The sequence below is a fragment of the Cucumis sativus genome, chromosome 5, assembly GCF_000004075.3.
Source record: "Cucumis sativus cultivar 9930 chromosome 5, Cucumber_9930_V3, whole genome shotgun sequence".
Taxonomy (NCBI): domain Eukaryota; kingdom Viridiplantae; phylum Streptophyta; class Magnoliopsida; order Cucurbitales; family Cucurbitaceae; genus Cucumis; species Cucumis sativus.
Window position 1 is genome coordinate 23,997,202 of NC_026659.2, and position 487,587 is coordinate 24,484,788.

General features: G+C 32.0%; 59 protein-coding genes, 4 long non-coding RNA genes and 3 other non-coding genes across 95 annotated transcripts; 40 read left to right on the forward strand and 26 right to left on the reverse strand.

Moving 5' to 3' along the window:
- The first annotated feature begins 2,314 nt into the window (after positions 1 to 2,314).
- Positions 2,315 to 2,956, forward strand: LOC105435546 (zinc finger protein 6-like). Its single transcript, NM_001308919.1, has one exon. It carries the CDS (start codon positions 2,315 to 2,317, stop codon positions 2,954 to 2,956), a length of 642 nt encoding a protein of 213 aa, NP_001295848.1.
- Positions 2,957 to 14,889: 11,933 nt separating this feature from the next.
- Positions 14,890 to 17,793, forward strand: LOC116403838. Its single transcript, XR_004216715.1, has 2 exons — positions 14,890 to 16,385; positions 16,463 to 17,793. It is a non-coding gene; the product is annotated as an uncharacterized LOC116403838 (long non-coding RNA).
- Positions 17,739 to 28,176, reverse strand: PPC3 (phosphoenolpyruvate carboxylase 4-like). Of its 2 annotated transcripts, NM_001280562.1 has the most exons (21): positions 27,934 to 28,089; positions 27,353 to 27,516; positions 26,914 to 27,028; positions 26,524 to 26,601; positions 26,365 to 26,433; positions 26,124 to 26,202; positions 25,940 to 26,016; positions 25,721 to 25,816; positions 24,454 to 24,595; positions 23,788 to 23,919; positions 23,372 to 23,445; positions 22,965 to 23,246; positions 22,312 to 22,359; positions 21,676 to 21,801; positions 21,497 to 21,598; positions 21,215 to 21,361; positions 20,028 to 20,126; positions 19,808 to 19,896; positions 19,353 to 19,479; positions 19,079 to 19,285; positions 17,986 to 18,810 (listed from the first exon to the last, which is right to left on the reverse strand). In NM_001280562.1, the coding sequence occupies exons 1-21, from the start codon at positions 28,087 to 28,089 to the stop codon at positions 17,986 to 17,988; spliced, it is 3,234 nt and encodes a 1,077-aa protein (NP_001267491.1). The 2 variants fall into 2 exon arrangements, with proteins under 2 accessions (XP_011654430.1, NP_001267491.1); XM_011656128.2 differs by lacking the exon at positions 22,312 to 22,359 and having other exon boundaries at positions 17,739 to 18,810; positions 27,934 to 28,176.
- A 9,739-nt stretch (positions 28,177 to 37,915) lies between these two features.
- On the forward strand, positions 37,916 to 38,809 carry LOC101216020 (nudix hydrolase 1). Its single transcript, XM_004147063.3, has 2 exons — positions 37,916 to 38,155; positions 38,268 to 38,809. The coding sequence occupies exons 1-2, from the start codon at positions 37,996 to 37,998 to the stop codon at positions 38,561 to 38,563; spliced, it is 456 nt and encodes a 151-aa protein (XP_004147111.1). The 5' UTR covers positions 37,916 to 37,995; the 3' UTR covers positions 38,564 to 38,809.
- Positions 38,810 to 41,307: 2,498 nt separating this feature from the next.
- On the forward strand, positions 41,308 to 42,528 carry LOC101223057 (protein MIZU-KUSSEI 1). Its single transcript, XM_004147091.3, has one exon. It carries the CDS (start codon positions 41,459 to 41,461, stop codon positions 42,185 to 42,187), a length of 729 nt encoding a protein of 242 aa, XP_004147139.2. The 5' UTR covers positions 41,308 to 41,458; the 3' UTR covers positions 42,188 to 42,528.
- A 12,577-nt stretch (positions 42,529 to 55,105) lies between these two features.
- On the reverse strand, positions 55,106 to 67,203 carry LOC101222820 (protein CROWDED NUCLEI 3). Its single transcript, XM_004147090.3, has 8 exons — positions 66,667 to 67,203; positions 65,250 to 65,459; positions 62,796 to 63,049; positions 59,803 to 60,073; positions 59,592 to 59,675; positions 56,937 to 58,957; positions 55,795 to 55,960; positions 55,106 to 55,708 (listed from the first exon to the last, which is right to left on the reverse strand). Exons 1-8 carry the CDS (start codon positions 66,964 to 66,966, stop codon positions 55,505 to 55,507), a joined length of 3,510 nt encoding a protein of 1,169 aa, XP_004147138.1. The 5' UTR covers positions 66,967 to 67,203; the 3' UTR covers positions 55,106 to 55,504.
- Positions 67,204 to 68,235: 1,032 nt separating this feature from the next.
- Positions 68,236 to 75,283, forward strand: LOC101215778 (protein decapping 5). 2 transcript variants are annotated; one of them, XM_011657185.1, is made up of 8 exons: positions 68,236 to 68,537; positions 69,292 to 69,392; positions 69,760 to 69,831; positions 69,953 to 70,888; positions 71,764 to 71,823; positions 74,337 to 74,537; positions 74,644 to 74,754; positions 74,828 to 75,283. In XM_011657185.1, exons 1-8 carry the CDS (start codon positions 68,390 to 68,392, stop codon positions 74,999 to 75,001), a joined length of 1,803 nt encoding a protein of 600 aa, XP_011655487.1. In that variant the 5' UTR covers positions 68,236 to 68,389; the 3' UTR covers positions 75,002 to 75,283. The 2 variants fall into 2 exon arrangements, with proteins under 2 accessions (XP_011655487.1, XP_011655488.1); XM_011657186.1 differs by having other exon boundaries at positions 74,647 to 74,754.
- A 638-nt stretch (positions 75,284 to 75,921) lies between these two features.
- Positions 75,922 to 78,064, reverse strand: LOC101215542 (clavaminate synthase-like protein At3g21360). Its single transcript, XM_004147061.3, has 3 exons — positions 77,470 to 78,064; positions 77,113 to 77,366; positions 75,922 to 76,433 (listed from the first exon to the last, which is right to left on the reverse strand). The coding sequence occupies exons 1-3, from the start codon at positions 77,836 to 77,838 to the stop codon at positions 76,088 to 76,090; spliced, it is 969 nt and encodes a 322-aa protein (XP_004147109.1). The 5' UTR covers positions 77,839 to 78,064; the 3' UTR covers positions 75,922 to 76,087.
- Positions 78,065 to 82,653: 4,589 nt separating this feature from the next.
- LOC101222579 (protein CHUP1, chloroplastic) lies at positions 82,654 to 87,890 on the forward strand. 4 transcript variants are annotated; one of them, XM_011657188.2, is made up of 10 exons: positions 82,654 to 82,832; positions 83,080 to 83,191; positions 83,305 to 83,360; positions 83,463 to 84,215; positions 84,663 to 85,622; positions 85,722 to 85,856; positions 86,038 to 86,219; positions 86,670 to 86,781; positions 86,948 to 87,091; positions 87,547 to 87,890. In XM_011657188.2, exons 2-10 carry the CDS (start codon positions 83,083 to 83,085, stop codon positions 87,631 to 87,633), a joined length of 2,538 nt encoding a protein of 845 aa, XP_011655490.1. In that variant the 5' UTR covers positions 82,654 to 82,832; positions 83,080 to 83,082; the 3' UTR covers positions 87,634 to 87,890. The 4 variants fall into 4 exon arrangements, with proteins under 4 accessions (XP_011655490.1, XP_031741050.1, XP_031741051.1 ...); XM_031885191.1 differs by lacking the exon at positions 82,654 to 82,832 and having other exon boundaries at positions 82,860 to 83,191; positions 84,663 to 84,843; positions 84,925 to 85,622; XM_031885190.1 differs by lacking the exon at positions 82,654 to 82,832 and having other exon boundaries at positions 82,859 to 83,191; positions 87,554 to 87,890.
- Positions 87,891 to 101,259: 13,369 nt separating this feature from the next.
- On the forward strand, positions 101,260 to 102,938 carry LOC105435697 (transcription factor TCP12). Its single transcript, XM_011657946.2, has one exon. It carries the CDS (start codon positions 101,501 to 101,503, stop codon positions 102,500 to 102,502), a length of 1,002 nt encoding a protein of 333 aa, XP_011656248.2. The 5' UTR covers positions 101,260 to 101,500; the 3' UTR covers positions 102,503 to 102,938.
- An 8,893-nt stretch (positions 102,939 to 111,831) lies between these two features.
- On the forward strand, positions 111,832 to 116,348 carry LOC101222340 (pentatricopeptide repeat-containing protein At3g09040, mitochondrial). Of its 3 annotated transcripts, none has more exons than XM_031885013.1 (4): positions 111,832 to 114,665; positions 114,837 to 114,901; positions 114,990 to 115,047; positions 116,000 to 116,348. In XM_031885013.1, exon 1 carries the CDS (start codon positions 112,082 to 112,084, stop codon positions 114,443 to 114,445), a length of 2,364 nt encoding a protein of 787 aa, XP_031740873.1. In that variant the 5' UTR covers positions 111,832 to 112,081; the 3' UTR covers positions 114,446 to 114,665; positions 114,837 to 114,901; positions 114,990 to 115,047; positions 116,000 to 116,348. The 3 variants fall into 3 exon arrangements, with proteins under 3 accessions (XP_031740873.1, XP_011655493.2, XP_011655492.2); XM_011657191.2 differs by lacking the exon at positions 116,000 to 116,348 and adding an exon at positions 115,257 to 115,561; XM_011657190.2 differs by lacking the exon at positions 116,000 to 116,348 and having other exon boundaries at positions 114,990 to 115,558.
- Positions 116,349 to 124,303: 7,955 nt separating this feature from the next.
- On the forward strand, positions 124,304 to 138,535 carry LOC101222101 (myosin-1). Of its 3 annotated transcripts, XM_011657193.2 has the most exons (24): positions 124,304 to 124,703; positions 125,395 to 125,779; positions 127,049 to 127,150; positions 127,233 to 127,376; positions 127,475 to 127,625; positions 127,716 to 127,743; positions 128,557 to 128,722; positions 128,826 to 128,889; positions 128,995 to 129,008; positions 129,106 to 129,190; positions 130,762 to 130,865; positions 130,989 to 131,127; positions 131,841 to 131,959; positions 132,666 to 132,818; positions 132,941 to 133,030; positions 133,455 to 133,532; positions 134,462 to 134,620; positions 134,951 to 135,157; positions 135,810 to 136,015; positions 136,120 to 136,255; positions 136,513 to 136,642; positions 136,729 to 136,875; positions 137,080 to 137,147; positions 137,471 to 138,535. In XM_011657193.2, exons 2-24 carry the CDS (start codon positions 125,399 to 125,401, stop codon positions 138,125 to 138,127), a joined length of 3,528 nt encoding a protein of 1,175 aa, XP_011655495.1. In that variant the 5' UTR covers positions 124,304 to 124,703; positions 125,395 to 125,398; the 3' UTR covers positions 138,128 to 138,535. The 3 variants fall into 3 exon arrangements, with proteins under 3 accessions (XP_011655495.1, XP_004147135.1, XP_031741489.1); XM_004147087.3 differs by lacking the exon at positions 124,304 to 124,703 and having other exon boundaries at positions 125,377 to 125,779; XM_031885629.1 differs by lacking the exon at positions 124,304 to 124,703 and having other exon boundaries at positions 125,608 to 125,745.
- A 373-nt stretch (positions 138,536 to 138,908) lies between these two features.
- LOC101215305 (FAD synthetase 2, chloroplastic) lies at positions 138,909 to 143,628 on the forward strand. Its single transcript, XM_004147060.3, has 5 exons — positions 138,909 to 139,248; positions 139,336 to 139,370; positions 140,307 to 140,442; positions 142,329 to 142,504; positions 142,606 to 143,628. The coding sequence occupies exons 1-5, from the start codon at positions 139,004 to 139,006 to the stop codon at positions 143,103 to 143,105; spliced, it is 1,092 nt and encodes a 363-aa protein (XP_004147108.1). The 5' UTR covers positions 138,909 to 139,003; the 3' UTR covers positions 143,106 to 143,628.
- A 1,431-nt stretch (positions 143,629 to 145,059) lies between these two features.
- LOC101215058 (F-box/LRR-repeat protein 2) lies at positions 145,060 to 147,188 on the forward strand. Its single transcript, XM_004147059.3, has 2 exons — positions 145,060 to 145,551; positions 145,950 to 147,188. Exons 1-2 carry the CDS (start codon positions 145,179 to 145,181, stop codon positions 146,840 to 146,842), a joined length of 1,266 nt encoding a protein of 421 aa, XP_004147107.1. The 5' UTR covers positions 145,060 to 145,178; the 3' UTR covers positions 146,843 to 147,188.
- An 850-nt stretch (positions 147,189 to 148,038) lies between these two features.
- On the reverse strand, positions 148,039 to 149,556 carry LOC101221866 (GEM-like protein 4). Its single transcript, XM_004147086.3, has 3 exons — positions 149,247 to 149,556; positions 148,657 to 148,931; positions 148,039 to 148,540 (listed from the first exon to the last, which is right to left on the reverse strand). Exons 1-3 carry the CDS (start codon positions 149,302 to 149,304, stop codon positions 148,307 to 148,309), a joined length of 567 nt encoding a protein of 188 aa, XP_004147134.1. The 5' UTR covers positions 149,305 to 149,556; the 3' UTR covers positions 148,039 to 148,306.
- Positions 149,557 to 155,882: 6,326 nt separating this feature from the next.
- On the reverse strand, positions 155,883 to 157,266 carry LOC105435549 (GEM-like protein 7). The gene is made up of 4 exons (XM_011657198.2): positions 157,018 to 157,266; positions 156,832 to 156,915; positions 156,422 to 156,696; positions 155,883 to 156,321 (listed from the first exon to the last, which is right to left on the reverse strand). The coding sequence occupies exons 1-4, from the start codon at positions 157,157 to 157,159 to the stop codon at positions 156,145 to 156,147; spliced, it is 678 nt and encodes a 225-aa protein (XP_011655500.1). The 5' UTR covers positions 157,160 to 157,266; the 3' UTR covers positions 155,883 to 156,144.
- A 5,046-nt stretch (positions 157,267 to 162,312) lies between these two features.
- On the forward strand, positions 162,313 to 163,435 carry LOC105435548 (GEM-like protein 4). Its single transcript, XM_011657197.2, has 4 exons — positions 162,313 to 162,506; positions 162,616 to 162,699; positions 162,788 to 163,062; positions 163,176 to 163,435. Exons 1-4 carry the CDS (start codon positions 162,365 to 162,367, stop codon positions 163,341 to 163,343), a joined length of 669 nt encoding a protein of 222 aa, XP_011655499.1. The 5' UTR covers positions 162,313 to 162,364; the 3' UTR covers positions 163,344 to 163,435.
- A 2,740-nt stretch (positions 163,436 to 166,175) lies between these two features.
- LOC101214820 (putative GEM-like protein 8) lies at positions 166,176 to 167,490 on the reverse strand. Its single transcript, XM_011657196.2, has 4 exons — positions 167,259 to 167,490; positions 167,085 to 167,177; positions 166,635 to 166,918; positions 166,176 to 166,521 (listed from the first exon to the last, which is right to left on the reverse strand). Exons 1-4 carry the CDS (start codon positions 167,386 to 167,388, stop codon positions 166,336 to 166,338), a joined length of 693 nt encoding a protein of 230 aa, XP_011655498.1. The 5' UTR covers positions 167,389 to 167,490; the 3' UTR covers positions 166,176 to 166,335.
- Positions 167,491 to 170,156: 2,666 nt separating this feature from the next.
- LOC105435547 (putative GEM-like protein 8) lies at positions 170,157 to 171,396 on the reverse strand. Of its 3 annotated transcripts, none has more exons than XR_004216403.1 (5): positions 171,117 to 171,382; positions 170,942 to 171,025; positions 170,722 to 170,855; positions 170,581 to 170,638; positions 170,391 to 170,467 (listed from the first exon to the last, which is right to left on the reverse strand). XR_004216403.1 is itself a non-coding variant. In XM_011657195.2 (4 exons), exons 1-4 carry the CDS (start codon positions 171,253 to 171,255, stop codon positions 170,309 to 170,311), a joined length of 657 nt encoding a protein of 218 aa, XP_011655497.2. In that variant the 5' UTR covers positions 171,256 to 171,366; the 3' UTR covers positions 170,157 to 170,308. The 3 variants fall into 3 exon arrangements, 1 of the variants encoding a protein (XP_011655497.2); XR_004216404.1 differs by having other exon boundaries at positions 170,409 to 170,467; positions 170,779 to 170,855; positions 171,117 to 171,396; XM_011657195.2 differs by having other exon boundaries at positions 170,157 to 170,467; positions 170,581 to 170,855; positions 171,117 to 171,366.
- A 2,401-nt stretch (positions 171,397 to 173,797) lies between these two features.
- On the reverse strand, positions 173,798 to 179,045 carry LOC101214574 (transcription factor SRM1). Of its 5 annotated transcripts, none has more exons than XM_011657200.2 (4): positions 178,780 to 179,045; positions 177,429 to 177,522; positions 176,887 to 177,343; positions 173,798 to 174,626 (listed from the first exon to the last, which is right to left on the reverse strand). In XM_011657200.2, exons 3-4 carry the CDS (start codon positions 177,270 to 177,272, stop codon positions 174,152 to 174,154), a joined length of 861 nt encoding a protein of 286 aa, XP_011655502.1. In that variant the 5' UTR covers positions 177,273 to 177,343; positions 177,429 to 177,522; positions 178,780 to 179,045; the 3' UTR covers positions 173,798 to 174,151. The 5 variants fall into 5 exon arrangements, with proteins under 5 accessions (XP_011655502.1, XP_031741877.1, XP_004147105.1 ...); XM_031886017.1 differs by lacking the exon at positions 178,780 to 179,045 and adding an exon at positions 178,493 to 178,680; XM_004147057.3 differs by lacking the exon at positions 178,780 to 179,045 and adding an exon at positions 177,923 to 178,680.
- On the reverse strand, positions 174,873 to 176,880 carry LOC116403973. Its single transcript, XR_004216888.1, has 2 exons — positions 175,408 to 176,880; positions 174,873 to 175,286 (listed from the first exon to the last, which is right to left on the reverse strand). It is a non-coding gene; the product is annotated as an uncharacterized LOC116403973 (long non-coding RNA).
- Positions 175,639 to 175,766, reverse strand: LOC116404209. Its single transcript, XR_004217145.1, has one exon. It is a non-coding gene; the product is annotated as a U6atac minor spliceosomal RNA (small nuclear RNA).
- Positions 179,046 to 180,073: 1,028 nt separating the features above from the next.
- On the forward strand, positions 180,074 to 185,523 carry LOC101214335 (calumenin-B). Of its 3 annotated transcripts, XR_969597.2 has the most exons (8): positions 180,075 to 180,732; positions 181,598 to 181,700; positions 181,837 to 181,902; positions 182,106 to 182,276; positions 182,363 to 182,459; positions 182,723 to 182,857; positions 182,958 to 183,056; positions 183,629 to 185,523. XR_969597.2 is itself a non-coding variant. In XM_011657202.2 (7 exons), exons 1-6 carry the CDS (start codon positions 180,219 to 180,221, stop codon positions 182,846 to 182,848), a joined length of 1,077 nt encoding a protein of 358 aa, XP_011655504.1. In that variant the 5' UTR covers positions 180,075 to 180,218; the 3' UTR covers positions 182,849 to 182,857; positions 182,958 to 183,530. The 3 variants fall into 3 exon arrangements, 2 of the variants coding, with proteins under 2 accessions (XP_031741815.1, XP_011655504.1); XM_011657202.2 differs by lacking the exon at positions 183,629 to 185,523 and having other exon boundaries at positions 182,958 to 183,530; XM_031885955.1 differs by lacking the exons at positions 182,958 to 183,056; positions 183,629 to 185,523 and having other exon boundaries at positions 180,074 to 180,732; positions 182,723 to 182,859.
- Positions 185,524 to 185,676: 153 nt separating this feature from the next.
- On the reverse strand, positions 185,677 to 188,836 carry LOC101214091 (protein ASPARTIC PROTEASE IN GUARD CELL 2). The gene is made up of 3 exons (XM_004147055.3): positions 188,179 to 188,836; positions 187,761 to 188,080; positions 185,677 to 186,617 (listed from the first exon to the last, which is right to left on the reverse strand). Exons 1-3 carry the CDS (start codon positions 188,579 to 188,581, stop codon positions 185,892 to 185,894), a joined length of 1,449 nt encoding a protein of 482 aa, XP_004147103.1. The 5' UTR covers positions 188,582 to 188,836; the 3' UTR covers positions 185,677 to 185,891.
- Positions 188,837 to 201,831: 12,995 nt separating this feature from the next.
- Positions 201,832 to 204,411, reverse strand: LOC101213849 (probable leucine-rich repeat receptor-like protein kinase At1g35710). Its single transcript, XM_004147054.3, has one exon. It carries the CDS (start codon positions 203,916 to 203,918, stop codon positions 202,122 to 202,124), a length of 1,797 nt encoding a protein of 598 aa, XP_004147102.1. The 5' UTR covers positions 203,919 to 204,411; the 3' UTR covers positions 201,832 to 202,121.
- A 7,226-nt stretch (positions 204,412 to 211,637) lies between these two features.
- On the reverse strand, positions 211,638 to 218,392 carry LOC101213609 (protease 2). The gene is made up of 11 exons (XM_004147053.3): positions 218,019 to 218,392; positions 217,549 to 217,835; positions 217,261 to 217,455; positions 216,314 to 216,660; positions 215,601 to 215,892; positions 214,847 to 215,005; positions 214,043 to 214,408; positions 213,552 to 213,617; positions 213,316 to 213,364; positions 212,785 to 212,908; positions 211,638 to 212,093 (listed from the first exon to the last, which is right to left on the reverse strand). Exons 1-11 carry the CDS (start codon positions 218,323 to 218,325, stop codon positions 212,012 to 212,014), a joined length of 2,274 nt encoding a protein of 757 aa, XP_004147101.1. The 5' UTR covers positions 218,326 to 218,392; the 3' UTR covers positions 211,638 to 212,011.
- Positions 218,393 to 223,553: 5,161 nt separating this feature from the next.
- On the reverse strand, positions 223,554 to 229,944 carry LOC101213373 (phytochrome-associated serine/threonine-protein phosphatase). Its single transcript, XM_004147052.3, has 10 exons — positions 229,640 to 229,944; positions 228,903 to 229,049; positions 228,748 to 228,815; positions 227,343 to 227,400; positions 226,366 to 226,476; positions 226,151 to 226,201; positions 225,273 to 225,416; positions 225,031 to 225,126; positions 224,873 to 224,944; positions 223,554 to 224,121 (listed from the first exon to the last, which is right to left on the reverse strand). Exons 1-10 carry the CDS (start codon positions 229,718 to 229,720, stop codon positions 224,038 to 224,040), a joined length of 912 nt encoding a protein of 303 aa, XP_004147100.1. The 5' UTR covers positions 229,721 to 229,944; the 3' UTR covers positions 223,554 to 224,037.
- A 2,248-nt stretch (positions 229,945 to 232,192) lies between these two features.
- Positions 232,193 to 235,737, forward strand: LOC101213127 (G patch domain and ankyrin repeat-containing protein 1 homolog). Its single transcript, XM_004147051.3, has 5 exons — positions 232,193 to 232,431; positions 233,192 to 233,271; positions 233,412 to 233,465; positions 234,767 to 234,889; positions 235,410 to 235,737. The coding sequence occupies exons 2-5, from the start codon at positions 233,200 to 233,202 to the stop codon at positions 235,539 to 235,541; spliced, it is 381 nt and encodes a 126-aa protein (XP_004147099.1). The 5' UTR covers positions 232,193 to 232,431; positions 233,192 to 233,199; the 3' UTR covers positions 235,542 to 235,737.
- A 1,476-nt stretch (positions 235,738 to 237,213) lies between these two features.
- LOC101212890 lies at positions 237,214 to 242,706 on the forward strand. The gene is made up of 6 exons (XM_004147050.3): positions 237,214 to 237,770; positions 238,449 to 238,547; positions 239,133 to 239,310; positions 241,258 to 241,355; positions 242,069 to 242,130; positions 242,312 to 242,706. The coding sequence occupies exons 1-6, from the start codon at positions 237,315 to 237,317 to the stop codon at positions 242,439 to 242,441; spliced, it is 1,023 nt and encodes a 340-aa protein (XP_004147098.1). The 5' UTR covers positions 237,214 to 237,314; the 3' UTR covers positions 242,442 to 242,706.
- Positions 242,707 to 243,791: 1,085 nt separating this feature from the next.
- Positions 243,792 to 247,493, forward strand: LOC101212656 (lipoyl synthase, chloroplastic). Its single transcript, XM_004147049.3, has 7 exons — positions 243,792 to 244,429; positions 244,841 to 245,004; positions 245,300 to 245,390; positions 245,507 to 245,664; positions 246,303 to 246,474; positions 246,783 to 246,893; positions 247,011 to 247,493. The coding sequence occupies exons 1-7, from the start codon at positions 244,010 to 244,012 to the stop codon at positions 247,089 to 247,091; spliced, it is 1,197 nt and encodes a 398-aa protein (XP_004147097.1). The 5' UTR covers positions 243,792 to 244,009; the 3' UTR covers positions 247,092 to 247,493.
- A 6,799-nt stretch (positions 247,494 to 254,292) lies between these two features.
- On the forward strand, positions 254,293 to 258,269 carry LOC101212411 (pyruvate kinase, cytosolic isozyme). Of its 2 annotated transcripts, none has more exons than XM_004147048.3 (4): positions 254,293 to 254,474; positions 254,706 to 254,992; positions 255,969 to 256,430; positions 257,001 to 258,269. In XM_004147048.3, exons 2-4 carry the CDS (start codon positions 254,735 to 254,737, stop codon positions 257,811 to 257,813), a joined length of 1,533 nt encoding a protein of 510 aa, XP_004147096.1. In that variant the 5' UTR covers positions 254,293 to 254,474; positions 254,706 to 254,734; the 3' UTR covers positions 257,814 to 258,269. The 2 variants fall into 2 exon arrangements, with proteins under 2 accessions (XP_004147096.1, XP_031741666.1); XM_031885806.1 differs by having other exon boundaries at positions 254,316 to 254,474; positions 254,710 to 254,992.
- Positions 258,270 to 261,539: 3,270 nt separating this feature from the next.
- Positions 261,540 to 265,238, forward strand: LOC101212167 (alpha-galactosidase-like). The gene is made up of 15 exons (NM_001280571.1): positions 261,540 to 261,832; positions 262,204 to 262,262; positions 262,339 to 262,395; positions 262,485 to 262,519; positions 262,620 to 262,723; positions 263,165 to 263,240; positions 263,359 to 263,417; positions 263,531 to 263,596; positions 263,697 to 263,780; positions 264,057 to 264,121; positions 264,209 to 264,291; positions 264,395 to 264,485; positions 264,580 to 264,629; positions 264,743 to 264,883; positions 264,973 to 265,238. The coding sequence occupies exons 1-15, from the start codon at positions 261,654 to 261,656 to the stop codon at positions 265,063 to 265,065; spliced, it is 1,242 nt and encodes a 413-aa protein (NP_001267500.1). The 5' UTR covers positions 261,540 to 261,653; the 3' UTR covers positions 265,066 to 265,238.
- Positions 265,239 to 267,132: 1,894 nt separating this feature from the next.
- LOC101211924 (alpha-galactosidase-like) lies at positions 267,133 to 271,278 on the forward strand. Its single transcript, NM_001280601.1, has 16 exons — positions 267,133 to 267,306; positions 267,380 to 267,600; positions 267,767 to 267,825; positions 267,916 to 267,972; positions 268,072 to 268,106; positions 268,194 to 268,297; positions 268,523 to 268,598; positions 268,705 to 268,763; positions 268,831 to 268,896; positions 269,002 to 269,085; positions 269,262 to 269,326; positions 269,679 to 269,761; positions 269,972 to 270,062; positions 270,296 to 270,345; positions 270,437 to 270,577; positions 271,039 to 271,278. Exons 2-16 carry the CDS (start codon positions 267,389 to 267,391, stop codon positions 271,120 to 271,122), a joined length of 1,266 nt encoding a protein of 421 aa, NP_001267530.1. The 5' UTR covers positions 267,133 to 267,306; positions 267,380 to 267,388; the 3' UTR covers positions 271,123 to 271,278.
- A 1,054-nt stretch (positions 271,279 to 272,332) lies between these two features.
- LOC105435551 lies at positions 272,333 to 274,001 on the forward strand. Of its 2 annotated transcripts, none has more exons than XM_031885045.1 (2): positions 272,333 to 272,853; positions 272,940 to 274,001. In XM_031885045.1, the coding sequence occupies exons 1-2, from the start codon at positions 272,846 to 272,848 to the stop codon at positions 273,514 to 273,516; spliced, it is 585 nt and encodes a 194-aa protein (XP_031740905.1). In that variant the 5' UTR covers positions 272,333 to 272,845; the 3' UTR covers positions 273,517 to 274,001. The 2 variants fall into 2 exon arrangements, with proteins under 2 accessions (XP_031740905.1, XP_031740906.1); XM_031885046.1 differs by having other exon boundaries at positions 272,336 to 272,853; positions 272,945 to 274,001.
- A 1,201-nt stretch (positions 274,002 to 275,202) lies between these two features.
- On the forward strand, positions 275,203 to 276,324 carry LOC101221641 (transcription termination factor MTERF9, chloroplastic-like). The gene has a single exon (XM_011657204.2). The coding sequence runs from the start codon at positions 275,203 to 275,205 to the stop codon at positions 276,322 to 276,324; it is 1,122 nt and encodes a 373-aa protein (XP_011655506.2).
- A 1,104-nt stretch (positions 276,325 to 277,428) lies between these two features.
- On the forward strand, positions 277,429 to 282,534 carry LOC101211689. The gene is made up of 8 exons (XM_004147045.3): positions 277,429 to 278,259; positions 278,373 to 278,460; positions 279,264 to 279,349; positions 280,319 to 280,397; positions 280,609 to 280,668; positions 281,823 to 281,944; positions 282,020 to 282,091; positions 282,211 to 282,534. Exons 1-8 carry the CDS (start codon positions 277,937 to 277,939, stop codon positions 282,311 to 282,313), a joined length of 933 nt encoding a protein of 310 aa, XP_004147093.1. The 5' UTR covers positions 277,429 to 277,936; the 3' UTR covers positions 282,314 to 282,534.
- A 1,495-nt stretch (positions 282,535 to 284,029) lies between these two features.
- On the reverse strand, positions 284,030 to 293,356 carry LOC101221401 (katanin p80 WD40 repeat-containing subunit B1 homolog). The gene is made up of 19 exons (XM_011657209.2): positions 293,052 to 293,356; positions 292,450 to 292,728; positions 292,040 to 292,170; positions 291,394 to 291,511; positions 291,027 to 291,253; positions 289,703 to 289,805; positions 289,429 to 289,499; positions 289,229 to 289,303; positions 288,995 to 289,138; positions 288,638 to 288,857; positions 287,790 to 288,461; positions 287,524 to 287,583; positions 287,324 to 287,442; positions 286,852 to 286,980; positions 286,343 to 286,417; positions 286,144 to 286,256; positions 285,813 to 285,929; positions 285,647 to 285,715; positions 284,030 to 284,814 (listed from the first exon to the last, which is right to left on the reverse strand). The coding sequence occupies exons 2-19, from the start codon at positions 292,475 to 292,477 to the stop codon at positions 284,751 to 284,753; spliced, it is 2,535 nt and encodes an 844-aa protein (XP_011655511.1). The 5' UTR covers positions 292,478 to 292,728; positions 293,052 to 293,356; the 3' UTR covers positions 284,030 to 284,750.
- An 8,501-nt stretch (positions 293,357 to 301,857) lies between these two features.
- On the reverse strand, positions 301,858 to 302,893 carry LOC101211444 (ferredoxin-thioredoxin reductase, variable chain). Its single transcript, XM_004147044.3, has one exon. It carries the CDS (start codon positions 302,762 to 302,764, stop codon positions 302,219 to 302,221), a length of 546 nt encoding a protein of 181 aa, XP_004147092.1. The 5' UTR covers positions 302,765 to 302,893; the 3' UTR covers positions 301,858 to 302,218.
- A 1,071-nt stretch (positions 302,894 to 303,964) lies between these two features.
- Positions 303,965 to 309,751, reverse strand: LOC101210700 (sphingoid long-chain bases kinase 1). Its single transcript, XM_011657210.2, has 8 exons — positions 308,632 to 309,751; positions 308,176 to 308,547; positions 307,784 to 307,877; positions 307,635 to 307,672; positions 307,111 to 307,257; positions 306,191 to 306,290; positions 304,681 to 305,618; positions 303,965 to 304,552 (listed from the first exon to the last, which is right to left on the reverse strand). Exons 1-8 carry the CDS (start codon positions 309,112 to 309,114, stop codon positions 304,403 to 304,405), a joined length of 2,322 nt encoding a protein of 773 aa, XP_011655512.1. The 5' UTR covers positions 309,115 to 309,751; the 3' UTR covers positions 303,965 to 304,402.
- Positions 309,752 to 314,741: 4,990 nt separating this feature from the next.
- Positions 314,742 to 318,226, forward strand: LOC101211192 (F-box/LRR-repeat protein At4g29420). Its single transcript, XM_004147043.3, has 2 exons — positions 314,742 to 315,356; positions 316,799 to 318,226. The coding sequence occupies exons 1-2, from the start codon at positions 314,897 to 314,899 to the stop codon at positions 317,686 to 317,688; spliced, it is 1,350 nt and encodes a 449-aa protein (XP_004147091.1). The 5' UTR covers positions 314,742 to 314,896; the 3' UTR covers positions 317,689 to 318,226.
- Positions 318,227 to 320,966: 2,740 nt separating this feature from the next.
- On the reverse strand, positions 320,967 to 326,745 carry LOC101210945 (protein NCA1). The gene is made up of 7 exons (XM_004147042.3): positions 326,118 to 326,745; positions 325,778 to 326,012; positions 324,410 to 324,555; positions 324,029 to 324,116; positions 323,791 to 323,937; positions 321,872 to 322,021; positions 320,967 to 321,507 (listed from the first exon to the last, which is right to left on the reverse strand). Exons 1-7 carry the CDS (start codon positions 326,495 to 326,497, stop codon positions 321,439 to 321,441), a joined length of 1,215 nt encoding a protein of 404 aa, XP_004147090.1. The 5' UTR covers positions 326,498 to 326,745; the 3' UTR covers positions 320,967 to 321,438.
- A 3,176-nt stretch (positions 326,746 to 329,921) lies between these two features.
- LOC101221164 (pentatricopeptide repeat-containing protein At2g19280) lies at positions 329,922 to 334,649 on the forward strand. Of its 2 annotated transcripts, XM_011657211.2 has the most exons (6): positions 329,922 to 330,230; positions 330,615 to 332,744; positions 332,899 to 333,140; positions 333,278 to 333,344; positions 333,897 to 333,991; positions 334,222 to 334,649. In XM_011657211.2, the coding sequence occupies exon 2, from the start codon at positions 330,628 to 330,630 to the stop codon at positions 332,662 to 332,664; it is 2,037 nt and encodes a 678-aa protein (XP_011655513.1). In that variant the 5' UTR covers positions 329,922 to 330,230; positions 330,615 to 330,627; the 3' UTR covers positions 332,665 to 332,744; positions 332,899 to 333,140; positions 333,278 to 333,344; positions 333,897 to 333,991; positions 334,222 to 334,649. The 2 variants fall into 2 exon arrangements, with proteins under 2 accessions (XP_011655513.1, XP_011655514.1); XM_011657212.2 differs by lacking the exon at positions 333,278 to 333,344.
- Positions 334,650 to 338,991: 4,342 nt separating this feature from the next.
- Positions 338,992 to 343,986, reverse strand: LOC101210458 (SAC3 family protein C). The gene is made up of 8 exons (XM_011657213.2): positions 343,451 to 343,986; positions 342,834 to 342,934; positions 341,868 to 342,089; positions 340,947 to 341,168; positions 340,760 to 340,845; positions 340,525 to 340,621; positions 339,543 to 339,635; positions 338,992 to 339,453 (listed from the first exon to the last, which is right to left on the reverse strand). The coding sequence occupies exons 1-8, from the start codon at positions 343,764 to 343,766 to the stop codon at positions 339,307 to 339,309; spliced, it is 1,284 nt and encodes a 427-aa protein (XP_011655515.1). The 5' UTR covers positions 343,767 to 343,986; the 3' UTR covers positions 338,992 to 339,306.
- On the forward strand, positions 339,080 to 339,185 carry LOC116404193. The gene has a single exon (XR_004217130.1). It is a non-coding gene; the product is annotated as a U6 spliceosomal RNA (small nuclear RNA).
- A 1,876-nt stretch (positions 343,987 to 345,862) lies between the features above and the next one.
- LOC116404069 lies at positions 345,863 to 348,129 on the reverse strand. The gene is made up of 2 exons (XR_004217011.1): positions 347,840 to 348,129; positions 345,863 to 347,729 (listed from the first exon to the last, which is right to left on the reverse strand). It is a non-coding gene; the product is annotated as an uncharacterized LOC116404069 (long non-coding RNA).
- Positions 348,130 to 349,814: 1,685 nt separating this feature from the next.
- Positions 349,815 to 367,895, forward strand: LOC101220699 (probable serine/threonine-protein kinase PIX13). Of its 3 annotated transcripts, XM_031885311.1 has the most exons (17): positions 349,815 to 349,905; positions 350,489 to 350,540; positions 350,789 to 350,840; positions 351,595 to 351,690; positions 352,893 to 352,946; positions 353,130 to 353,195; positions 353,634 to 353,712; positions 353,798 to 353,889; positions 358,695 to 358,926; positions 360,753 to 360,895; positions 361,608 to 361,705; positions 361,936 to 362,180; positions 363,148 to 363,693; positions 364,882 to 365,030; positions 365,664 to 365,876; positions 366,911 to 367,060; positions 367,469 to 367,895. In XM_031885311.1, the coding sequence occupies exons 6-17, from the start codon at positions 353,154 to 353,156 to the stop codon at positions 367,562 to 367,564; spliced, it is 2,085 nt and encodes a 694-aa protein (XP_031741171.1). In that variant the 5' UTR covers positions 349,815 to 349,905; positions 350,489 to 350,540; positions 350,789 to 350,840; positions 351,595 to 351,690; positions 352,893 to 352,946; positions 353,130 to 353,153; the 3' UTR covers positions 367,565 to 367,895. The 3 variants fall into 3 exon arrangements, with proteins under 3 accessions (XP_031741171.1, XP_031741172.1, XP_011655516.1); XM_031885312.1 differs by lacking the exons at positions 349,815 to 349,905; positions 350,489 to 350,540 and having other exon boundaries at positions 350,837 to 350,974; XM_011657214.2 differs by lacking the exons at positions 349,815 to 349,905; positions 350,489 to 350,540; positions 350,789 to 350,840; ... (1 more) ...; positions 352,893 to 352,946; positions 353,130 to 353,195 and having other exon boundaries at positions 353,646 to 353,712; positions 358,499 to 358,926.
- Positions 367,896 to 368,553: 658 nt separating this feature from the next.
- Positions 368,554 to 390,998, forward strand: LOC101219984. The gene is made up of 2 exons (XM_031885313.1): positions 368,554 to 369,858; positions 390,886 to 390,998. Exon 1 carries the CDS (start codon positions 368,681 to 368,683, stop codon positions 369,803 to 369,805), a length of 1,125 nt encoding a protein of 374 aa, XP_031741173.1. The 5' UTR covers positions 368,554 to 368,680; the 3' UTR covers positions 369,806 to 369,858; positions 390,886 to 390,998.
- LOC116403761 lies at positions 371,396 to 381,266 on the reverse strand. 3 transcript variants are annotated; one of them, XR_004216592.1, is made up of 5 exons: positions 381,059 to 381,266; positions 380,923 to 380,958; positions 372,257 to 372,344; positions 371,787 to 372,185; positions 371,396 to 371,710 (listed from the first exon to the last, which is right to left on the reverse strand). It is a non-coding gene; the product is annotated as an uncharacterized LOC116403761 (long non-coding RNA). The 3 variants fall into 3 exon arrangements; XR_004216591.1 differs by lacking the exon at positions 372,257 to 372,344 and having other exon boundaries at positions 381,059 to 381,262; XR_004216593.1 differs by lacking the exons at positions 371,396 to 371,710; positions 371,787 to 372,185; positions 372,257 to 372,344 and adding an exon at positions 373,318 to 379,141 and having other exon boundaries at positions 381,059 to 381,260.
- LOC105435552 (transcription termination factor MTERF5, chloroplastic) lies at positions 381,914 to 383,032 on the forward strand. The gene has a single exon (XM_031885893.1). The coding sequence runs from the start codon at positions 381,914 to 381,916 to the stop codon at positions 383,030 to 383,032; it is 1,119 nt and encodes a 372-aa protein (XP_031741753.1).
- LOC116403946 lies at positions 385,522 to 386,643 on the forward strand. The gene has a single exon (XM_031885894.1). It carries the CDS (start codon positions 385,522 to 385,524, stop codon positions 386,641 to 386,643), a length of 1,122 nt encoding a protein of 373 aa, XP_031741754.1.
- LOC116403947 (transcription termination factor MTERF6, chloroplastic/mitochondrial-like) lies at positions 389,702 to 390,832 on the forward strand. The gene has a single exon (XM_031885895.1). It carries the CDS (start codon positions 389,702 to 389,704, stop codon positions 390,830 to 390,832), a length of 1,131 nt encoding a protein of 376 aa, XP_031741755.1.
- A 598-nt stretch (positions 390,999 to 391,596) lies between the features above and the next one.
- Positions 391,597 to 394,352, reverse strand: LOC101219740 (pentatricopeptide repeat-containing protein At1g11290, chloroplastic). The gene has a single exon (XM_004147078.3). The coding sequence runs from the start codon at positions 394,186 to 394,188 to the stop codon at positions 391,723 to 391,725; it is 2,466 nt and encodes an 821-aa protein (XP_004147126.2). The 5' UTR covers positions 394,189 to 394,352; the 3' UTR covers positions 391,597 to 391,722.
- Positions 394,353 to 395,824: 1,472 nt separating this feature from the next.
- Positions 395,825 to 396,952, forward strand: LOC105435553 (transcription termination factor MTERF4, chloroplastic). Its single transcript, XM_031885896.1, has one exon. It carries the CDS (start codon positions 395,825 to 395,827, stop codon positions 396,950 to 396,952), a length of 1,128 nt encoding a protein of 375 aa, XP_031741756.1.
- Positions 396,953 to 398,887: 1,935 nt separating this feature from the next.
- LOC101219502 (nuclear pore complex protein NUP214) lies at positions 398,888 to 414,364 on the forward strand. Of its 2 annotated transcripts, none has more exons than XM_031885514.1 (16): positions 398,888 to 399,292; positions 399,375 to 399,583; positions 399,740 to 399,908; positions 400,795 to 400,941; positions 401,662 to 401,786; positions 405,771 to 405,883; positions 406,089 to 406,225; positions 406,919 to 407,084; positions 407,249 to 408,098; positions 408,826 to 408,978; positions 410,065 to 410,122; positions 410,530 to 410,663; positions 410,738 to 410,862; positions 411,179 to 411,524; positions 411,776 to 411,947; positions 412,302 to 414,364. In XM_031885514.1, the coding sequence occupies exons 1-16, from the start codon at positions 399,079 to 399,081 to the stop codon at positions 414,173 to 414,175; spliced, it is 4,992 nt and encodes a 1,663-aa protein (XP_031741374.1). In that variant the 5' UTR covers positions 398,888 to 399,078; the 3' UTR covers positions 414,176 to 414,364. The 2 variants fall into 2 exon arrangements, with proteins under 2 accessions (XP_031741374.1, XP_031741375.1); XM_031885515.1 differs by having other exon boundaries at positions 400,795 to 400,911.
- A 1,157-nt stretch (positions 414,365 to 415,521) lies between these two features.
- LOC116403948 (transcription termination factor MTERF5, chloroplastic-like) lies at positions 415,522 to 416,649 on the forward strand. The gene has a single exon (XM_031885898.1). It carries the CDS (start codon positions 415,522 to 415,524, stop codon positions 416,647 to 416,649), a length of 1,128 nt encoding a protein of 375 aa, XP_031741758.1.
- A 5,962-nt stretch (positions 416,650 to 422,611) lies between these two features.
- Positions 422,612 to 423,547, forward strand: LOC105435698 (zinc finger protein 3). The gene has a single exon (XM_011657947.1). It carries the CDS (start codon positions 422,612 to 422,614, stop codon positions 423,545 to 423,547), a length of 936 nt encoding a protein of 311 aa, XP_011656249.1.
- A 2,452-nt stretch (positions 423,548 to 425,999) lies between these two features.
- Positions 426,000 to 437,627, forward strand: LOC101218794 (KHG/KDPG aldolase). 3 transcript variants are annotated; one of them, XM_011657227.2, is made up of 12 exons: positions 426,000 to 426,148; positions 430,579 to 430,890; positions 431,545 to 431,599; positions 431,937 to 431,972; positions 432,073 to 432,117; positions 432,349 to 432,432; positions 432,619 to 432,684; positions 432,824 to 432,862; positions 433,383 to 433,482; positions 433,948 to 434,098; positions 434,687 to 434,977; positions 435,885 to 437,627. In XM_011657227.2, exons 2-11 carry the CDS (start codon positions 430,712 to 430,714, stop codon positions 434,715 to 434,717), a joined length of 786 nt encoding a protein of 261 aa, XP_011655529.1. In that variant the 5' UTR covers positions 426,000 to 426,148; positions 430,579 to 430,711; the 3' UTR covers positions 434,718 to 434,977; positions 435,885 to 437,627. The 3 variants fall into 3 exon arrangements, with proteins under 3 accessions (XP_011655529.1, XP_011655527.1, XP_011655528.1); XM_011657225.2 differs by having other exon boundaries at positions 434,862 to 434,977; positions 435,885 to 436,087; XM_011657226.2 differs by having other exon boundaries at positions 426,000 to 426,141; positions 434,862 to 434,977; positions 435,885 to 436,087.
- Positions 426,155 to 429,772, forward strand: LOC101219023 (pentatricopeptide repeat-containing protein At1g71420). Its single transcript, XM_004147075.3, has one exon. The coding sequence runs from the start codon at positions 426,670 to 426,672 to the stop codon at positions 428,986 to 428,988; it is 2,319 nt and encodes a 772-aa protein (XP_004147123.2). The 5' UTR covers positions 426,155 to 426,669; the 3' UTR covers positions 428,989 to 429,772.
- Positions 437,628 to 440,064: 2,437 nt separating the features above from the next.
- Positions 440,065 to 443,796, forward strand: LOC101218560 (hypothetical protein). Its single transcript, XM_004147073.3, has 2 exons — positions 440,065 to 440,250; positions 441,637 to 443,796. Exon 2 carries the CDS (start codon positions 441,654 to 441,656, stop codon positions 443,577 to 443,579), a length of 1,926 nt encoding a protein of 641 aa, XP_004147121.1. The 5' UTR covers positions 440,065 to 440,250; positions 441,637 to 441,653; the 3' UTR covers positions 443,580 to 443,796.
- Positions 443,797 to 444,808: 1,012 nt separating this feature from the next.
- LOC101209957 (protein ELC) lies at positions 444,809 to 446,613 on the forward strand. Its single transcript, XM_004147039.3, has one exon. It carries the CDS (start codon positions 445,008 to 445,010, stop codon positions 446,274 to 446,276), a length of 1,269 nt encoding a protein of 422 aa, XP_004147087.1. The 5' UTR covers positions 444,809 to 445,007; the 3' UTR covers positions 446,277 to 446,613.
- Positions 446,614 to 450,404: 3,791 nt separating this feature from the next.
- On the reverse strand, positions 450,405 to 457,601 carry LOC101209469 (type I inositol polyphosphate 5-phosphatase 12). Of its 2 annotated transcripts, XM_011657229.2 has the most exons (11): positions 456,427 to 457,601; positions 455,711 to 455,963; positions 454,176 to 454,983; positions 453,548 to 453,672; positions 453,314 to 453,398; positions 452,695 to 452,860; positions 452,552 to 452,592; positions 452,199 to 452,466; positions 451,888 to 452,011; positions 451,448 to 451,808; positions 450,405 to 451,090 (listed from the first exon to the last, which is right to left on the reverse strand). In XM_011657229.2, the coding sequence occupies exons 1-11, from the start codon at positions 457,220 to 457,222 to the stop codon at positions 450,821 to 450,823; spliced, it is 3,297 nt and encodes a 1,098-aa protein (XP_011655531.1). In that variant the 5' UTR covers positions 457,223 to 457,601; the 3' UTR covers positions 450,405 to 450,820. The 2 variants fall into 2 exon arrangements, with proteins under 2 accessions (XP_011655531.1, XP_004147085.1); XM_004147037.3 differs by having other exon boundaries at positions 452,552 to 452,860.
- Positions 457,602 to 462,292: 4,691 nt separating this feature from the next.
- LOC101209714 (dr1-associated corepressor) lies at positions 462,293 to 466,815 on the forward strand. Its single transcript, XM_004147038.3, has 6 exons — positions 462,293 to 462,528; positions 464,835 to 464,907; positions 465,006 to 465,099; positions 465,354 to 465,467; positions 465,541 to 465,595; positions 465,907 to 466,815. The coding sequence occupies exons 1-6, from the start codon at positions 462,496 to 462,498 to the stop codon at positions 466,387 to 466,389; spliced, it is 852 nt and encodes a 283-aa protein (XP_004147086.1). The 5' UTR covers positions 462,293 to 462,495; the 3' UTR covers positions 466,390 to 466,815.
- A 1,065-nt stretch (positions 466,816 to 467,880) lies between these two features.
- LOC101209225 (cysteine proteinase inhibitor 12) lies at positions 467,881 to 471,658 on the reverse strand. Its single transcript, XM_004147036.3, has 4 exons — positions 471,189 to 471,658; positions 469,828 to 470,047; positions 469,273 to 469,418; positions 467,881 to 468,322 (listed from the first exon to the last, which is right to left on the reverse strand). The coding sequence occupies exons 1-4, from the start codon at positions 471,432 to 471,434 to the stop codon at positions 468,185 to 468,187; spliced, it is 750 nt and encodes a 249-aa protein (XP_004147084.1). The 5' UTR covers positions 471,435 to 471,658; the 3' UTR covers positions 467,881 to 468,184.
- Positions 471,659 to 472,748: 1,090 nt separating this feature from the next.
- On the reverse strand, positions 472,749 to 480,732 carry LOC101208981 (cytochrome P450 714C3). 2 transcript variants are annotated; one of them, XM_011657230.2, is made up of 7 exons: positions 480,277 to 480,732; positions 478,900 to 479,099; positions 477,507 to 478,154; positions 476,128 to 476,278; positions 475,029 to 475,205; positions 474,240 to 474,403; positions 472,749 to 473,319 (listed from the first exon to the last, which is right to left on the reverse strand). In XM_011657230.2, the coding sequence occupies exons 1-7, from the start codon at positions 480,563 to 480,565 to the stop codon at positions 473,209 to 473,211; spliced, it is 1,740 nt and encodes a 579-aa protein (XP_011655532.1). In that variant the 5' UTR covers positions 480,566 to 480,732; the 3' UTR covers positions 472,749 to 473,208. The 2 variants fall into 2 exon arrangements, with proteins under 2 accessions (XP_011655532.1, XP_004147083.1); XM_004147035.3 differs by having other exon boundaries at positions 475,029 to 475,199; positions 480,277 to 480,730.
- A 116-nt stretch (positions 480,733 to 480,848) lies between these two features.
- TRNAK-UUU lies at positions 480,849 to 480,920 on the reverse strand. The gene has a single exon. It is a non-coding gene; the product is annotated as a tRNA-Lys (tRNA).
- A 1,464-nt stretch (positions 480,921 to 482,384) lies between these two features.
- Positions 482,385 to 487,197, forward strand: LOC101208737 (65-kDa microtubule-associated protein 5). Its single transcript, XM_004147034.3, has 11 exons — positions 482,385 to 482,453; positions 482,756 to 482,962; positions 483,091 to 483,336; positions 483,459 to 483,674; positions 483,775 to 483,930; positions 484,034 to 484,193; positions 484,281 to 484,432; positions 485,424 to 485,511; positions 485,863 to 485,936; positions 486,010 to 486,084; positions 486,663 to 487,197. The coding sequence occupies exons 1-11, from the start codon at positions 482,385 to 482,387 to the stop codon at positions 486,909 to 486,911; spliced, it is 1,692 nt and encodes a 563-aa protein (XP_004147082.1). The 3' UTR covers positions 486,912 to 487,197.
- The last annotated feature ends 390 nt before the right edge of the window (positions 487,198 to 487,587 follow it).

Genomic DNA, 487,587 nt, shown 5'->3' on the forward strand with positions numbered 1-487,587 from the left:
ATAAATGAAAGAGGCATATGTTGATTGACCTTATTTTAATATTTAGCAAGCTTGACATGAAGCACATGAATACACTTCACTGATTGATTAAACTTTTTATTAACAATAAAAAATCTGTTTTTTATTCATCTGAAATCTAAAATTATTAGGACAAGTAGTAGTCATGAATCCTCAAGACCCAAATCAAAAAGTCCTTCACTTGAAGTATTTAAAAGAATTGTTGATTGAATAATTAATTCGTATAACCAATAATTAGTGTCAAAATTCATTGAATGTAACATTTAAATCAACATATATTAATATTTGTATAATAATAATTTCAGCTTGTATATGCCTAGAAAAACAATTTCAGTATGTACGTGTTGGTAATATATTCTTCAAATTAAACTATATATCTAGTTGTGAATGATTTTGGATTAAAGGATATAATTGATATTTAAAAATGACAAAAATAAGAAATAACATTATATAGATTGACAATCTTTGCCAAATGTGCAACAAGGCATGTGTTTATGCATGCCTCCACCAAAAGTAGCACTTTAAGCCTAAGGAAAAGAAAAGCCCAACCAATGTCGACAAGAAATCGATCGATACGTTTTTTTGGTCTGATTGGTTATCTAATTATCTTAAGACGACTCATAAACTAGGTCAACTTTAATTTTTTTTCTATAAAATATATTATTCTAAAATCATATAAAATAACAACTTAAGTCTTACTCACAAACTCTTTTAAGCTTTCGCAATCTTTCGTTGTTTGACAGACGAAATGTCTGTGATCGATAAATTTTTTATAAAACGTCACTTATTCTTTTCTTTAAACAAATTTATTGTTTGAGTCACCACACCAACATATATGTTTACTATGTAAAAAAACTTAACACATACATGTTAAAAAAAGAAACTTAGGTGCAAGTAGCTAGATCTATGCATTTTTTTTTTTCACGTTAGAAAAAGTATATAAGAAATTGATTTTTTGAGAAAATTTTTTTTGTGAGGTGACAATTTATGATTAAATAGTGGATGGACTAGTATTTTTTTTAGAAAATTATAAACTCTTTATTCTCTAAATATGTCCCAATAATAGTAAAGCTTTAAACTTTGAATATTGTCCCTATCACATCCATCACACACATTCTTCAATCACGGTAGAAACATCTATATATATATATATAAATAAAAGATATTCAATTTATGAAAATTTGTAATTCAGAAGAATTAAAATATCTTCCACTTAATTTTCTCCCATATCTACTTCCTCTCTAACTCTCTTGCATTCTCCCTACTCTCCTCTTTTGACTTCTCCTACTATGATTGACATATCATTACAAGACTTATATTAATATATTTCGAGTTGCATCTATCTTTTAGTTTTAGTTTTGAGTTAGCAACATATCAATATAAGAAATTTATAATAGATCTAATAAAATAAGGATCGATTTCTTAATTGATATCGACAATTTAAATTTGGATCGATTATGACACATCCTAATACTAAATTACTTAACCTATTCTTTAGTTCATTTCAAACTATTGTTTAAAAAATATATTTTTGTTAAGAAAGTGAAACCCACTTTTATTATTAAAAAAAAAAAGAAGAACTAGATTTAAAAACAAGAAATAAAATCATAAAAATGAAAAAAGAAAGGATATATATGAAGAGATGGATAGTATTAAAGAAGTGCAATCCTTTGTGTCCCAAAAATGTTTGTTGAGTTGTGTTCCCATATTACTTGACTTTCTTCTCATTTTATTTGGTTTGTTGTTCCCTCCTCTATCTCTTTCCCCACATTCTTAATTGAAAAAAAACAAATTGAGTGCACTAATATGCATGTGACTTTTATAAATATTTATTTTTATTTTTCTATATTATATATTTTATAACAAAAATGATTCATTCAAACAAATGTTATAGTCTATTTATGATAGATAGCAACAAAATACAATAAACTACCATATATATCTATAAGTTTATCGCAAGTATAATGGTAATATTTTTATTATATTTAAAAATATTTTGAATGGTTTTAATAATTTTTGGGCTCTCTAGAAAATATGAGTACGTCCATTTGTATGAATTCTTGTTAGATTTTTTTTGGGTGGAAATGTAGAAAGATAGATGCTAACACAAAATATTTTTTTTATTTTTGCAAGAAAACTCCATTTATTTTATTTTATTTGTTAAGCTATATATACCTCTACTCATGCATTAACCTCCCCTTGCATTTCCTACCTTCCTTCCTTTCTCTCTCTCACTCTTAACCCTTTTATTTTATTTTATTTTTTCTCTCTCTCTCTTATCATCTTCCATTTTTCCATGGCAGCTCTAGAAAACCATTACCAAACCAAACAAAACAACAATAATCCGGCCACCACTCGCTTAAAGCTTTTTGGGTTTGACGTTCAAGAAGATCTTGATCAAGACGATTCCACCCCCACCTCCTCCGACTCAGGCGCCGCCGTTCCATCCTCCGGCGACCGCAAATACGAGTGTCAGTACTGCTATAGAGAGTTTGCCAATTCCCAAGCTCTCGGCGGCCACCAAAATGCCCACAAGAAAGAGCGTCAACAGCTCAAACGCGCCCAGTTACAAGCTTCCCGAAACGCCGCCGTTTTTAGAAACCCCATCGTTGCTGCCTTTGCTCCTCCGCCTCACCTCCTTCCCTCCGCCGCCGTTACGGCTTCCTCTTCTTGGCCGGTTTATATCCCACGGGCTCCACCTCAATTTCAAGTGTCTCATGGTTGTGTGTTTACTCCGTCCTCGTCTTACGGCGGCGGCGGCGACGCTCCACCACCACCGTCGCCGCCGGATTTCTTTACGATGGGGTCTCGGTCAAGTCATGGGATGGTGGATGCTCCGATGTCGCTGAGTCGGTTTTCTAAAGTGGACGGTGGAACCGCGTTCGACGATGGACCCGGTTTGGATTTGCATCTTAGCCTCGCTCCGGCCGCCCCATGAAAATTAAAGTCTCCAACTTTTTTTAAAACAATTTATTTTTTTTCTTAGAAATTAATGGTTAGTGTTTTGCTCTTTAAGCCACTGGTTTTTTTTTTCCCTTTTTGTATTTGAGAAATAGATGAAGGAATTTAAGTTAGAGATTGAAACCAGATGGGCTAAGAAAAACAAAGATGAAAAAAAAGAAAAAGAAAATCTTGAACATGTTCATGATGATTCTTCCATCATCATCCATCCATCAACCTTATTGTATATTTTTCAAATTTATTTATTTATTTTTAATTTTTGTCGACTATTCAAAAGGTTTCTTTGGTAATCAATAATGCTCGCAATTGATGATTGATATGGGTATTGGGTAGGTTCAAAGATTTAATTGTTTTCTCTTCTTTTGTTATTGGTTTTGAAAAATTAAGTATACAATACTATTTATTTGTCTGTTTTGTTGTTTATTTTTTTACACATGTAGTAAAAAGTTAGCTCTAGTTTTGAAAATTATAATCATGCTATAGGGAATTGAAGTGGTAAAGAAAACCAACACCCTCTTTAAAATTTAAAGAAAAATAATTAAATGCTTATCAATCACACATGTTAGTTTCTTTTCTATATTTTGAGTTTTCTAAATTTGTACTTATTTTCTCACAGTTTCTCTATATCTTCTTTTTTTGAGTAGTCAAAGTTTAATTTATAAGTAAATTCAAAGCTAGAAGTATATGTTAAAAAATCATATATTAATCATGTGAAAGCATAATAATTTTGAGTAGACATTAAAGTGGGTCAATGAATTTCAATTAGTATGACAATATGGATGAGTTGGCTTTAGGAGTAGTGCTATTGAGTATATATATAGGCACCAAATATAATCTGAAATATTTCAATCTACATCAATTCTATACTTTTTTTTCTCTCTTCTTTTCATTTTGTATTACAAAATTAACGACCTTTTAGATATCTCTACGATAATATGATATTGTTCACGTAAAAAATAATTCTCATCACTTTGTTTTTCGTTTTACCTAAACACATTTCTTTTGGAGGTAGCTATTCGTACATAGTTACCCATAATTCCTCTTATCTAACCAATGGAAAACTTTCATTACTCAATCTTGCAGTTGAGTACATAGGACTTCTTCCGAATGAGATATCCCGTTAATTTGCACATATTGATCTCTTTTGTTTCTATGTTATTAAAGAAAATTTTGCCATTGATATAGAACTTTTAAATTCTATGAGTAGGAACTGACTCCCTCATTCTAATTTGGCAACTTTTCATTGGTCATCACTAATATATAATGATGAAATCCAAAACTTTAAAAGGGGTTTCATCCACATCTCGAGAAGTTGTAATATATGGTAGCTCATACATTTGCTCTAGAAACTAGGTTTGGTTAGAAGCCCACTCATCACCTTGGATTCACAAAGATACTCTTGGGATGCCTTTTATGTTTTTTTTTTTTTTTTTTTTTTATCAATTTATTGTTGTTGAGTTTTCTTTATACTAAAGAAATGAAATTCAAAAGAGCATTATGTTTTTGTGGATGCAACTATAAAGGGGAGCCAACATTAAATTTATTAAATTAAGCATTAGGTTTATCTTCTACCTATGCCCTAAAAAGAGAAACCTCCAAAAACCTTTCTTTGATTAATTGGTTCTGTTTTGTTTATTATTAGTTGTGACCCTCTAGTGTTTTGTAAGAGAGTGGCCACTCAGATCATTGTCATTTGGAAAAGTAATCAGTTTTTAAAAATTCTCTTACTTTTGCAACTCCTCAATGAATATTTGAACCTAAAAAAATGAATCTAACTATTTAATCCCTATAATTTATAGATTGATTTGTTTTAGTATGTATAGTTTAAAGTATATATCTAAGAACCTACTTATAGTACTCTTGAATGGTACTCAACTTGGGTGTTTTGTCAAAATTTAAAATACTTATCCAAAACATATTGGTAAAATAAATATTAAAACGTGTTAGTGATAAACTTCGAATAGAGAAAACGCATTTTGAACATTAGATGTGTTTATAGTTAACTTGTAGATTATGGAAAGTGAATACCTGCGAAATGACAAGAACTACCTTCTGTGTTGTTGCCTCGTCATACACATTGTTCAAAACTGCTTTAAGTTAGAGAAGTCGAATGCAGTAATCTTAAAAGTCATAAACACTGTGAAGATCGTCGTGTAACATCTTGTAGATATACACAAAAGGTGGTTAACCATAACACTTGGTTTGAATTAATCTCTACTTTTCTTGTCGAAAAAAAGAAAAAAAAACCCTTAAATTAGTGGTGATCGATGTCAGAAATTGAAGTGTAATACGTACCTTTATAACTAAGAATACACAGTGACTAAACCAAACCGTTAAAAAAAAGTATTTAATTAAGATCTAAAACTTACAACCAACCAAACCACAAGTAAAGTAAAAAAAAAAAAAGAGAAAGTTATTTTGTATGATGGAACTGTTGAAGAAAGGTTTGAAGTTGAAAGGAAAGCAGAGAGCACAGTATCTTTAGGCTTTAATGGCAGAATTCAATTTTGATTACGACATGGCCTTGTTCGTATAACTGTTTAAATTATAATAATTATTTTCTTTCAATTTTTTGAATTTTGAGCCTTTGGATTTTTCTTCATTCAGAAACTGTTACAAATCCATACCTAAAATAGGAAGGACAGCAGATCCAGAATCCATTCTGCCATTCGGGTCATTATATTCATTTTATCACAATCAAATAACCACACATCTTTCACATCACTTTACTTTTTAGGCCGTTCACTTTGTAGTAATAAATAAAATAAAAAGTACAAATAAATGTAGGTTAACCGCACCGAAATTAAGTAGTTTGTGTTCGAGGGAGAGGGGTGTGAAAGATAAAGTTTATCGATGAGTATGTGAATAAAATAAGAGAATATGAAATTTTTTGATAAATGTAGGAATTGAGTAATTATTTGACAATGGTTGATGAAGTACTTGAGTGATATTTACACCGAACAAAATGTCTTGTGTTTAAACTTTTTGTAAGCTGTGTCAATATGAGTGGAGGTTAGTGACATAGACTCATTATGATATCGATTTTGAAGATTGGAGTTTAATTTTTGTCCCTCCACCCCCACATATAGGTTAAAAAAATGGAAAAAGTAAAAAGTTTAGTTATAGGATTTATTTTTATTTTTATTTAATGTTATTAGTTTTTACATATGTTATCAAGTTAAGATGTCGACGTGTAGATTCGGACACGAAAGCATATCTGACATTCATGTTAATAGTAATCATAAAATTATAGTTTATATAAGAATATAACTATTATGATGGAAAATTCTCCAAAACTGATATGTTGTTTGCTACACAATGCTCTGATGCTTAAATCAAAAAATGTATATTGTTTTTAAAATTTGGCTAAAAATTCATATCCTTATGGAAAAAACAAAACCATATATAAATGATTATCCAAACGAGTCCTAAAATATTAGATTCGGATCAATGAAAAAAAAAAAAGAATTTTGCTATATAGAGAACTTTGGTTGATTTGTCTAATACTCGTAAAGGTATAAACCCTAATTGCATCACACTTATTGATAAACAATACGATAACATTTTAGATTTTTTAAAAAACTTAGAATTAAAACGTACATTATGAGCTGTTAAAAGTCATATTGCAATGAATTACTAAATCCATTCATTTTAATTAATGTCTTAACAATTTTGTAAAAAGTTGCCATCAAACTAAAAGGACTAATTCAAAAGAAAGTGTGTCTCCTTGGGTATAAATGGTAGTCATTTACCTACTAGAATGAAAGTTGGACATAAAATCCATTCAAGAGAAGAAAAAAAAAAATTCAAAATCAACATTTTTCTTATAGTCAAGATATTTAAATTCTTGGAAAATCACAAAAGCCGTCTATAAAATATATAGTACTGATCGTTACAATTATACTCAAACTTTTAAATGTAAAAATTGAGCTTTCAATCTTGTACCTGCTGAAATTGGACTCTCAAGTCATAATCGTAGAAATTGAAATATTTGTGTAAGTTTTAGGGTTTAAATGTTTATCATCCTAGAGGTCAAATTATGTCCCTATTATAAATCTGAGTGTACAATTTTAACGCATGAATTTTGAGTGTCCATAAGTTCAACGGTGTGTAATTGTAATTACCACTATATATATTTCATAGATGATTTTTTTTTAAATTTAACCTTAAATATTTTTATTGATATTGTCGATTTTTTCATATTTCATGGTTTCAATATCGAGAGGTGAATGGATTTTTTCATTATTTTGGTATAAAAATTTAACAAACATTATAACAAATAAGCAATAAAACGTAAATATAATATAAATATATTAAACTACTTTAGCTTGTTCAGGTATACAATGATTTGATTGATTTAAATATATTTTTATTTTATAATCTTTTAAATATTTCACCAAATAAGACATTTTATCGATTCCATTGACATTTCTATAAAATTAACATTTTAAACCTTGCCTAAAATCTAATTGAAAGATTTTTTTTAGGCAAACAAAACTAGTTTGAATAGAGTTGAGATATGCCCTGATCATTACATTGTTATTTTTTTTTCTTTATTCTATGTATTTATCATTCTTTAATTAGAATTTAAGAAGGATGACATATATATATATATATATACATATGTACGTAGATATCGTTTTAGTTCTATCATATATTTTGTTGTTCCTCAAGATATAATAGAGTTGTTTTTCGTTTACTCTACATGTCACTAATAAATTACTAATAATTTACGTGAATTTGTATTTCAACTCTTCTTCTTATCTATCTTATTTTTTTACTTTTAGTTGATATATATTTTTGCCATATGATAGGGGAATCCAAGAAAATAGAAGTGGTGGTTTCTTTTAGAGAAGAAAGGAATTATTCACGAAGGTCAATAATGAAAACTTTTTTGTCCCTTGTCTTTTTTTTTTCTTTGTATGTTTTAGGCAAAGAAAACTTTTTGGTTTGATGTTAGAAGAGAAAAAGAGAGAGATGTAAAAAGCTATAGAAAAGCATAATTAATCATAGATTTGAAAAACTTGTGTTATGTGAAAAAGCTATCACTTTACGAAAACATTTTTGACAAATATTAAATTTTGACTAGAGATCCCTCGACATTTAATTTATAGTGGTAGGTGAGAGACAGTAGAGAGAGATTTCTCTTCCCCACAAATATAAAGTTATTGCTTCTCGAGCTTACTAAATATTATTGTTGAATTAGGGTATGATTTTGGGGCCCAATAGTTTAGGTTGTTTCAAATAATACCACTCATTAACTCTTATGGACATCCAGTCATCCACTCTCTTTTTCTCTATCTCTAAGTTTAAGGTGGGTGTTTGTAACCCTCCACCTCATTTCTATATTCTCTCTTTTTCTTTCTCGTTCATAACACGTTTAACGTTCAGAGTTGAGTTGAGGAATGGAAAGACACTTGATACGAATATTAAAGTGAAAGGTGTGAAATACATGGATAATGAGATAATAATTTAACCGACCTCAACAAATTACTCAAATAGAATAACATTGGCAAACAACCTTACTTCTAAGACTTCCCTTTAACAAGTATAGAAGAATTATTAAATAAGTTAATTCTAAGTTTTAATAATTGAAAAGCTCAATAAGATCCCAAAAGAATCAACTAACAAACACCCCCTATTTAGTATCACTTGACAAAAAGAGCATGGTCAATATATATACACTTAAAAATTAGCAATTGATGAGATTAGAAACCCAAGTTTAAAATTTTTCCAAAGAAAAAAGAAATGGATGAATTTGTAAAGTATTGTTGTGTACTAGTGTCAACCATTGGCTTTGCCACTATATATAATGGATTTGTGAAAACTAAAACTAAAATTTGTATCCAATAAGAGAGGATGGATTCTGAAACATTAATATGTTTGAGGAAGCTGATTAGATCCCCAAAAGTCAGCTTTGAAATTAATGGAAATTTTAGTTCTTGATGTTGAGTCACTCATTTTGCTTTCTTCTTCATTATATTATATATTATTCCTACACTTGGTTTAATAAATAAATAACCATTTCAATTCTTTTGTACAACTTTACAATATATATTCTTAATTAATAGTGGGTTAGTTATTGAATATTGGCAAAACAAAATACCTTATCCTATATATTATTTTCTCCAATAAGCTTGCTGGTTTTATATGCTTTTTCACAAAGCAATGTTAATTATAATTATTATTATTATTATTATAATGCTTTTTTTAATATTCATTTGAGTTAATGCTATATTTGATTATATTTTTTTATTGTAGGTTTTCCAATATGTCCTTAAAAATAGTGTTCTTTTGGTTTACTATTTTAGTAGGGTTGAACCAATACTATCCTTTTTAAATAAGTAAAGATTTCTATTCAAAGTTTTAATTAACAATGACAATATTAACTCATACATTTTATAAACATGGTAATGAAATCAAATAAAGTATACATTTTTTAATACTTTTTTTAAACTATGTTCTTCTAAGTACCACAAATGCCAATAAGAAATTTAAATCCTTCAAACTAAAACAAAGTAATTAATAGGCTATTGACATATTCAAGTAAGCTTTATCCGTGGATACATCTTTAAGCATAGCTTAGTAAATAATTAAAAACCAATAAGTTCTCAACACCAAATAATAATAACATATTATACACATTGACTTATTTGACAAATAGGGTTATTACATTTATGATTATTATGATTATTTAGTATTTATTATTGTCATTATTTTAAATATATATATTGTGCAAGCAATTGATCGATCAGTTAATAATCAACCAAATTAAACATTTTTTTTTAAAAAAAAAGTATTATAGAGATTATTACATTTTTTCCTGTCTCATATAAATATATATTGACACATACCTATGATACAAAATCTAGTACATAAAGGAATCTTAGCCTACCCCTTTGTGTAGGTAACCTAATTCATAAAGTAACTATATCAACATATAAATATAAATAATTGAATGGAACAACGATTAGAGGAACTCAAATCATGAACTTCATAGTTATTAGTACATTCGGATGTTAGTTAAGCTTAAGCTTTTTTTTATCAAACTCTTCAAATTCTCTACAAACTAAAAGTGGAACTCGCACTATGAGTTATTAATTTGTAAATTTGTAAAATAGCGAGTTCCACTTATTTTCAATATTAAACCTCTGCCAGCAAACGGTAAATGGCTATAAAACTCTTCAAATTCTCTACGAACTAAAAGTTATATATATGATTAAGCGTCCATGGTTGAGACAAACCCTTGTCGTGGATGCTAGTTACAGCGATAACGATTGGTCGGTGAACTGTTGCGATTGATGTGAAAGTCAATCCACATTAGCATATAGTGATTCTATCGTCATTTTATTAGATTAAAGTTTAGCGAAAGATGATTTAGGAATCAACTTAGAAGAACTAAATTAATATTACCTTTTTAAAATTCAATTGAACAAATAAACATAAAATTCAAAACCTCCTTGACCAAAAGTATTTGTTTTAATATAGAATCATATATATTCTATTTGTTGGTCGAATTAAAATTTCACTTGCAATATAATATTCTCTTCCAACGTTATTTTATTTGTTATTATACTTTTGTATTCTTATTTTATTTAGTTCAACAAATATTTAGAGGATTAAGGGTTCCAACCTCAACTAATAATCAAATTAATTTATAATATATATACCTAATCCAACTATATTGATAAAGTTCACAATATGATTTTATACAATTTATTTATTTATTATAAATGTGAGTACTCAATTATCTATCTCAAGACAAAATATAATAATATAATTTGCCTACTTTTTTCAAACTCAAGTAGTCATTGCTCTAATTACCTAAACCACAAATAAAACTTGAACTTTTTCTTTAGTACAAAATAAAACCTAAATCAATAGTTGGATTTTTAACTGTTGTGTTAATTACCCTCTTAGTTTTTATTTTTTTGCTAAAATAAGTCCAACCTAATTCACTAATAATTTATATAACCTTCTAATTCAAAGGTACCAAGTTTGGTCTTTCTCATTCCACCATTGTTGTACTAATTTTTTTATTTCATTATAATTATCCTATTAAATTCATATTTACATCATTTATGTCAATCAATTCAAGAGAAGCAGTGGAAAATGATTCCAAATATTTGGAAAAAAAATTGTAATAGTTCATCATCATTGATACTTATAAGTGTATCAAGTGTATTATTAAAGTGATAGTCGTTTATTCGAGTTCACCATTTTTTATTTATGATAAAAAGTAAAGTTTTATTATACTTGTACCTTTATATTTTGTAATTTAATGTTGGGATATGGGGGTGTGGAATATGGTTGGAAATAGAATGGAAAAGTCATTTGGTATATTAACTTTTGGTCGTATGATCATCCAATGACCTCTTTGTTTAGTACTACTGAGTAGCTGAAATATCTTTGTCAAAATTAAAAATGGAAATATATATCTTATCATAAGCTGAGATCAAGTTTGGCAGAGTTCTTTTCCTGTCCCTTTTGAGAACCTCCAAACTTCAAACTTAACCTTTTTCAATTAGGCATGCATGTCCTTTAATTTCAAGATTAAAATAGTTTAGCTTTTAGTGGGTACCCATTTAGTTGTTGAAACTTTTTTATGCTTTTTTGTGTATTATGGTATTTACTGTTAACTAAAGTTAATTTCTGAATATTCAAATCATTATATAGTTTTCCTTCTAGTTGGTTACGTTTTGTGTGTTACATATTTGATTTCTTCCTTTATAAAATCTAACTAAAGCTATCCTTTTAAAACTTTTATGCATCTCTTTCAAATAATTTTCATTCAATTAATATTGAATTACTTCAGTACGTGATACACCCTCCTACATGCTACACTCTACAAGTTTAGTTAGTATAATGGTAAAACTTCAAATTTGAGTCAATTAATTAAATTTCTAAACTTTCCTAATTCAATCTATTTACATATTTAATTATGGTTACTTTTAAAAACTATATAACATATAAAAGACAGTTATTTCAATTGGAGGTTTTACAAAATAGAACCATGGTAAATTCTACATGAATGGTTCGTAAAAGGAAAATCTAACTTTAAAAAATGTCTAAATTCATATATATATATATATATATATATATATATATATATATATATATATATATATATATATAAATTTAGGAGGATATCATCCCAACTTACTCGTATTTTACCAAACAAAACATAATGGAGAGTGTAAATAATAATAATAATTGAAGAAAGGGTAAGTGAAGAGAAAGATGAAGGAAGGTTTGAGTTGTACTGAAATTTGTAGCTGTCTTTGGTGTAATAAGAAAAAGAGAAAGAGACAAATGAAAGTACTTTGTTTCTAAACTGCTTCATAAAAATCAGCTTCTTCTCTTTCTCTTAAACTTTCTCACTTTCAAAGAAACACACCAAATTCCTTCTGCTAACACATTAGGAAATTTAAACATATTTTGGCAACATACAAACTTGGTAATTCAACCCTTTACTAAACCATTTCTAAAAATTCAATTCAATTTAATTATATTCTTCCTTAGTCGGATTTCACGTCAAATATGTAAAATGAAAACTACATCTAATGGTATGAGACATTTTGTTAAGAGATGGTAAGAATTTTACATTGAAAAAGAAAATATTGAAACTCATGCTTCTTATAAAATAGCTAGATGAGTTACTCATCTAATTATCAACTATCTATTTATTTCTTTTTATCTTTTCGTACGTGTATCCCTCTATTTTGTAAAAAAAAAAATCATAAAAAAGAAAAAGAAGGAAACTTGTGTTTCCAACCATTACATTTATTACTGTATGTTTGTTTTCAAACAAAGGACACACCCAACAATAACCTTTGCTTCATTTATAGAAATGTGATTATTTGTTTGAACCAATGTTTTTTCAATTTGTGTTATTGGTTGTTGTCATTTTTTTATCCTTTTCATTTTCAATTGTCATTTCAATCATTTTCAATCACAAAAAATCTTTTGTTTTTTATTTCACTTTTTTTTATCTTTACCATTTTTGACACTTCAACTTTAACCATTTATGTTTATGACGGTAAAACAAAAATGAATCTTAAAAAATACATCATTTGAGTATGATGGCTATCAAATTTTATATTTGTAATATGTTCGGATATATTTTGGCAAGTTTGTGTAATTTTAACAAATATAAGAGCTCTTTAATACGTTGATAAAATAATACTACTTTTTAATTTAATTGGTATATAGGAAAATAATAAACATTTTAGGATATTTTGTATTTAAAAAAAATGATTACTATCTCTATTTATTTTCACACTCAAGATAGGAGAAAAGTTTCACGTGGTTATTTATTGTCACGTTACTATATTTGAAAATATTTCTAGCATTTTGTCATTTAAAATAGTTTTTCGATTTAAAATTATCTTAAACATTAAGGATTATTAATTACACATTTACCCTTTTCTTAAATATAGATAGATGTTCATAACACAGATTGTCCTTTTAACTTTAATGAGATGTTACCAAACCATATCATATGCATTCATATCTTCTCTAGCCTTATCTCAAAGTTAAAATCAATGAGATTATGGCCCCCACCTAAAAAGAAGGGAAAAAGAACCTCCAAAGATCAATCAAAATCAACATAACACTATAGAGTATCAAGAATAGGGTGGAATAGAACCACTTGACATTATAACACATAGATACATGTAAAATAGTAATAATAAATAAATAATAAAAGATGAGAGAGAAAGATTGTACTTATTGAAACAAATTAAACCTACAAAAGGGAATAGTACATATGTATGTGTCCCTCAACAGACATGATAGGTTGGGAAGAAATATGGTCTTTTGTTACCTTTGAACAAGAAACTGTTTATATATAATATATATATTCAACTTTTTGTTTTGAGCTTCTTTTAATTTGTGTACCATCAACAATGAACAATGAACAAACATGTGGCTCTTATTTTCTTTTTAAGATTTGTATTTTTCTACTATATTGTTAAGCTAGCAGATTCACAATTTCAACCATTTGAAAATAACAAAATTTGAAACTTCTTTCTTTCACTGTTTTTTTTTTTTTTCATAAGTACATTCACTCCTATGTTTGCATCAAAGTTTGTGTAAGTACTAGAGGAAAGATATTTTTTCATAAGTACATTCACTCCTATGTTTGCATCAAAGTTTGTGTAAGTACTAGAGGAAAGATATAGCTATTTTTACTCTACTATTTTAAATAGGGTAATTTCTATTTTACATAGTTTGTCACCGTTGATTTTTTTCTTTTTCTAGTTTAATTCACGTAGTTTGGATATGGTTCAAACCGGCCTAACCTTTAATAAGCCAACTTATCTATGACTCTTGAGCTTACTTGATTTGAGATAGGCGAGTTGGTCCAGGTTGATTAACTCATTTAATATATATAATGTGTAGTGAATGATTTGGTTGACTCACTACGACATATTTGTGTACTCTAGAGTAAAAATTAACTTGCCAAAATTTCAATTATTAATCAATAGTCGAGAGACATAATAACTATATCTTATGGAAATACTACCTAAAAGAAATAAATTAGAAGTATCACCATTTGAATTTTCGAACCAACCGCCATAATCAATTGAGTTGTAGGCAACTTCAAAAAATGTACTAAATGATTTTATAAAATTTTCTTTTGTTTTTATTTCTTCTCTCACATCACCACATGTAATTTTAACGACGATAACAAATATAAGAATCAAACCTAAAGTATTATTAGATATAGAAGAATATAAAAATACAACAAAATTTTGATACAGAACTTAAAATCTATCAATAATAGATTGTATTGAGTACCTAAGTAACATAAACAACTAACTAAAGCTGAATTCTTGAAGGTTCCCGTGAACACGGCCAAACAAAAAATTACATAAAATGTTTCAAATAAATTTAATTCAAATCGTTACCATCCTTAAACTACATCCAAATATAAACATATATCTTTATTCTAAGCCTCTTACTTAGTAAGAATCATTCCCACTCCCATTCCAGTGATGAAAGACACCTATCACAAAGTTCGTCATTCTCACTCCATTCCATTGATGGTAATATGCAATGCATCTCTTAATTTGCATCAGTCAGCCTCTTTAATATCTCCACATGCAATAGGTTAAGAGGATTAAGATAATGGAGTCGGTTTCGATATTTTCTGTACCCGTTAACTACTCGAACATACTTCAATCTCTACTAGTTCCTTCCTCCATGTTGATCCAATACTTCTTAGTCTACTGGAACATACTTCTTAAGTCTCTACTATTTCATTCCTCTACGAAACAAGGACTTCATCATACTGTTTTGCAATGTGAGTATCAACTTTTCCTAGAACCATCTCAATAAGGTCTAGGGTGCTTCGGAAGAAAGGTCAGTCCTTATACATTGATTTCACTTTACAATAGTTTGTCGATTTTTTCACATGGTTGAGACATCACAATTTTTTTTTTCTTTTCATTTTCTAGTTTAATAGGTTAACAATTCATTTTTTTTCTTTTCTAGTTTAATCGGTTAATAGATGTTCCAACTTGTAATTTGGTATGGCTCGAACCGGCCTAAGCTTCAATAATCCAACTTTCATATATGGCTTTAACTTTTGATAAAATTTTAAGTTCACTTAGCCGCTCCAGTTGATTAGCTCATTCAATATATATATATATTTAGTGTACATTATCACTCATATCATTTGATAAAGTTTTTCAAATATATGGAAGGAGGAATCAAAATTTTTGAGAAAGATAGATAGTACCATTAAAAATAGGCCAAAAAGTAGGTTTTAGCCGAAAAAAAAAAGAAAAAAAAAGTCAAAATTTCAATTATTAATCAATGAGTAAAAAAATGTCGATAGTAGAGACATAATAACTAATATATTATAACAACCGTACCTAAAAAAATAAATTAGAATTATCTCATGTAAAACCCTCCAACCAACCACCATAATCCATAATACGCAACTACAAACAAAAAAAATACTAATTGTTTTTATATAATTCCAATGGTAATTGCAAACCTAAAATTAGATATTGAAAATGTAAAAGAATTTATAAATACTTCATTATGATAAAAACTTGAAATCTATTCTATTAATAAGGTTTTAGTTAATAAGAATCCCTAGTAAGAGAGAAATCAAGAAATTTGACGATTTAATAGGTACACATGCAAACACGGCAAACAAAAGTTTACCTAAAATGTTCCATATAAAATTAATTCAAATAATTACAATCCTTAAACTAGATAACATTTTCATTCCAATATAAATCTGTTGTTCTCATCATCACTCTTTTTTTTTTCAAGCACAACCTACCTCTTTATTCTAAGCTCTTACCTAGTAAGAATCACTCGACTTAACGATTGAAAGGCAACCACACATTTAAAGTATGTTCCTCATTCAAGTTGCGATTCCATTGATGGTAATAAACAAGACATCTCTTAATTTGTTGTTCTCACTATCACATCTAAGACTTTTTAATACCTCCACTTGCAATAGATTCAAAGGATTAAGATAACGAAGTCGATCAACTTCCTCAAACTTCAATTGTTTTCGGATAGTTTTTCATGCCTGCTAAACTACCCGAACAAACTTCTTAGTCTCAACTAGTTCCTTCCTCAATGTTGATCCAATTTTACACCGATGAAACAAGGACTTCATCCTAACATTGTGCAATGTGAGTATTCTCTTTTCCACCTACCCAATTACTATTTTAGAATTTGAAAGTTTGTAGTCGGTTACGAGGATTAAGATAATGGAGTCGGCTTTCGATCGGTTTCTACTCTTTTTTCGGGTAGTTTTCTGTATGGGCTAACTAGTGGAACATACTTCAGTTTCTACTAGTTCCTTCCTCAAGGTTGATCCAATTTTGTACCGACTCTATGAAACAAGAACTTCCTAATGTTTTGCAATGTGAGTATTCTCTTTTTCAGGTACCCAATTACTATTTAAGAATTTGAAACTAACAAAATTTGAAATCATTCTTGCTTTTTTTAGGGTAATTTCTACTCTAAAGTTTGTAGGCATTCCAACCTCATCAAATCCAAAGTCTTCCTCAAACTGGCCTAACCTTCGATAATCCAATTTCATATATTTTTATATATGGCTTAATTTTGCTTCTTTTCATAAAATTTGAAGTTCGGCCAACAGTCGTATTTGATTGACTCATTTAATATATATACATATATCTACACACATGTACATGCAGACATACACACATGTACATGCAGACATACACATATGTACATGCAGACATACACATATGTATATGTACACATACACATATGTACATGACACATACACATCCCTCGATATACACTCATATCATTCAATAAAGTTGTAAAGTTTTTCAAATATATGAAAGGAGGAATCTAAACTTTGAGCATCAATCTAAACAATTTTAATCGATATTAGTTATTTTGTTTTGATGTTTGATAATTAGTAAAAAAAATATAAAGTACCATTAAAAATATAAAACCAAAAAGTTGTTGAAAAAACTTTTTCAATTATTAATAAGTAAAAAAAATCTTGATAGTAATGATATATTAACACAATCGTATCTACGAAGTAGTAGGCCACTGCTAACGAAAAAAAAACTTATATGATCATTTTTCATTGTTCTTATATTAACACAATCCTCTCGTCTAATATAATTCTAATGGCAATTGCAACTATAACAATAAAAAAATTATAGAAAATCTAAAAGAATCTATAAATACTGCAAAATTCTGATAAGACTAAATCTATCAATAATAGGTTTTATCGAATCCCCAAGTAACAGCAAAAAAGAAGACTGAGTATTTAATACTATTGTTCTCATGCAAGGCAAACAAAAATTTACATAAAATGTTCCAAATAACTTTAATTCAAACTGTTACAATCCTTGAACTAGAAAACATTTTTCTTCCAATATACTAACTTTGCTCTTTTTATTCGAGCACAACCTACATCCAAATAAAAACATGCCTCTTTATTCTAAGCCTCTTAGAGAGTAAGAATGAAAGCCATCACCACCACACACTTTAACCTGTGTTCCTCATTCCAGCTGCGATTCCATTGATGGTAATAAGCAATGCATCTCTTAATTTGTTATTCTCAGCATCACATCTAAGCCTTTTTAATATCTCCACCTGCAATAGGTTCAAAGGATTAAGATAATGAAGTCTACTTTCGATCAACTTCCTCAAACTTCGATTGTTTTCGGATAGTTTTTCATGTCTGCTAACTACCAGAACAAACTTCTCCGTCTCAACTAGTTCCTTCCTCAATGTTGATCCAATTTTGCGGCGACACTCTGACACAAGGACTTCATCGTAATGTTTTGCGATGTGGGTATCAGCTTTTCCTAAAACCATCTCAATAAGGTCTAGGGTGCTTTGGAAGAAAGGCCATTCCTTGTACATTGATTTCAACTCTTCAGTGTGACCCTTTTCACAAACACCCTTTAAACCTGCCCCAACCCCAAGCCAAGCTGGAAGAACGGATCTAGTTTGTGTCCAAGCAAAAACCCACGGTATAGCTCGAAGATGGCCAATCCCAACCGAGGTCTTTCTTCTTGTTGGACGGCTTCCAATGTTAAGGAAGCCAAGCTCTGCCTGAGGAGTGGCTTCGTTGAAGTAAGAAATGAATTCTGGATTTTCATATACCATGCTACGGTAATTCTGACAGCTGATTTTTGAGATCTCCTCCATGAGATTACGCCATTTTATTTCTCGAGGTGGAAGTGGTGGACGTAGAGTTGAAAGGAGTACGGCCGTTGTATATATCTCTAGTTGTCTAACAGCAGTCTGAGGTAACCCAAACTTGGCCTGCACCATCTCTCCTTGCTCGGTTGATCGTAAAGTACCCTGCCAAATCGCTTTAAATTGATTCAATATGTTTATGATGATTTGCAATCTGCATTTTTCCCATAAGGTGCCAAAACAAATTCCCACAGCAAAAAATTATTTGAGAAAGGACACATGGATTCAAAGATCGGGATGAATGACTAATGACAGAAGTGAAATGAATTTCATCCCCATATTGCATTCTAACAAAATCAGAATCTTTTCTGCAGAAATCAATGTTCTTACGTTCTTATTATCTGAAGAGAATCAAATAAAAATTTCAACTTACCATTACCGAACCTGGAGGCTGGGATTGAATGGCCAGGTACGTTGGCCCTCCTCCACGGCCGATGCTCCCTCCACGCCCATGGAACAGGGTAACCTTAATACCATACTCGTTACATGCAGCCACAACATCTTCTTGAGCTTTGTAAAGTTCCCATGCAGCAGTGAATCGCCCAGCATCTTTGCCAGAATCAGAATAACCTACCATGACCTGTCCAGATGAACTTCTTTAATAACTGAAATAGTGACAGCTAGAAAGTAGATCATTTTGATGTTACCTCTTGGTGCCCATTATGGTTCTTTATTATGTGCTCTCGATACCAATCAATAGACAATAGTTTCCTGATCGACGATCCGGCTTTCCTCAAGTCATCCACAGTTTCAAATAGAGGAACCACGCGCAACCTATTTCAGGAAATATTTTAGCCCATGGATAATCTTTTGCTACATCTAGTTTGGCTCTCCTACCCTCTCAAGTATTCGTTTTCAGGAGACCAGTGAGAAACATGTTCAGTTGGTATGATAAAAATATAATATGAAACTTTTTCTAGCTGCATTTCCAAGGACATGAACACTCTGATTGAACTTATTTCATCCGGCAATACGTTTTAATTGATAATACCAACATTATGCACCCAGCTTTCAATAATAATAATAGTGCAAAAAATCACTTTAGTTCATACACAAGAATTTTGCAGGGTTATTGTATCAAATGCTTATCCTTAAGACTTACGTTCCACCAGGACATGGTCGTCCTAACTCGCCACTAACAGCAAGTCGTGCATCTTTCTGCAGAAGTTCCACTGCAAGGACGTCACTTGCCTGCAGTTATCAGGATTCAGGTGCAATATACTTTTACGAAAAATCAAAAGATAGTATTGCTTTTGTTTGGAGCAGGTAGCACTGCTATTGGATCCAGTAAAATTAAATAAAATAAAGAACCATTTTCGTACATTTGAGGCCATAGAGATCACATAGGCACCAAGTGATTCACTCCCTAACTCAGCAGCAACACGAAAGGTGTCCAAAACTTCTTTAACATCAGAAGGAACCTGAAAGGGAAAAATTTAGCCGAACATGAGTTCTTAAAATTTAAAGGGTTAACTAATGCCAGACTAACCATCATTCTGAAACAATCTGAGAACAAGATTTTGTCTTATACTAAGCTTGTCGCATTATCCACAATTCAGTAGGAAACTTTCTAGTGGTAAAAACATGCATGTCAATTTAAGTTAACATTTGCAAACGTGAATGTTAGTTCATAATTTCATAACTACAAAACAAAAGATCTTTGAAACCCAAGCCCAGCAGGACCTAAACCAAAGTCATTCATAATAAAAAGCATCCATTCTCCCAGGAAGGAAAATATTGGAGAAACTCCCCGATCATATCACTAGTAACCTATGTCGATCATGTGAGAACCCAAAATCACAACGCCAGAGATTATGATCCAACTCTTCCTCTACTTTTCGACAAAGAATACACAGCAGAATAAACCAAGAGGGAACCTTTCTCACAACCAATCCATTGTATTAGTGCGGCCAACTTGGCAGGTAAGAAACTTCACTTTCCTTGGAATCTTATCCTCTTGAGCGTCAAAAAGACCACTCGCCCAAGGAGAAGGGTTAGACAAACAACGAAAAATACTTACTCCAGAATCCCTACAAAGGATTGGGACTCCATAACCCTCAAATCTCTTCTCCACGCCTATAAATGTTGCCCCGAGCGAAGACAAAGAGGGGCAAATAGGTTGCTTCCCTTTCGGAGAGAGGATGACTAAATATAAGAGAGTTATCTATATACATATAAGAGAGTTATCTAGCTTCCATCTAAGTACTTGATTCATATTTGATCGTCAATGATGATTTATCATTTTTATAATATAAACTTAAGACATTATTCAGATATGAACTAGGTTAGATTAGAAAAAACGAACAAATTGTGATACTTTTGCTCAATAATTATCACATGAGATAAAAAGAAAAGAGAGACAAAACATTGAAAATAAGTGACTTTCGGTCGATAGATTTTTATACTACTGCTGCGTGTATTGTCCGTCATTCAAAAGAATATCATGAACTGTTAAGAAATTCTATTAGTCGAGTAACAAGTTGTATCATTTTTTCAACTGAAGTTTTACCTCAATGGTTGGAGGAACTAGTGGCCGCTTCCCCTTCAGCTCTCTTGTTAAAAATTCCAACTTCCTTTCTTCATCCCAGTCACTATATGTACCCATATCCAAATACGTTGTAATGGCGTCCAGAGTCTCAGCATGTCTACCAGATTCCTGGTGACAAAAAAATCATAACCTCAATACTTCATCCCGAGGAAACTTAGGAACACAATGATATACCCAGTTAATTAACATCTTTTCTGACATGCTACTTCGGACGAAACAGTATTTGACTAAAATGCGGCATACCTGACGTAAATCCAGCTTCATTAATACCATACCAAATGTAGCAACTCTTCTAATCAGATCAACTAACCGACCATCAGCAAGCACCACAGATCCACATGATTGCTGCATGAATGGTGTGGCACATAAATAAGCGTACAGACTTACACTTTAAAAAGAAATGAGAGAGAAGTCTGGATTACCAGAGACTCATAGCAAAGAAGCAGCGGCTCCAAGAGTTGATTGGCAGTCTCATAGTAATCCGAAGGATCATGTTCACACGGAAGATCCTCAAGAAGCAGCTCCAGCCTCCTCCGTGTTTTCACAAGCTGGCTCACCAAAGATTACGTAAAACATTCAAAACTTTTACTAAATAAAATAAAATAAATAATGTACTTCAATGGATGATAGCACCATCTTTAGTTTTATTTGTTCTTCTGCAAAAATAGCATATTGTCAAATGTTTAAAATATGATGTACGATATTACGTTTCTCTATTTCTTATTTTGCAATGTACATTTTTTAGGGGAAAAAATACCATTAAGTTTAACATGTGCACCTCTCTGTCGAGGGCATAGACCATAGCCAACGGAACTAGGACTAAAAATAAATTGCCATAACATACAAGTGTAACAAATCATTGTATAACGAAATTGTGGAAGTTCAATCTCAAATGTAAATATGCTTAATCTTATTTTAGGTTAGCAAGTTTGAGACTAAGCATGTTATTAACCATACCGAGAAACATTCCCAGATAATGTGACACAAAAAGGAAAACAAGAGCAACTTCAAAGCAACAATCCTCCTATTTATTTGCCACATCTTTAGTCAATACGAACTTTTCTCCCATCTGCTAAAGGAATGTCTAATGTGGCATACATTGATGCCTGATAAGATGTTCACAGAATCACAGTTCACACATACAATAAAAAGTCAAAAGAAAGTTAGAGGCAAGAAAGAAGAAAGAATAGAGATCTATTTCTCCATATCTGTGGGAATATTTTTGCATTTAACCTATTAAATAGCAAATGTGGATGTTCGAACTGACTCATTGATTCACACCTCAACTCCGTAAGTTGAAATGTAAAATAAGACGGTTCAAAATCATATAACTTTGCCAGATCATTAATCAATATCTATGTCTAGATTTCAAGACTTTCATAGAAAACTTCAGGAGCCAATTATGAGAAACAAAGACGTCAACTCCAATTCCAATCCCAAAAGTTAATACCCCATGCTACAGATCTCCTAATAATTACCTACACAGTGGTCTTAATATTTTGACCTCTCTTCAAGAGCTGAATTTGCATAGTAACATCTTTATGAAACCAATTTTTGAGATTCACATCATAACATTTGGTGAATCTATCACCAACTGAAGGAGCAAATTGTAATATTCACAGGTTATCCAGTTCAAGATCATATTATTCACACGTTATCCTATGTATTCCTGTAATAAGCTCGCCAAAGTAGCCAAAATGAAAAGCCATACCTTCTCTTTTACACTACCCAGCACAACGCGGTAAGGTGCAATTCCAGGACGTTGAGGGAGCCTGGGTTCTAAAAGCTTTTGAAAACTGGACCTCCCAATCTGAGCTTCTGCAAACAGTTTCCTCTGAGCAAGGAGTTGACTCGAGTTGAAAGATGCATTACGAGGCATAGAATTGGAATGAGATGCACTTGCAGTAGGTGAACTCTCATTTGATAAAGATGCACTTCCAGTAGGTGAATTCCCATTTGATAAAGATGCACTTGTTTTTGGAACAGTAATTTCCTAGAAGGAACAAATAGTTGGAGAACGAGCATCAGTGCAACTGGTAAAAATGAACAATATAAAACAATGTGCATTAGAGAAATGAGATCATAATATCAATAAATGCACTCTAGAACTTGCATCACCTGATTATTAGATGATGTATGATCAGTTCTCGGAAATTCGACTCTAGAATACCTGGACTCACCATCATTGCAATCTGCATGAACGGGTAAATGAGATTAACAGCCGTCCATTTTGGCAAGAAGCGAGAACAGTAGGCTTTTAAGCATAATAAAAGGCACCCGTAAGCAGAAACAAGTCTTTCTGTGCAAACAGAGGATGAAGAAAAGCGAAATCCTTTTTTCACAACTCTGTTACTTCGTAAAAATATCAAGTCTTTCTCCACCCCACGAAAACTTTAACAAGCCACATTAAAGAAATATTGCATCTTCAATGAAATTTCAAATATGTCCAAATTTGAATTTGTTCGAGCAGGTATTATCAAGATGATGGTTTTTCATGACAAAAGTTGAGAATGCATCTCCGGAATATCGCATACCCGTGCATGAAGGTAGATCAGCCCTATGTGGAAGTTGTCTTGGAAGTGCAGCAGCCTGATGGCCCTGATTCTTCAATTCATTTTTGGTCGAAGACTGATTCCATATCTCGTTTCGATCTTCAGATGCAGCTTCTGAATAAATAATGGATGACCATAAATGTTAGAATGGAGATGACATATTACGGAAATTGGCTAACACACAGTATATCAGACTCGTCTGCATCAGACATAGAGAAGAGAATAGAAGTATGTAGGATTTCAAATATTTCGAGAATGATAAGACACCGGACTACAAACTGATTGTACGTGTACGTGATTGTAAAAATTAATGATGTCAAATCAAAGTGGAAAGGTAGCATTTGCTTCAACAATGTTGCTGTGTTCCTGTAATCAAGAGCCTCAAACGTAAACATTCTTCTTCACCTTGTTTCTTCTGCTTTTGTTCTTCTGAAGCAATCAAAGAGTGCTTCCGTCTACGTTCAATAATGTACTAAAACTTCAATATTTATTCACGAAACGTATATCTAGGGCATTAAAACTTGATAGCAAGGCTTCGCCCTTCCGTACTTATTCCAACTTAATATTTCGAAGAGACGCTTACTTTTTGGGGGTACAGTTGACTACTAAAAAAGAACTGTAGCAGGTCTTTCCCAAGGACTGAATTACCCTTTTCAAGAATTTCATGTGCAAGTCTGTATAATTTGTCGCTGCATCGGTTCATTGAAAGTTCAAATTGCAAGCTATCAAGCTCTCGAATGTATAAATCAATAGCCATCCACCTAGACAGAAGAGAGACGTCTCTTGTGACCTGAAGAGCACGAAGGGGAAAAATGCTTTCTTTTACTTTTCTTTGAAGGAAAAAATATGAAAAACTGCAACATGTGATAAATTCAGTTCCAGAATGAACCAGAACAATGTTTCAATCAGAGAATATAAGACGTGTTTCATGGCTATAATATCATGTTGTAGAACACAGCGAATAGTTTTGCTGTGCTTCTCTAACTAATGGTGTCTTTGGCATTACTTTCCCTACCCTAAAACTAATGCATAGTACTTCAGCATTTTTTGGACAATGCACTCAGAGCTTTGATTGAAGCATTCGTGCCCATTTTGTTTAAAAAAAGTAATTCATGTAAAATCAAACACTACTTCAAAACATACACTTTTTCAATAGAACTCCAAACACTATCTGACACTATCAATATACAACCAGAGTTATGTCTAGGAAGGAACTAACAGAACCATCACAGAACAACTAAACCAAGCTATAACCCAACAACAGAGAAAATGCAAATTACTTGAATATCCGTACAATCAAACTCTTCACAAGTAAATCTATCCCTCATTAGAAATATATTAGGGAACAAAGTATTCACCAACACAGAGGCCTACCCATAATATATTTTTATAGAGTGATATTAGGTATTTTCATATTAGGCATATGAAGTATCTTTATGCTGATGATATAACCCGAATATATATAGTTTCGTTCTAGTGATTATGAATGTTATATTGAAACTCCAGACATATACATTGAATTCTATCGAGATTTCAATATCGGGAGCTTAGTGGAATACTTTAGTTGCAAGTTGCAACAATATGAAGTGATATGGTTTGAGGAAGCCTGTTATATGAGCCTCGTTAAGTTTGAAATTTTCATCTCTTGAAACAAGAGTGGCAATGAGATTCATTTTGCCCAATATTTTCTTTTACTTTCTTTACAAGTTTCCATGTTCATCCAATATTTTCATGTTCTAGATGATGTTATGATGAACCCTACGCCTACAAGATTTCAAACAGGTGTTAAAATCAAATATTACCCCCAAGTAAACGTTATGTGCACGGACTAGGTGATTTTCAACTGATGAAACAATGTTTGCGTACAATTTTCCAGAAGAAGGTAATAAACAGAAAAGGATGTTGAAAGTCTCACTTTTGCTGTGACATTTGGATTTCCGTCCCTGTCGCCTCCCATCCAAGACCCAAATTTTATTGGCGTGCAAGTCAAAGGAAGCGACCTCCCAGTGTGCTATGAGAAGGATTGAAAATACTAAAGTTATAAAAAGAAAGAAAATTCCAGAAAATAAATAATAATAATAACGACACCATAAAAGCATTGAAGAATAATCAGCATCAGAAACTAGTGGTAGACCTTCTTTAATGCGTTGCTGAGTCGACGTAAATAATAAGGGACAGCTTTCCACAGGGACTGTTCCACGATGTTCAAGCCTGAGAAAAACAATTATAATTGCCAAAATATACATGTGCAGAGAAACAAGTGAGTGTAGCATTCAGACGACAGGTTTGTTCTCTTAAAATTAAATTTAATAGTTTACCAGCCCTAGCTTCATCAACTGGTGTGGGCTTGTGGCGTCTAAGTTCATCTGTCTGCCATATTGAAGTTATCTCTCTTACCTAAAACATAGAACAAACATGGACTAAGTCAGAAACAAGGGCATAGACAAGATTTTTCTTATCATGAAAATTCCAGACCTAAAATTCCCTTCCCAAACCCCATATGTTAATTCCTAAAATATGAAGAAAAATGAGAAGTGGTTTGAGAAAATAAAATAATACCAGATCCTCAATTAGCATTTCCCGATCTTCAGGACTAAGGTCAGGTCGGTCATTGTAGTCCAATAGATGCTGCAAATATCCTTTAAATTAACCACCAAAGATTACGTAGCAAGAGGTAGGATATTGCTAATCATATTATGGAATTCACTGATAACATACAGCAATGCGAAGATGTTTATACTGCAAAGTACGACGATTTATTTGAGTTGGATGTGCTGTAAGAACAATTTCAACCTCCTGTAAAGATAAGAATACAAGATTAAGAAGAAAATTTGACAAACTTACAGATAAATCGCTAAATATTTTAGACCATGAAAACGGCAAAATCATAGTAAAAATGTGCTTCGTCCTGTCAACTTATTATTATTACTTCTCAGCAGTCAGATAATGCGAATTGTAGTCGATGAACTCAACCACCTCCAGCTAGTTCTAAATTATTTAGCCATCCAATTGAGGGCATAAAGTTATCTCTTTTTTCTTTTTCTACTTCTACTTCTACTTCCTTCCTTCTCTGTTGGGGGAAAAAGAATCAAAATAACAGTAAAAGACCTGCTTGCAAACACTGTCGTAAAGCTCATTCGGAGAAACTCCACCCTGCATTAGCTGATTAAAAACTTCATCGCAGGATCTTGAAAGAGGTGCAATATTTCTCGACTTACGAACCCTGTCAAGTGTGAAAAGCAACATTCATTTCCAAGAAGATGATTCAAACAGCAGTCACTGTCAGATCAAAACTAAAATGGACTCCTAAAGAAAATACATATTTTGAACCGAAATACTACGTCCTGTAATATAGTCTCGTTCTCAGAGGGCTTTTTCTCCAATTTTCCGGCAAGCCAAAAAGAACCACCGCGTAGTGTAACTAAATTTTTTTCACAACAGAATCACCATTACCGAATACGAACCCAGAATCTCTTCTCTTCTGTTACTTTTCGAATCTATTTTTCAAATATATGACCAAAGGACGATAGTTTGAAAGTCAACCTACCTATGATGGGTTTCCGCAATACCCATCAAATTGAGAGAATGACTAAATGCACGAGCCAAAGATAAGGCTTCCTCTAAAGTCAGTTCTGACAACTCCGACGCAAGCTGCCTCTCAAGCATCTCTGCCGTATCCTCAATACCCGCCATCCTCATATTGCAAGCGCTCTGTACCAAAAGAAAAAAAAAACGAAAACGATACATCCGATTAGACATGTAACTTCATTATCAGACACATCCATCTATCTCATCAATATCACTCCACAGAAGATTAACGAACCAAGTTCCAAACACATCGAAATCTCTACCATGGACAACTCAAACTAAAATCTGCATCCACGAAATCTCTAGCGTATATTTTGCCATAAACTAATGCATGATTAAGATTCCTCCTCTCAGAACACAAAACAAAATCGAAAGAAAAAACTACTCGCAAATCAAGCATATCATGAATCGACTCTTCCATTTCCCACACACCAAAAGAAAAAACTACTCGGCCGTACATAGAACCAGACAACAACGACGACGACTGAGAGAAAAAAAAAACGAAAGAGTAAAAAAACAAAAACAAGAATAGAGAGAGACCTGAGCGAGGACTCGAGTTCTTTCGAGTTTGTCCATGAATTGGCTACCAACTTCGCGTTGCAAGACATCGTGAAGAAGGTTGTCGAGCAATTTACAGTCGTCATCGAAGCTTTGGAAGTAGATTTCCTCAGCGATATCGTCAGTAGTGTCCGTCATTGATGGAAGAAGGAAGAAACGGAAATAAAGAAGAGAGAGTGAGGTTTAGAGGAAGAAGAAGATGAAAGGATGAAAAGGTGAAGAGAGGGATGATTCATTGATTCAGTACTTAACTTAAAAATTGTATGATTTTTCCTTTTTTTTCTTTTAATTTTAATATTATTATTATTAGAGTGGGCCCAAAAATGGTGTATGTAGCAGCCAACTAGGATGTTACACGTGGCTGAAGTGCCGAAGATGGTGGGAGCTGTTAATAGTGAAGGGAGATCGATTTTGTCACCAGGTGATTCTCCGTAAACACCGTGGCTACTCTATTCATGGCTTTTCATTCTTCTTTTTTTTCTATTTAATAATTGAGGCCCCAATTTTTTATTTATATCATATTTTCTTTTCTAATTTTTATCAAATTTAACCAAATCTTTATAAAATGTAATAAAATTTCACAATTAATAAATACGGGTATGCTTTTATTAGTGTAGTAAATATTTAATTTATTTGGTTACTTTTAAAATAGTCTCTTCATAATTCTTTCTTTTTTTTCTTTTTTTTTTTGATAAATCTCATATTTTATTAGTTATATTGTCTATTAGTGTGATGTATGGAATATATGACAAACGTGGAGTGTTAAGAATATTTCGATTGTTCGCACATGTCATATAGGTCTGAGTCGGATATCCAATTGCTTCGATTTGAATTATATAAAAAAGATGGACAATCAAACCTATTTCTCAATTCAATAAAAACCCAAATGGAATGTATCCACATGTAAACATACACTAGTACAAAAGTGGTCTACAACGACAGTATCTATTTAGTATCTATTTAAATACTCTCGAATGACCTCTTATAAAAATTAGAATGTATATAACCTATCCCTATTTCAATCTGGCCCGGTATAAAATGAACTTATAATCATGGAATCCAATCATCAGATTATAGATAGTGATAAAATCTAAAATTTTGAGCTTATTTTATTATTTTAAAAAATATCTCTCGATTTTTTATTTTTTTTTTAGAAATCTAATCTATTTATTAGGCTAATTACTAAGGGTATGCATGAGTTTTATCATTTTGAAAATAAACATTGTATTTAGGAGAGTGAAAAATAAACCTTATATTATGTAAATGGATCTAATTTTTCAATCTTGGTTTAAAGATTCAAGCTTGAAAACTAAAAAGTATAATACAATCTAAAACGTGGACGTGGATAAAAATGTTTTGATTCAATTTTATAGAAATGTCTATATATATATATATAAACTTTTACCATTTTATAAAATAGTAAAATGACATATTAGTAAGAACTAACCTTTCTTTGTTTATGTTGTATGGGCTTTCTTATAAAATAAATGGAAATCAAAATTTATTAACCTCAAACTCAAAATGTGTAAATATAAATGCAACCTCAAAAGAAATTTAATAGCTTGTACTAAAATTGAGATGACTTGACCAAAATAAACCTAAACTTAATCAGAATCAAACATATACCATCAACCTCATAAAGAATACTATGGTACATATTATTTGGTACATATTATTTACTTTTGTATATTTTATCAAATTGCATAATGTGGATGCATGAATAATGTAGATGTACCCAAACATTAGTTGTTATTTATTTAGTTAAAAGCATTATTTTATTTAAACACACTTTCCTTATAAAGAAAAATAAATAGTGTAAGAATTATTGGAAAATATTGTGACGAGGATAACGAGGAAGACAATTATGAGGGAAGGTCTATTTTAAAAGAGATTCCTTAAGTGCTTTTATTTTATAGTCTAAAGAATATTCCCTGCCTCCTTCTATATTCTAATAAAGATTCCTTCAAGAAGGAAAATAACTTTTAGAAAAGGAAAAAAAGACCAGATATGTCGGTCAATGTCTCACGCCATAGGTAACGAAAAATGTTCGATTACACAAAAAAAATAGAGAGGAGGGAGCGGAGAGAATATTTTTGTCACTGGCTAAACAAAGACGGACATGAATTATATATGTATATGCATACTCATTATATGCTTATCAAAGACAGGCAGAGAAGTTTATCTTGATGTGGTTTCATCTCATGGACATTTGTAGCATAGAGATTTATAATTGAGCAACTAAATGTAACCAACTTAATCTCATGTTTCCACCCTCCATAGCACAAGAAAATTTATTCTTTTAAAACAAATTATTTGTTATTAAAAAAGTGTCACGTTAAACATTTTCATTATATACTAGTTAGACTGTACAAAAGATTTTTCTTTATAATATTACTTAGAAAACATTTTCCTTCAAATGATAGCATGTTTTAATACTTTAAATTATAATACTATTTTTCTTTGTGAAATAAACATACCATATTAGGTTATTTGCCCAAAAACCTACATTATACAATTTTGTTTCAAAGGTAAAAGGCCTACCTAATGATCCATTTCTTTATTAGATATGACAAATTTGTTGTGCCAAAAACAAAGAAGTAAAATAGGTGAATTTTGAATGTGCTTAACCCATATTGAAACGTGGACTAAGTTGCTAGAGGTAATCTATTACGAAGGAGCATGATTTTTTCAAGGACAATCAATCAAGTAACAACTACGAGAAGCCTATGTGACCTTATAGATTAATATTCTTGTTACATCGGTACTCGTAATCCATTTATATTATAGTAAAAAAATCTTCTGAATTTGATGTAGCCAGCCCCAAATATTGGTGTATTACATCGAGTTATTATCTTTTTACTTTGTCTTTATTTTGTTAATGGTCTTGTTATAACATTAGATTTAACATTGCTCTCTTTATCAACAAGTTTTTTTAAGTCCCTAGATTTCAATATTTACATTTTTAACATCAATTTTTCTATTTTTCGTTTTTTGTTTTAGTATTTGTTAATAAAATTAAAAGAATTAAAAGATTTACAATTAATTAAATTCACTATTTTTCATCACTCTAAATTTAACTTTAAAATTTTACTTAATTAATAAAATATTGAAATGCCAACCTTTGAAGATGGTATTTAATGAAAAATTAAGGTTAAAATATAAAATATTGAAATGAATGAACTAAATTGGAATAAAACTTAATTGTTAAAGATAACTTTATAACATTTTAATAGTTAGGAACTAAATTGAAATAAAAATTAATACTAAATGTGTAACATTTTCGAACTTAACAACTACATATAAATTAAATTTAAAACCTAAGTACCAAAAATATATTTTTATCTTATATCAATTAAGAGATCAAACATTTAATTAACATAAGTATAGTTCAACTAATATAAATTTAGAGGATTAAAGTTTGATGCTTTTTGTTGGAAACCATTTATCATCGTAGTTAACGTTACAAATTGAATGTATGATATATAATTATTACTATTCTGATAGTTACAAATTTTATAACCATTTTTTTTTGTTATAATGTTATGTTTTAATAAATTGATCAATATATACCTGAAATTAAATTTACACCTTTGTCTTTTCTATAAAATTGAGAAAAAGTTTGTGACAGTTCTTCTCCTTTTTCTAAGCTATTAGTCTTATTATTTAGGTGTTTTTTATTTCATTCTTTATTTCAACGAGTACACTTTTGAATCGATATTTAGAATTATTTTTTCTCCATCTCAAATTGAACTTTGTATATATATGGTTTTTTCTTTATGGGTCGGGAAAGAGCCATTTTACTTTTTTTTATTTTGTCTTAGAAAAAGAAAATGTTAGGTTAATATAATTAAATAATTAGATGATGTGAATCAAATTATTTAAAAAATATTTTTAGTGTGTGTGGTTATGAACTGAACTTGATGTAGTTATAAAAAACGTATAATGAATCAAGTGGGACTAACTTTGTATAGTTAATTCCCCAACGTTCATCACTCCATTTATAATGATTAAATATAATGTTTATAATGTATAGTTTTAATCATATGATACCATGAAAATGAAAGGCATAGTAAAGAAGGAAAATGATTGCACTGCACGTGTAACGCTGCCAATAACATGTTTTTTTCTTCCTTTTAATAAAGTTGAATAATTATAGAAAATATCTCTCAAAACTATTTGAGAAATTAATCTAGTTTTATCTTGTAAAACTAGTACTCCTCTTCAAAAAAAATCGAAATCCTTCCAATACTATTTCGGTACATCTTTCGGTGAGATCGGTCACACAAAATTTAACTAAAAGATGTTTTTCAAATGTTTGGGTTTTCCATTTACATCTCCGTAGGGCATTACACGAGATTTTACAATTATTCAAATCTCATCGAATCTTAACTGAAATATGTGTAAGTTGCTGTAACTCTTAATATTTTTCGTTTTTTTTTTATATATATTTTTCAAAATCATACTTTAAAATTTGTTATCCGTATTAATTTCACTAGATTGGAACTTTTAAACTATAATCGGCCCTAATTACTTTCTAACGTTAGGAAAATAAAGTATGTTAACCATCGTCATTAGTATAAGGACCAAAATGATCATCTATATACCCATCATCTAATTTTTCAATTTTCGATCTCTTATTTTTCTCTCTTTTCTTTCCTCTTTTATCTAACGTTCTATATTACTCCACTTCTTTCAAATCTTAACATCTAAAATGACCTTCGTCTAATTATGGTATTCTACGCTATAATAATAATAATACCAACGAAATCTCCCTTCGTTTTTTTTTAAATCTTTTATAATTAAGCTAATAGATTTAGTTTGAATTAAAGATTAAAATTATGTAGATTTTCTAATGAAAAAAATAAAATAAAATAACTTTTCAATTGTTAGATCTTAAAATATGAAAGATCAATCGTCTTACTTTCACTTATTTATGTGAAAGGCAATAAAAAAAGATGGACCATAGTTGATTTTTATTTCAAGTTTTAGTAAAGCCTAACCGTATGAGGTAGGTGGGGTTATCTTTTATTCTCACTCCTTGATTATGATTGAGGAAAGTAAACACAACCTAATTAAAAATTTCAACTAGACTCAATGTGGACTTTTGATCACTAAGTAATGATATTGTATGCCTTTTTCTTTTAATTGGTAGAGGGATGGCGTATATAAGATTTGAAATAAAAATCAATTTATACCCTTTTAAATTAACTAGTTGGTAACAAGTGGTAGTTAGTTTTTCATTTTATTTAACTAAATAAAAATAGAGTAATTAATTACAAAAATAATATAAAACTATAAGTATTTACTCGTGATTTTTTTAAATATATTTTTCAGTTTTATTCTTGAAGAGGCTCAACATTTGTTAATGCATGTGTATAAATTGAATAAACTAAAAGATATATAAAGAATTTGATAGTGTGATTATGAAACAATCTATTCAATTAAACTTTAGATCAATTAGTAGTCTTTTCTTTTTTATATGTATCAATTATATATAGAATGTTTAAATGAATTCAAATTTTGGACATCGACGTCGAGATTGTCTTATTATTATTTGGACATTGTGCTAATTTTATATATTTTATGTATTTCTAACATATTCAAGGAATATAATTATGTAATAATTTTTTATATTTGGGAGTTCAATCATTTTAGTTGATGTCACTACAAGAAAATGGAGATCTCCAAACGCACAAAAGCATCGAGAGAAATAGAAAAAACATTGGAAAATGATTTTTCGGTGCATAAGTTTGCGTTAGGATCGAAGCCGGGAAAAATCTGTTGAAGAGGATATCCCAATGCACGGGATATAGCGTCGGGATATCCTCTGTTTTTTTTTTAAAAAGAAAAAACACCTTCCCATATATCATCATCATTTTCCTACTTGGGTAACCATCCATTTGATCATCTTCTTCAACTTCCTCCACATTTGTAGCTGTTGTGTGCAAACAAACATATGCAAAAATTCAAACCACGAAAATACACTAAGCTAGTAAGTAAACAACAAGAAAAATAAAATCTTATTCTACCTTCTAAACTCACCATGGTTGCCAATAACATAAAGAGCGGATTACAACATATTCCTAAATGTTGAATATAGCAAAAAAATAGAAATCAATAACAAATATTTGAATAATCATAATAAAAGAAACTCAATGATAGAAAAGAAAATTAAGAACAAATTCAAAGGGGTTTATATTTAGGATTTTAAACTTTGAATTACCTCAAACCAAGAAGTTGTGAAAGAGACGAAGACGAAGGGAGTGGCGGCGGCGAACAACGATCTCTCTCGCAGCCTCTTCCTCTTTTTCTTTCATCTTTTCCTTTTTATTTGAGTTATGTGTTATGTGTTATGTGAATACAAAACTCAAATATGTAGGGGATCTCCCAACGCAATTCGCGAACGCCAGTGATCCACCTATTCTCGATGCCATGCATAACGGTGTCGAGAAAAGTGCTAGCATGACGTCGGAATTGTCAATCTTTCACCAACGCCATTATGCACGACGTTGGAATTGTCAACCTTTTACGACAGAGCTTCTATGGTGTCGGAAAAAGCTTTTTCTTCCAACGTCTTTTATCCCAAAGTTCGTGTTGTGTGTCATAAATTACTTATTTTCTTGTAGTGTGTCCTATAACAAATTTTTGAGAAATCGCACCAATTTCTCATTTACTTGAGGGTAATTTTTTTTTCAATATAATCTAATTGATGGAATGCTTCCACTTATTTTATGAGATAATTACTTCAAATATTATTTTACTTTAAAATTAACTCATTTTAAGGACGTTAGTGGCTCTCCGTCTTCTCAAACACTTTGACATCGAAATCAATTTGGATCATTTATTAAGGTTGCCTTTATAAATCATGAATGCATGAATTCTTACACGGACACTAGCTTCTTTAAATGTGGATAGATGAAATGTAGAATGAAAGTTTATGCATAAGCTATTTTTAAAGAAATGGCAAACTAAAAATCCAATTTGATAAGTTGAGAGTCTAATCAATACATATAACAAAGTCCATAGTTTAAATAGACATGATTGGATTTGTTAATGTTAAATTTAGAAAACGATTGGTTAATAGAAAACATACCATCTACATCTATGTCACATCACTATAACATAGCATCCATGTCACATCACCATTATTTTTATTAAATTTTAATAATTAACTTTGAAAGTGGGGGACTTGATAGCAATGCTTTTGAGTACTTTAAAATATTTAATTATCGTTAATCCATCCTAACATTTATATAATTACATATCTTAATTTAACCAAAATATGGTAGGTTGATTTGGTATAATATATTAACTCATTTTTTAGTCCATCAATTTTGAGTATTGATTTTGTATATTTTAGCATCTTAATCTAATTCTAATTCTATCGTCTTCTAATGTTTCTAGTGTTCTGTTCATTGGCTATTGTCAAAAGTATTGTTTCCACACTACATAAACTAACTTTGGTGACTACTTTTATACGTCCAACTCTAGGTTCACACAATCAACTTAAAAATATATATTAATTATCTTTTATGCACATTCAACTCATATGTTCTATGATTGTTAAAGCGTGTGGTGGAGTTGTTTATTATATAAATAATGATATACTCTTTAAGTCTAATAATTATATCTAAAATAAATCCACATATCAAATCAATGTTAATAATTTGGAAAAGCATGTATATAGTAGAATGGACAAAACGTTAAGAAAAAACAAACAAAAATAAAAGTAACAAAAAAATCATAGACTATAAATTTATTTTCATTTAACTATGTTATTGCAAAAGAAAGATATATATGTATTTGATTAAGTTTGAATGACCCCAAACAACCATTAGAAGTGTAATGTTATCTTGCAAAATTATAAAAATATTATTTTGCAGAAGTTTGTACCATAAAATTATAAAATTAGAAACTGGAAAAAACAAAAACAAAAGAAGAAAGGGGTCCACCGGTGGAGATATTTTAAAATTAGTCCTCTTTTTTGTCACCCTGACATACTAATATTACACGTATCTCTCTAATCTCTACTAACAATAACAATAGAACATTACACGTGTTGAGTTCTAAATGGTAGTTTTACAAGATTGACCTTCCACTTCCCCAAATCTCTACTCCAAAACAATAACCCTCAACTTTTTTTGTGTAATTTCTCTAACGATTTTCACATTCCAATTTTCTCTAAATTACTTTTTTGTATCTTTTTTCTCTTTCAAAAAATATATAGATAAAATTTCATTAACGTTAATCAAAATTGAACCAAAGGAAGGAGTATTGAGAAGGTTTGTTTGAACCACCTAAAAGTCCTAAAATTAAATATTTAAAGAATTGTATATTTATTTAAGATTTGTTTTTATTTGCTACCGTTACATTTCATTCAATATTTTATTTAGTATAAATAGAGTTGTAATTTTTACGTTAAAAAAGTAAGAATTTTGATGGATGAAATCTGAAAATTCTAAAATGCAAAATATTTCAAAGGTTCAGGTGAGAGTTGATTTGTCTTGCTTGTGGAGAGCTTTGAAGATTGATGGTTGATGGGAGTTTCAAAACTTTGTATAATCATGGTTTGTTAGATCATCTACACAATATAAATTTAGGAGTTGGAATCAATTTGGTTTTGGATTGTTAGAGTTGTGTTCTTTGGCTCTCGTTGTTTAACATGGTTTTTAAATACAATGTCTTAGGGTTTCACATTCAACTTGGTTTGAGAATTATATTATAACATATTTTCAAGTTCCATTTATAACAATAACAAATATATATTAGAAAAAACAGTAACGTGCTCCTCTTCATAGCAAAAGATCATGCAGTGAACAAACAACGATATTCACAAATACCGCAACATGTTTCAAGAATTCTTTTATGATATGGAAGGCCAAATAGTACTACAACCACGTTGAGAAATTGTAGAAACTTCAAACTTGGCTCTATCATACCACGTTGTTGGAAAAACCTCCCAAATTTACTGAAGGAAAAAACAAAAAAAATGATTGAAAAAAATTAAAAGAAAGCAAAAGAAAAAAATTTAAGACAAAAAATTAGGTGAAAAACTTCAACAAGTCGAAAAAAATTGTTACAATAACACTCTCTCAAAGCTTGATTATTCATGCATTTTCTTCCCCTCTCCAACTAAAGAATACAAAAAAATTTGAACCAAGTTAACCCTAATCTTAAAAAGTTTATAATTAGAAAACATTGAAATAGAGGCATAAACTTCTTTTATAAACTTAGAGCTCGTCCCCTTTGACTACACTTTTAATTTTTAATCAAAACCCAACAAATATAACACAACATAAAGAATTTGTAAATATAATTAACAAATTTCAAATCTACCTACCAAAGTCATTTAATAGAAATCTATCAATAATAAAATTTACCATAGATAAAACTTATTAACTATAAACTCTATCATCAATAGCTTTTATATTATCGACAAAACTTTAAAATAATAGTTGTTATACACTTAATTATTATTTCTAATCGGTTTCTATCACAATTATATTCCAATTGTATGGTAATCAACAGTGTTGTATTGGATTGAAAACCCAACAAACCAATAATGGACTTGGACTCTAAACTCATTCTAACCCATTGTAACCTCAAACGTCATCTGTGTTGTTGATAGGTACTTAATAATAATAATTATAAAATAAATATACATAAACTTTTTAATATTGTAGCATTATCAATATCAACATCCCATCACTCAAAAATATAAAAAAAAATTACTCACAACTGTTTACTCTTAAATAATTGACACCTTACTCTAAGCTTGCTGCCCAAGCAAGAACCATATAAATTCTTTACATTAACTAATTAATTACTTATTAATAAGATAAAGTTAAAAATCAACCAATTGCATCACTCCACGTTCTTCCTTTCTTCATTGCTACTGCTGACTCACAGTCAAACTGGGACCCACTTTGACCGGCCATATATAAAACGATAAATAATAATAACGCCGGAGGAAATTTGAAATCGCCGCCGTTGGGGGAGATTGAATTTGAGGCGACACAACTTGGGGGGGGCGAGCCGACGTAAATGCAGAAGAGCACGGCGGAGAGGGCGGCGCCAGTGCCGAGAGTTGCAGTGGTGGTTTACATTTTGAAAGGGAAGTCAGTGTTAATGGGTCGAAGGCTTTCCTCCGCCGGTGACTCCAGCCACTTCACCTTCGCACTCCCCGGCGGACACCTGGAGTTCGGTACATCTTTCTCTCTCTCTCTTGATTATGATTTTCATCTCTTTCTCTCTCTTACTGCCATGTGAAACAAAGGGAAATTTGGTGATTGTTTTATGGTTGGATATTATTGCAGGCGAGGAGTTTGAAGAATGTGCTGTGAGAGAAGTTAAGGAAGAAACAGGATTGGACATTGAGAAAACAGAGTTTTTGACTGTTACAAACGTTCCTTTTCTCAATGATCCAAAGCCTTCTCATTATGTCACCATTTCTATGCGAGCTGTTTTGTCCGATCCCTCGCAAGTTCCGGAAAATCTTGAGCCAAACAAGTGCAGTGGCTGGGACTGGTATGACTGGGATCATCTTCCAAATCCTCTATTTTGGCCTATGAAGAAGATGATAAGAAGTGGGTTTAATCCATTTCCTGTTTGATTGGTGTTCTTATCAGTGTACTCATGTAATTGATGAATCTGATATGTTAATCTCTCTGATGCTTTAGCTTTTTGTTTTGTGTCTTAATGCATATTAGTTTGGTTGATGAAGATGAATGTTATGGGGGCTTATTGAGTGGATTGTGTAACCTTTATTTGAATGTTTCAAGGTATGGCTACTGGGTACCAAAGGTCATGTACCTTTTAAATTGCTCCTTTAGTTATTTCAAATTTGTGTTTGAGAAAACCTTCTTCTGATCATAATTCCTCACTGTTTTCTTTCATAATTGTGTTGAGGATCGGGCGTGATGAGTACTTCTCTAGTTGTCAATTAATTTTGAAATGAAATACATGTTATCTAAGATGTCATATGAACCCACGAGGAAGAATAGGAAAATTTCAAGGGACTTCACATAATTCTTACAAGATAAGATAGATCATGCTATTTCTCTCATGTTTCAATTGTTTTTAAATGAAACATCATTTTTGTTACTGGGAGCTCTTAGGGAAAAATGCAAATCTATTGAAGGTTAAGGTTTTGGCAAAGAAGTTGCCAAAAGTCACAAATTAAATATGTTTCTGATTAATAGATCAAATGGGCACTGATCTTTCTATAACAAATACAGTAACTGATAACTGTGTCAAGTAGAAAGAACAAAGACGAAGAAAAAAACACAAACAAACTCAGTTATATCTTCACCTTGAATATCCTCCCTTAAGGCCCTCTCATGCTAATGTGTAACTAAGATAAAACACTTTGTACTTCTGTATCAAATGTGTGTGAAGATAAAACACTCGGTGCTTGTGTATCAAATGTGTGTTTGGCCTAAAAATTCATTAATTCCACTCTTATGAAAACAACAATTTTATACTTTATCAATTCGAATTCACTTCTTAATCTCTAGCTAGGAGTTGAAAGAGGTTTAGTTGAATACATTGAAATTTGAGCTTTTACCTGGAAAAACCAAGTATCCAACTTATAGATAATACTAAAGTATGATGGGTTATTTGACTCTAAAACTTAAGTTTACTGTTTAGTGTGTTTATTGATGTAATAAATGGTTGTGAAAGGAGCAAATTTAAGTTTGAAGAAAGTAAAGCATCGGTGGTGTATTTTTTAAATTTGATTTGAGAACATAATAAGGTGCGTAAAGAAAAGTGCCCTTATGAAGAGAATTCATAATTTTGTTATGCCTTTGTGCAGAAACCATCACACAGTGGCCCAGGAACACAATTACAAAATTTTGGATATGATTGATTTGAAAAATATGCTGTTGGGTCACGGCTAAAGGCTTATCACTCCAGTGAATTGTCATATATATATATATATATATTCTGAACGTGAATGTCTATTAACTAATGCAAAACAATTACATGGAAAATAGTTATACTTAAAGTATAATTTCTTTCCTTCGTTCTAAAAAAGAAAAGGTAAATTTTGAGATCTAAAAATAAAATTAAAAACTCAAATTTCAAACTATTTGAAAGAATGAGTTTTGAAAAAGAAGTTGTAGAATGACTTAACACATTCATTAAACTTTTTTTGATTGCATTTAAAAAACAAGTTTTGTAATTAAATAACAATGTAGAAAAGAAAAATACTTGAATTATTATTTTATGATTTCCGAGGAGACAATATTACATAATGACTTTAAATTTTGTGGTTACGATATTGTTTGGGTTTAGAGGTCCTTTTTGAAACCTAACTCTCCAAATTTCTTTCATTATCTACCACCGTACCATTATGTTATTAATTATTTGTGTAACACACAATTCTCCCAAGTAGGTTGGGTTGCTCAACTTCCTCCTCTTTCCTGATTCTCTTTAGCTACTCCCCTTTTGTTCTTCTCCCACATTATCTAACTAATTGAAAGTGACCATACAATTACATTAACAAATATTAATCTTTCCATCAAATTTTTTATTTAAATTGATTCTGAACTAAAATGTATGTGCAATTTAATTAAGGACAGGATCCAATCTTTCACTTCTCAAATCATCTAAACTCATCTTAACTTAATAAATAGAAATGTTTAGTATGTTAATCTAATTTGATTTAAAGTCGTTGTATAATAAATTAACAATATGAGTGTATTTGGGATTTGTTTTTATTTTCTTTTAATTTTATATAAAAGTTAGGTTCAAATAATTCTATTGCATCAAATTTCAGCTTTTTACTGATCTAATTCCTCAATTCAAAGAATGTTTTGTTGTGTAATTTGAGTGTTTCAACAAATTATTGACCAAATCTATATCCCTATGTTAGTTTAGAAAAGAAATATTCAGTACTATGAAATTACTCACTTTTTGTTTATATACTATGGAATTACTTTTATAAATGACTTTTTTTTCTTAAGTACATACTAGTTTAATATAACGTTGCCACATTCTTAAAGATGTTGATATGTGACTAATCAGTAATAATAAAAATACATAGTGCTCAATTATTGTAGTATATGAGAAGATTTCTACCATTTCTATTATATACCATGACTCATCCATCTATTCATATAATAGCATACCAAAGAGCTACCATTTGAAAATACTTTTTTTTGCTTTTTCAAAACTATTTTTAAAAAATAAAATGGGTGAAAGATATAATTTAATAATAAAACTATTTTTAAATGTAACAAAATAAACTTAAATATTTACAAAATATAACAACACAATTATCTATAATTTTTCCATGTGTGTATATATATATATATATGAAAGTAAGTATAACCACCAAACACAGGAGAACCAAGTGTGTTTATATTAAACTCACAAAGCTCCACCTTCCATTGCTCATTAAGTCTTACCCACCAGGACAAGACAAAGACATACAAGAAAGATCATCATCTTTGTTTCTGTCTTTGTTTAACTTTCCATCTTATTATTTTTTCTTTTTCTGAAGATGAAAACGATTATGGCCAATTCTTCTTCACATGATTCCTTCTCCTTCTCCAAGAGATATAATCATTATTTCAACTTCAACAAAAACACCAAACACAACCATAACCAACACCAAGATCAAGAAGATGACCACCACCAAATCCTAACCGTCAACCCTCCAAAACACAAGCACACCACTGCTGTCTCCGTCTCCAAGCTCCGTTCCGCCATTGCATTATCGTTCGGGATTAGGACTCGGTCGTGTCGAGTCCTGGGGACGATATTCGGTCATAGACGAGGGCACGTGCATTTCTCGGTACAAACAGAGGGGAGTGCGAAGCCGATGTTCTTAGTGGAGCTAGCGATGCCGACGACTGCGCTCGTTCGAGAAATGGCGTCGGGGGTGGCGAGGATTGCGTTGGAGTGCGAGAGAGGGGAGAAAAAGAAGAAGAAGGGAGAGTTGAACGAGGAAGGGATATGGAGAGCATATTGTAATGGGAAGAAGTATGGAGTTGCTCATAGGTTTGAGTGTGGGGCTGAAGAATGGAGGATTCTTAGAGCTGTTGGGCCTATAACTGTTGGAGCTGGGGTGTTGCCTGGGATTGAAGAGGGAGGTTGTGAAGGTGAAGTGATGTTCATGAGGGCTAGGTTTGAGAGAGTCGTGGGTTCGAAGGATTCAGAAGCTTTTTACATGATTAACCCTGATGGGGTTGGTGGCCCTGAGCTTAGTATTTTTTTGCTCAGGGTTTGATTCGTTTCTCTCGCAAGAACAGTACTTGGAGTATAGTTTGGGTTACAGTAATCTTCATCGATATACATGACAAGTACTTCTGGTCTCATACTTGAAAGAGCTGCAAAAAAAAAAAGAAAAAAAAAGATGGATGTAGTTCAGAATTCACTCAAGTATTTTTCTTCTTCTCTACTTTCACCAACTCTTTTTTTTCTTCTTCTTCTTTTTCATAAAAGAAAATCTTTATATCCATTTGAAGCTTTGTAGGGGAAGGGTTTTGCAGTAATAATAATATGTATTAAATATGACTCATGAGCATAATAACAATAACAATAATCTTATATCTTGGAAAATTTCAGTCATTTAATTGCATTGTTTTTCAGCTACATTATTATTGTGTTGTTATCTTTGGTTCGATTAACTCAGGCTGAAATCACTATGATTAAATTGAAGATACCTTCAAAAAAATTAAATACTATTTTAGATCAGTAACACTCATTTTTGGCCTTGAGATTTAAAGAGATAGTAGATTTTCAAAACCATAAACTTAGTTTCCATTTCATTCTTCTAAGTGATATTTTGGATTCCAAAATTTGATTTTTGATTGGTACATGAAGTTTTAAATTAACTTCTAAATGATGCTAACGGAAGTTGAGATCTCAAATAATGAAAAAAAACATTGTAGTAAACAAAACTAGACTTTGATGATGATATATACACACACATGATGAAGATAAGGAAATTAAAATCAAAGACTAAATGGGACTGAAGGTAATTAAATGTAGAGAAAATAATTAATTTTCTTGATATTGAAAACTTACTTTTGAAACCAATCATTTAAATGCATGCATTCACAAAATTGTCAAATTAAATAAAAAAGAATCATTAAGAGCTATCATTAAAAGTTCAAATATAAATTAAGTAGCCCAAATAGAGCGCACTAACATACTTCAACTAAGGTATAGATATCTTAGCCATCAAGAGATCTATGTGATTTGAACTAAAAAATTGAATTGATTTGACTTTATTTTTAATGTACTTTCTTTACAACTTTAAGGATTATAACGTTGGTACATACTAAAATTTAATTTTTAATAATAAAATTAGTGTATATATATCACTTAATGATATAATAATTAACTAGAAATCAAGAGATTATAACAACCCTTCTGACTTTAAATAAATACTTTAGAGTTGAGCTTTGAGGCTTTCTTGATGGAAAGCCCATTAGTCTCCAAGTATTTTGCATACACATACTAATATTTAGGGGTGGAAACAATTGCAAATATAATCGTGTATATATATATAGTAACATTCTGAAAAAATTACAAATATATAGCAAATTCTATTAACAATATATCTTTTATTGTAAAAAAAAACTATATCATTCATGGTCTATCATATATATCAATGTATTTATAAAAGTTTTGTTACTGTCTAGTAAAGTTTTTGCAATCATTTTGTTAGATGATTAAATTAGGATATTAGATGATTAAGTAGTGTGCTAATTCTTTTTTTTTTTTTTAACTTATTTTAATAATAATGAAAGAAAATTAAAAATTAAAAAAAAACTTTAGAAAAATAAGTTATATTTTTCTAAAACAAAAATAAGTTATCAAATATATATGATTTTTTAATTTAATAAACAAAAATTTAAGAAAAAAATTGAAATAGTTACCCAAGGAGTTTTGTTGCAATGTATTTTTGGTTTTTCTTTTTAAAAAAATTATGATGTAATTGAAAATTGTTTTTAACCTAATCAAGGATTGTTGTAATATTTAAGTTTTTTTTTCTAAAAAAAAAACTATAAAGTCCTAATATTTAAATGTCTCTAAATTATGAGGATTTGTGATTCTAATTGCTGCTTTATCCGATTAGAACATTCCACAATAATTTATTTAACTAAAAATTACATTAGAAATGCTCCACCTAAAGAATTTAGTCCAAAATTTTCACTAACTTTATTCTTTATTCTTTCTATTTGATGTAACAATTTTGTCTCCAAAATTGCAGCATAAATAAATCAATAAATTAATTAAAAACTAAATATTTTGATAAAATACAAAGTGTACCTCATAAAATAATAAAAATGAACGTAAAATTTTAATATATTTTTAACATTAGAAATAAAATAGTTGTATCAAAACAAAATTTTTATGAAATGGAAACTACGATTGTTGGGGAGAGATTAAAGGTGTAATTTAATGAAGAAGTAAAAACAAAATTTGGTAAATAAAGTAGTAAATAGAATATTGAAATTTAGTTAAAAAGAAAAGAAAATGAGTTGTGGGGTTGGGACCCTACAACACCGACAAAGTGAAATAGGTCAAAACCGGGTTTGAATTTTAGAATCTCTTTTGGAATAATTCTGACCCAAATTAGCGGAGTCGGGTCGGGTGCCACCATATTATTTTATTCACTTATTCATTAATTAAAACTAAACTACATAAATTCCTCATTTAATTCCCTTCATTAGGAAACACCTTCCTGATTAACACCCATAACATCCTCTTAATTCATTTATCCCATTACTATATTACTATATTACTATTTCTTTTTTCTTTTTTCCAAACACACACACAAATTTACCATTTTAACCTCAACTTTAAACCCTATATCGGTTTGAATGTTCTAAGTTTGAAATTTTAAACGAGTCTAACGCTATAAAACCCTTCATGGTGTCTCTTGGAATCATGCCCTTTCCTTTTGTTGAGAGTGACATAAGAATACATAGATGAAGAGAGTCGTATCTACCAATGGTCTAAACCACATGGTGTTTGATATATGAATATGTGGAAGATTAGTTTAGTCAAAAGTGAAATTATGATATAATGTTTGTATAATTTCCAAATATTTTGATCCTATAATGTCAAAGTTATTATTATAGCAGTTTTTGGAAGTAGAACTGTCTTCACTTCCTTGTTTTTCCAACTCCTTTGCCCCTACTTGTATAATTAGTCATGTCTCCATTTACAAAAAAAGTTTTATATTTGTAGTTGAATGCTGACTTTTAGCATACAAACATTAAATGCATTTCATTTCCTTGTTTAAGAAAAACAATAAAAATTTTGGTAGGTTTATTACTAATTCTTTTAATCAGAATAAATTAATTATTTAGCCATGATTAAATCTCAATTTTTTTTAAAAAAAAAATACACTCTAAAAATGTATGCATTAATTTTCCCCCTCTTTTATACAAATTAATATAATATATAAATGAAAATCCATTAGAGCTATGTTGGAAATGGAAAAATGTACTTTAATTTTTAAAAATGTAATATTGCCAATTTTCATTAAATCAACCAATAAAGTCTCCCTAACATGGAAAGTTTTTTGCACAATCTTCTGCTGGAATTTTGCCATATTTCAGGTATATTTATTCTGAAAAATTCTAAGTATTAAATACATATAATCTATATTTGTATAGTTTATACTTAAGGAAAATAATTAGGTGTTGTTTATTTATTTATTTTTTAAAAAATAATAATCATATATCTATTTTTATATATGTTTACGGTCTTAGTAAACTTTTGCTTGGTTGTTATTTGAGATGCATATAGAGATTTATAGGTAACTAGACAACACTCAAGTTTCTTATATAATGATATATTAAATAGTATGAATATGTGAGATATAAGCCAACTAAATGTTAATAAATTAAGTACTTGGTAGAAACATAAAGGAACTAACAATCGTGAAAGTGAACATACCAAAGATGTTAGCTACCGTGAAGGCTTGTGATACATAAATAACATATCAATTTATTATTGAAAATAATAAAAAAAAAAAAGAGGCTAGCAAGATAGGCTTTTACTTGTACCAATAAAACAAACTTATAGACCTAAATATCCATTACAAAGTTTTTCTTTAATACCATATTGAAAACTCTCCCTGTATAATTGAGAGAATTTTAGAGAGACAAAAAGAAAGGAAAAAGAGAGAGCCTTTTAGGCTTCTCAACATACAACCATGTTAAAAGGAAACTTTAAAAGAAAAATTAAGTTAAATAACATAATGATAAGATATGAAATTTACTATATATACAATAATTCCTTTAATTAATACTTTAAAAATCCAAAATGTACGGACAAAATAAGATATTAAAACTAAAATATCTTGATTTAAAAGTGTATTAAAAGTAAAAATAAAAAAGGACAATTTTGGTAATTAGAAGAAAAGGCATGCATAAATAAAAAATAAAAAAAAAATAATCCAAGCTGTCTTTTCAAAATTTCACTTCCTTATATGAACTGCACCTTCCTAATATTGCTTCATCTGGGACCATCCAATTTTCATTCAGTATTTATATAATCAATTAATTAGGGGAATTCATTATTTCAACCCAAAAATAAAAAACATAGATGGATCATAACTACTACAATTCGAATTCCCTACCTGTGAATTAATTGAAAATTAGGCCATAAATAATAATAAAAGAAAAAGAAAGGAAATTAAGAGAACCTCTTTCACATATAAACAAATGGAATTTTGTATACACACTATATCTATAATTCTACATATAAATATATATATATGTTTCTTTTTTCCAACAAAGAGAAGAAAAAAAAAAAGAAAAAAGAGCCTGTAGATTGCAATTAGGATCTTAGATTAGAATGACAGGCGTTGGGGGGGAAAATGCTCCAAAATTAAGGACGAGTTGAGAGAAAGAGAGAGAGAGAGAGAGAGAGAGAACTCAGTTGAGCGGGGCGGAGTTGATGAGCGAGTTGTGTCTTTTTGAAGGAGCGGAAGGCGGAATGGGGCCTTTGGGAAGGAAGCTGAAGATTTGATGGTTGAAGCGGAAAGCGGTGGTGAGGTGGGTATTGTGAGACGAGGGCTCCGTCATTGTGGTTGCTGGAAATGGGCGTGCGGTGGTGAAATTGGGAAGGGGAAGAATGAGGAGGAGGATGAAGAAAATGGAGGAGGAGGCCATTAGAGATGAGAGAAAATTGGGGATTTTTGTGGTGTGTTTTGGGGAAAATGAGGGAAAAGGGGGGGAATGAGATTTGTATATATATTTGCATGAAATTAAATAAATATATATATACAAAGGAAATATTAAAGTATAGGATAAATTAAATTGAATTAAAAACTATAGGGTAACACGCTAAGCTAACACGCTATGACTATTGGACATTTTTTCAAATGTCAACGCCTTTGGGAACAAGGATTCATTTTAACTATTTTCTTCTTTATATATATATATATTTAAAAAAAAAATAAACTATTTTAATTCATATATAAATAAATAAATAAGAAAGCAAAGCCCAATTCAACGTAATCGTACACATATTTGGTGCCGCCTTCGACTACATACACCATGACCACGCCTCTCTTTATTTAATTAACTAATTCTTTATGAAAATATCAATTAAATTTAAATTGGTAATTAAATCCATTTATTGTAGGTATGAAGATGATGAAACTTAGTTTCCTACTGAAAGGTCAAGTCGCTTTTCAAACTATTTAGTGCATATAATTGCTTGTACTAAAAATGGTATATCTAATTAATGGAAGAAGTTATTCTTACTAGATCGGCATATTCCTTAAATTGTTTCATGAGAAAAGTAAGAATATTATTGGCCAATATAATTATGTTTTTGTAGCATATAACAATTGATCAACCTAGAGAGTCAAACCATAAATTTCGTTGATTTTCGTTGAGTTTAGCTCTTATTAGATATTATCGAGTTAAATATTTATAAACATCAATTTTTTTTCTCTATATATAAAAAAACAGTCTAATTATTTGAAAATTTCTTTGACCCATTAAAATGCCATTTTCTTTTCTTTTTACTCTATAGTAAAAAGTCATCAACGTTTATACATATGTCAATAACTAATATGTTAAACAAATCTAAAAAGAAAATATACTTTTCATTAAAAAAATATTAAATTTGTATATTTCAATACAAACAAATAAAAAACAATTTAAATTTAGTAAGAAGTATTTATTGGCGCGTGTGGGTCAGTGTTTGAAAGAATGGGAACAGGAGCAAAGTATTTGAGAAGATGTTTGTGAGACACGCGCCATAAAACGGACTCCATAGATGGCAAGTACTCGTCGATAAATAAGAAATTATCACAGGTTATTTAAATATTAAATATTAATGTAAAATAAAAAGTCAAATTCTTATTTATTTATTTATAATTTATCCATAAATAATAAATTACCCTTTTTTCCGTTCTCTATTCCAATGCCGCCACTTTCATTCTTCTCTTTCTTTCTTTCTTTCTTTATAATAATGATCTCACCACAAATAATTTGAGTCTCAATTTTCATAAACTTGAAATTTAAAGTTACTTTTCCTATTTCTCAATTATTTGTGATTCCAATTCTTTATATATATATATATATATATCAGTTTGGTTCAAGTTTAAAAGTGGAAGATAGTTTTCCTGCCATTCAAAATTAGTGGGTGAAATTTAGAGTAATCTGATAAAATAAGTAAAATAATAGCAATGATGGAGTAAAAACAAGATAAAAGTGTATGTACTTTCAAACAAATCTAGTGTCAACTATTATTTTTTCTTGTTATGGTGTGGGTAATTTTTCCCAACTTTCTTACCTTCTTTCTTAGTCTCCATTTATCATCAATAAAAAGAAAAAAAAAGAAGAAGAAGGATTTAGAATATATCCAAATCTACCAGCAATCAACAGACTTGTGTTTTGTTATATTCATAATATTTAAAAATAATAATTAATATTGGTTGTAATTAAGTTTGAATTTTGGTAAAAGAAAAGAAGGAGATGAGCAATAAAGTTGAAAAAATGTGAGTTAGATGAAGTAGAGATAATATAATGTAAATGTATAATTAAAAGGGGAGAAGGGGGAAAAAAGGAGGAAAGGAAAGGAAAGGAAAGAAAAGAAGAGGAAAAATGAGGCGATCTTTTGCGTGCGAAGGTGTTGTAAGAAAACTAGGTGGAGTGGGGTCCGCCACCGATCTTTGATTTTCCTTTTTCTTTTTTCTTTTTTTTTTGAGATTTGATAGATATCTGGAATTTGCCACGTCAGTGACTCGTACCGTATTTCATTTGTGCACTACCGCATCCAATCAGCATCCCAACAACTTTGCTCTCTTCACTTCTCCATTTCATCTAACCGGCGGCATTCAAATTTTAGAGATTAATGTGTTACTCTTTATAAAATTAAATAAAATAAATGAGAAGCAGAAGCTAAACATCTTTAAATAAATTCCGTACCTTCATCTTTAATACCTTCCACAAAAAAGGATTAATTTATATCAATGCATTATTGTAACCACATCTTACATAGACGAAGGAAACATTCATCGTCTCATTTCATGTGTCATTCACCTAGTCATCTTTATCAAAACGAGACATATATAATATATGGATGTTGACTCGATTCAACACAATCTAATTATAAGAATGAATAACCAACTACTCTAACACAAAAATAAATGATTTTGAACCACGTATCCATCCTACACCACCTACATGGCTAATATAACTCCAATTTTGAAAATTGACGTGAAGACTAAATATATAACTCCAACGATAGACACAGATAAAAATCATTGTAGAAATATATCCGTATGTATCATTGATAGATTCTAAATTTTTACTATATTTTGTAAATGTTTTCAACGATTTTTATCATTTGCAATAGTTACGTCAAACTAAATACACAAAGTTGATGTATGATATTACATAGGAGGTTTTCTCATTAAAGTAATGCAACTTTGAACATAGAAAAATAATTTTAAAATAAATAAAAACTTATGATTTCAACTCTTACGTCTACAATGAGCAAAATTTGACTAAAGAATTTACATATTTTAATGTAGAGAGAGAGAGAGAGAAAAAAAAAAAAGAATGGTATTTAATGGATGGAGTATGAAATTTGAAAAAAAAATATATATATACATATATAGAGAGTTGAAAATGGTCGATTTCAAAGCTTTGAAAAAAGGAATTCATAGTTGAATTAACGAAAACAAGTGGGTGATTTGTTTAATTATTAATTACAAAAAGGTTAGGTAATGAGTATATTTGAGGCTAATTAATACATTTTTGTGACATTAATTCTAATTTTTAATCCATTATTCTTTTCATCATCATCGTTTTCTTTTCTTACGTTTAAATATAATTTGATTCTTAACAAACATTGCACAATTTTAATATATTAACACACCAAATTCTTAATACCCAATCATTTCCAGGACTATTTGTTGAATTTAATCATTTACAACATTTATTACACCCTTACAAAATCTATCATTTTCATTTACTTATTACACTTTCATCCAATTCATTTTATTTTAATTCTATCAAATTATTAGCCAAACGTTAAAAAAAAAAAACAAAATTTTGTTTCAGGTCGTCTTTTAAAATTAAACCTACAACGTAAATCATATCATCATACCTTTTATATACTTATTTTTGTTTTCATAAAATTTATAATTTCGAATAAAACATGAAAACCAAGTAAAAAGTTACGAGAAAACAAACAAGTTGCTTATAATAATAGTAGTATGAATTGGGTGTCGCCCTCGTATTTATCATAGTAGGTAACAAATTTATAGAGTAGGAAGACATATAACTTTTCTTGTGGCTGAAAAATGGGAAATTGCTAGTTCTTAACTTTACATTATAATGTTAAAATATTTGGGAATTAGATATGGGGTGTGAAAATGAAAATGTTGTATTAAAGGAAAAGGGTGTGTTGTTTGAAAATGTGATGTATGCATGCATTATACCCAAAGGCCAAATGCACATGGGGTGTGTGTGTGAGACTTTTTCTTTTCTTTGGGGAAATTTAAATTATCCCATATGGGTAATGTGGGTCATCTTCTGTCTCTCATACACATTTCCTTTTTTATCATGTTACTTATTTACTATACCCCTTTTTGGTTTTTGTTTTCCTTCTAATTTAGTGCTTGCTTATAGAAGTTATTGCTCTAAGGGAGTGGATGATGTTAATTTCAACTTATTATTTAATCTCTTTTGCAATTGTGTAGAATAATTGTGTCAAATGTTCACCCAACTTATTAGGTTGTTTTTGAGCTTTTTATACGCCAAGTTAATCGATCACTATACTTAGAAAAAATTGTATGAGTTAGGTTTTCTAACACTAACACTCTCACGATACGGTTTTACTTGACTTGATGGATTACTTTTGATAGTTTATTAATTTCAAACTATATATTCAAATATTGGAGCGTAAAAATATTTGAGAATGTGTTTGGATTGACTTTCTAAGTGTTTGAATACAAGTGTAAAAAAACTTGTGATGTCTACTTGATGGAACCATTAAATAGAAATCTATTACGCATGAAATTAGAAGCTTGTAATTGAGTTGGTAAAACTTTTGGAAAGTATAGATTGATGATATAATTGACCCTAACCCAAAATTTAGAGGCAACTTTTTAACAATATTGGTAACAAATAAATACTTGATAAAGTAGAACATGTGTTTTCTTTTCACTCTTTTTCACAATAAGACTGAAGAAAAATGGAGGTTTCATTGTCAACAAAGGGTCGTAGTAAAGAGAAACAATAACCCTTTTATTTAAGGATGGATTAGACATGAACAAAAGTAGTAGAATATAAAGGTAAAGTGAGCTACTAACCCTAACACAATTGATAAACTGTTGATACTATCAACCTTGAGTTTAATATATATATATATATATACATATATAGTTAATAAAATAATATTAAGTATTCGTACACTTTTTCAATGCATTTATTGTTGATTAAATTATATAACTCGTGAAACGTACAGGAAATTCTCTTCATGGGTCCAAATCCAATGAAGAATTTGAAAATGTCAATATCACTTAAATAAATTTTAGCTTCTTGGTCAGATCATGAAGAGTCATATATACTAATATTTTTAGAATAAGCATATAGCCTATATATATATATATATATATATATAATTTTGCATTAGAAAATGCCATATGGACATGGTCAACAAAAATTAAAAATTAAAATAAAAAAATGGTGCAAATAAAATTTAGAAGTTGGAGGTATAGAAGTATATTCTAACTTTTTTAAGTGAAGAATTAATTGAGATACTATGCATTAGTTATTTTATTTAAAACCAGCCCAAAGTTATTTAAATAAAAATTTCATTCTTAAAAAGTATTCTATATTTTACACTAATTTAGTATTTAGAGTTTTTTTTTTTACATGAGTGAAAGCTATGCTAATTAACACAAATTTTTTAATAAAAAAATTAAAATAATCCAATTATGAAAGTTTTAGAGATTAAATTGAATTATCTTTTTAGTATTAGCAATAAAATAAAGTAACAAAGCTTTAATTTTATGTAATAGAGAAATGATTGTCAACAAAACTATTGTTTTGCAATTCGTCATGATCTAAGGAATATTAAAATGACATAGAGACAAGTAGTGGGTGACATCACTTCATGATATTTCTAAGAAAATTATTGATTCAATATCTATTTCATTATTTCTCAACGAAAAAAATAAATGAGAGTATGTAAATAGGTAGAGAGATTAAAGGGACTTAAGTAAAGTAAATAATACATATTTAATAATAATCAAACTGTATTATAATACATTAAATACCTTAATATTCTTAATATCCTAATGCTCTAATGGTTAAAAGGCAAAACATACTTTGTTTCAATTTAGTAACTCTTGTTTGAAAATGAATGAATACATGCATCAATGCTTTTCCATTAAATTCAATATTGGCAGAGGTTAAAATTGAATCAATCCATTGGTGAATGTAATTAAAATAGTATAAGATTTTTAGTGAATTGACCCAAACTTAGAAACAACAAACCACTACATAATGGTAAAAGTAAAAAACTATAGATTTCTATCAAACTCTTAAAAACTAAACTAACAAAATGAATAGAATGTCTCCAAATAACTTTTATTGTATTGCTTTATAGATTTTTAATTAAAATTAAGGAATGTGATTGTAAATGAAAAATTATTGAAAATATTTTTTTTTAAAATGTAAAACTTCTATCAATCTTTATCAATACACTAGCTATCAATCATTCATAAAATCTAAAATTTTGTTATGCTTTTATAAATACTTTGATTAACGATCGTGTATATATAAAAAAAATGATATAGTCTTTCAAACATAACCCAAAAATTTGACGAAATTTATATATATTAAAATTAGGTGGAAGGGAGATGGTGGATGAAAAAAAATGGTGCATTGGTTGGGGATAATATTCAATATGCATTTATGATCCCAACTGTCTCTCTGCCCCCAAAATCTTTGTTAGTATAATTCTTATTATGATATACTGTACCATGTTAAAACAATATTTATATCAATTTAAATATTAAACTTTATAAGTGAAACTCTAAATAAATAATTGCTTAGTGTAATTTTTAAAATATTGTTATATTTTTAATTATTATTCAAAAAATTATCATCAATTATAATTAATTTATTATATAATGAACCAAAACAAACTTTTAGATTTTATCGATGATAGATACTTATAGATACCAATAGAAGTTTATCAACGTCGACTATCGATAGAATATAAAAAATTATCATATTTTGTATTTATTTTGAACATAACTTTCTTTTTTATAAATATATTAATTTAAATCTTAATCTTTTAGGAATGTACTCAAATAAAAAATAATAATGGACATAATTATTACTTTATGATTTAAATTGACATAAATTTGTTGGTATGTTATATTTGCTAATAGCTCGATTCTAATTCAAATTGAACTAAAAAAATGTTTAGGAAAAAAATGAAATTTTATTTAAGTTGTTTTAATAAAGCTGAAAAGCTAAATTGAGTAGCAGTTAAATATTGAATTTGTCGAAAATATAGTTAAAAATGAAAAGAAGTATTGTGTAAGAAAGAAGTGAGAAGATTTGAATTGAAAGTGTTTAACAAAAAAGATATGAAAATGGATGAGATTGAAGAATTGTAAGTCTTTATGTTTGCCCACACCAAAGTGGCATTTAATGCTCATGCTTGAAAAAGTATTTGACACAAATCTGTAAGACAGATTTGTGAGACCAAAGCCTTAAAATTACATTACATTGCAAATGAGAGAGAGAGAGAGAGAGAATTTTGTCCCTTCTTTTTCTTTTTGTATTTAATGTAAGATTTTGGTGATTTTTTCTTTGGTCTTTGTATTCACATTTCAAAGTTCTTTTCATTCCAACAATTCTCATTCCACATGTTGGTCGGCACCTACATGATTTTTGCAACTTCCATCCCTAAAAACCCACAACAAATGTAATCTCCCTATTAAATGCAAAACATTTTAAAAATTTTGTTAGGTACAATTCCATGTGATTTCGTACCTACGTGATATTATCTATTTTTGTTCTAAACTTTTGTTACTTTGTTTTTGGTTTGCTCCAAAAAGTCTCATGTCATAGTAGATGGTTGTCCTGACTTATATTGTATATGCAAGGTTATTCTCTTATTTAGTTAACGTAGAACTCTAACTATATTTTCAAAGAGATCTGACATAAGTTTTGAATTGGTGAAGAATGTAACTTTGAAGATTACTTTTCATGTGATTTGATTGCTTAAGTGTTAAGAGCATGTTTGAGAATGATTTTAAAGTCGATAAAATTGATTTTAGCATTTCAAAACCATAAGAATTTTCTTTACACATAATCTTCCCACAAAGTTTCTCTCACTAAACTTTCGTCTAATTATAAAAACTTTCATTCTCTCTCCAAATTAATTTTACAATATTAGTTCTCTCTATAGTCTACACCTTTTCCTCACTAACTCCCTCTTCAAACTGATTTTCTTACCAACCCTTCCACTACTTCAACAAACAACAGATACTTAATAGCAACCCCACTGACTCAAAATTAACACAAGGCTACTGCTAAACAACAAAATGTAAGCTTTTGTTGAATTCACCATTAGTGGTTTTACTGCCAACGTTCAGAAATAAGAAAAACAGATCATTTTTCTGCACCATTATTAATTGGACTTAAAAAAAATTAACCATTTCTGTAAATTTTAAGTACTTTCAATTTCATGATATTGAACTTTTACAATTCAATAATTCTTCCAACTAATGCCTCTTATTGGGCTTACATTCCAAAATTGTTGAGAAATATGAGGTAAAAACTGGGTTCCCCCCCTCCCCATATAAAAAGGGACTTTGTGATGTCAAAAAGTAAATATTACAAGAAGCTGTTGGGGGGGGTAAATCAAATATAAAACAGAAATCAAAATAATGTCCTACTCTAAGTCGAATGCTAAAAGAAGTCCTGCAAATGATAATATTAACAAGCCAAAGGAGCCTAAAGCATCATCTTTCTCCAAATCCTTTTCTCAGTGGTAAAGCACAATGGAGTGATCATTGAAACAATTTTGTTTGCTAAGTTGTGAAAAATGTCCAAATCTTCTTTCCAATTGATCCCACATCGGGCTGCTCTTCGTCATACTCATCTTCATCGTCAAGTATGCTTTGATCTTCATCCTCGTATTCTGATGAACCATTCACTTCATCGCACAAATCATTGACTGTTGTAACCAACTTCTCCGTGGGAGCATTATCTTCAGCTGTTCTTTGTGATTCAAACTATATAGAAGTCACGAGAAAATAATTCAACATAACTAAAAGAATGCAACAGAAAGGTAAATCAATACAACAAACAGGATTTTCACCCGAACTACTCTGTCCTCGGAATGATAGATGGTTCTGACTGTTGTAATCTTCACAGAGTCCATTTTTTCCCCATTTTCACCACCTACAGCAAGGGTTTCTTCGTTTTCTTTCTCCATCACCGTTGTCAGGTTTGGTGAAACCTGAACTGCACTAGCTTTGCCAGGACTGCACCAAACTTACTAAAATAAGGTTGGATATAGAAGTAGAAGCTCGATGGGAAGAGTGAAGGACAAGTCCTTTTGACTGACCAAAAGCTTCCCTTACTCAGATTCATCTAACCTGGGACTTAGGATTGGAATGCTTTGTGATCAAGACCAAGTACTTGTTCAAGAAACACATGAAAGCACATATATAATAGGACACAATCGAACATCAAAATAATTGGCTGGTAAACCCAATTTTACTGAAGTGCTTATAATTACGTACATTTGTGAAAAGCATCCTAAATACACTTGTATTCTTGTGAATTTTAAACTAAAAAGCATGCTAAATCAGAAAATTATTCAAGAGGCTAAGCAAATCAATTTAGAAAGAGAAATATTCAATTAGGACGCTATGTCTCACCAAAAACAATACAGGTAGTCAAGCAAGATCAATTCAGATTCCCATCCAGTCAGAAACCATTGTAAAAACACCAGGTTGAGTACTGATACATATAGATGCATGCCTTCATACAAGCCAGGAAAAACACACAAAACAAAACGGAAAGCTCGACTCACATCGAACAAGGGAGGAATCTAAATTGGAAATAAACAAAGATTTGAAGGGAAGAAAATGAGGGGAGGGGATCCCAATATCTAAATAATCAACTTGAGTATTCAAGTGAATTCATCCTAGAAGCTTCAGTTTTGCCTCTCGCTCAAGATTTGTCTATTGATCTCTTTATGTATGTAGTGGTGAAGTTAAAAACCATGAATGTAAACTTGCTAGCTCCTTTTCTAAATATTTTGAGAGGCATAACCAAAAAATCAACAATAAAATGAAATTGTAATCTATATAACAAAACCAACGCTGATCTATGTAAAGAAACAAAAAAACTAACTGGATGTATTGACAGATTTAACAGTCAAGCAAAGGGAATCTCCTTGCGTTTGCACAGGGAGAATCTTCTTGTGAATTTTAAGAGTCATGGAAAACTAACTTCTTGTGTCGCCTCAGATGATATCGGCTTTCTCCTTGCGTTTGCACAGGGAGAATCTTTTGTTGTCTTTTACGTTGCCTGACAGTTGTGATGCTATCAGAACATCCTTCACTGTCATCATCTTGCTCATCTTCCGGCAGTGGCCGCTTCCGAATGTTGCTAGTTTCTTTGTATAAAGAATTTGAATCACTCTGTACAGGTACATTAAGATCCGACTGTCCTCCAGTTTCCCCAAGAAAAGCTTTTGCATCTTGAACAGTTGCCTTCACTGAACGTGTTCTATGACCAGACTTGAGTCCTTTCGCATGTTTTGGCCTCTCTTTCTTCATGTCAGGTTGTTTTGAAGCTTCTGAGGCTTCTTCAAACTTGCTGTCTAAGTTGTTAAAATCATCTAATGTATGTTCATGTCTATTTTCCGCCAGTCTGATGTTATCACTGAACGAAAATCTTTGAACACCAGATGGTTCACTCTCAATAAAAGAAGATTGTTGAGGTTCATCAGCAATACCAGACCTTTTCACATCGCCAACATTAACTCTAGGCTCCTTGACTTCTAAATCAGTACAATCTGCAGCCAACTTCATGGGAACAGAAGGAACTACATGTCCAATTTTCTTAATAGGAGATAGTTTTAGAATCTTTCTGCTGCATCTTCTGAGCCAAGACATGCGACCTCCAGAATCTGAAGAATCAAACTCTGAAGCAGCAAATTCTCTTTGGAGGGTTTGTAGAGAATTGGCATCTAACTTTGGTAGAGGGTGCGATTTTCTGATTTCTTCAGGAATTTGGAGGTCAGGAACTACAAATTCTTCAATGGACACACCACACTTACCACAACTCTTATGCTTATCAACAAAGGTCAAAAAGCAAACCCTATCCCGAATAAGTTGTTCCCTCTGAATTTTAAGCTCCTTACTTAATATGTTGAGCTTATCAATATCTTGATGAATTTCAAGATGGTCTGCTATCATTTGCTTCCTATTCAGGGAAACCACCTCCTTTTCCTTTTCCAATTGATGCCTTTCAGATAATAAATCGTCTGTTTCTTTCTGAGCAATGTCTCTCAAGCAAAACAATTTGTTTCGTTCTCTCTCTCTCTCCTCTTCAAATGCTAGCTCCCTTTCCTGCCGTTCTTTCTCTAGTTCCATCTGGCTATTCTGCAAGTGACTTTCAAGATCTTTTCTCTGAAATTCTATATCTTGCAGTAGTTGGCTATGCTTGGTTTGAGCCTGCTCAGACAAGGCTTGCTGCTCTTGCCTTGTAGTTGAGGCAAATAATTCTTTTTCTTGTTTGACATTCTCCAACTCTCTCTGCATATAAATTAGCATTTCATTTTTCTCATTTCTCAACCTTCCCTCCTCTGCCCCTTGCAAGATCTCTAGTTTTTTCCTCTCCTCCACAAGATCACTAAGTTCATCATGTATTTCAGTCCTTTTTTCATCCAAGGCTTCCCAGTCTCTCTCAAATTTGACTCTTTCCTGCTTAAGATCCTCATGCTCTTTCATAACTATTTTGTTCTGAAGTCTGTAACTCTCAATTTCCTGCATCAGTTGACACTCTAAACGAACGTGCTCTGATCTCTCTTCTTTCATCACCTGCAATTTCGCCCTCTCCTCATGAAATTGCTGCTCTTTCTGAGAATTTTCAGTTCTGATTTCCTCGATCTCATTAATGAGAGATCGTAAGCTTTCTCTATCAGCAAGCATTTGCAACCTTTCCACCTCCAGCTTTTTCTCATCAGCTTTTAAAATTCTATCTTTTGATTTCAAAGTTTTTATCTTTTGTTCAAGATCACCCTCTTTCTCCTTTGCTCGAAGCAACTTTTTATCCAAAGCTTGCTCTTGCTTCACCAACTTTTCTTTCTCATGATTAATTTCAAGATCCTTCCTTTTGAGTGCTCCTAGCACTGTACTACCTTCATTATCCAGAGACTGCCTCTTTTCTTCCAATTGTAACTCAAACTGTTCTTTCTTCTTCTGTAGAATTACTCTTTGCTCGTCAAGCAGCTGTTGGATCTCCATCTGAAATGAACATCAAGAAGACAATTGTAAGAACAAAGAACTATTTTACCTTCAAGTTAAATTCAATGAGATTCAGTTACCGTATTTTTCTTCTGATACTCAAATATTCTTTTTTTTTTTATTATTTTGTATGGTGATGAGACTTTAATTGCACGGCAACTGAAACACCAAGGTTCAACCTTGAATGAAAATTTGAACAGGAAATAACATGCACGGAAGTTATCTATGTACAAAGAAAGATAAACAAGAATGAAGAGAAAAAAAAAACACATGGACCAGCATCATCCATAAATCTCATTTGTATATCTCTAAAAACCAAAGAATCTCAGCCATCATGACATCAACATGCACAAATGCATCACAGTATGAAATAAACAGAAACGTGCCACGAGTAATAAAATTTCAAGAGAACACTCCCAATAATCCTATTTGACTTTAGAATGAAAATTTGAATCTGCTACCAGAAAAAACATTCAATATCAGTTGTTTTTCCCTTTTCTCTCCTACTCAATATTTTTAAACTATACCTGCATCCAATCCAAACCAAGTAACATTTTGGTACAAATACAAACAACTGCAGGTTGCATGTCAAAAATTACCAAAACAGGAATAAGAAACGTAGTGTTTGACTTACCATTTCTCTCCCATGAAGGTTTTCTTCCATCTGACGTAATTCTTCTTGTTTTTTCTCTAAGAGACTTCTTGAAAAATCAGCTTCCTGCAAACCATTTTTGTTGTTGGAGGGGAAATGCAGAAGTAGTCACATGCAAAGACACACCCATTGCCTTAAAAATAATAATAAAATATAGAAAAAAGGAGAAGTGTCTCATTTAATTAGATTTCACCTTCTCTTTTGCTTCTACATCTGCTAATCGTCTATTTACATTATCTTCCTTCCCTTTCTGGACTGAACTTGACAGATCGATCTTCTTCTTCATCTCTTCAAGATCCTTCTCTTTCTGCTTCATAGTTGTGCTATTTTCACTTACCTTCTGCTCTTTATCATTAAGCAATTCACGACTCTTGCTCAGTTTTTCTTCTCTTTCCTGCAACTTCTGCTGCCACTTACGTAAACTTTCTCTTTCTTTATGGGAGGTTGCCTCATGTGCTTCTTTCCTAAACCAGTAATTAACAATAAATAAGTGAAGAAGAAAGTACCCTTTGGTGAATACTGGCACATGTCCCAAACTGGCCACATAGTTAACTTCTCTGACTCTAACAAAATTGACTAAAAAATCAACAGTCTGCCCCTCAAATTCGATTTTGGGGTTCATCATTCCAGGTCCAGATATCTGCCTTTTCTTACCTAGTGAGTATCCTGTCAGTATTTGCAAGTTCAGGTAATATTAACTTGAAATAAATAGTTTTTTTAAAATAAAATACCAACCACCAGCCAACTTATGGAAGGAAAATCATTTTAAGCACACCAAGTGCCAGGATGTTTGGCAAGAGGGTTCTTATTGTCTCCAGTAGGATTTCTTTCATAGAATATGTGGTAAGATACCATCCCCCCCCGGATAACAATAATGCCACAAGCCACAAAGGATTCCTCAACTACTTACCGGAAAGGACTTCAATAAAAAAAAAGAGTAAAAGGAATCAACTAACTATGAAAGGATTCTGTTAGGCACCCAACTCCACAAACAGAAAATACCCAACCAGAAGCCACAACAGAGCAACAATGACTCTATGACAATTGATATATTCAAGCTAATGTCAATTATGCTCAAAGTACAACAAGTTCAGTTCCTTAAACAGTCATAAACACCCAGAGAATCAAGAAGAACAGAGATAATATTTAAAGAAGAACAAGGACAATGTTCAAGAACAAAAGAGAAAAGATAAGGGCAGATTTGAGAGCGTCTCCCTCTCCAAACAGCTTCCTCAAGCTTCAATTACTCCACACCCTTCTTTCATCGGCCAAATCCCTACTTAAACCCAGCCAAAGTACAGTCCCCCCAACATTCTGGGTTCCCCTCCTTGTACCTGATTCGTATTATCATCTCCCAGTGGTTTTGCTGAATTTTCTGCATTGGTTTGCACCCTTTTACCCCTCCTCTTGTACTTGTGAATTATCAGGGGTCTTACATATTTGAATCCAAAAGAATAAGACCAAGCTGATAATTACAAAAAGTCTATCTAAACTGACACCCATAATGATGTATCAGAGAGAGAGGCCGGCTTTTGTCGTTTGTTGGGGTGTGTGTGTGTTTTTTCTTTTTGATATCTGTGAGTGTCCAGGCCGCTCACGCGCGGCTAATCTCATGGGACAACCAGCCTCACCCTACAACATTTGGGTGTCAAGAAAACTCGAGAAAATTAATTCCTAGGTAGGTGTCCACCATGGATTGAACTCATGACCTCTTAGTTAGTTATTGAGACTATGTTCTTTTTTTACCACTAGGTCAACCCATGGTGGGATGTGTGTGGTGATGTCGGATATTTGGGGCGAGAAAAACAAAAAGAGTGTTCAAAGGTTTGGAGAAGACCCCTAGTGAAGTTTGGTCCCAAATTGATGGATCCTCACTGTTCCAACTCTTAATATAGAAGGATGAAATATATGCAATAGTACTAAGATGAAAAATGGCAAAAGCAAATACAGGATTCTCTCAGTCGACGGCTCCCTCTCCCTCACCTGCTATCCTATCTTTCAAGAATAAAACAGTAGGTTTCTTGACAACCAAAATCGTGCCCTCTCCTTTCCTTCTCTTCTTTATTTATGTTCGCTCCCTCACTCCCCTACCGTGGTCCCCTCTCAGTGGATCGTGCGTCGACGCTCCACTCACCTGTGGTCCCCACCTGCAGTTGGTTACATAACCAACTTCCCCTCCTTCTTCTCTTTCCTATTCCTTCTCCTACTGTATTGGTGTATGATGGGTGGTCTAACAGAGGGTTCATGTTTCTCTTTGGGAAAAGACCCCTAGTGAAGTTTGGTCCTTAGTGAGGGTTCATGTTTCTCTTTGGGTTTTGATTTCGAAGTTTTTTTCGTAATTATTATTTATTACCTTGGTAACATTTTACTTAGTTGAAAGCCCTTTTTGTAGAGAGCTTGTTTTATGGGTTTTTTTTTTTCATACGCTTTTATTTTTTCATTCTTTCTCAATGCCAGTTGTTGCTTCTAATAACAGAGAGAGAGAGAGAGATGCATCGCCACTAAATCTAGGGTTCTTTTATGAACAAACAATGACTTCCATTTAGAAAAAAGAAAGAATACAATGACATACAAAAAACCTTAGAAAAAAGGTTTCCAACTAAATAAGATATTACCTAGGGAATAATTACAAAAGGTCTTCAAAACCAAAGCCCAAAGGGGAACATGAAACCTCACCAAGGACCGAACCTCATGGGGTCCCAGTCCATACCTCTAAACAATTAGTTGTCTCTCCTCCTAAAGATCCCACAACAAAGAACACACCCCCTCAAACTGCAAAAATGTCCTTTCTACAAATTTCGAAAACATGCCTCGAACCCTTTCACCACCCATTCAAAGAGGTGTTGAATCTAGCTTTGTTAAATTACCAAACACTTAAACTGACAAAATATTAATTAGGGAAAAAATGACATTGCGAAAGTTTGCACAAGATGATCTCTTGTTCTAGTGTCATGTTAAATCACTAATGAATCCAAAAACTTAAATTGATAAATATTTTTTATAAGAGTTAAGTTGATATATTGTAGAAAATTTAATCTTATATTTATACTTGAAAAGCTTCTCATTACCAATCAGATTCCTATAAGAAATCAAGGACAACAATTCAAACAGAAGGATTGCTCCCAAATCCAAACAAATCCTGGATTGATGGATCATGCTCAAGGGAAAGGAGATTCAGAAAAATACCCCGTGACTAAGGATATCTGCTCAGTTTGAAGCACACTTTCACGAGCTTCAACTTCATGCATTCGCATCTCCAACTCTGAACTTTTCCTATTTACCTCAGCAAGCTTGGCTTCAGCAGCATTCAACTTTTTCTGCAACTCCAAAGATTTCTCCTCAATTCCATGCATCAAAGCATTTGCATCAGCCAACTTCTTCTGAGATGTAAGCTTTATTTCAGCACGCTCCTCATTTACTTCATAAAAAGCCATTTTAAGCTGCAGCAAGAGCAGGCATGAAAACTCCTTTCAACCTTGACATTCAAGAAGCAAAAAATAATTGCAATGAAAACAATTCACAAAATTACAAAATTCTTAGTTTATTCTTTTTGGCAATAAACCAAACTTAACTTTATACGAGTCTTCTAAGAGAATGATATTAGCTTAGTCATAAGATATCAAAGTTCGCCCAATCATCAAATTCAGCATTAGTAAGATAACTTCTTAACTTTAAGTCCCAAAGACAGAAAGAGTCAGACCAGCAATCGCTGACTATAGAGTCCTTAGCTTTCACAATTTTGTAGTCTAGGAAATTCCACACGAAGGGGCGAGTCAATGAGCCATTTATCTTTCCAAAACCTACGTTTTATCCCTACAACCAGTTTTGAGTTTCCTATGGAAATAAGCAGTATGGCCAATGTTGTTAAACTAGGTCTTTTGCATCCAACTAATGGTCTCACTTTTAATCACCTCTTCAAACTTAATTTTCAGAGAATGTTTCCTCTGCTAAGAACTTAGGGAACCAGCCACTTCTAGCCTATTCAGCACATAAACAGGTTCCTTGATCTAAAGTCCCCAAAAATTAATTATTCCAAATTTCAAGTGACTACTTCAAACAAGATGCAAAACTAAGTAAAAACTATTTGTTATACTACAAAATCAAGTCACTAAGACGAAGATAAAATAGCACAAGAGTACCAGAAAAGATAGTGAAGCAAGAAAGACCAGCTTCTACTGACATCCTTATATCATAGTGATAAAATAGTGTGAACAAATCCACGCTGACCAATGCTGCAATGGCTAGATATGTCCATGTATAAAGCCCTCCCTAGAGAATGGAACAATGACCTGGCAGGGCACACAGCCATAAAAACTTCAAATTGAGATATCTTTAGACATCTAATCAACCTTTAAGATCTAGGACCTATGTCCATAGACTTAAGTTCATTCCACATATCCAATTTTCAAACTAAGATCATAAATTTTGTTCAATCTCTCCTGGTCTGTTCACTCAATCTCTTCACAGTGAAGATTGATTATATCACTTCTGTAGTTTAGCTGAGGGAACCTTTCTTTCAACTATAAGTTCAAAAAGGTATTGTCTGCTAGGGAGATAGTTGATATGACTTTAATGGCCATTGTTGTCCCTTTTACATCACTTTCAGTCTTATCCGGGCTCTCCTAATAAGCAGGGGTCAGGGGAAGATGGATAGAATTTTAGAACATTTTGGAGTGTCACACTAAGTAAAGATTATTGCAGTTTTTTTTTTTTTTTTTTTATGGAAACAATAGTAGAGCTTATTGTACTTGTCAAAAAGTGGTCCTCCAATCTCTCTTCAAGGGAAAGGGAAGTTTTTGTGGCAAGTAGTTCTTTTCCACTATTATCTGGAATATTTGGTAAGTGAGAAACACAATTTTTTTTATTAAGTCAAAGTTGTGATTGCATGACAATTAGAATTTGGCACATGTAACACTCTTTGTAGGCTTCCCCAGACCTTGACTTTTTTCCCTGCTTTCTATATTCACTTAAATAGAAAATAGAAGGCCGATTTCTAGAATTGACAATTGTGATAGAACTTGGTATTATTTATGATAAGGTGGTACAAGTACAAACTTGGGAATTCTTAAATCACCAATTGAACCAAAATCTTGAGCTAGCAGGTGAAGGTAAATTTAATTATATATCACTAACACTCTCTTTCACTTATGAGCTTGAAATACTTGAAAGGCCAACAAGTAGAAATCAATTTGAATTGGGGAGAAAACAACATTGTAGGGGTTTGAACCTAGGACATCCCGAAGCAATCTGCTCTGATACCATCTTAAACCCTGCTTGACCCAAAAACTTAAGCTAGTAGGTAAAGGTAAATTTAATTATATATCACTAACAAGAATAAATAGAGAGCTCCCTTGTCTCCCCATACTGCAAAACTCTTCTACACTAAAGCATACTCCTTGAGAGTAGATGCTACACTTCAATCTACGCTCGGTCACAACTTCTATAGCTCAATTACAAGGGTCCACCAAAGCCAATTTATCCATTGCCAATAAAAGCCCCCCCACACCGCACCAGTTACATATTTTCTTTGGTACACATTAGCGATTGATGGTCAAAGGTTGTCAAACGAAAGGAAAATGACAACATAAAGAAATAAGTAAATCAAATAATGAGAAAGTGGAATTGCCAAGAGTAGCATACACTAGAAACATGCTGCTTCTCAGCAGCTAGGGCTTTCTTCAAATTATCCCTCCTCGTTTCAACCTCAGATAATGCAATTAAATGTGCTGATTGTTCACGCTTGAAGATCTCCTCAGTTTCTGCTAAATCTTGCCCTAGTTCGTCAAACTTTGAAGCCCAATCTTTCTTCTCTATCAAAAGAAGTCCCAAATTGTGCTGATAATCAAGAAGCTGCACGAAAATAATAATCCAATAAATCCATGTAAGACAACTTATAAGGTCTAACAGAAACTATACAAGAAAAGTTGCAAGCAGTTAAAACATTTAATCCCACCTTGCAAGATGTTTAGAATAAATACTACGGCATTATAATGTGCAGGCCGATATTACATTAAAAAACATATATATTCACCAGCCCATTCCCTAGCTGTTCCACCAAAAAATTATCATTTCTTCAACAGAAGTATGTGTGTCTGTGTATCAATGAAAACAATCTCATCTGCATAATGAATATAAAACATGTATAATTGATGAAGCTCTTTGACGAAAAAAATAAACCGAATTCAATATTTGTCTATCATATTTCCAAGCAACTAACGAGTTTCTTGCTATCTCCAGTCACTTACAAAGGATACTTCCCCAGCAACTATTTATTAACACCTCCTAAAGCTGGACATGCCAAAAGATGTCAACATAGTTAAGCAAATTATCTAAATCCTATCCACCAACCAGCCAGCATTATGACAAAGAAAACAGAGAGATTGAAGAAAGGACAATTCAAGGCATTTCCTACAAACCACTGCAGGGTTGAAAAGAACATAATTTTTTAAATGTTGATATCCAAATAGTCTTACGAGGAAAGAGATAAATCTATGAAAAAGAATATAAGCTCGAGATAGAATCTTAGGTATATTGCTGAACTCAACTAAGTTTCTAACGAAACATGTGATCAGCCAAACTGACTTGGTATTGTTATATCACAGAAGTGTATCACGAATTGTTCTTGGGAACTATTTCTGGTATGCTGCCAGCAAAGAAAGATTAACAAGTTTAAACTGGGTTCTCTAGAATCTTATGCTGCATGTCCATATGAGCACGCAAGCTTGACATATTGTAGGTTGCCTGGTTTTTCTAAGTGGACATTGAAATTGTTAATGGCTTAAAGTACTCTCCCAAAGAAGCTTGCAGACAAATAACAATGAAATAATTTCTTTGCCTTTTCAATTGTACTCCTATCCATAAATAAAAAGCTAAAGTAATAAAACAATTACATTTTAACAAGAGTTCTTTCTTTTTTGCTTGACATGAACCAACAGAAGTACCAATAATAACTAGCTTTTACCAGGAAACATAAGCCACCACATTAGAATTGAACCCCAATTAATCAGAAGACAAAAAAAAAAAAAAAAAGGAGTAAGACTTGATGATAATCCCTAACCTCGCTTTGAAGCCTTGAAGCCTTCTCGAGAAGCGCTTCCCGATCCTTACGCTCCATTGCAGCCGCGTCCAACAACCCGGCTTTCTTAAACTTCCTCCAATCATCCATGTCCCCAGTATCCACCGCCGTCGCGGTTTTATACAATTCGTCGTTAAGAGATCCCAACGGCGGAGGTGGGTCGTCTGTAAAAGTCACGTCCTTGCCCTTCCCAAGAATAATGGAATTGGTAAGTGCAAGTTTTGGTTCGGTTCGAGGCGTGAGGGATGCAGCAGGCCACCCCGTCCTCTGAGGCGTGAACATGATGGGATTTCAATGTTCTATCTATGCAGTGTAAAGAAGATGAATTCGTGAAAATGGCAATCTAAAAATGAAGTTTTGAAAAAATAATTTGTGATGTGCTTCCCACCCAGTTCGGGACAAACCCTACTTCAACCGTTGAGTTCAATGCAAGAGGAAGAGAAGAGTAACAACAACAACAACCATTAGCGGTTTTCAGAATCAAACTCAAAGCCCCTTTCTTTTACGCCAAAGAGATGTTCCAAATAATACAAGGTTAATCCTTCGGCGTTTCTTCACTTCCAAGGTCTAATTTTTAGTTTTATTCTCAATTAGTCTTTCTTAAAATCAAATTATACTTCTTAAACAAAATAATAATACTTCTTCACATTCATATTAATTCAATCGTTATTATTTAAACATTTTCAAATATAGTAAAAATTAAATACGTTGGATTGGAGGCTGCTCTCGTCGTTTTGTTAACTAATAATTAAATACGTCGTCTATTGTGTCGTTGTTTACTGGTTCTAATTTTCCTTATAATAATTACAAACCCAACTTTATTTTACCACCAATCAAATATCCTTTATAAACATTGACAAATTTTTATCAATGCATGCATGTGACGTTAATATAAAGTGATAAAATTATAGAAATAAACCAAATAAGTCTAAAAAATGAGGCAAATCTTCATTTTATACCGTTTATCTTGTTTTCATTTCATTAACAGTAGTAGCTAAAACTTTATTTTATAGCACCACTTGTAAAGAAATCCTAAACTATTATTTCTTACAAAAATGGTTAAATATAGTTGACAAGTAAATATTAAAATTTCAAGGTAAGAAAAACATCTTATGCAAATACTACATACAAAAAAGGGATTTATTTAAAAATGAATCACAAACGTGAAAAAGAAAAATAACTATATAATTTGAAAAATACTTCTATCTTAGAAATGACTAGACCTTCATTTGAATACGATTAGTTGGATTTCTTATGACAAAAATATTTCATTATGCTATTATTTTTTCAATTATAATCATTTCTATAAAAAAAAACATAATAAATATAAATAAAGTATTTTTAAATATAGCAGAATAAATGAAAGTAGAGTGGAATTTTAGATGATATGGGTGTGTATTAGTAAGATTTAAAATAAATGTTACGATGGTTTGATTGTTAAATATGTATGGTAGGTTAAGTGCAATGCATTAATGTGGAAAAGGAAAAAAAAAAGAAAAAGTAGTAATTTTAGGGCATACTTTGTTTTTGTTTTTGTTTACCCAATTACCCAAATAAACACAAACTCGAGAGGGGTGGGTTTGTTTCTTCTTCCAAATCAAGAATTCAGAATCTGAGACTCCATAAGTCTCCCTCTTAAAAACCTAAAAAACTCCACTCTCTCCTTTCTCCTCCTTTCCTTAGTTTATGTTCAACTTTCATACCTATGGCTTCCGATACTGCTTCCAGGCCCACTTCAGCTGCCGATTCGTACATTGGAAGCTTGATTAGTTTAACTTCCAAGAGTGAAATTAGATATGAAGGCGTACTCTACAACATCAACACCGAAGAGTCTAGTATTGGACTAAGAAACGGTATTTTTTCTTTTTCTTTTCACATTTCCTTTTTTCAAGATTCGTGATTATATTATACATGCCTCACTTATTTTTTGTTTTCTTTTTTGTTTCTTGTTTTGTTAATGCATGGGCATTTCCTTTTGTTAAAACTTTGATGAACTTTTTGTTATAACGAGGGTTTGAGTTGGAAATTTGAGGTTGAGATTTATGCGTTCAACTGAGGTTTGACGAACGATAGTGGTTAAAGGGCTCTAATTTTCCTTTTCAGGCATTGTTCTAAAAAAGATGTTTGTGTTTTATTTATGCGTTGATTTATCATCTATAATGCTAGTGATTCCATTTCATTCGCTTTCTGATATCGGTTGCCTTTGTAGAGGACTTGGAAATTTGGAATGGGCCCTGATTGTCAATTTTAAATGAAGTTATGTGTACTTCAGTTATTTGTTCCCGGATTCCAGTGCATGATCTTTTTCCTGTCTTTTTTTGCGGGCAATATTTTGTTGTTTTTGTCAGAATTGAGTGCAAGTTATTGAACGGAGTAGCTTGTTACTGATATGGGTCTTTAATTGTTCCTTTTGAGAACCATGTACCACCTGAATGGAATTTTCTGGGATCTTAAAGGTTTTCTTTTCGCATATATACATCATGTTACCAACTAATCTTATTGTTTATGGTTTGTATGTGCTATAATTTTGATGTTTGTTATCTAATGTAGTCATTTTCAAACTTGTATACGATTCACTATTTATTTATTTAATTTTTTTTGGGGCAGTGAGATCGTTTGGAACAGAAGGAAGAAAGAAGGATGGCCCCCACGTTCCTCCAAGTGATAAAGTTTTTGAGTACATCTTATTCCGTGGAAGTGATATCAAGGTATCAAATGCTTTGAAAATTATGTTTGATAATATACTTTGGGGCTTTAGTTATTTTTTAAGCTAGGTCCAGTGAATTGCCTATTATTTAGAGCGAAAGTCAAGTGCCGCTAATAGAGTCTGTCCCTTTTTCATGCTGATTAGCTCTTGAATATTTGTTCATATGAATCTGCTGATTCAATGTGGTACTTTTGTTTAGGGCATGCTTCTTCTTCTTCTTCTTTTTTTTTTTTTTAATGGATTTCTTACTTTCTCCAATTTGTCATTTCGTTAAATGCTGTATAGTCAATAGTTTAGATGGGGGTAACATGGCTTCATTTCCTTTTTTTTGCTTAGATTAATAAGCAGCTCTTTTGTGCTCTTGCCAGGATTTGCAGGTTAAATCATCTCCACCTGTTCAGCCGGCAGCACCTATAAACAATGATCCAGCAATTATTCAAGTAAGTTCATATTTTTCTTTAAAGAAGAGTGTATCTGTTCTAATATCTAAGTACGTTAAGGCATGTTAGCTTTATCATCATTACAGGATGTTACTCTTATTCTTTTTTGTTGCTTATGCAGTCTCACTATCCCCCATCAGTTTCCACATCTACCAACATGCATTCTGCTATCAGTGGGTCATTACCTGATCATACTTCCAACACAGCATTTGGATTCCCTCAGTCCAATTTTCAAGGTGGTTTGCCTCCATATCAGCCTGGGGCCAACTTGGGGACGTGGGGAGCTTCTCCTCCACCTCCTCCAAGTGCAAATGGCAGTGGACTTGCGATGCCCATGTATTGGCAAGGGTATTATGGCCCACCAAATGGGCTTCCTCAGTTACACCAGCAGTCGGTTGTACGACCTCCTCCTGGTCTGTCGATGCCTCCATCTCTTCAACAGTCAATGCAGTATCCTAACATTAATGTGTCTTTACCCACTGGAGCTTCAAAACAACCTGAAGTTCCATCTCCCTTGCTCTCTGGTAGTAGTAGTAGTTCTCCTAACTTGACCTCTGCTGTTGTCCCCCCTCCAACTTTTTCAACAGCTTTGCCTATGTTCCCTTTTACGTCTATTTCTGAAACATTACCAAGTTCAGTTGGTAATAAGACAGCTGTTCATACCCTCTCTGGAGCCCCAGTTAGTGTTAGTTTGCCAGGAGGTCCAATACTGTCTTCATTTTCTGGTGCAGATGTTAGTACTGCCATACCACCAATCTCTAATGAACCTAATGCAGTTTCTGGTTCCTCATTACTGTATCAAACTGTGTCCCAGTCAACTTCATCTGTAGTTGGAATATCCAACTCTCGTGCTGAATCTTCTGTACCTTCTCTAGTTACTCCTGGGCAGCTGTTGCAGTCTGGGCCTGTTGCTGTGGTTTCATCTCAACCCTTACATGCAGTGCATAAGGATGTGGAAGTAGTCCAATCATCATCTTTAGAACCTTCTAAGCCAGTGACAACAGAGGCCCAGCCACCGATACTACCACTACCTGTGCTGTCAAGGCCTATCCAGAAGGTGTCTATCTAATTCATTAAATGCAAATGTAGTTTTTGGTGTCTGATTTGCTGTTCTTCTGTTATTTCTTTAATTTTTCTTCCTGTAAGTGTCACCATTATGCAAGGTAGGGTCTTTGAAGATTGTTATCCAATTTATGATTGATTCAAATGTAATTGTGGTTGTTCAGATCGAACTTCTAGATATGATTGAAATGTTCTTTTATAGGCCTTCCCAGTCAGTCTGTGATCTGAGAGACTACTAAACCTTTTTAATCGCTGCATCATTTAGTGAAAAATTTACTGACAGGGTTTAAGTTGTACTATGACTCTTTTAGTGGCCTTCTTTGTGTAAGGCTGTGTTTTACGCGACTTCTAAACATTTTAAATTATTGCATCATACAGTGATATGTTTGCCTTTTCTTGTTTCCTGTTTTTGAGTTCACTGCTGGAAGTGCTACTTAATCCTGGTGAGGGATTTGGTCATAATATCACTTAGATTTTCTTTTATAAGCCTTCTTAGTTAAAGTCTCAGTTTGTTTTTGGAGACTACTTTTTAATTATTGCATCACAGTGAGATGCTTACATTTGCTTATTTCCAGTTCTTGAGTTCATTGATGGAAGTGCCACTTAAGAGTGTTCCACTTTGGGAAGTGTTTTATGTTATCATACCTGATCAGTATTGAATTTTCTCTGTATATTTATCCAATTGTCAATATTTTGTTCAATTAAAGAACCATAGTTTTAGATGGGCCGATTTTACTATAAAATTGTTTTAGATGGGCAGAAATACAAATTTATGTCTCAATTGCTGCCCTTTCTTTTGGTCCTTGATTTTCTGTTAGTTTATGTTATTGTGATACTGATGTTTTCTTTCTTTCCTTTACTGTGTCTCAGCCCAATGGTTCTCATTTCCAGGCTCGCAATTATTACAGAGGACGAGGAAGAGGATCTGGGGTAATTTCTGAAGTCTTTAATAAATTACTAATTATGGATGTAGACATCACTTGTCATTAAGTTCCTTAATGAATTACTTTATGTTACTAACATCTTTAAAGTGTTCTTTTGTAGTCCATTCGTCGAAAAGCTTGACATCTTCTTGGAAAAAACTTCTCCTCCAGTGGAGGGAAATTTACTCATCCAAGTTGTCCTAATTGGGTTCCCATTTACTCTCTCCATTTTTATAATTCCTGGGCCATTGGGCTAAAGTTTGGAAAAGATGTTGAGCCATTTCTTATGGGATGAGGCTGATGAGTGGAGGGTAGCATTTGGTTTGTTGGGAGATGCCTTGAAAACCGTTGGATCTAGGCAGGTTGGGTGTTAAAATTTAAAACTAAAACATTGAAATGAGGCCTTGTTGGCCACATGGTTGTGGCACTTTTAAGATTAGAAGGCTTTGTGTCAAAGTAATCAGAATTAAAGATGACCCCCCACCTTTTGAGTGGGTCTCTGGAAGTAGGATTGTGAGATCTTCAAAATCCTGGAAAGCTATCTCTTCAGGTTTTCCTCTATTTTCCCAATTTGTAAAACGCTCCATCGAGGATGGCTTAGATAGCTCTTATGGGAGGTGGGTCTAGTGGGAGAGAAACCACTTTGTACCTCCAACTCCCATTGATATCTCCTTGCAAAAATAGATTCTATTCTGTGATCTCTGACCTTATTTTATTTTGTTGTTTATCTGTCCCTTTACGTATAGGGCGTTGTGGAGGTTTTAAGGTCATAAAACTACGTGTTCTTAAGTTATATGGAGGTTCCTACTTTACTTTTGCTTGTGGGAGATGCACACTTGGCCTAGGGTGGAGGGACCCTTGTTTGTAGATTCTTGCCTTTCCTAGGGTTTTTCCTGTATTCCCTTGCCCCTTTGTCATCTCTCCTTTTTCCTCTTGGATGTTACGATTCCAAAGAAGGTACAACTCGTGCACTTTGCCTGACATGTATTTAATGGAAAAGTTAATTCAGGGTGGAGACGCCCTTCCTTTTGTTTGGGGCCTTCCTTGAAGTCCTCAAGGATGGAGGACCACAACCATATTGGAAGTCCTTGAGGATGGAGGACAACAACCATATTGTTTGAAGTTGCAAATTTACTTGGTTGATTTAGACCTCTTTCTTTGGAGGCTTTTGAGGCCTCATCTATTGTGGAATAGGGATTGCTGAGCTTTGATGGAGGAGGTTTTGTTGTTTCTTTCCGTGATGGGGGCGAAGTTCTACAATGGGATTGCTTCGTTGCTGTTGGTTCCTAGGGGATTTGGATAGAGAGGAATCATAGAATTGTTGGATGAGGGCAAAGTTCTATGATGGGATTGTTTCTTCATTGTTGGTTCTTTGATAGATAAGAATCATAGAATTGTTGGTTCTAGGGGGATTTGGATGGAGAGGAATCATAGAATTGTTTGGGACAGAGAGAGATAGGGGTAGTTGTGAAAGGTTATAAGGTTTGATGACTTCACTTAGGTTTTGGTAACTATGGGGTTGTTTGGTGGTAATATAAAAATAGAAATTTGAAAACAAGGGATTAAGTGAAAACAAGAGTTGTATTTCGTGTTTTTAGACATCTGTTTGGTAGCAGATTCATCAATTAAATTCCAAGTTAAACAATTGTTTAAAATGTGTTTGATATCATTTTTATTAAATCATAAAGTAGTTGTAGTTACTCACTAAATATTTTAAGTTAAACAATTCAGTTTGTCTTACAAAACAACTTTTTGCTAAACTCAATGAATTTGAAAACATAAAAAAGAATTTGAATTCTTGAGCATCATGGGTTGGCAGTGTAAAAAGGAGACAACTAACCAAGAGTTTATGGGTTCAATTGATGGTGACCATCTACGACACCCAAATGTTGTAGGGTTTGGTGGGTTGTCTCGTGAGATTAGTCGAGATGCGTAAGCGGGCTCAGACACTCGTGGATATATAAAAAAAAGAATTTGAATTCCCAACCATAGAACCCTAAGTTTTTTGTTTTTTCAATTCTTAGCAAAGGTCCTTTTTTTTTTTCTTTTTTCTTTTCTTTTCCTTTTGAAATGGAGTACCTCTTTTTAATTTGTTGGGGCTATTTTTGTTTGGCTGTTTTTCTGTACGCTCTTGTAGATACTTTCATTACTTTCATGTTACTCAATGAAAGCTCTGTTTCCTATTTAGTTGTGTACCTTCCCCCTTCATTTCGAGTGCTGAATAAGTTTTTTGACGGACCAGAATTGGAGTGATATGCTATAATTTGAATTGAAACTCAACTGTTTATCCTTTGAAAACAAACTTAGAAGTCTATACTATCAAGGAAAAATTTATAAGAACGCTGAAAATTAAAAAGAATTGAGGGAGATGATTGATTAGTTATTAATGTATTCATTTTGTTGGAGACATAATCTGAAAGTACATCATGGTTGGGTTAACTTGTAGGTTTTTTGTATTTATGTTTGAAGCTCAACATCTGAATAATCCTAGAGTTCAACATTTCACTCTTCACATTGCAGAGTTCCCGTCCAGTGACAAAATTTACGGAAGATTTTGATTTCACAGCTATGAACGAGAAATTCAACAAGGATGAGGTATGGGGAAATCTTGGTAAAGGTAATAAATCACATCTCAAGGATAAGGACGTGGATGGAAAGGTCAGTGATGAGGATGACCTTCAAGAAGAAGATGAAGGCGAACTCTCACAGTCTGGGAATAAGGTGAGATCATCCAAGTCTTTTGAGTTATAAAATTTTAGTTCTATTCAAAATATGGATTCAGTTCCTTTCAAACCATGACATTTAAGTTATTTTCTTTTATCTGCAGCAGTTGTATAACAAGGATGATTTCTTTGATTCACTCTCTTACAATGCTATTGATAATGATCCTCAAAATGGGCGGACTAGATATTCAGAGCAAGTAAAGATAGACACCGAGGTAACTTTTCTGGTGGTTGTGTCTCATACATTTAAAATCACTGTATTTTATGTTTTCCTGACTGCTATTGCAGACTTTTGGCGATTTTCCGAGGTATCGAGGAGGCCGAGGTGGTCGAGGTCCTGGACGTGGAGGGTATTTCCGTGGAGGATACCATGGAAGAGGATATGGCTATAATGGGAGAGGTCGAGGGCGGGGTCAAGGACAAGGACAAGGACAAGGACGATCATCATATTATCGTTCATAATCCAACAAGTATGTATCTGTTGTTGGGGTTATATGGGTTTTAATTGCCCCCATTTCGTTTGAGTTGATAAAGGGTTGTGAGTCTTTTATAGAGTGCACATTTCTCCCTGCTTGTCCCGAAATAATTGGACTGTTCTTTTCTTTATTTTTATTTTCTTTTTTCATTGTTTACATCCGGTTGCCTTTTTCATCCGTTGGTCTAACAAAGAATTTGATTTCTAGTGGAAGCTTTATTTGTAACCAAGTTCGATGAAGTTCTTTAATGCAATTTCCTTTTAAAGAATTTTGTTCCATTGTTTCGTTCTGTTACATCCAATCATAGTGAGGTTGCAAAGTGACAAAGTCTATGTTGGATATGTTCTTTGTTTTAGGGGACAGATCAGAGAATATCTAGACATCCTAGGATGATAAAATGGGAGGCTTTGAGCTGCTTTAGATGCCCGTATGGATTTTTTCTAAGAATCCTGTGTCAATTCTTATGTATAAAACCCTTAAACCAAACCCTTAAGGGTGTTAATCAATTCAACTCGAAAACCTGACCAACCCTGAGTTGGGTTAGGATCGATTGGATTGTGTTGGGTTGGTTCAATCTAAGCCGAACATTTCATCTAGATGTACCCAAATATAAAGCATAGTTTTTAGGGAATACCTTTCGTCTTATTTTATCTCTCGCCCTTGTTTATCAGGTGGGAAAAAGATCTACGAGCTTCCATTCAAGAATGTAATTAGGCTTAGGTTACTGTGTTTATTTTTATTTTTATCTGAACTAAAATAGTCTATAGCTCATAGACTGTTATAATTAATAGTCAGACTAATTCACTGCTTAAACATATCCTCAGCTTCTCTAGTGCTTGCTGTGGGTGTGCTTTTATTCCTCTTTGAAAGACTAAACAAACAGTAAATCAAATTGAAGACCAATGGTTAATTTAGTGGTAACTCCTTAATACATATCTTTATTAATGGTAATGAGAAGTGTGAAATATGAAGTGTACTTTTTTTTTTTTATTCATTGAACCATATCTATATATGTATATATGTATCTCTCACACAAGCCTTGAAGAGAAGGAAAGGCATCCAACTTAACAAACTATTTGCATGTTGCAACTAAGACTTTCCTTGGAGGAAGAGAAGGCCTTCTTCCATGAAGCAAAGCATAATTATCCAAAAATAAAACATCCCCTTTTTCCCATCTGAATTGGATGCTTTCTTCTTCAATTATCTCCTGGCATCTCTTCACCACATTCTCTGCAATCTCCGTCCCATCGGCCATTAAAGCCGAGCTGTGCTCCTTCCCATGCATTCCTACTACAGTATTAAACCACATTCTTCTTCCTTTCCTTCCATCAAACACCTTTGTTAGGCACCTCGGTCCCAATATTGTCTTCATCGCCCCGTTTGGTAGCCACTCTACATCCATCCCCAACGCATTAGCCCTGCAAGTTTATCAAATTTAGAACTAATCTTAATTATAAACTTTAAAAGATTGCTTGAGCTTCTAACAAGATAAATATTGTATTTCTATCATCCCCCATTTGCTATACTAAAAAAAAAAAAAAAATACTCTTTTAACATATTCATTTAACGGTAAAATAATTTATTTCAAGTTAGGTAAGAACCATATTAAGATGAGTAGTCTTTTGATTTTATGTTAAAATAACATTTTGGTTGATCTACTTTGGCTTTCTAAACTAGAATACATTGAAAGTCATTTTCTTACATAAAAATTATAATTACTACTTATCAATATCAACAAAAATTAACTTCAAACTGCCATAAATTTAAGATTCAATTAAGGTAGATAGTTCAAACCAAAATTTGTACCTTTTAAAAGTATATATATGAACCAAATAGAATAATACTCGAAAAGCACATGAACCAAAATTATACTTTGATTGTATGTGCAGGTGACATGTCTATTTCATCCTATATTAAAATCAATTAAAAAACTGTATTTTGATGTCACATAATCACTGTCATATGGTCAATAGATTTTAATGCCTGATGACTATAGATATTTAATTGAAAATAAATTATAGTGAAACCAAAAAAAACAACTTAGAAAATGATTAAAAAGATTAGGGGCCTAAAATCACAGAGATGAATATTGGTTACCTTTTCTCTGCTTCAATAGGATCAGATGAACCAAAAGTGTCTTGCCAACCTCTGCCTCTCATAGAAGACGTATCATTTTTGCTAAGGGCAGTGAATGTATATTTCAAGCCTTTCTTGTCCATTTCTTCAACTTCTTTAGGGAATTCTTTCACCATCTTTTCTGTTACTTTGAAGCTTGGAACAATTGGGGTTTCTCCACCTTCTGGTGGTGGTATTTCACAGTACAGTATTACCCTCTTTGGATATTCCTTTATCTATTTATTCAATATTTTACACATTTTAATATCAGTATTGTTTTTTGAAATTAAAAAAGAAAAACCCAGAAGAAATTATTATGTTTTCAAGAGAATTAATTACCAAAACCATCTCATGGTGGAAGTAAATGAACTCAGAGAGAGGGCCTTCATTGGCAGTCCATATCCTCTTATAAATATGGGTTCGAGGAGCCGGGCCGACGTATCGAATGTCTTCCCACCCAAAGGTTTCGACGATGTCGTTGAACTCCTGAGCCTTGGATACATCGTATCCTCGAAGCAAGACTGCGCTGTGTTTGATGATCATTTCATTCAACCAGTCATGATTCTTTTTGAGAGACAACAAAAGGGACTCAAAATCGGCTTTGCTTGCTTGAGGAGGGTTTAGAACTAATGGGATGCTTTCTCCATCCACTTCCTTTTGACCTTCACATTTTCCAATCTTGAATTCCTTGCAACTGTTGAACTCCATGATCTAATAATAATTCCCTGATTTCTTTTGTTTTCGTGGCTGTGTTTTTTAATTTCTTCAAAGTGGGAGGGGTTCGTTGTTTATTTATAGATATCTTTGTTTTTTGGACCTTTTTGTGTCTTTGTTTACATTGTGGGATGTTCACAAGAAATTATATGTTACAGTTTAATTCTGTGGGTTATTATTTTGTGTGTAATGAAAAATGGTTTTTGGAACTTTGGATGTTTGTTTATGATTGTGGGGATATTCTCTCTTTTTCTCTTTCTATCTGTTCTACATATGGATTTTAGTGATTGATAATTGTTCTGAATAAGATGATAGGAATCTACGACAAGGAAATAAAATTCTGTTTTTGTTTTTTCTTAAGGGATAAAATCGGATTGGTAAAATTTGAATCTAATATGATAATTTACAATTAGAACAGCGGAATTTGCAAAGAGAAGGAATTCTCATGTTAGGGATAACCTTACAGCTGATATAGAGCGTTTGGAGCACTTAATTGAATTGCTCATCACAACCACCTTCCACCATCACTTCCGATGACCAACTCTAACAAAAACCACCACCTTCCACATCCAAATTTTGGCAACAATGAGTCCCTCAACCAACTTCAATATCCGACTCTACCAATGACTTTGTGATTAGTTTATAGTGTTTATACTATTCTTCTTTTTATAGTAAATTGATATTTTAATAAAAACACTTTGGGTAACCAATAGCAAATTTAACTAAACAACATCTTTCTTAGAGAATGTAACCAAATTCATGACTGTTTGTGTTTTAAACTTTTCTTTTTATAGTTTAAGACAATAGAATCCTAAAAATGGTATTTGAATTGACTTTCTAAATAGTAAAGAAATACATTTTAAAGTTTAAGAACAATTATTTTTAAATGCAATTAAATTAAAAAGTGAATTTAAACCGATTATAACTCTAGCTAGTTTGAAGAAGTTAAAAGGAAGTACTCGGGGTGAAATTAAATCTTCAATGTGACTCCAATTGAACATGCAATGGGAAATCTTTAAAAGGAAAACTATATATGTTATAAACTTATTAAAAGATCCAATAATAGTAGTTACCTCCAATGAATTCCAATACTACATTAGATAAAGACATGGTTTTTGGACATTTACCAAAGATCTATCCATCTGTCAAAGATGATTGGATGTATATATCAGATTTTGGAAGAATTTGAAATTTTATTTAATGAAATGGGGATCTCTTACAAAACAATTGGGTGTGAATTACAATAAATAAATAAATAAATATATATATATATATATTGATTAATCATATATAAATTGGTTATAGTTCGTAATTAATTAAACTTTTGAATAATTTAACGATCATTAATAGATACTAATGATGGGTCATCTCTCTTGGTATCTATTAATGTTTTTGAGTTGTTCTCTTACGCTTCTATAGTTTAAATGACCTCCATAGATAGCTAAATAACCAAGTTATCACGTAATGACGATGCTAATATTTAGGCATAACAAGAGTATTGGTTTTGGCCATATTTGCCATCACGAAATCAGAATTAACAAGACGTTTCTCTCTCTAAAAAAAGTATAAAATTTTATATAATAAATGTGAGGTAGCTAGGTGTTATATATTCAGATAGGTACTAGCAATGCGACTTCACAAGAAGTTTTGTCCTTTGCATTGATAGAGAAAGAGAGACTCTCTCTCTCTCTATATATATATAGTGCCTTTTTTGTTGGTGTCGTAAATGAAAATGAGAAATATTTTGGACGTTGTTTGTATTAAATAAATTGGAATAGTATTTTGAACTCTTCCATTTCTGTGTATTATAATATTAGGAGTTCATAAAAGCATTTGAATCTTTGGCGTTGTTCATTAGGGTTTCCCAAAGCCAAACACACTAACTTTGTTACGTTGTTGGTATTCATTCATTTTTTCACTTTTTTTATTTTATAATTAATTTTGATATATTCAATTTTAATCCTAGCTTTCTATCCTCAACCTTGTTAACTCAACATCCATGTTATTGTTATGAAAATATTTTGTATAAAAAGATCGAATCATGGCCAAGACAAGACGAATAATTTGACGAAGGGAAGAGAGATCGAGAGAGATAGGGCGGTTGTGCATAAACATATATATCGTCCCTATGGCTTGGTCTTCGAGATGGAGGAGCCCAGCTTACACACTACACATGACCCACCCTGTTGAACAAACCCATGAAAGATTTTGATATCTAAAGGACATAGGAAGAGAGGAGACCTAGGTCAAACTATATATATTGTAAATACATCAAACACCTTACTTGACATAATATATACCACAAAAATTTTGTAGGTTAGGTTGTTGAAAAAGTAAAATTACTTTTCAATTCCTCTTATTTAATTTCTTTTCCATGAGTTTATACAAATTGATTGTTGAGTAATTTTTAAAAAAATATTGTATATTAATTCAATCAACACACGACACTCAAATGTTGTAGAGTCAGACGGGTTGGTCTCGTGAGACGAGGTGCATGTAAGGTGGCTCTGACACTAACATATATAAAAAAAATTGAATGTGATGTATCTAGTTATTACAAATATTTTTATATTAATGATAACAATAAATATTTTTAAAGAATTGTAAATATAGCAAAATTGGATTATCTATTATTGATAGACTATGACATATATTTTCTCTTTATATCTTTTTTCCTCCGATATTATCTCTCTTTCTCAACTCTACACCGTTTGTCATCAAACACTGCTTCATCTCCTAGTCGATTACCTTTGTCGACTACCGCACGTTCAAATTAATTTTTTTAGAAAAACATGTAACAAAAATAATTACAAATTCATATTTGATGTTTTATCATATTTACAAAATAACACGTATAAATTGCTATCCAGTACAATTTTCTTAAATTCAATACTAATTAGAATATTTTTGTTTAAGATTTTAATTGATATAACTAATAGTCGAATGATTTCAATGTATTACAATAATTTAAAAAAATAACACCATCAATTTGTATCTTAGGCTCCACACATTTTCACACACTAATGTTAATGTTATATCTAATTGTCTAATTATATATAAAATGTCAAGTATATTATCTTACTTGACACAAAAAGTATATAGAAAAATATATAACATGACGTTTTTGGGATTAAATGATCAAAATATATTTGACACAAGAGTACTTGTTGACGTTTTTATAATGTCATATTTACTGTTACTTGGCATTGCATCAATGTTAAGTAACCCAATTTCGGTATATATTGATAATTTGTTACATAAAGATGATTGTTTTGAAGTTGTTACAAAATGGAGAAAAGAAAAATGATTGGGATTCAAGTGACACATAAGAACACACATTGTACAACAGATGACCACATGAAAACAAGGCCACACAAATGCCAAAAGGACGACAACTACGTTTTATTAGTGGTCATCCCCAATTCACATATTACTTTTCTTTTCCAATCTTATTCATTCATTTATTTCATTCTCTTTAATATCTTAATATGTTCTTTTTATTTTACATGAGATAAACTATGCATCATATTCTAAAAGATTAAAAAAAACAGTTTGTATGTTTCAAATTTATACCCATTTAATTCTAAGTTTTGAGTCCAATTTAAATCTAAAACGTTAGAATTTTATATTTGAGATTTGAATTTTATTTCAATTTCATTTTTAAATTTAAAGTTTTACATTTTTAACATCCATTATTATTTAATTAGTACGTGGATGTTAATGTCTATTAATTAAATTAAAATAATTATAACTATGTTTTATTACTTTTCATCACTATTCAAATTTAAATTTAAATTTAAATTTCAGTTAAAATTTTAAATTTTAAGTATAAAATTGTAATATTTTAAAATTTTAAAAACTAAATTGGAATTAAATTTAAAATTAGAGCATAAAAATATATATCATTTTAAAACTTAGAAAAGAAAAAAAAACCTACGCCAAAAATAGGTTTATTCCTATTTTAAAAGTACAAAAATATTGATAAATATAGAAAAATATATGTGATAGGTCGGAATTGACTATTAAATATGTTATAGTATATCCGATACTTTTCTATATTTATAAATATATTCTAACAATTTGATGATTTAAAATATTTTCTCCTTTATGTTTTGTCAAACAATATCTTTACCATTTTTTTTTTCCTATACTAAAAACTTTTGGTTTATTATGAAGAGTTGCATGGTCTCACCTTTCAACTAAGAAAGTTGTTGAACATTAAATTTTTTTGCCACCACAAAGGTTCTCTTTCAATTTCGTGGCAATTTTTTAGACCAAAGAAAGAAAGGCCAAACCCCATTGCAATATGCATCACAATCAATGCAAGTAAAACAAAACAAAACAAAGAACGATGGAAATAGAGATACCAATAAAGTATACTTTATTGTATAAAATAATAAAACAACTAAAATTGAAATATAATTGAAACCAAAAGAAATAAGATTTTTCTTTAATTCCTCAGAAAATTCTGACGGGAGTTTTGGGAAGTAGGATGTGAAACATTTGTAAACTCAACATAGGGATTATAATTAACACATGATAAAGCATGGAGTACTAATGAGAGGATATCACGCTTGTCTTTGGATCTAAGCTTGCTTTGATACATTAGATGTTGTAGTGTATATAATACTTTGATTATTCAGTTCATCTAATTGTATCACTGGTTTTGGATTATTCAATATAAATTAGCATATAAAGTGGTGACACTTGGGCCATTTATAATCACAAGAACAAACTAACCACCTCTATTCAATTCTGAAAACTGACTCTGATTTTTCACATAGCAACATGGACTGAGCACTTGGAAACTTACCCAAATATTCATCAAAGTCCCACACAAGAAAAAAAATGATAATGAAATTTATTCATTTCCAAAATAGATAACTCAAAATCTTCCTGTCCTGAGAAGAAGACAAAAACACCACCAGAACCTTAATTCTCACTTTTGTTCTTTCTGTCCACTTTCAAGATCTCTAGCTAAGTTAAAGGTTCTCATGACTTGTCTCTCTCTAATCTTATTTATACTATAATCTCATGCATTTTTCCTATAAAGTACATGATCATTATTGATCACTAAAAAAACTAGTAGATATAGTTTTAATTTGGATTTGAATTTGACGTTGGTTTTGCTTTGAAGTCATATTGGGATTGTACTTGAAAGCTAACTCTAAATGTTCAGCCCATGAAGATAAGGGAAGATGGATTTTGAAGTTTATTGTTTTGGCATTATTGCAGATCATGAACAGAATAAGTGTTGTTGTTGCTGTTTCAATTGCAGCTTATGCAATTAAGCAGCTCACAATCAGATCATGGACCTCATTTTTCTTGCCTACCACCAACTGTTCAGGTTCTGTCCTTTTTTTTTTCTTCTTTTTCTTTCTTGTCTATTTTGCTTCTTCAGTTAAGTTTATGCCTTTTCTAATTCTGTTTTATCTTTTTCTTTTTTCCTTATTTACATAGAAAATGGAGAGGACGTGAAGAAGAATGTAAAGCAAGTACACCAAAAAATTATTCGTGTGTGTGTTTGTGCGCGTGTTTTCTTCTTACAATGTCTTAGAATATTAACTTTGTAATGTTTTAATGAATTTTGTATTAGTTTTATAAGCTTTGTGTTGCAGGGATTGGAGGAAGAAGAAGAAGAGGAAGCTAATTCAATAAGTGATACAACTAGTCAAGTTAATGGTAGAACCTCTGATCTTGAAGATGGAGATCATAGTTCAGATGAGTTTCAAGTACTTCTATTACCACAACGAAATTCCGAAAATTGGTTGCTTGATGACAATAGGAAAGAAGAAAAAGTGCCTGAATTCCTTATAGAAAACAGTAAGATTGAATTGGAAAGGTTGCTGAAATTATTGATGGAATTGGAGGAGAGGAAAGTGAAACTTGAAGGTGAATTGATCATGTGCGACGGAATAAAATACAGTGAAACCGACGTCATGGAGTTACGAAAGCAGCTGGACGCCAAGAATGATGATATCAGTATGCTTAATAACACAATCAGCTCTTTGCAAGCTGAGAGAAAGATTCTAAAAGAAGAGATATTGAAGGGAGCATTGATGAAGAAGGAACTAGAGGAGGGTAGGGGCAAGATTAAGGAGCTGCAGAGGCAAATTCAGCTTGATGCAAACCAAACAAAAGAACGTTTATTATTACTCAAACAACGAGTTTCCACTTTGCAGGCAAAAGAGGAAGAGGCTGTCAAGAAAGAAGCAGAACTTTATAAGAAACAGAAAGCGGCTAAGGATTTCGAGGTAGAATTTGGGGAGCTTAAGTGGAAGAATCGAGAGCTTCAACACGAAAATCAGGAACTAACTTCTAAACTAGAAGTTATGAAGGCCAGAATCAAAACACTGACTAAGATGACAGAGGTTAGTGGTCTCAAGGGCTAATTTTGAGTATAACGTGACTGTTTGAAAGCTTTTAATTTGTTATTTGGTGCTTTGATCGACCAAGCAAGGAGTCTCTACAAACTTAAACTGAATTTGCATTTATGTTATTTACAATTCAGACTCTAAAATTTAGAATAATACGCTATATAAATTCTCTAATGCTACTAGAGTCGCTTGATCGCATCATTGTATTTTCTTTAGCAATAGACTGCTCTCTAACTGAGCCTGTGGACATAATATTCTTGATCTGTATCCTGGTATTTTATCTATGATTTTCAATTTCATAACAGTATTATTTCACATACATTTTACAAATCCTAGAAACTCTCTTCCACGGGGAGCTTTGGATTGTATAGCTATTTTTGAGGTTGGTGGCTTTAAAGACCATTTTTTAAACTTTTCCTTTATGTTTGAGTTTTGCTGCAGACTGAAATAATCACCAAAGAAAGAGAAGAGGCTCAAAAGTTAAAGAGTGAAAATGAGGATCTCATAAAGCAACTTGAAGGGCTCCAGATGAATAGGTTTAGTGAAGTTGAAGAGTTAGTGTACCTTCGTTGGATCAATGCTTGCTTGAGGTATGAGCTTCGAAACAACCAGATACCGGCAGGTGAATCCGCTCGTTATCTCAATAAGAGTTCAAGTCCAAAGTCAAAAGAAAAGGCAAAACAACTCATGTTAGAGTATGCAGGAAAGGAGATTGGAGAAGCAGAAACAGATCATGAAAGCAACTTTTCTCATCCATTCTCTTCTGAGATCGATAATCTTGAAAACACTTCAATTGATAGTTCAAGAAGCAGAACAAGTAGTTTCAGAGAGAAGCCTAATTCAAATTTGAGTTTGAAGAAATTGATCAGAAACCAAGGTGGTTCGAGTGCTGTTTCGCCTCCCAGCACAATCGATTCGAGCCACAGATGGAAGGATCCTTTAGAAGCAGTGATGGCTCTGAGTGCTGAAACTTTAACTCTCTCAGAGGTTAGATTGCAAGTTTCTTCAAGAAAATCTGTCAACTCAGTTGCAACATCATTCCAACTGATGTCTAAATCAGTTGAACAAAGTCTACAACAGAAATATTCAACTTATAAAGAGCATCATAAGTTGGCCATAGGGAGTGAGAAGCAAATCAAGGAAAAGGTTGAGAACGAAAGGGCAAAAAGTTCTGGCGACTCTTCAAGTTCGAATTTAGAATACGAAGACATTAGCATGAGAAAGAATGCAACTTTAGTCCTTAAACTTGCCCAAATGAAGATGAATAAAATTTCTTGTGAACCAGATAGCCAATATGATAATAATAGCACAAATTTTATATCCAGTCCAACTTCTTCTGGAGGTGAAGTTCATCGAGGATCCGAGTTAGTTCAATTCAATCGAAAAATGATGAAACCTGAGGTGAAAGTTATACACCATCGTCCTTCTCTTTATCTCTAAATGCATTTGATATGTTCTAATGCTAATATAGAAATGTGTGTGTGTTCTATCTAAATTAAGGTGAAAGATCATATGGAAACTCAAAGAGATCACTTGGTTATGGCATTGGCAATGGAAGTTAGAGAAGCGTCTTTCTCCAACATGGAAGATATCGTCTCCTTCGTTATATGGCTAGACGAAAAGTTATCTTCTTTGGTATATATGATATTGAATTAACTTCTTTATTCTCCCAACTCCTCCTATGTTCGTAGCTCTGTGATGTCATTTTTTCACTAAATAACAGGTCATTTCATGAAAATATTAACATCTAAGCTCGCACATGTGAGAAATATAAAATATCTTGTAATCATACATACCGTTTTTCTATTTTGATAAGGTTGATGGGATGGAGATTCTCGAACATTTCGATTGGCCTAAGCGAAAAACAGATGCTTTAAGAGAAGCAGCCTTTGGATATCAGAAGCTGATGAAACTAAGAGAAGAAGTTTCTTCTTTTGTTGACAATCCCAAACTCACATGTGAAGTTGCTTTAAACAAAATGAACTCCTTGCTAGATAAGTATGTCATGTTTCTTTACTGTTCTCTTCCAATGCAATAACATCCAAAGAGCTAAATATCTGAACGAGTAAATTGTTGAGCTAAATATCAAATAGAAGGTTACACAGTGAGTTTATACCTGTTTTTATTTGAATGTCTTGAATATGTTATCTAGCATTTCAAGTAATCAATTACGACATTAAAAATGACAATCTCGGTGGGACTGGGAGCAACACCCCTAAAACCTAAATTGATTTGTTTTCTTTTTATCATATTTATGATTTTACGATTTTACTCCTAGAATTTAGAGTGCATAAATTGTTTAAACCCTTAGAGATGCCTTTTGGTGTATAATATGATATTACTCTCTCAAATAATAAAACTTAGCTAACACACTTATCTGATACTCTGTTTACTTTACATTTTCTTAACAAATTTTTACCTTTTTTCTTGCTTCTACCAATATGAAAGGGTGGAGCAGAGTGTGTATGCATTGTTACAAACAAGGGACACGACGATTTCGCGATACGAGGAACTCGGAATTCCCATTGATTGGTTGTTGGATTGTGGAGTTGTTGGGAAGGTTTGTTACATAGCTGAAGCAAACAATTTGTATCACTATATATCATAAGATTCAAGCTTAGCTTTCTGAGTTTTTATGTAGTAAAAAGGAGCTTTTCTTTCAACTCTGTTTTACTATGTTTTCCTTTGGTTGATTTAAACAGCGTCTATTAATTTGAACACTGCAGATAAAGGTGTTATGTGTAGAATTGGCAAGGAAGTACATGAAACGCATAGTAAAAGAACACAATGCATTGAGTGGACCTGAAAAAGAACCAAATAGAGAATTTTTGCTTTTCCAAGGAGTGCGTTTTGCTTCTCGCGTTCATAAGGTACATTTTCTTTTGAAAATTTAACTGAGTACAAATTTTTCTATATTTATAAATAAGTTAACTACGGAACCTTTTTAATTTATTAACTTCAAAAGTCTTTACTATTCACATCTAGCATGACACATTGATTGGATTAATATGAACAATAATATAGCAAAAGAGAAAATCTGATAAGCTACATAATGTGATGGGATCATTGAACTGATAACCCACTGTTGTTTTGCACCAAAGTAAAAGGGTATTACCCTTAGAAAAACATGTAAATGAGATATGTGACTCTTGTACTTGCAATCATATAAATTACTAATAATTAATTGATTATCATAATGTCTTAGACTTTTAATATTCATAATTAATCAATAATTATAATAATGTTGGTCCATTTAATTATTATGTAGAGGAACATTATTCTTCAAAATTACACAAACTAAGAAGTTTGGGAAAAATGTGGTTAGTTTGCAGGAGGCTTTGATTCGAAGAGCATGAAAGCTTTTGAAGAACTGAGAAGTCGTGTTCATACAGAGACAGGACAACAAAATTAATCATATTTTTCTCACTTTTTTTTTGTTCGTATTGTATAATTAATCTTACCTTATTTTATGTAGATATAATCTCAATAGATTTTATGAAAAGTTGATCGATGATCACAAATATAAGAAAGAGAGAGTAGGGAGGGTGATGATCTTAAATATATATTTGTTGTAATGGAGAAATTAGATTGTACGTAGTAATTAATTTTAGTTTGAAACATATGTATAATTTATATATTATAAAAAAAATATCCATTTATATTCTTTTAGCACATATATAATTTCTATTCTCTAGAATTTGTATGAATTTAAAGTAATTGTATCCATTTAAAAGGGTAAACTTTGATAAATGTATCAATAAATAAATATATATATATTATATTATATTATATTATATTATATTATATTATATTATGTTTCGTTTGAAAAACTCTTATCAATTAAATTAATTAACTTTTATAAATGAATTAATTAATCAAAGACTTTTAGACAAAAGTTCATTTGAAAATTGTTTGTTCATGTACTCTAATAATCCCTTTTTATGAAAGACTGACATTTGAAAAAGTCTACACATGTTTGAGAATTGATGTACAGATGATTTTGAAGGTGAATTTTATATATTATATTAAAGGAGTAGTTGCAAATTTAGCAATTAGATTCAAAATAATTAGGTATATAACAACATTTTTAAAAATTTACAAATATAGCAAAATTTGTCAAATTATATCAATGATATAAGTCTATCAACGATAAACCATGTTGCAAATATTGGTCTATAGACCATACGAAATGTATCAGTGATACAAGTCTATCAATGATAGTTTTGCTATATGTGCAATTTTTTTAAAATTTTGCTATATATCTTTAATTATTATTGCTGAAATGGTTATCCATTCCAATTTCCCTATATTAAATTTACCTTCATCAGTTAGCTTAAACTATTGGGTCAATCAATAATTTAAAATGGTATCAAAATAAAGTCGGTCCAAAGGTCTCTCTCGGATTGTTGTTGCCTCCCCATTTAATATTAATTTCTGTTTTGTTGAGTCTTTTTCATAATATTTCTCAACTAGCTTAAACTCTTTTAGTCGATCTATGATTTAAGATAATATCAAAGTAGATGGTCGTGAGAGATCTTGCGATTCCACTTGTGGTGTCTTCTTCATATTTCAAGTCTACAAGTGAGGAATAGTGTTTTAGATAATATATAATTAAATTTACCCTCACCCATCAGCTTAAGTTTTGGGTCACTCGACGATTTAAAAGTTATTCAATGTGGTGACACAAATGAAAACAATCTTTTAAAGCATTTTTCTTTGAACTTTCTTTTGGTTTGTTAGCATTAAGCTTGACAATAGTTAATTAATCTCATCAATTGTCAATTGTCAAGAGTAGCAACAACAATGGCAGAGTTTAGATTTAGTTGTCTTCAAATTTTTGGAGAGAAACATTCAATATGTTTAGGCTTCAAGCAGACAACAACTATATATCGCCTCAACATAATATAAGAATATATTAACTCTGTAACAACACACAACAACAATCTCGAACTACTCAAATCTTGTAAACCAATTCCTTCCAACTTAACTCAAATATCAAAGATAAAAAAGAAAAGAAGAACGAAAACTTTTGCAATCGGAATGTGACGCTACAAAGGAAAGAAACAATGTGTGAAAGTTTCAAACAAGAATTTAAGTCTACATATTAAATCCATCTAACATAAAAGTTGGAATGTGGCACAATTTTGATTGTTATTCTATGTGGTAGGGCTGCAAAAAGATGGTTGCAAAAGTTTTTTTTTCATTCTTTCTGGTTGTTTTAATATATACAATCTATATCAATTAGAGAAATGATGGATTAAAAGCCACCCGTCCAAGTCAAGATTGCAAGTTGTCAAATACACCTTGAAAAACCTTTCCCTTGACGGCTCCATATATATAAAAGTATAATGTGATATATATTGCTAATGAACACAATTTTGCTTTCCTCTATTAAAAAAACAATATAATGTATTACACACCTTCCCCACCTCCTCTCTTTGCACTTCACTTCACTCCTAAACCAAATTTGGCGTATGAATTTGTATCAAATGATACGCCTTATGAACATACACAATCAAAAGATAATGTATTCAACCGAAGACTTTATAATTCATATGATTTTCATATTCAATTTACATATATTTTTTACTAATTCTAACAAGTCAATATGTTAAGTCGACGTTTAGGATTATTGTATTGGTGACATGATCTTAATCCGTTATGAAAGACATTCTAACTTATTTACCACTAGGTTAGACCATGGGATGGGTTTGTTGAAAGGTATTTATTATACAAATCTTTCAAACAATCTTCTTTAATAACTCCCTTTTTGTTCCTTTTTCTCTAAGAAAGTTTCATTGACAAAAGGGTCTACCATTCTCTCTCTCCCTAGCATAAAAAGGTAGCATTTTTTAGCTAATTGATCTCCTACCTCTCTTTTTTTAAAAAAAAAAACTATAAGCCCATTTCATTAAATTTGTTACTCCACTTTCCAATTTCTCTCTCTCTCTCTATTTCTCCACTGGAAAAAAGAAAAAAAAAACCATCTTTGAACTTTAATTTTTGATTGGCGTTTTAGTGCTCCGATCCATGCTTCCCTTTCAAACCTTTCCTCTTCTCTCTCCCCTTCTTCCTCCATGACATTGAAAATTTCCCACTTCCTTTTTACCATGCTTTGGATCTCTCTTCTTCTCTTATTACTTCATGAACTAAATATCTTCAAGGCCAAAATGAATCACAGACCAACACCAACCATCACATTTTCCTATTATTCTTCCTCCTCCAACCATCCCTTGATAACAAGGAAAGTACTAACCAGCAAGGTAGACTTCACCCCCTTTTTCCGCCACCGCCACCCGAATCAACCACGAAAGCATTCGCACCCCACCGATACCAACGTCGTTGACGAACCAGCCCCCAGCGACATTGATCCTCGCTACGGCGTCGAGAAGCGACGAGTCCCGACCGGTCCAAACCCATTGCACCACTGATGCATACGAAAGGAAAAAGAAGAAAAGGTCCATAGTTATAGTTGATTAAAGCTTTGAAATCCAATTATTATTTCTTTGATAAATGATAACATATTAATATTCATGTTGTTTGATGATATATTGATAGTGTGGACGAAATATTTGGCTTTGTATATATCATTAAGTAGAAAATTTTAATCCAACCTTTTGATGTGGTTTATTATTTTCAATGATTTGATCAAATAAACCACGCAAGAGGGAAATAGAATCTTCTACTTATTGGTAAGTAAGCAAGTTTTGTTGATGATGAAACACTGTGAATTTGAGTTTGTACATTAATTTCGGGCAATGATATTAATTATAAAAAAACAAGAAAATAGAGTGAATTTGATCATTGTTATTTTTTTTTAAATGACATATGTAATCAATAATAATTAGATTTATGAGTAATTATGATTGGGAATACTAAAGGAGATAAGGAGTAGCTGAGAAGGCAAGGTAATTAATAAATTGCACATTTCTTTGTTAACAATAAAAAAGCAAATTTGTAGTGCAAGTGATGGGTTTGGTACCCACCAGCTCTTAGCATATATTTATACATATGTTATAATTAATGGAAATTAAACAAATTCATATAAATAAAAAGCTCAAAGTACATCATTTAATTTGCACTCAATCAATATAAACCCATTTTTAAAATTATAATGTCTTAATTCATTGAATTATATTAAAATGTTTCCATTTAATGAATTGATGATAAAGAGTGACATTGTAATGTTAATTATATATTCTAAAAAATTCTTGATTTCTCCATATAATTTTTTAGGGAAAATAAGGTACTATTCAATATTGCATATATAGTAAGCTATATGCATATATGTATATTATATGTATCTTTTACTATAAATGAAATAGTTTTATGAGTGGCGGTGTGTAGTAATATGATGATCATAGGGGCATCATATGGCTAGGGGCTATCTTGAATAAGTTTGTGTTGATCAAGTTATAAACTTATGTGTTAAATTAATGAAATACAAACATATAGGTAGTTTGATATATTTTCCACATGATTATAATTAGATAGAGGGAAAAAGAAAGAATATATTTTCTTTTCCTCTTTTTTTTTTTGGCAGATGTTTTGATGGCAAAATAGAGTGGAAAAGATAGTGGTGGGAATGATTAAGATGTGCTAGGGAAGAAGGCAAAAGGAGAGGGAGTGATAGAATAGTGTGAGAGTTACATTTTTTATTTTGGTGGGGGAAATTGAATAATAATAACAACCTTATTTTAATCTTTTTACTTTTTAGATGTGTTGAATTTTAGTTCGTAAATTTTAAAAGTAATTATAATAGATAATCAGTTAAAAAATAATAATTAAGTATATAATAGACTCTTATGTTTAATTAGTGATGAGTGATAAACCAATATTTGTAGAGAAAGATTTTGTTATATTTATAGTTTTTTTAAAATGTTGCTATATACTTAATTATTTTTAATCTAATTACTATATTTGTAACGATCTTTAGTTTTAATCTTATTCATTCAATAAACCAAACATTTAGTCCATACTACTAATTGTTATGGTTGAGTTTTTTTTGTTATAATACTATTTTAATCTCTTCATACTTTTTTAAGTTTGTTCAATATAATTTTAGTTTATGATATGGTTTCAATTATTCAATCTTAGTCATTGTACTTTAAATTATTCTTAGTTATAGTGTCTAATGCTAATTTGTATGGGATGTTTTTAAAGCAATTTTGTTATCTATAAACACTTTTAATTATTATAAATTTTGAAAACATATTCACGAGATAGTATGGTGAAATGAAAAATTTATTATTATTTAATCCATTTTTGGTAAAAGTTAAGTTTGAGAGGGATTAAATTTAGGTTTCATTAAAAGTATTATAAGGATTAAAATTTAAAAATTTTCAAAATAAAAACAAAAACGATATTTTAACCGAATATGGAAAATAAATAATGGGATGCAAACATGGGGGGTGACTTTGGTAGTGGTTTTCACAATAATATTCAATTGAGAATATGGGGTTTTGTGCAATGCATAGGTTTCTAGTTTTATGGGCACTAAATTCATAGTGACAGCCAAATGATTTTCCCCAAGACCTTTGGTTTCTATCTTGAAAATGAAATAATTACGTATGCATATGGCGGAAAGGCGATGTCAAGGGTCAAACTCTATCTCAAAATGGCTCACCCAAAAAACAATTAGACCTAGTTAATTTACATTACATTACACAACAATAATAATCCGTGTGTAATTCAAATCAATTTAATATACTATACTAATTAATTCTCATACTTTTCATAATCTAATGTTTGAAGAAGTAAATGATATCAATCATATCCTAAAAGACTTTAAAATATGGAGCTGAAACCAAAGAAAGATCATGTATAGAAAAAGAGATGGTGAAAGATTAGAGGTGAGAAAGAGTATGTATAGAAAAAGAAATGTGAAAGATTAGAGACTATACATACTCAAAAGTACACATATATAGAAGTATTAAGTGGTATGCTTAAAAAAAGGTTTTAGGTGATATATAAAAAATTTCTAAAAATATTTTTAAATATAGAAAAATATCTTAATTTATTTATGATAAATCACTATATTATCTATATTGGCCTATCACATGATCCATCCTAACGTTGTGATATTTTAATTCTTTTTTACTACAGTAGAACATAAAACTAAAAATATTATCATAAATTAAATGTAATCGATGACTTTTTAATTTCTTTTTAGTTCCGTCAAAACAAGAGTATGGAGGGGTTGATTTTTAGGTTTGATACATCCAATACAGAAATGTTATTACACAGTTAAAACATTATATTATTGATTTGTCATTAGATCTGCAAATTTCCTTTAATTTTCTGATTTTGAAGTGTCATGAAATCCATATTTGAATTAAGGTTGAGTGGATTTTGTTCATAGATTCCTCAAGGTTGTCACCCTGCAAGCCACTATTACATGTGTCTTTTTTTCAGGTTTATTTGAAAGGTACAGTCAATGATGCCAACTTCTGACTTTTGTTGGATACATCGATGGCACATTTGATGATATCTCTTTTGGCTTTACAATTCTCTATCAGCTTCAATCTAAAGCATTCTTTTGGTCTTCAAACCAGAAAAGGGATTGTTTTTTTAGATATATATATGTATATATACATTGACTAACAGTTATTTCACATTTTATTATATGTAAACAGTTCAATATTTTCTGTTTATTTTTTAGGAGTCATAAAAATATCATTTGTAAAAAAAAAAAAAAATTATCTACATGTTATGACTTGGGTTCATTTAGATACTTTATAGAGCTCCAATTCATCTTATCATGTGTAAGTTTGAGTCAAAGTTAGTGTTGTGTAATAAACACTACATTTACTTTTGTTAAGAACTTACGACATTAATATTTAAGCAATATAAAAAATGTATAGAGATTGATATAGTGGTATACGTGGTTACTAATAGTGTGTTAGTTACATCAGCGAAATACAATATAATATAATGTCACTGGATTAGAAAGTTTAATTTATATATATAATATTTTTTAAAACTTTAAGGTCAAATTTATGAATAACTCATGCGCGCCGTGCGTTACCTCGCAACCGTCTCTGGCGCGCGCTGGTGCCTTGCACGACCGTTCTGCACGCGCTGGTAAATAAGTAAACTTGTGCTCAATTACAAAACTAAAGAGTCTTTTGTATTAGGAGTATAAACATAAATGTTTGTATCCTGCTTCTTTCACTATTATTTATTTAGTTCATACAATCATCCTTCCAAAATTATTTTTAAAGCTTTTTACTTTTAATTATTGATTTTTTAGGACTTTTTTTTTTAGTTGAGAAGTTTGTTATACCTGTTTTTTTATACGATAGTTGGATTACTTCCTCATTTATTATTATTTTTTTGATAATGTACCGTTCCAATAGTTGATGTGAACGCATGCACGCATGTCAAAGTGTGACATAATGACATGTTTTTGTAGGGGACGACCAAGTATCGTCCTCAAGGATCTCAAGTTCACAACAATTTTGGTCTATTATCTATTTTAGAATGGTATCAATTTCAAATAAGAAATAAAAATGAAATTTTTTATATGAAGTTTTATAAATAGACAAGTAAAATAAAATTTAAACTTTTGGGTTAAAAGCTTATATATAGGTGTTGATTTCATTAATTATCTCGTAAAGTTTTACAAAATTTGTGGATTTTTGGCAAAATACGAGAAGTATAATTGTCCAAAAATTGAAAATATTTAGAAAAGCCATCGACTTCGTCAAACACCATAAAAGAAGCTTATGCATTTGGTTTTTCAATCGTCTCAAACAGTACTAAATCTAATTAAATTCTTTACATCAGCACGGCCGAAAACCTATAAATTCGACTAATCCCAAAGCTTTTAACACTTTACTTCAGACTAAATATACCAACTTAAGCATATGGAAGTGTACTTGGGCGTATAACACAACAACAATTATAAAACAATTTGAGGTTTATGCAAGATAGTCTAATATCGAGAGAGTGGTAAAGAAGGCATGTTGTAACCCTACTGAACACTCGTGTCAACACTACTAATAATTTACATCCTATAAACCTTGAATTCTCATGACCTATATGTGTGTGTGTTAGATAACTTATAATTGAATGGAGCCAATCCATGCCAAGGGGTCCCCTTTACGGGCCTTTTCAACGTTTTAGAATATACAATCACATAAATATTTATATACTTCTTCTTTAATTCAATTTTAAACCACATCAACTTTTTTTTTAACCATAGATCAAAAGTTATTTTGTCAAGTAAGTAATTATTAGAGGTCTTTTAATGGTATTTTTGTACTTTTACATTTCTCAATTTTTCTTAATATGGTGCCATTTTAAAAATTAATATTAGAAACAACTTTCATGTCTATTTTTTAGTCTTACCATTTAGGTCAGCCGTCAAAAATAGCAAAAAAAAAAAAATGATAATTTGAAAGTAACAAATTTAAAAGTCGATAACCGTTGATTGTCGTCGTCTGATATCACTAATTATTTATCATATTTGTCATATTTGTAATATAAAAAAAGATGTGTCATATTTGTGGTATGCAATTTTACTAGAATTTATATGTTTAGTTTATTTTTTTTTGTTTGATATTTGGATTAGAAGAAAATAATTTACTTTCAACATAAATTAAAAATCTTTAGTCAAATAGCTTCTCAATGCAATTGAATTAGAAAGTTCCAACTTCAAATTTGATAAGTTATTTTATGCCTCTTACTTCTTATTAGGATGATGATTATTACTATAACCAAGTGATTTCTACCTGCATAAAGAAAATAACGAGAAAAAGAAGCATATTTGAAGGCCAATATCTTCTATTTTCTAATATTTTCATTCGGTTTTGTTTCTTAAGTTGAAATCTCTTGAATATGATGAATATGAGGTATTTTTATTTGTTCTATTTTATTTTGAATTTAAGATAAACGTCCTCCACAGATAAACCATGGAAGTCTTACCAATGTCTCTTTTTTTATCTAATCTATATTTTGTACTCTAATAACGCTCTTCAAGGTAATAAAATAGTTTCTTTCTTTTGCTTGTAAACGTAATTAATGCAACTGTTAGTCAATTATTTCTTTCGTAACACTTGTATATGTTAGTATCGTCATGAAAGGCATAAAGAAGAACAGCTTGTGCGTGTTCTTCTGCACTGATTACAGGTTAGATTTGACATTCCAATTGTGAGGAAATGGGTATGTTGAGAGAAAAAGGATGATGGCAGTAGAAAATTAATTAAATCAATATATGGCGTGTCTGAATTAACATTCAGATTGTGATTGGACATAACATTTTTTTCCTGGGAATGAGCTGATGTTAGCATATGGTAAACACTAATGGGGCCTAGTTAGTACTTATACGTGTATATATATATATACATCCATAAAACGTACCCTTACTAAAGTTATGTTAGTAAAAGTACTAGATCAACTTGGTTTAAGCTATTATACAACTCTTTCATTTTCAAAATTGAGAACAACATCAAAAGGAGTAACAATGACATTTGATTACTTTGAATGTAATGTTTTACTTGTGTTTTCAACCTGCATGAACACGAGAAGTAGTCCACTCCATATTCGTATTGTTAGTGTTACTATTAATGACTATAATTGTTAGCTGAAAAAATTATCAATATTTTAACATTTTTATTTCTACATTATCGTTATTGTTATCACTTGACCTTCAAAAATAAAGATAAAAAGTCATTGAATTAGATTGGTGTGATTCAAAACTCATTACAAACAATTGTGATCAATCAATAAAATTTTATTACAATTACAACAACATAACCTTCCTTTACAAATTGGCCTAACTTGTGGCCTATATTCAATACTACGAAACTCACCATGGAGGGGCATGCAAACAGAAGATCAGCAACTACAAATTTAGAAACAAAGCCTTTTAGAAATTCTTCTTTTGGTTAAATTTAAGGTTGTAGTATTTCTCAGATGTGTCTCTATTGTTTTTTCCACTAATCAATTATGATTTCAAAACCAAACTATATAAGTGTCCACTACTATTAATTGGTAATGAATTCAAATGTTCTTTCATGGGAGGGGGGCCAGAATGGGAATTTGAACAAATTATATTGTTGATAAGTCATTGTCTTTGCAAAAATGGAATGCTTATTAATTGCATTTGGTCTCTCTTACATATAAATCATATTGTATGATATCTCTTATATTTGCTTGTTTGTCACTTGCAAAAAAGCTTCCAATAAAATGTCATTGAATCAATAAGTACTATTTCCTTGGCATCATTAGGTAGACATTATCCCTAAAATCCTTCATGTGAAATCTTTTTTTCTTTAGATTTTTCTTTTTCATTCTTACAATATTGAGGTTGTTATTGGGTTATGTTTTCTAATAATTATTCTTGTCCTTTTTTCATTTAATGTGCTTGAATTGAAAACAATTTAAGAGGCCAAATTTCTCTTAGGTAATGTATATTTAGGTTAGATATTATAACTAAATTTATTACCTTCCTCTTCCTCTTCCTCCACTAGTGTATATTTCTTCCTTAATTGGTATTCAAATTTACTTGTTAGATCTTTTCCATATTTCATATGAGGAGGAGTGTTAATAGTATACAATCCTTTTACTCATCAACTTAAACTTTTAGCGTGATTTAAGATGGTTTCAGAGTAGATGGTCTAAATAGATCATTCTACATTCAAGTCTTTGCAACGTTAACGTTATTTCCTCCTCCATTTAATATTGATTTCTACTTGAGCTCACAAGTAAAAGAGAGTGTTAGATAGTATTATATTAAATTTGTCGTCTTCACCCCGATATAGGGTATTCTTATGCGGAGGGATGAGTTGTTCTAATATCTAGAAGACTGACTACACATTTTTAAGTTTTAATTGAATTATGTGATTTCTTACAATCACCATTCCATCGATTTTTAATTTGACCATCTCAGCAGACCTTTATATAGTTTGTTAAAATAATTTTCTGTTTCTTTTTTGTTCGTGAGATATGCAAAACAATTATACATAAAGTTGGCATCTGTTGACATTTCAAGTAATTTTGAAAGAAAAAATTGACAGAATGAATTCAACTAGTAAATTTCGTCCAACTTCAAAATTATATAACAAAATTGTGGTCTTGGTCAATTTTTCACTTGGATTAAGGGATTAAAACATTTATATATCGTAAATTGATGGACACATCACGTAAGTATTGATGATAATTTTAAAATCCAAAGGATTAAAACATATATGTTGACATCCACATCGGAAATTAATTTTTGTTTTACAGATATATCGACATCGATCAAAGCTATATATATGGGTTGATTGCTAACAATTTAACTAAACCCTACAAGAGTACGTTGATCAAATTAAAAATTGTTGAACGGTGTAACATGCTAACAAACCCATGTAGTTTATGAGGTGATTCATTAAATTAAAATTTCTCAGGGTGTCATGTAATTATTACAAATTCTTTGAGTTGTTTGGGCAAATTTTTCTACCATATCTAATAAAATTATAAGTTTAATCCAAAACGTTTGTGTTTATAGCACATGCCCCTAGAAAAATAAAATAAAATAAAAAACACTAATATTAGTGTAACGGTTCAAGTTTAGGAGGAGCATGAAAATAACTTGAGATCACATTTGAATTAAAAGTATCTTGAGGACATGAAAACGATTATGAAAGGCTTAATTAAACGAAGTTAAAAGTCACTACTTATACTAACAAGGTGTACAATTATTTTCGGTGGCTCGGTTATAAGAACTCTAAAGTTAAATGTGTTCAACTTAGATGAATGTTATGTTAATTGATTCCTGAAGAATTTTTGTAAGATACATGTGATTGACATTGAAAGAAATAATTTCCTTCCATTCGATAAGTAAGTGAAAATTTCGTTAATTTGAGTTAAGATGCTAGAAACATTCAAATGCATGCAATTACTAATCTTCGTCTTTCTGACATTTCTTTTCCTCGTTTAAAAGAAAATCCTTTCAAAATACCCATTTGCAAACAATCCAGAAAGGTTTTTTCTTTCTTTCTCTCTTTCTTTCTTTCTTTTTAACAAGATATACTAAAAAACTGCAGCAAAAGCTTAGATAGACAAAACTTAATGTAGGTTTATATATATCACCAAGTGGCATCATCTTTTCCTTAATATCAGATTAACTTAAACCATCCAACATGTGAATAACGGTATACAAGATTTGAATTTTCAACTTTCAAGAAAGAAAATCTAGTTAAGTTAACTTATGCAACATATATAAAAGCCTTCATTGTGAACGGATTAGAGAGAAGATTAGAAAAAGGAAGGCAAAATAGAGAAACTGTTTTGCAAAAATAAAGCCATAATAAGAATAATGGAAAGGGGTATCTTAAAATGAATGGTAAAAATGTAGAAATATGAGAGTGAAAAAAGAGGAGTCAAAGAATGGGAAGGAGAGTGTGACAGTTGGTCATACAGTCAAACAAAAGCACTGTCTTCAATGGAGGGTTAAAGTTAAGAGTACTACAATACCCTATATCTCTCTTACACAGAAAAATAATATATATTCATATTATTATATTGTCCTCTCATCTTAGTTTTTATAAAAAAAGAACTTGAAGTCAAAGGATCAATGATAATAGATGCACTTTAACATCTCAATTAAGTTAGCACTATCTTTATCTCCTTCTCCAATCCATGAGGATATATACACATCTCTTAGCTACTCTCTTATTATAGCAAATGAAGAATAAAACATGAATTATATGGTGTAAAATGAAAAGGAGATAATGATATGATGATGGGAATATAGAGATATATAAATATATACTAGGAATAGTAGAGGAAATATATTATAAAGTTAACCAAATGAATATATATATAGCTTGAAATTTAAGCTCTAAAAAGATAGAATAGTAGTAGCAGCAATAGGAGTAGTAGTAATATGATATATATATATATGAGAAACTTTTGTCTTCTGACCTAAACCCACGTGAACTGTGAAGGGTCAGATATTTGTGCAGTTTTATGCTTAGTTTTTTTTTCTTTTAAATGTTTCCCATTTGATCCCTAATATAATTTACTTGGCTTTGCTTTATCATCCACACGCCCTATGCTATGCCAATCCTATGATTCCTATCCACTCACTTACACACTACTCTTCTTTCTTCTCTGTCTCTCATGGCCCATCTTGCACTACCCAAAGAATCACTTTTTATTTTACATTCAAATATTGGTTTTTGATGTAATTTTGAGTTTCGTGTATGATCGCAGGTGAAAAGGGTAATAAATAATATTGATAGGTTGAAGTGTACTGTTTGAATCTGTTACTTGGACGTGCGTTTTAAATGACAAAAGCTTAAGTTGTTAATTTATGCTACTTTCATTTACAATTTTTGTTGTAGGGTTACCTTACAAGTGTGGTTTCTGCATCTAAACTCTCTAACCTTACCTTACTTTTACTCATATATATGAATCATTTTGTAGCTGTGAACAAAGTTAACACTAATGCATAAATCTTTGTGTCAATTTTTGTACTCCTACGCTTTCTTGTTTATTTATGACTGTTGAATTTTCTTAACAACTATTGTAGGAATAAATTATTTCTATACATAATTTCTACTGTTCACTTTAGACAAAAGTGTCCATACTATTATAGACAATTCTCTTTATATACCTATGATTTTTCTCTTACCTAGTCAATATAAGACTATGATCACATTTTCAATCGACTATATTATTTTTAAAAAACTGTAAAGATTAGCTTTAATATTTTAGTAATACTAGAGTGTGCATACATGAAACACAGAACAATAAGTTTAAGTTTTCTTAACAAAAAATGTAAGAAAAATTTAACACGTAGCAAATTACATTTAGATAATTTGATAGAATGCAACCAGAAATTATTTGTAGTCAAGATGTAGGGAAGTTTCTTTTTTGTTTTTGGTGAAGGGTAAACATTTATTAGAAGTGAGGGATCAAAATAGGAGGAAAAAATGCCATATGTATATATTGATAAAAGAGAAAAAAAGTGACATTTTGTGCAATAATAAATTGAAGTGCCCCCTTGCAGGGTCATTTTCTACATCTCTCTCTCTCTCTCTCTCTCCCTACCTATAGTTTTGCTCTTCCTTGTTTTAAGGCCATATCCCTAAAACATGATATAAAATACCTTTCTCTTTACCAGAAGTGGTCTCATCTCTCTCTCACTCATTATTTTAAACTAGATAATGATAGGTTAACCACCACCCTCTCCTTGGTTTCTACTTTTTCACTCACCTTTAAATATTCACAAAATAATCCTTCTGCTATCTCTCACACTCTTACTTAATTTACCTCTTTTAATTTCCATGATGATGATGAAACACCAAGACATGTTTGGTTGTAACACCAACATCACTGAAATTAATCACATTCTTTTAAATCCTCTAAACCCTAGCATCTCCTCAATGGATGATCATCAACAACAACAACATCAAGAGGATCAAATCCTCATCAACTCATATGATGATCATGATTTTCATTATTTCCCACATCCTTTTCTTGATGACGACGACCTATTTTTAAGCCATTTTCTATCACAACAACAACAATTCTTCGAACAACGAGATCAGCAACTTGACGAAACGACGAAAAAGATGAAGAAGAAGAAGAAATTGTGTGGAAGTAGTAGTAGTAGAAAAAATGGGAGCAACTCTACAAAGAGAAGAGGGAAGAAGGATAGACATAGTAAGATCTACACAGCACAAGGCCCAAGAGACCGTAGAATGAGGCTGTCCCTTCAAATTGCAAGGAAATTCTTTGATCTTCAAGACATGCTAGGCTTTGACAAAGCTAGTAAAACTATAGAGTGGCTTCTTCTTAACTCAAATTCAGCCATTAAAGATCTCAAACAAGCCTACTTCTTTAAGTACTCAAATTCTGGCCAATCAAGTGAGGTTGTGTCAGAGATTAATGATAACAATGGTGTTTTTAATGTTGCTGCTTCTAATCTATATCAAGAACAAGATCAAGAAGATGTTGCGTTTACGGGCGGTTTTAAAGACAAGATCAAAAGCAGGACGTTACGAACCGTTGCGAGAGAGGCGAGGGATAGGGCGAGAGCTAGGGCAAGACAAAGAACACTCTTGAAAAATACTTTACTACCAAACCCTCCTATTACTTCTTCCATTTCTCAACATTTTGATCATCTCTCAGGTAATAACAATATTAGTAGTAGTAGTAATAATAATAATAATACCTATCTTGATTATTATCCTACATTTTCTTGCCCTAGTACTTCCATTTTCCTTCCTTCTCCACTTCCCTTACCCTACTCTTTTACTGATTCCACATTACTTAAATTGCCCTAATTTTCAATAAAAATATATACCCCCAATATATCAATTCCCAATTCCCAGAAGAAGAAAAAAACCCTAATTCAAAAGGCTGTTATATTATTCTCTCTAGATCTAGCTTTTTTTGGTTCTTTTTCCCCCAAATTTCTTGTTTTCTTGTTTCATAAACAGACACTTGTTTAATTAATAATAACCTTCTTCCATTGTCAATCATATAAGTTTAGGTTAAAGTTGATATATATATATATATTTTTTTTTTGGTTCTGAGTGCCTTTTTCTCATTTTTTGTTGATTAAAATTTCTTTATTATTGTTGGTTTGGGTGTTGTATTATTTGGGAAATTTTGTATAAAACTGCTGTATTATTCTTTCTCCCACATTTTTATGGGGGGAAAAGCAAGAAGCTTGGAGTTCTTGTGTGTGTGTGAACCAAAGGAATTTCTTTCCATTTATTTTGATTAAATTCACATACCCTCTCAATTTCTTTATTAATTCTTAATCAAATTCTAGTAACAAGTTTTGAAAAAACCTTAATTTGATATTTGAAAACATATATATAATTAGTAGAAAGTGTACATTTGCACTAAAAAGTGGCATTCATTTGTTTTTATTTCCTTTAAAAACCTTACCTTATGTGGTGTTCATTAATTCTTAAATTCAAGTGAAAGTTAGCTCGAATGGTTATAATTCAGGGTAATGCATGTATATGATAATACTTCATCTAGTTAATTAATTTAATTACTTGTTAATCAATGAAGTGAGTGAGCCATTGCGGTCAATTTTTTTTATGGGAATTAAAAAATAATCTTGGCTCATAGTAGATCATCCAAGCTAGGTTGACACCATTTAACCCACCAATGGGGTCATTTAGTTTAATTAGTATTCTTTAGATGGTGACTTTCTTAATCTCCTTCTAAATTCTGATGAGTTTTTACTTACTCCTAAAATTTTCCTTTTCCATCTTAATTATTTATATTTTCACAACAAGAAATTTGAATAAAAGTCATATCATTGTAAAGTTTCGACATTAGCCACAACATTTCAAAATTTGGAACAGCTCCTTTTTCTTTCTCTCGTTGAAATCTTTTTTGGTATTATATATGATTGGAAATATGTTTTTTTTTTTTCTTGGTAGGGAATTGATCATGTTGAATTGTTATTATTATACAAAAAGGTTTAGCAAATGTCTTTTTTTTTTAATAAAGAAATTTTAGCTCAATCAGTTTTTGAAATAGAGTGTAGGTTATCGTTTTGATATGTTTTTGTAAAAATTACAAACATTTATGTATATTAAAAAAAAAAACAAATTTCAAATCTTTTGGTGATGGAAATTCCAATTAGGTTCCTGAAATTATAGTATTTTAATTATTTAACCTAATGGATAGATAATAAACTTTTTTGAATTCTAGTATGGTCATGGTACTATCATAATCAAATCTTCCTTTACTTCTCTCTCTCTCTTCTTTTCTAATTTCAAGCTTTCTGCTAGCTTTTTGTGAGCTCTGTATTTATATGTTAGGTGAACTGTGTGAATATAGCGATATCTATATTTGGTTCTTTTTATATATAATCACAGTCGACTTTTGAATTCGGGTAAGATGAAGGTGCTATATAAAGATATAAAGATGTGTAATTCTAACATAGATGTCATGGTCCATCCATGCTCTCTCTTTCTTTTGATATTGTTAAAGAAATGTTGATCTAATCATAGAGTGAATTAGTGAAAAGTTTGATAACATATCAAATAATTTTGTAGGTGGGATGTAGTGTTTATAAAGCTAAAATTTTACAAACAAGAAAACGAAATATTATCAAATTTGGTTCTTAAATTTTAGTTTTTCTTACTAATTTATTTTTACAAAGAATGTCATCTTTTATAAGAAAGCATTTAAATATGTCTAGTTAAATTTTAATTAATGTGTGCTAAGGTTGTGTCGATCTAGTTAAAAATGTTTGAGTGTGCCTACTGATCTCATTTGTTTCTTGTATATTTGTTCAGGAAAAAAAAACACACAAGTAGTTTTTTTTAATTGTTTATCTATTTCCAAAACTTGGATTACTTGAACGCTATTAGAGAAAAAACAAGCAATCCAGATGGATAGAAACAATGTTTATAAGAGAAAAACATTTTATATGTGTTTTGCTTCAATGGCTGCAAAAAAGGGCAGTATTACGCTTTAACGTAAACAAAATGTAAAATTTTATTGGTTTGTGAAGAACATATCACTAAGAAACCGTTTGGAACAATGATTATCTAAAACTACAATAACCACCTCCGATTACATTAAATACTATTCATTTTGAAATCCTGATTTTGGTGTAATATTTAGTATTTTACGTTTGTGATTTAGTATAATAATTCAATCATTGTTACAAACGTACTCTAATCATTTGAGAGAGTTAAAAACTTAGTCTATTCATATAAAAGTTGGATATATGTGGTAACAATTAGTAGAAAACTATGGAAAACATAAAAGGAAACAAAGAGTACATTCCCAAATTCACACTTTGACTTCATTCCTAATATATATCCTCTTTAGGCCACTTAGTCTTACTCTCCTACAAAAATTGTTGCATTAATGTTTTCCTAAAAATTACAAAGGAGGAATTTTTTTAAAAAAAATTTGGTCTAATTTCTAAAAATTCACCAATGTTCCCAATTTTAACTTTTGATTTTAATAATTAAGAAAATCAATTTTCAAATCAATTTTAATATTGATGTTTATTGTGTTTGATTAAATAATCTTTTGGAAATTATTTCAAAGTACAAAATTTCTCAAAAATATTTATAAATATAGAATAAATTTCAAGAAGAAGAAGAAGAAGCTACAAGCAAATTTTTTTTTTCCTATTTTGACAAATTTAAAAATGGTTTTTTATAAACTTACCAAAAATCCAAATAAATAAACCTACTATGTGGATTGATTTGAATGAATTCTGAACTTTTGAACTATAAAGATTTGATTTCAATAAGTTTATATTTGAAATAGTTATAACTTACTAGATGTTTTTGCATAATCGAAGGTTAAACACCATTGTTTTTGCCCACTTCTATTCTACATATTCCTATGAAAATTTAATTTATCTAGAGTTGGAAAAATATATGTAGACTTCACATATCCTATATGAAATATTAACCTTCCTAATTTATTGGATGGATCCTGGCTTTTTGGGTGAGGTTTGGACTTCTTACTCAACTGGTTCTTCATTCTAAGACGCTTCTCAATTTTCCTTACATCATATATATTTTGATAATTTACTTTTATAAAATACTTATGTACCTTTCCAACCTCATCTATTTTCGTGCATGCTACTAAATTTGTTCAATATTATCATGAGACAAATTCTTCTGTTTATCTTATTTCTTTTGTGAAATATTTTAATTATTTGTTTGATGTGAGTGATGAGAAGATAATGCACAAAGATATATGTATCCCAAGATGCACAAGAGTATTATTCATTATTTACTCTTAATTCAATTATATAGCCGATTGAAATCGTATGTTAACTCTTTTCCCTGGCTAAATATTTTTAACTCCTATTGATAGAAGGCCAAGTAAATCAATTTGCAGTAAGAATATATATGTTTGCCTTTTGGTGTTTCACATCAAGTTTTGGAGGATTTGGAGGATTATGATCGAGGTTTACTTTGATTCGGTGTCAAGAGCCTTTGGTTTAGTTGCTTAAACTCATTGATGAGAAGGGGTTTATGCAATTTTTCATATAGGGTAAGTTATCAGGGAAATTTAGGTAGGGTTAGGATTAGTGAGTGTTAATAAAGAAGATGCAAAGTCTGTTCACATGTCTTTCAAAGTCAAATTTTGTGTAGATATAATCTTAGGCCTCTTCATATATATTATAATTATTTCAAAGTTATATATATATATGGTCTTTAGCCCTAGCCCTGCTGTGTACTGCTAGGGTTCTTTCTTCTCTCTCTCTTTCTTTTTTGACTCTTATTTTTTCCTTTTTCCAACCCCATTTTTGTTATTCCTTCAATCCTACAAATCCCTTTTTCTTTTTATGTATTATTATTGTGTTTTCCCCCTTTTCATGCACCTAAATCTGTGCCTACATAAACATTTAAATCACAACTTTACATCACAAATCTTCCTTTTTCTTAACCTTTTTTTATCTAGAGACCCCTTACTATTTTAAACTTTAATTTATACTATTACTCCAGTTTAGGTTTAGGTTTCGTTTCCGTTTCATTTTTATTCTTATCATTTTTAAATGGTTTATAAAAGAAAATTTATTTTAAAAATATTTATAAATATAACAAAATCATAGACATGCATCGTTCTAATTTGTATCTACTAGTGATATAGATGATAGAGTAATGATAGTAATTCTATCAAAGTTTATCAGTTTTCTTTAAACGAACAAGTGGCCGTTGTGAAATAGAAGATATGAAAATTTGAATGTTGTGTATGCGTAGATTAATATTCGAACGAACAAATTGTTGTGTGTGGGTGCATACATAGGTGTGGGTACGTGTGTGTATGCATGTAGGAAAAATTTCTCGAAAGCTAAATGGTGACTGAGATGGAGCCCCGTCTTATCCACTAACAATTTAATGCTATGTAATTTATTTTTATGACGTAAATATGTTTGAATTCTAATAAATATAGACTTACATATGAATATATAATTTGATCTAAACACAATTTTCAATATATAAAAGAAAACAATTTCTAATTCGTTTAAACATATTCCTATAGTTTAGAATAGAAATAAGTTGTAACTTTAAGTAAGAATTTTCGTCATATACAATTTGAGGTGTGCATGCTTTTACTTCACATTTGAATATATATCAACTTCAAAAGTAGTTTTGAAACTTTTCTGAAACAAATGAAAAACTTTTAAATAAAGTATATTTTGCAATTGAGTTGATTTTTAATTTTATTGACCTGAAATTCTTTTGATTACAATCTCTTTTATATCCACAAAACTACACACAGAGAACTTGTTCTTTTACAAATCTCATTATTGTTCCTTAAACTTTAATCAGAACATGGGAAGAGAACAAAAGTGGTTTGTTAAAAAGTGATATGCACTCTCTCATAGAGACATAGAGAATATAATAAAGTTGAAATGCTTGAAACTTTTTTTTTTTTTTTTATTGAATCTGTCTCTTGTGTGGAAGCTTTTCTCTTATCACCAAATCAAATGGCCATTAGAGTTAGTGCATGCACACATTTAACTTAATTGCTACCGAAAAGCATGGCATATATGTTTAGTACACAACTTAATATATAATCCTATCAAAGCGAGTCTGCACCACGTGAAAATGAGGTGGAGAGTTCAAATTGTGTCACGGATACACGAAGAACACCATTTCCTTTCCAACTAAGACTATTCCAGATATGTCATTTGCTTTTGACTTCAAACCTTAAATCAACCATTTCTTTTCTTGACTACATTGTTATTGAAAATTTTAAAATAAATAAAGGTGAATTCTATAAAATCTCTTTGAAAACAATAAAATCTTAGGTGGTGGTTTTAATGTACACTTCAATTTCTAAACAATTTCTGAAATCTCTCGCTGAAAATTTCAAGCATGCCTCTTTCATGAACTTACTGAACAAGATGATAAGCTTCATTGAATCCAAAAGTAACCATTATAATTTTTTTTTTTTTTTTGAGTATAATTGATTTTGAAAAATTAATTTCTAAACCATCACCAACCAACTATTTTCAAATGTTTAATTTAGAAAATAAATTATTTTAACTAAAAAGTTTAAAATTGATTTAAAATATATTTATAAGTGTATTTTAAACCATTTTTAGGAAAAATAGTTTAAACAAAAATGAGTTTCTTAAAAATTATTTTTACTCATTTTTTTTTTTTTGTTTAAATTCAATCTAAATAGACCATTGTTTGATACCAAAAGTGAATTTAAAATTATCAAATTACTAAAAAAGATATTTTAGTTAATTCAAGACTATATAAAATAAGGTGGTGATTTCGTTAATCACCGGGAGTATTGCTTCAAAAATCAACTTTAATTTGAATGATTTCTTATTTTTCTAAAATCATTGTCAAAAACCATATTTTTGTGCATTTTGGCTAGAGAAAAAGTGATTTTGGGTATGTGCGTATTTGGTACTTATTTTTAGATAATAAAAATCATTTTTTCTTAAACATTGACAAAAATCGATTTTAGAAAATGGTAAAAATCATTTCAAATTGAATTTTTAAGAAATTGGGTGATGGGCGATTTTTTGGTTGAGTGATGTTTAGCTATTCAAATGGAATTTTAATATGAGATTTCATAATGAATAACCTTTTTGGCATAAAATGTCAAGTATATAGCAATTTCTTAAACAATTTGTAAATATAGCAAATTTTGTATTCTTTTTTAAACTATTCCAAAATTTCCCTTCCTTTAAAAAAAATCTCCACGATTTTCTCTTTCTCTACAATTTTCTCTCATTCTCTACGATTTTCTCCATTTTTCATCTTCAGAGTCGTTTTCTCCATTCTTCATATTCACTGTCTTTTTCTCTCTTCTCCATCTTTACCATTGTTTTTCTCCATCTTCTTTGTGATTTTCTCCTATTTTAAGATCATTTCTTCTCTCCACGATTTTCTTCCATCTCATTTTGATATTTTTTTTAGATGTGATTCTTCCCTAAAATTTTACTTCATCCAATTTTTACAATTTGGTTTAATTTCATCACTTGATTTTGTTCAATTCAATTGATTTTACCAATATTTTTATATTTAAAAATGTGTTTAATTTCACGTATTGTACTTCATTAGTTTGAGGATTCATAGAAAAATGAGCATATTAAGAATTTTTCTATCACTTCTACAATTTTAGGTTAAAAGAAATTGAAAATTTTTTTCCTAAAAATATTGATGAATACAAGTTATCACTGATAGACTATTAGTTGGATTAGTTAATATGAGCATAATGATGTTAGTCTATCATTGATAGACTTGTATCCTAGTGCAACACTAATATCCTAAAGCACCTAAACTATAAGACAAGTAAGATTCTCCAGACCATACAAGTGTGCAGCGAGCCCATGCAAAGGGTTTAGTTAAGATATGCCAAATTCCACCAAGTATACAAACGGAACCTAACCATACATGTCCCCCAACTATATCTTCCAAATCGTACCCAGGAGCCACTTTACCGTATTCCGAATTCAATGGTTTCAATAAATCCCCTACAACAGTTCGTCTTGGCCTAGATCTAACGGAGGCAATCCACTTGAAAATTACTTTCGTATTATATGCATATTTGTGTTGGTACATATTGCAGGAGAGAATGCAATGGGAAAAAGAAAACCCATTTGATATTGGATTTGAGATAGATAATGGGAAAATGATTATATTATGGGAATGGGACTAATACTTTTAGAACAAAAGAAAATTGTATTTGATAAATTAATATAAAAAACTGCCCCCATGCAGGAACGAATGACGCTCTACCACTGAGCTAGATATCTATAGCAGCAATTGATGCTACACTATTCCAAATGTTTTATAACTATTCATTCTAATGTTCACCTTTGGATCCTTGCCATTTAATTTACTTTTGTTCTTGTATATATATAGTTTTGAATCATCCAATTGTTCATATTTTAAATGATTTGGTTTTTTTTGAGTCATAGTTTGTTGGAACTTATATAGTATAAGTGAAGACAACTATATATCTCCATTGGTATGGTATGTCCAAAGTGTGGATAATATCTATCGTTGTAGAGATATTTTATATATATATATATAATAGAGCCCTTAAATTCCATCCATTTTTTGAATGCTTCTGACTTGATCCATAAAATTTATTGACAGGGGACTTCGAGTGGTAACTTATAGAAAAAATAAAAATCTAGGAAAAAAAAGCTACACAAATAAAACTTGAACTCTAGTTGGAAGGGGCTAACAAGTATAGTTTCCATTAAACTGCCTACAAATATTAAATATTAATTGATTTTGTTTATACATATTATATAGAGACAATAAATTTATGCTCAATCAGCTGGTGTCTGACTTAGAATAAAAAATGCACGAAATTTGAAGAACCAAGGGGGTACTTTTTCAAAGACCTCACACTCGATTAAATTTTAAAGGAACCAAATACACATACACATATTAACTAGAAAACACAAATGGAGATGAACTCAGTCGACATAACACAAAATGGATCTCCCATGCACTCTCACACGTCGGCGCATGAATCTTACTGCGGAGGAAGAGGTGTGGTGCGAGGTTCACACGTTGGTCTTATGGCTTTGAAAATTTGGGTTTGGTAGATCAGCGTTGGACTCTTCTTTTAGCTTGGTGGTGTGAAAAAGAACAAACTTTCAACAGCGGTTGCCAGACAATGATGGCGGTCGTTGACGGACGATGAACAAATTAATGAAGACGACAATGGACAAAAGTATAAGTCCGTCCTAGGGGTGTAAATGGATTGGGCTGGGTTGGGAGATATTCTCAACCCAACTCATATTTTTGAGTTAGTTAGGTTGGTAATCAGAATTAATTTCTCCAACCTAATCCGTAAAATATGGGTTGTGTTGTCAGGTTATATTGTTTTTTTTCATTCCCAACCCAACTACACGATTGTTTACCCTCCTATGCGATCATTTAGCTTTCTACCTTCACAAGATCGTTTACTTCTTACACGATCAGCTAACTAATTTTCATACAATTGTTTAACTTTCTACCTGAATCGTTTAACAAAATACTCTTAACTTTATTTTAATTAAATAAATATTACACTAATTCGGGTTAGGATGAGTTCGATTGAATTGAATTTTTCAACTCCCAACCCGAGACCCAACCCAACTCGAAAAGAACCAAAATTTTAAACCTAACTCAACCCACATTTTAAACTAACTCAACCCAATATAGGTTGGATAGTCCGGATTGTCAAGTTATTTGAGTTGGAATTACACCCCTAACTCACCCCTCCATACAACCCTAGATGTTACAAAAGGGTTCTAAATTCCCAAACCCTAACTTTCTCAAATTCTCTCATACCATGTTGAACTTAGAGGTCATTCATTTATTCTATATGATAGAGCTAAATATATAGATATACATGAAAATCCTAACTAAAAACTAGTAAATTACAATAATGGACAAACAACTAATAACCTCCTCTGTATTATCACACTCCGCACAAAGTCAGGAAAAATCCAAAACAAGTTGGGTTTTTGGGTTGGGCCTTTCGGACTTGGATCCATCAGATTTAAATTGTTTCGGACCGTTGGATTGGGCCCGATATGGGCCAAAACAAACCGGCCCATGGGAGGTTAGTTTTTGATTTCTAGGTTTTGGATTGTTTGATGGGATTAACTCTTCTGTTCGTTTCTTTTCTCTTTTCTCTTTTTTTAAGAAATAAATTTGTTAATTATTTCATGTTTTCAATTATTTATTGAAAAATTTAGTAAATTTGTTCTTTGATAATAATTCATTCCTTTGCTTTCTAAAAGTTCTAAAGTCCAAGAAAAATTGAAACTTTGTCTTTAAATGTAAACTGATTTTGTTTGGACTTTGGTACAAATACATAATTGATTTGTTCTATATTAATTAGCTTATACAACATTCCCTTTGCTTGAATTTGACTTCAATGACATGAAAATCTCAGCATTAGGAACTGGTTTAGTTTCTTTAACTAATAGAGTCTTTAAATTCCATCCATCTTTTGAACGCTTCTTATCTTATTCTTGTAATATCTCAATTGGTAGAGACCCCAAAACCATTGCCACTGCTCTCTCTCTATCTGAAAATACAAAATCATTGATTTTAGGTGCTCAAGTACATGGTCATATGTGTAAGTTGGGGTTCGATTATGATACTTTCTCCATGAATAATCTGCTGAAGATGTACTGTAGATGTGGGTTTATGTGTGAAGGCTTTAAGGTGTTTGAAGAAATGCCTCAGAGAAATGTAGTGTCTTGGAGTTTGATCACTTCAAGTTTGTCTAAGAATGGTGAGTTTGAATTGTGCTTGGAGAGTTTTTTGGAGATGATGAGGGATGGGTTGATGCCTACTGAGTTTGCTTTTGGTAGTGTTATGAAGGCGTGTGCGGATGTTGAAGCCTATGGATTTGGTTCGGGTGTTCATTGTCTTTCTTGGAAAATTGGGATGGAGCAGAATGTCTTTGTTGGTGGTTCAACTTTGAGCATGTATGCAAGGCTTGGGGATATTACTTCAGCTGAGTTGGTTTTTGAATGGATGGAGAAAGTAGATGTTGGTTGTTGGAATGCCATGATTGGAGGCTATACTAACTGCGGTCTTAGCTTGGAAGCCCTGAGTGCTGTATCTTTGTTAAACAGCGAGGGTATAAAGATGGACAAGTTCACCATTGTTAGTGCTATCAAAGCATGCTCGTTAATTCAGGATTTAGATTCTGGAAAAGAGCTTCATGGGTTCATCCTTCGGCGAGGATTAATATCCACTGCAGCAATGAATGCTCTCATGGATATGTACTTAATAAGTGACAGGAAGAACTCTGTTCTAAAAATCTTTAACAGTATGCAAACCAGAGACATTATATCATGGAACACAGTATTTGGAGGCTCCTCCAATGAAAAAGAAATCGTGGACTTGTTTGGCAAGTTCGTGATAGAAGGCATGAAGCCTAACCATATCACTTTCTCAGTGCTATTTCGGCAATGTGGAGTACTACTTGATTCCAGACTTGGGTTTCAGTTCTTTTCTCTTGCAGTACATTTAGGTTGTCTTGATGAAACTAGGGTGTTGAGCTCAATTATTAGTATGTTTTCTCAATTTGGGTTAATGGAGATGGTACACTCAGTATTTGACTCTCTAGTTTTCAAACCTGTATCTGCTTGGAATCAGTTTATTTTGGCATATAGTTCGAATTCTTTTGAAATGGAAGCCTTCAGAACCTTTTCCAGTCTATTGAGATATGGTGTTGTAGCAAATGAGTATACTTTTTCCATCATTATAGAGACTGCCTGCAAATTTGAGAACCCATGGATGTGCAGACAACTTCATTGTGCTTCATTGAAGGCTGGTTTTGGTTCTCACAAGTATGTTTCCTGTTCATTGATAAAATGCTATATCTTAATAGGATCTCTTGAAAGTTCCTTTGAGATCTTTAATCAACTTGAGATTGTAGACATGGCGACCTATGGAGCTGTGATATCTACCTTGGTTCACCAAAATCACATGTATGAAGCCATTATGTTTCTGAATATTCTAATGGAATCTGGCAAGAAGCCCGACGAATTTACCTTCGGCAGCATATTGAATGGCTGCTCTAGCAGGGCGGCTTATCACCAAACAAAAGCAATCCATTCACTTGTAGAAAAGATGGGATTTGGCTTCCATGTGCATGTTGCTAGTGCAATTATAGATGCATATGCAAAATGTGGCGATATAGGAAGTGCACAAGGAGCATTCGAACAGTCATGTCAGTCCAATGACGTTATTGTATATAATTCTATGATGATGGCATATGCTCATCATGGTCTTGCTTGGGAAGCGATCCAAACTTTTGAGAAAATGAGGATAGCTAAAGTACAGCCTAGTCAAGCCTCATTTGTCTCAGTTATTTCAGCCTGTGGTCACATGGGTCTTGTAGAACAAGGTCGTTCTCTGTTTCAAACAATGAAGTCGGATTATAATATGACACCATCTCGTGACAATTACGGTTGCTTAGTCGATATGCTGTCAAGGAATGGATTCCTTTATGATGCTCGATATATAATTGAGTCAATGCCATTTTCACCTTGGCCTGCCATATTGAGATCTTTGCTCAGTGGATGTAGGATCTATGGAAATAGAGAATTGGGGCAATGGACTGCTGAAAAATTACTTTCACTGGCTCCACAAAATCTTGCAACCCATGTATTATTATCAAAGGTTTATTCTGAAGGGAATAGTTGGGAAGATGCTGCAAATATAAGAAAGGAGATGACGGATAGAGGGGTTCTGAAAGACCCAGGATATAGCAGAGTTGAGATATAAGAAAAAGGAAATAGAATCAGATGCATTGATTTCCCTAACTATAATTCTGGGAGATTTTGAAACTTACTGTTTCAAAGCAGCTTGCAAAATTCTCATGTGAAACCTCGACATGCTTTTCACTTGTCTTCTATGAAGCTCCGCGGCAATCGAGGCAAAAATCTCTTTCCAAGAGTTGTCATGATCTACACTTATCACCAAAGTTTTTAAGTGCTAAATACAGGTAGATTACTTGCAATTCAAAATCTCTACTCTGAAAAGTGTAGTGAAATGAAATGACTTGATTGTGTCTTCTCCTTGAGCAACAAATGATATTCAACAAGACTAAAAGTAGCTGTTTGTACATCTACCTTCTCCTTCAACTAATTCAAACACTATATTCCTATTATTTCAGATAAGAGACAATCCAGCCTGGACACAAGCATCGAACATCAGATATTGGTTTGGCTTGCGTAGAAGGTGAGTCGGTTTCCTAATGGATTATATTTTAGGAATGACATCAAGTCACTAACCAGACTTCCACTAATGGCTGAACTCTTTTGTGAAGGATGCAACGTCTCTTGTTGATGCTGATAGACAAATGGAGACGTGAATGAAACATCATGGTAAGTCCTTTGATATTCATTCCTGTTCACTTTTCTTTTTGTGCAGTGAAATAACATCTTTTCATTATAACACAAATGTTAAGATGTGTTTGGAATACTTTTAAGTGGTTAGAAGAGTATTTTTAAGCACTTGAAAAGTCATTCCAAACAAACGTTTTCATGTCATTTGTAGAGTTGAAGTTAAGTGAGCTTTTTTTTTCTTGCATCAGCATTTTTTAGTGGATCATATGAATTCATACACTGTCATCTGTCCAGCCAAATTCTTTGAGTTAGATAGTTAACACAAGTCAACAAAAATCCAAAACAAGTTGGGTTTTTGGGTTGGTCCTTTTGGACCTAAATCCATCATATTAAAATTGTTTTGGACCGTTTGATTGGGCCTGATATGGATCAAAACAACCGGCCCACGGGTTGACCCGAACTTCAAAATGTTGGTTTGTATCAAATCTTAAACGTTCTATTTTTTTTATTCTTTTAAAAATTAAATTTATAAATCATTTCGTGTTTTCTATTATTAATTGAAAAAATAAGTAAACATATGCTTTATTCATTCTTTTGCTTTCTTAAGTTCTAATGCCCAAAACAAATTGAAACTTTGTCTTTAAATGTAAATTGTTTTGTTTGGACTTTGGTACAAATATATAATTGATTTGTTTTATATTAATCAGCTTATATCATCAATAATCATAACATTGCCTTTACTCTTATTTAGCTTATTTAATTTTTTAACCATTAATCATTTCTAAAGCCCTACCCAAATGGCTAATAGACATTTAAACACCTTTCTAGTACTATCATAGTACTAAATCATTTTTTACTAAATTTCACAAACTAAAATTATTACTCATAATAATGAATCAATATGACTTTAACTATTATGCATTAGAATATTACTGTCATTTTTTTTCTTATAGCAGCTTTAATCTCAGTAAGGCCTCTTTTCTCTTTGCAGCAATCTCATTTGGACATAATAATATAGAAAGAAAAATAGCTTTTTAAAAGGACAAAAAAGGCATAAACAGGTTCCCACGAATCTGTTATATAATAAGATCACTTTTTTCAGAGTCCAAAAAGGTTAAATGGGACATTTGCACACTTAACAAGCCATGAGCTTTAATAATAATTGAGTTTCATTGTGGTCTGGTTTGCCTTCTTGTCCACCACAATCAATCTCTTGCTTGTATTTTAATAAAAATTTGAAAAATATCCGTTCAATTACAAGTTTAACCGTGTAAGTCTTTGGTTATTTGGTGTACGTAAACGTTCAATCTTATGTGTATTTACATTCTTTAACTTTAAAATGGTCGTATATAGTCCTTATATATTTGAACTTTCTTCTAAATTAAATAATCAAATCTAGTGATATATTTACTCAACTTTGGAAGTTCTCCATTTAATGTTACATTTCTACTGTAAATTTGGTTTTATTCATTGAAAAACAAATCAATGCAAAGGTTCAGGGATTAGAATGAACATGGATTTAAAACCATTTTTTACATTTTAGATTATTTATTTATTTATTGGAACTTGAATGGTTCTTTCCAATGCCATAAATCCCTTCTTTATTTTCACTTTTTTTAGAAAAATAATTTAAAATTAAACGATGGGTTATGGGGAAAATAAATAAACAAATGGAAACATTCATGGCCTACACAATTTCCTTTATAATGCATGTGATGAGTTTGGTCCAATTCCAACTCAGCCCAAATGCCTAATATCTTAACTGGACCTTATGTTATGTATTTCTCTTGATTATGATATATGATCGCTCCACTTTTCAAAAGCTTACTTCTTCTCCATGTTATGTATTCTTCATTTTTTGCCCCTAAAAAAGTTATTTGTGTGTGGATAATTGATCTTTTTTGCTTTTAGCTTTTCTTTTCTTTTCAAATTTCTTCTCTTTTGAATTTCATTACTCTTTTCTCTCTTTTCTCAAACTCGAATTACTCGATGTTCGTGAAGGATTTCATTTTAGGTTTTGCTACTTTCACTGCCATGACACTCTACATGATTCTCATTTGATTTTCGAGCTTAACCCCACTATTAAAATAAAACTTTATCAATGATTTTGTTCAACTCCAACATCGTCATCTTCTTTTCTTCTTCTCCTTCTTTTTATTAAGTAGTCATAGTAGAAAAAAGGTTGTTCCCTCCGAGTGCTAAACAAATGACATCAAGTATATGTTTATTATTGTTCAAGTTAAAGATAATCCTTTTGCAAATTAAGAGTAGTTTTAATTACTTTGTTTTGACACATGCCAGTAGATTAAGTAGCATCCAAATATCTCAAAACAAGAAAGAAAGAATGAAAAATGTTAAGGAACTTATTTTAAAAGAGCGGTTGAATAGTAAGTTGATAGTTGAAGTAACTAAGCTTTGATTAAACTAATTATAGATCGATAACTCTTCCTCCTAGCATTGGACAATCTTAATAAACCAAACAAACAACAACCGAATTTCCGATATGACATACAATAATACAAAAGCGTATGCATGCCAAAGGAGGAGAATGGAGACAAAAAAAAATGGAGAAATGTTATGTGTTTGAATAAGAGAGAGTGAATTTAAAAATGAGAAACTCCCGCCTGCAAGTGTTGAGAAAGAGAGAGAGAAAGAAGGAATTTTGTTGGGATGGGGAAATGGCATTTGGAACTGTGAAATAACCAAAAACCAAAGCACAACAAAAGGGAAAGGAAACATTGGTCTAAGTCTTAAATTGTCCCTTTCTTTTTTTTCCCCTTTGGTGGGTCCTTTCTTCTTCTAAGCTATCTTGTCAATTTCCCATTTTATATATCAAATTTTTTTAAAAAAATTGGGATCCTCATAAATAATCAATCATTTTGTATCCTTTTCCAAACTCTTCTTTCTATTTAACATAAATATTGACACTTGAAACCCACAAGACCAACCACATAATGTGGGGTTCTAAATCATACCCGTCTATTCACATTCAACTCTCTTCTCTTCCTCTTCTTCTATTCCTTTTTTCTCAACCATTTTTATTATACTTTTCTCTCACCCTCTCTCTCTTTTTTATTTATTTATTTATTTAGGATGTTTAGTTTGATAGAGTTCCAAAAATACCCCTAAAAAATTTTAGGTTTAAATAATGAAACCTACCGCAAAAAATACAAGTCTTATCATTTTCTCATTTTAACGTCATTAATGTTAATTGATGTGGCATCTTATATGAAAAAATAATAATTTGTGAGTAGGACTATGAAATATGTCTATAGTAACGTGTGTTAATCTTTTGTATAGTTGTAAATGATATTGTGTACGGTTTCAACGCACACTATTTAAAACGAAACTTTTAGGTATACAAGCATAATTAAAACTTACTCCAAAGTTCAAAAGTGTTTTTTTTTTTTATCGTACAAACGTGATGTAATTTTGTTTTTTTTTTTTTTTAGTATTATCGTTTCGGCCATGATATATTAAGTAAAGATTGTTTTTTTTTTCTTTTGAATTTTACTATTCGTATGTTTGAGTTGCATGTCATTCTAAGTCCAATGTACGACGTTTAATGAATATATGAGATTAAAATCCAACCAAATATTTTCTAAGTAGAAAATTTGATGTGAATGTTATAGGAAGTAGAGAGAGGACAAATTTGAAATTGATGTTTGTGGTTCATACAAAACGGACCAACCAAAAGAATCAACAAAATATTGGTCGTGGGTTGGTCCCTATCCGGTTGGTTTGAACCAAAGCAACCCATGTGGTGGAGCTACTCTACCCAATTTTGACATAAAATAAGCAAATTACCAAAAATATATTTTTTTTCTTCTTTTAAAAGTCATATTTGATTATCATCGTTATAAGTAATTTTGAATCGGTAAAAGATAAAAAGAGTCGTCTAATTTCAAAATGAGTAAGAAGTGGATACAAATAGAGTTCTTTAACAAAGTCGAGAGAAAGAGAAAACTAGGCTAAAACCCAATTGACCTACATCGATCTCATAGTCCAACTCACACGATCCTAGAACTCTATTATAAATAAAGTACGACAACCCTTTAAAAAGTAAGCTCAAATGCTTCCTAAAACCAACATTATTAACTCAAGCATCAGAGTGAGTTTCTATAACAAGCATCTCATCAGTACGTTAATATTTTTTCTCTAAATTATAAATTTATCGTTGAAGGCATGTGAAAGTCTAAGTGAGTTCGTTTGGCCAAATATTACCATCAATAAACCATCATAATTGTTTTAAATTAATACTTAATTGAATGGGTTGTAATGACAATAAAATGTTAGCTACTTGCAAAAAGAAGAAGAAGAAAAAAGATGGGTTGTTAATTTTGAATACCCCACCAAGTTGGACTCATAATTTTAGGTGGGTTGTCTTCATTAAATAATGCTATGTTTTACTTACATGACCCTTTTTCTAGTTCAAAGATAGAAGAAAAAAATACAATTAAAATTGCACTTTAAACATATGGGTCCTTTCTATTCTTGAATCCCTCCAAATGATTCTCTATATAATTATTACCACAAACAGAATTATAGGTTGATTTTCTTTCAGATTTATACCTATAATTGTCCATTCATTGCAGCTAATTTTCCTATCAACTTTCTCTCCTTTCTTAAATTATTATTACACAACATTCCTTTCACGAGCCAAAACAAAAGCCTCACACGTAACAATATTTTACAAAATTTTAATGATCGAATGGTACTCTCATTAAATTATTCAAAATATTTTGTTGCTTGAAATGAAAATAGATCGTATTCAATAATCTGAGTTTATATCTAGAAAGGCTAATGATTCTCTAACACTAAAAAAGAAGATAGTTAGGAATGTCAAATATAGAAGTTAATTTTAATTTATTGCAACAAAATTTGATTTTTTTTCATTACTACTCCAAGTTATAACACGTACCTAGACATGGAAATACCTACTCTAATTTGATCTAAATTAAACCATATCTCACAAAATAAATACATTCCTTAAATTCTAAAAAACCTCATACGTTTTAACGTTTTATATAATTCTTTTAATCTAATACAAGTAGATATTTTAAATCGAATCCTTGCATTTTCTAATATTATAAGTTACATATAGTGATTATTATGTTACAAAATATAAAAGATGAAACCAAAATTCTACCCTTAACAATCCAACAAGAAAAATACACTCACAATGTTATATATATATATATATATTTAGACTATAGTGTTACATATAATTATTAAAAACTATATTATAATACAAGATATAACTTTTTGATGTGTGGGACCCGGGGGGTGATTTGGAGGGGACACGTCAGCGTGACATGTCGGAAAATGGAGCAATTATTAAAATTTAAAAAGGAGGCATAATCATCTGCACTCGCTTTCACGGTAAGCAAGGTGGAGGCGAATGGGTATTGGATTAAATTTTAAACTATCTGGCGCCCAGTATGAAACGGTGGCGTTTCGTCCTTTTTTCGAGTTGGTGAAAGTAATAAGTAAAATGAGAGGAATTTTCTTCGGTGGGAAATGACGGTTTCGCCACTGTGAGACTCATAATTGTTAATTTATGAGAAATTCAAAATTTCACGCTACCGCACGTTTTGTTTTCTATTTCGTACTCTTAAGTCTTATATTGTTCCCCCGATTCAAATAGTTCACTGCTCTCCCAAATTTTTATTCTTTATTTTAATTATAGAGATACGATTATAAATAACTAAATAAATTAAAATATTTACCAGCACCTGTATCAATGTATATTATTGATAAAATTATAAAGTTTTATTATCTATTGTAAATATTTTTGTCAAATTTATTATATTTTACGATTTAAATATATATATATATATATTATTTTGGTTTTATATTTTAAGGGTCTTTTAAAAAATATCTTTACACACTGCTTGTAATATATTTGAGAAGATTTCACTATTATTGATTGTTTAGATTTGGCTTCTCATCTTAAACGATTTTTTTGGTATACAATCTATTTGGCACACAATCAAATTTTTTTAAGCAATCGTTTAGGTTTGATTGTTTCAATTTGATAGCCTAATTTAAATGATTTTTTTCTTCACGTAATTTTTGCATACAATCTTAAACAACCAATAAGAGTTTGAAAAAAATAGATATTCATATTTGTTACACGACATTGAACCAAATAGTAGTTTCATTTTTTTTAAAAAAATAAATTACAGAAAAAAGAAAAAAAAAGATAGAAAGGAAGAGCAAACGAAAATATTAAAAAGAAATACAAAATAATAGGGAAAAATAAAGAAAAAATTATAATTTTTGAAAATATTAGATTTTACAAAATATTTACAACTTATAACAAATTCTATCACTGACAGTCATTAATTTATAGTATAATGATAAAATACTATCGGTCATAGAATCCAAAATTTTGTTATAGCTTATAAATATTTTAATTTATTTTGTTATTTTTAAAAATATTTTAAGAAAAAATATTGCAGAAAAGAAAAGAAAATAAGAAAAACAATCATAAATATATAACAAACCTTACTTTTTTTTTTTTTAACAAAATAGTCAGTTTCATAAATCTTTTAATTTTATTACACAACTCTAAATATTTTAACAGTTTGTTATATTTATAAGGGTTTAGGGTATATTTTAAGGAGGTCGAAATTTAGTTTATACATTTTAAAGAGGGTTTTAATATTTTTATTTTCCATAAATCTTGAATTTCATTTTTTTTGAAGGTTGATTTTTCTTTTTCTGAAATTGTTATATATTCACATTATTACTGTAAACACATTTATGTAGTTTTGGTGGAGCATGAGCCTTGCTGTCTTACCACTCTTACTTTAATTTCTAGTAGTTTTCTACGTTTGTAAACTCATGATGTATCTTCTACTTTATTATATCTATTTTTTCTACTTTATTATGGTAAATAATAAAGGTTTTAATGTCAAAGGGTGTCATGTAGTATTTGGATTATTTCTTGTGTCATTTTCTAACGTTTTTCAAATTATTAAAACAATTACTATACCTCCTCTCACTCGGAACAATTACGTTTACAAGTGATTATAAAATGATTAAATTTACTTTTGTTATTTTAAAAAATTACATGAAAACGTTTTTAATCATTCAAAATTATTTTCAACAGTGTGATCAAAATTAGTTTAAAGAAGTAAAATTAAATATTAGATAAACTTCAGTTGGAGAAATTTTGTAAATTGCAATATTTGTTTTAATAATTTCAAAATCACTTACAAGCGTGCAAAGTCAACATCGACTATCCATTTAAATTTTAATCAAATCATTGAATCGTCTAAAATCACATTTTGCTTTATAATTACCTTACAAGGTACCAAAGGTACTTCAACTCTAACCCAACTTTTATTGGACCAAAAACATCGATAGTGTGCAAAAGGAATTCTAAATAAACTACAATTCTTAACGTGTGGTATAATAAAATAAGGTCGACTTTCACTGTTTTCAAAAACTAAGACTAAGAACACTAACATTTGAAATCAACGTCATCCACATAACAACATTTAACATAAAAATGTAAACTTTTGTCTTATTGAACTATGTTTAAATACTATTGAACTATGTTTACACGTATGAAAATAAAATATACACGATGTTATAAAAATAACTTCGTGTATGTTATTCTAAAATATTTAACAGTACAATGCCTAGAGTGTGTTTGGAAAACGATTTATCCTAATTTAACGTGGGACAATAATTCATCCATCAATAATTTAGAATGGTCACTAAAAAACCAGACCTGTAATCATTCACTTATAACATTGAAAACAAATTAAGAAATTGTAAGTTTAGAATAAGTTTATGGACAACTTCAATTATTATGCCCTAAAATTCAATCCAATAATTAAGTAAATATTTTTAAAAATATAGTCAAATACCTCAAATAATTTAAATATATATTTATGGATTAAATCACTATATTTGTTAGATTATATAATTTAAACTTAGTAGCTCAAGATTTAAAAAGTATAGTTTATATGATTATTAAAAAATTCAATTGATTTGGTCAAATCTCATTATGAGATTCACTAGTCACTATCAACCCTTTTATCTTGTGGAAAGCAATGTTTAACTAACACAAAATTAAAAAGTTAATAATTCAAACGTTAAATCAACCCAAGTTATTGGAGTTAATTAAAATCAAGGCTAAAGCATATGTATGAATTTGACGATTTATACTAAAAGGATGAATGAACTACAAATTGAATATATCATATTTTACGAGTGCACATGCAATAACAATTTCATAGATGTTTGGAAAAAATAGTACAATTGTTTAGTTGTGGGGTATAGATAAAAAGATAAAGAACGAGTGAACCTAACTCCAACCTACTCGAGCTAACTCCCCCCTCGAATATTCATTTGTTTTATTTTTGAGTCTGTAGTTACAAATTCATCACCCTTAAACGTATGGTGATCTTTTTTCATAAAAACAAAATATAACTAATATGTACGTCTGTACCTCCTTGTGGTTATATTTAAAAGGTTGACATTTGTGTTCGTCTAGTCCTCAAACTCCAAAATTGTAAATCCAGTCCTAATTTTAATTTTAATTAAAAAAAATCATTAATCAATAGAAAAATGCTGAAATGTTTACAAATATAGCAAATATTAAAATTCTATCAAAACATACTTTTTATCCGTTTCTATTAATGTCACCGACATTAATAGAAGACTATTTATGTATATCATCACTAGAATCTAAAATGTTAGTATATTTTATAACGTTTTAGTTTATCTTAGGCACATTTGGATTATATTTGTGATGGAAACTATGAGGCTTCCATCATTGTCTATCATTGTCACTGATAGAAACATATCAATGTCGATCAATAATATAATTTGAAAATAGTGGTATATGTTGTAAATATTTTGTCAAATTTACTAATTTTGATAAATTCTCTTTATTTGAAAATACGGGTGTGAAATAGAGTTGAAATTCAAATTTATATGTCATACAATAATTAATATTTTAAAACTTTGTAGTGAGACCCAAAATTAAAAGAAAATTAAGAATATATAAATATTAAAAAGAAGGAATTTATTATGGTGGCGTTGGACCAACATCCTTTGTTTAGAGATCAGTCAGCTCCATCCTCCCAAGGACGCAAATGGCAATTAAAAAAAGTAGGAAGGGCAAGATGGTGAATATCATAAAATTTTCTCCAACACATAAAAAAAAGAATAATTCAAAATTTTAAATTGGGGAGGAGAAATTAAATTAAATACGAATCAAATTCAAATTCACACACACACATTTTGATTTATTAAAAAGAAAAAAAAATGTAAAAAATTTATGTGTCTGTGAAGCAGAGGAAAATAACAAAGCAAAGCAAGGCAAAAAAGCTGCACCATCTCTACACGCTTTGGATTTTCTTTTCCATTTCTCTCTTCAACTTTCTCTCACAATCCAAACAAACCTCCCTCCATCTCCATCTCCATCTCCATCTCCATCTCCTCCACCCTCAAACCCTACCATGTTTCTGCCTATCATGCCTTCTACGTCTCCCTGAAACCCCCGATCTCTCTCAACTCACCCAACTCTTCCACCGGATTTTTCCACTTTCTTTTCTTTCAATTCTCAATTCTTTCATGCTCTGAGCTGATTTCTCCTTTATTACTTCTGGGTACTCGATCTTGTCTTCCATCTGCTCGGTGCTGTTGTTTTCTTCTTTTCATTTCTTAAAGAGGTAAGAGGATGACTTTTTAGATTTAATGCATTTGTATTCACTTTACCTTGGTGGGTTTTTCTTTTCAGGTAATAAATCAAATGGGGTTTTGTTGATGTGGTGTTCTTACTCTTTCCTCACTGTTGAAGCTTGGTTGGGCTTATTTATTTTTTGTTTTCAGATTTTGAATTTGATGTCTTTAGGTGTTTATTGAGCTTCACTTTTCACTTTTTGGAAAATATCTTTAGCTTTCAATGGGTGGATTTAACTGAAAGATCTATCGAAGAAGCAGTTTAACTGTGATCGGTAGTTGCCTTTTTCGGAATTTAAGCTTACAGATCGAGGAGTTTTAATTTCAGAGTTCCTGGGTTAAAGCAGAGTCTTTCTGTCTATATAATTGATTTGAAACAACTCTATTTCTTTCTGTGTTAGCTTAGGATGTTTCTTAATTGAGGCAACCTTTGGGTGTTAACTTGTCAATGGTGACCTACTAACCAGAATCAGTCGATACTGCATCTTAATCTTAGAGATGGTCCCCTCCATTTTGCTCGTCAGATGGGTGTTCACGTGGGACCTTATTAAAGTTTGATTAGAATTATTAGTTTTTTTTTCTTTCTAAAAAGTGATCTTTTTTTTATCTCAATGTTGATAGCCATAGCCATAGCTATCCCACCTGCCAATGCTCAGTCTGCCATTATGCATAAATTTTCAGGAAGATGTCTCGGAAATCACAGGTGATGGTTTCACTGCAGTCCATCAAATCCATGCCAGTTAATTCTCGGTTTATGATTCCCCAATCTGCTGAAAATTTGGAAGATCCTTACAGTCGGAATGTGAAAAACATGGAAGCTAATTCGATAGTTGATGGTGAAAATGGTGCTGTGGGAGATGATGCCGTCAATCGACATCAATACGGTACGAACGGTATTGATGAGCTGAATGAGGACTCACCATATAATTGTAATACTACATCAGTGGAAGAAAGACCCACCATGGATGATGGAGAAGATGGTTTTATGCCTTTACCTTCACCTTCAGTATCGGCTTCACATAGTGAACGCAGGTGGGGTGACACATCCTCCTACACGCCAAGGAAGGTATTTTGGGTCATATATTGACGCTTGAATTTCTTATTAAAAGATTATCACAGTATAATGGTAGCTGAGGTTTTATGTTTAGTTCACCATTACTGAAAAAATACCTTCTAGTTTCTACTACTTCATCCCATTACAATCTTGCTCATTTTTACTTGAGTTAAAAGTCATTCATTCTTCTTCTTCTCATGCCATTTCCCCCCTTCCTTTCCTTATTTAATCTGTTATATAAAAGAAAATGTATCCCAGTCGGTTTTTCCATTTGAGACATTTGGCCCACTATTGTAATAAACTTGAGTTTGTGAGGTCCGAGGTTGAGATTTGATTTGTCCAAGATGTGTACTATATGTCTGGATTGTACTAATGAATGCGCTATTTTTTAGGTCGTGGACTAATGATTTGTAAAAACTGGTGGTGGGTTTCTTATTGCTTAGCTGTACAAATGTCACGCATGTCAGAATAATAAATGCATTATCTATCAAGAAAATGATAATGACATCGTGTTGCTCAAGATATGAGCTTTGCAGAGTCATTTACTTGCTATCTCCAATCGTGATGAATTGAATAATGATATATGTTCAGGTTTTACTTATTCTTTTAGCCAAAAGTGAGTATAGTGTAGTACTAGGCGTGTACTATCTTTGTTAAGGCCGGAGGTTCAAATTCCCATACCCCAATTTGTTATAGTAAAAAATGAAAAAACTCAATAACTCTTTTGTACAATGGAAGAGTAGTAATCCATATTAAAACAGCTGCAATTGTCCGAAGGTTGGATGGATGCATGCCATCTAGGAATAACTTGCTTGGTAGTGGTGGTATAATTTCAGTGTGCACAATGCTAGATCATTGTTCTTGCAAGTAATTGCGTCCATTTATCATCTCTTAACCCTTGACTTTAGGCTGTTTTCGGGTTTCTGCACATAATATACATCCCGTTTCTTATAAGAAAAATCTGTCCAGCTACCTTCTAAATTATTTTTCAAGTGGAACTAGAGATTCTGTAAATCTAAATCATTAAATTTATATAATTTTTTTCGTTTAGACAATTTAAATCATTCTTTTTTCATAAATTTCGAATGGATATGCACAAGAAGAAGAAAAAACCCCACTTGTGTATATGATCTTGTATAGATTGTTCTTTCTAAGCTACTGTGAACTACCGAGTTCCTCAGTTAATCATAATCTCGTGAACAAGTATTGTATTCAATTGACCCTTCTAATTGAAATATCTAGTGTTTTATATTAAGATATTGCTCATTTTTTCTATTTCAGATACTTCAGTCTTGGTTTAAACTTCCAAATGGGAATTGGGATCTTGTAAAGATACTATCAACGACAGGAACAGAGTCAGTAGTTTCACTGACTGATGGAAAGGTGGCAAATTGAAATCTATAAGAAGCTTAGCTGTGTAAAGCTTATTGATATTTGATTGCGTATATCATATGGATGGTTTCAGGTGTTAAAGGTGAAAGCTGAAAATTTGATTCCAGCAAATCCGGATATTCTTGATGGCGTCGATGATCTTATGCAACTTAGCTATTTAAATGAGCCTTCAGTATTATACGATCTTGAGTACAGATATAATCAAGATGTTATATATGTGAGTGTCTCAAAATTTGTTATATAGTAGTTAGTCAAGGGTCTGCTTAGAAATATTTCTCTTGGTAATGACAATGGGTATGATTTTGGGAATTTCAGACAAAAGCAGGGCCAGTTCTGGTTGCCATCAATCCTTTTAAGAAAGTCGATTTGTATGGAAACGATTACATTGATGCATACAAGCGCAAAACAGTTGAGAGCCCACACGTATATGCCATTACCGATACAGCCATAAGAGAGATGATTCGAGGTTTCCTGATGCCATTGACATTTTATTAGATTCAATTTGTGCTTAGGCTTTTATTTTGTCTGCTTACCAAACTTTTTTTACCACTTTCAGATGAAGTAAATCAATCAATTATAATAAGGTAATGCTGGTGCCTGTTTTACACGTTTGTACAGTTATTATTATTATCTTTTTAATTCATTGCTGTTCTCTCCATGTTTTACTTTTTTATTCATGCATATTAGCATAACATTCATCAAAAAAGGGCAAGGGATGTTATATGTTGTAGGGATAGTTGCAAATATATCAATTAGATTTAAAATAATTAAGTATATAGCAACATTTTAAAAAATTGCAAATATAGCAAAATCTATCAATGATAGACGATAGGAGTCTATCCTTGATAGACCATGTAGCAAATGTTGGTCTATCATTGATAAACCATAATTGCTATATTTGCAATTTAAAAAAAAAATGTTGCTATATACTTAATAATTATTCCTAAAATTCCTACCTATTACAATTACCCTATGTTTTACTATTATTATTCTAGCAATAGATTATAGGATTGCGAAGGACCCGATGAATTGAATTTCTATTATAAACCACCATGGGTTGACCTAGTGGTAAATATGAGACATAACTTTGATAAAGGGCTAAGAGGTTATTGGTTCAATCCATGGTGACTGGTTACCTAGGATTTTGTATCTTAGAAGTTTTCTTGACACCCAAATGTTGTAAGGTTTGGCGGGTTTTCCCGTGGGTTAGTTGAGGTGTGCATAAGCTGTCTTGGACACTCGATATAATAAAATAATCCCTACTGGTAGCTTGGTGTTCATGTTTTCCATATAACTATTAGTTTGAATCATAAATAACATTCTGGTGTTGTGAACAGCATGAAGGCAATTTTATATTCTCCTTATCATTCATGTCCTTTTAAAACCTTCATATGCAGTGGTGAAAGTGGAGCTGGGAAAACTGAAACAGCAAAGATAGCAATGCAATATTTGGCTACTCTTGGTGGTGGAAGTGGAATAGAATATGAGATATTAAAGACCAATCCTATCCTAGAAGCTTTTGGGAATGCAAAAACATTGAGAAATGATAACTCAAGCCGTTTCGTAAGATCCTAAATCATTAATTTCTTTTATGTTGCTGTGTTGTAATAAAATGGCTTTCTACTTAGATTCAAAGGCCCTTTTAAGTCGAATTTAACTTTTGCAGGGAAAGTTGATAGAAATCCATTTTAGTGAAACTGGGAAAATATCTGGTGCAAATATTCAAACTTGTAAGCTTTCCTGTAATTTGGACTCTGCATTGGTTTTCAATGGATGTTTTTTTTGAGATGGTAAAGTCTGACTTTGATTGTGCTGCTCTTGATGAACCCCGACAGTTTTGCTTGAAAAGGTAAATATACAACTACCCTTTAAATGTGCCTGAATTGATTCTTTATTTTTTAACAAAAAATGAAAAACTACTAGAGAATGATATATTTCTTCTACAGTCTAGAGTTGTCCAATGCACGGAAGGAGAAAGGTCATATCACATCTTTTATCAACTTTGCAGTGGGGCTTCACCTGCACTCAAAGGTAATCCATCTCTTCCAGTTTGTAGCTATTTATAGGCATTGGCAGATTTAGCATAGGTCAGGGGGCTCGAGTCCCCCTCAATTTTATGCTCTTTATATTATATATATATATATAAAACCTAAATAATACCAATTCCATAAGTTAGTTAGCCTAAGGGTAAAACTGTCTCCTGACCCCTCTAGACTCAGGTTCAAGCCCCATTCCTTACATTTTTTCTTTCAAATTATTTTTACTAATCTATAAAGGCTCCTGACAATAAAATTTCTAGACCTGCCACTGTTTATGGGCAATATTTTGGCTTGATATGGAGCTGTGCTTTTATATCTAAAGCAATTGAAGCCTTCTGTTAGATATTATATTAAATTTTCCCTTACCCACTAACTTAGGCTTTTGGGTAAATTGGTGATCTGAGATGGTATTAGAGCAGGTTGCTTCGGAATGGATTGGATTCAAGCCCTTGCATTGTTATTTCCTCTCCGGTTAATATAAATTTCCACTTGCTTGACTCTTTCTTCATATTTCAAGACCACAAGTGAGGAGTGTTAGATAGTATATTAATTTTACCCTTACCTACTTGCTTAATCTTTTGGGTAAATTGATGATCTAAGACCTTCTTTTCTGGGAGTAATGATTGAAGCTAATTTGTTGATAATGTTTCCTTTACTCATTATCTAATAGCTTGCACATCGTGAATGCTAACTGATTGAGTTGGATCTCTTGTTTTCTTTGTTTCTTTTAAGTGATTTTTATCTTGAGTTGCGTGTAAAAACTAACATTTAGAGTGTTGTTATTTATCCAAAAAAAAAAAAACAATTTAGAATGTTGTTTGTGCTCCCTTTGTCCGAGTTAGCAAGGTGACTCCCTTTTATCAAATAAACCTTCTTCCACAAAAAAGCTCCTTTAGCACTTTTCAATAGCCTTACAAGTGCCAGCTGGAGCTCTAAAGATAGAGAAGAAACAGACCGGCTTACTTGAAAGAACGCTTTGAGAAGTCTCTCAACAAGTGGAATCTAGAATGATTTATTTTTAGGCTTCCCACAATTCGTAACACCCAAATAAGAAAAAAGAAGTCAATCAACCTTACAACTGAGCAGCTTAGCCATGTCACAAACCTCATCTTTATCAATATTCAAGTCAGCAATGGAGGATTTCTGTGAATTAACAGTCAAACAAGAAGCTACCTAAAAAACCTTTATAAATCCAATGCCAATTTTCAAACATTTGAATTCTTGCCACGGTTGCACATTTCTGATATTTGCTCCAGTGCATTGTTTGCACAAAAGATCTAATCTTTATTCTGTGGCAGAAAATTTCATTGGGCACTGAAAAAGTAGTTAAGTCCTCTTGTCCTCGTTTGAATTCTTGAAGTTTTCTTATCTACTTGTAATTATTAACCGTCTTTTCTTTTCTCATTGTTATATGGATTGATAGAAAGCACCACCATGGGCTTAATAGTTAACTCACTGTAAACTCATCCTAAGTACAGTATGGATTGTGCCCCATATTTGAGGTAGACATCTTATTCTCATTTATGCGACACTATCTAACCTATGTTTAATTTTGATGTGCAGAGAAGTTAAACTTGAGAAGAGCAGAAGAGTACAAATATCTCTGCCAAAGCAGTTGTTTTTCAATAAGTAGAGTAAATGATGCTGAGGAGTTTCGTGTAGTCATGGTAATTTCTCTAAATTTTTAATTAACTCAATACTGACGAGCTATCTGTTTTGATCCGGTCTATTCAGTCTTTATGTGTTTGAAATAGAATTTTGCTGTAATGCTGCCTGTCATTACTTCTCAGGAAGCACTGGATGTTGTCCATATCAGCAAAGAAGACCAGAACAGTGTATTTGCAATGCTTGCTGCTGTTCTTTGGCTTGGAAATGTTTCCTTTAGTGTTATAGACAATGAGAATCATGTGGAGCCAGTGGAAGATGAAGGTTAGTACTTGGAATTTCTAAATGTAAAATATTTTTTTTATTTTGTAGCATGGATTTGAACAGGAAAGATGGACTTTCTTCAGCCTCTTTGTTAATTTATATTCTTATCTAAGGACTTCCCGTGGTTTAAATTATCATGAAATTAATATTGTCGGTCATAATTAGGTATGGTTTTGTTGCTTATGAATAACCGTGTGAAATAACCTATAAAAAGAATTGAAGTGTCAGATAAACCTAATTGAGCAAATGGTAATGCAATTTGAATGGTTATCATTGTGTCTAGGGTTTAGGAAGGATGAGAGCAATTTTCCCTTGTTCATTCTACTACAATTTAGCTTCTCATCTTTGACGCTGAAAAAGGCATGATAGAAGTTATGGTCAGTATCATGAAGAATAAACAGATACCTATGTGTACATAAATAGAAGTTGATATTTTCATGAAGAAGCCCTTGTAGTAGGCCTTTAACAAAGAAGTAATTGTAATTTCCATCCTTGGGATAACAATTTCTAGAACTATATCTATAACTTTCTTTATTCTTTGTTTCTTCTATTCATAGTGATTCAGATTTTAAAATATCATTAATGTACTTGTAATTACAGTATCTATTTGCATGAAAAATCTAAGTAACTATGTATTTGGTTTCTTTTTAATCATTCATGTTCTGTTGAAACATATTTCTTGAGCTTTATGTTTATTGGATAACCGTTTTCAGGTTTACAGACTGTTGCTAAGCTGATTGAGTGTGAGATTGAGGAGCTTAAACTAGCATTATCAACTCGAAAAATGAGAGTTGGGAATGACAGCATTGTCCAAAAGCTTACCTTATCTCAGGCAAGAAACTTGTTCCGGAAAACCTTTTACTTTTTGTGTATAAAGGAGAAACTGATTCAGGTTCAAAAAAAAAAAAAGAAGAAGAGGAGAAACTAATTCCCACCAGCAAACCACATGATTACTCACCTTTAAATTATGTTTAATCAATGACTTAATAACAATTGATGACAGAAGTTTGAGCTTGAATTTAATAGTAATTGGAGCTCCAAATTGCTAGTAGAACTCTCTATCATAAATTTCTTCTGTCACAAAGGTTTTTGTCAAACAGAAACAATTGTTAGATCTACGTGAAAGATGAGTGATTTTGGTGGAAAAGTTAAATCGGAAAATTTTGATGGAAGTGAAATGCATCGACTATTCAGGCTCAAATCTGTTGAGGGCCATACCACACGCAGGGCTCTGCAATTAAAAATCAGTTCTTGTTCTTTTGTTTCTTGTATTGTTTTTAGTTTTATCTTGGCTTTGGTTTCATCAGCATGCACTCACATTTGGATTTATGCTTTGTCAGTCTTGCATTGTTGTACATTTGTATCATAAGATGTGGATTGGGGATCAGAATAGTGCTTGTACCTTATTAAATAATTTATACCTAGTTACATCATATTGTTGTTCCAACCATCTGACATATTGTGGAAGACTGCATTTAACTTTTACGAGTTTATCTTTGTGAGAACTCCAACATCAGATTTCATTTTTCTGTCTGCAGGCAATTGACACTAGAGATGCTTTGGCAAAGTCAATCTACGCTTGTTTGTTTGAGTGGCTGGTTGAACAAATTAACAAATCTCTTGCTGTAGGCAAACGACGCACTGGCAGATCCATAAGCATTCTTGATATCTATGGCTTTGAATCATTTGATGTAAGCCTCATTTAAGCTCTTAATCTCTCTCTTTCTCTAGTCACTACTCATTTAATGTGTATTGTATGTGATATGAATCTTTATCCTAATATCTTTTCCCTCTCTATTCCTTGATTTTGTAGAGGAATAGTTTTGAACAGTTCTGTATTAACTATGCAAATGAGAGACTACAGCAGCATTTCAATCGTCATTTATTTAAGCTAGAGCAGGAGGTAACTGTCTTGTTGATTTTGCACTAATTAAGCTGAAATTATTTCAAGCTATTACTTTCAGTTTTCATTGAAATGCAACAGCTGTTTCTCCTCTTCTTGTTCCTAATTCAGAAATTACGGAGGGTCTACAAATATTTCATTGTTTTGCTGTAATTCGGTAAAAATCTCATAGCATCTAGACATGGTTCACAAAAAAGTTTTTGGACCATATTTATTAAAATGGTTTAATGGTAGAAATGGAATACAAAACTAGAACTTACCAAATTATGAAATTGTGGACCCTTAACTTGGAATAGGTCATACAAGAGCAAGGTGTAACCTGTATTTTCTCCAGCGTTAAGCTGGCTTATAGAGAGGAAAGAGGAACGATAACTAGATTTTCGTCTCATTTCTCATGCTTGACATTGAAGTTTATGTATTTCAGGAATATATTCAAGATGGCATCGATTGGGCAAAAGTTGATTTTGACGACAATCAAGATTGTCTGAGTCTGTTTGAAAAGGTTTAGAGCTTTTAATTTGTGGACTTAATTCTTTGCGCTACCATCTCTTGGTCTTTTAGTATTTATGATGATTTTCTTTTCATCTTCCAGTCTTTCTATTTACTTGTAATTAAACCATTTTTTTCACCTTTTGGTTGATTCTATAACGCAAGTTCACTGGTTTTTGTTTGTTGTGTTTCAAAGCACGATTACTTTAAATGGGCGTACTATATCTGTTTATAAGTGCAATTTGTGAAGCCACTTATCATCAATACAAATACTGGGAAGGGTAAAAGGAGAAATATATCTCAACAGTTGGTTAGTGGGAATGGGATGCATAAATTTTTTAGGGGGCAAGTGTGAGAGGGGATCTTTAGGTTTCTTATTAGAAAATAGTGGGTAGGGAGAGATTGCCATTCCCTCATGAATTGGCTTTCTTATTAGAAAATAGTGGGTGGGGAGAGATTACCATTCCCCCTTGAATTGGCTTTCATATTAGAAAATAGTGGATAGGGAGAGATACCATTCCCTCTTAATTTGGCTAGATGCTCATATACCTTTTGGTTTATTTTTTCTTTTGAATATCAACAGAACAGCGAGGGAAATACCTTACGTAATTCCATGCCACTAATTTGTCTTCTACTTTTGACTGGTCCTGTTTATTATTTCATATCTTCACCGAATGTTGGGTTTTTAATTAAAAAAACCTATGTATGCCATTTAGGGTCTCCCGTGTAAATTCTCAGACAAAGTCATATGCTGAATTACTCTAAATCTCTGTAACTATTAAGTTACCTGCGGTTAATATAGTCTGTCTGATTAGTAGGTTAGTACAACTGCTGATGTTTGTTCTGAGTTATAACTTTGGACTACTCAGATTTTAGTGATTCTTTATTAGTCGAATGTGTTCGTCATGCTTTTCCTGATGTATTTTTGTAATTTCTGTGCAGAAACCTTTGGGATTGTTGTCCCTGTTAGACGAGGAGTCTACTTTTCCAAATGGCACAGATCTGACCTTCGCGAACAAGCTAAAGCAGCATTTGGGTCCTAATTCATCGTTTAGAGGAGAACGAGGGAAAGCCTTCACTGTCTGTCATTATGCAGGAGAGGTATTTACATGGCATTGGCAGCTAATAATTATTTATTTTCTACTCCCACTGCAGTTGCTTTTTAGTTTTAATTATTTATGCAAACTTTCTTCACTTGATACAGAGGGATTGCTGCTATCTCATTGGCCCCTGACTTGATTTGATAAACTGTTTTTTTTTTTTTTTTTTTTTTCACATTTCTCTGCTGTTAAATTGACAAAATATTTAGGAAAATATCACTGCCTGGTGCAAAGAATATATGACAAGTTGTTGGTAGTTATTGGTGAAATTTCTCTTCCTCAGTTCATTTTTACCTGACTTTTTGATAGCTGCATTTGGGTCTTCATTCAGGTCACTTACGACACAACTGGTTTTCTGGAGAAAAACAGGGACTTGCTACATTTAGATTCTATTCAACTCCTATCCTCATGCTCATGTCATCTCCCTCAGATTTTTGCATCCAACATGTTAACTCAGTCGGAAAAGTCCATAGGTGGCACTTTACACAAGTCTGGTGGTGCAGAATCCCAAAAATTAAGTGTTGCAAGGAAGTTCAAGGTAATCTATCTTTCACAATAAGTTTATAATTTAATCGGATACTGTTGATGATCTTTCCTGAACTAGTACTTATTTTGTTTGACTTATGCATTATCTATAAGTTTTTTCGATGGAGGTAGGACTAGGGTAATTTAGGAAAATCCCTAGGTTAATCTTTTTTTCCCTCATTTGCGTATTAATCCCTTATAAATAGGGAGTCCCGCTCGTGTATTTTACACAACTTGATACATAGTAAAGATTCTAGAGTTGATTATCGGAGATCTCTCCTTCAATCATTCTTAGGCTACACCACATTGTTATTCTCAAGAGTTTGTTTAAAATTATATCAACGATTGATTGAAGAGGAAAAAAAAAAGAACAGTAGCTCAAACTGGAGCGAGTACATTTTTTTTTTTTTATTTGATTTCTTCTGGTGTTTTTCTAATTTTTGTAAATCGTTACTAGTTGCACTTCATGCATTTTGTAATATGACAAGAGTCACAGACATCTCAAATGATAATTTCTTTTAGAAACAGTAAAATTCAAGACAGTAGGAGTAGGATACAGAAAATTGAGTGTGACCTTTACTTAGGACTAGGCTTGATTATGTTTAGGCACCGAACTGTCGTATATTGAACCTTTTGCTTTAACTAATAGATTTATATTTATTTAGGGTCAATTATTCCAATTGATGCTCCGTCTTGAAAATACAACACCCCATTTCATCCGTTGTATAAAGCCCAACAACGTTCAATCTCCCAGATTGTATGAGCAAGGACTTGTATTACAACAGTTAAGATGTTGTGGGGTCCTAGAAGTGGTACGAATATCACGAGCTGGTTTTCCTACCCGGATGTCACATCAGAAATTTGCTAGAAGGTAGGGCTGGTTATTGCTTTTACACCATTATGCTTTTTAAAAATTTTCATTCTAACATCTGTTAATGTAATAACTTGTGTATGGTTCTTGGTGTGGGACATCAGGTATGGTTTCCTTCTACAAGAAAGCATTGCATCACAGGATCCCCTTGGTGTCTCAGTCGCAATTCTTCATCATTTCAATATATTGCCTGAAATGTACCAAGTTGGCTATACAAAATTGTTTTTCCGAACTGGGCAGGTAAAGTTTTGTTGCTTATATCGTGCACTCGCTATTTTTCTCGAGTTTCTGTAGGGTTAGAAATCAATGATAAAAAAAGAACTTGAGAAACGAGTTTGAAATCAAAATATAACCTATTTCTGTATATTTTTAATTGTCGAACTTTGTTCTCTTCAATTGTGCGTGTATATTTTCTTTTGATCATAGTAGCTTCTGTATCATCCCATAAAATACTGACTAGTGCTGCTAATCAAATTTGTTTGAAAACAATGTGGCAGATTGGAGTTCTTGAAGATACAAGGAACCGCACGCTTCATGGTATTCTCTCTGTTCAAAGCTGTTACAGAGGGCACCTGGCTCGACGCCACCTTAAAGAGCTAAAGAGAGGGATTTCTGTACTTCAGTCATGTATTAACCTTCCTTGTCAACTTAGAACCAATCACTTTCTAGTTCTTGGGATACAGAGTTTGAAACTATTCTAATTTCTCATGCAGTTGCGCGTGGGGAGAAAGCAAGAAAAGAATATTCAATCTTGATACAAAGGCATAGGGCTGCTATTTCCATTCAAAAGAGTGTGAAAGCCAGAATTGCTAGTAAACGTTTGAAGAATGTCTGTGATGCATCACTTACGATACAATCAGGTAATAATCTCAAGGGTTTACTAGATATTCTACTGGATTTATTATTTTATAAGGAAGCAACTAACTACAGACTACAGTTTATAGTCTCGAGAGTTTGTTACAGTTTCACTCTTAATCCAGTGGAATCTACACTTTCTTTGTGCACTTTTTGGTGTGAGTTCTGATTTCATTTACTAATTTGGTTTGATGTTTTATACATTTCAGTTATCCGTGGCTGGTTGGTTAGGAGATGCTCAGGAGATATTGGATTAATGAAACCTGGTGGCCTGACGGTAAACTTCTAGCATTTTGATTTTCATTTATTCTCTCTGATTATCATTTTTTTCTTTCAAATTTTCTGGTTGTCTTAAACTTTAAAGATCCACACTGCTCCGATCTTAAGGTTGTCTGATTTATGACTTGAGCATTGAAGCTAAGCTATGTATGAGAGTTATTTTCTAGTATATTATCGAGTGAGAAACTGTGCCCAAGTGTGTTTATACGAAGGATCTCAATCTTAGATTCAGTTAATCAGCAATTAGCATAAGTGTAAAATTTGCAATTCTATTGATGTACAAGGAAAAACTGATTACTCATAATTTTGAATTTCTAACAGGCAAATGGGTCAGGTGAAGTGCTTGTTAAGTCATCATTCCTTGCAGAATTACAACGCCGTGTCCTGAAAGCAGAGGCTGCTTTGAGAGAGAAAGAAGAGGAAAATGACATCCTCCATCAGCGCCTCCAACAGTATGAGAACCGTTGGTCAGAGTATGAGCTGAAAATGAAGTCAATGGAAGAGGTATGGCAGAGACAAATGAGATCCCTGCAATCTAGCCTCTCCATTGCAAAGAAAAGCTTAGCAGTTGATGATTCAGAGAGAAATTCTGATGCATCAGTAAATGCAAGTGATGACAGAGGATACAGTTGGGAAGTGGGTAGCAACAACACAGCTAATGAAAGCAATGGAGTAAGACCAATGAATGCAGGTCTCAGCGTCATTAGCCGATTGGCTGAAGAATTCGAACAAAGAAGTCAAGTCTTTGGCGATGACGCAAAGTTCTTAGTAGAGGTAAAATCCGGTCAAGTTGAGGCAAGTCTTGACCCAGATAGAGAACTAAGAAGGTTGAAACAAATGTTTGAAGCATGGAAGAAAGATTACGGGGGAAGGCTGCGTGAAACGAAAGTGATTTTGACTAAGCTTGGGAATGAAGGTGCCATGGATAGAGTGAAAAAGAAATGGTGGGGAAGGAGGAACAGCACAAGGTATAGTTAAAAACTGAAAAAAGGAAGTTATAGTAGAAATTACACTGTTTTTCTGTCTGGAGAGGTTGGGGTTGGTTGGTAATTTTTGGGGAGCTTGTAAATGACGGGTTTTTCCTATTCACTGGGTGTAAGAGGAAGAAAGGGTTTTCAAGTACAAAATTGGAGATATAAAATATGTTTCTTCTGTCGTGCTCCTAATAGCTATTCACATTGTTGTTAGCAACCTTATAGTTGCCAAAGGAGGAACTGATGCAAGAGATCTGTTCTAATTTTCCCATTACAATTTTTTTTGAGGGGCTTCAAGTGAAGATTTAGTGCCATTGAAGCAGCCCACTTTCTCTAATATGTATATCTTTTTCTACCACTTAACAATCTCTACATTAATAGATATAATATCGAGGTTTTCTCTTCTCCCATAGTGTGTTTTTCTTCAGCACATCGCATTGTCCATTGTTTGTTTACAAACTTGAAATGTGATCTTCAAGGTCTTGAATAAATCAAAGATGGGTGTATTAGACAACGATTTTTGTTCAATGTAGACTGTTTCCTTCCTGGTAAAATAACTTATCAATGGACACTAAACAGCAATAATAATTAGTATTTTTTATTCATTAAACTATGTTAGATTAATGAACGTGATTTCTGTCAATCATAAGGTAAACCAACTAGTCACACAGATAAACGTACAAGAGGTTCTTTTAGTACAGTAGAGGATGGAAAGCAAATTAGAGAATTTAAGTTGAAAAGAATTTTTCTTAAAAGAAAGTTATAGAAAAGAAAGATAAATCCGTTAAAAATTACAACATTGGGGAAGGCAACAAAAGGAAGTCTCTGCCTCTCATTACTTCCCCACTTGTCGCCTCCATTCCCTCCAAAGCGGCTGGCGATGTTGGCCGCCGGCGTTCGCGTTTCTCACCATCTCCGGGACTTCGACTCTCACTTTGCTTTCGGATTAACCTCCGGCCTTGCCTCCTCCGCCTTCCTTCTCTTTCCTCCCATATGGCCTCGCAATCCCACTTCTAATTTTCCCTCAATTTCTCACCGCTCCCAACCACGTCGGGTTTCTTTCTTTTGCTCCATTGTCCCCTCCACTTCCTCCGGTGAAATTCCCGTTCTCTCCGACTGTTTTGGGTAACTTTCTATTCCGTTCCCTTCTATTACTCATGAGCATCCGTGCTGTTTGGTTACAATCTTACCTCTTCGCGTTTTGTTTCCCAGTTCACGAGAGGATGATCGTGAAGTCTCTGTGGCAGGTTTGTGTTCCTTCATTGTCTCTTTTTTCTCCTGACACTGTTGTCAATTTCATTGAAGAATGCGAATTCGTAATCTCGTCTTAATTATTTTAAGCTTATTTCATTTGAGGGAATGTGAAGTTGAACCACTTTTTGACTATATGATCGTTTGCTTATAGTGCGGGTTCAAGTTGGCTCCGATTTATGTGCAATACCATGAGAATTGGGTTTTGTTAGAAATAGTAAAATACTGCTGGTTGTTCAAGATACAAGCTCTCGAAAGGGAGTGAAATCAAAACAAAATTCCCAAATAAAGAACAAAGCTATGTCAGTGACTGTACAAAAAATACAAAATTGGAGAGCTAAATTCCTATGCTCTTGACAGGATTGAGGATCCTAAGATTTAGGGTATTGATGGGTCCCTAAAGTTTATAGTTAGTATAGTACAAAGAAAACTTCATTTCGATGGCGTTTGTTCCACTTGGTGTTCAAACAGTTGATGGCTTAATGTAGCACGCTGGAATGGAATATAATACACCTATGGAGTCACCAACTTGAGAGCAAGTAGCGAAGACTTAGATATTGTTTATTTTATTTTTAGAAACAATATTTTAATAAAAAGAAACCAGCTTTCATTGAGGGGGAAAAAATACAGAAGGGTTTACAAAATGGACAGCCCAACAAAAAGAGCCAAATCAAGCTAACCTAAGTTGGTCACGGTCGGAGGGGATACAGTAGCTTTGATTGATAGTTTTAGGAATGTGTCACAGTATTAGATGGATATTCTCCCTCCTAGTTCTAGGTCCTCCAGTTTGGTAATTATGTGATAAATTTTTTTTTTCTTCTGTTGGATTAGCTTGCTAATAGAAAGTTGGAAATATAATTCTGTATTTCTCCTATACTTTATAGTTTTGGCATTAGGAAACCATTTCTTTAAAATCATATTTTGTCACTCAGGAGGAATAGTAGCATTAGGAAAATTTGATGCTCTCCACGTTGGTCATCGAGAGCTTGCAATTCAAGCATCAATGGTTGGATCTCCATTTCTATTGTCATTTGTTGGAATTGCTGAAGTACTCGGTTGGGAACCTAGGTAAGGACAATTTGTTTTCTTTGTTTACTTTATTATTTGTTTCATCATGATCGGTAGGAAAATCACATCTGACTATTGATGCAGTAGGAATAAGATATTATGGTCAAATTCTTAATCTATTAGAATTAGGATTAGTTTCTTTTATTTATTAGGATTAGAATTAGTTTCTTTTATTAATTAGGTTTAAGATTAGTTTCTTTTATTAATTAGGATTAGGATTAGTTTGCTATAAATAGAGTACTTCTCTTCTTGTATTGACAACTTTTAGAAACATTATTAAAATTCTCTCATTTGGTTTACATCGATTGTGCCCTTACAAAATAGAATTTTATGCCGTTTTGATTGTTTTCTAAGGTTCTGACATATTCCACAACTTTATGCGACTTCCCACATTTTCCTGTGGAAGGTTTCCTTTTGGTACCAAAAGAATCTGTACGAATGTCTGATCCTCCATTTTTTTTGCTTCAGTATAACATGAATGATTCAGATTGAGTTTCCAACTTGCCCATGGAATTCTTGCAAGTTATAAGGATGTTGTTATAATCCCATAATGTGAAGTTGGTGGTTTTGGGTGATGTGAAACTCACAGTATTTTCTCCTAAAAAGGATCCAGTTAGGGGACATGAACAATTAATCTCAATGGACTGGGAGTTTAGTTGGGTTCTCTTTATAAGAATTTGGATGATCGATTCTCTTCTGGAGTGTAACCATAACTCTTGTTCAGTTGTAGTTAGTGGACAGGTCCAGAAACATATTCATTAGCTCCTGATAATTTTAAATTCTAATATCTTGTGGTAGCCATCCCTTTTTCATTAAGTCTTGATGGCTGGCAACAATTAGGTGCAGCCAACAGCAGAAAGATAGCAAGGCACTCCAATATTATGGTTGGCTATTAGCAATCTCCAACAAAGAATGGAGGAAAGATTTGGGGTCACTGCTCAAGGCATCCAACATAGTTTAACAGCAAATGAGCAATTAGTTGTTCGTGTTCGAGGATACAAGTTTGCAGAAGGGAACAAAAATAAAAAGAAATAAAGAAAACAGGAGAATATTGCATGAACGGATGGTTAAAAAGAAACAAGAACAAAATTTTTTAAATGAAAAAAACCAAATCCTTTTCTACTGTAAACCATCTAGCTACCATCATGAGAGAATCAGGATGAGCCTTTGGAGACTTCTGCAGACTGCAAGAATCTTAATTCCTGGTAATGTTTGTACTTTGTACAGGTTCCAACTAGCAATTGAGCAACTAGTTACTAATCCCAAAGGGAAATCCTGCTCGGGAAAAGAAATGGATTCCCGTGAGGAATAATTGGAGGAGACACCACATTTGACTGAAAATGTACATTCTATGGAAAATAACTCTGCTAAAGCAGAGATTTTGGAGAGATTCTAAAAGCGGTGATGATTTGGAGGAAATCTTTAGTCAGGGGTATCAAAACTATAGATCCTTCTCTTTACTGTTTTAACATTCAAGTTTCTTTTAAATGAAACAAAGTTTCACTGTACCTGGATTAACACATCCCATTCACCTGTATTTGCGTCTGGTCTCTGGTCTCTCTTACCAATACACTCGAATTTCAGGAAATCAAGTATCAGTGTGGTATCCTGTATCCGCTGTTTCTTTTTGTAATTGTTTGTAGAACAATGAAAATTCGTCTGAGAAACATCTGATAGTTTGCTAAAATGTTTTATTCTGTTTCTCTACCTGTTTTAGGTAGGCAAATAATGGGAATATGAATACCATCTGTTATGTTCTCAGAGGATTTGTCATGAAGATGTTGAGTTTATTCAGTTGCTGATCTCTAACCCTTCCTTTGTTCTCAACAAGTGCTAAGAATTATACTCTAGGAGTTAATTATTTATCTGTTAGTTAAATTGAACAGGGCTCCCATAGTTGCTCAATGTGATAGGCAGCGAGTTCTTTCCTCATGGGCACCATACTGCCAAAACTCAGCTCCATCAGAATATCGGATTCAATTTTCAAGCGTCCGTTATCTAACTCCACGAGAATTTGTTGAAAAATTATCAAAGGAGCTTCGTGTTTGTGGAGTTGTGGCAGGTAAGTGGACTTAAAAAGTGTTGTGCAAGTTTTTATTAATAAAGTACTCTGTTTGGAGTAAAATGTAATTGTTTTGAGGTTTCAATTGACGATGATGGCAGGGGAAAGCTATAGGTTTGGATATAAGGCAGCAGGTGATGCAGCAGAGCTGGTGAAACTGTGTGAGGAATATGGGATAAGTGCTTATATTATAAAATCTGTGATGGATAGAAACCAAAAAGTTGTTAATTCTGCCAATTCAAAGGAGAGAGGACAAGTGTCTTCTACTCGGGTTCGCCATGCACTTTCCAAAGGAGATATGAAATATGTTTCTGAGCTTTTAGGCCGCAGGCATCGTCTTATTTTGATGGCCGAAGGCCTAGAAGGATTTAGCAATAGCAATAACAGAGTGTCAGCCCCAAGATCATGTTTATTAAATTTAGCCCCAAAAGAAGGTCTCTATAATAATTGTTTTGTCTGTACAACTGATGAGAACCTAATTCCGTGCCGGGTAGCTATCGACTCCACTCATGTTCACATAGAAATGGATGATATAGGTACAAGCCATCTTGTAGGAACACAAGACCGCGTCAATGTTGAATTTGGCGATGAAGTAGTATGATTGTGTTGGATTTCACCTCCTTTTATTTTTCTAGAGACAAAAGGAATTCCTTGATGACCTCTCTTATATTCACATACTGAAATGTCTAGATCCCTTGGACTTATCAGCGAGATTCATAATTTTTCTTGCAAAGATATGTGGAGCTAATCTGGTGATTCAATTCGAGGGTGTTTCAGCAATAATGTTCTAAATATATGCAGACATGAAACACGGTTTCACGGGCTGATGTGGATAATGCAATCATTTACAGCTGGGTTCAGTGAAGTTTTACAACTTATTTTTGGCAGGAACAGTTTAGTAGTTTCCTTCAGCTATCTGACACATTCAAATGACCCATTTTTTTTTTCCAAGTATGTATTAACTAGAGCTCATTGTTTGCAAAGTATTTATTATGTTTATGTCTTCTTGTACATTTATCTGGAAACAAAGAATTCAAAAGGCATCGTTTTCTGTTGGAATTATACAGGATATCAATAATTTGTTTTGGAACAAATAGCTTAATAGAATTTTCTTTTGTCAACAATTCCAAAGTTGCTTAGATCCTTTTTACTTGATTCTTGAAATGTAAGACAGGTAGAACTGTAGCCATGTTTGCCCATGTGCTCTTAAATTTCTTGGTTCCCTTCTTCACTAACCATTTTAAACTTTGCTTGTTTCTCTGTTTTCTTCTCTTCAGCCAACTTTCTGAGTTAGTCAAATCCGTTATCGCTTATTTGATAATTTTTTGGACTGATTTCTCTACTTATTTCATTTTAAAGGTTTTGGAGCTGAATCTTCATCACCCAATCTTTCACCCTTTACTTGCTTTCCACTTTAATCAAAATGCTTTCTTCATGAAAATAAAAGATGAACAGAACCTTCCCTTTATAATTACACTGTATACACTCAATATTTTTAATACCTATTTAGAAACTAATATCGTCTCGTCTGGTTTGGACAATCATTTTGTGGTTAACATTGGTGGACTAATTATAAGGGAAAATAGTTGTGGGGTTCGAGATTTATGATTGTTTGTGGGAAATTTGAACGAAGTTCACATATTATGGTATTTCATTAACCAACAAGAACTTTTGTGAAATTTGAAAGAAAATGATCAAATCTTTAAAGACACTATCCCGATTAAATATTTAAAGAACTTAATTTTTTCATACACCTGTTTGATGAATGATTGACTCAAAAATGGTTTAAATGGTAGATGGTGATGTATCGATCAAGAAGGAATTGTTTGATTAATGAACTAAACTTTTATTATTGATTGTGACCATCCTTATTATCTAAAGGTGCTCAAAATAATTACCAAAATAGGAGTTTTGAGTCTAATTCAAATTTTGAACGTTAAATAACCCTTTCCCTCCCTCAAACACACCATGGTGAGGATTTAGGAAGATTAGGAAAAGGATTATGGTCAAAACAATGGAGTTTTCAGTTTTAAGGATTAGAGTTAAATAACCCTACGAACTATCTATTTATCTTTTCATAATCCTACAAATTCCTACTTATCTTTTTATAACCTTATAAATTTTCCTACTTCATTTGATACTACACTCATAACTCTTTCCTCAAACACATGTTATAAAAATACCATAATTATAACCTTTCCTCCAAATGCATATTATCATAATACTACAACATAGTTTTTTCCCGAACACATATTATCATAAACACTAACATCTATATTCCTTCTCCCAAACACATATTACCATAACACTACCAATCAAAACTATAACTTCAAACACATATTATCATAACACTAGAATGATTATAATCTTAGGATTATCATAATTATTTTTTCTTACACAGTCATTCCCTCCCCCAAACACAATATTTTAAATTTTGGTTGCGAGAAGAGAAGGGTATTTGTGTAACTTTCAGGTAAATAGGATTAGGTGATAGCTACCTATTAGCAACTTAACATTCTTTAGAGATTCCTTGGCTTTATCTCTACGATGTCAACTTAGGAACAAAATTGGGGTTTTTTCTTTTCTTTTTCTATTTAACCCTAATCCCTAATTTCCCTCTCTTCATTCCCTTCTTCCAAATTGCCTCTTCATTTTCTTACAATTTTTTTTGGATATGGCTTCCGTTGATTCGCCATTGGAACTCGGGTCCGACTCAGGTGTAGTTTCTGTCTGTATCAATGATATTCTGACCGACGATGAGCTCCGATCCATTCTGGATAAGATTGGCAGGGACAAAGATAAGGAGATTTTTGGGTTAGTTTGCAAGAGATGGTTGCGAGTTCAAAGCAACGAGAGGAAGAAGCTCTCAGCTCGGGCGGGTCCTCACCTGCTTCGCAAAATGGCCTCCAGGTTCTCACGTCTATTGGAATTGGATCTCTCTCAGTCTACTTCTCGATCTTTTTATCCGGGTGTTACTGATTCTGATCTTACTGTCGTCGCTAATGGTTTTCAGTACTTGATAGTCCTCAATCTTCAATACTGCAAAAGTAATTCACTTTCACCAACTTTTTATGTTTCTGCTTCAGCAATAATGTTTGTGTTCGATAAGTTTTACATTTTGGGTTTTGAAGTAGACATTTAGTTAGATGAGTTTTAGGAGATTTGAAGAAATAAGACAAGGGTCGGTTTTGTTTTAAGTTCTTATTGAACTTAGTCCGATGAGTTAGTTGGATTTATGCATTTTTATGATGAATTTCGCTAGAGAAATTAGTTTACACTGTCTCTGCAATGAGTAAGATTGTGGTATGAATATGTAGATGCAATAATCTATTCAAGTACTTAAAATTTGGTTAAAAAACGACTTGGTAAAGTTGGTTTGGTATATTTCTTTTTGATTCGTATGTTCGATTGATGTCTTGATTGTTCTTTTCATCTATGTTTGCAGGCATAAGTGATTCTGGATTAGCGGCAATCGGAAGTGGTCTTTCTAAACTACAGTCGTTAGACGTGTCCTATTGCAGGAAGTTGACTGACAAGGGATTCTCAGCTGTTGCAGAAGGATGTCGCGACATAAGAAACTTGAATCTCGCCGGCTGCAAACTGGTTACGGATGGACTATTGAAAACTCTTTCTAAAAACTGTCACAGTTTAGAAGAATTGGGTCTACATGGCTGCACTAATATAACTGACTCAGGATTAAGAGAACTTGTCAAAGGGTGTCAGAAGATTGAGATTTTAGATGTTAATAAATGCAGCAATGTTGGGGACGTTGGTGTATCTAGCGTTTCGAAGGCGTGTTCATCCTCTCTTAAGACGTTTAAGTTGTTGGATTGCTATAAAATTAAAGATGACTCCATCTTGTCACTGGCTGAGTTCTGCAATAATCTTGAGACTCTTATTATAGGTGGATGTAGGGACATCTCTGATGAATCTATTCAAAAGCTTGCACTGGCATGTAAAAGTAATCTCAGAACTTTGCGTATGGACTGGTGTTTGAACATAACTGACTCTTCATTAAGCTGCATATTCACCCACTGTAGCAATCTGGAGGCTCTTGACATCGGTTGCTGTGAAGAGGTGACGGATGCCGCTTTCCATAGTTTGGGAAGTGATGGTATTGAGGTGAATTTGAAGGTTTTGAAGATTAGTAACTGCCCGAAGATAACATTAGCCACAATAAGTATTCTTGTAGACAGTTGTAATTCTCTTGAATATCTGGATGTGAGGTCTTGCCCTCATATTACCAAGGCTGGATGTGATGAGGCTGGATTGCAGTTTCCTGCATCTTGCAAAGTGAATTTTGCGGGAAGTTTATGTGAACCTGATCTTTATCTTTGAGACCTAATATCAGCAATCTTGCAACAATTTATCCCCGAGTCTTTCAGGAAGCATTTTTCGATTGCTTCATAGGGTATGCAACCTTCAGTCACAAATCCTGTTTATAAGCATTGTAATGTTACCTTTTGGAGGAATACCATCATAATTTATAGTGTAGAGTTTGCACGTAGATCGTTGATGTACATTTCATTTGCCTTTTCTTCTTCTCTCTTCTTTCAACATTATTCATATGTTGGAAATTTGTTGCCATAGGTTGGATATTAATAATATTGTTTGTCGTTATTGTACAAATCTGTCGCTCTCGACCATCTGAATTATGATGATTTATTTCTAAAGAATTAAGCTTGGTTTCTTTTGCTTGATCCTCACTTGAAGAGGTCTTTTTAACTTCTCTGAAGCGGGAAAATTTTAGGTTAGGAACTTCTTCATATTACTTCCATTTATTTATTACTTTCTTTAGTGGTAGCATTTAGTGATAATGTGTCGTCTATGAAGTAAAGCTAATGTACCATTTGATGAAGTGTCAAAGTATGAATGATAGAAGTGTGCATACCACGATAGTACAAAAAATCTTTCCTTATGAACCTACGCAGATGTCAAAATGGTCTACAAGATTCTTGAAGTTTCTTGAGCAAAATGAAGAGCTTTCTTCAAAACCATTCCTAGGAAAGGTAAAACCAACCAATTCATATTATGCCTGACGATTCAGTTATTTTAGTAAATGAGTTGCACAATTGATAATATTTAAAAGTAAAAGATCAGTACAGGCACCTCGTGACCATGGGTCTATGTCCGATGAGGTTGTAGGAGCTTCATACATCGAAAAATCAAAGTGTCACTCAGTCCCTAGAAATGAGATCTCGCGAAATTTCTTTGGGGACTTTCATGAGTTTATCGTTTAAAGGAAAACAATCAGTTGCACAAACTAGCATTCAACATTCCCATGGTTCAAAGCACCTTGGTTGGTGTATCTGCATAATTATAATATATGCTTTTTTTGTTGCTTTAGTGTGAATGAGTTGTGTATTTTATCATAATAGTGTAGGATTGATCCAATCTTAATCTTAAGAAGCATGGATACGAGATACGAATACGACATGAAACGGATACTGCGACATACTATATTTTAAAAATTAAAATTTAGGACACGACATGACAAGAATATTCATTTTTAAAATTTTTATAGTAAAAGAAAATTCATAGCAAATGAATTTATGTATTTATATACTTAGCTTGATGTATTTCACACTAAAAAATTATTACTATTCTCATAAATGTTTATTTAGTCTACTCAAGCGTGTTCTATACAAGCGTCCAATAAGTGTGCACCAAGTGTCAGAAGTATCCAAGTGTCCGACATGGACACACTAGCCCAATTAAAGTGTTTGTGCTTCATAGATGATCAAACTAAACGGAGTTAAAAATATCTGATCCCCTGGTATGAGTTAAGAGTTGTCATAACCTTTACAATGTCTTGAACTTTCCTGGACAACACTTTCTTTGGGCCTCTTCAGGCCAATCTTCTGAATCCACAGAGACACCATTTTGTATGAACTTAAAAGCTTTCTCATGATTCAAAAAACCCATAAACCAGAAGTCAAAATCATCCACAGTCACCACTTGAATGTATTTCTTTGCTGGATTGTTTACATTGTTTCTTTGGTTAACTCTCTTCACTTTGTTCACGGGGATCATAACCTGATGGGATAAACAATATTATAGAAAACAACAACTTGGTTAGCAACCAGGAAGAAAGAGACATAGTGAGGGCAATTGTCAAATGTAAATGTTGTAAGAAAGGAAATATTAATTACTTTGTAAAATATTTTGCCAATTTCTCCATGTGGAGAAGAAATGATGATTGGTCTGTCACTGCAGAAAGCAACTACATGGGTGGAAACAAAGATGAGACCTGCTATAGGACCTGCTGTTGTTGACAAATAACAATGTGCAGAATTCAATAACTTGTCTCCGTGTTCGAGATTGAACATCTTGTGGAATATATTCTCACTTCCTCCAAACTGTAAAAGTTTTGTCCCCAACCACAGCTTCCCCTTCACCGTTTTGGCTATGTTCGGCGACAGTTTAACTGCATGTCATCATTCCATTGCAACCGTCAAGCATTTTTAATCCCTCGAATCAAGTATATTTATACATTGTTATCAATGCAGGAAGAATCAAGGCCAATCTCTATCTACGTGGGAAGAGATAAATAGTGCTTTCGGTTTCTCTAGTTGAATCATGTTTAGATCGACGGAGGGATTTCGAGATATTATGCATTGGATTTATAGAAAACAAGACGAGAAACAGAAGTTTCTAGAAAACAAAGAGGACAATTCAATCCAATCCATCATTTCATGATCATAGTCAGACAGGAAAGAAGAAGAAAGCAATTTATGTTTACCATGTTCAAGGATTCCATTAACAAAGCTGTAACCTCTTCTTCCAAGCTCTCTGATCATTGAACTTGATGACCTACAGACAACAAGCTTCTTTCTTCAGAGGAGAGAGAGAGAGAGAGAGAGAGAGAGATGGAGCATTGGATATTAAAGAAAACAAACAAAATCTTGGGGTCTCATTCATAGAATCAAAGTGACAAATAATGACGGAAAACATGAGAGAAACAAAACGTTTTGTTTTTTTTCTTCTTTTGGTTTTGGTTTCATTACGTGGATTACAGTCATGAAGATGTTGGAATTCTCATTGTTGATTTTGTAACATTCAAATAAAAAAAAAAAAAAAATCATTCAACCTGTCTGTAGTTTTGAATGAGGTGTGAGTGAATAGGATAGCATCTTATACAACAGAAAGAGCGACAACAAAACTCACAAACAAAAATAATTCAATTATAGAATGAATTGTTGGATGATATGAAATACACCAGTTACGTTACCTATTAACAACCAAAACGAGCAACTCGATTGACATATAATGTGATCAAAAAGTTCAGTAATTCGAATTTTCCTAAAAAAAGCTAGAAAACCAATACCTACTAGAGATTTAAAGCTTATCTATATTTTTATTTACGAAAAGTTGATATATACTCCTTATGGTTGAGATTATATCCATTAGAAATACTAAACTAATAATTGTGTATCCATCTACATCTTTTGTTGGAATTTTATTTTAAAATATAGTTGATATGTAATCTTTACATGCATAAACACATGTAAATGAAGAGAGATGCAAGAATATCAAATGGGTAGAAGTAGGGTTCAATTGTTTGGTTATTTTTCTTGCTACTTTGCTAAGTTTTGAAAGAATTATATATAATTTTATTTAGGTTAGGTCCCTAACAATCGATATAAAGTGATTGATTCCTAAAAAGTTTAAGGTTTTAATTGATATTTTTTTCATTTTTGTTGCTAATTTTATAAACTAAATTATTATAATTGAAATTCTACTCGTTTTGACCGTACCTTCTAATTAATGTCTTAGAGATCTTTTTAATTAGGTTTCATACCGGTTTGAAAATAGGATACTCGAGAATAATACTATGTTTGAGAATGAAAGATGATTGTATTTGATTATGGGTGAAAAATGGTATGAGAAATTATTTATGGACAAAAGATAGGTTTGAATTTAATTATGAAATTGAGGCATGAAAGTCTGATGTAATTTCAATAGGTTAATTAATTAAACAATAAATACTATTCCATATATCGATAAAAATTAATTAATTACAATCCATAGTAATTTTAAATATAAAAACTTGAAAATGGAGTAATTAAAATTAACTCATTAATACATACTTCATCATGTTTGTAATTAATTAAGTTTAGGGAAATGGGATGGATATCACTTTAAAAATATAATATAGCAATTTTAACACATTCTTTTACAATTTTGCAAATGTGATTAATTTTTTATTTTTCCATTAAACTACTATTTAATGACTTATTTATCTTCCTCGTTTTACCGTCCTCCTCTTCTTTCACTTTTTAAGGTCCTAATTATTTTTTTATTCTTATACTATAAATATTATTTATTCTTTGTCTAAATCTTAATTTTAAAATATCAATAGTACAATAATTGCAATATGAAATATAATATAATGGTTATTGATCGGAGTAATTTAACTTTATTTGTGATTTTTTTTTTTTACTTTCTTCGATGTGTATTTTGAGTTGAATCTGATTTCAAATGATTTTGTTTTATTTTTTTACATTAATTTTCTGGTTTTACTTTATCTCAGTTTCGTATATCAGTATTGTCATATACTTATATTATATGTATTAGTTGATTAATATACTTATTACGTGATTTTCATTTTTTCAAATTTTATGCAATTCATTAGAGTATTATTAAGTATATGAGTGATATAACTCAGTGTATCATTATCAAGTATATCAATAATATATTGTTAAAGCATATCAGTAAAGTGAATCATTATCAAGTATATGAATCAAGTTTATAAATGTATATCAATAATATATCAATTGTATAAATAGGACTTCAAGCATATCAAATGTATTTAATCAATCAATTGTATTAGTGAAGAAGACTAAATGTATTTGCAATATATCAGGTGTATCAAACATATTTTAGTAGTGTTTTAGGTGTGTATCAAAAGGTATCGAGTGTATCAAAGAGCATCAGGTGCATCAAGTGTATCAATCAAATGTACCGGGTGTATCAAGAAGTATCATGTATATTAAGAGATGTATTAAGTGTATCAGACGTGTATAAGATGTATTAAATGTATATTAATAACGAGGGCATTTGTGACATTCTATCTCTTGATGTGTGGGCTGAACTTCGTTTTTGCCATTTTCACAAATAATAAAATGTGTGTGCTATAGACTTAATTATTATAACTTATTTTGCTATTTTTGGAAGTGACCTATGTTTAAGATAAGTAATTTTAAATTCATATAATTGATATGAGAAAATATATTTTAATAACAAATGTATTATGAAAGAGTGAAAAATGAGATAAAAATATGATATATAAATAAATAATACCAAAAAAGTTTTATAAATATGATAGATTGATAATGAATGAAGTACTCTAAATTAATTGCATTAAATAATTAGGTGAGTATAAATAATCAATAATGATTATATATATTCCTAATAAAAAGATCAAATTAAAATTAATTTTTATAAATAATTGCTTGATTATAAAAACAATAACATAATCAATTATTATTTCTAAAAAAATTGAACTTTTACTAATTAAATATATTTAAGATATTTGTTAGAGAAATTAAAAAAACTAATTAATTAATAATTTGTGTAAAAATGTAATTGAATATACTAATAAATTTTTATTCTAAAAATAAGTTAAAGTAAAAATTTCAAAAGATTATTATTAATTTATTAAAAGATATTAAATTAATATTAATTTATTAACTATATTCTCGATTAAATTATATATCAAATGAAAAATAGATGAAAAGGGGTAAAAAGAAAACCCACTATTTTGAAAAGGGACGAAAGAAAAAATTATTGTTAGTAGAAAATAAAGATGTCTGTGAATAACTTATTTTTGTAGAAGAAAGGTTAAAGACATATGATTGTGCTCATTTCCCCATGAAAAAAACCCTAATATAAATATTACTGGAGAATTATAAAAAATAACAAATTTAACAAAATATTTACTATATATATATAGTAAAATTTCAGATTCTATCACTAATGAATATTGATAAACAGTGATAAATAAAATCTAAAATTTTACTATAACTTAAGTTTATAAATATTTTAATTTATTTTTTTATTTTTAAAAACAGCTCGATACTATTTTTAAAAATACCTTAAAACTAATTAATAAACATTGTGATATTCCAAATGTTTTAAAGTTTTTTCATTCAATAGGATAAAATAATTATTTCAAATCTTTAACTTTCCATAAAAAAGTCTTTTCTTCTCTTTTTAAAAACAATTAATTAACGAACATAAGATGTTTTGATTAATATTCCAAGAAATAATAAATATTTTTTTAAAATGATCAATATCTTTTAAATTAGTTTAACATTGTAAATATTAGAGCTACGTAAGAAATTGCATAAAAAATGTGAAAACTACTCTAAATTATAAAACTTCTAAAAATATTTATAAACCTAACGAAATATTATAGTTTATTTGTTATAGAACCTCCAACATAAATATACTGTGATATTTTACTTCATTATTGTAAATAATTTAGTTTGTTTTGCTATATTTAAAGATAACCTTAATAAGTAATAAAATAGAAAAAATGAATAATCATCCCATAAGTTTAAAAATAAATAGGTCATATTATAAAATATAATTATATATAATAAACATAGATATGTATAATGTTACCAATTAATTATTATTAATTCTATATATACCACAATTAAGATCGATTGTCTTCTCTATTTCGTATATTCTCAATTATTCTCCGTGTTGCTTATTTGTTACCATTTCATAATAGGTTGCATGTTGCATTGTGCATTACTTTTCACCGGTATATTATACTTTAGGGCTAAACAAAGCACAAAAAAACGAATATTCGTGATTAAACCAACGAGCAATTTACTTTTTTTTTACGTGATTATAAAACTTTTGAGATTAGTATTAATTTATTACAAAATATATTCACAAAAAGGCATAATAATTTAATTTAATAGTTCTTCACGTGTGTTAATTCGTGGATGAAAAATAAACTAAATTAAAGTCTTATACTTATCCTCACACAAAAGCAAATTAACCCTTAACCTTTTAGAATGGGTCATGATTCAATAAAGTTCATTCCTAAAAAAAGTATATGAATAGTTTTAATAAATTATGGATAGATTAATAGAAAATTAAAGAGAACACATCAACTTTTAACTTAGTTTGAAATTAATGGGTGAGAGAAAGTGGTTAACAAAGCCTTTATTCATACCTTTTAGATAAAATTAAACACATTATTCTTGCCGCCTTTAGATATTTAATCGACAAATTAAAGAGTTATTCATTTTAAGTTGGTTGTTTGTCAAATAAAAAAGTAAATTATGTTTTTAGATATACTTAGTTAAAGCTTAATCTTGACTTTAAACTATCTATCGTATGCTTGTTAACGCTAACATTGGACTTAGGAAGTTGCTCTTCTATTTGCTTTGTAAGTACCTTTTATTTAATTAGTTCACACATATCTATATCTATATCTTATATACATATATATGAAGTGATTATAAGAAAGATCAATTCTAAAATGTCGAAAAGTTTTTTATTTTTGGCTAATATAGCGCCTAAGATTTGATAGTGTTAATCCTAAAAGTTAGTCCATGTATAAAATTCAAACCCTAAGTTTATCTAGTCAAGAACAATAAATCTATATTCAAATCAATGCATGTCAAATGTAATTAGATTTACTTCTCTCAATTAGGACTAGGACTTTATATTATACCAACTCTAGCTAGTCTTGCATGTAATTAGATAATAAGAAATATATATATATTTAGATTATTCTTTTGCATGCTAATTAGAGAAAGGTAACAGTACAACATGGCCTAATTAACTTCATATATATATATACATATATAGGTCCCAATGTCGTAGAACCTTGTAATTGAAAAGAAAAGATAAAAATGTTAAAGAAAAACATAATGTAATAAGGTAATTGGTGAGGAGAGATCACTTGTTATAAAGAAAAATAAAAAAAAAAGAAGAAAAAAAAACCATTCTTCTCTGATATAAAGCTTTATATGTGGAGATCAGAGTCAGAAATAATCTTTTATATATACATATATATAAATATTAAAAAATGTATGTAGCTTCCTTTGTATCATTCAATTAAAATCAAGGCTGAGGTGTGACTGAGAAGGCAAAGATAGGGTCCAAGCTGCTTCTGCCTTAAGGCATAAGAAAAGATAAAACGAAAAACAAAAGCTAAAATCAAGAAAAAGGGCCTATTTGAATTTTAACCTTTAATTAATTAAGAGTTATTAATTTATTAATGGAAGAAAAAAACCTAGTGCTTTTTTATGCTTAGTGGATTTCCACATCAAATTAATCCCTTTTCCCACCTCACCTCCCAATAATAATATAACTTTTTTCCACTGTGTAAATTCAATTACATATTTGAAACATATATATATGCATGCATTGCATGGTTTTCATGGAGCTTCTTGTTAGCATATCAATGCATAATATTATTCATAAACCACAAAAAAGAATTAGGAAGGAAACTTCTTGTTTCCTTTTTCCCATTTCTTTCCAAAAATGATGTTTGAGATCAAAATGGAAAGGTTTGATGGAGACTTAATTAGGGGTTGTGGTAAAAAGCTAATGTAATTGATTTAATATTTCTATTGTATTTGTTTTCAACATTTAGTTACAAATTTAAAGATGAAAATTATTATAAATATATAAATTATATATACACATAAACTTTAATTAAAATGGTTAACAAACCAAAAACGAGATTATTCGGTTTAGTTTTAAATGTAACTATAATTTCATCGATATTTTTACGTTTGATATCGTCAAGAGAAGTGATTAATCTCGACTATAATCATTGTGTCTAAACATCGTTATTATGTAGAGATAAATTCTATTTGTAAAATTAACATCTCAAAATTTTGTTTAACATAAATATTTTAAACCTTCAATGTTGTAACTTCAAAATCAATAATATTTAAATTTGTTTGGTATGTAAAAATTTGTTTTTATTTTGAGCATGTCACATCAATTTTAGCTTGCAGAAAAATCATTTTAGATTGACCTGTTTATACACATCTTTACCTAAAATGTTGGCTTGATTTGCAATGATTGCCCTTTTCTAATTACTTAATTATTTTTTGTATTGGTAAGACATAAAATTTTTGTATTGTAAATTTAATTTGTACTACAAATATATATATAGCATACAAAAATCAAAATAATGTATTTCTAGCAATAATTTTTTCCAACCATAATCTACTATCTATTTTCTAATCAAATTACAAATATTAGATTGTGTGAATCTATCATTAGATCACTTAAACTAATTTTTGGTAATATTCATAGAATTAATTTTCATTATTCATTCATAATTATGACTATGGTATTTGAGAGAAAAAAAGTGTATTTTGGAATAATAATATAATAAAATTAAGAATAAAATAGAATTTTTGTCATTAAACATAGAATTTGTACAAAACTTTCAACTTTTGTTGACATTTCATCTTATGATGATCCTCAACTTCCACTCCACACATCTCAATACAATAATCTATTTTATAAGTTGGATTTTTTGAAGACAAATTTAAAATAATATTGAATTTGCTTCAAAAAAATTGTGCTAATTAAATTTACCACGTTATACATATCTTCAATTACCAAATAATTAATAATCGTTTTCTTTTTCTCTAAGCTTGAGAAGAAAGTGCTTCTTGAAGACAATTGAATGACTTGTGATAGTTCAAAAATCCCATGAACCAAAACTCATAGTTGTCCACTGTCACTATCTCCATATACTTCTCCGATGGATTCTTCACATTTTCACTTTGGAAAACTCTTGTTATTTTCCCTAGGGGAATTGTAACCTGAAAGAAATACATTTATTTTTGGAAACATTAGTATATGAGGGAAAAAAAAGAGAACTAAATTAAATTGAAAAAGAAGAAGGGGTTTAAATTTAATTACTTTATAGTGAATTCTGATATGATCTCCATTTGGGGAAGCGATTTTGATGGATTTGTCACTACAAAAAGCAATTTTATGAGTGGAAATGAAGAGAAGACCAGGTAAAGGACCAGCTGTTGTTGATAAATAGCATTGTGAAACCTTCAAAAGCTTCTCTTCTTCGCTCATTGAAAATAATTTCTTGTAGATTTTCCTTACCCCACCAACTCTCAATATTCTTGCTCCTAAGCTCAACTTTCCCTTCACTGTTTCTGATATCTTGGCTCCTAATTTCACTGCAAAATTAAACCTCAAAATCATCACAAATACGCTCTGTAAACATCGTCTTAGTTTCATGTGGCATGATCAAGTTCAAATTTTAAATTCAAATTGTAGATGAAAAGATTCTTGAATTGATATAAAAGACTTACCGTGTTCTCGAAGCGCATGAATGATATTATCTGTTTTTTTTCCATTTTTATTGAGTCTATTCAAGATACAATCCTTTCCATTATCTGCAACAATAATTCAAAAACCAAATCATTCAGCAAACTAATATTCAAACATTCAACAACTTTTAACAACAGTACTTTTTCCTTCTTCTTATAAGGTCTTACATTTCTTAATTGATTGAGATCCATCGTCTGAAGAAGATATATGGAGATATTTTGAGGGATCACCCAACAATCTAGCTCTTGCAAGACCCAATGACTTCATTTGAATTCCAAGAACAATTTGCTCTTGAATTGTAGTCTTCATTTTTCTTTCAAATCGAAGAAGAAAAAATATTAAGCAGAGAGAAAATAACTCGAGAGAGAGAGAGAGAGTAGGTTTGTGAATTTGTGTTGGGATGAAGGAACTGAGTTGATGTATTTAAGAGAGGAAGAAGTCTGAAGAAGTTTGAAGAAGGGTGGCTTTTAGTGTTATGAAGCTTTTTACTTTTGATTTGTCTGACTCATCTCTTGCTCATCATCAACTATATCAGACAAGGAAACCAATATTTTAGATAAACATATTTAAAAAGATTTCCCTTTTTTATTTTTATTTTTATTGTATTTTATTTATTTATTTCCTTGTGAAGAAAACTCAACAAAACCAACTAAACATCAACTGTCTATGATCATTTCAGAAAGTTATATATATATATATATATATATATATATATATATATATATATATATATATATATAAAATTTATAAAAGCAATCAATGGCTTAAAGCATAAGAATTGGGATTTGTTTGAACAACAATATATACTTTTCAACCCATTTTTTCCCCAAAGTTTGGTTTTTAAAAATTGGTTTGTTTATTTAGTTTTCTTTTTCTAAGTTTCATGTTTATTTTCTATGTTTAAGGTCTTTACACTTTGAAAGTGTATTTCTGATTTATTTTTTTTTCAAAAAATTATTTTGAATTTATTAAAGTTTTAGAAGTTCTAGGGTTAAGGGTTTTTTTAGTACTTAGTGGGGGATTATTTCTAACAACACAAACCCTCTTGGAATATATATGTATATCAATTAAAGTTGTAGTTTGTTTGGCATTTGTGTTCTAAACATTTGGATGAATGTATTATTTTTCTACTAGCCAATATATCTATACTTATGTAGTATTTAGATAACTGATACACATGTGACTTGAACACATGTCAATGTACCATGTACGTATATACAATAAAGTTTGGTGATCAAAGAGTCATACTAAAGTTGTAATTGAGCAATAACTTTATAATTTATAAATCTAAATGTATTATGCAAACTGTAAATTCACAATTGTAATAACGATTTTGTGTATCCCTAGTTAACCAACCATTTGATATTGAAACACACAAGGAAGAAGAAGAAAAATAAGGTTTAAGAAAAATATAGGTTTTGACAAATATATATATATATATATGAACAAAACTAATCATGATCATTGCTTACATAAACAAATTCAAATTGCGATGTTATGTAAGCAATGATCATGGATTGCATTTCCTATTTTTTCCCTTCATCATAAGGAAAAGTTTGGTTATATATGTGATGATATCATATGCAACTTTGAGAGCTGGCAGATGGAAGCTTTAATTTTTTATGTCACCCATAAAGATTTTGATCATAAGATTTATTTTAATTTTAAAGATAATATATGGGGAAAATTGAAATAATTCAAAAGAGAGAGAGAGAGAGAGAGAGAGAGATTAACTAAAGGCAATGGATGAGTCAAATGAACCACCAAATCACATGCCTTTGTCAAAACTTTTCTTTAAGGATATAATAGATATACACATTGTGTGTTTTGTGTGAAAGTGGTTGCCCATTACGTCAACTTTTATAATTCACCTTCTATTCTATTATCTCTGCTGCTTCTGCCTTTGTCTCTTCCATGCATTGGGCTGCCACCACTCAAAGGGATAGAGCCTCCAAAATTAATTCCCCACCCTTCTTGGCGGTGGTGTGGATGTTTTTCAATTCAACGACCAATATATTAAATCATCAATGAACTAAGAAAATTAAGGTCTTGATTTGTAATTCATTGTTTTGTTCTTTTCTCTTTTGAAACTTAAGTTTCTGTATATCTGTTGGAGTTGCTGAAAGCAAGGTCCAAAGCCTACAAGCTGTGGACCAAGCCGCCATAAGGTACTTAGCGGAGGCATAGGAATAATTCAATACTTCCCAGAACAGAAATGTTGGTGCATTACAAATTTGGGTCAATTAGATGAATATATACCATTGAAAAATAATCGAGTTAGGTTTATATTGACATTTTATAACAACCTTAAGCATCAGAAACATTACTGACACCCACCGTCATACATGAAATTATAATGCATGCTGAAAGACAAACCTATAAATAACCTCATTCGACCTCCCAAAAAAAGAAGAGTAAGTAGTCACTAAAGGAGAGACCTAACCTTATTTATTTAATCGTGTGCGCGTTTAGCTAAATTAGTAGTCACTTGTATATTATACGACTATCTTAAGTATCAAAGTGTAATAAGTTCAGTGCCACTCCAATGTAAGAATCTCTTATATATAGATTAACTCGAAGAATATCCCGACTAAACAAAGAAGAGATGCAGGTTTGTTACGTTGGTTAAAACGATCAAAAATCGTATCCACACCCAAACTTGATGCACCCTAAATTTGAGCACCAACAAAATACACATCACATTTCATCTTTTAAGTTCTTTGCTTCGTTTTTTATTTCTACCCATGTTTCTTTTTAATACCCATAATGTGTCAAACCCACCCATTTACAAATATATATATATATATATATATATATATATATATATTGACAAGTCAATAAATCACCCTTCAGTATTATATCTCAAAAATCAAAACACTTTCCTCACTTATCGGTTTTGATTTACCTCGAGTTCAAAACCTCTTATTTTAATATCATGTTAATCAAATCAAAATTATCAATAAAATAAAATACTTAAGTTTGTGGATTAAGATAAATTAATATTATTTTCATATCAAATACTCTAACCCTCTCTATGTCCTCTCATCATCAAGCAAAAACATGCCAAATCTAACAAAATTTTGAACAATTAGTATAATAATCTCAGTTTTTTCGAACACGGTAATATATTACTAAAATTTGTATTTTTTGTTTTTTTTAAAATTAAGCCCATGATATTACTTTCATCCATGTTTTTTAAATTTGGTTGAGAATACTCGGCCTTTGTATTTAAGAAATATGCAAATTAATGCAAAGTATGAAAAAGAAATAGACTTCATTTTCAACAACATCATAATAATAAAAGAAACAAAATGGTTACCAAATAAGACCTAAATTTATTATTTATTCTACACTTAAGTTTTACTTTGAGCAATAGACCCCACTAATAATATAAGCCACCGATAGACTTATATCATTCATATAATAATGAATAGATTTTTTTTTTGAAAGAAATACATAAAATTAATATTTCATTTAATTATTGCCAAATTATATTCTCTGTGTCAAGTGAGTAATATTCTTTTATTTTTCTTTTTTTAAAAAGTATCTTTTGATATTTTGGTTTCTGTGTGATTAATTAGGTAATTAAATACACAAATATTGGTAGAACATGCATCTAAGACACATTAAGAACATGAAAATAATAATAAAAAAAAAATAAAGGGAAAGCAAAAACCCATATTTTGTTTGGTTGAATTTAATCATCAATCATCAATCGCCGACATGCATGGAAGTGGGGCTCTGTCCATGCAAATGCATGCATATTATTTCTTTCTTTTATTTCTACCCATTATCCCTTATCTTATATTAGAGAGATTATATGATCTACCGACTTTATAAAATCTCGATTGTTCGTTTTTTTCGTATATTTATTGAAAAACTTTATCTTACGAATTCAATACTCCAAACACAAATTAGTTTCTAACATCAACGTATCAAACTCTAGATTTCATAACTCAATTGAATGTTGTTTGAAAATTTTAGTAAATTAGATTATTAATCGTCACAAAAGTGGATATGCCTCAAAATTCAAAGCTTAAAATATCAATATCGATATAAAAGTCTTAATTTTATGAAAAGTATCACATGATAATATTGAAAAAATACCATCTTGTGAAATAAAATTTTATAAGACAAAAAAAAAAAAAGTTTAAATTTGAAATTAATATATTTATTGCATATTATATTTATTTTTATATTTAATTTATAGATTTCTTATGACATTAATGAAATTATTGACTCATATTTTTTTTGGTTGATATCAGCTGTGTAGAAATGTGAATGAAAACTCTACACTGATATGAAACTTATAAGGCTCTTCAAATGTAGATTAAAAATTTGTATATGTTTAATAGTTACTAAAGATATAAATTTAAAGTAATTTTTTTAACTCATACCTTTAAAGTAATTTTTTTTAACTCAATTGATATTTATATGTAAGACAGATCAACACATAGATATGTTGTTCAAATCTACAATCTTAAATCATTTTTTTCAATTTAAAAGGTAACTCATTTTTTTCAATTTAAAAGGTAGAGTTAGGATTCCTTTTTCCCTTTCTAAAGTAAGGATTTTGTGAGATTTTATATCTTTTAATTTCATAAGGTGGTTTGAACCTTTTGAGGGCATCACACCTTTTTGCCAACGAAGAATTGATAAAGAAAGATTACCTAAAACAATAAAATTAATTAAATAAATTAGTCAAATCAACCACCAAAATCTCACTTCCTAAAGTATTGATATAATTAATGATATGTGTTAAGGAGGTGTCCACCAAATAAAAATGTTTAGACGTACTATAGACTCAATGTATCATTTTTAAAAAATAATATAATTAATTATATACGTGTACCTATAACTTTAGAATTCGAAAAATAGATTAAACTATAACTTTAGAATTCAAAAAATAGATTAAATTATAAATGGGTATATAGTCTATGTATTTATAGATCCACTAAACTAACAATCAAATTGGAAGATACACAAATAAATAAACAATTGAAGGGATGAATGATCAAATTATCAACTCAAGAGATGATCAAGTGAGTGTCAACAACCATGAAATCAGAAATTTCTGCAGGTTGATAAGGGATTTTCAAACAAACCCATTGTTATACTTAAAAGCCCCATTGGATGCTTTTTAAATTTTTTTAAAAATGGAACATATAACTTTGTGAAATGGTCAGAAAACAGTTGATGATTAGTTGGTTTTGTTAAGCTTTTTTATGAAGAGAGAAAAGAATAAAAGGGAAATCCTAATTAAGTTTAATTAACCTAAAACATGCATGGGGTTTCCTTTATATATGCTTATTCAATACAAGTTGATGTTGAGGCAGAGATGACTCATAGCTGACCAGATTAAAAAGCAAAAGCTATTTTGATTTTATATTCACATACCAAACTTCTTCTTTCCCTTTTATAAATACATTAACTCTCATAATTCAATCATCCCACCAAAACTCACACCCTAAATCTCTCTAATTTTCTATCTTTTCTTTTGATTTGAAAGAAAAAATGAAAACTACAATTCAAGAACATATGTTGGGATTTCAAATGTCATTGGCTCTGTCACGAGCTAGATCTTTGGGTCATTCTTCAAAGCATCTTCATGTATCTTCTTCAGACGATAGAATATCTCAATCGTCTATAAAAAAATGTAAGAGCTATATATATATATATAAGAACATAAAACGATTTCTTTTTATTTTGGTTGAATATATATAAAATAGTTTGCTAACTAAATTTGGTTTTTGAGTTGCTTGTAGATAATGGAAAAGATTGTATCTTGAAAAGGCTAAACAAAAATGGAAAGAAAACGGACAATATCATTCATGCACTCCGAGAACATGGTAAGTCTTCTTTTATAGATATCACCGATCTAGTAGTACATTATGCAAAGTGTAATTAATTTTGATGATTTGAGGTTGAATTTTGCAGTGAAATTAGGAGCCAAGATATCAGAAACAGTGAAGGGAAAGTTGAGCTTAGGAGCAAGAATATTGAGAGTTGGTGGGGTAAGGAAAATCTACAAGAAATTATTTTCAATGAGCGAAGAAGAGAAGCTTTTGAAGGTTTCACAATGCTATTTATCAACAACAGCTGGTCCTTTACCTGGTCTTCTCTTCATTTCCACTCATAAAATTGCTTTTTGTAGTGATAAATCCATCAAAATCGCTTCCCCAAATGGAGATCATATCAGAATTCACTATAAAGTAAGTCTCTAATTTATATATATATACACACTCAAATACCTGATCAGTTTTTAATTTGGTTAATTAAAATTTTCATTAGTACTGATGAAGGTTAATTAATGTTTGCATTACAGGTTGTGATTCCAAAGGAGAAGGTGATGAGAGTAAATGAAAGCGAGAATGTAAAGAAAACATCAGAAAGATACATACAAATAGAGACATTGGATAACTTTGAATTTTGGTTTATGGGATTTCTAAATTATCAATCAACTTTCAACTCTCTTCAGGAAGTAGCTAGATGATGGGAAATTATATGTGTATATATAGAAATATTGAGTTTTTGTATATTCTAATTCAATCTAATGAGAAAATTCAATCCTTTTTTCTCTTGAAATATTTTTGAATCCTGTCAAGTGTCGAATAATAGTTTAATTTAGCATATTGTTTAAGTTTAGTCAAATTTGATGAAATTAAAAGGTTAGAGAAGATTTTATTCTTTCATAGGGTAAACTGAGTTCAATAGTTTCTCTTATATATAAAGGTGTGTTTGGAGCAAGAATAACTATCTTTAAGACTATAATAATTCATACGATCTTGAGATGTTAAATACTATTTTTTTTACTTCCAATTAGCTACAACTAACCCCTATTTCAAAGCTTTTATTTTCTGTCATAATTTTTATTATTCTACATTTATAATTATTTTTATCTTCAGCTAGAATATTTACTATTTCTTTCTGATTTCATACTAAAATAATTCACAACCCAACTTAAAATAACCTATAGGACTATAATAACCAACTTCTTGCTCTAAATGCCCTAAAAAAATAATTAACTTTAGAATATAGTATTATATATGGACGGAGAAGACTAAATTGTTTCTAGTACAGACCAAACCAAAAGTGTATCTTATGTTTCAAAGAGATGGTGTGAGTTATTCACGTTTTATTTGATATGGTTTAGAGAGAAAAATTGAAAGCTAAGTATATGTAATGGTAATAAAGTATATCAATGTAATTCCATAGAATCATTATGTTTGGATAATGGTAGATGAAAAAACACATAAGCCAAAATGAAGGAACAAGAAAATTATTGAAGATGCAAAAAGGCCCATAACATGAGTGATTCAATACATTTAGTTTCCTATATATATATCCACTCATCTTGGTACTTCTTTTTTTATCAAACAAAATTAAACTAGTTTCTGCATGTAAAGTGATGATATCAAAACATACGTCTAGATCCTTATATATATAATCTTAAACAAACAAACAAAAAAAGAGAGAATGATTTTGCTATATATATATGTTGAAAAATGAGATTTAAAATATAACATGTGATATATGGATTTATATTAAACGATGATGATCGGAGCATACCAATAAAGGGCTATGGAGAGACAAACAAACTTTGTTTTATCCCAGCTAAAATATCCATCGAAGTAACACACCTTTAAGAAAAGAAAGATAGAAAAAGATTACCAAACATAATTTTGTTACGTCTTCTTTCAAAAAAATTAAAATATAATCAACTTTCCTTATCTCTATGTTTCAATCAAAATTCCCAAGTTATTATCTGTCACAGCACTGATCTAAAGAAAAATTATAAAGTATATGCATCACATACAATAACTTTAGAGCTGGCAAACTTTATTACTTTCTGTATATGGTCAGCAATGATATATTAAGAGATTTTGAATAATGAGGAAAAAGAAAAGAAAAGAAAAGAACAGTGGATGAGTCAAAATAAAAGGCCAAATCTCATTATATGTTTTTTGTCGAAATTACATTCTAAAAAGGGGAATATATATATATGAAAGTGCTTTGGGAATAATGTCAAAATTCCAACTTCTTTCCTAGGTGATGTTTAGAAGGTTTATATATATAGTCCAGTTCGTGTTTGGTATTTAAAAACGTAAGAATAGATTCAATATATTCTAATATCAACTACCATATTGTGATAATTGTTTGTGGAGTTATAGTATTTGCAGAAGTTATCACATCCTCAAGGCGCAAATGCATGATTTAATACAACAAATATAATGGGTCATACTATTGTTCGTGGTGAATCATTTGACCTTGGAAAAAGGAGTAGGTTGTGGGTAGAAACGAAGTTATTAGTATTTTGAAAAAGAATTCAGTGAGTTAACTGACACACAGTGTTTTCATTTTAATTAAGTTAATGAGAAATGTTAATCACTTGTTTACGACTATGCAGGAAACAGATGCAGTTAGAGCCATGAAGTTGGAGTACTTATCCAACGACTTATCACCAACATCAATTGATGCACAAGCATTTAGAAATATTAAAAATCTTAAATTGCTTATCCTTAGAAATATAACATTTTCTTCAGGTATGTTTGAGTATAGTCTTAATAAGTTCAAGTGGATTTTATCTAGATTTGGAATTAAATTTTTGGTGAAAGATGGGCTTGTTGGACTAGACATGCAGCATTCTTGCATCAAACATTTGGGGAATAGATTTGAGGTAAATTAAAGTTGGTAGTTTGTGAGCCAGATTTTTCCAGAAATATTATTTATTATGACGTACTTTCTTTTTTCATACTGTGTTTAGAATTGTGAAGGGTTAAAGCATGTTGATCTCAGTTACTGTGAGCTAGCTCTTGGAGGACATTCCCTACTTATCTGCTGCAGTAAACCTTGAGTATTTGTATCTAAGAGGGTGCGTAAGTTTAAAAATGATTCACGAGTCTGTTGCTTCTCTTAACAAGTTTATAATCTTAGACCTTGAGGGTTGTGTTAATCTTGAAAAGCTTCCTAGCTACATCAGGTTAAAATATCTTGATTCGTTCTGTCTTTCGGGCTGCCGTAAACTTCAACGAGTTCCAGAATTTGATGAAAACATGAAATCTCTAACAAGGATGATTTTAGACTATACTGCCCATAGAGGAGTTACCTGCATCGATTGAACATCTTGCTAAGCTTGAGTTTTTAAGCCTGATAGGTTGTGCAAACCTCTTAGCTCTTCCAAGTGATTTTTTTTTGTTCGTTACATAGTCTTGTGCAACTCGACATTCCTTGTCCAATAATTACCCAACAAATATTCCTTTTTTCTCTCACCAATTTGCATTATGATTTAAACTTTAGGCAAATATGGATGAGCAGCCCATATATGTAGAGAAAAAAATAAAATGGAGTTAATTTTCTCATTAGAGAGATTGAATTTAATAAATGATATGTACAAACTAACCACTGTTCTATTCTTCAAGATATACAAACATATCTCTTCATCAGCAAGAAGCCAATGAGTATATATATATATAAACAAAAAACAATCAAAGTTTTGTTTTTACTAACACTTCAAGAGAATTGAAAATTGATTGATAATTATTTAATAATCCCATAAACCAAAACTCAAGGTTGTCCACTGTCACTATTTGTATATATTTTTCTGAATCTGTCTTAACATTCTTCTGATCACTTTCATTTACTCCCATCACCTTCTCCATTGGAATCACAACCTATAAAAATTAATTAACCTTCATCATTAATAATTATATATATCTTAATTCATATATAACATATATAGATATATAGATATCATAATAGACTTATAATAATTAAAGATGCTTACTTTATAGTGAATTCTAACATAATCATTATCTCCATTTGGGGGAGAGAGTACTGTGATGGATTTGGCGCTGCAAAAAGCAATTTTGTGAGTGGAAAGGAAGAGAAGGCCACCCAAAGGTCCAGCCGTTGTTGATAAGTAACATTGTGAAACCTTCAAAAGCTTCTCTTCTTCATTCATTGGAAATAATTTCTTGTACATTTTTCTCATCCCACCAACTCTTAAAGTTCTTCCTCCTAAACCCAACTTTCCCTTTATTTTTTCTGATATCTTACCTCCTAATTTCACTGCAAAATTCAAACCTCAAAATCATCACAATTACGCTCTATAATGTTCCAAATCATCACAACTACTAACATAGGATAGTTTTCATTCAAAGTAATTGGGCACATGTCAAATTCCAATTCAAATTATTTTGGACGAAAAAGACTCGAATTTTTAAAGAAGACTTACCATGTTCTTGGAGTGCATGAATGATATCGTCTAACATGTCTGTTTTTCCTTCATTTTTGTTGAGTCTATTCAAGATCCAATCTTTTCCATTACCTGTACAACAATTTAAAGACCAAATTAGTTAGCAAAAACTATTTAAAAAAACTCTTAGTCTTCAATCTTAATCTCGTTTACCTTTCTTAAGAGATCCATTGTTTGAAGAAGATATGTCAAGATGCTTCGAGGAATGGCCCAAATATCTAGCTTTTGCTAGAGCCAATGTCATCTGAAATTCTAGCATATGTTCTTGAATCGTAGTTTTCATTTTTCTTTACAAATGGAAGAAAAGATAGAAATAATTTTGAGATGTTTTAGAGATTTAAGTATGTATGGAGCTTTGGATTTGGTGGGATGATTGAATTGAGTTATTGTATTTAAAGGGATTATAATATATATATATATAAAACTGCTTTTGCTTTTTAATATATTTGTTGGCAATGAGTCATCTCTGACTCTCTGCCTCATCATCAACTGTACTATATTGAAGAACAAAAAGTAGTTAACCCCATTGCATATGTTTGGATAAATAAATAAACTAAGGATTTCGCATTTTATTTTTCTTTTTCCCTCTTTAAGAAAGCTTAACAAAACCAACTAATCATCAACTGTTTTTAATATAATTGTGACCAATACCATAAAGTTATGTTTCATTTGAAAAAGAAAAAGAGAATTTAAAGCTAGCAGACAATGGCTTAAAGTATAAGAAGGGATTTGGGTTAGAAATCCCTCTTCATGCAGCCCATTTCAAAAAGTTTTGATTTTGTAACTTTAATAAAATTTAAAGGGTATATATGTTTGGGCAGACAGGAGCCTAGCTCGAATTTAGAATTTAGAGTTGTTTTGGACACAATATCATACCGTTTAGAATATATGAAAAACTTTCTACATACATATCTATAGATTATTGCATGCATGTAATTAATAGACGAACATATACAAACGTGTAGATTTGTGTTCAAGCTATAACCCAAAGGATCTAGCATATGGATATAAGATCTAAGTTGTCTTATCTTGGTGATACATGTAGATACAACTCACATTCTAAAATGTAAGTTAAAAAAAACTAAAACTAAAAGATTTAAACAAAAATGTAAGTTCTCCACTTTAATTACTACTAAAAAGAATTCTTTTAGTGTTTTATTATATAGTGTCTCGTCTCGTATATAAAATTTTTAGATTCGTCACTGTTTTCATATATAAAAAAAACAAAGTGTAGTTTTCTCCGTACTTGTTTCGAAAGTAAAAGAGGAATTTTGTTTATTGTTAGACTATAAACAACTTAAGAATCGGAAGTAATTTGAGGAGAAAGATGTAATTATTATATTGATCAATCCACACAGTAAAGTAAAAGTTTCTTCGAATAATGATATCAAACCATAGCTTTCTGAACAAATTAAAATATATAATGGACTTGCCTTATCTAATCCAATCAAAATTATCAAGTTATATGTCACAGCACTGATCATAAATTCATTCATTCCTTTTTCTTCCTTGCATCATAAGGAAAATTAAATTAAATTAAACTATGTATATATATATATATATATGATATAATGCATCACATGCAATAACTTTAGAGTTGGCAAAATAACGCTTTATTACTTTATGTAATGTCAGCAAAGTTAATTTTCTTAAGAAATGAGGGAAAAAGAAAAAAGACAGATACAAAAGATTACATATGGATGAGTACTCAAATAAATCACCAAGTCTCACATGCTTTTATCAAAAATAACATTCTAAAGGGATATATTTGTGTGAAAAGTGCTTTGGGAATCTAATGTCAAATTTTGTCACAAACATATACCTTCTTCCTATGACTCTCTGCTGCTTCTGCTCTTTGTCTTCAATGGCTGCACCACCATAGAGAAGATGAGCCACTAATTCCAAACCTTCTGGGTGGTGAATAGTGTTTTTCATTTTAATAACAACCCATCATTCATTTAAGTATAACATTAGTGACAGTGGACAACCTTGAGTTTTGGGTGGTGAATAGTGTTTTCCGTGAATGTCTATATCTCTTTTTACTACAACATTAGGGTATGGTTTTCTTTTAACCCTATTTTGATTTCAAGGAAAAGAGTATATATCAATTGATATGAAATCAACTATTCATTTAAAGAAAGATGGAAAATCTAAACAACAAACAATTCAAATCATATATATTTTAATTATTTGGTTCACTCAAATTAACAAGTGATGAATTACGTTCCGGAAGAGAATGAAATTTCATGTAATACATATAACGTACTTAAATAATTTGAAACGTTAGATAATTGATTCAAGATATTCTTACATCAAAACTACTTACTTGGCTAAGTTCCATGGGCATGGGCTTATGTTCTTATATTGTTTAATTAAATTGGCTTACTAAATTTAGCTAATTCATACTCTTGTTATTGGTGATGTAAACTTTACTGTGATAATTCTGGTATGTTTCTATCCCCATTCAGCTAATTTTCTTAGGGGCGTTTGGTCTGTGTAGTTGAGTTATGAAATATTTATCGTTACGAATATTTTATCCAAAGTGTTTCTGATTTCAATAATCTATTACAGTTGAGATATATTAGTGTTTCCATATATACTACCATTGGACCTCAAAGTAAACACAATTTGATGTTCAATAATTTCACCGTGGCACGATCGTTAACCGCCTTCGACTCAATTTGTTTGTGGCATGAACCATTAAACAACTTCTGACTCAACGTTGCCATTATAAAGGTTTGGAAAATTGATGTCCGATTTAAATGTTAATATGACGTGCGTGTGTCACTTTGTTTGTAACTGTGAGTTTCTGTGTATTCAAAGGTTCTATTGATTCAAACTGTTTGATGTTATCAGAATTGATATCTTTTCCCAACATTTTTTTTCAGAAAGATATAAATGGGTTTGGAGGTGCACTGAATCAGACGCTGGTAGCACCCTCTCATCATATATCCCAACTTTTTCCAGCATTTGTTTATAAAAATATAAAAAACCCACGTACGACTCGGAAACTCAAAAGAGATGAACAATATAGAGACATTAAAGATGATGTAGAGCAAATAAAATGGAGTAATTTTTTCATTGGAGATTAAGTTAATAGTAATATGTACAAATGAATTGATCGCAGTTTTATGCTTCAAATATACATACATATTTCTCGCTATCATTAAGCCATGAAAAAAAAACACTCAATTGTCTTCTCTCTACCACTGTAGAGAGTTGAAAGTTGATTGATAATTTAGAAATCCCATAAACCAAAATTCAAAGTTATCCAATGTCTCTATTTGTATGTATCTTTCTGATGTTTTCTTTACATTCTCGCTTTCATTTACTCTCATCACCTTCTCCTTTGGAATCACAACCTGTAATGCAAACATTAATTAACCTTCATCAGTACTAATGAAAATTTTAATTAACCAAATTAAAAACTGATAAGGTATATTAGTGTATATATATATATAAATTAGAGACTTACTTTATAGTGAATTCTGATATGATCTCCATTTGGGGAAGCGATTTTGATGGATTTATCACTACAAAAAGCAATTTTATGAGTGGAAATGAAGAGAAGACCAGGTAAAGGACCAGCTGTTGTTGATAAATAGCATTGTGAAACCTTCAAAAGCTTCTCTTCTTCGCTCATTGAAAATAATTTCTTGTAGATTTTCCTTACCCCACCAACTCTCAATATTCTTGCTCCTAAGCTCAACTTTCCCTTCACTGTTTCTGATATCTTGGCTCCTAATTTCACTGCAAAATTCAGCCTCAAATCATCAAAATTAATTACACTTTGCATAATGTACCAGATCGATGATATCTATAAAAAAAAGACTTACCATGTTCTCGGAGCGCATGAATGATATTGTCCGTTTTCTTTCCATTTTTGTTTAGCCTATCCAAGATACAATCTTTTCCATTATCTACAAGTAACTCAAAAACCAAATTTAGTTAGCAAACTATTTTATATATATTCAACCAAAATGAAATATTTTTTTTTTTCTTCACTCTTACATTTTTTAATTGACGATTGAAATCCATCATCTGAAGAAGATAAATGAAGACGATTCGAAGGATGACTCAAATATCTAGCCCGTGACAAAGCCAATGACATTGGAAATCCCAACATATGTTCTTGAATTGTAGTTTTCATTTTTTTTCGAACCAAAATAAAAGATATAGATAGAAAATGTAGATAGCTAGAGATTTAGAAAGGTAGAATAATGTGGATTTGGGTAGGATTGATTGAATTGAGTTAATGGTATATTTAAAGGGAAGAAGAAGATGTTTGGTATACATATATCTATTAAAAGAGAGATGATCACGATAGGATTGATAAACTTAACATTTAACTTTTGCTTTTAATTCGTGAGCTATGAGTCATCTCTGCCTCACCATCAACTTTACTATACTACTATTGAAGGATTTAATTCTCCTTTTTGTTCCTTTTTTTTTTTCAAAAATGGCTTTAACAAAACCAACTAAAATCATCAACTTTTGTGACCATTTCATTTCATAATAAAAAAATAAAAACAAAAGCAGCCAATGGCCTAAAGTAAAAGAATATAATGGGATTTGTTTGGAAATCCCCTTTCATGCATGCCTCATTTTAAAAAAGTTGTGCTTTTATGACTTTATAATAAAACTTATCGGGTAATATCATGTATATATGTCGGTCATCTCACATGGCCTAAAATTGATGTAATTAAACTCGAATTATATATATATAATATTCATTGCTATGATATTTCTTTAATAAATTAGACGAGGTGGGTTCAAGTTAAAAATGAATGATACCAACTTGTTTTTAAAAATAACTCTTTAGAAAAGCTTTTGATGATCCATGCATGCATTGATGCATATTTTCTTTTTGACCGACAATTATTCTATCATATAATACGTTATCCTAAGAGTAGGGTTACCCATTGCTTCTTCTTTTTTTTTCTCTCTCTTTACTATATCATGATAAAGTGAGTGATCTTGTGTGATTTTTTATAACTTTTTTCTGAGGTGGCTTCTTTGCTTTATGATGCCAACACACATATTTTTGTAAGCAAAGAGAAAGCAAACGAGTCAAATCGACGAGCAAATCACATGTTCTCATATTTCCATATCATCATTTAAATATTTATATATATGTTTAGTTAAGACCCTGATCTCTATATATAATTGTAATATAGACCCTGATCTCTGTATAAGATAGAATAATTCTCATCCAATGATTGTAATATAGTAAAACTTCAATAGTATTTAGAAAAAGAAGCACTAAAGTTTCGTTTCAAAACAATGGTCTCCAATGCCATAAGCAAAGCCATGCATGATCAGCGCTTTCCTTCTAATCTTTTACTCACTCAATTTCTTAATGGTAAACAGCAATCTTTCCCATTATCAGCAAGTTTCACATCAAACCCATCAAGTCTATTTGTCAATAATTATAATATTCAACAAAAGAAAAATAAATGCTAATGTTATTTTTTTCATTCACTCATTTGAATAACCACATTGTTTTTCATTGATTTGGAGCCATTATATTCTTCCACCATATCAACTAAAAATGGGGAGACAATATGGAATAAAACATGATGGGATATTTTTAAATGCAGCAGAAAAAAATTATATATTTTAAAAAAGGCATTGGGAAAATGGGTGTTGATTTTGAGTAGTTGCTTTTGACATAAAAAAGGCAGCATATTATATAAACAAATCAAATCACACAAATATGTTAGGTTCAAATTGTCATGCATCATATCCTCAAAAAGTTCAACTACACATCACTGGAATTTTCACCTTCGTTTACCATTTTCTTTTGTTTGGATGGGTTGATCTCGTTGATCCGATTGTCATGTATCAGGGTCTTTTCCAAAGCTCTTGGTTGAAAAAGTACAATATTACAAATAGAATTTAACCTTTAATTTGACGAGGGTGTATTAAAGACTTCCTTTTGGGTAATGTGAATAGTAATTCTGTGGCACTCAGTTGTCACTTTCATGATAATTTGACTTCAAAATCACCCTCCAAACATATTTTGATTTGCTTAATAATTTTTTTCTTAATGATTAGTTGATTTCTTTAGTTCTTTTGTTGTTTACCTCCATAGTTTCATTTAATTTCTTCAGTTCCAATAAAGTTAGAATTCAGTTTTTATGGATTCGATAAACATTTCATAATATAGTTTGTCATATGAGATATTTAGGAGATTTTTATCGAATCATTGAACCTAAAGTCTAATTATTAATCATTATAACTAAATTCTAACTTTTTCTAAACCACATAAAATAAATTTATTTAGGTTATTTCCACTTTCTTCCCACAAACAATATCTCACTGTTTGTGTGATCACAGGGGACATACAGAGCAGGCTGGTTAGCCACCGATTTCTTCTTTTTTTTTTCCACCAAGAATATGAGCAAAACCAAAAATAAAGAAACATATCACATGTAAAAAGTCATTATTTGAATTTGGTTCCTTTTTTCCTCCCTCTTTTTTAAGATCATATATACCCAACTTTACCTTCTCAAATTCTCTCCACTTTTTCCTCAAGTTGGTTGCATTCACAATTCAATCTTGATGGAATCATTAAGGACTCCCTGCCCTACAAATAGACAGTTCCTAATGACATTTTCTCAATTTTATCATTAATCGTTCAATGAACCTTGCAAAACTTGAAAGAAATCAAATCAAATCAAATCAAACTATAATCCAATATGTTGGAGAAGAACATAACATTGAACTAAAAAGATTTAAGAATCCCCTACATCATTCCTGAAGGTGCTTTTCTTAGTAACAACTGAACTTCATCATAACAAGTAAATACAAACAGACAGAAGGGAAAGTCAATGCTTTCTTTCCCATTTCCTTCACAAATTTTGTAATCCTTATGAGCTCAATTAAAGAATTAAAGCATCCAATTGAACAAAGCAGCATCATAATATAAGTTGTTATATTATTCAGCAAATGTTCTATGAGACCAAAACAATAGCATAAGACCACTCTTCAGACAAGTTATGCCAAAACAAAAAACATTACCTAACACCAAATGCTTGAGAGATTTAATATGTTATGGGGCTCATGTTTACTGGTGGTCTAGTGGCCAGTGAGCTAACTGAATATGCCATATGTGCTGGGGGAGGAGTATTAACCGCAATCGGAGTGCCAACTGCTGAAACAAAGGGCCCTCCTACTGGCTGCCCTACAGTTGGAGCACCGTATATCCCGACACCAAACGATCCAATAGGTGGTTGAGGAGGCTGTTTGGTTGATTTGTTGGTAGATCCTCCTCCTCCTCCTCCATAACTATTTGCTTCACCAGTAATTGGACCTTGTGGTGCAGATACATCTCCATTATCAACGCTGGTAATATCGTGGATGCTTGACCGTCTTCTGTCTTTGTTCATCGAGTTTAGACGAATGAAATACTTTTGTGCATGGCTTGCCACTTGAGTGGGTGTTCTCGACACCACAAAGTTCCGGGAGATACTTCGCCAATCTCCTTTTCCATATTTATCCAAACCAAGAAGAAATAGCCTGCTTGGTAACAAATGCTAAATGTAAGACCTTGTTATGATCCCATAAATCTTATGATTTGCGATTTATGGTAAGACAATTGTATCATAAACCATGCAAATATACCAATTGTGAAAAAACAAACATAGGCCTAACAGAAACTAGTGCGCATGATAAGATATCGAACAAGCATAAGCCTAACATCTTGTGGAAACTGCAATGTTTTTATCTTTATATAAGGGTGCATATAAATCACCGCCTTAAGAATTTTTTTTTTTTTTTTTTTTTGTTGCGCTTGGAGTGCTTTTGGAGTGCTTTAGTCGTGTACTTCTGTACTGTAACTATATTCCATTTATGAATGAACCCAACAGAATTTCTCAGGGGAGTCTGAACAATTATATCTCAATGTGATTGACTCAAAACTCTGAGCAATTAGACTATCTAATGACTTTGTATTGTATCTAAAAAAAAGACATCCAAACTATGGGAGAGGCACCTTCTCATCCCAACAAAGCACATGTTCTGCACGTGATATTTACTTGAGCAACACTACTTTGCCATCTTGTACTCCAGGAAACCACACATGAACTATCTCCAGGTTCTAATTGGAAGAAAAACATTGCATATGGCATATCCATTCTTCAAGTTGAAGGCAACCTCAATAGGAAATGATAAACCGAACTTTAATTGAGAGAAAAAAAAAGCAAAAGATTAGAAGGACATATGAAAAGGAGCCCACAAAGACCCCTCCCACAAAAGAAGGAAAGATAAAGAAAGGGCCTCCGATGAAGCAAAATAATACCTAAAGGTAGTTACAGCTAATGAAGTATCATGATGAGACAGTAGAAGATTCAGCAACTACGACAGCCCCTCCTTCCTCAAGTGGAACTGTCAATTAAAGAGTTACTCCAAATGTTGCTAAAATATCACATCCAAGAGTATAATAACTCAGTTATAATCTTACACTAGTCTCAGTTTGTGTTCACATAAGGCCCCTTATAACTCACGATTAAGATATCACCACACATAAGAGACAACCAAAGGGTTAGATCCACCTTCAAGAGGTGGGTAGCCTTAACCGTATGTGTTAACAGGAAAGCCCGAAGGCTGTTCCCGACCCTGTCAGGGGAGATGCCAACCATCTCTCCTTTAATCGAACACTAGACAACCAAAGGGTTGATAATCAAAGAAAAATGTCCAATATTTACAACGCTTTGATAGTGAAAGATGAAGAAACTGGCGGTTAAAAAAGTAATGCAACTTGTGAAGTACAACATATTATCAGGAGATAGAGTTAAGAGCTGTAGCTATGAAGTACAACATACTATTGTGAAGTACAACATATTATTAGGAGATGGTCTAACAAGAGGAATGGAAGTGCTGAGAAGGTATATCAAAACCCACTGTGATGTGTCTAAAACGAACATGACCAGTTATTGTATCTCATTCTCAGAACTCAAGAACACAATTGTACAACCAATCCAATTCAAAAATGTCAAACTTGTCGTATCTCATCCTCAAGAAGTTCAAACTAAAGAACAGAAGTTCAAACTAAAGAACAAAAATGTCATACTTCGCCAATCTCTGCCCCATTTCCATTACAATCAGTAACTGTAACAAGTGCAATAGAACAGAGAGTTGGAACTTGGATGCATTTTATCAGCAATATGGAAACACTAAGTCTGTAGTTGGATTGACATTAATAGAACAGAGAAAGTAACAAAACAATTGAGCAGAAATTCATGTCTTCGAAACTGAAATATAATAATAAGAGGTTCCATACAAGAAATGGCCCCTCTATTTAATGGTAATAAAAGAGAAAATGACCTCCTAAACATTAGACTTAATGGCTTCCCATAATGACGTCAGTAAGCACTGTAACAAAATCCAAGTAGGGAAACAGTTATCATTTGTTGATTACAAAGAAATTAAGAGTACAGCTATTAATCAGTTTGGATTGGCATCCATATATTGAAAGCACCACGATTCAGAGCTTCGTACAGAAATACCAAAATTGTTGACTAACTTTACAAAAATCATGTGAAAGGAATAAACGGGAAAAATAAATAGTGATACATGATTCAAGACAACATCAACACATATAAGATAATGAAGAGAGATGAATTAGCAGCCTATTTGGGCATGTTATATATATAAAAGAAAAATAATGACTATTCTTATTATTAATTAAGAAAAAGTTGAACTTACCTCACCTTAGACACTTGAGAAAATCTATTTGTCAACAGAAGTAAGAAAATAGACCCAAAGACCAAAGGTTTACCTGTGCTCATCCTCTGTCCATGCAGTCCCCTTTCTACGCTCTTGATCTGATCTTGGAGCTTTACTTCCGAAACGAGATTCACTATTGTCCAGCCCATGGTAGTCTCCCTTGTTTCCACTTCCCTCTTCACTAGCATGACTTGGAGACCCATCCGAAGAAAAACTATAGGAGGGCAGAGGAATGAATCCAGATTCAATTTGGTTAACATCATCAACCAACAGCTCGTAATGATCTTTGACCTCTTCTAAAGTTTTTCCAGGTACGTCAACCGCAATTTTCTCCCAACGATCTGAAGCATCCTCTGGATAAGTGGCTAGAGCATTCTCAAATGCCTTGTCTTGTTCTCGACTCCAAATCGAGCTCTTGCTCTCTTTATCCACTGTCATCTAGCCTTGTGTTTATTCTCCAAATTTTCCCACAAGAGAGAACAGGAAAATCTATGAAGGTCTTGTATGATCTAAAATCCATGGCAAGAGAGATGCTTTAGGAAATAGGGCTTTAAATGGACAAATAAAACACTGTTCAGTTGAATCCAGTTTCACCTATAATAATAATGATGGAGCTCAGAAAAAACATGTGAAGATTTCAAAAGCAATTTTCTCCATAGCTCAAAAGCTAGATTCAGGTGAAGCCAACCTATCAATGAATAAAAAGAACAGAGTTAGCCAGAGAATGACTGCCTGCATGAAAAAAAACTGAAAATCCATAGTAAAAAGAGCAAATGTATCAATTTTCAAAAGAAAGCAAAAGATAGAATTGAATGGGCGAATCATTTCAAATGAGAATTTCATCTCCTGATGATGAAATCTGAAAAGGACAGCATATACCAAACAAGGATGAATCCAGAAATCTACAGGGTAGAAGAGAGTCTACGATTTCAATACTAAACAAACGAGCAAAGAAAAACCCAATTATCATCTTTCCAGTTGACAAGAACGGCTTATACGGTCCAAACCATAAAACTCAAATCTCTACAATATGATTTCAACTTTTATGAACCTAAGACAACAACAGGCAAAAGCCAAAACCCGACTACCTCCTTATGCTCTGCCTTCTTCTACTGCTCAAATAGTAAAACCATTTTACAAGCAGCTTACATTTCATTGCGAGGTAAGATTTGGAATAAGTAGAAAGAGAAAAAGATGCAAAGTTGAGATGAAAAAGCATCCCTTCAGAGCATAGATTCTAGGTATCAAAACGAAAAGAAAAAATGAAACCCATGTGCTTTTACAATTTTCTAATTAAAAGAAGAGCCAAGTAAAACTACACTAACAACTCTTTCAATGAAGAACAGCCAGAAATGATAGAGAACAGCTCCTGGTTTTTTCAACCCCTTGATTGATGACAAAACCCTCAAAGTCCTCCCTTCTTACTTTTCAAATATCAATTATAGTGATAGTTAAAGCAATACACTAAACACACACGAAAATGCCAAGCGGAATTATTACCAACCCAACACAACTTTCAGCACCATAATCCACAGCCACAAACAATTAAAGAACAAAAAGGCCAAATCTAGTTACAGAATTACAAAGAGACCCTAAATGGGTAAGAATCAAAACTTTCACTTTTGTTTTTCTACTTCCTCTCAGCCATAGAATCATACCCAGAAAAAGTTGAAGGAAAAAAAAAAAAGAAACAAGTTGATTTCTAAAAGTAGGACGAATTCAAATAAAGCAAGGGAGGGATTCAAATGCAAAATAACATAGATGGGGTTGAAAATGGGGCCCTGATTTAGTAGATTTTTACAAGGTAGGTGGAGAAATTATAAGCAACGATGATGGGTTTTACTAAACTTTCAAAAAGGGGGACTCTGATGGGTCTTAGGTCCCATGCCCAACAACTAATTACTGTAAATAAGACAACTGAGAGAGACAGAAACTTCAAGCAAACCTTTTATCGGTCTCAAAAAGACACAGAATCTGCAAATCTTTATGAACATATGAACAAGAAATCCATGAAAGAAGCAACAGAGAAGAACAGAGGAACTGAAATCTGAAGGGTTCCTCTTGATTTCTTTGCTTGTAAACCAACTAAATGGAAACGGTGACGGAAGCGGGGAAATGGGTAACTGTAAAGCAGTTGCATAGCAGAAAATAAGAGAGTGCCAAATCCAAATTCTTCTCATATTGGCTTTCATGATTTGAATTGATATTCCCAATCTCATAAAAACAAGATTACAAAAAGAGGGTATTGTTGAATATATATATATATATATTTAAACTTTGTAAGCAAGAGAATTGTTACGATTAAGAGAAATTGTGGCGGAAAATGAAGATGGTTGGGTTTTGTCTGCAGAATTTGTTTAGGAATATCGGATTTTTTAATAAGATAATATACTATAGATTCTGCTTTGATAGAGAATTTGAAATTTTGAGAACTAAGGAATGTAATGAAATAGTAGATTTAGAAGAAATTTGATTAACAAATGCATTTGATACTCAAAATTTTGTAATATTAATTCACATCATTTTTTTAATTGTATTTTAAAATATTTTATTTTGTTTATTATAATTCTACGTTTTGTTGAGAATTATACGATTTAAATTGCAAAAATTATACAAAATTTGAAACCTTTCTTTTTTTTCAATTTTGGTTGACGTCATAGTCTTTATTTTTTAAATTTAGAAAATATTGCACTCTTAGATCTCAAAACCAAAAAGAAAAAAAAAACACAACTTTTCACGAAATATTTCTATTTATAAAATTTTCCATTGATTGCATTTATATAATATGTATAAATAAAATTAATTTATGTTTAATATTTGTAAACAAATGCTCGTCAGTCCCAATCAACCAAAGTTCAAATCTTACTCTGAATATTATATGTCATGAATGATTGTTGAAGTTTTAAAAAGAACCAATAACTCTACTAATTCGAATGAGTTGGATTAAATATTATATTTGAAATTTGAATGATTATAGGGCATTTTCCACTAATTCTTTACATTGAAACCGAACCGGATCAATCCAAATTTTTTGTTTGGGTTGGTCATAATTTTCCTTCAATCCAAACTTAAAATATTTTGATAAAAAAACAACCAATATATATCTTGAAAAATCAAAACCATAAAAACAGTTAACGTAGAAAATTTCAATCTCAACTAAAATCTCAAGATCTGCTGATATTTATACTAGCAACCTTTGTTGCTTATAATCTTATATATAGTTTGGCTTCCAACTGTTCAATGTTCTTGGCTTGATTTGCTCCCCTTCTAAGAACATAATTAATCTCTAACTATCAAACTGATAATATAATAAAAATCATAATCACATTTGATTCATCCTATAACCTCCATTGATCAAACTTGAAGCTTTTCATTTTCCCAAAAATGGGGAAATTTTCAGTTCTCATTTACATTTCAATCTTTTCCCTTCTTCTAATCCTAATATCTCAAACTCCAACAACCCGCCCCCGTCACCGCCGCCTCCGCCTCCGCTCCAACTTCACCTTCAATCCCCCCCTCCTCCGCCACCAACACGACCACTACATCTCCTTCGACCCTCTCATTTCTGACATTGAGCTCCGCCGTGAGGACGACGAATGGCATAAGCAGTCCCTCAAAAATCTCGCCGCCCATGATTCTCATCCTGAGTGGGAAGAGTTCATCAACGATGAGGACAGGTTTAATGTCACCGAAAGATTGTTTTGGATTTTTCCCAAAATTGATGTGGATCCTTCTGATGGGTTTGTGTCGGCGGAGGAACTGACTCGCTGGAACTTGCAGCAAGCCATGAATGAAGCTTTGTATCGGACTGAAAGGGAATTCCAATCTCATGATGATAATCGTGATGGGTTTGTTTCCTTTGCTGAGTATGAACCCCCCAGTTGGGTTCTTTCTGCCGGTAAATCTTCCTCTTCTTTCTAATCACTTGTCAATTTGATTTCACTTTGATTTTAAGAGCCCCTGCTGATTAATGTGTTCTTGTTTGGTGAATTTGTGTTTTAGTATCTTTTGTACTTTAGACTATTCTATCTGATATGACACGTTTGTTTCCCAATGGCATTTATGATTTCTTTTTGTTTAATACAAGTGGGTAGTGGCAAGTGGGTGGGGACAAACACCTTTGAATTTATCGAGGGTATATGGTTTAATAAGCTGGACCTTGCGGAGGTTGTAATATTAACTTATTAATGCTTTACTTTACCAGTCTTTGAAGCAGGAAGTTACCTTTTTAGCTAAGACAAATATGGTTAATGTTTTTGTATATGGTTCTATGACATAATTTATGAATTCTCCAATAGGTTCCTAAAACAGTTTTTGGCTCATAAAGCTTCAACCTAAGTTTGTGTCATTGGTGGTTTATGTGTTTAATATGGTTGGTTTTTGGTTTTTCTTTTTTGAGATAGTGTAATAAAATTTGTTGAATTTCTGGGTTGATGAGTTATCTTGTGTTTTTATGTGGGTTCATGACTTTTTGTATTAAGAAAGTACATACCCTGTATTTGATTTCTGAGTTTACGAAGCCTAAAACTTTACCATATGATATGAAGATAGGATTCATAAGCTTGAATTTTCGTTACTTCGATTATGTTAACTTTAAGAATATAACTCTTTCATAGTCTAAAACAAGCAATCCATAGTTTTACATAGGCTTGCTTTGATAAACACCCTTAAATTGCTTCTTCTTCTCATAGAAGATTTTTAAAGATTCCAACGGTGTTGTTTATGTTACACATTCTGCTTTTTAATTTCCAACTGTTTATCAGGTAATGGTTCTTTTGGCTATGATATTGGCTGGTGGAATGAGGAGCACTTCAATGCATCAGATGCAGATGGGGATGGAGTTTTGGATCTAAATGAATTTAATGAGTAAGCTTCAAAAGTTTCACCATCTCTCTTTTGTCCCAACCTCTCACATCATCTGAAAATGCTAAGAAAAAGTTCTGTCATTTTTTATCACTCAATTGTCAATTCTTATACCATTGTACGATCTACTTGTTTTCAGCTTCTTGCATCCTGCTGACAGCAAGAGCACGAAGCTGCTTCTATGGTTATGTGCAGATGTAGTAAGGTAAATGGATTCCTTAAGCCTTCGGAGCTTATTACCGAGATAGTTAAACATAACGAGCACTTTACATGAACTTAAATGTACAAAGATTCTAACACTTGTTCCAATCTTCTTTGTGTTGAAACCTTCTGTTGTATTTAAAGTTAGTACTGATAATCTTACAAGATCATTCTACTGACCACTCACTTTATAATGTTACCTATCAGGGAAAGAGATAACGACAAAGATGGAAAGCTCAATTTCAGTGAGTTTTTCCCTAAAGTTTTAGACTTAGTAAGAAGAGTGGATGAAGACTACAATTCATCAAATTGGGAGGACGAAGAACCGGAGGCACTGGCAAAAAAGATGTTCTTGGAGCTCGACAAAGACTCTGATGGGTAAAAGTAAAACATTATTCCCATATATGTCTTTCTGTTGTAAATAATTCACTCTCTAAACATTATATTGTTCTTCCCCCTTACAGGTACCTTTCAACAACTGAAATGTTGCCTATAATTGGAAAAATCCATCCATCGGAGGCTTATTATGCAAAACAACAAGCAGAATACATCATCTCTCAGGTACTTTTGGATGATAAAACATGGTTTCCGCTTTTATTGTTGCATCGTAAATGTCTTACAACCCAAAGGGGTTAAACAATTCACAAAGTTTTGAACCGAAAAAATGTTCTATATTTCTGGTAATAAGAAAGTATTCTGCGGGATTACTGTGAACTTGTTATAGGAAGTATTAATCTTCATGTTCTAGATTCTCAGGATCACACGATGAATGATTTCCATAGTTTTGAGGGCCTTAAACAGATAATTGATGTCATGAATTGCAGGCAGATAGTGATGATGATGGACTCCTAACCTTGAACGATATGATCGAGAACCCATCTGTGTTCTATAGCTCTGTTTTTACTGAAGACGAGATGGATTATTATCCATACCACGATGAATTTCGTTAGATGGATACAGTAAGAACAACTACGACATTTACTTGTAATCTATATTTCTTTCATCCTCTTGATATCTTTTTCTTAATTCACTATTCACAATTTCTTTCTTTGCTTGCAGGTTATTTAAAGAAAAAAAAGATTATGGGAGAAAAGAAAACGACGTTGAGAAAGCTTGAGAATTATCAAGAGATTGATCTTCACAAAATATTAGTTAGAGGTGATTTGCTTTCTTGTTTGTAGCTTAATTAGTTTTATTCTGGCCCTAGCATAGTGTCGGTTTTAATTTCTTGAGTCAGGTTTGATAATCATTTGGTTTTTGAAAATTAAGTCTATTCCTTCAATCCGTCCATAGTTTATATTTTTCTTGATTAAAACAGTTGCATGCAAACAAGTTTTTAAAAAGACATCCTTTTGTTTTCTTAACTTTGATTTTTTTTAAATAAAACATAATTTAGAGGTAGTGAGATTTGTGGTGTTTATAAGCTTAATTTTCAAAACCTATAAACTAAAAACCAAATGACTATCAAACAAGGTCTAGCTTTGTTCCTCTTAGGTTAGAGTCCATCTTCATGTGTTGGAAAGGCATTTGTCCTTTTTTTTTTTTAATTTTAGTTTCTTTTCCCCATTCATTTGGGAATAGATTGTAGATATTTTGATTTTATTGAAGTAATTGCTTCTAAATTATTTATTCTTTTCCCTCCACTTCTTATTTGAGCTCTAACAAATGCGCTATCAATAACTCACGAACTTGTTTATAAAAGTTACATTTGAAACCATATCATTTCTCAGGCAACGAGTTCAACTAATCAGAAAAATTATCCTCTCAATAATAGGATTGAGACTCGTCTACACCATCTTATGCCACTAACTTGACCAAAGTAAGCATCTCTTCCTTCTTAGTCAATATCATTTACACAGTTCAACACTACAAACGACAACTACACCTTTAGAGTCACACCCTGAAATTCGAAATACCTAAAGTTACCAAAGAGAATATTCTCATTCACGTTCTCTATGGATGGAGACCTTCAAAATTTTCCTTGCGGTTAATTTCTATGATAGAAAGATGAAAAGTAGGAGTATGAAAAAGTGCCTTTCTTTCAAGATGAGGGCACATCATTTGAGAATTTGAATGTGCATCTCATGAATTTGGAAGCTTTTGAAATCATCACACATACACACAAAGTCAAAAGGATCAAAAAAGAAACTCATATAAAGTTAATAAATACAACACAGCACCCAAAACCCTTCTCAGACATTGTCTGTCCTTTTGGACTAATACATTTTACAAAATGACAAAACCTAAAATTCTCCTGTCTATTGTTTCCATTCCTCTTTGTTTCTCACACCCTCTTTATTTGCTTCTCTAATTATAGGCATTAAAACAAATTTAGAAAAATAGGATTATAGAAGATCTATCTATAGAGCGGTTGAATTATACATATGTGATACAAGGAACAATGGTTGGCCATGATGCCAAACACAGATTTTGATACGAGTAGAAAGCTGATAGTGAAGATAAATGTCACGTACAAGAGTTGGAAAAAGTCTAACCTAAGTTGTATGACCCCATCCATGGAAAGTGACCCAAAGAAGGCCCACTCCATGTGAGTTGGCTAAGGTAGATGAAGTAACTCATGTAAGTCGATCAGATGAGGTGAACCACTAGGGTCAGGGATGGATAAGGATGTGATCCACATGTAAGTCCACCAAAGCATAAATCAATAAGTGTGGATCACCCTAACAGATATTGAACCTCATTGATTTCACGACCCTTTCTTATCTTTTCACTTTGAGCATCTTGAGAATCCATATACTAGATCTTTGGCTTAGATCTTCAGTATAATATGATATTGCCCATTTTAGATATAAGTCTTTACGTAGCTTTGCTTTTGGACTTACGCGGAAGTGAATCTCTATCTCCTAACAAATGTGAAGTTTGGTTTCCTCCATACTTGGCATTTATAACCGTGGAACGTAACAAAAACAACTAGCTAAACTACCCATCAAAATTAATCGAACAACGACACAAATAATTAACCAAAAGATAGTCCAACAAAGAAAATAACCAATATAATTTTACCTCAAGATGGACACATTATCATATTGAAGTAATATATACGAACAAGTAATCACCTATCTCTTAACGTGTGAATTACAAGGTATGATTTGTTAGTAATAATTAATAAATCGCATAAAAAGTACATAAATTTACAACATGAAATTTTAATCTTGACAAGAATTTGAATGTGAATGGAAAAGATATATATCTTAAAACATTTGTGGTATGTGTGTGTGTATATATATATATATATATATATATAGTGTTTTGTTGTGATGTAGTTAACATAAATAGTGAAGCAAAAGAGAGGAATTTAAGCCCTCGTGATACCTTCACATGTCCAAAGTCCTATAATAGTGCTTCAATATAAAGTCAATCATTTAAATGGGCCACTGTTGCTCTTGTGACACTACCTACCAAACATATGTACCATAACTCATCAGTCATCACACATACAATCACACTATTATAAAACCCCTATATATTCTCTTTTACGAAAAATCAATATGTTATTCACCTACCATCATAAATCTCAATTTAGAGAATTGTAATTCATTTGATCATAAAGAGTAAACCACTCGAAATACTACCTTCAAAAAATAAATTTTACATACTTAACTCATCTTTACTACTAATTATAAGCTAAGCTTACTTATTGACTTGTGTTTATTTAGTGATTAAGTGCTCTTTAGTATAAATTGGTAATTCTATCAAAGACAACCATATATAAATATAAATGTAAATCGTGTTTAATGAAACCAAGTTGGTTAGTATATAAAATGAAAACATAAGACTTTATAGATTGGAAGTAGAATAGATTTTATTACATTTGGAAATAAGAAAAATAGTACACTCATAGAAACTATATAGCTGTACTAAATGGGAAGTAAATAATTTACATGTGATCTATCTATTAGCTTTAAAACAAAAATTAATAATGTGATTAACAAAAACTATATTCCAAATTCCTTAATTATATAATTTGCAGATTTAGCAAATATTTGGGCCAAATCCAACGAACCCATTAGCCCCATCGAATGAAATTTGAATTCCTTCTTGCTGGATGTTTCCGATTATAGAAAGCCCTGACGGCGACGGAGCAAACGCCAAGCAAAACGTTCCGCCGCCGTCTACTGGAATCAAAAAGTTCCTCGCTGGCAATGTCAGAACCGGTCCATCGGAGAAGTAAAACGACACCGTGGGCACTCGCACTGACTCAAACCCGTTGAGATCGTAACACGTGTCGAAGATCGAAACGCCAGGCGCTCGTGGGAGGTTGCTGGTTTGGGCTGTGAACGAATCACGGAACGCTACGTAGGCCGCAGTCGGAAAACGTGTCACGGCGGTACCAGTGTCCATTACAACACCGTTGGTACCGTACTCAGTGAGTTGAAACGTTTCTTCTGGTACTGAAACTCGAACACCGCCAACACCGATCCCGGCGAGTCCGATGTAGTAGAAGCTTGGAGCGCGTGGGTTTCGAATTAGGGAGATCCATGTGGCGCCAACTGGCAATGCTCCACGGCCGAATTCTAACGCTCCGGTTGAGCCAGTGCCTCGGCTCACTAAACAATAGCTGAATGCTCCCCCGGTTTGACCACCTAGTTGGCCGATGAAGGACATTGACCCTCCACCGAGTCCGAGTAAACCCGCGGCACCTATGAACATTCCTTGGTTTGTATGACCACACCCAATTGCCACATCACGAATCATCACCTAATCAGATTAAAAAATACCAAAAATTAAGGATTAAACTTTTTAAACTTAACTCACTTTGAGCTGAGCATCGATTACTCGAAACCAATTTTCCAATAAGATTGTCCTCTAGCCGATTAAGACGATTTAGTTAGTGTTCAATTCGACTTGAGTCTAAATTCTAGTAAAATAGTTAGCCAAATTCTACTTTAAAAAATGCATTTTAAGTTTTCAAAATTTGAAGAAATATTCTAAAGCTTAATTTTTAAAAACTAAATATTACCATTACCTTCAATTTTCGCATTTGTATCCAATAGATAATTTACATTTTCTAAAACTCATATCTATTAAAAATTAAATTGCAAAGTTCATACAACTTTGAAACCATAAATCTTATTTTCTATTTTCATATAGAACTAGTTTGAAAGAAAATTCAAATATATTATAGATTTATTGATATATTAAACACAAAAATCTAATGAAAAATCAGTGACTTACCCAAAATATATCTATCAATTACAAAATTAATAGATTAGAATTTATAGACAAAATTTAAAGTTAATTTATTTTTTAAAAACAAAATTATTTACTTAAATGATCTTTAAACACAAACTTAAATTTGAACTTCTTCACGTGAAAACTTTATGTATCATTTTTTCCTTCTTTGTAGTGGTTGGATGATTGCGTCACATGAAAAATTTTTTAGAAAAAGAATAAAAAGATTAAATTAGACCTTTAATTTTCCTTTTTTAAAAAAGGAAAAAAGCATTTTAAAGGTTTCTAACTTTACAAAAAATATTTTAAATACTCCTTCCTTAATTTGAAGTGCATAACACACATACTATTTCTTTTTTAAAGTTTCTACTCATCTCTTCCACACAAAATTAATGAATATACTTATTTCTTCACTTACAAACTTAAATATCTATCACCTTTAAAAATCAAAGAGGTGTGTGACTGTTACTTTATAGTTAGAGTTCTAATTATAATAATTAACTTACATAATCATACACTATATCACAACCTACATGCTCTAAACACTCTATCATATACCAAACTTGTGAGACATTATTATTAATATCAATATGCTTAAACTACCACATTAATTAACTTAATGCTCTAATATTTAAGTTTTAAGCTAAGTTTTTGAGTTAAATTGCTTACTTGGCCGACGGTGAGAGTTTCGAGAGCGAGAGTGCCTTTAGTGTAAGACCCGTCCCCATAAGACACTTCATACCGACATCGTCCGGCGTTACATCCGGTGTTCTCAAGGCGGTCGCAAACGTCGGAGCCACAAGAGACGCCGGCGAAGGAGGAGGAGTCAGCCGGATCGAAAACCGGGTCGGATTGTTGGTAGCATCGGCTACAAGGTTTACATTGAACCCACACAATATCACTGCCGGAATCAATCACCATATATTGATTCCTCGGCGGGCTTCCAACTCCGATCCGAACAAAGTATTCTCCACTCCCCGCTTCCATTCCTATTTCCAAATCCAATTTAATCATATATAAAACATTTCAAGAAGATAATAAACACATTGGATTTTAAAGGGTGTTTTTTAAAAATAATTTTCCTTGCCTGAAATGACATCCGTGGCAAAATTAGCCACCTTGTAACGGCTATCTTTCACGGCGGCGGGGGCGCCGTGGGACAGGCGGCGGACGAGGGTGGCGACTCTTATGGCGTCTCTTTTCATGCGGTCGTTGAACCCACGACGGTGACCATGGACATGGGACAGTTTATCCCTATGGAGAAGGTTGAGTTTAAATGTATTATTGTCGGATTTATAACCGGAAACTTGCCGGTGACCGTCGGAGAAATTAAGAGCGTGTAGAATTTGACCGTCATTGAAGTCCAACTTGGTAGCTTTAACATTAAGGTATTGAAACTTTGTTGAAGAAGACAGACGAGCGGCAGCCGCGGCGCCGACGATGACAACAAGAAGGAAGAGAAGAGAAGAGAAGAGTTGTTTAAAGAACATGGTTTAAAATTTTTTGGGGTTTAGAAAATCAGAATGGGACCTTTTGAAAGTTGAGGATTTGGGTTCTATATTTGAGGGACAAGATGGAAGTAATTAATAAGAGAATTTATTTGGGTTTTACATTTGAAGATGTAAATTTTGAAAAAGATCAAAAAGAGAGAAAGAGAGATGTAAATATATAATTGTAGGGTCCTTTGTATTTTTTTTGTGAAATAATGTTTTGGAGTTTATAGAGAAATATTTGAGTAGGAATTGTCTTGTGTTTGTTCAATTATTTGCTTTTATTTGTCTTTGCATTGAAAAGAAAGAGAAAGAGTGAGGGAGTGGGTTTTGGTGTGTGTTGTATTGTATTTGTATATATTAATTCCATTTCAAGATATGATTGTTGTCTATTTGTTTTTTAGGACCTGCTTCTAACTGTCATTATTTTTTGTTACGTTTGAATGTTTTAAACTTGATATTTTAATTTACACAAGAGAATTTTTCTTCCATTCAAATATAAAAAAAAATCAAAATGAAGGTAGCAAATGACGAATGAAAGACGTGTCATGTTAACTTACCATTAGAGCTAAAAATATTAGAGTTGAAATGTTTAATAAACACTAAATGCAACAAACCTTCTATCTTGAAATAAAATGTGTGCATATATATATCAAAATAAAAAATAAAGTGTTACCTTTTCTATATTTCCTTTCATGAAAAGATATTTATGCACAAAGTTGATTTTCCTTTTCTCACTTCAATCTAAATCTATGGGTGTGTGCAAATCTTTGCCTTTTTGTTTAGAGAGTTAAATAAACTATCATACCCTATTCAAATTACACTAATTTCATATCTTAACTGAATGAATCAATATTTCTATTATATATCATAAAGAAAATTATAAGCAAGATCGTTTAAATATAAATAATACATATTTAAAATAGATTAATAAATATTATATTATATGTTTATTAATTTATAAATATTTATGAACATTAATAAGATTTCAAAATTTCTATCCTCTTAAATATTGATACAATAATATCGACTATCATATGATTATATCATATTATTCCAAATTAAGATTCATTTACATTTCTTTTCTTTTGTAAATATTGCTCTAATATTATGGTCCAATTAACCATTTTTGACATTTTATCACAATTCTTCCAGAAAACATTAATCTAACTCTAAATGTAAATGTGTTTTCTGTTAAATTTTTGTACAAGTGATTTTGACGTAAATTAAAATGTGGAAAATAGTGGAGTTTTATATATATAAAAATAATATTGGTAAAAGAAATAAATAATAAATAATAAATAAACAAACAGAGAGAAAAAAAAAAAAGGAACAATAAAACAAAACAAAAATAATGGAATATTGTTGAAATTATGATAACTTTTCTTTGATTATTAAACTTAATTAATTATTCTTTGTCAGCATGTACAAAAGCAGCAATACATGTAATTAAAAAGAAAACATTACTTCTTTCTCAAAACTAAAAATTACTTAATTAATAGATTATCTAGAAGCCCCCACCTTTTTCCTTCTTTAATCAATCTTTTTAGTTAAGTTTAAGTCGAGATTTGAATATCTAAATATAGAAAAATCATTTCGTTAAAATTATTTAAACTAATTTAAATTTGACAAATATTTTATTAAAAATTAAATCGAATGTTTCGAACTTTTAAGATTTTCTTAAGTAGGAAAAGAAAAACAGTGATATAAATACTCCTCCCTAAGAAATAATAGGACTTAAAAGAAACCAATGACAAATAAAATCAATCTTTTTATCTTTTCAACAGTGTTAAAATAAATATTTTGAGATATTGTTTGATACGTTGAGTTGTGATAGGATATATGGAGTTTATATGTCTACAAAGTTTATTTATCTGTGTTTCGTACGTATCATATGTTAGGGGTATCTCGTGCAACTTTTTTAAAATATTAAATAACATGTTTCTTATACGTATTTTTGTTTTAAAAACTTTTTATTCAATAATTGAATAGAATATATATGAATGGCATTTTTCTTTTGTTTTTAAAAGTTTTTTCTGTTCATTATCGTCAAAGGAGATTGTCCGAGGCGAAAATTAGTCATTGAAGTTGGATGATGTGTAAAAAAAAGGTAATTACCAATGGTGGTTGATGAGTGAGTCTATTGGAAACAGTAGGAAAAATGGAGAGTTGGGATGAGTTGTTGGTATATCTCATGTTGGTGTGTCAAACACTCTCTCGTGATTTCATAATTTTTAAAATAAAACTAATTAAAACCTAATTTAAAAATTTGTTAATAAAATTATGTAAGAAAAAGAAAGGAAAATATTGCCTAAAAACTCTAAATTAATAATTAAATAAACTGAAATTTTAAAACTAAAAAAAGAAAGGAAGGAAAAAAAAAACTTATTGATGTATAAAAACTTTTCTTCCCAAAACTAAATATCCTAACATTTTCCATTAGTGTTAAGGCACTTAGTACACATTTTAGTTAAAGAGAGTAATAAGGAGAAATCCAAAACCTTATCTTATCTTTGCCTTTTTTCTCCTCTAGTCTTTCTTTACTTTATTTTTTAAATGATACCTAATTCTATGATAATTAAAAATATATATATGCTTTTTTCAAGAAAAGAAAATATTAACAATAGATATCAACTCAAACACATTCTCTCTCAAATAAAACTATTTAATAAGACAATGACTTGGAGTAGTATATGCAAGTAATTAATATCAACTAGTTAATTAAGATGTTAATTAATCATTTTTTATTTAAAGATCTTATCTTAACTGAACTTAGCTCTAATCTTAAGATTTACGGTAGAAAGAATATGTTAATTGAGTTACGTTCATGATTGTCGTTAATTAATCATTTAAAATAAAACGAATTATAAATTTATTTTACCAAATAATTGCAAATAGATAGTTGTATCTTTTAAAAAATTGTATAAGACGATACGTAGTCATGATAAATAGTGAAAGTGAATTTTGCTCAACGATAATTATAATACATTTATTAATGTTGAAAGTTTGATCTAATTCGTCCGCCTATTAGAAAACTAATCGTTGTAAATGATCTTTTTTTCCATGAGAGCATATTGATTTGTTTTTTTTCTAACGAGTTTTATATTTTTAGTCATGAAACAACAAGAAAAAAATTATATCAGGATAACAAAATCAAATCATTCAAAAAAGAGAGAGTATTCTTTTCCACGTTGAGTGATACAATTATCGCAATAACGCTTCACATAATTAGAAGGAGAAACATGTATCTTAAAACTCAAACTCAATCACAACGTTCTTTTATGAACCTTATTGAATCAATATATATTATTATTCATGTGGTATAGGCAGTAGGTAGTAATGGTAGCTATAGTATCAAATTATTAAATGTAATGTTCTAATTTCATAAAGGGAACAAAAAAAGTTCGAAAAGTTTGTAATTATTGCCTTGCTTTTGATCCTTCTGTCCTCAAAGTGCTTTGTTACTAAGACATGTTTAGACACATTTAATATATATAGTTTAACATTTTTATATTATAACTTGTTTTGTTCCAAAAAAAAATATAACCTAAAACTTGTTTTCATCTCTCTTTTTTTTCAAGCTAGAAATATAAGATTTTGAATCATATTTTATATATGAAAATTTAAAAAAATGTACATACGTATGATAAATTATAGATTAAAATGTTCGTGAAAAAGTTAATAGCAAGATTACGAAGAAATAATTATTTTTCAAAAACTAATTCATGAAGTTTAAAGGGGTTTTTTTTATATAAAAAAAAAAGTTAGTTATAAAATTTATATTGATGAATGAAATGACATAAATAAAAGAATTAAAAGAAACATAAAAAGGAGATGAATTAAAAAGTGTGATTGGGGTTAGTTGAAGGTGAGGTAGGCTTTTAGGAGAAGAATGTGAAATTAAAATAAATGACCTAAGCATATAGGGTAGCCAAAATCAACTCCCCTAATGTGTTATCTTAATTATCATTATTTTTTTTTCTAACCTAATTTAATTCTAATGATTAAAATATTGTTAAATCGATCAAATTATCTAATTTCTAACGATACGCTCTTATTGTTTGATCTTTTTAGTACGATAGAAATAAGAGATTTGAATCATAGAGATTTTAGTAGATAAAATTCTTACTTTTTAATTCGTGTTACTAATTTTAAGTTTTAAGTTTTTAATATTTTGGTCAAAGTAAATAAGAGTTTTATCCTCGAATTTCGAAGTTAAAAAGTAACGAGTTATAATTTTCATACCAATCTTTAAAATTTGTACATTTTAATCTAATATGCAATAATTTATTTCTTCTTTTTAGTTTCGGTGACAATTACTACCTCGAAAATGTTTAGAGATCCAACAAACATTTTTGATATTATGGTTTATTTTAAAAAATTATCTAAATATAAGAAAAATAATACTTGTCAAATAAAAATAGAAATTTATTTTAAATGGCCAAACTTCTAAATTTTATTTTAATCTATCGTAATAAATTGATAAATTTTGTGATATTTTGTAAATATATATTTTTTTTGTCTGAATTTGAATTTAAAAATATAGGCAAAGAATATGTAATTAATAAATGGATATTTTTAAAAATAGCAAAATAAATTAAAATATTTATAAACTATAACTTATTTTACACATCGGTTATAGAATTTGATAAAAGTCGTAAATATTTTGTAAAATTTACTATTTTTTTAAAATTTTGCTTCAATTTCCGCATATAATATATAAATAAAAAAAAAGTGTCACGCGTGCGTGAGAGGAGAGAGAAATGTGCATATCCAATTCATTTTCCAAATAGTTGGTGGCCACTTTTTTTAATTCATTATTTATTCACAATGTAACATAACATACCCATCTCTCTCTCTCTCTAAATATAAAATTAGTTTCTCAAGTTTAAATTTTAGGTTAAAAAATAGTATCAAACAAATTAGTCACTCAAATTTAGATTAAATTTTAAAAAATATTATTGAATTTTCAAAAGTAATTTTAAATTTTAAAAAAAATCACCTCAAATACTTATTATAGCCCAAATTTTAAGGGATGTGTCATCCAATAACAATGAAAATAAACAAAATTTTAACATGAGAGTGAAGATTAAAATTTGCATTAGTAAAATAATGTAAGAGAGAGAGAGAGTGGCATGGATATATTAAATACAAAATAAAGATATGCTTTATTAAAATATTACAATGGACACAAGAACAAAGAAAGGAAGCTATAAGAATTAAAGGACTACTTCTAACTAACACAACCTTTTACATCAAATTTAGTGCCTCCATATTTTAAATATATATATATTTAGATTTGTAAAAGCGAAAAAGTTTTCATTACTTTTAACTAATTAATATCTTATTAATCCTAACCATTTATTTTTAGTCTATGATTGTCGTTATAATTATACTGACAAACTTTTAATATTAACAATCGTGCTCTTAAGCTTTTAAAAGTATAAAATTAGGTTCACAAATGATGATAATTATATAAAATTTAGGGTTTAGTTTTAAAATTTGGAAAAGTACGAGGACTTAATTTCTAATTGTAAAAGTTAAAAGGTATATAAATACAACGTATTTTAAGAGTAGTTTTTTAAATTTGTCCTTCATTTTTCTTTTAATTGATAACCGAATAAAAAATTTGCTATGTTAACTTACAATTTATTTCAAAATTAAAGATTTGATCTACTTATTTCCACCTACGAATTTAGTATAGACGAGCCCTTCAAATCTATGCTCTTGTATATCATCAGTGTTTCGTGCTAAAATTATAATCTAGATTCATGCCAATTTAGGTTCAAGTCTCCTTTCTTTTCTATATATACATATATTATTTAAATAATTTTTTAAAAATATATAAAAGAATGACCGATTTTATGGACTTTTTTATTTTGTTATACGGAACGTACATACATATTTTGATTTTCATAAAATTTAAATAATAATGATAATAATAATAATAATTTGTGTGATGGCCACTTAGAATGTTGTGGATTTTAATGGTAGATGGTATGAATTATTGTAGATTAAAATAAAAGATATTGGAAGAGCAATATTTAATAGATTAATTAAAGACGACAAAACCAAACAATTTTGGTAGGATTATAATTATGTATTTAAATATTAATCTTAGTGGAACATTGTGATTAATGTCATAAACAAATTAAAAATGCACGAGTGCTGCCTATTACTATTACTTAATTAACTACTAATAATTGCACAATTATTACAACTAAAAGCTTCACTTTTCTTTTTTATATATATATTATTGTAATATTTAACATTAAATTTTAATATTTAATATGACAGTTTTCAAATTAATCTTTTTTATGCTAAAAAAAAAAAGAAAAAAATTGATATAAACATTTGTAGAAACTTATGAATTATGTGGCTCAATCTTGTTTATTCTTTCTACATTTCTCTTACAACAAAAAAGAAAGCTTTCCACATCCTTACAAATGATTTATAGGATTTGAATATCCTCCTGAATTGATTACACTTTAATAAGACTTATTGAATTAAAATTACTAAGAATCTCGAGATATTATAAGGACGTCGGTAAGTAGTCAAGATATGTTTTAGATAAGTTATATCTATTTGTTCTATATAGACCGCTGGCAAACTACAACAATTATCTCAATATAATATAACGACAAATTAATTTTGGTGAAAACTGCAAAAAAAAAAAAAAAATTGATATTTTTAGTGTTCGAGTCAGGTTACGCACATCTCGACTAATCTCACGGAACACTCACTTGACCCTACAACATTTGGGTGTCAAGAAAATTAGTATGAAATTAATTATTAGGTAGGTGGCCACTATGAATCGTGAAAACTGCAATTTTAAATTACTCGACCTTTGTAAAAATACTTTGATGCAATAAATTTTTAAATTTTGTTTAGACTCAATCTAATCTAATTGTTCAGGTTATAAGTTTTTCAACCCAAATAATTATCGTTAAAAGATGAACTCAATTCAACCCACAACTACAAAAACATGTAAGTTGAATTAGTTCCAATCACTAATCATATTTTATAGGTTAATCAAAAGCTTAACTTGATCGACATAATATAGGTATTTAAAAAGTTCAATGACTCAAAAAAATCGGATCAATTCACAGTTTGAATTGGGTTATCAATTCTTTTGATTCAGACTGCATTCAAGAGCATTAAAATCTTATGGATTAGGGTTTAGGGTTTAGTTTAATAATTCATGCGTTCGCCAAAGTAACTCAAACCATCCTGAACTTATTATTACTTTTTAAAAATATATTTTTCTACTTACATGATATTATAATATATAGAAAGAAAATTTCCATAATGTAAAGTTATTTCATAATTGGTATTGAGTCATCGACATTATTCAAAATTCAATATAGAAAAATTATTTTATTTTATTTAATTTTATTTAATTTTAGGACAAAAATGTAACTTATGGGATAGTTGCAAATATAGCAATTAGATTCAAAATAATTAAGTATATAATAATATTTTTTTAAAATTACAAATATAGCAAAATCTATTACTTAAAAGAGATAACTTAGACTTTCCTTTATTACGACAATGGAATAATTGAACTTCTTCCTCTTCCTCTACTCCAACGGAGCGGTGGGGTTCCTCTCCTTTCTCTTTTCTAAATGGGAGGGAGAGCAGGCTCTTACGAAGGAGACTTAGGGGAAGCATATTCACCCGTACCAATCCCCTACTCGGTAAAGCCCAACTCTTTTATCTTAGCTTTTTTTCTAGTCCTACGAACAAGATTGGAAAGATAACTGCCCTCTCGGGATTGCAGCTTTATAGTAAAGCTCAACCATTTTGCTTTCTATTACTCAAGCTAGACCGTTTTACTTTCTATTACTTGCAACGAGTCCAGATTTTGCTATATTTGTAAATTTTATAAAATGTAAGTATATACTTAATTATTATTCAAAAAATTGTCATTAATTAAAAGTATTTGGATTAAAAAAAATATTTAAACCCAACCCAAACCAACAAATCCTAGAGTACAACCCAATCCAATCCAACCCGTGCCTATTTGAAGATTTGTAACTTAAGAGGTAACCGAGCTGGGCTCCTTGATATTTTCCAAACTCAATCGTACTCTGACCCCGTAATGGGCCAACCTCACAGCCCACAGCCGTAATGGACATTCGACAAATTCATTTTCCATTTCTTCTTCTACAGAAAATACTTTTTTTTCGTTTTATTTTAAACTTATTTTCTAAATTTCAAATTCTTACCCATTTCACTTTTAATTCCTACATTTCAATATTTCTACTTTTAATAATCTTCATTTTTCATTTAAACATTCATTTTAATAGACATTAATACTAATAATAAAATTAAAGTTGAGGTTAAATCTCGAGAAGACTACAATTTCAAATGGTAAAATAATAGCATTTTGAAATATATATATATAAAAAAATACTCCGTAAATAAACGGACAAATTTTAAATTTCATGGATCAAATAAATATAATTTATTTCTTTAAAAACGCTACTTTTAGTTCCTAAATTTTCAACAACCTTTCATTCATATCTTTATTATAATAAAGAAAAGTATCTATGAATTCAATTATAATAAATAAATAAATAACATTTTTTGCTTCATACCTTTATTTCCATCTTCTTCTTGAATTATCACAAATTTAAAAAATAAATAAAGTGAATATTTTCTTTCGAATTCATTCTTAAAAACTCAAAATTTTGAAATCTTAAAAACTAAACTCATCTATCACTATCGAGATTCGGAGACTGACTAGCTCTATGCACTTTTAAGAAATAAAAACTACAATTCTAAATAAACGATATAAATTAACATTTACTTATAATCTTTTACTACAATAATTTTTGTACTTTTATGTGATTCATGTGATTCAATCAGAATCGAAGTTTTAAATGACATATCTATTGTATTTAGAGAATATAACCAAATTAAAAATTTTGTATCTATAATTTTAATCGTAATAGAATTTAGTTTTTATGATAAAATAGTTGTTCTAAACTAATATGATCTTCAAAATATACAGTGATGTGAATAAAGGAAGGTTGGTTTTTTAAAGTTTAATTTTTTTACAAGGCTCACTTACCGTCGAATTAATATATATTTTTCAATTGGGTTTGGTTGAATCTAAACCTATCACTTTTATCTTTTGGGAGGAGTTTTTTCATGTTACCTCCCGATTTTCTTTGAGTTTTGACTGACTTATTAATTGTGGTCGTCACTCTCAACAAAATGCTTTTCTATGATATATATTGTATCAATAAATTAGTTGAGGATCATTTTTGAACACGAGACTCCTGGCTGAGAGAGGATTTGAACTTAAGCACGTAGAAAAACGGTGGCTAAATTATGAGCTTAATTAGTTCCAAACTTTCAATTTTTCTTTATCTATATGCCCTTTAGACTTTAAAAATAATGTCTAATTGATATATTTAACTTTCATGAATTCAATTAATATCAAATAGGTAGCTCTTAGTTTCTATGTTTTCAATTTTATATTTATCAAATCTCTAAGACCTCGTTTGGTAATCATTTCATCTTTCATGTTTTGGGTTTTGAAAATTTAACCTTAGATGGAGAAACAAATAATTTAGAGTTCAATATCGATATTATTTTTTTATATCAACTATGGATGTTTTAATCAACCCTCGGAAAAGGGTTTGGAAGGATATGTATAGATTGAAAAGAATGTAGAGTTGCTTTCATAATGCAAGAATACAGAAATAATACCAAATGATCAAATGTAGAGAGCATAACTAATTAAATTATGTGTTAAATCATGTGGCAATAATCAATGCTTTGTAATCTTTCCCCAAAAAAAAGTAGAATAATAACAATTAACCTTATTTTCATTCCAATGTATTTAGTGTTACGTACAATTAAAATATGTAACATTTTTATATGTTTCGAAAACATTAATGTGTGAATATTATAAATATTACTCATAAAAATATCGAAGAAATCTTGATGTAAAATGTCATATAGACATATCATTCAAACAAATACTTAAACTAACGAAAAATATGAGATTAAGCAATAAAAAAACCAATATAAAAATTTGCATGGTTCATTATTATTACATATACATGTTTACAAGTAGAGAAAGTTGTTTATTACTATAGAATATATAATTCAAAATACGAGCAACGATGTGTCTAGGAGTTAAAAAATTAATACGAGTTTAAAATATAAAGAATATAAAAAAAATGTTAAATACATAAATAACATAAAGACCTTCGAATGAAAAATTGTATACCATAGAACAAATTAAGTTAGAATGAAAGTAGCTTTCAAAGAATACATGAAAAAACCGAACCCCAAGAACTAATTAACTATTCATATCTCTCTCTTTCCGACTGATGCCATCTTCTTAATTACCCCTTCTCCTTTTCTTTCCCATAATTTCTCTGAAAAAATCCTCCAAAGAAATTAAACCTTTTTCTTTTCAGTTTCGTGTGGCTGGGAAATGTCGGTGGTGGGCAGGAAGAGGAAGATCGGAAGGTTCTTCCGCCTTGTGAGGGCGGAGATCCGGCGGCAGATGGCGGCAAGGTCCCAAAAGAAAAAGCACCTCAGTTTCCACTATGACCCTTTCAGTTATTCTTTGAACTTCGACAATGGCAATTTTGGCTTCTTTTGTTCATGAGTTAATCAAACGTAATTTTTAACATTCTCTCTTTCATATATAGAATTATTACTGAATTATGATTGGAACGAAGGTCTTTCCTGTTGGTTATATATATATTTATAAGCTTAACCTAATGTAATATGAAAATAATGAGAGATCAGAAGTATTTATATATCCTCTTAATAGTGACCGTGTGGTTATATATATGTTTTAGTTTGGATGTGGGAATGGAGAGGATAGAAGTCGTACTATTGATCCTCATGTGAATACATTTATATCATGATCCAATATCTTATTTGATAACAAAAGGGCTATAGCCTGTATACATGGTCATCCCAAACGCTATACTTAAATATCGTTTGTTTTGTGTTTCATTACTTTTCTTTCACCTTCTTAGACTTTCCTTTTAAAGAATGAACATTGCGATAATAGAGATGACATCATCATATTAGAATGATACACAAGATCATGTTAATGTGATAAGTTAACAAAATGGGACAGTGAGTTGTGACGTAAGCAAAATGTTACAAATCATACTTTTATGAGAAGTGTGAGTCATCAATCGTAAACACACTTCTAAGATAGTCATATCTACAAAAATTTCGAGAATCGAAACATGAACTTTTGAAATGACATTATTAAAATGCCTTTTTTTTTTTTTTTGTTAGAATATTTAATATGATTGTGTGTATTGTATTATATTGTGTTGTGTTTATTTTACTTTAGGTTCATTTTCAATATATCTAAAAGTTTATTGAACTTAATTATTTAGCCTTGTGAGTACTTAAGAATGTATTTCATAGTTGGATGAAAAAAATACGTAACAGTATGTTATTTGTCTTTCTCTCAAAGCTTCTCACATATTTTCTATTTCTTCCTAAAAAATGTGAAGTTAAATTGATTTGTTTTTAGAGAAGAGGGAGAAAAAAAAGGGTAGAAAGAGATAAAAGAGGAAGGTAAATACATTAGAGTTTCAACCAAGCTTACATACGGGAAGAAGATTAAGATCTTAAATACTTTAACGTAACATAAAAAAAGTACAATAATATATATTATATACTCTTAACAAAACTAATAACAAACAAGAAAATGTTATCACTTTTATATAGGTTTCTTATTCTCTAGGCGTCACTCGCTCCGTGTAACACCTCTTGTCTCCTTATACCTAAATGAACTAACGAAAATTGCATTAGAACTCTTAGCTTTTAATGAAAATGCTCTCTCTTTTCTCCTTCTTTTGTTCAAGTATTTTTCTATTTCATATTTCCTCTCTTGTTCCTCCATTTTCTTTTAAATGCTTATCATTGTAGATTAGTGAGTGTTAATATGTCATCTTCAGATAAATTATAATATAGAAAGGAGCAAGCTTAAGCTTAAGAATTAGTGACATTAAGATTGGAGTCATTTTTTTTAAATGATTGAAAAAAAATATGTACATTACTAAATTTATAACAACAAAGACTTGATAGTTTTTTTTTTTTTTTTTTTTTTTTTTTTTTGCAATTTAAATTAAATGGAAATTGTTTGAAAGATTAAAAGTATATATTAATGCAAATTATATTGACTTTTTCTGAATTAGATGCAAACAAGTTAATAATCAAACTTTTAAAGTTCAAAAAGATATTTTCGAAACAAAGTATTAAAAAAATTTATAAAATAATTAATAATTTTCCCATCAAAATAAGCATAGTTTAAGTTTTGATTCACTCCATCTATACATTAATACCATACATTTGGAAGAATAAAAGGAAAAATGAAAAGTAAAGAAGCATTGGGCTCATTGTCAAGAAGAAAAGGAAATGGTTCCGACTACTTAACATTTTCATTGGGCTTATGTGAAGGTGGAAGCCCATTTCCCAACATATGGGCCCATCTTAAATTTCTATGGCCCAAATTCCTCCCACCGTTTTGTTTTGTTTTGTCCCCAAAGTAGATGTGAATTGCTTTTCAAAACAAACAATAAACTTATTTTTTCCTTCTCTTTTCACAATTAAAATATGATATTTCTTTTAATAAATTCGACTTAACATTTCAAATATAATTAAAAATTTAATGTATAGTTAAGGTTGGTTTGATTGAATTAAGAATAAAATGTTTTTTAATAAACTCATTTCTTTTAAACTATTTTTCTTAAAAATTGTTTAAAATATACTTAAAAAGTCATCTTTAAACTACTTTTTCTTTCTTCCAATTTTCCTTTGAAAAAAAATCAAATTTAAAAGTTCCAAAAACAATCTTAAAGAGTCGTAATTAAAGTAATTATTATTTCATTCTTTAAATTGATAAATCTGAAAGAGGTGGCAAATCATTTGATTGATTAGTCTTAGTGTAGTTGAAGAATTTCTTACTTATAGTTGGGTTAGTTTTTAAAAACGGATTAGTGTAATTCTAATGATCGTTAGTTACATTTAGTGATGTTTGTAAAAAGAAATAAAAGAGTGCAAGTTGATATTTACTAAAAGAAAAAAGAAAATTCAAATGGAAAGAAATGTATTTATTGGGCAATGAATCTAATAAAGCTTTTACAAACTTTGAAAATAGAGCATCACTCTATCTATATTTATGATATTTAAATTATGTATTACAATAGATTAAATTTGATTAGGTAGTAAAGTTTGAAGAGGGAACGGTTATGTGATGAAAGTATATTTATGTTAATAAGAAGAAGAAGAAGAATTTAGTTTATATGTATTCTTAGGGTAGTACACAAAATATGAATAAGTGAACAAAGATAAGTTAACTATATAATCAAATCAACGAGAAGATGAAGAAGAAGAAGAAGAAAATAAGAAAAACATTAAACTTATTAATGTATATAAAGGAGCAGATCAGCTCCTCAACGCCATGGCAGGGCTCAATTGAGACGATGAGCCACAATAAACAAGCAATTCTTGTAATGGGGCAGTTGTTTTTTCGTCTTTCTTTTCACTGATTCGTCTTCTTTTTCGATTCTTGTGATTCTCTACAGGGCGGCAATGGCGTCCCACAAAGGCACAGATTATGGGCATAAGCGGCGGCCGGAAACACATTAAACGGCCTCCCTTGTGGGATTTTCCCACACAATCTATTCGCTCTGAAGTTCGCATGTCGAAGCCGTCCGATTGCCAACAAGGTGTTTGGTATTTTTCCTGTGAGAGAATTAATGGAGATATCAAGCCATTGGAGCTTCACCATTGATCCAATACTCATCGGGATAGTTCCTTGTATTTGATTTCTTGAAATATCTAACTTTAGTAACTCTCCCAGGTTCGAGATTGAGCTTGGAATGTGGCCGGTGATTTTGTTTGATCCTATGTTGAGGACCTTCAATCCCAAGCCAGAGTTTAACTCTGGAATGATGCCGGTAATTTGATTCTTTGATACATCAATTTCCTCTAGAAATCCACTGGTTTTGCTGTTTAAGATGTTTGAGAGTGACCCAGAAATTTGATTTGAGTGAAGATCGAGAGAGGAGAGAACATTTGGCAATTTGAGTTCTGCGAGGTTAAATTTCAGCTGGTTGTTTGAGAGCTTCAGTTTTTGCAGGCTTGACATGTTTGTCAAGAAACTTGAAGTCCTATCAATGAAGTGATTGTCTGAGAAGTCTATGGAGGTTATAGAATCAGGTTTTCTGAAGGTGGGGAGAGCTCCCTTGAGGCCACACCCAGCAAGATGCACTTCTGAGAGTTGCTTGTTTCTGATCCAAGCAGGAACTGTCTCAAAAATGAAGTTGTTATAAGAGAGATCTATTGTCAAAAGTGAAGGGATATTACTTGAAAGAAGGGTTGGCAATGGATCTGACAGCCCATTTCTTGATAAGTTAAGGTTCCATAGATTCTGAAGCTTTGAAATGGAAGCTGGTATCTGACCTCCAAGTTGATTGCCACTGAGAGAGAGAGTGGTAATGGATTTGAGGCCTTCAATTTGGACTGGAATGGTTCCTGTGAGTTTGTTATTGCTTAATAACAAGTCCAAAAGCTTGGACAAGCTGAAAATGGAGATGGGGATTGGCCCTGAAATTTGGTTGTTTGAGAGGTCAATGTAAGTGAGGTTTTTGAACTGACCCACATGATCAGGGATGGCACCGGAGAGTTTGTTGGAGCTGAGATCAAAGTACTGTAAGCTAGAGAAGGTCTTGAAAGTCAGTGGGATTGGACCAGAAAGTGAATTTCTTGCTAAATTTAGCTGGAGAAGGTTATTAAGGTTTCCTATGGTGGGTGGAATCTGCCCTGTCAAATGGTTGCCACTCAAAGAGAGGATCTGAAGAGAAGACAAATGACCTAAACTTGAAGGGATAGTCCCTCCAAGGGCATTGTCTTCCAGGACAAGTTGAGTTAAATGGGGCAAAGCTGTGATACTCTCAGGAATTGAACCGCTGATATGCTTCATTCCACTTATCACAATTACCTCAAGAAAATGAAGATTCCCAAGAGCAGGAGACAGTGTACCCTTCATGAACATCTCACTATTCTTCACTGGTCTTTGCAACTCCAAGCTTGTCACACGCCCTGTCGCACCACACGCCACGCCTTCCCAATCTCCGTTACAGCAATCCATCCCAGTCCACGACGCTAGAATATCCGTTGTGTCCTGCACAATTCTCGCCTTGATGCTCAACAATGAAGCTCTATCTTCCTCTGCACAAACCGGCGCCACCGTCGTCGTCGTCGTCTCCGCAACCGACATAGCCAGCAAGACATCACAGAAGCAGAGAAAAAGCAATACCCATTTGAGAAACTGCATTTTTGAGAAGATGGGTTGTAATCAGATCCGACAATTCTGGTGAAAATCAATAAGAAAAAGAAAGAAGGGGAAAAAAAAGGTGGAAAAAGTGATGGACAGACAAGGATTTTTATTCTATTCTTTCACTTAGACAAGAAGGAATAATGATGAAAAAGAAGGGTTGTTGATAAAAATATACAAAGCTTCAAAAAGAGGAGAGAATGAAGGAAGTATTTATAGAGAAGAAGAAGAAGAAGAATAGGAAGAAGAAGAAGAAGAAGAAGAAGAAGGAAGTGCTTTCCGGAGAAAGTGAAATGAAAGAGTGAGAAATTTGTAAATCAAAGTTTGAATATCAATAAGTTTAAAGAGATTCACATGCATAGTTTTTTTTTTTTTTTATAGCCGTTTGATCACAAGGATCCCAATTGCATTTGAAAGTTGGAGCGCACTGTATTCAAATTCCTTTGCCTTTGAAGAGAGAAAAAACAAAACAAACAAAATTAAACCTCAAAATTAACTTATCATACTTAATTTTATTGCCCATCATTTCATTATTTTTTCCACTGAGTTTTTAGTGTTATTAACATTAACCTATATGGTTGATTAATTATGGATTATGTCGTTAATTATATCATTTGTAAGTTGACCTTAATTTGGTTGGGTTATAGTTTTTTAAAATATCTATCAATTATTATAAATGTCTATCAATAAAATTTAATAATACTATGATGATTTAAAATGTATTCATGAGTAGTAAATACTTCAAATTTAAAGTTTAAATCTAATTTCAATCCTTTAATCAATTTTTTTTATGCTCCTAACAATGGCCCATGTTTGCATTAACTCAGTTATGTTTTTATTTATAATTTATCTAAATTGAGGTTCGTTTTAAACAATAACATCATATAGCAAAAGAAAACTATGAAACATCAATAATTTGAAAAGACTAAAATCATCCTATATTTAAAAATTGAAAGACGAACCATAAAATTAACTTTTTAAACATGCAGAGGATTAATGAATATTTTGCTTTCTTTTTTATCAAAACAAAATTTTCATCTCTTTTATATTGTTAATATATTGATATAGACATAGATTTTTCAACTAAGTAGCTAAAAACACTTTAGAGTTATTTATGTATTTAATTGATTTAGCCTAAAGTCTGTGGTTGAATAACTTTTGGGAGAGATTTATTAATTGATGAAAACAGTCACAATCATGATATCATTTATTAAAAGCCATATACCAAAGTGTACCCAATTGGTTTGGTATTGATTAATAAAAATAGAACACTTTCACCAACATAAATAGAGGCAAAAACATTGGACTTTGTGAAGTGGCCAATTTGTATATACATATAATTATAGATTAGGGAATTTAATTAAAAGTAACAAAACATACTAATTATATTTCCATATTTTATGATCAAAATGTGTACAAATTATTACAATAAGTACCAAGAGAGAAAACTACCAAATTCATTAATTTTATATCATCCTTGCATTCCTTCCTTTATATATATATATATATATAAGTTAAGTTTTTTTCGAATGATGGTATTCTCTTCGAAAGAAAGAGAAGTGATTTAAGAAGTGTTTAGAGATCGAGTTGGAATGCTATCAGGATTACTGAAAACCAGAAAAGTATTGAAATGATTGTCAAATCGAGAAAAATAAAAATAAAAAGTGAAAACGTTTAAATTTAAACATAAATTTTGAATGCATTCCAATTATATTACGCCTTAAATTGTAATTTTTAATGCGTCGTAATTATCCTCCTATAAGTTAAAAAGAGAAAAAAAGAACGTAAATGGTAATATATGAGAGTTATTGCATAATATGTATAAGGTGTAATGATGCTTTATAATGAGCTCTCCCATTAGAGTGAAAATTGAAGCATTAGTTGACTTAGTTGGCCAAGGCGGTGCTCTAAAAGTGCTTTCATATATTTGACCAATTCTATGTTATTAAAGTTCTCATTTTATAACACAAAATAACCATTCTTGTTATTGTTGATTAGAATGGGCCCGATCTATCGTGATGAAAATCATGAATGGAGTTTATCAACCTGTGAATCTCATTCACTTTCTAGTCTATTAATTGAGAGACGTAAATGGATTAAGAAATCTGATACGATCGAAATAAGGAAAATGTCAACAACTTCGTTTTCAAGAAGGTTTTAGAAATTTTTCAAACATTTCAATAGCTTAGTTAGATTTGCTATCATAGAAAAATGGTTTTATGTAGCAAGCAAAGATCACAATTTGAGTCACAAACCATAGCTTCTAACACACATTTCATCTTTTGAAAACTTAAAAGAACTAAGGTTTAAAATTTTCGTAGAAGTTTGCATAGCATGGTGAAAGAATAACCGATGATCGATGAATTTCACTATGTTCAACCATCAGTAGACATATGATTCATAATTAGAAAACGACATGCTCTTTAAAAATATTGTGAAAACTTTTACATTATTGTTATATATATATATATATATAAGTGTACTATTCACTCTCGTGAAATTAAAAACTATATAGTTTAATTGACATTGAAAATGTATTATCTATTTCAAATGTACGTTAGTTAGACATTTAACTTCTTTTCATATTGTCAAAATATATATATATGAATGAGGATATACATTATCAAATTTAGAGTTTAAAAAAATCTTAACCGAACAAATTAAGTGATTAACCAATTTTGAATTTTAAAGAAAAAACATAATACAAAGAAATGGGAAAAATTGAACTCTAAAGACAAGAAAAAGCATGAGGTCCTTTGAAAATCATTTGATTGTTTTTACTGTGAATATGAAAATTAAACTTATAAACCCTTATTTTCTATACCTTTTACAAGTATTTCAGAGTCCAAACCAAGTTTTGAAAAATTGAAATTTATTATTAGAATACGATTAGAAATCCAATATTTAACTAAGGAAAGATTGAAAAATATGATTAAAAATTGTGAAAAAACAATCATAAGTCTAAAATTCTTTTTTAAATATAAAAAAATAAATTAAAATTTTATCAAATTTTATAAAATTTTAAATCTATTAATAGTAAACTTATATTAATATCTATTACTAATATAATCTTATATTAATATCTATTATTAGAATCTTTAATATCTATTACTAATATAATCTTATATTAATATCTATTATTAGAATCTTTTTCATTTACAATGATTCTCTAACTTACCAGATCATCACCCCACAATTATTAAAAATAGAATATTTATTTTATAGAAAAATATTAAGTTAATAAATATTGTTGCTTCAATTTTGTCTTTTAGTGATTTTGTTTTATAAGATGTAAATAATTTGTCAATTTTTTTCTATTTAAAAAAAACCCTCAATTTTTTTGCAGTTTATGTTAAATTCCTCTATCTGTCTAGCCATTTTCAAATATAATAAAATAAATCAAAATATTTAAGAACTATAGCAAAATATTTACAAATTATAGTAAAATTTGAGATTCTATCCATAATAGAAATTGTCTATAAATGCAATTGATAGAAATATATTTGTGTCTATTATTAATAGAATCTGAAATTTTGTTATATATGATAAAATATTTAGTCAAATTTGCTATTTTTGAAAATCATTCGGATATATATATTAAAATGTGAGTGATAATTTATGTTTTAAGAAAAAGAGAATAGTTTAGAAAGCGGTGATTGCGGGAAGGGAAAATAAAATGGTCCAATCAAAAATAGGATGTAATTTTAGAAAGTGATCATAATTTTGTAAAAGGAAAAACAAAATAATATAAAATGTGAAGAAAAAAAAAAGAAAAAAAAAGTTGTTAGGTTAGAAATTCAACCGTTGAACAGTTTGAAAAGTCCTCTCCTTTTGCTTTTCCATTTTCTTTCCCTTTTTTCTTCTCTTTTTTAACATTTTAAATTCCAACTTCATCTAAATTTATTCACTAAAACATCACTAAACTTTTCTCTTTTCTCTTTTCTCTTTCTACAAAATACCCCATTTCCAATCTAATTTTACAAAAATATATATATATATATATTGATAATTATATGACATTTTTAAAAAATAAATTTACAATCTATAACAAAATTTTGAATTCTATCATCGATCTATCACTATAGCATATCAATGATATAATTTGCTATAAATGGTAAATATTTTTGTAAAATTTGTTATTCTTTTAAAATTCTTCTAATATTTATTATACGAGTTATATAACTTGTATGTTTTGTTGATAAATATTACAAAAGTTATATGAAAACATATAGAACATTCTATTTTCATTCAATAATTTTTGTATTGTCTACCAGATTATAAGTCCATCGACTGTTAAATTTTGGATAATTATAATGGATAGCAAAATTTATCGATGATAGACTAATATTTACTACATAATCTATTGGTAGATTTTGATAGATTTTATTATATTTACAATATTTTAACAATATTGCTATATATTTATTTATTTTAAATCTAATTGTTATGTTTGCAATTCCCCTTGTATTAAATTGATTATTAGTCATAGAAATTATTTGTCCAAAATGTTAATCAATAATCAATAAATTAAATAGAGAAATTATAATTGTGGTTCAATGATAGAGTATGAAATTGAAATTAAATTTTATATACTTTGTCACCTCTAATCAAACATAAAGTTTGGTCCCTTTCTTCCTCTCACTTTCTTTTGCCCTTAAAAGTCACACTAAGAAGGATCTTTTTCAACATAGCGAAACTTACCAGAGTAAAGTTATATCACAAACGCATACAACTAAATCATAAATCATAAAATCGACGATCTAAAATCAAAAAATTTAGGTAATTTTCCACTTACTATTATACAATAATAGGCAAGTAATTCTAGCTATTAAAATTTATTGTTGTAATGAAAATGACTTGTCATTGTAAGAGATTGTCAATCGTTGTTGTGTCGTGAAAAACTCACGGCCTCGAAAGCAAAATACGACACAACCTAGGTATTAAATCGTATATGTAGTTGCTCTCCAAAGTTAGCACACAACATCCCAACTCAAAAGTGGATTCATCTAGAGAGAAAAACGTACCGAAAAGAACAACAAATGTTCTTTTTTTTCTCCTCAAAACTAATAGTAAGATAGGTTTCTAAAAACAAAATGAACACTTGAGTTTTAAGTGAGTTGTTGTTGATGTTTAATATGCATTGAAGACTTCATAGTTCATCTCTAAGAAACTTGATTAATAAAAATGGTTTTATATATTTGTGACAGCTAGCTAATTATAAAGGTAGATAAGATGCAAATTAATTATGATATTAATTAATTAACAATATATAGAAGCAAAGTAAAGCATATCTTATAATTGAATTGAATTGAATTAATAATCTTATTTGTGTTTGTTAAAGTTTTTGCTTCATTTCCCAATAAAGCAGATTCAATAATGTAGCTGGATTTCTTACTCTAATATAAAGTTTCATTATTTCTTAATTATAAAAATGAAATGTACTCTCTAATAAGCTAAGGTAGGCCTTCCTTTATTGAGATGTTAACAACCTCCCTTTATCCTTTGGGATTCTTACTAAATTAATAATGTCACATTTCATATTAACTAATCTCCATTACTCAAAGTATAAAAAGCATTAAATGTCATCTTAAAGTATAACTTATAGATAATCAACATATAACCATTTTTTTTTCCAAATTTGAAGGTTTGAAACTTCATAATCATGTTTGTGGTAGGAAGAGAGGAAAAAAAGAAACTAAACTAAAAATCATTCATCACTCAACTTTTACAATTTGCTACGAGAGGTCTCAACGACCTAGTCGCAGGACATATGTATTTTTGTCGAAGAAGATAAACAAATAGAAAATACTCAAATTAATTAAAAAAATATTGTATTTCTTTCTAATTTAAAAAAGGTCTTTATTTACAAAAAAAAAAAAAAAAAACAAAGAAGCTATCTTTATTAACATCTTAAAATGGAATTAATTTTAATAGAATGTTTAAGATGAATTAAGAAAAAAATATTTTTCTATAATAAATTTTTTTAAAACACTTTTTTGGAAATGAGTTTAAAATTTAAATATGTAGTGTTGGTTAAACTTTTTATAAGTGTTTACGTGTGAATTTGATTTTTAAAATTTCTCCAAAATAGATTATTTTATAAATGAATTTTTAAAAAATGCATTATTTTAATTTGTCAAACACTACCATTCTTTCGATATTTTTTTTAAAAAAAATTAAACATTTTATAATCTAAACCAAACACATCCTAAATTGATTGATATTTGTCGAGAAAAGTGGATATCATGAAAATTAAGTTTGACTAACATTGTACTCATAGAAGAAAAATGTTTTGACTAATGTTAATATACAATCACCAAAGTGATCAATAACAATTCACATTATTATATTTTTCAATCAACTGTTTAAATCTCTAATTCTATTAGTCACAACAGAAAATTAAAAGAAAAGAAAAAAAAAAGTTTTGTTTAGAATGGTGGAATATTCTTTAATGTGAACTTAAGAAACATATAAGAAAACTCATCTTCCATTTTGAATCAATTAATTATTGTTAATAGCTTGAAGTAATTAATTACTTTTGTTAATCAAAATTTCAGAACTATAAAATTGAGAATTTCTTTAGTGCAAGCAAGGTAATGAGAAATCTAGAAAATTTAACCTTCAGTCTTAAAAATGGAATACTTTGCTAATTATATTGGAACCAAAGAAAAAGATTAATATATAAATTTTTAGAGCTTGCTTTATAATTGACTTCAAACAATGTCATTATTTCCTATTGTTTCTTTTAAATAGTCATTCATGAGAATTTATACCTAACTTTAAAATATAAAAAGTAACAAAAAGTTTACATTTATTTTTATAATCATTTAATTTACTATTTTTTTTAACTAAACCAAAATTAAAAATTGCTTGAAAAAATGTTTCAACTCCTATTTGAATAGAACCAAATAGAATCGGAATTATACAATTATTTGTTCTTATAAAAGTAATTATATACAATATAGTAAGATTCTCTATGTAATTTTTCTTCTTTTTTTTATGTCTACCTATTGGGCTTTAAACTTGTATTCAACACATACTTCTCACCCTATATTTTTCATACAGTCATCAATTAAAATGTACAATTAATTATCTTTTATCTTTTAGCAATGGTGGAAACATGTAATATATTTTTAGGGTAATTGCACAATAAATATTAAGAATGTAAAGTGTAATATATTTATTGGAGTCAAGACCATCAAATCACATGCCTATTTATAAACTTTTTTAACTCGTGGATGAAGCTAGACTATATTCATGTTCATGAATGTCCATCAACCACAAAGTAAAAAAGATAAAAGAAACAAAAAAATCCAATCTAACAAGAGTTTTTACAAAGTTAGATCCAACTAAATATTTTTCATAAAATAATAAAAACGTATTAAACACATCCAAATCACGTCTTTTAACTCTCTTCAAACAAAATATCCCTTGAAAAAAAAAATCAAAGGGTTCAAGTGAAGAATCTCTTGGTTCAAAAAACATTTTTAAGTTCTCAAGTTTCAAAATCCATAAAACAAACATAGAAACTTTTATCCGAGTCAAAACCCAAGCATGACTTCCCATAAAACAAACGTGGTCTTCTCAGTACTGCGAGAGTACTACTTCCTTGTGAACACTATAAATTTGTCTTCATAAATATTTGTGTACCACACGCTAATGCAGTGGGCTCTGTTTTATTTTTAAAAGTGTGTTAATGTGACACAAAATAACTAGAAGTGGTACGAAATTTTTTCCTACTCCCGTAGTATAGAAAATGTTCCCCCATAGTCTTTGGTTTTAAGTTTTACCCAAGAGACCTAATACCAATACCGATATATAGTTGGACTTTCAATTTCCTAACCAATATCTCACTTTGGTTACATTCTCAAATGTTATTGAGAGAATAGTAAACTAGTTTGAATTTCTAAAAATGTTGGTGCAAAAGCACATGAATGCTAACTAGTTATCTTAAAATAGCATAGGTTATCTAATGGTAAGGTAATGAAGAACAGTACAAACATGACCCTTTTTGTAGTAAAGAAAGATTTTTCACTAAAAAGGTCAATAGAAGAATGAAAAAAGTGTACCAACAAGGGAGCAGCTTTTTCTGCTCAATTTCCGACTGCTGGAATCATGTTAAGAGACTTCAGTATAAAAGCGTATGTGAATGCATCCTCTTGAAGCTTCTCAAATCTGAAATGGCAGCAAAAGAATAATAATAATAATAAATCAAAAACCAGAAAATGTAAGTATCTTTTAAATGCTCCAGAACATCGACCCCTAACAACGAAGGATGAGCTCTTTATTTTTTTAATAACAAAAGATTAATGTAAAGATGTTCTTTTTGTATTCTCAAGGTTGTTTTCCTTTATCTTTTCCTAAGTTTATTATCACGAGTGGCCAACTTTTGCAAAAAAAAAATAATAGAAACTCAGAGAAATGAATGAACATACAAAGTATTAAAAAAAAACCACTCTACAAAAAGGAGTCCTACATAAATTAAGAAAATGACTTAAATCCAAGAGAATAAGACCTAACTAAAGGTCTGTTTTAGAATAGCTTTTTCTTTCTTTTCTTCATACTTCATAAAAAAGTCCTACACTAGTATGAAAAATAATAAAGTTCTACCAAAAAAGTTACAGGTATATGAATATGAAGTGAGAAATCATAACAGAGATCAAAACAATGTTTCTTCTCCATGTGTACCGTAGAGTTACAAATAAAAAAGGCAGCAGTGAATATCATCAATTAAATAAGAAATAATTTTATAATCATGTTGAGGAAGAAGAAAAGGCACACATGCAACAAAAAGAGAGGAGATACAAACAAGAAAGAAAACACAGATCACGAAGCCCACAAAAGAAATCAACAATCGAATAATTACCTTCCTGATTTTGAAAAATGTCCAGCACCAAGTTCACATTTGAAAAGCAGAAGATTATTATCAGTCTTCGTAGCCCTTAATTTTGCCACAAACTTAGCCGGTTCTGAATATAAGACACGTGGATCTGCCACATAGACCAATGGACCAAAAAAAGGATTTAACATTTTGAAGGAATGTTTGATTGGGCACACCTGGAGTGTGATTTTGAAAGGATTAAAACCACTTTTAACATTTTTAAAATCATTGTAAAAGATGCTTTTTCATCATTCAAATAAAATTAATTATTTTTTATGATATGAAAATTACATTTAAAAGCATAAAATGAAATATTAATCTAATTTTAAGTGTAAAAGCATGCTTTAGAATGATTTTCAACGTGACCAAAATCACTCCCAGACATCCATATATTCATCAATCTCCTTGTGACCTTGTCTATTCTGGATATGAAGAATGAATGTGTGCACGGGATAAAGAAACAGGAAAATTGATTGGGGCTCTACTCGAATTGAAGTTTTAAGCCATCACACTTACCGTTTAAGCCGGCAGTAATAAGTACGTCCGGATAATTTTGAGCCTTAACCTGAAACATTAAGATAAAGTCATGTCTTAATCAAAACAAAAGTTTGAAAATATTCTATGAATTATGAAACACATAAGCACGGACACAGTCAAATGATCCAAAATCAAGTTGCGATCAAGGGGGATGATTGATTAGATGGAAATGGCTGAAACAGAATATGTTAATTAAAAAATAGTGAGGTGCGTACATTGTCAACCGGAGAATATGATTTCATGTAAAAGTAGAATTCCTCCTTCCTAGGGTCACCCCATTCCTGCAGAATTCAAAAGAAGGTAAGTGGCAAGTCAAAAAGAATAGGCGCTGCAATTAGTTATACAACATATTTTCAGTAAACGACAGTTGAAAAAAGTGAAAAAAGAAGATAATGGATAAGTAAAGATATTTACAGAGTCAAAAGAAAATCTCGTATGTTAGGAACCGTGCTACAAACAGGGACACTTTCCACCCTTTTGTTTTTTTCAATACATAATATTGTTAAACTGATAACTGCCTATCCTACATTGGACTCTAGTTCAAAATGGCACCATAATTTGGGGACTCAAAAGTGATTTTGAGCCAATGCCGCTAAAGTTAAAGAGTCCTTAACTTGTCTATTTAAGTACTGACCAAGGAATTGCACTAATTCACTGCATGTCACCTACAGAATTGCGAAAGGTACACTAGCTAGGGAAGATTTACCTCCCACTCCGAAGTTGTAAGAGGAATTGTGGGATCAAGCATGGTCGTTAGAACGTCTACAAAAGGTACCCCAGCAATTGCAGCTTTGAACAAATCTGGCCTCATATTTATAACAGCACCAATAAGCAAACCACCAGCACTTCTTCCATTGATGCATAGTTTTTCCTTTGAACAGTATTTATTCTCGATCAAGTATTCAGCAGAAGAAATAAAATCCGTGAATGTATTTTTTTTCTTCAGTAACTTTCCATTTTCATACCACTGCCTCCCCATTTCACCACCCCCGCGAATGTGAGCTATTACATAAATAAAACCTCTGTCTAACAAAGATATCCTTGATGCCTTGAAACTAGGGTCTATGCAATACTGTTCAAAGAATGAAATTCACTTCGAGATCAGGTTCATGTACCATCATTGTTACAATTCAAAACTCAATTAAGTGACAAGAAAAAAGTAAACAAAAAGATTCAGGTACAAGTTCATGTCCTCAAACGTTTAAGAACTGTAAATTAGCAACGCAGAGATCGTAATTATAGCAAAAACACTGGACATCAAAACGAAACATAGATCCTCAAAGAATCCATTACAATGCAGAAATAAATATTTCAGAATTGGAAATTTTGATAAATCAATTAAAACAGGAAAATAACTTATAAATTTATAATCACGTTATTTGAAGCTCCATTAAAGAAACTCTGACTCATAGGGGGAGTAGTCCCCAGGAAACAAAAACACTCTTTCAATTTAAAATAACTTCGAGTTCCTGAGATCCGTATAGAGTCTAATTAACACAAGACTTGTTACCTCATAAGAACCATAGCCGTAAAGTAGAAGTGGGTCTGAACCATCCAGTTTCACTAGATCCTTTCGGTAAACAATTGATAGGGGAACTTTAGTGCCATCTAAAGCAGTTGCCCATTTCCTCTCTGTGACATATTTATTAGAATCAAAACCTCCCAACACCTGAGAAAATTTGTGGAAATTTCACTACGTTACAGTAAGATGAATTAATTCAAATCCTCCTGGGGGGAAGGAAAGGTAAGGAGGAGACTTTTTATATTCGCTAGACAACAAGAATTCTCAACAACAACAACAACAAAAAACGGACGATGAAAAGAGGAGACTTTTTATATTCGCTAGACAACAAGAATTCTCAACAACAACAACAAAAAACGGACGATGAAAAGGCATAAAATCAACTAAGAGACAGGCGGAAGATTTTTCTAAACCATCACTAGCATATAGGGAATAAAAATTCTTAATCGTAAGAAGTGAAAGAAAAAGAAACAAAGGAAGCAAAAGGATGTACTCAAAGTTGAAGTTAGCACTGGTTTTAGAAAGACTAGATACATAAATGAAATATACTCCTAGCCACAAATGGGTAGTACTAGGTTGAGAAAACAGAGAATAGAAATTCATATCTGGTTTATATATATTTTTCTAATATGACCAGGAAATTTGAAAATATCACATTTAAAGGTTAACAATAATTCATTTAAACCTAGAGGCAATCCCGGTCATAAGAGAACAACATAACCATGATTGTGGAACTACTTACTGTTTCAACTTTCTTTAGAACGGAAACTCCTGTTTTCATATCATAATCATATGTAGAGGGGGGTGTCTTCATTGAGCTGTAACAAAACCGTAAAATACTAGAAGAGAATTCTGATTCTAAAGCATCCACTGAATAAGTCGCATCAGCAAAATCCACAGCTCGTCCTCCTTCAAGGGTTTTAAGTGGTTCTCCAATATCTGGAAGGCTATAGACAACAACTTTTGGTAGACCATCTTCACGTTCCAATATGACGATGTGGTTAAGAAATAGTTCGATTTCCTGGATTTTCACACTGAACAGTATTCAAACAACTTCATAAGCCCCAATAACTAGCTAATCAAGAAACTTCTAACATTTCGTATAGAAAAAATCAGATTCACAGCACAATAAGATTTAAATTTGTTGAATAAATCCAACAACGTACCAAACGTCAGAGCGAATGAACATGAAAATCCTTGCTATAGTTCAGCTTGTCTTTTCTTTTCTTACACTCCTAGATATAGATCAGTTGGGTCTTTCATTTTATAAAAATAGCTACCCTAACATATTTCAAACAAATTAAATAAATAAACACCAAGTTCCGACAAAGATTTCTTTTAAAGCTCGTTGATTCAAGTCATTAACTATCAGCTCATCACTTTCAATTGGGTTTCAACTTCACATAATACCATCAGGTCAATCATCAATTATCATAAAAGAATTCGAAACACTACCTTTCCCTGTGCGGAAGAATAACTGTGGTAGCTGATGTATTATCAAGAGGGCAAGCTACTACTTCTGAATTAAAAATCTCCTCACTTCGTCTCAGGATAAAAAAATGATTTCCACGATGACTGGGATAAGTGTCAATTCCATCCACTCTAGGTGTCAAGACAACAAGCCCATCTTCGGGCCTTGATACATCAAGATAAAAGTTGAACCGAGTAAATTTACTTTCAGATGCAATAAACAAATACTTCTTGCTCTCAGAAGCTTCAAGATCAAGAGAGAACATGTCATCCTTTTCATGATAAAGGCAGGTGTCCATTGACTGCTCTGTTCCCAGTTTATGTAACCATGCCTATTGAAAGAGGAAAATATTTACTAGATCAACATCTAAAATTCTGAAAACGTTGAAAAGAAATTATCAATTTGAAGTTCGACAATAATATTACTGGGAACATCAGAATGCAGATACTGAATGTATTTTCACCAAAAATTTGTACTTCGAGCAGCGCTCTTTACAACTCTAAAAACTCCTCTGCCTCCACTCTTCTGATATCAAATTATAAGGATACTATAATCTATATATCAGTACTACAAATGAAAAACTAGAGGAATGCAAGCTATTTAATGGTATGTAAGGAATTTTCATTTTACTGAAACAACCTACAATATCATTAGAAGGCGATTCTGAATGCACAGAACAATCAACAATAACTGATGACATATGCAGATATCGACGGGATGGTCTAGGAGGTCCTCTTCAAGACCTTGCAATATTATTTCCTCCTCGATTAAAATTGATTTTTACTTATTTGGTCTTCTTCATATTTTAATTCCACAAATGAAGAGACCTATTTGATTATAGACCCCATGATAGTAATTGTTTTTCCAATGAGAAAACAACAGTCAAAGCCATGAGAAGTACAGAATGTAGGGTAGAAAATCAGTAAATCACCTTATCAGGTCGAAGAATCTCATCCATTGTGATGTAAACTAAAGCATCATCCCCAGCCCATTTGAGATACGAGGTCACACCTACAAGAGGCTTTCCCACAGGAGCCCCAGTCTCGGCATCGATTATATAAACCGTGTAGATTTCATCTCCTTTAGTGTCTTCTGCATACGCCACTAGCTTGTTGTTTGGACTAACCTGGAGAAGAAACGACGATAAAGATCCTTGAATCAAAATTTTGTTCAAGAGAAAACGTGATCAAATTCTGAAGCAGTTCCGTCTTTACAATACCTCAAAGCAACCAATGGAGTAGTAAGATTGATTCTCGGCCTTAACATTTTCATCCAGTATAACATGCTCCGGAGGAGCATTAGGTCCAGTGGGCATGGTATCGTGCACAGATATAGCTTCTTCTTCACCACGAGGAACAAAACGCCTACAGTATTGAACATATTCTTTCCCTTCCAAAGTCCTCTCATAGTAATAGTAAGAACCTTTCCGTTCAGGCACAGTTATATCATCCTCCTTGATTCGTCCTCTTATCTCACTAAAAATCTGGTCTTCCACTTTCTTTGTTCCTATATCGTTTAATAAAGAAAAAATCCAGATTACACACAAATCATCAGCAATCGATAAATCAAACGACGTTACTCTCATTCAAATCAAATCAACGCTACCATATCACTGATTCATAAATTTCTCACGTAGTAACCAAAAAAAAAAACTCAAGAACCGAAATGAAAATGTAAACTAGAGTTCACCGGACATGACGGAATCGGTATAGCGATTCTCCTCCCGCAGATACGAAAGGACATCAGGATTCGAGCGAGAATCGTCACGTAACCAGTAATAGTTGTCGATCCTTACGTCTCCGAACAACTCCATTTTATGCTCCACCTTGTTGGCGACCGGAGGAGAGTGAGATTGATTCATTGTGGCAACCGGTGATCGGAAATGACGGAATGAAGCTGCCGACGGAAGTACCGGCGAAAGGTAGAGTACGGGAATAAAGAGAACGAAGCTTCTTCTAAGTATTCCAAATATGCCGTTTTGTTGCAAAGGCGTCATTTCAGTCAACGGTTTCTTCTCAAACTGTTCTAAATATCACAATTTTTCTCTTTTTTATGCTTTCAATATTTCTCCATTTATATAATTTGAAACTATAATTGTAGAAAATATTTTTTATAAAAAAAAATCAACAATATATGTCAATTTTAACTCATAATCATATCAAAATAAATACTATATTTATTGGATAAGAAAACGATGTTTTGTTTATTGTAACATAAAAATAAATTTTTAAAAATAACAAAATTAACAAAATATTTAGATTCGATCTATCAATTCAATAATAGACCACAGTCAATATTTTAATTTATTTTATTGATTTTAAATATATTTTTAATAAAAATATATATTAAATTATAAATTTCGTCGATGATTAGTAAAATTTAAATTGAACTCTTTAAAATTTAGGGTTCTATTTGTTAGATATCATATTTAATTTATTTTTCCTCGTTCGTTTAAGTTTTTTAGTTTAATAGATAATTTAAGATGTTATCAAAGAGGTATTATTCAAGATGTTTGAGGTATTATTCAAGATGTTTGGTAGATCGTTGTTATTAAGTTATTAAGTCAAATAGTGATTTAAGAAAAACAAAATTGAAAGGTACTATTATAAACTTAATAAATAATAAAGTTCTAAGAATATTTTTTTGGAAAACTGCAATAGATGACTATTTTAGCAATAATAATTAAAAATATAGTAACATTTTAAAAAAATTACAAATATAGCAAAACTATCACTATACTTGTATCGCTATAGATTTTATATAGTATATCGGTAATAGCCCAATATTTGCAACATGGTCTATTATTGATAGAATTTGACAAATTTTGCTATATTTGCAAATTTTTGAATTTGTGCTATATATTTAATTAATTTGAATTTAATGGCTAAATTTGTAACTATTCCTAATTTTTTATTGAGTGAGGGATGAGAAAGATAACTTATCACTTAAATATATAAATCTTATAGTTTCACATTTTCCAACCCTAAAAGGTGAAAATAACATTTTTTTTTCAGCTTTTTAAGAAATAAAGAAGGAGAAAATTGAGCCTTACGTAAGAATATTAAAATATTAAAATATAATAATTAAGGGTTTGAAATCTCTTCTTGGTCTTCTTGGTTTATTTTTTTTTAAAAAAAAAGTTTTTTATATGAAGTGAAAGGAGTTTTTTAAAAAGTGAACAAATGACGAAAACATTTATATGGTATGGAATAATCTTTTTAAAAAAGGTCCACACGCGCACAATGTAGAATAACAAAAATATCCTACATAATCGATCACATGCACGAAAAAACAATTTGTACCAAATCTAGACGATCTTGTACCACTGTATCTAGTCTAAACGATATTGTATATAATATAAATGATCTATTAGTGATAATAGTATATCTCTATCTATGTGGAATAGACAACTGACCATTTAGATATTGGTACTCAATCGTGTAGTGAAAAAAGAATAAAAGAACAAAAAAAACTTTATGAAAAAGATGACGCGAAATTTTAAAACCAACAAAGACAAATTTAAAATTTATGACAATACGATTTGTAGCTTTATAGGTTTTAATATCTTGTTAGAGAGATTGCACGTATTTGTTAGTTTTGTTGAATACGTATAAATTAACCATTTATAAATAGGCATGAATAATACAAATTATATAAATAAGAATTATATTATATAGTTTGCATGATTAATTCTTGGAAAATGCTCCAAGAAGGCAGCAAGCAGTGTCAAATTGCATAGTTATCCACAATATAGAAACATGTGAGGCTCACAAACATATTTCTTTCACCAATATCGAAAAAAGTTACAGGATTGTAATAGTAAATAAGTCACGCATGAATTCAGATCAACTGGAACGGTTAGTATTTGAGAACAAGAGATCTTTAATTCAAATTAATTTTTTCCTTTAAATCAACCACGATAATGAAATTAACCCTAAAGGCATAAAACTACACAATAAGAAAAAGTTTGTGCATAGCTAAATTAATAGTATTTTATAGCTAAATTGGGGGGAAAATCTATCAACATATTCATACCAAATTTCGATTAATGAAAAAGCATCTAATTTTCACCATTTGAATTTTATAATTTAAGGGAGAGCGGATTTGCAAAACAAATAAAACGAACTCTAACACCTAGTCAGAAAGAGAATTATAGATAAAGAAAAAATCGAAAGTATGAGTTAACTCATATGGAGTGCCATAAATTGTGTATTTATAGAGAATTTGAGCTAGGGTTTATCTTTTGTTCAACCAGGATTAGGATATGAGTTTACTAATCGTATATAAGATATAGGTTATCTCAAGTTGAATGAGCCAAATGGAGAAGGTCGACTTCGACCTCGTCCTAACTAATCATTGCTCGAGGTCAAGGTTGAGGAGATTGGGTTGGACTTCAACCTGTACCCATTATCTTTCCACGACCTAACTAGGCTACAATATGATATGATCATTGAATAGAAAAGTTGACATCTGCCTCATCTTTGGTCAAGGAGGCCAAGGCCAATCTCGCAAGTTTGGCTTAACATTCCATTATTGTTCTTGAGTCCATTTTCATCCATCGTATCTCTTTTCTTGTCTTAAATTGTGGACTAATTTCGTGCAACTCTTCTTTGGACTGAGGTCAACCGACCTAACATTCTTATCAAATGTGTTAGGGTTTCTTCCTTTAAGGCCTAGACTATGTTCGGTCGAGGGCGACCAAACCCAATTTGTTTCTAGGCTCGTTCCTTTAGTCATCCTTTTACTCTTCTTTGACTCTCTTTACATTGATTTCAAAATCCACCAACAACCGAACATGTTATTTATTGTTTATCATTTTTCACCATTCACAATGTTTCAATTTTACTTTTGAATGTTGAAGTACTATATAATACTAGACAAAACACTAATGTGAAACAATGCAACTTGATCGTGATGCTTAATTTAGTAAGAAAAAATAACTTTAAAATACTTACTTGATCTCATTCAACAATCTAGCAATCTCTTTACTCCATGCCACTTTTCGTTCAACCTTTCTACTCCAAAGATTTTAAAACATGTAAAAATTTAAAATCTGATATTAATTTTCACAGATTAACATATGAATATAGATATTTTTATTTTACTGATATATTAATTAAACATCAATGTCGATAGTTATTTTCTTAAAGTCACAAAATTTATAAATTTTGTTTGATTAATAATTGAGTTGTTTTACTCCAAAACTTACCATCATATTAAACTAATTTGGTACTATTTTTTTTGTTTGTTTTACAAGCATTTACAAAGAGAGTAAAGATATCATAAATATTTAATATCCACCTCAATTCCATTCATGAATACATGAAACATAATTTGAAAGCAAACTAGAAAAGATTTGAAGTATCTCTTTATAATATAATTAAGAAAAGATATGGTAAAGAATGGAGCACATGGATGAACTTTGGGCATTGGGCCACGTAGTTTCCTTCCTCTAATAATTGAGTATTGATGGGACAATGGGATAATGTTAATTCTTCTTCAAGCCATCCTTGTCAGTTCACTGTTTATTGGTTACTCAAAAATATCCCAAAACCCTATCATCCTATCACCAACCACACGTATAATTATTGTCTTTTATTACAAAGAGGAAAAAGGCTATAGACCTACTTACCATTTATGCATCTATGATGTCATATTTATATATATATATATACATTGGTTATATAAAAAATATGTTAAAGTTGGTCTCAATTATATCTATAAATGTTAAAATGTTTCATTTTGATTTTGAAGGGAATTGTTTTTTCAATTATTGAGCTTGTGTAGGTTTATGAGTTACTTTTGAGTAATTTTGTGTAAATTAACTAAGAGTATATTCAAATGAAAGTACAACATAATTAATTAATAAACTGTGATGATGCACTTAATTTGTCATGTATTCGTTTAGATTTATTCAAATAAACTAATACAAAATTCTTGTACTTTAAACTTAATTAAAAATGCAAAAAGAGAAAACATGTAAAGTTGTCTTGGAACGAACTTTAATGGTTGGAACAAAACTTTTGAAGATATAATTTAAACTAAAGTATTTCTTTTATTAAAATATAATAATTTTAGAAAAAATGATATACAGATAACAAATATAATCTAACAATATTTTGACCACTTGAATAATTGGATGGATAAAATAAACAATCACTTGTTTGATTAACCAATATAATTAAAGAGAGGTTTACTGCTTGTCAGTTGCATCAATCACATTTCTTACCAAAATACTCACATTTCAACTACTCCAATAACTTTCTTATAATTATTATGTCTTTATTGCTAACTAAAAAAAGCCTACTGAGAGGGATTTGAAAGTTACTAAACAAACAAGATAATAGTAAGAAAGTTCACACGCCATTCAGAATTTGACTAAGATCCAAAAATAAAAAAGAATGAGAAAAACATCAAACAATAGTAAATTTTTGCCTTTTAACCATTAATAGTAAGAAAGTTCTCACGGATCATCACAAAGTACTCTAGATGGGGCATAAGAATTTTCATTTTATTTTATCGTTTGTCTAAGCATGCATCCAAATCAGCTACAAATGGCTTCTTTGCCCATTGCCTACTACCTATCATCTCAACTAGAATGCATTAAGTTTAATTCGTTTTCATATCAAGATGGACAAAATCATCAATTATTATAAAATCATGTTAAGAAATGATCTTAAAATCACTATAAACCACATGTCATGTTCAGAATCACTCCGAATCATGCATTTAATAATGTAAATTCAATTTAATGTTTTAGTACAGATTTCTAAGCACAATTTTCATATCATAAAATTGATTTTATATGATTAAAGAGTAGTTTGAAAACGAATTTAACCATTTTAAAATCACTCACATCACACCCTCGATACCAAAAGTTCAGCAGCAGAAAGCTTTCTAATACTTGAAAGTGAACAGTGACCTTTTAATAATACCTTCAGCTTACAAGAAAAAAGAGTGCAGATATACCCTTTTGACTAAGACTTTGTTTTCAAACATACCTTTGTTATCCTTTTCTTTTTTGGCTTCTACCCTTGGCTGCACAATTCTCAGTCTAGATTATCCAATAAAGCATTTGATATTTTAATTATGCACATTAATCAGAAGGACATGTAGAATCTCCCAAGAAGTACTACTGTCGGAAGTTGACTAAGAAAACTTCAAATGTAAAGGCTTTTTAACTATTTTTAAACACTTGAAAAGTTGTTTCAAGCAAGCTAGACAAAACAAAATTTAATGTCATGAAAATAGAGAAAGGAAGCCATAGAGGTCCAAAAAGATACAAACTATGGTGTTTCAGAAGTAACACAAACAAGATTAATCTCATCCCTACATACTTTCTACATTGATTAATGTCGAATCTGACTTCTCAAAACATGCTCAACAGGCAGTATAATGCACAAGCGTGGCTGTGGTTGAGATTTTCCTTCCTTTTTTTTCAATAGTAATACACAAATGAATGTAAAGCGGTCCCAACAAGAAACATACTCTGAAATCAAACTGCTGAATAAATAAATTACCTACTGCCAACGTAATTCACAGCCCAAAATATCTATCTTTATCAGCCTAGGAGGAAATATCCACCCAAGCTGAACAATGATCTACCTGCAAACAACAAATTCAAGGTATCCTTGTTAAAGAGATCATATTGCCCGATCATGATAGCTTGATACTTTCACAAATATGGCCAACAATCAACCCCCCTTTATCATAAGAAGTATGGAACTCCTGTTCTTGGGCCTCTCATCTGATTATTCTCCTCTGTCTCAGTGAAGAACTTCACCTCTCTTTCCTGTTTGAAGTTAAAAAAACGCATTGTTGAATAAGAAACTTGCAAGTGAAAGCATATTCTAAAACTTTTAGTACAACTGTGAGGTGGGGGGCTGAACCACCAACCTATTGGGACGGAAGTCGTGTCAATACCGCTAAAGCCATTACTATTAATGGTAATTAAAATACTTTATTTAGAGGAAGAGTAGTCACTCGAGAGTTCAAACTCTAAAAATGGAGAAGTTATTCAATGGGTCGGGACCCCTGGACAATGAAATGTGGGAGAGTGTTGAGAACCAGGGTATTATAGGCAGCTGATTTTTGGAGCGTGGTTTTCCAAGGTGCTCAAGTACCTAATAATGATATCGATTGTCGACGTTTCGAAGTGGACCCAGCGAAGGGTTCTGACCAGGTGTGGCCGAGTGAAGTATTGCCGGAGTAGCCACAGGGACGTTGGCTTTCAAGCGATAGGTTATGGTTAGGAACCAAGGTATTATGAGATGTCTTTGTCCCACGTTGGTTAGAATGGGATGACCAACGTGGTACTTAAGTGGCTTGGCTCTCCCACCCAACAGCTGGCTTTTGGGGTGAGGTTCTCCAAGGTGAGATTGGAAATATTTGATGTCTATTTATTGTTATAATGGAAAAAATATTGAAAAGGTAAATGTCATCAAAATCATAACGGAATAGTGCTTCAGCAGATTAGAACACCGAAGGGCCAATACTTCTATTCTTTCAAAATACAAAATCATATCACGAAAGTGAGCACTCACCATATTCTCATTAAAGCTCAATATAGAAGCTACATTCCCACAACGATAACAATAATTTGGAGCAGACCATACCTGCAAATTCAAGAACCAAATGACCCAATCAACCAGAAAAAGTCTTATCATTATACAGAGACAATAACTTCTGCTCTAAATCTTACAGTCACAAGGCCTTTATCCTGAAACATATACTTGAGACCTTCTTGTACAAGTTGATGTGCTCGACAAACCAAATCAAGGTTATTGATGTGATTGAACTGCAATAATCAAAATCCGCATAAGCTGTGTAGGAAATTGTATGGTTTAATTCTTTTTTTCCTTTCTCTCTCTCTCTTTTCTCTCTCTTCTTTCTTTTTTTCTTTTTTCTGTATGTATGATTCAACAATAAAACAGATAAAATTACCTCAGAAGTAACCCTGGAACCAAAAAGCCAACCAGCTCCTCGTGGACTAACTGCCCACGTTTCAATATCTTCTGGATCACTCCACATAAGATCACAAAAAGGCCCCTCATGCGGAATTTCACAATTTCTATCAATCACCCTTATCTGTCAGCGGAAGAAAAATGGTGGAAAAAAGGCCTCAAGCCAGTAAAGTTCCAAACAGATCCATTGGCAAATAGGATTAAGAAACATTATTCAACATTTCATAGAGGAAATCATATCACATCAGGCATTATAGTACTTCAAATGTGGATTTGTAAGGTGCGTGAAAGTACTCAGAAAGCATTGCCAAGCTGCAGTTATATAAATTTTTCCTTTCATTTCTTTCAAGAGATCAGCACAGATCTAAATACCAGTAAAAGAACTGTGCATTAATATTGCAATATAAATATATAATGCAGAAAGTCTCGGTTGGAAATAATATATTGGACAATCTACTGAATGAGGGTGGAAATAAACAAACAATAAGTCATCATAAATTGATTTTTGGAGCCATCCTACTGTAAGGGTGCGTTGACCTCTTAAACAGGTTTACTCCTTTAAAAAATGGTACAGCCAAAGTTCTAAGACTAATATATGCTCTCTTTCCTATCAAATTGCTTTGATACTTTCTACGTGATAAAATCAAATCAATCCTCACTACCAATTAATTTCTGAAATTCTTCTCCAGCACATATAAAAGCTTCGACAGTTCATACCAAATTATCTTGTCAAGGCATACGTAACCTCTACTATTTTATCCCTCTTCATGTAAATAAATTTACATATAAAACGAGTGTTCGGATAAAGGTAAAGGACAAGTGAAAGGTAAATTGTCATTTGAAAGAATATAAGGAAACCTGATCTATGGTTCGAACATCAGGAGAGAGCCCTCCATGGACACAGAGAACCTGAGATGGTAAGAAAACCAAGCAAAAACGTATAAGCATGTAAGGGCACCCAACACTCAAACACCCAAGGAACACTCATGCAATAATGAAATCAATTGCATATATGCACATAAAATCACAGCCAGGGGTGGGGGCTTTGGAGAGTAACAAGAGAGAGAGGTTACGGTTCCATCTATAATTGCTGAGAGAGTCAAGTAGTCAAAAACATCTGTACAGTACCGCCATGCATTAGCATTTCCATACTTTCTCTGGCACTCATCATAAAAGCCATAAACCTAACAAGAAAATGGCAGTACCAAAGGATATTACAATAAAGTTCAAATCTTCCCATCACGATATCGACATTCATGCTATGGAAGTATAAAGATGAAGTTTTCAATATAATATGGAGCAATAACATGCACTCAATAAGTTAGTGTTACGAGAAAAGAAAGAACAAAAAAGACCGTGACCATGGATGTGTAAAATGCATGTAAAGAGCATTTTGGGACCAGGACGCAACATTGTGGCAAGATCGATGAATTCAATCCTTGTTCCCAAATTGAACAATACCCAAACCTTCTATTCACAAAACTTAAATCTATGACTAAAATATGTCCGGAATAATATATACTTATCCCAATTTCATGACCTCGCGGATTTTAAGCCTATTCCCTCACTGGGTTGGAATTCAAGGTCTGTCCCCATATTCAAAGTTTCCACTAATCCAGACATGGCCATGCAAAAAGTCCAAATGCAGGATAGTTTTAATTCACAATTTCTCTTCAACCGCACAAAAAAATAAAAATGAAAATATGGACAGAATTGAGGTGCCAGTGAGTTGATGGAAAATACAAGTAAATGCAAGGATGGAGATAGTATTTACAAATTATAAGGGCTTGTAGAATGCCAGTGGCCTTTTGTTAAGGCATCTTCTCAACTCTGGTTTCAGAAAGGAAAAGAACATTGAACGGAAATGGGAACATTGGTTGTTGAAGGCTTAAATTCTACCATTTCTAAAACTATTTACAATGACACTGTGGGTCTTAAAAGCAGAGATTTATCGCCTTTCTTTACCGTTGTAGATATAGAAGATTTGAATACATTACTTTCTACGAAAGATAAGATCAGAAAGTCAATAAACTAAACAGAAAATTCAAACCTGTGTAAGCTGTCTGCTTTCATGATTTCCTCGCAAGAGTGTGATGTTAGCTGGGTATCTAAGACGACAAATAAATTTACTCAGGAAAAGGAAACTGTCTGTTCTTCCAAAGATTTCCATAGCAAATAACATAATAGAAAACCAAAAGCACACCAAAATCAATTTTAAGGACTTATTTTGTACTAATAGGCCTTTTTTCCTTTTACAATAACTACTACTTGTATTGAAAAAAATAAAAGAATACAAGGACATACAAAAAACACCACTAAAGAAAGGGTTTCGAACTAAGCAAGACATTGCCTAGGGAATGATTGCAAAAAAGCATTTGAAACCAAAGCCCAAAGAGAAACATGAAAGCTCACCAAGGACCAATCCTCACTGGGGTTCATTTTCATGCTACGAAATACTAAATTGTTCCTCTCCCCCAAAGATCCCACAACAAGGCACACACCTTCACAAAAATATGTTCCCTTACCACCTCCCCCAGCATAGATCACAAGATGGGAAGAGGAAGGGAGTTGAATAGAAATATCTTTCCACAAATTTTGGTGTCATTTAACCCCTTTCACCAGTCATTCACGAGGAAAGGGGCCGTGTTCGCTCACAGTAATCCTCTGCCCCAAAGATTCAGGCTCAAGGGCAAAAGGCACGAAGCCATTTAGCCAACCAAGCTCTGTTGCATAACCGAAAATTTCCAAGCTCTGGGCCCCCTCCTTCATAGGTTTCCCCACAACTAACCAAATGAGGCCCTTTCCCTTCCTCCACCTCTTCTGTACTAATAGGTGACAAATAAGTGCAATCCTTGTTGTGAAACATGAAACCAAATGATAAAATAGGCAAGTACCCTCTTCTCATAAAAATTGCAAAGAAATAAATAAATAGACAAGTATCTCATAATGGCTGCATTTTAATTCTTGATATTAACTGGAGCAGAATACTATAAGTCTATAGATCAAAGCAATGAACGAAGGCTGCTAACCACGTACAATCTCCTTTTGAATTGATGCTAAGATTAATTAATTATGTTTTTTTCTCCTCATAGGAACCAAAACACCAAGACGTTACTGTCCGATACATATGTTCCATTAAATCACCAATATACCAAAAGATTGGCATCTAACATTTGAGTGGATGTGTGCAGTATTTAAACTTTGTTGTTGCTAATCAAAATATCTCTTTCAAAGTTATTTCTTTCATTGGCCAAAATTTGCTTTGTGATTGATTGTCAACCTAGCGATAGCCAAAAATAACAGGTACATCTATATTCGGCTAATAATTGGCATAAAATTAGGCAAATAACCCCATCCCTCAACCCCAAATAAAATGTAAAGGAGAAACTATTAATTATATAGCCTTGCAACCACGGAGAGTATTTTAGAACCCAGAAACATGCATAAAACGTTACCTGGCTTTAAGAAGCAAAAGAATAGTAAAAACTTCGAGACTGTTATAACCTCGATCAACAAAATCACCCTGACAATAAATGATTAGAGTTAATCACCCCATAGAATCAGAGATTCCCATGAAAAGTCCAGATTGTGCAAAAAGTACAAAGCCTACCATGAAGATATAATTTGTTTCTGGCACATGACCTCCAGTCTGAAAAAGTTTCATCAGGTCATGAAACTGACCATGAATGTCACCACAAACCGTTACAGGACTGTTGACAGGTTGCACGTTAGATTCCTCGATAAGGATCTCTTTTACCTGTTATGTAAATACCAGGAACCCATTAACAGCCCAATCCATTATGTTATCCAAATTTACTAACATCACCTGCGGATACTACTAATAAGGATCCCATGAAAAAAATAGCAATAATAAAGTTTCAACCGATAATGCCGTTTATAGTATAAGTGCTCATTAAGAACCTCGATTAATAAACAAAGACTTCGTCGATACACACAAGCACAAACCCAACATATCACAAATTCCCAATCAGAATTCCACATGTACACCCCCAATTTGATCTCCAAAAACCCAACCAACAACCTCAACATCCATTTCTCTAAAACCTAATCGAAGCACTGGTTGGTGTTCAACAAAAACAAACCCAGTGAACTACCCGAGAGATTTTCCGAAAAAAACTGAAGAAACTAAACCCTGGTAGTAGAAGCAGAAGGCGGGGCATGAATGAAGATACGTAAAAGGGGTTTACAGAAACGAGGTTTCCAAAATGTATAAACCCTAAATATCGTAAGATACGGAAGGTTTTGAAGATTAATCGTGTAAACAGGTGATTGAAATGGTGGTGGAGATGTAAAAAAAAAAAAAAAAAACAATACAAAAAACCATACGTATTCGCAAAGAAGTTGAAGCTCGTCTTCAAGAAGGTGCTGGCCTTCCTTGACCTTAGCGATCCACTGGTCCAAATCCATGTCTGTGTGTCTTCGGATTGCCAGCAGCAGAAGAGCAACAATGGAGAATGGAACCCTAAAGAGAGAGAGGGAAGGAGAGAAGAACTCCGATTAATTATATGGAGGGTGTGATTAGGCGATTGGAATTGAAAATTCAGTGGAACGAGCCGACGCTGACCCAATAGATCTATCCCACCCTCCGCCCCTCCTTTTGTTTATTTCGAAACAAAATTAGAAATGCCTTTGTTTTATTTTTTATTAATAAATAAATGCAACCTTTTTTTTTGGGTAAAATTAATGGATCGACCGAAATAAATATTATAAGACAAATTTTTTTGGTGCATTTTAGATGACGTTTTATTTAAAGATATTTCTTAACTAATATTAATGTAATAACTCAACCTCTTTAAACCGAAATAAATTGAGCTAACACATAAGTGAAATTCAACATTGTGTTCACTCGAGTTTGCTTTGAAATTATCGATTCACTCACAAACAAGGAGGGATTGGATCTCATCTCTTCCTCTCCTTCATGATTTTTCTTTTCTTTTTCTATTATATTTCACACTCCTCCTTGGGTTCTTTTCTGCATGATTTGTTTCTTCCTCTAGTTTATTCTTATTCATCTTGTTCTTATTCAATATCTGACTTTCATTTTTTTAATAAATAAATAAGAAGTTGAATGTTAGGAATGAGAAGATTAAAGAACGAATTATATGTAGGGTGCAATATTGATTGTTTTGTAGGGGTGAAGTAAGCAGGAATACTCAAACATGGCTTTCTCAAAACCTATGTCATAATTCATTTTGGGCGTCTTTTCCATCTTGAGCTATCAATGTAGTTGGTCGTTAAACTCATAAACTCAAACCGGAGATGAGCATAAATGAATAAGGTGGGGTTTCCAATGCACCTTTAGTATGATTCTTTTTCAAATTATACTTTTTATTTCACTTGACTAACGATCGACTTAAGCACTATTTAACTTCTTGAAATTATTTTTTATGAGGTTTCTATAGGTAATCTAAGTCGTATGTTTGAAATGCAACGATAAAAGAAAAAATTATAATATATATATATCATAAACATTATCTTCTGTAAGGTGGACGTAATGTGCAATGGTTGATCAAATAGATAGTCTGGTCAATTTTATGTACGTGAATGTATTTGAGTTAATATGTATGGTTGTGTTTAATTCGACGGTTGTGATTTGTTTTTGTTGTTTGACTATAACACATCAATTGTACAAAAAAAAATATATCAAATCAAACATAGCTTCATGTCAATACTTGCATGGTTGAGTAAGAAACTAACAGTCACATTGTATATTAAGAGTGAGGAACCGTCGTTATGATCTAAATTAATAAAGTTTAAAATATTTATTTAACACATTCACCACACGCATGACCTCCAAAAAAACACATTAAACATAGTTTCAATACTCCAAGTGTCATTTGAATACATTTATAAATAAAAATGTTAAATTATCAATCACACACCTAACGACAAATCGTATAAAAGCTATACACGGTTGACAGATTGTATAAAAGTAGTTTCAAAATAATATTAGTTGCACCAACTCATTGGTGGATCCAAATTTTGTATCCCAGAGGCTTTATAGATTAGTATAAATAATTTGGAAAAATAAAATGTAAGGAGCGAGACTTGAACACGAACGTTTGTAATTGATACTATTTTAGATTTTTATATATACAAACAGCATATTTTCAAAATTAACAAAATAATGAGAACATTTACAAAATATAACAAAAACTATCAAACTTTCTATAGTCTATTTAAGTTTTTTCTTTTGTAAATATTTTCAACAATTTGTCATCCGCGACAATTCCACTGTAAATAGCATGTAAAGTTAAGGGTGACTCAAGTCCCCTAGCCCTACGCTAAATCCACTAAAACAACAACCCTAATGTCGAATGTATTTCGTTAATGGTCTTAAACTTCCACGAACATCTCATACATTTTCATTATCATGTATCTATTATTGTACAACACAATTCCCATTAATCGAGTGAAAATGTTATCAATCGATACCTAAATGAACTCTTCAAATCCCAGTTAGCCAAACTCTCCCCCGATCAACACTGTTTCCTCAATGAATAGAGGGAATAATAATAAATGGCACTAAAACCGAAAGTCTCAATAATATCCATCTCATTCACTGCAATAACTCGTATTATTTAATCTAAGATATTCAACCCAACTCAACCCTAAACTCGAAGAATATTTAACACGATTTGCTTAGGTATTTTTTTATGAAAAATAGATCTATCTTATTATAGCCAAGGTAAATACAAACCTTTTAGTCATTTACTCTTTCAATCTCAAAAAGATTAATGTTCCATAATAATTAAAAAGATGTCACGTGAAATAGAGAAGGTAAGAAATACATATAACAATGTATTTGGACTGGGTCGGGTCAACTCGACCCAATAAAATTATCATCTCGATAAACCGACCTAAAATCTTGAGGCATCATCGGTTTGTCATAACAAAGGCGGAATAGAGAGAACTTACTACCTCAATGGAAAGTCGCCATTTTTGCAAGGTGTCATCCGTTCTTCAGAATCAAGAAACAAAAAAAAAGTTAAAAACTCCACACGCTAGGGCTTAGGCGAAAGTGCGAAAGTTCTACAAATTTCGAATTGGGTTCGGTCTTTGTAAACAAAATAGTCGTCTAAGAATTATCTTAAGATTACCCACAAGTCCTTTTTCAGGTACATTTCTTCTATCAGCTTGGCGCCATCAGTTTTTATATCTAAATGAATTTGTTGAAGAGGAATAAGAGTTAATTCGTATGTGGTAGGTTGTTTAAACTAGTTAATCTATTCCTAATTTTGTATTCGAGATGTCATACTCCAGTTGAAGGGTTTGTTTGTTTGTTTTTGCAGTTTGGTTTTATCTTGTAGTTTATAAATTTGTGCTGCATTTGATTTTGGAGTATCCTTATCCTAGTTATTTGAAGGGTATAGAAGTGGTTAAGTTTGGCAATGTATGAATAGACTCGTATGGAGCTATTCAATTACCAGGTAGATATAACAAATTTGTGATTAGGAATATTTGTATTTCTCCGATCGAAACAGTGCATTATGTCGAGGAAGATATTCTAATCAGACGCATAATCAAATGTTGAAAGATCATGCGGTGTCAACTTCTCTTATTTTATAGGTCCTGTTCATTTTAGAGTATAGCATTACATGTGGGTGTGGGGAGTGGTTTTGTTTAAGAGGGAGGAAATTGCTTAATCTGCTCTATGTAGAAGGTTAAAATTGCAGTACTTACTTATGCTCGTGGTAGAATTGGATGAAATTGAAAGTTTAGGGTGTTAATATAACTTGAGAAGTTTAGTTATAAATTTGTTTTTTTTGCCCCCCCCAAAAAAACGAATAAAACTAACTCATTCCCAGTAACGTTGTATACATTTATGTCTCCTTGTTGTACTCTGGGAAGCTGATGTCTTGGTTCATGGTGCCCCAGGAGGAAGAATGGATTTGGAGTCGGGCCCAGGGGGTTCTGTTTCTGCTGCAGCCATTGATTCTTCGAACATAGGGTTTCGGGTTCTCTCTCTTTCACCCACTGTCATTTGTATCCTCCTGTTTTCTATGTTTATTCTATCTATCTATGTTATACCTTGAAGTCTTTGAGTTTTATTTTATATACTGATTTTTCTTCTTTTTTGGTTGTTGTCTTCTTAAAGCTTTTGAAGAAGCATGGTTGGAGGGAAGGGACGGGCCTTGGAGTTTCTGAGCAGGTTATTTACTTATACTTTTCATGCTGTATCAGTTACTCTAAATAAGATTAGTTATTTCTCAATAATTTAAAAATGAGTAGTTGGTTAATGAAACAGGAAATTTCGGTCATTTGATATCCTGTAACGACATAGTCTATACAAACAAAAATTTACAGTGGAACCGTGATCATTATCAGAGTTAGTAATGAGGATTGAGGATTCTATACAGGGATAGAAGGGAAGGAAGAAGAGAGTGGATTAAAGCTATTGTTAAGTCTTAAGAGGCCTGTTAAAGACAGGGCAGTCTTTTGTTGGGTAGTTGTAGATTCCAATTGGGGCCCCTTACTGTATCCATCTGCTTGGAATGGAATAATTACCTGCTCGGGATGGTCAAGGTGGGAAATCCCTGATTTAACTGGGATATGGTGGACCGTGGAAAATTTTACATGGGGAAGACCAGTCTGTTTGTGAAATTCTCAAAGCTGGCAGTTCCTTTATAGGAAAAAGTGCGCATAAATCTATATGTTAATATTTTGTAATATCTGCAATCTATACTATACATGCATATGTACATGGTCATAAAATAATTAAACTCAAAAAGCTGCCGGTTAACTTTCATGGCAGAAAAATTTGATCCCTATGTGGGAATTCCATGAACCTCCTCCATTCTCAAAATGGAATTTAGGGTGGGGATGAAATATAAATTTTTCTGGAGAGTTTGTAGGGGAGAGCATTTTCCACTAGCTTGGGTGTAGTGTTTAGATTCCTACTAACTCTTAGTTGGCTTGTCTTATGCTAGAGCAGGGAAGAAGCAGTAGGTTATCGCTGGCTTTGTTTCCTTTCCACCTTAGAACTTTCAAAGAATTCATTTAGCATTTTTTCTTTGGTTTTGAGGGAGGTCTTTTTGGTAACCCTTCCTTGGGGAAGAGCTAAATGCAATTAGGGTAATCTCATGGGAATCATTATCACTTGAAAGAATGTATGAACATTCTTAGAGAGTTGCATTAAGTGGATGTGATAAAGGAGAATGGTGTCTTTGTCTCATCCTCTACTGTTTTCTGTTTTTGCCTCTCTAAAGCCAAGTTGAGAGATGTTTTGCCACTTCTTAGATTTATTATTTGTTGTCCCTCATTTTTTATCATCCTAACCACGGATTTTTTGTTTTATTGTTGTTTTTATAAAAGGGAAAGTGCATGGTGGTTCGTTTTTTCCTCTTATGGTGCATGTAACTAGGTCATTGCAGTGCAGTGCTCTCTTGTTTGCTGTTATCCTTCGATGTTTACACTTGGAAACTTACTATAATTGAACTCTCATACAAGCAGGGTAGACTGGAACCCGTACAGGCGTCTGTGAAGAATAATAAACGAGGCTTGGGAGCAGATAAAGTGAAGAAGAAAATTAAAGAAACTACAGATAATGCAACCTCAGATAGAAAAAATAACCAGGTAAAACTTTTGTACATGAAGTTCTCTGCATCCTTAATCGCTATCATCATTCTGGAAACTACAGGAGCTTAGAAAAATTCTTTTGAATTAGAATAAATTTCAAAATGAGCATAATTACGAAAAGAAAGTTATGTAGGAAACACTAAGAAGAAGAAGAGTAAGTGCACTTAGCCATCTCAACAATTCTATATTTTGACATGATTGCCTTCAAAATTTTCATATATGACTTTTTTCGGTTATGTGTTAACTAATTGGATTATGTTCAAGTTCGAAAAAACACATTTATTTTGAATAAAACGGGTTTGAACTCAAGTGGATAGAGTTGTTGCACATTTAGAAGTTCACTCCACGACAATTATGTTTTATTTTTATTTATTTTTTAGTTCAACAATAGTGATGGTAGGTAGATTCAAACTTTTAACTCTTTTAGTCAATGGCATGTGCTTCACTTGTTTAGTTAGGCTCAGGTTAACTCGAAAAAATAAGCGGAGTTAATAATAAGTATGTTGTTGATCTCCAGGAACGTCCTCCTCCAAAGAAAGCGAAGGGGCTAACGAAAAGGATGAGGAAGATGCAAGAGGAAGAGAGGCTATTTCAGGAGAAGGAATTTGAACAAGCATTTTTTAGGGAATTTTGGCCAGAAAATGTTTGATACATTAACTCTACATATCATCATTGTTAAGTAAATTCAGATTCTTTGTCAAAAGCCTTTGCAGTCACCAAGTAGAGTTTGTAAATATGATTACACCAAACAATGTTGTAAAATTTAATTATACCCTTTTTGAGCCTCAACAGCATGTTTCATGATTACAATTTAATTGTTTTAAAAGATTATAACCTTTTTTTTCTCCTGGGGTTTGTTCCTTTGACTCTGAATTTTATATGGTACAAAAAATGTTAAAAATAACTTTATTGAAAAGTTAAATTCTTTTACAAATTTTGTATGTAATTAACTATATATGGACAATTTGAATAATTGGTCTAAATTTAAAGGTTTGATTTAAACCCCCCCCCCCCCCCCCCCCCCCAAAAAAAAAAGAACAAAAGAAAGCTTGTATTATACGATTTGATTCGGTTTCTCTATTCTATATATTGTAAAGAAAAAATCAATTTAAATGTATCAAAAAAATATATCCAATAGGGATTTTTTTTTCCCCTCACTTTCTCTAGAAAAAAATAAAATATATCTAAGGTTTAATTTATTTGTTAAGACAGCAATTGATTACGGAAATAGGAAATCTAATGTTAATTATTGATGAACTAATAAGCTTTATTTTATAATAATTTTGTTTATAGCTGTTATGTTATCAACTATGAATTTTAAAAGTATTAAAGTAAATAATAAACCAACACGTTTCTAAGTGAAAGTAAAAGTAATATTTATAAGTAGGATTGAACATGATAAATCGAAAAATTGAGTCAACTAATTGAAGTAAAGTCGGTTGGAAGATTAAGGAGTTGATTCGATGACATGCTTTGATTAGAAAACGATGATCATCCCTAGTTATAAGTTTGATTTTTAAACATAAAATTTTGTAAATTTGTCACTCTGACAATTTTTCTATAACAAAATTCATCAAACCTAACAATTTTTTTAAATTCTATCCCTAATAGATATGGATAACCATTGATATGCTTTGACATTAATAGCTAATGATCGAAGTCTACACGTTTTCATTATTGTAAAATCTAAAATTTTGCTCTAATTTGTAAATATTTTAATTTATTTTGTTATTTTTAAAAATACCATTTTACTATATTTTAAAAATAATTTTCATATTTTACTATTTAGAAATGATCCAATTATTTATTTATTTTAAAAGAGTCACTAGAAAATAGAGAAAGCGTGACAAACTATTTATCCAACACTTACTATTACATTTTCATTTCTTCTACGATAAACATTTGTCAAAATTTATCTTTTACATTTTCTCTTAATATTTTTAAAAAATGATTGAAAATTGAACTAAAAAAACATATTTAAAAATAGTAAAATAAAATTTAGAATTATATGAATGATAGTTCTATCACATATCACTCTAACGTATTAATGACCATGATACAATTTACTATAGATTATAAATATTTTGATAAATTTACTATTTTTGAAATTTTTTCTAAAATAACTTCAAAGTATAAATAATTTTTTTTAAAAGATAAACTATTTACACAGGACGAAACACAATTTTTCTACACTTATTTTTTTTTAATGAACAGTTATATATATATATTCGTTTTTACAAATTTCGAATTATAAAAGTAAAAATGCTATTGTAACCTTAGAAATAATTAGAAAAAATGAAAAAAGCCACGTCAGAAAACCTAAAGGCAAGTCCAAAATCGTTTTGCAAACTCAGGTGTGGTTGAAGGCGATAAAGCCCAGAAGGGAGGAGCTTCATCACTGAGCGTCCTTCCTCCTTCAACAATGGCTACCCTCACTTCCTCTTCGTATTGCTCTTCCTCCACTTCCCAATTGCTTCACCGCCCCAATTCTCTATTTTCTAAATTTCCTTCTTCTACTTTCTCTCCATTCACCCTCTCGAACCGCTCAACGCTTCTCTTAGCAGCCGCGAAGAAGAAGGACTCCGATTCAGTTCCTGCAGTCGCAAAGGAATCTAAAACTTCCAAGAGCAATACAGTTGGAGACGAGGAAGAATTCGTGGAAGTGGAAGAGGAGTTGCCTTGGTATCAGGAGAAGGCCTTGGACCTTGTGGAGTTCTCTGGCTCCGTTACTCAAGCAATTCCTGGCCCTAGGGTTGGCCAGAGCTCCTTGCCTTGGATTCTTGCTGTTCCTCTTGCTTATTTAGGAGTTACTTTTGTTATCGCCTTCGTTAAGACTGTTCGGAAATTCAATTCTCCTAAAGAAAAACGCCGGAGACAGGTCTTTCTTCTCTCACTTGCTTTACCTCTCCTCGTCTGTAACTTGATTTTCTTTAGGTTAAAAGAAATGCTCGGTTCGTGTTTGAAATATGATTTAATCTATAAACTTCAGCTTGCAATGGATTTCTTACTGTAGTTTGGAATTTGTAATGATTCAGTTCATGAATTTTAATGCACTAGGATTTAGTTTCTACAATTTAAATTTTGAAATGGTGAAAATTGTGAAGTATGCAATTTCAGTATGTGGTACTCTATAAAGTTTACAATACATCTGATCTTTGAGCAGTTTTTTAATTTACCTACGTAAGAAACCCATTATACCTCAAAGAGAATGTTTATCTTAGGAACTAAATCGTTACGAAGGTTACTGGAGTTGTTTAATCGTGATTCGTGAGAGAGAGTTGGGTCGGTATCAGGACTTGATTGCAGTGGCTAATGGAAGTAATGAGCTAAATTTGTATATGCTAATTATTTGTACCAGTCTGCCGAAGATAGGTAGATTTTTTTAGGTAAGAAACATTTCAGTGAATAAATGAAGTATGGACAACACCAAAGCACCTAAATGTGGTTATAATAGAGATTTCCAGTTGGAAATAAGATAAAAAGGGCGGTGGATTTTTGTATCAATGCAACTTCTGTAAAACTAAAGTTTACATTGATTGTGGTTAATAATGTTCAGGTCACAAAAAATGCATTTCTCTGCATATCAGTAGATGAGTTACTTGAGAAAGGAAGGGATGAAGTAAAACCTGAGGCTCTTGCTGAAATCGTGCAGAAGGTTAGATCTGTTGTGGATTTTTTAATTCTCATATAGAGTATATTTTATACCTATACTTCTTAGTGTAAAGTTATAATTTTGTCATCAACAAAATCTAATCTAAATTTTTAGAGTTATTCGAATAATGTGGAAATTTTTCTTTAACATATCATTTTCTTCCACATTGGTAATTTTCATAGGAGGCTCTCTTTTCTGGTTGAACTACCCTGACATGAATAGTCTTCTTCCTTTGAGGGGGCAACGGTAATTTTCCAATTTAAGAAACTTGAAAAGGTATAAACTATAGGGTAAAAAAATGAGAGGAACCCTCAAACTTTGGAGCTCACGAAAGCCTTTTAAAGAACTGCCATATCTAAAAGAGTTTGCATAACCTCTATAAGTATTGTCAAATATCTTTTATTCTTTAACTCTCTAATTTCTCACATATCTAATCGAACTGGATTTTACCAAAGGATCTTAGTCTGTTTTTGAGTGATGATTAAAATAGTTTAAGTGTTTGTGGGAGTTGATTGTCCTCGTTGATTTCTTCATGCTAGACAATACATAATATGGACGGTAATAATTTCTAAATCCAATCCATTCCAGACAGGTTTCAGTGTGGATCAAATTCTGCGGAAGTACATCCGTTATGCACTGAATGAAAAACCATTCAACCCTGAATTGGTTGCCAACCTGATTCAGCTAAGAAAAGCTTCTGCATTGGAGGATACTCAGGTTGCTCAAATTCTGAACGAGGTATCAAGGAGGATTGAGAGAGATAAAGGTAATTGAAATTAATTTGTCATTTAGATTTTTATGTTTGTCACATCTGCTCACATCGTCATTATTGTTATTTGTAGTAGAAGGATCAATGTCCAAAAAATGTTACATTCTTAAAAATGTGATTAGGAAACAAAGAATTGTTTAGACGTAAGAGGAAAGAGAAGTTAAAGTTGAAGGTAGAAACTTCGTGTTTCATGTTTCTATGCAGCATGGCAATGTGAAAAAACCAACTTTCTTTAGGGGTATTTGGTCCAAGGACTTCTTGGCCACATAACTAAAAAGTAAAACATTAATGTTATGCTTTATTAAGTCTTTACCCTATGGCCTCCAAAACTTCGCTCAACTACACTTCTTGCCCCGAACACCCTCTAATACATGAACTTTGTAAATAATTTTAGGGGAATTGAAAATTTTGGAATAATTACGAAAATCAAAATAACAAAGTTAAGTGAAATAACATATTATTTATGAATTGAGACACTATAAACACTATCCATAGATAAATTGTGCCTCCATTATATTGAGTTATTTGACACTTGATTCTGAAGATACAATAATCCTTCAGGAGACCTTGGTAACAATTTAGCTTTCTTATGAATTCTAGCTTGTATGCTCAAAACCAAAAAACTCAGAAATAAGACTCAAGACTCAAGTGGGTAGGGGAGAAAAGATCGGGAAAAAACAACCAAAAAGAACCACGCAACTATGGGATACTAATGCTGCCCTTTTGTTATAGAGCACTTTCTTTTATCTGGAAGACGTGTTTAACAAGTTTGCAACAACACATTTCAACATGATGGAAAGCAGTAGATATGCCCAACGGAATTAGGATCAATTTTACCCTAATTGCATCTAAACCATTTAGAAATTAACATGCAACAATTACTCCAATTAAATGAGTTTAGGGTTAAAACACAATTAATATCTTTAAAGCTTCCTGATCCTCGTAATCTCCTCAACCTGGGACCACAACTAGTGTTGACCCGCTATTCTCTAGACTTAAAGCCAGGTTGTGGGACCTGATAAGGGAAGGAATGAAGAAGAGAGAGATGAAATTTGGAGGTGGGTTTTAGGGTTGAGAGTTGAGAGAGAAAATTGAATTTGGTATAATCTTGTAAGTCAAAAATTACAAAATTAGCAAAAGTTTTTTCTAATTTGAAAATTGAATTGTCAATTCACCACTGTGGTTGTTGTAGTGTGGCACTATAAGAGGTGTTGCGACTCCTTTAAAACTCTCATGAAACAGATACATGTACATTACCGTCGAATGAGCTGGCTAAATAAAAAGTATACCCAGGATAGTGGAAGTTTGACTCAAAAGACCTAGTTTAAGACTTAGTTCACTATGGTTCTTTCAAATGTACAGTAAACAAACGCTAAGACTAAGTGGTGAATCAAACCCATAAGGTAGCTACACCCATTGCATAGTAAACATGCTCGCCTTTTTCTATATTTATATTTTCAAAATCTTAAAATTTGTAGGGGATTGTTGATTATTTAAAAAATTTATATTCACCTAAACTTATTACTAACAAACCTTCCCTGAAAACTGGGTCTGCTGTGTTATCTCTCTTAAGACTCTTCTATATAAAATTTTATTGAAATGCAGCCGATTTCTCTGGTTCAGTATGGCGCTCCATCCCTGGAGTTTCTGACGACTAACTCGATAGGGGTTATTTTAAGACTGAACTATCTATTTAATGGTTAAGCCAATAAGTCTTAAATTAGAAAGCTTAAACAATGAACTATTATACTTAATTGGTCTCCTTGTGCAAGTATCTTTTAACCCGTTTGTTTATTTATTATTCATTCTATTCCTCTGACGACTGTTTCTTCTGTTCTAGATTGTGTGTGTGTGTGTGTATGTGCACACACTAAATACTGATCGCTTGGTGTAAGATGAACTTCACGCTATGCCTTTCTGATTGCTATCTTTTTAATTTTTCAGGTCCAGTTGTTATGAATATGTCAGGTTATACCGAGAAGGGTTTCAAGAGAAAACTAGCTGTACAGGCCCTTTTTGGCAAAATCTTCTATCTGTCTGAGGTTTGTAGTACGAACAGTAGATTGTGCAAAACTCCAAAAACTTCTTTTATTTTTCTCAACCATTACTTCACGTTTCAGTGCAAGATATATTTTTCCTTGACCTTTCTGTCTACTTTTTGTTCTATATTGGAAGTTTACAGAAACAAACCAACTATTGCTTGACAATCTCTATTCTTATTGTTAGATAATATAACATTAAACTTACCCTCTCTTATCAGCTTAAGCATTTGGAGTCAATTAGCGATTTAAGATTGTATCAAACCACGTAGTCTGAGAGGTTTTGTGTTCATATCCTTGCAGGCCTGCTCTGTTATTTTCTTTCCAATTAAAATTGATTTTCGCTTGTTGGGTCTTGTGCATATCTTATGTCTACAAGTGAGGGGGAGTCTTATTTACCATAACAAAATTTGTCTTCGCCTAACAACTTAAGCTTTTGGGTTATAATAAAATGGTTTGTAGAATTCGGATGTTCTTGATATTTCCCAAAAACGATACAACTAAAAACGTTAGAGTTGTTGCTCGGGGTTTTTATTTTTATTTTTATTATTCAATTTGTGGGATTAGAAGGATTTGACTTCTAACCTTTTGATTGAGAGTATAGACCTAAACCAGTTAAGCTAGACTTGAGTTCGCTGCTCGTGGTTCTTTTATTTAAATAAACATGCATATTACAATTTTCTTCTGAAGTTAACTTGTCTATTATCGTCGAACAGCTGCCGGAATTCTGTTCGAAAGATAGCTCTTTGAGTGTGAAAGAAATATTTGGTGTTACAGAGTAAGTTCCTCCCTTCCCATTCCTACTAAAGGCCAATTCATTTAGAAAATGAAGAAAAGGATTCTTGTGAGCTATTGCAAATGGGGAGTTTGAAACTTTTCTTCAACATAAGCTTCTGGAGCTATCTTTCCTTTAGTGCTTTTCCATGTTTGATTATATAAGTTTTGTTGGTTTTTTCCAGTGAAGATGCTGAAAAACTAAGATTACACACACTCTCTGAAGTTGGGGACATGGATTCTCTTCAAAAGATGGCTGACATTTCAGATTCAGAAGCTTTAAAAGATGACCCATCTGATGAAAGAAATGATTAAAGATTATTATTGTAGTTTCTTTTCTGGGAGGTGAGATCGTAACTTTCTCTTTTTGTCAACTTTATGGAAGCTTTGGGATATGAAATTTTTGTAGGATAAATCCCCGATGTTCTTATTTTATGAGATTGGATTCTGTAGCTAAAATGAGATTTAACTTTGTAGATTATTTGATGAAATTGTTCATTCTTGGTTTTAGCTTCTGAATGAATCCCTGTTAAGTAAGGTCGAGGTTTATTGTTGAGGCTAATTTGTATTATTGTTATCATTATTCTTTTGTTAGATTTTTTGTCTTGTTTAGTAATACCATTACAAACAACTTTATCATCCATCTGTTTATACTTCATAGTTTCAAAGCCCTTCTTCTGAGAAAAAAAAACATCAAATTAAATAGAATTTAAGGTAGTAGATATTGCCAATTCGATTATATATGTACATCGATGGGAGTACTAATTGAACTATTTAAGTTACGTTCGGATTTGATAGCCGTTCTCAATGGTGATCTAAGTTTAAATCCTTTCTCCTACGTAGTAGTAGTTTATCAGATTGAATTGGGTACATGCTTTAGTTTTAAAAAACATTAGAATCCGTTTGATAACGTTTTCTGTTTTTTGCTTCTCGTTTTGTTTTATACCTATTTTTGTTTCTTGAAAAAAAACATAAATAAAAAATTGTTTGATAATCGTTTCTTGGTTTTTATTTTGTTACTTTTCTTAAATTTTGAATTATTTTTTGAGTTTGAATATAATTTAATTAAGCGGATATTCAGCCTTACAACATTTGTATTGTATATCTACGGTAGAACATAATTAATTATTATAATTATATTAGATTTATTAATATACATTCATGTTAATTACAAAAAAAGATTTGAGTAATAATAAAAAAAATCAATGTCAAAAAGTTTTAAAAAATCAAGCCTCCTACAGCAGTAAAGGTTTGCAGAGTAATGAGTAATATATAGAAACTGATTTGAGAAGAAGAGAATAAAGAAAAAACAATGTCTAATCACATACCAATTGATCATGAATAACTCATGTAAAACCAATAAGAAAATTGTCAAAAATGGAAAAAACATTTTATATTTTGTCATTTATTTAAATGTTTCTTTTTATAGTTGCAAAAACAAACAAATATACTGTAACAATGTATATAGTAAAATATTGAAATGATTTACGTGGAGGTTTGGAAGTTCCATTTCTCTCAAAAGTAATTGTTTTAATTTAAGTGTATCAATTCATTTTAAAATGCAAGGTTTAAATTGGTATAATTTCAAATCGATACGATTATTAATTAATTTATTATAAATATTTTTGTTTTCTGGTGATTTTAATGGTAAATAGAAAGTTACGTAAGTGTGAATCTGGTAACCAAAACCAACAAGAAAATGAAAAGAACGAAAGCCACCGGCCGTTGGACGGAGTAATCGAAGCACCGTTTTCATTTCAACTCATCCAATTGGCTTCAATTCATCTCAACAATCTCTTCTTCTCTGCTTCCATTTATCCATCTTTCTCAATTCCCATTCCAAAATTCCATATCGATTTCTGTTTCCTGAATTTCACCTCAAAATGATTATTCATTCTTCGCTTTCAATTTCCAATCAGTCTTCTTCTTCTTCTTCTTCTTATTCGCCTCTCCCATTTGTTAAACTCCGCAACTTCTCCAATCATTCCCTCCGTTTTCGCTGGTCGATTTCAGTGATTCGATGTGAAGCTCTCGGTTCCTCTTCTTCAGAGGTGGCGGTGCAGTCCTCTTCTTCTTCTTCGGGGGGAAGTAGGGTTGTGGAATCCCAAGAGGGTTCTTCCAAGGCAGGTCCATATCCCGGAGGAATGGGGCCTTACACCGGCAGAGATCCGAGTGTGAAGAAGCCTGGTTGGTTGAGGCAACGAGCTCCCCAGGGAGAGAAATTTCAGGAGGTCAAAGACTCCTTGTCTCGTTTGAATCTCAATACTGTCTGTGAAGAGGCCCAATGCCCCAACATTGGAGAGGTCTCTCTCTTTTTCTCTCTATCCTCATTACTAGAACTTAACAGAGCTTATTATAGTTAACCTAGAGCACCATTCTCGTAAGCTTGAGTTTATTAGGGAGTATGGTTAACAATTACCTCAAAGTTGTGATTTTTTATTTGAAGTTGTTTTGGTTCTGTTTTTCAGTATGTGGAAGAGCTCATTATAGTTAACTTCATACACTAATTCATTTTAGACCTTGTAATTCAAAGAACTATTCTCAGAAGCTTAAATGTATTTGGGAGTATGGCTAACTGCTACCTTCGAGTAATGATTTTTTATTTGAAGTTGTTTTGGATTTCTGTTTTTCAGTATTTGGATTCTGGTTTTTGTCATTGTCTTAATTGTATTCAGGATTGACTATTATCCTCATGATTCTAATGTTTTGGGCAGTGTTGGAATGGGGGAGGGGATGGAATTGCAACTGCCACAATTATGCTTCTTGGGGATACATGCACACGGGGATGTAGATTTTGTGCTGTAAAGACTAGCAGAAACCCTGCACCTCCTGATCCAATGGAACCACTTAATACTGCTACAGCTATTGCTAGTTGGGGGTATGTATTAACTATCCTGTATCTTCGTAAGAGAATCAACCTTCTTTTTTCCTATTAAGAGTGAATATGAATTGATGTTTATTGAACTTGATCTTGCATTGATAATGTTGACGTATATCTGATTGGCAGAATGTGTCTACATGGTTGTTAAGACTATTCTTCTTTTTCTTCTTTCTTTAGTCTCTTTATCAAATAGTTAACAGAGAAATTTCTCTATGTTCTCATATACTTGTTTTATTAATGGGTATAACTAATTTTTAATAATATTGAATTGTTTTTCTGTATTCTCTTTTAGTGTGGATTACATCGTCTTAACAAGTGTAGACCGTGATGATATTCCTGATGGAGGAAGTGGGCATTTTGCTCAAACAGTTAAAGCAATGAAGGTCGAATAGATTTTTTCTACAATAATTTTTGTCTCCTTATTGATAAACTGAATTGTTGAAAGTTTCTTGGAAAAGTTATTATAAGTCTGATTAGTCTTAGTGAATCTATTCTTTAGGAACTTAAGCCCGAGATAATGGTTGAGTGCTTAACTTCTGATTTCCGAGGTGACTTGAAGGCTGTGGAGACTCTCGTTCACTCAGGGTTAGATGTATTTGCTCACAATGTTGAGACTGTGAAACGGCTTCAAAGAATTGTTAGAGATCCTCGAGCTGGGTAAGATGCATTACCAATTAACTTTGTTTCAGTCCTGTCTCTAGAGGTCAGTGTGTATTGCCTTAAGGTCCTAATTACTATGTATAAAATCATTAGGTGAAAGAAATCCTTAAAGAGATTGAAAAGAAATAATGCCATTTAGCTTCTTATGGATTGTAAGCAAAGAAAACTATGTCCGAAGTTTCTATTTTAGTAATATTTAAGAATACAAAACTTAGACCTGACATTTGTTTTATGAAAAAACGAGGATTTCTCAAAGTCAAATACGCTGTAATTTTGAACACCACCTTGTTTGACAGTTTTTCCAATTTTAGTTTTCTTGCCCATTCTAGTCTACATGGCATCGACCTTCTCATAATAATATGAAAAATTTTATTTGAATGACCGTTCGATTGCATACTTGTTTTAGCACCATTATGGTAAAAGTCCTTTTACAAATTACAACCGGTAACTGGTGGGTGTGATGGAATCTGGTTTTTGTGCTTCCATTCTTTTCAACTAAACTTTGTTTTGAAAATTTTATAAAAGCTAGTAAGCAAGGGCTTCAACCAATATGGAGCTCTTCAGTTTTTTCCTTTAAACTTGTGATCCGTGCCCCACCTAGTCGAGATTCTTACAACCAGTTTGATTCTATGCAGTTATGACCAAAGCTTAGCTGTGCTAAAACATGCAAAGCACAGTAAGGAGGGAATGATAACCAAATCTTCAATCATGCTAGGGCTCGGAGAATCCGATGATGAATTGAAGGAAGCTCTTGCTGATTTAAGGGCCATAGATGTGGATATTCTTACACTTGGGCAGTATTTGCAGGTTTGTTAATACTTATAACTTACTCCAGTCATATTTACTCGCATTGAAAGAGAATTATCCTTGCTTTCAATTTACCTGTCATGGAACCGACTTAAATGAAGACCAGCCAAGTTTGGCCGAGTTTTGACTGTTCTTAGTTTCTTTTCTTTGTTGCTCGTAATGGTTATAGTGTACATCATTTAGGGTGTTCAGTCTGATAACCGCTTAGAGCAACTAGGGCCTGAATCAACTCATGCATATTAGCAGTTTTGAGTAAACTTATTGATGATTTAAATCGTTAATAATAACGAACGGTCGTCCTCTTGCAGCCCACCCCATTACACCTGACTGTCAAAGAATATGTCACACCCGAAAAGTTTGCATTCTGGAAAGAATATGGGGAGTCGATTGGATTCCGATACGTGGCTAGTGGGCCCTTGGTAAGCTTTATATGTAACGTATAATTCTTCCATCACCAAGACAACTGCTTCCATTTCCTAGACCATTATTGCTACCAAAATGAATTCATTTGATGTTTCTTTCCTTTATATGTTCAGGTTCGATCATCATATCGGGCAGGTGAGCTCTTCGTCCAAACCATGGTTAGAGAAAGGGTCAAAAGCTCAACTGCAAATTGAAGGATCAACACTCACAGCTCTGACGTTTTTCGAGTTGTTGGTCATGCTGTAACATAGAAAAAGTGGAGGGAGAGGAATGATTTTCAAAGGAGAAGCCATTGTGGACAACATTGAATACATGGCCAACTTAGCAATGGTATGGCTCTCCGGAGTTGGTTTCTTCTCTCAATTTTTGATGAACTCTGCTTGCTATTTCTCTTGCATTGTCCCCCATTTTTGTCTTGTTTCAAGAACAATTATTTAAAATCTCTCATCATTTTATTTTTTATGATTTTAGATCCAATAGGGGATGGAAGATTCAAACAAAACAACAACAACAATAATACGTTTATTCACTTATCAAAAGCTAAGTTTAGTGTTAATAATAAAATAGTGCACGTTTCAAGTTTTGTTTTGTTGTAATCACGAGTGCGTCTATTTTTTATTCTATGTTCTACCAATGTATTAAAAAATCAAGCCAACATTTAAAAACTAAATAAAAAAACAAAAAAAAACTACACGAAGTTATTTTTATTTTGGAATTTGTGTAAGAATTCGATCATTGTATTTTAAAATAAACACAAATTATTGTAAGACATGAAAAGTAAATAGATTGGATTTTCAAAATCTAATATAAAAAGAACGAAATGCTTATGAAATGGAGTCTAAATTATACAAAATACAAGAATGTTTCAATTTTTTTTCTATGAACTTTTCTAACTTTGTTTAAAACAGATGAAATTTGGTGAAGAATTTAAACTCAAGAGATACATACGGATTATCAATATCAACCCATAATTAATTCCAAATTGAACTATTCATTCTTTAGTGTAATTAAACATAATCTATAGTGTAATTAAACATAATCTATAAGCATTGTTAGTTACTCCTTATTCATATATATATATATATATATATATATATATATATTATATATATATATATTTGTTTTTCCCTTTCATTGATTCGAGTTTTACATTCATAATGCATTTACTAACAAAGAACGAGAGTCGAGGATTGTGAATAAAAATATGAGATTTACTTTATTTTCGTTGGTAACATTTGTTAAGAATGAGAATACACCAAGTTGAGATTCTCGTCTCAATTTCTACAATGGTGATCAATCTCATTCTCTATTATACTTGATTTTCATTTTTCAAATATACTTTACGAGATTTGTCATACTTAAAATTGAGATTCTCGTTTCAATTTCAACATCCTCGTTACAATAAATGTGATGGTTTACAAGTCCAAAATCTCATAAAATGAAGAGAAATAAAACAAGTATCAATAATATGGGTACACACCGATAGAAATATAAAATTTTTCACTAAATTTTCCTAAAGTAGGGACCATTTATTTTTAGTTATAATAGATATAATAATTAAGCGTATAACAACATCTTTTAAAATTTTTGTAAATACAAACAAAATCTATCACCGAATAAGACTTTTATAGCTTCTTAGTTATAAACTTATATCATTGATAGATTTTGATAAATTTTATTATATTTATAATTATTTTAAAATGTCATTATATATACTAATGTTTTGATTCTAATTGCTATATTTGTAATCTTCCCTCAGGAAGAAACCTACGGTTCACCTAATTTGTTTGGAAAAAAAATGAATGCAAAGAATAGAAAAGAACACACCAAAGAAATGGCCAATTTTCTTTTGGTCATCGTCACATTGGATTTTGGTGTGTAGAGAAATTCAACAAAAGGTTTCACACCACTTTCAAAGTACTTCTCTGTCCAAAATTCAAAGCACATTCGAAATTTTTTTGAGATTTTCAACTCAACTTTTTGTTTATTTATTTATTTTCTCGAAAATAGTAATTAAAACGAAAACAAATCTTCCATTTATTTGTTAATTTTAAAGAACAATAATATTTAAGTAGAATTTTCTATTTTCTATTTTGGCTTTTAGCTTTTTCTTTAATAAAAAACTATATATGTCACATAATCAAACCAAATCAATTGACTAAGGTATATAAGTCAAAACATTATTAATTTGAATCCAAAAAAATCTAAATTCAAACCATGAGTGAAAGTGGGGATTTTAATAAATAAATATGAGAATGAAAATTTAAACCTGAAGAGAAAGTATACGATGAACCTTAATCATCTACAATCCATTAAAAGAGTTATGGTAAAGTTTGTCAAACATTAGAGTATTATGTTATACTATAAGTCTTTTTTGAACGTCACTATTCGTATTTATATATTTTTTCGTTTTTTGAATTCAACCATTAGAAGCACGAAAATTAAATAATTTTTATATTTTTTAATTTATAAAATTTTCAATAACAATTATATTTTTAAAAATTATGCTTATAAACACTTACTTAACCTTCAATTTTTTTTTCTTTTAAATACTTTTTAATATATGTTTGGTTAATTTGTAAAGTCAAGCTAAATTAAACTTAAAAAAATAGCTTAAATTCTATTTTGGACCCTAAACTTTGTATATATATTTTTTGTTCTTAAACTTAAAGGAATATGAGGTAACTTTCAATATTTGAATTATTAGACTCCATATTAAATCTTGCTAATTTATTCTAAAAATATTTTCTGTCGACACAAAAACAAAAACATATTTAGTACACCGGAATCAAAACAAACCAAAAAATTAAAATTGTTCTTTTTATTCTTCTCCAAAACTCAACTCTTTCACGTCTCCTCTCTGGGTTTCACACCCATTACTTTTATTTTTTTAAAAAAAATAAAATCTTAAAGCAAATAATAAGAACATCGAGTAGAATAAAACAAAATAAATCTAATATATTGAGGTTAACGTCCCTGACAAGTAAAAATAAAACTTAAAAAATAAATGAATATTTTTAAAAATAGCAAAATAAATAAAAATATTTACAAGCTATAGCAAAATTTTGGATTATAGTCTTCTATCACAATAACATATCAATAACTATTTATGATAGAATTTGCTATCGGTTGTAAATATTTTGTAAAATCTACTGTTTTAAAAACTTCTTAAAAATAAAATTAAAAACAACCAATGTACAAAATAAATCCTACAGAATTATAAATAAATATTATAATAATTACTTAATTACTAAAAATATAGAAACAACATCATCATAATCATAGTAAGCTTTTTTTAGGGTAATTGTAATTGATGACCATTTGATGAACAATAATTAAGGATATAACAATATTTAAAAAAATTGCAAATATAACAAAACTATCGCTGATAGACTTGTATCACTGATAGACTCGTATGATATATTAGTGATAGACTAATGTTTACAACATGATCTATCAGTGATAGACTCTATCATTAATAGAATATGACAAATTTTGTTATATTTGTAACTTTTTAAAATGTTGTTATGTACTTAATTATTTTAAATTTAATTACTAAATTTGTCACTAAACAACACATTTAAAAGTAATTAAAAACCAAAATAAAATAGAAAGTTAGGAAACCCAAAACTAACACGAAATTCGAAAATTTGGAGAGAAAGGGAAGATAATTGGTTAGAGAAAAGCATAGGGATTTGAATTCATTTAGAAAGTGGTTTTTGAGAGAAGAGAAAAAGAGCCAAAATCAAAACAACCGTCCGACGCTCGATTTGTTTAGTTCTAAAACAAGTGGCTAAAACTTCCTTTGTTTTCAGCTCTTTAATGTTAAAACTTAAAACTATGCAATATAACACACAAATCTTCTCTTTTTCATTCATCTTAATACCTTACTTACCTCTCTCTATATTTTAATTAACTCTCCCACTAATAATTACTACTTTATCAATTTTATTTAAAATGTAACCCCATATTATATATATATATATATATATTATATTATATTGTGAGTTTTTGTAATAAAATATGATTTGTTTGAACTACTAATTTTGAGGTTAGAGGTTTTCATGCTATTACGTTTTTGAAAAATGATCGTCAAATTGTATGTTTTTATTTTGTTTTGTCATTTGACTTTTATCAGTATTTATGACATGTGTAGGAGAATTTGAACCTATCTTTTATTTATTGTGGCGGGTGTCAAGCTTAACATGGTGGTGTAATTTCTTTAATAAAATGTATTAAATGTAAGGTTACAAATCAATTGTTATAGGAAATCAAGATTAATTTAGTTTGTAAACAATGATTTGTAACGATTTAGTCATTTTACTTTTAAATTTGTAACAATTTAGTTGTTATACTTTCGAGTTCGTAACATTCAACAAAGAAATAAAATAATAATATGGGAGAAAGAAAAATGAATTCGATTGACCTCGACTCAAGCCTGTAAAATAGAAAAACAATCAACACCTTATGAACCCAACATAGGCTTAGCCAAAAAGAAATGTAACCCTAAAAGCACTACTGACTAAGGATATTGGACTAGTTGACCTCAAGAATCGTCAAAGAGACGACATTGACATAAATCCTAATTGATAAGGAAGAGGAAGATGGAGAAAACCTATAAATAAATATCGAGAAGCAAATTGTCCAACCAATATCAAATACTCTCTCCTCCTTCCAACCGTAGTGGCTATGGCTTACACCACACACACTATTTCAATTGACTATTCGATATTCTACGGAGATCAAATACACATTTCAATTTACTATTTGTTATTCCATAGAGATAAAATACAATTTGTTTGGTCAAAACTTGCCATCAACGTTAATTACATCATAACTCTATCTTTATAATTTAAAACTAAACTCGACCCTCAATCAATCTATCAATCCATACTAAATTCCCCTTTCTTACAAAAATCACTATAAATTAAGTTAAAATTTGGTTAAATTGTTGCACAAAATCAATTGAGAAAAGAAAATGATATTTAGCCTAGAAAGCAAAAAAGCAATTATTGATGGCATCTTAGTTGTCATTCCAAAAGTAAGAAATGAATAAAAAGTTTTTGAAAAGGAAAATGGAAAAATGGAAAAACGGTGGAATATTAATTATTATTATTATTGATTATTCCCAATGTCTTGTCACGCAAGTAATCTATTCTTAATGAAAAGGCGCCCATAGTTAACAAAACCCTCATTCCATTTTACAACTTTACCCCTACCATCCCCACCCACACTCTTTCATGTGTTCATCAATAATAATATAAACTTCATTTCTAAATTCCAATTCCATCCCTATATTTTGAGAATATAAATTTGTATTTTGTATTTATGATAAAACTTTACCATTTAAAATAGAGGAATCAAATTTAACCAAATATTTATAAGAGATTCTATATATGTTTGCATGAGTGATATTGATAGTCAATAATAGTTTATAGAATAATTAGATATTTAAATTTATTTTGTTATTTGTAAAAAATGTTCACTTAAAATGTGATTGAATTATTTATCGAATTATAAGAAATAGTTAATTTGACAAAATCATTTACAAAATATAGTAAGATTTCAAATTTTATCATTGGTAAACATCTATCCGTGTATCTAAAATTTTGTTATGTTTTGTAAACGTTATTTATTAAATTTGGTTAATAAATATTTTTGGTCTCTAAACTTTATATAAAAGTAATAACATTTAACTTTGGTTTGACCAATTAGTCCTTGTATTTTCAATATTCTATCGATATAATATGGGAACTTTCCTATATAACAATTTAGTCCTCGACCTAACAATTTATTGATAACTTTTAGTATTTTATGATAGGCATTGTATTTTTTAAAACTATTAAGTCCCCAATTAGTCTATCGAATTTTTTATGTAAAAAAATCTCTTTTAATATTCACACTAAAATTCAAATACTAAATTATTATAAAATTAAATTTTAATAAATCACATATATATTTTTTTAATTATGGTTTAAGCAGAGTTGAATTTTCTTAATGGAAAATCAAAACTTAAAATCTCATAGAAGAAAGAAAGAAAAAAGAAGATAGTGACTTAAGCACTTATTAAATTAAGTGTGACATTAGTGAGTATTATTAAATAAAGTGAAATATATTAGTGGTGTTGAATCTGTACTCTATTATTTTAATACCAATACTTTAAAACACAAAATTGTTTTAATCAATAAACTTTTGTATAGAAAGTTATTTTAATTAATGATTGAAGTTAGCTAGTTTTGAAAGCCTAAGTATTTAATTAGCTCATTGTTTATATTAATTAACTTTATTCACCAACTATGCATGGACATGCCCATTTATAATTCCAATTTATGCTCAAACCTTTATGATGAGTGACATGTATACATGTATACATGTACATGAGTGTGTGAGTGTTTTCAAATATAAAAAAAATTAATCAAACTATTTATAAAATAAAATAAAATATGAAATTTTACTATATTCTATAAATATTTTTGTAATAGCTTGTCATTTAAAATAATTTATACATATATATATATATAATCGGCTGCATAAACAACATTATGGAGAATATAACATTTGACAAAATATTTACTATTCATAAAAAATAAATAGTTTGTCAATTTTTCCTAATTTAAAAAAAAAACCCCAAAAATTTTAACCTCTCATTATTATTTTTAAAAATTTAAAATTAAGGAATAGTAAGAAAATAACAAATTTGACAAAATACTTATAGAATATAGCAAAATTTTAAATTTTATTGATGATAGACATTAATATGTTTCTTTCAGTTATATTGATAGACAGTGATAGAAATTTATCATTGATATAATCTGAAAATTTTCTATATATTAGTAAATATTTTAATTTATTTTACTATTTTAAAAAGTACCTTTACAATTTGTCAAAGAAAAAAAAAAGAACTAATAGATATAGGAAGATTTGAATAATAAGAACACGTGTGAGATGGAACCTTCAACTACAAGGGAAGATAATCATATCGATTAATACAAACTCACTTTGAAAAAAAAATTAAAATACAATCTTCTAACACTTATAATTTGTTTAATTTTAGTTTTTGTACTTTCAAATGTACTCAAAATACTAATAAAAATAAACAGTAACGATAACATTTAAAAAAAAACCTAAATATATAACGTTTGAAAATTTTGAAACTAAAATTTAACAAACCTCAAATACACGAAAAAATTACATATAAAAAAAATTAATACCAATGATCACTTTTTGGTTTATTTTATAAAAGTATTTAAACTTTAAAGGTTAAACATGTAATTTAACCTATTTTAAATTAGAGTATTAATTAATTTTTAAAAAAGTTTCCATATAAAAAATCCACTTTTTAGGTCAAATATTTTGTAATTCGACAAATATTCTTTAATAATAATATGATTTATATAATTTTACAAAAGCAGTATATGTAACGAAGCACAAACGGTGGTAGCCGAAGCTTTGAAGCACACAGAACTCAACACTACAAAACCAAACAGATTTTAAGAAGGAGAAGGAGAAGAAGGAGAAGAAGGAGAAGAATCGTTCAAGTTTGTAGTTGAAGCCATTAGCGCTCTCATCACCAAAAGGTATACTGTATATGAATCTTTCTATCGACCGATTTTTTTCTGTTTCTGTTCAGTTTTACTTATATTCACCATAGATTGTACTGTTTTGCTGTTTCCCTGTTTTTCTCCTCCTAATAGTCTTCGTGTTTTTTGGATCTCTGGATTCATTTTGTATGATCTTCATAACATGCGTTTCATTTCCTTTTTTTTTTGTTTCTGGTTTGATTTCTGATTTGCTTAACTGAACCCTAGGAAGAAGCGGAAGAAATAATTAGTTGCAGATGGCCAATATTGATATTGAAGGGATTCTTAAGGAACTTCCTAATGATGGGCGTATTCCCAAAACGAAAATTGTTTGTACTTTGGGACCTGCTTCTCGATCGGTGACTATGATCGAGAAGCTTCTTAGGGCTGGTATGAATGTTGCTCGTTTCAATTTCTCTCACGGTACACATGAGTATCATCAAGAGACTTTGAACAATCTCAGGACTGCCATGCAGAATACTCAAATCCTTTGCGCCGTCATGCTTGATACTAAGGTTTGTTGCTTTCTCTTAAAATGATTTTTGCTTGAAAATGATGAGTTATGCAATTATGTGTGATAGTATTTTACTTGCTTGGGTGCTCTGGAAATGGATGGAAGAAGGATCTGGTTAATGAACTTACTTTCATCCATTTTGCTGTTGTGGATGATTGATTTTGGGAAATGAGAAAAGAACCTGTTGGGTTGCTTCTTGATTCAATTGCTATGTTAAATACATTGCAACAATGACACTTTGTTGAAATTGTTTTTTCTTATTTTTTTCTCTGTCAACACGTCTAATGAAACTATCTAATTTGTTGGAAATTCACCACATCTACCATGCTGAACTATATATCTGTTTGAAAACTTTTCTCTGTCACCTTTGATGCAAAGAAGTAAAATGTGGGTTGTATTTGAAACTTAGTAAACCTGATAAGATAAGGGTATGTAGTCAACGAAAAGTGTTAGTCTAGAACTTTATACATAAGAAATGGTTGGGTTCACTACTGTATTTTGATTAATTATTATGGATCTAAATAAGGTATTGCTAACTTATAACTCCTTCATTATCCTTTCCGCAACAAATGCCTAATGTGAATATGATGCCTATTGAAGATAATTTTCCTGCCGATGTACCATCTTCCTGCAACTTTTTGTAATTCTAAGTTCTAACTATAGGGCTTCTAAAATCTATATGCTTGTCTATGAATATATTTTTTTCTGGGTAAAGATGGACCTTGGGGATTGGATATACACTTCTACAAAAGAAAGCATAGACCTACTAAAAAAAGGATTGAATTAACACCTATTATGAGAAAGTGGATTGAATATGCATTTCTTATTGAAAAAGGATTTACTATACACTGAAAACACCAACTCATGAACTTTTGAAGAGTTCACAGATCAGAGCATACTTAGTTCACATGGTATCGTGATTTTTTAGCACTTGCAAACTGATTTGTCATGAAGCCTCCTCTTATTCACCCTGGCAGGGACCGGAGATTCGGACTGGTTTCTTGAAGGATGGGAAACCAATTCAACTGAAAGAAGGCCAAGAAGTGATCATAACTACAGATTATAGCATCAAGGGGGATGAAGAAATGATCTCAATGAGTTATCAGAAGCTTGCTGTGGACTTGAAGCCAGGAAATAATATTTTGTGTTCAGATGGCACAATCACCCTCACAGTCTTGTCTTGTGATCCAGAAGCTGGGAGGGTGGTATGTCGTTGTGAAAACACAGCAATGTTGGGAGAAAGAAAGAATGTGAATCTTCCTGGTATAGTGGTAGATCTTCCCACTCTGACAGAAAAGGACAAAGAAGATATTCTTGGTTGGGGTGTTCCCAATAGTATTGATATGATTGCTCTTTCATTTGTTCGCAAGGGTTCTGATCTAGTCACTGTCCGCAAGCTTCTTGGCCCCCATGCCAAACATATAAAACTGATGTCAAAGGTATGAATTTTGCTTACGAGTCCTATTCTTCATCTTCTTCTCATTATTATATTGAGTTGTTTCTTAGCTTAGAGAGAAACATCGTTATTTTTGTTTGGGAGGGGTGTAGATTGAACGGTCTTGGATTTTACATTGCATGTGTTGTTTGACTGCACATTTTTATCAGGGAAATCAGCACCTAAAAGTATAATTTGAAGGTTAGCATTGCTTATTTGCTTAGAAGTCCATCTCTCTTTTAAAAATTGTCAGTGCATTAGGAGCTGTTTGGCTGATCTTGCTTTGGTGCTTTGTTTCTTTTGAAATCGTTTAGTCATTACACTTCCATCTTAGTCCTTTGAACATGGTGTGCACAATGTTTTTAATTCTTAGTCCTTTGATGAGTACTTTATTTGCAGGCTAGTTGAGTGGGTTGAGGAGTCACTCCATATCGTATTTGACTCTTTATGCATGCATCCAATGTGTTCAGGCTTTTTTTGTAGATAATTTCCATTTTGTAAAGACAATGTTCTTTCAATGTCATTATATCTGTTGGATTGAATGTTCATTTCTCTTTTAATATGAATACCCAAGGTTGAGAACCAGGAGGGAGTTATCAATTTTGATGAAATTTTGCGTGAGACTGATGCATTCATGGTTGCTCGAGGTGATCTTGGAATGGAAATTCCGGTTGAGAAGATCTTCTTGGCACAAAAAATGATGATTTACAAGTGTAATCTTGCTGGCAAGCCTGTAGTTACAGCTACTCAGATGCTTGAATCAATGATCAAATCTCCACGGCCAACCCGTGCAGAAGCCACAGATGTCGCTAATGCTGTTCTTGATGGCACTGATTGCGTTATGCTTAGTGGTGAGAGTGCAGCTGGGTCTTACCCTGAAATTGCTGTAAAGATCATGGCTCGTATTTGCATTGAAGCAGAATCATCCTTGGACTATGGTGTCGTTTTTAAGGAGATGATAAGGGCCACCCCACTTCCAATGAGTCCATTGGAGAGTCTTGCATCCTCAGCCGTTCGAACTGCTAACAAGGCAAAAGCAAAACTCATCGTCGTGTTGACTCGTGGTGGAACCACAGCCAAGTTGGTTGCTAAGTATAGGCCAGCTGTTCCCATCCTCTCAGTCGTCGTTCCAGTTTTAACTACCGATTCTTTCGATTGGACTTGCAGCGACGAATCCCCAGCCAGACACAGCTTGATCCACAGAGGCTTAATTCCTATATTGGCTGAAGGATCTGCTAAGGCCACAGATGCCGAATCCACAGAAGTAATACTTGAAGCTGCACTGAAATCCGCTATGGGGAAGGGACTGTGCAAACCTGGGGATGCCATCGTCGCACTTCACCGAATCGGAGCTGCCTCCGTCATCAAGATATGCATTGTGAAATGAATCAAACAAACAAGCAAATTCAGCATCTGACTCCATCATCCAGAAGTTGCTCAGGTGCATCCTTTGTCTTCATATAACTTTGCAGTCAGGTCTCGATCTATGCTTTTGCTATTTATAATATAAATATAGTTATTTTTAGTTTTTCACCTAAAGAGGGTTGAACTAGTAATTTTGATTTTCTTGTTGTGAATGAGGGGTGGATATCCCCTTGAAAATTTTTTTGGACTTCCTTATTGTGTGACCTTAAAAAGTAGGGGAAGTAAAGAAAATTGAAGCAACCAACTTTCATAAACTTTTGTTCTTGAAATTCCCAAAATTTTGTGCCCTAATTTGTGTTTATTTTGTAGAACTCAAAAATCCATTTGTACTCTCATGTGACATGTGAAACAGATCATTTTTGGACTGGATGGATTTTGTTATATGAGGTTTATTTCATAGTAATTCAGTTTTCAATCATATATGCTTCCCTTTATATTAACTTGGTTTCTTTATTCATCTCTAACTTTAATACCTTTTTAAGCTTTTTTTTCTCATAAACTATGGTGTCTAATTCATTATTGATTTTATGAATCTAACTTTTTAAATCTTATTATGTTATTTAACATAGCAGCTTTTAGTTTCTGATTGCTTTTATTTTTCATTTATAAGTTAGGAGTAGGACCAGATTTTTAAAGGAAAAAATATATAAAAAGAATGGATATATATCTTTTTCATTCAATTTGGTTTCAAATAATAATTGGATTATTATTTAATTGTTTTAATACAATGAGGATTTCCACATTGATGAAAGATTTGCTAATTATGGGCCATTATTATTATTCTTTAGCATCTTATGATGCATGATATTAAAAATGAATCATCACAATACTCTATAAACTTTGCATTTATATATAACAAATCAAATGCATTACGTATTCTATTCCTAACATTATTGGTTAGAGGTGATGAGTCAAAGTAAATCACGTGGTCTTGGACTTCATATAGTCCATCCAACTTAAAAAGGGTCAAATTTTGGATTTAAATATATCCTTTCAAATAAAGGTTTAATTATTAGTGTTGAAACTTAATTATTGACAAAAAAAAAAAAAAAAACCTTAAATATTATTTTTCTAATGGATTTGTCAAGATCTTCCTTTTACTTATATCACATCATCTTACATTACTTTTCCCCTTATTTTCTTTTTTTGGCTTTTGTGATAAAATAATTAACTGATTTAGGGCATTTGACTAAAGAAAAAAAAAGTGTTTTTAACTAATGTCCCGTTTATTTATTTGAAGATTAGGTAAACAAAAATGAAGTTAAAAACAAAATACCAATCCATTAGAGAAGAAAAATTTACCAAAGTATTTCTAAAATTAAAATCAAACATTAATCTTTAAATTATTTTCATTTACACTATTATATCTCAAATCTCACCTCTCTCTTGTCTGACTTATATATTAAAATCTATCGAACTTCTATTGCTAATAGACTCTTATGATCTATTAGTGTTAAATCAATATTTTCTAATTTTTATAATCTTTGACAAATTTTACTATATTGCAATTTTTTAAAAATGTTGCTATATACGTTTATAATTTAAATTTATTCGTTATATTTGTAACTATACAATTTTTTTATCGCACGATTCAAATTAATTTTTTTCAGTTTTGATATTGGTTTATGGTTTTCATAATTTGCAACGAGCATCTTTTGTATAGGGGCAAGTCCACGTCTAACCCAAAATAATACGAGGCGTGTGACACATTTCAAAATGAGACCAAAAGTATTTTACAATAATAACATGGACTTTCTACGCTAATAACCTAATTTAATATACCTTATTACACTAATAGTCTAAACCTTCTATATATCTTTTTTCATAAATAGTTAGCTCAATTGTCTTAGGCATTGTAAGAATATAGAATTTTAGACACTTAAAAAATAATGAAAATACACTTTTGTAAAAATATAGAATCACTTGTCTAAAATTTATTCTTTTCCTCACATCATTTTAGAATTTTTTTGGGTTAAATATATTTCTTATTTGATTTTAATATTTATTTTGAATGTTTCTTTTTGTTTTTTTGTTTTCAACAAAGCATTTCTCTCTCTTTTTTTCCCCTTTATTTCCATAATATATTTTAGGTGATATATAACCCTTATTCTTCAAAACCCACTCATCCTTTGACATAAGAAACAAATAAATAAAAACAACTAAAAAAAGTACATTATTCTCTTATTATCTTTTAAAACCTAGCCCACTATTGTATGAGGAGGAGAACAAAAGCAATTTTTTAGACCATAAAATTTTGTTATATTTGTAAATATTTTAGTTTATTTTGTTATATATTTTTAAAAAGTTATTATAGATAATAAAATTATTTAAAAAATTTATAAAATATAACCAAATTTTAGACTATTTCAATTATCCGGAAGTAATCTAAAAAAAATGTAAAAAGAAGAAAAAGAAAAAACTCATTAATTTTACGTGGAACAAAGGAAAAGGCAAAAAAGAAAGTAGGCGTTGTGGGTTTGTGGGTTCATATTGGTCCACAAATAATACAATTTAAAATCAAACAAAGAGATGGAGCAAAAAAAAGTGGAAGACTCTAAAACATAATGTGTTATGACTTTGGCTTACCTTTTTTTGTTTTTCTTCTTCCACTATTCTTTCTTTTTTGCTTCATCACCCATTTGTCTTTGTACCATTCAAATGAAAGTGAAAGAACCCCAACTTCATTCCTTAGACCAAAATAATAACAACAAAAAATGAAGAAGAAGAAAAAAAATCAATTTTATCTTCACACAATTAAATCTTTTTGCCTTAATTTGTTTTCCTATTTTCCTATTTATAATTATTAATTTGAATAATTTACTTTGATGCCTTCTCTCATTTCCCCTTTTATATCATTGCACTTCGTTCCTTTTAAACTTTATCTTTTAATTCCTCTCTTCCCCTCTACTTTCAAACTTTATCTTTATTTCACCTCAAAAAATTTCCTTCCTTTACTAAGCCTCAAAACCTTTTTTTTTTCTACTTTAGAAAAAAGCGAACAAATTGACATTTTTAAATATGAGAAAATTTAAAACAGTTTACAAAATATTACAAAATTTATCAAAAGACCTATAATTCATTGAAAGTTTTTTTTGTTAATCAAGATAAATAAATAAAACTTGCTTATTTATAACAACTATATTTGTAATTAGTTTCATTTTTTTATCATCTACAAAATTTCTCTTTCTCAAGAAGAGTAAATTTATATATACTTTTCAAAAATTAAAAAAATTTGACAAACTAATTACATTTTTCATAAAATATAACTCTATATAAGATTTATTACACAATTTTTTAAAAAAACATATATATATATATATATATATATATTTCAAAATATGAGTTGAAATTATTATTTAAAAAAGGTTAAAAATGGGTTTTTTTATAAATAAAATAAATTAACAAACTATATACAAACAAAATCGTTAAAAGAAAATTATTATGCTTAATTATATAAATATTCTATCAAAGTTCTATTTTTGACTATTTTCCTAAAATAATATGAGAGGGGAGAGTCACATTCAAAATGATAATGATTTACAATTCCACTAACGAAACGATCCGACTCAGCGATCCAACTCGCCTGAGAAGGGTAATTTCGGAATATCAAAATACAAATCGGTCGGTTCATTGTACAAAAAGAAAAAAAGGTTCATATAAATACTGACACTCCCCACGAACAGAGCTTATCCATCCACCATCTTTTACCATCGGAATTTCAATTATTACACTACACGTACTGTGGAGGAACGAAGAATTGAAGCCATTCTTTCAAACAGAGATCCAGCTCTGAAGTGTAAATATGGAGTGCCGGAGTTACTGCAAAGCACCGGCAGTGGTGGTGTTTGTTTTAGCGTTCTCATTGGTAATGCTGGAAACTACTGTTTCAGCCACTTCTAGAATGACGGAGATCGCCTCCGACGGTGATTTGCTCAGGCGGAATCTGCTTGCTAATGGCCTTGGAGTTACTCCTCCCATGGGGTGAGTTCTTCGATCTGACACAATCTAATTGGCTTTTTCCGTTTGTTTATGCATTTCCTCTGTTTTTGTTATTCCTTTTCTAACCAATTAGATCTCTCTCTCTTTTCAAATTTTTATCATTATCCTGTTGAAAATTTAGGCAAACAGTACCCTTGGAGATCTTTCTTTATTTTGCTAATTCCACGAGAAAAGTTCGACGCTATTGGCGCGCATTTCTCTAGTTATTTGTCATTTTCATCACTGTCTTAGCAAATGGATTCTCTCTCTCTCATACACACTTTTTGGTTAAATTAGGTTTTATATTCTTTTTATCCAATTGGAGGAACGCTGTTTGTATTCTAAATTTTTGAAAATTCATTGTTGTTGGCCAGATGGAATAGTTGGAATCACTTTGCATGTAATATCAACGAGAAAATGATTAGAGAAACCGGTAAAATTTCATCGTTCAATTTCTTTTAATTTACTTCAACACTCAACGTGAATGACCAAATGACCTGGTTCGACAGCTGATGCTCTGGTTTCTACTGGACTTTCGAAGCTTGGATATGAATATGTCAATATCGGTATGGCTTATGGGTCAATCTCTTCTTTCTTTTTATTACATTTCAAGATTCAAAAGATAAATTATATGATGTTTGGCTTTTCTTCTTAGATGATTGCTGGGCTGAGATAGCTCGTGATGATAAGGTAATTTCTTCCCCTCCTTTTTCATCTTCCTTAAGATTGCATGTAAACCGTTTGATTTTATGTCTCTCAGAGTTCCAACTTCTTTCTAATATGATTTCAGGGTAATCTGGTGCCGAAGAATTCGACATTTCCATCTGGTATGAAGGCTCTTGCAGACTATGTTCACGCAAAGGGCCTTAAAATTGGAATTTATTCAGATGCTGGGTAAGTGGGTAACAATAATTTTCAAATGGGTAAAATTTTGAGAAGGTCTAATTTACCTTTTATGTATATGTATTAAAACTTTTCAATGAATTTATGCGCTGTAATGACTATTTGTGATTTTGCTAAGTTGTAAGGGCCCAGACTATGCATAGTGGATAGGTGTTCACTTTTCAATTTTATGATGGCATATTTAATTTATTAAATTAAAATATGGGATAATTCCAACTTAAATGAATTTACCTTTTCTGGCATTAAGAAGGCATTTATGATTTGTAGATGAAAGTTGAATGGATGATTTTAAAAATATTTGGGACATTTTTTCTTTTAAAAAAACCAAATTTAGTATGAACTTTCATTTTCAACTTTTTCACATACCTTTGCATATTCTATATGTGAACTCGATCTACCATTCAAGCAGTAAATTGTCAAGCAACTGTGCAGGTATTTTACTTGCAGCAAAACCATGCCTGGCTCTCTTGGCCACGAGGAGCAAGACGCCAAAACTTTTGCTGCTTGGGTATGAACAACAGAAAATTCTTGTTATTAAGTTTAATTAAATCGAACTTTCTTTCTATTCTTCTTTTTATAATTCATCTTCTAGGTGAAAGATTGTTAATGCACATTGTTTTCGGCAGGGGATTGACTATTTGAAGTATGATAATTGCAACAATGGTAACATTAAGCCAACTATTAGGTAATTTAATTTCTACAAACATAAATCAATAAGTTAAATTCTTTTTTAAGTTGGTAATATGTGGTGGTTTGAAAGATGAAGCTGCAGCCTGTTGATTATCTTTTCCTTTTCAGATATCCAGTTATGACGCGGGCACTGATGAAGGCCGGGCGTCCGATCTTCTTATCTCTTTGTGAATGGTGACCACTCCCCTACTTAACTCCAACTCGGGCTAGGTGAACGAATTTGTTCCTTGTTTATTCTCATTTATGGCATTTGCTCTTTTGCTTTGTTCTGCAGGGGAGACCTGCACCCTGCTTTGTGGGGCGATAAATTAGGAAACAGCTGGAGAACTACTAACGACATCAATGATTCATGGGAGAGGTTGAGTTTTTAAAGGAAGTTTTGTTTAGATGCTTATCTTTCATCATCTGAAGTGGAAATTCTTTGGGCATGTTTGGGTGCTATAAAACACATATTTAATCCTTCAAAATCAACTTTTATTGCATGACAATAGTGTTTAGAAGTGTAAACCCAAACATTGAGAAAGTTTTATGAAAATCACTTTTAATTCATTATAAACTAATCATTTTCATTAAAATCACTATTTTTGAAAATCACTCCTAAACATGTTCTAAGTATTTGAGATTCCACTTGCAGTATGATATCTAGAGCAGACCTCAATGAAATATATGCTGATTACGCAAGACCCGGTGGCTGGAATGGTAGCGTATCCTTCATATTGAGCCAAATCATAACTCCCAGAATATCTTTTAGCATATTTAGTATTCATATTTACAAATTGTTTTCAGATCCTGACATGCTGGAGGTTGGTAATGGAGGGATGACTAAAGATGAGTATATCGTTCACTTTAGTCTTTGGGCCATATCCAAGGTATTGTGATGCCGCAAAAACTCCTATTCCTTCACTTAATTGTTTGGGATATTTGAATAGCATGTTCACTTTGGTTTGTGGTACTGTGGTGGTGATGTTGCAGGCACCCCTTCTTCTTGGTTGTGATTTGAGGAATCTAACAAAAGAAACAAAGGCAATCGTTACGAACACAGAAGTCATTGCAGTTAACCAAGGTATAAAATAGATTACTATTACACTTCCTTTTGTCATAGATGTTACTGCTTGCTTCTCAACCTCATTGACTTTGCATGATACTTCCCGAAACAGATCCCCTGGGTGTCCAGGCCAAGAAAGTCAGAAGTGAAGGTGATTTAGAGGTACAATCCAATATTATGATACTACTAGCAAAGTGCATGACCCATTTTGTTGCAAAGCAGGTTAGAGAAAAATCTATACACACATATATATTTGATTACTGTTTGTATTTCAGGTTTGGGCAGGGCCTCTTTCTGGCTACCGAGTAGCGGTTGTGTTGCTGAACCGAGGGCCATGGCGTAATGCAATCTCGGCACAATGGGACGACATTGGTATCCCTCCAAACAGTAATGTTGAAGCAAGAGATCTTTGGGAGGTAATTTGCTTGTAGTATCCCCAAACATCATCATGTTATTTTATACATATCACATAAATATTATCTGATTTTGTGTGACAATTTTGCAGCATACCACTTTGAAAACTACTTTTGTGGCAAATTTGACTGCTACTGTGGATTCTCATGCCTGCAAACTATATATTTTGAAGCCAATTTCTTGATGTTGAGGATATCGAATTCCACATTTGGACATGCATGGTTTCACTTCAAGAAATAAGGTTTTTGTGAACATTTTTGTTCTGATTTATTTATGGAACATTTTTGTTCGCTGCTTTAATTTCTTTTGAAGCTCTGCAAGTTTGAGGAAAATGAAATAAAATGTCTGCTTCAACAATTTTGTTTATTTTTGTTTTGACTATTAGTTTTATTCATCTCCCAACTACAAATGAAACTTCATACTCTCAGATATGATTTAAGATATTAATTACTATGTTTTACTTTTTGTCAACATGAACTCACTCAACTTAAATGACATCTATATATTATTTCCAAGTTCCTCCACCTCGTATTGTACTTAAAAGATATTTAAAAAAAAGTTCACTTCACTATAATTATAATAAATAAGTAAATAAAAGGTGATTAGTTCATAGTTTAAATTAAAACTTTTCTAAATGAGAAAACGAGTGAAAAAACTTTCAAAATATAATATATATATATTATTAATAAAATTAAAATTGAATATATTTTATAAATATTTTGATTTATTTTATTATATTTAAAAATGTTCGTGAAACAATTTACATATATCTTCATTGTAACTAATAACAAATAAAAAAAATTAAATGTGAGAGCGTACAATTTGTGATGATGAAATGAATTGAATGGATGAGATGATGAAGCGTTTTAGTAAGTTAATGCAAATTAAAATAAATCTTTCTTTTACACAATTTTTTCAAACATATAGATTTTTGATATTTTTTTCACTTTATTATTTTGTTCTAGTAATACATCTATCAATTTTATCCATCTAAATTTTTAATAATTTAAATTTATTCTTTTTAGAAAATTTCACCAATTCTTTTTTTTCTTTCTTTTGATTTACTTCTCTCTAACATATACCTCTCTACATTTTGTTCCTCTCTTAACAAATTCCTTCCATCTTATTCCCTTTCCCTTATGGCATGTCTCACTTTTTTCTATATAGCTTTTTCTTCCTACTTGTTGATAAACACATGTAATTTGAAAAGCTATATATATACATAGTTTTTGTTTGAAAATTATTTTAGAAGTAATAAAACTTCTTGAATTATTTATAATTGCCCTAAATTATTACCATCTATCTTTATAAATCACAACTGATGTAGATAATAGTATGTTTTGATCTATCATGTAATGATATTTTGTAAATATTTTATTTTATCTTTCTATATTTCAAAACCGTTCCTTTTTTAATATAATAAATAAATATATGAGATAGTTGCAAATATAACATTTAGATTTAAAATAATCAAGCATATAACAACATTTAAAAAAATTTACAAATATAATAGGAGTTTATCTCACATAGACTATGTTGCAAATATTCGTCTATAGTCTATCGATCATAAACCATAAAAATCTATACGCGATAGAACTTTGCTATATTTGCAATTTTTAAATAATGTTGCTATATACTTAATTATTATTTCTAATATACATTATAAATAGGAAAATTTTCACAAAAATTTTAAATTATATTACTGATAATCACTTATATGCTACAGTGATAGAAAATCTATAAGTGACAATCATTTATATAATCCAAAATTTTGGTATAGTCTGTAAATACTTTTATAATATTAGTCTTAATTACAGTAAAATTTCCAAATTTTGAAAGTTGGATTAGGTAATAATTTTGTTTATAATGTTTTTGTAGTATCCCATTTTCATAAAAGTCCCCATAGATAGTAGGCATAAAAGAAATTAAATTAATATTTTGGTAGTTTATCATTTGAAATTGAAGCTACATAAATGCATTAAATATTAGTCTAATGTATTCACATAACTCTCATCTAAGTCTCTCTCTCACACACACACCATGTGCCCGTGTGACACCATCTCCATAGATATCTCCATCTCCATCTCCATCTCCATCTATTGAGTTGTTTTTATATTCACATTCCTCCACATCCCATCGAGACTGACTTCAACAAGAGTCTTCCCTCCAGATTATTATTTGTCACTCAAATAAATACAAATATACAAAAGTGTAATTGAATACAATAATTATTGGAGCACTGGTCCTCCTCGCTTACCACTTGCTATTGCTATTGCTATTGCTATTGCTCAAAGTTAAATCAATCATTGTGGGGAACCGCCATTGATGGGCTTGCATGGACAAACCTCACTTCCTCCATTAATTTCTTTGTAACTCACTGAACAAGCATTACCCAGATCCTGTCTCTCACTGCTGCTTCTCTGAGGTAACTAATCAACCTGTTCCCATCTAACACGAACTCTGTAAATGGTACTTTCACCATTAATACTCAATCACAGGCTTCAACCATGGCTCTTCCCCCATCTTCACCTTCAGTTATGCTTCTACTCTACTTCCTCCTTTTCTGGACGTTCTTGCTAGGTGGCAATGGCAATGGCAATGGCGTTGTGGTGGCCGCAGCTTCTCGATCGACAGCTCTACGGTTTGCCACTGAGTTTGATTCTGCTTCCTCTAGGAGAATTCTTCTTAACAATGGTCTCGCTCTAACTCCTCCGATGGGGTAAGTGTTATGCTCCGATCATGATTTTTAAGCAGAATCGATTTGATTGAATCAAATGTTGTTGTTGTTGTTTTTTTTTTTTTTTGTTGGTCTTTTTGGCTTTGTTCAATAGTGTTTTTTTGATAATTCGATGGTGGTGGGTTGCTGATTTTTGTAATCAACGCAGATGGAATAGTTGGAACCATTTTCAATGTAATTTAAACGAGAATTTAATCAAGGAAACAGGTGATGATTTTGATTTGAAGGCGTTTGTCTGTTTCGATTTGTGTACTGTGAGTTTGTGACTGAGATACACATACTATTTCTTTTGCTAAGCGGATGCAATGGTATCCACCGGACTTGCTGCATTAGGATATCAGTATATCAATTTAGGTGAGGATTTTGTTTCTTTTTTTGTACATTTCTTTGGTTTCTCAACTTCATGCTTTCTGTTTTTTGACATTAATATGTTCTTGTTTCCATATGTATTAGATGATTGTTGGGCTGAACTTGACAGAGACTCTAAGGTAAATTTGAATGTCCTATTTTCTGTCTAGGATGTCTATGAAAATCTCTATAATTGCATTTTAAATGATTTCCATAAAAGTTTTCAGGGTAATTTGGTTGCTAAAGCTTCAACGTTCCCTTCTGGTATTAAGGCCCTAGCAGATTATGTTCATAGAAAAGGGCTCAAGCTTGGAATTTATTCGGATGCTGGGTAAGCTTATACACTCATCAGATCAGCTTAAAATACTTCCTGATCTTTCGTTTCAATTGTTGCTATTCATTCAAATGCTGCAGCTGTTTTTTTTCTTTTTTGCTTGAAGAAATTTCACTATCAACAGATTCAACACTGTTTTAGTTCAATCTTCTTTACTTAAGTCAACAGATTCAACACTGTTTTATTTCAATCTTCTTTACTTAAGTTGTATAATTTCTTCAGGATCCGAACTTGCAGTAAAAGGATGCCTGGTTCCCTTGGTCACGAAGAACAAGATGCAAAAACTTTTGCCTCATGGGTATTTTTTGCTGTTCTAGTCTACACTCTTAAAGCTCAACTCATTTAATTCTTGTTTATAATGAATGACTTTTTGCTTAGAAACTGATATATACATAATTGTACAGGGGATTGATTACTTGAAGTATGATAACTGTGAAAATACTGGGACAAGCCCAAAAGAAAGGTAGGATTAACTTTCTACGTTCAAGTATCAAAATTTCCAAATGACTGCAACAATTCCAGGGGTACAGGTATCCAAAGATGACTAAAGCCTTACAACAATCTGGGAGACCCATACTTTTTTCATTATGCGAATGGTTAGGAATCTTTTATACACAGAAAAAAAAATGCTATAGTTGTTCTAATGCTTCTCCATTCTAAAACACAGACTGAGTTCCTCTCTTAAATTTTTCCTCATGTAGGGGACAAGAAGATCCAGCAACTTGGGCAGTAAATGTAGGAAATAGTTGGAGAACAACATCAGATATTCAAGATAACTGGATTAGGTAGTGAGCATACATTCGATCATCATTTCTGGAAACACTCAGTTTTTTGAAAAACTGTCTTACTTTTTGATTAGTCCCTTTGTCTATCCATGAATATGCCTGTACTGAAGTACGATGTTTCAAGTTCAAAATACTTTCTTTAGCAAGAAACTAATGCTCCTACTTAATGATTACAGCATGACAACCATTGCTGATCAGAATGACAAATGGGCTTCTTACGCTAAACCAGGAGGATGGAATGGTAAATTCATAATTGTTGCTCAATATGATAATTAAACACTGGCTGGTTAGCTTGTCGGTACTTAGTAAAGATTCAAAGGATTAAATCAAATCAAATGCTGTATCTGAGCTGTTTAAACTCATCAACCTTAAACAACCTTGTTTGAGGAAAATTATTTGAAAGGAATAGTTAAATATAACAGTCAGAATATTCATATTTATTAACTTATTGTCAAACAATTCCTTTTTATGATTATGACTAAATAACCTTCTCTATGTCTTCAAAACCCTTGCCCTTTGGCTAACCTCTCTAGAAGAGTACAGCAATCTCAGAAATGCTCAGGAAAATAATCTTAGTTATTTCTTTTGTTAAGATCCTGACATGCTTGAAGTGGGGAATGGAGGGATGACCATTGCAGAATACCGTTCTCATTTTAGCATTTGGGCACTGGCAAAAGTAAGTACAACTATGTCCTTGAGTTCTAAAGTTTTAATTTAAATAGGGAATTTCTTGTACTATATTAGGACATATTCGGAATTCAAGTTCAGATGGAGGTTGAACATCTTATGTTCCTCTACTCGTGGGTTGGGTGTATAATTCTTGTGTGCTTCGTAAAATATATAAAGCATGTTACAATCTATTCCTTTCTTTTCTTCATATATGAAGGCTCCATTGCTGATTGGATGTGACATCAGATCAATGGACAACAACACCATGAAACTGTTAAGTAACAAGGAGGTTATTGCAGTTAATCAGGGTGAGTAAAAACCAAACTGTTTCTGCTAATTCATAGAGAACTGTGAAACAGATAACCAAAAATAGTAATAATTTCTCTCCATCAAATGGAAAGGTTAAATTGTTGAAGAATATTTAGATGCATCTTAGGTTGCACCCATTTTTTACCGCCAAAGATGCACTCAAGCATTATTTTTTATCATTAACTAAATATAACAATATGTGCGGCCATCTAAAAGTTTTTTATCCAAGTAGATAAGCTTGGAGTACAAGGAAAGAAGGTCCATAAATATGGAGACCTCGAGGTAATTTCTCATCATCTAACGTATTCCTAAAGGAAACTAAAGGGTAAAGTTTCTACTTTACTCTTACCTTTTCTACACAAAACCAATGCAGGTTTGGGCAGGGCTGCTGAGTGGTAAAAGAGTCGCTGTGGTTCTATGGAACAGAAGTTTATGGCGAGCCAATATCACGGCATATTGGTCTGATATAGGTTTGAGTTCATCAACTACAGTTACTGCTCGAGACCTATGGGAGGTAAGATATGAATTCTCTAGTAACTAAATCCATTTTTGAAGTTTTTATGGCATTAGGTTACATAGGTCAAAAACCACTTTTTAGTTTCTAAATTTTGTTCATACTATAGGTAGTGATTTAGTTCATATACTTTTAAATTTATAAAACTTATCACTGTATCTCAGTATGTAACAACTTAGTCTCTATACTCCAGATTTTGTATTGATTTAGTCTATGTACAAATGTTATATTAGTTTAGTCTCTATCATAAAAATTATTATTGAAATAACGATATTTGTATTATGCATGTAGACTGATAAATTTATTCAAAACCACATGATTATAAACTACAAAAACTAAACCGTTGCCTGATGCTTGGTTTGATGAAAATTGTTTATGAAAGTGTATATATTTGTTCATCATTCAAAAGACCTGTTCTTTTTCCTTCTTCTTTTTGACTAATTATTCATTCCTAACAACAGCATTCCAGCCAGGTGGTTCGACATCACCTTACTGCTCAAGTAGACTCTCATGACTGTAAGATGTTTGTCCTCACACCTCACTAATCAGCCAAATTATGAGATAGCTTTCTTTCTGTATGATTACTCTTCACAATTCATCTACATGTACTTCCACTCTATGTGATTGTGTTTTCTGGGAATTTTACATTTCGAAATCACACATTCTTAAATAATGAGCAAGGTGATCTGGAGCAGTTTAACCAATATACCATAAACAAAGTCGATTTGGAGTCTTAGGAAAAACCTTTTCGATTGCATTAACCATTGCTTGACAATGATTAGTAAATATCGGTTGAGGTTGATGACATTCCATTGCTTATAGAAAAGCTTCGAATAACCAAATAAATGATATTTTGTTTACCATATTAAAGTCTAGTTTTCTTTTATCCCTTAAAAAGTTGTCACAATCAATTGGATTTTAAAAATCATACATTATGGAAATTTGTAAATTTAATAGAAGAGTAAAAAAGTGAATGAAATTGGAAAGTTGCATCAAATAATCATAACATTTAGAAAAAAAAAACCAATTTTTTACATACTGCTAATATGATAAAATTAGTGATATCATGCTACTATCACACGGTAATTATAGGACTATCAGATGATCATTACTTTTAAATTTACTACTTTTGTAAATTTAGAAAATGTCGTGACATAAACTCTAATTTTTTTTACTCAAATTGTGTATGGAACTCTTCTACACAAGTATAGGACCAAAAGTTTTTCTTTAATTGCATAGCACAAAAAATAAACAATTAAAGAGCAAAATGGTATTAGGATTTGGATTAATTAAGAACAAAATGTTTTTCAATAAATACATTTTTAAAAATCCTAATGTTTAGTTAGTGTTTATAAGTAAATTTGAATTTTAAAGATTTGTCCAAAATATATTATTTTATAAATAAATTTTTAAAAAATACATTATTTTAATTTGCTTTAACACTAACATTTTCTTCAAAAGTTTTTATTTTTTTTGACAAAATTAAACATTTTATAATCTCAACAAACACACCCTTAGTCGAACGTTAATTAGACCTAAATAAACTCTTTTATTTTACTCTTACCTCAAAGTTATTACACTCTAAATTCTAAAATTCAATTTCTTTTAAAAAAACCATTTTTTATTATATATGTTATCACAAATTTAATTAACTGTACTTTTCACAGATAATTAAACCGTATGTTTTCTATATTCAAATCACAATTTGAATATTGTAAGAATAATTTTTCTTAGGAAAAAAAAATCAATATATACTCTGCCCAGCTCACAACCCTAACTTCAACCTTTTTCTTGAAACCTTTCGATCCAAACCCAAAATGTGTAAGATTTCGTCCACATTTTTTCTATATTTCATACAAAAACGTTTCGTCAATACGGTTTCTACTCCTACGTTGCCTTCAGCGTCTGTTTCCACAATTGAATTCCTCAAAAATTCATGTGGGCTTCCTTCAGAATCTCCTTCTTCCGCCCGTCAAAACCCCCAAATAGATGAAAGAAACATCCAGCACTACCAAGCCATTCTCGGTATCTTGCAATCGCATGGATTCGAGAATTCACAGATCGCCAAGTTGGTTTCGAGACAACCTTCGGTTCTTCGATCCAAAGTATCCACCAATCTGAAGCCTAAATTTGAGTTCCTCCAGGAAATCGGGTTCGATGGTCCTTTACTTCCTAAGCTAATTCTATCAAACCCTTGGATTCTTAGCAGGAGCTTAGATTCTCATTTGAAACCATCATTTTTTTTCTTGAAGGAAATTCTTGAATCGGATGAAAAAGTAATTGCTTCTATTCGTCGTTCTTCGTGGCTTCTAACTTTTGATTGTAAGGGTATTTTAAAATCTAACATTGATTTATTGGTCAGTGAAGGTGTACCTTCTTGGAGAATAGCGACACTGATTGTAACGCAGCCTAGAACTATAATGCGAAAGCTTGATACAATGATTGAAGTAGTCAAAAGGGTTAAAGAATTGGGCATTGAACCAAAGGCTACTATGTTTCTTCATGCACTTAGAGTAAGGAGTTCAATGAATGATTCAACTTGGGAGAAGAAAATAAATGTTTTGAAGAGTTTAGGATGGTCTGAGAAGGAGATTCTTACAGCATTTAAGAAATGTCCACTTTATTTAATTCGTTCAGAGGAGAAAATGAGGGTTGTTGCAGATTTCTGTTTCAACACTGCAAAGTTGGATCCAGAAGTTGTAATTTTTTACCCTAAGTTATTCATGTGTGCACTGGACAACCGGCTCCGACGGAGGTACAAAGTTCTTGAGGTTTTAAAGGCTAAAAATCTTCTTAAGAGTAAAAAGATTGCTTGGATGCTTTTAGTAGCGGAGAAAAGATTTGTGGAGATTTGTGTTCTTAAGCATTTGGATGAAATCCCAAATCTTATGGACGTGTACCGGGGCAATGTCGCAGCCGAAACCAGTTCTGTTCAATAGGACTGGAAAGTTGTAAGTTCAAAACATTCTATTAGTTTAATTTCAGCATCATTGTCTTCAAAATGGGAGAGCATTTTTTTCTTGTCATTCAAAGAACACTGCTTCTTGAGCTTGTCAAGATTTCTCTCTCATTTCAAGTGGGAGACTTCTGTTATTTTCCCTTCTAATTTGATACTGTTAGCTAATTCTTTTGCTGTATACTTCTTAGAGTTGAAATTGAGAGGCCTTTTGTTTTTCCCTTCCTAATCTTTCGAACAAAAGCACTGGCAAGCTTCTCACTAGAAGCTGGCTTCGTCTTCTACGTCGTGGTTCAAGTTAGTGTTGGGCACATAGTTATTCAAGAAAAGGCATATATATATTTATATATATGTATTCTCTTGGATTTTGGATGAGTTTGTGCTCCATGGATAGAAGGAATGAACTTCATTTCTCAATTTCACCAAGCTACCCACATCAAGAGTTTTGTTAAGCCCTTTTTTCCTCTATTGTTTTTCTTGCTTCGGCTACTTTACTCCATTTTAAAGCAGAAGGATAGATATTTGCAAGCAAAACATGGTAGCTGCCTTCATGCTCAAACAATTTGTTAGCTGCTTTCTCTCCCAATTCAACATTTTTGCGAATTTTACAAGCACCCAACATGGCACCATCAAAGATAATTTACATGTATGAGTTGAAAATTATGACTATTCAATCTAAACAGAAAAGATAATTTACTTTAAACAAATAAAAAATAGAGATGTGATGTGATGTGATATGTGATGTGCAAAAAAAAACATCTTGATAAGGAAGATAAGTTGAGAAAATTAGAACAAAAAAGAGAGAGATATCAATGGAAATTAATTAACCTAACTATTAAGAGAAATTTTGATTTAAAATCCTAATTTCATTTTATAAAAAACAATTTAGATACATAAATTTCTTTTAAAAAGAAAATCCTTTATAAAATGTGGGGTGATTTTAGGTAGATAAAATGTAATTTTTTAAAAAAAATCTTTTATTTAGGATATTAGTTGGAAAATATAATCCATCTATGATTCTCAAAAGAGAAAAATAAATCTAAAACTAATAAAATCAACTAGTGATAATTTTTATCTTATTTTAATTATTTTTCTTTTACTATACTCAATAATTTTGAAATCTATAATCGGAATTAGATTAAAAAGGAAATTTAGAAAAAAATAGCTTATAGCACTTTTTTTAATTTATTATTTTTTCGAACTCTGAATTAATTAAAAAACAAGTTTTTGTAAATACATCTTATATTTATAATAGAGAAAAATGATTTAGACTATGAAAATTTCTAAATATTTTCAAAACATCAAATTTTAAAAAATTTCACAAAGCAATCATGACCACTCTAATTTGTCAATTATTACAACTATCTCATATAGTTCTTAAAAAATTTACATTCATCCTTGCTTGTAAGTTATATAAATATTTTAATTTTTTTCTAAAAAAATATATCCATATCATTTTTTGAATATACCTACTTGATTGAGACAAATAAATATATATATATATATATAAGAAAGTGGTAAATGAGACAATTAAAACCACAATATTTATTTGCTTATTCCTAATAGAAAAGCTCTCATTTCCGCTTTCCACTCTGTGAGGATGTTCGCTTCGTCGACCTCAAAACCCTAACCTAAACCCTTCCTTCAATTTCTTCATTCTAACACCAAAATGTCCAAAATTTCCTCCTCTTTTTTTCTACATTTCATCCATAAACGTTTTCTCAATACCATTTCTACTTCTACATTGCCTTCACCCTCTGTTTCTACCATCCAATTCCTCCAAAATTCATGTGCCCTTTCTTCTGGATCTCCTACCTCCACCGGTCGAAAGCTCCAATTCGATGAAAAACACCTCCAGCAGTACGAAGCCATTATCGGTTTCTTCAAGTCACATGGATTCGAGAATTCACAGATCGCCAAGTTGGTCTCTAGGAAACCTCAGATTCTTCACTGCAAAGTACCCAACAATCTGAAGCCTAAAGTTGAGTTCCTCCAGGAAATCGGATTTATCGGTCCTTTACTTCCTAAGCTAATTATAACAAACCCTTCAATTCTTCTCTGTAGCTTAGATTCTCACTTGAAACCATCATTTTGTCTCATAAAGGAAATGCTTGAATCTGATGAACAAGTAACTGCTGCTATTTGTCGTTCTTCGTGGCTTCTAACTTTTGATTCTAAGGGTATTATAAAACCTAATTGTGATGTTTTGGTCAGTGAAGGAGTACCTTCTAGGAATATAGCGAAGTTGATTCAAGTGCAGCCTAGAGCTGTTATGCAAAAGGTTGATAGATTTATTCAAGTTGTGCAAACGGTTAAAGAATTGGGCATTGAACCAAAGGCTCGTTTGTTTATTCATGCACTTAGAGTAAGGAGTTCATTGAGTGATTCAAATTGGAAGAAGAAAATAAATGTTTTGAAGAGTTTAGGATTGTCTGAGAAGGAGATTCTTACAGCATTTAAGAAAGAACCAAAATATTTAGCTTGTTCAGAGGAGAAAATAAGGGATGTTGCCGATTTCTGTTTCAACACAGCAAAGTTGGATCCAGAAACTGTAATTTCTTACCCTACGATATTCATGAGTGCACTTGACAAGCTCCGACAGAGGTACAAAGTTCTTGAGGCTTTGAAGGTGAAAAGTCTTCTTAAGAACGTAAAGATCCTCCCTCGGGCGCTTGTACGGGCGGAGAGAGACTTTATGGAGATGTATGTTGTTAAGCATTTGGATAAAATCCCAAATCTGATGGACATATACCGGGGCAATGTCGCAGCCGAAACCAAATCTGTTCTATAGGATTTGGAAGCTGTAAGTTAATAATCTTCTTAGAGTTTAAATTTCAGCTTCGTGATCTTCAAATGGGAGAGTATTTTTGTTGATATTAAGAGACCACTGTTTGGTTTCTTGAGATTTTCAAATGGGGATCTCTGTTTTTCAAGTGGAAGAGTTGTGTTGTTATTCCTTCCAATTTAAGGCTGTTAGCTAAATCCATTGGTGTATAATTCTTAATGTTGCTAAGTATATGTAGCCTAATTGACCTTGAAATGAGAGGCCTTTTTGTATCTTTCGGACATGTATGGTATCGTAGTGTACCGGGAGGGACTTCTATTGCATTTAAATGACCATGGCTATTGAGAGGTTGCTCTTGCTCATCGTCTTCTACATTGTGAATCAAGTTAGTCATCACCAGCCAAGAAAAGATTTCTCCACTCCATTTTGAAGCAGAAGCATAAAATAGTCGCGTACCCATGGCTCTCTCCCAATTCAGCGTTTTTCTGAACTTTACAATCACCCAGCGTCGCACTATATACAGTGATCCCTAAACCAATAGGCATGTTTTCTATTAACAAAGGTCGTTAATAGAAGCCTCCAATCCATAGTCTTTTTTCAAAAACAAAGCTCGTTAATAGAATCTCTATTTGAAAATTGGTTACTTCTAAAATAGAAAAATCAATCAAAGTACAAATAATTAAATTTGTCTCGTTGATTAAGTTATAATCTTACACCTCATTTATTTTGGGTTATAAAACTCTTATCTTGTCATTTTTAATATTTTAGGGACATGTTTGGATTGACTAGAAAATAAATGACATTATTCATCTATTATTGAAGTTTTGCTGGGACAAAATGAGCTTCAGTTCTTATTTTCAATCTCTTCCTATATTTCATTGCGCCTCCGTTTTTGCAATGAATCCTATTTTTTGGATTTTTGGTTATCTTTTCAATCGGACCATTAGAACGATCAAATGACTACTCTCACTTTGCACCTTGCACTCCTTTCTTCTTTTTAGCAATATTTGCTTTTATGTTTTTTGTTCTTTGCTCCTTCCTATTTTTCTGAAGCCTAATTTATCGATTTTCGGTTTATTTTTTCGAACCATTAGAATGACGGAAGAACTCATTCATCCATATTCATAAATAGTTGGACTCATTAGCAATTGCTTCACTAAGCGGCATGCTTTCTGTATGTATGGGCAAGGCTCAAAGAATTTTAGAGAAGAAAGAGGATGAAGGAGGTTCAGGTATCCGACTGTCAATGCTGATAATCCTACATTCTTGATAACACATTCTTACATGAACTCTCACGCACTAATTAACACACTAATTAAGGAAGTTAATTTTATTAAATCTTAGCACTAAATTTAACAACAGAGAATCAATTGTTATAAAGTTTAAAATACATAAAAGAAATTGTTAACTGAATTTGAAAGGCTTAACTAACGTCCTTAGCCTAAATATGTATAAGTTGAAGATTAATTAAAGCTCAATCTTGAGTGGATATAACTGTAATTTCAAAATTGGTTTTGCGAGCGAGGGAGGGAACCAACTTTCTCCTAAGAATTAATCAGCGCGAGAGTTTCTGAAGAACAAAGAGAAAAGCAGCTGAAAGGAAAGAAGACACGAGGACATGTCCGTGTTCAATGGCATCGGATTAGGGTTAGCTTTTACGAATCCCAATTCCACTTGCATTTTTCATTCTAATACAAGATTTTTCCCACAATCCCTCACTTCAATTCCTGAATTTCGTCCAATTTCACTTCGTTCTCGTGCATTGCTTTCTGAAAATGGCGATGATTCTAAGTTTGACGCTGTGAGTACTTCTACACCCACTGCTACTGATGCTAAGAAGAGCTCTGGAACCTCTGCTAGAAGTCGTCGATTGCTTAAGCTTCGTGAAGAGAAACGCAAACGAGAACATGATCGTCTCCACAATTATCCTGCTTGGGCGAAGTCTCTCTCTCTCTCTCTCTCTCTCTCTCTCTCTCTCTCTGTGTGTTTTTTCTGTATGATTTGTGTAGCGTTTTATTTGATTATTGGTAATGAAATTGCTGGGAAAACGACAGAGTGTTGGAAGATGCCTGCAAAAACGATGCGGAATTACGAGCTGTTCTTGGCGATAGCATTGGCAATCCAGAGGAGATGAGAAAAAAGGTATATCAGTTTGGCTTATATTCATCTTCTTCATTTCATTTTTTGAGTATCAGTTTGTTGTAATTGAATACATTTCCTGTTTCCACATTTCTTGTTGTTTCATTTTTCTAACTCTTTGTTCAGAATTCTTTCACCTCCGTTTGAGCGTCGAGAAACCTTAACAAAATGATTGGAACTAGTTTGTATCATATTTGAAATTTACTATTTAATGTTTCCTTTATATATTCATCAGTCGGACGTCTGAGAAGATAAGATTCACCTTATTATCTTCTCGCAATTACGAGGATTAAGTAGGGTCCTTGTTATAATATATCTTGTTGCTATAGTTGAATATGGTGCTTGCTATGAGAGAATTGGGAAGTTCTAGGTAGTGATTTTATCTCAATGAGAGAGCATTTTCTGGATAATCAACGGGACTGTTTTATTAGTTTGTCGTTTTATAAGCCGCTCAGTTTACTTATATTCCAGTATTGGCTTTTCAAAACATTTGGCTGGAGAAGTTTCATGTGACTAATAATTCATATAGAAAATTCTTGTAATTAAACTTATTTAGCGTCTATCGTCAATCACAAGCCGATAGCTTCATTTTAGAGTATCAAAAGTCGTTTGAATATCTTGTCTTGAACATTTGTCTGTGATTACATTAACATAGATGATTGAACTGATGAACAGAATAAGCTTCTTTCTGTGAGGTATCAACCAGAAGAGAAAAGGCTTCTAGATTTTTTTCATGTAATTTCTTTTAAATAATGGTGTTTTTTTATCTTTGTGGATAGTTACATTTTCCAATGTGATTGCAACAGGTTGAAGAGAGAGTACGGAGGAAGGGTAGAGATTTCCAAAAGTCTAAAACGGGTTCCATCCTTGCCTTCAAAGTCAGCTTTAGAGAGTAATCTATTCAATAAATGGCCCCTTATTTGTTTTTCTGCCCTTTTCTGTCCTCGCTAGTATAACCTTATTTTTGGTGCCAAAATAAAAGCTGGATCCTCCACCATAAAAGAAAAGACTTCACCTCATTGCCAATTTCATTTTGTTCTTGCAATCGGCCATTACTCTTTAAATATGATTATGTTCTTCTCAATTGCTCAGGTTTCAAATCTGTTTTGAAGAAAATATTTAAGACCCAAAAGTTGTTAAAAGTCCTGGCTGGTTCAGCACAAAGTCTTATTTAAAGCAGCTGTGTCTTAAGAAAAAAAAATTCATTGTGGCTTCAAATCACGATAGGGATTTAGTTTCAACTTTGGGTTTCCTAAATTTGCATGTCAGAAATTTTTTATTCATTAAAGAATGGTTGGATATTAATACTGTTTTACGGTTCTTATCATGGTTAAATTTCTTGTCTTCTGAGCTATTTTGAGGCTGAAATATGCTTTCTGGTTGTTTATTAGTTTTTTTGCTCACGAATGTACAAGTGAACTATATGAAATATATTGATGGGGATGCTGGTCATAATTGAAATTTTGGATCATGACTAATTTATACGTCAATAACTATATAATCACCTAAAACCCCATAAATTAGTTTTTCTTCTTTTTGGAAAATTTGGTGTAGTTCAGTGCAAAACTGAACAATCCCGGGATACAGGTATTCTGGAGTTCTGCTATACATTTGTCCTCGTTTCGTGATTAACCGGTCTTTAGGTATAGCCATTGTTTTTTATGCACTAGATATATATAATACCTGTTTGCTACGTGTCTTGGGAATTTTTCAGTCATCCTTATGCTGCTAAGTGCTAATGAAGTGAAAGTTGTTAGTATTGCCATTGATGTGGTGATAAATTGTTCATTTAACTTTTTAGACGTTCAACTTTACCATTTTAAGTAACTGATCATTCTTTTCCCTCTGTTTTGCCGCACAGCTTCAATCCTCTTGATTCCTACATATGGTTTGAGCTGATTGGATCACCAACTGATCGAGATGTTGATCTTATTGGCAGTGTAAGTTAATTCTTATTGCTGTAGAATGAGTTTCTTTGTCAGAATTATTGGTATACCTGAGCTGCTCAAACTTTACAAGGACCATATTACTTACATTACAACTAATCGTGCATCCATGAGTTACAAGGACCATATGAGTTTCTTCTCTGTACATCCATGAATGACTTTTAACTTGTAGTTTATATTACTTACATTACAACTAATCGTGCAGGTTATCCAGTCATGGTATGTCATGGGTCGATTGGGGGCCTTTAACTCTTCAAATTTGCAGGTTACACCATATATCCTTGAACCTACTTGATTTATAGTATACTTCATTAAAGCCCCTTACCGTGATGATCTGAAGTCAATTACTCCTTTTATCTTACGTAATACGAATCTATGAATTACTTCTTTAGTTATTCTGTTTAGTTGTGGATTGGAAAGAGGGAAAGTTTTTCTGCCAGTTTCTTAATATTTTCTACATGACATTATTTCTTGTGGAGATAACACTTACCTGATAAATGAATTGCACAACTGTTTAATTAGCTTGTCAGCCTTATATGGTTGAAGGTAGTCACTCTGCTTTGGATGGACTCTTGATCACTATCCACTCATGCTCAGACTACTGAAAAAACGGAACTATGGTCCATGTTAAAAGCATTTTTTTTTTCTTGTAAAAGAAATAACACATTCAATTAATTATGAATTCGATTTATTCGAAGGCTGTTTATATATGAGTCCGGCGGATGGATGACCCAAAAATTGGAGAAGAAATATGGAATGACCTGTTCTTTTTAAAATCACAAATAACCTTTTGTTAATGTCAAATTCTAGTGGAACTACCAAAATGTTCTCGCTTGCACTCGGAAAAACAGTCCCGTCTAGCTTTCTTCCGTCTCGCTCAATCTCTCTTAGTCTTGCACGGTTGGTGTCGCTCTCGCCCATCTCATTTGGTCTCCTTGTTGTCGTTCAGTCTTGCCCATTTTGGTTTGTGTCGCTTTCACCCATTAGTTTGTGTCACTCGATGTTGGAGAAGTGGTCGGAGGAGAAGAAGAAGATGATGAGAAAAAGAGAAAAATGTGTGGATGCTGGAGAAGAACGTGGGGAGATAAGAAAAAACTTGTGTGGCGGCTGGGAGGAAGATAAAAAAAAACCTAAATCAATATTGAGAGCAATGTTGTAATTTCAGACAAGGATGGACATCATCGAAGGGGTATTTGATGTTTTCTAAGAAATTTGGGTCATTTGCCATTTGAGTGCCTTTAAAATGGGTCTTTTAGACAATTGAATCTTTACATATCTCGCTACATTCTATTCTATCCTTTTTTTCCCTTTTGTGTGATACCCAAAAGAAAGGCGGTTAGTCTGTAACTCCTTTACATAGTGACTGCTGCGTGAATTGCAAAATTGTTGGATTCAAATTTTCTGTTGAATTAAATGCAGCTGGCGAATTCATCCATGGAGTACAATCCTGTCTACGATGCAGATAAAGGGTTTAAAGTGATGCAGTCATCATTTCATGATATCAGTGATGTTGAGTTTCAGGACAACTGGGGCCGGGTTTGGTAAGAGTTCTTGAAACTAACTTTATTCTATTGTTCAAACAAGTTGTTATTATGTTGTTGTTTAATGCGTGGCAGGGTCGACCTCGGTACGTCTGATTATTTCGCCATCGATGTTCTATTGAACTGCTTGACTGTTCTAAGCTCAGAGTAAGTTCGACTTTGTCAACTTTGTATTATACTCTTTTACGACAGCTTCTATGCCATGATACATTGTAAAGTTTTAGATACTCATATTTATCTAATAATAGAGCAACATTGACGTGCAGATATTTAGGCATCCAACAAGTTGTGTTTGGTGGACGTCGAATGGGCGATTGGGAAGAAGGGATGACAAGTCCTGACTATGGGTACAAGTCTTTCAAAATCTAAACTTTTACTTTTAAAATCCTGAGTGTATATATAATGCCTAAATCTTTATCGTTTAAATTTCTTCCCTAATAGTAGGAACTTTTTTTAGTACGCGGCGGGTAGGAAGATTCGAACCTTAGATCTTTTAACCGCTAACACATTTTTGTATTAGTGGACAGTTATATCTACTTGCTTTAGCAATCATAGGAAGCTTTTAGGCTTTAGTTCAAGTAGTTTAAAAATGGCCCCACACATTCTTCTCCTCTAAGAAAGGGAACACCAATTAGACGTAGGAATCATCTTTCTCTTAATATTAAAAAAGTAGTCAAGTTATACTCGATGAGAAATAAAAATCTAAGAATTTTCATGTATAAACTTTCATATTTTTAAAGAAAAAAGATCCTCTTTAGTCCAGTGGAACTCCAAATATCATCGATGTCCATGAAAATTCTTTTCTTCCTTAGTACAACATTGGAGAGAATATAATACTTAAAACTATCATGTTAGATGAATTTGAATCTCAAACCTTCGAGCAAAATCAAACCTGAATAAACTAAAATGTTTTGTGAATATTTGTGGATTTATATTAAATAGAAGTTGGGATATAGGGCTTAACAACCAATTTACCATTTTTTCTATATTTGTATTATAGACTGGTTTAGATTTAATCTCCTTTGGATGACTACTAAAAAAAGGTATTGTAACCATCTTGCCATGTTAAAATTAGCATTATTAGCCAACTCTTTAAGGTAGAATTATACCCAAATTCCCATTTCTTTTCAAAGTTTTAATTAATTCTTACCAATTCTAAAATTTCATGATATTCTTGGTCAAGTTTCTCAAAACTATGGGTCATTCCATCTCAAAGCTCATGAAAACAATGGGTCAGGCTTAATCATTCCATACCAAAGTTCGTGTGTTCATCCTCAATTGACCGCAACTCCAAAATGCTATTAGTGTACCTTGGGACCAAGTACACTTTCAAGTTTAATCTCTTAACGTTATTAGAATTTTCAATATTTCAATTTTGCGCCTAAAAATCTTTGATAAATTTCAAATTTATAATAACAAAGTGATCAATTATAAGCAAATATGAATTTTAAATTGAATGAAGCTCTAAATTTTCTATTTAAAAAATAAGCAAATTTATAAAAGTGACATTGAACTTATTTTCTCAACCGTAGTAGTTTCTCTCTCATTCGCTGCTCATAGGTAGACGGGCTAATATTTTTATTTGAATCGCAAAATTATGATGAATTGAAAATGAACAATATATGGAGAAACTACCATCTCATGAAACTGTTTTGATGTTATTTTATGATTTTTAAAAAAAATCATAATTCGGTTTTAGACTTTTAGTCACTGCCGTTTCTAAAAAGTCAGGTTTTGATGGTAACTATTTAGTGAAAATTTGAGATTAAAATATAAAATCTTTGAAACCAAATTAAGACAAAACACAAAAAACTAAAAAGAACTTAACATAAACTTGGAGTTTTGTTTTCGGATAAGAAACATTTCATCGACAGCTAATTAGAAACTAAGAAGAGAGGCTAAAGTTCTTAAAAGAGTGCCCAATTTTGCACCAATAAAAAGCCATAGACAACACAAAATTTAAAAGAGGAAACAAAATCCTAAAAGAGATTTATTAAGCTCGCCTAATAAGAATCGAAAACTTGGGACCAAGTAAATAATAATGCAAAAATAGATTGAAGAAATGCAAGAGAGAAGCAGGCAGCATAACTAGAAAAGAAAAAGGAGCATATAAATTTAATGAATTGGTGAGTGAGATACATAAAGAGGGGGGGGATATGTGGTATTACAAGAAAGAGCCCTCCCTCCCTCCCTCAACAAGAAAGACAGAGACAAAAGAGAAAAAGTGGACTAATTATAAACAACACCCACAACATAACTAACAATATTCAGAAACAAAATGGTCAAAATAAGATTGAAGAAGAAGATGGTGTGTGGTGCACAACGTTTAGGGAAAAGGAAGGGTTAGCCAAGAAAGAAAGAAAAGAAAACAAATGTAGCTTTAGGGGGTCAGGTAACTCACTCAACTCCTTCACCACATAGAACGGGTGGCTCATGAAGATGATGGTTCTCCAAAACCGATACCGACACTGAATGCAGTCCTCTACTACAAATTAGCCCTTAATTTGTTTTAGTTTTAGTTTTTTGGTCTCCTGTTTGGGTATGTGCAGAATTAGGCAGGGGTCAACGAAAGTACAGCGTCAATAGTAAGTACCTGTGGCTGTACTCTTGTTTTAGTAAAGAGGAAGGAAGAAAGCATTGTGAGTAGTGAAGTGGGAAGACGGGAAAGATTGTCATCAAAGAAGAATATCACCATTTCAGGATCATGGTGTGTTGTTGCATATGAAGAGAAGTGTGGGAGAAACTCTCTTTTCATGGCAAAGAGCAGAGCAGAGCAAAGCGGCGGAGGATTATTTCGTTTTTAATGTCATTGAAATTCCTGAAGAGCAAGATTCAACTCCTGTGCTGACTTTGCTACCGATCCCCTTTTTCTGCGGAACCAATTTCTTAATCATCATTAGAAGTTTAGGGAAAACAAAAAGAAAAAAAAAAGTGTTCTTTTTATATCCCAGGCTGAACCAATATCACGAGACAACCCACTTATCCTACAACATTTGGGTATCAAAGAAACTCCTAAGGAATTAATCTGTCAGTAGGTGCTACCAAAAATGTTTTTCAAAGTAATTGTGTGCCATAAAAGAAAACACTAGGTAGTAGGTAACTATAAGTACATGGTTAATTATAAATAATTTTATTTCAATTTTAATTTAAAAGGCCTATGTTAATCTTTTACTTGAATAAGTAAAATAGATTAACATACGTAATTAAACATAATTCGGAAGTGATACATTATTTAGAGGAAATTTTAATTGCAGGCTAGGTAAGGTAAGCAAACGTTCTTCTCACGTTGATATTTTTAACTCTCAATATTCAATTGGTTGGTTGAAAATAAAATGTTGTGTAGATGAAAAATGAAAATAAGGGAAATAAAAAAAGTACTAAAAAACATTTTAGGAAACACCGATTTAGGTTATGAGAACATTTCTCACCTTATTATTTTATACTTTCAAATATTTAATTGATTAATTAGAAATAAATGGTTTGGTTTAAATAAAATATATATATAAATTTTTTAAACAAAATGTTCAACACGTGGCACCATAAGTTTTCCTTCATTATTAATGGAAGTTTAGAGTGGTTTTTGAAGGCAAAGAGTCTAAAGATAGCGTCCGTTGTTTCATTTAATTAGTGCTTCTCAAATAAAATAACTTATAATAAAGTGCTTAGCTAAATTAAGATCGGCTTATATAGTTCGTATCGTACCTTATAAGGGCTGGCAGGCAGCGCTTAACTTTTTCAAGCTCGATGAAGCATAGATTACATCGCTCCAACCTACAAACCAGCCAATTTTAATTTAATACAAATAATTTCTTGAAAAAAGAGTGGTGGTGATAATGATGATAAATTAAAGCTTAGTGGCAAAAAACACCTTTGCTCTGCTTCTATGTTTACACCCACAGATGATGTCGCCGACAATGTTGAATAGATCACTGAACCGAACGTCCTCACCAGCTTCACTAGCATTTCCATAGAAATGTCTAAATACCTGTTGTTCCAGAAATGAAACGAGTATAAGAAGAAAACAAAATCCAAATCGTTTTTGAACTAAAACCTAGTAAATGTCATACGTTCGCAAGAGTTTTGACTTCAAAAGTTGTAAAATAAGTCTTCCAAAAACACAAACCATAAACAAAAACACAAACCATAAAGTTTTTGTCAGAATACGGAAAAAAAAAACTGCGTGTGAGAGTGAGAGAGACCTATCCAAGTCACTTTCAAGGAGGCCAGAGAGAACTGGAAGAATACAAGTGCAGATGTCTAAGGTGACAACTTCAATTCTATTGGTCATAATACTAATTACATCGGCAGCAACCTGTATTGATAGGAACACGTGTTTGAACAGTTTACATCAGAATAAAAATAAGTTCATTCCACTTCAAAGAACAAGATTATACTTACTGCATGATCAGCCATTTTCTCCATTGCAGAAACCGCTCCTTTAATGTCATGTCTTTCCCAATGTCTATAGACTGCCTAAAAAACCATCAGATACATTATGTTAAAAAATTAACTGCAGCAATTCAGAGGCAACAAATAGCAGCCGAAGTGATCATCATGCCAGCCAAAATGCAAGGATAAAAGATCTCATATGATTTCATGCCCCTATACGAGCCAAGCCATAATGGAAGGGCTAAATAGACACAAACTTTCCCTTTGGGGGACTAAATTTGTAATTTAACCTATTATATAACAATATTAAAAAAAAATAATAAACCACTCCTTTAGTTTGAGTTCCTCCCTTCTGCGGGATTATCTAGAGGCAAGCAAATTGTCACATTGCCATTGATAATAACTTAACATCAAACTTTCTCTATCCTACCTCGTACACATGATAAATGCATGAGAAAAGAGTTAAATCTTTTGCAAATGTAAGCATGCAATAGTGTAGAATTGGAAGTTCTCCTTACTTGCAATTTTGCCGACCGAGATTGCATCGAGTTGACAAATTGGTCGTGTTGTTGTAGAACATTTGCTATGGTATCCTCATCACTTGCAGGTGATACTGTTTCTTTCTCAGGAGATGGACGATATCCTCTCTGTCAAAAACATTATATTCAGGAAGAGAACAAAAGTGTACGCTGATTGACTATATAACAAACACAAGACCACATGAGATGTTAAAAACTTGACTTAGTATTATTTCATTTAACTTGTCAGCCAGTTATTTTCATAATCTTCAATCGTTTGCGATTCAAGGAAGTAACAACCAATCTACCAAATCTGTTCAACGGTAAGAGTTGAGAAACAGAACAAGGACGCTCAAAGATTTTCATACTAAGACCAAAGGCCATTGTAAAAAGATTGTCGTAACAGTAGGGCACCGTGAGAAGAATATACGACTGTGAACAAAAAACGAGTTCCATTCAAATAAGTTCATACCCCGTTATTTAATGGAATATTTTCAAGTGCAGCTGCTCTTCCAGGGGAGGCATTATACGTTAGCCGGCTAAAATTAGGTCTCTCTCTTTTCTCCCAATCCACATGTGAACGCAATCTCCCTATATATATTACACCAAAAAGAATGTTAGGGCATTATTTGTTGTCAAGGGGGACAAAACAATATCTAAATATGACAGTACCTCCTTTTGTAGCTTCAGGAAAAGATGCATCCCTGCTTATTTTATGGCCTCTTGATTCATCTAGAACAAAGAGAAGTTACACGGAAGCATGAGAACAGAGTATAAGACACAAACCCAAAATGACATCACAAACAGCCAAAAACAAAACAAAAGACTAAATTAGACAACTGTAAAGACTAAATTATCAGATAATAGACCCATCAACAAGATAACAACTGCCGAAGTTGAAAATAATCATATAAACTGGTCACTAAACTAAGTACAACCTTCGTGCTTGTAGTTTGCTGTTGTATCTTTTGTTTCTGTTTCATTCTTGCCAGATCCAATATATCTTTCTTCTTTCACAATCTTCTGTGGAGCAGATACTCCTTGAATTGAACCAATGCCATGCAAGGAATTCCTATTATCTGCAATGGTGCTCATGTCATTTGCCTTCAAACCTCTGGATTCAGAAAGCACAGAGATAGTTGGATTATCAACTTCGTCTCTACTATTTGGAAACCTCCTGTTATCAGTAGTTTTGGATAGCAATGGTGCTGGAGCTGCTCTTCCAGCAACGTCGCATTCCTTTCTTGAATCATCCTGCTCGTGCCTTGAATTTGACCTGGACAGTGGCATTACTCTTGCAGCAACATCAAATTCTTTTCTAGAATCATCCTGCTCTTGCCTTGAATTTGTCCTTGATACAGGGACTGCTCTTCCAGCAACATCAAACTCCTTTCTAGAATCATCCTGCTCATGCCTTGAACTTGTCCTGGGTACGATTACAGGTATCACATCTGACTTATTGAAGATGGGATTGTTGAATGTTGAAGTAGCCTTCACAGAGTTTCTCTTCGGCACCACTGCACTAGGTACTGCTGCTGAGCTAACCAAATTAGTTTTTGAGCCAGCATTTAAATTGATCTTTTGAGGAGTACTTGGTCCATTTCCTGTGGCTTCAATCAGTGAGGGTAAAAAATCAAGGATATTTACTCCAAGTTTAAGTAAATGGAGAGGTTGTGCCAATCAAACACAAGAAAAATCCAAAACAAAGGGTGATTTTAGAAAATGACAACGAGAAACAGAAGCGAAACCATATATATGAAAACAAAGACAAAAGAAAATTGCTTACACGACAAAGATTTTGGATCCTTGGCAACGTCTGAATTTTGAGAAACTGACAATCTTCCCAATGTTTTGGTTTCCTTCAATAGTGCATCAGAAGTTTGTGATACCGACAATCCACCAAAACTAGTCTTGGTGTTGTTCTCATTTTGTAGATGACTGCTGGATTTAGGTTCTGGTCGACCATTTAGTCTGTTAGCATTGTTAACTGCATACGGCTCTGTCCGCTGTGCAAGAGGCAACAAAATAATTATATTGAGTTTTTTCTTTCCTTTTCTACTAACAATAAATTTAAAGAATCGTGAGAAACAAGAACAATAAAGTGGGGAATCTCCATAGAGAGTAAATGGATAATGCTTTATACCGTAATATCTACAACCCACACTCCAACACAGCTCTGATTGTACGAACAACCAAGAAGTTTCCCCTCATGAACATTAAGATCAGACAGCCTAGACCAACCAACTTCCACACCGTCATGACATCTTATCGGTTCCCATGAGAAAACCTATGAAGTAGCACAATCATATAAATAAATTTAAAAAGAATGAAAATCTTGCAGTTTTGGACAGATGAACCATTGCACACAAAATATTACCTTCAAACTTTCATGCAATCCGCAAAGCAATGTCCTCCCATCGGGATTAAATGTTAAACAACGGACTCCACTGGTCTGAAACAGACACAAAAATGAGAGATCTCCTAAAAGAAATCACAAGACAGTACTCTAACAAAGTATTCATTCTTAGGTATATATATTCATAAGTCAGGAGAAGAAAAATGCATTAAGAAAGATACCTCAGGTCCAGCTGAACCAATCAACTCAAAGGTTTCCAGGTCCCAAAATTTAACTGTTTTATCTGCTGAACCTGATTGACAAAAAGAAATTTCAGAAATTATTGAATAACAAGCAGATCTCTAGTGTTCACATATGCAAAATCTACTATTTAAATTTAAAGCCTCAAGCAAAAGAAATAGGATAGACACATAACTTGATAATGCACATAATTTAATTTTTCTTTTTTTAAATATAGAAACAACGATGTGACAAAAGTTAAAGTGCATAACAAACCTGTTGCTAGCAAAAATTCATGAGGGTGAAAGTCTATACATTGAACCTGACCCTCGTGGCACTTAAAATCATGCAACAGCTTTCCAGCAGTTAAATCCCAGAGCTGTTAAAAATATATATATTAAATATACATTAGAAGGTTCCTTTGAATTGGAAATACAAACGCAAGCTCTGCATGTGAATAACATACCCCAATTGCAAGAAACGACATAATACATATATAATTGTTAAAAGAAATTATAAAATAAAGAAAATGACATAATATAACTAGAATTTGACCTTCATTGTCAAGTGCATTAGAGTTATGAAATTGGTATTCAACTAATCTTTTACACTCACCCGCCCGAAAAAAAAAAAAACAACCACCGGGTCAATTGGCTCAACTTCACATAGACAAGTGCCTTTCATTTCATTTCATTTATTATAATAATAATAAATAAATAAACCCCGCTGAATACGTCAAGAACCCACAACACAAAAAACTCACAGGAGATGGTTGAAACCAAACACACCCTGAAAAATCGCAACCACCAAACCAACTATCAATAGTTCCATTCTTCTCCAACAAACACCATAAAGAAAACCAATACTTTTCCATACAAAAGCTCCACCATGGCTAGGTTGTAAGGAGCAAACTGAAGTTTAAAACTAATTAAGCAATGACATTCACATTCAGTACATATAAGGTTAAAAATATACCTAGAAGAGTAAATATCTAGGCATATCAATGTCGTGATCTATAACCATTTAGGCACATGGATATCACCTGCTAGTAAAATAAAGGAGTAAAAGAGCTAAAGAGGACAAAAGTTAGAGAATGGTAGGAGTGTGAAAGGAAAAAAAGTATGAAAAGCAGTTGAGTATTAAAAGAGTTTCCCTTGGCGAGCACACCTAAGCAATGCAAATGATGTAACGCTATTGCAAGTCAACTCACTTGGCACCACCCACCAGACAATACATTAAAGTCATATGTGCCCAAAGTCTAGACGCTCTAGGAAGATAAATTGAGGGAAAACATTCAAAGAAACAAATAATATAAACAATATTACTAGAAAAGGGAACAAGAAATCCTGGGTCCAAACTATAGCCAAGGCCAAGGGTAATAGAGATAAAAGAAAGTTCTCTGGGGCAATAAGATGAACGAAAGGATTCCAGACTCCTTGGTGAGGTCAAAATATTTTTGGTTAAGAAAAACGAAATTAATATAATTACACACTCCAACGCAGCTTCATAGGTTTTATCAAGAAGTAACTTGTTGCTCTCCTCTGAAGAGACTGTAATAATTCATGAACCTAAACTATAAGGAAAACAATGGATGACTAACCTTCACTGTGTTGTCTTCTCCACCAGATACAACCCAGCGGCCATCTGGAGTAAATCTGATTGCATTGACTCCTCGAGTGTGACCTTTGTATGTGTGGATACACCCTTTCTTCCTGATGTCCCATATCTTAAGATTTGTATCCAAGGACCCAGAAGCAAAGAATTCCCCGAAGGGATGAAAATCCACAGAAATGCAATTGGATCTATGACCAGTAAGCGTTCGAACAACTAGAAAATATCCAAGAGAAATCCAGAAAAGGGGAAATACAAGTAAACTTCACAGTACAATTATCCATGGAATTCAGCAATATAAAATTGGACATTGTCAACAAGTTGAAAGAAATATGTTGAGGAGATAGAAAGCATACTTTTGGCCTCCTCCAAATCCCAAAGCTTGATCGTGCCACTAGCAGCCCCTGCAGCTACCAACACTTCTGATGAGTCAAAGCTTACAGAATCTATTCCGCTCGTATGGCCAGTCAAACTCTGGATATGAAAGTACAGCTAAGTTAAAGTGCAAAGAAACATGAAAGAACAAATAGATTTTTAGCTAAAATGATTCTGCATTAATCTTTCTTAAATTTAAAATAACCTAATATATATCTATTTATTACTATTTACCATAGTGCACATGGATTTTTTTTTCTTTCGGGGGTAGATGGAGGGAGATTAACGTGACTAGAATTAATTGCATGTTGTTTTCATCACAGGATCTGTTAAAAGTGCTCCAATAAAATGAGAGGCAATTGATTCAAGAAAAAAAATTCAAAAGAAAAGGATGTTAGAACAAGAGGAAGAAATTTCTACACTAGAATGTTTGATTATCGTAGACAAGAAGAACAAGACAAATAAAAAATGTACGAGGTTTCAAGAGAACTATCAAATAATTGGTTTGTCAATCTTTTCAATGATATTTTTGTAAACTTGAGAACAAATTAATAGACCATAATTTCTGTTTTCTACTGACCAGGGCCAAGAGATAGAAAACCATTAACAGTAGAAATGCAAACATACCAGTATGGCATTGGGTTTACCAATAGCCCAGAGATTGACTTTGAAGTCTTCCCCTCCTGTGACAAGAACGCGGGATGACTTCCTTCCAATCTTCAGGCAATTGACAGCGGAAGAATGTGCCACAAATTCTTCTGTTTGAATAATTGTTAAGGCAAAAAAGATGGAGCCTTCCTCAGCCTACAACTATAACCCAGGGCTATTTCTAATTGGCAACCATATGCCCAAATCAAACGCTTCGAAATAAAAACATAATACTTGCACTCACACACTCAGAGATCTGTTGAAGATACAGAAATGAAAATTGCAAGTGAAAATAACGAGGCAATACAAACAGATCAAGTCTAAGTAATAATATTTTGGTTTCAAATTTTAAAATCCCAAGTTGAACCCAAAACATTGAAAAAGGATACGTAGCTTGTACGCCCGTTTGGTAGTCATGGCATGTATAACCAAGAATTTAGAACCACAAAAGCATCAGAACGCGAAGAAAACCTAGAAATTGGAATTGCAACAACGGCATTCCACTGTTCAGATTCCCCAAAACATTTGAATCCGAGAATAGCGCAAAATATAACTAGTGACACTGCTTCATCAACTACTTCCAAGAACCGACGATCTCCACTCACGACGTCTTAGATCTCAAAAGCAAACTCCACCTTTTCTTCCACCACCAGCCCCAAACAGCATCACTGTATAACAAATTTCCAAAGAAAAAATAAAAATTAAATCAAGAAACCACCAGCAACCAGATCAAAGTTAGGAAAAGAAAAAAACACAAACAAACCACCAAAGAAGAAAACCAGAAATGAGGTTTATCAGTTTGCTTCAAGCAAGTCAAGAAAAAGGTACAACAACACGCTACACTTCCAACTCAAGTTAGCTTCATCTTTCTCCACACTCACAGACATTAACCACAACAGAAACAGAAAAAAAAAAAAAAAAAAAAAAAAAACTCCAAAAGCCAAATTTCAAAACGCGAAGACAACGAAAGAGAGAAAGAAAAACACAGTACAGTATTAGAAACGAGAAATTCGAAGTTCAAGACGTCGGTCGGAGTTGCAGAGACGGTAAAGGCGGCGTCGGCGGCGATTAAACACTTGGATTTGTTTAGAACAAGGACGGCACCGCCATGGGCATATCCCGCCGAAGCAAAGCTCTTACAGAGAGAGGGACAGAGAAGGACAGAAGGCCAAAACTCAATTTCAAAAAAAAAAGAATAATAATAATAATAATGAAAAAGAAAAAGAAGAAATAAAAAATGAATTTGATTAGAGAAGAGAGCGAGGCGCTTTCACGTTTTGTGTTCCCTCTCCCTCCGCCAACTAATAAATAAATATATATACTCACCTCCTTTTTATTCAAATATATAACCATAGCAAATTTTTTAAATTGTTTTTCTTTATTTCTTTATTTCTTTATTTTTGAACTTATTTTTGAGGTGTGACTGAGAGAGGGAAATTATAAAAAGAAAATAATAAATTTGATCTTTTTTTTTTAAACAAAAAGGAAGCAGAGGTTTTGGTCAGTGTGAAAACGACGTGCCACGGACTGTCCCGTGCGGGGATTTATGGGCCAGCCCAAACCTTAATTAACCAAAATATGGGTCGGGTCGGCCCAGTTTACTTTCCTACTTATATTATTATTTAAGTATTATTTAGGTAATTACAATTCTCACAATTTTAAGAATAACAATCAAGTATAAGATCGTCAAATAAACTCTTATATTTTATCATTGATAGATCAATATCTACAACATAATCTATTTTGATATATTTACAACTTTTTTAAATATTGTTATATATTTAATTATTTTGAATCTAATTGTTATATTTACAATTATTCCTATTACCTATTAGAGAAATTTTAAAAAATATCAAATTTTATCAAATGTTTATAACTTATATCAAATTCTATTATCAATAGTCATTGATATGCTATAGTGATAAAAACTATCATGGATAAAATCTAAAATTTTGTTATAGCTTCAAAATATTTTAATTTATTTTACTATTTTAAAAATGTCTAAACTTATGAATGTTATTAGATTGTCTTTTCAGTTAAAATTATTTTAAATGATAAATTTGCTAAAAATATTTTTAAAGCTATGTTAATAAATATTTTGATTTAGTTAGTATCACTTGAAGTTAGTTCAATTTTTTTCTTTTAAAAGGAAATTTGTTGATTTTAGTTTACATTCTTTCATACATTTAATTATTTGTCCTTATATATTTTTATAAATGTTGAATTAAAAAATAATAATAATAATTTTCATAAAAGAAAATATAATACATCAATATATGCTTCCAAAAACTCATAATGGAAAAAGCAACAAAAGCTAGTAACAGCGACTAGCTATTGCATTTTATACCTAGCTTACGTGTATCAATTTTTATTCTAAAGTTTTAATTTCATCGACAAAGACTATCATTTTAAAAAGTATTCTTCCAAAATACTTTCATACACATCGCATAAATACAAAACATATATCTATATGAAATCGATGAAACTACTATATATATATGTCTTTTCATTGTTGAGCAATTGACATCAGTTGAACTATTTTTTTTCTTTTTAAGTTTAACACAACATACGAAGTGAATGATTCAAGTTTAATGTTTTTCGATCCATGACACATATTATGTGTCAATTTGGTTATATTCATTATGGCTAACTAGACTCGAACTTGTATATAATTTTTTATTTTTTGTTCAATCTAATATTAACGAGATTTGAAAGTTTTTTTTATGTTACTATTCTAATATAAGTTAATGTTTTTTTTATAGATAAAATCAAATACAAACAAATGGATTTTTTTCTTTATTTAGTTTTGAAATAAGAGGAATGAAATTGATTGCTCCCTCCTCTAGTGATTTAAAATTTATGTGAAAAGGGAAGAGAAGCAAAACCGTTAACCCACCACTTTTGTTCTAATGATGCCTTTGACGCATTGATTAAACTTTAAACTTTACTAAAACTTTAGGTTTTTTAATTTGATATTTTCACTTTTTATTCAAATTGTCCTTTACTTGTTTTCACAACAATCCATTCTAAATTTCTAATCATATTTTTCACAAATAATTGCGTGCAAATTAATTTAGTTCTTACAATAAATAAGAAAATAGTAAACAATGCAACAAAAATTGAAAAGAATGATAAATGTCAAATAGTAAATATTGTATAGGATTGAAAGTTATTTAGTGTAACAAGAGGTGGTTATTATAGTCCTAAGTAATCTTTACCCCAAACAGCTTGTAACACACGGATAGTTCAGATCGAGATTGCACAATTGAACCTTGATCTGACTTTCTTCCTCTTTAGGTCCGATTATAAAATGGGTTAGGTTTTGAGACTCAACGGAACAAATTGACTTACACACTCATTTAGATTTATTTATTTATAATTATCATTATTTTATATTCCTCTCCTGTGCTTTTTTATAAATTGAAAAAATAAACAACTATTTAGAGGGAAAAAAATCTCCCACACTCCTCTTGAAAGTGACCCACAAACACCTTCCACTTTGTTTTTGACTCTTTTTGATATGAATCCATACCAAAAGCATCATCTTTTTCTCATTGCCATTTCAAAATTATTTCAATCTTATGATATATTATTTAAATTCTAATACATATATATACAATATTATTTTTATAACATAATGTCGGTGATTGAAACTCTTAATTGTTAGTGGTGGGAACATACAACCACTATGCAAACTAATATTGAGCAATTTTCTTTTTTGGTTATACCTTTATGATTATTATGCAAATGTCAATAAGCACCACACAAACAAATGATTGTGCAAAGATATTGCATTTGAATGTGACACTTAGGAACAATTCAACCATAAATTAATTGTATGATGGGATGATCAAGCTTAGATAAGCTCTCCAAAACCCTAGTTTTATATCAACCGATTCAATTAATTATTCACCTTCTAATGAGTATCGAATAAATTAATAGGTAGATATAGAGATCGAGTTTTTAATTAGGACATGAAAAAATAGTTAGATGTTCGCATAATATCAATTCTTCTTCTTGATAAATGACAAAAAAAAAATTAATTTACTGAAGTATTAGTAGTAATTGTAATTAAACTCTTTAACTTTTACGATTGTTAAAAAAATTGATATATTGAAAGTACGTAAACAAAACGTTCAAATTTACTATTTAGAAAATATACACCATAATAAATTAAAGCTAAAAACACAAAAATCATATATTAATTTAGAGAAATTGTAAAAAAATAGAACATTTGATAAAATATTTGCATTTCATAGAAAAATCAAGTGTAATAATTTTTTTCATTTAGTGGTTTTGTTCTATAGAGTGTAAATAGTTTGTCAAATTTTATTCTATAGTTTGTTTCTACCAACGTAAACGTGTTTGTCGAATTCTATTTAAAATATTACCACTCATCCAAAGTTCACATATACTTGAAATTCCACCTCGCACATTATTAGTGAAACCACTTTTTGTGACCTTGTAAACTTGCTTTAGATTGTGATTGCAAATCGGTTCGTGCATTATAACATTTTTTTTCTCTTTAGGTAAGAAATAATTATCTATCTTAAATCATCGACTTTTAAGATATACCCGTAGCTTTAACTTTACGTATTATTCATTCACTAATAACAATATTCCAAAAATAAAAAGGAAAACATTAATACAAACAAAATTGTTGCAATAAAGATTATAGTATAAGACTATAAGTACTTCTTTTATCCAACAATAAAGGAGACACAAATAATGAGATCCATAAATGTTTATAATAATGTATACATTCATTTCTCACAAATCATATTCCATAGACATTATATTGGTTTTGTGAATCTCGAATGAAAATGTTTCCTTTTATTCCAATGTTTGTTAAAAAATTGGTATTTTTTTTTTGTAAATTGCTTTCCTCTATTATTACAATGCACATGATTATTAAGAGAGAAAAAAACAAATTATATTGTCTTTTTGTTGTAATGTAATTAATTAGTAATTTCCATAACATGCCCAATAATTTCTTATTCAACAAATATGGTGATGAGGAGAATTAAGAGACATAGTGCATTTTAGTTTATATTGTTAATTTAGATTAATTAATGTGTAATTAGAATTAATTAGTTAATTGGCTTATTTTATGTTAAGACTATAAATGGTCAATTTAGGATTGTAATAGTTAGAAGTTTTTGGCCCTTAAGGTTCTATATAGCTATTGACTTTATTTAAAAAGCACTTTAAGATGTTTCAAAAACCCTTAAAATCACTTTTCTTTTAAACAAACCCTTCAAAAATATGTAATAAAGACACCCCCAATTTAGTAATTCTACAAATTTTATGTACAAACAATTACGACAAACTCATCCTTTATACATGTTTGATAATTACTTACTTTTTTAGATCTATTGGCTATCAATTTTTAAACATGGTTTTCATATTTCTTTAGTAAAAGAGTTGATTTATTAGTCAAATTCTAAAAATAAAGATTACTACAACATCTATATAAGATAGATGCCAAAAAGAAGGATAAAAAGAATGTTTACCGACTTAAATTTTAAAAACCACGTACCAAAATCAAATACTTATATCTTCAACTTCAATTACAACATATTCAAACAATTCAAAACTCGTGTACTACAAACATAACAAAACTTTAAAAAAGAAAACGGTCGACCCAATTCAATCCTACTCAAACACGAACACCACGTCGAAGGGGGAAAATTCATTGATTAAAAAAGGGGACCTCCATCATCAAAGTTCAAAACATATATTACATTATTTTTTCTAAAAGGATGGAAGTTGATATTTGATTATTTGGTACAACACCTCAACTATTTTCGACATTTTGTACCAATCGCCAGCCAATAGTCTCGTTGTTGTGTTTTCAATTATTGATTATCTACTCCTATCTATTTATGAAATAATCAAACATATTTATTGATGAACTAAAGAAAATATTAGATTATCAAAAATTTATTTTAGAGATTCGGATAAAGTAACATTTTAATTTTTAAATTTTCAAATTAGAATTTTATATCTATGGATGATTATTTAAATCATAGGGTTTAAATTTTGTATTTTCAGGTGATGGTTCCAAACATTTTTTAAACAAAATCACTTTCACTAAAATTTTCATCTCTCTCTTTAATTTAATTTCAGTCTCTCTTTTTATAATCTTCTCACTAAAATTTGTGTCCTTTTCTAATTTTTCTTTCTTTAAAAGTATCTTTTAATGTCTAACTTTACACCCAATCTTCTCTCTAAAGTTTGTTATCACAACTATGATTCATTTCTTTTTCTCTAACTAATATTGTCTCTTTAATCTATCTTTCTTTTGAAGTTTAACATCTCTCTCTAATTAATATTATCTTTCATATTTATTCTCTTTCCCTAATTTTCACTTAAGACATTTCTCCAACTTTTATTTGAAAAAGATTATTAGACTTCTTTTTCACATATACATACACATATACAAACAGATATATATACACACAACCAGAAAACCCATAATTTTTCATTTGTTTTAATGTTTAACTACATTAATTTCATATATATACTTGAAAATGTTATTTTAAGTACCTTTTCTTTTTCAAGAAAATATGAAACTTGGTATTAGAAATAGGCAACATGAGCCTAACCATATAATTGAGATATTGATTATTTTCCTAAAATTCAGGTATCTTACCCTACACTTAATCCACCAAAAAAAGCACATGAGAAAAATAGGTTCAAATACTTTGGACTAAGGTGTATTTGGTGTGATGTTGTAAATGTAAACAAAAGCTAAAACTTTTTTTTTCAAATTTCTTTTAGTGTATGACTAGATGATAAAAAAATGCTTCCCAACTAATTAATATTCCATCCATGAGTACTAATAAGAAAATACTTCAGTTCAAAGCATTTTTCACACCCAAAAAAGAAAAAAAAACAAATTAGGAAGCACCTTTCAAAACATGCTATAGAACATCTTTAGAACAACTTTATAGAACGGATTCGATTCCACGACATTAAGCGTTAATACGATAACTGGGAGAAAAAAATTAAAATCCAAGGCAAACTACATTTTTCACCCAAAAAAAAAAAGAAATCTAATTCAATGATAAAGCACTTTTCAAGAGTCTGAACACATGCTACAAAATTGCTTCCAATGCCACTTCTAGGCGTGAAAATTCACCAAAAGCATTCATTTAATTAGAAAAGATAACCCAGCTAATCCCCTTGTCTTATTAGATAACATTCTAAATCAAGAATTTAGAAGGTGGAGGTTATAGGGTTTTCAGTTAGGGAAATGAATTGAAATTGAAGCAAGCAAGAAATTCACCAAACTTCACAACAGTTGAATCAAACTAATCCAACAATCCAAATGATTTCAAATACCCAACTCCATCTAACCCATGTCAGCCATTGTTTTTCTCTCTTTAAACAAAGCAAAATCAGCAAAACAAGTCATAGTAAATAATCAAATTTGAGGATAATCTAACAGATGCTCCTACACATAGTACGAGATTAATGCAATAATGACTTCATAGATATATCCTCATGAATTAACAGAATAATGAAGTTAGAGGTGGAGCAGAAGAAAACAAATATTTCTCTCTATGTCTTTCATATTCATCACTGTCTCGTTTCAATAATGCATGCATGCATTCACATAGCATCAATAAATTACTACAAAAAGTAGTTCTGTAACTTCTCCTTGTCTACCTTATGCATTTCAAGCTTCAGATTCAATTAATTGAAAAATGAAACAGAAGTGAGAATTTCAACAAGTCATGTAATGAAGCATAATACACTATATTAGGATGGAACCAAGCGAGTTCAATAAAAGAGAAAGAGATCACCAGTTCTGTTTGTGGTGCTTCGTATTTTCTCTCCAACTTTTTCGAATGTTGTCCGTCGTCTTTTCCATGAGTCAGTTCTTTAAATTAAATGAATACTCAGATAATATCTATAAATGCAATCACAGACCAAAGGCTATTCTTTAGAATTCAAAGAGACAGATGAACAACCTACATAACAGAACCTGTTCGAGTAAGGTCACGACCACAGGTTACTCTAGAATGGAACAATTGAAATATCATGTTAAAAGGTGAGAATTTTCATCGAATTTCACGAAGATTAATTAGATGATGTACCTGCTGATCGAGATTTAATGATCAATTTCAAATGTAATGCATTCAAAGCAGGCAAAGATGTGTAACGTTTTGCACTCAATCCACTAAGAAACATATAATTGGAGATTTCAACAAACAAACAACTAATTCAATCTTGTCCAATGTTCAGTTTCAGCAATACTGGTGATTTTTCTAAGGAGAAGGTCTGGCCCTCAAAACTACTCAATGAGATTTATTCTCCTCCTCTTATCTGCAGAATGCACCATTCCATCTCATCTAGAGTCATTCATGTTCAGCACTAAAATCTCTTTTGAGCTTGGACATACATAGCCACACCGATCCATCATGTAGATTTATCAATATGCAAAGTGAAATTGTTTCAACCATCGGATCTTCCAGTTTTCCAATTTAGATGATAAGAGCATTCGTTGTTAAGTTTCTACTTTTGTGAGTACAACAAATAGCAGTGAACTCAAAAAGATCTTAATTCTATGACCTTCAAACGGCATTTAACCTCCGTTGTTGCCTTAAACATATTTTTACTTTGCATCACCATCATGAATAGGTTTAACTCACAGTTTTGGAAAATGCCTTATGTACTGACCTAAATCTAGATCTTAGCTAGTAACTCAAGGAAAGTTCAAAATTTGGTGTTCAATATATTGCTCTCAATCGAGAAGGTGGTGAACTATTTTAACATTCTACATCAAAGTATTTCTTCTCTAAAAAAACATTCTACATCAAGGTAAACAGTATGCTGTATGCTGCTCAAGCTGACTTTTGACTTGCGAGTCCTAGACACATGGACACTCCAAAGCCTAGTCAACCAGATCCTCACCATATAGTAAACGAAACCCACAATGATCGGAACAGATTGAATTCTTAGTATTAAATTCATGTATGAGTATGACGTAAAGATAAGTATATTACAATCCAAAACTCTTCTCAAAATCAGTTCAATATGGACCAACCCAACTTAGGTATACCTAATCAACCATCCAGCAAAACTAGAATGCAAGAAGTGGCTATTACTACGCTTACAACAATCATATTTACAAATAACCCATCAAATTGGCACTACATATCTCAAGTCTATACTTATTCAATGCAGAAAGCAAAATTTTAGTTAGTAATCCAACACTAAAACCAGGTTGTCTTCCTTAGTCTTGTATCTATAAGCAGTAAATAAAGCAAAGATGGAATAGGAATCCCCTCTCTAACGTTCTAACCTCCAAGCCAGTAATGAGTCAGCCAATGGGATAGAAAATCACATAAGAAAGGTAATAGAATAAGGTGGGTCTATTTTTTAAAGTCCCATGTGTTATCACCAATTGACTCAAATACTAAAGCTAAGGAATGGCAGTAAATTAATATTATATCATCTAACACTCCCCTCAGTTGTGAGCTTGAAATGTGTGGAAGGCTTGATGTTAAATCGCTGATTAAACCAAAAGCTTAAGGGTGTTTTAGATTAATTTTTAAGTGTTTAAGTTGTTTATAAGTGTGAAAAAAGTGTTTATAGATACTTAGAAAGTCAATCCAAACAAGTACCAAGTTGATAGGTGAAGTTAAATTCAATATTATATCATCTAACATCACAGAAGAATCTCAATATAAACTGGAGGGATTAACAAGAAACAAGTAAGCATTCATCTTGACAATGGAAGGAAAGCCCAACCACTTCAAATCCCCATCCTCCCTCCAAGTAAAAGATGAAGCACAATAAGTTGTTGAAACAACATCCATACAAGAGTAACCGATTTTGAAACCATTTGGATCAGACATGTATTAGATGACTAAATTTCCTCTTGTCTTGGCGCAATTATTTTACAAAGCCACATCGAGAATCGAGAAAGTTAACTAGCTCAGGAGAAAAACACTCGAGCAATTTTTCTACATTACAAAGGCAAAGAGTAAATGGTGTAGATAGAAATATAGAAGAAGATCAAACCTTAAAAGGTTGACAATAATACTGCACAAGGGAGCTTGGTATTAATACTGAGATCGGAAAAACAACAATTGTCTTGGCTTGATGATTCATTAGAATGAAGAGGATGATGAATAACAAGCCTGATTAAACGTATTCAAACTCTTCCTCCTTAAGATGAGCAACAAATTTGACAGGTGGACGACCTTCAACAGGAACAACAAACTCCACCTTATACGGAAGATTAGCAGAAACACGCTTCCCTTTCCAAACACGTACATAATCCTTCACCACTCCTTCCATTCCCTCAAGATTTGCATCTGGTAACTTCGCTACATGATACACCTTCAAAGGCACCTTAACCCTAACTCTAGCTCCAATCCTAGCGGCAGCCGCTTCATCAGTCTCTTCCTCCGACAATGACGTAGTCGCCGCAGAAACAGCAGTAGCTGAAGACGAAGTTCCAGAATCTGATCTAACTGGAACCTCGCTAAACAATCTTCTCCCTCTTCGAATCGAGCAGTTGAAAGGATTAACAACAAGTGACGATAGAGAACAAACGGATGAGGAAAAGGAAGATTTAACATCAGCAGTAGAGAATACCGTCATAGAACAGGCAAAACGTGCAGCCATCGACGCCGACGACGGAGCCGGTGATGGTATCACGCCGATACTGTTCGCAATACTAATCATTTCTGTGCCGCGGAAGGAGTGTTTCGCCGAAGAAGGAAATGAATATTAGTTTGAGAGTTTTTAAAATTGTTTCCTCTTCCTTCAATTTTATTTTATTAGTTTATTGCCGCTGTCCACACACACTCACACGCACACATCCTTACCTTACCTTACCAGATATTTTCCACTTCGTGAAGAGCAAATTTATTTTCTATTCTTTCTTTTGAAAAAAAAAAAGGAAAAAGGAAAAAAAATCAGAAATGATTATTATTTTTCTTATTTCCATCTTATCTGGAACAAGAGAATCTAAATGACGCCACGTGTACTTTCTTATCTCGTGAATATGTGAACGTGTGATTATCGCAATGTCGTACTCGGTTCCATCGTTACGCTACGACAAATCGTTCAAAATTAGAAAGCTATTTTCCCCACTTCAGATTTTGTGATATCTAAATCATAATCTAAGTTTATAAAATTTATTAATTTTCTTATAGTTTAGGGAAAATAGAAATCATGATCTTTTTGAGATATAATTTACCTTTTGTTTTTCTAATAAATTAAACTATGATTTGAGTAGCATTTTAGTAATTTTACTTTTGTCTCTTGATCAATTTTAGTTATTATTATCGTTATGTAAATGAGAGAGATTGGGGAACTTTATACTTGAGAAAAGAAAATGAGGGGCAAAATTGTGGTATTTTCTTAAAACTCAAGAATTTGCTAATTACAAAATTAAAAGGTTCGACATTAAATTAAATTAGACATAAAATTTAAGAATTGAAATATCAGAAACTTTTGAATTTAAAAAAGTTGAGGAATTAAATAGTTCATAGGTTAATAAACTACATATTTATATTATAGATCACATGATTAACAAGTAAAAACGTATGGGTCATAATTCATCAGATGAATAGCTGCACGATGTCAATGATTTGCCATTAATTAATGTTTTTAGGGCACAAATTAAAGCTGAAATGAAAATATTCATGTTCATACTAAAGCATTACAAGTCAACATAACTTTAAGAATAATCAACCAAAAAGCCAACTAAATAAATCATATTAACCAAACATACCTACCAAGAAATATGTCAGACTATATTTCGAACTAGCTACAAGATATTTTTAATCACAAACATTAATAGCTAATTAAGAAACTCTCACTAGGATTAATATAGACAACTAGAGAGCATTAAAAGAGAAAGAACGGGAAGGGGAGAAGGGCAGGCCAAAAGTTCACAATCACGTATATACAATATAAGTATCTCCAGAAAACTTGTGAAGAATGTAAATAGAACTAAATCAAGTCGACCGGGGCGCTGAGAGTGCAGCTTATCACGCTTGTACAATGAAAATGATATGATGGGGGTACAAAATACACAACAGGGGAATGCAAGAGGGGATAGAACTGAAGGGCAAAAAGCGACCCGTTTTCTAAACAAAAGATTTACAGAGACCTCGATTTGTTCGAAGGTAGAAGAACAGGACTGTGAGATGGGAAATGGGTAGGGAAATAATGCACAAAGATTCTCTTTTATGATATAAAGGATAGCTCCGCATGTTACACAACCACACGACGAAAAACAGGACTCAGTTAAACGGAATGTGATCATCAGTCAGTGGCACATCAAAATATTTCAGATAAGAGAGGATTACTTGGTTATACGTGATGGCCAGGAAATCGACCAATAAGTCTGCATTGTTCTGGAAGCAAAGAAGAAACGACTTGGCCAGTGAGGGGGAAGAGCTCACCATCAATGCCGCAGCCATTGTGTGTATGCTTACCAGGTTTAATCTTCACCGACTTCACCTGTATCAAGAACAAATGACGTTTTAAGTCGTGCCGCTTGGAGCCTTACCTGTGACTTTCACCCTTAAACAGAATCCTAATTGCAGCCTGGAAATGTAAGGGAAAATGGGAACTGCAGAGTAACGTACCTTAACATATTCAACGAATGGCAGGGACAGGTGCCGACCAATTTGAAGCAGCAAAAAAAATCGCAACAGCCTAAGTCGTCCACTCCCATGAACCAAAACCAAGTCAAGAGTATTGTCATCATGCTCAGATCTTGGGGCCACTACCTGAGAACTTTGAACGGTTCTACAAGCATGGTTGCAAACTATGATTCCAAGAAATTTCCCCTTCTTAGTAATCCATTTATCTTCAACCACTCGCACGGCTTGCTCTGTTGGACCTTCTTCTGCATCATTTGTTGGACCTGGCAATTCAATTGGATTTTCAACAACCCAATTAGGCTCAGTATCCCACTTCGGTTCCGCATCCCAAATCGGACCCGGATCAGACAGTGTGGAAGATATATCCTCTCTGTCATTATTTGCAGCATTGCCCCAAGAACATCTAGTGGTATCTTGTGTGGTTATCAAACCAGTCCAACCCTTGTCTGTTCTAGACTTTGACCTGGTTCTTGGCCAGTTGGGAGTAGTTGAAAAGGGTGGCGGTGGATGAATAACTTCGGGCTCTGCTGTAACATTACTCCTTCCTGATGAAAGGCGCTTGGATTTAGGATCGAGACCACGCACATACTCAGATGGTTCAGTGCTAGCACGAGTGCTACTACAAGTTGTATCCAAGTCTCCACCAGACATTCGACTAGGAGTCATTATTGAATCAATGCTCGATAAACTAGATGCCCTGGGGATGCCCTCTTTGCTCGATCTTCTCATTATATCTGTGTATAAATCTGACATGTCTACAACTTCACGTTCAGCAGAGCCTTTTCCTTCATCCTCTAACGATGCAGGAAGGTATTCAACTTCAAAACTGTACTTCGGTAAGCATAAGAATTTGAGGAAGCCAGCAACAAAGTAACGTAGAGGACCAAATCGCTTCTGATACTTTTCAGAAAGTTCCAACACTGTAACAAATGGACAAATTCACATCATTTTCTTTTACAGAACAAATCCATTCCATCATTAAGAAAGACAATAAAATTTCTTCTAAGAAAAGAAAGAGTATGGCGTCAACAAAAATTGGTCTCTAAGATACCCAGCTGAAGGCAGGCCAGCCTATTCAAAAGCCACCTGCAGCATAACAAAACCACGTACTTATCTGCTATAGTAGTGAAATGATTTTGAAGCCTCAAGTAAAATTCTTATATTAATTCTACCACTGGCTTCCAAAAATAACGAGAGAGAGGATTGCCCCAAGAGGAAGAAAAAGGTATTTCCAACAACGATGACTCAATAAAGATTACATCCAAACGAGAGAGGGATGTCAACAACAAACGATGTATATCATGCAATGCTGTATGGTAAACCATTTTTAATGTAGGAAGAATAGAATAAAAGATCATCATGGGCAAGGAAAAAGAACAACTACCATAACCACCAAAAAAAGAGGCCATCATGCACCTTACCCTTTTGTGCATTCAACGTTGGTTAAGAATAATAAACTAAAAATAAAATGAACTCCGATATCATTACTAACCATCACTGACAAATCCATAATATGAGACTGTCAACCCAAAATGGATAACACCTGATTTGATCCACTCAACAGCAAAAACATCGGTTGCAGTAAGGCCACCCTACGGATAAAAAAAATCACCACAGCAAGAGTGAGAAATATAGTTAATAAGTAATAAATCTAATCTTGAAACAACCAAAATGAGGGCATAATGTTTCCCATGTGAGTTTAAAAAAAGTTGGGTAGTAGGTGCAGACATGGTGATTGGCTCTGCTTCCACACAAGCATGAATCTAGCAATAACATCATATTCACTGTTGGTTATGAGAATTATTCATAAGTTGATATAAGAGGTGAGTTCATATTACATCCCACATAAGTATATCCTCAATTCCGTTTTGGCCAGGAACAGTAAATGTAAATCTTGATATTACCATTGCAATTACAGATTTTAATTAGAAAAGTAAATACAAAGAATATCAAGTAGTTAGAGCATATAAATCTTATAAACACCAAATATAGACAAATACTGCATTGTAATTAGGTTCCATGTCATGAAAGCCTTTTCTTTTATCTAAAGGAATACAGTAACAAAAAGTGCAAGAAATCTATTTGTTCATGGTGTAACTTCTTTTATTTTTGAAACAAGATTATTTACAGTACAACTTTTTTTCTTTTGGAGAAATATCGACTTTAATTGAAAATAATGAAAAAATCCAAGGACATACAGAAAAACCAAACGCACAAAAAAGGGAATCCCACTAAAGAAAGGGAATCCAACTATACACAATTGTGTCTAACGAATTATTACAAAAAGGCTTCGAAACAGAAGTCCAGAAGGAAATGTGGAATCTAACAAGAGACCAAATATCATTATAGGATCCCTCTCCACCCCTCTAAACACTTAATAAACATCCTAAGTTAACCATAAAAAGTTTTCACCTTCACAATAGCCATTGCAGCAGAAATTGGATCTCTAACACCAAGAACAGTCCAAACTAACGAGTTATCGGAACCTGCAGGAATTATTCCAATTGGAATAGAAATTCCTTCCTTCTGGTTGTCTCTACTCAATAGACCATTCAAAACCTGCATAATCACCAAGGTTGAGATGATTGGTATTTCTTAATATACCACTTAAGAAATAGGTAAAATTACAAATAGTCTCTTTGTTTATTCCATCCTTCAACTTTCAAAATTATAAATTTAGTCCCTAAGCTTTCGATTTTAGTCTAAGGATCTACTCAACACTACACACAAAATTCAAAATTTAGGATTTCATTTCAAAGTTTTATCTAATAGAACAATTAATTTCTTAAAAAAAAATGAATTTTCCAAGGACCTATTAGATACAAAATTGAAAATTTAAGAACTTATTAGACTCAAAACCACACAATTACACATACTAAGAGCCCCAACAATTGTTCATACCCAAAGCATGAGAAAAGAAAATAGATGTGGCTAACCTCATTAATAATCCCATCACCTCCAACACAAATAATTCCTGAAAATTGAAAGGTGGATTCATTATTTAAAAAAGGAAAGATGATAGCATGAATACATAATCCAGAAATAACATTTGTTTATCATAATAGAGCACATCAAATGGCAATACCATCAGGGCAACTGCTTATGTCAACACTAGATGCTAGCTTCCTAGCATGGCCTGCAGATGTCGTTTTAACCACCTCCAATTTGAACCCTGCAAGCTGTTAAGTTTTTGCAATAAATAAATAAATACATAAGCTCGCATCTGATAGTGAACCGTTCAAATCCGTGTTAAAATTCACCCCCAAGACAGAAATGATCCAAATTTTCAACTTCATTCAAGAGTACAAATGTCAACTTCCATCATGAGTTTGCATTAAATCAGTAAATCTTGATACAAAATGGCATTAAGAACGTTATACTCCATGGTCATTTTTTGGGAATTAGCTGGAGGAAAAATCTAGTTGAATGGAAACAAAGTGCATGCTATACGAACTTTAGTGCATGGGTAAATCATACCTTAAATATTGGTTCAACAATTCCATGAAAAACTTTAGTTGACCGACCCCGTCCAGAGCGTGGATTTAATATCACAAGCATCTTTGGTGGATTCTTGCATTTGAAAAGTAATTCAGGAGGTGTGTCAACCGGAATTAGTTCTGAAGATGCCTGCTTCTTTGATGAGAGTAAGGGGTGAGGCAAACAGTTTACATAGCAGTGCTGATCTGCAAAACCACCAACCCATTGAACTGCCTCTTCAATGCTAGAAGCCAAAAAGCGAAAATTTTTCTGCTTTCTCCTGGCCTTCATAAAACAAGAAAGACCACATGGACCTTTATGTAGTGGATAGGAATGAACTGTAAAATGCCTGAGACCAACATTGTACGAGACCTGTCATAGTATCATTAATTCATCAATACGTCTAACAGAAAATCTTGGACCTTGTGTTTTGGTGAGATGTAAAGAAAAGCTTACTGAAATAACATCCTCCAGACGTAGCATGTGAGAACCCCATACCAAGGCCGTGCTAGTAAGTTTAGCATCAAAACCTTCTTGATCAGCTACGCCAGTATCATCAGAAGTATTCTTGTCTGAATTCTTTCTCTTATCCAAAACCAGCTTACCCGATAATACCGTATAACCCAATAAATCCGATTTTTCATCTCCTCCACCTATGTCAATCCTGTGCTCAAAGCTCTTCGGCTTGTCGCGATCGTCACTGGAAGTCATGGTGAACTTGGGGATAGAGGAATTAATCTCACTCCCTCTCCTGGAAGAAGACTTAGCCTTGCTGCGCTTCTCAGGGAAAACTATGGGCGAGGAGTGTTGTCCGCCAGTTGCTATTTGCGAGCACAACCCCAATCGCCTAATAGACTTTTGAGGCGTTGTCAGCCTCAAAGACGAAGAAGAAATATCGTTTTCATTACTGTTCCTAGAAAGACCTTCACTCTGCTGCATAGCTATACAATTCCGCCCGAATATATGAACAGACAAACACCGCGAGAAACACGCACATCCAAGCCCCGCACTCAATGTCCTCTGTACACGAAGGATGAGTACGAGACGAAAGATGGGGGAAGTAATTTTTCGGTTCAAATGAACAACAAATGAGCTGTAAATGACGATCCAACTCTCCTAATTCCCAACTGAACTAACAATCTGTCATTCATTCATTCAAACAATAAAAGCTCACAATTACCTACGCAATTGCGTGAAAGATCGGATCAGCCAACAAGTGCACGCAATTCAAAATTCTAGGGAATACAACAAAATGGTCTTCAATTCAACAATTAAACGACGAATCAAAGAAGAAAAAAAAATTATCGAAAATTCAGAACGAATTTTGATGAAGGGTGCTTGAAAAAAAACCTAGGGAGCTCTAATTCAGATCTTAAGCTAGTCGAATCTGAGAAAAATAACAGCGGCCAAATTTGGATTAAACAAGCCTACCAATTTGAGTTCATGGCCGCCGTAGATCCTTGCTCCACAGATTGGTTTCCTGACCCAGAATCGAAGAGGTTCCCCACTCAAACCTAAAGCCTCTGTCATTCGAAGCTCGGTATGAAAAATAATATTTGCTTTAATGGCGAGGAACCTTCACTTTGTGTTCCATTCTTTATTATTATTATTATTATTATTATTTTCCTTTTTCTTTTTTAATATTTAAGAAATCCCCCCTCGTGCTCAGTTTAGTGGAATAGTTGGTGGAGAAAAATAAAAATTGGATAAACATCCTCACAAAGCTTCCAAATATGATTCCTTTTTTGGGTTAAATTATATCATTGTTTTTGTCTCATAAAGATAAAGAAAAGGAAATATATTAAAAGTTTATTCATCATAAAACTTGAGATTTTACTTTATTTCGTGAATATTTTTAATGTTTTGTTATTTTAATTTTTAAAAAATTGACATAGTTAAAAAAAAAACTTAAATTTATTCCATACCCTTTATCGATTTTTGTAAATAGTTTTCGTATTTTGCTATTTTGATTTTTTTCAAGAACGCTTGCAAAAATTGTAAAAAATAATTTACAATAATAAAACTTATGTCATTCTAAATTTTAGATGTAGCAAATTTAAAGGTCGATAACTCTTTAATAGTTTTATGATAGTCGTTTAATATCATCAATTATAGTATGTAAAAATAGGTGTTATGAACTTTAATGCACGCAAAGTTAGACCGTGAATTTAGTGTAGTGATGCTTGAAATTGTTTGAAATAATTTTGTAAAGGCTTTTGTTATTAGATTTATGGACGAAAAAAATTGTATTTGTTTGTGTCAACAAACCTAAATAAATTTATGAGGGCCCAACAAAATTGTAAAGAAAGACAAAACGAGGTAGATGATAACATTTATATAATCTATGTGTTTTTATTTTATTTAATGAATGTATAGACTTGTTGACATAAGTTTATAAAAGATAAATCTTAAAAAATATAACATTCGAACAAATATTCAAATTTTATAGAAAAATTAAAAATAAATTACACTAGTTTGTCGAAACTTTATACTTTTGAAAAAAAAATCTTTATAAACACTATTTTATTTATGGTTGTGATGTGAAAAATTCTACGACGGTTGTTTTAAAATAAACTTCAAAACATTATGTTTAAGATAAAACCAACCTTGCAAAATTTATTTTAAAACAAACTTTGAGCTACACAAAACTCAAGAGTACTGTTTATGAGTATTATTTTTAATAATGCAACCTCTCTGGCTCTTTTGTAAATTAAATTATCGGTTTTTAAGTTTAAAGGTTAGTATCGATTAGTGCTTAGATTTGAAAGTCCATGACAGCTATCAATTTCGGTCTCAAACTGAACAAAAATTATTGAATATCGGCAAAAGTACTAACATTATATTTTTAATGTAAAAACGTTGATAAAAATACGATTACCATATATTAAATCATATCATCAATACTATCTTTTAAGATAAGGATTAAGTGCATTATACTTTCGCAAAAGTTCAGAAACGAAAAGTAATTTTCTAATAAAACGAAAACAAGATAAGGTTAGATGGAATCAATGGACCAAATATTTCACTTAAGGATGATTTAAGGAATCTATTTGTTATAATATAATATAAATTTAGGATGCAATTGTTTTTATGATATTTAAATTGTAGTTCATACTTGGAAGCATAACCGTAAAACTCGTTTTCTTTATTTTTGTATGCATGTCATTATTTTTCCTACGAGGATAATGATGGTGACATCATAAAATAAGATATTGAAGAAAATTACAATTTTAGTAAAATATTTATGACGTGGGGGTAAATAAGTCATTTTACATAGTCAATGGACATATGTTACAAGTGTGTTCAAACGAGAGTGTAAAAGGGTTGAGTTAGCCGATTGACTTAAATATACTTTTTTGGATCGATCTGAATAAGATGTTCAACTCAATTCACCGATTGGATTGTTGGGTTATTTATTTTTGTTTAAGTATATTATTTATTAATTTAAAATACTTAAATTTGTGTACAAACACGTTTTAATAACTAAAATTTCATATAGTTCAAATGAAACTGAGATGTTCGATATAAAAATTTGAATGTATCTATCATGAAGTTAAAAATATAATAATATGTAAGAATTACAATATTTGTAAGTTGCAGTATATATTTTAATCATATATAGAAATTTGGGATTGGGTTGGATCAATTGTATTTGTAAAATTGTAACGAACCCAATCTAACTTTAAAAAGACATATTGTATTTGGAAAAAAATACAGATGTCGGTTAAGTTAAACTCATGTTGGCTAAAAAAATATCTTATTTTATAAAAACCAAACAAATAAGGGATTGAATATAAATATAGTAAAGTATCACAGTTTATAAACGATTGAGTGTAACAAATTAGGCGGTAAGGGTGAACATGATAGATAGAAAATAAGAGCCAATCGATCGATTCAAAGATGGATGGTGGGAGATAAGAAGTGGTTTGGTTTGTGTAGTATTTGTTTGGAAAAAAAAACCAAAATGACATTTTTTTTTATTTTTGTTTTAATTTCAAAGGTTGCCAACAAATGATCGATTTGTACTCCTTTGTGGTTAGGGCTGGTTTGAACATTTACTAAATCGACTATAGTCAGTGATCAAAAAATGGGTTGATGCTTACCTCCCATATAGTGGTCTATTACAATCTATCACATACATACCGTATTATTTTGCTATATTTGTAATTATTTTAAGTCAACACGAGAATTGTAGTAGTTGGTAGTTCAAACGACTATACAAACCTACGATAACGCCTACCCTTTTACTATTTTTCTACTTATTATATCTCTCTCTTCTATCACAATGTTAACTATTTCAAATAGTTTGATCGAATATATGCAACACATCGAACAATAATCATTAAGATGCACAAAATTATAATAACCAGCTCAACGCACAAAATGTCCTGGAGTATATCTAAATTTATAAAGACTTTAATTTATTTTATTTTATAAACTTGATAATATCAGTTATAATTCAACATTTTTCTTCAATTTTTTTTTTTATAAATAATGTGATTTTAGAAAGTATTCTCAAAAATAGGTTTGAGTCAAAAACTATTCACAAAAATAAGTGAGTTTGGACAAAGTCGTGGACCTCGATTATATGTGGGTCCCACATCTTATTCCTTTTCATTATTATGTATATATATACTAATTCATATACCCTCAATTAAAAAACATATTTACTCATCAAAATTAATATCAACTTTTCAATTTCAATTTATTTGTTTTCTTTTAATCTTTTATTCTTTTTTTTTATATATTAAATGTCTTAATATTCAATTTTTATTATTAAATTCATCTTTCATAATTTATTTGGATTACTTCTTAATCAAAATTATACATATATTTTTTTCAATTTATTTTTAAAAACACATATATTAACAAAAAAATATGTTATTAAATAAATTAAAATAATAATAATAATAATTGAGAGAAGTTTAAGCTTACTCCAAAAATAATAACAATTATCTAATTGATAATTAAATTAGGAAATGTAAATTTAATAAGAAAATTTGAATATTGAAATATTTAATATATAAAAAATTGAAATTGAAAAGTTGATATTAATTTTAATATGTAAAGATATTTTTAAAATTGAGGGTAGGAGAATTAGTATATATATAAAATAATATGTGTTTTTTAAAAAGATTGAAAAAATATATATATTGTGGGGCTCACACATAATATATATTATATAAATAATAAATGAAAAGGTAAGACATGGACCCACACGACAACATCACTCAAGTTGGACGGGTCCAAACTCACCTATTTTTGTCAATTGTTTTGGCCCAAATCTATTTGCAAGATACTTTCTAAAATCACATTATTTTAGAAAAGGGTTCGAAATTATATTGTTATATATATTTTTTAATAAACTACAGAATATAAACTATTTATATACGAAAATATTTTCCCCTTAGTGAAGTTTACGTGTGAAAACGATTGGTATTAGGTTGGTAGAGAACAACAACGTAAATTTAGAATTTTATTATACTTTATAGCTTTGGTAAGTTCATTCAACAGTTCATCTTATAGACTATTTAATACTTCATTCTCATTTTTTCTTTGGTCCCTGCTCAAGATTTTGGGGAGGTTGTAAAAATAGTAAAAAAAATATTATAATATAACTCGTATCACTTCCATTTTCAAAATTACAAAAATAACATATTTAAAAGTAGATTATCGTTATATTACTGTCTAAATACAATCATATTTTGTATATGTAAAAATAGATGCGTTATAAGCTGTTTTATTTTGTTTTTTTTTATCATTTAAGGTATTTTTTTCAATTTTTTTAGGTGTGATACACTATAATATATAACTAAATGTGTTTATCATGACATAAAAAGATACATTTAACAATATATTATAGTTAACGCGTGTTGTCTTTTCTTAGCGTTGGGTGTATAAAAAAAGATTATGTAAATAAAGAATAAATCAGGTAAAATATTATACATTTAACCAAAACTTCTAACACACACTAGCTTTGATTTTTGTTTTTTCTTATTTGATTTTAATAACACATTAGGTAGAAGAATGACTTCAAAATCATTTGTACAAGTTTATAGTAACTAAGTTAAACGAAAGTATAATAAACTAAAAGCTAAGTTAACGAACTGAAACAAAGTAAATAGAAGACGGTCGATCGGAGGCAAGGACATGTTCGATAAGTTTTAGACCAATATTGATCAATAAAATTTTCGAGAATAAACTGGTCAAACAAATCAATTTACACCTTTTACAATTGGAGTCAATTTGAACATTTACTAAATCAATCGTAATTAATAATAACAAAAAAATTTATGATAATAGAATCGATGTCATTACATTTTCTAAATTGCAAAAGTAACAAGTTAAAAAATAAAATAATTTTTTGATAGTCGTAGATATATCTAATTAGTTGTTATATTTGCAATATGCAAAAAAAAATGTACTATAAACTTTTTCTCGTTGCTTTTATCATCCGACTTTAACCTACGAAGATTATGTTAGTGAATTGAGTTATATTGAAGTTGATTTAAAATAAGTTAAAATTAATATTAATATTGGTGGGAGATATTCCATTGTTTCTTTCCCTCGTGTCCGTCCGTACAGAAGAAACCAAAATGAATATTCTCAAGAATCGTTGTTCGTTAATCACAATGGTCGAAGTTCACCGTCAACGAAGAAATGCATAAATTCATTGCCAGAAAATCCATAGAATCCATATCCGTTCTTCTTTTCCTCCTACATGGACGATCTTCCCCCCTCGTTAGTTCTCGAAATCCTGAATCGATTGGCGGATTCCGCCGATTTAGCTCGGTGCCGAGTGGCTTCCAAATCTATCAATGTTCTCTCCCGTGACGTTAGGTCAGTGAACCTCTTTTGTTCACTGGATCGCTATCTCAAGTCTAGGGCTGCGGAGACGAAGTTGCTAGTAACGCCTTTCAAGGTCATATTGAAGACTTTGGTGAATGAATTTTTGGCTCTTGATTCTGTGTCAATTGGTGTAGAGAAATCACTCGGACGGATTTCGTATGAGCACGACGATGTTGAGGATTGGTCTGATGATTTGTTCTTGACGGATGTTGGCTACGCTAAGGAATGGCTGCCGTCGATTGGGAAAAATTTGACGTCCTTGTCTATCGTTGATTTTTGGGTTCAATCTTGCTGGAGGCAATCGAAGATTTTGGCGCTAATTACTTTGTACTGTGAGTTTGGCTATTGAATTGCTATATATGTGTGTTATATATTTTTATCAATTTCATCATATAACTGTTTGTGTTCATACGAAACTCTAGACAAAAGTAAAACCCACGTCTGAAAGACTGAAACTATATGACTTTTTTTTTTTTTTTTCTGTCTTTCCCTGAATTTTTCATAACATTTGAATTGGTATGCTAGCTGATTGATTCTGATCAATAAGAATATGCGACGAAGAAACAGGAAAATATAAGGGATGGCTGTGAGGACGCAGAGGGGAAATATGGGATATTGGGAATGGTTAAGAATTTGTATAAAAGATTAAATTTGGTTCAACGAGATTGAATTTATGGGTTCTTTTGGATAAAAAAAACATTTTTATTCATTGAATAAAATATACAAGAAGATACAGAAGGGGCCCATTTTACATGGTTTACAAAATTGTTTCCAATTTGCTACAACAAAGTTCAAAGGATGAACTCGTAGTGACTGTAAATTTTTGTACACACACAAAAAAAAGAAGAAGATTGAATTTATGGGTTAAGGGTGTTTTTACATGTTATCAAAACAGAAGATACTCTATTTGAGCCCATGTTCCCTGGTTAATATACGAGAACTATTTCAAGTGCTGGGATGAATAAAAGATGTAGCTTAAGTTGATTTCAGTAGTAAATTTACCAACTTGTCAACATTGAAAGTGTGGTAGACTGTGACTTGTTACAACACACTATTTGAAGCAAGCCAGTTCTTAAATCTTACGTATGGTTTTCTCTGATGTGATGCTTGTGATAGTCAAATCATGAAGGTCGTGTTTACGGGGTTTGGCCATAGCTGAATGGATAGCATAGGCACACTTGGCTTCTGAAAATGGAAAGGAGAACTGGAGAAGGACACCGAAAACGAAACTCCATGGTGTGTGTGACCTATGAAAGACCAAAGTTTGATTAGTGAAATTATATATTTATATGGTTGAGACTAGTTGGATAAGAGGAGAAAAAAGAGCAGGCTTAGTCCCTCAAAAGGCATCTTCATAGCCCTCCCACCACACGCACTCTCGCATGGATAAGAGCAGAGCAAGCACTGAGAAACAATTGGCGTCTGCATGGATTTAGGTTAGGAAAAGAGAGGTTTAGTTTCAGAGTGAAGCCGAGTATTTGGTAATTGGTATCCTAGACTAATTATATTATTATTGTATTTGTATGTTGCATAAAACAGTAATTGTTAAAGAAAGATTTTAGTTTCCATTAACGGAATGGAACTTGTCATTGAAATTTACATCCAGGTAGATGTAAGATACATTGAGTTGCCTGATACCAAAAACTACTAGTTTCCATCCATTTGAAGTGATTTTGGTTATAATCTTGGTTGGCTGTATTTTTTATTCAAAATATTTCCATAGCATTACATTTTCTGGTTATTGTTCATTATTGACCTTCACTTATTTTTGTAGGCTGTAATCTTCTGGAACTTGAATTGAAGAATGCTTGGTTGTCAGTGGATGGACTGCATAGAATGAACTCCCTCAAATATCTGACCCTTGAATTTATAAGATTAGATGATGAAGATCTGAGCGAGCTTAACAATAACTTCCCGCATCTTGAAGTTCTTAATTTGATAGGGGTTGGAGGCCTAAATGAACCAAAAATTCGCCTGTTGCACCTTAAAACTTGTAAATGGACAGTGTCGAATGCTCCTGTTTCTCTGTGCATATATGCACCAAGCCTTTCAAAACTTGAACTGAAGTGTGTCAAACCAAAATTTCTTATCATTGAAACTCCCATGTTATCTGATTTCCATTTTTGTCTAGAAGATGCAAGTGGGTTACAAGTAGATGAATTTCCCTGCTTGAGAAAGCTTCATCTTCATTTTCCACGTCTTCACAGTCTCATCACAACATTTTCATCTGCTAGAACTTTAAAGGAACTCACACTGGATACGATGCAACGTGCTGAATCTATTGAATCTGTTAAGTTTTGCCTTGATACAGTGTTTGAAATATTTCCAAATCTTAGCTTTCTTAAATTGGGACCTGGAGTTTTGTTAGAAGCAGAGACTTTTTATCAAGCTGAAGGGTTGGAGGGACGGATGGGCATGAGAGATTTGAAAAAGAATCTTTCTAACCTCAAAACCAACAAGATCGAGTTAAAACTTCCATTTATCATTTCCATTTTGGAAAAATGTACCGACTCGTTCGATATGACATTGCTTCTCTATCAGAATGCTGATTCTGACATTACTGGTGGAATCATGTCAAAACGTGCAATTAATCACCGAAGGCCAAGATGGAGATGGGAACTGTGGAAGGAAGGATCAAGAGAAGCATGGGCCAAGGGAAATTAAACTGTCCAGTGTAATGGACAATTGTCATAGACTCATAGTTGTGTACCAAACTTTCGCTCCTGAGGGTTCAAAGCTTCACAAGGAGGAAATCCATCTGTAAGATTACCAAAAAGTTCAGTAGATCAATGGAATGGCCCAAAAGCAATCTCAGATTGATGTCAAGTCTACAAATTTTCTTTCGATCTTCAGATCTTTGCTTGAAGTTGCCTGTCAATATTTGATTCGAGAAAAATTCTTTGCTGCTGCTGAGAAATATTACATAGTTGAGAGATCTGAAAAAATGGCCAGTTCTTTTGCAACTTCATTTAATTATTAATACCCTACAAGTTAGCCTCCGTAATTTGCGTGGATCAGTCATCAGTGTGTATATATTTTCAGCCAAATAATGACATTTGTTCCTTTCACAAGATTAGATATCTGATACCTCTTATTTGGATAGGGAATGATTAATTTGTATCATAAACAATTTCATCCGTGAATCTGAATGCAATGCTCAATGTGTGTATGGGGTTACATACTTGAAAGTAATTCTGACAGACATAGGGAAGTTTACATTCTATTTAGCAGCCATGGTTGTATACTAATGAACATGCAGGTCACTGACTGTGAGCCTGAGGATAGGAGATAGAGAAGAGCTGGGGAATCATCGTGATGCTGCTCATGATCTCAAAATTACCATGCCAGAATTCCAAGCTGCTATGAGCGCCACCCTTTCCATTTAGTCAACCCAAAAAAGGTTGTGGGTAAGTTTTTGTGCTGTAAGTGCACGGATGAAATTCTATACTACAGTAGTATAGAAAAGCTTTCATACCACCACAGTTAATTGTCTGTTAGAATTAGTGCATTTAAGAATACTACTAGGTCCATAAATCATTAAATGACATGTCGAAATATGGATAGAAGAAGTGTATACTACTAATTTTCTTTGGTAGTGCAGGGATGGAGTGGCACTGCCATGATGTTAAATTGCCATCCAGGTTGGTTAAGGTGCTGGGAAGAGACAAACCAGACAAAGGTTTGTTATTACTTTCTAATAATTTTTTAAATAAAAAAATTAATTTTTAGTATATATTTTCTTTTACAATTCAACACAGAGTAGTGATTTGAACCTAGGGTCCATGAGGTATGGGAATGGGACTACATCCAGCAGCATTGAATTGACCTCTAAGATTGACAGTTGGTGCTGGATAGCCCAGATATGTTTGTGCCATTAGACGATATCTTATCTTGTTCACATCGATTCGGATAGGGAAAAAAACATAAATATAAATCTAGATCATGCTTATGTGCGTGTTCCCTAAACAGAAACCATTCATTGAAATGGTGAAAAATGAGATACAAAAAAGTGTTCCTATCAGGAAATAGTTTAAAAGAAAAGAAAAAAAAAACATCTTCATTGAATGCGATACCTCTTGTGCATATTTCTATTGTTAGTTTGCTTGGAGTTACGCCATCTCTAAGAATCCTATTGAGATTGCAATGGAATCAAAATGTTGTTGAGTTAGGATTGTTACTTTGAGAACACTTGGTCTTCGAGTGGGCTAAAGGAGTTTTTTTAATTTTTGTCAAGAGTCATTTCGATTCAGTCTCCAGACATTGTCGGTTTTCTTTTTCTAAATGGTCTGTTGCTTACTTTTGATTATGATATTTGATAATAGTATTCAAGGTCGACGTAGTATTGATATGACCATTTTCAAACGTTGAAGGATCAATTCTTTATCGTGCAATTGAACCAATATACTAACATTTCTCTGTTATGATTTCATTATTGAGCAAATACTATAGTTGATTGACAAGAATTCTTCCATTTCCAGCTGGGAAATGAGTTCAATGCATTAGGTTAAGAGCGTCTTAACTTTCAGTGACATCTAAATTACATTTCTGCATTTCTCACTCTCCCTTGGTCTTTGAGGTTCAGAATTTTGGGTATTTGCAGCTACTAATTCCCCTATGGTTACATACCTGAATTAGATTGGCATCAATTTCTTTTATAGGTAAGCTGTGGGCTAAAATGGCAATTTTAGTCCCTTCAATTTTATGTTGGTTATTAGTTTCCAATTTCATGAAGTTCATATCATCTTTGTTATCAACAATTTTAGCCAGCGAAGTATGTGGTATCTTTATTCAAACATTAATGAAAAATCAAAGTTGTAGGTGTACATCTTTTATAATTTTACAACACATACGATTACAATCAAAGGTAAAATTGTAAAAAAAATTAATTGATTAAAAAAACAACATTACCAAATAAAAATTAAATCCATAATCTATATTTCAAAAATGTATTGTCTCAACAAAAAAAAGGTTTAAAAGGAAATTAAAAAAAGAGTAAACATAAGAAATTGAAATAAATAAATAAATAAAAACGAAAAGAAAAGAAAGAGAAGAAACTGTTAAGCAGGAAGTGAAATAATAAAAAAAAACAATATCCCTTAAAAAAATTCTAAATTTATTTATAAACTCACCCTTTTTTTTACTCCTGTATTAAAATATCATTTTAATCTTGCATGTTTTTAATAAATTGAACTTTTAATAAATCTGAAGCTAAATTTAAGATTCACTATAAAAACAAAGACCTAAAATAACCCTCTTTTTAAAGCCCACTATTTATCCAATTAAACCAAAGATAATGAGAAGTAGAGCAAATAAATAGGAGAGAAAATTTTAAAATAATAGATTTTACAAAATATTGTTAGTGATTAGAATTTTGCTATTTTTAAAAATGTCCCAAAATAGAATTGATATAACACTGGGCCTTTCCATTCACTTTAATTGATACCCCTCTCCCAGGAAAAAAAACAAAAAAACTTATCACCTAAATTTTAATATACTTCCTAAATAGTAGATATCATTAAATAATTTAAATAATTAGAAATATATATATTTTTTATTACAATGGAAGAACTAAGAATACTGCCAAATACAAACGTAAAAAATAATGCAATTTCTTCTTTAAATTATACACACTTTTTTAGCATCATATGATCCATTTCATACCCAGTTTGCCACATCAATAAATAAAGAATCAATTATTTTATTCAATGAACCCTAAACCCACAATTCTTTAAATATTAAAAGAAACCTCAGTACCCCACAAGATATCCTATCCAGATTTTCCAATATAATTCATTCCGGCCAAAATATGTCAAAAATCACTTTCTTACTAATATGAACATATTTCAACTAATATAAATATATATATTTTTCCTACTAAAAAGGTCATAAGCTCAAATATCTACGCCCTATTTGTCGAACGAAAAAGAAAAAAAAACTCTATCTCATCGCCAATTATCAGCATTTTGTAATAGTAAAACATCAGATACAAAGAAATGGGAATAAGATCAACAAACAAAAAAAATGAGAATGACAGAAGAATAGGAGAAACCTACAATAAACTATTTGAGTTTCAATTTATTTCATAGATTGCAGCTTTTGCAAACAACTTCACTATAAAAGAGCGTGGGGAGTTTCTGCTGAATTGTACAATACCGTAGTTTCTCAAGGGGATAAAGAGAAAACATTATTAACAAGAGACGTGGACTGCCAAGCAGATTCATGCACACACGATGAATAAAGTGACATCGATTATGTATGCTTCCGTACTATACCCCGAAGAAAACATGATAGGAGGAGCATTGGAGACGAGATGTATTCCGTGGCAATACATGCGTACCTTAATGCTTGCAATCTTCCCCGATGCTCGACTAAAAGAAGTTTATTTGCATATATAAGATTGGAATGATCTCTCTATCAACTGGTTTGAGTTGCCTTTTGTCGTTCTGCAAGTTGACCTTCAAGGAACTTCATAACAGATTCACGCTGCGAGTACAATATAGAAACTCCATCAAACAAGGTTAAGTATCAAGGCGTTGTTTGAAAGTGATTTTGAAATTGTTCAAAATCACTTTTGTAATAGAGTTTTTTTAAAAATAAAAAGATCAAACTATTACCTTTCATGTAAAAAAACCACTAAAAGACAAAATTCATGTGTAAACATTTTGTTAATTTTTTCTATTTTTTGATGATTTCCCTTTGTAAGATTCAAAGTAACTTTATCATTCACATTTACACTTCAGGTTTCAGGATGCTTTTGAATCTCACAAAAAATGATTTTAGCAATTTCAAAATCATTTTCAAACATATTTTATAATAAAAGAAAGGAAGCAACAAATTGTAGTCTTACTCGGTGTTGAAGAGCTGGATTCTCAGAATTCAGTGATAATGATTCCAACAACTTAATGCCTTCCTGAAATCTATCAACTGCCATATCCTCATTTCCTAGACCACTGTCTACATCGGCCACCTTTGCAAGCGAAACAGCCACATCTAGGATCTGTAGCAACCCATAGAAAGGTTCATAAGCAATACAACCATTTTGAAATAGGAACTTGTGAAAGGATTTCGTTTAAAGGTTAAAGTACATGATTAGCCCTTGAACTTTGAAGTTTGTATTTATTTGGTCTTTGAAATTTTAGATTTGTCAAATAGATCCCTACACTTTCAATTGCGTCTAATATACCTCTAATTTTTTAAAATTAAATTAATTGATCTATGAAAACTTTCAAATTTGTGTACCAAAAGAAAAAATCAAGGTGCCAAGGACTAGATTTTTAGTTTTGACAGCTCAACGACTAAATAAGAAATCTAAAGTTGCATTCCATAATCCAAGTCATTGTGAACACCATGTGTACCACCTAGGCTAGATATCCTACCACATTGTTCACAAACATCGAGATTTCCTTCTCGAACCTGTAGGCATTTCTTTCTAGAACTCACCAGTTATTGGACTCTAGGAAATTGCCAACCATACACTACATTCCTAAAGGGTCGACAAGTAAACATATGCACTAATTATCTAGACTACGGGCATGTTTGAAGGATTAAAAATATGATTCACAGTGATTTTGAAAATAACAAAAGTGATTTTAACAATCTTCAAATAGCCATTCTTTTTAGTAAATTCTAATACTAGGAGAAAACCTATTGGGATTTCATTGATGACAATGCTGTTCATTAAATTCTTCTACTCATTCTTGGAATTTACTTCTATGGGATTTTCCATTCTCAATTGACAAGTCATTTTCTTGGGCAAATGACGCAGGCCAACATTCACCCTCTAATAATCCACAAAGAAATCTTTCTTCAATATCAAACTTGGTACAAGTTCCCTCAACAGAAGAGTGCAATGCCCTCAAAAAATGTAATAACTAAAAGCCAATACTTAGATCGGTAACCCAGAAACTTATAATTCATAAATATTCAAATTTTCCCTACTAATTTACTACAATGCTACAACAAATTATAAGGGAACAACTTGACTAACTAAAAGCCAATAACGATAACTGAAATTAATTTTTTTCATAAATATTCAAATTAATCCTTCTAATCTTCTACATCATATTGATTTGAGTTCAACAAGGGAAATTCACTCATTTAGTACTTTTGTATAGAACATATGCCTTAACTGGTTGAGTTGAGTTATGCTCAAACTGACTACCACATCAACTTGATTTCTCTAAGTATGCCAGTATTAAATGGTACAAATATGCCTCCTTTTTTAAGCATGTGGAATGCAAAAGAAAGAAAACAAGTCGGTTTTGCACCCTTGTGCTCTTTTGCTAGTCCATTCGGAAAGATTCCTCAAGCTTTTTATTTCACTTAGTTCAAGATGCAGTTGATGACTTCACAAATTAGTTTTTGTTCATTACAACTTCGTGGTTAATTCTATATGTTATTCATCTACAATGGCTGATGAATTACCTTAAAAGAACAAAGGTTGTTAACCCAAAGTCTAGCCAAGGTTTTGTTATGTTTTTTTCCTGCTCTAATTTAAGGACATTGAATTGGACACCATTGTGATTTAGTCCAATTTGTACGATTCACTATTTCAAATTGAACATTTAATGTTATTTTCAATCCAGAGCCACAATATGAATAGACTTGACTTTGTTTCAAGTCAACCCATATGACAAGTGTATCGTACAGGTTTGATAAGCACTGAATAGAACCAAAATCACTAAAAGCTTCTAGAAGTAGATAGCGTATAGGACATGTTATATTTTAGGGTAAAAGATTGCATATAAGAAATTAACAATCACAAACCTGAGCTGGATCATCTGGATGATGCTTGCTCGCATCTTGGCGAACGTTAAGAGACCGGAGATAATAAGATCTTGCAGCTTCGAGGTCTCCTTCATAATACTTTAGATCGCCAATTTTATTTAGTGATACAGAAAGTGTATGAGTGATCTGAAGGGAGAAACAAGGGTTACTGAGTATTGCAAACACAAGCAGTTAAAAAAATTACAACATTGACTCACAAAAGTTTCAAACAAAGAACCTCGTGAGTCTTTTCAGGCAGTTTTGAGAGGAATTCTACACTTTCTTCAAAGTGCTTGATTGCGGAAGCAGCATCTCCAGCTGCTCGACTGTAAAATTGGATCAAATAAAAAACTTTCATCAGGAGTTTCAAACAAAGAACCTCGTGAGCTTTTGCACAGTCATCAGTATACTCTCTCATGCCACCCCCACCACCACAACACATACACCAACAAACACTTGTCAATAACTAACTAAATTAAATTAAATTGCTTAAAAAATAAAATGTAAGACCCTTAGAGACACGTCTTGTTTAAAAGCTCACCACCTAAGACAATATTGAAGGGAAGCTACATTGGAATTTATATGTCCCATCATAAGATAGAGAAGGTACCAAACATACCAACAATCACCAAGTGTGCCTAGAACTGCTCCAAGCTGTGAGCACAGTTCTGGTGAACTGCCCATTTTTTCTAATTGATCTCGAATGTCTTCAACACAGACAGTGAGCCTGGATTTGGCACTTTCAATATTCTGGGCTCGAAATGCCTGGAATAAAAAGCCAGATTGTAAAATTTTGAGATACAAAAACAAAAGGAATCTTTATTTTCTGTACATGGTGTTAGGATAACTGTTTTCAACAAGATGGTTTTTCTTGCTTCATTTTGTGTTCTTATGGGTGAAACTGCTTATTCTATTCTTTATTATTACAGAAACAAAGAAAAAATAACATTTTGGGCTCAAAGAAAGGTCTTCCTAATGATCCATCATAGAAATTAAGTGGAGAACGTTGTCATATTAGCTAATTGGTACACATTTTGATAAGGTTTTAAGATATTCTAAAACAAATCCGCCAAGCAACCACTCTATCATCGCTCTAATTGTGAATCTAATGTTAGTGTCAGTACTGTGGAGATTGACTTTCAGCATCATAGTAGCTTCTGTGCAGAATATATAGCTGAGGATTTTGCTTTAGACTAACTAACAAGGCGTCCGGTCAGCAATTTAAAGAGATTCCCTCTTTTGTTCCTGAGGGTAGTCAAAAAGCTTAATATTCTTTGCTGTTTTTAATAGTCCAAAGTAGAAAGTGTCCTAACATACAAAAACATTGGAGTAATTCAAAAGGCCAAGTTGTAAAAATTGACTTCTATTTTATTACGTTTTTTATGAAAATTCAGTATGGCTACTATTTTGTAAGAGTTACCACGTCTGGCATTTATGGTGTTGTTGATTGGTGTTTGAAGAGATTTAGATGTTCTTAGCAATTCTGCCCCTTGTTGCTTCGATCATGATAAACTTCCTTTTGGTTTAGCCTTTAATCTAAAGTTCGTAAACGATTCTAATCAGTATGGACAGGAAGGTTGATGTTTTGATTTTTTAGCTTCTACAAAGACCGGGTTGTTGAGTTCGTTTGCAATTCTTCTTTTATTGATGGTTTGAGTTGGACACAGAGCTTTTCAATCCTAAGGCCGTTAACTCCAAACTTTGAATTAGTTTTCTAGATTCACGATTGATTGATTACATTTTGCTTATCTTCTGGAAAGTTTGGTTTTGATTTAACTAGTCTCAAGATCTTACTCTATTTCCATACCTTTTGTGGGCTTCTCTTCACAGACAGGATATATATCTTATTTGGACTGTTATCTTATTTCTGCCCTTATTTTCACTTTCCTTGTTCACTCCCATAGTCCCATGTGGAGTTTGAAGTAATTTTTACATTCAAATAAATAACAGCAACTTCTATACGTTCTAAAAGAACGAGGAATATTACCCTCATGGCTTGTTGGATCAAGAAAGCACCCCTCTCCATGGACACGTCTTCATAAATCACTACTTTACTTTCATTAACTTTCTCCTGCTCCTTGTCTGAGTTCACCTGGGGTCTCTTGATTCTGGCATGACCTTCAATGAAGCGATCGACCGTAGCTTGGAGATTGTCGTCTGCTTCAATCTTCTCGATGTCAGCTCCACACAGGGGACAGTCATTAAAACGCGAAATACAAGCTCTAGATCAATTAAAAAAGAAACAAACAAATTAATGACGTAAGGGATCTCGAAAAGAAAAGGGAAAAAAAAACGAAGATAAAGAAACATAATAGTTGATTAATTACTTGCAGAAAATGTGAGTACAGGGGACACATCTGCTGCATTCAAAAAGAAGTGCCTGACAAATCATACAACTCAGAGGGCCAATCTTGAAAGTTTGAGAATCATATCCAAATGGACACTTGCCACCGGCTCCAGCAGCATCAGCAACATCTTTCTCCGCTCCATTACTCTCCGCCTCAGCCTGATTCTTCTTCAATGAAGAAGCATCATCCGAACGAACAGATTTCGAAACGGGACAAGCAGACTCGGATTGCGGCTTTCTTGAAGAAGCGTCATCAGAACGTCCGGATTTCGCGAAAGGACAAGCAGATTCCCCTTGGTGCTTCCGTGAAGAAGCATCGTCGGGCCGGGCAGATTTCACAAAAGGACAAACAGGAGTCATCTCGATTCTGGACCGATCTCCCACTAGAACAACTCAAATTCAGAGCTTATTTTTTGAACGTAATCGAAAATTGAGAAAACTCGACCGATTCAGAACACAAAGACGAAAATGAAATCTGAAAATCAGTGCCCTAAGAAGCTCGAAGGAATTGAGAATCCCCAAAACTATGAAGATTTCTACATCCGATGTCGGTATCCGAATCGCTTCGGGTTGGCGACCACCAGTCTTCTCAAAATATCCACGAAATGATTAATTTTAAGATTGACACGTCACTGTTCAATAAAATAAATAATGCAATCCTTCCAAATTTTATTTTAAAAAAATAGTAGAGAAAAAAACTCATTGTGTTTTTTATTTAAATTTAAAATTTTAATATTATTAAAATTTGTGTTTAATTGTGAATTTAAAAATAAAATAGTGTATCTCTATTTACAATTTCTGAAAACAATATCTAAAAACAAAGAAAACAAATTTATTGTTTTTGAAAAAATAAGTTGTTTCTTGTTGTTTTCTAAAACTGTTTTAAAAATTAAAACAAGCATACATTTAAACTTTTTTTTTTGTATTTTTTGTTTTTTAAAAAAAGTGAACATGAATTATGAACAAAATATATCATGAACTTTTAGTATGTGTTAGATGTAAATATCCATTAATTTATAAATTGATTTAATGTTAACTAACCCAAAAGAAAAACCTCAAATAACTTTGTAATGGAATTTACCTCTTTTTCTTAACATACATCCATATTTTAAGGGTTGGAGGGCATTGGGTAAACTGAATCTCACTCCATTAGTAGGCCATTTTGATATAACCTTAAAATAGCTATTAATTTAAAAGCACATAATATCCATACATGTTTGTATTTAAGTTAGTTGAATTCCCATTTTTTTTATTAGTTTATAGCATTTTGTTTCTTTATATAATTTAAGTGACATAGTATCGTGTGATTTTACAAGAATTTGACATTAATACAATCAATTTTATCATCTAAAAATTCAAACAAACAAGTAAGTAAAAATACTTTGTGAGAAAAAAAATTACTAGACATCCTAACAAGATAGATTGGAACAAGAATCCCTCATAATTAATTCTCAATCACTAAAACCCTAGCAACTTGATTTCAATCCCAACGGTCAGTAAAACAATCTTAAAAGATCAAATATTTTGAAATAAGAACAGATTTCTTGCCCCAAGGTTCAAACATTTCACGAAACAAGATAGATCAATTTCAATTGAATATTCTGATATACATGAGAAAATGCTTTGTGATATGAAAACTCTGTCAAATTAGAATTAGAAATCTTATTGAATAATAATGAGAACTCTTAATTTTCAATCAACCAATACTTTCAAATCTTAGTATTTAATTTTGCAAAAAAAAAAAGTAGTGTTTGACAAATTAAAATAATACATTTTAAAAAAAATCATTTATAAAATAATTTACTTTGAAAAAATATTTAAAAACCAAATTCACGTATAAACACTTATAAAAAAATCTAACACGTATTTTAAAAAATAGTGTTGGTAAAAGAGCATTATTCTATAGTAAAAAAAGAATGTGATGGGATTGGGGACATAGATTTTGTAATTTCAACGAGGTGATAAGCATCCAACAATTGGGTATGAAAAATTGTTTAGCAACATTGAGGGGTCTTCTCAACGACCTCATGAGCAAATTGATAAATTCACATGGTGTTTGAGCAAATGGAACCACTTTTCATTCAATTTCAATCAATAAGTCATTTTCTTTGTTGGCATAGGTAACACCAATCATCGTCACACAATAGAATACAAAGAACAAGAAAAATCACTAAAATTTCAGAACGCTTTTTCCCTTAGAAACTTTTGTAGAGTAATTATAATATGTTTATCCAAAACAAAGCTTGATTCTCAATACAAAATGCAAAAAGTAATCAATTAAACAAAGCTTTATATCTTCCCAACACCCAAAATCTTACTCTTTCTTTCTAAACTTTTCCTCTTTCAAACCTGTTACAACAAACAAACCCAATCATACATTAACAACAATGTATTTAGAATACATTCTCCAAGTCTGTACAACAAACAAATGTTTAGAAAGAGTGAGTTCTTGGAAGAACATGATCTAAAGGAACAGTAAATCTGGTTAAATTTCAAAAAATCACAGTTCAAAAGAGAATAATGATATATAACAGTGTACTAAACATAATCTGATTAGGTCTTTTAATATAATAAAACTGAGCGGCCAAACCCTAATTAAGTAACAACCATTGTACTAAACATCAATTTATAATATATAACAGTGTCAATTTAGAACCTTAAATTAGGTTTAAATTGATAATTGGTGCAAATTTAATTATTAATTTGAATTTTAAATTAATATAATTCTTTAATTTCACGATAGTTTAAATTAATATAACTATTAGTTTAACGTTTAAAATTTAATATATAAATTGATATTTTTTTCAATAGTTAATATGAAAATGATCCACATAACATAATCTCAACATTTTTAACCTAATTTCTTTTTCAAAGTTTCAAATAAATTTAGTTATTTTAAAAAATAAAATTTTATGAATAGTTGAGAGAGATTTGAAAAATAAACATTATGATGGAAGATAAAAATGAGTGTTTACTGAATAATCGAAGTTGAGATGGTAAAATTTGATATGAGCCATCAAATTGAAACCAAACCTAAAATCTCTCTAGGTTAAAACAACAACATTTTAAGACTTATGGGGTGCTTGTTTTGCATGAAACATATGAAGTTTGTTTTCCATGTTCCACTATCGTGTAGGTTTTTTAAAGGTGTATGAGTTTCTCTTTATCTCTAACTTACTGCTTCTATTTTTGTCTACAAGTTTAGACGTTTTTTTAATCATCGAGGATGGATTATATTGTTGAAAATCTCAAGGACTCAAATTACTCCAAAGTTATAAATATAATCACTATCATATATTGCTTGTAGAGTCGTTAGAATTTTTCATAAATGCTAATGAAACTATAGTGTCTCTTCATCAATTTTTAGGTAAGTTAAACTTATTATATCTCAATGACTCATCTTATGAGTCTTTTGATGGTGTGCACTATATTAGTCTAACAAGCAAACCTAACGAGTCATGTTGGCCCCTTTAAGCGAATACGTGAAACATAAAATAGTATAATAGATTTTTGTCATTTAGTAGATTGTTTTTCAGTGATGATTTGAAAAAAAAAAAACCATTTTTTATACTTTCTAATTAGAAGTTTTTTTAAAATAAAAAAATTGAACAAGACATTAAAAGTTAAAAAAAATTACATTTAATTTGATAAATATTACATCAAATTTTCTATTTTTGACCATTTCTATCTATTTAAAATACAAAATTAGAAATTAATATATATATATATATATATATATATATATTTTGTTCTTAATTTAAAATTTATTTTTAAAATGTAAAGGTTTAATTGTCTAAAAGGATTGTCTTCCGACTTCCAGTTTCAATTGGGACGGGCAGGTGCGGCTTAGCTTGGCTGCCGCCGGCGTCTCAACTCATCCATTACTTCTACTAACCTTCCACTTCCAAATTGTTTGTCTTTGAACTTTGAACTTTACTTCCAAATCAGGGTTTCAGTTTGTTAAATCCCTAATCATACCTTCAAAACTCGTGTAAATAATCCCGAAAATCACTTCCATTTTCCTTTCGTCGTTTTGACCCTCCAACTTTTTTTTCCCCCAGCTGCTTCATCTCGTCCTCTCCGCATGGTTCAGGTATTTCATTAATTACAAACGCGTATAATGTATTTCAAACTCTGAGTTCAGCTTGGATATTATAAATTTATAATTTGTTTTCTTTATTTCAAGTTTCCTGTTTTTGTGTTAAATATACTGGTGTTGGAATGGGTGGGGGATGCTTTGCAATTAACTGATGAGAGAAATGTGATGATGAAAATAAATATTGAATTTAGATTGATTTATCTGGATTCAATCTTGATTCAAATGGGGTAAAGATTTCATGCTCTCACCATTCAATTTTTAAAACCAGCTTGAAAATAATGATGGCCATGTTCTTCATGGACAGCTTCTTTAATAAGAAGAGTAATGATGGGTCTTATAGGATTGGCTACTTTACTTATTTAGCTCATTTGTTTTTAGTTTCCGGTTCTTCATGAGGAGTGCATTTTCAATTATAAGTTTCTGCTCCAAGCTCAACTTTAGAAGAAAAACACCATGTAGATATTCTGCAACAGCCAATTCTGAATTGTCTTCTTTCAACCATATGGATGAGGACTGCACAAACTATGATGTTAACTCTGATGAACGAAGTTATGTTGGCAATGAAGTTGAAGTTTCTAAAGGTCAAAAAACTGATGAGGATGAAATGGAAACGATAAAATTGATACTTGGGAACCGTGGGTTTAATCTTGGTTCGTGTCCGAAACAATTGGAGATCATAAGGATTTTGGACGTTTTATTTGAGGATAGTTCAGATGCCGGACTTTGTCTTTACTACTTCAAATGGTCAGGATGTTTATCTGGATCTAATCAGTCGCTGGAGTCAATTTGTAGGATGGCACATATTTTGGTTGCTGGGAATATGAATCATAGGGCAGTTGATTTAATATCACACCTTGTTAAAAACTATGGTTGTACAGAGGGATCTTCAAGCATATTGTTGAAAGTTTTCTGTGAAACGCATAATGGAAGGAAAACTTTGGAAACCACATGCAGCATGATGGTTAACTGTTATATCAAGGAAAGAATGGTAACCTCTGCTCTTATCTTGATTGATCAAATGAAGCACCTTAACATATTTCCTTCTATATGGGTATACAAGTCGGTGATAAAAGCTTTATTACAAACCAATCAGTCAGGCATGGCCTGGGATCTTCTAGAAGAAATGCACCGGCAAGGTGTAAGTTTAAATTATTCAATTAATTTATTTATTCATCATTATTGTTCAGAAGGTAATCTGGGCAAGGGATGGAAAGTGCTTTTGGAGTTGAGGAATTTTGGATCTAAGCCAGATGTAGTTGATTACACAACTGTGATCAACTCACTTTGCAAAGTCTCTCTGTTAAAAGAAGCCACCGCCCTGTTGTTTAAAATGATTACTTTTGGTGTCTCTCCTGATTTAGTTACAATGAGTTCTATTATTGATGGTCATTGTAAAGTAGGAAAGTCAGATATAGCTTGTAAAATACTAAAGTACTTTAGGCTTCCCCTAAATATTTTCATATACAATAGCTTTATAACAAAGTTATCTACGGAAGGAGACATGGTAAAAGCTTCAAAAGTTTTTCTTGAAATGACTGAGGTGGGCTTAGTTCCAGATTGTATTAGTTACACAACCATGATAGGAGGTTATTGTAAAGTGGGAAACATAAACATAGCATTTTCTTACCTGAGCAAGATGTTAAAAAGTGGGATACAACCATCTGTTATTACGTATACTTTGTTCCTTGATTACTTTTGTGAGTGTAGAGATGTGGAAATGGCTGAAGTTATGTTTGAAAAGATGATTGTTGAGGGTTTAAAACCTGACGTTGTCGTGTATAATATATTGATGGATGCATATGGAAAGAAGGGCTACATGCACAAGGCTTTTAAACTCCTTGATATGATGAGATCTACAAATGTTACTCCTGACGTTGTGACGTATAACACTCTCATTAATGGTCTTGTTATGCGAGGGTTTCTTCAAGAAGCAAAGGATATTCTAGATGAGCTCATCAGGAGGGGTTTCAGTGTAGATGTTGTCACATACACTAATATCATACATGGATATTCCACAAGGGGAAACTTTGAGGAAGCTTTTCTTCTTTGGTATCATATGGCTGAGAACTGTGTAACGCCTGATGTTGTTACTTGCAGTGCTCTTCTTAGTGGGTATTGCCGAGAAAAGCGTATGGATGAAGCAAATGCACTATTTTGTAAAATGCTGGACATTGGGTTAAAACCAGACTTGATATTGTACAATACTCTAATCCATGGATTTTGCAGTGTTGGTAATGTAGATGAAGGTTGCAATCTGGTAAAGAAGATGATTGAAAGCAGCATCATTCCAAACAATGTTACTCATCGTGCACTTGTCCTTGGATTTCAGAAAAAGAGAGTTACGGATCCAATACAGAGTGCCACTTCTAAACTCCAAGAAATCTTGATTGCATATGATCTTCAGATTGATGCCATTGGATATATCTAATGTTGGACAAACAAGATGATCGCACCATTCTGCTTCTGCATGTGATAAACTTCTCATATGCATGCTGGGTTCTGTTATATGTATGCATTCTTTCCCCTATCTCATCAATCATTACTTTAATCATAAGCAATAGCAGAATCTTCATTACCTTAATCATAGCACCAGTGGAATTTTCATTTCAGTTGAAGCGATACGTTTCCTAATCTACGTTGATTTATGGCACTCATTGATCAGGTATTTAAAATGGCCTAGCTCATAATCCTGAAGAGGAAAGAAGCTAAATCAGAAAATGGCACTTTGCTCTTCTGTATCAACTCTATCTTCCAAGCCAGCCCCTGAAATCATACTCAAATATTTTGAATCGATGGTTTCGGGAAAAATATCAAAGTCTCCGGCTCCGAGTTGCTTGGAAAATTTGATGAGAAGAAGCAACGCAAGGAGGCTGAATCTGGCAAGGTTTTCTGAGATTGAATCAGGTAATCTTGAAGGGATTTTATGACACTACTTTGGGCTTATTACATGCTATAACTCGAAATTGAAATATCTAGTTTCAACTTTTAACGTTGCATGTCCCTTACCGGGTGTTAAATTTTTTTCTTATGGATGAGCTTAGAATGCCAAGATACAAGGAAGCCATGCCTACTCCATCTTCTGAATTGGAAACGTTGAGATACCGTTTGGTAACTATTTTATTTTTGATTTTTTGTTTTTGAAAATTAAGCATATTTTCAATTCATTTTATACAATGATTTGCATCTTTCTTAAGTATAATGATTGGACTCTTAATCAAATTTCAAGAGTAGAAACAAAATTTTAAAAGCTACTTTTTTTTCCCAGTTTTCAAAACTCAGCTTGGTATTTTAAAACATTGATAAAGATAAATATCAGTAAACTTTTAAATTAAATAAACGAGTTATTTGGGAAATCAAGTAAGCTTTTGACACCATTTATCTATAATTCCTATAACTCTTTTGTAGTTTGGGCTTTGTTTGATGACCATTTGGATTTTGGTTTTTGGCTTTTGGCTTTTACTTATTAAGCTTATAAATACAACTTCTACTCGTTTTTATTCTTAGGATTTAGCTAGGAATTTAAATTTTAAAATCCATTCAGAAAAATGGTAGGAAAACAAGCACGATCGTAAGAAAACTCAGATGGTTATCAAATGGGTTTTCAGTTAACATCATTATGCATAGACAATGCCAATGATTTAGCATGCTACACATATGCAGGGCAGCATGGGCGATCCTACTGACGAGGACGAACAAAAATGACCATTTGCCCTTCTGAACTGTTAAGTCTAGAAGCGGATTATCGTTTTGATCTGGTAACGTTTCTTCCAATCCACACACATTGTATGTTTTTTAGGTTCTTTTAATTTTCTGATTTGGCAAAGGAATAAAAGCTTTTACTTGCAAATTTTAACCATGGAAACAAGACCATATAATTGACGCCATAATAGAAGAGATATAACAGAATGTCCATAGATTGGCTCATGCACTATCTTTTTTCAACATTTTTATTCTCCATTCCTTCCTATGTTTCTTCTCTTTTCAGGAGGATCAGCATCACAACATTGGAGAAAAGGCATTGAGGATTCCAGTGTTGTCTTATCTAAAAGTTAATTTTTATTTTAGTTCTAACCACCATGGGTTAGCCTAGTGGCTATTGAGAGTTACCTATTGGCTTATAGAAAATAAATTTTCGTCAGAGTGATCACTCAGAATTTAATATCTTGTTACTTTCACAAGTAAATGTAATAAGTTCAAGTAGTTTTCTCCATGTAATAGTTGAGATACGAACAAATTGAACGATGCCCAAAGATGTAAAATAATAATAAATTTGACCTAAGTTTATGATAGGGGTTGTCTTCATTTTAATTGGATCAAGAACTCTCGAACCAGAAAATTAAATAGCTGGAAGAGAGTTGTCGAGTTGTATCTCTTTAGCTTTTTCATGTTGAACTTGTGAGATGACTTACATAAGTTGCCACTTTTTTTCTTCTCTTCTTCTCGGCTTTTTTCTAGGTTGAAATCATGCATGAATATAGTGAGTGTTTGGGAAAGTCTACGTGTATAATGAGTTATCTTGTAAATCTATAATATGGTTGTTCAATATGAAGAAATTTTTGGGATACTCAATAATATAATTACTTTTATAATAATAAGGGTCTTTAACTCATAAGACCTAAGTTACTATATGATATTACAAAACAAACACAAATTGGTAATATTTTACACAAATGGGTCATAATATTACACAAATATAGGCCCAATTTACATATTTGCCCATTAGGCAGTTTTTTAACAACATATACCTATTTTATTAATATAGAAAATAAGAGGAAATAATGCAACATTAAAATAGGAAACTTATTTACCGTTTTCTCACTTTTCATATTCAACGAAAAGCTTGCCATTTCAACAGTCAAGGAAGTGATTCGAGTTTGGGGTCTTCTGCCATGAAGTTGAAGCGTTTGAGCGATCTCGATTGTGAATATTCTCCGACCAGTTAATTTGTTTTTCGACGGCCGAAAGATACAAGGTTAGGTTGTATATATTATACACATATTGCATTTGGTATATTACATAGATTAAAGATGGTAGTAGGAAAATGAAACGAAATAAAAAATGTGATTTTGCATGTGTTATATACTCTGATTTATTGAGATATCAGAGCGAAAATGGAGTTTTTTAGGAACGTCGCATTAGAGTTTTTCATATGGATATTGGGTATATCTGCAATTTTCGTTATATTTTGAATTTTAGGGATGAACTGAAATTTTGAGTTTGATTTCTTTAATTTACTTAACTGAAGTTTCTGACGTTATTTAGTACTCTGATTTTCTTTGACAATGCAATGTCCTTTAAATATGTTAAATGTTGGCAGGGTAAAAAATGGTAAGACGAAGTGGAAGATGTCTTGGGTCAATGATGAAAAAAGTAAGAAAAAACAAAGATAATTCAATCTTTGTCGATGATTCTGAGGTATATTTAAGATTAATTGATATGATCTGTTACTTTATTGACAAATGCAAATATATTCTAAGTATATTGTATTCATCTATATCATAGGATGAAAATGTATCATGTTCTAAACAGACTTGTGAAGAAAATCAAATGGAATTCAAACCTTTACAAACAGTGTACCCAGGGGAGGATGAATATGATATAACATGACCAAATGGCACTCAAATTGTTCTGTACGATCAAAACTTAGCAATATAAGAAAAACAAAGGTAGAAACGTCAGTTCAAAACATGGAAGCACAAGAAACAGAGGTTAGTTAAATTGTTTTATATATTTTATAAACATAATGTTAAAAAATTTAGTTAATATATATGTATATAATAAATGTTGTATATATTTCATAAATAAATGTACTGATATATAAAGATGTATACTTAATAGGATCTAACATGATGTATACTTAGTAATGTATTGGTATATGATGTTATATTAGAAATCGGAAGGATCAAAGAACATCGAATTACCCGTAGAAGAAAGTGATGAATCTGACGAGGTATATTCAAATGGAAGCAATATTATTTTCTTTATTATTGTTAACTAGTACGGTATATTTGAAATATATGATTTATATTTTACAGGATAATGTATCGATATTGAAAAGAAAGTTGTATATAGAAATGAAGAAGTCGAAAAGAATTTCTCAACAATCTTAGAAAAAGAAGAGAAAGTTGTCAGATGCGGACAAAGCTAAACAAAGGCATACTGGAAAGAAAAAAAAGTAGAAAAAGATTTGAAAAAAAGTGAACAGAAACCAAATACATCAAAAAAATCAAAAGTGCAAAAAGAATTGAAAAGAAGTGTAGAATAAAAAAAGATATAATTTATATATACTGATATATATCATTAGATGCATTCACTTAATTAAATTTGGTATTGATTATATTGTAATGAATATTTATAATGTTAACAGAAAGCAAATATGAAAAATAAGACCGTAGAAAATAGGGATGCAAATGAAGATTTAAAGAAGGTATTTTATGTCGTACATCATATATGTATATGTCAAATAGATATCATATATTATTTATATGGTGAAGTATATTGTTTGACGTTGTGAAATATATATAATAATGCAGAAAAATTAACATGTCTTAATATTAATGTTTGCAGGTTGCACCATTAATCTTGAAAATGAATAAATAGTATAGATCATAGAAACTTAGTATATATGCACGTCTAGATGTTATTACAAACATTAAAAAAAACTGAATAGGAAGCATATAGAGATGTTTAGGAGTTCTCCGATTGGTAATTTTCTTGATCTAAAAATAACTAAATTCCAAAGCCAACTACTATTTCAGACACTCTGTAACTAACGTAATTATTAGTTTCGTTGAAAAAACCATCGAAATAAACTGTAATACTGGCAATCTTAAAACACAAAAATTATAAATATAGAACGTTATAAAGTATAAATGTAAACAATACATGTTATATATCATATAAAACATCAACTAAAAGTATTATATCTCACGGTTAATATATACAACTAATATAAATATAAATAAGATGTGATATATATATTATAAATGACATATACAACCTATTATATAATGCAATAATATTATAAAACTAGTATAATCATAAATAATATGTTGTATATATTCAAGGAGAATATTAAAAAACTGGTAAATTCAGAATAGAATAACGTTAAAATAAGGGGAATATTGTTAATATATAATATATATATGCATATGATATAGTAAGAATGAACTAATTTTAAATGGACAAAATAACAAATGACATACTTATGTTATTCCTCATATAAAACATCAATTAAAAGTATTATATCTAACGGTTAATATATAAAACTAATATAAATGTAAATAAGATGTGGTGTATATATAATAAATCACATATACAACCTATTATATCATGCGATAATATTCTAAAACTAGTATAACCATAAATAATATGGGTATATGTTTAAAGGGAATATTAAAAAACTGGTAAAATCAAAACAGAATAATATTAAAATAAGGGGAATATTGTTAATATATACTATATATACGCATATGATATACTCAAAATGAACTAATTTTAAATGGGTAAAATAGCAAATGACTTACTGTGAATTTTATCGTATCTTCAGGTGATGGAGAATTGTATATGACGACGATTTGTTAAGATTCTGCAGCTTACGGTTATGAAATACAAATTTATAAAACAATGTAGTAAGATGTAATAAGAAGTTCAAATGATGGAGAAGAATAGCAAAAAAAAGCTACCGGCGATGGAGAAGATAATGTAATGACTGTCGGAGATAGTGAACAATTAGATTAAGTTATACTTTTAAAAAGAATAATTAAATAATTTACAAAATAAAATAAAATTACAATTATTATAATATATTCTGATTTATAATTAATTTAAAAGATACTTGAAATTTATTAACATATTAATTCTCAAACAATTGATATTAAATACAAAACGTTTTAAATAAGGTAATTTTTTAAATAATCTTAAGAATATAATATATATATTTAATAATCGTATTATATAATTAATAATTAATGAAAAATTATAATTGTCCCTTTAAGAAAATAATTTTACAATTGTGAAATTTTTTAATAAATTAAGGCATTTTATCTAAAAGATTTTTACTACTAGAGTTACGGTATCATGATATTCAAAATTAAATTTAGGGAAATTTACAAAAGCACCCTTAAACCATTGGATTTGTTAAAATCACAACCATACATTTTCAATTTCATCAATTAATCTCTTTAAGACATCCAAATTTGGCTATTAAACACTCATGGTTGGCAAAATGTACAAACTACTTAGTTGTAAGTTTAGTTTCAATTAAAGAAAATAATTTGATTTTCGAATTTAATGAAACCAAACTGAAAGTAGATCTTTTATGTGGTTTGGTTCAATTTTCGGCTAGTTTTTCCTTTAATAATTTCTTTCAAAATTTCCAACCTCTTGCTTATGCTAAGTTTTCAAAAATAATTTAAGAGCAACCCGAAATGATGAATGTCTAATACTTCCTAGATTTCTTATTTGTAAATTTCTAGTGAATATAAACCTTTACCACAACATTTATTAGAACTTTGAATGGTTATTTCACACAAAAACCACTAAAAAGAAAAAAAAAAAAAAATCAAATAAAGAATGTGAGCTCGATAAAACCACTCTAATATACTCAAAAATCACGATTTTCTTTGCTCTTTGTTTGTTTGTTCTATTTTTTTTTTCTTTTTAACATGACTATTTGAAGCTGATATTGATTTGCTTCAACTTCATCAACCTTAAAACAATTAATACCATAACTCATCAAACAAACATCTAAATGTAAAAAAATAGTGATATGATACAATTTGTTAATTTATAAAGATGCTACGTAGTTCTCATGATCCCCACAAAGCTATAATTTAAGTTATAGGATAATACAACTTTATTTGATCAAAGTAGAATGATATATAGAAGATTAGCATGACTCGTGTGCAACGATGACACAATACAAATCGAGAAATGGTCCAAAATACAACTTTTCCAGATCCCTACTGTACAGTATAGTACAACAAGAGAAGAGAGAAAATTCGTGCAGAAATTAAACCCTAGAAAATGAGGAGTCATTGGGTTGTTGTTATAGAGAATCACGCTGATATTATATCTTCTTTAGAAAGTTGTATCTTTGAAACACTCCTTTGGGACTAGAAAAAGTTGTTTGCTTGGTAGGAAGTGACTTGTTTCCTAATTCATCTCCACATGTTGCAAGACCACAAGCTTGGCAAAATGATTCCACCTCTGATTCCTGAAACACACTCGAAAACGATTAGAACAAACAATAGCAGATATTTCATAAGCGACGTGAATAGATCGTTGAGAAAGATTATTTCATACCTCCATCATTAAAAGCATGGATAGATCCACCAAGGGGTAGGGATTAAGCTTGTAACCACCGTTGTTTATAAAAGACAAAGCTAAAGCTCGAACCTACATAAGTGAACAATAAATGCTTTAGAAAGAACACTTGAAAGCCCTTTTTTTTCCTAAGTTTCTAACCTATTGATGAAGTCATTGTGGAGAGCTAAAATCCCTGACATTCACAAAAATTATATTCTTTAGTGGTCAGTTTATTCTAAAGTCTGGTGTCCCTTCTCAAGCTATTTAACTTCAGTTAGTTGGTGCATCTCCTTGGGATTGATCTTTTCATCAGCTTCATTTTGTGATAAAAGTTAGAACTCAAAGGTCTAAGGAAGTTAGGAATTGTCAAAGAACTTTTGCGAGCTTTTAATTAAAAGTCTTGAGAAATTTTTTTAATCCAGGCTTCTAACTGTAGAGGTCTTTACCTCGAAAATTTTGTAGTCATTCCTCTCTTTTCTTAAAATGCTAACTTGAGACTGTCTTTATCTAATCTCCTCCTTTAACTAAAGCACCTTTAGAAGACTCCCTTCTTGTCTATAAGATGTTCGGGGCAATAACCATTAAGAAGGGCATTGCAAGTAACAACATCAGGCTTTATATGGTTGTCAGTCATATGCCAAAGAAGAAAAGTTTCCTCAAAGTTTCAAGTTCAAATTTTCTTTTCCTTCTATTTGTGAATGTTTGAGCAAAGCTTACATGCACCTCGTCTAATCTTACGAGACAATCCATCTGACCTTGCAACATTATGGTGTCAAGAAAAAATTAATTTTTAAGTAAGTAACCATAATAGATTGGATCCATGACCTCTCAGCCAATTTTTTAAACTTCGCCTCCTTTTTTGCCACTACGCCAACCCATGATTATTTAGTGTCAAGTTCTTTATGATATTAGGGCATGCCACAACCTTTCATGTATAAAAATTTCAGATCGGAATATCAACAGGGAAAGGGAGAGTTACCTCGTTAACGTAAGGTTCAAGTATGCAATATTGAAGGTTGGAAGCCTCAGCTCCTATGGTACAAAGGAAACCTTTATAATTACACATCCGAAAATATCTGTTCAAATGAACAACAAAGGGCAAATAGAAAAGAAGAGTGAAATTTGTGAGATGAAGAATGAAACTTCTCTTCAAACACCATTAGGCATTATTGGAACACAAAAAACAGACAAAACTTAATAACAAACTGATATACCTTAAAATTCTCCGAGCAAAACACATTTCCTTCGACTTGATCACAGGAGAACGTAAAGTACGAAACCACAGAGTCAGTGATTCCCCCTGACAAATTAGAAACAGTGCGTTACTCATAGGACACCATTAAGAGTAGATTGTACTGTATTGACTAAAAAATTATCAATGCTCCCAGTAAGCTCACAGACAGTTGTTTGGCTATTAGAACCCAGATGAAGCAGCACATAGAATGAATGGAACTCGGCTTCATTTTCAAATATAGCACCATTGCTTCTGTTAACTTCATAAAGATTCAGCAGTGTTATCAAAGTCTTTGAGAGCTGCTGCATATTGAGGTGGTGCATTGAGGAAGCATTTGAACTACTATCACCATTTAAAAGCTTCTGATGCGATATGGTATGGAATCTAACCTGCAAAAGAAGAAGATCCAAGATCATTAAGAACAGAGGCGCCTAGTATTGCACAATACGGTTTTTTTTTTTTTCTATTGCAACAAAATTAACTACAGAGTTTGCAAACTTTGTGGTTCAAAATGCAGTTCTACACAAATGAATCCTATCGGCACAATCCATATTTGTTAGCAAAAAATAAAAAATAAAATAATAATAATAAACTCTGCGTTCACTGTTACATCTTTGAATGGTTATTTCACTTGAACATCATAAAAACCTAAATAAAGGAAATGGGCTAATTAAAACCCATTTAGGGCTCTAATATTCCATGAATACTTGTTATTTGTCTCCTAATAATTGCCAAACTCATTAGACAATTCCGACTTAGATAGTCAGTTTCTTAAAAAACGTAAAACGAAGTAAATGTGAAATTAAGATATCTAATATCAAAAGAATAAAAAACAGTCTTGCATATCATAGGCCGTCAAGGGCACAAAGTTCCATGTACTGCATAAACTAATTCGTTTGGTATTTAAGTTATGAACATATAAGGAAATAAACAATTGAAGACAATTATTGCAAAGGACCGAGCACACACACTAAAATCAGATATGTAGTTTCCTTAACATTACGCAGAATCAAGTTTAAGGATGTTTTACTTCTAGGAAAGGGAGGAAGCAAGGAGCACGTTAACAAGAACAATTAGATAATACCAACCATTTCTTCATACATGTTGACGGCCTTCTCATTTACAATATTCTGTATGCTGAGGTCTTGCCTTATAGACCTTGTTCTATCAAATACAAAGTCATGAATCACTTCAAAAGGGTGCTCTTTAGAATCCAAAAAGCTTAGAACATATTTCAACGTATTCTCCAGTACAGGTAGAGGCCGCACATCTAATGCTTGGTCATTCTTGGCGGACATTGTTCTGCAGAACTAAACATGTGAAATGTTACCGCAGATGACACGTAGCAAGAAATGTGGTGAAATAAAAAACCAATATATCCACAATGATCGATGATGATGCAAATTATGAACCTTTATACTTAAGAAAAAGAGGCCAATGACAATAGAGGATTCAACTTTCAAGTAGTTGGGAGTTGCAAATGCCTAGCTAGTAGCTATAATATTGTTAAAGTAGTGACACATCCATCCAACCATGCCTGATCAATTAACTCAATATTGCAAATAAATCCAAAAATTTCACAATTGAAATATCAGCTTTCTCGATTTTCTTACCGTAGTTATCATCTTTCTTAAAGACATGTTGAATTTTTAGTCACAGTCCATTAGGGGGGGGGGGGGGGGGGGGGGGGAGGGGGAAGTTTAAAAACACACTTTTGAAACACATTGGAAAAAAGTGAAAAACAAAATAAAGAAACTTATAGGTTGAAGCAATGATTATAAGCCTAATTTTTTAAAACAAAAAGTCCTGATTGACAATTTTTATTTCCTTTTAAGAAACAAAAAATCCCTACGAATAGCTTCTTCATCTTTTATTTCTTCCCCTTTTTCTTTTTAGTAATTGGTAACAAGAATTGTACATTAATAAGAATATGATTTACAACGCACTCTCCCTCCAACCAAGGGAAAATAAAAGAAGGGCCGGAGCTGTTTAGCATTAGAAACCAAAAGAGAGGCATTAAGATGCAGCACAAAGCAACGATAAGTATACATTACCTTTTTGACGGCCAGACCTGGAGACGTTTTTCCAGGATTTCCATGTAACCTTTCAAATATAGCCAAATCTCGCAACCTTTCACGTTGTGCTCTTTCTGCCTCTGTTCACAAATACGAGAACTCGTGATATATATGATTTAGAAGAAGTGTAGCTAACATTCGTTTCACAGTGACACCCCATAACCAAATTACAATTCCAACAACTAACCGGTTTGGAGGACTAATCAAGCTCAAACCACGAGCAAACGATACTGTGCTTTGTCAATGTCATATAGCACAGACTAACACATTTCCCCTACCTTTTACAAGCTGTGACCAGATGCACTCGTTGGTTTAAATTCTCAATACGACCAGTTTCAATTAAATAGAATCCCAAAATACTCATAAAAAGACATCGCAATTGAAATGAATATCACTTTCAGAATTGGGTCCTACATACAAAAATTACAACAATTGAAATAGACAAGTGTTTACAGAAAACTTCCAATAGTCTCGCCACAATAAGGACAGCGAAAAACATATTCCCTCACAACTACAATGGAAAACAGAGTAGATAAACCAGAAACAAAAAAGAACAAAGATTAAGAAGCTGGAAGAAATGGAGGGTTTCAACTTACCAGGGCACATGAAGGGACAAGTGCCGACAATTACCGGCGGAAGATCGAAGTGAGAACTGTCAGAATCATCCTTGGTCTCAAGCTTCTGTATATACATTTTACCAGCGCTACTTCTTTTGCCACGCCAGTCAGAAGAGTCATGCTCAAAGTTGCGATTACTGTTGGTATTATTATACTTGGCATAATTGTAGTCGGAGTTTCTACTGCGATTGGAATAATTTCTGCGTGAAGTGGAGGTGGAAGATCCGGAAGATTCAGATGGTGCAAAGGAACGATTGGGAGGATGATTTGGACGTTGACGCTCCGTCCTCTCCATGGATGAACTTGGAGCTGTCTTCACTCAATTAAAGCGTAAAACCAGATTCTCTGATCTTGGAACTCCAGATTGAAAAATTCTCCTTTCGGGAAGAAAAGATGGGTCTGATTCGGGCAAATGGCAACGAGGTCTTGGACAGTCGACGCCAGTTTGGGCATTAGAGTGGACCGAAATTCGAATGATCGAGGTTAAGCTCTTTTTATCTCTCAGAGTACGTTCTTTTAGGGGCTCTCGATGGTAATTTATTATGAACAACACAAATCAAACGGTTCACAAAATTTATTTAGTCGTATTTTTAAATAGTTTTAATAGTTTGTTACTTTATTTTTAAAAAAATATATTTATTTATATTATATAAGAAAAAATGAATATTTAGACTTCGATTAAAATGAATGTTTGGTTTCGTTTTTTTTTTTAAATTAAAATCAAATTGAAGGTACTTATTATAACAATCGTCCTTTAGTTAAAAATAGACTTTTCATAAATTTTATATTTGAATAATTTGATTATCTCTTCCTTTCAAATTCTATGTAAGTTCCATCCTAGACAAAAGTAATCGATCAATAATCAATGAAAACATAAGGTGACATTGTTTGATTAGGTTTTGTGTTATTTTGCTTTTGCTGGTGACTTCTAGTTCTAATAAAACATAGGCTAAAACCTAATTGGTAAATTGAGAGAGTGTTTCAATTTGATTGCGATGGAGAGTTACGTCGTATTGTTACGATTAGCAATATTGTGTTGGGGTTGTGGTAATGGTATCAATAAATTTGACAAAATTTATAATCTTTATCTTTACTATATAAATAGTGGCTTAAGAGAAACGATTCTATGTCTTGTCAACCTCTAAAATTATCAATATTGTCCGCATTAATGTTTTTAATGGACACTTTTACCGTTTGTCAAATTTTAAATTTATAATATTATCACCTGCATTGTAATTTTACAAACTTTATTTGCCAAATTCTAAAACTACTCTCAATTTCTAAATTTGTGTATTTGTTCTATTATTTGATTATCAAGTTATTTATTATAAATATTTCATATTAACATATAAACAAATTTACCATGGGTAAATTACCATTAAATAGAATATTTTATAAGCTATTGAAATATCAACTTAATATTTCCTATAAATAGTCTTATGTATTGTTAATAGATTTATCAAAAAAAAAAAGAAAAAAAGGAGGAAAAAGTGTTTCTATTTTTTGTGTGTGAATGATTGATTTTAAGGTAAATCTCAATCTCTTAATTTTAAATTTTACATTTATTTTTCCTTTCCATTTTGTTTAAAAAAATTGTATTTTGAATGTTTTCAGATTACAAGTTAAGATTTATAATTATTTGTTTAAGTTTCAATTTAAACTATTCTTAGTCTTGTTAATACCTTAATACAAAATCTCAAACATATTAGACGATCATACATGTTTTGAAATTTTCTTAAATTAATTAAAGTTTTCCAAACATAAGAACTATAAGAACTCTTTGAAGTACAAACACATGCATCCAAGTCTCTAAAATTATCAAATCCTTTAAACAATAATAATTGTACATAAATTCATAATAAGTATGTATGATCTTGAAGTAAGAGACTAAATCTCCACATCTAAAAAAAAAGAATTTTCAAGTAAAATGAATGAAAAATTTAGAGTTGAAGATATTTAAAACATTTGTCTTTTTACAAAAATATACTCAGGTAAAACACTTTGTAATTTTTGATAATTTTGTTATGTTTAGATTAGAAGAATAAAACTATTTTGTTTTTTCTAAAAATCTAAAAGTCAAAGGTTTGATTCTCATCTTTAAAATTGTTATACTCAGAAACTTATAATAACATCATACCACGTGCAATGCAAGTACAAATAAAATACATTTATAGATACTATTTATTGTACCAATAATATAATCTTCATGCAACTTAATTTCATTTTCATGTATTAGAAATGTTATAAAATTCAAGCATGTATGTGCAATAACATCTAAATATTACTGCTTTTAACATAAAATTAAATACTTAACCTAACATAATATAAAATGGTCAACTTCTTAATCGTTTATATGGAAATTAAAAAAATAAGAAAAGAAATAACAGTATATCAAGAACACAAATACAGAATAATATTTATTACATGATATTACCACGAGTAACTAATACAGTTTTACTAAGAGCAAAAATTTTATGCACAAAACAATGTTCAAAATATTTGTAGTCTACAACCAAATAATGAAGACAAAAACAAAAAACAAAAAACAAAAAAACAAAACAAAACAAAAAAGTCTAGTTCCATGTTTAGAGAAATCACCACCTCTATTGTTCATCTTTCTGTCCCTGGTTGAATATTTGGGATCTTCTTCCTCCTAAGGACTTTGTTCTTTCATTCTATGTTGAATCCTTTACATATATTTGGCATGTGTGGTTCCTCAACGTCAGACTCTCCATAGCTCTCCCTCTTGGTTCCACAAGTTGCTAAGCGATTCGAAATGATAAATAGTATTATGTTGGAGGAGTGGTTGAGTGGTAACAAGTATTATGTTGGAATATGTTGTTGTAAGCTTCAAGCCTGACCAAAGTATCCTTCAGCCACAGGAGTTTATCACGTCCTGCAAATTCTTTGGATAACACATTGTTGTGTGGAGGCCACTCCACACATTATCGGTAAGAATAGCATTCACTGCATTCGTTGGATGAAATTGATCCCAGCAAATATGATTAGAAGCATTTTTACAAGTCACAATTGGTGAGATGCACATGATTCAACCATTGTAACGACCAAACCCACAACAAGCATTCGAAGTTACATTGAAACCTAGATGGAAAAGAAGGGGCTAACTCACAAATTTTGAGCTTTGGATCATTTCAAATATTGAAAATTAACCCAACTGTGTAAACCTTGCATACAAATTTCATTTATTCCCACCATGTTACTTTTATCAATTTGTCAAAAAACTTCTCAAGAGACTTTGTATCAGTGATCTAGAATTTTGTCTAACGTGAATGCTAGGAGAATTGTCGTAATAGGATTGGTACCTATTCATTGTGCACCACTCTACTTATGGCAGCACCGTAGTGAGAATGGAGCGTGTATTGAAGAGATAAACAATACGATTATCCAATTGGACACATTGACATGAGATACATCGTCGAAGAGCTCGACATGAAGATGTCCGATTCTAGTCCATTGAACCTTGAAGAACACAAATATGATCCTTCAAGATATCCATTGAAACTCGAAGCAAATCACATAAGATTATACTCGAATGGTGCAGCTCCGTGCCGAGCTCCTTGACCGTGTATCTCATGGAAAAGTTGAACTCTATAACCATATCATTTATATCCTCAGTACACGCAGCATTCTCATCACGGTACTGTCATAGGTAGAAAGGAGCACAACCAATAGGTGCCAATCCCATTACAACGGTTCTCCTAGCATTCATGTAATACAAATTCTGGACCATCAACACAAAGCCTTTTAGGAAGTACTTGAACAATTGGTAAATTAGTACAGTGGAAATAAACGAAACTTCTATGCAGGGCTTACAATATAATGCATGGTTAGTTTCCAATATCTAAAATAATCCAAAAGCTCAAACTTTGGAAAATGAAAATATGTGCAAAACAACAATATCCCGAAGGCAAAGAGATTGCATAATGGGTAATGTATGCATATACTTTTTTCCATTATGTAGCATAGCAAAAACTATAAACAATAAAATCACCTTGATTTCCTGTCTGATTGTGGCTGCAAGAAATTGGTTAAAATTCCATGGAGGGTAAAGATTTTGAACATTGGATATATTAAAAAGATAGTAATGAATGTAATCGTTAATTCCAATTGATATGTAAAGGACTGAATTGGATAATTCCAGCACTAGCCGATGCGTAATTCACTCCTTGAATCATATCTTCCACTGCTCCAACGTGCCCAAGATAACTCAGAACAAACGGAAGTCCAAGACGTAGGGCTGAGAAGAACACCCAGAAACAAAAACAAGGAATCAAACGTAAAGGAAGTTTAAAGAAATCATAAGATATCCAGAAAGAAGAACGGAAAGAATCAAGAAAGAAAGAATACCAAGAAAATCGACGGGAATTCTTCCATTACAGAACCTTCCAGTGGTAGTACGGGTGTCGAAATCTCAACCGTAGGGAAGATGATCGGCCCGGAGTCGTGGATGACGAAAAGGGCGGGAACAAGAGAGTTGGAGGCAAAGGATTGGGATGAGGTGCTGTTGATTGAAGAGAAACGGAGGAAATGATTGTGATTGAAGAAGGCGGGAAAATCGATCACGGCTTCAACTCCTTCCTCGAACTTTTTCCTTCTAATTTCTAATCTAATGTTAAATGTTTAAATGTCCCTATAAAACATTGTAATTTATACACACAAATTGTTAGCCAAAAAGAAGGTGCAAAATTACCCATCTTTACTCCCTCAAGTTTTATAAAATATGTCTGTTAGCTATCAGACTTTTAAAAACTTATGTTTTTGGACCCTACGATTATATAAAAATTAACTCATTTTGTCTCCGAATTTTTAAAATACAACAATTTTAAAATTTCCATGCGAATGACATGAAATCGTCAGTATGACACATTCAACCATATAAAACATAAAACCTTAAGAATGTTTGCCTCATCTGACATCAACTTTCAACGAAAGGTGTGTAAATTCACTGTCGTTGTGAAAAGGCAAAGTAGGGAAAGTATGATCAACTTTGGAGTTAGGAAGATGAAATGCATTGGGTTTAGGGTGTAGGGTAAATACCAGTGTGTTCGTAGATCAAGCTAGGTGTAATTATTTCATTAATGAAATTCAATTATGATTACAACAATATTTACTATAATTTGGTAGATGTGATCTTTTGGAATATACATTTTTTTTCTGATTATATATCCTCGGTATTAAACTTCAATTTGAACAGAAAAAACTTTATATCCTTTTTTTAAATTTTCGATAATCTTCTTTTAATACAACTTGAGAATGGATAATTCGAAATCTCTTATTTTCAAGTACATCCAAGTGGTAGTTCACATGTTTACAAATTATAAGCGATTAATATATTGTGATAATCGTTTAGATTATAGTCCACTAACAATGTGTTGACGAACACATATGACATGTGTATATTTGATATTTACAAGTTGGTTTCCTCCATTCTCAAAATTGTTATATATGTTTTTTAAAACTCAAATTTTAGAAGATATGTTGTTTAAAATATCTCTCTTTTTAACTCAAAAAAGTGGTTTAGTAATATTAGTTCCTTCAAAAGACGACCAATAAGTAGGGGTGTACAAATATGGGTTGAACCTGAATAACCCGAACTACCCAACCCATATTATAAGGGTTGGGTTGGGTTAAAAAAAATTGATTTTTTCGGGTTGAGTTGGGTCTCGGGTTGAAAATTTTGGTTCAACTCAACCCAACCCGAATTAATATAATAAATAAATAAATATATATATATTATTTTAATAAAAAACAAATTAAAGGTATATAAATCTTGAATTTATTGTATGAAAGTTTGAATTATGTATGTTTGAAATTTAAATGTAACAATTTCAAACTTTTATAATCATTAGAAATTAGAAAACGGGCAATTTTTTTTAAAAAAGAATTATATATACAACCCGACAACCCATATTTTACGGGTTGGATTGGATTGAGTTAGTAACTAAATTCGGATTATTCAGATTGTGAACTCAAATAACCGGGTTGAGAATGTCTTCCAACTCAACCAACCCAACCTGAATTCACCCCTACCAATAAGCTTAATCAAGAAAAAATCCTTTTTCTTTTTTTATTTGTTTTATATTTTAACTAAAATTCCCGTTGATAGACATTGTCTTTCACATTTGATCATCTTTCTCTCTCAAATGCTAACTCCACCCAAGCTCACCAATGGCAATATCCCTTGCGTCGTTTTCCCGGTACCGCCATATAAGCTTCTCTCGAGTTTCAAATTTCTGCAACATATTACATTCCGAATGCTTATCCGTTTTTTATTCTTCAGGATTCGATCGAATTGCAGTCGAAGTCAACTTCCAGAGCTTCCCCGCCATTTTGCGCCCCTCCAGAGCCAAATAAGATTTTCTGTTAGTCGGAACCCTAGCGTCCGATTCTGCCTCAGCAATGCCAAAATTAGCGTAAGTGTTCCTCAGTGAAATGGCATAACAGTAACTGCAGTTTAATGCTTTCATGCTGTAGTGTTGTATCCACTTGCTTCAGAATATAGTGCCCTAGTTTTGTCACTGTTGGTTATTTGTATTTCATCTGGTCTCATCGGTATTTTGGTTTGAATTGTGTTACTATTTCTTATATACTTCAGAATTGAACTTCTATATTACATACATGGCTCACCAGCTCTGTATTTTGAACATTACCAGCAAAGGAAAACAGAGAGAGGCATTTTGTACTATTTTAATTTGTTATTGGACACTATAGAAAAATATTAACAAATGAGAGGGAGAGACAGAGAAAGAGATTTGGTTCTTAGCAGAGTAGGAGAAGAGAAGAGGTGGTTTTTGATGCATTTGGCTGGTTGTAGACACTGGAAGTTTGTTTCTATAAAGTTAATTTTGGTTGTTTAACTGTTCGTTTGCTTTCTATTGACTTCAGTTGTTTATATGAATAGAACGTGGGCAGTAAATGAAATTTTAGGCACGAATGTTCTTGTATTTGGACAAGTGTATGTGTTCCTGATTAGATACTACCGTTCCATTGTCATAGGCCAACGATCCATTGAAATCTGAGGATGACTTTTCCAATCATGAAATGGAAGGTATGCCGTAAAAAGTTTAACCTATGAATATGTGGTTGAGTTTTGATGAATTCTTATCTGCTGATTTATTGATCAAGAACTTGAGAATTCTTATCTGCTGATTTCTTGCCTTGTCACTCCTTTTGGAGTTTGTATCCTCGAGCAATATTCTCTTTTCATTTTCTTAATGAAAAGTTCCATTTATTGTTAAAATATATATGTATATATATATTAAGGATTCTCATCTCTTTCCTTCTCTCTCTTGTTAGGTTCAATGGAAAAGAATGAGAATCAGCAGAAACATCCCCAGAAATCAAATGAGTACTACACTACATGCCTTGCATACATTTACTGAATTTTAAGGCTACTGCTTTTGTCTGTTAATAATGCCATGGTGGTGGTGAGGCATTCCTTTTTCTGCTCAAGATTTCTGTTAATATTTGTACACTTAACCAGTAAGTCAAAACTTAACCTCCACGCTTGGAATAAGCTACAAATAAGTCTATTTCATGTTCCACTAATATTTGTGTTTTTTTGTTGGTTAATTTCACTGTTTACTTATATTGGTACATTTAAGAAAAAATGGATCTCAGAATATACTTGATCCCCTAGGAATAAACCACATTGAAGAGTAAGTCAAAGATCTTTAGATAGGCAAATTTTCTTGTTTATTGGTTGAGACAGCTTTGCAATTCTAGAAATTTCGGGTACATAAATATTTATGTTGGGTACAAAATACACAAAGTTATAAATTGAGAAGGAAACAAATTTTCCGTTTAGTAACCACATGAAATGAAACAAAGATCTTCTTGGCTTTATAGAAATGATACAAAGGTCGTCTTGGCTTTATCAAAAGAAAACAAGGATCTTCTTGGCTTTACCAAACCAAAACAAAAATCTTGGCTTTATCAAAAGGAAACAAAGATCGTCTTGGCTTTATTGAAATGAAACAAATACCTTCTCAACTTTATCTTATTGGATGCATCGATACGGTCTTCATGTTAGGCATATATCAGTTTTGAGGATATTACATTTCATGCTTTCTCACTTATTCTAGTACATGTTCATCTTGTAGGGTACTGGATAAACTGAGGAGATATGGACTTTCTGGAATATTGTCTTACGGATTGTTGAATACAGTCTACTATCTTACAACGTTTCTCGTTGTGTGGTGAGTCCACTGCTCTACCAACTACATGTTTACTACTTCTATTATTATGTAGAAGAGACATAATGTGACTTGTGTCTAATATGAGGCTTCCTAACTTTAGGAGGTTTATTCATTTATTCAGTATGCATGTCGGTTATGAGAATTGGATGTTGAGGGATGATAAGATGGGAACTAGATGACTAGGCGTGGAAATTGTATAGAAAGATAGGTAACACTTAAGTTTCTACAGTAAGATGTTTGAAAGTAATTCTAGGAACTTGGATGCTGCCTCCTCTTCCCTCCTGGGTGAGTTCAAGTTTGAACAATCACAATGTTGCCTACCTTCCCTTGTTGACCAATTTCTTTAGTCTAGTCATTATTCTCTGGCACACTACCCTGCTAATTACCAAATTACCTCTACTCTCTAATCCTACAAATATAAAATAACTATTTCCAAAACTTTTTTTACGCAATAGTTGTAGGCTTGTAGCTAATGTTGATATTGGTCTTGTCCTTTGCCAATCGTGAACATGGGGTTCCAATTTCCATACCTTTTGGATGTACTTAGATAACGTGTCGGGTGAGACGTGGTTTCTTTTTTAGGATATCCCAAGGTTGAATCCAATGGGCACAGGGTACGTTTGTAGAAGAGGATTAGAGCACATGGTTGTCAACAATAGATGCATACTACCTGCACCTGGATAAAAAGACCTTGTGAAGCTGCACCATATTTGCTTAAGGGTTGAGATGCCAAGCGATGACATTTCAGTCTTTTGGACATGATTTAATTCTTGCTTTCAATCAATATTGATGGTAGTGGGACTGATTAAAACATCCTTACTACTTGATCAGTGGGCAATAGTTTAATTTATTTTATGGCTATTTTCAAATATAGCAAAATGAATCAAAATATTTATTAAATATTGCAAAATATCACTGTCTAAATATTTTATTTTAGACATAAATAATAGTCTATCTTGGTTTATCGCAGTCATCGTAGATAAACAATGATATTTTGCTATATTTGTAAATATTTTAAGTAGTTTTTTCATTTAAAATAATTTTCCTTTGTTTTATTATTATTATTATTGTTTGCTTATTTATTTTATTTTTTAAAATAACACTTCTTATGTTATAAACTTTGTTTATCTTCTGTTTATTTCATCACTCTTCCATTAGCAGTCTACCCACGCTTGTTACCAAATTATTTATTTTCATTTTAGGTTCTACATTGCACCAGCACCTGGGAAAATGGGCTATGTTGCAGCTGCTGGAAGGTGAAAAACTTATTTCAGTTATTTGCGGGAACCCTTTTTGTATAGTTAGCTGCTTTTTGGGCCGTCTTTTTGCCCAAAGTTTTCTTTCATTTTTCTTGATGAAAGCCTGGCATTTTTTTAGAATGAGATATATATGTGTGATGGAGCTTTATACTAAGATGATGACATGTTATTACCTTGTAGATTTCTCAAAATAATGGCTACAGTATGGGCTGGAAGCCAAGTTACAAAGCTTGCAAGAGCTGCAGGGTGAGCTTTTATATTTCTGCTTATTATCAAGTGTTTTTCTGATACATGTGGTTCTGCCTATCAAGTATCAAACAACCCAACTATATGAACTGTAAGGTCTAACTTGTTTACTGGTGGAAATGACATTCAGCATATTCTAACTTCCACGGGCTCTGTTTGATAACATTTTTTTAGGTCATGCGTGATAACGCTTTTGTTTCTGATTTTCTATTTCCTAAAATTATATGCTCATTACCAATTTATAGTCTTGTTCTATGCTTTCAAATCCATTGGAAATTTCCTTTCTGAATAAAAAAAGATTTCAGATATGTTTGTGCTTTGAAATTTTCAAAAAAAGGAAAACAAAATTGTTATCTAGTAGGATGTTAAATCTCACTCCCCTTTCAATTCTTGAAACGAGGAAGCAACCTGTTAAATGAATGCTTCTCATTCATGCAGGGCTCTTGCTTTGGCGCCATTCGTAGACAGAGGGTTGTCATGGTTCACCGTCAACTACAACTTCGAGTCTCAGGGGAAGGTTGCTAGAAAAGAAACTTCTATTCATGTATTTTGTTTCTTGTTTCATTTCATTGATGTTAAGCTTAAAGTTAAACCATTTACAGGCATTTATGGCGATTGTTGGGTTCTGCTTAGGATTGGCTCTCTTGTTATTCATTGTTGTTACTCTGCTTTCAGCTTAAGACAACCTTGGAAAGTAAGTACTTTTTCTCACTTTATTGGCTTTTTCTCTGAAGTTTAAGTATGTTCCTTGTCTTCAATATGAAGCCTTTGATTTTTTCTCTCTCTCTTCCTTGATAGTTAAAAATTCCAATATTTTAAGAGAGGTTTATGAATTAAATAGCAAGTCTAATATATATCATAAAATAAGGATATTTATGATACCTTCATATGGTTTAATATATATATTATATCACAAAAGAAAACAAAATGAGGGCGGTGTTGAACCAAAACGGTACTTTTTTGTCAATGAGATTGTCGTTGTTTTCTAAAAAATGTTATATGGTCATATTTTAGGTTTGGATTCAATTTTGATGTTCCATATTGATAACTTCCATTTCCTGATCTTGCTTTATATATATTCCAATCATTACCCTTTGATAATACAGTTATTTTAAACTTTGCCTTTAGCTTTCAAAATCCTTTTTTTTTTTTTTTTTTTTTTTTGTAATTTGGCTTCAATCTCAAAATAATAAGGAATGAAAACATAAACATATTCAAGAGACTTTGGAGTAAGGAGTTGGATATTAGAGTTTTAGATTATTATAGTTGGATTATAATAGTTTGCTTTTATGATACAGATTATTTTAGTTTGATCGTAATAGTGGTATGTATTTGAAGTGATACAAACTATTTAGTTTGAGAAGAAATACCAAACAATTTAATAAATAATATAAAAGTATTGAATATAAAATAGTAAAAACGATAGTAAATGTAGAGTTTTAAAATTGAATTGAATATAGCTATTTTGGAGTATAAAATTGCATTTATTGTAGTATAAGATGATTCTTACAGGCTTAAATAATTATTTACCCGGAAGGATCTCTTAGTTTTTATAAAAAGTGCTGTCAAGTGGATCTTAAATTTTTCCTCTCCCAAAATTTCAAGAAACTTGTTAAATTGAAGGATCAAATATCTCCCAAAACTAATTTTAAATATAACCCAAGATAAATATAAAATTAGAACAAATAAAACAATATGATCAATCTTTAATGTCAATTTCCTCCCAAATTGATTCATTTGGAAGAGTATGAACTAAAGGGTAAAAATTAAAAAGGAACGGGAATTTATTTTCCTATTTGTTTTCTTATCCTTTATTTTTTTGTTCTTTAATGCTTAGCATTGATTCTTACGTCCAATTCCATCGTCAGTTGTCAGTCAGTTAGAGCCCATAGTGTTCCTTCGATTAGTTCATTAATCCTTTATTTTTTTAAAATCATTACTATTATCATCAAAACTGGTTAAATAATAACAGAAAATATAATCTTTTAATATGTATTGAAAAAAAGCAACAACAGATAAGCAATAGGATAGACACTAAAAATTGGAGGTTAATAGACTAAATTAAGTAATACTACGTTTGAAATCAAGAAAGTTGAAGAAATTATTTTAAATTTTGTGATTTGAAAGGTGAGAAATTATTTTAAATTATTTTTTTTTTGTTTGAAACAAAAAAGATTTGAGATGAGTGTTTCAAAAATTTCATGTTTAGATGATAGTTGGAAAAGAAAAAGAAAATTAAAAATTTAATGATATATACTTTTATCTATAGACGGTGTTAATTGAAAATTAGTAAAGGATGAAGTAAATTATATAATTTACTTTTAAATTCTATGAAATTTGAAAATTTTAGCATTGAAAGTTTTTAAAAACATGATTTGAAATCATTTTAGATTTTAAATTCATTCGTATAGATGCAATAACAAATAAGAAATATGTAAAATATTACAATCTATCTGATCTACGTATATACAGATAGACTATCATTGTGTCTATCTCACAATTTACTTATCTTAAATGAACGTAGATAATAGTCTATATAGGTCTATCTGGATCTATCATTTAAAGAGTTTCGAGTTGAAAAGTAAATCAACAAAGCGTTAGGCCTTTCACTCTCCATCGATTGAAGTTGAATATTAGCCCTCATCCCATGAACGAGACCAAAAGCTGAGGATAAAGGCTTGACGATTCTAGGACAGTTGCAGTGGTTAGATAATAGGAAGGAATGAGGCAGCTTTATTGGAAATTGGTGCAAAGAGGAGAAAGGCCAGATTGGTTAGGTTAGATGATCCCCAAGAAGAAAGCTCAAGCAATAACTATTCTCAATTATGGGGAGGTGTAAGACCTAGTGCTAGTTTACTCGGTTGAATAACGCTTCTTACTTGTTAGTCTTGAAATCAAGGAAAGCTTTCGAGAATCCAGATTTGAAGTAAAAAATGGCTTGTGAACATTAAAGAAACCTTCTAAGATAGACTGTGATATTTTATGAATATTTTGGTCTTTTACCTATCTTTGAAAATAGCAATTTTCCTCTAGAAAGCCAAAACAGTGTTTTAATATTTTTTTTAATTTCTTTGAATTTTATCTCATTTCAAAATTTTAAATGTTTGTTTACGTGTTCACAATAAAAGTTAAACTAGTATAATAGCTAGTTTATTCTTGACTTTTTTAGAAGAGAAAATAATAAATATTGTCTATTAACATTTTATTTATTGTGAATATATATCCATATAATGCTTTTCTTCTTTTTACATGAAATAATTATGATTCAACCAATTTCAATAGTTGAAACTAACTTTGGAGGACTAGATTAAAATTTATTGGAAAGAAGAAACAATTTCTATTGTATTTTAACATTTAAAAAACAATTGAAATATAGTGCATGAGTATTGAAGACATTTAAAAAAAAAAAGATTTAAGAAATTTTGTGAAAACTAGTGGTAGTTTTCGCCGTTGTTTTTTAAAATGCAATTTTATTACGACAAGTCACAAAAGACGACGATTTTAATGAGAGACAATTATATTTGAAAACAAAAAGAGGTAATTTTGTGAAGAAAAAAAAATAGTAGAAAAGAATTCTCATTAATATTTAATGTTTTTTTCCAAATGCTTATTGGACATTTCTTGGACGCCATACAAGATGAAGGATTTTTCTTGTTTAAATATTTCTTATAATGTAATTAGAAAGGAATCGATTGATACCTTATACTAAAATAATGAGGACTTACATAAGTTGTATCATCATAGATTAATATAGATGCACTAAAGTTAGGGGAAAAAGAACCTCATATGTTATTAAATCAAATCAGCTGCCATGTTCAATGAAACAAAAATAATTAATTTTCTTACAGCAAGAATCTTTGAAAATAAAAAACAATTATGAATAAGAAACCTTGGGCGCATCAATTAGTGATGAGAGATGCCAGCCATCATAAGAGAATTATTGAAGAGAAAAATACAAAAACCAAGCTTAGGTACTTTCTAATGAAATGCTTGTATTTTTTTTTTTTCTGGGGGTGGGGGTCTTTTAATATACAAATATAGTTACCTATTTGAGTTTTTATCTTACTAGATAGGAATAGATATTGGTTAAATTGGGTTAGAGTAGATGCTAGCTAGATTGGTCTCGATTCCAATTATTGATGTAAAATAGGTCTAAAATTTCGCAACATTAGGTTAAAAGCACTCTTAGTTTTCAAACTTTCATCAAAGTAACGGTTTAATATCTGAAGTCCAATTTTGATGAGAAATAGGTCTACAAATGTAGAATTTTAAAGCGAATGAATCTACTGACTGACCAAGTTCAATTGAAGGGGTTTGTCGACTGTGGGGGAATTTGACATAAATTGGTTTCACCTTAAAGATTTTTTTGACTATGCATGTTAATCATTGGTTGATTGTTAATGAACTTAGCTTAACTAGTTTATGATGTGTTTGGATTGACCTTTCAAGTATTTAAATAAGTGCAAAAATATGTTGATCACTTAGAAAGTTAATCCAAACAGTTACTATCGACCAAGAGGCCAAAGGAATGATGTCCCCAAACTTGACAATGCATGTTGGACCAAATACACTTGAGTTTTATGTACGGTAGGGTTACTTCAAAACCAATATTGAATCTAAGAAAACTCAAAGAAACCAAATTGCTTGGAATCAACATATTTAATATGGCCGAACAGATTCAAACTGATATTTATATTTTTCAATTTTTTTGCTTACACCCCTAATATATTAAAGACCATTTCATTAAATAATGAAATGGTATAAACAATATATTATAATAATTAGTTGGTTCAAGTATATAGTTACAAGGGGAATTGTTAATGAAGTTGGAGGCTTTTCCTTTACTCAAACTTCATAGTATCCATCAGCCTCTCATTCAATTCCCAGGATATTCCAATATCCTTTCCACACTGATTTCTGCTGCAACAAGTTTTCCATTTAAACCATCAACTCTCCACTGTTCTTCTCTTTAATTTTTTGTTTTTGCTTTTCTCTTTCACTTCCTCAAATTTTGCTTCATTTTATTTCGTGTATTATACTAGTTACTATTATAATTAAAACAAGAACTGAAAGATTTTGCTTCAGTGTCTTCTTCTTTTTCTCTTTTTCTTTTCTTTTCTTCGGGTTGGGAATTGATTTGGTCACCATAGAACTAACTATGTTCATTTGAAGTTTTCTAAAACATATTTGAAACATTCTCCCTTTCTAAATCATGAATTTGTAAATAGTCGTACAATAGCTTTACCATTACAAGTATACTTAAAAATCTTTACTTTCCATCTCTTTTTCATATTTTCTTACAGGTTGAATTGGTTTCGTCACCAAATCGAAACCAAAACCTTTCTTGTAGCATATCTGGATAACTTTTGTCAAAAAGTTGTCTATTTCGAGATAGTTCTTTCTTTGAAAATCACAAGTTTGTAAATAACCATACAATACCTTTTGAATCAACTCTTAGAAAACTACAATAGTTGGGTCTTATACGTTTATTTTTTCGAGGGGCAAATTTTTTGTTTGTTTTCGAGGACGAGGATGGCAAAGTTGGAAGAAGGTGGAGAGAAAGTGATGGCAATCCAAGATGGAAGCAGAAAGTTCAGTTGGAATGCAGCCATGGGAATTGTATGGGTGCTGAGGAACTCTCCATTTAGAAAGGGAGATGAAATAACACTATTAGTTGTTCTTCACCAGGTTAATAATCCTAGTATGTATGCTTTGATGGAAGCTTCAATGTGTAAGATTTCAATTACACACTCTTTTATTTCCCTTCCAATTCTTCCTCAAACAATTCAAAGGAGAGTAAGGATTATTCTAATCTCTGACTTTTTTGGTCGAGAGTATATCCTTTGATCAGTTGAGCTATGCTCGATTGTTTTCTTACTACGAGATCCCTAAAATAGCCAAGATAGAGTAGTAAATTTACTAGTATGATTAAGGTTTCGCTTTGGACGTTCTTCTTTGTTATCAATGCTATTGTTTCTTGTATTTTGGGCCAACTATTTTTCCAATTATTTCTTCAAGTCTAGGTTTATATATATATAGCAAAATGGTTAACTATTTCCGGAAATGATAGATATTTTCTACTTTGTGAATTTGTTCGATTGTCATTTTCCTATATTTGAAAACAGTTCTAGTGGTTTTTTCGTTTAAAATAGTTTCTCTATTTTTTTTTCGGATCTATTCATACCCTCAATATTTTTTTAAAAAAAATGTTTTTAAAAGAAGGTGAATATTCTACTTTGAGGTTTGATTAATGATGACTTATAACAATTACTGAAAAGAAAATATATATTTTTTTTGTTTAAATGCTATTTTGATTCGGACTATTAACTTTGGTTCATTTTGGTTATCTTACTTTTAAAATCTTCCTTTTGTTATTTCGTTATATATACGGAAGCCTTTGTCAATGTTATTATTATTGCTTTCAAACATCTGTTCAAGGACTTCTTGGCCGGTGATAATTATTTCATTTATTCAAGTGAAACATCGACTTCTTTATTGCTTTCAAACATCTGTTCAAGGACTTCTTGGCCAGTGATAATTATTTCATTTATTTAAGTGAAACATCGAGTTAAAAAAATCTTTGAAATGTAATCATATAATTATGTATAACTATTTTTTGCTTGCTTACAAACTTTGTGCTTGAAAATGCCTAACCGTGATCAAAATACACTTTTTTAACTAGAAAAATATTAGTGTTCGTTTTCGATCCTACTTATCTTAACGTAGGATTTTAAAAGATCGATACTTTGATGTATCCCAAGATACACATTTTTTTTAACCAGAAAAATATTAGTGTTTTTTTTCGATCCTTCTTATCTTAACATAGGATTTTAAAAGATCGATACCTTGATGTATCCCAAGATACACTTATCTCTATACATTTTACTCTTATCATATTACATACATAGTGAATTAAAATATCTTTTATAAAAGAAAATAAGTCATAGGAATTTGTCACGTTGTGATGAGACATTTAGGTGTAGTGCACACAGAAAAACATCTAAGTATTTTCGAGGGTTATGATTTTCATTAACATAATTTAATTATTGAAATGGTTTTTAAAAAAACAATAATAAAAAAGCGAATACTTACACTCCATTAAACTACTAAAAGAGAAAAATAAAATTTATTGCACTTTATTAAGAAATGTAAATATTTTACTATTTTTGACGATTTTTCATTGCTTTAAAACACTGATTTTCACATAAAAATTCTCATTAAGCAATTGACAAAATTTTCTTATTTTAAAAATAGACATTTAAGGAAAATAATTTCTCTCGTTGGGAAGAGAATGAAAGAGACATCAAAGTATTACTTTTTCTAAGAATTTCATGGCGGAAAGCAATCTTTTTTTGGAAGTTATGAGACTAAAACAAACAAATGTCTTTTTTTAGTTATCTTTTATAGAATTGAAAATTTGAACATCTTATTGTTTGATCATCGATGTTCGAGTATAACCAAAATGAGTCAAAGTTAAAAGTATACCGACCAAGATAACATTTGAATACTTGTTCAATTATTGTACTGAAATAATTGTTTGTTGTTCGATTTCATCAGTGGGACACAAACAGCGAGTGGATTCAAACTCTATGTTAGGGCTGAACGAAAACCTGATAAAAAAGGAAAGTGCAAGGAAAATGGAAGAATATACTAACAATGAAGGAATGCATGAAATTATGGATCTTTGTGAACTCAAAAAGGTAACCAATTTCAACTATGCTAATATGCTCTAGAAAATGTATTTGAGATGTGTTATGATCCATTAATGTTGATCCAAATCACATTTTTTATAGTAAACATCTAGTCGGTTTATTCACTCGATCATTTAAGTCTTGTTTGATAATTACATTCTTTTTTCGTTTTCTGTTTTTTAATAATTAAAACAATGCTCAGTAACTATTCGGTTTTTAAAAATTAAGTCTATAAAAAAAAATTATCTCTTAAATTTCTTACTTGTTATCTACTTTTTAGCAATGTTTATAATAACCAAATAAAGTAATTCTTTTTGTTTTTAGAATTTGATTAAGAATTCAACTCTTTCACAAGATGCAAATCATGGTAAGAAATTGAGAGGAAGTTACAACAAAATTCGTTAGGGATATACTCTAATCTCTACCACTGATACTCTTATCAGTGATGTAGTCTATTAGACAGTCGTCAAGTGTTAAAGAGTTAAATTTGGCTATATTAACAAATTCTTTTGCGTTGTGCTATATCTACAAATACGTTAGATTTTATTGTTATATTTGCAACTATTCCAAACAAGATGATTATCAAACTAGGCTTACTGATCGAGTCCAGTCTCTAGAGCGGAAAAAGGAATCTTAATCTCAAATGTACTTGATTCTCTATTTTAGATTAATGAAGCCAATGGAGTAAGGGTTAATAGAAGTTATGTTGTAAATTTATTAGATAAGGTTCAAGGTGGAAGTTCATGCAGGGCCTTCTGCAAAGAAAGTTGCTCTTGAAGCTGCTAAAAATTACAAACCAACTTGGATTATCCTTGACAGGTGAAAATCTCAACCCATTTCATCTTTTTTTAGTCCTTCAAAATTCCTATCCATGTTTCTCTTGTTCGTTTATGCATTTATGAATTATAGAACAGAATTGATAAACTTTCAAGTAGGGAAAACGTATGCATTAGAGGTTAGAAAGAAGATTATGAATTTTGGCAAAGGTTAATTAATGAGTTTAGGATGGTTAGAGTCGAAGCATTGTTACAATGGATCGAAATGTACAGGCGTATGAAGAAAGAGAGAAAGTTCTTTCTAAAGAGGTTGAGTTGCAAGATATCAAGAATGAAAGGGGACAACACAGTTCATGAGTTGAGAGGGAAATTGGGAGTGGGGATTGGAAGCACTGAGGAGGACAAGGATTTGTCGATATCTCTAACTTCTCTAAATTACTTCCCAAAAACCTCTCCTTCTCAATTTAGTTATGCTGAGATGATACCAGGAAGTCCTCAACACCAACTTTCTTCAACAAGTAATTCTCTTTCTTCCTTTCTCTCTTTTGTTTCTTCCATTTCTTTTTCATTTCGTTTTATTTCGTTTATGTATTTTAAATGAGTCTTAAACTTATAGTGTGTTTGAAATACCGTTTTAAATGAAAGCGCTTAGTTAAATTAACAAAATGCTCATGATCAACTTTTAATGTTTGAGTTAGACTTTCCAAAACTTGATTTTAGGCTTTGAACTTTGACGTTGTTTTGATAAGTATTAGAATGTCATTACAACGGTTATTTTAAAATATAGTAAAATAATTTTTTTTTCTTTTCACAAATACACTAAATCGTTACTATTCGTCGTGAATAATGATAGACCTTAATAAACTATTGATAAATGATAATGTTTTGTTATATTTATAAATATTTTTAATAGTTTTGTCATTTAAAATAATTAGACAATTGACATATTTTGTAACCTAAAGATATAGGTTCAATCATTCACCCAATTATATTTAAGATTTAAAATATCCATACTAGCGAAATATCAATGTCTCTTTTATCCAAATTTCAATCAAATATTGATTTCAAGATATATTTTTGCAAAAAATTTGTAAATAAACATTAGTTTTTATGCATATTATACATTTGTTTACCTTACCTAGTAAATATCCATTTATGAAAATATAAACTTTAAAGAGACATTTTATAAAATAGGAAAATAATAAAATTATTTATAAAATATAGTAAAAATTCATTAAACTGTTTATAATCTATCTAAAAAGTTTTTGCTAAATATATAAAAATTTTCAATTTTTTTAGTATGATTCTATTTTAGTTTAGATTAGTAAATATAGTTCGTAAGTTCTAAAATTTTTCAAAATCTCCCAAAAGAGAAACTATTTACGCATTTTGAAAAAAAAAACTAAAAAAACTGATTTTTGTTCATTTTATAATTATTTACCATTCATATAATAAAGAATTATAATTTTGGGGGAGTTTTATTAGAAAAAGAAGGAGAAGAAACGGACTTCTTCGAAGCGAATTTAGAACGGCGGCATCTCAACAAGAAACGGCCTACACTCTGCAAATCATCCTCTAGCGGTAACGTCAATCAATCGAAATCAACGCCGAAAGAAATTTCTTCAGGAGGAGGTGATTCATCTTCTTCCCCATTCTCCATTTCCGATGACTTCAAAATCTCCGCCTGTTCAATTTGCCATATACGACGCCCCTTTGTTGGATGGAGGAGGGATTTCACTTACGCGGAGCTTCATGCCGCTACCAATGGATTCTCCGAGCACAATTTCCTTTCTGAAGGTGGGTTTGGTTCGGTTTATAGTGGTGAAATCGGTGGGATTAGGATTGCTGTCAAGCAACATAAACTTGTTAGTTCTCAAGGGGAAAAGGAATTCAGATCTGAGGTTAATGTTCTTAGCAAAGTGAGCCATGAGAATTTGGTGATGCTTTTGGGTACGTGTAGAGAAGCAAGTCGCAGGCTGCTGCTTGTTTATGAGTATGTTTGCCATGGATCCTTGGAGAAACACTTGTCAAGTAAGGATTTCTTTATGGAGCCTGTAGTTGTTGTTCTTTTTTTCAAAATTGGAATTTGGTAAAATACTTTGTTTTTCAGAAATGTTTTACAAATCGTTTGTGGTTCATGGGAAAATATTTTTGGGTTAATAATTCACTTTTGGTTGTGAACTTCAAGAGAATTAACAATTTAATTCTTGAACTGGAACTTTGATTTATAACTAATAATTTCGTAACATTAACTGTTTAGTTCTTATCAAGGAAAAATCTCAAGTCTTAGCAAACTTAATTGTGATACTTATTAAAGTTTAGGGACTAGATTGTTATACATCTAGAAGTTCAAAGACTAAATTGTTACAAATTAATGTTTAAGGACTAAATTGAAACCTCTATCAAAGTTCAGATTTTTGACCCATTGTTTAGGTTTACGTGTTTGGTATTTGGTTTTAGAAAAAGTTGATTGAAGTTCTTTGTTTTCATTTCTAATCTTGCGTATTATTTCTTAGTATTGTGCATTGTGGATTCTATCTACAAATTAGGCTCGGGAGGATGATTTTACCATTCTTCTTTTAAGTTCAAGGTACTTGTGTATATTTGATAACCTTTCATGTGTCACTCTATTGGACATATCTAAAAATTGTATTAAGTCGCAATTACAGAGCACTATGAAAAACATTGATAAATCCTAATACTCTACAAATTAATCAATTAATTATTAAAAGAAATATGTTGAGCATAGCTGCTTTTATTATTATTATTATTTCAATTTCTTCTCTCTGTTTTTAACCAGCTAAAGCGAGAAACCTAATGCTGTTATCAAATTAAGTGTTCTCGTTTGTTAACCATTTAGTTTTTATGAGCACACTTACTTCCTACGAGTTTCTTTGATTTCTACATTTTAGAGGTACTTTCAAAATACAACCCAAGTTGTGATAACTCAAAACGTAGTTTTTAAAAACTTGGTTTTGATTTTGGAATTTGGCTATGAAGTCAACTATTTTCTTAGAAAAGATTAAAAATATGGTAAATAATTGTGAAAAAACAATCACAAATTCTCAAAAAGTCAAATGATTATGTAGCCAAATGTTTATTGTGTTGTGTTCTTAGCAATTTTTTTACAAAGGAAATGATTGCTGTATGTTCTTATTTTTCTTTGTAAATAAACTGAAGTAGACATCAAAGACAATCTTTTTGGTGGAATTTATGCAGGGACTGCCCGCAGACCTCTTAGTTGGGAAAAGAGGATGAAGATAGCTAGAGGAGTTGCTAGAGGGTTACAATATCTGCATAAAAATAACATCATCCACAGAGATATGAGACCCAATAATATCCTCATAACTCATGATTATGAGTCACGGGTAATAACTTCCTGCCTGAGCTGTCATGGTCATTTCATAAGTGTCATTGTTTAGCTATTGAACCATTTTTTTTCCTTTTTTTCCAGAACGCTTTGGAGTTATTGAACTCCTTTAAATTTATTAAATTACACTAAGTATTAGTTAAACAATGACCTTTTCTTACATTTAGTTAGGACTTGGGAGAATTCATCTAGTCATTGTTCAGGACACTGTTGAAAAACCTATGTTTCTATTTGTTTAAAAAACACTCTTAACTATTTCATGAATATTTAAAAGCTACTAGAATTTTTTTTTTTAAATTTCAGACGAAAATTGTGAACTTGAATGTTGTGGTTGAGGCAGTGAACTAGAATGGCGTGGTGATACAGTTTTTGTGGTAAGCCACCTCACCACTGGCCACTGCACCATTTAAGGGTAAAATTTCCGTCCAAAATTTTAAGGAATTGTTGTAATCCAAGTATAGTTTGAAATGTTTATAAAAAGACAAGAGTGTTATTGTAAATTTTGAAAGAATAGGTATATTTTCTAAGCAAAGGAAAAAGTTGAAGCGTACTTTTTGTAATTTAGCCATTAACCATTATAGAATTACAGTTTAAAAATTGAATAAAACGGTGCTTCCTTTTTCTTTCACAGCTAGGAGATTTTGGACTAGCAAGAACTCAGTATGAAGACTCTGCAGAGACAAGGGTTGTTGGGACATTGGGATACTTAGCACCAGAATATGCTGAATTTGGTAAAGTATCTACCAAAACCGATGTTTATGCCTTTGGCGTGGTCTTGTTACAGCTTATTACTGGATTGAGGACTACCGACATGATATTTGAAGGAAAGAGTCTTGTGGGCTGGGTAAGGAGTAACCTATTTGCTAAAATATTTTGATCATCTCCTGTGACTCATTCTCTAATAGGAGCCATCTTATTAAATCGCTAAATGCAACAAAGTATAATTAAGCTTATAATCACTGTAAGTGATCATTATGCTGCCCTGATGTTTGTCTTTTTATTACAAACTAATGAGAATGATAATTAAATAAGTGGGATTCACTGATTCTGAAAGCATGCACATGTCTTATCTCTTGTATAGAAGCGCTGAGGCCATATACAATATGATGGACAAGGGAAAAACAACTAGAAATGAACTTGAAGAGGTTTTTACTAAATTACTAAAAGGATATCAACAAAAAGTTGCATTTAGTTATCTTTTTCAATGTTTCAAAGTCTAATGTCAATATTAGAATTGAAAATAATAACGTTCAAGGTTCAAGTGAGCTTTCAGAACTTAGTACAATAGTCAATAACTATTTTATAAGATGGGATATTTTCGAAAAAATATTGACCACACACTACAAGTAGCTATTGTATTCTGATGTGCTGTAATGTTAATTCACCATAAGTATTAGTGGAGTCCATTCTGATGTGCTCTTTTCTTAGAAAATATTGACCACACACTACAAGTAGCTATTGTATTCTGATGTGCTGTAATGTTAATTCACCATAAGTATTAGTGGAGTCCATTCTGATGTGCTCTTTTCTTTTGCATGGCTGTGTAGGATAGATGTTTTAATTTTATGTATAAACCTAACTTATTGATTCTAATAATGACATTTCTTTGCAATTTTGCTGAAGTCTTTTTCTTTTTGGCTCTTTGATAAGTTCTTTATACAAGAGATTCAATGGAAGATGATAAGTCGGCATAATCTTGATTCATATAAGATGTCAAATTAACTAGAATGGCCCACAGTTGGAATATGTTCACATTACATGCTCCAATCTGCTTGACTCCGAGTGCCAGTATGTGTGTGTATTAATTACCTGATACTTCAAAATTATTAAGAATTTACTAAAGAAAGTTGTGCTACATGTGTTGTTTTGTTATTTTAGGCGAGACCATTGCTAAAGGAAAGAAACTACCCTGATTTAATAGATCCAAGAATAGCAGACTCCCATGATTTCTACCAACTATTTTGGATGGTTGATGTAGTAGTGAAATGCCTGAGAAAGGATCCTCGCAAGAGAATAACCATGAATAAGGTGAACACTCTCCCCATATATTTTTTGCTTCGTATCTTTATTTGTTGGTTCTCATTTATATACATTGCTCCCAAGTTTGATAGCCATTTGTTTTTATTATTATTATTTTGAAGATTAAGCTTGTACTTTTTTCAAATTTTTCTTTGTCAAGTGTGTTTTTAAAATCAAAGCAAAAATTTGAAACTTTAGTGGTTTTAAGCTTAGGTGAGCATGGTTGAATGGCTTCTCTAGAGGTTGAAGGTTCTCGATTCCTCATCATTGCTGTTGTAGTACAAAAGTGTTTTTCCTTAAAAGAAAAAAAAACTTAGATTTGTTCTTTCAAATTCAAACAATCCTTTAAAAAATGAAAATCTTAATTTCGTCGCTATATGTTGTTTAGTGATTCTTTTGTGCTTTACATGTTAATAGGTACTTGAATACTTCAATTACCTAATGGATGGTGATCCAACCGGCAACATTGGAGACCTTTCTCCTGCAGAATCATGTACTCCGGCCAACGAATAATCGACATCTTCGAATCACAAGGTTCATCCAATAAATGACTGCTAGGTAAACCAAATCTTGCTGGAAACCACTGGGAAATTCAACTCTAAATAACAAAGAAAAGGAGATAATAGAATAGACGTTGTGTGTTGTTTAGGAGATAGGATATATTAAACATGTTATACATGAGAAGCACCATTTCTGTTTTGTTGTACTGTTTCATTGTGGCCTTTATAACTGTTCCAAATTGCTTCTGTATTTGATAGTTTATAGCTGTGGATATGAGGTTGCTCTGAATGAAAGTTCACATTGGATTAAACTTTCAACTCATTCAATTATTTTGACTACTTTTTTTCCTTTTCTTTTTTACTAGAATGTGATCCATTTCCATGTTCGTACTGAGACAGAGGACATGTTAAATTGTGTAAAGGCTCTCCATTCTTTTGCTTGTTTCAAATTAATACAAATCTGTTTCTTTCACAATTGAAGTGGGGATGCTTATGAGTTAAAGAGTTTGGATTTGTTTGTATGAAGTTTTGCACTCATGACTTAGGGCATGCTTGAGATTAACAATGTGTGTGAGTGAACTTATCTTTGAGCTAAATTGGAAAACTACAACAATGTTTAGGTCAACAAAATTGAAATGTTATAAATGAATCAACAAAATTGAAGAAGTGAAAGAGAATACAATCATTAAACTAAATTTCATTGGTGTCTATTTACATTTGCAAAATTGAAAAATGAAAAAAAAAAAAAAAACCCAAATTGGCAAATTTTAATTATTTGGACTGTGAAATTTTCTAAAATACCTTCATTCTTCAAAACATCAAATTTTTTAAAATTGCACGAACCATTCATGATCACTATAATTTGGTAAATTACTACAACTATCTCATATAGTTAATAAAATTATTACATTTAGTTATGTAAATATTTTACTTTTTCTAAAGAAATATATCCATATCGTTTTTTTAATGTAGAAAAAAATAAAACAACAATATTTATTTGCTTATTCCCAATGGAAAATCTCAAATTTGGTGAAGGTTTTCCGCTTTCCACTATGTGAGGATGTTCGTTTCGTGGAGCTCAAAACCCTAACCAAAACCCTTCCTTCAATCTCTTCATTCTAATCCCAAAATGTCCAAAATTTCCTCCACATTTCTTCTTCATTTCATCCAAAAACGTTTTCTCAACACCATTTCTACTTCTACATTGCCTTTACCCTCTGTTTCTACCATCCAATTCCTCCAAAATTCATGTGGCCTTTCTTCAGGATCTCCTACCTCTGGCGGTCGAAAGCTCCAATTCGATGAACAAAACATCCAGAAGTACGGAGCCGTTATCGGTTTCTTGAAATCACATGCATTCGAGAATCCACAGATCGCCAACTTGGTCTCGAGGCGACCTTCGCTCCTTCAATCCAAAGTATCCACCAATCTGAAGCCAAAATTTGAGTTCCTCCAGGAAATCGGGTTCGTCGGTCCTTTACTTCCTAAGCTAATTCTAGCAAACCCTTCAATTCTTCTCTGGAGCTTAGATTCTCATTTGAAACCATCATTTCGTCTCTTAAAGGAAATGGTTGAATCTGATGAACAAGTAACTGCTGCTATTTTTCGTTCTTCGTGGCTTCCAACTTTTAATTTCAAGAGTATTGTAAAACCTAATTTTGATGTTTTGGTCAGTGAAGGAGTACCTTCTAGGAATTTAGCGAAGTTGATCCAAGTGCAGCCTAGAGTTATTACGCAAAAGGTTGATAGATTGATTCAAGTTGTGCAAACGGTTAAAGAATTGGGCATTGAACCAAAGGCTCGTTTGTTTATTCGTGCACTTAGAGTAATGAGTTCATTGAGTGATTCAACTTGGAAGAAGAAAATAAATGTTATGAAGAGTTTAGGATGGTCTGAGAAGGAGATTCTTACAGCATTTAAGAAAGAACCAAAATATTTAGGTTGTTCAGAGGAGAAAATGAGGGATGTTGCAGATTTCTGTCTCAACACTGCAAAGTTGGATCCAGAAACTGTACTTTCTTACCCTGCGTTGTTCATGAGTGCACTGGACAAGCTCCGACCGAGGTACAAAGTTATTGAGGTTTTGAAGGTGAAAAATCTTCTTAAGAACAAAAAGATTGCTTGGTTGCTTTTAGAAAGGGAGAGAGAATTTGTGGAGAAATACATAGTTAAGCATTTGGATGAAATCCCAAATCTGATGGACATATACAGAGGCAATGTGGAAGCAGAAGCTGAAACCAAAAGTGTTGTATAGGATTGGAAAGTTGTAAGTTAACAATCTTCATCATCATCTTCTTCCAACTTGAGGCTCTTACATAAATATTTTGGTATATATTTGTTAGAGCTGTTAATGTTGAATTCTGAGTGAGGCCTTTTGTTTTCCCCTTCCTAATCTCTTACTCTTTCCTTCAACTTTTCTAAGTTTGTCGGTTTTCTTCATTCATATTGTGAGATGAGAGAGTTCTATATCATTTTTATGCTTGGATTGAATATTTGACTTCAAATACATACATACTATATGTCAATTTTACTTTAAAAATCTTCTATTGACCATAAAAACATGAAACTCATTTTTATTTAAACTCTAATAATTTATAAATCGGATGATTTGTTTAAAAATTAAATATCAAATCAACTGGGGCCACTTTCTAATCTTCATTTATCTATTACATTATTTCATCTGATAAATGTAACTTAAATGTTTATTTTAACAAACTTTAAATTAAGGAACAAAATGATATTTAATCAACCATAGCTAGACACACGTGCGGATTTAGTATAAGTTTCCCTCAACTTTATTGTCTTTACATTATTATGTATAAACAAAATCAATTAATATGTCAATAAATTTTCCGGATCCGCCACTCTTAGACATACCTTAAACTTAAACTAAGCACTCTTTTTTTTCACACTTGGCCCAATGTATTACATTGTAATTTCTTTTTTTTTGTTACATTATAATCTTTTTTTAAAATTAGTTTGAAAAAAATAAAAGATTTTTAAATTAATAGTTTGAGAATAATAATAAAAAATAGAAAAAAAATTGGTAACAAAGAGAATATCAAAGAGAAAAGGACGACGGAATGAAAGATCAATTTCAGAATATTTTTCTTGTGATGATTTATTATATTTATAGAATTTTAATTAATCGTATTTTTCATAAATAATTAAGGGATTAATCTAAAAAATAATATGTTTTGTATAAATATTTTGAAAAATTGGGTTGTTTAATAAGAAATTATAAGAATAAGGTGGTTTGCAAAATTATTGTAAAAAATATGTGTTTTTTAGGAAGTTGTGTACATGTCAACTCATTTGACAAGTTTACTCCACGTATGGACGAGTTTGACCCACGTGGAGTCCACATGGTGATGACCGAAGTCGTGTACCCGGTACACGACTTTCTAAATAATTTTTAAAAATTATTATATTTTAAAAGATTAACTATTTTTAAAATAAAAACATTTTTGAAACACTAATGAAAATAAAATATGTGAAAATTTTGGTTTTTGTTTAAATATCCAACTTTTTTGTAATTTATTTTTAATTAAGAATTGAGTTTTAAACAAATTAAAATAAAATAAAAGTAAAATTTTGATTATTAATTTTTTGTTTGTTTTCAAAATTTGGCATGGTGAGTGCTAAAACAAACAACCAAAAAGTAAAACACATCATTAGTGATATATTATAAGAATTTTTGTTAATTTATTAAGAAAATCTTGTGGCTTAAGATGGATCGAGAAAAAATATTTTGAACGTTTTTTTTTAATACTTGGTTCTCTATTTTTTTAAAAAATATATTATATTTTGATACTATTAAGAGTACCTCTACATCTAAATCACGTATTAGCAACTTCTAATTTATAATTAATTTTAAAAAGTTCAATTTTTTATTTATACACTTGAATAAGTTTTAGCAAAATTTAAAAACACTTAAATTATACAACTTAAGAATCTTCCTCATCTCTCCCTGTACGACATCATCGCCTTGACGTCGTCGTCGCCGTCGAATGCGTCTACGATCTGTGTCGACAACATTTAAACGTCGAGTCCGCAGAACAATTTGGTCTATATCTCTCATGACTTCGTCACACATTGGTCTAAAAACTTCAAAATTGTTTTCCATGAAGACTCGACGTACGTCTTCAACAAAATTATTCTGAACGATTGTAAATAATATAATTAAAAAATGTTCATGCTTGTATTAAATTTATAAATCATATTAAAATTATTACCATGCGATAACAGTAAGCGCCATCAGGTGTCATGAAGCGTTTGGTAATCGACGTGTACTAGGAAAAGTAGTTATCTGATACTGTCAGCTTCTGTGTTGCTTCTACTTCGGCACAAAAATTATTTTGTGAATGCCACATTGCTATATGCTCTGCATGAATCCTACTCCAATCTTGTTCGTGCTTGTCTCTTAAATCAATTTGGTGTAGGCCCTGATCTATGGAGCAAAACTCTGGTGGCATTTGTAGCATATGGAACTATCGCAATACATGATCTGCTTGATGCTTCTCAACGAGATGAAAGCAAATCATATGACTCATATATGTCCACATCGCTTGACCATTATGACATTGATGTGGAAGCAATGTCATAATGTGGGGCGTGTATGGTGTCCAATTAATCTGTTAAAAAAACAAACATAAGTAAGTAACAAAAAACATGTCTACGCAATATTAGTATAATATTTTACTACCTGAGAATTGATCAGTCGATCAAAAAACATTCGGTAGGTGATCAACATATTTGCTGACAGTTCTGACAATGGTATAACACTACTTCATCTAATGTGAGAAAAGAATCATTAATAAGTAATAAACCATGCAAATTTTACTAAAAAAATAATATATATATATAAAATATCTGAAACTCAAAGGTCGACCAATTGACACCTCAATTGGTACTTGTGGTGCCAGAATAGGAAATCTGTCATATGCCCATACTTGCAACAATATTAATGGGCCAGCAATCTCTAAAGATCGTGCATTACTTGCTCGACACAATTCTCTATACAACCATGTGATGCATGCTGTGCCCCAAGCATACGTATCAGTCTGGTCAAAATTAATTAAAAGCAGGAGTAACATACAGTGGACCAGGTTGTTTGATTTGTCTGCAAATAGAAAGTCTTCAATTAACTGCATAATGTATGCTAAAGCGTATCTTTGAACGCTCACTACATCAGCATCCGATGGTAATTCTGTGAACTGTTCTGCCAACCAAGGAAGGCTCAACCGTTGGCCTTTCATTTCAGGTGGACGAACTCCCAAGTAATCCTCACATAGTACCTTTCAGTCATATAACAACGACCCTACCACGGGCTCACCATCCACACGTAACCCAAACTGAACTGCAACATCCTATGGTGTGATCGTGCATTCCCCACAAGGCATATGAAATGTGTGGGTCTCTGGTCTCCAACGCTCGACTAGAGTAGTAATCAAATGTCAGTCCAACTGCATAAATCCTATCTAGGAAGCCCCTATAAATCCAGCAGCCTCTAAATATGGTACAATATGCTGATCGAATGGGATCGTGCGTTGAGATGCTGCCTCTCTTCATCGACAACTCAAAACAATTGTGGAAGAGGTCTCCCATATAAACTGTGATCGATGGGATGGTTGTAGATATAGCTGTGTAGGATCACCAGGCTCAGGTTCCATTATGCAAATAACCTAAAAAATATTGAAATACTAAGAGAATCAATTGGCTCAAATTCTATTACATGATTACAATATTATGAATTTAAGTTGTTAATTTTACATATCAATAAATTATAATTAAAGTATTCATCAGAGCCTAAGATATACATCAAATAATTACATAAAAGTCATGCATTAATAAGTACAAAACCCTAAAATAGGCATATCAGTGTCTTGAAGAAGAAGAAGCACGTTGAGGACAAGTACGTCTGTTATGTCCTTCTACTTTATAGACTGTGCATCTGAGTGATTGACTAGACTCTTTCCAATCCATTTCATTTTGGATCCTAGTAGTTCTTGGTCGACCGGGTTCTTTAAGTAAGTCTGCATTAGGGCGAACTTCAGTGAATGATATCTCTAGCCAATAATCTGAGTGTTGGATTGGATTGAAGCCACCGTCATAACAACGTTTGAATGCAAACAAAAAGTAGCATTCATCAATGTATGGTACGTACGTCAAGTGCATGTAATTACAAACTGCAATTACATGCGAACACAGAATCTTAAACGACTGCCACTTATTGCAAGAACATGTCCCTTCCATCAAACTTACTACATGTGTGTGTTGGCCTTTATATATTGAAATCATACTCATACTCGTGTGAACCTCAAATGTTTGGGTATCTCTATCAATGGATGTCACTGAATGTGCAGAAGCTTGTTTTTCCCACTTCTTAAGCTTTCTTATCGCATATTCCGTATAAATATCACCACGATCGAGTGTTTCACTTATCTCAGCTCGTCGACGTTCGAAATAAATAATTGTGAGATAAAATGTTAGTCTAACCAAAGAAGTGATGGGTAACATTCGAGCTCCTTTAAATACATCGTTCATACATTCAGCTGCATTACTTGTCATCCACCCATATCGAGACCCATTGTCTTGGGATCGAGTCCATTTTTCCACGACAATATCTTCAAAAAACTCAAGACACTCTGGGTTCAATCGTTGTAGTTCTTTCATTATTTTTATCAATTTGCGCCTTTGGTGTTGATTATCTGCCCTAAGCACCAAATCTTTCAGTTGCTTCTATTTGTATTTCTGATTGAAGTTGCTAACAACATGACGAAGACAATATCGATGGATAGCTCGAGGTTTACTCCAACCTACCTCTTCATTGTTAATGGCAGAAAGAATGCTCTTATGTCTGTCAGAGATCAATCAAATATCATATCGATCAGTAACGTATTCGCGAAGTGCATGAAGAAACCATGACCAACTAGACGTGTTTTCTCCTTCCACTATAGCAAATGCAAGAGGAAATATATGACCATTTGCATCGATAGATAATGCAGTTAACATTTTTCCCTTATACTTTCCATACAAATGGGTTCCGTCGATCTGAATTAATGGTCTACAATACTTGAACCATTTTATTGCAAGACCAAATGACCAGAAAACCCTTCCAAAAATGGTTGTACCTGGTACATCGGATGGAAGAAAAAACCAATCAACTCAAGTTCCTGAATTATAATGTACAACGACACTCAACCAGTATGGAACCTCATTATATGATTTCTCCCAATCACTAAAAACAACAATCAAAGCTTTTTTCTTCGCTTGCCAAACTCGTCCATACTTAACATTGTAATCGTATTATTGTTTTATGATTTTCACAAGCGCATGCACAGTAACACTAGGATTAGCTTTCATTATGTTTTGAATTTGAACACTCATGAAATTAGAATCTAGCTGTGATTGATCTTGTGTTAAATTTGAGTATAGACACGAGTGCTCTCCTTGGAGCTTAGTGATTTCAAACAATCTGTGGCTCTTACACTTAGTAGCATGTAACCTCCAGTTGCGGTCATTACTCCAATGTTTGCATCGAACATTCCACAAATGTTGGTTTGATTCGACTACAACAATTTATAGTGTTGTGTCACACAATACCTCTTAACAGCCAACAGAAGATCTTACTTACAGTCAAATATCATGCCCTTCTGAATTAAACAAGATGTGTCTACATATACATTTCTATCTGTCAATGTAGAGCCTTGTTCACAAACAGAATTCGCAATGTTCCAATCTATTTGTGTAAATATATCGAACGAGATCATTTCATTCTCTTTCTCTATATTTTCTTCATTACCAAATAGTTCATTGACTTCTACATCTATATCACTATCTCTATCATTACCAGGTTCAAGAATAACTAAATCTTCAGGTCGCAACAACATATTTAATTAGCTGTTAAATATGAAGACGATCATCAGTTTAATGTATATATTTATTTTATTAGTAATGTAGTACACACAATAAACTACATTACTATTTGGTAATGAAGAAATAGTAATGTAGTTTATTGAAATAGTAATGTGTACACAATACACTACATTACTAATAGTAATGTAGTTTATTGTGTTCACTACATTACTAATAAAATAAATAGATACATTAAACCGATGATCGTCTTCATATTTAACAGCTAATTAAATATGTCGTTGCGACCTAAAGATTTAGTTATTCTTGAACCTGATAATGATGGAGATAGTGATATAGATGTAGAAGTCGATGAACTATTTGGTAATGAAGAAAATATAGAGGAAGAGAATGAAATGATCCTGTCCGATATATTTACACAAATAGACTGGGACATTGCGAATTCTGTTTGTAAACAAGGCTCTACATTGGCAGATAAAAATGTATCTGTAGACACATCTTGTTTAATTCAGAAGGGAATGATATTTGATTGTAAGGAAGATCTTCTGTTGGTTGTTAAGAGGTATTGTGTGACACAACACTATGAAATTGTTGTAGTCGAATCAAACCAACATTTGTGGAATGTTCAATGCAAACAGTGGAGTAATAGTTACAACTGAAGGTTACGTGCTACTAAGTGTAAGAGTCACGGATTGTTTGAAATCACTAAGCTCCAATGAGAGCACTTGTGTCTATACTCAAATTTAACACAAAATCAATCACAGCTAGATTCTAATTTCATGAGTGTTCAAATTCAAAACATAGTGAAAGCTGATCCTAGTGTTTCTGTGCGAGTGCTTGTGAAAATCATAAAACAACAATACGGTTACAATATTAAGTATGGACGAGTTTGGCAAGTGAAGAAAAAAGCTTTGATTGCTGTTTTTGGTGATTGGGAGAAATCATATAATGAGATTCCGTACTGGTTGAGTGACGTTGTACATTATAATCCGAGAACTCGAGTTGATTGATTTTTCCTTCCATTCGATGTACTAGGTACAACCATTTTTTGAAGGTTTTTCTGGTCATTTGGTCATGCAATAGAAGGGTTCAAGTATTGTAGACCATTAATTCAGATCGACGGAACCCATTTGTATGGAAAGTATAAGGGAAAAATGTTAACTGCATTATCTATCGATGCAAATGGTCATATATTTCCTATTGCATTTGCTATAGTGGAAGGAGAAAACACGTCTAGTTGGTCATGGTTTCTTCATGCACTTCGCGAATACGTTACTGATCGATATGATATTTGCTTGATCTCTGACAGACATAGACGCATTCTTTCTGCCATTAAAAATGAAGAGGTAGGTTGGAGTGAACATCGAGCTGTCCATCGATATTGTCTTCGTCTTGTTGCTAGCAACTTCAATCAAAAATACAAATCGAAGCAACTGAAAGATTTGGTGTTTAGGGCAGGTAATCAACACCAAAGGCGCAAATTGATAAAAATAATAAAAATACTACAACGATTGAACCCAGAGTGTCTTGAGTTTTTTGAAGATATTGACGTGGAAAAATGGACTCAGTTCCATGACAATGGGTCTCGATATGGGTGGATGACAAGCAATGCAGCTGAATGTATGAACGGTGTATTTTAAGAAGCTCGAATGTTACCCATCACTTTTTTGGTTAGACTAACATTTTATCGCACAATTATTTATTTCGAACGTCGACAAGCTGAGATAAGTGAAACACTCGATCGTGGTGATATTTATACGAAATATGCGATAAGAAAGCTTAAGAAGTGGGAAAAACGAGCTTCTGCACATTCAGTGACATCTATTGATAAAGAAACCCAGACGTTTGAGGTTCACACGGGTATGAGTATGATTTCTCCATACAAAGGCCAACACACACAGGTAGTAAGTTTGATGGAAGAGATATGTTCTTGCAATAAGTGGCAGTCGTTTAAGATTCTGTGTTCGCATGTAATTGCAGTTTGTAATTACATGCACTTGACGTACATACCATAAATTGATGAATGCTACTTGTTGTCTTCATTCAAACGTTGTTATGACGGTCACTTCAATCCAATCCAACACTCAGATTATTGGCTAGAGATATCATTCACTGAAGTTCGCCCCAATGCAGACTTACTTAAAGGATCTGATCGACCAAGAACTACTAGGATCCAAAATGAAATGGATTGGAAAGAGTCTAGTCAATCACTCAGATGCACAGTCTGTAAAGTAGAAGGACATAACAGACGTATTTGTACTCAACGTGCTTCTTCTTCTTCAAGACACTGATATGTCTATTTTAGGGTTTTGTAATTATTAATGCACGACTTCTATGTAATTGTTTGATGTATATCTTAGGCTTTGATGAATACTTTAATTATAATTTATTGATATATAAAATTAACAACTTAAATTCATAATATTGTGATCATGTAATGGAATTTGGGCCAATTGATCCTCTTAGTATTTCGATATTTTTTAGGTTATTTGCATAATGGAACCTGGGCTGAGTGATCCTACGCAGCTATATCTACAACCATCCCATCGATCACAGTCTATATGGGAGACCTCCTCCAAAGTTGTTTTGGGTTGTCGACGAAGAGAGGCAGCATCTCAACGCACGATCCCATTCGATCAGCGTATTGTACCATATTTAGAGGCTGCTGGATTTCTAAGGGCTTCCCATATAGGATTTATGCAGTTGGACTGACATTTGATTACTGCTCTGGTTGAGCGTTGGAGACCAGAGACCCACACATTTCATATGTCTTGTGGGGAATGCATGATCACACTACAGGATGTTGCAATTCAGTTTGGGCTACCTGTGGATGGTGAGTCTGTGGTAGGGTCGTTGTTATATGACTGGAAGGTACTCTGTGAGGATTACTTGGGAGTTCGTCCACCTGAAATGAAAGGTCAACGGTTGAGTCTTCCTTGGTTGGCAGAACAGTTCACAGAATTTCCACCGGATGCTGATGTAGTGAGCGTTCAAAGATACGCTCTTGCATACATTATGCAGTTAATTGGAGGCTTTTTATTTGCAGACAAATCAAACACCCTGGTCCACTGTATGTTACTCTTGCTTTTAATTAATTTTGACCAGGCTGGTACGTATGCTTAGGGCGCTGCATGTCTCGCATGGTTGTATAGGTATTGTGTCGAGCGAGTAATGCACGATCTTTAGAGATTGTTGGCCCATTAATATTGTTGCAAGTATGGGCATATGACAGATTTCCTATTCTGGCACCACAAGTACCAACTGAGGTGTCAGTTGGTCGACCTTTAAGTTTTAGGTATTTTTTATATATATATTATTATTTTAGTAAAATTTGCATAGTTTATAACTTATTAATGATTCCTTTCTCACATTAGATGGAGCGGTGTTATACTATTGCCAGAACTGTCAGTAAATATGTTGATCACCTACCGAATGTTTTTTGATCGACTGATTAACTCTCAGGTAGTAAAATATTTTACCAATATTGTGTAGGCATGTTTTTTATTGCTTACTTATGTTAGTTTTTTTTAACAGATTAATTGGACATCATACACGCCTCACATTATTATGACATTGCTTCCACGTCAATGTCATAACGGTCAAGCGATGTGGTATGATTTGTTTTCATCTCGTTGAGAAGCATCAAGCAGATCGTGTATTGCGACAGTTCCATATGCTACAAATGCCACCAGAGTTTTGCTCCATAGATCAGGGCCTACACCAAATTGATTTAAGAGACAAGCACGAACAAGATTGGAGTAGGATTCATGCAGAGCATATAGCAATGTGGCATTCACAAAATAATTTTTGTGCCGAAGTAGAAGCAACACAGAAGCTGACAGTATCAGATAACTACTTTTCCTAGTACACGTCGATTACCAAACGCTTCATGACACCTGATGGCGCTTACTGTTATCGCATGGTAATAATTTTAATATGATTTATAAATTTAATACAAGCATGAACATTTTTTAATTATATTATTTACAATCGTTCAGAATAATTTTGTTGAAGACGTACGTCGAGTCTTTATGGAAAACAATTTTGAAGTTTTTAGACCAATGTGTGACGAAGTCATGAGAGATATAGACCAACTTGTTCTGCGAACTCGACGTTTAAATGTTGTCGACACAGATCGTAGACGCATTCGACGGCGACGACGACGTCAAGGCGATGATGTCGTACAGGGAGAGATGAGGAAGATTCTTAAGTTGTATAATTTAAGTGTTTTTAAATTTTGCTATAACTTATTCAAGTGTATAAATAAAAAATTGGAGTTTTTAAAATTAATTACAAATTAGAAGTTGCTAATACGTGATTTAGATGTAGAGGTACTCTTAATAATATCAAAATATAATATATTTTTTTTAAAAAATAGAGAACCAAGTATTAAAAAAAAAACGTTCAAAATATTTTTTCTCGATCCATCTTAAGCCACAAGATTTTCTTAATAAATTAACAAAAATTCTTATAAGATACCACTAATGATGTGTTTTACCTTTGGTATTTTGTTTAGGAACTTACCATGCCCAATTTTGAAAACCAACGAAAAATTAATAATCAAAATTTTGTTTTTACCTTTTTAATTTGTTTAGAACTCAATTCTTAATTAAAAATAAATTACCAAAAAGTTGGACATTTAAACAAAAACTAAAATTTTCACCTACTTTATTTTCATTAGTGTTTCAAAAATGTTTTTATTTTAAAAATAGTTAATCTTTTAAAATATAATAATTTTTAAAAATTATTTAGGAAGTCGTGTACCCGTACACGACTTCGGGCATCACCATGTGGACTCCACGTGGGTCAAACTCGTCCATACGTGGAGCAAACTTGTCAAATGTGTTGACATGTACATTCAAGAAGTCGTGTACCGTCCAATTTAAAAAAAACACCTATTTTTTATGATAGTTTTGCAAACCACCTTATTCTTATAATTTCTTATTAAAGAGCCATATTTTTCAAAATATTTATACAAAACATATTATTTTTTAGATTAATCCTTATTATTATTATTATTATTGTTATTATTATTGTAATTATTATTATTATTATTATTATTAACATTATTATTAACATTATTATTAACATTATCTATTATTATCATTATTATATTGTTATTATTATTATTATTTATTATTATTAGTCAAATCATTGTTAAAATTAAAAAAATAAAAAGTACATTAAAGGTGAATTAGTTTTTCTTTTAGGTTTTTATTAATAATAATAATAATTAATAATAATTATTAATTACTATTATTAGGAGAATATAACTAAATTTAAACAATTTAAACAATATAACAATTTAAACAATATAACAATTTAAACAATATAAACAATTTAAACAAATTCATTTAATTTTCTTTAATAAAATAAGAAAATGAAATAACAATTCTAAATAAACAATATAACTAAATTCATTTAATTTTCTTTAATAAAATAAGAAAATGAAATAACAATTCTAAATAAAATTAGGGTTGGAATAAACAAACATACCTGAGACCGGAAGAGACAAGGGAGGATTTAAGAAGCCTACATAAAAAATTAAATTATTTTATCAATATAATACTAAAATCAAATAATTAATAAAATAATTTTAACTATCCAATCTACAATTTTTAGATAAATATACCTTTTATGACGAAAATACTCAACCTGACAAATGGAAGAACGAAAGAGGAAAGATGAAGAGAAAGACGAAGAGAGGATGAGAAAATTAGAAATTGGAAGGAGGGAGAACAAAAGAGGAAGAGGAAAGGTGAAGAGAGGAAGAGAAAATTTAAAATTGGGAGGGAGAATGAATTAGGAAGAGGAAAGATGAAGAGAGGAAAAAGAAATAAGAAATTGGATGGAGAGAGAAGGAAAGAAGAAGAAGAGAGGAAAAGGAAAGAAGAAATTGGACGGAGGGAGAAGGAAAGAAGAAGATGAAAGATGAAGAGAGGAAAATGAAAGAAGAAATTGGACGGAGGGAGAAGGAAAGAAGAAAGAGGAAAAGGAAAGAAGAAATTGGACGGAGGGAGAAGGAAAGAAGAAATTGGACGGAGGGTGAAGGAAAGAAGAAGACGAAAGATGAAGAGAGGAAGTGAAAAAAAAATTGAAAACGAATGAAGGCAGAATAGATGAAAGTTAGGGTTTTTAAAAAGGCTAAGTCGTGTACGGGGTACACGACTTCCTGCATGTGTAACACGTGGCAGAATCCATGAACCCTAGGTTCACCCGTGAATGCTATGATTGACTGTTGACTGTTGACTGTTTACTGTTTGTAGGGAAGTCACATATTTTTTTTTTGAATAATTTTTAAAAACACGTTATTTAAAAAAAAAAAAAATCCATAATTAAGCCGTATATTTTCTATTTTGAAATCAGAATTGAATATTGTAAGAGTAATTTTTCTTAGAAAAAAGAAATCAATACACTATGCGGAAGTTGGAGGAGCTCAAAACCCTAACTAAAACCCTTCCTCGAAAGCTTTCAATCCAAACCCAAAATGTCTAAAATTTCGTCCACATTTTTTCTATATTTTACGCAGAAACGTTTCGTCAATACGGTTTCTACTCCTACGTTGCCTTTAGCGTCTGTATCCACAATTGAATTCCTCAGAAATTCATGTGGACTTCCTTCACAATCTCCTTCTTCCGCCCGTCGAAACCTCCAATTCGATCAAAAAACCTCCCAGAAGTACGAAGCCATTATTGGTTTCTTGAAATCATATGGATTCGAGAATCCACAGATCGCCAATTTGGTCTCGAGGGGACCTTGGATTCTTGGATCCAGGGTATCCACCAATCTGAAGCCTAAATTTGAGTTCCTAGAGGAAATTGGTGTCGTCGGTCCTTCACTTCGTAAGCTAATTCTATCAAGCCCATGGATTCTTGCCAGGAGCTTAGATTCTCAGTTGAAACCATCATTTTGTTTCTTAAAGGAACTGCTTGAATCGGATGAACAAGTAACTGCTGCTATTTGTCGTTCTTCGTGGCTTCTAACTTCTAATTTCAAGGGTAATATGCGATCTAACATTGATTTATTGGTCAGTGAAGGAGTACCTTCTAGGGGTATAGCGACATTGATTGTAACGCAACCTAGAACTATAATGCGAAAGGTTGATAGAATGATTCAAGCAGTGAAAATGGTTAAAGAATTAGGCGTTGAACCAAAGGATTGCAAGTTTGTTTATGCACTTAGAGTAAGGGTTTCATTGAATGATTCAGCTTGGAAGAAGAAAATAAATGTTTTGAAGAGTTTAGGATGGTCCGAGAAGGAGATTTTTACAGCATTTAAGAAAGATCCAAATTATTTAGCTTGTTCAGTGGAGAAAATGAGGGATGTTGCAGATTTCTGTTTCAACACTGCAAATTTGGATCCAGAAACTGTAATCTTTTACCCTAAGTTATTCATTGGTGCACTGGACAACCGTCTCCGACCAAGGTACAGAGTTCTTGAGATTTTGAAGGCTAAAAATCTTCTTAAGAACAAAAAGATTGCTTGGATGCTTGTAATAGAGGAGAAAAGATTTGTGAAGACTTGTATTCTTAAGCATTTAGATGAAATCCCAAATCTTATGGATGTATACCGGGGCAATGTCGCAGCCGAAACCAGATCTGTTTAATAAGATTGGGAAGTTGTAGTTAAAAATATTCTATTAGTTTAATTCTTCAAATGGGAGAGCATTTTTTGGTGTTATTGAGCCTACTGTTTCAAGGAACACTGCTTCCTGAGCTTGTCAAGATTTCTATCTCATTTCAAGTAGGAAACTTCTGTTATTTTCCATTCCAATTTGAGACTGTTAGCTAACACTTCTGCTGTATATTTCTTAGAGTTGTTAAGTGTGTAGCCTAATTCTGTTTCAAATGATTTTGAAATTGAGAGGCCTTTTGTTTTTCCCTTCCTAATCTTTCGAACAAAAGCAATGGCAAGCTTCTCATTATGGCTATTGAGAAGCTGCTCTTGCACATCATCTTCTACATCGTGGTTCGAGTTAATGTCAGGCACATAGTTCTTCAAGAAAGGCATATATATATTCTCTTGGATTTTGGATGAGTTTGTGCTCCCTGAATAGAAGGAATTAACTTCATTTCTCCATTTCACCAAGCTACCACCAGGAATTTTCTTAAGCCCTTTTTTCTCTATTGTTTTTCTTATTTCAGCAATCTTACTCCATTTTAATGCAGAAGGATAAATATTTGCAAGCAAAACATGATAGCCGCCTCCAACAGGGTTCAACTCAAACAATTTGTTAGCTGCTTTCTCTCCCAATTCATCATTTTTGTGAATTTTACAAGCACCCAACATGGCACCATATACACTAAACCCTGGACTATAGGCATGTTTTCTATAAAATCCCAGGCTTCTTTGATCCTGCGAGCTCGACCAGGAAGATCGTCCATAGCGCCCATAGTGATCCATTGAAGGTCCTTGTCCATAGTCTTGTTTCATGCTCTTGAAATGGAGAAGTCCTTGGAGACCCCTAGACTTGATTGTCTACAAGAGAGAGGATGATAGATAAAAATGTAATATCATCATTTTGCTCATCTATTCCTTTTTCCATTTATCTAGAGCTCTTTTTCGAATCCATGTGTTTCATACCCATCTATCATCGCATTCCATGTTATGACATGTCGATCATCTATCATAGCCATATGAATTGCTCCACACTTTGCATACATGTCCACAAGAGGTTGTCATTGTGATGTGATAGAAATTAGAATGGATATTATCCGTTGTTTGAGAGCTTGGATTATATCAAACATGTTATACTTGAAATTACATTTCTGTTATGTTATACTGCTTCATTGTGGCCATTAAAATGGTTCCTAAATTCCTTTCTGTATAGCTGTGGATATGAGGTAGTTGTGATTGGAATTGAAACTTTCAACTGATTCCATTATTTTGACTACTTCCTTTGCTTTTTCTTTTTTAATAGCATGTGATCCATTTTCATGTTTGTACTGAAAGAGGAGATGTTAAATTGTGGCAAAGCCTCTCCTTTCTTTTGGTTGTTTCATATTAATACAAATCTATTTCACACTATAGTGACGTTTGTGAGTTAAAGTTGGATTTGTCTATACAAAGTTTTACATTCATGATTTAGCATGCTTGAGTTTCACAATGTATGAAACTAAATAACCCAACAAATTTAGATACATAAATTTCTTCTAGGAACAAAATCCTTTATTTAATGTGGGTAGATATTAGTTAGATAAAATGTAATTTTTTTAAAAAATAAAATCTTTTATTTTAGTTTAAAATGTGATGTTTAAAAAGATATATTTTCTCGTATATAGATTTCTAGAAAAATGTAAAATTAAACAAAATCCTTTTATTTAGTCTGAAGTAGAATATTAGTTAATTTATGAAATAGATATTAGTAAATGAAATGTAATAATCGGATACATTTTTTTAAATAAAAGAAAACAACAAACAATTAAACAAATTTAGAATTTGATAATAATAACTTATCTTAATTAATATCTTGAAACATATCAAATTATGAAAGACAATTCTAAGAATATATATATATATTTCATTATTTTCTAAATTTAAACTAAAAAACCTAATTATTTTCCTCCGTTATTTTAATAAAATATTATAATAATTCTTTAAAAGTTTATTGGATGAATTGTTTAAAATCTCTCAGTGTGTATATATATATATATATATATAGATAGATAAATTTTAAACCATAATTTAAGCAAAATTTTGTTTTTATTAAGATTGAAACATCTAAAATATTTTCATTTTCTTTATGCAAAACCACATTTACAAAAAAATTGAAAAGTAAAAAAGCATTAAACTAAATTTCATTGGTGTGAAAAATGAAATTAAAAAAAAAAAACTCTAAATTGCTCTAAGCTGAAGATTAGTTATGATCTTTTCTCCCTTCTTCAATGTGTGAGAATGAGAAAGAAACATTAGATTTAATTCACTTACACAAAACATAAGCATAAAAAATACATATTGTTGGCCACAGGATTGGGAAGTAAGATTTGAAAAGCTCTAATTTGGTGAAGGTTTTCCTTTCCGGTTTCCACTCTGTGGGGGATGTTCGCTTCGTGGACCTCAAAACCCTTCCTTCAATTTCTTCATTCTAACCCCATAATGTTCAAAATTTCCTCCTCTCTTCTTCTACATTTCACCCAAAATCGTTTTCTGAATACCATTTCTACTTCTACATTGCCTTTGCCCTCTGTTTCTACCATCCAATTCCTCACTAATTCATGTGGCCTTTCTTCTGGATCTCCTACTTCCAGTGGTCGAAAGCTCCAATTCGATGAAAAAAGAATCCAGCAGTATGGAGCCATTATCGGTTTCTTGAAATCATATGGGTTCGAGAATCCACAGATCGCCAAGTTGGTCTCCAGGCAACCTTCGATCCTTCAATCCGGAGTATCCAAAAATCTGAAGCCTAAATTTGAGTTCCTCCAGGAAATCGGGTTTGTTGGACCTTTACTTCCTAAGGTAATTCTATCAAACCCTGCGATTCTTCTCAGGAGCTTAGATTCTCATTTGAAACCATCATTTCGTCTCATAAAGGAAATGCTTAAATCGGATGAACAAGTAACTGCTGCTATTTGTCGTTCTTCGTGGCTTCTAACTTATGATTCTAAGCGTGTTATAAAACCTAACATTGATGTTTTAGTCAATGAAGGAGTACCTTCTAGGAATCTAGCGAAAATGATTGCATTGAACCCTAGAACTATTATGCAAAAGGTTGATAGAATGATTCATGCAGTGAAAACGGTTAAAGAATTAGGCGTTGAACCAAAGGATCGTGTGTTTGGTTATGCAGTTAGTGCAGTGGTTTCAATGAGTGAATCAGCTTGGAAAAAGAAAATAAATGTTTTCAAGAGTTTAGGATGGCCTGAGAATGAGATTTTTAAAGCATTTAAGACAGACCCGTATATTTTAGCTTGTTCAGAGGCGAAAATAAGGGATGTTGTAGATTTCTGTTTCAACACTGCAAAGTTGGATCTAGGAACCGTAGTTTCTTACCCTATGCTCTTCAGGCGTTCAGTTGACAAGCGGCTCCAACCGAGGTACAAACTTCTTGAGGTTTTGAAGGTGAAAAATCTTTTTAAGAACAAAAAGATTGCTTGGCCTCTTTTAGTAGGGGAGAGAATATTTGTGGAGAAATATGTAGTTAAGCATTTGGATGAAATCCCAAATCTGATGGACATATACCGTGGCAATGTCGCAGCCGAAACCAAATCTGTTCTATAGGATTGGAAAGTTGTTAGTTAATAATCTTCTTATAGTTTAAATTTCAGCATCATGATCTCTTCAAATGGGAGAGCATTTCTGTTGTTACTAAGACTACTGTTTGGTTCTTGAGATTTTCAAATGGGGATCTCTGTTTTTCAAGTGGGGTAGTTGTGTTGTTATTCCTTCCAATTCAAGGCTGTTAGCTAAATCCATTGGTGTATAATTCTTAATGTTGCTAAGTATATGTAGCCTAATTGACCTTGAAATGAGAGGCCTTATTGTATCTTTCGGGCATGTATGGTATTGTAGTACCGGGAGGGACTTGTATTGTATTCAAATGACCAAAAGTAACTGCAAGCTTTTTTCACTATGGGTATTGAGAAGTTGCTGTTGCACATCGTCTTCTAGATCGTGAATCAAGTTGGTGTTAGGCACATCCCCAGCCAAGAAAGGCATTATATATACTTCTCTTGTATTGTGGATGAGTTGTGCTTACTCCATTCCATCATTTCTCCACTCCATTTTGAAGCAGAAGCATAAAACAGTGGCAAGCAAGACAAAGTATCCATTTTCATCAACTCAAATAGTTTGTTAGCGGCTCTCTCCCTCAATTCAACGTTTAAGCAGAGAGTAGAATGTAGATTATTTTTGTTGTAGCAGCAGTTTTCAGTTTTTCCTCTATTTTTTGGAGTCTTAGAAAAACCTTCACATAATTGATGAAGGCATAGATATTTAGATAGATTTTTCTTTTCCCTTTTAGTTTAGGGTTTAGGCATTCAATAGATATTTATTTTCCTTTCCCTTTTAGTGCATAAAAGAAAGAAATTTATTTCAAAATGAATGCATAGAAATTATTTTCCAGAGAACATTTTCTTTTCTCAGATAAAATCAGTAAACACATATAGTATTCTTAATTGGGAAAACTACCACTGTAGCAACAAGATCTATAATGTAAATTGTAATTTAAAATATTAATATAATTCAAATATATATATATATATACATTATATATTTTAATTTTAAATTTTGCTGGTTTGTTATATTTTAAAAAAAACCTTTAAAGAACTCTTATTTATTTTTTTATATAGTTGATCTAAGAATTTAAAGAAATGTCACAATTCAGAAATCAAATTTATAATTCTAAAATTTCAAAATTCAAGTGGATACAAAATTTGATTAAATTTATAATTTAACCAAATCCATAATTCAAATTGATCAAATGGACAATAATATACATTTTTGTAGATGGTATTTTTTTTTCATACCAAATTTGAAATCATTTGTGAGAGTGAATGTAATTTAGCCGTAATTAACATATATATAATCATTTTTTCTTAGAAAGTCTAAAATATAAATATATTTAATTCACTTTTTTGTACTTAAACAAAGAAAAAAAATAATTATGTTAATTTGGCTTTCAAAACACCAACTCGTTTGAAGTTTATCATATTTGGTCATTCAATTCATTGTTAATCAAAATTGGTACATAGAAGGAATGACATTGAATTTAAGTTGACATAATTAATTATCTAACCTTAATATATATCACATAAAGGAAAAACAAATTGACCCAAATCAAACTTTCTTTGATTTAAGCATATTCCATAATTAGATTAGAAGAAGGAGACGTATAAACTAACTAAAAGGAATTAATTCACACAAAAAAAAAAAAAAAAAAAACCCTAATTTGTACCTTCTAATTTAGGTATTTTGATTCTTATAATTAACACAAAACGGATTTTATTATTTATAGTGTTTCTACCACGTGCCTTGCACGTGTTTTTTCAAACTGTTGAATATTTTAAATAGAAAGAAACTCATCCAACGTATTATTTTCTTATTTCAATTTTATTGTGTAAATATTTGTTTGTGTGGATGAATATCTTCTCCTTGTATATATTATATGTGTAAAGAGAGAAGGGAAAGAGACTGTTTTTTTAACATTATATAATTTAATTTTTCCCTTCACATATTCGTAACAAATTCAAATATAACAATGATGTTGACTATGTTAAGCGATCATTTAGATCACATCAATACGATCTTGTAGTTTTTTTAAAACCATGGAAAAAAGCTTAATATGAGAAAGATAAGTAGTTTAAAAACAAATTGGTCGAAAACAGTGAAAACTGATAAAGAAAAACACGTCAAAAGAATAAATCATTTAAAAATATGAGAAAGAAAATAAGAAAATACAAATAAACAGAAAAATAGTCCACAACATTTCAGTCAATTATGATTATTGGACTTTTGTTTTTTTATACAAATATTTTTTTTAGTTTTGTTACATTTAAATGGTTAAGAGTTGTAGAGATATAATAAAAACTAGGAGTGTAATAATAGGGATTGAACCTAAATAACCCGGAATACCTAAGGGTAGAGTTGGGTTAGATTAAAATATAGGTTAGTTGAGTTAAAAAGAAATTGATTTTTTCAGGTTGGGTTGGAGGATTGATAAATTATGTTCAATCCAACCCAACCCGAATTAATATTATATATAAATAATAATAATAATAATATGTTACTTAATAAAAAAACAATTAGGTTTTCTTATTTTTGTTAAGTTTAGGTTATGGTGTACCATGAATTTTGTTATTCATTTATTATTAAAAATGAACTAGATGGTTTTTGGATTTATGTATTTTAAGAACTTTGAATTTATTTATGTTTGTAACTTTAAATTTATGAATGTTTAGCGTGAATTTATTATACCAAAAATTAATTATGTATGTTTGAAATTTAAATGTAACAACAAATCAACTTAAATGTAACTAGAAACGAAATAAAAAAAAATACAATATGTAAATTCAATTCAATCCGATCCATATTTTACGAGTTAGATTGAAAACTAAGTTGTGATTGAGAACCCAAACAAATAAAAAATATGAGTTAGATTGATAACAACCCAACAAGATTTCACCATTAAAAAAAACGTCCAAATTTGTGGGCTACGAATTCAAAATCAGACGTTAATGGGTTTTAGGTTTTCCGGTTCCCACACTGTCGTTGGTCGTGGAGCTCAAAACACTAATCACAACCCTTTCTTCATTTTCTTCATTCTCTTCATTCTAACCCCATGATGTTCAAAATTTCTTCCACTTTTCTTCTACATTTCATCCATAAACCTTTTCTGAACACTATTTCTACTTCTACATTGCCTTTAGCCTCTGTTTCTACCATCCAATTCCTCAAAACTTCATGTGGCCTTTCTTCGGAATCTCCTTCTATCAACGGTCGAAAGCTCAAGTTCGATGAGAAAAGCATCCAGCAGTACGAAGCCGTTATCGGTTTCTTGAAATCGCAAGGATTCGACAATCTACAGATCGCGAATTTGGTCTCGAAGCGACCTAAGATCCTTGGATCCAGAGTATCCACCAATCTGAAGCCTAAATTTGAGTTCCTCCAGGAAATCGGGTTCGTCGGTCCTTTACTTCCCAAGTTAATTCTATCGAACCATTGGCTTGCTGGCAGCAGCTTAGATTCTCAGTTGAAACCATCATTTTTTTTCTTGAAAGAAATTCTTGAACCGGATGAACAAGTGACTGCTGCTGTTAGTCGTTTTCCAGGCCTTCTAATTTGTGATTTGAAGGGTAATTTTAAATCTAACATTGATGTTTTGGCGAGTGAAGGAGTACCTTCTAGGAATATAGCGAAAACGATTGCATTGAACCCTAGAGCTATTATGTTAAACGTTGATAGAATGATTAATGCAGTGAAAAGGGTTAAAGAATTAGGACTTGAACCAAAGGCTCGCACGTTTGTTCATGCAGTTCGAGTAGTGCTTTCAATGGGTGATTCAACTTGGAAGAAGAAAATCAATGTTATGAAGAGTTTAGGAGTGTCTGAGAAAGAGATTTTTTCAGCATTTAAGAGATTTCCACCTTATTTAACTTGTTCAGAGGAGAAATTGAGGGATGTTGCAGATTTCTGTTCCAATACTGCAAAGTTAGATCCAGCTTCTCTAATATCTTACCCTGTTCTATTCAAGTATTCAGTCCACAAACGGCTCCAACCGAGGTGCAAAGTTATTGAGGTTTTGAAGATGAAAAATCTTCTTAAAATCAAAAGGATTGCTTCGGTATTTGTGAAAGGGGAGAAAGAATTTGTGGAGAAATACATAGTTAAGCATTTGGATGAAATCCCAAATCTGATGGACATATACAAGGGCAATGTGGAAGCAGAAGCCGAAACCAAAAGTGTTGTATAGGATTGGAAAGTTGTAAGTTAACAATCTTCATCATCATCTTCTTCCAACTTGAGGCTCTTACATAATTCTTTCAACTTTTCTAAGTTTGTGTGTACTAATTTTGTATCTAATGATCTTGAAATGGACGTGGTTTTTCTCAATTACATGATACATTATTCCAAATAACAATCTTGTTATTTTCATATCTAGGGATCAATTGAATTGGATAGAAAAAAGAAAAAAGTGTTTATAACTTATTTTTATTTAAACCTTTGAAATGCATCTTTAATTAACTTTCTTTAAAATAACTTTTTCTTGAAAGGAACACTTAATACAAATGTATTTCGAACACACTCTTAATATATAATACCAATTAAATAAATTTTTTTTCTCGCAATTATTAGGTTTTTACTAACAACTATTTATTTAGTTAGATGAGATCAAATTTGCAAGCAGAAAATTGAAGAAAAAAAATACTATCAACCATCTTTTTCCCTTTTATTTTTTTTATTAAAAAAGTAGTTGAAAAAAAGCATAGAATAAAACCATTTGATTTGTTTCTTTAAATGATGATCCGACTTTACAAGTAGAATGTATAGTTTGCGAGTAAAAAATGTGGACTTCAAACAATCCTATCATTGTTGTAAAAAAGAAACAATTAATAATTTCATTCTCTAACTTGTTGAAAGAACGAAACCTCTATTGTATTATTTGTTTACCTTCGATTTAATGAGTGGTTTTGTTAAATCTCTTAAGAAATTATGAGTTCTTGACGATGTAAAACCTAAAAAAAAAATAGAAGATTGTAATCCTTAATAATAATATAAATAGTTTAAACAAAAGAATTCTTTTCAAACAGTTTTACTTCTTTCCCGGTATAACTAACAAGGACGAGAACGTAGGCTTAGAGTTCACCAATAATCCCCACAAGAACAAATTCCATTTTTGAAATGGTGAAATCTTTGCATATCTCTTACTATGATCTCTCTTCCAGTCACTAGTGAGATATACTTGGTTGCATTGTGACAATCACCACAAACTCGTAGGTTCTTTCGGACATGTATCGTAGTACCGGGACTAGTATTTAAAAGACCAAAAGCAATGGCGAGCTTCTCACTATGGCTATTGAGAAGCTGCTCCTGCACATCGTCCTCTACGTCGAGAATCAAGTTAGTGTCGGGCACATAGCCTGCTGCCTTGATTTCATACACAAGTTCTTCAAGAAAGGCATAAATTCTCTTGGATTGTGGATGAGTTGTGCTCCCTGAATAGAAGGAATGAACTTCATTTCTCAATTCCACCACGCTACAACCAGGAGTTTTCTTAAGCCCTTTCTTCTCCATTGTTTTTCTTACTTCGGCTACCTTACTCCATTTTGAAGTAGAAGCATAAATGTTTGCAAGCAAGACATGGTAGCCACCTTCATCAGGGTTCAACTCAAACAATTTTTTAGCTGCTTTCTCTCCAACTTCAATATTTTTGTGAATTTTACAAGCACCCAACATGGCACCATACACAGTAATCCCTGGACTAATAGGCATGTTTTCTATAAAATCCCAGGCTTCTTTGATCCTGCCAGCTCGACCAAGAAGATCGACCATAGCGCCATAGTGATCCATTGAAGGTTCTAATCCATAGTCTTGTTTCATGCTCTTGAAATGGCGAAGTCCTTCGTCCACCAGACCTGAGTGACTGCAAGCAGAGATGACAGATAAATATGTAATATCATTTGGTTCAACTGCTCCCTTTTTCATTTTATCAAAGAGATCTAGAGCAGCTCTTCCAAGACCGTGTGTTCCATACCCATCTATCATCGCATTCCATGTTATGACATGTCGGTCACTGATCATGTCGAAAAGCTTCCTTGCCATATGAATCGCTCCACATTTTGAATACATGTCCACAAGAGCGGTTGTCACAAAAATATTTTTGTCCAAACAAGATCTAATAATTAGCCCGTGAATCCATTTTGCATGGCGAGTAACTGATAATTCTGCAAGAGCAGGTATCACACTTACCATTGTGAATGAATCAGGTTTCATACCTAGAGATTTCATTTCAGAAAAACAGTTCAAAGCCTCACTCACTCTTCCATTCTGAGCATAACCCAATATCATGGCATTCCATGAGACATGTGTTCTTCCATTTAAGTTGTTGAAAATGTCAGAAGCTATGTCAACTCTCTTACACTTGGAATACATGGAAATCAATGAGTTCATTACAGAGATGTCAGAACCAAGATTTAACTGATCCACAAACTTATGAACAAACTTCCCCCTCTCAAGATCACCCAAATCAGCACAGGCATGCAAAGCTTCCATAATGGTTACACCGGTTGGGTCTATCCCTTCTTCCAACATCTTCTCAAAAACTGCAATAGCCTTCTCCGGTTCACCATTTTGAACATATCCATCCATCATGGAATTCCATGACACAACAGTTTTTTGATCCATTCCATCAAAAATCAATCTAGCTGTCTCCACTGACCCGCACTTTGAGTACATATCAGCCAAAGCAGTTGAAATGTTAACAAGCTTTGCAAACCCAGCTCTAATGGCATATCCATGAATTGACTTCCCCACCATTAACAATCCAACATCAGCAGCAGCAGGCAAAACAGTAACCAAGGTAATCGAATCAGGCCTTTGGCCTTCATCCTGCATTCTTAAAACCAACTCCAACGCCTTTTTAGCAAACCCATTTTGAGAAAAACCAGCTATAATCGTATTCCAAGAAACCAAATCTCTCTCGGGCATTCTGTCAAACATCTTGTACGCATCATCAATCTGCCTGCACTTAGCGTACATATTCACAACGCCGGTCATTGCAAACACATTAGCCGCAAACGAATTCGTAATTAGCTGCCCATGAATCTCCTTTCCCCTCTTTAAATCCGCGTTATCGCCACAAACCTTCAACAAATAAGTAAAATTATACACAACAGGCTTAACATCATCGTACCTCATACGACAAAGAAAAGCAAGTGCAGTCTCCAACGACGAGTTCTTCGCATACCCTTTTAACATCGTGTGGTAAAGAGCGTCAAGTTTGTCATCTATTGGCTCGAAAACACGAGCAGCCTCGTTGATGCTGCCATACTTGGAGAATAAGCTGACGAGCTTGGTTTGAAAAAGGTGTTCGTTGTAGAGGCCATTTTTTATGACTAGAGGGATAATTTGGTGGAGCTCTTTCATAGAAGTGCAGAGCTCGAGAAGAACAGCGGCTGGGTGCTTGTAGACATGAGAGGGGATATGGGCTCGTTCCGAAAGAGTGTGAAATGGAAGAGGAGATGATGGAATGGTAATTGAGCTTGATTTCAATGGGGTTTGATTGTGAGCTTTGACAATGGCGATGGGTGGAACAGAGGACGACCTCATGTCCTCTTTCTTCTATCTATGATTTTTGCACAATTCTTCATTTTATTTCTTCCGTCCAAAATTTCCATCTTATGTTTAATAATAATCTCTACCACTCAAACCAAATTTACATCCTAATTCTTAATAATTCATAGCTTTGAATCATTCATTCCAACTTTCTAAAGTTATGAAAGTGTTTTCTTTTTCTTCTAAAACCCAAAATATGTTATAAACAAAGTCGTAAACATACATACGTATATATAGATTGGATTTAAGCAAACATATGTAGTTCATGTTGGAACATACATAAATTTTAAATGATTTCTTGAAACATTATATACATTTAATTTCTTACATTTACCTAAAATCTACGGTATAAATGCTACTTTGTACATGTATTTATTATTTCATATAATCTAAAATTGTATTATAGTGTGTAAATATTTTAAGTATTTAATTTGTAAATTTATTTGGTCTAAAATTAATTTTCAATTGCTTTATAATTTGTAAACATATTTGCTTTGAATGAAAATAATATGGTTTTCTTCTTTTTACTTTTCAATTTTTCAAGTACGCATCCTTCCAAAAAAATAGTAAAATAAATTAATGTATATTATTAATATTTGTTATGGATAGAATTTGAAATATCACATTTATTATTTTTTTATAATTTTTTGTTATAATAATATATTGTTTATATGTGCATGTGTATTTTTAGAAATTCATGTACGTGTAAGATAAATATAATAAAAATAGTCCTTTATTTCTTTGTTCTCTTATATGAATTAATATAACAAAATATCAATTCAAAAACTTAACTTTTAAAAATATATATTAAATTTATTTGAGTAGTATTTATTTGATTAAATATAGCAACCTTTATTTCAATTTATATATGTATTTTTTAACTTCAACACAACGTGAAAACGCTTAGGGCATTTGGCCCTAAAACTATGGACTATGGTTAACCCACCTCACTTTTGAGGGAAAGGTTTTCCATAACCTTCATTTATCTCTTTTTCGCTGTTTCCCTTCTTTAACCTTCATTCCCGAAACACATGCTATCATAATATTTTCTCCAAACGTATACTATCATAACATTATCTATTATAATTCTTTTTCCAAATGCATACTATCATGACACTACCTATCATAATATTTCTTCAAATGCATATTATCATAAGAATAGGAGCATTATAATACTAGGATTATCATAACACTAACCCTTTCATAAATTACTTATTCCCCCAAACGTCTCCTTACTCCAAACTTGTACCATCTATCAGGGTTAGAGGGAGAAAGGTTGGTTTTTCGTTTGAAGTAATTAGATTTTAAGATTTGTTTAATTCACCTGCAAACTACAATTGTAAAATATAATTTGATTGGAAGAATTAGGTATTCTTCTTGATAGATTTCAAGATTTGGTAGATTTTGATAATTGGTTTTTAATTTTGGTTATTTTGATAATGGCTCTAAATTGGATTTTCTATATATCACAAAATTGAAAAGAAAAAAACCCTTTAAAATACGTTTAGGGAAGAAGAAAAAAAAAAATTCACAATCTATATTCATCTGGGCTTTTCCACTCTATCGATGTTCACGGAGCTCAAAACCCTAATCCAAAACCTTGCTTGAATTTCTTCAATCCAATCTCAAAATGTCCAAAATTCCCTCCACTTTTCTTCTACATTTCATCCATAAACGTTTTCTCAATGCCATTTCTACTTCTACATTGCCTTTGCCCTCTGTTTCTACCATCCAATTCCTCACTAATTCATGTGCCCTTTCTTCAGAATCTCCTACTTCCAAAGGTCGAAAGCTCCAGTTCGATGAAAAACACATCCAGCAGTACGAAGCCACTATCGGTTTCTTGAAATCACATGGATTCGAGAATTCACAGATTGCCAAGTTGGTCTCTAGGAAACCTCAGATTCTTCAATGCAAAGTACCAAACAATCTGCAGCCTAAATTTGAGTTCCTCCAGGAAATCGGATTTATCGGTCCTTTACTTCCTAAGCTAATTGCATCAAACCCTTTCATTCTTCTCAGGAGCTTGGATTCTCATTTGAAACCATCCTTTTTTTTCTTGAAGGAAATTCTTGGATCGGATGAACAAGTAACTGTTGCTATTTCTCGTTCTACAAGACTTCTAACCTTTGATTTTAAGGGTATCTTAAAACCTAACGTTGATTTTTTGGTCAGCGAAGGAGTGCCTTCTAGGAATATAGCTAAACTGTTTGCATTGCAGCCTCTAGCTCTTATGAAAAAGGTTGATAGAATGATTAATGCAGTGAAAGTGGTTAAAGAAATAGGCTTTGAACCAAAGGCTCGCATGTTTGTTTATGCAGTTCTAACAAGGCTTTCATTGAGTGATTCAAACTGGAAGAAGAAAATAGATATTTTGAAGAGTTTGGGATGGTCTGAGAATGAGATTTTTACAGCGTTTAAGAAATATCCACTTTTCATAGGTTGTTCAGAGGAGAAAATGAGGGATGTTGCAGATTTCTGTCTCAACACTTCAAAGTTGGATCCAGGAACTCTAATTACTTACCCTGTGTTCTTCAAATCTTCAGTCGACAAGAAGCTCCGACCGAGGTACAAAGTTATTGAGGTTTTGAAGGTGAAAAATCTCCTTAAGAACAAAAAGATTGCTTCCCTATTTGTGAAAGGGGAGAGAGAATTTGTGGAGAAATATGTTGTTAAGCATTTGAATGAAATCCCAAATCTGATGGACATATACAGGGGCAATGTGGAAGCAGAAGCCGAAACCAAAAGTGTTGTATAGGATTGGAAAGTTGTAAGTTAACAATCTTCATCATGATCTTCAAATGGAGAAGTCTGTTGTCTTCCCCTTCCAATTTGAGGCTCTTACATAAATGTTTTGGTATATATTTGTTAGAGCTGTTGATCTTGAATTCTGAGGCCTTGTTTTCCTCTTCCTAATCTCTTACTCTTTCCTTCAACTTTTATAAGTTTGTAGACTAATTTTGAATCTAATGATCTTGAAATGGAGATGAGAGACGCGATTTCTATATCATTTTTATGCTTAGAATGTAATACATGCCAATTTTAGTTTAACACTTTTACTATTCCAAATAATAATCTTACTAGTTTCATATCTAAGGATGGTTTGAATTGATCAGAAAAAAAATGTTCATATCATGTAAACATCATAACTTGTATTTAATCAAATGTACTGTTGTGTACTAATTCAAGTTCAAATGAATTTAGAGTTGGGGATATTTTATTTTCAACCAATTAAAATACTAAAACACCATGATGATTGTTTTCAGACCGTTCATATTTTTTCGATCTCTGCTGAAGCTCGTGCAATCGTGGTTGGGCTCGAAATTGAGTCTATGAGAATTGATCTTTCTGTCTTCTCGAACAATGAATCTCTTGTTCAGTCCCTTAATGGTGTTGTTGAGACCTGTTTGGAGGTGATCATTTCTAGTGTCGATGAAATTTGTGATTTGTCTAATTTTTTTGAGTTTCTTATTTTCTTGAATGCCTTATTGCATGTCGTGGGTTTGATTATTTATATATACACATATATAAACACCATAAATGCAAATAAGGAAAACTTGCAAAACAAAATGACAATTAAATTTGGCATATCATGAATGGGATGTTGTAGTATTGAAAAAATTTAGAAACTTTTTTTCGAGTACAACACCTCTTTTAACTACGGGTGATACAAAAAATGGGGAAAAAAACCAATTTGATCAAGTTGTACAAAATTGATCTAAGGGTTTGATTTGGTTTGGTTAGTATTAAATTGGATTTTTTGATTTGTACTTGGAGAAAACCAAAAAGTACTAGATTGGTTGGAAGACCAACGAAAACCGAGTCGAACCAATGGTATGAATATACTCTTAAAACTAATTTTCATTTAAGTATTTAGAAAAAAATGACCCATTATTATTAGGCACACATGCATGCTTTTTATTTACAAAAGCATAAAAAATTCTAAAATGTCAATTTGCAATTTATTATAAAGAAAATAAAGATTGATTGTTTTAATTTAAAGTTGGCAATAATGATCAATACAAAACAAAGTCAAGAGTGAGAAAAAATAAAATGTAAAAACCAGGAACCAAACCAACAATAAACCGATTCAATCCGAATGAAACAAATCCATTCCTTTTGTTATTTATTTATTGTACATTGATTTAGCTTCTTTTTCTTTTCTTTTGTAAAATTGATTGGTTTGGTTTTTGGTTGACTAAAAAACCGAACCAGACTATCACTCCAAGTTGGTAATACCATTATACGGTCTCACTTTGGCAAAGCCAATACTATAGTTGAACGTGACAAAACTATTAATATAACCTTTTTTTGTCAAGTTACATAAACAATATTGTAGCATACAATAATAAAATAATTTATATATAACACAAAATCTAGTAAAAGACTAAAACAACCCATTTTCAACTTGTTTCTTATCAATTATTCAAAATTGAAAACTATTAGTGATAGCAGCATCTATCACAAGTTGCTATCTACATTAATTACTAATAACTTTTAATTTTATAAATATGCAATCAGTTACTATCATTGACAATGAATATCGATAGATATTTGTATAAATTTGATATTTTAAAAAATGTATAAATTTGATATTTTAAAAAATGTTTATTCCTTCAGGAAAAGATTTTTGTTATATTTAAAAACATTTTATGTTTGTGATATATTTTAAATCTATTTCACTATAGTTTTCATTTCTTTCCCCCACAAGAAAATGCTAAAGGAAAGGAGAAAGAGAAATACATTTCATTTGCTTACCGGTTACCGCCCAAAGACACTTTGGAGTGCGATGCTCCTAAAACCCCAGGTGGAAGAACATCGGTTGGTTCCAAACCCCTTCGGCTGAGCTTCTCTATCGATTCAGAGAGGAGCATTTTGCAATTCATGGCTTCCGTTGATTCGGGACCTTCATCCTTGATTCCACTGGAGGACGCCGGCGAAGGAGAGCAAATTGTAAGGAACGATCTCTACTTCCAAAAGATCGGCAAACCTGTTCCCGTCAAGCTCGGCGACTCCATTTTTGACCCCGAAAGTCCTCCCTCTCAACCCCTTGCTCTTTCAGAGAGTTCCGGTCTCATCTTCGTTGCTCATTTGTCTGGTTGGTAATTTCAATTACTTTCCTCATTGTTGTGATTACCATTGGTTTTTCTATGGTTTTGAAGAAAATATTTCTTGTTAAGGTTTTTTTGTGGTGAGAATCAAGGATGTAATTGCTTCGGCCGAGGAGATAAAAAATGGGGGAACGGGTTCTTCTGTCCAGGACTTAAGCATTGTGGACGTTTCCATTGGAAAAGTTCACATTCTAGCAGTTTCCACTGACAACTCAGTTCTTGCTGCCGTCGTAGCTGGTGATGTTCATATTTTTTCAGTCCAGTCGCTGCTTGATAAGGTAATTATTTTCGCTGGAGCTCGTCGTTAGACCCCTAATATCATACCGTAGTTTATTTGAAACGTCAATTCAGGTATTTACATCGACGGGTAAAATGAGGCAGTCATTAGTTATATCTCTTGCGCTCCATTCTCTCATGTCATTGCTATTATGCAGGCAGAAAAACCCTATTCTTCTTGTTCAATAACTGATTCCAGTTTTATTAAAGACTTCAAATGGACCAGAAAGTTGGAAAATACTTATCTGGTTCTTTCAAAGCACGGACAGTTATATCAAGGATCGGCGAATGGGCCTCTTACACATGTAATGCACGATATTGATGCTGGTATGCTATTTATGAATACAGTAACTTGTGTATAATTCTCAGCAACAATATCAAGTGGCATTTGTTAAGTTTCTTATGTTTTATATTAAATTACTGTATACTTCAAGAAAGTGGATCTTTTTGTAACATACTTGCATGGGGAGATGCTGTCTTTCCCTGCACATTTTTCCTTCCATAATTCTCCATTTCTGAGTGCCTCTTCATAAAAGTTAAACGAGCTCTCTAAAATCTTTCTAGTCAACTCTTACAGTTACTACATCTATTGTGAAGAGCTGTTGTCCGTGTATATTTCATTTAATCATTTCAACTTTGTTTCTTATTGAAGGACCTTCTGTTCTATTTATAATTGTAAGGACGGTGACTTGTAACTGTAATTTGTAAATGAGGAATCATTGCAACCTAGGCCCGTGGTTGTTATTAGCATTCGCCCTTAGGGAAACAGCAAAGGACCATCATTGAATTGAGACTCAATTCACTGCTTGGAAATGTTGGAAGGATGACATGGGAACACTGCTCATTGGCACAAAAGTTAGGGGAGCTAGGTCAGAGATAGGAATGTGACTGAAGATAGGATATTCATAGATTGTTGGACTTAGTTAGTTTGACTATTTATCTTAGAGATCTTTATTTTTCCAGGAATTAAAACTCATTTTTACTTTTTGATACTGAACAATTTTAATTATTGCATTTTTCCCTTTCTCTTGCATGTACCCTGCTCTATGCAGTGTCTTTGGCGTATATTTTCTTCTTCTTTTGTATTCTCTTGACCCTGGTTTTCTTACTTTTTTTCCCAAAGCAATCCATTAAAATGAATTATTGTCAGCAAAACTTTGTTTGTGTAGAGCTACTATTTTTGAACTTCTTTTAAATCTTATTTTGGATTTAGTTGAATGCAGTGTGAAAGGGAAATTCATTGCTGTGGCTAAAAAGGACACTCTTACCATTTTCTCACACAAATTCAAAGAACGACTATCCATGTCACTCTTGCCGAGTTTAGGGAATGGTGAAACTGATACAGACTTTACAGTGAAGGGTTCTCCCTCTCTCTATCTCTCCTGTGTGTGTGTGTGTGTGTGTGTGTGAAAATGATATTTATAGAATATTGAAATGTTTAACAATTTTCATCATTCATTTTTTATTTGGTTGGGGGGGGGGGGGGGGGGATATTTCTTGTATTTTACCTTTGTGATGTGTCATATGGGGTATGCGAGCTCAGTATTTTTAGGTTGGCTACAAGTTGAGTTTGTGTTGTTAGCTTGGACTGAAGTACAAGTTGAGTTTGAGTTGTTAGCTCGGTATTTTTATAATTATGATAAACGAAAATGACCATTGAGAAGAGGGAGAGAATACTGGTGAGCATATATATTCTAACACATAAGGAGCCAAAATAAATCTCCTATTACTGGGTTTTCGGTTCATCATGGCTAGTTTGGAAATTTGCCACTTCCTTCCCCTTTTGTAATTCTTTTTCATTACCACATTATTCCATTTCCTAAATAAAATCATAGGGAAACAATTAAATGGGCATTTCAAGAGAACAAGGGATTCTAAATTCTAATTAACTCTAAATAATCCAAAAAAATTAATATAATTAAAAAAGAAATTTCTGAAAACTAAAATAAATTGGAAACAATAGTAGTGCGTACCATACAACAAAACTGATATATTTGACTTCAATTATAATCTTACATTGGTTATTCTAGAAAGTAGTTATGGTTACTATCTTTTAACTTGATTTATGGTGATTTCTCAGTTGACTGTATCAAGTGGGTCCGTGCTGATTGTATCATCATAGGATGCTTTCAAGTGACCGCAACAGGTGATGAAGAAGATTACCTTGTCCAAGTTATCAGAAGTAAAGATGGAAAAATCACTGATGTGAGTAGTTGTGATTTTTTTCCTTTCCCCTCTCCTATTCCATTTCTATTTTCATGATAATGATTGTGTTCTTTATCATGCTTGTATATATTTTTTTTAATATTTGTGAGTGTCTAGACCAACTTACGTGCTCCTCGACTAATCTCATGGAACAACCTGCTTAACCTTACAACATTAAAGTTGTAGGATATTAAATCCTAGGTAGGTGACCTACATTTCTATTATCATGCTTGTACTTAGAGATAGGAGAGACAATAAGGAGGATGATAAGGGTTGCATTTGACTTGAGATGGTGAGAGAAATTTTAGAGGATTTAAGAGGTGTAGACTCATGCTAAACTTAATGCCTTTTCAAACATTTGTGACTTAAGGACCTTTGTAATTATCACGTATCATCCTCTAGGCCCTGTTCTTTTAGACTCCTTTTCCTTGTTATGTCCATTGTTGTTTGATTCAGTTTTTTGGTTGTTTTTTTTACAAGCCATTTGTATTCTTTCATCTCTCTCTCAAGCTTGGTTTCTTGATGAAAAGACAATCTTGTACATGGGTCTTATTGATGTTTATAATTAATTGTGAAACCTCAGTTTGTTTATCAATTTCCTTGAGTTTATCTCTTTGGCAAATCATTGTGGGATATTTGGGGTGGGGGGCAGAAACAACAAAGTGTTTAGAGGTTTGGAGAGGGAGGGAGTTTCTAATGCTGTTTAGCTCTTGGTGAGGTTCCATGTTTCTCTCTCGAATTTGGTTTCAAAAACTTTTCATAATTATCTTCATCTTACTAGTTGAAAACCATTTCTTTAAAAGGCTTTTTGTGGGCTTGGTTTTTTGTATGATCTTGTATTCTTTCTTTTTTGAAAGCAATTGTTTCTATGTAATTTTTTTTTTTGGGAAATACAAACATTTCGTGGGGAAATAACTCCTTGGATGTTGAACGCAAATAATGAGCCTGATTATTGCATATGGTAATTTACAGTGGACTTCACCAGATGTACAAGATATAGAAAATTTGTCTTTAAAAACAAACCATTGTTATTGATGAGAAGAGACTAATGCTCAAAATACAATGATATAAAAAAAACAATAAAGAGACAAATCCTTCTACCATATTGTAATTTACTCAATGAATGAGACTTGTTTCTGAAAAAATGCTTCTTTTGTGTACATTCGTGGATCGTGCAAGGTTGTTACCAATGAATGTGGGGTGGTTCACTTTTGGAGCTTTTATTGTTAAACGGGAGAGATGGGATGCTTAGGAACACTGAAAAACTTATGCTATCCATTCATGCTTATGAATGGTGATAAAGTACAAGGAAACTATTTCAAATTTATTTCATTTGAGACGGGAAGAGTGGATGGAGATCACAGCTTCAATGCCTACATTTGTACTTTTCTAGATAGGGCTTTACTTATTGGCAGAAAAGTGGAATTTCACGATGGTTTCTCGTTGACTACGGCTAAAATCTTTTAAGGGTCGGGTGGCAGGCCAGGTTTCAACTTGATAAACTTATCTTAGTTGCGGCACGATGGAATTAGCCTCCCCACAATAATTTTTTTTTACCACAACCTTCCATTTCATTCGAAAACGACATGAGCTTTCTTGTTCTAGAAGGGCATCTTGTCAAAAAGTCCAATTTAAGGAGCCCTCAATTAATGAATTATATGTATTCCAATGTTTGCCAACAATCATGGAACCCTCAACTCTATCCCTCCTTTGAATCAAATTTTATGCCTTGCAAACATTTCCCTTTTTAAATGTCAATCAAGAGGGAAAAGTTGTTTAAACATCTCTTGAAGCTAGTTTCCCAAAGATTTTCTCTATTCTATAAAAAGGGAGCTTCGGTGGCAGATTGGTGGGATACAACTTAGATGGAACCTGGGATGGCTTTCGGTTGGGTCAAAGAAACGATGGAATTAGATGGTCCTTTGATGTCTCAAGCTTATTCTCCACCCTAAGAAGTTGAAGGGTTTTCGGTTGGGTCTGAGAAAGTACGGAATTAGATGATCCTTGGATGGCACAAGTTTTTTGTCCACCAAATCCTTGTTTTTTCACTGTCTCACCATTTTTTAACATGACCATGACAAAGTTGCTTTGGGAGTTTGAAATTTCAAAAAGTGATGATTTTCCTTTGGTTGCTAACACAGGAGATTAAATACTCAGGAGAAAATGCAAGCACAAAGTGTCCTTGAATTGCCTTCAACACTTCTATTTGGGATCTTTGTTTGGTATGTGCCTAGTCTTTGGACCATATCTCCTTACACTTCCTCTTGCGCCTTTTTGATTTGCATATCTGTCTATCCAAGTGGGTGGATTGGTGGTTACCTAAATCCCTCAACAATTGGAGTTTGGAAGGAACGTGTTAAATCAATCATAACTCAAAAGCTTAAATTGACGAATAAAGGTAAATTTTATATTATCAACACTCTCTTCACTTGTGGGCGTGAAATATGTTGAATACCCAACAAGTGGAAATCAATCTTTGTTAAATTTGATAGTATGAGGTTTCATCTCAAAATCAATTGGCAATGAGAGGAGTAACCCATCTATCTTATCTGGAGTATGAGTCCCTTTGGTTTTTTCAATGTGGGACTCCCAACTTCTCCAATATGCCCCCTCAAGATGGTGCCTCTTTGGGTTCACCTATCTTAGACCGAATACCTTTGGGTTTAATGGGCTCTGATACCATGTTAAATTTGAGAGTATGGGGTTCCATCTCAAAACCAATTGACAATGAGAGAAGTAGTCCATCTATCTTATATGGAGTATGAGTCCCCTTGGTTTTTCCAATTTGGGACTCCCAACTTCTCCAATAATCTTAATTGAAAAGGAAATGACATTGCATAGATTTGAATACATGACCTTGTGACCACCTTCTTTGATACCATGTTAAATCACTGGTTGACCCAAAAATGTAATTGATGGATGAAAGGTAAATGTTATATCATCTAATAGAAAAACTATATATGTAGATTACTTCGGGATCCTTTTTATGGGGTTTATGGCTTGAATTTAACAAGAGGATTTTTGAAAATCAGTCGACCTTTTGCTTCTTTCTTTCCCCACTTTGGAGTTATTGTATTTTGAGTATTAGCCTCGTTTCATCATTTCGATAAAAAGTTTTGTTTCCTTGGAAAAAATGAAGACTAGTCCACTACTTTTTCTACTTTTTGAGATTTTGTACAACTAGATGCTTCATGGTGGAGACATAGTTACGGCAAATTTTTCTGTTATGGATCCATTCCATGATCCTTCATGATTGGAAGGCTTTTTGCCGGTACCTTTCTTGAGTGGTGAAGCTTTCTTTTCCCAGCCTTTACATTTTTTTGTTTCCTTTTTTCTTTTTGTTACCTTCAAACCGTTAACTGAAGAAGGGATTTATCATGAAATATCCTATGATTCCTGCCAAACCAAATTTTGGAAAAGAGAGCTTTGATTGCATCAACTATAGTTGAGCTTTATTAGATAAACCATGTGCGGCCTTATTAGTAGAAAAGGAGTAGTTTAGGCTGAAACTTGAGTGGGATTGGCAGATGGTTGTGTGAGGGAACTTTAGCAGTCTATTGTTCAAGGGAATGATAGTTAAGTGTTTTAATATTTTCTTTTTGTGTTCATTGAATCTTTCATTTACCTGTGAATCATGTATCGTGTTATTATTATTAGTGCCCTATAAAAGTTAGTGTCCTAGAATCAAGGTCAATCATCTTGGATTAAACCGTCACCTTCTTTTTTTGGTTGTAAATTTGTTATTACTATTCTGATCCTCTGAATGAGAATGATGCAACTTTATCTAAAATTGACGGTGAAAGTTGTGAACTATCGCAGTTTTCATATATTTTTCACTAAATCGTGTTAAATGTATGCAACTTGTTTAAAACAATACAATCATAGAACAGTGTCATAAACTGATCGTCATGATGAATTGAATTTGTTATTTATTTATTTATTTTATATGTTTAGTAAATTAATTTTTGTAACTCTCTTTTGTAGGTTTCTTCAAACAAAGTTTTGTTATCATTCTGTGATATACATTCAGGTTTCACTCGTGACATTTTGCCTGGTGAAAGTGGGCCTTGTTTATTGTTGAGCTATTTGGATACATGGTATGCAGAAATTACTTGATTTGATTTCGATGCTTGAAAGTGATTTTTTCTTGAAATTCCTTATTTTTTATTACTACCTTTTCTTCCTTTAAACTTTTGGTTATCATTTCATCAATTTTTCTTTCTTCTTTTTGTTGCTGTGGGATTTTAATTATAAACCCACATATCAACTTTATTTTTTTTCTCTTTCTTGATATGGATGCAGCAAGCTTGCAATTGTTGCAAATAGGCTCTATGTGGAAGATCATATTGCATTGCTTGGTTTGTTGCTAGAGGTTGAGAATGAAGTTGCAGTTGTTAATATTGATAGGAATACCTCTCTCCCGAAGATTGAGCTTCAAGGTTAGTGATCTCGTGATTAGTGTTATGAAAGACTTCTGAAACTTTAAAATGATGTTGATTGCTGAATAGTGAATATAACCTTGAGTTAGCTATCTAAAGGCTACAGTCAGCCTGACAGCTTGTGTAGTTCAAAAGTAACTAATTTAGCATACCTTAAGTTTAAATATAAATTCTGATTTGTGAATATAAATAGTAATAAATCAAAGAAACTGATCCTAATTCTAATGAATTAAGGATTTGACCATTATATCTTAACCCTACTACATCACGTTTTATGCTATTGTTTTTGTAAGATAGTTCTACTCGTTTTTTAGTCAATGTTGGCCCTCTTGTATTTCGATTTTTTTTCTTAATGAAAGTTTGGTTTCTTGATTAGAAAAAAATAATAGTTACAATTTGGTAAATCTGAGTTATAATTTGAGACATTACATTATGTGATTATTTTATATCGATTCTTCTAATAGTTGCTTGGATTTTGTTTTCTTTTAGGGTTTATCTATTTGATTTTCCTGGTTTACTCATGCATACACAAAGTAAAATGATCATTTTTTGTTAGAAAGTTGGGGTTGGGTTGTGTAGTCAATTTTTACATACACATTTATGCATATGCTCATTGATTAGGTTTTTATTTTTAGATTCTGCAGCATCTCTTCTTCTGTGAGATGATTCTATCTCATTCTTGTTTTGTTTCAGCGAATGGAGATGATAATTTGGTTATGGGGCTGTGTATTGATCGAGTTTCTCTTCTGGGGAAGGTGATAGTTAAGGTTGGATTTGAAGATATGAGAGAAGTCTCTCCATATTGCATTCTCGTGTGTCTTACTTTAGAGGGAGAGCTCATTATGTTTCAATTTTCTAGGTAATGACTTTTATGTTTTAAACCTTGTTTGTTATTGTACCAGAGGCCCAAGTCTATTTTTACCTTAAATAGATGTTTCTATCTTTTGCTTTTTATAGCAGCCTGGATATTATGATTATTGCTCTTGATTCCCTTTTACTATTGGTGTTCAACTTTTCATGCAGTGTCAACGAAACTGAAGCTCCACATGAGACTGTTTCTGCTTGTGATGATGAGGAAGATGATATAACAGTGCCCACTGATGATCGTTCTGAATCAAAGGAGTCTAGAGAAGCAAACATAGATCATAGGATGCAAGTTACGGAAAAAATCGCAATCAGTAGTGAGATTCCTAGGGAAAAGGGTAAAACTTCAAATGACATTAAGTCTTCTAGGAATGATCAAAGTCTAGTATATAACATAGATGAGAGTGCAATTGTTAGCCCAGAGGGTAATACTAAAAGTCAGAAAGTGGATTCTTTCATTTATTCACAATCATTGAAGTCTTCTGCCCCGGAGAGACCACCTCACTATGAGATTGGGAACTTTGATAAGCCAGTTCTAAAATTTACTGGTCTCGGGTCTGCTTCTATTTCAGGAAAGTCTGAGGATGTGCCTAGCCAGCCCTTTCCCAATGTAAAAGAATCAACAAAAAGATTGGGGTCAACTGGCTTGATGGCTGCTTCTGAGTTATCCAGTGAGAAAGCAATGTCTTTTAAAAAAATTGATCCAGTACCTTCAGTCTTTACTTCAAATTCTCTTCAAAGCAGCAACACTGAGAATTATGGACCAAGTTTTGGTACAGCAAATGCTTTCACAGGTTTTGCTGGAAAACCTTTTCAACCAAAGGATGTTCCAAGTACATTAACACAAAGTGGGAGACAAGCAACGGGAGGTGCTGGTAAAATTGAATCTTTACCAGTGATACGTAGCTCACAAATATCATTGCAAGATAAGTTCTCGTCAGGGAAAATTTCTAATGAGAAACATGATGGTTCAGAGCGATATTACAGCAATTCCCCCCTGGCAAAACCAGTAAGTTCTGGACGAATTTTATTCATACAATTTGTCAATGTGAAGATATTTGAGTCTAATATAGGAATGGCTTGGTTTAAAATCGGCCATTCTTTGGCTTGCTCATACTCCTCCAATCCATCGTCTTTGGAAAAGAATCTTTGTAAAGAAAATACAGACTGTCTCCATTTTTACTAGTATAAAAGGAAAAGTGGATAAAACACTTGCATGAGCTTTCCTCTCCCTATATATATACCTCTTAGGAACATCTTGAATTAGAAAATGAGATTTCCTTTGGTTGAATGATGACCCGTGTGTGACTAGCGAAATCATGAGGCCCATGTGTTTTTATATGTGAGTTCATATTGTATTTTTGCCGTTTAATTAGTCAACAAACATCTCTCTGTTTGTGTAATTATTGGTCGTGACTAGGTAACTAAAAAACATCCCCCCCCACCATAGACTTGTTTTATTTTTTTGATAGTTGTGTTTCTCTTCTATTCAAGACATTTGTCTCAATGGGAATACCTTTATTTTTCTGTTATAATTTATTATGTTTTGAAAATTTTTGTGTCGATTTTTATTAAGATTCTTTTCATCACATCAATGAATTTATTTTATTTTTAAAATTTTATTTCCTTTTAAAACCAAGGAGAAAAGGTGTCCCACCCTCAAACTGCAGTCTCCAGCCAGCTTTAATATTGTTTCTTAATAACTTTCTCCCTTCAATGCTCCCTTTTCCCTACAGATGAAGGAAATGTGCGAAGGGTTGGACACACTTCTCGAATCTATTGAAGAGTCGGGTGGGTTCATGGATGCCTGCACTGCTTTCCAGAAAAGCTCCGTTGAAGCTTTGGAACTTGGCTTAGCCAGTCTTTCAGATGGATGCCAAATATGGAGGGTAACTGTCAATTGTTATTTTATATTTTTCAGTTTGTTAATAATTATCTCCTGTATTTTGTTAGACGGGGAATATGTTTGTTAATTAATATAGCCTTATTATTTATTTATTATTTAAAGTACTAGATTCAGGAAAGGGAGAAAAATGTAAAAAGGAAATTTATGGAGTAGACAGTGACTGCTGGGCTTCTCATCTAAGTAGTAATGGTCTGTTTAAGAGATTAGCAGTGGAAAGAACAGAGAAATGACGTTAGCTTGATGATGGAAGCATCTCATAAGAGAAATACTTGAAAAAGAAAATGTATGATATGAGAAAAGATGGCCAGTACTCCTTTCCTAGGGACTGATGGCCGTTCCTCGATACTAACTGAGAATCAACGAACATGTTTGACTAGAAAATTTAAGAAAGAGCTGAGAAACATTAGGTAATTGATTTACAAATGACTCATTCTATAAAATATTGAAAGTATAATTCAGGTTTCAAGTCTTTTCTAGGGATGTGACTAATTGAAGATTCATTACATGATTAGTTGCTTGAGTTTCTTCATGATTGTTTCCTCAGATTTGCCATTTATGTGGATTTAATGGCGGTTTCTGTAGATATATGTTGGGATAATTGTTTTAACTAGCAAAACTGCTTGAAATTTCAAATATAGCAAAATGTCACCGTCTATTAGTGATAGACGACCCTCACTAGATTTCTCTGGTGTCAAATTCTTTATGAAATTATCCTTTAGGTTTTGTGTTGCTTGCAAGGACTCTCTTTTGTGGCGATACTCCTTTTTGTTGCCTTAGCATTTTTATGGATGTCCTTTTAATATTATTTATATTATTTTTTATTTTTATACTTTTTTTTACATTTTTTCTCAATGGAAGTTTGGTTCTTTATATAAAAAATGTGTTTAAATGCCCTGCCCTCTCTTACCTTCCCCAAAGTTTACATTTTTTTAAATTCTTGCAATTGGAATCATATGCTTTTATTTTGGGTTCTTTGTTTAGGGCTCCTTTTCTTTTCTTTACCCTATTTTTTTCCTCGCTATCAATATAGTTATCTAACACGGGGATTTCTTTTTCCTTCTTTTCATAGAGCACAATGAATGAGCGTTCGCAGGAGGTACAAAATCTCTTTGACAAAATGGTTCAAGGTATTAGAAGCTCAATTTCTTGTTTGTTTATACATTATTGATGGTGACCCTGTTGGTGTAGAATGTTCCTTCCTGATCTATCTGATATTGGAAAAAAGCCTTTATTTAGAATGCATTGAATGTTTGAACTCAAAGAAATAGAACTCTGGAATTTCATTTACATCCTTTTCAAACATTCAGTCTAGATGTTTATAAAAAATCTTATTGGTTATCACGGGAATTTGATTGACATTTGCAAATAACAAGGCTGGAGATCTGGAGTACTGGGATTTTGTTGAAATAAGTAGCAATTATGTCAGTCCATTCATCAAGTTGACTTGGTGAAATATTAGATTGAAAATCATAATTGATTAATCTCTGGTGAAAATTTCATAGATATTTTACATTCTCAGTCTATTTGGTTTCAGTTTTGTCAAAGAAGACATACATTGAAGGTATTGTGATGCAATCTTCTGACAGCAAGTATTGGGAACAATGGGATCGTCAAAAGTTAAGTTCTGAATTAGAGCTGAAGAGACAACATATCTTAAAGATGAATCAGGTAGTCTATTCTTGTTTCGAAAGTCATTGAATTTCCCCAATTTTAGACGTTATTCATATTCTTCTCTTTTCCAGAATATAACCAACCAGTTAATTGAGTTAGAAAGACATTTTAATGGTCTTGAGCTGAATAAGTTTGGTGGAAATGAGGAAAGTCAAGTAAGTGAAAGAGCTCTTCAAAGGAAATTTGGTTCGTCAAGGTACTTCCATTTTCTTTTTCTGGCTCTTAGATGTAAGACTTTCGTAATCTTTGTTCTTTTGTTGTTTTTAATTGTATTGCTTTACTTCTATTCTTATACTTCTTTCACTACTTTCTGGAGTTTGTATCTTTTGAGCAAATCTCTTTTCATTATATCGTTGCAAAGTTTTGTTTCTAATTTTGAACATGTGAGCAAGAAAATCCTGTCTTCATGATGATTGAAATGAAGTAATTTATTATCTCTGTTATCATTCACTTTTTAGCTGGTTTTTTCTTGAGTAGCTTGACACTGGTTTCTTCATCAAAATTTGTTACAGGCATAGTCATTCAGTACATAGTTTGAATAACATTATGGGGTCTCAATTAGCAACAGCTCAACTTCTTTCTGAAAGTCTATCAAAACAATTGGCTGCACTCAATATGGAATCACCCTCTTTGAAAAGGCAGAGTGCCACGAAGGAATTGTTTGAGAGTATTGGACTTACTTATGATGCTTCTTTCAGTTCTCCAAATGTGAACAAAATTGCAGAAACTTCTAGCAAGAAGCTTTTACTTTCTTCTGATTCTTTTTCAAGTAAAGGTACATCGAGAAGAAAACAACAGAGTGGAACTAAAAATTCTGAAGCAGAGACTGGGAGAAGGAGAAGAGATTCACTTGACAGGGTACTGTTTCATTGAACGTCTATTTTTCTACTCTTACCTTTGTTTCATATGGAATTTCTTTTTGTTAATTGAAAATGATATTTATATTACATGATTAAAATAAATTTGGACTAGATGTGCCATACACAATAAAATAAAATGATGAAGTTGTTCGCTGACCACTTTTGCTAGGAAATAAATGTGCCATATCCATCCTCTAATTTTGCTATGCTTTTGTGTCCTAATATTTATTCCCTGTAAAATTTGTGTAGAACTTGGCTAGTGTTGACCCTCCAAAAACAACTGTCAAGAGGATGCTTTTGCAAGGAATTCCTTCCTCTGAGGAGAAACAATTTTGTTCTCGCACACCTGAAGGAGCTGCAACAGTTGCACGGCCTGCTAGTCGCATAACATCATCTATTTCATCGTCATCCAAAAATGCAGGTAATCTCTAAGATAAAGCATAAGCAGTAGGTTTTTATAGTCATTTGCTTGCAACTTTCACAAATTCTATAAGATCTCCTTTTGAGTTTTGAATGTTTCAGTTCGAGGGTATTAATAGGAGATTTAATAAGGGCATAGTGATAATTAGCTACCGGTGCTTTGGTTATAAATAAGATAAGTTATGTACTTGAGGAGTGGGAATCATTTTGGTATCCTTGGTAGATTTGTTGAGGGAGAGACATAGTCTTCTTGAATGGCTATTGATATTGCAAAAAGTTAATCTTTGATGTTTTCAATGTATTTTCTGTGTTTTGGTTACCTAACATCCAGCTTATATTTATTCTACATATGCAGGACATGACTCTGAGAACCCGGAGACTCCTTTTATGTGGAATAGCCCTTTACAACCATCTAATACCTCTAGACAGAAATCTCTACCTTTGCAAAAAATTAATGTGACACCACCATCTCCACCTCCAGTATTCCAATCATCACATGATATGCTGAAAAAAAAAAATAATGAAGCTCACAGTGTGACTTCAGAAAACAAATTTACAGACGTGGCGTGTCCTGAAAAGTCAAAAGCTTCTGATTTCTTCTCAGCCACTAGGAGCGACTCTGTCCAGAAATCTAATATAAACGTTGATCAGAAATCATCCATCTTTACGATATCATCTAAGCAGATGCCCACACCGATAGATTCTATTGCTACCTCTAATGTGGACAATCAGAAGACTGCTAACGTAAAGGAGAGGCATACAACTACAAGTCCATTTTTTGGATCTGCAAATAAGCCCGAATCTCCATTTGTTGGTTCGATGCCTTCTCTGGTTCCTACTGTTGATGGATCAAGAAAGACTGAAGAAAAAAAATCAGTGACAACAATTTCACAATCAGTTTCAGCACCGGCTCCGTTAAATACTTCTTCAAGTGCATCGACTTTATTTTCAGGATTTGCTGTAAGCAAAGCTCTTCCAAGTTCTGCTGCTGTTATAGATCTCAATCAACCTCCGTCAACATCAACCCAATTGAACTTCTCCTCTCCGGTTGTTTCTAGTTCTAATTCCCTATTTCAGGCACCTAAGATTGTACCAACATCACCCACTCTATCTTCTTTGAATCCTACATTGGAGTCCTCGAAAACAGAGCTATCGGTTCCGAAATCAAATGATGATGCTGAAGAGCAAATACTATCTTCGAAGCCTGGGTCTCATGAACTGAAATTTCAACCTTCTATAACACCTGCCGATAAAAATCATGTAGAGCCGACTTCTAAAACCCAGACTGTTTTCAAAGATGTGGGAGGACAGGATTCAAATGTAGTAGGGAATGCTCAACCACAACAGCCATCTGTTGCTTTTGCTTCAATACCTTCACCAAACTTAACTTCTAAGATTTTTGCAAATAGTAGAAATGAAACTTCAAATGCAGTGGTTACTCAGGACGATGATATGGACGAGGAGGCCCCAGAGACGAATAACAATGTTGAGTTTAATTTGAGCAGCTTGGGAGGATTTGGAAATAGCTCTACCCCTATATCAGGCGGTCCTAAACCAAATCCATTTGGTGGTCCATTTGGTAATGTGAATGCAGCCTCAATGACCTCTTCCTTTAATATGGCATCTCCTCCAAGTGGAGAGCTGTTCCGGCCTGCATCGTTTAGCTTCCAATCTCCATTGGCTTCACAAGCAGCATCACAACCCACAAATTCTGTTGCATTCTCTGGTGCCTTTGGCTCTGCAGTGCCTACTCAACCGCCTTCGCAAGGTGGGTTCGGTCAGCCTTCTCAGATTGGAGTAGGACAGCAAGCACTTGGTAATGTTCTTGGTTCATTTGGACAATCAAGACAGCTTGGTCCTACTGTCCATGGAACTGGTTCAGGATCACCTGGGGGTTTTAGTGGTGGCTTTACGAATGCAAAACCTGTTGGAGTTGGAGGTTTTGCAGGTGTCGGTTCAGGAGGTGGCGGCGGTTTTGGAGGTGTTGGTGGTTTTGCTGGTGCAGCCTCAACCGGTGGAGGATTTGCCGGTGCTTCCTCTACGGCAGGAGGTTTTGCAGGTGCTGCAGGTGGAGGCTTTGGAGGTACTGCAGGTGGATTTGGGGCGTTTGGCAGCCAGCAAGTAAGCGGCGGTTTCTCTGCTTTTGGTGCTGCTGCTGCTGCTGCTGCTGCTGGTGGAGCCGGAGTAACTGGAAAACCTCCTGAGCTTTTCACCCAAATTAGAAAGTAGAGTTTAGATCCACTATTTATTGATTGGGTTCATAAGCAGAGAGTAGAATGTAGATTATTTGTGTTGCACCCTTTTTCAGTTTTTAACTCTTTTTGGATCTTAGATAACCTTCACATTATTGATTAACTTCACATAATAGATTAAGAGATTAAGGCATATATATATATGTTTTTTCCCCTTTCAATATTATACTTTTTGAGGTTATTTTGACTGTTTATCTTTGACATGTACATTCAAGATGAAGTCATTTTTATTATTAGGATTTGTAGTGCAAGGATGCAAAACCAAACAATTTTCTTATTTAGTTCTAGCTTTTAATTTATTTTGAAACTTAGATTTGTTTGTTTGATTATTTACTAAAGTTTCCTTTTAATTTTTAAAATAATAGCAATAATCATCGAAATACATTTGAATGTTTCACTGAACCTCCTACCTTCAGAAGGGAAGATTATGTCAATTATCGATGAAAATAAACCGTTTTAAATGAACGTGAGAATAAAAGAAAAACGAACTTTACACGAAATTTACAAAGATAAAGTGCATTAAAGAAATGAACCTACATCAATACATAAAAACTTTTTCACTATAATTTGATAAAATCAATAAACAAATATAGAATTTTTAATGAGTCATTTTTAAAAATAGCGAATAAATTAAAATATTTACCATCTATATTAAAATTTCGAATTCTATCCATGATAACCACTAATAGAAGTTATCTATATGTTAGTAAATATTTGGTGAAATTTTCTATTTCTCACAATTTTTCATTTATAATTAGTTCTATTGCAATTATAGGAATAAGATTTAAAGTTAAGTAGATAGTGTAAATTAGAATTGGGGTATTTTAAAAATAGCAAAATAAATTATAATATTTACAAGTTATAGCAAAATTTTGAATTTTATTACTGATACGTATCAATGACTATTAACGATAGAATTTACCAAATATTTTGTAAAATTTACAATTTTTAAAAATTTATAAATAAATATTAAAATAATTAAAATATATATTTATATTTTAAAATTAAACCGTATTTGGACTTAAGAATATAAAATTCTAATTGAAAAAAATATATTTTATTATTTTGAAGAATTGCTAATAGTCATATTATATATATATATAGTATTATATATAAAGAGAGTATATTTTCAAATTTTATAATGCACATTTATTTTATATTATATAAATATAATAAAAACGGCCAAATTTGTAGGCTACGAATTCAAAATCAGACGTTAATGGGTTTTACGGTTCCCACTTCCCACAGTACCGTTGATGTTCGTGGAGCTCAAAGAACCCTAACCACAACCCTTTCTTCATTTTCTTCATTCCAAATCCCAATATGTCCAAAATCTCCTCCACATTTCTTCTTCATTTCATCCATAAACGTTTTCTCAATACCATTTCTACTTCTGCACTGCCTTCACCCTCTGTTTCTACCATCCAATTCCTCACTAATTCATGTTCCCTTTCTTCAGAATCTCCTACTTCCAAAGGTCGAAAGCTCCAATTCGATGAAAAACACATCCAGCAGTACGAAGCCATTATCGGTTTCTTCAAATCATATGGGTTCGAGAATCCACAGATCGCCAATTTGGTTTCGAGGCGACCTTCGATCCTTCAATCCAGAGTATCCACCAATCTGAAGCCTAAATTTGAGTTCCTCCAGGAAATCGGGTTCGTCGGTCCTTTACTTCATAAGCTAATTCTTAAAAGCCCTACGATTCTTGTAACGAGCTTGGAATTTCAGTTGAAACCGTCATTTTTTTTCATAAAGGAAATGCTTGAACCAGATGAAAAGGTAACTGCTGCTATTTGTCGTTCTCCAAAGCTTATAACTTCTAATTATAAGGGTGAATTGGAATCCATCGTTGACGTTTTGGTCAGTGAAGGAGTACCTTCTAAGAATATAGCCAGAATGATTGCATATAAGCCTGCAACTATTATGCATAAGGTTGATAGAATGATTGATGTAGTGAAAAGGGTTAAAGAATTAGGCTTTGAACCAAAGGCTCGCATGTTTGTTTATGCAGTTTTAGCAAGGATTTCAATGAGTGATTCAACGTGGAAGAGGAAAATAAATGTTTTGAAGAGTTTAGGATGGTCTGAGAAGGAGATTCTTACAGCATTTAAGAAAGATCCAAACTATTTAAGTTGTTCGGAGGATAAAATGAGGGATGTTGCAGATTTCTGTTTCAACACTGCAAAGCTGGATCCAGGAACTGTAATTTGTTACCCGAAGTTCTTCAAATTTTCAGTCGACAAGCGACTCCAACCGAGGTACAAAGTTATTGAGGTTCTGAAGGTGAAAAATCTTCTTAAGAACAAAAAGATTGCTTGGTTGCTTTTAGAAAGGGAGAGAGAATTTGTGGAGAAATACATAGTTAAGCATTTGGATGAAATTCCAAATCTGATGGACATATACAAGGGCAATGTGGAAACAGAAGCCGAAACCAAAAGTGTTGTATAGGATTGGAAAGTTGTAAGTTAACAATCTTCATCATGATCTTCTTCCAACTTGAGGCTCTTACATAATTCTTTCAACTTTTCTAAGTTTGTGTGTACTAATTTTGTATCTAATGATCTTGAAATGGACGTGATTTTTTTCATTCATATTGTGAGATGAGAGACATGGGACTTCTATCTCATTTTTATGCTTAGCTTTGAATATTAAACTTCTACACCATTTTTATGCTTAGATTGTATATTCAATAATTCTACCTATAAAATATGGATTTTTCTAATTCAACACATACAATTGGATGTAAAATTTTATTAAGGGCATGGCTACAGTATAAACACATACTTATATCACAGTTAGATCGTAGTATCGACGTCTATGATTTGAATCACATACTTTATACAAGAAATGAGTAAATTAAAGATGTGACTGTCACATTCAAACATATCTATAATATCGTGATATTTCATATGTAAAATCTACAAAAGAATAAACTTCCTCGTCTTGCATCATTGTAATGGGGGCAAAGGACGTGATTGTTTGTTCAAACATATGTTCACCTTAGTGTTTCATATTTATTGTATATGTATGTACATGAATAATGATAATTTCCAACTATATTACTTGTCGTGTATCCACTTCAATCCTATTGGCAGATTACGACAAATTACACTTTTACATTTTTTCAAGATGATTTGGATAGCTGTTATCCATCAATCAATTATTAAAAAGTGAAAATGAGGTTTGGTTTAGTTTATATTTGAGTGTCTTAAGTTGTCAAACTTAACAATTTTACTCATAAAGTTTGCTTTTTAGTAGCATCCTAAGTCTTTTTATTTATTAAAGTGATTGCATCTATCATTGGAGAATATGCATCTTCAGATCTTATTGTTTTTCGTTTTTTCTTTCACAAATACTCATTGGTTTGACACATTCTGATATTTGGACTACTTATTTAATCCTTCATCAATGGTTGTTTTCTACAAAGACCAATATTTTCTCTGTTGACATTCTTCAACAAATTTTGGTTCAGAATCATCATTTTCAAATATAATATCAAAAGCAACGTTATATACAAACATGTTGTCAATAACTACATTAGTTTGGTTCTATCTTCTTTTTTTTTTCTGTCACGACACAGTTTATTGAGATATCATTATTATCTTTCGTTGTTTTATTTTCTTCGATATTTATGTCATAGTCATATTTTAGATTTCTTCGAAACATCCACATTTTTAATCGAATTATTGACTTGATTCTTTTTTCGATGATTTTTATCTTTGAAACTTGCTGGTGAAGTGTGGTTAACACTTTTATTGTGTTCGAATTATGTAACTTTTGTTGGAGTCTAATTATTAATTATAGTTAAAAGTAATAGGACCGGTAAAGCTAGAAATATGAAAAGAGTTTCTCCATTTTTGTTCTAAGAAATTCATTAAAAAAACAAAAAAAATTAATTTAATTAATTTTAGATTTTTTAAAAGTTTTCGAATTTGAACCGTTTTAACCTATAATTATTAATAAGTCATAACAAAATTTATGATATTAAAATAAATTCTAATAATTTGTAGAATTAGAAAAGTTTGAAATTTTTAATAATCTACCAACATTACTATTCACTCGTGAAATTAAATAAACATCATCACTATGCATAGTTTAGTATATAATGTGCTAGAGCATAATAGATAATTCCATTTTTTTAGTTTATCTTTTCCTTGTTGAAAAAGAATTTATTTATTTAGTACAATATGAGATATTAGTTAAGTGCGTTAAGTTTTTAAAATATAGAAAAATTGATAAATTATTTTCAGCCATTGAATGAAATCATTAAAAGACAAAATTAATTGTAAAGATTATCAAATGTTCTATTTTTTACGATTTCCATATAAATTTTTAATAATAAATATAGATTTTTTTCCAAAATATAAAAAAAACGACAAAATATTTTTCATCCATAATTTTTTTTTTCTAAAATAATGTAATTTTAGAAACTAATGGAAAAAATATGGTCACGAAATTATTTTTTATGAGGTGTAGATATTTTGTCAAATATTCTATATTTGATCGTTTCTCATAAAAAAAATATATGTTTTGTTATATTTGAAAAAATAATTGTTGTATTATATCTTATAGAATACATTAAACATTCAAAATATTAACCTAAAATAATTTTAATCCTTTCCCATTTTCCACTTTCCTTTTGAAATAATTTGTTATGCATACATTTTTCTTCCATAAACTCATTATTAAATAATTTTAACAAAAAAACAATAATACAATCTTTTACACTTTTTTTTAAATGATGTATTTTTTTTTATACTTTTTGAAATTAAATTTGGTTAATAACTTCACATTTTCTACGTTCATTAATGAACAAGGCTAAGAGAATCACATGTGATGCACGTGGTGAAAATACTAGTTATAATAAAAGAAATAATTACTATATTACATATTTCAAATATGAATGATGTTCACATTGACATATATTTTTAGAACTAGATCGGACTAGTCAACATTACACCCATGTATGGAATAAACACTACTTGTCCCGAACAAATTACACCTTTACAATTTTTCAAGATGATTTGAGAAATTCTTACCTATTAATCAATTAATAAAAAATCGAAGGTAATATATAAAATGAGGTTTGATATAGTTTACATTTGAGTTCTTAACTCGTCAAACTTAACAATTCTACTCCTCAAGTTTGCTTTTAGTAGCGCCCCTAAGTCCTTTTAACGGGATTTCAAATTTTACGGATAAAATTGTTGGTTCAAAAATCTAAAAAGATAAAATAAATACGTAAAATTTATTTCATTTTAGTATTTTTTTTATGAGTACGATTATAGATAGCAAGTATAGATTTATGATCTTGTCGTTGTTTATTAATTAAGTTATAATATACTAACTCTCATTTTTCAATGTGTATTGTTTATAAACTTAACATATTCATTACTATATACTAAAATTCTTTCCTATCCTTATCTCTTCCAACTCTTTTGTGAAATGTTGTGAACTATTCTTTCTATATGAAGGGTTGCAATCAATTTCTTTCATGTATGATGTTGATTGAAACTCATCAATTAAATTAATTACATGTTTAGCTTTTAAATTTTGATGTTCATGTTTAACCGATTTCAAAATTTTCAAAAGTGCTTAATTGATAATATTCCCAAAATTAATTATGTTGCCAATAGGTTTAAATTAAATAATTTAATTTATGAGATAGAAATATAAAATTTGTTTAAAGAAATCTTAATTATTTTTTTATATATATAGTTGATCTAAGAGTTTAAAGAAATATCACAACTCACTGACCAAATTTATAATTGTTAAAATTCAAAAACCAAATCCATAATTATTCCAATTGATAAAATGGACAATAAAATATATATTTTTAAATTATTTGTGGAAGTGAATGTAACTTAGTCGTAATTAACATATATAATCCTTTTTTTTCTTTTATAGAAAGTCGAAAATTCAAATATATTTAATTCACTTTTTGTACTTAAAACAAAGAAAAAATAATAATTATATATATTAAATTAGGTTTCAAAACACCAACTTGTTTGAAGTTTATCATATTTGGTCATTCAATTCATTGTTATCAAAATTGGTACATAGAAACAATAATAACATTGGATTTAAGTTGACATAATTAATTATCTAACCTTAATATATATCAAATAAAGAAAAAAATGATTGGACCCAAATCAAACTTTCTTTAATTTAAACACATTCCATAATTAGAGTGGAAGAAGGAGACGTATAAACTAACTAAAAGGAAATAATTCACACAAAAAAAAACCCCTAATTTGTACCTTTTAATTTAGGTATTATGATTCTTATAATATACCTAAAATGGATTTAATTATTACTATAAAAAAAGACTCATCTAATTAACTTATTTCAGTTTTATTGTGTAAATATGTTCTACTACTTGTCGATTGATTCAACGTCAACGTAAGGGTCAAGTCAATATTTTCGTTATACTATGAAAAAATCGATACTATGCAAGAATAAAAGAACGAAATGTTTCTAACATCAAAATGCATGATAAAAATAATAATTACCGTATTTAGAATCGTGAATAAAAGTGTTACATATTTATTTATTCTTTTTAAGCGTAGTTTTTTCGTTATTTTTTTTCCTCAATTATAACATTGACATTTTAAACCTTGCTTAAATTAAAATTCGTATATAATTCATCATCTAAAAAATAATGCGAAGATAATCTTGATCTCAATAAACAAAAAAGTATTAATCACCATAGATCGATCTCATGACAAATAAAATGTTTTGATAATCTCAATCACAATAAATAAGTTGATGCATGAATGACTTACTCGACTCGTGGTTATTTGGATATACTCAAAATATATATAAATATACATATAGAAAACAGTGATTATTAAAGTTGGTAGAGTTAGATATATATATATATAGAAAAATGAAAGATATTAATCTATGAAAATGAAAACTGTGGACTTAACAAAGAGAGGTTTGTATTAGGGAAGTTGAAGATCATTACAACTGGCTAATTATTAATTAAGTTTATACATATATAAATAATCATAATTTGTGTTTAAAATTAATTAATTAAGGATCATATAGAAGTTTTAGTAACTGCAAAAGTGAATCATTATAAAAGTTTGGTTAAATAATCAAATTGACCAAAAAGATCAGTTATAGAATCAAAAAGGGGTAGAAAAATTTAATGGAAAGCCAGCAAGTAATTGTGATTATGATCACAATTATTATGAATATATTTTGTTATTTTAATGCTTAAGACTTGTCTAGCTATTTTTAAAAGTTCAAATTTTTTCAAATTTTTGTGCATGGGAAGGTTTAATTATGATATCTTTCATTAGGGTCTCTCTCTTTATATATATTTAATTAGAACTCAAGAAATTAAAAAAAAATCATTTATATATGAAACATGGTATATATATATTAATTATGATTTTTAGAGCACATAAAAAATAATGTTATTACTTTAAAGTATTTTATAAACTAATTAATAATAATATACATAAAACAATCGTATGCAAAATAAAATATTCAATTTTTAATATTAGGAAAAATATCGACATAATCAATTTAAACCCTAAACTTTTATAAGTATTTTAATTTAGGTTGAGCTTCACACAATTGTATTAATTGATTAAACTCTTCATTATGTTTTATTTGGATACAAGTTATGAAGTATTTAGGTAAATTCGAAGTTTAATTTGATGGATTTGTAAGAGTTCTAAATTTAAATTGATACGACGTAACTATTAGTTTGAAGTTTAAATTGATAAAATTTTCAAAGTTTATCGATTAAATTAATATAATTATTAGTTTAAACTCCGATTAAGTGATATGGTGTGTTTTTGACGTGTGTAAGGAAATTAAATTGAATGCCTCTCCATAACTAATAATTAACAAAATGTGAACATAATTAAACACAAAATATTCAAACTAAAAAAAAAGAAAATGAAAATCTCCCACATGATCGTTTTTAATTAGGAAAGTTTAATCAATGAGATGAGATGTTGTTTTATCTCATGCCTTTTTCAGATCAAACTCATCAATCTTTTTCTTTAGTGGCAGATTCTATGTGTTGATCTCACTTTTAAATTATCATTTAAAAAAAAAAAAAAAAGAGTTCGAATTTTTAAAATAATAATTCATCTCAGCTCCATGCCTTTTGGAAGAACAAAAAATAAATAATAAATAGTAAATAATAATAGCAATAATTTAAAAAACATATCTTCTTTTATAATATTATTTGCATGGTAATAACTTCTACTCGAGATTTATTTCCTTAATTGCAAATCTCATTGCATTAATTTCAACCAGAAATATAAAACCCAATTCCTCTCTTTCAATTTTCTTTCACACTTTTGAGAGAACAAAGAAGAAGAATCAGAAGAAGTCCCAAAAGTAAAAAAAAGATTGATTTGAAGGTTTTTATTTTTGGTTGGGTATGGCTGAAACTGGAAAAAATAAACAAACTTCCCCTTCTGAAGCTTCAAGTATCTCGGCTACATCGGACGGCGGTGGCAGCGACAGACCATTGTCGACGATGAAGATGGAGATGGTTGTTGCCGAAGAAATCAGCAGTGAGGATCGACAGTCGCAGGAGTCGAACTCACGGCTGTTGTTGGATCTCAAGCTATCTAACAATGAGAATTCTGGTAATAATGGCGCGGCGGAGACGGTGACACCGGTACCGGCAATGACAGCGGGGAATAATTCATCTTCTTCTCAAGGTTATACAACAAATGAATTATCTTCAAATTCAAAAGGTAGGGTTTTTTCATGCAACTTTTGCAAGAGGGAATTTTCCACCTCTCAAGCTCTAGGAGGCCACCAAAATGCACATAAGCAAGAAAGAGCCATGGCCAAGCGCCGCCAAGGAATGGAACTCGGTAGCGGTGCCAATGTCGTTGCTGGGCCATCGTACTTGGCGTCGTACTACAGTCCATATTCCTCCCTCTCGCCTCATCCACTCTACGGATCGTCGCTTGGGAAATCGCTTGGTATACGAGTGGATTCAATGATTCACAAACCGTCTTCGTATCGGTGGCTGGGGTCTCCTACGCTACAGTTTCACGCTGGAGTCGACGGTGGTTGGGCTTCTCGGCCGGTGATGGTGAATAGTAGTAGCAGTAATAATAATAATAACAATAACAATTCAAAGTTATTGGCATTTGAAAGACTAAAGATGGAGGGAATTCAAGCTCACAACGGTGGGTTTCGATTGTCAACTGCTATAAATGCAAATGAATCAACGAGAAGATTTGAAGAAGATGGGACGACTTCGATACCGAGTCTGAATCGTTCCGAGCCACCGGTGTTGAAGATGGATCATCATGTGGAAACAGAAAGCCATGAACTTGATTTAACACTAAGGCTTTAATTTAGGGTTTGATCTTCATCTTCTTTGTGTTTAAGAAATTGACACAGAATGTTGTGTTGGTTTTTTGTTTCCCTTTGCAAAAGAAAAATTGATTTAATGTCATTGTAATTTCCTTTTTTACATGATTTATATAAATAAAAGTTATCAACTACACGTTCAATAAATAATATGATGTAACCAAAAAGGTATGTTATAGCCAAATTCATAATCAAACAGGTAAATTCATCTCTAACCTTCAAATATATAATCTCTAAAAATAATCAAATCAGCTTATATCTCTAACTTGAATTAATTAATTTTAAAATAGGAATTAACGTAGTTCTATGTTAATGAATCTCTTTTTTTTTTCTTTACTAAAAACCAAGCCATAAGATGAGATTGAACTTCCGACTTCGATTTCAAAGGATGGAACGATACGATTGGTAACCGTTTATCTATACCTATAAAATTTTGAAATATAGGAAAATTTAAAAGATAAGTAGATTGTTTGTGTATACTGCATGAAACCAAGAAGAGAAGTAATTAGGGTTCAAGATTTTCAAAATTCAAATGTGATTCATAAATAAATAATACTTTGACATTTTTCTCGTTTGAATTAAGAAAAAAAAATCAATAAACTAATTTTTTAAAAAATGGTTAAAAATGTTTAAAAAACAAATTTCGTTCAAACCAAATATAATAATGATGATGATAATAATAATAATAATAACTATTATATATATTCTAAAATCTTCGAAATTTTGTAGAAATTATTTTTTTTATAGGAATTTCCTTATAATTGAAATGAAAAAAATATAATAATAACAACATTATGTATAGGAATTTCTCTCTAGTAAAAATAACTATTTCGCGTCCAACATAACGTAAAGGTGTAAGAATAACCGAACTACCCAACCTATATCATAGAAAATTTGGGTTGAGTTGAGTTTTTTTTTTTTAAGTTGGGTGGGTCTCAGGTTGAGGTTTGAAAATTTCGGTTCAACCAAATTCAATCCAAATTAACGATACTATATATGTATTTATATTAAGTTTATAATATGATGTTTGGAATGTTTTTTTTTATTGTTATTATTATAGAAGTTTAAATAATATTTGACTCTCCATAACTAATACTATATATTTTAAAACATTTTGTTAAGTATTATTATATTAATGTTGTATTTTAGGGATGTTTTTGGATGGATGGATTTATCCATATTATGTCTTTTGAAATTTAACAATTATTAGAAATGAAAAAAAAATTATAAACCCGATAATCCAACCCAACCTATTATTTTAGGATTGGATTCGAGAATGCTTATTCGATCATTCGAATCAATCTAACCAACCCAAAAATTCATATGCATTATCTCACGTTAAATAAATCGAATCTCATACCATTAATATATATATATTTATTTATTTATATTATCTCACATTAAAGGTTATAAACTAAATAGAATAATAAATACACAAAATCAAAATTGAAATTAACTAAACCTATTTTCATTACAAATTTCTTTCGTTTTTTATAATATTAATCATAACATGGATAGTGTTGTAATTACGACTAGAGATTTTATAATGAATAATCTTTTTGACATAAAATATTAAGTATATAGTAATTTTTTAAACAATTTGTAAATATAGCAAGTTTTGTATTCTTTTTTAAACTATTTCAAAATTACTCTTGTTTTAAAAGAAATCTCCACAATTTTCTCTCATTCTACACGATTTTCTCCATTTTTTATCTTCACCGTCGTTTTCTCCATTCTCCATATTCACCGTCTTTTTCTCCCTTCTCCATCTTTACCATTGTTTCTTTAGATGTGATTCTTCCCTAAAATTTTACTTCATCCAATTTTTACAATTTGATTTAATTTCATCACTTGATTTTGTTCAATTCAATTGATTTTACCAATATTTTTATATTTTAAAGTGTGTTTAATTTCACTTGTATTGTACATTAGTTTGTATCGTATTTCATTATTTTAAGATAATTTTTTTTTTCATAAATCAATTGAAATGAACAAAATCATGTGATGAAATTAAATCAAATTGTAAAAATTGGATGAAGTAAAATTTTAGGGAAGAATCACATCTAAAAGATATCAAAGTGAGATGAAAGAAAATCGCGAAAAGAAGAAATGATCTTAAAATATGAGAAATCACAAAGAAGATGGAGAAGAAACCATGATGAAAAAGGAGAATGAAGAAAAATAGGATGAAAATGGAGAATGGAGAAAATGGTAAAGATAAAAAATGGAGAAAATCGTGGAAAATGAGAGAAAATCGTGGAAAAAATTGTGGAAAAAAAGAAAATCTTTTAAAAAAATTGGAATATGAAGAAAAATAAGTAAAGTGTATTTGGAGATATTTTCATCTTTTACCTTAAAATTTACCATACTTTCAATTTTGGTAAAGATTTACTATATCTTTAATTAATTTGTTAGTAATTTGCTATATTCCAGTGTTACGTTTAGGCACATAGCCCAAAAGATCAACTGGGCCACATCAGCTCCTTTGCTTGTTCCCTCCCATTTCCCGCTACTGCGACCAGTCCATCTTCAACTCTCTGCTCGTAAATCAATGCCGTTTTCTCAGCTAAAATTTTGGTAAAAGGTCTTCTTCCTACTAAACTCTTATCAATTCTTACCTTTCTCTCTTGCTTGCTTGCTTCTAAATGTTCTGGCCCACCTCTCGAGTCCATTTCTTTTCACTATTTACTTCACTCACCTCTTTCTTTGTTATTGTTTATATCGAATATATATATGTATACTTGTATATATGTGTGTGTTGCACGTATACTTTTGCCACTCGTCTGTTCTAGACCTGAATGTGTTCATGTGATGACCGTAATGAAGGGAAGAACGTTTGAGATGGACTCTTCTTCTATAGAGTTTGAATTGTTAAGTGGGTTATTGAGATAAGAGAGTGTCAGTGAAAAAGGGTAATTTGTAGCTTTATATTTTTGTTTGTGGAAGTGAATTTCTGGGGATGTTTCTTTGGAGGCTTGTAAGCGTTCTCTTTTTCGTGATGTGTTGGTGAAAATTGAGCTGCTGAGTTTTGCGTTCTAAATGTTTGTTGAAATGCCTGAGTGGTGCAAATAATGTTCTCTCTTTATTTGGGTAGATAGGATCGTAATGAAACTCACGACAATTTATTGCTCATTTCATGGCATACGGAATTTGGTTTCATGCCCAAGTAAGCATGCTTTTGGTTTCCAATTTAGATGCTGGAGGTCGGCCGCAGAAGGTGATATTGTGCATTTTAGGACAGAAGATATTGATAATGACTATTTATTAGAATCTCGCACGATTTCCTCGCGCGGGCACCTTAGGCGGGCTCTTTCTCTGTTCTACTCCTCGAAACAACCTCATTCCCACCAGACCTATGCGTATCTCTTTCATGTTTGTGCACGCCTCCGCTGCCTCCAAGAAGGTGTGGGACTGCACCGTTACATGTTGTCTCAAAATCCCATGGTCTCATTTGATCTCTTTGTTACCAATCATCTTATCAACATGTATTGTAAATGTGGTCACTTAGACTATGCCAACCAATTATTTAATGAGATGCCTAGGAGAAACTATGTTTCTTGGACTGTGCTTATAACCGGATTTTCTCAGTATGGTCATGTGGATGAGTGCTTCCTTATATTTTCAAGAATGTTGGTAGATCACAGGCCCAATGAGTTTACGGTTTCAAGTTTGCTTACCTCATTTGGTGAGCACGACGGTGAACGTGGGCGGCAGATACATGGGTTTGCCTTGAAAATCTCTTTAGATGCCTTTGTTTATGTTGCAAATGCTCTTATTACCATGTATAGCAAGATTTGCTCTGAAGATGGTGCTTTTAAGGATAGTAAAGATGATGATGCGTGGACTATGTTCAAGAGCATGGAAAATCCCAGCCTTATAACGTGGAACTCGATGATTGCAGGGTTTTGTTTTCGAAAACTTGGACATCAGGCTATCTATTTATTTATGCAAATGAACCGTCATGGAATTGGGTTTGATCGTGCAACACTTGTAAGCACTTTGTCTTCCACAAGTTTCTGCAACAGGGATGAATTTGGGCGGAGATTGAGCTTTTGTCATCAGATACACTGTCAAGCATTAAAAACTGCTTTCATTTCCGAAGTTGAAATAATTACTGCATTAGTGAAAACTTATGCAGAACTTGGAGGGGATATTGCGGATAGTTATAGGCTTTTTGTTGAAGCTGGATATAATCGGGATATAGTTTTATGGACCAGCATTATGGCAGCTTTTATAGACCATGACCCTGGGAAAACCCTTTCCCTATTTTGTCAGTTCAGACAAGAAGGTTTAACTCCAGATGGACACACCTTTTCAATTGTATTGAAGGCTTGTGCTGGATTTCTAACCGAGAAACACGCCTCAACATATCATTCACTGCTAATTAAATCTATGTCTGAGGATCACACTGTCCTTAATAATGCTTTGATTCATGCTTATGGGAGATGTGGTTCAATTTCTTCCTCTAAGAAAGTGTTCAATCAAATGAAACATCATGATTTGGTTTCTTGGAACACAATGATGAAGGCCTACGCTCTCCATGGTCAAGCTGAAATTGCATTGCAGCTTTTTACAAAGATGAATGTGCCACCTGATGCTACTACATTTGTCTCTCTTCTTTCAGCATGTAGCCATGCTGGGCTGGTGGAAGAAGGGACCAGCCTTTTCAATTCAATTACAAATTATGGTATTGTTTGTCGACTAGATCACTATGCTTGCATGGTTGACATTTTGGGGAGATCTGGTCAAGTTCAAGAGGCTCATGATTTTATAAGTAACATGCCTATAGAACCTGATTTTGTTGTTTGGAGTTCTTTCCTGGGATCATGTAGGAAGTATGGTGCAACAGGATTGGCCAAATTAGCATCTTATAAATTGAAGGAGTTAGATCCTAGCAACTCCTTAGCTTATGTGCAAATGTCAAATCTATATTGCTTCAATGGCAGTTTTTATGAAGCAGACTTAATTAGGATGGAAATGACAGGGTCTAGAGTGAAAAAGGAACCTGGATTGAGTCGGGTAGAAATTGAAAATCAAGTGCACGAGTTTGCATCTGGAGGACGCTGTCATCCACAGAGGGAGGTCATATGCAATGAGCTTGAAAAACTCATTGGGAGGTTAAAGGAGATTGGTTATGTGCCTGAGACAAGCTTAGCATTGCATGACGTGGAACAAGAGCAAAAAGAGCAGCAACTATATCATCATAGCGAGAAGTTGGCTTTGGTTTTTTCTGTAATGAATGATTATAACTTGGGTCGTGTCAATAATCCTATAAGGATTATGAAAAACATCCGAATTTGTGTAGATTGTCATAATTTCATGAAGTTAGCTTCAAGGCTACTTCAGAAGGAGATTGTCATTAGAGACTCTAATCGGTTTCATCATTTCATGGCCGGTTTATGCTCGTGCAATGACTACTGGTAATCAATCGGCATCAAACATTCAAGAACCTGAGTTTCCACTGCAATCATCCATAGTTTGTAACCTCCAATATGAACAGGATGAAGTTGTTTTCAGTAACATTGCCACTTATATCAATAATCTCAGTTCCTTATTGTTGAAGTATGGTACCATAGATTCTTAAGGACACGAAAGTTTTGATGCCACATGAAGGTTGCAGTCATAGTACCAAATTGAACTGCAAATGATACTATAAGCAGGTGATACCGTAATGGTACCTGACTGTTTTTTATCTACAAGATGATACTCCTTTTCAAGCTCAACCTTAGATGATTTACTCCTCCATGAAGGAGAGGCCGATGTTTTCTGACTCAATTATTGATCCTTGTTCAATATCAGAAAAAAGAAAAGCCATACCCTGCAGCTTGTTATCATTACCAAGAAAAAAGAAGAAATAAACTCTCTCTAAAAACAAAAAAAGAAAACCCAATACACAGGAACGACCAAATCCAGACTTCTGGAAGTTGCTTTTACCAACTGCAAACAAGAAGCGTCTCCATTATAGTGATTATAAATGATGGAACTTCCAATTATTGTGCAACTTCTAATTCGTTTGGATTTCTTAATCATTACTAACTAGATTTCATCAGACCTTTGGTTTTTGTCCTTCAGCAGACTACCTCAAGTTTAGTTTCAAATGTTTCTCAAATTCATAATATTTATGTAATTCCTTGTATATTTCTTGTTATTGGCATTATTACTTTTTCCTGCGGGAAAATACAAATATATATATATTTGAAGAATAAAATACTAGCAAAGAAGGAAGACAAGGTACTCCCAAACATATCAATCAATGAAAGCTTGTGCAAGCATTGCCCCTGTGGGTCTTCGTCGGCATGAAAATTTTTCAACACTCTTAACTAAGAAACATGATTTCGTGGTGAGAAATGTGTAAAATATGCAAAACCTTGAACCTCAACTTTCTCTTTAAAGATTCAGCCGTTTTGATCAATCCGAATTCTCACTATTGCTGAATTGCATTGTAATAGTGTCTTCTAAGCACATGACCCTATTCTTCTGTCGTGAAAAACGAGCTTCATGAATCTGTGGAAATATTGTAGAGAATGCGGAAAGAAGTCAAAAACAACAAACAAAATCCTCCTTCCTGCACTTGAAAGGAGGCAATAAAAATTTAGAACAACTTTTAATTGTTTAGATGTTTGTAAATTTGACCTATATTTACTCACATTCGTTTTCACATGGCTGTTTGAATTTTTTACTTTATTTTCATTGTTTATTGTCTGATCACTTTCTTTCTTAAACGGAAGTTTTCTTTAACTACTTTTAAAAGTATGTAGGAGCTTGGTACTATTCTAATCCTCTTGTGCTACTTCACATTATTCTCATGCTAGAATGTTTTGTTACATTTCACATGCCTAAATGCTTTGCCTGTTTCCATATGAGCGTCTGTAGTTCAATCCTTAATTGAGCTCAAACGGTATGCAGCTTATACACGTATAATAGTTATATCAACTTTCAACTTACGAATAACTTAATTTCTGTTAATATTTCGTTTATCTTATAGTTCAATACTTTTCTTTTCCACTATGATAGATAGTTATTCCCTGAAATCCTCGATTGCTAACGTGACATCCGTCATCCATCATCAATCATCATCAATTTATCTGATTGGCTGGGATAGAACACTGCTTATAAACTAACGACCAGAAGACTATATTTGAAGTACATGTTGGTTTCTAGGAGCATCAGCATGTGGTCTTTGCCCGCTATAGGGTGTTGGTACCCTTGTGCATTTGCTCGGTTTAGAGTTTTTTGTGCTTCTAGTCAGCTACCTTTGCCTCCCAAAGACGAAACCCTGAGAACAATTCACAATTCTGGAGTCATTGCTTGCCTTCGCGCTAGCAGGTAACCCATTTTTATGGAATACTTTGTCTTTTAGAACATGGTTGTGCTGGATTCTCTTAAAACTCTCTGCTTCATGAGTTTGAGTTATTAGTTCTTGATGGCCAGCAGGTAAACTCCAATATCTTTGTTATTTCCTCCGTATGTTTTACTAGTTAGCTGATACATGACATCAAGCACTGTTATCTGTATAAACCATTTACATTACTATATTACTAAAAATGGTCAGATAGCACCAACTTTATGGTAACATACATTTTTATTGTTTTATTAGTTTGCAAAAGTAGAATCTGACCTCAATTTTGGAAATCATTGCAGATTTTTTTAAGTAGTAAGAAAACGTATTGGAATTGGAATTGAACCTGGAAATAGTGTACGTTTAGATAAAACCTAAAGGAGCTAACTACAGAACTGAGTCATTTCTAATCAGATAGATTACAGACAGTGTTAATGATATCAGTCCAAAGAAAGGCATCAAAATGTGCCAAACTTACTGTGTCCTTCAGAGACCCCTCAAACCTGCCTTCATGTTTCTTTCTAATACAAAAAAGTCTAGGCTACCGATGTTTACAAGTGTTAAGAAAATTGATATCATTTGTCTAAAGTTATCAAGAGCCTTGGTATGCATCTTAACTATTTTTTAAAATTCAATTATAGTGCAGAGCTGGCAATGAGTGCTGCTTGTGCTGCGCTAAATGGTGGAATATCAGTTGTGAGTGCTCTTAATTTGATGTTTTGTTCATAATAAATCTGTAAATGAAAATCGTATTTGAATTGGTGATGTGAGTAATATTCATCGGAAGTGTCAATTATTGTTTTAATATTTGATTTGTTATTGCTGATGCTTTCTAAATGATTGGTAGAATTTAAATAAGTTGAAGAAATTGCCCTCATGACGCTTTTGTAAGTGGTAAGTGCATGAAAAGTAATAACTATAGCAAATGACTAGCATATTAATTTTACAGAACGGAACGGTTTTTTTCTCCCATTCCTCCTGATGAATTGATTGATGGTTTCTATCTTATTGTCCTCTTTTTGTCTGTATGCAGCTGGAGATTGTCATGTCGACGCCGGGTGTGCTTGAGGTTGTTGTAGAGATTTTTTTTTTTTTTGTATTTCTTATTAATTTTAAGTATGTATCTCATTCATTGTTTTACATTTTCTCTGTTATAAAATTTGAAACAGGTTCTACAACAGTTGCTGCAAGACTATCCTACAAAAACATTGGGAGTAATTACTTTATTTACTTTTTTGTCAGCATGATGATCTCTTAGTGTTTGTAATATATGCTTGGCACACCTATGTCCAAATTTGTGAAGCTTTTTCCCTTGAGCCTTTGATAAACAAAGATAAACTATATCAGTACTCTAAATGCTTACCAAAATTCGACTTGTCAATCTCAAAAAATGATGGATGGGCACTTATCCTGGTGAGCTCTGAGGATTCTCCAATATTGTGCAGGTTGGGACAGTTCTTAATATTAAGGATGCAAAGAATGCTGTAAAAGCTGGAGCCAAGTTTCTAATGAGTCCTACTATGGTAAAGGTATGCATTGAAAGAGGACCAGCACGTTTACTTTTGCTTATGTATTGCAGTGAACTTCAAATTTATAAGTTGAAACCGCATTTTTTTCATGTTTTACTTCTATCGTGATTTTTCAAGTTTTGAGAGTCAAACTAAAGGAGACTATAAAGATATTTTCTTCATTCAGACAATTTCAACTGATTGCAGGGTATCATCATGGGTGATATTGAAGGCGAATTCTTATATATACCTGGTGTGATGACCCCGACAGAAGTAATTGGATGAGACTTTTGGCTCTTTTCTATTTCTCAAGGATTCCTCCTTTTTACATATGAAATCATTGGTTCTGCCACAAAAACCTTTTGGAACTTCTCAATTACCTTTGTAACTTAGTTACACATGTACTTTGCAGGTGCTGACTGCATATGAATCTGGCTCTGAGATTGTTAAAGTAAGTAAAGTAAATTTGTCGTCTTGTTTAGGGAAGTCATCGACAGTTGGTTATCATTTCCCATCACCATGTTCCCTCCTTATTTCTCTAAGATTTGTTGCTAGCTTGTTCACACAGAGCTTTCAAGAAAGGGAACTGTCACATTTCTTTGGAAGACTAGAAGTTTATTTATAAAATTGAATTCTTGGAGTTATGCATTTATCGCAAGTGAACGTGATTAAAATTGTACTTTACTTAATTAGAAGAGAGAGAACATGATTTCATATATATTAGAAAATAAAACATAAATGTTCGGCATAAATATACTTTTCATTTACTTTTTGTTCCCGTTGTGTTTCTGTATGTAATAAATCTCCAATGAAAGTTCTGAGTGGGAATCAATTATGAATAAAAAAAATTTAGAAAACCCATGCAAGTAATTTTTTGCTTTGTGTTCTTCAGTGCTTAAATTTTTTCTTCTGCTTGGTTCTAGCCTTGTTATTTTTCATGGATTTATTTTGATTCTTAAACTTGAAAATAGGTGTATCCAGTTTCTGCATTGGGTGGTATTAAATATATATCAGCCCTCAAGAAGCCATTTCCGCATATCTCAATGGTTGCTTCTCAGGGCATAACTATTGGTCAGTACTCAGCTTGAACTCTTTGCACTCCAAAGCGCCAAATCCTACTTGATTTCGTATTAGCATCTAGTAACTCTGTCTGTTTGATTTGCTATATGGGTTCTATTTTATCTTTCCAGATTGACTTGAGTCAAATGGATTCAGCAAATAGCTATTTGGTAGATTTTTTCTTACAGCTATTAAGTAGTATTCATGTAAGAGCAACTCTAGTGTTGCTCATATAATTCGTAATTTCTTGCATGACAGCTACGACTTCATATATATGCTCAAATACTCTTAGTCTGAGGAGGAAGAGCATAGAAGTAACATAAAATGGCTGTTCGTATTATAACTCATGTTTTTTCTTCATTTTTCAGTTCAAGGTTTTTGTTTTCTTGGCTAGTCAGGTTTTGGAAGTTCTTTTTATCAGTTTGATATAACTTGAGCTGATTCTGATATTCATTTGTTTCTTTTAAATTTGTACAGAGTCTACTGGGGATTATATTAGACAAGGAGCATCTTCGGTAGTTTTATCAGATGCAATATTTAATAAAGAGTTTATGGATAAAAAAAACTTCGATGGAATATTTCAACTTTCTAAGTTGGCTGCATCCCAGGCGATGGAAGCTTTAGAATGGTGAGAATTTCTAGTCTCCATGCCGATTACAAATCATACTTCATATGTCACTATAACTTGCTTCGGTGTAAAAAATATCCTATTAACAGACGTCCAAAAAGTGGAATTAAACCTAACAATTTCGAAAGATCCTCCCTACCCCACAAAAAGTTAGACTTCCTCTCAAGCTAAATACCCACGTAAAATAAGGAGTTGCACAACAACGACAAACAGAACAAACAGGGTATTTGGCATTTGCTAGAAGACTAAGGATATAGAAAGAAGAACCAATCCATATGAAGAAACAGAATCGATGGAGTTTTTTAAATGATAGTACTCCCGCACTTAGTAATATTAAGCCCGATCTCAACACCCACTATTACAAAATGACGCAACCCCAAAAGTCTTGAAGTAACGATTCCACCAAAAGTTGACAAAACTACAATCCCAAAGCAAATGGTCCATATCCTCTCCCTTTCTCCTACAAAGAACAAACCATTGTTTACAAGTTCGCCTATTGTGTGTTTTCTTTCTTTTGCTTGTGATGCTAGATAGAAAACCATCAATAATAATTAACTTATTAGTCCTTGCATTATGCTCATTGTCCAGCCCACTCATTCCGAGAGAACAACCGTTTTAAATTTTTAAGCTTTGAATGGGAGTTCAGAACCTTAGACCTTGCCCTTTACCAAATCAGAACCCCTGGGATGCCTTTCACTTCAAATTTGGTGCATAATTAGCAAATAGTCTTCAAAGACTTCGACTGTTTTATGCACTATTACAGGAAGCAGCGGTCTTCGTTTACAGAATCATGTCACTAGTGGCCCAATTACCCTTTGGCTTCAAGCAGGTTCAGATGTATTACTGAAGCTTTCACTCTTGCAAGGGTGAACAATCAAGGTAAAAACTAATGCATTTGACTCTACTTCATTTTCTTGCTCAATTGTCTACTCGCATTTTATGATGCAGTTTTGTTAGCGTCTCTCATTTTTATCTTCTAGTTTGTACTTTGTATGCAGCACTACTTAGAACTGAAATACTTGCATGTAAGTTGGTCCACTTTTGTTCGACTGCAGCACAATAGTTTTGATTGATAACTATTTGGTTATTAAAAATTATGCTTGTTTCCGCCTAACTTCTTTACAATTACAATGATTTTATTCTTCTTTCTTTAATGAAACATTTAAAACTTTTAGTCAAATTCTAAAATTAGTGGTTATTAATTGGGCCTAAGAAACTCCATTTTGACTCCTCCGGTATGATACTGTTTTGTTAAGGGGAGTTTGAGATAAGGAGTAGAGTTGTGAAGTCATGGAGTCCAGTGTAAGAGTTATAAAGCAAAGAGTTGATGTCTTTTAGTCATGGACTCCACGAACTCCCAAATAAAAGAATTGGAGTACCTAGGTTCCTGTATTTCGTTGCCTTCGAAAAATGGAAGAATAGTAACTTTGAAAGTTCGATCCTGTGTACGATAAACATTCTTTCTTTCGTTTTTGTCAAGCACTTTTGGAGAAAACAAAACATGGAAAACGGTTTGGTTTGTTGAACGATTATGCGACATATTATGCATGTGGTGACGTTTTTTTTCTTTCCTGTGTATTTTATTTCTAAGTTTGTGTGTTTTTCTACTTGTTGATTTTGTAATTAGGTTCAATTAATATTTGATTGCTTTGACTTACTGAATTTCTTGTTGATTTAAAATTGTGTATGATTTATATCAGTAGGTTCATAGGTAATTATTAATTAAGGTTTTAATGAGCAATTAACTTTACTACATATTAACTAAGTTTCTAAGTTTCGAAACTAGGGCTCAACTGGATGGAGTGCCGATGAGTTGACGATACAAATGTGTAAGATGTAACTCAAGCTAGGAGCATCAAAGTGGGTGGAGGTTAGTTTGCCCTATTCATAGGATTCTTAAAAGATGGTTAAAGTAAAAAATGACTCATTGTATAAGAGTAAAACTGATCGATCTTAAAGTAGTTGAAATCACTTTTTTTTTATCGTACATACATGTTTTTTTTTTTACAAAAGTGATTTTAATCGGTTAAAATTGCTCTTTAAACTTCTAAAATAAATTCCCTTCTCCCAAGTTTTGAGATTAAATAATTTGGACACGTCATTGTTAATTTGTTTAATCTATGAGTTCACATCACTATCGAGAAAAATTATCAATTTTGTATTTATTAATTATATAGCTATTAACTTGTAATTGACGTAGTTCTTGAAATTGTCTTTTGTTATTTTTGTGATATTACGTCTAAAAGATCGGCCAAATTTTTAAATGAGGAAATTAGTAAAGCAATTGCGAAGTAATTTTTATTTTGGGGAAAAAGTGAAGAAATTGATTTACGTTATTTGTGCTATGAAGCAATCGTCATTTTGGCACCTCACCTTTTGACTATTCTTAATTTTCTTTTACTCAATTAAGATTTTTTTAGGTTTCTTTAATTTTAAGTTAAATTATAAGTTTAGTTCTATGTTTTTATCTTTTAAGTTAAAACTCTTAATTTTGTATCTCTAGGTTATTGATATAATGAACTAAGAGGCTTTTAGACAATGAATTGAATTTTTATCCACATAGATCTCTAGGTTATTGATATAATGAACTAAGAGGCTTTTAGACAATGAATTGAATTTTTATCCACATAGATTTCAAGGTCGTGTTTGGTCTGTGTTCTTGAAGCAAAATTTTGAAGACAGAAAGTATATTTAAAGATATGTTTATTTATAATCGTTATAAATATAACAATTGATCTTGAAGACCGATCTATTATGGATAAACTTTGTTAGGTTTGTAAATTTTTTTTAAAAAAATTGTTACCATCTTGTTTGTTTTTTTAAAGTAAGCTTATAATACTATTTCTCTCTAATTTTTTTTGTTATTTACATTCTAAAATCTAAGCTAAAATATTTGAAAACTAATAAAATTAGCTTTTGTTTATGAAATTTGACTAATAACTCTTCCATTCACGTAAGAATTGAGGATGAAATAGGCAAAAAAAACAAAAAAACAAAAAATCATTTAGGTATCATCTTATAATCAGTTTTATAACAAAATTTATTTACACATTTCAACTTAAAAAAACAAAATTGAAAAGTAATTTTGCATTTTAAATTTCAAACATATGCAACGAAAAATAAATTAAATATGAAGTAGGTGATGTGACATGCCAACCCATTGCTTCAAAGACTTAAAAAGTTCAACATATATAATTTTATTTTCCCTAATTTTCTAAACCATCAAAATTTTATATGAGAGAAAAAGGGATTAAAAGTGATTGAAAATATTTAATTAGAACTTCTAAATGAATATTGAAATAAAGTATTAGTTTGAGTCTTCATTGGAACATCCAAAGGCGCATTAGAAGGGCAGATTGGTCGGCTCAGATTCTTACACTCCCCTTCCAACTCGGAACCTTCCAGACTTCTCTTTCCCCTTCATTTTTTTAATTCTAATCGTTCTTATCGTATTTTAAACAACCCGTAAACATTTGTTAAGATATTGGACGTTTCGATATTGAGTAAAATGGATATTGCTTAACTTGCATATGTATGTCGTTGTTTTTGTTATTGTAGTATTGGCAAATAGGTGCCTCTTATGTGGCCACGTTTCGAGTTTATTCTTGATGGATTTTGAAAATTATAGTGTAGTTGTAATCTTGAGCTATGAGATTTGAGTCATTGTTGTTTTTGATTCACGATTAATCATGAGTTTGATTTAAATTAGAGATTCTTTTAGTTTTTTTTCCTAGAAAAGTAGTTTCTTTATTTAATTTTATTTTAAACAAACTACGTGTAAACTTTTGTTAAGATATTCCATTCAACGTTGGCATATATATATTTATTGAAAGGTTTCTTATTAGCTAATGAGAATAGCTTAATTTGCATATGTGCGATGACTTGGAGATTTCACATGTTGCGAAAGGAAAAGTTTGTCATTGTAATATAGTACATTTTGATTTAGATATTTGACAAAGTTTCAATTCGGAAAAAAGAGGTACCTTGCACATGGTCACATTTTGGTTTGCTCTTGGCCTCATTTTGAGTGGTTCTTAATGGATTATGAAAATCAACTAATCTACATTTACGCATAATATAATTGTAATGTCAAGTTGTGAGATTTTAACCATCATTAAAATTTAACTCTTAATTTTATCAAATTTTGGACAACATTATAAATTTTCTAAATTTAAAATCAAATGAGAAATTGAACACACTTGAAAATATTGAATTATTTTAATTAAAATAATGAGATGTTTTAATAATGATTGAATTATTTTTTACTACTTTCTAAATGAACTTTTTCATTTTCATAGTTTTTCTTGGATTATTCTTTTGTTTTTTTAGGGTTAGTCATCCATATTTTGCATGTTAACTACATTATTTTTTCACAATATATTGAAAATGTGATTCACTTCTTATGATTGTCATCTAGCATTTTGTCACATACTCAATACATAATTATTTTATAAGTGTCTACAAAAAAATTAGTCTATAATATAAAATATGTAAATATACATATGAAAGTGTATATGTATAGAAAAAAATTACTTTCTTATCATTCAGTTTTTTAAAACGAGTTTAAGTAAGTCCCTCAACCTAAGTAAAATGTAAATGAAAATCTAAAACGTTAGTTGTTTTTTAACTTTAAAATTTTTTATTTTAATTCACAAAACAGCGACCCTTCTTTCTAAAATGAAATAGAATGAATTTTAAAAAATTGAGGATGAAATACTCATTTATTTATTTGTTTTAATTCTTTTTACATATCATCAAAAAACCAAATTTCTTTTAGATGATTTAGATTTGATGGACGCTACAATATCGAATATCTAATCATAGTCATGAGACGTTAATTGTCGTGATGTCATATCCAATGGATGAATTTGTGATGATGGTGACAAATAGACAATGAATTAGAATTGAGATTGAAAATTGTTTGATACATAAGGATATTTAAAGACACAACATATTGAAATATATTTTCTAAAGAAATGTTTAGTTGGTCGACTTGTATAATACACATATACATATACAAACACATACATGCATTAGGTAAGTATATATGTAAATGTAAATGTATGTATATACATATATGTACGTAGACATGGATACGCATACGTATATATAAATTAAAAAACCATTTTAAGAAATTTAAAAAAAAAATTGCTTGGTTAAGTTTTTATTTAGCTTATCAATTTTTAAATACTACATTTTTAATCTTTCATTTTCATTTTATTCATATAACTATATTTAAAGTTTGGCATTTTGTTTTAATTCGAATAAATTTTAATATTTATGATGTCAGCATCTTTTTTCTTTTCCATTAATACTCAACATCCATCTATTATGATATGTATGTTAATTACTCTTCAAATAATTTTGAATTCAAAATTTTAAGTCATAAAAAATACCCAAACTTAATTGCTTATTTACTAAAAAAAATTATTGTAAGTTTTAAATTTACACAAAAATTAGGAGAAAAAGATAATTAAATTAAATGATAAAAAAATTTAAAATAATAGTTCACAGCACATTTTTCATATGATAAATTCAATAAATATTACATTAATTAGATGGAGTTTGTTTTTAAATCGTTATTTTTGTAATTTAAAAATATAAGTGATATGAATTATATTATTATATATATATATATATATTTTGTTATTTTTACGAATTAAAAAAACTAAAGCAAACACAAAGAAAATAAATAATAAGAAGAGAAGAAAAACAAAAGTGAATCTCACCCAAAAAGTGAAAAAAATGCATAAAAATTGAATTTTAAAAAGAAAAAGAAAGAAAGAAAGAAAAGAAATAATTAAAAATGTATGAACCTCAAACCGACATTTAAATACAGACGCCACCGTTCTGTCTCACACGTGTAAGAAACTGACCCAAAGAAATCGTTTATTTATTTATTTATTTTAATTCATAAAAAGAAAATTAGAAAAAAAGAAAACGAAAAAAAGAAATTGTAAGAAGAAGAAGAAGAACGTGAAAACAGTAAACGAAAGGAAAGAAAACAGAAAGGGACAAAGAAAGGTCGAGAGAGCTCAAAAAAGAGAGAAAGGACAACGAAGGCGACCTCAAACCGGTTGTCGTCATCCACCATTTTTCGATCTCTCATCCCTCCTTCCTCTTCCTCTTTCGCCCAACGATTCTCTTAACTGGTTAGTTTGTTTCTAGATCTTTTATTTCAATCTGTTTCTTTTTGTTCTCTGTGATCTTCTTTGAATCCTAATGAATCTCCGTGTTTTTTTTTTCTTGATTTTGGGGTTTCATTCTGTTATTTTATCTGGGTTTGTTGTGAATTTTGGATTGGTGAATGGAGATCTCTTGTTGTGGGTTGAATTTTTGGTGTTTTTGATTTCCTGGTTGAATGGGGTTGTGGATTGGTGTACGGGGATTGTTGGATCTGTTCTTGTGGGAAATGATTTTGTTCGATAATTTTGATCTGTTTTTGTTTTTGTTAAAACTAAAATTTGGGTCTGATTTTGAAATGTGACTTCTTGTTGATGTGTTTTTCAATATCTTTCCCCCAATTGTTTGATCCTTATTGATCTGGGTTTTTTTGGCTCTTCTGTTTCTGAATTATGAATTCTTAGATTTGGATATTTTTTCTCGGCGGAAAATATTCTGATATGAACATTTCTAAAGTGCAGATTGGCAATTCTTTTCATTTTACCTTTTCTGTAAAAGCCATCAAAACTCTTGTGGAGTTTGGATGCGCAGGAAGTATTTGAATTTCATAAAAAGATGTTAAATCAATGACATGCAAAATAAGTAAACAATCATATGTTGTATGTATGTATATTTTGTAACTCATTAATTTGATCACATTTAATGCAAGAATTATAAGTTTTTGGTTTCATCCTGCATTGAATTGAAACGGTTTTAGATTGAAGGAGAGATGCCATCATAATCTTTTGTCGATGTATACACACAGAATACTATATGTGAAGTTAATGGGCAATGTTGTTTCTCATAATCAATGGCTTGAAGTTTTTCTATTTTGTGAATTATTTCAAACTCGTTTTTCTTAAAGTTCCTAAGAGATTGCTTATCTTGCTTGGTTACATCTTTGAGTGATGAAATTCATTACTTGAATTTGTTTTCTTATCTCTAATTCCTTTTGAGGGTGCTAGTATAATAACCGATCTGTGATTTTTTCTACAGTTACTTAATTTGTAACATTTTTTTTTATATATGTGAGTGTCTAGGCTAGCTTACATGCACTTCAGCTTAGACTATCTCATAAGACAACCCATCTAACCCTACTCTTTTCTCTTTTCTGAGTGTTAAAGAAACTCCTAAGATTGAACCTATGGCATCTTAGTCATTTGTTGAGGCTCTTTTTTTTTATCCCTAGGCCAACCTTGATGGTTTACTTATAATTTGCAATATGACTGAATATTTGTAGCTTTTATCACTCAGTGAATCTGACGAGGTCTTTGTTTTTCTTATTTGTACAATCAATCTGCTAGTGTAACTTATTTTGTTTCTGTTTTTTACATTATTGATATTTGAATGATCGATTCTCACTTTCTTGTTAATAGTTACTTCATCTTGGAAGATGCCGGTATCAAAATCCAAGTCTGCCTCAAAGGATAAGTCCTCTGCTAGGGCTGCTGCCAAGAAGCAGCCGAAGGCTTCAAAAACCTCTGCTTCTAAAAATTCAAACAGGACTTCAGCAGCCACTACTGCTCAAAATCCAGTTGGTGAATTGGATCATACGGTTGAAATATCATCAACACTAACCACTTCCTCATTGCTCTCTGACAATGGTCACTTCCAGAACATGGAAGATATGGATGACCACTCAAGCAGTCCACGTGGTACAGTATCTGATTTTGATCTGTCTTCCAACAATGGTAGCTGCTCGGGTGAGTCAGAGGATCCAAAAGAGAAGACAGTTGATTCTTCAAACCAGCAAGATAGGACAACTGGGTGTGACCATGAAAAGCGGGAGAAGATTCGATTAAAGAATGAGAAAAAACATCAAAGACAGAAAGAAAAACGGGCTCAGGAGTTGCATGAACGATGCAAAGGCTATCTAATGTCTAGAAAGCTTGAAGCTCTTTCTCAGCAACTGGTTGCTATGGGATTCTCTCCTGAAAGAGCTACCATGGCGCTAATATTAAATGAGGGTAAGTTAGAGGAATCAGTCGCCTGGCTCTTTGAAGTAAACACAGAAGAGCCCCGGAACAAGGACACTGTTAATGTTACAAGTGGGAGTAACTTGAAGATTGATATTAACAGTGAGCTAGCTCATATTTCAGCTCTTGAAGCACAGTTTAAATGCTCAAAACAAGAGGTTGAACGAGCCATAGTTGCTTCTGGTGGTGATCTTGATAAGGCAGAGGGTATTCTAAGAGAACAGAAGCAGAAAGAATCCGTCAGTCAGTCAAATCACGAAGTAGTTGGTGAAACACATAGAATGGCAAGAGCTCAAGAAACGGCTGGATCTGCATCTGTCTTTACAATGCAATCAAGCAATAGAGAGTTTAGCAGTAATAGTGCGCAAATGACGGTACCAGCGTGGTTAGAAGCAGGCAATAGGAGTACACAACAGTCTTTGAAGACGACAGACCAACCAAGACTGCTGAGGGGAGGGGAGAAGAGATGGCCTGCTGTAGGATCAGGCCTTTCTTTGTCAACTTCATCGTCACCATTGCCTGTAGTCACGTCTCATCCGTATGCAAAGGCAGAGGCTCAAATTGGTGTTTCTAAAAGCGAAGCCATCCACCTTCGACGAGAAATACCCGAACAGCCAGTCGAGCCAGTCGTTTTTATTCAGCAGCAGCCTCAATCCATAAATGGGTTGCAAAATGCTGTCTCCAGTCCCATGCTTCCTGGAACAACTCCATGGTATTCAAACAATGCTCCAACTAATAAAAATATCATCTCGAGTGACAAATTGCTGCACAATCATAGCAGGATGATCCTTGGGGCAGAAAATAGAAGGCTAGAACAGATTTACCATCAGGTTGTTCATAATCAACCACAATTCATGTCTGGTCCGGTTGAGATGTTATCATCGGGGCTAGATATACCCTGGGCGAAAGAGAATGTATCATCGTCACACTTTCCTTCCGAAGCACAAAGTTTGTGGAAACCTGGTGGTGGAACTCTATCTTCCTTCACAGTCCCATCGTCTTATGGATCGAGTTCAAACCTCAGCCAAGGCTCACCTGCACAAACGACGGGGTTATTGTCACAGATGGACTGGAATCTCGGGGGGTTGATGCCATATTGCGATTACAACAGAATAGACTGGACTCTGCATAGCCCAAGTTCACGGTCGAGTGAGTTGTCTCCAGGCTTTTCGTCATCGTTGAGGAACGGTTCAGGGATGAGGCTGTGTGAACTTGGAATGCAGGGCGGGGGAGGTGTAAAAGATGTATCGGGTTCAGGTGGATTGCGCGATTGGACCTCTCCTTTTGCAGGAAATGATCTATTCAGTGCACCCAGGCAGCTTGTTACGTCTCCATTTCCTTAGGTTTTGGGGAGTTAAAAAGTGTAAACAAACATGTGTGCCTGATTGTTACTATGGACTTTTCCTGTTGTTTATTTTGTAGTTTGCCAAATGAAGAAAGGTGCATCATCTAGTGTGGCTAATAATTCTTTTTGTCTTTCTCCTCCTCTGCCCTTTGTTTTCCTTATCAGCTCCATAGTTTTCTTTCAATTTGACCCTATATTATTATTGTTATTATTTAGATTAAACAACCTACATTACCTGATATACATTTGATCCACATACTTAATATATACACTACTAATATCTACTACTTTCATATTCACTTGATACATTTTCAATAAACATTTGATACGTTTGAAATATGTATACTTGATACAAATTTGATATATGTATCAAGGGAATATCATAGGTGTATTTGGATTAGTATATATGGTAAAAGTATATATCACAAACTCACACCATTATAATTTATGATAATATAGGACTATAATAACTTACTCACTTCACTGCCTTCAAGGTGACATTTTTTTGGTTTAAAGTTAATAAATTATTTACAAAAATGTCAAATTGCTTTATTTATCTAAATATTATTAGACATATTTACTTAATTGTCATTAACTTAAAAACTTATGTTATTTTGTCATTTTCAACATTTAGGTACATAAACATGTGTATCAAGCATATATTAAGTTATTACTTTGGATTGGACTTGATTTTTTTTGTCATATCATCACCCACTACATTTTTCTTTTAAGAAATATCAATTATGTTCGTTGATTTCAAATTATATTTGTCTTAAATGCTTATACCAATAGAATAAACTTGTTAAATAAACTAAGAAATCAACCTAATATTTATACTCACTTTTGATTGACTAATTACTCTAAAAACACCCATAAAATCTTGAAAAAGATCGCTGAGTTTTCTATCAAAACTAGTTGAAGCTAAAGCAAAAGAGAGAAAAGTGGCACACCGTACTTTCAATTATAATAATTTAGTCTATATACTTTTAATGATATTAAAATTGGACTTACCCCTTCAAAGATAAGTCAGTTATAAAAATTAAATCTACCCATCATACAAATTGAATTGAATGAATCAACACATGAATATTCAATAAATAAAGACTTTTTGAATATATGTCAACAAATATATTATTAATATCGAGAACTCTATTTATTATTTTAATTCTATAAGAAAGAAAAAAGAAAAGAGTCCATTTATAATTTAACCTAATTTCGAGGAGTTTACCATTTCATTTTCTTGGGCACTAAGGGTTTAGGGGCACGCGCCTTCTCGATCGCGCTCTCTTTCTCTGCCTTGCCGTATCATTCTTCCTTTCATTCCCCCAAGAAATATCAAATTCCATCTCCGGTGGATCAGATCCTCCGATCAATCCAACCAATCCAAATCAATTTTCCCCGATTTCCAATCCTCAATCTCTATGCTATGGTACCGTCGCCGTCCCACTCCGATCCCTCCCCGCCCAATCCTCAAATAATCCAACAATTCCTCAGCTCCGTCCTCTCTCAGCGGGGCCCCTCCGCCCTTCCCTACACTGAAGACACCAAGTGGCTGATCCGCCAGCACTTGGTCGCTCTCACCACCGCCTTCCCCTCGTTGGTCCCTCGTACCGCGAGTTTCACTCACAACGATGGCCGCTCCGTCAACCTCCTCCAATCCGATGGAACTGTTCCCATGTCGTTTCAAGGCGCTACCTACAACATTCCGGTTGTTATTTGGCTCATGGAGTCGTATCCTCGACACCCCCCTTGTGTTTATGTGAACCCAACTCGGGATATGATCATCAAACGCCCTCATCCTCATGTTAATCCATCCGGTATGGTCTCCATCCCTTATTTACAAAATTGGATTTATCCGAGCTCTAATTTGGTTGAATTGGTTCGTAATTTGAGCGTTATGTTTGGTCGCGACCCACCGCTTTATTCTCAACGGAGACCGAATCCTAGTCCTAGCCCTAGCCCTAGTCCTTCTCCGAGTCCTAGTTCTAGTTTTGGGCGTAATAGTGTTAATTCTTCGATTGCTTCTAATATGGGGGTTGCCGCTTTCCCACGCCCTGCAATTCCGCCGAGGGCTTACCCACCGTCGCCGTATGGTAGCGGTAATGATATAGCTTCTATTGCGCGTATGCAGCCTCATACGGAAGATCCTAATGAAGTTTTCAAACGAAATGCGATTAATAAGCTTGTGGAGATGGTGCATAATGATATTGTCGGGTTAAGAAAGACTAGGGAGGCTGAAATGGAAGGACTTTTTAGTGCACAGGGAGTGTTGAAACAGAGAGAGGAGGATCTAAACAAAGGTTTGAAAGAGATGCAAGATGAGAAAGAGGCTTTAGAGCAGCAACTGCAGATGGTTTTGATGAATACTGATGTTTTGGAAGCTTGGTTAAGGGAGAATGAGGGGAAGATTAGCAGTGATTTCAATGCCCACGACGCGTTTGAATGTGTTGATGTGCTTTCAAAGCAAGTGCTTGAGTGTACTGCTTCAGATTTGGCAATAGAAGATGCTATATATTCCTTGGATAAGGCTGTGCAGGATGGGGCAATACAATTTGATCAGTACTTAAGGAATGTGAGGTTGTTGTCAAGAGAGCAGTTTTTTCACCGGGCTACCGCTGCCAAAGTCAGAGCATCTCAATTGCAAGCTCAAGTTGCTAACATGGCTTCACGGATTTCTCAGTATTCTAATAGCTGAAATATTGTGGCAATTTTCCCCTTTAGCTCTGCTGCCTTTATATGGTGCGCAGCAATGCACTGCTTGATTTCTGCTATTTGGATGGCCTTCAGGGGTATTACAGGAAGGTTAGAATTTTGTGAATTTTTTCCTTCTTTTTTAGTTCTCCATTTCAAAGATGTTCCCTTTCTGATAAATATTTTTCTAGCATTTTACTGTTGGGGGGGTATGGGTTATTGGAAAAAAAGTATATGTACCAAAGAATAATATTTGTGTCAAAATCATTTGTCTACTTACAATTTGATGTGAATGATAGTATATTTTTTCTTCATAATTCGTGTCCGGAATTTGATCTTTACAACGTCTCTTGGTTTGATTATTTAGATAGATCTATTAATATATTGTGCTCATGTGATGGGTGTTTTCTCTTGAAAGCAGTCACGGTTATTGATTGATGTCTTTTCTTGACCTCTTTAACTTTTTATGTTATTGTTTGGTTCTCGTGATGATTTACTGATCGAGGGTGATGAAGTACAACAGTCTCGATGTATATCACACTGTTATTGTATAAGAAAATAATGAGGATGAATTGTAAAGAAATCCCATTACAGATGTGCTCTATACATTGACTTGATGAGCGTGACCTTTAAAAATTCCCTCTTTTCATGGATGGGTAGTGTTTTGGTAGGCGCACTGCAGCACAGTTGCCCTCTGGAGCCTAGGCAGACTTTTTTTTTTTGTGTGGTGCGCACTACATATAAAAATATTACATTAAAAATAGAAATCATAGTTGGAGTGGAAATATGGAAAAAAAGATCTCAAAGACTAGAAGTTTTGCATTTAAGCTTAGTAAACTTGATTCATTTAGTTAATAACTTAATAAAGAAGGAAAACCCTTAATTGTTACTATTTTTTAAACAAAAATGAAAAAGCCCCAAAGCTCAGGGCGGGATTCACAAAAGGCATGTCTACATGAAGAGATTAATGAGTCAGTATCCCTTAATCTGATTCGAGGACGTGTCCCCATTCTTTACCTACTGACTCTAGGGTGCAGCGCTTAGAATCCTTTTGCTATGCCTTGTAGACCACCCGTGCATGCTGCCTTGTTTAATCAATTGCTCCTCTTTCCCCTATCCCTTGTCACACGCATAGTTCCTAGTAGGACTACTTCTTTACCAGTCTGTCTCATTTACTCTGCGTCTTTGTAGAAATACGATTGTGAAAGTTCTTCTTTATCCATCTTTTTTGTGAGAAATGGTTCTTGTGATAGGTTTGTTGTTTATTCCATTTGGAGGAGTTGGTGGTGTGAGAGAGTAAAATCTTGTAAGGTGTAAGAGCGATATTTTGTTGATGATTGTTCCCTTGTTAGATTCTATGTTTCTCTTTGGGGTTGGTGACTAGGTCTTTTCGTAATTGCTTGCTAGGTCTCATTTAGTATGGATTCTCTTTTGTATATGGTTTAGATCCTCTTTGTTTTTTTGTTGTATTATCATATAACAAGGACTGTTTTACTGTTCTCAATGGTGCACTCTATACATAGTAACTTCGAGAATTAAAATCCTTAAATCCTTAGCTTTTCAAGGTGAGTGTTGCTTTTAACCTAATTGTATTGTATTGACATTTCGTTCAAAATGGTAGTTTATCTTGTCGTTCATGGAAGAGATGAGTTGCTTTGGCAGGTTGGAGTGTAGCCTATGTTGTGTGTGGTTCTTTTCGTTTGAAGAAATAGGAGGACTTGGTTTAGGACTTCCTTAAGGGTCTATGTTTATGTAGAGTGATGAGTTCGAGTTGTGAAATTTGGAAGGTTATTGGAGTTGAGTTAAGAAGTCTATGTTTGAGATGCATAATTGTTTTGTTTAAAATGATGGGGTAAAGAGAGATAAAGAAGGAAAAGATGAAGTTCATCAATAAATGCTCAAACTTCGATAGTAAACCCGAAGATGATAAAGTTGAGTTATTCAAGATTATTTCTGAAGTTGCGAGCAAAACATCCCTCTTACTGTTTAATGCTTGTTTTGTTCTATGTATTCCCGGTGTGCTTTCTTGTGCATTGTTATACCAACTTGTATTCGAAAGTACAGTTTTGTTCATGGATTAAGAAAACTCTTTTGGTCATATTTATCGATCTTAAACAACATTGTTTTACCTAAATTCAATGGTACGTGGATTAAATTGATATCATTCAAGTTAAAGATTGAATCAAAATGAAGTTTAAGAAACTAAATTATTTCTGATCACAAAATCAACCACCAAAAGGTCATCTTTTCCAACATCTGTTCAGACTATAAGTTTATGAATCTATTATTCAAACATTGGACATAACTAGACTTCAAGATGAGCAAGTGAAAAATACATAATTATATTGTCAAAGCAAAGCTTAACTTAGCAAGTAACATGCATCATAATACATAAAATGGGTACAATCACTTCATCTAGGAATTTGGCTAAAAGTCAAAAAGTTGAGACTAAGGGTCAATTGTTTTTTAGTCATGAATAATTTAGACAATCATCACGAATAGGTTTTTGTCCATCCAATCATTGAACAATGAGCTTTTTATATAGTTGATAAAAGTGTCTAATAGGTTTATGAACTTTTGAGTCTCTAATAAATTTTGAACAATTTTGTATCTAACTCTCTAATGAAGACCTATTCTTGCTTTTATGTTTAGTTGATTTATTAAAAAATCAAAACTCACGAAGTAAATTTGAAAGTTCAAGCACAAAATATATATGAATGTACTTATTTTTTTTAAAATAAAGTATGTCACTTAACACTTTTTAATTTTGTAGTTGTTGAAGGAGAAATTTTGAATCAATTACAAAATGTTCTATCATTTACCAAACTATTGATGAAATTATAAATAATTGAATTTGTGACCAATTAAAAGCTGATATGTGTTCCAAATTGAGATTGAAGATATAGATTGATGAATCTGAATAATGTTATGTGTTTTTATTGTGATTATTGGATGGAATGAAATTATTTTAACCCTAAAGTTCATTAGAACTTGAAAAGTAGGCTTAATTTGTCCCAAATGTCAAATAAAATGCAAATCCAATTAGTAGTGTCTAAAGGCAAGGTCAATGAATCAAATTAAGCTTAAACGTACAAAGTGCCTAAATATTTCAGATTCAAATAGTCTAAAGGAAATTCCTCTAACATTTTAGAAAACCTTTTAACTCATAATGCTAAATCATGCGTGAAGTTTAAAACTCCTTGAAAAAGACATTCTTCTAAGATCCCAACTTCAAGAACATCCACAAGCGCTATTACCATATATTGAACAAATACATTCCGTGTGTAGAGATTAAAATCATTCACATCAAATCTACGAAACATGCTACTCTAAAAATCTCATGCGAACAGTATCTAATTCATCTATAAATCTAAATATGCATATAATGTCTTGTCTCGTGAAAACAGTTTAACATATAAAAAAATTAAAAAAATCAAAATTGAGGAAAAATTTTAAAATTTTGAAAATGTGAAAGTTCAAGCATAAAATAGATTTCAATGTAATTTATTAAAAAAATTACTACTCAACACTTTTTAGTATTTCTTAAATAAATTTTAAAAACTAAAAAAAGAAAAGAAGAAAAACCAATGAATATATTTGATAGGAAAGTGATATTTTTGGTCATTGCCCCATTCCCATTGAAGAAATGGTTTGTTTGTAAGAATTCTACATGTTTTTAGTTTTCTATTTTTTGAAAATTATGTTTCAGTATAATTTCAAAAACAAAATCTTCAAAGTTTTCTAAAACAACTTTTTCTTTTTCTTTTTTTTCTTTTAGTTTCAAAATTTTGACTTTGTTTTCCAAATCATGTTTAAAAGTACTAAACCAAGAAAATCAATGTACTGTATTGTTGTTGACAGTAAATTAAAACATCAAAGTATGTTAGGCATAACATTAGGTATAGAAAAATCAATGCCATCAATTTAGAGTACCATTCTTCTCTCTTTTTGGTTGAGAAATTGAATGGATTATGCCTCCATCTTCAGAAATAAAAGCAAACAATTTCAACACCAAATATAGATAGCAATTGAGCCATCTAATAGCTCCAACACATTTAATTGAGCCAAATCAGTTAAAGTTTTGCTGTCTCAAAGAGCAAAAATGTTGAACATTTGAAATAAAGAGAAGAAAGAAAAGTGAATGAGGAACTATGAGATATCTCACTAATTGTGCAGATAAACAGTTCTAAGCATGTAGAATATCTCTGTACAATTTTTGAAGAAAACGATCTACAAGTTACATCATATTTTAAGTGGAAAGAATCTGAGAATCAAAGTATAAGCTGATTCATAGTGGCACCTGAACTAAGATGTGGCTAAAACAGTTGCCAGGCTATTTACATAAAAATGCATATTTGTTAACTAAAATTGCAAAAGATTGCTCACAATTTTGATTTCCTAAGCAAACGTATAAATTATGCAATTACCTAAGTCGTAGTATCAATCATCGTTTGTTCTTTCGTACCTGGTTTTCAAAGACTTTTTTGAGCATAGGAAGGCTTTATGGACCAAATGGGAAAACAAATTGCCAAAGAATCAAAGAATCTTTTATGTTTTTTTAGTACTGTTGGATTTAGAGTCGGCACGAACTGTCTTGTTTGAGAAGCAATGGCGCACACGGACTTGGTGACTGAATGATCGAGTTGAGCAACTTCCTTCTACAATGACAGTTAACATAACTTCCTTGTCTCGTGTGTCTTCGGACCACCAGTTTTGTGGGATGCCATCAACAAACTCTTCCAGCGTGTGGGATTCTTCGTGGTGTACCGATATCTCGATAGATTGCTCAGGTTTAATTATTCCAGCAGCTGGTGTTACCTGCAATTAGAAATAACATAAGTGTAAGCCTCCTGAAATTACCAATCCAACCATATCTGTAGTTGGTATCATGAATACTCAGCTATGTGGGGTTTAAGCCTCCTAAAACTATGCAATATTCAGCTGGAAGTCAGATAAAGAAATGATGTGTTTATCAGACATGATTATAAAATCCTTCACAAAATTCAGCGAGTTTTTCTTTGATCCTCTTGATGAGAGAAGATTCTAACAAGGGAAGATCAGTCCGAAATCAAATTTCTACCTCAAGTCGTTATTCTTTCTCTAAACAGATATGGTACCCAGGTCACTAATGATTTGCAAGCATTTACATTGAACCTGAATGAAATAAGACAATACCTCAAGCCACCGAGGAAATCCAAAGGCCCCTCTAGGATGATAATCGCGCACTTCACCTTCATCCTTGATAGAGGATTGACCTTCAGAGATTATTCTAAAAGTAGCCTCATCTTTCAGGCATTTATTGGTAATGTACAAAAGAGATGACTCCTGGTTTTGAAGAATTATAGTGTTGGTGCTGACAGTGGTTTCCGGAATGTATAATAATTCTTCAAAAATAGATTTCACTTTCTCATTAGATTTAATAATGTCCCCAAACTCTTTTCTCCTCACTGACCTATCAGCATGGGAAATCTGAAGGTTGAATTTACATCGGACAGGTTTGTGATCACTGTCAGTCACTTCCATGCAGGCCTCATACCTGCGAGTTCATCAAAATCTCAGAACCAAAAAGGAAAATTATAGGAAACAACAGAAAACTGCTCAAAAAGCACACTCACAATAAAACAGATGATACTACAGGGCAATCTAAACTACTTTCAGACACTGGAGCGGACCGATTGTCACGATATATTACTCTGTCACACCAAGCAGGAATACGTTTCTTCTCGCCAGCATCATATCCTGGATCAGGTATATAAAGAATGTTAACAAGTATATATACCACAGAACACGATGAACCTCTTGAGGGAATTATAAATCAGATGATAAATATGAATGATAAGACTGGCTAAATTTGTTCAAACCATGGAGACTTTCCTGATCCAATAGTGATAGTTGGAAAGGTCTATTTCTTTTCTAAGTCATATACCTGCTAAACCGGGTCGATGCCTTTCAAACTTGTATGTAGGAGGGAATCTAATGAGTGCCTCACGCATGCCTTGAAAAACTTTCCCATTTTTCATTTCAGCTCTAAGCTGATCCTTTTCTCTAAGCCAGTCAAAGCATCTCTGGGAAACAAAGTCTCGTGCTTCATCGTACGATATGCCAAAGAGCCGGTAATTGAAATCACCCAGAAACACAACCATATCTGCATCAGATAACTCAGGTTTTGGTTCTTCAGGATTGACGGCAGCAACCTAAATACCACAAAGAGATAAGCATGGTGGATGGTAAAAGGGGAAGCGGGTAAAAAATGCTGCTGTATTATTCATTGAGACATACATTTGTAGCCCGAAGCGTATGAACAGAAGTTGAGACACCAGCTGCAACAGAGAGGGCCAAGGGCAAGCCAGAAGAGTAAAGCAGCCAAAATAAATATGTGGAGAAGGCAAGAGAGCAAGACAAAAACAGGTATGGCACCATACCAGCTGCATTATTTAGAAGGTTAGATGAGCGATTGAAGACCATGTTTCGGTAGATGTGGTCAAAATCTGCATTACGACGGTTTACTGCTTCCAAGTGTGCAGCCAAGTGACAGTTCACAAAGCATATTATCCTATCATAGACTCTGATTCTCAAACCCACACCTCCCTGTTGGATCAGTTTTAGCCATGTCATATTTGGAAATCAGTGAGGACGTGAGACTAAAAAAAGTCATTCAATAATTTAAATAATTCCTTTAACCGAAGCATTGCCATCTTAAGGCAAAATGGAATGTCAAGAAATAAAACGATACACCTAAAATATTCCATTACTTCACCATTGTCATAGGACATCTCAAACAACACTCTCTAACAATAATCCTGATGTTTAAAGTTATTAACACATGTCAACTTGATACATTTTCAAGGCTAATTAATTATACTTATTTCGAAGTCAAAGCATTCCACAAACATTCAGTTTCACGGAACCTTCAAAGATGTCTCACGGTCAGATTTGATAGTTTTACAGCCACTTCAGGGTCACAAAAAACAGATTATTCAAGATATTATGATTTAATAATTTTTATACATGAAAACTAAGAAACGTCTGAAATAAACAAACCTTATTACCGATTGCACGACCAAAACCACAAGGAACTGCCCCAGCATCAACATCTCCAACATGTGTTCTAAGATTTTTCTTCACCCTGACATAAAATACCAGCAATTAGAAATGATCTGTACAAGTATGATGGAGTTAACAGAAAATTCTACTAAACAGTATGGTAGAACAGACAACTTATGCTAGTTGTAATAAAAGAATAATTACATCTAATGTTCAAATTACAGTGCTAACCAAAGAGAAATAAGCAAGCCAGCCAGTTGTCTGGAACCCATGCGTTCAAAAGTTGTCCCTTCATCCAAAGCTTTTCCAATGGTATCGATCCACCATTGTCCTACTGCACTGCCTTCAAGTCCTACCTGCAGTTGACGTAATATTGTTAGGCAATAACCTTCTTTTCTTTTTCTTTTTCTTACAAAGGCGGCAAAATTTGAAGGGATGGAAATGTATGCATATGCAACTCAGTAATCTAGTGTGTGCTTTTGCATGTTGAATTCCTCAACAGATGCAGGTGAGAAATAAACATAGCTACAAACGGTACAGATTGTTCACAGCTAAAAAACATAGAGAAAGTTGAGAGCAATACATACAAGTCATTAGACTCATAAACAATTAAATTTCTTGGCTAACTATTGCATCATCACAAGCTATACCCAAAAATATCTCGAAGATAACAAGCTTTAAGGATCAAACAAATTGAGTTCATGAGTTAGTAAGTAGAAACTCAGTTCTAATTTCTTCCTTTTAGTGAAATTTCTGGTAATGATCCACCTAAATCCTGATCTTAAAAACATTGATGGTGAGAGACAGCTTAACAATAATCAGAAACCAACACACCATCAAAGAGTGCAGATGATCTTACAGTTTCTTTTGCAGCAGACATGGCAAGAAAACCTGCACCCATCTCTACTTCCTGCAATCCAACAACAACAATGCCGACATCCGAGACAGCAGAACCCAACCATGCCATCAAGGCTTCATGAGAGGCTCTTCCTTGTCCCACATTCCATGTGCCAACCAGCATTTTGACATTTTGTTTTCTTGTGTACAACACCTCTCTAGCGGCCAGTTCTGTCCGTACTATGTTATCAATAGGTCCTGGAGAAGTCATGTTCCAGCCACGAATTCCACCATGGTTAGCCAAGCTATAAACATATCCTCCGCCCACTGCCATTTTTAGCACAGGACTACTATGAGCAACCCATCCTGCAACTAAGTTCCCCTCAAGATCCACTATCTGGATAACCCCACTCACATAACCCACATACATCCGTGTCCCAAAAGCACAGAAGCACTGAACAGCATAAGGGTGGTGGTTAAAATCTTGCAACCGATTCCCATTTCCATCCCACTGCACTAACATGCCATTTGTACATCCACTCCAAATCATGCCATCCGTGGCCAGCATTATTGTCTCTACTCTCTTGATATCTTCTGTAAATGCCCCTGCTCCCTTTGCAACCCGACGAACAGCATCTGCAGCTCCCATTATGGCATTGCGTGATCTCTGGAGAAAGCCCTGTGGTTTTTCTTTTTTGGAAGTGGAAACAAATTTTACTTTCATCTCATCTTCCACTGCTTGATCTTGAGGGGGTGTTAGCACATCAACTCGAGTCTCAGTCTGACCATCTACATTAAAAACTTTAACAAGCTCCCTTGTTTGAGCATCCCTGTAGCATAAAAATTTCGAATGAAGTTCATTTCTTTCACCTCCCTGGCTCTCACACATAAAAGAAATGTGATAAAAGGTCGGTTTTGGTTCAGGATGCTTGGTTCACTTCTAATCTGCTAATTACTGAGAGTCATGATTCAGAGCTATGAAGACTTATTTTGCAGCAATTAGGAAACAATAAAAAAATTGCACTTCCCTAATAGGAGAAAGAAAGCCATTGGACAAATACTTAGTATGTTCATCACTCTCTCTCTTTCTCTTTTTTTAGTGGTGGTGGCGGTGGGGTAAAGTGAGTTTTAAGAGTTACTTTCAATTTTCTCACCTTTTAATATTTTTAATGTATTCCATTTAGACTCGCTAAAATATACTAAAATATTCAGTAATACCCTCGCAGTTATGTGCAAATGGAATTTAAACCTCTGATATTTGAATGGAGGACATAATGTCCTACCAATTGAGGTATCGATAGGTTGGCAATTTAGAGGGTTAGTTGAGGTGGGCTATATTGAAAAATGATGAAACATATCATTCACCTTGCAATACTCATCTGAATATAAAGGCCAAATTGATCACATTAAAGTCAACAGTATGAACACCATACTAATACAAGAGTAAAAATTGCATTTCCCCCTAACCTCTATTGGTTATTTAAGATTATATTCACAAAATTTCTAGATTTGATATAACCATTGAACTGTACAGAACAATCTGAAGTGAGTACCTACCACAATGAGAATGAAAGGGCCCCAGCACACCAAACTTTGGCTTTAACATTATCAGATAACAAGCACTTTACGTCTTGAGAAGATATGCTACAGACACCATTAACTGTTACTTGGCCCCTTAGGTCAATATATGACCTCTCTACAAGTAAAGCAGCCATATGCCTTTCCCCGGACGAAAGGCAAAGAGACTTTTCAATTGCTTCCCATGGCCAGACCTTAATAATACCACCCTCAGCTCCTGACCACAGATCACCTGCAAAAACAAAGTGAATACAGTAAGCCAAAATCAGTAGGGGCGACATTGCTTGTCACTTGTATACCTTTTAATCACATTGTTCGGTTCATATTCAAAAGTATTTAAATGAAAAAAAAAATGGTAGCATTATAAATCTAATATCTTCAAACCCAGTCTTCTCCACAGTAAAAGTCATATTGAAGAAATCCCAGATGGGGGTGAGCCCATTTGATTTTTCCTAATCCTGAATTCATACCATCCCTAAATTGCTTGGTTTTCTTTACCATGGAATTTCTAGGACAAAGAAAACCATACCTAACGAAGAAAAGAAATGGACAGTAATTTTTTCGGTGGAGAGTTCCAAAACATGTAGAGTCAACAGTGGACTGCTAAATAGTTAGTTTAGTTAAGACTTAGAACCCTTTCCTTTATCAATTCTAACATGCTTCTTTTGACTTTTCTTGGGAAAAAGACAGCATACCGTAAGAAGTCAGGGTCATAGCAAGAACAGGACCACGGTGGGCTTGCCATGAAAGCCCCTCCTTGAAAGGCATTTCCTCAAAGCAATGATCCATCTTCCATGATCTAATCTTCCCATCCTTATGCCCACTCCACATCAATCTATTCCCATTGTCTACAATCAAACACATGGTGGGAGAGGTGTTTGTGGATTCATAAAATGGAGCAGCATCCTCATCGCCCCTTCTCACCCTTCCTCCCAGTCCACTACCAGCTTCATAAGCATTCTCAAAATTCCAGAACCGAACCCCACATTCCTGCCCTGCCCATAACTGCGTCTCTGTACAAACAATGTTCCTCAAGAATTTCCCTATCTGTGTTTCCCTCAATGGATGCGGCCTCAGCTCCAGGCACGTCGGCCGACCAGGATGAACCGAGGCACGAATCGGAACCTTAAAAAACCCAGTAGAGCCACCACTGCCGACGAACTCCGCCAATGCCTGAGATTGGCGTGAATCATCAATGCCGCCACCGCCGTCCATACAGAGATTCTGGTCCAATCTCTGCGAGAGAAATTCCTCCCCACCAATGGCGGAAGTGGTCGAATAGGGAAGAAAATCATCATCAGAAGAATCACAATACCCCTCCTTAACTTTAGGAATCTGATCTTCATCCAAGCTATGCTTACGAATCTGAAAACGCTTCTGATCGGAACCAGCTCGAAGCTGTTGGCTGTAAGAATGGGATTTCCGAGGAGGAGGGACAGTGCTCAACCCCGCCAAGGCTTCCCGTTCATCGTCTTCAATGCGATCATCCATGAAAGAGATGCAAAGGAAAGTGGATTAGAGGAGAAATGGGGAAATGGGTATGAAGGAAAATGGGAAGAATGAATGAAAGATTGTTTGTTTGATTGAGAATTGAGAATTGAGAATTGAGAAAATGGGAAAAGGGGGAAATGGGAGATGATCCGAAAGAGAAGGAAGAGAGAGAGATATAGAGAGAGAGATGAAGAAGAAATGTTGAAATACAACCATGGAAAATGGAAGAGAGAATTGAACGATTCTGCAGAAAATGAGACGTGAAGAGCGGGAAGGAAGGTGAAGGATTAACAGAATCCTTTGGACATTATTGCTTTGCTTTCACCAACACAACGGAACCAACTCCATTCTTTCTCATTACCTTCATCCATCTTCATGTTCTTCCAACGTTACTTTTATTATATATCATTTTATCAAAATATTCATCATATAACATATAGATTTCATATCAATTACTTAAGCTCCCTAAAATTGTTAGGTTTATTTTTATTTTGGTACATCAACTTTAAAGATTGATTTTCTCACAATAGCAAAAGCATATAGTATTTTCTTTTCAAAAATTCAAAATTTTATCCTATGTTTGTCTCTTCTAACAAATTATAATTTTTCTTAAAATTAATAAACCCTCCTTTTTTTTTTCTTAACATTTTCCAACAACTCTCTAATTCCAATTAATAATTCTAATTACATCACAATTCTTCAAACAACTTATTAATTTATGGTTGAAGACAACATTTTTTTCCAATTTTCCAATTTTGATTTTTTATTTTTGAGAGGATATTCGATTTAGCCAAATACAAAGTACAAGTCATTCATACGCAAATTATCGCGCAAAAATTGAAATTATTTATAAAATATAATAAAAAAATTAATGTTGATTTTTTTGTTATATTTTGTAAACAGTTTCAATATTTTACTATTTTTAAAATGACTTTTAAAAAAAAATATAATAGTAACACTAATTTTTACATATATTTGAAACGTAGTCTTATCGATCTTCTTACAAAGTCGAGCCTCCATGAATGATTTTCTTTTCATTTTTAACTCTTTTTTAATCTCTTAAATTATGTTTGTATAATTGTATTGTTTTTTTTTATAAAAGAAAAATAGAAAAGGAATATATACTTTTATATTTTATTTCAGTTAATGAAATTGGTGATTTGAATTGTTAGTATACTAATTAAAAACAAGAACTACCTTGCTATACTTACTATACTAAAATTATTTTGTTTAAAAGTAGATTACTAAATATAATTAGTTGTTTTTTTTAACTTAGAATGTAACACCAACTATGTCTTAAACCCTAATTAATAGAAAGTTTATAGAAATAAACAAAATTTATGAAAATGTATTAATCATCTTAATTAATAATAGATATAAAGGATATGCACCTAAACTAAAACAAATATGTTATATATATATATATGCCTTATGAAGACCATATCAACTCTAATAGTACGTTTGGAGGAGGGAAAGAGTTATAGGTAAAAATGATTATGACAATCTTAGTTTTATGATAATATGTGTTTGGAAAAGAGTTATTATTGGTAACGTTACGATAATATATGTTTGGGGGAAGAACTATGAATATTAGTGTTATAATAGTATGGGTTTGAAAGAATGATTATAATAAATAGTGTTATGATAATATTTTTTTGGAAAAGGATTATGAAAATTTATTATTATTATTTTTTAAAAAAACCGTATTATAAATCAAATACACAAATTTTTGTATATTTAATTTACCAAATTATCATATTTTTCGTAAAACAAGCTACATGTCCATTTTCAACTTTTTGTTATGCAAACTTTTTGTGCCAATAAATTGTTATTATTTTTAAAAATTCGTATTCTAACTCCAATAATACACAAAATATATATATTTAATTTACCAAATTATCTTAGTTTTTGTAAAACAATTTCAAGTGATTTATTTAGACCACGTCCATTTTCAACTATTTTTATGTAAAATCGTTACGTGTCATTAAATTTTTATTTTTATTTTTTAAAAAATTCATATTATATTATTTTTAATTGATATTCTAAATGTAATACACAAAATGCATATATTTAACTATTTATTTAAACCAAATATTAACATCATAATTTTATTCAAACGAAACGATATACAAAGAACAAAATAATTTCTAGGAAATGAGTTATAAACTAAAGTCAATTACATACAACACAATGTATGAGCGAAAAATTATTTTCTTTAATAAATTCATATTCTAACTCCAATACACAAATTTCATATATTTAATTTATCAGATCACCATAGTTTTCATAAAACAATTTGTAGTAATTTCTTTAAATATGACGTCTATTTTCAACATTTGTTACGCATCTATTAAATTATTAATTTTTTAAAAAATTATATTCTAAATCCATTACACAAATTTTGTATATTTAATTTACCAAATCGTTGTAGTTTTCGTAAAACAATTTGTAGTAATTTCTTTAAATACGATATCCATTTTCAACATTTTTTACGTAATCGTTACGTGCGATTAAATTGTTAATTTTTTTAAATTCATATTCTAAATCCAATACACAAATTTCATAAATTTAATTTACTAAATCATCATAGTTTTTATAATGCAGAAGCAACCAGAAAATACAGGTCAAGTAATGTAATATAACCTAATTCAAGAGTAAAAGAAGAAATTAAAATTTTAAATTAATGTGATTGTACCAAATTCATAACATAAAAACAAGTAGTTTTTCTAAAATAAAAATATTAAAATTAACAAAATTCCCAAAAATTATAAATGAACAAAAAAAAAATGATTAATTATACATTAGAAAGGATTAAGATGGATTGAATAAGATATAACGAAGAAATTAGGAGAATTGAGTAAGGAATAAAGAAGGACGGAGGAAATTAGGAAAGGGTCAACCCTTCCTCCAAACACACCCTAATAGTCTCATTAAAAAAACTCAATATACTACGTGACGAAAAGTTTTAAAAAATAACGAGCTAAAACGTAATAAATGATATGTTTAGATGAAAAAAAAACCATAACCTATTTTCATTCTAAATAATTTTGTTTAATAAAAAAAAATCTCTTACAAACGTACAATGTTTATATCAAACAATAAGAATAACTTTTAAAAGTGTAAACAAAAATTAACAAAAAAAGGAAGAAAGAAACACACATAGACCATCGTCTAATTATATCGTTGTTCAAATCATCTTAATATATATGTATATATTTTTATTTGTTTATAGGTTATTTAATCTATCTACAATAGACTGTCATCTATATATACATATATCATGGTAGACACATGCAGTAGTCTTTATATTTTTGTACATTGTAGTCTATCACATATAGATTAGGATCATATTTTGTTATATTTGAAAATATTTTCAAAATCTTTTGTTATTTAAACTCATTTTCCTAAGTATATATAGTCATATAATGCACAGAGTAATCTTCAATTATATGATAGATAAATCTTCAATCAACAATACATGCACATAAGAGAGCTCTCTAAGACTGTCAACAAACGTTTAACTCAACTGATATCTATATATATACTAATGATCAAGAGGTATATAGTTCAAATTCTTCATTTGTATTAAGACAACATTTAACATACTATCGAAAAATTATGCGGGTGTTGAAGATCCATTTTTCTTATTTTTTATAAAATTTGTGTGTGCAACCTTTAAACTTTTTTCATTCTTTTTCTGTAATTGTTGTACTTTTTGCGCCAAAAGTTACAAAAAAAAAAATGAATTTTCTTGAACAAAAGAAGTTTATGAATTTAATTTTGGAGGTAAAGAAAAAGAAAGTCATGAAATAATATTGAAACTTTTCAATTTATCAAAGCAACAAGAGGAATAGCATTTACCAAAGTTAAATAATTGTCCAAAATACTTCTTTAAATTACTTTGGTCGTTTTTATTTTTATTTTTAATTTTTATTATCGTCTCTAAATTTTAAATTTTGAATTTAAAATTTTCAAAATATTACGATTTTTATTTTTATTTAAATTTGATTTAATTTGATTTAAGTTGTAAGATTTACACTTTTACATTCAAAAATATTTTATGTTATTAATTTATCCAAAATAATTACAAATTGAGATTTTAAATTTCATTTTAACGACACTCAAAAATAGTAAAGTTCAATTTATTATCCTTTCAATTTTCTAAAATTAATTAACAGAAATTAGCCTAGTAAAAAATTAAAGTTAAAAGGGTAAATAAATTTGAGTATCAAACTCCATATTAAAATTGAAACATTTCAAAACATATAGTTTTAAACTGAATTCAAACACAAAAATATAATGATCGAAAATATAGCATTTTAGGATTTAAAGAATAGCAAAATATCGAAACTATTTACAAAAATATATATATAGTAAAATTAATTGAACTCTATATAGTTCATTTGAATTTTTTCCATAAACTACCTACGGATTTGATTTAAATTTCGAACTTAATTTTTAAAAATTATTCACAAAAAAATCCATTATCGTCCGTATATATATACACTATTGATTATATAAAATGAACAATATTTTTTAAAATGACATGTAATAGATGGTGCTAATCTCATGTATTTGCAAAAAAAAATTAAAATAAAGTTAGAATAATATAAGTTGAGGGTTTTAATTGAAAAAGTCGCAAATTTAAGTGGTGTAATATATTATAAAAAAATATATATTTATATCCTGAAATTTAAAGTTTGTAGTATTTAAATAATTGTATTAATTTAAATAGTAAAATCTAAAATGATATCGATTTAAACTTCGATTTATAAATTTGATTAATTTAAACCATATAATTTTAAAAAATTAAAGTTTTAAATGATACATTTATTTATAATTTGAACTAATTATTGTTGATGGATGGAATTGATGTATTTACGTAATTATAGTTTTCTCTTTTTTAGAATAAGAGAAAATCGGAAGCGTCAAAATAAATGTGACCGATAAAAATCGGACTTCTGAAAGGAAGGATTGATTTTCCGTTCCAGGTCATAAATTTGGGGTATTATAGTCTTTTCGATTAGTAATGTTGAGCTACTTCTACAAATTCTAGATTTCTGGGTTCGATTTCTAATTTCTTGATCGTAGAGCTATTTATGATAAAAACCCTAAATTTTCCTGGATCTGAGATTGCTTCGATAGATTTCTGTGTTCATTGCCAATTGATCGGAATGGTAATCGAATTCTGCTGAAGTTTTGGCAATTTTGTTGCTGTTGTTCCTTCATTTTTCATATTTTTTCATCCATTTGAATGTCTCGAATCTGACGCCATGAGGAAGAAGCTCGATACCCGCTTTCCTGCTGTAAGTTCGTAATTTTTGGTTTTATACTTTCGATCCATTTCATAATTCTGTTTTTGTTCTGCTTCTTACGAATTGAAGCCTTAATTTGTTTCGTTTATTAATTTCTGCGATTACGAAGAGATCATGGGCGTACAATTTCGTCCGGCGATTTGTGCAATTTTTTTTTTCTTTTTATATCGTTATTATCATCTGGTTGGTATGGTGCAACGTTTTGATGTATTCATGATATGAAGGGATTTTTAAAATAAAATAAAATAAAATATATGTATTTTTCCATTTGTTTGTCTCGGCCAATTAAGCTCACTCTGCAGTTTTGTTCATCTGCAACTTGTCCTGCTGGGTTCAAAGTATTAAATATTAGTTACGGATCTTTGTGATGAATTTAATCATTGTTGGTGTCCTATTATTGGTTGTTTTAACGCAGCTTTAAAAGTTTAAATTTATGGCTTTTTTGTTCTGCGAGGGGGGTAATTCATAGTAATGGTTTGCAATAGTAGGGTTTTTCCTATTAAAAAAATTCATCTGTTATTTGATCCTACCAAACAAAAGGGGCTGCTAAGAAAGAGGGCGGATTCAGAAAGGGCACAATGAACTATGATAGAGAGAAATCTTTGAAACAAATTGCATTAAGAAGCTCAAAGGGAGGCAGGGATTTTTCTTCCTAAATACCCTCCTGTTCCTATCTAACCAGACATGCCATGACATATAGAAACCCCCATCAAATTTGTGAAAGGGCATAACAGAGGAGGTGATTGTGTCCTCAAGATAGTAAACCACAAAAATCAACCAAAACTCTACCCTTTCCCTTTAAGTTTTGTGTCAATATAGGAACAGTTATTTTTTTTAAGACGACACTCAACATTCTTAAGTAAGTTGTAACGTTAAAATATTAGCTTTCATCCATATGTCTTATTTACTCACAAAATCTGTTCATTGTACTGAAGCTTTGAAATCTTCTTGAAAGTGTTAACTAAGATTCAATAACAAGACATACCTCTTGATTTTAATTTGTAACTGCTAAACTAGTGGAAAATACTCTATTGGGAAACCTAGAGATTAACCAGAAACCCGGGAGATGATTAGTTTCTGGGGTGTTTGGTGCGCTCCTACAGTCTCTACAATTGCTTCTATGAACAACACTTTTTTATTTGTGCCAATTGGAGTAGTTTTTGGCTTTGTTTTAGGCTTTGAAGAGTTGATTCGTTGATAAGGATCTCTGTCAATTTGTTTTGTCTGTCCTTTTGACAATTGACACGAATCATGCATATTGAAAGCCTTGGGTGTTTAAACTGGCATTTTCTTTCGCACACATCAGCTATCCTTTTCAAGTATAGAACTTCTAGAATATGAGTTCTGTAGATAATTTGATTAGTTCATAAATGTTTTGATTGGAAGCTTTTTCTTTTTTATCTTTTTGTTTATAATAATGGGACTTTTTCTTTCCATATTTTAGAATTTGGATGTAGGGGTCGTGGCTTACTTACTCTAATGAACTTGCAAGGACAGAACATCTTGATAGTTTACATAATGGTTTTGTGATGACAATGTTCCTTCTTTTCCTCCTTTTTTTTTTCTTTTAATAAAAGATTGAACAGCCTCCGAGTTTTCTTTCATATGGCATTGATAATGTTTCATTAGACATCTTGACTTACATTTTCTGGGCTGTTATTTTTTTGTTTCATTAAATTTTTTTTAAAATAGAATATAAAAAGTCTCCACATAGAATGCAAAAGAGACATGTATTCTCATCCACAGGGTGTTCTTCAACAATTCTTTTTTTTGTTACCATTTACCAACGAACAGCCATGGTTCGACATCAAACATTACTCAAATGATTTCTTGAAACCAGGTGAAGAATGGTAGCTCAATACGTTGTGAATTGATTTCAAAGCACTGAATGAATTAACAGTCAATTCACTTACTTTTTGTTATTAGTGAATCTTACTAGTTACTGATGTGCGTACATCACTTTTTTCTGCTGCTCGATATAAATAGTCTTGTTACTTTTTTTGGCAATGATCATGATCAGGAGGCCCCCTTTCATATTTAAATTAGATATCCATTGGCTTGGCTTTTACTTAATGATTTTAATTTCCCTATGTTTTTGGTTTTTTTTTTTTTTGGGGGGGGGGGATGTTTAACATAATAACATGTAAGAAATTTTCAAAGACCTTGTGGACTCACTTTCTTCAGTTAAACTGTGAGGAAGAATATTCATTTTAACTGAACATTAAACTTTCAAATGAACCCTAACTTCGATTGGACATTCAGTTCATTGTTGTCTGATGAATGATTGTATTTGGCAGGCTCGAATTAAAAAGATAATGCAAGCAGATGAGGATGTTGGAAAGATAGCATTGGCAGTGCCCGTTTTAGTTTGTAAGCAAACGATACAGATCATTCAGTCATATTTGATGCCATACTTTGTTCATTTAAAAAATATATGATTGCTAATGTTTCTTCCACATTAATGCCAGCTAAAGCATTGGAACTGTTCCTGCAAGACCTCTGTGATCGTACATATGAGATAACTCTACAAAGAGGAGCAAAGACAATGAACTCTTTACACCTGTAAGAATATATTTTAACCAACCTTTTTTCTTTTTGGTTTTGAGACAACGATGTATTCAAGCTCCAAAAACTTACGTTTCTTGTTGTTTAGACTCTTGTTTTGAATTTACCTTTAGCATCTAACTGGTTAATTCCTTGAGTGACATACAACCTTAAATGAGGAATTAGGTTAATTCCTCGTTTGGTTCCTCAAACTTGATTGCAATGTTTTTGGTTATCAATTCGTCTTAACATTATTTCAACTTTTATTACAGAAAGCACTGTGTACAAAGCTATAGTGTTTTCGATTTTCTGAGGGATATTGTTGGTCGGGTGCCAGATTATGGTCATGGTCATTCTGATGGTGCTGTTGATGATAGAAAGAGGAGGTATGAAATACTTGTTTTCCTGTTACTATTATGTTAAGATCCATAGATTACTAAACGTGCTATATCTGATCAGGAAACCCCTTGGTGACGAGGGTAATGATTTTGACGAGTTGAAAAAGAGCAAGATGGTAATTATTCTTTCCTCCTAACGAATCAGCTTAATATTTGCTAAACTGCGTTTTATTTGACTTAGACAGCAAACCAAGACTTAAGAATTAGTAACTGTCACCCTAGCTCAGTCAGTGGTAATTGGCATGACCTTTTTTTCCTTAGAGGTGGAAATTTCAATTTGTTGTATTTGCAAAAAAAATAAGATTTAGTAATTGACATTTTTGTAGTGTCGTCAAATACATAATGAATTCACTGGACTGGTGAGATGAATGGAAAGATAAATCACAACTAGAATGAGAACATGATTTATTCTACTTTTTCTCCCCAGCATGACATGAGCCATGTCAGCACCGGTAGAGGAAGAGGAAGGGGACGAGGACGGGGTCGTGGACGACCTGCTCGATCAGCCGAAAGGGACAACTACCAACCTAACCCTGATGTCGACCCTTGCACATCCATAGAGAACAGGAACAAGAACCCCAACCCCGATGTGCACATGGAACATCACGTCGAGCCTAGTGATACACCAAAAGAAGTTAGTGAAGCCAATCAAGCTATCCAAAACTTCGATCTTAATGCTGATGTCAGCACTAATGAAGACTCCAAGACAGTACCAGCAGCAGCAGTTTCAGATGCGCCCATCGAACCAGCTGCACCTACAACAACTACCGAGTCCGAGACTAAAGCAGCTGATGAATTCCCTGCCTGGCCTCTTTCTGACGTGGACAAAATGGCAATTGATCCTCTCCAATATACACATCTCAGCTCAAGAGTAGATGAGGAAGAGGAAGATTATGATGAAGAGGAGTAAACATGCTGGCTGACCGACCAGGCCGGGCTGGCCACAAGTGCCGAGAAACATCTGTTACTTGAAGCAAACTACATAGGAAGGAGAAGGTCTAAGTAGAGGAAAATAAGAAGAATCAGAGATTGGAGTTCAATCTATTACAATGTCCTATGTAGTTTATCATTTTCTGATATTTTTTTCCTTAAAATCTTAATGTTCTAAGTAAATGATTTCCCGATCTAACATTAGGTCTGTAGCTGTTGAAAGTAATAGCTTTGTTCATTATGTAATCCATGTGAAGAGTGTTAACCTTTGGGGTAAGGGTAGGGTTGTACTTTTTTCTTTCTTTCTTCTATGCATGTTAATTGTCAAAACCCTAATTAATTTACCTTTAAGATTACAGTATTTTAGTTGAGAGTCCAACATTGCTCTCTCACACTATCATTGCTATTCTTGTCATTGTCATTGCTCAAGGTTTTTGTCTAATACACTTCCAATTATTTTTAGAACAAGTTAAATCACAAATCGATTAACTACCAAATATGCTCCAAAACGTGGAGTGATAGAAAAAGTTGAAAGAATTTTTGAGATATGGATAATAGAGGAAGTTCGAAAAATGTTTGAGATGTAAACTTCCTGAACAGAAAATGAAGTTCGAAGAATTTTTGAAATATGAGTAATAGAGGAAGTTCAAAGAATTTTCGAGATATGGGTAATAGAGGAGAAGAATTTTGGAAATATAGGTAATAAAGGAGGAAGTGCTGAAATATACTAAAAATGAAGGAGCAAGTGAATATTGCACAAAAATTTTCTGAATCTAGAGATAATAGAGGAGAAAATGAGACCGAAAATTCCTAAAGAAAATTTTCGAATACACGAAAATAGAAATTTCCTAAATTCACAAGAATAGAATAGGAAGAGAGGATTATTTTTTCTCGAAAATAGAGTAGGAAGAGAGAATTATTCTCTCTCCATTGACCAGAGGTCGGGGATGGTAATACATTCCCAAAAGAAAAAATATAATATATATGTATGTATAATGTATATCATTTATATTTATTTGTCAAAATAAGAAAACAAAATTGAAAATATTAATATATATGTATATCTATTTATATTTCTTTGTCAAAATAAAAAAACAAAATTGAAAATAATTTTCCTCTCAACGGTGGAAAAAAAGGGATAGGGAACGGGGGGTGGCATCCCGTGGACATCTCTCTAATATGAACACCATCGAGGATTTGTAAATTGTCAGAAAGAAAGTAAAGGATTTGAATACTTAAAAAATATGTAGTTATTGTAATAAGATGGATTTGTTGTTGAGAGAAGTCTGAAGTCTTGAAAATGGTGTTTAGTGTGTCGATAGACAACACCAAGCCATACACTTCAAGTACGATAGATTATATTTGATAAACACACCACATGATACTAATTTTCAATCCCAAATTAAGCTTAAATCCACATTAACTCTCATATCTGTGTGAGATTTTTAAAGGACTTTCTAAAACTAGGTCGAAAACGAAAAGGAACAGGTTCACTTCATAGTGTAAACCCAGAATTGAAAATATACCCACAATCCCTATGTTTTGTTTAGTTTTGTTGTTCATACAATTCAAGCAAGGATTAAAGAAAGCAGATGAAAAGGAAACCACAGATCCAAAACCTAAGTAGTAAGTGGCTACATCATTGACCATGGTTTTTTTTATGTATCAGCCTGACGACTCGAACTTCAAAAGAAGTTAAGAAGTATACAGCTTTAAAGGTTATATTGTACATAAACTTGTATTTTATTTAATTATATTGAACCATCCAAACTCCCTTAGGAATGATCTTGCACCATCTGATTTAGAAGGAAGTTACCTTCATTGTTCTTGTGGACCTCCACTTTGAACTTCTCTTCTTTACTCCCTCTCTTCAGCTTTAGGAGCAAATCAAACTTTGCAGCATCTTCGATCACCTGTTCTCACGCCATCATGAATCTCTCATTAGTATTATGTAAATTGATAAACAACATAATTAAAATGAACAAAAGGTATGTGATTTAGGATGTTGAGTTTTCACCAGAAGAAAATTTTCATAAAGTGTGAACATGGGGTATGAATGAATGCCCTACCTTCTCGGGTTTAAAATGTTGGTCGTATTAATTTTGATAGAAGTGGTAGATTAGAAGTTAAGCTAATCAAAATGATATTAACATAAAAGCTTTAAAACAAATTATGGAAACACAACGAATACTACAAAAGTTCAAACTTAATGCCTTCTGGGATGAATGCTACCTTTACTTTCTGGTCAATCAAACATGTCTAAATTATAAAGGAACAAAGAATATACAGATGTTTTAGGTAAGGTTTTATCTAGTTGGAACCCCTCTCCTTTTGTAGGAATTTTGCGGATTTAGTTTTTTGTATGCCCTTGTTTTTCTTTCATGTAAATAAATAAAGATCTTTCTACGGGAAGCTAAGTCTTGCAGCTATTTCATTCTCTATAATGTAAGCCTCATTCCAACCTCTCTCTATCTTGATGTGTTTTTCTAACTCAGAGCACACACATGTTCCATGTCTTTTCCAAACAACATTTAGGATAATAAAGCTTTCGTCTCTGTGGAATGCCCTTTCAACGGTGGGGTTTGCTACAAACAAAAACTCAAAGCACACACATGTTTCATTTTATACGTTTTATTGTATTGGTGTCAATGTAAACAGCCTTTTAATGACTAAAGTATTTCTTTGTTGATTTCTAGTTGGAGGGCTCTTTTATGATCCACCTTTCAATGATGTGAATTTAGTCCTATTTCATCATCAATGAAAAAGACAAATCCTGATATCATAGATCAACTTCACAGTCTCATGATAACCAACTTAAACAGAGGTAAAAACATACAACATAAAAGGACAATAACCCACTTACCTCTGCCTTGGCATGAATGATCTCCAGCAGTTCATATGGGACTAGAGAATTAGATCTCTGCTGGATGGTTCGAAGAGCATGCTGTGCTGCATCCTGAACATGAGGATCATGTGGTGCCACTTCTCGCCATCCCTGGGGATGATCACCTAATTTCTAACCATGGTCAGTAGGATATTAAAGAAAACAATTGTCTGTAAAATCAGTAACAAGACTTTCACATACATTTACAGCTTTTTAACCTGTAAGAATACAAACGAACATACAAGAACTAATGAATGCTTATGCTCTATAATAGAGCTACTAACATTTGCTAAATAGTTGACAATGCAAGTTCACAAGAATATCAACCCTTAGTAAATTAGAAAAGAAACAAAGCCACAACTTCAGATTTTATCAGTCTTCAAGAGGTTATGAATGACTTCAACTGAAAATAATCTCCAAAAAAACAGGTAGAATATGAGTCAACACATTTCCTTTGACACTGGTTCTATATTCAAAGCTATACTTTAAATTGTAATTGAAACTGCACTGCAGGAGTTAAAGAATGTCATTCACCTTTTTTTGCACCAAGATCAGAAGGAGTAATTGAGGGGACATCGCCTGCATGCTTAAACTCTTGCAATTCTTTAAAATTCATCCATGACTTCACCCAAACCTTAGCTTCATACAGCTTCTTTTTACCAGCCTCAACAACCTCAACAGTAAGATGGTGTAATGTACCAGCAACTACCTGCTCTTTTGCCTTCACAACTCTCACAAACTCAAGAAGAGAATTCTGCAAAGGAATGGGAAGATAATTACATCATACACATAAATAACATATGAGTTATACGTCTGCTGCATGAAAAGAGGAAATAGGAACAGGAGGAATTTTTAGTTGCAAACAACTACAATACCATGCTTATGTGTGTCCAATTTGGAAATTTCCAACGAATTTATTGCGGATATTTGTCAAAGGAAAGTTTCCTCCTTAGTTATGGAAAAAGAGTCCATGAAATTAAAATAGAACTTCCACTTAAAAGCTGAAATAAAACTTCAATACAAAATACTCAGAAATGAGAGAAAACTAATCTTTTAAACAGAAATGAAGTTAGTATACATATACATTGGATTTGATAGTAAAAGGAGTTCTTATACTAAAATAAAATCAATATACAATTAGTTGGGATTTCATAGATAGAGTGTTTAAACTGAAAAAAAAATTAACATGAAACACTTGTGAGAAACGAAGAAACAAACTTCTCTTCTAAAGACATGGAAACGTGCTTGTTTAAGTAACTAGAAGTGATCAGAAGATAAATAGAAAATCACATCGTCATAGGGACCATTCGCTAACCTGGTCTCCATCAGCCTTGAAAAGATTAAAACGCCAATATGTTTCCAGTTATCATCTTATGGAAGATTGCAAGATTTTCATAATAAAAATTGAATGTTAATCCTAACTATTGATAGCCAGAAAGACTGGTTCAGTTTTTCGAACTTTTAGACGCGAATTCAAATTCTATGGTCAATCTAAAAACACATTTTAAGCATATCCACTGTCCAAATCTAAAAACCATAGACAGTCAAGTTCCTTCTAAGAAATAATAATCATACCACAGTCAACCGATCCAAATCTATCGAACAAAGAAAGACAAATAGAATCGTGCAGTTTTAGTTCAACACACATCCTCATACTAATCGACACCGACAGAAACCCACAGCCTCAAAATGCAGAACAAGTCAAACAAAATTCAAAATCGCGAAATGAATTCTGCCTGAAACACAGAAATCCACAGCACAACACACAACAAGAACAATATTGACAACAAAAAGCACAGACGCCATCAGCGAGAATCAACGAAACGTGACAGAATAAAAAACACGGAGTAAGAAAAAAATTCACTTAGATAGATATCGAGAGAGAAGCTGTTTACCTCTTTCTTGTTGTGTTCCTCGACGGCAAAACGAGCGAGTTCATCAACATCGGCGGAGTTGGAAGCTCCCTGAGAATCGCGAACGTCTCCAAGTGTGGACGCCATAAGGAGAGGATCGTCCTGGTCAGCGCAAAAGTGAGCTGATGCGTTACCTGCAAGAACAATGATCCCAGAGAAAAACAGCAGCAGCAACAACAACAAAGCAGATGATAATGGAGAAAACGAAATGGAAGTATCCTTGTTCATCAGAGAGGAGAGATGTTCGCAGTTCCTTTCATGTCTTTCGGTTTTGTCAAAAACTTCTACGCGGTGAGATATGAATGAGAATCTCTCTCTCTATCTCTATCTCCCTTGGCGCCACGATCGTAAAATGGGTATTCGTGCCAACTAAGAAACTGCGCCACGAAGCGATGCGTTTGGTTTAAGCATTTTATTTATTGGGCAAAGAATCAAATTTCTTTTGAATCTTCAATAGGTTTATTGGAAGTCAAATTGCACTCTCAACGTCTAGATATCAAGACACCGTCTTATGTACATTCGAGTATGTTAGATCCAAAATCCGAGTCCACCAATTAAATCAAAGTCAATCAATTGAAAAACAAAATTCCACAAATTAAATCAAACTCGATCAATTGAAAAACAAACTCGATCGATTTTAAAGAGTTTTGAATCGATAATTAACTGATTTTTACTCATCAATGTGAGGATCGATTTATCTATTTAGAATCTTTTTGGATAAACATGTAAGGAGGTTTTATTATTATTATATCTACTAGGAAAATACTATATTTAAATTGGCCCATAATTCTTATTAAAGAAAATTCATTAGATCCAACTACCAACTCAAAGGGTAAGTTGAATAAAGTGATCATTTATTACATCTACTAGTAAATTCAAAGTCTTCGAAGGGGAAGAAATAAAAAGGCAATAATCCACCACAGAACCTACTCCCCAAATCCAACATTGAAACAAAGAGAGAGATACACCTTTTCCAACCAAATAAATTCGATAACAACATTATTCTTTTACCTAGATTAACCACAAGCTTTGTGTTTAATTCGATCTCGACGATGTTAGAAAGAAGAGAAACGATTAAAAATTTTATAGTTCAACCTAAAAAAAATAAGAGATTCAAAAGAGTCGAGAATCACTCTCTTACCTCATTACACTACTTTGTACTATTCTAAGAAGCAAGGTAGAATGCCATATAATTTTTGTTTTATTTATAAATATTTTCAATAGTTTTAACCTTAAAACCAATTTGTTGCCATATAAATGTGATTATATATATTAATATTTTGAACCTAAATGTTATATTTACAACTATCCCATTAAACTATGGAAAATAAATTTTTTAAAAAGTCATTCCACCCCTTGAAATATCTGTTGATTTTAAAATCAAAAGATTTGATATCGATATTAAAATTTAATCAAAATCGTCAATATCATCATAAATTCATATGTAGATCCATTTTACACCACTTGCTAAAATGTATAAATAGTGTTCCTCTTAAACGTTAATGCATAAAAAGGGCTAAAGAGAAGAGATCAACGAAGGCATAAAGCATAAACATGGTCTATTAAAGATACATTGTGTAGAGATCAACGAAGGCATAAAGCATAAACATGGTCTATTAAAGATACATTGTGTACCATTGTTCATTATACATTGCAGTACACAATTAACTCTCCCTTCTACGGAGAGAGAGAAAAAAAATAAGAAGAAGGAACTTAGGCCTTTGAGACTCTAAAGATGGGGAAGTACAAGGCCCCGCACAATAATAGAAACTCAAGCGCTTCAAAAACAAGTGATAAAATAGTGAAAAGGCGGCGCTCGAGCTACTATAAAACATAGGGAGGGAAAAAACATGTGTCTCAGCCTCCCATTCGACATCCGACGAGTCGGGGAAAAAGTTACAGAACTTCCCCAGAAAAACAACTATTCTGAGAAAATATTAGTAAACTGACCTGAAGAAATACATACATTACATGGAGGTGTGAGCTTTTAGCTACCTGTTCTTCAGCTGTTCCTCCTTATGAAAACTATCTTCGAATTCAGAAGGATTTGAGCTGTAGAGGGGTTTGATGACGACGACTTCAAGTCGGTTTTAGATTCTGACTGAAGCTTTATCTGCAATGTAGTGAAAAATATAAGCAATGACCAATGAAGATTATTCTATTACCGTTAAAAATGACAACTGTAACGTCATCGGACAAGATTCAGGCCTTTATCAACTACTTCAAAGTCGCAGTTGGAAGAAAAAAAAATTCCAGTTTCATGTTTGCTCTCCATCTTTACACACCTTCCAGTAATCATGTCTACTAAATCACAAATTAAATCGTTAGACTAAGGTGAATCCCATCGTTTAGAGGTGTCTGGGGAGCTGAATTTGTTATAATCCACTGTTGTTACAGTCTAGGTCACAGTAGTTTGTAGGTCAAATAGTCCTAATTATTTCAGTTCAATTTATTTCATGTTAGTTTTTTTCTAACTAGATTTGTGCAGGCATCTAGAGGTGTGATTAGAATACATCCTCAAGTGTTTAATTTGAAAAATAAGTCATTTTAGAAAAAATTGGAATGTTTGGCGACCACTAATTTTGAACAATTTTTATCAAAAGGGGTCAAATAAAAATGAGCCTTCTGATAAACATTTTTGTTTTAAAGCCAATCTAAACAGGCCTTAAGTCAGCAGTCAGTTTAACCCACCTTGACTATTCTTATGTATTTTCAGCATCCCACAATAAATTGGATAATGGGTGTTATTCGAGGTGCTATTCTACAGGTATGGATTGTCAGAACTAGCATATTTAATACTATCTATATGTCGATCTTTTTGTCCACTAGCAATGAGCTTATTGAGAGAGAGAGAGAGAGAAAAGAAGGAATAGGCGGGCATGAAAAAACAAACAAGCCCATAAAAGGAGGGAAGTCCCTCCAAAAAGAAGGGATTCCAACTGATGATAATCAGGACTCCTTCGAATTTTTAATTCCTGAAAGATAGTGTACTTGGAATCTAAGCATAGAGACGCATATAGGTTAATTACCAACCTCGTAATTTGAGAGCAATGAGGCAAATAATGTTGCGAGTCCTTGTATAATAAATTTCTGACCAACACAGGAACGTGCACCAAAGCCAAAGGGAAGAAACACAGCATTGCCGGTTGGATCGTTCAAAACAAATGAGTTATCCCCTTCATCCACATCATTTTCACCTGCATCACGAAAAGCACATCAATACGCAATTTAGACCATATTATTTCAACAAATTAGACTGACACGACAAATCTTCATAAAAATTTAAAATTCCACTGTTCTTCTGCATGCTTCTTTCTTAAGAAAGGATCAGACCTATATGGTTAAGCAGAAAGGAAAATAAAGTGTCTGGATGGACAAGGAACCCTATTCCCCAAGAACTTCTAGGCCAAAATAAAAAGAAAAGGAACTCTACAAATGCATTCAAAATAATAATAATAATGAACAAACAGATGAAGACCAGAGCCTCCACTGTGAAGAAAGAGGGAGAATGAGAGAAATCTGAATCATTATCACAGTTCACATTGAGACCCCAAAAAAATGAAGTTTTGTCCACTGCCACTCGTGAGTCCTATAATCCAAAAATTAAAATATAACCAATTCCCAGTGTACTAATTATCCCACCCTGCTGTGGGATAAGCTTACCTCAAAGGTGAATGTTTTAGATGGTAAATATATTTGAAATGGAAGGAACAATAACTAACAAAATTCATCTCTCTTCAAATGAAAGGACCAAAGAGCTACCAAAAGAAGACACTATTTCAAAATATTCTAGGATAAGTGTTTAAGCGTGGAGTAACATACCTGCAACTGATGTCTGCTGACGCGTATCAGTCCCATTACAAGTCATTGATAGAAAACGATAGGGATTAAACTCATTGGCATCACTTCCCCAGCTTGAACTATCCATCTGTATCAACTTTATGGGTACAACAACTAGTGTTCCGGCAGGTATAGTTATACCAGTCTTTAGGACTAGATTTGGATGTAACAGAAAAACAAATGGGTGACTATACATACAGTGAAAAGTAATGAAGTCAGAGAGTAATCTACAATACTTGGTAGATATATGACCTTAAAGCCGAAAATTATTCACAGGATTTAATACCATAATCCAAAAGGTTAAACTATATGGATCAGGAAGCTGAAATGCACCCAGAACATAATTATATAATTGACTGTCACAATTTCCAAGTATTTAACTATTTAATGAATATTTTATTTAGTGCTGGATCTTTTTAAGTCACGTGTGCTTTCTTCTTTCCTGTTAAAATCGTCGTAAGAAAATTGGCAGCTGTCATACAATAATTTTTCCCACGCTACATCTATTGTCTGGCAGTTTACTTGGATGAAAAGCGAGATGTGACAAGGAAAAGTAGATTTACAATGCAACCATAAGTACATATATTTGCAACTCAAAATCCCAAATACGATTATTGATAAGAAGCCATATGAACTAGAAAGCAAGTTTAGCAAACAACCGACCATACGTTTTCCTGTTTTCGAAGATGATTGAGTCATACCAAGCTCTATAAAACACAATAATACTATAACGCATCTAGTGCCAAGGTCGTTCTGGATTGTGATTAGGCATTGAAATGAAAAACAACATTCTCTTGTTCTTTTTCTTTCTTGAATTTCCCTTGAAGGTTCGTGTAACAATTAAAAAACTTCCATAAACAAACATTAAAAGAATTTATGGGTCAAAGTGCTGTTAACTAAAAAATATGAGTTTGGCTATTGTCAATTCCTTGGCCCCTCATCTTACTTATCCAATCAAAAGACAGGAAAGGACCGACACGCTGCTACTTTCCATAAAGTACCAACAAAGCAGCTATAGATGTTCCAACCGTGCTCATAAAACCTAGCGAACTACAATACAACTATAAAAGAAGTGAGATACCTTGTTTAAGTGAACATCTTTGTAACAGAGGCCCTGATGGCAAAAGACGAGCAGATTCATATATAGTTGCCAACAGAAGTGGCATGTTATCAACATTATTCTGGGGATCTTTCACCGAGTCCTTTTGTGCTCTATTTAGTTCCAAGTTGATCTGTATGAAGATGAATTACTCCAACTTTTTAGAATACCAAATATTCAGTCCATTGATGCAATATATATATATAAAGGCGAAGAGAGAGAGAAAAGTTTTCTCAATTCAGTTAATAGAACTACTTCAAAATATCAAACAGCATTTATGGAAAATACAAATGATTGATTCTAAACAAGGATAGTTATCAGGTATTGTATGGAGAAATGGATCTGTGAATTCCTAGTTTCTTCCACCCTCTCTATCATTCTTAAGGTAGAGTTAAACAAGATCATTGATTCATTTGCACAAGAAGCTCAAGGCAAGGTATCCATTTGTTTTTGTTTTTCTTCTCTATAAGCTTTGAGGGATTCAAACCCCTGAACATCGTGATTCATAGCCTCGTGTTCTAATTTTTTGAGCCTCATCTCATCACCATGGTTGGTTTGGCTCCATTTATTTTCACTTCAGCGAAGTTTTATCATATCTGATATGGAAGGGGAGTAAATAGCTCCATATTTTCCTTCATCAAGAGTTGTCCTTCATGCTAACCTCAAATCACTAGAAAAACAGCTCAGTAGCTTTACGTGTTTTCCAATAAATTGTTTACACCCGTCTTACTTCTTCCCACCAACCCAAATCCCTTTCTTGGCCAGACTACAAGAAGTCTCAACACTGAAGAGGGTTTTAATCTTCTATGGTAGGCTAGGTAGTGCTTAAGACAATCAACACCCTAAACCTAACTTCCAAGTCTTCTCCTTAGTGTTGCATTCTTTATAAGCAGGCGTTCAGGGAGCTTGGTCATTAACTGGGGAGGTTAGGTCTATGTCTCTTGGAAGATTCAAAAACGATATTTTTTCAGGCTGTGGGGTGTGAGCTCCAAATTAGACTTATTATGTGATGATAGAGAAAGTTAATATTCACCCTTCCGAGGAAGGGAGGGAAGGTTTGCATGGTTCTTTGCCATTGTGAGGAGTATTCAGTTCATAAGAAAGAGAAGGGCTCACTTGAGTGTTGAGGGGTTTTAAGAATAAATTTGAAGTGTGACTCATCCAAGAAACCCTTTTAAGCTTTTTATTCAAAATGTTTCTCAAGCTTCCATTTTCTTAATTCCTAATTATTGATCTTTTTTTGCAACTTTTATGGCTCCCTGGTAGCTTCTTGTCTAGCTCTGAGTAGCCATCTCTCATTCTTCTTTAGCTGTAATAATAATGAATGAATATCTTTTTTTTTTAAGAAAAAGACAACTTACCTTTTCTTGTATTTCAGGATTTGTAGCAAGCCTTTCCAAAATGGAAGCGATCAAATTTGCAGTAGTTAGGCATCCATGAAACATCACACCCATAATGTTTCCATACGGTTCTTCATTAGAATTAAAATGATCATTAGGACCAGAAAAGAAACAGCTATTATGCATCTCGGCAGCAGGACAGGGTGGCATATCAAATGCAACCTCCACACTGGAACTTTTAGTTTCACCTTGAGGTTTTTGATTATGAGAGTGAGAGAAAAGGTTGTAATGTTTTTTATATTGCTGAACAATATCTTGTGTTAAGCATTTCAACTTCATGCACAAGCGCTGGTACCGCCAGAATCCTCGTTTCCAGAAAGGAGTAACTCTGTAGGAGGCCCAAACGTTGGCATCTTTTGCAATCATCATCAGAAGTTCTTCATAGATGGTTGCCTTAGACCAACCCAAAAAAGCATCCCCAAAAAGTGTGCACCCTAACAATGTAAAAGCCAAATGTTGAGAAACCTTACTACAATCTATACTTTCTTCGACCATAAGATCTTGTATCCTCCCTACGGAACAATCCACAGCTTTTGCAGGAATAACATTACCCCTCTGAAATGATATTCCATCTAACTTTTCTGCTAACCGTAGTCTTCTGCTTTGCACCTGTACTTGAGACAAAAGAAAATACAATAATCAAACACTAGTATAGAATAAGAGTCTAAGAGACTAAGACAACTAGTCAGGCATCACAATGAAACAATGACATGATCAAGAAAACACGAAGAAATTTTATTCAATCTAATATGTTCAGACTCCTTGAACAGGCGATTGCATGGCTGCTGTCTAGAGCAGCCCCTATGGACAGGACATGCAACTAGGACCCACAACCGTTTAAGGAAATAAGAACTCAAAAGGCACATCATCACAATCTGCAGCCTGCAGGACTCCAAAACTATGTTGGAGGCTGTAATATGATGGGTTTGTTGTAATGGTTGTAATCCAATCCCACCTTTGGATTGAGAGTTTTGGGCACGGTTTGTAATCCCTATTACACTCCCTTCCCAACGTTCACGTTTCGAGTTTCCTGATCCCATGCCAACACTGGTTCTAACATTTCGTTGTAATCATGATTCCCAGAAATTCTGATTACATTCTAGCCTACAAACACATACCTTACAATAGGTTTGCAATTCATACTTCAAACATCCAGAAAATATTAAATAAAGAAGAAACTACTTACTTTTCTTAAATGAATGACACAATTATTACTAATCTTTACTACTAATTAAATGATTGGAGAGCCAAATTCTTTTTCTGCTCCCACAAATCTCTCATTTATATACCATCACGTCAGTGACCTCGCAAGAAAATTAAATAAAACAAAAGAGAGAAAATACAAGTCTCGTACCTTCTCAAAAGAGGAAGCAAAAAGACTTGAACGCCCAAATGCCAATCTGAATGCCCTTCCTGTCAAAGGCAATTTATCCTCGGCCTTTACCAGAATTTCTTTGAGAAGAGCTGGCTCCTTTACAGACACTAAAAGCTGCATGGGACCCAACCATAGCTTGATGACTGGCCCATATTTTTTATGAGAGTCATATAATATATCTGCAGAACAGAAGAGTTTAGTAATTTCTGAGGAAATATTTGTAGATATCAGAGACCATATCAGTTTGGTATATCACTTATCAGATATAGGGGTCAAGAAATTAAACAAAATTTACTACTGATATAAGCAAGTAGAAGCAGATCATGATTCTCACTCATAATTTTTATCATTTATCTTTCTTCATGCCCGTCAAGAAAAATAATAATAAACCAAATAAGGGATATAAATCTGTAGGCAACCGTCAATTCTTGTAGGACTGTGGGGCAAGTTACTGGATTCTTCTTTATTTTCACAGACATTTGTCTGGTCAGGAGGTGGAATACTAGCTTGGCCTCATAATTGTTTTAGAAATATTAAAATCCCATAGGTCAGTATAAGACGTGCTAGTGTAAATATTGATCTGGTGGATTTTCTAGTAAATCATCTCTAACGTGTTTGTATTGGGAGGATGGTGATAACCCAAAATCGCTTACTGAAGCAGATGAAAAGAAAAGTATCAGTTGAAAGAAAAAGCGTCCCCTTGAGTTCAGCAAGAGGAGGGTTCAATACTAATACTTCCATGGATCCAAACTAGATACTCAACCATCAGTTTAAAACTGAATTGCCTTCACTGTCCAAGAGTTTAGCGATAGATCTTAATTCCTTCATAGTGAATGCACTTTGCAAATACAGACCTTACTGGAAATTGTTTCGAATATTTGATTACACGATACTAATCCAAGGCCAACCAATCGTGGTTTTACCCTCTCTGTTTCTCCTGCCAATGGATCCATTCAAAATAAATAGAAGCTTGATTTGGTGCAAAGGAGCTACTGAGATTTTTTGCTGCTACTCCCCTAGCATCTCTTCCCATATAGACGTGCTATTTTTGTTTTCCCCGGGAGCATTCATAAATTTCATCTCATCAACTGAATTTCACTTTTTACTAATAATCAATCAAAGAACAGTCTCGTCGCTCCGAATTCCACCACACGAGTTACACGAAAATGGAAATTATATTCAGTTTTATTGAATCCTATAAAAAATTTGCAGCAGCCTAAGTAAATCAAGAAAGAAAAAAAAAAAAAAAAAAAAACTCAATCTCCACTTCCATTCATTCTCCTTCCTCAATAAAAACCACACTCCACAATCAAACAAACCAAAAAACACACAGATCAAATTCGATTCACAACTCACCAGTGAGATTCCGGCGCGAAATCACCTTGGAGTGACCATAGAAAGACGGACAAGAAGGTCCAGGGAGTAGCTTCGCCTTAGACCACAATTTGAAAAGCGCAACAACTTTGCTGATCAGAACCGCAGTGATGGCGATGAGGAAGAACCAGAGGAAGGCATTGACTTCGCGAGTAACAAAATCTCTAAGAATCCGGGACTTCTGTTGGGAATCACAGTTCCGGGAAGAGTCCGATCGGAGAAGGATTCCGATGACGTTGAAAGGAGTAAAGACGTCGCATTCGGAGCTCATTTTCTCATCGGTAGTAGAAAAGGAAAGAGAAACGAAAATGTAAAAAAGAAAAACAAACAAACTTCGGCACTTAGCTTTCTTTCTTGACTTTTAAGCACCGCCGCCACGATTGTGACGATATTTAAGCCATCTCATCGCCGACTTCACAAGAACTCCATCGTCTGCGGGCGGCTGTACATATCATATTTTGTTCACTCATTTCTGTTGCGCCACGTCGATGAATTATTAAAGAAAAAGAAGAAGAAGATGAAGAGAAAGCAATTTAGATTTGAAAAATTCAAACCGCCGTCTGTGGGGATCGAACCCACGACCACGTGGTTAAAAGCCACGCGCTCTACCACTGAGCTAAGACGGCTTGGTGTTCATAAAGGGTTAGGATTTAGTCTATAGTTTTATGATAACAACAATTTCTAGGCATAGAATTCAAATCATGCATTCCCGTGTAACATGTGAATTGAGTTGTGCTCGTATTGATGCAGTAAAAGAGTTTCTATAGTTTAAAACATATACTATTAAGATTATAATTATACAATAAGTTTTGTTTGAAAGATGAATATATTACTAAGATTAAATTTTATTGTAAAAAAATATACTTTATATCGTCACAAATGAAGTTCAGTTCTTTAGAGATTAACAAAAACGGGTTGTGTGCATAAAAACTAATGAGAATGTTATTTAAAATGCAAGGTGGTGCGATATACTTGACTTTATTTCAAATCTGTTGTGGACTGGCTAAATGAAATATTAAAGATGATTGTGATTGAATTTTTAGGTCATTATAGTCAATAGTATATGTATTGTGCAACGACAACTATTTGATAGATTTGAAAAATGTTCATTGTAATTATTCAAGAAGTTTGTCACAAGGCTCTCTTATTAAGTTGGACATTAGTTTCGATAATATGAAATGAAATAACCCATATTTATAATATTTCAACATCAAATTTCCCAATTTATAAAGTCATGAAATGATAGAGGCATCCACTCATGAGGTGTGGAAATTGAATATCGATGTTAGCAAACTATGCTTTCAAAAGAATAATTTGGACATTAGTTAAGCGGTGAATTTACAAATTCTCTAAGTCTATCTAGAATGGAAATCACATGCACTCTCTTGAAATGGTCATTTTGGATCATATTCCAATGTTCACTAAAATAAACATTTTCACTCAAGTATAAAGTCTAGATCAAGTTATCACATCATCGAAAATCCAAACCTAAACACACGAAGTATTAGAAAAAGTATAATACACTTCATAGAAAAGTCTTCCACTTGTTTAATATATTTTATAGTGTACAAAATAAAATTAGTTTATCGGCAATTGACATCCAATATTTAGAAACGGTAATAAAAAAAATATATTATTTTTTTGTCATTTAGTAATTAAATATTTGCAAATTCAAAAATCCCCCAAAATTAATGACTTCCCATAAATTCAAATTCTCATCCTCATATGAATTATGACAACAAAATAATAACAACAATAATAATGATAACATAAAAATGAAGGGGAAATATTTGGTTCTTAAAAGAGAGCAAATCAAAATGAGCGGTTGGCGCCAAAACCTAGCCCAAAATCCGCACTTGCCATTTTCGAAAACGGGATCTTCCGTTTCTCATTAGGGATCTTCACCATTTCCAGGATTGATGAATTGAATCAGTGGCCGATCAATTCGCCATTTCAGTGGAAAATAGCGCAATTTCATCTTCGTCCGTTTCAATTTTCGATTGGATTCTCTCTTTTTTTTTTTTTTTTTGATTATACTTTCTTTTTGCCGAGTTGCTCTTCGATTCTTCCACTGAATTTTGGTGTCAGAAATGGAGTCTGTGCCTCCCACTCTCTCCCCTTCTCGAACCACTTGCGGCTCTCTCCTCCGCGAATTACAGGTTTTCTCAGTCTCTCTACTCTCAATTGTGCATAAGCAACTTCATGTCTTGAATAATCGAAGCATGTTAATGGTTTGACTAGTTTTGTTGTACGGTAATTGCACTTAATGAGTGTTTAGTGGAGTTCGAACTATTAGTTTGCTTTGCTTCATTGTCACGTTTGGTATCAGTTCAGTTACTTTTGTTCCCTTTTGGGAATTTGGACTCAGTTTTGCTAGTTAATCAACAGCTTGAACAGACAGTTCTTTGTCTTTTTGCATCATATTTAGATTTGTAAATATTGTTTCTGTGTTGTCGTGTAGATTATATGGGACGAAATTGGGGAGTGTGATAGTGAAAGAGATAAGATGCTTCTACAACTCGAGCAAGAATGCCTCGATATTTACCGTAGGAAGGTTGAGAAAACGAGAAAATATAAGGCCGATTTGCACCAACAGTTAGCAGAAGCAGAAACTGAAATTGCCGGGATTGCATCTGCTCTCGGCGAAGGCTTCTCTTCCTTTTCACGAGTAGGTTCATGTAACATTGATGGGTTTTAATATTTTCTAAATTGTTGTTTCATATGCAAAGTGTTTACTGTTACAACTTCCATTTAATAGTTTGGGTTGCATTTTTTCTGTCGTTTCTGTTGGAGAAGGGAAGGGGCACTCTCAAGGAGCAAGTCGTTGCTATAAAACTTATTTTGGAAGAATTGAGATCAAAGAAACGCGGAAGATTGAAGGAATTTTCAGAAGTTCAATTGCAAATTGTCTCCATATGCTCAGAAATAGCTGGCAGTGGTCAATCAAAAAGTTATGTCGATCCGCAAATTCATGAGCATGATCTAACGGCGAAGAAGCTGAGCGAACTTAAACTGCACCTCCAAGAATTGCAGAATGAAAAGGTTGCCATCTCTAGTAGAATGTGTGCGTGTTTTGTCTTGTTTATTTTTTTTCCCGCAGTACACAAGTTAATAATCAACATGGTTATTGTATTCACACAAGTCGGTCATCTCCATATTTGCAGCATTTACGTCTACAAAAGGTGAACACCAATATCAGTCTCATCCACGAGCTATCAGTGGTGATGTCAATGGATTTTCTAAAGACTGTAAATGAAGTCCACCCAAGCTTGGGTGATCCTAAAAGTGGGCCCTCGAGGAGTATTAGTAATGATACTCTTGCAAGATTGAATGGTGTAATTAATTCTCTAAAACAGGAAAAACAAGAAAGGTTACAAAAGGTATTTGGATAAACAAGTAACTCCTTTGATCTGTTTTTATAGTGTTGATTCTTGGACGTTTATCATCCATATTTATTCTACACTTCACCTTGTACTGTAGCTTCAAGATCTTGGAAGGAGGTTGACGGGACTATGGAATCTCATGGACGCACCTGCTGATGAGCGAAAAAGATTTGACCATGCTACCTGTTTAATGTCATCTTCTGTTGAAGAGGTGTCTGCGAAAGGATGCCTTGCTTTAGATATTATTGAACAGGTTTTAGCCTCTTTCTCTTTTTCATAAATTTTTTGTTGATAACCCAGCAAAAGGGTCTGAGCGGTATTTATAATTAACAATTCCCAAATTGAACAAATGGCAGGTTGAAGTTGAAGTCGAGAGGTTAAATATTCTGAAAACTAGCAAGATGAGGGAGCTAATTTTTAAGAGGCAAACAGAACTCGAGGAAATATATGAAGGGGTTCACATGGATATCGACAGTGATGCTGCTCGAAAGACTCTTACCAGTCTAATAGATTCAAGTTAAGGCATTTCTTTAAATTGGAACTGTACTAACTCACTTCCTTTAAATTTTGCAATAATATTTTTGTGTCAATTCTTTTTTTCAGGTAATGTCGATCTTTCCAATTTACTTTCTAGCATGGATGATCAGGTTTCTGAAGCTAAGGAGCAGGCTCTAAGTAGGAAGGATATATTGGACAAGGTAGAAAAATGGCAATTTGCATTGCAGGAGGAGAAGTGGCTCGAAGACTATGAAAGGGTACGTAGTGCATCTGACTATATGATTATACACCATATGCGAACATGTTATATCAGTTATCATACTTCAGTTGTTTATCACATCACTACAACCCTAGGAGCTGTTTTGTAAAGTGAAATCACTCGCTAGAGGTAGTGAGTTTCCTTTGCTTGTTCACATGCGCCATGCTCTCAAATAGAAAAGTTATCTTTATGTACTTGTGCATGCTTTTGCATTCTCTACTCTTAGGACTTCCTCAGGACTTTGAGAAACAAGTCCTTAATACTTCCACATACCGTAGAGTTCATTCCACATACTATAGAGTTCTCCTGGTGACTACACTCGGTGAAACAGATTTAACAGTCCGTGCAGACTATGTAAAAGTATGTCCTTTTTACTCCTTTCTTTAAGGTTGCCAAGAATATTCCAATAACCAAATGAATATTGAGTTCACAGCATTTGGGTCGGGACCTGTGAGTTGTCCTCCTGCCCATTTTCAAACCCTCATGCTGTAGACTGTAGCTCTCTTCTTTAAGTAAGACTGAAAAAACCAGGAACAAGGCTTTACTTTACATATATGACCATGTATGACAGAGAATACATGTTTAATAAGTTTTATCGTGAAGCTTAAACTTGTGCTTGCCTTTTCTTCTAGGAAAAATATGTCATCAACTTGGAATTGATTAGTTCTATTGAAGCTGTAGCATCTAACCGTTGTCGTGAATACATATGCGAGTTCCCAAAGTTGATAAACTTGATCCTAAAATACATGTGTTAGACTATTTATGATGATGGGACATTTCAGATTCTGATTGTCTATCTATATGGTCTTTTAAGATTTTTATTTATATATTTATTTAGGTTTGAGGCTACAAACTCCGTATATCCACGTGACTGATTGAAATTAGGACTTCATACATTCAGAAGATATTTTGTGGACTGTAATTGCAAGCTTCTGCCAGTGAGTAAAAATTCATTTTTATGGACCTGATTATGCTGTTCTTTTGCCCAGGATGACAATCGTTACAGTGCGGGAAGAGGAGCTCACAAGAATTTGAAACGCGCTGAGAAAGCACGGGTGCTCGTCACCAAATTACATTGTGAGTCTTTCATCACGCTCTTAATTCGGCCCTTTTTTTTGGTTTTGAATCATTCCATATTGCTCCTGTATGCTATATGTATTTTAGAATGATGCTTTTGCCAAATCTGAACGAAAATTTTTCATATCTTCTTATGTTCATACAACATTATGATTCTTCAATTTGTCTCATAATTGAAAAACATATCAAGACCAATATTCAAGGACATCCACGAAATACATTATACCAATGGATATCCACGAAACATGAGATTAACAAGCTGTGCAAAGTTAAACCTTGCTGTTTGATAGCCAAATGTTGGATGCATACTTGGTACCTCCCGTTACTAACTAAGTCGACTTTATTGTTTAGCCATGGTTGAAAGTTTGGCTGCTAAAGTTAAAGCTTGGGAATCAGAAAAGGGAATTACTTTCTCATATGAGAAGGTAAGAAACAGAGAACCGATTTGTGCTTGAATTGCGCTAGTTATGGTTGTAACCTTGATTTTATAACTTGCAGGTTCCCCTTCTGCGTACCTTGGAGGAGGATGCAAAGTTGCGGCAGGAGAGAGAAGAAGGGAAGCGAAAATCACGGGTCAGTTTTTGACTCTATACCTCTAGTATAAATGTACAATCACCATCACTTGTTTAACTTAAAAAGTACCTAGATGCTTTACAAACATTTGCAGATCTATTTGATCATTATCCTCCGCATACCTTTTGAAGTTATTAAAATACAATCCACCTCTGATAAGGTCCAATAACTTGCTTCATGTGTTGGAAACCTAGAAGTGCTGCCAGGTTATGCGTTGAATAAGAATAAAAGTTCACAACCCAATCAGAGGGAACCCAATTGAACCAATCGAATAGGTTTTGTTTGATGTCCTGCACAATCATTTGGTTCTATTCTAACTGAACAGAACCAAACCCCAACCACACTTGGTTCAACAAATATTATGCTGAATTCAATCAAATTGAACTTAGTTCCAAACTAAATAATCGGAGTGTTGAATTTGTTACTATTAGTTAACGAGTTATAATAGTTTATATGCAAACTATTTTCATATGAGTTTGTATTGAAAGTAAAAACTATTTGACATTATTTATTTGACAAAAAAAAGAAATCAGTCCCCAGTATTCTAACATCTAACAAGAATTTTTTTAGTAAAACAGGAGCAGAAACGGTTGCAAGAACAACTCGCTTCAGAGCAAGAGGCACTATATGGATCAAAGCCAATACCTAAGAAACCATTGGGTCAGAGCAACACGATGTTGGGGACCCCCGGTCGCCGGATTGGAACTCCAGGTCGGTATGGGTTTTCCGGCAGCAAAGATCGAAGAGAAAGCGGGAGAGTACCTAACATAATACCAGTCAACTATGTTGCTCTTCCAAAAGATGATTCAGCTTCCAAGGGAGCCTGAGGCAGAGGCAGAGGCAGAGGCAGAGGAAGGTTATACATTCTAATTCTCATTGTATATGATATATGCTTCCTGTGTTGCTCATCAGATTCTCATCCCTTAGCCTTTTCTTTTTTGTTGCATTTGTTAGATTCCTTTTGCTTCCTGCAAGGTGGAATTAATCATACTACAGTTTTATTCTCTTCTATGTGACTGATACCAACAATATTATTAGTCTAACCATGAGAGATCTTATAATTGTGTAATTAGTCCTTATGAAGAAGTGCCCCTTTCGCTTTGTTTTTCTTTTTCCTATATATCCATTTATATATGCATTCTTTACATGTAGAACAGTACAAGTATGGGTGGAGAAATATAGCGTAGGTCGGTTTTTGCCAAACATTGAGGCCAAATTTATTGGTTTTCTTGAAATAGATTAAATCATCTGCCAAATTTATTCGTTTTTTTTACATGTGAAAGTGAAAGATTCAAACTTCTCAAGATTATTAGTGGATATAAATTCACAAACATGGGCAACATTAAAAATGTTGGACTGAGTCGGTACTTGTCATATTTTGTACCATTTGAGTTTTGGATGGAGCATGTTCCTCCAAGTTGGGTTCACACTACGGTGCTATAAATCGGGCTCATTAGTATTTCACAATCATGAGAGGTTAGTGATTTTGGAAAGAAAGATGTG

Coding starts and splice junctions, on each gene's coding strand:
- LOC105435546 (NM_001308919.1), top strand. CDS start 2,315: ATGGCAGCTCTAGAAAACCATTACCAAACCAAACAAAACAACAATAAT.
- PPC3 (NM_001280562.1), bottom strand. CDS start 28,089: ATGACGGACACTACTGACGATATCGCTGAGGAAATCTACTTCCAAAGC. Junction 23,446..23,787: donor TGATCTACCTTCATGCACGG/GTATGCGATATT, acceptor CCGTTCATGCAG/ATTGCAATGATGGTGAGTCC. Junction 18,811..19,078: donor AGCCTCCAGGTTCGGTAATG/GTAAGTTGAAAT, acceptor GCGATTTGGCAG/GGTACTTTACGATCAACCGA.
- LOC101216020 (XM_004147063.3), top strand. CDS start 37,996: ATGCAGAAGAGCACGGCGGAGAGGGCGGCGCCAGTGCCGAGAGTTGCA. Junction 38,156..38,267: donor CGGCGGACACCTGGAGTTCG/GTACATCTTTCT, acceptor ATATTATTGCAG/GCGAGGAGTTTGAAGAATGT.
- LOC101223057 (XM_004147091.3), top strand. CDS start 41,459: ATGAAAACGATTATGGCCAATTCTTCTTCACATGATTCCTTCTCCTTC.
- LOC101222820 (XM_004147090.3), bottom strand. CDS start 66,966: ATGTTCACGCCTCAGAGGACGGGGTGGCCTGCTGCATCCCTCACGCCT. Junction 58,958..59,591: donor ACCTTCATGGGAGAGAAATG/GTAAGTCAAACA, acceptor TGTTCATTTCAG/ATGGAGATCCAACAGCTGCT. Junction 55,961..56,936: donor CATCTGAGGCGACACAAGAA/GTTAGTTTTCCA, acceptor AGTTTGGTGCAG/TCCTGGCAAAGCTAGTGCAG.
- LOC101215778 (XM_011657185.1), top strand. CDS start 68,390: ATGGCTTCCGATACTGCTTCCAGGCCCACTTCAGCTGCCGATTCGTAC. Junction 70,889..71,763: donor TGTCAAGGCCTATCCAGAAG/GTGTCTATCTAA, acceptor ACTGTGTCTCAG/CCCAATGGTTCTCATTTCCA. Junction 71,824..74,336: donor GACGAGGAAGAGGATCTGGG/GTAATTTCTGAA, acceptor TTCACATTGCAG/AGTTCCCGTCCAGTGACAAA.
- LOC101215542 (XM_004147061.3), bottom strand. CDS start 77,838: ATGGAGTTCAACAGTTGCAAGGAATTCAAGATTGGAAAATGTGAAGGT. Junction 77,367..77,469: donor TCCACCATGAGATGGTTTTG/GTAATTAATTCT, acceptor TTGAATAAATAG/ATAAAGGAATATCCAAAGAG. Junction 76,434..77,112: donor CCTATTGAAGCAGAGAAAAG/GTAACCAATATT, acceptor ATAAACTTGCAG/GGCTAATGCGTTGGGGATGG.
- LOC101222579 (XM_011657188.2), top strand. CDS start 83,083: ATGAACAGAATAAGTGTTGTTGTTGCTGTTTCAATTGCAGCTTATGCA. Junction 83,361..83,462: donor TACACCAAAAAATTATTCGT/GTGTGTGTTTGT, acceptor TTTGTGTTGCAG/GGATTGGAGGAAGAAGAAGA. Junction 85,623..85,721: donor GAAAAATGATGAAACCTGAG/GTGAAAGTTATA, acceptor ATCTAAATTAAG/GTGAAAGATCATATGGAAAC.
- LOC105435697 (XM_011657946.2), top strand. CDS start 101,501: ATGATGATGATGAAACACCAAGACATGTTTGGTTGTAACACCAACATC.
- LOC101222340 (XM_031885013.1), top strand. CDS start 112,082: ATGAAAATCTCAGCATTAGGAACTGGTTTAGTTTCTTTAACTAATAGA.
- LOC101222101 (XM_011657193.2), top strand. CDS start 125,399: ATGTCTCGGAAATCACAGGTGATGGTTTCACTGCAGTCCATCAAATCC. Junction 127,151..127,232: donor TTTCACTGACTGATGGAAAG/GTGGCAAATTGA, acceptor GGATGGTTTCAG/GTGTTAAAGGTGAAAGCTGA. Junction 131,128..131,840: donor GGAGCCAGTGGAAGATGAAG/GTTAGTACTTGG, acceptor AACCGTTTTCAG/GTTTACAGACTGTTGCTAAG.
- LOC101215305 (XM_004147060.3), top strand. CDS start 139,004: ATGTTGGCCGCCGGCGTTCGCGTTTCTCACCATCTCCGGGACTTCGAC. Junction 139,249..139,335: donor GTTCTCTCCGACTGTTTTGG/GTAACTTTCTAT, acceptor TTTGTTTCCCAG/TTCACGAGAGGATGATCGTG. Junction 140,443..142,328: donor GTACTCGGTTGGGAACCTAG/GTAAGGACAATT, acceptor TAAATTGAACAG/GGCTCCCATAGTTGCTCAAT.
- LOC101215058 (XM_004147059.3), top strand. CDS start 145,179: ATGGCTTCCGTTGATTCGCCATTGGAACTCGGGTCCGACTCAGGTGTA. Junction 145,552..145,949: donor CAATCTTCAATACTGCAAAA/GTAATTCACTTT, acceptor CTATGTTTGCAG/GCATAAGTGATTCTGGATTA.
- LOC101221866 (XM_004147086.3), bottom strand. CDS start 149,304: ATGATCAGAGAGCTTGGAAGAAGAGGTTACAGCTTTGTTAATGGAATC. Junction 148,932..149,246: donor TAATGGAATCCTTGAACATG/GTAAACATAAAT, acceptor GATGACATGCAG/TTAAACTGTCGCCGAACATA. Junction 148,541..148,656: donor TTGGCAAAATATTTTACAAA/GTAATTAATATT, acceptor TTATCCCATCAG/GTTATGATCCCCGTGAACAA.
- LOC105435549 (XM_011657198.2), bottom strand. CDS start 157,159: ATGAAGACTACAATTCAAGAGCAAATTGTTCTTGGAATTCAAATGAAG. Junction 156,916..157,017: donor ATCTCAATCAATTAAGAAAT/GTAAGACCTTAT, acceptor TTATTGTTGCAG/ATAATGGAAAGGATTGTATC. Junction 156,322..156,421: donor ATATCAGAATTCACTATAAA/GTAATTAAATTT, acceptor TATTTCTTTCAG/GTTACAATTCCCCTAGGGAA.
- LOC105435548 (XM_011657197.2), top strand. CDS start 162,365: ATGAAAACTACAATTCAAGAACATATGTTGGGATTTCAAATGTCATTG. Junction 162,507..162,615: donor TCAATCGTCTATAAAAAAAT/GTAAGAGCTATA, acceptor AGTTGCTTGTAG/ATAATGGAAAAGATTGTATC. Junction 162,700..162,787: donor TCATGCACTCCGAGAACATG/GTAAGTCTTCTT, acceptor TGAATTTTGCAG/TGAAATTAGGAGCCAAGATA.
- LOC101214820 (XM_011657196.2), bottom strand. CDS start 167,388: ATGAAAACTACGATTCAAGAACATATGCTAGAATTTCAGATGACATTG. Junction 166,919..167,084: donor TCATGCACTCCAAGAACATG/GTAAGTCTTCTT, acceptor TGAATTTTGCAG/TGAAATTAGGAGGTAAGATA. Junction 166,522..166,634: donor ATGTTAGAATTCACTATAAA/GTAAGCATCTTT, acceptor TAATTTTTATAG/GTTGTGATTCCAATGGAGAA.
- LOC105435547 (XM_011657195.2), bottom strand. CDS start 171,255: ATGAAAACTACAATTCAAGAACATATGTTGGGATTTCCAATGTCATTG. Junction 170,856..170,941: donor TCATGCGCTCCGAGAACATG/GTAAGTCTTTTT, acceptor TGAATTTTGCAG/TGAAATTAGGAGCCAAGATA. Junction 170,468..170,580: donor ATATCAGAATTCACTATAAA/GTAAGTCTCTAA, acceptor TTTGCATTACAG/GTTGTGATTCCAAAGGAGAA.
- LOC101214574 (XM_011657200.2), bottom strand. CDS start 177,272: ATGACAGTGGATAAAGAGAGCAAGAGCTCGATTTGGAGTCGAGAACAA. Junction 174,627..176,886: donor TGGACAGAGGATGAGCACAG/GTAAACCTTTGG, acceptor GTTACCAAGCAG/GCTATTTCTTCTTGGTTTGG.
- LOC101214335 (XM_031885955.1), top strand. CDS start 180,219: ATGGGGAAATTTTCAGTTCTCATTTACATTTCAATCTTTTCCCTTCTT. Junction 180,733..181,597: donor CAGTTGGGTTCTTTCTGCCG/GTAAATCTTCCT, acceptor ACTGTTTATCAG/GTAATGGTTCTTTTGGCTAT. Junction 181,701..181,836: donor GATCTAAATGAATTTAATGA/GTAAGCTTCAAA, acceptor ACTTGTTTTCAG/CTTCTTGCATCCTGCTGACA.
- LOC101214091 (XM_004147055.3), bottom strand. CDS start 188,581: ATGTTCTTTAAACAACTCTTCTCTTCTCTTCTCTTCCTTCTTGTTGTC. Junction 188,081..188,178: donor TGCCACGGATGTCATTTCAG/GCAAGGAAAATT, acceptor ATTTGGAAATAG/GAATGGAAGCGGGGAGTGGA. Junction 186,618..187,760: donor AAACTCTCACCGTCGGCCAA/GTAAGCAATTTA, acceptor TAATCTGATTAG/GTGATGATTCGTGATGTGGC.
- LOC101213849 (XM_004147054.3), bottom strand. CDS start 203,918: ATGCAGTTTCTCAAATGGGTATTGCTTTTTCTCTGCTTCTGTGATGTC.
- LOC101213609 (XM_004147053.3), bottom strand. CDS start 218,325: ATGACGCCTTTGCAACAAAACGGCATATTTGGAATACTTAGAAGAAGC. Junction 217,836..218,018: donor TACCGATTCCGTCATGTCCG/GTGAACTCTAGT, acceptor TAAACGATATAG/GAACAAAGAAAGTGGAAGAC. Junction 213,365..213,551: donor CATATTCTCCGGTTGACAAT/GTACGCACCTCA, acceptor TTAATGTTTCAG/GTTAAGGCTCAAAATTATCC.
- LOC101213373 (XM_004147052.3), bottom strand. CDS start 229,720: ATGGATTTGGACCAGTGGATCGCTAAGGTCAAGGAAGGCCAGCACCTT. Junction 227,401..228,747: donor CTTTTGCTTCTTAAAGCCAG/GTAACGTTTTAT, acceptor TTGTCGTCTTAG/ATACCCAGCTAACATCACAC. Junction 225,417..226,150: donor ATGTTCGAACCATAGATCAG/GTTTCCTTATAT, acceptor TTCCGCTGACAG/ATAAGGGTGATTGATAGAAA.
- LOC101213127 (XM_004147051.3), top strand. CDS start 233,200: ATGGATTTGGAGTCGGGCCCAGGGGGTTCTGTTTCTGCTGCAGCCATT. Junction 233,272..233,411: donor CTTCGAACATAGGGTTTCGG/GTTCTCTCTCTT, acceptor GTCTTCTTAAAG/CTTTTGAAGAAGCATGGTTG. Junction 234,890..235,409: donor CAGATAGAAAAAATAACCAG/GTAAAACTTTTG, acceptor GTTGATCTCCAG/GAACGTCCTCCTCCAAAGAA.
- LOC101212890 (XM_004147050.3), top strand. CDS start 237,315: ATGGCTACCCTCACTTCCTCTTCGTATTGCTCTTCCTCCACTTCCCAA. Junction 241,356..242,068: donor AAATCTTCTATCTGTCTGAG/GTTTGTAGTACG, acceptor ATCGTCGAACAG/CTGCCGGAATTCTGTTCGAA. Junction 242,131..242,311: donor GAAATATTTGGTGTTACAGA/GTAAGTTCCTCC, acceptor GGTTTTTTCCAG/TGAAGATGCTGAAAAACTAA.
- LOC101212656 (XM_004147049.3), top strand. CDS start 244,010: ATGATTATTCATTCTTCGCTTTCAATTTCCAATCAGTCTTCTTCTTCT. Junction 245,005..245,299: donor ACAGCTATTGCTAGTTGGGG/GTATGTATTAAC, acceptor ATTCTCTTTTAG/TGTGGATTACATCGTCTTAA. Junction 246,475..246,782: donor CACTTGGGCAGTATTTGCAG/GTTTGTTAATAC, acceptor GTCCTCTTGCAG/CCCACCCCATTACACCTGAC.
- LOC101212411 (XM_004147048.3), top strand. CDS start 254,735: ATGGCCAATATTGATATTGAAGGGATTCTTAAGGAACTTCCTAATGAT. Junction 254,993..255,968: donor CCGTCATGCTTGATACTAAG/GTTTGTTGCTTT, acceptor TCACCCTGGCAG/GGACCGGAGATTCGGACTGG. Junction 256,431..257,000: donor ATATAAAACTGATGTCAAAG/GTATGAATTTTG, acceptor TGAATACCCAAG/GTTGAGAACCAGGAGGGAGT.
- LOC101212167 (NM_001280571.1), top strand. CDS start 261,654: ATGGAGTGCCGGAGTTACTGCAAAGCACCGGCAGTGGTGGTGTTTGTT. Junction 263,241..263,358: donor CCAAAACTTTTGCTGCTTGG/GTATGAACAACA, acceptor TGTTTTCGGCAG/GGGATTGACTATTTGAAGTA. Junction 263,597..263,696: donor TTCTTATCTCTTTGTGAATG/GTGACCACTCCC, acceptor TTTGTTCTGCAG/GGGAGACCTGCACCCTGCTT.
- LOC101211924 (NM_001280601.1), top strand. CDS start 267,389: ATGGCTCTTCCCCCATCTTCACCTTCAGTTATGCTTCTACTCTACTTC. Junction 268,298..268,522: donor GGAATTTATTCGGATGCTGG/GTAAGCTTATAC, acceptor TAATTTCTTCAG/GATCCGAACTTGCAGTAAAA. Junction 270,578..271,038: donor CTGCTCGAGACCTATGGGAG/GTAAGATATGAA, acceptor TCCTAACAACAG/CATTCCAGCCAGGTGGTTCG.
- LOC101221641 (XM_011657204.2), top strand. CDS start 275,203: ATGTCCAAAATTTCCTCCTCTTTTTTTCTACATTTCATCCATAAACGT.
- LOC101211689 (XM_004147045.3), top strand. CDS start 277,937: ATGTCCGTGTTCAATGGCATCGGATTAGGGTTAGCTTTTACGAATCCC. Junction 279,350..280,318: donor TTCAAAGTCAGCTTTAGAGA/GTAATCTATTCA, acceptor TTTGCCGCACAG/CTTCAATCCTCTTGATTCCT. Junction 280,669..281,822: donor TTAACTCTTCAAATTTGCAG/GTTACACCATAT, acceptor AATTAAATGCAG/CTGGCGAATTCATCCATGGA.
- LOC101221401 (XM_011657209.2), bottom strand. CDS start 292,477: ATGACTACCAAACGGGCGTACAAGCTAC. Junction 289,139..289,228: donor GATTGCATGAAAGTTTGAAG/GTAATATTTTGT, acceptor GCTACTTCATAG/GTTTTCTCATGGGAACCGAT. Junction 288,858..288,994: donor TGTGGGTTGTAGATATTACG/GTATAAAGCATT, acceptor CCTCTTGCACAG/CGGACAGAGCCGTATGCAGT.
- LOC101211444 (XM_004147044.3), bottom strand. CDS start 302,764: ATGATTAGTATTGCGAACAGTATCGGCGTGATACCATCACCGGCTCCG.
- LOC101210700 (XM_011657210.2), bottom strand. CDS start 309,114: ATGCAGCAGAGTGAAGGTCTTTCTAGGAACAGTAATGAAAACGATATT. Junction 308,548..308,631: donor GTCTGGAGGATGTTATTTCA/GTAAGCTTTTCT, acceptor ATACTATGACAG/GTCTCGTACAATGTTGGTCT. Junction 304,553..304,680: donor CATTCGTTGAATATGTTAAG/GTACGTTACTCT, acceptor TTCTTGATACAG/GTGAAGTCGGTGAAGATTAA.
- LOC101211192 (XM_004147043.3), top strand. CDS start 314,897: ATGGACGATCTTCCCCCCTCGTTAGTTCTCGAAATCCTGAATCGATTG. Junction 315,357..316,798: donor GGCGCTAATTACTTTGTACT/GTGAGTTTGGCT, acceptor TTATTTTTGTAG/GCTGTAATCTTCTGGAACTT.
- LOC101210945 (XM_004147042.3), bottom strand. CDS start 326,497: ATGACTCCTGTTTGTCCTTTTGTGAAATCTGCCCGGCCCGACGATGCT. Junction 324,556..325,777: donor TGATCCAACAAGCCATGAGG/GTAATATTCCTC, acceptor TTTTTATTCCAG/GCATTTCGAGCCCAGAATAT. Junction 323,938..324,028: donor TGCCTGAAAAGACTCACGAG/GTTCTTTGTTTG, acceptor TTCTCCCTTCAG/ATCACTCATACACTTTCTGT.
- LOC101221164 (XM_011657211.2), top strand. CDS start 330,628: ATGAGGAGTGCATTTTCAATTATAAGTTTCTGCTCCAAGCTCAACTTT.
- LOC101210458 (XM_011657213.2), bottom strand. CDS start 343,766: ATGGAGAGGACGGAGCGTCAACGTCCAAATCATCCTCCCAATCGTTCC. Junction 340,622..340,759: donor TTTGCTCGGAGAATTTTAAG/GTATATCAGTTT, acceptor TCATTTGAACAG/ATATTTTCGGATGTGTAATT. Junction 339,454..339,542: donor CCATGCTTTTAATGATGGAG/GTATGAAATAAT, acceptor AGTGTGTTTCAG/GAATCAGAGGTGGAATCATT.
- LOC101220699 (XM_031885311.1), top strand. CDS start 353,154: ATGGGCTGGAAGCCAAGTTACAAAGCTTGCAAGAGCTGCAGG. Junction 363,694..364,881: donor CTTGGAGAAACACTTGTCAA/GTAAGGATTTCT, acceptor GAATTTATGCAG/GGACTGCCCGCAGACCTCTT. Junction 365,877..366,910: donor GAAAGAGTCTTGTGGGCTGG/GTAAGGAGTAAC, acceptor TTGTTATTTTAG/GCGAGACCATTGCTAAAGGA.
- LOC101219984 (XM_031885313.1), top strand. CDS start 368,681: ATGTCCAAAATTTCCTCCACATTTCTTCTTCATTTCATCCAAAAACGT.
- LOC105435552 (XM_031885893.1), top strand. CDS start 381,914: ATGTCTAAAATTTCGTCCACATTTTTTCTATATTTTACGCAGAAACGT.
- LOC116403946 (XM_031885894.1), top strand. CDS start 385,522: ATGTTCAAAATTTCCTCCTCTCTTCTTCTACATTTCACCCAAAATCGT.
- LOC116403947 (XM_031885895.1), top strand. CDS start 389,702: ATGATGTTCAAAATTTCTTCCACTTTTCTTCTACATTTCATCCATAAA.
- LOC101219740 (XM_004147078.3), bottom strand. CDS start 394,188: ATGAGGTCGTCCTCTGTTCCACCCATCGCCATTGTCAAAGCTCACAAT.
- LOC105435553 (XM_031885896.1), top strand. CDS start 395,825: ATGTCCAAAATTCCCTCCACTTTTCTTCTACATTTCATCCATAAACGT.
- LOC101219502 (XM_031885514.1), top strand. CDS start 399,079: ATGGCTTCCGTTGATTCGGGACCTTCATCCTTGATTCCACTGGAGGAC. Junction 410,123..410,529: donor CTTTGACAAAATGGTTCAAG/GTATTAGAAGCT, acceptor ATTTGGTTTCAG/TTTTGTCAAAGAAGACATAC. Junction 410,664..410,737: donor ATATCTTAAAGATGAATCAG/GTAGTCTATTCT, acceptor TCTCTTTTCCAG/AATATAACCAACCAGTTAAT.
- LOC116403948 (XM_031885898.1), top strand. CDS start 415,522: ATGTCCAAAATCTCCTCCACATTTCTTCTTCATTTCATCCATAAACGT.
- LOC105435698 (XM_011657947.1), top strand. CDS start 422,612: ATGGCTGAAACTGGAAAAAATAAACAAACTTCCCCTTCTGAAGCTTCA.
- LOC101219023 (XM_004147075.3), top strand. CDS start 426,670: ATGAAACTCACGACAATTTATTGCTCATTTCATGGCATACGGAATTTG.
- LOC101218794 (XM_011657225.2), top strand. CDS start 430,712: ATGTTGGTTTCTAGGAGCATCAGCATGTGGTCTTTGCCCGCTATAGGG. Junction 431,600..431,936: donor TAAATGGTGGAATATCAGTT/GTGAGTGCTCTT, acceptor GTCTGTATGCAG/CTGGAGATTGTCATGTCGAC. Junction 431,973..432,072: donor CGACGCCGGGTGTGCTTGAG/GTTGTTGTAGAG, acceptor AATTTGAAACAG/GTTCTACAACAGTTGCTGCA.
- LOC101218560 (XM_004147073.3), top strand. CDS start 441,654: ATGCCGGTATCAAAATCCAAGTCTGCCTCAAAGGATAAGTCCTCTGCT.
- LOC101209957 (XM_004147039.3), top strand. CDS start 445,008: ATGGTACCGTCGCCGTCCCACTCCGATCCCTCCCCGCCCAATCCTCAA.
- LOC101209469 (XM_004147037.3), bottom strand. CDS start 457,222: ATGGATGATCGCATTGAAGACGATGAACGGGAAGCCTTGGCGGGGTTG. Junction 452,861..453,313: donor GTCGTGCAATCGGTAATAAG/GTTTGTTTATTT, acceptor CTGATCCAACAG/GGAGGTGTGGGTTTGAGAAT. Junction 451,091..451,447: donor GATTTCCTCGGTGGCTTGAG/GTATTGTCTTAT, acceptor TTCTAATTGCAG/GTAACACCAGCTGCTGGAAT.
- LOC101209714 (XM_004147038.3), top strand. CDS start 462,496: ATGAGGAAGAAGCTCGATACCCGCTTTCCTGCT. Junction 462,529..464,834: donor TCGATACCCGCTTTCCTGCT/GTAAGTTCGTAA, acceptor TGTATTTGGCAG/GCTCGAATTAAAAAGATAAT. Junction 464,908..465,005: donor GGCAGTGCCCGTTTTAGTTT/GTAAGCAAACGA, acceptor CATTAATGCCAG/CTAAAGCATTGGAACTGTTC.
- LOC101209225 (XM_004147036.3), bottom strand. CDS start 471,434: ATGAACAAGGATACTTCCATTTCGTTTTCTCCATTATCATCTGCTTTG. Junction 470,048..471,188: donor AGGAACACAACAAGAAAGAG/GTAAACAGCTTC, acceptor ATTCCTTTGCAG/AATTCTCTTCTTGAGTTTGT. Junction 469,419..469,827: donor TGATCTTGGTGCAAAAAAAG/GTGAATGACATT, acceptor GTTAGAAATTAG/GTGATCATCCCCAGGGATGG.
- LOC101208981 (XM_011657230.2), bottom strand. CDS start 480,565: ATGAGCTCCGAATGCGACGTCTTTACTCCTTTCAACGTCATCGGAATC. Junction 475,206..476,127: donor AAGATGTTCACTTAAACAAG/GTATCTCACTTC, acceptor TGTTACATCCAA/ATCTAGTCCTAAAGACTGGT. Junction 474,404..475,028: donor TCAGCAGACATCAGTTGCAG/GTATGTTACTCC, acceptor TTCGTGATGCAG/GTGAAAATGATGTGGATGAA.
- LOC101208737 (XM_004147034.3), top strand. CDS start 482,385: ATGGAGTCTGTGCCTCCCACTCTCTCCCCTTCTCGAACCACTTGCGGC. Junction 482,963..483,090: donor GCTTCTCTTCCTTTTCACGA/GTAGGTTCATGT, acceptor CTGTTGGAGAAG/GGAAGGGGCACTCTCAAGGA. Junction 485,512..485,862: donor GCTCGTCACCAAATTACATT/GTGAGTCTTTCA, acceptor TTTATTGTTTAG/CCATGGTTGAAAGTTTGGCT.